At 42.9% G+C, this 576,716-nt stretch overlaps 3 protein-coding genes and 4 long non-coding RNA genes across 16 annotated transcripts; 3 read left to right on the top strand and 4 right to left on the bottom strand.

Moving 5' to 3' along the window:
* Window positions 1-12,799: 12,799 nt before the first annotated feature.
* On the bottom strand, window positions 12,800-23,091 carry HTR5A (5-hydroxytryptamine receptor 5A). 2 transcript variants are annotated; one of them, XM_080974250.1, is made up of 3 exons: window positions 22,250-23,091; window positions 19,700-20,975; window positions 12,800-13,203 (listed from the first exon to the last, which is right to left on the bottom strand). In XM_080974250.1, exons 2-3 carry the CDS (start codon window positions 20,441-20,443, stop codon window positions 12,871-12,873), a joined length of 1,077 nt encoding a protein of 358 aa, XP_080830376.1. In that variant the 5' UTR covers window positions 20,444-20,975; window positions 22,250-23,091; the 3' UTR covers window positions 12,800-12,870. The 2 variants fall into 2 exon arrangements, with proteins under 2 accessions (XP_080830376.1, XP_080830377.1); XM_080974251.1 differs by having other exon boundaries at window positions 22,776-23,091.
* A 20,279-nt stretch (window positions 23,092-43,370) lies between these two features.
* PAXIP1 (PAX interacting protein 1) lies at window positions 43,371-73,030 on the top strand. Its single transcript, XM_080974011.1, has 21 exons — window positions 43,371-43,605; window positions 45,606-45,740; window positions 46,793-46,836; window positions 48,004-48,067; window positions 48,178-48,291; window positions 49,644-50,264; window positions 51,593-52,355; window positions 53,298-53,392; window positions 53,850-53,945; window positions 60,226-60,363; window positions 61,334-61,455; window positions 62,370-62,554; window positions 63,391-63,434; window positions 64,157-64,224; window positions 65,183-65,285; window positions 66,521-66,689; window positions 67,530-67,630; window positions 69,808-69,942; window positions 70,033-70,108; window positions 71,934-71,998; window positions 72,640-73,030. Exons 1-21 carry the CDS (start codon window positions 43,513-43,515, stop codon window positions 72,649-72,651), a joined length of 3,243 nt encoding a protein of 1,080 aa, XP_080830137.1. The 5' UTR covers window positions 43,371-43,512; the 3' UTR covers window positions 72,652-73,030.
* On the bottom strand, window positions 60,633-72,633 carry LOC308459182. The gene is made up of 3 exons (XR_013977864.1): window positions 72,492-72,633; window positions 71,776-71,835; window positions 60,633-61,446 (listed from the first exon to the last, which is right to left on the bottom strand). It is a non-coding gene; the product is annotated as an uncharacterized lncRNA (long non-coding RNA).
* Window positions 73,031-73,553: 523 nt separating the features above from the next.
* On the bottom strand, window positions 73,554-80,995 carry LOC308459164. 4 transcript variants are annotated; one of them, XR_013977828.1, is made up of 4 exons: window positions 80,733-80,783; window positions 77,660-77,780; window positions 76,900-76,999; window positions 73,554-74,266 (listed from the first exon to the last, which is right to left on the bottom strand). It is a non-coding gene; the product is annotated as an uncharacterized lncRNA (long non-coding RNA). The 4 variants fall into 4 exon arrangements; XR_013977830.1 differs by lacking the exon at window positions 80,733-80,783 and adding an exon at window positions 79,524-79,570; XR_013977827.1 differs by lacking the exon at window positions 77,660-77,780 and having other exon boundaries at window positions 80,733-80,995.
* A 9,826-nt stretch (window positions 80,996-90,821) lies between these two features.
* LOC308459166 lies at window positions 90,822-93,522 on the top strand. Its single transcript, XR_013977832.1, has 2 exons — window positions 90,822-92,715; window positions 93,183-93,522. It is a non-coding gene; the product is annotated as an uncharacterized lncRNA (long non-coding RNA).
* DPP6 (dipeptidyl peptidase like 6) lies at window positions 91,585-574,896 on the bottom strand. 6 transcript variants are annotated; one of them, XM_080974041.1, is made up of 26 exons: window positions 574,734-574,896; window positions 237,924-238,038; window positions 233,057-233,155; window positions 210,053-210,147; window positions 209,546-209,620; window positions 187,401-187,453; window positions 172,490-172,571; window positions 158,350-158,470; window positions 132,223-132,377; window positions 131,187-131,284; window positions 127,443-127,566; window positions 126,332-126,370; window positions 124,058-124,165; window positions 122,808-122,899; window positions 121,617-121,664; window positions 120,061-120,179; window positions 110,335-110,382; window positions 106,473-106,571; window positions 105,038-105,107; window positions 99,744-99,938; window positions 99,391-99,445; window positions 98,063-98,174; window positions 97,299-97,357; window positions 96,614-96,686; window positions 96,412-96,485; window positions 91,585-94,326 (listed from the first exon to the last, which is right to left on the bottom strand). In XM_080974041.1, exons 1-26 carry the CDS (start codon window positions 574,791-574,793, stop codon window positions 94,180-94,182), a joined length of 2,415 nt encoding a protein of 804 aa, XP_080830167.1. In that variant the 5' UTR covers window positions 574,794-574,896; the 3' UTR covers window positions 91,585-94,179. The 6 variants fall into 6 exon arrangements, with proteins under 6 accessions (XP_080830167.1, XP_080830169.1, XP_080830166.1 ...); XM_080974043.1 differs by lacking the exon at window positions 574,734-574,896 and adding an exon at window positions 522,013-522,474; XM_080974040.1 differs by lacking the exon at window positions 574,734-574,896 and adding an exon at window positions 479,449-479,692.
* LOC308459207 lies at window positions 435,063-437,507 on the top strand. The gene is made up of 2 exons (XR_013977900.1): window positions 435,063-435,272; window positions 437,182-437,507. It is a non-coding gene; the product is annotated as an uncharacterized lncRNA (long non-coding RNA).
* Window positions 574,897-576,716: the final 1,820 nt, after the last annotated feature.

Raw genomic sequence — 576,716 nt, 5'->3', positions numbered from 1 at the left:
ATAAGGAGCTGCAGGAAATGCCACTCTGCTGATTGGAAGACTAACCCAAAGGTATGTCTTGAGCTGGACTTGACTATGAACAATGTATAGCCAAGCAGCAGCACCTAGTTCAGATTTGTGAAAAGGATCTATGGGCGACGAAGCTACACAAGGATACGTTTTAATGAGGCTGTATCTGCTGCTTCTTCTCTAGATGAGAAGGACAAGTACAGTACATCTATGCTGCTTATTGTGACCTCTCTACATTTTTTAAAAAAGTGATGGGAGTAGTACGGCAAAAATGGCAATACTAGTTAGCATTTTTGCCATACCACAAAGAAAAGTTTCCAAATTTTCTTCTAAAACAGTATCTCAGGTTCTTGTTCAGTTGCTTTTGTGAGTTTTTTGCTCTGCCCAAGTTTTAAAAAAATGGAGCTTAAAACATAACACAGTTGAACATCCCCAGTCTTCCCAAAACCTGAATTTTGAGGTTTTCCTTTGAGTCCCTTCCGACTCTACAATTCTATGAATCTGTTTAACAGCACTAGGTAACAGCGGCGTAGCGTGGGTTGTCAGCACCCGGGGCAAGGCAAGTAATTTGCGCCCCCTAACCCGGGGCAAGGCAAGTAATTTGCGCCCCCTAACCCCTAACCTGCCGCCGCTGCCAGCTTCTTCTTGCTGCTGCCTGGGCTGGTCTGGTGTGGTTCTCTCCCGCACTCAGCGCTGCGCTGGGCGGCCGCTGCACTGTCCCTCCCCCAGATAGTCCCTCGCTCTCTCTCCGCACCGCACGCCTGGCACCCACCCCCTCCACAGTGGGCGGCGACCCAGCGGCTCGGATCGGATTAGCACAGCCAGCACTGCAGTGAGAGAGAGTGAGTGAGCCAGGTAGGGGCAGAGAGCTGCGAGTGCGAGCACGCCCCCCCCCAGATGTTGCGCCCGGTGCAGCCGGCCCCCCCTGCACCCCCCACGCTACGCCACTGCTAGGTAATGCTGATGGAGTTGCACATTCATCTGGGAGCTGAGATCAGCACCTGCCAGCAATAGGGAAGCTCACGTGACCTAATCTGAATAGCTTTATCAAGCCCAGCTATCCCCGGACTTTTGCCCTGGCCTCATCTTTTCTACCACTGCAGAAAGCAAAAGAGAACAGTGCAAGAACAGTGTTAACTTCTTGAATTTTTTTAACAGTAAGTAGAAATGGAAAGGCAAAACTTGATCTGCCCCTATGCAGACCTTGGCCGTTGCCTAGAATGAGACAAAAGGCCCACCTTGTGTATTTCATAGGTATGTCTTCTGGTCTTGAGTTCAGGAACAATGTCACAAATGCCACCTGAGGTCAGAGGATAAGGGCACAGAGACTGATGCAATGGTACCAGTTTTCAAAATTTATTCAAATAATTCAAGAGCACTCAATCATACAAAGCGTTCATCTATGCCCGGAAGGGATAGGAACTTAAGGAAGCTGACTAATACTGAGTCAGAACGTTGGTCTGTCTAGCTCTGTATTGTCCACACAGACCCCCAGGGTTCCAGACTGGGGTCCCTCCCAGCCCTACCAGGAGATGTTAAAATGTAATAAGCAGAAGCCATCCATCTTTCTCAGAAGCCTTTTGTTATTTTCTTTCCCGCCCCATCTATTTGGACATCTGGATTGCAGAATATTCCCTGTTGCTGCGATGGACCAGAGGCACAATAGTTCCAAAAAATGAACAAAGCTGAATTCGATTAGCATTGTAGGAGACCAAGAACTGTTGCTGTTGATCTCAGCCAAACACTGTCAGCTTCAATTCCTTTGATTCTTATTGCTAGAAGCCCAAATCACCCCTTGCTGTGAATTATATCTCCTCGCTTTCAGTACTAGGTTGGTGGTAGGAAGCCTTGTTGTCTGCTTTTCATCGAGCTGAAAAGGAGAAGCTGGCATGCTCCTTCATGGCATCGTGTCCCTTGATCTCAGGCCCACGGGCTCATCAGGTTACTGTGTTGAATTCTAGTCTGCCATTAATTGCCGTAAATTAAGTGCCCTCTGCTCAGGGAAAGTGTATGTATTATACCAGGGGTCAGCAAACTTTTTCAGCAGGGGGCTGGTCCACTGTCCCTGAGACCTTGTGGAGGGCCAGACTATATTTTTTTTGCGGGGGGGGGGGGGGAGAAAAAAAAGAACAAATTCCTATGCCCCACAAATAACCCAGAGATGCATTTTTTAAAAAAGCACACATTCTACTCATGTGAAAACACACTGATTCCCGGACTGTCCGCGGGCCAGATTTAGAAGACGATTGTGCCGGATCCGGCCCCTGGGCCTTAGTTTGCCTACTCATGTACTATACTATTGGGAAGAGTGGGACAAGGTAAAAGGTACAGGTAAAGATAAAGGACCCCTGGACAGTTAAATCCAGTCAAAGGCGACTGTGGGTTGCAGCACTCATCTCGCCTTCAGGCCATGGGAGCTGGCATTTGTCCACAGACAGCTTTCCGGGTCATGTAGTCTGCATGACTTTTTATATATATATACATTTTTATTAGGTTTTTTAAAACATATCATTTTCAACATTCATTTAACATAACTTCTTATCTTATACAATATTTTTGGACTTCTATCAACAACCTCTGAAGATTTTCCATTCTTTATTACTTATTCTGCATTTCTTAATTTCTCCATTACTTTTAATTATCTTTAACTAATAATTCACTTCATAGTCTTTCTTGCAATATTTCAAATAATCCTCCTTACAGAACTTCTTGCAGTGCTACTAATGTAATCTGTTTATTACAATTGCTTTTCAAATAGTTCAAATATTTACTCCAGTCTTCTAAGAATCTCTGGTCCCGCAGGTTTCGAATCCTTCCTGTTAATTTATCTAATTCTGTATAGTCCATTAATTTCATTTGCCATTCTACTTTCATCGGTAATTCTTCTGGCTTCCATTTTTGTGCCAGTAATATTCTTGCTGCCGTCATTGCATATAAAAAGAACTTACAATCCTGTCTATTAATATCCTCCCCTACAATGCCAAGTAAAAATGATTCTGGTTTTTTAGTAAATGTATATTTCAACACCTTTTTCATCTCATTATATATCATTTCCCATAAGTTTTTCACTTTTTTACATTCCCACCACATGTGATAAAAAGTTCCTTCCTTTTCTTTACATTTCCAACATTTATTACTTATTTTATACATTTTAGCTAGTTTCACAGGGGTAATATACTACCTATACATCATTTTCATCACATTTTCTTTCAAAGCATTGCATGCTGTAAATTTTAATCCTTCTTTCCATGTGGTCTGCATGACTAAACCTCTTCTGGTGCAATGGGACACTGTGACAGAAACCAGAGCGCACGGAAATACCGTTTACCTTCCCACCACAGCGGTACCTATTTATCTACTTTCACTGGTGTGCTTTCGAACTGGTAGGTTGGCGGGAGCTGGGACAGGGTAACATGAGCTCAGCCCCTTGCAGGGATTCGAACCACCAACCTTCTGATTGGCAAGCCCAAGAGGCTCAGTGGTTTAGACCACAGCGCCACCCGCGTCCCTATGAAGGGTGAGACAACCACTTGGGTCTCATGAAATGGCAGCTAATTATTCAGTAGTGGCTTCTGCACTGGGGGAAATGGGGCTCTGTCCCACCAACCTCAGTCTTCCCTCAGCTACACCTCACCTTCCTGCTTTCTTACTTACAAGCTGCCCATCAGCTTCCTCCTCTTCTGTCTCTGTTGCCCTTGTATGACTCTGCATAGAGGAAGATGGGGATAAAACTGGAATCAATTGGCTCTGCCTGCCATTGGCTCCAGCTTCACCTCCCATTGGTCTCTCTGCCGTTGGACTGATTGATTTGAGTTATTATATTTCTAAGCAACTTTTCGTTCCCATGAATAGAAAAGCGGTTTACAAACAATAAATAACAACAACATAATGGGACATCACAAACGCAACGTAAATCATATGCAATAATTAACAGATCATCGGCAAAACAATTACAAAAAAAGCTAAACAGCACAATTACAACAATAGGATTCGCAAAGTACTGCAGCATTCATAATCTATAAAAAATTAACAACATTAACAAAATAGCAGCCAAAAGATAAACTAAACTCCTTCACTCTATTCAGTTCATTAAAATGCACATCCACATAATGCCCATGGCAGCAATTCCCTTCTGATTTTGGTGCCCCAAATATATATCTAATTCAAAATATAAACAATCATAAACTGTAAAATAACATTTTATTTTTTGAAATGAAACAAAATCTACAGTAAGGTGAAAAATTATGTTTATTTTTATATGCTTCCGCTTTATTTATATTTTTTTGGGGGGGAACTCCTACTTTCTCTAATTGCAAAGTCTTTGATCAGATCCTCCAAACTAATCTTACTCAACTGGCTTCTATACTTAGTAGATATAAGGCATCCAGCCTGCCTTGTTGCATAGTTGTTCTGTTGGGATTTTTAATATACGTCAACTGAGAAAATGAACGCTTAGCTGAGCAATTTGTGACCATTAATGCTAAAAATCCAACAGTGGAAAATTTCTGTAGTGCCCCCGTTCCCATGATGCCCTTGGCAAGTGCTTATTTTCCTTAATAGTTAATCCAGGTTGTTGTTAGTAATAATATAAATAAATAATAATAGTTAATAATAATATAAAATATAATTATTATTACTACTGTTATTATTGGGATTGTATTTACACTCCCTGGGAAGGGTGCTTATGGAATTTTCTGTCTCAGGTCAACTTGGTCAACCTTGGGTGCTATGCTCTTGGGGGGTGTTTTAAGGGGGAGGTGGCATGTCCTGTTCTCCAGGAAGCAAAATGTCTTGGCTACTTGCACTGTTTCTTACCATTTGCTCATTTAGCCCTGCCTTTGCCAACCTTGTGCTCTCCAGGCATTTGGGACTATAACTTCCCAAGCAGGGCTGATGGGAGTTGTAGTCCAAGACATCTGGAAGGCATCAAGTTGGCAGAGGCTGATCTAGCCCATGAGTAGTGGCAACTTTCTGAGTTCTTTGGCAGAGAAGCATAAAAACAACTAGTGGGAAGGCTTTCGTCTTAGGAAATCATACCAGAGTAGATGGTCTCAAACAGCCTTTCCCCTGCTCCCACAAGAATGCAGTAATTGAAAAAGCTATTGTTTTCAAGAGGCAGCCAGCAATTTTGCAGCTAAGGCATTTCTGAAATAGATAGTAGAGGATGCTCGAGAAAATGAGCATCAAGGCCTTTTGGTGGGTTGTTAGCTAGCCATTAGCTACTAGACCTCGGCCAGCTTGAGTGGGGCCTGAAGATAAATGGTTTAATAGCTGGGTTTTGGAGTATAGCCAGTGCAGGAGACAATTTTGAATGTTTGCCTGGCTGGGCAGAGACATGGGGGACTTCATAAGCTACATGTTGCTTCTGGGGAACTGACACCCAGTGCTGGATTTATACGCGACAGGTTAGGGCCACAGATTATTAGTGGCCTCTAAAATCAATCTTTTAAAAACTAATTTTCAGGTTTTATACAATCCGTAACAAAAAAGGAAAGAAGAAAAGCAGACTGTTAGACTCTAAAACAGACACTATTATTCTGGTATGGAAAAAAGATATATACCTAATGGCCATACAGCTGTTTGTTGCAATTATTTTATAAATCTGTGCAGAACTAATTTACCAAAGTGTCCATAAGCTGCCAAAAAGCTCTGGTGAAAGGTGGGGCTTGTCTCAGGCTACAAGGCCTCTTAAACTTGGCATTTCTCAGGCTCCCTATATACTACCTTCTTCACAAGGAAGCTGACCATGTGAAAAAGTCTGCTACCACTCAGGGAAGATCTAATGAAAATGGATGGGCAGAGTATTCAGGGAAGGCAAAATAAAGTAGATTTGAAAATGTCTACTACCTTAGGTGGATTTAATTCGGTGGGAGGGGGGGGATAGAGTTTCAGGCATGTTTCTCACCTAACCCCACCTGTAGATAATGAGGATTGAGCCCAGGATCTTCTGCATGATGCTCTACCACAGATCAACAGCCCTTCCCTAGCAGTGAGCCCCATTGTACTTCTGAATAGACACATATGCATAGGATTGTGCTGTAAGTGAAACCTCTCTACCTGGAGCCAAACTGCTGCTGAATATGAGTGGCAGGGAGCAATATCAGTAGAGGGCTATTGCCCCCACAGTTCTGCCTGTTTGTGGGGTTCCCCAGGACCTAAGCCACTGTGGAAAATGGGATCCTGGAGTGCATAACCCTTTTGCTTTGATCCACTTGGATTCTTATGCCCTTACAGAAAGCCAGCCAAGAATTAGTTTGCAGCATTTGCTTCTAAGCACTGCTTTTTGTACTTTTTCTTCCACAAAGGAAGCCAGTGCAAGCTAGAAGCTGTGTCTTAAAGCTGCTGTTTCCCTGAGCCTTGATTATACGCATTCAGTTATGTTCAGTGGCTGTGGGGGGTTGTACTAGGCAGCTTTCAAAACACACCCTCCAGGCTCTTGCTATTAACTTTCAGTCCGTAACATTCTGTACTTTTAACATTCTGAACCATCTGAGCATGTGAAGAGAAATCTTAATCTCCCAGTTGGGTAAAGGTTAGCTAAGTTGTTCCTCGAGTTCTCTTGAGCATTGAAGGAGCAATAATAATACCCTTTCAAGATATTAAGTTAAAGAAAAACACGACTGCCTCACAGTCTTAATCATTCTTTCTCCTCTTCAAAGTGCTGTTGAATGGAACCTGTGGACTGACAATTTGAGTATTGCAATGCTATTCATTTACAGGAAAGGTTAGATGTGATTTCCTAATAATAAGGACAACAGCATATGGCAGCTAGATACAGTGGTGGAGCTGATGGGGTGGAAGGCAGGGAGAGCAGCAGTGAGTGGAATCAGAATCAATCACAGGCAAAGCTGCCTCCTGATTGGTTCAAAGCAAGAAGATAGGCAGGTGGGGGCTGGCTCAGGGCAGACTTAGGTTAGTGGGGCGGTGCTTGAGTCAGCCTCCACTAGCTGGAAATTAATTCTTAAGCCAGCCTCCCCCTCCTGGTGCCCTCCAGATGTGCTGACGGGGGCTGATGGGAGTTGTAGTCCAAAACAAGTGGGCACCAGGCTGGAGAAGAATGTGTTGCAGCATTGCCACTGCAAGCCACAAAACAGACCTGACCCCCTGGCCAACACAATGTTCATGGAAGAAGAAGAAAGAAGAGTTTGGACTTGATATCCCGCCTTTCACTCCCCCAAAGCGGCTAACAATCTCCTTTCCCTTCCTCCCCCACAACAAACACTCTGTGAGGTGAGTGAAGCTGAGAGACTTCAGAGTAGTGTGACTAGCCCAAGGTTACCCTGCAGCTGCAGGTGGAGGAGCAGGGAAGTGAACCCGGTTCACCAGATTACCAGTCCACCGGTCTTATCCACTACATCACACTGGATGGGAAACTTGGAGTCCTCTACCTATTTATTGCACTCCAGCTCCCACCTATTGTTGATCTGCCTGGATTCACATACAATCAGTCAGGCTTTGCCTGAGCCTGCTCCTGTCCAGTCACTGTTCCAGACTTGGCCCTGCCAGGAGGGACAATGTTTTTTTTTATATATTTTTTAAAAAGATTAACTCTTGCCAGTTCAAGTCCAGACATTAGCATCACTTTATATAGATGCACTAGTCTTAGCTCAGAAACCATTCCATTCTCTTGAATGCAACACACTCTTTAGTGTTCTGTCTACACATCTTGTTTCACATTGGAAAAACTGAGTTGTGCTTCAGTCTGTGTGTAGGCAGGATTTGCATGTCCCTTATACCTTTGGGTAGTCCTCTCCTCTCTCTTTTTCTTGTTTACTCCTCTATCAAAACTTGAACTACTATAGAATGTACCCACAGTTGTTCAGCAAGCTACAATCAGTTCCCACTCCCCAGCCCTTCATGCAAAAATCAGAGAGTCCTGGGGATAAAGGAGAAATTCTCCCTCATCACATGCTTAAGTTGAAGTGATATATTTTTATCCTTCGCTGGATTTAAAAGCCTGATATCTCAAAAAGCTGCAGCAATTGCCTGCTTTGCTTCAGCACAGACAAGATGCTTTCGAAATGTGCACCAGACTGCTAGTTCTTATCATCAATACGGCTACTTGGAAATACAAACCATTTGATTTCCCTGGACACTGGGTGTTTGCAGAGAGTGCTAGGTTTTGTGTGTCAGTGCTGGGATTGCACAGCAGCTACAAGCTTCTGCAACAGACTTAGTTTGGTTGGCACCACAACACATTTGTTCCATTCACCTCTGCTGGCATTTCTACTGCTGGCATATAAGAAAAACTTCAGCCAAAGGTAACTATCATTTGGTGTGCTGTTCATTTCAGGTGCTGGGAAACCAATGAATTACATAGAACGAAAAACATACTTTTCCATATATTTTATTTTCCTCCAGTACTTCTAAACTGCACTTTCATATAAAATGTCACAAGGTGGTATACAGCTTAAAACATAAAATTACAATAAAAACATCAAACACATCAGTAAGAGCTGGTTGGCAGAGAATCTCAAGTTTGAAAGGCCTGCCAGAATAACACAGTTTTAATACTCCGTGGGAATAATACTCCATCAGAAGACCTCAGATACTTAAAATTGCATAGCTGCAGATTTTTGTCCAGAAATGTTTTATTAGTACGAGCCTGATTCAGTCATGATGTTCACTTTTCCGATACATGGAGAGCATACTTAGCACATACTTTGCATTGAGCAGATTCTTCATAAGTTGTGTGGCCCAGGATTCAGACCTGCTGGTATTTGTGGATGAGTCTGCTAACATGGAGGTCAGAAATGACTGGCTGCAGGAAACATTCATGGAAAGAACCTCCAATATCATTGCTTCACCAGAGGCTTCCTGGGAGGAAAGACCCATTAGCTAGAGCTGCAGAGCTAGAGGAGTTAACCTTCCTCTTGACTCAGAGAACCCCTCCTCAGACATCTCTATAGTGTTCAAGGCAACCTCTGCACTAACCATCCAATTCCAGCTGGAACGACCTAGCTGCTCTGGAGAAATAGAATGTGAGAAATAGAACAGGCCTCCTTTAAGTCCCCAGACTTTTTTTCTTAGGGTGCCAAGCTTGATACACTAACCAGATTGCAGGCCTACAGTAAGCCTGCAACGTACACTCACTTTTCTTATGTGATTGCAACCTTACAAAGGCAATTGAAAAAATCAATAAAGAAATCAGAAAAACACAGGAAGAATCCAAATATGTGGTAGGAAAAGAGTGGTAGGGAGAGTGGGAAACAGCAGTTAGCAATCCCAGCAGCCATTGCACTCACCCTGGGAGTGTTTAGGCGTTGTCAGAGAGTCAGAGAGCTGGAGATTTAGAGAGAGAAATAGGGCCTAGCAAGAGCACAGAGAGCAAATGGAGGTGGTCTGAGAACTTAGGGGAGCAGCTTGCAGGTTAAGGGGCCTTCCTGGCTTTATGCATTTTGCTTTTGCAGTTCCTGGGAACTGAACCTTTGCTTAAGTTGTGTACTTACTATACAGTACTTAAACCCACAGGCTGTTGCTGGAGGAACTTTCCATACTCACTGCTCTGGATCGCTTTGTATTCTGACCTGATTCTGTTAGATGAGCTTTGCTGTGAGCTGACCATGGTGCTGATCTCTAGCAAACTCATCTGCTCTCCTAGACGGCACCTCCTTGGCGACTATGCCTGGGACAGTACAGTGGTACCTCAGGTTACATATGCTTCAGGTTACATGCACTTCAGGTTACAGACTCCGCTAACCCAGAAATAGTGCTTCAGGTTAAGAACTTTGCTTCAGGATAAGAACAGAAATCGTGCTCCGGCGGCGCAGCAGCAGCAGGAGGCCCCATTAGCTAAAGTGGTGCTTCAAGTTAAGAACAGTTTCAGGTTAAGTATGGACCTCCGGAACGAATTAAGTACTTAACCTGTATATTTATATATACAGTGGTACCTTGGGTTAAGAACTTAATTCATTCTGGAGGTCTGTTCTTAACCTAAAACTGTTCTTAACCTGAAGCACCACTTTAGCTAATGGGGCCTCCTGCTGCCGCTGTGCCGCCGCTGCACAATTTCTGTTCTCATCCTTAAGCAAAGCTCTTAACCCGAGGTAATATTTCTGGGTTAGCGGAGTCTGTAACCTGAGGTGTATGTAACCAGAAGTACCACTGTACTACTCAGCAGGGTTTGGCCATGGGATATATAATAATAGTGTGCACAAAACAGAATTAATACGGCATTCAACTGCACTTCAGTATGTATGAAATAATAAAGGGTGAAACATGAGGGGAATTGTGGAGAACAACATGGCTGAAACCAGTTGACAGGTAGAATGGAATGTTACCCAGTTGTAGCTAGAACAGCAGGAGGTTTGTCTAGATACCAACTTATTACTTGCCTTGCATTCTTTCTCATTTTAATCTGTGTGCACATATCAATTTAAGGCCACTTTTAAGGCTTTTCCTTTTTGAGAGACAGTGCGGTGTAGTGATCAGAGTGTTGGACCATGGAAGATCATGGTTCAAATCCCCACTCAGCCATGAAGTTCAGTGGGTGATCTTCTTGGGCCAGCCACTGCCTTTCAGCCTAACCTACCTCACAGGGTTGTTGTGGAGATTAACTGAGGAGGGGGAGAACCATGTACGCCACCTGGAGTTCCTTGGAGAAAAAGTGGGCTATATATGCAATAAACGAATAAGGCAATTGAGAAGGTTGTGGTGGAACAACTGCAAGCATTCCTGGATGAGATTGATTAACTGGATCCTTTTCAGTCTGGTTTCAAGCCTGGGTTTGGGATCAAATCAGCCCTGACAGATGTACTTTATAGAGAGGAGGACAGAAGAAGCACAACGCTGCTCCTTCTTGATCTCTGTGTCTTTTCATACCATTGGCCATGGTATCCTTCTGGATGGTGTGGGATGTATGGTGGCTCTGCTACTTCTTTCAGGGCCGTGAGCAAAGGGTAGCACTGGGAGAGTTGCTCTTTGGCCTCTGGTGTTTATGCTAATAAGTGCCACAAGGAAATATTCCATCCCCAGTGCTGTTTAGCATCCTTATGAAGCCATTGGGAGTGTTCACTGGGAGTTTCAAAGTGAAGTGTTAACAATATGCTAATGATACCCAACTCTGTTACATCTGAGTCAGACTATTGGACTGGTACATGAAGGCAGTGTGTTGGACTAGATGAGGATCCATAAACTGAGTTTGAAGCCTGGAAAGGTGGAGGCCTCCTTGTGCAGGGTGATTCTCATGTCCAGGAGAAAGGTCAATGGCCTGTTTGCGATGGGGTTGCGTTCCTTCAGAGGTCCACAGCTTAGGGCAAACTCCTTGATCCATCTTTGTCACCAGAGGCCCAGATATGCTCTGTGGCCAGTAGTGTCTTCTGATATACCAGCTGTGACCATTCTTAGACTTCAATAGTTGGACCACAGTAGTCCATGTATTGTTAACCTCATGACTTGGTTACTGTAACATGCTTCACGAGGGGCTGCACTTGCATCTCATCCAGAAGCAGCAGCAAGTGAAGAATGCAGTGAACAGACTGCTCACAGGCACAGATTACTGGCGACATGTTACTCCACTGCCGAAAGAGCTGCTCCAGTTCCCAACTTGCTATGAGGTTCAGGTTCAAGGTTCTTGTGTTAAGCAACCTGAGCCAAAAATACCTTAAGGATTGTCTGAATCCTTAACCACTGAGATCCTCTGATAAAGCACTTCTGGTGCTTCTGAAATTTGGTCAGTCTTTGCTAAGAACAGAAACCTTTTGTGTGGCAGGTCCTACTCAGTGGAACTCCCTGCCACTAGAGGTTCAACATGTTTTTATCTTTGTAAACTGCAGAGAAGCCTATCTTGGCATTAAGCAGTTCATGGATTCATAAATAATAATTCACACGGGAGGGGGGGAGATAACCTGCCTCTCTCCCTCTGGGACCCCAAGCAGCTGTCCACCCCCTCCAGTCCTGCAGTCCTGGGCTTCTTCTTCTTGGATCCTCCATTCCTATCCCTTTAATACCATATACTGCACAGCCCAGAAGCAGGGAAAGGGCTGGCCTGCAGGCAGGCTTCCCTGTGCATGCCTGACCAAGCCACAAAGTGCTGGCCCACCTCTGTATTTTTATTGCAGTTTATAGTAACTTAAATTGATGGTGTTCTTGTAGATTTTTTTTTATTAAATTTGTGCTTTTTAAAAAGTTGTATACCACTTAGAGATTTACATATTGAGCAGTATAGAAATTGTTGGTGTTGGCATCCATCTGTCTCGAGAGACCTGGTTTTCAGTTAATCAGTAAGTTCATGATAAAGAGTGGGATGGGGAACCTCGAGTTCACGAGCAAAATTAGGTCCACCAGGCCTCAAAGTGTGACTTCAGGTGTGGGACAGATAGAATAATAGAATCGTAGAGTTGGAAGGGACCACAGGGGTCATTTAGTCCAACCTCTAGAAGTGCAGCAATCCTTTGCCCCATGTGGGGCTCGAACCCACAGCCCTGAGTTTAAATCTTGTGCTCTACTGACTGAGCCAACTCTTGAGATATTAAGTGAGCTTTGGCCAGAAAGGGCTTTGTAGGTTAATGTTTCCTCTCCAATAAAAGGGTGTGGGCATGAGAAGAAATTGGCATAGCTCATTACATATAGTGTCATATGTTACTTCCCAGGGGAGACCATTCCATGGTGCTCAGAAACATTATCTTCCACACAGCATTAGCAAGGGAAATCAGGTAATCCCAATAATAAAATGTTGCTTCTTTGTGCTGGGAAAACACAATCTCTTCACCAAGTAAGTGCTTCAAGAAAGAAGTCTGAATGCCCTGTGACAATTGAGCATTTATTGTGATATAAGGAGCCCTCCCCGCCATGTCTCTTTAAGTAATGTAGGGAAGGGGAAAGTTTTTAGAAAGGCCTTCCTTCTTCCTTTGCCCTCCTCGCTTACTGCTGCCTGGAGAAGAGGTTCCGGAAAGCGTTGTTGTAGTTCTTGTTGAAGGCAGTATAGATCAGAGGGTTGAAGAAAGAATTGGAATAGCCGAGCCAAAGGAAAATGCTTTTCCAGAGCGGGGGTATGTCACAGGAACAGAGGGGGTTGATGAGTTCTGTGATAAAAAAGGGAATCCAGCACAGCACAAATACCCCGATGAGGATGCCCACCATAAGGGCAGCTCTCTTCTCTTTCTGCTCCCTCCACGTGTCTCCATCCGTCTGGAAGGTGACTGTGGCGTGCCGGGCGGTGAACACCATCTGCGGCTGCTGGGAGGCTTCCTTCACCTGCCAAAGACAAACATAATCTTCAGACGCATGTGTGTGTGTGTGTGTTTGTTTTGCTGGCCAGCCTGCCACCTGCCAGTTGCCAAACATGAAATCCTGTGTGCTGCATGCTAATTTGCAAGATGATGCCCAGCAGAGGTTTGCCTGGAGTTTTGCGGTGGGGTGAGAGTTCCAAGCAGGTGCGCGCACACAGCTGAACACCTCCTATGCATACCCTCAATTTGGGGGGGCAATATATAGTGGTCACAGCCTCAATTTGGCTTGCACTCCTGGAACAGCCACCTTTCCACCCCCCTCTTACCTAAAAAGACACCACAACTTACCTTACAGAAGGTGGTGGAGGAGGTGGGGAGCCCCCCTACAGCTACCCAGAGCACCATCTTTTCCTGCTGGGGGGCCCTTTTGCCTTGGGAGAAGAGGGAGAGCTGAACATGCAAAAGGCCTCAAGTACTTTCAAGGATTGCAAGAAGATCAAACCTATCCATTCTGAAGGAAATCAGCCCTGAGTGCTCACTGGAAGGACAGATCCTGAAGCTGAGGCTCCAATACTTTGGCCACCTCATGAGAAGAGAAGACTTCCTGGAAAAGACCCTGATGTTGGGAAAGATGGAGGGCACAAGGAGAAGGGGACGACAGAGGACGAGATGGTTGGACAGTGTTCTCGAAGCTACCAGCATGAGTTTGACCAAACTGCGGGAGGCAGTGGAAGACAGGAGTGCCTGGCGGGCTCTGGTCCATGGGGTCACGAAGAGTCGGACACGACTAAATGACTAAACAACAACAACAACTTCCAGGGCAAAGGGTGGGTGGACCACCGGCTATACAGAGCAGTTGTCCACCTTTGACTACCTCTAGTTCACACCGCAATGCAAAAGCTAACCAGCAGAGAGTTATGCAACCCCCCAGTGGAATGGGGTGACTTTTTTTTTGCATCAATCACTGTCACTGCCGGGAAAGGCCAGGGGCTGCAGGCAGCGCAGCTGCCCAAATGAGAAGTCCACACTCCCTGTTGACAAGATCACCTGGTCCACAGGGAGATGTTTTCTACCAAGTCAGCTCATCTAACTTAGTATTGGTGACACTGACTGGCAGAAGCTATCTAAGGGTCAGATGGGGGTCTTAGCCCTACCTGGAGATGCCAGAGATTAAACCTCATACCCTATGTATGCAAAAGACGGGCTCTACAACAAAGATACAGATTCCCTGCCCTGGATGACTGGTGCCTAACAAAAACAAGTTTTTACCCTGCCCCTCTCATTTGATAGACTGTACAGTGGTACCTCAAATTAAGAACTTTGCTTCAGGATGAGAACAGAAATCGTGCAGCAGCAGCGCTGTGGCAGCAGGAGGTCCCATTAGCTAAAGTGGTACCTCAGGTTAAGAACAGTTTCAGGTTAAGAACAGATCTCCAGAACAAATTAAGTTCTTAACCCGAGGTACCACTGTACATGGATCATGGATCACTGCCTGGTCGTGGCAAAGGGGCTTGAATATCTCAGAGAACCTATGATCTATGCCGTGCAGAGCCACCCAAGACAGACAGGTCATGGCTGAGAGTTTAGACTAAATGTGATCCACCTGGAGAAGGAACTTGCAATCCACTCCAGTATCCCTGCCAAGAAAGCTCCATGGACAATAACAACAGGTATATAAAAGTTGAGTCTCTGGCGTGCTCTGGCCCATGGGGTCCCGAAGAGTTGGACACGACTAATCGACTAAACAACAACACTAAAGTTACATCACTGGTAGATTGTATTTTTTCCCCACCTATAAGATTTCCAACGTTTCATTTTTGCCCCCCAATGTATTTTTCGTATTGATACGTTATGTTGTGACTGCAGCAACCTCATGCTTTTCTATAACGCTATGAACCCCTGTGCATTAGATAAACAAGCAGCATCTATGGCGAGAGGCAGTGTACTTAACAGATCCCTTATACTGAGATTATCTCTGGTGTGACTGCAGCTGGAATACTGTGGGTCGTTCTGGTTGCCTAACCTCAAAAAGGATATGGCAGAGTTGGAAAAGGTTCAGAAAGGAGCAACTGAAATGATCAAAGGATGGAGCAGTTTCCCCTACAAAGAAAGGCTGCCACATTTGAGACTTTTCAGTTTAGAGTAGGAGGTGGTGTGTTTATGGAAGTTTATAAAATTATGAATGGGATGGAGAAAGTGGATAGGGAAAGTTTTTCTCCCTCCCTCATAACACTAGGACTTCCAATTAAGCTGAATGTCAGAATATTCAGGACAGATAAAAGGAAGTATCCATTCATGCAAAACATAATTAAAACTAGGGAACTTGCTCCCACAGGAAGTCGCAATGGCCATCAACTTGAATGGCTTTCAAAGGGAATTAGACAAATTCATGGAGCGTAAAGCTATCCATAAGGGACACGGGTGGCGCTGTGGGTTAAACCACAGAGCCTAGGACTTGCCGATCAGAAGGTCAGCGGTTCGAATCCCAGCGACGGGGTGAGCTCCCGTTGCTCGGTCCCTGTTTGAAAGCACCAAGTGCAAGTAGATAAATAGGTACTGCTCCAGCGGAAAGGTAAACGGCATTTCCGTGCGCTGCTCTGGTTCACCAGAAGCGGCTTAGTCATGCTGGCCACATGACCCGGAAGCTGCCAATAAAGTGAGATGAGCGCCACAACCCCAGAGTCGTCCACAGCTGGACTTAATGGTCAGGGGTCCCTTTACCTTTAAAGCTATCTATGGCTACTAGCCATGCTGGCTAAGCTCTTATGCTAAGGTCCTGATGAAGGTTTCCCATGGACATCTAGCCAGCCACTGGGAGAATACAGTGGTGCCCCGCAAGACGAATGCCTCGCAAGACGAAAAACTTGCTAGACGAAAGAGTTTTCCGTTTTTTGAGTCGTTCCGCAAGACAAATTTCCCTATGGGCTTGCTTCGCAAGACGAAACGTCTTGCGAGTTCTTGCGAGTTTGTTTCCTTTTTCTTAAAGCCGCTAAGCCGCTAATAGCCGTGCTTCGCAAGACGAAAAAACCGCAAGACGAAGAGACTCGCAGACGGATTAATTTCGTCTTGCAAGGCACCACTGTAAGATGCAGAGCTAGATGGGCCATTGCTAGATCCAGTAGATTCTTCTTATGTTCCTCAGCATCCACTGATTCCGCAAAGCCTTCCCCGCACCCCAATTTGTAGCTTCACCTGTTCTGTGCTTTCCGTCGTCTCCCCGGCCCCTCCACTCCTCCAAGCCTGCCTGAGTTTTCATTTTGTTTTATCCTCTGGGCAGGGAGAATGTCAAGCCTTTGTGGTGTACGATGCCTAGCACAATAAAGATGCTAATTAAATGTTAAATAGGAGCTGCAGTATAATGTCCTGCTGGCCAGCCGGGGCTGAAGTTGTGAGATTAAAAAGCAGGAGGTGCCAGGTCCCAAAGGGTGGGTCACAGCTGCCTTGGTGTGGGTCGCTCCCCAAGTGTCGTGTATTGTCAAGCTGCCAAATGTAGCTGTTGGCTGCAAGATGGTACTCAGGCATGGAAGGCTAAGGGGCCAGGGCTGCGGAGGATCAACAAATGGATTCTTAATAAAGACAAGATTCAATTGGGATGTTTTGCAGATGAACCAATTGTTAACTGGTGACTTATGGAGTTTATGCAGAGACACTGAAAGGAACCCTACATAAATGGGCTGGGTTTTAAATTTTTGCACTAAAATGAAAGTGTTAGCTTCTGTATAGCTCAGTTAACTGCCAAGGCTCATGGGAATGGAATATTTACATACAATATTTAGATATTGCCTTTCATTTTGGCCACATTCACACCATAGGTTTATAGCACTATGATGCCATTTTTAACAGTCATGGTTTCCTCCCCCCCCCCCAAAAAAATTAAATTCTGGGAACTGTAGTTTGTTAAGGGTGCTATTCCCATCTCAGAGCTACTGTTCTCTCAGTGGTTTAACAATCAATCCCTCTTCATAGGGAATTATAGCTCTAGGAGTGAAATAAATTCCTTGAGCTGAAGGAATTGGTGGCAAAATTTGCAAAGGAGAAGGCATGCAAAGTGAGATGTTGATGTGCCTGGAATTGAAACTTTAAAGAGATGTAAATTTTGACATCACAATTCACAAGATTATTCAAAATGATTCGGGTGCTGAAACATTTTATTTTTTTTTAAATTGCATTTGAGAAAGGCAACCAAAGATGGTTGTGTTACTTATTCTTGCAATTTAAAGTAGATGTGGCGGTTTGGGGTTTTGTGCTGTTCACTTTTTCTGCAAGACATCTGCTTTTGAAAATTGAAGTTAGCAGTTGGCAGGCGGGTAAGCAAGCAGTTAGCCTTGCCAAGGGCTCAAAGTAGCCTGGCACCATGCAAAGGTCCCTGGTTCAATTCCTCCCATCTCCAGGTAGCACAGGTGCCAACTTGAATAAAATATTGTGGGGACCCAGGTAAGCCCCACTCTGCATAACCAATCACATGACGCAGTGCACACACACCATTTGAATGGGAATGCCCATAACTTTTGTGGGGGCCCAGCCCCCTCAAATATTTTATTGTGGGGGTCGAAGCCCGCAAAACACCTAGGAGTTGGCTCTTGTGCCAGGTAGTGTTAAGAAAGACTCAGTGTAGGCAGCATAGAGCTAGACAGACCAGTGATCTGACTTAGAATCCATTTCATTTGTCTTTAAAATGTTCCTCCATTACCACATCTCTGTATCAATAAAAGCTTCTGTTGATACCTGCTTGCCTGTCTGACAACTGTTAAAGGAACACTAAGGCAAAGGTAAAGGGACCCCTGACCATTAGGTCCAGTCATGGCCGACTCTGGGGTTGCGGCGCTCATCTCGCTTTATTGGCCGAGGGAGCCGGCCTACACCTTCCGGGTCATGTGGCCAGCATGACTAAGCCGCTTCTGGAGAACCACAGCAGCGCATGGAAACGCCGTTTACCTTCCCGCCGGAGCAGTACCTATTTATCTACTTGCACTTTGACGTGCTTTCGAACTGCTAGGTTGGCAGGAGCTGGGACCGAGCAATGGGAGCTCACCCTGTCACAGGGATTCGAACCGCCGACCTTCTGATCAGCAAGTCCTAGGCTCTGTGGTTTAACCGACAGCGCCACCTGCGTCCCTAAAGGCACACTATCCTTTCTGCAAAATGGTATCAGTTCTAGGATTAGTCTTTTTAGCAGCTATTCCCTACCCTTGCTATTTTCTTTTTCTTTTTAAGGCTGCTTATGTTTCTAGTCCATATGACACCCTAAAACAAACAAACAAGATTTTCAGTGAATGCTGTGTCCTAAATAAATGGAACCAATGACTTCTGAGGATACTGACGCTTATTTTCTGCCTTACAATTTCAAATTATTTTGTGTGGATAGTCTTATGATCCCAGACCTGTGTAAAAAGAAAAGCCTTTTGTGAGCTCTCCCTTGAGTGCTTTTAGGTAATGCATCCACAAGCAAATACAAAGGGCTTGAATTGTGTAGGTTCTCCTATGTGTGAAATGTATCTCAGTTTTCATCCTGTTTGCTTAATTAAGGGATTAATATGATATACGCATAGCAAACTCATTCTTCATGCATGGAACCTTATGAAACCAAAACTGCACACCCACACACAAGAAGGGAGGTATAAACAGGCTTAAAGAAACGGCAATGTTTGCAGAACTACAAGAAAGGTACCATATTTTGCGTGGCTGGGGGAGAACTATGCAGGAGAGGGCAAAAAGCAGCTCATTGAGAACTGAGCAAGATCAGTGGATAAGGAATGCTGAATGGATAGTAGGTAGCAGATTGGAGAATGGAATGGAATGGAATAACAGGGCATGGCTTGTTGGCTGGCTAGAATCCTGAACAAAGCAGCACTGGTTCAGCCCCAAAGAGAAAAAGAACGAAAGCCCTGATTGATGTCAACAACACTGTTAAGATTAAACTTAAATATCTTTAGTGGGAGATAGCCCACTAAAGCCAATATGTGTCTTTTAATACTTGACACTTTCAAGTTTTCCAAGTGCTTCACAGATATTATCTTTGCAACAACCCTGTAGAGAAAACCAGGATTAATGCCTTCTTATTTCAGAATGAGTGGGGGGGGGGGAGGTGAAGAGAAGTAAGGCAGAGGGAACAATGACTACCTAAGGATGGCCAGGGAGTTCCTGGCTGAGATGAAATATGAGCCAAGGGCTTGTGAGCTCACACATTCAGGCAGCAGACAGCAACAGCCATTGCATAAGATAAATAAATTCAGCAACTCGCTGTTAGCCACTGTGCTCAGGGCTCAAAGTGGTTGTTAGTCAAGGGCAGCCACAGACATTTGGGTGCCCAGCACAGAGCAGCAAACAGTGCCCCTCCCTGAGTCAAGGTGTACAGTACACAAGGCCACCAGAAAAGTCCACAAGCGCCTCTCCCCAGTACTAAAAACACAACAACAGTAATAAATTACTGACAGCCACTTCACTCTGCCTAACAGAAGGTCTGCTGTGTGAATGTGCTGCCCAATTCTAGAGCAGACAGCAGCACCTGATGAAAAACTAACCTCCAGGGCTTCAGGTGTGATAGGAGTGATGGAGTTGCTCTTCCGGGATCCAATGCGAAACTTGGCTGCCTTGTAGATTTTCCAGTAGACAAAGAGCACCACGCAGAGGGGCAGGTAAAAAGCCCCAAAGGTAGAGAAGATGGTGTAAGAAGGCTCCTGGCTGACTTGGCATTCCTCGTTGCCCTCCGAATAAGTCTCCCCCCAGCCAAAGATCACCGGAGCCAGAGAGATGATGGCCGAGAGGATCCACGTCAGAGCAATCATAATGTTGGAGATGCGCCGGCGGGTCCTCAGGGTGTACTCTAGGTGGCGAGTGATGGACCAGTAGCGGTCCAGAGCGATGGCCGTGACGTTCCAGATGCTGGCCGTGCAGCACAGCACATCGCAGGAGATCCACACCTGGCACAGGATCCGCCCCAGCCTCCAGCGCCGCCCGGACAGTTCGTGGACCAGGCTGAGAGGCATCACCAAGGCAGCCACCATCACATCCGAGATGGCCATGGACGCCACCAGGTTGTGAGGAACCCTGTGGAAAGTGCGGACACGCAATATGGTCGCCAGAACCAGCACGTTCCAGAGGAAAGTGGCAATCACCAACATGGCCAACAGAGTCAAGACGAGGACGCTAAAGATAGACAAGGGTCCACGGGCACCAGGGTGGTCCAGGAGGGAGCTGGAGCCCGTCCGGTTGGATTCGGCTGATGTAGTGACTGAGAAGCAGGTGAAGTTGGGGCACCAATCCATTGTGCAAGGATGAGCAGTAGAAAGTTTCCGAAGGCAAAGTGGAGTGAAATGCTTCTTCTGGTTGTAAAAGGTGGTCTCCTTGTTAGCCCCCAGGTTATATAGTTAAGGGAAAACCATTGTTCATGGGGGGGGGGTGTTGCCAGGTTTTTTATTCAATCCACAGTTTATCAGTTAGGCTGTTGTGACTTATCCTGGCTTGTCACCTGAACTGGGATCTGTTTATGAAATCTTCATTGCCAGGAAATGCAGGATTTCCATTTTGGCTGCTGTCTTGCATTCCTTATTGTCACTTTTTAACTGGTATTTGTCATAGCTTTAATACTGCCTGGTTTGCAAACCTCCCCAGAGAATATCGACTGGTGGGTGGTGATATGCTTTTAATAAGTAATGATAATAGCAATAGTATTTCAGGCTCCAGAGCTCGGTCACACTCCTGGTTTGTGAAGCATCGATCCAGCAGGTGAAGGCCCGGGATACACACTAAGGAAATATTTGTGAGAGATTCCAAATTCTGTGTCGGAGTTTGCCGCATCTGTAAATTGACCAAAGAGAACCTGCATTAAGAACGATACACATTCCATTGGAGAATGCCAAGTCTTCTGCTTTTCTGAAGCATTTTTGCAGCGTTAGAAAGTTAACACATTGGTTGCAGGAAGTTTAGGGCAAAAGAGAAAGCAAGAGATAATGCCATTGCAGTGGAGGAAGGAGAAGAAAAAACCCTTACAAATACCAACAGTTCTGACTTTGTAGCCTCCCCTTCGCTTCTGTCTCCTTTTTTGAGAAATCTTAGATTTAATGTCATCTATTCTTGGTCAGGTCCATGCTTTACAGAAACAGATGTATTATACAATACGGGGGGGGGGGCGAATCCTGATGTGCCTTTGCCACATTTGCCACAGAGAAATCAAAGCCTCCAAAAACAGAATTAAGGACCCAGTCTCCCCTCTGGGGTAGATGGCAGGGCTCTCCACACAAGCCTGAGCCCTATCGATTTTAATTCAGGTGCTAAACATAGACACCACCACTTTTGACATCTTTCTGAGAATGCAATAACCCCCCCCACCCAACTTGGAAACTTCTAAAGATCAGAGCCAATGATAGCTGCGGCCATCACAATTTAGACCAGGCTGACTATACTGTCTCTCTTTCCAGTGGGCATTTGTAATGCAACTGAGTATTCTGGCCAGTGCGAACGTTGCCCGTATATTGCATTATAAAGCAACCAAGGCAAGCTCTGTTGGGTGTGAAAATGCACTCTTAGGGATCCCTTTTGCAATTTCCGCAAAAGCAGCTGAAAGAGGATGTTGGCCACTGCTTTCGCCAAAGCACTCCACAGGGGAAGCTCAGCATTTGGAACATCTGCAACAGGAGATCACCTTGTCTGCCCTGGCTGGGGCTTGACAGGAGATGTCGTTTGAAACATCTGCAGGCACCAGGTTAGTGAAGACCAGGACTTTTTTTCCAGCTGTAACTCAATTCTGACACCTCTCAGGTGGGCGCCATTGCCATTCTAAGAGAACAAGGGAGGTGTTCATGGTGAGTTCCGGCACCTCTTTTTCTAGAAAAATAGCACTGCTGAAGACTACCCTACATAATGCCTGTGGGATCCTGGTGTGTTTGTGTGTGATCAGACAACCGCACCACGGGACAGAGATATGGGCTCACACAAGGGTGGTTGCACAAGCACACACAAAGAACAGACCAAAAAGCAAACGGCGAGTACGGACCCTCCAAAGAACTCTGCAAACATGAGGCTTCCCCCAACCCCCAGTGTGTCCCAGCCCCACCAGCACCTGAGAGACTCACCGTGGACTGAGAGTCCCTCGCTCTCATCGAACTGGGTACCTTCCATCGGATGAAGGTATCTTGCCACTGCCACAATAAATCTGCTAAAGCTGAACGCTGTTGTGCGCCCTTGCTCTGCTCCACGGGGCTGCAGCCTTATCGTGCAGTCCTAAGCACGCTTCCTCGGAAGGAAGCCCCCTCGAGGGTGTTTAGGATGCCGCTGTTCACTCAGCAAGCCCCGAGGAATTCGATGGCACTTGCTGCCAGACAACAGCCTGAAGTCGGAGAGGCGCAACGAGACTTTCTTTTTTTTAAGGCAGCGATTCCAAGGAAGGAAGACCCCGCTGGATTCAACGGGGCTCGCTTCCAGGAAGGAACACAGGATCGTGCGAGCCTGAAAGCCACGTTGAATTCGGTGGGACCTCCCTACCGTGTGTTTTTGTGTCCACACACAGGCTAGCGCTACAACGCGGGTCTCTCTCTGCGCCCTTCCCCCCTCTCAACGCTTTATTTGGGAAACCGCGCCCGATCCACGCGATGGCAATACCTGCGGGGCGCCTGCTCTGCGGCTCCAGCGGCTGCGCTGCAGCAGCAAAGGGAAGCCGCCCTCCTCCTCCTCCTCCTCCTTCTCTTGCTCTGAGTCCGCTGTCTCGCTCCTAAGCCGAGGCGCGCCCATCAGCTGACGGCGCCCGCTCGGCTCCCCAAGGGCTCCGCGCGGTCAGGAGGGCGCCTGGTCCCCGGAGGGGCTCCCTTCACCCGCGCATCGCGCGCCTTCGCGCCTGCCTCCTCTCCGACCTTCCTGTTCCAGGCAGAGAGAAAAGTCTCCCCAGCCACGCCGAAGCTCTGCGAGCGCCGTCCCTCTCCACTCCCACGGCGTTGGTTTTTCCGGGGCGGGGGAGCCTCGCAGGCGCTCGCTAGGATGCGCCGCAACACTTTGGCCCTGGGAGCCGCCGGCTTTGCGCCAAGGAATAGCAATCTTCAGGTATCCAAAGGGCTCTCATAGAGAAGATCAGCAAGCTTGTTTTCGCCTCTTCCGGAGAAACAATGGCTTCAAGTTGCAGGAAAGAAGATTCCTGCTAGACATACGGAAAAACTTTCTGACAGTAAGAACAGCCAGCGGTGCTCAACCTGTGGGTCCCCAGATGTTGTTGGACTACAACTCCCACCATCCCTGTGTTCTGGCCTTGTTAGCTAGGGGTGATGGGAGTTGTAGTTCAACAACATCTGGGGACCCACAGGTTGAGAAAGGCTGAACAGTGGAGCGGACTTCGGGAGGTGGTGGACTGCCTCTTGGAGGTTTCTTAGCAGACGTTGGATGGTCATCAGTCATGGGTGCCTTAGCTGAGATTCCTGCATTGCAGGGGTGGACTAGATGGCTCTTGGGTCCCTTTCAACTCTACGATTCTATGATTCTAAGTCAGACTGCTCAGTATTATCTGGCCAGACGCATCTCCAAGGTTTCAGAGGAGAGGCTTTCTAAGCCCTACCTGGAAATGTGCAGGGGTGGGGAATTTGAACCTGGGGCCTTCTGCCTGCAACCCAGGTGCTCTGCCTCTCAGCTATAGCCCTTCTCCAAGGGTTAGGGCTTTCAGGCTTCCCTCCCTCTTTTTGCACACATTAAAACACATACCCGTTGCAATACAACAGTTCTGCAAACAACATCACAAAAGCAAAGAGAAATTGATGGAATGATGAAACTCCACAGAGGGGAAAGGCCCAAGAAAAATTAAGGGGGTTTGCCTGGTGCTGGAAAGAGAATGTTGTCTGGGAGAGATCTGCCATCTCCAAGAAGGGCTTCCACAAATGGGTTGCCATATCAGAAAGTGCCCTATCCCCAGTCATCACCAACTTCACTTCCACTGTTGATGGTGGGGCAGTCAGAGAAGACACAGGAAGCTGCATTGTTCTGAGGTTTTTTTGGGGTTAGGCTGAATGCCCAGGCCCTTTGACGTGCTTTCGAACTGCTAGGTTGGCAGGAGCAGGGACTGAGCAACGGGAGCTCACCCTGTCATGGGGATTCGAACCACCGACCTTCTAATTGGCAAGCCCTAGGCTCTGTGGTTTAGACCACAGCGCCACCTGCGTCCCTCAAAGGCAATAGTAGTAGGAGTAATATTAATAATATATAGGCTGCTTAACACCCAGATGGCTTCTAAGCAGTTTAGAAAACATAGAAACCAATTAATTGCACAACATGATCAACAGCACTGGCCATCAGTTCCCCATCTGGCTTTCTGGGTCAAGGCTCAGAGCTGACTGTGGAAAATGGTGAGACCATTGCCCCTGAGATGGTTGCACAAGAACTCCCAGAGGAACCTTCCAGACCACCAGAGCCTGGATTCTCACAGATCTGGAAGACCCAGATGCCTCCCACTATACATCATCAATCCAGGAATATACCAGGAGGCTATGGAATGAAGCTGGAGTGTCCATTTTTGGGCCAGAAGGTTGCCCTTTAAGGCTCTGTAGTTCTCTCAAGGTGATGGAGCTTGAAGAAGGTAGTCTGGAGACAGAGGCATAGAACCTCTGTCTGCCCCCAACCTCTGTTGGAGCAAATTGGTCACTTGGAGCTGCCTGTGGTTCATCAGGCCAGAATATGACACCTGCAAGCCTGTCCTCCAGTTGCTGGTACTGGATTGCAGTGTCTGGATTGGCGAGTTCCTTGTTGTTCTTACACCACTGGCAGGAGCACAATGAATCAAGCAAAGTAAACCTGACAGATGCAGATTGTTTAATTTGCATAATTTATACAGGCTAGAAAAGTTCACTCTGTAGTTTTGATTTTCTAGCACATACAGGACAATGGTCTTACCTTTTGAGAAAATAAATGATATGCTGTTCAGAACCTAGCTATTTTCTAAAATGCTGACTATAAGGTTTTGAAGCACAGCAATTCATATCAGGCTATGTGATGCTGTAAATGTTTTGCCCTGTGCAAGATTAATATTTGGGTTTAGGGGAGGGAAATGACGATGACGATGATGATGATGATGATGGGGATTGTTTTTATCAGTGCTTTGTGATTTGTTGAGTTTAGATTGCTTCAAGGGTTCTGTAACATATTATAAACACATTTGATAAAACAAACGATCCTTGAATCAAGAAGGCTGAAAAATGCAGTGAGAAATTATTGTCTGCTAGGATTTGGTATCTAAAAAGTCATACACAATTTTTATTTTATTTTATTTTTGGTAAAGCGATGCTGTCAGAACCAACTGTGGAATCTGCCAAGGAGACAGATGGCCTTAATGACAGAAAACTGATGGCACTCTAAAACTCAATTACCATTGATTTGGGGGAGCCTTTCTTCTTAATGCCAAGATGTGGGACTGATTTGTTTATTGCCAGGTTTTTGGCACCTTGGAGGACAACTGGCAACAGAGCCAGTAAACAATTGACATCATGGAAAATGATTAACTTGAGAAGATCAAAGGGAGAGGCAGCTATACAGGTGCTTTGATGGCCTCATTATCAGTCGTCCTTACAATGCTTTGAACTCAGCTCTTTCATGGGCCTAGTTTGACATCTATTTTATGCCAGCAGAAGCTTTTCTTTTCCTCCACTTTTCTTCATAGTGAGAATTGTGTGCTTAGACTTTAGAAAGAATTTTGTAGAACTATTTCTCCAGTTGCTTCAAGTGTATTATAATCATTACATTCCAATCCCATCCCATCCACCCCCATCCTTCCAGGAACTCACAAGGAATTTCATGGCAACCTTGTGCCATAGGTTAGGCTGAGAGAGTCCAAAGGAGAGATGACTGAAGAGCTTATTCAATACCATATGCATTATATATGTGTATATGCATTGAAATGTGTATTTTTGTGTGCACAAAACATGCATGGCAACATCTAGAGAAGTACATGACTTGGAGTTGCATTCCAATCTGCAAGCAAGTCAGCAAGCATAGGATTGGGTGTGTTGGTCCACTGCAAAAAAATTAAAATAAAATAAAAATACACAGACCAGGGTTGGTTCATAGAGAATCTGAAGGTTTATAAGGTAGCAGAATTGCTCTCCATCTTTGGAATGGATGTGATGACATAAAAGATGCTGGAAATATTACGGGCAAGTAATTTCATGTTTTCTTTGGAGGGTGGGGGTGGTAAAAGTTATCAAAATATGTTGTCAGGTTATGAAATGTCTTATTCAACTTGATTCTTACAGGAATTGCTTTCACTGACTGGGAGGTAAACCCCATTTATTTCTGTACTACTGATTTTGTTTCATATATTGTATTTTGTGATTTTTGTTTGTTTAACAAAGGGCTGAATCCAGACTAGGTTTGTCACACTTCAGTCCCATTGAGCCTGCAATCCTATACACAACGTCCCTATACACAAAGTCTCACTCCTTCTCTGCAGGCATGTGTAGGATTGCAGTGTGAAGCATGACTAACTTAGTTGGGATGCAACCCACAGAATAGAGCATGCCACAAAGAGCAAGTCAAACTTGCTCAGTGATTGACAGAGGTTTCCAGAGTGCAAATTGACATTATGCATACTGGTAGCATTGAACATATGTATACACTCTGACGCTAAGAACATAATTGTGGCTATGGGAGATCTAGTGCTTATATAACAAAGAGCCTTGTGGCACCTTCAAGAAGAATAGATTCGTTGTACTGTAGAGCATTTTTTTAATGGCTGTGGGGAAAATGGCATTGTCTTTGCAGAGGAAAAAAGCAGAACTATTAGCAGCTTAAAATGCGGGGATGTCGTTTTCCTCCTGCTGTGTTTCAAATGGCATTTGCACTTGCTGCACACACAGAGGGGATGGGTCTGTCTTCCCCCAATGTGCATTATCTGATTTATTTCCCCATGCTGGCAACCCTTCCATCTCCCACTTCAGGAAGCTGTGATCTGTACATGCACTGTCGACTGTGCATTTGGACTCTCCGCCATTGGAGGTTCTTAAGCAGAGGTCGGATGGTAGTCTGCATGGATGCTTTAGCTGAGATTCCTGCATTACAGGGGTTTGGACTAGAATCAGGGGTCAGCAAATTTTTTCAGCAGGGGGCCGGTCCACTGTCCCTCAGACCTTGGGGGGGGGGCGGACTATATTTGAAAATAATAATAATGAACGCATTCCTATGCCCCACAAATAACCCAGAGATGCATTTTAAATAAAAGGACACATTCTACTCATGGAAAAACACAGATTCCTGGACCGTCCGCAGGCCGGATTGAGAAGGCAATTGGGCATGATCTGGCCCCCGGGCCTTAGTTTGCCTACCCATGGACTAGATTCTCCAGTTCTGTGTGCAAAGGCAGTTTGAGCTGCATGCACTTCAGGTTAACTGCAGCTTGTGTTTTCCAGTGGGATGGAAGCTGGTTCAAGGCAACAGACAGGAGTATTACTCCAGGATACATATGGATTAAATGTCCTGTGCACTTGGCTTCAGACACCAGCTGTGGGAGCCCATTGGACTGGGGGCAACCATAATGTTTGTATACTCAGGTTTTCTACACGCACTTGGAAGCATAGCCAAAGAAAACGCTTCACCTGCCATCCTTCCTGAGCAGGTTAAATCAGTTCTGAAACCATCCTGGAGGGAACTGTAATTACACCCGTGAGCAGCTAAGTGAGTTAGCCTAGCTTGGAAGTGAAGACGCAGGCAAGCGCCAGTGTGTCTAATAAAATGCAAATCTCATTTTCTGTTTGTTGCGTGCGCCGTGAGATAACTGCTTTTGAAGAGTATAAAAAAATGTGATTTAATTCACGGGCATTTAAAATACAACAAGGCCAGCCAGGTCTTGCTACGCAGCAGCCTGGGGGCCAGAGAGGAGCAGCAACGTGTGCGTGCGGAGGGGCCAGAATGGAGGCAGGAAAGGAGAAGAAAAGGGCGCAGCAAGATGACAGGGAAATATAATGGAGCACAAGGCTGCATTAAAGCATTTCTTTTCCAGTCCTTCCATGCACCGGGAGGCAAACAGTGAGTGTTTGACACCCAGAGGGAAGATCATTACGGCAGTTGCATATTCAATCAAATGTCACACTCAAGGGTCTGGCTTCCTGCTTCCTGCTGCCACAGCAGTAGTAATTTATGCTGCACCTTAGCTTCTTCCAACCCTCTGGGCAGCATCATAACACGGAACAAGAGACAGCGACGGCTCACCGCCTAGCATCCAAACCAAAGTGGACACACGGCTCTGATTCATCCCATCCCCACAGTGGCAAAATCTGATGTTTGTAGTGTTGGCCAGAGGCGGACTTTGTGTTCTCAAATTTCAGCGGTGCCCCGTGCAGTGCTAAAATGTGGTAAAGGTAAAGGGACCCCTGACCATTAGGTCCACTCGTGACCGACTCTGGGGTTGCGGCGCTCATCTCGCTTTACTGGCCGAGAGAGCTGGCGTACAGCTTCCGGATCATGTGGCCAGCATGACTAGGCTGCTTCTGGCAAACCAGAGCAGCGCACGGAAACGCCGTTTACCTTCCTGCCGGAGCGGTACCTATTTATCTACTTGCACTTTGACGTGCTTTCGAAATGCTAGGTTGGCAGGAGCAGGGACCGAGCAACGGGAGCTCACCCCGTCGCGGGGATTCGAACCTCCGACCTTCTGATCGGCAAGTCCTAGGCTCTGTGGTTTAACCCACAGCGCCACCCGGTCCCTCTAAAATGTGGTACCCACACTCCATTCTATAGCATTGTTGTGGCAGCCCCTTCAGCATGGCAGCCAGGACGGCTACACCAGTTGCGCTACCCTAAAACCGCCTCTGGTGTTGGCCTGTACCATTACAGGCTGCATGTAGGTGCGCAAATGTTTGGATGGTGAAATGTTGTTAAGGTCTTGGAAGAGCAATGTAGGTTGCTAGGGAGGGGTTTGGAAGCCAGGACCTTCAAGGCAGCTCTTTCTGAATGACTGGGTCTAGATGGCATCCTCAGAACGATTCTTAAAGAACCCAAACGTAAAACTGCTGATCTGAGTAGCTCAGTCAGTACAGCCTGAGTCTCTTGATCTTGGGGTTGTGGGTTCATGTTGCGCAAAAGATTCCTGCATTGCAAGGGGTTGGACTAGATTTCCCTCATGGTCCCTTCCAGCTCTACGGTTCTATGGTTCTAACAAAGATATGTAACTTTCTCCCAAAGTCTGCCTCCATACATTGGCTGCTTTCCCGTCCTCAGGTGACACCAATTTTTAAAAGGATATCTGGGATGACCCAGAAAATGGCCGGCTGGTTAGTTTAATATCTGTTCCAGAAAAATTGGAGGAAAGCATGATTGCCAAACATATAGAATAACAGGGCTGTGCACAGACTAACCTTTCTGTTATGTACTGAGTTAAATAGGATCCAAAATGCAGCAGTCTGATTGGTCCTAGAACAATAGGATTCAGAATGCAGCAGTCTGATTGGACCTAGAACAATAGGATTCAGAATGCAGCAGTCTGATTGGACCTAGAACAATAGGATTCAGAATGCAGCAGTCTGATTGGACCTAGAACAATAGGATTCAGAATGCAGCAGTCTGATTGGACCTAGAACAATAGGATCCAAAATGCAGCAGTCTGATTGGACCTAGAACAATAGGATTCAGAATGCAGCAGTCTGATTGGTCCACAGGAGCCACCCAATCCAGCTCCAGGTGGAAGTAAATCCACAACTTGACTGGCCTACAGGTGAATCCCAGAATTAGCCAATCCCGTGGGGCCCATTGTGTAAATAATGTATATAAAGCAGATATTCTGGGGGAACTTCCATTCCTCCTCACCACTATGAGCTGAATAACGAGCATGAAATCCACTCTTGACTCCGAGTATATTTCACTTTCTGTAGCAAAAAAAAAAAAATGTACGGTAGTTTTTTCTTAGTATGCAGTATGCAGTTGACATGCTATTTTCAATCTAGAGTGATGCAATATCCTGCCATCCACCTGGGCAGGTGCGGCTAGATACATGTTTGAAAACTCTCCCCTTGGTTAGGTCACGTGTGTCTTTTCCTCCTTGCACAAGCCCAGGTGAATGAAGAAGGAAGAGGTGGTGACTGAGGTCTTGGTGTCTGCCTGCCCCCAGTGTCATTAGATAGGATGGCCTACACCTGTTTTCAATTGACACACTTCAGAGCTGTTAAGGAAATTACTCCTTTGCCAAGTTCCTCCATTCCAATGCCATTTTGCCCTTGGAAAAAGGACTTGTTCCCCTGCCACCTCCCCAAGCTTGAAGACATGTATACACACCTCATACCCAGAAAATTCCCAGAGGTGACAATTGCTGGCTCATTGTTCTCCAAGGGAAGCCAAATTTCATCACCAGACTTGCCTCAGGCTCCAAAGGAAGTTCTAGTGTACTTTTGGGTGGTGGGTACTTAAGACATGTTTGCCTATGCTAATCTTATATTTGGGTGTTGCCCTGACATATCTGTCTATGCTAACCTTGTTGTAACCCTCCCCTTTTGTGACATGTTAGTGATGTAGCAATGATGTACTGATGAGCATCTAAGCCAGGGGTCAGCAAACCTTTTCAGTAGGGGGCCGGTCCACTTTCCCTCAGACCTTGTGGGGGGCCAGACTATATTTTTTGGGGTGGATGAACAAATTCCTATGCCCCACAAATAACCCAGAGATGCATTTGAAATAACAGCACACATTCTACTCATGTAAAAACACACTGATTCCCTGACCATCTGCGGGCCGGATTTAGAAGGCGATTGAGTCAGATCTGATCCCCGGGCCTTAGTTTGCCTACCCATGATCTAAGTCAGGGGTAGGCAACCTAAGGCCCGGGGGCCGGATGCAGCCCAATCGCCTTCTTAATCCAGTCCATGGACGGTCCGGGAATCAGCATGTTTTTACATGAATAGAATGTGTATTTTTATATAAAATGCATCTCTGGGTTATTTATGGGGCATAGGAATTCGTTCATTCCCGCCCTCAAAAAAAATATAGTCTGGCCCCCCACAAGGTCTGAGGGACGGTGGGCCAGCCCACGGCTGAAAAAGTTTGCTGACCCCTGATCTAAGTCCACTGACTGCTGTTTTGCTCCAAATTGCTTGGCTGGAATTTCCTTCTTTTACTGACCGCATGGACCCGTGGGGGACTTGTACCCCGACAAGCTGGGCTGTTGAGTAGTCTCTCGACCCGGAATTTTCCTTAACAGAGCAATACAGAATTAATCTGCAGTAAGCTTTTAGTATTTTTGGAATGAAACTATTTTCTCAGGGAGTGCTCCCCCTACTGTTGGTCTCTCTGCCTTCTGCCCTAGCAGTTCCAATGTGCGCCAACAGCCACCGTGCATGTCTATCACAATCCCATGTGCTTTTCTTTCTTCTAAACTAAAAACTCAGATATACTTTTACTGCTCTGAATGAGTCCAAAACACACACCACTGTTCATTTGCTACTTCTTATAAAAGCAACTGAGGATCACATCCACTATTTCCACCCCAAAAATATATACTTGAAGTGCATCTAACCAGCCGAAATGCAAAATAAATGAAATCTTGCAAATGGCTGGAACTTCCTTGCCTCTTCATTACTGCTAATGTGTGGAGACGATTAAAAGGGCTTATTCATGATGCCAAATCAATGCTTCTAATTTTTGTACCGAAAGCTAGCAGTTAATTAGGGACCGAAAGTGTTTGATATGCAAGTGAATAATGTTTTCTACCTACAAGATAATAAAAAGGACTTGTTCTTAAATAGCCATCCTAATTAATGAAGCTAAAGCAAAAATTTGAAGAATCCAATTGTTGGCCTGTTAGGAACCAGCTGGGGTAGAGAAGACACATGCCCCTGTGGCAGCAGATTCAGAATATTTCTCTAAATGCTTATACTAACTCATAGTGGATTCTTACACTATTTGGTGGAGTGGGAGCCTTTGCCTGCCTGCTCTTTTCTGTTCTGCTGCTTCACACACTTCTGAGATAGCACGAGAAGCTCAGCATCACCCCATAAAAGCCCTCGTACCTACAGGACCGCCTCCCCTGGTATGCCCTACGGAGGACCTTACGGTCCGCAAATAATAACATTTTGGAGGTCCTGAGCCTCAAGGAGATTAGACTGGCCTCGGCAGGGCCAAGACCTTTTCGGCTGTGGCCCCGGCCTGGTGGAACACTCTGTCACAAGAAACCAGGGCCCTGCGGGGTTTGACATCTTTCCTCAGCACCTGCAAGACGGAGCTGTTCCGCAAGGCCTTTGGCCGGGGTTCAGTCTGACTCCCTCTCCCCTTTCATAAGAATTTGCATGAAAGTGGCCTCCCAGTTTTTCTCACAGGCCCATATAAGTTCAGCACAAACAGTTGGGCCTGGTGAGCATTTAAGGTCCCCAACCCTCATCTGTGGGTTGCCATCTAATTGGATTTTATTCTGATCCTGATCTGATTTTAGAATGTATTTTTAACTGATTGTCTGATTTTATGTTAATGTGTTATACATTTGATGTTAGCCGCTGCTCTGAGCCTGGTTTTGGCCAGGGAAGGCGGGGTATAAATGAATAATAATAATAATAATAATAATAAGATCAGACTGATGACCCACCTAGTCCAGCATCCTGTTTTCATTGGCCAAACTGATGCCCACAAAGGACGTGAGAGCTAACAGTTCCCCACTTGCGATTCCCAGCAACTGGTATTCCATAGCTTCCAACTTTTCCCACTGCAAAACTGGGCACACGTCTTCAGGACGTGTTCCTGGGCAAGTAACATGACTCACGCTTCTCTCTCTTTCCCTGCCAGAGCCCCAAGAAAACCCCCTTCAGCCCTGCCCATTGTCTGCATGTGGTCCCTGACACAGGTTGCCTCTGAGAGAACAGAGAAAAGGTTGCCCATCTTTGTCCTATATGAATCAAGTCTTAAGCAACAGTCCTAAGCACACCAAGTTACTTTGGGAACCACACTGGTCGTTAAAAAAGAACACTGTTCCACTCAGTTTCTGCTTGAGGATTTCCCATTGGGGTTTTGGGTTGGTCACTGTGAAAACAGGATTCCAGACTAAATGGATCTTTGGCCTGATCCAAAAGGGCTTTCTTGTGTCCTTAAGTGGTTATGACTGGGCTGGGGGGCTTATGAGACATTTTTTTTTTTAACCCTTACTACTTAGTTGTAATCAATTTCTCATGTTTCTAAGCTGCCCTTCCTCCCAATAGCTCAGCGAGGCATTTTATGATCACAACACCCTTGCGAGGTAGGTAAGGAAGACAGCAATTCTTCCTAGTGAGCTTTGTAGCTTGCCAGCAGCATGCCAATGCTAAGCAAGCTTAGATTTTAAACGCATATTGTGATGAATCAGTGCAATAGATAAATAAATTGAATGAACAATATTTGGGTTGCAAATTCACAATATTCTTGATATTCAATGGTCACAGCTTTAACGAGCTTTCTAGTAGCAGATCTAGGAATCGTGCATATTGTGTCCAGCAGGAGGCAGCCGTGGACACACATCTACCCTGGAGAAAGAAAAATCGAAAGTTTTAAACTGGAATATTTTGTCCAATTTTGGTTGCCACATTTCCAGAAGGACCTTGACAAAATGGGACAGTGTTCAGAGCAGCAGGAAGATGAGGGGTGTGCAAACCAAGTCCAATAAGGAATGGTTGGAAGACCTGGCTATACACAGTTTGAGGAAAAGGCACTGAAAGTTCCAAGCCGCTGGTCTATATACCCCTCCTTGTTAAATAAAATCAGAAAAATGAGTACAGCAAACTGTTGGAGGGAATGTGATCATTTTTGCTCTCCCCCCTTCCCCAATTTGTGGTGAGTCTGGCCCTTAGTTAGTCAATTTGTGGTAAATGTTTCTCAACAAGTGGAACAGATGGCAAGCCAAAAGTTTCAGTTAAATCCCCCAATCACTGTTCTTTTGCTATTTGAATTTTGAGGCCCGGGACTTGATCCACAAGGAACTTATTGTTTAACTTTTGACAGCAGACTGACTTACAACTGCAAAGCATTGCAGAACTCTGAACGCTGAACTGATGTGAGGCAGGCAGCAGCAACTGTGGAATGTGGTTCCTGTGGTCAAATCAACTCACTGGTTGTGTGGTGGTGGCAGCGGGGTATGCGTGTGTGTGTCAAAATGCAGACAACTTCTATGCCGCTTGGCTTCCCTTTATGAATTCTGCAGCAAGGAATGAAGATGGGTTGCAATCTCCATGAACCCGTGGGCACCCACTGAAAGAGCATTTCGGTATAAAAGGTAGAAGCTGTGCCCACTCAAGCCAAACCAGTTGAGCATAGTCGATGGGTCTCAAACCCTTGGTGAGTTAGGGGCTTCCCCTGCATGAGAAGACAGGCTCTGGCAGATGGAGTTGACGAGACCAATAGTGGATCCAGTGGTCAAGAAGGCGGTTTCTGCACATGCTGTCAAGGGAAGTGAGGGGCAGATGGGGCTTGTCAACCTGGGAAGGGAGCCCATCTAGGAGAAGGAAAACCCAGATCTGAAATCTTTGCTGCCTTGTGGGATATCTTTGGGAGAAGAAAAGGTGAAATATACTCAGAGTCGCATAGTGATTTCATTCTCTTTATTCAGCTCATAGTGGTGAGAAGGAATGAATGGATCTACTCAAAGTATCTGCTTTATATACATTATTTACACAATGGGCTGCACATGATTGGCTAATTCTGGAATTCTACTGTAAGCCAATCAGGTTGTGGATTCACTTATATCTGGAGCATGATTGGGTGGTTCCTGCCAACCAATCATACTGCTGCATTGTTCTAGGACCAATCAGACTGCTGCATTATGAATCCTATTGTTCTAGGACCAATCAGACTGCTGCATTTTGGATCCTATTGTTCTAGGACCAATCAGACTGCTGCACTTTGGATCCTATTCAACTCAGTACATAACAAAAGGCTAAGGAGTTAACTCTACACAAATCCAGAGTGGAGTCCCTAAGACTGTTTGGATGGCGTCTTCTATATCTCCTTCTGGCGCCTTGTACGCCTCCTTTCAGCAACTCCTGATGCCAAATGTCTTGCTTTCCTTTCCTTTCCTTTGGACCACATCAGTGAGGCCAAGAGGGGGGTCTTGTCATCTGGGCAGCCCAGGACCTCCATATATAATGCCCAGGCTTGAGCCCCGGGGAGATCACTTCAGTGCTGCTAACACAGCGGTTTGACTTCAGCCCCAAAGGCACACTCCATGGTCTCTTGAGACTGATGGATGCCAACAAGAACAAAAGACTATTTACTGACTCTTCAACAAGTACCAGGTACCCAGAATAATGTGCCGGGGAGGGGGTGCCCTGGCTCCCACAGCACCAGCAATACTGATCCATTCTTTATTAAAAGAGTACAGTGGTATCTCAGGTTAAGAACTTAATTCGTTCTGGAGGTCCATTCTTAACCTGAAACTGTTCTTAACCTGAGGAACCGCTTTAGCTAATGGGGCCTCCCGCTGCTGCTGCACCACCGTCATGCGATTCTGTTCTCACCCTGAAGCAAAGTTCTTAACCCGAGGTACTATTTCTGGGTTAGCAGAGTCTGTAACCTGAAGCGTCTGTAACCCGAGGTACCACCGTTATGGAATTCTCAGCTAAATCAGCCCTCAGTTCAAATCTATAGTGGAGGACTTCAAACTTCCCGGTGCCTCACTCCATGATACAGTGGTACCTTGGTTCTCAAACTTAATCCATTCCGGGAGTCTGTTTGACTCCCGAAACCGTTCGGAAACCAAGGCGCGGCTTCCGATTGGCTGCAGGAGCTTCCTGCACTCAAGGAAAAGCCGTGTTGGATGTTCGGCTTCCAAAAAACGTTTGCAAACCGGAGACACTTATTTCCGGGTTTGCGGCGTTTGGGAGCCGATTTGTTCGGCAACTAAGCCTTTTGGGAACCAAGGTTCCACTGTAGTGGGGAAACAAAAGCAAGTATAATAGGAATAAGAGTAGAAGACTGTGGAACAGCTTTCCTAGGATGAATAAATATTTGGGAAAGAATGTTCATGCATTGTCTTAGGCTAAAGTTATTTATGAAAAATAATCTTAAAAGGCATTGGAAGAAATGGTTCCAAAGAATATCCTGAAGCCATCTTTTCAAATGTCACTCATTGGTTTTTCACAGACCCCCAAACCAACCTGAATTTTCTAAATTATATATCTTTTTTGCATGCTGTGTAAGTGAAGGCCATTGGTGAAATGATGTCTTAGAAAGCCTGCTGTTGCTATGATATTATGTATTATTAACACAGATTGAGTAGAGGCTTATGTTCACTAGAGCAAAACAAACAATTTATGTCTGAAATTTAGTTAGAATAGCTTTGAGGGCAAACTACACAAACCAATATAGCTGAATGTGATATGATGTGGGTTTGCATTCTTTCCCCCCCTATTACTGTACACCTTTGTAAATTCAAACAGCACACAGATCATTTTAGCATTGTGCAGTGGAGGGATGAGACTTATTGTAGCGACTCCCAAATGCCTGATAAACTTGCATGGGTTCAAGTTGCCAAATGTACAGCAATGTAAGAGCGGATGAAATTGCTGGGTAATTCTCTCCTTGCTTTGTCCTTCTAGTTCTTTTAGCCTTTAAAAGGAGGCCCATTTTCACTTAGGAAAATGCTCCTGATAAGCTACATTTTACATGGGTCAAACAGGCCAGTCTCTGTGCAAAAGAATAAATGGACACAAATCTGAGATGAGAAATGACAGTGTGGAAAAGCCATTAAGATAAGGATATTCATGACTGACAGCACCATAGCTCAGTGGAAGATCATCCACTTGGTGTGCAGAAGGTCCCTGATTCAATCCCCAGCTTCTCTTGGTAGGGCTGGGGATGTCCCCTGCCTAAAACCCTGGAGAGTAGTTGGCAATCAGCATAGACAATACTGAGCTAGATGGACCATTGGTTTGACACGGAATAAGGCATCTTCCTGAGTTTGATGAGTTCCATTGCGTGTTTAGCCAAACTGGCAACAGCCATGCACATCAGGGAGATACCAGAAGTTTCAGTGGAACCCGAGTTTTGCAGAAGCATGGAAAATCTTTGTGAGAGAAACCCCAACACAGTGCAATGAGAACTGAGCCTGCTCAGAGGTCATGGCTAAAAATGGAAGCTGGAGTAGTGGTGGAATAGAAAGACTGGAATCCTGAGTAGAGAGCGCTTCTCACAGCGACATATATTATGACATTTGCTGTTACCATCTTAGAATTGGGAATGGCCCAGTACTCTTGAGTCGGCTTTCCACAGAATTCTCAGGTCAAACATTGAAATAAATGAGGTAGGGTGGAAAAAAAGACCACGCGCTGTTTAAAATCTGCTCTTTAATCTGCCATGAGAGAGAACCCCACTGAGTTGTCCCCACCCCCGTACAATCAAGTGGTATACAAATTTTATGAAATAAAGTTATGAAGTAGGTTGGCTACATGAAACATTTATAAGCAATATTCCAAACACTCAGGGATGAATCTCTGCCTGGGATACAAGCAACTCAAAATGTTCAATGACTTTAGAAAGAAGGAATTCCCTGGGGAAGGAGAGCTGTTTGAGCAACTGAAAATGACAGCAAAAGGAAAAAAAGGGGGGGAGGAGAATTGCAGATTTTGGCTTAAATGTGGTAAGTAATTTTCAAAGGAAATCATTTTTTTAAAAAAGGAGGAGTGTGAATACAGGTAGGAACCAGGGCTGAATGCTGCAATTTGAAAAGGGCTGAAAGCCATGGCAAGCTTTGAGGGGATTGTTTCCTATATTTTTTAGTTTGACCCAAACTAAATCGGGGAACCTGTGGTCTTCCAGGTATTATTGGACTACATTTTCCACCATTGCTGAGCTCCACTATGTTGATTGGGGCTGATGGGAGTTGGATTCCAGCAGCATCTGGGGGCCACAAGTCCTACCACGGCTGAAGTAAAGTCATGCAAATTCACTACCTGGGGGAAGTATCCTATCAGCTTACAAATTAATGCACTATCTCCAAGCTTTTCTTTGGCTTTTTCTTAAACTGCTAGGGGGAAATACTATACTGTAAATATTCTCTAAGCATACAGGTTAGGAGTTTAGATTATTTGGCACAGAAATTTGTTATAACAACATTTAGCCTTAAAAGGGAAGGGTTCCACTCTAGAGAACTGTAAAAAAAGGTATGTTGGAAATAACTTGATTTTCATGTCTCCTCTGTTTAAAATAAAATTGCCTTCTTGCTGTGAACATTATAAAGCTGATTTCTGTTTGTGGTTTTCTCTCTCCTTTGTCTCATCTCATTAAATATCCATGCTCCAGATGGAATTAAACTTCACCCTGAGATCTTTATCATAATTGGCCAAGAAGTGAAGTTTCAGTTAAGATTGACACCTTATTAATAGGATTTTTCCTTGCCGCAAACTGACTTTAGAGATGGCTCTCGATGATTTATACATGTGCAGTGCCCTGACCTTGCATGGTTAACATCTGATATTTTAAAGAGGGCTGTCAAGTTGATGGGATTTTAAATATCAGTTGGATCTCTTATTCTCCTGATTTGTCCTGCTGAATAAATATTGGAAGACCAAAGGGGTTTGTTCTGGCACTGCCCATCATGCTAATCAGAAAGAAGCTCATGCAAAAATATTAGCAATGAGGTGGTGGTGGGGAAATAATATAACACACTTTTCTCAATAAGCTGTCTGAGGTAGGTAAGACATTGCGTAAGATCTGGTGCTTTAGAAATCAGATAAGTACTTTAGTCCTTTGCATCCTTACCTGACAGTGAATACCACTGAACTCAGACTTATTTAGGAGTAAATATTTGCAGAAAGTTTGCAGAGATTTGGACAGGGTGGTTCTATGGTTCTGTCACACACACTGATGGTCATTACAGCATGGGAACTGCTGGCAAAGCATGGCAGTGGGACTACTCACTCCCACCAACAAGCAAAACAATACCAGCAGGATTGAGTTTCAGTTTGTTGCATGCAGATGTTAAACAGCATTAGCTTAACTGTCATGTGGATCCTTAACTGACAACTGAGAGAATTCTCAGTGTGGAAAAGAAGGATGGGAGATATGCACATTTTGATTGGTGGTTTAAGGTTTAGAATCCTCAGCTAGACAGCGTGATTGGCTGGAGCTGGACTACAGGGGCCAGAAGAACTGTGTATATGACCTAGTACTAGTCAGTAGGTGACAGTTAGTTGTTTGGAGTTGGTGCTTGGTGTTTGTGGAGTCCAGCAGAAGACAGCAGAATAAGAGGATCAGAGGAGGAAAGGGAAGACCTGAGAGGCTGGTGGAGTGGCTTGGTGCCAAAGGCTTGCTGGGGAGAGCTGATTCATTTGGCCTAGGCTAGAGACAAGGGGAAATCCGGTTTGCAGCACCGAGGGGAGAAGTGAGAAGCAGCTGGGAACGTTGGTCTCTGTAGGACACCACAGGAAAGCTCCCATGGCACTGAACAGTGGTCTCTAATAACTACTTTCAGCAAATGGCCCTGAAGGTAGAGTAGGACCATGTAAGTATAGAGCCCACAAGCTCAACCCATCTCCTTGAGCTGCGCCAGAGCCACCAAAAGATCAAGAACAATCAGGGTCACACTCCCCCAATCTCTCTCCTGACAGGTTGACCATGGTATTTTCAGTGCCATGACTAGGCCTGAAGTCTGGCTGGAATGGACCCAAGTAATCCATTTCCTCCCAGCATGCTTAAAGCTGGATCGCCACCACCTTTGTGAGCACCTTGCCCCAAAAAGGGATATTTGCAGTAGTTGTTTAACTTTTATGTGTCTAGGGTGGTCTTCTCACTGAGGGAGCGCAGCATCTCCTCCTTTAAGGTGGATTGTTCCTCACTGTACAGCTATACTGAAGCTATTGGGGGAGGGGTCGCAAAGAAAAGGGAGTAAAAAATGAGAAACAGAATCATACTGTACAAGTCAAACTTCTGCTTTAGAAAAACTTCCTACCCATTTCCATGATTTGATTTTATCAAACCAGCTGTGGAAGTCACGAGCTTTCATTTTTTGAACTACTTCACACATTGGAACTGAAACTGCTTTTGCTCATTATTGCCCCTCCTTTCTGCTTTGTAGGGTCATCATCCTTAGTGGCCATTCTGTTATCCATTTACAAGCACTAAGCGCCTGCCCAGACATCTATAAAAGTAAGTAATAAACAGCCAGTTATACTCTGTCTAAAATGCACAGCTCTGACAGCTCGCACTTCCTAGCACTAATTAAAGCTCACCATCTAAATGTCTCTTGTAACATCTGTGTGTCTGGCTTCAATCTTTGAACTAGCCATAAACCTAACACCTAGCCCTGCACTCTTCCTTGGGGCTTTCGAAATCTGTTCTGAGGAGGACACCACCTTTCCTGAAAGAACAGCTGTGTGAACCCAGGAGGCTAGAAAGCTTCTTCCCACATTGTTTGGAAAGTCTATTCAGCACATAATAAATGGGAAGCTACTCACTCAGTGTTCATTCATTGCAAAAGCCTGTGTTGGTGTATGTACATATAAGTGGGTTGAGAGGGGGCAAAGGGATGGATGGGGCATTCCACTTTGTCCCCTTCCCTTTATAAACCATCTGTGGGCTAGTTCATAGGGTTGCCATCTTTTCAAAAAGTGACAATCTGGACAGTAAAGTTGTTGGGCTTTCTTTTTTTTTGGCAAAGTTGTTGAGCCTTTTTCAGTTTTGAAATTGGGCATTTACACTGTCAACATTGGTTGCCATATGTCCGGATTTCCCCAAACATTTAGCCGATTTCTGCCCAGACACTGCTTTCAGATACAGTATTCTGGTATCTTTTGCTCCCATATGTCTGTTATACAGTGGTACCTCGGGTTCCATTTGCTTCAGGTTACATACGCTTCAGGTTACAGACTCCGCTAACCCAGAAATAGTACCTCGGGTTAAGAACTTTGCTTCAGGTTAAGAACAGTTTCAGGTTAAGAACGGACCTTCGGAACGAATTAAGTATGTAACCAGAGGTACCACTGTATCTGGAATTCGATAAAATATGGTTTAAAAATGATGCATCAACAATATGTGTGTCTTTACCAGACAGTATGGCATAGCCAACGTGGTGACCTCTAGATGCTGTTGAACTCCAACTCTCGTCAAGTCACAGCCTGCACAACCAATGGTCAGGGATGATGGGAGTTGTCCAACAGCATCAGGAGGGTATCACATTGGGTACCCCCTGGCATATATATATATATGCATGTTGACATGTACACAATGGTGACACATATATACCAATGGGAGAACGTAGGTGCACACAAATGCTTATTATGAATGTGTGTGTGTTGTTTATGGTTGGTTGGAAGAGCAAGATGCAGTTCCATCTTTTAGTGAATGATTGGGCACTTCCATTTAAAGATGAGTATCATAAAGCATTAAAGAACCATAAGAAGGGAGAGCAGCCTGGGCATTGCCTGTCAAGAGTTTCTGGGCAGCAGGCTAAGGAGGCACACAGGTGACCTGCCACAGTCTTTCTCAGTACAGTGAGATTTACTGTATTTCTATTTGAATTACAGCAATTATTTCTATATTTGCATCTAATGCATATAAAGTTGCTCCTGCAATTTCCATACAAATCTGTATCTTCTTTCCCCCCTCTTTTTTGGTAATGCATTTCTTTTCTTTCTTTTTCTAACAACGCATAAGTGGCCATCCTTCCCTCTGCTCAAGCATCAGGAGTTAGATCACAAGTATCGCTCCTCCCTCAACTCCTAGACTAGTGAAAAATCCAGGTCATGTATACACTGCTAACTTGCATTAGTTTCATACAGTTTATTACAAATGAAACAGACACAGCAGCAATCTATTTTAAGGCCCAAGGAGGAAATATTTACACCAGCATCCACTGAAGAGTCTTCATCAGATATTGGTGTCCTTAAAAAACAACAACCCCCCCCCCCAAACCTTATGGTTATTATGTATTATTCATGTATTATTCATTTAAGTAGAATTTGGCTTCTTTCTTCTTCTCTCCCCATTCCTTTTCATATTCTGTTTATTAGACTGTATGCCTGCAGGCAGAGACTATGATGCTTTTAATCTTGGTATGATGCTTATAGAACTTTAGATGTGTTAGGTGTGTTAGCAATAATTATCCTAATAGTTTATTAATCCTGTTAACGGCAATGTTTTGTGGTTTCTTCCCTCAAACAATCCTGGTAGTTGTAGTTTAGCAAGGATGCTGAAGCTTCTGTGTTAGGAAAGGGTGGCTCATACTGTGCACATCTGTAAATGTCTACTCAGAAGGTGGCCTGTTAGGTCCAATGGGGCTTACTCCCTGGCAAATGAGTGCAGGAGTGCAGCTTTCAAACACTTCCAGTCCTTCCTACGCCATCGCATTCTGGCCAAGCATCAGCCAGCAGGATTGCACTCTGCAATCAGCTCTTGGTGTTTGCTGCCCTGGGCTGCTTTGGAAGGGCAGTATATTAATTAACAAGTGAAATATAAGAATTAGAATTTTTAACTTTATATTTGACTTTATTCAGTAATATTTTATTCTGAAATGTTCCATTTGATGTTTTAATGTAGGTTGTAAACTGCTTTGAGATTTCCCCCCTTTAAAATATGAAGCAGTATAGAAAAAGAGTACTGACTTGCAACCTAGCTGTATTATTATTATTATTATTAAATTTTGCAGCTGTACAACTGAGGGCTAGGGAGGTGGAAGGGTGGGGAATTATTATGCATTAATTGTTTTTCTAGCTTCGTAAACTCATAAAATCAAATAAAAATAATTTTAAAAAGAAATGAAATTAGCCAAATCTACCAGTAGATCCTTATTTTCCCACGTCCCTGCTTTATGGGATAGAGACCCCGTTGCAGGGTCATTACAACAGAGCGGGTGAAATTAGCGTGGGTGTGTTTTTTAATAAGGACCAGGCAGGAAGAGCGAACTAGGCCGTCGCGAGCCACAAGGCAGCGGAAGCTCCTTTCGCGGCGCGAGAAAGCAAAAGGCGAGGGGGCGGAGCTAAGGGCGGAAAGAGGCGGGGACTGCAGCAGCCCGGGCTTGCTCCCTGACTGCCGGTTGCTTTGTTGGTGGGCGGAATCCAGAAGAGTCCATTATTCCCACTAGCGAGGGGGAGCACGGCTCTCCCTCAACCCCTCCCCCCTCAGTCTTCAAAGACGGTTCAGACTTTCTGTACGCGGGGGCTCTCCGTTAAGCTGACGGCAGGGGCCGACGGAGCACCCCGCGCTCCCTCCCTCCGCCTTGCTGTTTTCCTCACCCGTCCCTCCCCCCTGCCCTGCCGGAGGGAGATGGTTCGTTCCTCAGCGCGCGCGCGCCCTGCTCCCGCGGTTCGGCGGCCGCCGCTGCCTGGGAGGGGGGAAGGGCGAGGGAGACCCGGGGCTTCGCGAGGGGAGCCTCGGCCCAGGACCCGAGGCGGCCGCTCTCCCCGCCCTTTCTCAAAAGCCGCGCAGCCGGGAGGGACCATCCATGGCGAAAGAAGCCGAAGAGCGGGAGCTGAAGGTTCCCGAGGAGATGTTCAAAGATGTCAAGTTCTTCGCCGTGGGAGACATAGGCGCCGAGGTGCGTTGCTCGGACGGGCTCCCCTCACGCGCGCCCCGTCGCCCCCTCCGCCTTCGGGCGCCTCAAATGCCCCCTCCTCCCCGTAAGACGACGCGGGCCACGCGCTGACAGCGGCTCGCGCCGGTTTTTTGAGCGCGCGGCCTCTCGGGAAGGGAGGGGGGATTTGGGGGGCGCGTTCGAACCCCCCCTCCCTCCCCCGTGCGCCTTGGCGGCCGTTAACGGCTCCCAACGGCCGCCTCCTTCCCTCCCCCACCTTCTTACAGTATTTCTGTTGCCGGTGTCTCGGCGTCCCGCGCGCCTTCTGGAGCCGGGCAGGCCCTACGGCGGCCTCTGTTGCTAGCTAGCTGGCTGGCTGGCTGACTGGGGAGGCGACAGAGGAGGCTGCACTTCTCTTTTCCTCCCCTCACGGCTTCCCCGGAGTGGGGGACCTGCCCTGCGCCCCCTCCCTCCCTCCTGGCGCAAACTCGCGCTCTCCTCTTTTTCGGCTTGAGTTGGGGACGCGGCCAGGACTAGGCCCCGTCCTGGGTTTTCTCCGCCCGCTCTCCTCCTCCTCCTCCTCTTCACCTGGCAGGCGTCCCCTCCTTTCTCCGAGGAGCTCAGTTTTATAAATCCGAGGGAAAGCGGAAGGAGGGCCAGTTGGAGTAAATGGCACCTAACCGTGTAGGGAAGCTTTTCCCGACGGTAGTCCGGCTGCAGGGGAGAGAGAGGCGCGGGTTCCTGCGTGTAAACAAACTTACCCCTGAATTTTAAAAAAGGGTTCGCAGGGAGAGGGCTAGGCTGTATCCTTTCCCCTGAGGTGGTAGTTTTCTGCATCCAAGGCTGTGTGTGGGGAACATTAAATATCAGCCTGGAGTGGTACAGACAACAGGAAAGCTTTTCTTCTTAATTAGCTGGCCCTGACTGCATCAGAGTGTTCACAGCTGTCTTGAGGCAAGGCACAAGACCCATTAACAATATCCTCCTGGTTATTGACGTCTCTTGCCATTTTGTCCCTTGATCCTATCTCTCTCCAGCCTTGTAGGCAAAATAATTCATCTTTATCTTCACTCTCATTGTTTTGGTAGCTTTTCTTAAATTCATACACACCCATATCAGTTTCTGGATCCTGGACAAGGTTCTCATCCTTTATTTTCAATACCTTCTGTGTCTTGCTTCTTGTGTCTTGCTTTTAGTGTCTTGTTTCATTCTCTCCTGTGCTGACATCATCACTGCTTGTGAGTTTTGTTCATCCAGCTCCATCCCAGCCATCCAGAAGTCCCTTGCACCTTCAAATAACTGCCCTTCTGACTGAAAATGTCTCTCAGAACACCTTGGTTACACTGCCTCTCTTCCTTCAAACCTATTCTTAAAACACATTTTCTGCAAAATCTTTAGCTCGGCTGCCAAGCCTACATACCCTGTTCCAGCTAATCTTAAGTACATGCAACTGAAATAAACATCCTTCCTCTGTGCACCCTGGCCTCCATTTCTGTCACCTTTCTCTGGTGTAAACCTCTATATATGTATCATCCTATATGATAAAGATGTGAGCAAATGCATTATACTTAGATTTTCACACTGCTACTGGAAATCTTGCATACCCAATCCACAATCAGTGGTAAGCCTGCAACAACAGCATCAAAACAATGAAATGGAATAGCAAACAAAAGTGAATTTAGAATTCAGATTCCTTTCATGCAAGAATTCTGATTTGGAAAATGCAATGAAAAGAAACATTTGCATCACCTTGCATTTCATTTCCCACTGCAATAGCCTATAATGTGCCTATTTGTGCCTGCTTGTATTGCCACAGTAAGAGCTGGACATGATAGGAGACCAGGGTGAGTAGCTCAGAGTCCCATGGTTGTGTGTTGCAGTTTAGCTGTGCACAAGGAGTGCTTATCTGGGGAAAGATCTGGCTTTAATGTAAACAAGCCTCTAGGGAAAAACACTTGGCTTCAATAGTGTCTAACATCTGCATTTTCCTGAAAGTGAAAACCAAAAGCCCTCTTGTTTTGTAGGTTATTCAGCTTTTGAAAGATGGCAAGGCGAAGGAGGTTTCTTACAATGCTCTGGCATCACACATCATTTCAGAAGATGGAGACAATCCAGAAGTTGGTGAATCTCGTGAAGTCTTTGATCTTCCAGTAGTAAAAGTGAGTACCTACAACATTAGAATTGATAGTTTTAACTACAGTAAACCTAATTTTAGTGCAGGACCTTCAGGGTTATTCATATCTTAGAATCAGCACTTGAGTGCAAAAAAAGTGTACTATATGTGGGAAACCCTGTATCCAGAACCTGAAATGTGAATGTTGCGATCCTTTTTACTGTAAGTGTGCTTATGATGAGAGTACTATATATTAATTCAGCACACTCCCTCTCACCCTCAAAATGGAATAATGCTAGCAAGATTGCTGTCAACAATTATCTGGCTGGCAAGGGAAAGATATTGCTTTATATATAAAAGAACATAAAAATATACATTACCATGAACTTGTAAAAATTTGCATGATTCTTATGCAGTGCTTGGGAATGCTAATAACAAGGGAGTGGTCACAGCTCAGTGATAGATCACATAATTTGCATACAGAATGTTCCAGGTTCTGTTCCTCTCCAGTTAGGAATGGGGAAGCCTTCTCTCTGAAACACAGTCACTGCCATTGTAGTGTAATATAGACAATATAGAATAGAGTGAACCAATGTTGACTTAGTGACCTTGTTTCCACAACGTGATAAGCCAAACTATGTCTTACAGAGAGTGGCTCGCAGCTGCTGTGCTCCTCCCTGATATTTTTTTACTTTTGCACTGTGCTGTGTTAGGCCAAGGTTTGGTTTAGTAGTACATTGTCCAAACCTGGGCTTGTAATAAACCTGTCTCCTGAATAACCATAAGCCGGCTTTGAAGACATGCTAAACCATACCTTGACTTAGTTCAGCACACAAGTAAAAAGTACTGGGGAAGAGCAAAGTGACTGTGAGCACCTCTCCAGCCTGCACGGTCTCAGTAAGCTTAGTTTGGCTTCCTATGCTGTGTGAAACCAGGGCGCTATAAGGCAAGTTCCTGTGTTCCTGTCAATAGATGTTAAATAGCTGATTGGTTAATTTAAATTTGGTACATATTTGTTAAATTGACAGATATTTATGGGATGTAATGTGCATTGTCTATTGGCAACTCACTACATGCATTATTTTCACCTGTTTTTAGCCTTCTTGGGTGACTTTGTCGGTTCGATGTGGAGTTCTTCTGCCGTATCCTTTTTGGTTAAAATGTTAACATGTGTTATGCTTATTTAAAACTTAATACCAGCAGAATATTGGCTAGCACAGCAGCTGTTCTAGAGGATTAATTCTTTCTTTATATGACTGAGGCAGTGTTAGTGGATGGTTGCCTTGACTGGATGGATGGGAGGTTGCCTGCTCTTGATAGGGTTACACTCTCTATCTGAAGAAGTGGGTACACAGTTTACAGGTACCATTGCTGTCACCTGAGGCTCAGGTGGCCTCAGTGGTGTGGAGTGCCTTCCATCAGCTCTCGCTGGTGGTCCAGCTATGCCTCTTTCTGGACAGCAATAGCTTAACCTCTGTCATCTATGCTCTGGTAACCTTTAGGTTAGATTACTGCAAGACATAATACGTTGGGCTGCCTCTGAAGACAGTTTGGAAACTTCAACAGGTGCAGAATTCTGCGGCCAAGTTGCTCACCAGCGCAAGATGGTTTGAGCATATCATACCAATCCTGGTCCAACTGCACTGACTGCCGGTTAGTTTCTGGGCCCAGTTAAAAGTCCTGGTTTTAACCTATTAAGCCTTGTGGCTTAGGACTGCAATACCTTAAGGACGGTCTCTCCCCATATGAACTGCCTCAGACACTGCAATCACCACCTGAGGCCCTTTTTCATGTGCGTCCTCTGTGAGAGGTCTGGAGCGCAACAACATGAGAACGGACTGTTACGAGTATTTACCTGGACTCACATGTGCACAGGCAGCACTTAGGTATGTTCAGTTACAGTGTAGTAGGTTAGAAAGTTAGAGGCAAAGGCTATAAACATGTACCAGGGAGTAAAGTATTAGGGAACTCAGGAGGACAAACCTCCAGATAAACATGCATAGGATTAAACTATTAAGTGATATGTTTGGACCACCCATTTATTTTTGTGATTGATGTGTGACTCTAACCTGAATTGGTGAGACCCAAGTTGAAGATTAGGAAACAACCTATTATTATTACCTGTATTATTATTATTAGAATTTATATACCGCCCTATACCTGGAGGTCTCAGGGCAGTTCACAGAATAAAATACTTTTAGAAGTATTCATAAGATTTTTCTTAGCTATTTGAGAAGCTTTTGGTAAACTTGCACCAGTTATTCACTTTACATCTCATTTATATTGTATCCTTGACTTAATTTTGTCAGAGTAAATGGTTTCTCCCCAGAATCCTGTCAGATCTTTTTTGGAGTTGCTGCTTGTCTGTCTCAGGTAAGATGTTTATCCAGATAGTTGTATGTTTATGCTGATAGCCAAATGATGTGTCAGAAAGTGCTTTTCCCTAAATATCTAGTGGTAATTTTTTTTACCTTTTCTGATAGGTTTCCGCTGAAGACCGAAGTACACTGTGGGCTTTGATTACGTTTTATGGTGGAGATTGCCGGCTGAGCCTCAATAAAAAATGCACTCATTTGATTGTGCCTGAGCCAAAAGGGGTAAGAGTTTTATTATGTGGACATGCTTTCCCATTTTAATGTTACTTTGACTTTCTGAGATATAGAATCAACATGATTTATACAAAAAAAGCTTCCCTTGTCAAACTTTTACATTTTTTTGGAGGGATCCGTTCAATATGTAGCTGGGAGTGATTTATAAGCTTTTCATTTCAGAAAGCTTTTGATGAAATCAAAGAAAATTGGCATTCATGTTCATGAAGTACTGGTTCATTTGTGTTTTGGTAAAAGATTAAAATATAGAATGGAGAGTAGCAGTAAATTGCTAATTAATTTTCACAGTGGAAGGAAGTTAGACTGGGATCGCCTATTTATTTTTTATTTTGTGAAAAATAACCCAGTATTTAATTTTATAAATGATCTGCGGTTACAGTGGGATAGCCAATTTGCACTAAATATTCAGAAAGGTAAAATGGTGAGCAAATTATAAAGATCTTGCATCAGGCAGCAAATTATTTTGAGTAGTACAGTTAAATATGGATGTAGAACCAAGACAGCTTTAGTTTTTTGCTTATATCACATGAACCTCAGTTTATTCCAGCCTTGTAAACCAGCCTGCAAAAGTTACTACCTTGTAATAGAAATCAGTAGCCATGTTTTTGCTGGGATCAGAAGTCGGTGTACCCCTTGCATAGCAGCCTGTTCTGCTGGGTACAGGGAAGGAACACTCACCAGTCCACTCACCTCTATGTGCTTATGTGCACGAAATTCCTTGCTGTGAATGGCTGCCAGGCTAGTGCTTAAATAAAAGGTTGATTTATTCCTGCTATTTAAGTCTCCAAATTGCATTTATTTGGCTGGAAAGCCCTTCAGTGTTCTCAAGTACTGTATCAATACTTTTTTCAGCCTGTATTACACAAGAATTGCTGTGGTAGTTAAAACTTCCCCACATCAGGACTGCCTGGTCACTAAAGTACCTAAAAATAGGATGTTGGCACCATTATAACTTTTTTCATATTTAGAAATTTAAAATGCTTATCTCTTTTTGCCAATTTTTCTCTTTGCCTTTTTCTTCCTTTCTCTCCCTTGTTGCCCAGCAGGCTGCAAGAAAAGGAAGAGATCACTCTTGTCAGAGGTCAGATTGATAGGTTTCAGAGGGTTTTTGAAATTAGTCTGAGGGTTGCAGGTTGTCCACTCACATTTTAGAGGACTGAGTAACTAAGTTTTTAAGGAGTTTATAATCTTAGAAGGAGTTTATAATTTTATTTATTAGTAACCAGGAATGTAACTTGTTGAGCTGATGTAAACCAATATAATTAAAACAAGTGTTTACAAAACTAACACTATCTAAAAGCTAAATTGACTCATAATTGGAATGTTTTTGTTCTTCTCAGGAGAAATATGAATGCGCCTGTAAAAGAGAAAATATTAAAATTGTGACACCTGACTGGGTTTTGGATTCTGTATCTGATAAAACTAAAAAAGATGAGGCTTCCTATCATCCACGATTAATTATATATGAGGAAGAGGAAGAAGAGGAGGAAAATGAAGATCAGGATTCTCAAAATGAAGCCAGCACAGATGAAAAGTTGTCAAGTCCAGCATCTTCTCGAGAAGGCTCACCTTTGGGTGATCGAGCTTTTTCACCTAAATCTATTGATGCTGATAAAACAAAAGGAGAACTGATGTTTGATGATTCATCAGATTCGTCTCCTGAAAAGCATGAAAGAAATTTGAACTGGACACCTGCTGAAGTTCCACAGACTACAGCAAAGCGCAGATTGCCTTCAGGCAAGGATTCTGGATTGATAAATTTGTGTGCCAATGTCCCACCTGTCCCAGGCAATATTTTGTCCTCTGAGATGAGAAGTAATATAATGGCTTCAGTGCAAAGTCCTCAAAGTTCTGGACGTCCCGAAATGATGGCTGCATGGAGTCCTGCAGTACGGACATTAAGAAATATTACCAATAATGCTGATATTCAGCAGGTTAATAGACCATCAAATGTTGCGCATGTAAGTATCTAAAAGTACAAGTTAAAAAAAATGTTTGGAAGTGAATAGCTTTTATGACTTTGATACTATAAAATACAAAGAGAATTGTTGTAAGGATTACAACTAGATAACGCATGTGAAGTGGTTTTAGTGCCAGAAAGCACTATACAAATGCTGTGTTGCACTCAAACAATTACAGAAGTTTTAGTACATTGATTACAGTGGTAACTTGGTTTACAAACTTAATCTGTTCTGGAAGTCCATTCTTAAACCACAGCATTTTTAAATCAAGGTGTGCTTTCCCATAGTAGCAGGGGGCTCAATTTACAAATGGAACACACTCAACAGGAAGCGGAACATGTTTTGCTTCCAAGGCAAAGTTCACAAACCAAAACACCTACTTACGGGTTTGCAGCGTTCTTAATCCAAGTTGTTCATAAACTCAGCTGTTCTTAAACCAAGTTACCACTGTATATGAGTTTAAATTTTCTTTCCGGTGATTTTTGAATCCTTTAGTGTAGTTGGGCATAGTTTTTTCATATTTTATCCTATGCTTGTACGTGTGCCGAGCCACTTGCCCTTTTACTTTACCAAGGCCTGCAACATGCAGAAGTCTTCTAAATTAAAAAGAAATAGATGATAGAAAATGTGAAAACATGTTCTTAATTGTGCAAGTGAGCAAATCAGACACAGTGCTGTGGAAATGAGGAGCAAATACGTAATTCATATGCAATTTGAAAGTATTCTTTAGATCAGTAAATATTTTCCCCATGGTAACTTATCATTCCATGATTACTATTTGAGGGGTTCCCTTCAGGGTTTTTTCCTTAAAAAAAATTGTATTTCTTTACATTTTGTTGCCTGCCTTAGCCTTCTGATACATCTCTTAGGTGTGGATAGTATCATTTGGCTGCATAAGTACCAATGCTCACCTCAACTTCAGAAATAGAAGAAACTACTTGAAGAGAAAAATGAGCACAGAGAATTTTTACTGTAGATTTCTTTTTAATTATGCTAGCCTTTCTCTTAATGTGCGAAGTGTAGAAGCATAATGCTGTGTTGCATGTTTTCTATCACACTTCCTACAACATTTACCTTCCTCCGTGCGATCTGTATATTGGGACCTCTTGAAAATTCTCCCATTTGCCAAAGAATATAAACTTTCTGTTAATTTGTATTCAAAATAACTGTTTTGTGGAATAACTAAATGCTTTCCTCTATTAATTAGACTTCTAATGAAGTACAGTTTTAGTTGAATGCATCAGAAAGTTTTCAGATTTGATTTATGCTTTTCTGTTTTCAGTGAAATGTTTTGAAGGAAAGTTTACATGCATCCTTTTGCTTTCTAGATCTTGCAATCACTTTCTGCTCCTACAAAAACTTTGGAGCAGCAAGTAAACCATAGCCAGCAGGGACATTCAAATGCTGTGTTGCTTAGTCAAGTTAAATTGACTCCAGAGACACACTTACTACACCAGCAGCAGCATCCACCTCAGCAGTCACAGCAGCAGCAGCAACAGCAACAACAACAGCAGCAGCAGCAACAACAACAACAGCAGCAGCAGCACCTCCCTCTCTTGCATCTTCCATCCCAACAAATTGTGCAGTTGCAGCAACAGCAGCAGCCACAGCAGCCTCAGATTACTCAACAGTCTTTCTCTCAGCAGCCTCATCAGTTTGTGCAACAGCAAGTTCATCAACACCAATTCTCACAGCAGCAGTTACAGTTTTCTACACAACAGATACATTCTCAGCAGCAAGTACATCGTCCTCAACAACAGTTGCAATTTCAGCAGCAGCATGCCTTGCAACAGCAGTTGCATCAGCTACAGCAACAGCAGCTACAGCAACAGCAGCTGCAACTACAGCAGCAAAACCTTCAACAACAGTTACAGCAGCAGCAACTACAGCAGCAACATTTGCAACGAATGCAGCAGCAGCAGCAGCAGCAGCAGCAGCAACAACAACAACAAATGCAAAATCAAGCATCTCAACTCTTGACCCAGACTTCTCAGACATTACAGCATCAGGTTCCAGTTCAGCCATCACAGCATGCTCAGCAGCAACAGTTGCAGCAGCAGCAGCTCTTTGGGCATGATCCATCCATAGAAAGTTAGTAATTTTGTTCTCGTGTATGTTAGCTGAGGCTTTAATTACATTTATTTAAATAGTAGAACACTCCTCGCCCCCTTTCTGACCCAGTGGGTCTGCAATGTGCCTTACAAATCTAATTAAAAGGTTCATGTTAAAACTGTAAGAGTGACGATATAAAACATCAGACAAGCAGTAAAAGAGAAGCTAAGATCAGAGCAAGCAATTCCCCAAACAAAATAGCAATGGTGATCTGATTGCGAACCATCTTTGTGGACAGCTTGAAAACCAAGAGTAGAGTAAGGTAGAACAAACCACATCTGGAAGTGAGTTTCTCAGCACGGTGCCATGGCCAAAAAATAGTTTCAGCTACAAACTTTCACGTAGGAGATTCTTCTAGTTCAAACATTTTCCAAGACTTTTTTGTATTTGATAATTTACATGTGTTATGGGGCCATTGTCAGTCCTCCATTTCAGTGGACATGCTCAAGTATAGAGCTTGTTGGAATGAACTCATGGCCTATTTTTATTAGATCCACCAGTGCGCTCATTGTTTACAGTCTACTAAGCATTTTTCACAATGCATCCAAATACTAGTGAAGGGCAGTCTCTGCGCGGTGCTTCTTCACTTTTGTATGTACGGTAATGGGCAGAGGGAATAACCCATGCACAGTCCCTGAGGTGATGTGTGCACAATGCAACTCCAGTTCACAGAACTGTTTCTGCATCTGCAGAACACCCTTTAAATTCAGCCACTTGCTTTCCAACACCAATCTAAAGTTTGCTGGGAAGTGGAGGACCTTGCAGATGTGCTTATGTTCTGTGAGCTACAGCAAGTTTCACTCTTTGAAGAGATGAGTATAGCAGTAAATGAAGACCTTTTTACTATTAATGGTAGCCCATTAAATAAGAGAAAATATGCTAGAGTATTTTGTATTAATTTAATTTTTATTACTCTTCTAGTTCCAGAAGACTATTTTCTGTTGGGTTGTGTCTTTGCAATTGCTGATTATCCTGAGCAGATGTCTGATAAACAATTACTGGCAACATGGAAAAGGGTAATTATTTGTTCTGTTTGTGAATATTTTTCAGTTTTGTGCATTAGTTTTTCAGTTTCTTAAACAAAAATAGGTATATTTAAAAACCAACAAATTGTTTTATTTTTGACTTACCAGATTATTATATATATTCCATGTCTATAATATGTATGTTACCAACAAAGCACACAAAACTTCATCTTTTGTTCTCCTTTTAACTGATTTTTACTATTACTAGCTTCAAACATAATTTCTGCCTTTCTTTGTTATCTGTTTATCAGAGGTCCATCTGCCAAAATTTCCCATTACTTTCAAGTAACAAGCTTACCAGTTAGGTTTTGTGCAAAATACAGTGATAAGAGCCTGTATTACCTTCACAGGTTTTAAACTATGGCACATATGTAACATGGCAAAAAAATTCAATAAGTGTTGTTTGATTAACAAACCTTTTAAGTGTGTCTAGTTTTTATTTTTCTAGATAATCCAAGCAAATGGCGGTACGGTAGATCCCACATTCACAAACCGGTGTACACATCTTCTCTGTGAAAGTCAGCTTAGTAATATGTATGCTCAGGTAAGACCAAATGGCACAAATGTACTTACCTATGTTTGTAAGAGCTGTTTATTTCCTTACATTGAATGATATAATAGTTCAGGAACAATTTATTACAAAGGTGAAAGTATCTATAGATACATAATTTATGTTCTCCCAGTCTTTTGCTGCTAGTAACCTCAAGGCAACTTAAAACTGTAAAATACAATTTTAAGCATATAGTTTCAAACAGCAATAACATAAGATTCTCTGTACAGCCATGGCCTGTAGCTAGGTCTTCTCCCTCCTCCTGAGTAGACCATTCCTCCTAGGTATTCCCCTGCTGTTATAGCTGTTTGGCAGCCAAACGAGTACTCATGCTATGACTTGGGGCTTCCCATCTGCTCTGTCACCACCTTTGTTCTGAGGCCCAGGAGGCAATTGTGAAGAATTGGGGATGGGGTTAGAGGGCACTCTCTCTCTCTCTCTCTCTCTGGAGGGGGGGGGGGCTTGAATAGGAAAGAGACAGAATACAAGAAATAAATATATATTGTATCTTTTGGTTGTTGTTCTGTAGATTGTGGTAGTTGTATGCTCCCTACAGTTGAGAGTGACTAACCTAAGGATTGGTGGGCCTGTATCAGAGATGGCACTCACTGCAGTCTGAGGACTTTGGTTCATCTGTATCCCATACCAACCTCATTTTTGTTTGAAAGTGGGTGGCTAAAAGCTTTATAAACCTAAAGCAGCAACATATATATTTTAATATATTTTCATACATACTGTGATGGGACGATGAGCTGCTTGTGTGTAAAATCCTAGTCCCTCAGAGTTTGGTCAAGTTTGCAAACCTCTGTCTGTAACGGAGCCCCTTAAACATGGCTCCGTCAGTCGCTGGCAGATTCCGACAGTGGTTGCTTTCGGAATCGCTTCCAACATAAAAGCTCCTTAACGGAAACACGTCTTCTGGACTCTCTGCGTGACAGTTTCCGGCGAGGAGTGGGTGTCCCTACAGGAGGTCCTGAAACCTCCCCACTGTTTTCGCTGGAAGTGTCTCTGAGCCATCCCTCCAGCTCCCTTTCCCTCAGCTCAGCTCCTCTCCCCCTACTGGTTCCCTCTTCAGCTGCTGAGTCTCTCCCAACCTGTGTGAGCCCTTTCACTTCCCTTCCTTCCGATGGCAGTTCCCTGACATCCACCTCCCCTCCAGGGCCCCCTTCATCCCCTCTCGCCCCCTCCTCTACGGGCGGTGAGGAGGCAAAACCCCGGAATGAACTTCCTTCATCTTCCGATGTCCCGAACACTTCTCTCCACCTGTTGCGGTTCCTGGTCTCGAAGTACTCCTCCTCCTCAGAGTCCATCTCCCCTTCCCCTTCCGATTCCGAGAATCCTTCCAACTCCTCCTCCTCATCGGTGGTCCCAAAGTATTCCCTCCGGAACCTCTCCACAGGCTGAGGTTTCCTTGGGAACCTTTGATGGAACGTTTCTATCAATACCTCGTCATTGATATCTTCTGCCATTACCCAAGTGTTTTCTGACTCCGGTTCTCCTTCCCACGCTACCAAATACTCCACCTGATCCCCCTTCCACCTGGCGTCGAGGATTTCTGCCACATGGCTGCTGCATTCCCTTTCTTCTATGTCCGGTCCCCGAGTGGCCATCCCTTCTCGTCCCCCCTCATACGGTGACAGTAACGACCTGTGAAATACTGGGTGCAGTTTCATGTGGTTGGGTAACCGGAGCCTGAAAGCCACTGGGTTGACCTGTTGAATGACCTCAAAGGGACCCAATCTCCTGGGTCTTAATTTCTTACAACCTCCTTTGAACGGCAACCCTTGGGTTGACAGCCACACCCTATCTCCCACCCTTATGGTTTCACCTTCCCTTCGGTTCTTGTCTGCCTGCCTCTTGTATTCTTCCTTCGCCCTTTCTAAGTTGAGTTGGAGCTGACGATGGATTGCTTCCATTTCTTCTACAAAATGCTCGGCTGCCGGGACACCCCATCTCTCCCCTTCTCCCCCTGGGAAAGCCCTGGGATGACACCCATAATTAGCCAAGAAGGGGCTCATCCCTGTGGACACATTCTCGGCATTGTTGTAGGCAAATTCCGCCAGCGCCAACTTTTCTACCCAGTCATTCTCTCTGTCATTGACATAACACCTCAGGTATTGCTGGAGGACCCCGTTTGCTCTTTCCGCCTGCCCGTTGGTTTCAGGGTGCCGGGCAGTCGAAAAGTTGACCTCCACCTGCAGTAAGCTCATGAGCTTCCTCCAGAACCTGGAAGTAAATTGTTTTCCTCGGTCTGAGACCACCCTCAATGGCACCCCGTGCAACCTAAAAATGTGTTCTACAAATAACTTCGCTGTCTCTTCCGCCGTGACTGCATGCGAGCAGGCTACAAAGTGGCACATCTTTGTTAGTAGGTCTACCACCACCATGATGGCTGTTTTCCCCTTGGACTTCGGCAGATCAGTCATAAAATCTATCGACACTGCCTCCCAAGGTCGTTCTGGGGTTGGTAAGGGTTCTAATAGCCCCGCCGGTGCCCGCCTCTCCCCTTTGGCTCGCTGGCATTGCTCACACCCTCTTACATACTCCCGTACATCTTCCCTCACCTTAGGCCACCAAAATTCCCTGGTGACCAACCACATGGTTTTGTGTTGTCCAAAATGCCCCGCCGTGGGGCTGTCGTGCAACTGCTTGAGTACCCTCCCCCTTAAGTCTCCTTCAGGGATATACAGTGCCCCTTTGTAATACAAAGCTCCATTTCTTTCCTCGAAACCCCCTGGTTCCTCTCCCTCACCCCTAAGACCTCTGAGCTTATTCTGGGCGTATTCATCATTCTCTGTTTCCTCTACCAGTTCTCTTTGTCCCACCAATGCCGCCCCACACACCCAGCGGTCCTCTGGAATGACATGTCTCTCTTCGGGTGCTCCCTCCCCCTCCAAATATTCAGGTTTGCGTGAGAGAGCGTCCGCCCTAATGTTCTCTGGGCCTGGCACGTAACAAATCTCAAAGTTAAATTTGGAGAACTCCTGGGCCCATCTCACTTGCCGTTGGTTGAGCACTCGTGCCGTCCTCCAATACTCTAGGTTCTTGTGGTCAGTGCACACTTGCACCTTATGTTGTGCGCCAATTAGCAGGTGCCTCCATCTCCGGAACGCCTCATGAATGGCTAGTAGTTCTCGGTCATACACCGTGTAGTTCCTCTCGGATTTGTTCAGCTTTCGCGAAAAAAAGGCACACGGTCTCCACTCTGACTCCTCCTTCCCTGGCTGCAGAAGCACCGCCCCAATAGCTCTGTCTGATGCGTCAGTTTCCACTCTCATCGGTTTTTGTAAATCCACATGCAGGAGTTGTTGTTCCGAGGCGAAGGCCCTTTTTAGTTCCTCAAATGCTCGCTCCGCCTCCTCAGTCCAAACGAACTTCTTCTTACTGCTGAGACAGTCCGTAATGGGCGCCGTCAGGTGGGCAAAGTTTCGGATGAACTTACGATAGAAGTTCCCAAATCCTAGGAACCTCTGCACATCCTTCCTTGTTTTGGGTGTTTTCCATTCCAGCACCGCCTGGACCTTGCCGGGATCCATGGCCAATCCCTTGTCTGACAGGCGATACCCCAGGAATTCCACCTCCTTGGTATGAAACTGACACTTCTCCAGTTTCACCCACAGCTGGTTGGCTTGCAGCCTGCTCAACACTTCTCTGACGTCTCTCACATGCTGCTCCTCATTCTCAGAATACACCAACACGTCGTCTAAGAAGGCCACACAATTCTTGTAAAGCAAAGGCCCCAGGACGTGGTTCATAAACGATTGAAAGCACGCGGAGCCTCCTTGTAGGCCGAAGGGCATAACTAAATATTCAAATGCCCCCAAAGGGGTGAACATGGTGGTTTTCCATTCATCCCCCTTCCTTATTCGTATCAGGTTGTACGCCCCCCTTAGGTCCAGTTTAGTAAAAATCTTTCCCTTCCTGACCCTTGTCAAAATGTCGTCAATCCTGGGCATAGGGAAAGCCACTGGTTCTGACACTGCATTTAAGGCCCTGAAGTCACACACAAGCCTCGGCTTGTTCGTGTTTTTTTTATCCACAAAAAACACTGGGCTGCCCCCCACCGCCCTGGACTCTCTGATGAACCCTCTCTTCAGGTTCTTGTCAATGAACTCGCTTAGCTCCTGCATCTCTCTGTCTGACATGGCGTACAGCTTGCCTACAGGGAGCTGTGCCCCAGGGAGTAAATTGATTTGACAGTCAAAGGGTCTATGCGGGGGTAGTTGGTCAGCTTCCCTTTCGCTGAAGACGTCGCGGAGATCTGCGTATTGTCGTGGTACCTTCACGTTCTCCGTTACTTCAGTCCCTGCTAGGGTGGCTTGGGCCCCTGCCAAACCCTTTCCCTCTTTGCAGTGTTCTAAGCAATGTGCTGAACCAAAAGAAACCACTCTCTGATGCCAGCCCACCAGCGGATCATGTAACGCTAGCCAGCTCATCCCCAATATAATGGGAGCTCCTCCCAAGGTGGCCACATTAAACGCTATCAGTTCGGTGTGCCTTGCCACCTTCATTATCATTGGGACGGTCTGCAAGCTGACTTCTCCTCCCAACAGCTCCCTGCCATCGATCGTGGTCACCTGCAGGGGGTTGCTTAAAGGGATCGTCTGTATCTGGTGTTCAGCTGCAAACTCTTTGCTCATGAAATTGCAGGAGCTGCCTGAGTCCAACAGCGCCTTTATCTTTAGAGGGTGTCCGTTTGGCAGCTCTAGCGCCACTTCTATCACTAGGGCGGGTTTAGGAGGTTCTGGCGTGGGCACTTTCACTGCTCTTTGGCCTGGCTGCTGTGCCCCGACGGTGGCAGCCAGGCGTTGGCTTTTACTTGCTTCGGTATTTCTTCCTCTCTTCCCTCCACAGCTCCTACCATCCCTTGCCATTCCTTCCTCTGGGGGCAGACTCTGGCAAAGTGACCTGGCTGTTGGCAGAGATAGCATTTCCGGGCGCCTTTTCCCTCCTTCTTTCCCCCCTCACTGGGCTTTGAAACTGCGCGCGCTGTTCCGATTTCCATCGGCTCTGCCGGCGGGAAAGTTGGCTCTGGAATGTCTGGAATGCGGAACTCCTTCCAACGTTCCCCCTTCCCTTCCCGCCTCTCCAATGCTCTCGCCTCCTGGCGCGCTCCTATGGTCAGCGCTGATTTGGTCAGCTGGTCCATAGACTCCGCCCTGGGCGCCCGGGAAAGTTCGTCTTTCACAGCCGAAGAAAGCCCTTCTTCAAAGAGCATTTGAATGGGTTCCGCCGATAGATCCCACCCCAATTTATGGATCAACATGGTGAACTCAGTCCAGTACTCACGGACAGATCGGCTCCCCTGTTTGCAAGCCATTAACTGTCTGCGGACCACTCCCTGTTCAATATCGCTGGAAAACATCAGATCCATGGCGCGAAAGAACTTCATCGTGTCCTTTAGGACGTCACTATTCGCTGCCATCAGGGGTCTAACCCAGTCTCTCGCCCCCTTTTCAAGATGCCCAATCACGAAAGCCACTCGTGATTCCTCGTCAGGGAATTCATCAAACTGCAGATTGAGGGCATATTGCATCTCTGTCCGAAAGCCATGATAGTCTTTGGGCTCCCCCCCAAACTTCTGCACCAATCCTGGTACCTTTCTGACGAGCTGGGTGTCTTTCCCCTTTTTGTCTGCATCCTGAGCCCTCCTCTCCTCAAGCCTCGCCGTCTGCAGCGCTAGCTGGACCTCCAACACCCGGTACCTTTCTTCCAGGCTTGGACCCGCTCCAGCTCCTGCTTCTCCGGTTCCGGCTGGGTTGCTCATGATGCCTTCTCCTGCACAAGCTGCTCACGAAGACTGTCGGAATGCTGTGATGGGACGATGAGCTGCTTGTGTGTAAAATCCTAGTCCCTCAGAGTTTGGTCAAGTTTGCAAACCTCTGTCTGTAACGGAGCCCCTTAAACATGGCTCCGTCAGTCGCTGGCAGATTCCGACAGTGGTTGCTTTCGGAATCGCTTCCAACATAAAAGCTCCTTAACGGAAACACGTCTTCTGGACTCTCTGCGTGACAGTTTCCGGCGAGGAGTGGGTGTCCCTACAGGAGGTCCTGAAACCTCCCCACTGTTTTCGCTGGAAGTGTCTCTGAGCCATCCCTCCAGCTCCCTTTCCCTCAGCTCAGCTCCTCTCCCCCTACTGGTTCCCTCTTCAGCTGCTGAGTCTCTCCCAACCTGTGTGAGCCCTTTCACTTCCCTTCCTTCCGATGGCAGTTCCCTGACACATACCTACTAAAATTTATATGTACAGTGACAATGTTTTGCATTTGTGTTGCAGGCTTTGAGAGAAAGGAAGAGATGTATCACAGCACACTGGTTGAACTCTGTGCTAAAAAAGAAGAAAATGGTACCACCTCACCGAGCTCTTCATTTTCCTGTAGCATTTCCACCAGGAGGGAAACCATGTTCACAGCATGTAAGAAATTAACTCTAGCATTTTGCTTGGAAGGTGCTGTTGCTATTAATTCTTTTACTTCAAGCAGCTTTTAATGACGGAAGATATAAAAATGAGCAAATATGTAACGTCCTGTCTCTGAGAATATTTTACAACTCTAATTGGAATTAATAAAATTACATGATTGAATTCAGGATTTTTTTGTACTGCACCTAAATATCTTTATGTAAATGGGATATATTTCCTTGCTGTGCAATTTAAGTTATCTTTAAATCTCAGGTGTGGAACTGGTTTGTTTGTTTGTTTGTTTGTTTGTTACTCCTTTTTATGTGAGGATTACTGCATTATGAAGGGTTTTCTGTTCGATGGTAAATTTGGTTATCACATTGAGAGTTAGGCAAATGGTTCAATTTATGAAAATGATATCATAAAGCAAGAATGGAGAACAGGGGCCCCTCTAACATTCCTGACCTTTGGCCATACTGACCATGACTGAGATTTGGAAGTCCAACAATATCTGGAGGGGTATAGATTATGAACCCCTGTCATAAAGTGACTGCCTGAAGATTTTACCACTTCATATTCAAATGTTTGGTTTGGACCTTTTCTGTCAAGGGTTGCTTACACCTTGAATCTTCCTACATCAATTAATAATTCCACGAAATGAACCTTGGAATCTTTTGGGGCTAAAAGGCAGTACGGAAAGATTTAGATAAATAGAAAAACATCTGGCTGCAGTTATGTGTCCACATTTTGAGAATGAGAAGAGTTACTGTTTCATAGCATACTTCAAATTAACTGAAGACTTGGGAAGAAAAGGTTACCCATAATATGTGCTTAAAAAATAGGACACTTTTGGTAGGCATTGAAAGATGGGCAAGGAGACACATACTACAAATGACCAAGAGAGATTTACAACTTTTTCTGATAGCATTTATTTGAAATTTCTGTTTACTCATATTTCTGATGGGTGAATCATCTTCTGTTCCAGATAATCTCAGTGACAGGTTTTGTTGATAGTGACAGAGATGATCTCAAGCTGATGGCCTACCTCTCAGGTGCAAAGTACACAGGCTATCTTTGTCGCAGCAACACAGTTCTCATCTGTAAAGAGTAAGTGGCTTATATTTATTTTTGATTTTTTTATTAGCCATGATATATCATCATCAACCTTTATTATGGTCCAGAGACCCCACAAATCGTTACAAAGCAATACCCAATTCATACAGCCTACCTCCAGGTTAAACAAGCATTTCGTTCAGAATATAGGGATCATTGGTTCTTGCAACCACCAACAAAAACTTGGCCACTGCTAATGTTCTAGCATTTGTCCGGTCTTCCAATAGGAACCTGGCATAGTGAGCCTCTGATTTTCCTGGGAAAAGTACCAGCAAGGGTAATATCAGTACAGCCCTGACTTGCTCATATTTTGCACAGTGCAACAAAATATGTTTTATGGAATTGATATCTTGAGCACACGAGCAAAGTCTGTCCTGGTAGGGAACTCCTCTCAACCTGCCATCCAACACTGCAGAAGGAAAGACATTTAGTCTGGCTTTGGTGAAAAGCCTTTGATAATTTGGTACTGTCAGGTTTTTAATGTAAGATGTTAACTTAAAGACATGCCCATATTGTACTCCTACTGCCAGCGGACTACAGACTGCGTGTGATCGAGATTGCAAGTCACCATGATATATAAATAATATTGTTACAATTTGTGAAAATATTAGTGAGTATAAAATTATAAAATAAACAGAGAAGTTATTACATTCTAAAAAAATTATCCCAATTGGTATCTTTTGTTTTAAACACACACACACACACACACACACACACACACACACATATATATAATAGTTTCATAAATTGGTTTTATATGTGCAATTGTTTTAAATTTTTATTTATGCAATTGTTTTATACAAGTTTTTATTGTAAATGGCTTTGGGATGCCTCATGGGAAGCGATTCATAAATGAAAATAAATAAGATGTTTAGTATCATTTGTGTCTCTTTTCCCTCCGTAACAAGGCCAACTGGTTTAAAGTATGAGAAAGCCAAAGAGTGGAGGATACCATGTGTGAATGCACAATGGCTCTGTGATATATTACTTGGAAATTTTGAAGCACTGCGGCAAATACAGCACAATCGATACACAGTATTCAATCTTCAAGAACCACTTGCTCCTAATCAACATCTGGTTTTAAACCTTCTTGGTAAGAAGAGTTGCCAGACATATAGCATAGCAAATGTTAGTTTTCTGCAGTAAAAAAATACCGTATTTTTTGCACCATAACACTCACTTTTTTTCCTCCTAGAAAGTAAGGGGAAATGTCTGTACGTGTTATGGAGCGAATGCCTGCGGGTGGCGGGGGGGGGGGGGATCTGCTGCAGTCGTGAGCAGAGGATCCATGGTTCCCCTTCCTTCCCTCCTCCGTGGTTACAAAGCATGGATCCACATGGATCCTCAGGATTTTTGCATTGGGCTACTCCAAACTCACTGTCAGATCACATGTCTGTGGCCACAGCATGAACCACAAAAATCATATATCCACTATTTCGTTTAGAATATTTTTTTCTTGTTTTCCTCCTCTAAAAACTATGTGCGTGTTATGGTCTGGTGCGTGTTATAGAGCGAAAAATACGGGTATATGAATAAATATATATGTTGCTCAGACTTACGAACTTTGCATGGCTTGGGACATGTCAGTGTGGCTGTTGCTTGGGTTTCTGATTTACTGTTCTAACTAAGAAAGGTTTACTCAGAAGGAAACCCCATAGGAAATGACATTCATTCCCTTTAAAGACTTTTAGGATTGCACTGCTAGAATGTTTGTGCAAAACTGGAAGCAACACATGAAATAAAGGGTAGTACATATTTACTTTCCTAATGTGAACTGCGCCACTTTTGGGGTATGTTCCATGCATACTGTCAGACTATGTGTGTGTAATTAGCATGAAAAGACTGTATGCACTGAACTAGTATGGTGGAGTGTGCAGAAAATATATGTCCTCATGTCAAAACTTGTTCTTTCCTGTTCACTGTTCCCAGATGCTTGGAGAGTTCCACTAAAAGTATCGTCAGAACTTCTAATGGTATGTGGATTTGCTAATAATTTATTTACTTTAACTGCTATTTCAGTGGGGACATCATAAATACGTTTGGACAAAGGAATATAAATGCTTAAAAGATTCATTTGTTTAAGATACACTTATGCTGTCCTTTGTTTAAAATTGATTCCAGGGCAGTTTACATAATATAAGAATAAAGAATCCAATTTTAAAAATATGATTTTCTATTTAAATGATCTTTGAACGTGTTTGGATTTTTGCAGAGGCATATTAGCAATACAAGTTTGACAAGAGTGACAAGTGAAAATGGAAGTGAAAACTTCAGAAGTTCTTATGGCTGCATCAGGGTGGTGGGAGTATATACATTTGGGGCTGTGGCTTTTCTCATGCAGCTAAACTATAGTTTAGCGTGGCACTGACACCAGGCCATGTCTTGAACAACCATCAGTTTTGATACTGCTTTCTGTTGACAATTTCTAATATAATTATTTGATGACTGATGAAGCATACTAGGTTGTGTAGTATGCACATACACAAACTAATTAACCTTTCTCCAAAGGTTTTAAACTGCATCTAGGCTCCTATGCTGAGGCATTAAGTGTGCTGAATTTGTTTTTATTTTAGTTACTATGGCTAAAAGATTTTGCTGTGAAATAGTAAATAATTATTAGAGGGGAAGTGTGTGTGTGTGTGTGTGTGTGTGCGCGCGCGCGCGCGCTTATATATTTCTATATTATTTGTTGTAGGGTGTGAGATTACCACTAAAACCAAAGCAAAATGAATCGGTAATTCAACCGTCAAGCAAGCGGCCAAGGTAAGAGAGTGGCCATTCTCCAACATGTCACATTCTTAGTCTATTAAATAAAGTTATCAAAACTACTGCTAAAACCTCTGGAAATCTCTCTGTCTGGAGTGGCAAACTGCAATCCTAGGGGATGACTGCAGCATTTTGGGCCCCTCTGTCTCAGGACTCTCTCAGCACTTCTCAAACTTGGGTTCCCAGCTGTTGTTGGATTACAACAGCTGAGGACCCAAATTTGGGAAATACTGACTAGTCTATAGGAGTGCCTGGCGTGCTCTGGTCCATGGGATCATGAAGAGTCGGACATGACTAAACGACTAAACAACAACAGGCTATATTGCCTTCCTACTTCTCAACCTTGCTTTGCACCTTCCTTGTGTTCTTTTGCCTGGGTGGAAAGCGCTCTTGAACTATGATGAGGTCTCTTGCTTGCATTGATGGAAGATTGAGAAATTTGTACTGTGTGTGTAGAAATCTTTGGGCTGGACCTTTGTGTGTACTTTGCAAAGGTAAGAGTTGCACCTGCTGCTCCACCCACTTTTGCCTCTGGCCCATTCAACACTAGCATGTTGATCTCTGAAGGTCCCCTATGAGGGCCCCTTCATGGCCTGAAAAACGTTCCCCAGCCCTGCTCTATATTATCATTCTGCTGATGATTATTTAGAGAGACACTTGTCCTTTGGAAAGTGAACAGTTTGGAGGGAGGAGGGAGGGTGCAAACTAAGTCAAAGTATGTAAGAAAACATTAACCTTGAAATAATGCCATATGTAGGCGCTTCAGAAATGAAATATTCTACAAAAGATGGCTGCACCAGCTAAATCCAAACAAAAGTTGCATACGGTGTTTCTACACACTTCATGGACCTTCTCTACATTTAGATATAAATCATGAAAACAGTATATCAAAATTGTGTTGAATTTTAAATCCAAAAATACCGTGTTTTGTATTAACAGTATTTTGTATTTGTAGAATTGAAGACTTGCCAACTCCTAATAAAAACGTGACATCAGAATTGACACCAGTAGTGCTCTTCACGGGATTTGAGCCTTCCCAGGTGCATCAGTACATCAAGGTGACTTTCCTCTGTCTTAACAGAACAAACACTTTTGTAACATTTTTCTCTACTGAAAGCCCTGCAAAATAATCTAAAACGTTTGTCTTGTGATTCTATACCTCTGGTGGCCCATTCATGCAAGCAGGTTACCAGTTGCTGCAACAAAACATACATGTATGAAAGCTCTTTTAGATCTACTATATAGTCTTGTACAGAAACCTAAATCATCATAAGAGCCTGCGGGATCAGACAAAAGGCCTATCTCAGGGGTTGCTAATGAGGGGTACATGTGTCTGTAGAGACCTCTTCTGGCACCCACAGGGTTTCCTCCCCTCACCCGCTCATGCTGAAGTTAGGCTTGAAAGTAGTGTTCTGTTGTAACTCATAAAACAGGTTGCGGTGTGTGTTTAGTCTTGGTGTTGGTATGGTGCCCATGGCAATTTATTTACTTTTCAAATCTATCAAGAGGCCCCCAAAATTTGACAATTTTTTGGCCTATCTGGTTCAGTATTCTGTTCTTTGGTCTAATTTAACAGGACTCTTCTTTGACTTCTGGTTTATTGGCCAAGGGAGCCGGCGTACAGCTTCCGGGTCATGTGGCCAGCATGACTAAGCCTCTTCTGGTGAACCAGAGCAGCGCACGGAAACGCTGTTTACCTTCCCGCCAGAGCGGTACCTATTGATCTACTTGCACTTTGACATGCTTTCGAACTGCTAGCTTGGCAGGATCAGGTACCGAGCAACGCAAGCTCACTCCATCGCGGGGATTCAAACCGCTGACCTTCTGATCGGCAAGTCCTAGGCTCTGTGGTTTAACCCACAGCGCCACCTGCGTCTCTGTTATCTAGGGGTAGTTTCACACAATTATGTTTGTTGCAGTGCCTGCTAATGTAAAAGCATAAAAGACATCAGAGGTGTGGCATCACAGACATAGGTTTTATCACCTTACAGCAGCCTTTCTCAGTCTTGGGTCCCCAGATGTTCCTGAACTATAGCTCCCACCATCCCTGACCAGTGCCCATGCTGGCTAGCTATGATGGGAGTTGTAGTCTGACAACACACAAGGTTGAGAAAGGCTGCCTTACGTTGTTTTTCAGTGGAGCTGGTTCATGTGCTTAGTTACTGGTCATCAAATGTATGGTAATTATGTGTATGCTTGTGTGAACTAGGCTTAGTTTATCTTGCTTTTAGTTTGATTGAACTATTATGATGTGGCTGGAGGCTTTAACCTTTTTTTTAAATAAAATTTTCAGAAACTCTACATTCTTGGAGGTGAAGTAGCAGAATCTGCCCAGAAATGCACTCACTTAATAGCGAGTAAAGTGACACGTACTGTAAAATTCCTTACAGCTATTTCAGTTGTAAAGCATATAGTAACCCCAGAATGGTTGGAAGAGTGTTTCAAGGGCCAGAAGTTTATAGGTAAGTAATTCTTAAAGTTTGTCAGTATAAGTGATATAAAGAGTCTGTCCTTTAAAACACAAAAACGAAGCATGCGCAAAATAGTGCCCTTCTTGCTGTTAAGCAGGGGGACAACACTGAAACAACTAAATCAAAAAATGTTGAAATAGAAGTTTCCCCTATGACCAGGGGAGTGAGTCAGGTAAGAGGGTTAATGCCCCCCAGCTCTGTGTACTGTATTTTACTTGTAGGTACAGTTTACAAAGCAGTGCTTAATATTTTACAAAATATTACTACTACTACTACTGTTACTATTATTATTACAATTGTTAATTTATTATGCCACCCATCTGACTGGGTTGCCTCAGCCACTCTGAGCGGCTCCCAACATCCACCTTTATGGCTATGCATGTAGAACTTTAACATCTCTAGTACCATTTTTAATGAGTGGTTTCTTTTTCTAAATTTTCAGTGCTTTTAAAAGTAGTTCCTCTTCACACAGCAATTTTCAAGTGTTAAATTTTTAAACAAATATAAAAATTAAAGCAAGTACTTAACTCCAGCTTCTTATATTGAGTTGTGCTGCTTAATTTAAGGGTCCCAAGCAATTCTTAAAATTAAGCTATTGATTTTTAATAGAAGACAATCGTTAGCTGCCCCACTGGCATCTTCCTTATTGATGGAACTTACAGTGGGGTAACTGAATTTAAATGCCCAAACTAAATTAGTAGTATCTGATATGATAGTCTATAAATTCATAAATAATTTTTTTTTTCTGATAACAGATTATTTTCTCAGTAGTAGATGCTTGCATCTTTTTGTGTTATGAATAGTTACAGTTATATTTTTCCTCCATTTTAGAAGAGCAAAACTACATACTCAGGGATGCAGAAGCTGAAGTTCTTTTCTGTTTCAGCTTAGAAGAATCTCTAAAGAAAGCACAGGAGACACCGCTCTTCAAGGTACATCAGTTTTTAAAAAGCGCTAAATCCAGATTATTTGAACCAAGTGTTTAAACATGAGTGTTACCATCATGTCTGCTAGCCTAGAAAAAAAGTATTTCCAACCACTTGTAACTTTTATTTTGAAATATAAGTAGTTCAGTATAACTAAATGTTGTAGACTGGATTCCACGGAGGCATCACACCAACAGCTTGGTTGTAGCTTCCAAACATTATCATAATTTAGAATCATGCATGTGCTTTCATTTCCCATCTGCTTTATAAGTTTGCTTATAGCAGTTTCTGTAAACAGAATGATTACTGTTAACTGCCACCATGATTTGCAAACCCAATTCAAATCATGACTTTGGAATATGGTTTGCTAGCCAATTACAAACTGGTTTATCAGTGCAAAAGTCAGCATAATTCTTCCTTCACCATAATTTGGCAGGTTTTCTGAATTGACTGATTGTCTTTGAGAAGTACTTGGCCTGTAAATGACTTGTTATATTACTATTTATTTAGAGCCTTAGTACCCCTCTGTTCAGCCAAAAGGTCTCCCAGAGTAGCTTACATACAATCAGTTAAAATACGACAGTCCCTGCCTGCAGGCTTACAGTCTAAAAAATGATACTCAAGGGAAAAGGCACAGGGAGGGAAGAAGAAGAAGAAAATCAAACTCTGGCATCAGTTCTTAAACGGTTGTGGAGCTGGTTTTTGTATTTGTAGAAGCAAGAGTAAAACTTTATGTAATTTATAAACTCCCAGCACACGTGGTGTCTGCACCAGCATCCTTTGTTATACTTGTCACTTCAGCTAGTTCCTCACTGTCCTGGAACTTAACATTTTTTATTTCTTATTGGCTTGGTAGGGATTTTTTATTTCTTATTGGCTTGGTAGGGGAAGAAATGGGAGCTTATCCATGTCGCCTCCCCCCCTTTCTTCAGTTCCCAAGGACATTGTTCTCTCCTAATAATCTATCTTTCTTCTTTATGCGATTCTTTGCAATCTGGTTTTGACTCTGTGTCCTTTTGGAACTTACTTAATCTTTGATACTGGCAACTATCCACTTCTCTTGTCTTCTTTTAGTTTTCTCAGATCTCCAAAACCTTTGGTTTTATTTCTGCTTCTCAGTCCTTTTGAAGACCACTATTTTTTGATACTTAGTTGTTGGTTATTTTTCTCCTCTAGTTCAGAATCTTGACAGTTCTTTTAAATTTTTCTATTTTCCTCTGTACAAGTGATTATCAAGCCTCTTCTATTCAGCTAACAAATCCATAATTTTGTAATTATGGTCTAAAGCTCAGCTCTTTGTTACCCATTGAAACATCATTTTGAGAATGGCAACTAAGGTTTGACATTCATAATTTAAAAGTAATATTTCAAATTATGAAATTGCCAAAAGTTATCCCTTCATGCATTAACTCTTTACAAATAATGGAGAGTAGTTATGCCTGACCATTTTAATGCTTTTCCATCTGTAATTTTAAAACATTCCATTTAATGAATGACTGTCCTTGTAGAACAGAAATAATCTGTCAGCCATGTCGTTTTATACTGCACTTTGTGTAGGGAACCCAGAGACAGGCTGATTCTCTTCCTTTGTTAAAAATTATAACTGCAAGATCCACTGAAACTTGGTTATTATTCTGTTTATTGATGCCTCTCTTTATGTTAATGATAAGATAGCTGAGTACTTTCTATTTTAACCAAACATTAGGAAGCAGATGGTAAAGTAAGAACTTGCTGTAGGTTCCTCTGTAAAGATAGTCTTGTTTTGCTTGTATCAAACTGCATTTATTTATTTATTCAAAATTCAAAATTGCTTTTAATTATTGTAACATTCTTGTCTCCCCACCCACCCACCTCTACTTCTAAGTCTTCTACTTGAGTACAGTACATAAAAACTATGGGGTGGGGCTGCCTTGAGATCTTGTAGAAATAGCAAGTCAGAACCTTCTTCCTCCCTTGTAGAAGAAATTAGCAAGGTATCCATGGCGAACATCAGCTTAAGGGGAAAAATGATAACATTAGAGAAGAGGCAGGACAAGGTGAGAAGTTAATATACCACAATATGGAATGCTAATTGACAGGAAGTGGACAGACCACACTGATACCTTGCTCTGTGACATAGTGGTCAGTGTCATAAATGCAGACATACAAATGTGTTTTGTGTTTCATAAATGTTTTGATTTTAGGGAAAGTACTTCTATATTACACCTGGAATTTGCCCTAGCCTTTCCACTATGAAATCTATTGTGGAATGTGCAGGAGGAAAGGTATTGAACAAACAACCTTCTTTCCGTAAGCTCATGGAACACAAGCAAAACAAAGTGAGTGTGATCTTGATTGATTTTCTAACAACTTTCTGTTTGGAAAATGTGTCCATTTGAGCTGACTCAATTTCACTATTTTTAATACAGAGCTTATCAGAGATTATTCTGATTTCTTGTGAAAATGATCTTCACTTATGTCGAGAATATTTTGCCAGAGGCATAGGTATGTGTTCTTTATACTTACAACAATGTTTAACAATGCAACATGGCACCAGCACTTTAAGGAAAGAAATGTACCCTAGTTTAATAGTTTGGTTATATATCAAATCCTGGATGTGTGGGCTTGTGGGAGATTTTATACATACAATGGGCTTTTGCATAGTATTAGAAGAAAACACCTTTTGCTAGGAGTGAGTATCAGGTTCAGATAAATCCCAGTGCAAAATGTTGGAGGTAAAACAGAATCTGTCAAACAGGATCAGCATGAATCAAAATGAAGACCCCTGAAAGTTTCATTCCGTTGTGATTCATTATTTGAATCGGTGCTGTTAAATCCAGTGCTCTGTACAGTGGTACCTCGGGTTACAAATGCTTCAGGTTACGTATTTTCAGGTTGCGGACTATGGGAAACCCAGAAGTACCGGAAACAGATACTTCCAGGTTTCGCCGCATGCGCAGAAGTGCCAAATTGTGTCAGGCACAGATGCAGCGCTGCAGGTTACGAATGCTAAGGGTTGCGGATGTGCCTCCATTACGGATTACGTCCGCAACCCGAGGTTCCACTGTAATGGAGAATCTAAAAAGGGGGCTATATTTTCCCCCTTTTCACTTGCTGATGAAATTTGCAGGGAAGGGAAACCTACCAGAGTATAAGACTGTGAACTTCAGGAAGATCCATTCAGGCTTCTTTGTCCACAGGACTCTTAAATTTATTTTATTTTTTAGAAGCAGGCGCACCAAGTGGTGGAGCCTGAGGGGTCTTCAGCCCCCCCCCCCCAATTTTTCAAGAGGGGGCTGGGCTCCCCCAAAATCCTGTGGCCCGCTCTGCCTCCTCCCTGCCGATGTTGCGCTGGGGGGAGAAGGCTGAGAGCAGAGCCCAGCTCTGCGTTCCCCATTCTCCACCCGGCACACAAGTGCCAGCACCGGCGGGATACCTGTGTGTCTCAACTCGGTGAGTGAGCACTTGTGCACTAGGTGGGGGTGGGACGCTTCACATGATGCGCCCCACAATGGGGGGGGGGGGGAGCCAGCGCTCGTGGAAGCAGGCAACCTCAGTAGTCTAACTGCTTATACTTTGCCTTTATATGAAGAAAAGTTCTGCTTATTTATTTGAATGTCCCTCTGCCTGAATGAAGTGTACTAGGAAATAATCAAAGGGATTGAAATCCAGACCTCTCTGTCAGGATAAAAGATACCCTTTCACCTGCAAGCTCCCCAGTGAGTTTCGTTTCACTTCTGAGAAAATAAACATAACAGTTAACTTAATGGAATGACTAGGACCACAGTGCTACTTGGAAGGCTGGCAACTTGCTGATCCACCTCAGCATGTCTTGTTAACAACACAGTCCAACTCAATAATATGAAAGACAACCTTGAATCACCTCAAATCACATTGTTATTCAGGCTGCACACAGTGTACGCCTGTGGTGTATTTATAGCTTTACATTGAAGATGTCAAACTTGGCACTAGCCCAGCTTATGAGTGGCTGCTTCCATGACTTGTCCAGCTCACCAGCTGCAAATGTGCCTCAGTCTGACACAGCTTGCACAGGCCTGTTCCTGGCACCCAACTGCCAAGTATCCCTTATGCACACTGCCTCTTAATCAAAATCTCAGTCTCCTCAAACATTGATGTTTTAAGGACACACACAGTGCCAGCTTCATAGTTACCTTGAATAAGTGCTGCCTCTGTCTTTCTTACTTTCAACTGGCAACTCCACAATCCAAGTCCTTTCAGTCAAAACATAAATGTTAAAAGTTCAGTAGTTGCAATTAATTTACCATGGATGTCTTGATTAAGTTTTATGTTCCCCCCCCTGTATTTGCAGATGTTCACAATGCAGAGTTTGTTTTGACTGGCGTTCTTACTCAGACACTGGATTATGAATCATATCCTTCATATGCTATATAAAATATGATTGTGTTTTCTGTATTCTATTCTCCCTTAAAGGGAACAGCTGGCAAAGTTCACATAATTTATTAGCCATATATAGAGTTTCTAACTAATGAATGAATGTAGATAATTGGAATTCAGGTAAGCTGGTATCACCTTTTACCACGGCATGTTTTATTCCCTCATTGCTCTCACAGGCTCATTGAAGTACAGGTTAATAGTTTTCACCTGTGTTTGCAAAAATACTCGCTGGTTTTTACAGGAAGTTAGAATTGTTTGCTAGGATTCCCTGAAATTAAGGGCACATGCTTTAATCTTTTGTTGTGGCTGTCCCTTTAATAATGTTTTAATGATTTATTCTAAAATATGCTGTCTCTCTAAAAAAAAAAAAAGGAATTAACATTTGAATTAAATGTTGAAACACATATATTCTAATCAAAGTATAGCCTGAAAAATACACATCACAGTGTTTTGTTGTTGAGTGCATATTTACCTTAGAAATCTGTAAAACCATGTTGATGCATTAGTCTTAAGAAACAGATTCTCTCTCTCCTTATGTTATCCTTGTCTTGTACCAAAAAACCGATTATGGCAATCTGCACATTTCAGCATAGCTTTTTCCTTAACCCAAGTGTACATATAAATTCACTTGACTGGAAGTGAAAATGCCTTATTGCTGTAGACTCCTTGAATCCTTCCTTCCTTCCAGCTTTTTCAGCCTGTGGATCAGTTGGCACTTCTGGAGTTCTTGTCCCCTTCCTCCCTTGTTTTGCTGAAGGCCAATGAGCAGTTTGAGGCAGGAGAGCAAACGTTAATTGCATCTGTTTAAGATGTGCAGCATTTTATTATTAAAACATAATTAACTATGTTCTTTGTATTATATTAGAGAGAGGTTACTTTTTATATCACAAATTAGTTTTCCTAATTTTTTTTAGTTGTCACAACTGTTGGTACTTAACCACACAAAATTGGAATGTAAAGAGAAAGGGCTTGTGGTATGTAAATTATGGAAATAAAGTATTTTGTATTTTATTTTATTAAGCTCTGTTTCTTTTATATTACTAATATCCTGGTTTTTGTATAAATATACTTTTAAATGATGTTTCTTTAAGATTTCGTAGTGGCTCCTTTCCTCTTCTTTTAAATATTGTGCAATTATGGCACTATGGTAAGAGTAAATTACTCTAAATCATTCTTTCAAATGCTGTAAGATAATCTTCCCTTTATTTTACAAGGTATGTTTTAATATTAAAAACCAAGTATTTTAAGCAGAATTTATTGTTAATGTTTTGTGTATTTCTACTGAAGTTAGGTTGAACTCATTCATATCCGCTGTTATAATTTTTCTTGAAATAATTTTTAATGAAATAAATATGCAAGAAATGAATTCACAGAACTAAACTCACTGAAGGTGAATTACATTTGCAAAATTATATTGTACATAATGGAACTAATTATAAATTGAGTATATGTTATTTAAAAACTAGTATCAAACTACTGTTTCAGCAAGAACAATGTCTGGTAAGGTGCAGCCAGTTCCCAAAGATTCTTTTAAAAAGTACAATTCCTTCCATGGATTATCTATGGATCCAATAATAAATCTCCATTCAGTGATTTTGAGGATTTCAATAATTTGGGTTTGGCAGTTACTACAGAATTCTTTTATATACGTTGAAATAATTAGCATTTGTCTCACCTGACAGCATGCCATGTTTTGTGCATTTGTGTTTCTGAAAATGAAGGGCCATATGTGACAAAAAAAGAACACATGATTTATGTGGAGCAGCTGCAGGTATAAATTCTGATGGTTTAATGTTTAAACATGGCAGGTGGGACACAGAACACTACTGACAGACTTGCAATGCACTTTGAAGACACTGCACTAAATGTTAGCGGAAGTTAGTTGATCTTTTCTCACACAGTACATTTTTGCAAGGTTTAGCAAGTACATACTTTAGCCAACATCTCTTTGTTCGTAACTGCCTTTTAAAGAAACCTCTTCACTGCTGAAACTTGGCAACTAGATCAATGTACCTTTTTTAGACGTCATTGGCACCATAACTTTTGAAGGTGTTTGTACTTGTGTGCTCACACTGGAAAGTAGCACAGCCAGAACAGAAAATACAGCAGGTCCACCATCAAGGCATTGGAAATGATTTATAGGAAAAGCATATGGAAATACCTGCTGTCCTTAAAATGAACATGCTTTCCATGTGGCTTTCAGTGATGGTTGCCTCTTCTGCAGCACCTGTGTGTCATATTTCTTGCCTGTAAAACATTTGCCACATTTATGTTCTGTATAATTGCTACACTGAATATTTTATGTATGTTTATTCTTATAAAAGAGTTTTGGAACACGGCATAAAACCATGTCATTTTTCAGATTCAAAAAGCATGTGAACCTGTTCAGTGCTAAATATCTGGTAGGAACCCACCTTTCTCACTCGGTTTAAGAATTAGTAAAATGTTCACTGTAAAATGGCCATCAGGTAGGTGAAATGTATACAGAACTCAGGCCTTTAAATTTCAGGAATCGGGGTGGGGAAGCAGGTAGTCAAAACGTCCACCACTTGGAATTCCTAAACATGTTGCTGCAACCTCTGTTTCTAGGGGAGGCCCCCCCCCTTGGGCACCTGCCAATGCACTGGACTTATTTTGTCACAATTCAGTAAGGGCTACTGAGAACCTAAGAGCCTTTATCTCTTCCCCATCTTTAATCTAATCCACATGGCCCTGTGCCACCTTTCTCATGCTACAGTACGAGGAGATTTTTAAAGGTTGTAATGGGCAAAAACCGAAAGCACCACAGCATTCATGGAGCTTCCAGTCTACACTTTCAACAAATCTGCTCCACTTCCCAGTGGGGAGGGTTAGGACCGCATGGCTACCCACTCCCCACTGGGGGGGGGGCGTGGCCGGGACCGTTTAAATCAGAGGCACAAGCCGGAAGACTTCCTCTTTGGTTCACTTCCTCAATCACCCGCCCTCCCTATTTTGCAGGTTTAGGCACTGGCCTTGCTATGGACCTCGGTTGGTCACCGTTGAGGGGCCTGGTAGGAATTTTTCCACTTGGCAAACTGGCACTGGCCATGTGGTTTTCGCCTACCTCGTAGCAATCATCACAACTTTGTTGGGGTTGCGGTTAGGCATTGTTTGACCTTGTGATGGGGGAGGGGAGGTGTGGCCATCATCTACCCCTCCAAGCTTAAGGGTATTCCATTAAAGGAATCCAGGGGTGTTGATCTTGTCCAAAGCCCAGGTCGGGGGCTAGGGCCATGACACGACCCCGACAGGAACACCAGGGGGAGCTCGAGTTGGTATGCATTGGGCTCCCCCTTCCGGTGGTTTACCCTTACCAGACTTCCTGCGCATCGGGCAGGAGTCCGATATAGTCGGGTCCATTCAATGCCTAAGCCAATACCGCTCACATTCTGTAATCAATAAAGTTGTGGCCAAATTTGCCCAATAACATAAACCTAATATCCGTGTCCTTGTGTGTGTTATTTCCCAATGAGGGGGTGGCTACGGGGTCTTGACACACAACTCTTGTTCCGTTCTCAACGTTACCAGGGCAGCATTCCATGCAGGACGTAACAGCTATGCTACAAAGGTAGCACTTGATACAGACTGTTCTCAACAAATACAGTTACTCCTTGTACTAGCACAGGGGTCAGCTTTTTCAGCAGGGGGCCGGTCCACTGTCCCTCAGACCTTGTGGGGGGCCAGACTATATTTTGAAGGAAAAAAATGAACGAATTCCTATGCCCCACAAATAACCCAAAGATGCATTTTAAATAAAGCACACATTCTACTCATGTAAAAACACACTGATTCCAGGACTGTCACAGGCCAGATTGAGAAGGCGATTGGGCCGTATCCGGCCCCTGGGCCTTAGTTTGCGTACCCATGTACTGGCACCTTCAGCATCAGCTCATCAACTTTCACTTGCCTTCGTCTTTTCCTCTGAAAGTGGAAATAAGAAACCCCCGTCATCATGCACTGTCCCCTTTTTTCAGCTGAAGCCCAGTGCCATAAGGAACTGCCATAAGGAATCTAGTGCCATAAGGAATCTAGGGAAGATCCCAGAGGGGCAGACACTGCCCTCTCCCAGGACTTGTGATATATTACATCAGGCTGCCTTAGATCTTTAGATCTTCATATGAATCTTGAGGAAGCTATCTGTTAACACATTGTACACCAGTAAACCAACATTCATCTCAGTTGCAGTATTGAGTCTGCTAATGCTTTTATGGGTTGCTAATGAGAAAATGTGAACCACAGTTGAATGACCAAATTAACATAATGGAGAACTAATAATGTATTGCCAATTGCTTTGCTTGCACAAATAAAGGTTCCTTATCAGAAGAGCCTGCTGGATCAGGCCAATAGCCCATCTAGTCCAGCATCCTGTTGTCACAGTGGCCACCAGATGCCTGTAGGAAACCCACAAACACGGCCTGAGCTCAAGAACATTCTCCCTTCCCTTGGCTTTCAGCAGTTGGTATTGGGAAGATTTACTGCCTCGAGCTGTTGGAGGTAGAGCAGAGTCATTGGGGCTAGTAACCACCAATAGCTATGAATTTGTCTAATCTTTTAAAGCTGTGAAGTCCTTAATCTCAGGGCTGTGGGTTCAAGCCCCATGTTGAGTGAAAGATTCCTGCATAGCAGAGGGTTGGGCTAGACGATCCTTGTGGTCCCTTCCAATTCTATTATTTATTAAGTTGGTGGCCATCACTGCCTCCTGGGAGAGTTGAGTTCCATATTTTGACTATGTGCTCCATGTAGAAGTACCGGTACTTCATTTTAACTATCCTTGGTTTTGCATCTAGTAGATCTTGAGCACAAAACCCATGAAACATATTTTCCTTTTTAAAGAGCAGATTACATATAAAATTACTTACCTGATACATGGCCACCATAATAATTTGCACGCTGTTTTGCCCAGAGCCTGCTCACAAAATGCTTCAGGGAGGCTAACTTTGCCCTTGCAGCCAGGTTTTCCTATGAATATAGATTTAAAATGCACAATTAGTTGCTCATGAAATCCACTTAAATTAATTGATGTAGGTAGAAGTGTGATATTCAAGAAATTACAAGTGGATTTAGGCTCTCTCGTTCAGTGGTAGAGCTCATCCTTTGCATATAGGTCTCGGCTTCAGTTCCCAACTTCTCCAGGTAGGGAAAGAATGGCTGCTGTCTGAGACCCTTTAGTTTTGGAGCAATGGTCTTTCTGATACAACTGGACTTCTAATGCTCACCATTCCAGGCCAGTATGGCCAGTGGTCAGGTGCTAGGTGAGTTTTGGCCCAATATTTGACGGGCCAAACGTTCCCAATCTCTGGCACAGCCATTACAGAGCTAGATGTACAAATGGTCTGACTCAGAATACATAAAATATTACATAGAAAAAAGCAACAGAAATATGAACAGTCTTTCGAGTTGTGGCAGTTAAGATGGCTTCAATTCAGAACAAAGTAGCCTAACAGAGTTGATGGGCACATAAAATCAGCACCAGCCTCCACCACCTGAAGTGGCTTAACGGTGACATGCAAAACAGTTCACAAAGGACAAAAAAATACAGGAGACAGAGACTATGCCCTTAATACTGCTCTCAAGGGATTTCAATCAGCACCACGCCAGGTATGCTGGTGCAACTATTACCTTTCAGCAGGAGAGTGAGCAGTTCAAGGAAAAGCAACAAATGCTCAGTCTTCCCCACTCAGAATGCCAGTTCTCCTCTATATTGTAATTCCAGTTTCTCCACGTGCCCTTCCTTATGCAGCTAAGAAGAGCAACAGACACATGTAAGAGAGAGGTTTCAGCAGACTTGAAGACACCAAGGTTTGCAGAAGGACAAAGTAGTCTTTAGAGGAGCGGGGACTCCAAGAGGGGACCCCAAAACAGCTCAGTGAGAACTGAGCCTAGTTTGCATGCTGAGCAATGCTGCAGAGGGAAGGGAGGGGGGAGCAATGTGAGCTTTCTAGAGAACCAGATGAAATGCAGGACCTGCCAGGGGGTGGCGGGCTACTAACATTTTAATCGGAACCAAATGGTACGGGTTGAGGGACTATTTTCTGCAGGTCCCAAGTAGTCTAGGAAGAGATGAATACCTGAATGACTGCTGCAAAGGCCAAATCTGAGGGGCAAAGTTGTCTTATTGGCAGGTGGAATTGACGAAAAGGTCTTCAAGCTATTGCAGAAACCACTGGGTAGCTCGGTTAAAGTGTGGAGCTGATAACGCCAGGTTCACAGGTTCAATCCCCATAGGGGACAGCTGCATGTCTTACTCCTGCATTGCAGGGAGTTAGACAGATGGTTCTCAGGGTCTCCTTCTAACTATGATTCCATGAAACTTGCCCATGATAGAGGAAAGTGTGAAACAGTGGGCAGAATGTGCATCCATCTCCATCTCTCTCTTGCCTCAGGATCACAGGAGCAGCCATCTATTTTGGTCCCAGGTGGGAATGAATTTGTTGTTGATGATGATTATCATGATGACGACGACATTATGCTCATCTGACTGGATTGTCCCAGCCACTTCGGGCGGCTCCCAACAAATTTAAACATTAAATCAAAATAAAACCTGCCTACTTGCAATGAGTAACAAAAAACACACAAATTTGTCCTTTGCCGCCATCTTGTGTTGGGCTATTGAATAACTCCCAATTATTTGAAGTTTGATATACTGTATTCATCAACCTAGGTGGAATCTACACGGGACGACAGAGGACGAGATGGTTGGACAGAGTTCTCGAAGCTATCAACATGAGTCTGACCAAACTGCGGGAGGCAGTGGAAGACAGGAGTGCCTGGCGTGCTCTGGTCCATGGGGTCACGAAGAGTCGGACACGACTAAATGACTAAACAACAACAACAGGTGGAATCTACACACGTTTAAAACTTTCTCTTGTTGTGAAAATGTTTTTTTCCCCAAATCACTTTGAAAAATGCATTGAATTTGCTATAGCTCCAAGTCACCATCTAGTATCACAATTGTATATTGAACTTTACGACACTTTCAAAACGTTTTATTTGCAGCTGTATAGCTGAGTCTCTAGTTTGAATATTTCCTAACTTCACTGTTTTATATTAATATTTGATTAATATTTGATTTTGGCATTAGAAATGGCACTGTACAATAGCAAACAATGTACTTTTTGTTATAGAGAAATGGTGCATAATTTCATATACAATTAAAGGGTAAATATTTTACACCTTTTAAATAACATTTAATGAACTCTGATTTTATTTGATATCTGATATTCATAGGTATTTTGCTTTGGTTTTTGATAGTTTGCATAAGCAGGGTAAATATTGTGGTGTCATCCATCACACAGTAATAAGTACTGGACATCATAGCATGTCAAGTATCAAAGATATGAAATAATATCCAGCATTTACTACAATGTCATCATTGTTGCATCATACTACTTTCTGTATTGACAATATTTGAGAGACTGAACACAGTCTTGTTCAGTCGCTGATGATACTGAAAGCTAGCATTCAATAGTGTCTAGCGACTTACCAACAACATGCAATGTTGTTTTTGAGGTAAAATATCATGTTCAAATTTCTAGTGCAATACAATAACTATATATTAGTTGTGGCCATAAAACTTGAGAAAGTTTTAGGATAAGAACAAAAATGATTAAAGCATATTGAAATAGCACTTAATTTCTGCTTACTCATATTTCAAATTTAACAGTTTCCAACAGGTATCTGGTTGGCCACTGTGAAATTCAGAATTTGACAAAATTTGAAATTTTGTCACATTTCAAAAGTTTGCAATTTATTTATTTTTTGGTTCCAGGTGTAGTTTGTTTATTCCCTGACACAAATATGAAATGTACCAAAAAAGAGGTACAATGATTATTAATATCACATCTCAAACACCTCCTTGTTTTAAGAATGGCTGATGCATCACTGTTTTTCAAATGTTCTTCATTGCTAGGGCTGTTTAAAAATATCAAAGTCCTTTTGTGTTATAATTGCTGTGCCAGATGCAGTCTTCCTGTGGTTTTACTATTTTCCTGTTTCTTCTGTGGTCCTGCATTAACATTGACAGTTTTGTCAGGCTCACACCAGTAAAACCACCGCAACCTTAAAGCCAGATTTCTTAGAGAGTCTTCATATTAAAATTCCTCTTGTCATTCCATATTTTTGTCATTCCGTCAACAGCTTTGTGCAGCGCTAGTGGCTTAAGCTGGCTGCTTCCCAAGAGATCAAGACAGAGGACATTGGTAAAACAAACACACCCCCATGCCCTACTTCTTAAAACCATTCATATGACAGGGAGGGATTTGATTCCATTAATAATAATAAAAACTGGCCAAGTTTAACTTGTTTGCCAACTTAAAAGAGAGACCCCAAACTATATCCACCTTTCTCTTCAGATATTTGCCATCCAAATATTTGGGGGGTGGGGGTGGGAGTTTATATTGAAAGACAACTCAATATCTTAGAAATATAATTATTCCTAGGATATTTCCAAATTAAAGTCTGTGTGAAGCCAGGACGATCCTTTCACTGTTTTTCAAAGGCACCCTCCTCCCCAGATGAGGTCGCCTCCTGCAAATAGGGAAATATAAAGCACCATTCCACTTGCCAAAAGGTCATGTATCAGGGTATGCATAGCCATCTGTGGCGTTTGCCTGCTCATTTAGAAAATGTCTGTACAGGGGGGAGAGAAAGGGTTAAAATGTAGACCAATAGGAAAGCCGGAGGCGGAGCCTACCTGTTTATAAAAGGGCTTAGCCAGAGGTTTGAGTTAGTTGGTTTTAGTGGGTTGGTTGGGAAAGGCAGTTGGAAATGCAGTTGGAATTAGAGACAGTTGGTGCAGTTGGTTCTTGTGTAAGGGGAGGTAGAAGAGTTAGAGACAGGATAAAAATAAGACTAAGGAGGTAAAGAGTAACAACGTTTTGAATGCAGTTAAAGTTTATTTGTGTCTGTAATAAACTACACTCTTCTTTGTTAACTTAAGAACCTGATTGAGACTAAGTGATTTACCGGGGAGGACCTGGTTGGTGGCTGCGGATTAGTGGTGTACGCGTCAATAGTCCGTGAGACGACCGGGGGCTCTGTACACCACCCTTTCTAAGCTAGTCACTGATGACCTCCCACCAAGGGGTGAAGGAGCTCTCCTTGCACTTTTGCATCTGATCTAGGATTTAGGGGTGTGTGATCAGGGTGCACGCACTGGGGGGCTGAGCCGAGAGTGCACCGCCTTAAAGCCCGGTAAGTGAGACACCAGGCTTGGGGAACGAGGCATGAGGGCCTGACAGGGTCCTAAAGTCCTCCCGCTTCCTTCCCAAAACCTAGGGAGGATCTACACTCACGTTTTTTAACTCTAAAAAAGAGAGATCAGGAATGGTTCTGATAACCATATAGCCATGTGACGTTCATTTTTAATGTTGATAATGTGTTACTAAAATGTGGTGCCAGAGGGCGCTGCAGAGCAGCAAACCCCCCCTTCCAAAAACCAGGTAGACTTTGTGGAATGGGACTTTTTCTGTCTTGATGTTTTGGAATGGTATTTTTAATATCGTTCTGATAAAAGGTTGAGTGTAGATCCAGCCCTCGTTAGCACTTTTCCAGCTTTGGGAAGGAGGAAGGAGGGCTCTAGGACGCTGCCAGGGCCTCACACCTCCTTACCAAAGCTGGGTACCTCCTTATCCGCCCTTTTGAAGTGTGTTGGGGGAAGGGGGTTGATTGGGTTATTTTTGTTTTTATTTTTTATGTATTTTGTGTTATAATCACCTCAAGATTTGTGGGTATAGGGCAGTATACTAACTAGCTAGCTAACTAGTTAACTAACTTGGAAAAGCAGCATGAGGGCTGGGGAGGGCACCACATTTTGGCTTCACACAGGATGCCTCACACAGCGTGCCATGGTATCCAAGTCAGCCACTGACTGTATGCTGCCCACTAGGTTAATATCAATTTACCATTTTGTCCACTTTCTCTTTGATTTTCTTTGCTACTTTGGGGGAACTTCAAACAGCGCTTGTTCCCCTTTGGTGTGGGGTGAGTTACAGCAAAAGTGTTTTTGGAACAGAATCTTAAATGTATTTAGGAAAGAGAATTCTTTTTTAAAAAAACGATGGCCCACATTTTCCGCTAGGGGGAGTGATGCCTGCATTCAGAGAGACACAACAAAACTGGGACTGCAGCAACACTCAGTGAATTGATAGCATTACAAATTGCTCCTCGGTTTAAGAAGCTTCCAGTTAGCCTTTGCAGTTTTTTTTTTACAAGGCGTATCTTGCATCTAAAATGGAGCTGAAGAGAGACCCTGTGTGTACAAGACTGAAGGAATAAAGCTTTGTGATGGAACTGAAAGCCTCCTTATCTCAGCTGGAGTTGGCACTAGTCATTATATCCATAAAAATCACCCTTCAGCATCCGACGTCTTGATGAAGTGCTCTCTGCCCACCCTGCTGGAGCTGACACAGAGCTTGGAAGCTGCAGGGTCACAGAGAGCGGAAGCAAAGGTGGCCATGTGCAAACAGTGGCACACATGCAGACAGAGCCCCCGTTATTTTTTAATTAGGACTGTAGCGATGTCATCATTAGAAGCCAGACTGTCAGATGTTCAGAAGAAGCAACAATGCCTTTCTGTGTAGGCCAGGGAAAGGGGAGAGGAGGAATGAGCATCCTAGGTAGTATGGTGTAGTGGTTAAAGTGCAGTCCTTAGAGCAGGGTGATCTGGGTACAAATCCTTGATCAGCCACAATGCACTCTCTCTCAGTCTAACTCACTTTGAAAGGCTGCTTTGAGCTCCTTGGACAAAGGATGAGATAAAAACGCAAATAATAATTAAGTCTCTGACCTGGCATATTTTCCCTCTTCAGTATGCAACGGTTTTGCAAAAGTGGATCTTGATTAGCTGTACTAAACTAAGTGATACTTCATCCTTTCCTAGGAAGCTGCCTTGTTCCAGGTCAGACCATTTGTCCATCTGGCCCAGACCTGCTTACTCATGACTAAGCAGAGAGGCCTCACCCACCATCACCTGCTACCCGACCCATACAATTTTATTTCATAGTATTGTAGAGGGATCCCCAGGGTCATCTAGTCCAACCCCTGCAATTATCTTCCACTTCTCCTCCAAGGAACTCAGAGTGACATGCATGATTCTGCCCATCCCACTTATTTATTATTATTATTTATTATTGCTAATATTATTAATTGAATGTATATACTGGCCTATGGACGCGGGTGGCACTGTGGGTTAAACCACAGAGCCTAGGACTTGCCGATCAGAAGGTCGGCGGTTCGAATCCCCGCGATGGGGTGAGCTGCTCCTGCCAACCTAGCAGTTTGAAAGCACGTCAAAGTGCAAGTAGATAAATAGGTACTGCTCCGGCGGGAAGGTAAACGGCGTTTCCGTGCGCTGCTCAGGTTCACCAGAAGCGGCTTAGTCATGCTGGCCACATGATCCGGAAGCTGTACGCTGGCTCCCTCGGCCAATAAAGCAAGATGAGCGCCCCAACCCCAGAGTCGTCCATGACTGGACCTAACAGTCAGGGGTCCCTTTACCTTTACCTTATACCGCTCTATACCTGCAGGTCTCAGGGTGGTCCACAGAGTAACAACCCTGTGAGGTAGGTTAGGCTGAATGACTGTGGCTTGCCCAAGGTCACCCACTGAGCAGCATGGCTGAGCAAGGATTTGAGCCCTGGTCTCAGGTCCTGGGGTCCTGCTGGCCTGGAAGGATCTCCTGCTCTGATCCAGCCGGGCTGGTTTTCTATAAAGCCGAATGTCCCTTTGCTTGCAGTACCTGGGAAGAGTCTCTTCCCTTTTCCACCTGCCTTGACTGTTGTGTTAACTGTCATGCTGTGTTAATGAGCTTGTTTGTTACATATTTTAATTATGGATGCTTTAATGTAGGCGTTCTCCTCTGTATTTTAATTAAAGGTCCATGAGAACCTCAGAAACAGAAAATGAAAACCATACAGGTTTTTTTAAGTTTGGTAGAAAAGAGCCTGGACAACTGTTTGAGTGTTTATGAGTTTTCTGTCCATGCTGTCTTCTTTCCAAGACGAGTGGCACAGATCCAGGACCGATTCTTGTATGTTGCCAGCACAGACTCAGGTTGTGATGACTGCCTGCACAGTGGAGATCTCTCTGCTTCACAACCTGACCCCTTCCATCATACTCTTCTATGTCCAACTATAGGCAATGCTTATAAGTGGTGGTGGTGGGGTATATCATTAACTCATCGCTGTGGGTCTTCGCTTCAGACAGTTGCTTATGCAACTTCACCAGCTGGAGACACAGAGCTGTGGTTTCTGTGGTCAGTCCCTTAGGTGCAGACAATTTAGAGGCCACCTCAGCCCCCTCCCCCGTGGTTAGAAACCTAACCACACTTCTAGCCTTGTGGTTTAGGGTCTTCTCTGGAGTAGGTCTAATATAATTCTGCCGTGTCTTTCTCTGCTCAAGTGCTGTGAAACGCGACTCTTGGTCTTTGATCACCGGTGCAACATCCGTGTGTCAGAGATAATTCAACCAACTGTGGATTTGCATTGCTGCTTAGACAATATACTCAAGCAGGCAATTTCGTTAGCTAGCTGTGAGTGCACTGGATAATTTCATTAGCTTGATATGCGTGTTTACTTCTTCATTTCCTTCATGTGGTAATTGTTGCCCACTTTTCCTTGGATAGTTTCCTTCGCAGCGTTATCATTAACGTTGGTTCCAGTTATTCTGAAGGAACATTCCCCTCCTCCAGCAAATTATTATTATGTGATGCATTCCACTCCCTACTGTCTTCTGAGTAAAATTAGTGCCATTCAGCTGTTTAGTTATAAATACCATTCACATCCTGGTACAGGTAGTTTAGTTTTGCCGAATCAATTTTCTGGACCTGAGAGAGTCACTGTGCAGACCACAAAGTGTCAAGTGACCACAACACTTTTGCTAGATATACAGACTGATTCACAGCCAAGATAATCAAAGTATTTGTAGACACAAGCAGATGCAACTGATTTTGGACTAGCCAACCGTTTGTGTGTCTGGACTAATAGGCCAGCTCGTGTTGGCATCTAGATTGATCCTTCTAACATTTTCTAAATATATATAAACTGCTACCAACATGAGTTTGACCAAACTGCGGGAGGCAGTGGAAGACAGGAGTGCCTGGCGTGCTCTGGTCTATGGGGTCACGAAGAGTCGGACACGACTAAACAACAATATAAACTGCAAATTATTTCATTCTAAACTCTCACCTGTTACGTTTCTGCTCATTCCTCCTTCTCTAGGCACAATTTGCCCAAGGTGTACCTTGACTCTTAGCTAAACACATATTCCTCTAATATGCGTGTTAGCACAGGGGTATATGGATAAGGAAACAAATGGCAATCCTTGTCTCACTGGCCATTGCCAGCCACTTGAAAGTCCCACACTGCTCCAGGATGACTGCAAATCTGCAAGATGTTATTTTGTGGAGGCAGGTTCAAGAAACTTGTGCCTATTCTACCCAAAGGCTACTGCATGCCTTTTGGGGAGCACCGATGAATTGGCCTTATGCACAATTTGCCTTTGCCTAGTTTAGCCGCCTAGAAATGAAATGGAACAAAGCAGTCCTTAAAAGAAAGTGCTTTGTTTGGCTTTACTGCAGGCATTGGCAAACTTGGCCCTCCAGATGTCTTTGGGACTACAACTCCCATCATCCCTAGCTAGCAGACCAGTGGTTAGGGATGATGGGAATTGTAGTCCCAAAACATCTGGAGGGCCAAGTTTGCCTATGCCTGCTTTACTGCAATGTGACTAGTCTTTCTTACGGTGATTGAGTTCATCTCTAAGAAAAAGAGACAGCAGCAAATTACAGCACAAGAAGAAAAAGTGTTATGGGGAATGGAGGGTGGATTTTGAAGGCAAAAAGGACAGGGGCTCATCATTGCTATTTGTAGGAAATCCCCCTTTTTGGTCCCAAGGACCCTCAGGGTCCTAGGTTGACTCTTTGTGTCATAGACTATTGTAGGTAGTCTATGATTAGTGTATACCAAGGGGGCTTAGATTTTTGCCACAGGATTAGTTTTTTATATTCTACAGTAATTGGTAATTACAGAATTCTTTAGCATATTCTATCTATTCTATATATTTAGAATTCCTTAGCATATTCCATAGTGTAGGGCTTACCTGCCTAGCTACCCCCTATTTTCCTAGTGCCTAGTGGTCCCCTTAAGCATCCCACACTGGTCTCTTCCTGGATCCCTATAGGCTTAACAGCCAGAAATGCTCCCTTGCCTCAGATTCTACTTGCAGCCAATCCAGTTTCTTCCTGCCTTCACTGCCTTTTCTACTATCTGCAAGGTTCTCTGAAACTGAAACACACGGATTTTGTTTGTCTGTGGCACAATGGCCCTTGCGAAACATGGGAAATGCCAAGGTTCTCTGTCTTGTCCCTTTGACTCCTTCCGCTTCCCTTCCTTTCTGCTCTTAGTTTTCTTGGTGACTTCCCCCTCATTGCTCCTGTGTCCTGCTTTTTATGGCCACTATCAGCATGTGAGCAATGCTCCTCAGCTGTGGCCACCTTGCCACCTCCTGTATTTTCCTTGGAGCGAGCTGGGAGATGAACTGCCTAGAAGCCTGTGAGAACAGCAGCTCTGGCCTCCTCCTTGCATCCTACCTCCCAAGCTCCAGGAAAGAAAGCCCTTGATCCATCCAAAGCAAACTAAATTTTTTTTACTAGCATAGGAGATGGGAATGGTTGCTGGACCACTAAATAGCTGCAGGCTGTGTGTTTCTGGAGACAATGGGTCCTCCATTTCCTTACTGCACAAAGTTTTAAAGGTGAATCAGAAACTGCCTTATATTTCAGGATTCCCTCACTTCCCACCCCCAATATGAGGGTGTGTGGACAAACAGCTGATGCCCCCTTTCAGAAGCTGACGAACAACCTATGGACTAAATACTGCTAGTGAATGAAGCCATTGGAGGAAGAACTCAGTCCGCAAGAAAACCAAACCAGCTCGTCCTTATTGAATCTCTGCAATTGTGCATGAAAACCATGGACGTGTAAATTCAGACCTATAAAAGTGCTCTGTTGTCATGTCTCCAAATCACCTAGCAGGATATTAAGAAGCTCAGCGATGTTAGGATTGCCCTCAGCCACCCCTAGAAGCATCACTGGGTGAACAGGGGCTGGCTGCTCAGAAATATTCCCAGACAAATCCCCCATGGCTGGCCCGAGCTGTGTTGCATCATGAAGATAAGAATTAGCCAGAGGAGTCAATCATCTTGGCTAACCGGCTTGGGCATCTTGTGAAAGGGTAGTTAGGAATGCATAGGAAGATTGAACAACTGGCTCAATTAGTTGTTATTCTAACCTGATCTCCCCCCGACACATTCAGTTCTGCACAACTGAAAACAGCCTCCTAAATGTCACGAACAGACATTATACTGCCAAGGGGAGGGGATTCCTTTTTAAAATGATTATTCTTTCTTTCTCTCTTTGCAAGGAGGTGTCGCAGAGCTGCAGTTTAAATCCTGCCAGGTCCCAGGAGCTGGAGCCGAAACCTTCCGGCAAGGTTGATTAAGTCCAGCAATAGACACCCGTCATCCCTGCAACGCAGTAGGGGTAAAATTAAATGAATGGTAGCTTGTCGTGGCCAGAACTCCAATATTAATAAGTGTCACGCTGAGCTCAATGCACTGGCCAATGCATAATTTATCTGGCTTCATAAATATCAAAACATGCCACAGCTGCTAGGACTTTCGGCGCAAACCCCACAAATATTGCTTTAATTATTCAGTGGCTCGGCTCGGCAGAAGCCAGTCAACCAACCACTTCAAAGGTAGAGTTTAATAAAGTATCATTTGCAAGAGACCATCCAGAAAGGGATGATGGCACTGCCCTTTATTAAGGGATGCAGTGCAATGGGCTAAAAACCTTATCAGAGGGCAAAAATCCCATAGAAAGAGGCTTAAGGAGACCTGCTCATTGGGCTAAGGAAAACATCTGAACAGTGCCCTCGCTAGGGACTGAGAGGCACCAAAAAATAATAACAAAAATCACAGAAAGGTCTATTTTCTCAGAAGGAAACTGACTAATGTTAAATAGATTTGTAGGAGACTGGTGGCATAGGAGGGAGGGAAGCCTTCATGATTTAAACATATGCAACACAGGTTAACTAAATACATGTATAAATCTAATATAGAACAAGTATTTACATACCAACCCAGAACAAAGTTGTTTACTTCCTAGACTGTAAACAATGCTCTCAATTTGGAACTATAAACAGCCACACTGTTGGAATCAGCTAATTTTAGAATTCTACTGTTATGATTTATATCTCACCTTTTCTTCCAGGCGCTCAAGGTGGCAGGCATGGTTCCTCACTTCCCATTATTCTCACCATCTTGCATCTACAAGCCTCCCAAACTCTCCTTCCCTTGCCCTGTTCAGGTCATATGCATTTAAAGTACACTTACATCACTTAAAAAGCTATGGTTTTACCCCAAAGAATCGTGGGATCCCAGAATTCATTAAGGGTCTCCTAATAACTCTCAGCACCTGCAACAAACTACAGTCCCCAGAGGGCTGAGCCATGACTGTTAAAATGGCATAAGGGTGCTTCAAATGTTTGGTGTGGAAGTCATAAAGCATTACAAATCATTTAACCTCACCCATTCTCCTGATCTGTCCTTCACCCGAGTCTGTTCCATGGCTATACCTAGCACAGAAGTCTGCAGCCTTCCAGATAATCCTGACCATTGGCCATGCTGGCGGGGCTGATGGGTTTTGTAGTCCAACAACACCTGGAAGGCCATGGGCTAGCAGGGCAGCTAGGTCTTCTAAGATCTTTCACCCTGAACGGCAGCTGGAGGGAACTGGCCAGAGCACTGGTCAAACTGCAAGCTCCTAGGTGAGTTTCCTTACAAGCTCATTCATCCTGAGCAAAGCCCCAGCGTGGTCTTCACTGAAAGGAGAGTGTCTGAATGAGACACAGGTGTGTTTGGAAACAGGTGTGCCATATTGGTTCACTAATCAGAGAGCTCCCTGTAAGCTGGCCTCTCCAAGGGAAACCCAAGTTCACCAGCTTGTTTTCCTATGCTGAGCTTAGCTGAAAGGCAAGAGGATGTCCTTTTTGTTTCATAAATTCCATTACTCCATATATATTTGATATTCATGTCTGTGGCATGTGAAAGGTCCCAGGTTTAATTCTCAGCATCTTCAAGGCAGGGATGAAATGGTTCCTGATCTAAAACCCTGGAGAGCCCCTGGCAGTCAGTGTACATAATACTGAGCTATGAGGACCAATGGCCTGATGATGATGATGATGATGATGATGATGATGATAATAATAATAATAATAATAATAATAATAATAATAATAATATCCCACCCATCTGACTGGGTTTCCCCAGTATAAGGCAGCTCCCTATAGTCCTACATTCCTTTTTGTAAAAAATTCCTTTTTATTATATTTTCCACTTTAACAATCCAATCCAATCACATTAAATATACATATACATATCAAATAATCCAAATATTCTGCCAAATTATAATTTTTTTAATAGGACTTCCCACGCTTCAAGTTCGGAGGGCTCTGATCATCTCATATCTCTATTGCTTTTCATAGTCATTTCTGGTGGTTCCTCTAATTCTTTCTGTTGTTAACCTTCCTCCTTTCACAGCCTCTTGAGTTGTTCCCACAAGCGAGTTGAAACAAGCAATGATATGTTTCTGTGTGGATTTTATGTCTATAGTCCTACATTCCTTTGTCCAACAACATTTGAAATCCTAGGAAAAAAATGTGCGGGTGTTGTTCATGTCACACATGCTGCTGCCACGTCCCTGCTGCAGGAAGCCGGTAACGGGAATATTCAATGCTACATGTTTCCTGTACAAACTGTGTGTCAGTTCAAATACCCAGAGCAGATTGCATTTCAATTGTGTGGATGACAGATGCTACAATCGCAAGGAACAGGTTGGGCTGTTGATGAACGCGCGAGAGAGAGCAGGAATTGGAGCCCGAAGCAAATGAATGATGCTCCTTGCATCTAGACAGACAAGAGGCAGGAACAGCTTGCTGTATCTCACATGAGTGTTTCATTGGGGAGGTGAGGGTGGGTGGAAAAAAGCCAGGGCTGCATTTTGCGTTTTGTTGCTGTCTGCCCTTTCTACAGCACACTGTCTTCTTCCAGCCACACTGCTCTTGAATGAACAAGAAACTTTGCTAACCCAATGATTGTACCAAACATTAATATCCAGTCACTGTATCCGACACACACTAACAACCAGAGAAGTTATTAAATGATGATACAATGGGCACAATTAATAATGTATTACTAATTAGAACTATTACAGCCAATTACTATTTTTGCATGGCTCAGTCTGAAGGGAATAGCTAATTATTCAACAGACTGGAAAATCACAAATTTACAGATCTCAAAAAGCTCTCTGCTATTGAATCAGACCCCAGATTCATTTAGCCCCAATGCTATTTACTCTGCTTTTCAAAACTCTTCATTACATATTTTTAGGTGCCAGGCAAAAATGGCTCTCTGTAACCAGGCCTTTGGCTGATTAAGCAACCTATGGCCTTTTAAATGTGTTTGTGGGAAGAGGGGTTAGTTGTTTGCTTTTGCTTTATTGTTATGTGTTTTGTGTTCCAATTTTGTATTTTTATATTGTAAACCACCCTGTGATCTTCGGATGAAGGGCAGTATACCAATTTAATAAATGATAGTAATAATAATATATGGTCCATGGGGTCACGAAGAGTCGGATACGACTAAACGACTAAACAACAACAACAACAACAACAACAACAACAACAACAACAACAACAACATAATGCACTTTTGCACACTATTTTCACTAATCTATGCTTCTATATGTCCATGCATTTTTATATACTTTACTTGGCTTGGAGAACAGCGTTGCAGAATTGGGAGAAGTTTGAATTTCGCAGGGTAGCTGCGTTTCAGTTGGCCTATTGTTTCTGAGAATGCATTTGGCAAGTTCGCTCTTAAATGCAAACTGAATCACATTTCTCTCCCATTCCCATAGGATGGGGTCCTGGGAGTTGTAGTTTAAAACAGCTGGAGGGCACCACGTTGACTATCCCTGGTGCAGAAGGTATGTGACAAAGTGAAAGTGGAAGATGGTTCAAAGCACCTTGATGTCAATGGCACTCAGTGTGGGGGAAATGTGAGTGAGAATTGGAGCCTGTAATGAAGCCCCCATCACCATAAGCAGCAAAGGAGGAGCAGGGAAGCGTGGTGTAGTGGTTAAGAGTGGTGGACTCGTAATCTGGTGAACCGGGTTCGCTTCCCCGCTCCTCCACATGCAGCTGCTGGGTGACCTTGGGCTAGTCACACTTCTCTGAAGTTTCTCAGCCTCACTCACCTCACAGAGTGTTTGTTGTGGGGAAGGAAGGGAAAGGAGATTGTTAGCCACTTTGGGACTCCTTAAGGGGAGTGAAAGGCGGGATATCAAGTCCAAACTCCTCCTCCTCCTCCATTTGGCTTGCAGGGAAAATATTGAGGCATATAGCACAATGCAGATGGTCAAGGATGGTTTCAGTGCCTTCTATGAATGGCCACGTATTACGGAACAAAAAGTAAGCACAGCAACCTGGTGGTAAAATAATGCTTTATTTTATGGATGAACAAACACTACTATGGCACACCTGGGCTTTCCCGCTACAAAAGGTTACGAACAGAGCAGTCAGTGAGCTCCTCTGCTCAAATTCAGTTCAGGCATACCAGCCACAAAAAGATTATTGGAACCTGGACATCTGTAGCATTCACATGGTCTATTTGGAATTTGGCCGGAGGAAGCAGCATTATTCTGTAATCCCTGTTCACGTGAATTCTGATGAACGATAAATTATGAGAGGGGGGGGGAGGGAGGAAGGAAGGAAGGAAGGGAAGAGAAGAGAAATGTCCTCACTCCCCACTGGAATTATCTCCCATGGTGATCTAATTATCACCAACAGCCAACAGACTGAACCTAAAACAAAACAGAGGAAAACGAGGAATGCTGCGAAAGTGATCTGCGTCGCACTGCTGCCTGGGATGGGCAATTTACCAACAGCCACAATGTAAAAATGTAGAAATTGGCATTGACATTCAAGCTGTCCAAATAATAATAATAGTAATAATAATAAAGGATCGCACAATTGATATAGTTCTAATGAATACCTCTAAGGGGTCTTAATAAACAAACAAGTGTTATTGGGCGCATGCTGAACACAAGACGTAATAATACTGGATTGCAGAAGGGACTCAGGGAGGGAGACTCGACAAATCAAAGACTTACATTCCTGTTATATACAACAAAATGAATTATACAGTATTCATACTAGCTGTACATTTGGTCAGAATAATTTACATTAGCCAAAACAGACAAAGGAAGAAGAAAAGGTGTGAGGGGGTTCAAAATGGTTTGAAATATTTTTGTCTCTCCCAGGACTCTAGCGAGCAGGGGTTGGGGCGTGGGAATAGGAGGGAACTGTAGCAAGGAAGAGGGCTGTGTTTAGAAGCCAATGAGGAAAAAAATAAATGCAAACTTGCAATCCCAAAACCTAGGTTTCATCATCACAACAAGAGATAAGACAAAAAACAAACAAACACTTTTGTTAGCACTGATTAAAATGCATACGTTATTGTGATGGTAATATCTGCAGATTTAGGATGATTACAGTTAACATAGGTTGGAGCTGTGGAAGAGTTAGGGGAGAAGAAATTGCCGCACAACTGAGTAGGCAACCCGTGCTTTGATCTAGCCAGGCAGCTGACATAGCAAGGCAGGAAATCTTAGCCTCTAAACACTGTCAAGATCTGTCAGGGGTCAGCAACCTAAAGCCCATGGGCCACAAGCAGCCCATGGGGGTCGTTTAACCGCCCCCTGAGATGCCCCCGAACCAAGCCGCTCACTTGGTGAGACCCCGTGCGCTGCACTAAACCAGTGTGGTGCAGGGACTCGCTTTTGCGGCGCTGAAAAGTGCATCTGCGCAGGCACAGACGCCGGAAATCGCGGGCACACATACAATCCGGCCCACAGAGGGATCTCCACTGGAGTGAACCGACCCAGGCAAGGTAAACCTTGCCGACCCCTGCTTTAGGTCCCAAAGAGATGCCCCAGATTTGCTCCACCCATTCTCCACAACAATGAGGACCAGAACCTTGCTGTTTTGCATGACAGCTGCAGTTCTTGACCTTGGACTGGTAGGCCTTTAAACTATGTGGTGTGTCAACTGTCAGGCAGATCTCGTTGCCCCTCCCCTGCCCCATTACGACTTTGTTGTTTTTTAAAAGCATTGGACAGTTTGCTTAAAAGTCTGTTTCATGTTAACAAGACCCAAAAAGCTAAGTTGTAATCAGTGCCTTAAAGAAATCTCCAGGAAGAAAGTTCCTGCATGTTTTAGGAAGAAAGGGGACCCTACTCCATGTAGTCTACTGTATTTAAGCAATTTCTCCCCTCTCCCCTTACCCAGAATACATTGCAGAGCTAAAGGATTAGTACAAGGCTGAAGGAAAAGGAAGTGGCAGATAAACACTATATACAGAAAGACCTATACAGTGCATGAACTTTAATCAAAAGTTAGTGTGACTACAGCAGGGCTTGCTACAAAGGAAACCTCTGCTTAGCGGAGCAATTCTGTAGCAATGACCAATTATCCGAAATGCAGAGGACAATGGGCAAACAACACATAAATTGGTACCTTGGAAAAATAATTGTGCTATAATCTTTATTCCATGGTTGGTAGTCTTATCTGAGACAATGAGGTGCTAACTAAGGGAACCCTAACACAGACGGATGGTGGGTTTTTCATTCCTACCGCTTGAATACTTTCAATGCAAAGGGGTTTGTTTAATAGTCATCTTGGGGGAATCTCCTTCTAAGTTCAGTTTCCTGATTTGAGCATCTTACTCCAGAAGTCACTTTGTGGCAAGAGAAGACAAGAAGATCCTTTCTTTTCTTTTTCTCATTTTGAACAGCAGTTTCTGCTGAGTTCCTCATGCTTAAATGTTCTCCCGTTCAGGAAAGAGTCATGATCTAGTACAAGCAGCAGGCGGACTGCTTCTCCTTTGCAGTTTTTGTTGAATACATGCTCATGTAATGCTTCTTTCTCCGGGGGGGAAACAGAGAGATTCAGTTGCATATTATTATTATTATTATTATTTATTATAAACTGCCTTGTGCTCATGAGCACAAGCCCGAAGGGTTATTCCTCATCGTCTTCCTCTTTCGTTGATACTACGGGGGGTTTGTCCTGGGGTTTGAAACACTCCGCGAAGAAATTGACCACGGACTTGTACAGGTGCTGCTCCAGGGCTGGGTTGTTGAAGTAATGACCTTCATCGGGGTATATCTGAAAAGAAAGGAAGGCCGCCATGAGCAGGTGGACAGGTAAAGATGTGCCACAGCTGGAGTTGAAATCCACCTTGAGAAACATCCAAGCTCATCCTCTCAAATCCAGAGCAGCCTTGCTATCCCGTGGGCTAAATGCAGAGGTGGTGAGGGCATTTGACCCTTAAAAATATGAAGTAAGCGGCAATGATTCATTGGGCAATAGATGTGGGACATAATATAGCGATGTCTTCGTGGAAGAAGTTGTGGAAGAGTAACCCAAGATTTAGGGACGCGGGTGGTGCTGTGGGTTAAACCACAGAGCCTAGGACTTGCCGATCAGAAGGTCGGCGGTTCGCCAGAAGCGGCTTAGTCATGCTGGCCACATGACCCGGAAGCTGTACGCCGGCTCCCTTGGCCAATAAAGCGAGATGAGCAACCCCAGAGTCGGCTACGACTGGACCTAATGGTCAGGGGACTCTTTACCTTTAACCCAAGATTTACTGCTTGTAACACTCTAAGAAAAAACTATATGAAGATTATTTATAGACTGCATTTAACACCAAAAAAAGTTAGCCAAAATGTACAAAACAAAATAAAGTATGTGTTAGAAGTGTAAAAGGACAGAAGGAACTTTTTTTTCTGTATGTGGTGGCCTTGTAAAAAAAGCCAAGGGCTATTGGGAAATGATATATAATGAGATTAAAAAGATGTTCTAGTTGAAGATTCCCAAGAAACCTGAAGCTTTTCTTCTAGGAATTATAGATAATGATGTACCCAAAGAGTTGGTTAACATTTTTATGTATATAACAACAGCAGCGCAAATACTGTATGACCAAAGATGGAAAGGAGGAGAGGTTACAACAAAGGAAGAATGGCTTTTGACAATGATGGAGTACGTGGAACTGGCAAGATGAACAGCAATGATTAGAGACCAAAATGATGAAAAATTCACTGAGGACTGGAAGCCTTTTATTATCTAAAGAACTACTATAGTGAGATGAAAATGCAAGCAATTAATGCAACAGCATTAATTATTAAGATAAATAGGTTAAAATTGATGTATTGAATAGTATTATGTGAAATGTGCAACATTCAATAGTAAATAGGGAAACCATGGAAGGGGAGAACAAGAAGTCAATGGATAAAGTAATTTATGGCCTTATTTACAAAGAAAGAAAGAAAGAAAGAAAGAAAGAAAGAAAGAAAGAAAGAAAGAGAGAGAGAGAGAAAGAAAGTCGAAATAATTGGCAACTGGACAGCCACCTCTTTGTCTCAGGCTTCCTTTGGCCTAACCAGGCAGCTGTAGCAGGAAGCCAAATGAAGTCTAGACGAGGACTTACCTTTGGATCTGGCTAAAGGGAAACTGCTGGTGGGAGGAGGTGCTCCCAGTGGGAGAGTGTGTTTTCCCACCAGGCACAGAACTGGGGCTGGTTGGTTAATGACTCTGTTTATGACCATTCCCATGATGGGAGGAAGGCCCTCTCCTGTGGGGCAAGCCCTGTTGTCTTTCTTCCAAGGATTCTGGGACTGGAAAATACTCTGTGTTGGGACTCAGGGGGTACCTGCTGACGCCACTGCTGCTTCCCACTTTTCTGGACCCAAAGGTGGATTTTGGGTCTTTTGGGGCTGGGTAAGTGGGAAGCAGAGGGGGGCAATCAATGAGAGGACCACAGAGGTCTTTTTTAATACATTGAATGTTCACAAAACCCCCGCCCTTTGGGGTCTTATTATAGGATACTTGTGCACCCCTAACAGCTATCTCCTGTGGCTTGCTACTTCATTGGTATAGTTGTGGAGTTTGCCGTTTTGAGGCTTTTAAAGCTGCATCCTTCAATAGGCAAACCACAGAACAGAACATGCCTATTGATCCTCCTCCTTATAGCAGCCAGTTTCCATGCCCCAACTTCTACTTTTCCATATTATTGCATGTTTGCAATGTGGGGTTATCAATCTCTGGCAGCCACTAAGAGCCACGATTGTCCATGTGGTCAAAACGTACATCACTGCAATTTCGCTATAAAGCACCGCACTGACTGAATGCAAAATTGCCTATGCAGATAATGTGTATTAATGAAAAGAACATGAACACATAACAATACTTTACCTGCAAGCTGTAATTAGCCTTTGCCCTAATTAGGTGTGTGATGAGGTCAGCAGTGTGCTGGAAGTGGATTTTCTCTGTAAAATCAGATTAGGATCATTAAGTGCCAGAATAATGATAAAAACTGAATAATAATAATAATAATAATAATAATTTTAAACATGCAAAATGTGCTGCTAACAGATTGTGTTCGCAGAGGCCTTACCATCAGCAGTTGCATGAATGATCAAAAACTTCTGATCTTTCATGGACATCGCTTTATGTGCCAGTTTAGTAGTCTGAGATTAAAACAGAGGTGAGTTTCAGCATTTTATGTCCTTGCACTAATAGTTCTTTGAGAACTTTACTGAGCATGAAAATTAACCAGTGGACTTAACAACAACGAGGCAGCACCTGCTGGGCTTTGGAACTGCCTTCCTATTGACATGCGACAGGCATCTTCGCTCAGCTGTTTTAGACGCCTGCTGAAAACTCTTACTGTTTCTGCAAGCCCACCCAGACCTAGAATTTGGATTCATAAAGGCCCTCAGGAGAGGCAGCGCCACTCTCCAATCAAATTAACCTGGCACTATTTTAGTTTAGGTTCAGGTACTGCTCACCATTTTTGAGATCTTGTATTATCCAACACTTAAATTTTTGGAAGCCATCCAGCGATTTATTTATTTTGCTGCATTGGAAGGCAGGATTTAAACCCCCTAAACAGACGAGCACACCTATGATAATGCATGAAACACACACACACAGCCTCTGCCACCAGCGGATTCTCCTGCGATCCAAATTATGTGCCCTCAAGCAGCACCGAGAGAGCAGGGCTAAAAATCAAAGCTCTGTGTTGCATTTGTGCTAAAAATAGAGGCTCCTTCTGCCAGCTCCGTTATCCAAGTCATTACCTCATATGCTTTATTGTCAATCCCTTGTAATCCCAAGTATCTTTCTGAAAAGGCCGAAGCTGAAACAAACAAAGGGAAATCAGTGAGGCATTACCAAGCTCAGACCAATATTTCAAACAGCAAAATAAATAAATAAAACCAACTGTGCTTTGTTTGGCCTGGTTTCTTCTATGAGGTGCTTGCAAGCTTTTTAATTTTGGAGGATTTTTGTCACTTTATTTATCTGGGCAAATAAAGATTTTTAAACAAAGATACCATTTTATCCTTTTGGGATGTCGCTGGCCAAAGCTGAAAGGAATTATCTGTCCCAGACACCACTCAGGGGCTGAGATTATAACTGGAGTTTGTCCCCAAAGTGCCATCTGCAGTCAGGCATAGGGAGGCCACCACCTGGGGAAAAGATGGCCTTCTTAATTGTGGGCTCCTGGTCAGGGAAATCCCTGGCCAGGGAGGCTTGCCTGGACTTTTTCTGAGGCCTTCAACTTTATTGCTGCTAGTTTTATCTGCTGTCATAATCCTTACACTGTTTTGCTGATGTTTATTGCTTATGGATGCAAGCAACATTGAGAATATGTATGGAAGGGTGCCATCCAAACCCAATGCGGTGTAGAGGTTCAGGGGCCAGAATAGGACCTAGGAGACCCGGGTTCAAATCCCCCCACCCTCAGCCATGAAGCTCACTTAGATTCTCAAAGCCCATGAGCACTTGCACAGTGTGATTGCTGAGCCAATGAACCCATGTCCCTGTGTCTGCCAGTATTTACCATATAATCTGAAGTCCGTCAGTGGGGAAAGAGCAGCGCCACAGGAGAAGACAGGGTCTTTATTCTCTTCTCCAGAAAGGAGGATGTAAGAGCTCAAGTAGCCTCCATAATCCTGAGAGGAAAGGGGAAGAAGCAACAAGATGAGGGCTGGAATGTAAAAACCATCCTTCTCAGATGGAGAGAACGCACCACATCACAATGCTGCCCATATTTTAATACCTCAGGAAATGGAAATCCAACAGGGAAAAGTTTCCAAATAAGTGGGAGATGCCCTAAATGGCCTCGGTCCAGTATATCTGAAGGAGCATCTCCACCCCCATCGTTCTGCCCAGACACTGAGGTCCAATGCCAAGGGCCTCCTGAGAGTTCTCTCACTGCAAGAAGCCAAGTTACAAGGAACCAGGCAGAAAGCCTTCTCAGTAGTGGCACCCGCCCTGTGGAACACCCTCCCACCAGATGTCAAAGAGAACAACAACTACCAAACTTTTAGAAGACATCTGAAGGCAGCCCTGTTTAGGGAAGCTTTTAATGTTTGATGTATTACTGTATTTTAATATTTGGTTGGAAGCCACCCAGAGTGGCTGGGGAAGCCCAGGCAGATGGGCGGGGTATAAATAATAAATTATTATTATTATTATTATTATTATTATTATTATTATTATTAAACAAAAGGCTCTTCTGTGGTATGCTCTATGTATTAAAATATGCTGCTTATTCACAGGGTGGGGGGTTGCGTAACCCTGCAGGTGCCATTGGACCACAATGCCTATCATTCCTGACCATTGACCATGCTGGCTGGAGCAGATGAGAGTTGGGAGTCCAGCAGTCTCTGGAGGGCCACAGTCATTTTTGTTGTTTGGTTGCTTAGAATTACGCCTAGAGATTTAATGTTTTAGGGATTTATTATTATTATTATTATTTTGCATTTTACTGAATATCAGTGTGGCATCCCCTTTGAAATGCACACCAGCAAACCTTATGTAGGTTTGAATCAATTCCACTTACAATTCAACAGGCCTCGGGAGAGAGAGGGAACGAATATCCAGGAATTAATGTGTAAAAATAAAGGCGAGAGGGCAAGGGAAAGCAAAGCCTCACAACACAGTATTTTCTCCCAAACACTTGGCATCTTCTTCTTCCAAGGCAGGATTTACAAGAAAACACAGATTGATGACTTGATTAAAAACCCAAGGCTCTCTCTCTCTCAGAATCATCAAGCAACGTGCCGCTGTTAAAAAGACGGCCATAATAAACCGCAGACACGCTCACTCAATCAAGATGCAGATCTAAACTCTTAAGCTGAAGGTGAAGGCTGAAAAGGCACTCACCTTTCCAAACACACCGACTCTTGACTTATCAATGTATGTGTTTTGCAGCATTGTGCTGGAAAAAAAAGAAAGAAAGCAGGACAATTTGATTATCTTAAAGTAAGAGGGTGCCTTGAATATTGCAGCCAGGATGCATTAACAGAAGCACAGGCTGAATTCCAAGTTGATATGCAAAAGCATCAGCTGCCAAAAGGCAGAGGCGATGCTTGCTGTCCTGAGCAGACACCATGTTCTTTTGCAACGCCACCACATTTTAAAAAACAGAATAGTACAAATCATTGAAAAGCAACAGCAGCAATTTCCAGGATGCAGTTACAAACAAAACCAATCCCCCAAAGGATTCTTTCATTCACCAGACAGCCTCCGTCTGGTCCTTTTCCTCGAAAACACCCAACCGCCTCTTCACGTCATGGAGCAGCTTGGTCCCTTGGAAACCACTTCCACGCCCATCAAACTTCATCACAATGGCGCCATGCGAGCTGACCATGACGCTCTCCCAGTTCACCTCAAACTTTTCCGTCACGCTCTGTGTGCCCGGAGTCCCGTCACTATAAAACAGGAACAAAGCAAGTGGTATCTCGTTACGATGCACAGTGACAATTAATGGTTTAGGGAACAACAGGAAAGGAAGGAACTGCAGCTCAGGGTTGCATCACGTGCTGTAAAAGCAGAAGGCTCCAGCTGCAACCTCTGGGGTCTCCAGTTCATAGAGTAAAGGCAGCAGGCAATGGGAGAGACATCTGCTCAGGAGCCACGGCCAGTCAGAACAGACCAGCCTTTCTCAACCTGGGTCTCCCAGATGTTAGACTACCATTCCCATCATCCGTGAATGGCTAGGGCTGATGGGAGTGGTAGTCCAACAACATCTGGGAAACCAAGGCTGAGAAAGGCTGGAGCTGATCCACTTAGTGCCCTCCATCAGCCCAAGTCAGCGCGGCCAGTGGTCCAGGATTTTGGAAGCTCCAGCCCAAACATCTGGAGGGTAACAGGCTGAGGAAGGATGGAGTAGACACTACTGAGGCAGATGGACAAATAGCCTGATATAGGGGTGGGTGAATCTGTCAATTTCAGGCTCTCATTTTTCCAACCCTAAATTCATTTCTCCAAGTTTTTATATCAGCTTGCAATTATTCTCATTTTTTTAAAGTCCTCATGAAAATTGACCAGCATCTGACCAGGACTGACCAAGAGCATTTCCTCCTCCTAATACACATGTCTATATGCAATTTTGTCAAATATGCACATTTTTGCAGCGCAATCTTCTCCCATATAATGCATTTTCATATACTGCTTTCACTAATACTACATGCGCATTACCCCACAACATGCATTTTTTGTACACATTACTCAGCTGGAGGGACTGCGTTTCAGAATTTGGAGAATTGCAAATTTTTGAAGGATTGTTGTGTTTCAGCTCTTGCTCTGTTTTGGAAAGTGCAAATTGGGCAATATTCACCTTTGAACCGAACTTCTCCTCCACTCCTGGTGGTCTGACCTGCTTCCATTGCTCCTTCCTAAGTGCAAGTGAATGCAAAATCCCAATTTCTCACATTTATGGCTAACAGCTGAAACAGTGGATTGCACATTCATAAAATGTGCATGCGCTCCCCTTACCTGGAGCTCATGAATCTCCTTGTACAAGGCCAGCAGCACGTTTTTGTGGGCCAGCAGGCAGCAAGGTGTCTCCTTTCACACATACTGTGCTCCTCCATCCTGCCTCCCCCACCCCCAAATACAAGTCCGGTCCAGGTTTCATTCTGCTGGGAAATGTGGGAGATTGCCCCAGAGGCCCCGTAATGACAGCTGCATCTTTTATGCATTTTATGCTGCTTTCAGACACCCCTACTATGGGAAATCAGTAGGTGACATCAGCATCGGCTGGATAGCTTGGTTGGTTAGCGCATGGTGCTGATGATGCCAAGGTTGCAGGTTCAATCCCTGCATCGGACAGCTGCATATTCCAGCATTGCAGGAGGTTGGATGAAATGATCCTCAGGGTCCCTTCTCCAGGCCAACTCTATGATCTTCCAACTCTATGATCTGCCAGGTCATGGGCCTCAATGGATACCCAAGCATGTTGCTGACTAGTCCTGGAACTACCACTCTGGCTGAGATGCAAAAGCCCCTCCTCCAGAGCTGACACACAAGCACAGGAAGTCAGAGGCTTCCTGTTGCCCTACTTGTTTAATGGCTGAAAGTAACAGAGCTTATTTTTTCTTTCTTTTTCAGGGTCGCAGCCAAACAGGTAAGTTAACACCAACGTGAAGTGTGATATATCACAATGCGTTTCTTTGCCAAGCCAAGATGTCAGATTTTATTTTCTTCAGGCAACAGCACATTTGACTTCTCGTGGTAGCAGCATATCCGCTTCAGATTTCAAAAGGCAGTGATGGGTCTTTGGCAAAGCAGTGTGAACGTAGCAGCAATTTCATTTCATCTTAAAATAAATTATTTTCATCTCACCTTTCACCCCGAGACAAAAAAGGTCCTCAACTAAGTGTGTAACTGCCAGTTACAACAGCTTCTCAAGCAATTTCATCACTAATAATTTTTTTTATTAAAAATTAAAAAATTAAAATTCTATCTACATTAGGCCAGCCCAGCATGTTCTCACAGTCCACTAACTGCAATTTCCTCCCCCCCAAAAAACCCTTGCAAAAACCAAAAAAATTAGGCCCCACTTCTGAAAATGCCCAAGTTGTTAGCTTTGTAGACATGCTGGGGGAAAGAATTTGATGGGGATGGTGCCACACTATAAGAGGAAGAACATCTGTCTAACCCCCAGTGGAGGAAGCACCCAGAACAGAATCTGAAAATGTATTAGGGTCCAGGCCGACTCTTGAAATTTCCTGGGCTCAGTCTAGCTAGGGCAGGAACAGCAAACCTGTTGTGTTGTTGAATTACAACTCCCTTCACCATCCTTGACCACTCGCCACGATGGCTAGGACTGTTGGGAGTTAATTAAGAGGGCTGCCAGTTCCCTGAGCCTAATTTAGGGCTTTGAAAGTTAAATTAGCACAATGAATTGAGCTCAGAAGCTCAGTTGGTAGAACATGAGACTCCTAATCTCAGGGTTATGGGTTTGAGCCCCACACTGGGCAAAAGATTCCTGCATTGCAGAGGATTGGGCCCTTTCAACTCTATAATTCTATGGTGCTATGTATCTCAAATGCATCTTCCACCAAGAAAATCTTGCAGGAAAGGATGGAGATCTTTGCTGGATTAGTTTGCTGGATTAGGCAGCACTTAGTGATACAGGAAAATTCTTTTCAGGTTGGTTGGATCCTGTGTGTGGGTTTCTCCCCCCCCCCCATCTCCCGTGCATACAGCTTTCCTGATTTGCATTTATTCAACACACAGCCCAGCAGTGCATCCTCATTCTGAGGCAGTCTAATCAAGTGTCGTTAGCTTGATGAGTACCAATCTTCCTCAAGCACTTGTATAATGAAGCACATTTCCCCAGAGATAATTTTTGACGTGGTACGGCAGGCTTCATGACAGAGCTTTTGTCCTCCCTTCAAGCCAGCTTCGGGGTGACATTTTGGAACACACGGGCAATGTCATGCCCTCTTTTCGCTTGCAAAGGAAAAAATAATTGTTTGACTGTATTTATTTACTTTTCATCCTGCCAGCTCCACAATGGCTCAAGGTCACATCCCAGGAAGGATTATGTGAGACCAGCCAGCAAAGTGTTCAGACTCTGATCAGGCCCGTATATGCGGGAGAATTAGGCTGTCATAGAATGAAGTGTGCTACTCGTTTGTTGATGACTAGCCCACTTTTGACTGCTCCTTCACATTCGTAACACCACCTCCCTACAAATGGAAAGCGAGCACTGAAAAGGCAGCCCCCAGCTGCTCTGGTTTTCTATTTGCTGGGAAGTTTTTAACATTGGTGAGCATTTAATAATGTGACTCTTCACCCCAACTTTATATTCTGCTTGTGCCTAAGTTCTGATGCATGGGAACATCATGGTTTTGTGCCACTGCTGTTTTTAATTAGCAAATATTTCTCAAGACCCAGCCAGCACAAGCAGACTCTGCCCTGCCAATGAGGCAGCTGCTTCATGTGGTGAATTGATTTTTAAGGCTAGTAAGAGAGAGATACATCTTGTCTATAGTAAATGAATGGGAGTTGGATAAGAGCAACGGCGTTTGGTTGGAAAATTCCCACTGGATTGTGTTGTATATCTGCGGTGATGCTTTTTGGAGAAATATATTTTTGGCTTAATTTAACCATATGCAATGGATATTAATAGGACCTCTCTTTCTTAACTATGCACAAGAGGGTAATTGGCTCAGAAGATCCAGTAAACTTCTGCATCTGCCACTGTCTGCCCTGACTCATGTAGGGAGGGACCACAGTGCACTGACAGGAAGGGGTGGAGGGGAAATTCTATCCAGTTTGCATTGAAAGGCAAACTGTCCAAATCCTTGCTTTCGGAAAGAAGCAAACTGAAAAGCAGCCACCCTTCAAACTCCCAACTTTTCAGAATTTTGCAAATGCAGTCTTCCAGCCAAGCAATGTGCAGAAAAATGCACCCACTAGGCCAAAGCATGCAGATATAAATGTATATTTTAGGGGAAACAACATTCTAAAATGTATTGTGTTGGCTGAAATTGCTTGCAAAAATGTGAACATTTCTCAAAACTGCATGAGTTTATTACAATAAATTTGTACTGAAATGCTGAAGAAATTTCATGAGGGTTTCTTTTTATCTTTCTTTTAATTGCAGAAATGTGGAGGAGGGAATTGAGGACTGGAAAAACGAGAAACTGGGAGAACCGGAAATTGACACATTTGTCCACTCCTTGTGGCAGAGCACATACTTTTCATGCAGAAGGTCCCAGGTTCAGTTGCTGGCATCTCTAGCTTGAAGGATCAGCCAGCAGGCAATGGGGGAAAAAAGAGTCCTCCTCTCTGCCTGGGAGCCTGGAGAGCTATGGCTGGTCAGAGTAGACAGTACTGGGCCAGATGGGGAAACTGTCTGGAAGGCAGGAAGATGGAGTAGTTGCCCTATGCTGAGTCAGGCCATTGGTGCCCCCAGTGTCTGGCTGGCAGGGCAGAGCACAGAGACGCCCACGGGAGGCGGAACAGGAGCCAATGGCAGGCAGAGTCAACTAACTCTTCTTTTGTCTTGCTCCCTGCTGCATTCTATAAGGGTAACACTGAGATAAGGATGGGGAGGAAGCTGACCGGCAGTGCCACCCTCTGGACTGGCTGCAGGTAGGCAGATAGGAGCTCGTTGAAAACAGAGGTTGGTAGGCAGTGCCCCCTTCATGCTAATGGGACAGACTCCAGTCTAGCTCAGCATTGCCTACATTGCGACTGGAAGAGGCTCTCCAGGGATTCAGGCAGCTCTCAGCTCTACCTGCAATTGAAGCTGGGACCTATTCTGCATGCGGAACAGATGCTCTGGCCCTGATCCAGTATGGCAGTTTCCTGTTTGCTGTAATGGCCCCTTGCTCCTCGCATGCTCTATTCCGTCCTCAGCTACTCGGCTTTTGCCTGACTTTGCCAAGCACTGCTCCACCCTCTAACCTCGTATGTCCAAAATCCCATGTTTCTCCTAGCAACAAGCAACGCGCAGCCTGGGTTGGGTGCCTAGATGTCCTCTGAAAACAATACGATTCATAATTTTACTCACACAACAAGAAGCAAGGGGTAGTGCATGTTTTCGGTGAAGACGGCCGGCTTTGAAATCTGCATCGGCAATTCTAGATAAGAGACATAAGTAAGCACTTAAGTTTGAGGAGGTTGTCATTATGCTGAATGATATTTTTCTTTTGCTGGTAACACGGCGGCGCTTCTCAGTGGGAACAAAACGGCGTTCCATAGACTAGCTTGGCAAATAACACCTTAACAGAATATCTACACCTTCAAAGACGAAACCTGCCCAGCATTATCGAAGATGACAAGGAATCTGGAGCCAAGGCGCGGTGCGTCGCTTGGTCATGCACCAAACATGCAATTAGTGGCCACTGATATGTATTATTTCCCCCTGTAGGCAGGTGGACGAGCTGCAGAACCGCAAGGCAATATTTTGGAAGCACTAGGGGAGGGAGAGAGAGATACTACGTGAAATGAAAATATCCCACAGCGAGGAAGAGAAGGCTGCTTTCCTCTTTTCCTGCTTTCAGGGTTTTTGAAGACAAAGGGTTCTTCTTGTGCATTTTAAACTCCAGGGGTTTGATTGCAACTTGCCCTGGTAGAATAAAACGAAGCAGAAAAGACTTAATTGGATGAACTAAATTAAGAAGGAGCATTTGCAGGAACAGCACACTGGTTGAAGGAATGTGTCTTAGAAGAACAAATTGTGCTTCACGTTTTTTACCCCCTTGGGTGCATATTGGTGCAGGCATAAAGAGGCTGCTGCAGGAGATTCTTCCTGCCTTGGTTTATTTTCAAAATAAACTACAGTGCGCATGAACAACGGCCTGGCAATCAGTAGCCAGATTAGCCAATAGGTTTAAGCAGTTTGCTTTGCAATCTTCTCATGACACTCTTGCCTAATTAATTTATTCCATCAGACTTGCTAATAGATAGCTGATTTGTATCATTAGCAGCAGGACAGCCAACAACTCGTGGCTTTAAATATATTTAAACCAAGGCAGAGATAATTCAGCATGTAAGACTGGTTTTGAACATATAGCTAGGTCCCGAGGAAACAGTTGTGCAATTACTGTCAGTATATGTTTATGGCTCTGTCCATCAGCACATACCTATTCCAAGGCTCAGAGCAGATGATACATTTATATGTCCAATCACATTTAATGTGTCAAGTTTTTTGTTTTGTTTTTTTTGCATCCTATTGCAGTTGCTGCAAAAACCATCCTTCCTGAAGAAATTACTGTTGCTTCTGGCATAAAGCATTATTCCTGGGCCAAATAGAAGCTTCAGGGGAGCCACCTTTGTCAAGTCCATGCTGGGGGGCAGGTAAGGGTTAACCCCCTTCCTCCCCACAGAACATGCTCTTAAATCTGATAGAGCCTCCATGGGTTTATTTTTTAATTTGGGGGGGGGATTTCAATTAAAGAGCAGAGACAAAAATACATAAGACATAAAGAAAAGAAAAACCTTACTGTAATCATGAATCTTGATTTCTGTGTATTCCACTTTGGGCATTTGTCTTTCTGCTACTGCCTTCTGCACCTTTTCATTTACCTCTAGGTCAAAGAGTTCTGGAAGAACAGGGAGAAAAAATAATCCAAGATGTCATACAATGCATTTGTTAATTCTATACTGACAAAGAGCAGCCAATATTTTTTTTTTCATTATGCAAAACTGGAGGGTGGGAGAAGTGGAGAAACAGAAGCGCAGAATTTGCAAAATGGGCAATAACTAGTTGGAATATGATGGCCATTGGGAAGCTGACAGCGTAGGTGTGAGTTATGAGAGAAGTTCCTGGTATAGCTCAGTTGGCAGGAGACCCCTAATCCCAAGGTTGTAGGTCTGAGCCCCACTCAATGATCCCTGCATTGGTCCCTTCCAACTCTAGTATTCTGTGATTTTGTAATCTCTGAACTTTTATTTTAGCACAAAGCAAAAGTCTGCTGAGTCTGCAGAAGACTGTCCTCTTCAAATAAGCCTTCTAAGAAGAGAATTTTTTTTTAAAAAAACATCCCAGTCGATACCTGTATTAGATTCAAAATAGTTTTTATACATGTAATCATTTTAACTATTTTTACACACGTAATAGTTTTTATTGTTATTGTGCAATTGTTTTATATCTGCTTTTATGGCATTGTGGAATTCCTTCAAGGTGCTTCATAGGAAGTGATCTATAAATGAATGAATAACCACCATTCTGAAGCTTCAGCCCAACATTGCCCATTCAGAAAACCAACCAACTTATACTGATCTGCTGTTCGACGTTTATTATCATCTTAATTATGTTCAGGAGCATTTCTCCTGCTACCATTGATCAATACTGGCTGCTCCGGGTTTTAGCTGCCACTAACTGCAGGTTTTCATTGCGACTTTACTGTGTGGTGCTGTTTCTTTTTCAATTCCTTCAATCGATCAACAGATAACTCAAGAGAGAGGGAGGCAGGGAGTCGTTAAATCCAGCCCTCCTCAGCCCTTTCCTTAGCAGCTGATCAGCACTACCGATGCCTCCTCCTCCTCATGCATGGCTTTACCTGGATTGGGGCATTGGAGCAGCTATACTTCTGATAGGGATTTGCACTCAGGAATCAAGAAACGCAGAATCCACGTGGTGCAAAGGAAAGGTCTACATTTGGTGTTTCTTCAGAAGAAACACCAGTGTTACCTATCCTCATAATAAAGGTAAAGGGACCCCTGACCATTAGGTCCAGTCGTGACCGACTCTGGGGTTGTGCGCTCATCTCGCTTTACTGGCCGAGGGAGCCGGCGTACAGCTTCCGGGTCATGTGGCCAGCATGACTAAGCCGCTTCTGGCAAACCAGAGCAGCGCACGGAAACGCCGTTTACCTTCCTGCCGGAGCGGTACCTATTTATCTACTTGCACTTTGATGTGCTTTCGAACTGCTAGGTTGGCAGGAGCAGGGACCAACTAACGGGAGCTCACCCCGTCGCGGGGATTCGAACCGCCGACCTTCTGATCGGCAAGTCCTAGGCTCTGTGGTTTAACCCACAGCGCCACCCGCATCCCCTATCCTCATAATAACCTCAAGCTAAACTCTACTTTGTTGGTAACTCTTTTTTTTTAATCATGTGAATATTTGCAAAGTATTGATGATGCATCCTACAGATTGATGCACATATTTGACAGGGAGACCAGTGAGCTAATAGGCTGGGAATTTGAGGAGAGATTTTCATTTATGCATGAATTATGATAATCTATGCATGGACCACCCTAAAAACGGGGGCGGGGGGGGAACAAGGCTTCTTTCTCCCCTCCACCCAAGTGTATCGTTTCTGCAACTCGTAATCATATTCTGGGCTCAAGTGTTTGTCTCCAATGAATTAAAAAGGAGAAGAAGTATCACAAAAGCCTGCCAATTCCAATCAGTGTGCCCCCCCCCCACTGCTATTTCAGCAGGTGGGTTTAATGGTTCAATGAGTATTCAGACTTGTTCCTGAAAAGGCTGCTCTCATCTTTATTGAAATCATAACCCCAGCGAAAGCTCCAAAGCAGCAGACTATTAAGTTTGGTTAAATGTTAGGATCCTCATTTAATTATGGCTTGCACAATTAGCTTTATCAGCAGAAAGAGGCTGGCCACGCCGGGACTCCAGAAAAGCCATTCTATTTGCTCACATAATTGCATCAAGAGGAAGGCGGGAGCTGAGTGGGAGAAACAAGAGGAGACTGACATATCTCCCAGAGAATTCTCAATTTATTTCCCTGCCTTGGGACCGCTGGGAACTCTTGTCTGCGCAGTACAAATAGCCGGCTCTTAATTAAATGTAAGCACACCATAATATTTGGTGGGATTTACAGTTATCTGATTGCTGCAGAATAGTCCCTTAATGTGGCCTCGTCTTATGAAGTAAATAGAACTTTGCTAACAGGAGGCCATCACAATGGCTTTCTTTATCCAATATGGCAAGAGAGCACCGTATAAGAACCAGGCATATGATAATCAAATGCAAAGCGAGGCAATTTGGTAAAGCTTTGTGCTTGCCTATATTTATTTATATCACACTTATCTGGGAGTAAGGCTGCGTATACAGCATACATTTTGAGCACATGACTTTTCCCAAAGAATCCTGGGAACTATTATATATTATATATTTTATATATTATATATTTATTATATATTTATTATATATTATATATTATATATTGGGAACTGTAGCCCTGTGAGGGGGGTAAACTATGATTTCCATTTTGCTTTGGGGGAAGCCATGTATTTAAATGCACTGTGTGTATGCAGCCCAAGTCCCACTGAACTTCAGAACAGGCGTGGCTAGGCTTGCAATGGCTATATGGTTATTTTGCTTTTCCTTAGCCTTGGCTTCCTCCATCCCATCTCCAGCTTCACCTTCCTCACCTCTAGCCTTGCTTGAATGCATTTTCTCGAAGGTAGTTCTGTGCTGAACTTTTGAAAGGTTTTGGTTTTGCCGCGAAAGTCAGCCATCTGTGGTGAGTGAAAAATCCTTACTTCCTAATCTTCTTTACAATTGATTCTGCATCTGTTTGTGGACCTTATTCTCCTGATCTGGTGCTTCTTGAGAGGACATTTGCCTCCACTGTAATCTCCTAAACTCAGCACTTCCCAAACTTGTTGGACCACTTGGAAATCAGGATCATTATTATTTAATGCATCTATAAACCACCTTTCTCCCAAGTTGGGATTCAAGGCAGCTTGCAACATGTAAAAACAACATAATAAAACATATTTTAAAACAACACAATGAAACAAAAAAGTAAAAACAAACAAACTAGTAATTAAAATACACCAGAACACATTTAGAGCCAGCAATTAAAACAGTTTGTCCAGTAATCAGCACCATTGGCAACTAACTTTCTGAACAGGAAGGTCTTAGCCTTCTGGTGAACAAAGAGGGAGTCAATCTAACCTCCCTTGGGAAAGAATTCCAGAGTATGGGAGAAGCTGCAGAAAAGGCTCTGTTTGCTGGGGATGTCAGCTGATCACTTAATAACTCCCCCCACTTAGTGCCACTATCATCATCAACAAAACCAGCCCTGTATTATGAAAATCTTGGGCCCTTGGGTCAGGCTGCTGAGAAGTGTCAGGTGATGTCCTCTAGCCTTCCTTTCCCCTCTTCTGTCAACTGACATAATTGCTATCCAACACCCCAACTATTATTCCACACTTCTAAGCAACCTCTTCCCCCTCTTCTTCCAATCCAAACCCAAAACACGGTTCATTATATTGTCTTTTTGCAGGCCTTTGACCTCTGGTGGGAACCTTGCCTTTCTTTCCAATTATTTCCCCTCTCCCCAATTACCAAAGTCTGAATAGCCTTCTCCTACCATGTGATGACCACTTACTTTGTGCATCTGATGTGTTGTGGACTGTTACCAGTGGAACTCTTGGACCTTGGAAACAGGGAGAAAGAAATGCATCACATTAAAAAAACAGAGAGAGAGAGAGAGAGATGCATCTAAAAATTATATTTAAGAGCCTGCTTCCGAATCCCTTGGAGCCAGCCAAGGATTACATTTCATGGAAGGCTGATCTAAGCAGCAAATCACCCAGGGATAATTAGCAACCACCAAACAGAAAGACATGTAAGACAGACAGCCTTTCCCGATGGAGTGCTCAGTGTGTCTTCTCTAATTTGTCAATATTTTAATTAGCGCAAACACAATTAAAATCATTTGCTTTTTTTAGATGATTCCAACATCGTGCAATTTATGCCGCACAAAGCATTTCTATCTTTATGCACCTGATGGATGGGGTTCAAGGGAAATGAAAGCTTTAAAGATGCAAAAAATTCTGGATAGTTTACTGCTAACAACAACAAGGTGTCATGGCCCCCTGGCTTCAGAAATCACTGCAGGACAGGATGCGGCAAGGTAGATTAATGCAATGTGCTGGAGGTGGAGAAGAGAAGGCAGTGACTACTACTGTCAAAGAAAGCATGCAGACAGATCTAGACCATTAGATCAGTGATATAAGTAACCTCATTGCATTTTGTATAGGTATACAGTTTTCGTTTCCAGCTTTAGCTCAAGGGAAACCAGAACACAGAGGTGCACAGCACTGATTGGCTGGAAAAAACCAGTGATGTCACTAACACACACACACACATCTGAAGCTGTCTTTCAAGGTTGTAGAAATTGATTCTCAAAAAAGTTCAGAATGGAAAGAACTGCACATTGCATTTTTAAATCACACGTGGTCCTTAAAAAATAAAGAAGCAGAGAGCTGCCTGGAATGGAGGAAGGGCAAGACAGACTACCAAACCAGCAGTCAATCTGCATGCCAGCATGTCAGTCAATTGTGTTGCAATGAGCCTGAACGGCAGGAGGAAGAAAGAAAGAAAAAAACACAGGCATCTGCGTTTGCATGTGCGTGTGCATCTGTCCCCACTCAGAGTGTGACAAATACTCAAGTGCCCCTGCTTTTCTTCTGTGAAACGCTGGCGCATATGAATTTAATTATCCTGCTCACACATTCAAAATGCATGCAGGAAATGTAAATGATAAGCTCTTTGATGACTAAACATATTACGTGGAGTGTGAAATATTCTGTCGGAAATCAGCTTTCACAGTTTGCTCTCTTTCATTCTATTGAGAGGAGACAGGCCAGACAGAAAGTATGAGAATTTTGGAAGCACACAGTCAGTTGCAGCTCCTACTTTGCTTGTGCAGCAGCCCAGCAGAAGTGACTCTTGTTCTAGATCAGGGTTTCCCAAACCTGGGTCTCCTGCTGTTTTTCAACTACAATTCCCACCATCTATGACCACTGGTCCTGCTAGCTAGGGATGATGGGAGTTGTAGTTCCAAAACAGCTGGAGGGCCGAATTTGGCCATCACTGCCCTAGAGCATTCAGGAACATGTCAGATTCCATCAGTCTCCACTGGTGGGCCATCTGAATGAGGCCACCACCCTTACAAGGGGGAATTGCCATCGTCAGTCCAACGTTAACCAGATAATGGTCTAACCATGACAAGGAAGTGCACTGCACTCCCCCTTTCTTCAGTCCTCATAGCATTTGGGGCAATGATCCCATTGAGAGTGTGCCCTGCCTGGTGTGCTGGACCGATGAGAGACCCATGGTTGTCATGGAGGCCATGAAGTTTTGAGTTGGTCCAACAGCAGCCTCCACATGGATAATGAGGTCCTCCGATAATACCCTACTTTATGCCACTGCACTGGGTGAAGTCTCTCTCTGGTGCTTGCACAAGCATTCCCAGGGCAACAGATTCTCCTTTGGCTCAGTTCCTCCCCCAGTCCAGGCTAGGTAATATACCTCTCTGTTAGGAATCCATGAATACTACGTATGTTGCTTCTGGGTGGAGTTCACGGATAAATTGAAACCTGCAAACAATAGTAGATTTTTTTCTTCTTCGGTGGCTTATGATATCATAAGCAACTCATTTCTTATACACCTCCCCAGTTTACTGTGAGCATGAAAACCAGCAATGGTGATATTATCCCAGATGTGTGATCAAAAGTGCCTGTTTGCCACGTCCAGGCATTGCAGTCACAGGAGGAGGAAGGCTTTGATTAATTTAAACACATCACATGGAAGGCTAGGATGATCCTGCAAAACGGGCACAGTTTATTGTCTGTGAGCAACACTAAATTATATCATTGGTGAGACAGAGCCATGCTAACATTCAGCTAATGCCTAGACAATAACCACAGTGAACTGTAGCCGGAACCCAAAGCTTTGCACATAAACACAGTAGATTTAATCTGACTTATTCACCATCAGTATCATCCATCCTTGAAAATCCCCTTCCCCTCAGGGTGAGAGGACCACAGAGCAACACGCCATGCAATGAAAGGGCTGGCAGTGCTAAGAAAAAAATGTTCTCTCCCTTTGCCTTTGTGGAAGTGCTATGCATGTATGTGTACAAGTGTCTCCGAGTCCTAGCCTAAGTCATCTAAAAGCAAACAAAAACAGTGCACCAGGGAGCATCAGGTTCATGCTCTATTTTTGTCACAAATATCAATGGGGAAACACTGTTTTAAAACTGCGGCACTCTCTAGATAGTTGCTTAATTAGTAAACATCAATCAGCATGTCCAATACCGCTAGCCAATTTTTTAAAAAAGAAGTTAAAACATTGCCAAGCGCTTTTGGAGAAACCCGTGGTTTTATTTCCAAAGAGCGTCCAATGTTTTCCCCCTTTTAAAAATCTCGTGGAAATCATGTCAGCGAACTAATCTGTATTCAGCGACAGCTACCAAAACACAGAACCTGTACATGGGAGATGAGTGGAACAAAACGAAACAAAACGCAGCGTTAAAGGAAAACCTGCTCTCTTTGGCTCAGCCGCAGTTATGTGCAGCCCATAATTTCAAACCACAAGTGAAACTCCCACTATGTAAACAATGAAAATTGAAATTGTCTCTGCCAGGCTCCAGCAGAGTATCTTTTAAGCAGCAATGAATGATTTAAAAGGGCAGCTGCAAGCGGGAAGAACTCAAAGGGCCTGGGTGCTGCCGGAGTATGATAATTGGCAACGGCCATCGTGCCCCAGCATACAGCTTCCAATATCTCTTTATTTGCTAAGCCATGCATTATGTATAGCTTAACGCACCCCAGTTCATACATGGATACCATATTATCATACTAATAAACAAAGGCGCCAGGAGCGTTGGGGAGCCACCGGCTGTAATTAAAAGATCTGTCCTGTCAGTGGCGTGTTCAGATTCAACACCAGAGACAGATGTTTGTGGCATGTGCTGGCAATCACCGATATCAGAAAAAGTATATTGAACTGCTTTCCTAAGCCTCCAAGGCATTTATGTCATCCCCCCCCCACCGCCATGTTTCACATGCGTCCTTCTTGAAAAGGCTATCAGTCGCTACTAGACACAATGGCTCCACTCTTGTTTCCATTGTTGGGGGTATTCTGAATGCCAGAAGCTGGGTATTACAAATGGGGAGAGTGCTGTTGTGCTTTCGGACAGGCATCTAGTTTGCCAACGTGAGAACAGGATGCTGGGCTGGACGAGCTTTTCTTTGGCCTGATCCAGCCGGGCTCCTGTTCTAAGTATTAAGATCATGTCGTTCCACAGGTGTGCATACAGCAAAGCAAAACAATAGCCACCTATGCTGCCCTATTTTCATGCAATTTAAGAAGAGGGATTTGTTCTGGCAGTTCAGGGGCTAATTCAAAGATCCCATTTTACATTATGGATGACTGGAAGGAATTGCAAATGTGCAACTCCCCATTCGTGGGGCAATCTGCTTATCCGAAGGAACAGTTCAGGTCTTCTAGACAGAGACCTGTTCCAAGGACCCTCTTCATCAGAGGCATGCTGCTATGTTTCTACAAAAGAGAGGGCCTTTTCTGTGGTGGCACCCCAACTGTGAAATGTCCTCTCAAAGGAGGCTCACTTCATGCTGACATTAGAAACTTTCAGAGCCAGGTGAAGTCCTTCGTCATTGGCCCAGGCATTTTGGACGGTAGTTGTTGTTGCAAGCATGTGTCTGGTTTTTGGAACTGTTTCTTTTCTGTTTTTCTTTCTTTTTAGCTTTCGGAATGTTTGTTTCATCTTGTATTTTGTTATATTCCTTTATTGGTTTCAGATTGCATTTATATGTTGTGCGAATTGATTTTACACACACTTCTATACACTGATGTGGAATCTTTCAACGAAGGGTAGCTAAGAAATATTTTAAGTAAATAAGGAGAAAATACCTAGCTCAACATGCAAGTCTCCTGCTCATTCTTATCTGGAGCCACTCTTTACAATCAGGAGGACTAGATGCTTATTTTTTAAGCCATCAGAATGAAAAAGCAAGCTGAAATCTCAGTTTTCTTTTAACAGATCTGCATGTCACACAAACAATGTTGATAAAGTGGCATTTTACATTTTTGGGGAAGGAAAGAACTTGCTTCCCCAAAATACATTTTACATTCGGTGGCTTCTCCCTCCTTTTGAGTCCCGCCCCCCAAACGCAAGAGATTCTTGAGTGCCTGTCTTTAACATTCCTGCAGCGCTCACAAAAAGTTAAACAGGTCTCTTGAAATCAGAAAACAATAAACCTAATAAAGACTCCAGCTGGCACAGAGGGTGAAAGATGCAGCGATTCTCCAAGCTCTAAATCTTGAGGGATGGGAACATCTGCACTTAGACTCTCAAGAATAATGAGTTCAGCCAAGGTCATTCATCAAGCTGGAAATAAACACACACACCCCTCCTGTTCTCAGTACCGTGTGATGACACCTCCATTTCTTCAGCTTTGTTACTGAGGGCCCTAGAGGGATTTAGCTGCTATTATCATTGATTGCTTGAAAGGGGAATTGGACCATTTAGGGCAAATCTGTACTACTGAATTAAACTGGTTTCGCTGTCGATTTCCTCTGCCCAGAGAACCTGGGGACTATCTGGGAGGGAGAGGAACTAGAGATCTCTAACAGAGAATTATCAGCACCCTCTCCATCAACTATTCTTGCCAGGATTCTTTGGCAGAGGCCAGTGTCATTAGAGCTCAGGATCTGACCCAGTAGAAAAAAAGAAACAGTCATGGAACTGGGAAATTACACAAAACAAATGAAATACCGTGAAAATCCCTGAAACGAGAAGTAATCGGCTAGAAATATTATCTTATGGGAAAAAACATAAAATTGAACATAAAATCAAACAATTTTGATCATTTAAGGTTTATGATTTCTCTATTTCCTTCTGAGGAAACTGAATAGTTCAGTGAAACGAGGTTTGTAGCTGGCATCCCGTTAAGGCTTTGTTCAATTTTAGGTTTTTCTAATTCTAATTTTAAACTTTTTGATTTATATTATTTTGTTTATTTCCATAAGATAATATTTCTAGTTGATTACTTCTCGTTTCAGGGATTTTCACGGTATTTCAGGATTTGACCCAGGCTGAACCATCTTCAAATCTCCACTCAGCCACCAAATTGACTTGGTAGCCCTAATCCAGTCACTATCTCTTACACCAAGGGTACTGGCCAGACGGTCACTATTTTGGGGTGAGATTTGGGCCACATTCACACCATACACTAAAAGCACTCTTATACCACTTGAGCAGTCATGGGGAATCCTGGGAACTGAAGTTTAAGGGTGCTGGGAATCGTAGCTCTGGGTGAGGTCAGCATCCTTAACAAGCTACAATTCCCAGGATACTTTGGAGGAAGTCCCAACTGTTAAAGTGGTATAAGAGTGCATTAAAAGTATGGTGTGGTTGTGACCTCGATCATAAACCAGGAAATCCAGGAGCACAACTAAAGTTGCTTTGCAGCTGTTGCACAACAAACCTGCATTCCCATAAAATTAGATTATTATTTTTTTACAGCACAGGCCTTGACCGTTTTAGGCTGGTCCAATATGTCCATGACTGCATGCATCGCTGCAGCCCGGAAGGTGGTGGAGCAGGGCCTAATGGGCTTATGCGCACTTTGCCAACACAATCAAGGATCAGGAATGTAACCCCCGTGCAAAACAGCCATTGCCTGTATACGGAAAGTAATGTGGAAATGCATTGGAAAATGTGGGATAGCGACTGATATGTCATCTAACCTCCCCACAAACAAATCAGAATTAATCTCAGTACGTAGCCACCATCATCTAACCTCCTTATAAACCTTGTGCAAACAAAATAGGCCGAATGCTCAATAAACAAGCTGTCTGGAAGCAACCTAACTTGCCTCTCAGAGTTGTTATTACCATGTTATGTAATTCAGCTCTAGCTAGCTGGAGAACTCCGTGGTGAATTATTTGCCTCCAGATGAATTGCACAGCTCAGTACCTGTGCGCTCTGCCATACCCCTTTCCTAAATATTTGCAGGTACAGTAAGGAGGCAAAACTGCTGCTCTGCAGAACCATCTGCTCTGGTCAATTACACGGAGGCACAACGGCCAACCTTCACTCCGTGTAAAAGTCACCGTTAAACTAGAAGCCGCCAATCGCTTTTCTCCATTTCCTTTTATTTATTTGTTTTTCACGTCAGCGAACAATTAAGGGTAATTTATGTTAAATTAATGGTGCTTCACACCACAATGAAGTATTTTATAACATACAAATGATTGGTCTGCTCAGAGGAAGCAGAAACTTAATGCCGACATCCGCACAAGTGACAATTTGAATTAATCACAGCCTACTTTAATAACTATGTTGTTAAAGGGTGACAGAACAGATGTTCTCTTAAGAAAAAAAATTAAGTGAGTTAATAGTATCCTACTTTTAATCTGGAAGAGCTGCGTTTGTGAAGCCTTGGGTTTGGGGCAGGAGACCTCCGATATGCCCTGTGTTTTAAAGCACTGCTTTAATGAAAGGGAACGAATTACTTTTCCCTCTCAAAGAGTTAACATGAGCCATGCGCAGTGGAGGCTCATGACCTGACCATCACTCAGAATTAAGGGTACTAGTCCTCTGGAAAGAGGGACCAGCAAATAAATGCAAAAGATGGCCATGTGCAAAAGACTGATTTAGTCTGGCTGTGCTCTAAAACATCAGAAACTAATTTACGCTTCCCAAGCCACAGGAAAAGTGGCAAAAGGTCACAACTTGCCCCCCAGCACTAATTACATTCCTTGTGCTGGAGGGGTACACAGAGAAGGAGGTGGGGGGGGGGGAGAAGGACATCTTCATAATCAGCCTTCTGGAAGGGAATAATCTTGGCCAGAACAGTTAACACATTCAGTGACTTAATGTGTAAACAGCAAGCTACAATCCCTCCCAGGGAAGCATGTTAATGCACTGCTCAGTTCTCGACAGGATGGGCAGAGGGGGAATTCTGTCACACAGAGGTTTCTGAGTTGCCTGCTTATCACTGCGTCAATGCACTGGCCTTCTGATACTTTATTTTATACTAGTACTTAGCTCTGGCTCATTTGCACTTTCCAAAGTGCGGCTGTAGGTACAGACATGAATGATATTTACCAGTAACAAGACCACTGGAGTATGGGACGTGGTGGTGCTGTGGTCTAAACCACTGAGCCTAGGGCTTGCCAATCAGAAGGTCGGTAGTTCGAATCCCCGCGACAGGGTGAGCTCCCGTTGCTCGGTCCCTGCTCCTGCCAACCTAGCAGTTCAAAAGCACGTCAAAGTGCAAGTAGATAAATAGGTACCACTCTGGCGGGAAGGTAAACGGCATTTCCATGCGCTGCTCTGGTTCTCCAGAAGTAGCTTAGTCATGCTGGCCACATGACCTGGAAGCTGTACACCAGCTCCCTTGGCCAATAAAGCGAGATGAGTGCCGCAACCCCAGAGTCGTCTGCGACTGGACCTAATGGTCAGGGGTCCCTTTACCTTTAAGACCATTGGAAAATGTCAGAAACTTATGACATTCCTCAGGTAGGATATTCAAAAACATTTTTAAAAGGGGGAACATTAGGCGTATCTGCTCAAAGGCAGGTGGTGTGAAGCCTTGCTTGTGTCTCCCTGCAGCTAGATCCTGTATAATTTTTTATTCTAATGGACCGGCACAGCTATCCAGTTTTGCTCTGCTTTGGAGAAAGCATGTAAATAACTGTGAATCAGCTCTTAATAACTGGCATGCCTCATGTTCCAGCTTTATTATTGGATATTATTCTTAAAGACACACGTACTATATCTATCAGGCATACCCAACAGGGTAAAAAGAAAATAAATGAACTCTGCAGGAAATACTTTAAAGAGCTTTAGATCTGTAGCTGCAGGGCAGAGCCTATAAATGCTAAGCTTGCGGCAAGGTTTAATTCTAACAAGTTCAACGGTGATATTTAATTCTAACAAGTTCGATGGTGACATGGGTGAGAAACAAGGAATCAAAACAACACATTCACATTGCCTTGAGCAAACATCCAAGAGCTTTCAGCTCCCCTCCTTTACATTGCTGCGCGTTACAGAGACCCTGCTGCAACCTGAACGTTTACAACCCTGCACCATGCATGTTTAATCAGAAATAAGTCCCACTGAATTCAACAGGATATACTCTCAAGTAAAACTGTAACCTTCGCCTCCAGGCCCTACAGCATCCAGCAAAGTGTATCAATTTTGCTTGCTAAAATGATAAGAAAGCTGAAAGTCTGTCCAAGCCAGGTTGTCTTGAAAGCGGGCAAATGTTTATTGTGGCTTTCCTTGTTTCTTATGGCAGCAAATTCCAGAAGCTGAGAGGTCCACAAACACCTGTTCTACTATGGAAAGGTTCGCAGGGACCTTGTTTCCATCTGGCTTAATGCTTGGTGGAGTTGCAGGGTGGGGAGAGGAAGCGAAAGACCAATCGCTGCTTAGCCCAGATCTCATTACCAGTGTTTTACATCATATATCCTGGAAGCAACTGGCTGCTTAGTCCAGCCTTCCTCAACCAGGTACCCTTCAGATACCTGGACTTTGGCTCCCATCAGGCCCAGCCACCAAGGTCATGCAGTGGCAGGGACTGGCTGGATGATGAGGAATTGTGGGAGGCACCAGCTGGGGAACCCCCAAGGGACACCCCAGAGGAGGAAGGCTCAGAGCCAAGGGATTAGTGGTGGGACACTGAGGAGATGTCAGAGGGAGAAGAGTGGGGGTGGTGGTTTTTGGATGCTGACGAGGCAACTGGGTTTAGTGAGCAAGGCGAGCCTGTGACAGGGAGCAGCTCAGACTCAGAGGCTGAAGCAGAGAATACAGGGAGTCTGCCTCTCTTACTGTGACCAGCTTCCCTTCCCCCTTGTCTCCAAAGGCATGTGGAATGATGTGCAGAGCAGAACAGAGATTACAGGTACCCAGACACAGTTTGAGACTGCTTGGGAAACATCTGGCGGGAGGAGCCTTAGAGGGGGTTGAAGGTGGAGGCCATCAGTCCTGGCAACTGCTCTATAGGGGCAGGACCTGCCGGGAGTGTTGTGTGCCGTTTTCTTGAATACAGAATTTACTGCACCGAAAGACTCTGCTTCTTGTGTGCTGACCTGCATCTCGACACGCACCCAGGTTTGGTGGGAGTTGTATTCCAGCCACACCTGGAGACCACCTGGTTGGGGGTATCTGGCCCAGTCAGCCACGCTTGGCTGCTTTTAAAGCCTTGTACAGCCGTAGAGTGATTCCTTATCGGCACTATTAATAAGGTGGCCTGCTTTGCCGCATGGTTATAGGACAATACGAGAATCCTACCTTCGCAGGTCAGGATGAAATAGGCCATGTTGTGGCTGAAGGATGCACTGAAGTACGTGCAGTTGTTTATCAGGTCACAAGAGAGGCACTGCCTGTTGAAGGGCCCTTTAGTGCTGGCACTGACAAAGAGGAGAAAACAACACGTCTGATTATTCAGCTGGCACTGCTTGGAACAGGCATGTGGATTTGTGATGGCAGGACCTTGGACAGAGTTGGGTGCTTTCTCAACCATGTGTTTAGGGGCTGGAGCTGCCCCTGGGCATGGTGTGATGGTCTAGTCCACAGCAGCTTTGGTTTTTAGAGCTGGGAAATGGCCGTGGCTCAGTGGTCAGGAGAGTCCCTTTCCCATGTAGAAGGCCTTGCAGCTCCAGGCAGACCTGGAAGAGACCCCTGCCTGAAACCCTGGAGAGCTTCTGCTGCCAGCCAGTGCAGGCAACACTGAGAAAGATAGCATAAGGCAGATTCCTATGTTCCTAATCCAGCCCACCCCCACATCCCCATCTGAAGAATCTGGCAGGCCCCCGTTTCCTCTGCTGGCGGGTGGCGCCTCCTCCTGTTGGGAAGCAGGACATTGCCCCAAATCACGCACCTGCAGAGGAGTGTCGGCAGCATCAAAAACCAAAGGAAGCAAAAGAAGAGGTTTCTAAACAGTACTGGAAAATACCGTATTTTTTGCTCTATAAGACTCACTTTTTCCCTCCTAAAAAGTAAGAGGAAATGTGTGTGCGTCTTATGGAGCGAATGCTGGCTGTACAGTTATCCCAGAAGCCAGAACAGCAAGAGGGATTGCTGCTTTCACTGCGCAGCGATCCCTCTTGCTGTTCTGGCTTCTGAGATTCAGAATATTTTTTTTCTTGTTTTCCTCCTCCAAAAACTAGGTGCGTCTTGTGGTCTGGTGCGTCTTATAGAGTGAAAAGTACGGTACCTTCCAAAAGCAATAATTGCTGTGACAGCAGAGCCTTGGTCTTATGCCCCTAAGGAAGTTGGTCACCACCTGGGAATTTTATTGCTTTATTAGCACTATTATCATTTGAAAATGTTTTTCCTCCAGTACCATTTCAAGCCTTTATCTCTTCTTTGTTACTTTTCAACTGTGCAGCTCCGGCCCCTCTTTTGTTCTACTGGAGCAGACCAGAGTGAAGCCTGCTCCGACTCGGTCCGCTCTGGTTGCCCCGCCCCCCTCAGGCCGCCGTGGATAGGCCAGAATTTGAATCTGGGTTTGATGGTACCCAGCAGGTTCCATGACAGCTGGGGGAGCGGAGCAATGGTCAGAAGGACGGCGTGGCTGCGGGAGGACGGGGAAGCCTCACGCCGGGCCGCAAACGATGTCCACTGCCGGACCGGGGTGAGCGGCCATTTCTCAAATTAGAAAACCACTTGTAAATCTTTTGGGAAACTGATTGCTCTTTTGGGAAACTGAGTCCTCCCCCACACAATTCCATGTATCTTCTTTTGGCTTACTTTGCACTGAATTTGCTCAGGTGTAAGAGGAACTGATAACAACCTCTTTCAAGGAAAAGTCTGGACATTGTTTCTTCCATGAAAATAAATCATACCTGTATAAATGTCGTGTCCTTGGTAACTCTTCTGTGCTGAGGAAATAGCTAGAATAAAATGCACATAGATTATAACCAGATTTTTGAGAGCAGTATTTCATCTGGGTTATCTGCATAGGCACAAACTATTCAGAAGAAAGGTGGAAGAGATATGCCCCATGGACTCCTTGCACCCTAGAAACATTATTCTGATGCCTTTTAAGTTATAATTCCAGTTTTTGTTTTGTTTCAAAGAAAGTCTCTGTTCCTGCGGCTGCAAGTTTGGAATGGTAAAATGAACAGAAAAAAGAGGCAAATTTATAGGGGCGGGAACTTTCCCCCTAGAGCTCATGATTTTCATGTCTACATGATTGGACCTGCCTGTCATGCAGGCAGTGGGGAAAACCAATCGTAAACCTATGTGCAAATTTGTGCTGCTAAAAAATGTCATCCTGGCAGCAGTGCACCAATGGTCTCATGCAGATGTTTCACATTTGGAAAGAACTTTAAAAGAAAATGCAATATGTTCACCAAATGCAGCTGAACACACATTTGTCAAAATCGTTAGCTACATGCAATTAAATACACAAAATTAGCCCAGCCTTCCAGCTGTCAGATGAAAATTTCTAAAGAAATTTTATTATTCAGCAGTTATACAAAGCAATAGAAAAAGAGCTGTCCATTGTACTGATTTTAAACGGATGTTCTATATAAAAAAGGCTGGATTAAAAGGCGGCCAAATGCTTCAGAGATTCCATGTTTGCAATATGACAGCCCCCGCCCCCGAGAAGCGGCGTTGAATGTCTTTGAATACTCTTTTTACATTGGAAAAATGTTTATGTGTGTAGCAGTAAGCCAAAGGCCAAGCAAGATATATCCAAAATGCTCCTTAAGCCACTGTCCTGAAGTTACTTATTCCACAGCAGTATGAATCATTTTAGTTGGTAAAACATTGGACAGGAGCATCCTCACAATAATACTCTGATTCTTATGCTTACACCCATTTCACAGAGGAGACTTTCCTACTTACCAGAGTAATGTGAGGGAAGCCTAGCTTCTGTATTTAAGCACATTAATATCACAGGTTTCAATCCAGAGCAATGCCCACTGGGTCACACATAAGCGCTCCACTAATCCAGTTACCCTTGCAGTGCTGTCAACTGAACCTTCTAAGACATGGAAACTGACTTGACATGGTTTGGTGTTCCTTACATTTTATGGTGCCTTTCCTCATATCCCAAAATCCTGGTCACATCCCAGTCACCCGATGTGATTGACTGTAAATCGTTGCTGCTGCTGTTGGGCTGCCGAGAAAGGAGGAAGAGATGAATTTCAAAACATGGAGCAAGGTGTTCTAACGATGATCAAACATATATCTGCATTATCTTCTTCAGAGCAAGTTTTCCTGATGTCCCTTTTCCTGATGCATTTTTTAAAAGACACTAATTTATTCTTCTTCTATCCTCCTAGAAGTGAAAATAATAAATTGAGCCAAATTCATGCTTGGGATAGCCGTATTTCATAATTTCTCAAATTGTGCTATAGGGCTTCTGAAGCCTCTCCAAAAGTGGCGAAGATGAAGCAGAGACAGATGAGCAGAGTCTGATTGGGAAAACTCTACTTATTGCCCTTCTGTAACACTCTTTCTCCAAAGAGCTCAAGGTGGCTACAACCTTGTGAGGCAGGCTCTATTGAAAGACAGTGACTGGCCTACAGTCACCAGTGAGTTTCAGTGGGAATCTGAGCCCTCTCTCCCTAGCTTAAGTCCAGCACTTTGGCTACAAATGGATGCTCGCTTTTCAGGGTCACAGAAGTTGCATCTGAAAAACATACAGAAATGCTTTCTTCTAAGGGATCTAACCCACCCTGCACCCTAAGCCCTCAGTGCTCACACCCAAAGGAGCCTCCTCTCTACTCTCTGTGCAACCCAGTCAAACCTGCTCACTCTGCGGGGCTGCAGCTGTTCCTCAGCCCAATTCTCCATCAAAGGAGACCAGTTCATTTTTCTTTGGTTGTTGCCCATCAATCCCTCTTTCTTTGGTCTGCAAATTATGTTTTTCATTTAAACCCTTTTTGTATCAGTGCCAGCAGATTCCACTGATAGCAAGCCAGCCACAGGATTTCCTGAAAAACACTGTTTGTGTATTAACCCACTACAGTACTCAGATGTCATTGTCTTCAACAAATGCACATTTTCTTGGAAATGGTTTGCATGTGATATGTCTAGGTGTTGACTTGTTATATCGTCAAAACTGCCAATGTAAGTGTGTTACAGGGGTGGGGATTCTGTGGTCTTCCAGATGTTGTTGGACTACAACTCCCATCATCCATGACCACCGGCTATGCTGCCAGAGGCTGATGAGAGCTGGAGTCCAACAACATCCAGAGAGCCAATATTCTTGGTATATTACTTTTCACCCACACCCAAAAAGGCGTTTAGCAGCAGCAGAGCTTTGTCTCACCTGTGATGAAGACATGGTAATGTGGTAAAACTCGCCTCTCCCTCCCTGAGGGATGGCTCGGACAAAGAAGAACCTCCTGCCATCTCTGGAGAAGACGGGCTCTTCATTCTGCAAATACCAAGCAGTTGCAAATGAATGCACAGGTAAATATTCATGAATCTTGAAATAAACCACTCAAGACAGCAACCGTGCCAGTCCCATCCTTCTGCCAGGCTCCTTCAGCCACATGTGGATTCAAACCATGCATCTTCTAGGACTGCGGCTGAAATCCAGCTCAGTGAAAATTAGGCTACCTTGTGTAAAACACTGTGGGCACAAGTTGTAGCTTTATCAGCCTTTTGCCTTGGTCCACAAGGCCCTCCTCCCTTGATTGGTTGCTCCCCTTTCCAGATGCAAAATAAACTGACCTGCTTCTGTTTATATGCTTGACTTGCCTGCCTGCTCTGTCCTTGGAAACTCAGGCCCCATCTGTACTATACAATTTAAAGCACTAAGCAGGCACAGCTTCCCACAAAGATCCCTGGGACCTGTAGTTTGCTAAAGGTGCTGAGAGTTTTTAGGAGACCCCTTCTTTCCCTCACAGAGTTGCAATTCCCAGCATGGTCTAACAACCCATCCCTATTCCCAGGGAACTCTGGAAACTGTAGCCCATGGGTAGGCAAACTAAGGCCCGGGGGCTGAATTTGGCCCAATCGCCTTTGGCCTGCAGCTGGTCAAGGAATCAGCGTGTTTTTACATGAGTAGAATGTGTGATTTTATTTAAAATGCATCTCTGCGTTATTTGTGGGGCATAGGAATTCATTCATTTCCCCCAAAAAATATAGTCTGGCCCCCCACAAGATCTGAGGGACAGTGGACTGGCCCCCTGCTGAAAAAGCTTGCTGACCCCTACTGTAATCCCATGAGGGGAACAGGGGTTTCCGAATAACTCTCAGCATTCTTAACAAACTACAGCGTTTGTTACACCTGAGCACATTCAGTCCCACTAAACTACGCCTTAGCATTCACAGGTCATACCCTGGAGCCCCTGACAAGAGCAGTAGTAAGGTAGCAGGGAGCTCCTTCCAGGTTCTAGGGCTATATCTTGTAAACAGCATACAGCTGAGCTGGCTGATCCTTAGAATCTTGAAGCCCTGCAATTCCAAAGGCTTCTGCTGTTGCTGTTCATTGAGAAGCGGCTCTGTGACTCTGATCAAGAGAAATAACCCTCAGGAGATTTTGGGCATCGCAGCACTTTGATGTTCAAATATATTATCCCTTTGCACAGTTAAAACAAAAAATCACAGGCGCATACAATGGCCTACAGAGAAACAGCTAGAAGGCACCAATCGTATAGATTTCTGTTAAAAGAGTACACAGTTTAATACTTTGTTTCTGCCAAAGGCTACCAACTAAGCTGAAACAGCTGATCCAGACTTTGCTATCTGTCTACATGCCTTCCCCTCGCAAAACGCTGCCATTCTGATTGACTCAATGTCAACACCAATAATAATTACTCTGAACCATGGGTTTTTGCTAACCATGGTTCAGAACCAAGAACTGTTTGACTGAGGAAACTTCTGCCCGGTTAGCCCTACCATTTTCAGGCAGGGCAGTCCATCTTCCAGTTTGAACATCTCCCTACCCCACTCCAGTGCCCCTGATGACTTAGTGGTCTGGGGGGAAAAGAACCCCTTTATTATGGCATAAGCTTCATGGAATAGAGTCTACTTTCTCCTGGGCCTGCAGCAGCCCACTCTCAAGAAGGCCTCTGCTGAAGAAGAAGAAGAAGAAGAAGAAGAAGAAGAAGAAGAGTTTGGATTTGATATCCCGCCTTTCACTCCCCTTCAGGAGTCTCAAAGCGGCTAACATTCTCCTTTCCCTTCCTCCCCCACAACAAACACTCTGTGAGGTGAGTGAGGCTGAGAGACTTCAAAGGAGTGTGACTAGCCCAAGGTCACCCAGCAGCTGCATGTGGCGGAGCGGAGACGCAAACCCGGTTCCCCAGATTACGAGACTACCGCTCTTAACCACCACACCACACTGAAGCGTAAGCTGGCAGTCAACAGTTTTTCCGACCAACTCTTCCATCTCTTTTGCTGCATCTAACACAAGTGCACAGATTTAGCATCCCTAGACAAAGAGTAGCTTTATTATAGAAAGGTAGGTTCCTATGTCACTGTTGATCTGTATTGAAGTGTGTGTTTGCATCTCTCAATTTGCCCCTTTGTGGTTCTGCTCTGTTGCTTTTGAGTGTGGGACCTTTTATTAAGGAGATGGAAAGACCACTATTACCTGTCTGTGCAGCCAGGCTACGCTCTCATCTTCATGTTTCTGAAACAAAGCAACATAATTAAAATATTATACTGTAGTTTGCATCTATTATACTTTGCTCATCAGGGCAGAAAGCTATTTGACTCAATTCCAACAATGGCTGAGCAAGCACAGAGGAGCCCATCTGAGTATGATTTATGAGCAGGCAACTTGAAAGGCCTTTGCTCTTGATTAAACAAGTGAATGTGTTTAAAGCATGGCAGTAATCTATGTGAATAACAGTAAGACGATAATTATTCACATTGTTTGTAAGCAACCCAGGGTTTTGCTTGGTGGAGGAACACTGAAACGCCCCCCCCCCTTCTACCACACACCTGGGCCAAGCTATGCCCCAGGCCACATATGAACACGTGTTTGAGTGGGGATCCTGAGTGTCAAATTTCTCCCCATCCCAATTTTTGTGTGGGAGATGAATAATGATGAGTAACATGGCCTGCATCAGGTGGAGCTTTTGCATTGAGGTCTAAGTTGGCTCCTATATTACATCACTGAATGGGGGAGGGGATGGTCGTATGTCGTATGCCACACCTACACAACCACCCAAAAGACCTAAGTCTTCAGCTGGTGGCTCTGGAGCTAATAGCAGGTTGCTGACTGATCTAAGCTTGGCTGAAACAGGAGCACTTCCACCATACAAATGCATAGTGAAAAATGTAAGAAATGAGTTCTAAAATGCATGTTTGAATTAAAGCTGGACCCTGGGTCTCAAAAGACTGAAGAGTACTGGCCCAATTGGCACACTTTTAAAAAGGGATCCAGGGGGAATCCTGGAAATTACAAGCCAGTTAGCTTCACATCTGTCCCAGGGAAACTAGGGAGTTTCCTCTTTCAATTCCAGTTGCATGCATCTTTTGCTTTCAATGCACACAAAATGTACCCCGGGTCGCTCACCTTTTTCAGGCTTCAAAAAATTGGTGCAGACTACAAATGCCAAACGAAAAGCTATGGGTGTTCAGCTGCCTGGAATCAAAACACTGATACTACTATTGAACATTCAACTTGTTTTACTTGTAAGGTGCCCTGAGAACTTGCACGTGGACGATACATGCTGCAGGTAAATAAAAATGAATACCTTTGTGCAGACTCCAGTTGTTGCATCACAGAGAGTCAGGATAGAAACATTCTGTGCTCTGTTCAGCCAGTTTACTGCAACTTTGGTACTGGTTGCCCACTTCACCATGGTTATATAGTACTCCCTAAAAACAAATGAAGGCATGTGAGTGCTACTCTTACATGTACTTAGAACACAATTTCCCTTCACTGTACAGACCCAAATATTTGTTTTTGGAATGTGGACTATTAATAAACTTGATACACTGCACAGACTCAAATATTTGTTTTTGGAATGTGGACTATTAATAAACTTGATGCAGAACGAGACTACAATATGTCGTGATTGTAACAAGTCCAGGATTCATTTTTGTGTTCCTCTCTTTGAACTTCGTCTGAATTCCCATACTACCTACATCATAATCAGCCCCTTGCCTGCTTATTGCTTTTTTATGTTCTCGAGGCATGCAGCGTGCCACTTCTCCCCCTTGAGCTAAGAAAGGGGTAAATGACTTGATAATGAATGAGTGTCGCAGTTGTAAGACTGACAAATCATCCAACATTATCATATTCAAGTGGAATGCACAGGTCAAAGTCATCTTTAAATTATAAGACAATGACTTTTCACAGTGTGTACAGTCCATAAAAATTTTATGAGTTCATTTGTTTGCCATAAAATATGTATAAAGGAGTTGTTGCTCTCGTTGGGATTAATGTGCTGCGTCGCCGGAGAAATCGCTTGCATTCTGGAAAAGATTTGCTGTGCATACAGAGGAGGAAGGACTCAGAAGGATGAAGACGATCTGATTATCCAGCAAAATAAGAAGACAGAGCACAAGCATTCTGCTGCAGGGCAGAACAACTGAGTTGCCCATGCCTAGCATTTGAAGTTTGGGAAATATAATGGTGCGCTAGAAATTCAGTATCATAAACATTTTTTCTCTCCCTCTCTTTCACATGACAGTTTGGCACCAGCATATTCTCTAGGGCAGTGGTTCACAGTTGGTACCATGGAGGTATCAATGTTTTCAATAGCTTGGCTTTTGAATTAGCAATACTTAGCTAATTGAGCTAAGATGTATGGAAGTGAGAGCTGGACCATAAAAAAGGCTGATCACTGAAGAATTTATGCTTTTGGATTATGGTGCTACAGGAGACTCTTGAGAGTCCTATGGACTGCAAGAAGATCAAACCTATCCATTCTGAAGGAAATCAGCCCTGAGTGCTCACTGGAAGGACAGATCCTGAAGCTGAGGCTCCAATACTTTGGCCACCTCATGAGAAGAGAAGACTCCCTGGAAAAAACCCGAATGTTGGAAAAGATTGAGGGTACAAGGAGAAGGGGATGACATAGGACGAGATGGTTGGACAGTGTTCTCGAAGCTACCAACATGAGTCTGACCAAACTGCAGGAGGCAGTGGAAGACAGGAGTGCCTGGCATGCTCTGGTCCATGGGGTCACGAAGAGTTGGGCACGAGTGAACGACTAAACAACAACAAGCTAATTAAGAACCACTGCTCTAGGAAAACTGCTTGTTTTCCTTTTGTTAATAAAACTAAAATAAGCAGAGAATGAAAAACTCCTTCCGACAGTGTTAAGAACACAATATAAGAACATAAGGAGAACCTGCTGGTTCAGGCAAGTGGCCCATGTAGTTCAGTATCATGTTCTCACAGGGACCACCCAGATGTCTGTGGGAAACCTGTAAGGGGGACCTGAGCACAACAGCACCCTCCTCTCTTGCAGTTCCACCAACTAAAAACATGCTGCTTCCAACTATGGAGGCACAGCCGTCACGGCGAGTGGCCAATGATAACAAGCTTGCACAATTTAAGAATCAATGTGAAAGTAGGACAAATTGTTGTCTCCTACACCTTCTAGAAACCCAAAGCAGCTGGAATCAGGAGGTTTTCCAACATGGTGTGATGGCTATATTTATGTCTTTTCTTGAACTTGGTGGTGAATTATTTTTTTTTAAATCAAAATAGAGAGAGGCATTCAGACAATCCAAAACTGGGTCACAAAACTAAGGGTTTGATGACGACTGATGAGAACCAGGGATTCCAAATCTTGCACGAGGAATATGTTGGACCAGATCGTATGGTTTGTGTAATTATGATGGTGATGATATATTACTTTCTGGTTCAATATGATTTATTTTCAGTTGGATTAATGGTTACAGTGGATGAGACCCACATGGCAGAGGAGTGGTTCAGAACATAAGAAGAGTCCTGCTGGATCAGACCGAAGGCTTATCTAGTCTAGCATTCTGTTATCATAGTAGCTAAGCAGATGCCTACAGGAAGCCCATGAGCACAATTGTGTTTTCCAGTAATTGTTATTCAAAGGCTCATGCTCCCCAATAACTGGATGCAAAAGTCAGAGATTATAAACTCAGAATTAAACATTGTTCTTTGCTCAGTCTGAGATTAGAGCTCATTTCAGCATATATTCTGGACCATTCTGAGGACTACGTATTTTATAAATAGTTCTATGTCATGTCTAAATAGTTAACCTTTGAATGCCTAGGTCATCTGAGCAGACTTTAAGGTGAGCTTTGAACGTGCTAAATTAAATCTGAGACCTATAATATACCCCACAGAGTACAGATAATTAACCTTAGCAATATACTGGACACACTAAACAGCACAAGCTTATTGATTCAACTACCCTGGAGGGTATCAAAAGCTTTTAGTTAATCAGGGGTTTCAAAGAAGATAAGCATCGTTTCCATAAGGTTACCCTGACATGAAATCCCACTGCTTTCAAAAGAATTCATTTTCAAACTAAAACTACGGTATTTAGAATCACAGCACAAAACATTTAATGGTAAATTTCACTGTTTTAACGTTTTTGCTGTTTGCTGCCCTAGGCTCCTTTGGAAGGGGTGGATACAAATTTAATAAATGACAACAGTAATAAAAAATAAAGGTCAGAAATGGAGGTCAGAATGGAGTAAACATTTGATGTAATGGCACAGGTGACATTAGGTCTGGTAACCACCCTGGAAACGGCAATTAGACAGGCATATTATACATTTGGGGTAAGTAGGTGTGTAGAGCTATACTTGCTTAATTGTATTGTGGGTCAGTATGATCCAATTCATGTTCTACTCAGAAGAGTTCAGTAGGATTTATTTCCAAGCCAATCATTCACAGGTTTCCAACCTTAGCATGGCATTATTGTGCCTTTCCAGTTCTGGTGTAATGGGCAAAGTGATAGACTCAGCAAGGAGTTGCTGGTTCAAATCATTGCTGAGCCACAAAGCTGGCTAGCCAGCTGCAGCCTAGTCTACCTCGACAGGGTTGTTGTGAGGATCAAATGGGAAAGCCTATTCTTCAAATTGAATATCAAATAATTTTTTAACAGATGCCTTTAAATAGACTGAAGCTGTTTTGTCTTTAATTTACAGCCACAGTGCAATCCATAGGCATGGAGTGTTATCAGCTGGATTTTCATTTTAAAATAACCCTTCTGAGACCCCTGGACTGATCTGCGCCAACAAGCGGATGTTTTAATGGCCTCAGCAGGCTAGTAATTTCTTTTCAGTCTAGCAATTTTTGCAATGGTAGCTAGAGGGGCCATGGAAAATTTGCATAGCCCAAGCCTCTCTGTCATCAAAGCAGATAAGCGCTCAAGACAAGAAGAGAGGAGGGGAAAGACAGTGGAATTAGAAACAATAATAATAGACAAAGGAGGTTTAATGGAAGGAGTGGTAGGTAACAACTTCAGGTCTTTGCCACAAGTAGCTAGTACAGCACAAACCTCATTCTTGAATCATCAGGAGGAGTCATTTCCAGATCATGAGTAGGCCCATTCAAACCAATGACATGTAAGGAAATGCTTGGATTTTCTGTTCCAACCTAGAAGACAAAAGAAGACAGAATGATAAAAAAGTGTTTAATAAATGACTTATTCTGTTTATAAGTAAGAAGGTATAAATGAGGATTTTAGTGCTGGACTTGGCAAACTTCAGAACCGGACTAAGGATTAGAAAAACAGAGCGAATGCAGATGTAGCTCAGAAATGTCATGCTACCTATAGCTCTGAAATTGTTCCCCAGCGATTATTATATTTTTAAAATACAAAGCCATTATGGTTGCTTCAGAAGGGAAAAATCCCCATGCAAAGTAGCCAGAGTGAAGAAAACAGTTGACAAATAAAAGGTGAAACAGCCCTCTCACCACCCCAGCCCCTCTGCCCCTTCTGCTCAACTGGAAGCCACAGAATGGCTTTGCAGGGAAAACAATCTACGAACTTGCAATTGGATCTCGAGGTGATTAGGGCGGTGGTTAAAGCCATGTATTTAATCACTAGGCAAGTGGTCATTGGTGAGCAGGAATGAGGGGCTGGTGAGGGCATGGAATCCCATGCAAGAAGTGAGCAGGCATATAAAGAGGGGATGGAATGCATAGAAACAAAGGTCACATTTGCACCACACATTTAAAGCACATTAAATGCACATTTAATCCTGGGAACTGTAGCTCTGGAGGCTACCGTAGCTGTCGCACTGTAAGCTATAGTTCCCAGGCTTCTTTGAGGAGAGCCATGTACCACAAATATGGGGTGTGGATATGAGCTCAACACAGAAATATAGTGCTTTAACTTTTCTCCAGCAGCCCTCAGCAGGCTAGTAATTTCTTTTCAGTCTAGTAATTTTTGAAGACTTGTTTACTAGGATGAATTAAAGTATTCTGTGTAAAGCTAATTGGCTTTTCTGGTTACGTTGCTACATGTTCTTGTATTTTAACCAGGTGGAAGTAAAAAGATACAGGTGTTAAAGAGATCAAATCCATCCTACCTTTGGGTAATGATAAGTCTCCACTTTAGGGTAGAGGCTGCCTGTGAACATAGGTATTTCCATAGTGGGGACTCTGGAGTCATTGATAGTTGCATACGCTAATCTTGTGCCGTCGGGGGACCACCAGTGTGCAATATGGGTCTTCAGGATCTCCTCTATGTAAATAAAAAGAAGAAGGAAAGAAGATCGTGAGATCCAAAAAATTTGTTAGCGTGGGAACTTCAGGGTGGAGAGCTCTATGTGCACCACATCATAGGGAGGAAAATTATTTTGGAAGAGGTTGTTTCTAAGGCTGTGATCCAATGGTCACTTATGTGAGAGTAAGCTCCAATGAACATAGTAGAAGTAAATATTAGGGCTGTGCACTGGATCCAGATGAATCCTGACTCAGTTAGGCCTGGGATTTGTCCAAATTAGGTTGAGGTTGCCCCAGATCATTCTGGGAAGGATTGGGTCCACCTGAAGGGAGGGGGAGCCTGGCAGTAAGAAGAAGGCACAGAAGGAGACTCATAGGAAGTCTGCATGCATCTCCTTCTCCCCCCATCACAACTGCATGTTTAAACATTAATATTAGGGTTTAAAATCTCATATGGTGGGTAGGGAGAAAAGGAGAGGCACATATTCTCTGGGTCCCTAGATCAGATGGGGGGGGGGGCTCATGCAAAACCCTACTAAATAAGCAAGTTTGATATAATCAGTCCTCCATCCTGGGATAATGCCTATGTAGTGTTAGCTTCTATTCTGCAAGAAAAACATTGGGCACGGAATATTTCATTGGCTCATTTTCATTTCATTCTTTGAATTTCTCTTTTAATTCCTTTTTTTGAAGCTTTTTATAATCAGGCACGGCTCAGCAATTAAATGCCTGATAGGAATACAACGAGAGGGCTGGCAAGTCCTTGACACTTCAGCATTAATCAGGAATTACTTTCTTCTGCAAACATCTTTCTCAGATCTCTCAAGCTTAATGAAGCACTTCAAGAGACGATCATGTGAGATCCCAATGCAGGCTTTCTGGAGGACATTTTCACATGAGAATTTTACTGCTTAGATTTTTGTGGACACTGAAGCGTGGTGGATCTTTATGAAAAGGGGACCCCTCGCATGAGCAATTCCAGACGAGTCATGTCACCCTGCAGAAATTACAAACATAAAAAGGACCTGCCAAAATAGCAACATCGTGGAAGCATCTTTGTGACTGTACATACGTATGATCAGGACCGAACCAATATATTTCAGCACCTTAGGCAAACCACAAAATGGCAGCCTCCCCCTCCCCACCAGGGAAGAAAGGGTGAGTGAAGATCTACATAAGGAACAAGGAGGGGACTAAAGAGCTACATCAGGATCTGCTGCCGCTGTGGATCCCGCCGCCCAAGGCGACTGCCTCACCTTGCCTCATGGGTGTGCCGGCCCTGTGAATGATAACTTTGCAGGCAACAGCTTGCTTAATCAAATGCATGCTCAGAAAATTGTGAATGGGTGTGTGTGTCTGCAGTACAGTGCAATATAAATCAAGTTAATAAGACCATGGAAACAGCCACTTGCCCATTTTGCAGTACTGTATTCAGAATGGCCATATAATTTTACAGCAGGGAAGGACTGTAGCTCAATGATGGAGCATCTGCTTTGTGTGCAGAAGGCCTCAGGTACAATTCCCAGCATCTCCAGGTGAGTCAGAACATTGGTCCATCTACTCTAACATTTTCCAGGTAGTGGGGTAGAGGACTAGACACGCGACCTTGTGAATTCAAAGCATCACCTGTGGACTGTGCACATGGTGCAGCACAGACCTAGATGCTATGCTGGTTTCAGTGGGAGACATGTATGGAGAACTAGAATGTGACTTCTTTCTTTCTACTACATGGCAGACCCACATAGAGTGATTTGCAATGATCCAGTCTTGAAGTTACCAGAGCATGGCGTACAGTGGCTATGTCAGCTCTGTACTAAAGGAGCAGGAACAGGAGAACTGGATATAGGCATGTCTACTCACTACTGAACCCTTGGTGATAATGCTAGATCCAGGCCTGCTCTTACCAGGGGAGCACAACTTTGTCCAGAGCAAGTTGCCTGCCAGCCTCTTAAACCCAAGAGCTCAGAGCACACAACAGCTCTGTCTTGTTCAAACTCATTTCTTTTTATTCTGTCACCGCCTGCCTTCAAAAGTCCTACCTGCTTTGATGACTTACCAGCCGAATGGCACATTCTGAGCTTCGCTACCAATTTACAGACTGCCTAGCCCTTTTGTTAGTATTTTCCAGCTATTTGTCTCCCTCAGAACACAGTGCAAAAACTTTATGCAGAATGCCCTATGAAACAAACCTGCAGCACAAAGATAAACTCCAAGGCACTCACAACATTCAATGAAGCAAAGGAAAACGCATTTCAGCTAAGATAAAGGTTGCAGATGGATCCTATCATTCAGCCTGTAGGCTTGCATTTATAAGGAGGACATACTTTTCCCGTAAAGAAAAAGCAAGCAAGCAATTAGCTTTTGAGACGTCAAGGACATGCCTCTGAAGAACAGGGGAAATTGCAAAGTGACTGCAGAGAGTAAGAATAAGGAGACTGTGCTCCACACCTTCAGGAAGTGGAGAAAGTTCAGACTTATCCTTATAGTCTTTCATTTCTATTGAATGAAAGAAAGAGTACTGAAGATGGATGGTGCTTTTGTAATATCTGCTCTACCTACGAACATGTCAGCAGAGGGCAGTGCAAGAAATAAAAGGCAGGCAGGAAACCACAGGGCTGCATCAGATTACAAAACAGCAGGTTGGACTCCAGCAGGCAGGCATCTTCCAGGCTGCTTCCAGTCCAACTAACTCCAGCTTAAACCCTCTCAGCACTCTCTGCCTCTGTCGGTGTCCAAATTAAAAACTGGAACAACTACTAGCTGTCTATCACATTCACAAGGCTGGAGAGAAAGAGACCAGGAGACTAACGACAACGTTGCACCCAAAATCATTTAGTTACAGGTCCATTTATATTAATGGAGAAAGCCGAACTCATAACATCGTACTTGAGTCCTGAAACACCTTTCCTGTTTGTGTCACTCTACCATTGGTCCTATACAAAAAACACAGCCCACAAGCAACTTTGCAGTGTCTGGGCATGTCAGGCTATTGGCATGTCACACTGGTCCACATTTATTTTGCATGTGATCATTCATATGTTATATGTTTATATCAAACCGAATTTTAAAAACCCAAGCAAACAGAAATGCTTTACATATTTAAAAATGTATTTTATCACAAGTAGCATATTTAAAATATACATTTTAGCTTCATGCACACATTTATCCTAGCAAAGAAATTTCGCAATGCATTTTGGCACATCTTTGAGTCAAGTTCTGCATTCTAAAATCCAGAAGAAATCTGAAGGATGATTACATTCTAAGGAAGATATTATTCCAGGAAATGCAAATTCACTTAAAACTGGAGATAGAATTACATTCTTCTCCAACCCTAGTCTGCATCGCTCTCTGTTCTGCCCTGTGTTTGTCTCACGCAGCGCTGTTTCCATTTGGCTGCAACTTGTCTACTGCCCCAAAACTACATTATTTGTCTCATTGTTTGCTGCGGCAAAATTACGTAACTTATGTAATTAATTACATACATTACATTGCCATTACATTTCCCTCCATTCACTTCAGTGCAAATGGAATAAAACGTAATCAATTAAGTATCATTTGCATACTGAAAACAACAACAACAACAACAACAACAACAACAACAACAGGAAGAGCAAATACTGATTGTATTGACTTCCATTTTGGATAGAGGACAAATAAGCAAATGTCAGCAATTTCTGCTCCTGTGTTCTTTGGAATCCTCCAACATCCCTAGCTGAAGAAGGTTTTGTTGTACTGCCACAGAACCAGGCAGGACTGCTTGAGAGGGACCAGTGACTCTAGTATCTGGTTGATTGTATTTGGTTGCCTAGCACCAAAATGCCTTAAGGCGAGCTCAGAGCTTGACCATTTCATTAAATCTCCAAGAATGCAAGGCAACAGAATCCATACAGGCAGCTCCCCAGGGATTCCTATAGTGAAACCACTTTGTGTTGAGTACAGGATGAAATTCCAATTTTTACTGGCAAGTCCAGTTGATTTCAATTTGTTGCCGTTACAACAAAATTAGCTATCCTTCCACATCAACACTGCTATTGGAGGGCATGAGCTTCTCTCATTACTATTGCTACTACATGCCAACTAATCGAACAAAGTGTTGATGTTTGCCTGGCTCAGTTATGTCGTGAGAGGAGTGAAACAGAGAAGGATCATTCCTCACCACTCAAGACTAAAAGTCAGGACAAAAACTCTGCAGATTCTACTGAAAATATCCTTATATACAAATGCAGCAACAAAATAAAAACAACTTCTGAAGAAAATGAGAACATGGAGGTGAATGCAACTTAGCTGCCAAAGAGCACTTTCAGTTGCCAGCTATTACAATAAGCCAGCTTCTAAACAACATAATAGTGTACAATATTCATTATAAGATGGAGAAAAAGGGCATAGCAGGCTACTGCAAATAAATACAGCAAACAGCCTGTTAGGAACAGTACTCTCAGTTGCCAAACATGTAGTGGCACATCTTTAATGGCAAAGTAACTGCTTCAGAGTGGAGCCAGGGTTCCAGGATTGTTCACATAACAACAAAAAACAATTTTATTATCTGTACCCTGCCCATCTGACTGGGCTGCCCCAATCACTCTGGGCAGCTTCCAACAGAAAACATCAAACATTTAAAATTCCCCTACACAGGGCTGCCTTCAGATGTTTTCTAAAAGTTGTATACAGTGGTACCTTGGGTTACATACGCTTCAGGTTTCATACGCTTCAGGTTACAGACTCCGCTAACCCAGAAATAGTACCTCGGGTTAAGAACTTTGCTTCAGGATGAGAACAGAAATTGCATGGTGGCAGTGCGGCGGCAGCGGGAGGCCCCATTAGCTAAAGTGGTGCTTCAGGTTAAGAACAGTTTCAGGTTAAGAATGGACCTCCAGAACAAATTAAGTACTTAACCCGAGGTACCACTGTAGTTGTTTTTCTGTTTGACATCTGATGGGAGGGTGTTCCATAGGGCAGGTGCCACCACCGAAAAGTCCCTCTGCCTGGTCACTGTGACCTCACTTCTTGCAATGAGAGAACTGTCAGGAGGCCTTGGAGCTGGACCTTCCTGTCCAGGCTGAATGATGGGGGTGGAGACGCTCCTTCAGGGCAGTTCAGGACATCTGTAACAGACTGTATATGGCAACTGAGAACACTATTTGCAATAGGCTATGCCATTTTTTACAGTGAAGGTTGCTCCATGAGTGGAAACGGGGCACTACCGCACCAATCTCAGTCCACCCTCTCCCAGCCGGAACCAGCCTGCCTTACAACCAGGACTTACAACGAGACCTAGAGGTAGCAATGCCTATCAGTTTCCATCTCACTGTTGCCCCTTGCTCAGCAGGGAGGAAGATGAGGTTGGGCACAAAACTAGAATTATTTGGCTGGCTGGCTGTCATTGCCTTTGGTGCTATTGTTGACCTCCCTGCCTTCCACCCTTCCACCCACCAGCCACTGCTGCTGTCTTACAATGCCTCTTGAAGTGTTGTGATGTTTAGAAGCTAGTTCATCTTGATTTTTGGCAACTGAAAGCATTGCTTGAGCATCAAGCAATTAATTAATTAAATCTCATCATTAATTGGTTAAAATGGGCTGGGCAATAGCTTTTCTATGCCTCTGATTCTGAGACAGGATAGGAGGAGCCAGGATTGCATGCTGCAGAGTAAGTAGCATGCTCTAAGCTGGAGCAGGAGAGAACCAGAAGACAGATGGAACAGAAAATGACTCTAAGGTCTGATAATGAAACAGCACGACTGTGAAGAGGTTAGCTTGACATTTGCAGCCCACTCTTTCCTTCTGCTTGAGTAAATAAAGAGTTGTGCTGTCTATGATGCTATGTTTGTCTTGTTTTCAATTCTGGGGGGGGGGGACGGACATAATGGTTTCTGCAAAAGGAAATCCTGACCCACTGTCTTTCAAAACCATCAGCAAGGATGTGGACAAAGATAATCTAATGGATATTATGCATGGACTTCCAAAGAATGTTTGACCATTAGTTCCTCTCTAATCTTAATAGTTGCAGGAGAATACACCAGCGCTCCATGGAGATTAACAACTGGTTAAACAACAGGGGAGAAGTAAACACGGTTCTCATAATGGAGGGAAGTAAGCAGTGAGCCCCCCCCCCCAATGAATAATCTGGAGGTAATGCCTGCAAATGAGACCAAATTATTTAGGATGGCAAAAACCCAGATGGACTGCAGCCTGCTTGGAGTTTATTTTCCCCAGCGTCCTTAATAATGTAGCATCATCCACAAACACGGACTCATCACTGCTGGAAAATTGTGGAAATGGGCAACGAAATGGCACCTGAGATTATTTTGGTCTGTCTGGCCACTGTTGTAGTCAGAAAAGCTGTACTTGATGGATGCGTGGGCTGATATAGCTGGGAGCTTACCAAGCACTCCTATATTTTGCATGCAAAAGGACTTGGTTTCAGTCCCTGGTACCTCAAGTTAAAGGGTTATCTGGCAGCAGGCTAAGGAAAGACCTTGGAGAACCGTGGTTACGAAAGGGGATTAGAGCAATTTGTGGAGGATTATCAATGGCTGCTACTCATAGTAGCTACATATTACCAGCAGGATCACAGGCCTCTGGATACCACTTCCTGGAGAACAGCAGCAGGATAAGACTGCTGTGCTCATGTCCAGCTTGTGGGCTTTCCAAAGACATCAGGTTGGCTTAGAATGGCTGGACTAGATTGGCTTGATCCAGCAGGTCTCTTCTTATGTTCACAGCCAAACATCTGATTAAGCATAAGGCAACTTCATAAGTTTGTTGAACAGCTGCAGATACGCAATGCCATGGTGTGTCACTCAAGACTTGCAGACAAATCTGCAACCAGTGCAAACGCTGGTAAGTATTTGCAAACTTTGCATTGCTGTTATTTTAAAACAATGCTTAATTTCCTCTGAGGGTACAAATATTTTTGTTGATGGCTTTTCTTTAACAGTCGACTTATCTCACCACCAAGCGGCAGCAATCAGAAAACTTGAAATGAGAGAGCTTAATTGGATGGTGAAGTAAATGCCAAATGAGTTTTAAGACTGCATGCTGGCAAAAGGGGAAAAAAGAAAAGAAAAAGAGCATTCAGGGTTTTACACATTTGGACTGATGTAAAGTTTTCCATTTCCCTGGTTGCTCCTTTAGAACTGCAGGATGGGACTGCTGTGTTTGGCAACACGGTTCAACAGAGAATAATGTAAGAAATACACGCTCTATATAGGAACATAAAGAGCATGATAATGTATCAGTATTTACTTATACATAAAGACAGCCTGCTTAAGTACTCAGGTAAGCTACTGCAGCTGTATTAAAAATCATTTTGGTCTAACATGAATGTTCAGCTTTGTACATAGATATCAGTGCATGGAATATTGGCGGGGGGGGGACTGGGGAAAGCTGTCAAGTGAAAAAAATATTAAAGTTTACATTCAATAAAAACATGGAAGCAATCCTACTAGGGATTCTAACAAATAACTTTCCAAGTGAAAGAAGAAGAAGATTTCTCTATGCAGTAACAGCAGCTAGAGTGTTAGTGGCAAAGTATTGGAAGAGCGAGCATATTTCATCAAGAGAGGAATGGCATAACCTCCAGATTATTCATTGGGAGGGGGGTGGGGGGCTCACAAAATGACAGAATCAATAAGAAATAAGGCAGCAGATAATGTTAAAAAAGAGTGGGAATGCTTCAGTAATTACTTGATAAAACAAGGTTCCACCTCTAAGATTTGGTTGTGTTTGGAATAATTCTGTACATAGAGACACATCGCTCTCTCATACCAAGATGAGGAGAAAATATTAAATACAGGGGGGGGGGATTAAATCTAAATGAACCGCTATGAGGTAGATGGAAGTCCACAACAATTAAAACATGCAAAGAGATTCAATCCATATGGAAAGGTATCCTATATGAGAAATACTACTATAGGACTGAATCACATTGAATAGTATTGAATGGAAGAATCTTATATTGTTTTTGTCATTGTCTTTATTTTGTCTTTTTTCTGTTTGTTTCTTTTTTATATGTAGAGATGTGGTCTAAACCACAGAGCCTAGGGCTTGCTGATCAGAAGGTCGGCAGTTTGAATCCCCGTGACGGGGTGAGCTCCTGTTGCTCGGTCCCTGCTCCTGCCAACCTAGCAGTTCAAAAGCACAAAGTGCAAGTAGATAAATAGGTACCACTCCGGCGGGAAGGTAAATGGCGTTTCCGTGCGCTGCTCTGATTCACCAGAAGCGGCTTAGTCATGCTGGCCACAGGACCTGGAAGCTGTCTGCGGACAAAACACCAGCTCCCTCGGCCAGTAAAGCAAGATGAGCCCAGAGTCGTCCACGACTGGACTTAACGGTCAGGGGTCCCTTTATCTTTATTTAAGGTTATTAAGGCTGATATTATTTGATTTATGTACTGGTTATTAATGCATGTGTCTGTTATCTATGTATTTATCTGTATACCTGAAATAAAAAATAACACAAAAAAGCTGTGAAGTGCTTTAAAAATGTAAAAAAGGTGAGAGAATCTGTGTGCCAGTTCGTAATGTACATCTGTACCGTAGAGATAGCTATACAAGGATGGTTGTAAGGTTAAGAGAAGGCAGTCATCTTCTGTTTCAACTTTTAAATACCTGCTGAAAACTTTTCTATTCTGCCAGGCCTGTTCCAGCAATTAAGATTTTAACTTTTTAAAATTTTTTAACTGATTTTAATTTTTTGGTACCTGATTTTAACTTTTTAATATGTCCGTTACTATTTGGTTTTATGTTCTTTTGTTGTAAACCACTTTGCTATTTTTTAAATGAAATAGCGGTATATGAATATTTTAAAATAATTTAATAAATGATATGTGTGAAGCAATTATAAAAGTGCAATATGAATGCTCATGATAATTATTGTTTTCATTACTCATGGAAACAGTTATTATTATCTCACTTTATAGATAAAGCCATGTGTTTGAAAGAAACCCAGGATCTGAACCTAGATCCAAGCCTAATATTATAATCCAGGCCACCTTAGCAATCACTGCCGGTTCGCAACAGCCAAGGATCTGTGAATTATTCTAGGGGATAATATATTTGGAATATCAGCTTTGAATTGGTTATGCACCACTTGTCTTCAACTTTCATGTCTTTGCTTCTTAATATCATTTGATGCGAGGCTTTCATTAACCTTCGTGCAGCAAGATCATGCTATCAGACTCCCCACTCCCTGTCTGCCATTGAAAAGGATCAATAGTGTTCTCTTACAAAGAGAAGAAAAACAACCATGTTTCCCTTCAACCTACACAGTTTCCAGTCTCACTGCAATTTTCTTCCAGCATGAACTGCCACTCAGATTTGATGTAGTGCGTGATATATTTATTACAGATAATCTTTGGGTTCTGTAATGGCTAGGTCATGCATTTCAACAGTGCTGAATGGCAGCTCACACGGAGAGGCAATAGACATTTATTAACTCTACATTTCAATATATGAGTGAATTCAGACCAGTAGTTTTTCTGCAATCTAGTTCTGACACCTACAGGAGTACAGTTCAGGACATTCTTGTTTCTTTTCTGCATTATTATTAATAATACTGAAACACCTGCATGTCATAAAAAGGTATAAGCTTTTTTATTTTACGTTTGCAAATATAACTTAAGAGGGGGGGGGGAGAAAATCATTGCCAGCTGATAATACAAATATTCCATCAATCCCAATGTAAAGGTACGGATAAATATATGCAGTCCCTATGTACAAACAGGTCTCTAAGTAAGGTTGACGATGATAAACCATGCAATCAAACATACCAAAAGGCAATAGGATCTTCAGGGTAGTGGATAGTGGGTATTTATCCTTCCAGCCTCACAGTACAAGTCTCTCAACCACCATAAGGGCTCAAGGTATAAGCTTTTCTGCAGTTTCTCTGCACCTAAGGGGGTATGTGGTCTCTCTTCTTGGCCATTGTTCTGCACTCCAACAACAAGAGCTTTTTCACTTTAAGAAATAGACTGGGTCAAAGGGTTGTTTTCATGGCCCAATTCCTTCCCCCAGAAGGTAAAACCTGTCGACATCCTTCGGGAGTCGAGATGCCAGCTGGCTAGCCCTCAGCTGGATCATGCCCTTCCAGCCGTGATGAACCCCTGACCTCTGGTGCGACGCAAATCAGCAACTCAGACTTCAAAGCCTGAGCACACTATATCAGCAGAGCATACTGTACAAACAGAACAGGTGTGAGGCTTGCGGAAACATACTAACAAGCTACGGATTTCTTAAGCATAAATCAGGACAAAAGAAACATGTTGTCTCTCACTACCGTCTCTACACAGAGAGAGGCAAAAGCAAAAGCAATACACAACGGAAGTTCCCAGCATACTGTGCTGGAACGTAAACAGACATGTGACATGTAACAATCTCACACATCTGCAACTCAAGGTGGAATGGAATTTTCCAACAAAACCTGGCTACTTCAGGACCCCAGCCAGTGAAGCATATAGGGTTGGCTCGTGGGGCTGAAGGCAAGGAACTGGCTGCTTGGGCAGCCATCTGGAAGCACAAAAGAGGAGCCCAATGGGGTGGTTTCTTTTAGCCCAGATGACTTGCTCTTCCATGCCGCCTTCAACTCTCTTAAAAATTCTGCCTGACACCAGCCCATATCCCACAGCTTACTCCTAGCAAAGCAGGCAGTAGGTTAATTCCAGAAGGCACATAGCCCAGTGACAGAGTCTTTGTTTTGCATGCAAAACGACCAAGGTTCAATCCCTGGCATCTCCAGACAGACTGTGCTGGGACTGTCCTCTTGCTTGAATCCCTGAGGAGCTGCTGCCAGTCAGTGCAGGCAAGGCTGATCTGGATGGCCACAATGGTCTGACTCAGCATACAGCAGCTTCCTACCTTCCCACCATGGAAATAACAAGAGGCTTGAAATCCAGCATATGTTCAAGCTCACTGGTGCTCTGTTTATTTCACTGGGGCTTAAGCATATTTAGCAATTCACTGAATTGCCGCTGCAGCTGCTTACAAGCAACCTGTATCCCTTTCTACCCTAGGGGCAGGGTGCACGCACGCATATATACAAACCATTCTCTGCTGGTTTGCTGTTATGTTCAAAAAGTACTGCAGCAAAGGAATCAACTTGCTAGTTTCTTTTTCTTTTTTGGTCCCTTTGCAATAATATCCAAATCTGTTTGTTGTTGCAAAAATCTGTTTTCAAAATTCCTGTTTTTGAAATGATTATGTGCAACGAAGCACATAAAACCTTGTTAAATCTTGTAAAACTGAAAAAGCAAAGTTGCCTGGCTCGGATGTAATGGAAACCTGCAGGGACTCGCACAGGAGGTTAGTTTGCCGAAGCTACGCCTGGGACCCTGATATTATTTGTTTGCATTAGCGGTACTTTTCCAAGGGAATCTGCTTCCAGAGTGGTCAATCCCTCTTCCCAGGGAACTCTGGGAATTGTAGCTCTGTGAGAGGAGTAGGGGTCCCCCAACAACTCTCAGCACCCTTAACAAACTATGTAGGGTTCCCAGGATTCTTGGGGGCAAACCAGGACAATTAAAGCTATTAAGGTGTGGGTGTGACTATTGCAGCAGGACTAATAGTAGCCAAATCAAAGTATGCTGTAATAAAGTGAAATCACTAGATCGTGCACCTTTTGACTTCCCCCCCTTTCAATATCTTTCCCATCCTAATTAAAAAACAAAGCTCATGTATAAAACAGAAATTGAAAAAAAAGAAGAGAATGGATAAACTCCTAACAGCTTCATTCCAACCCTCAAAAGAGTGCCAAAGTAAAAAGATCTAAGGCTGCTTCTGAAAGCTGCTTTAGTTTGGTATGTCCCCAAGGGAAGGAGTAATCTGTATGTTCATGGATGGAATAATCAACAGCATTTCTCCATCGATCTGAGATGTTGTGATTGCACAGAGGGGATGGCACTCAGGAAGCATGGCAGTCCGTTGGAAAGCCCAGAGTTGGCATAGCACAGTGGGTAGGAAACAGGGCTACAATATGGTGTGGTGGTTAGAGTGTTGGACTAGGACATGGGAGACCAGGGTTCAAATCCTTGCTCAGCCATGATGCTTGCTGGGTGGCCTTGGGCCAGCCACAGATTTTCAGACTAACCTACTTCACAGGGTTGTTGTGAGGATAAAACAGAGAAGCAGAACCACGTACGCCACCTTGACCTTGAACAAACCAGGGAGTCCCTGCTTTGTGTCTTGCCTCTGCCATGAATGGACTAGTGGCTGTAAGTAAGCCATTCTCTCTTTGCCTCAGCCTTCCCAACACCATTTGCAATGTGGGGGGAAAATACTGACTGACAATAATGGTGGTATGATATGATATGATATGATATGATATGATATGATATGATATATGATATATGATATATGATATGATATATCAGGTTAAAAGAGAGAGAACCATTTCATATGAAGCTGTCATACTGAGACAGACTACCCACCCAGGTTCAGTTGTGTTGCTGCAAGGACAACAAATAATAATGTGCATGAAGCCCTTTGAACTCTTGAAAGCACTATGCAAACACTAGGTATTATTATTAGATAAGTTGGGCTGAAAGTGTTTCGGGCTTATATCCAAATTCTAGCACGATGAACAGTCCCTGGGATATTCAATTAGTGATGTGATAAGTGCTAGACTACCAGTATAACAGGCAGACGACAGGGCACAGGCGAGCTTTCCATCAGCTAAGTTGAGAAGACCAGAGGCAGTGAACTTACATCTCAGTTGTGCCACAGGTCTGGAGATAGAGACCTGTCACATGATGGAATGCTCTGATGCTATGTGCACTGAAAAGATCCCTGCACAGGGAAAACCAGCATATCAGGAAGAAGGCCAGGAGAAGCAGGGAACCTTCTGCTCGACATCTTGTTTTCTATGTGTAGGATTTTATTTCATTTTATTTTTGAGAGAGGGGAGCAGACAATCAAAACAATTGCCTGCAACCTGAAGTGATGTGGTCCAGACCGGGGGGGGGGGGGGGGGGAGAGCAGTGAAAACATGGGTGGGGCTCCTGCACTTTTAATAATTGTATAGAAGAGGGGGTTTCAGTGGGTGCCATGCTTTAAGACTGGGCCACAAATACATCAGCAACAACAACCAAAGCCACAATAAATTATTTTTCAAAACAGTGAAAGTTAATCACAACAAAAATAGCAGGAGATAGAGCTTTCCATTCAAGAAAGAATATAAAATGCTTTGGGTGATTAGGAGAACTCTGTGGTGGTTGTTTTTTCCTTATTCTGCTCAGCTTTTGAATGAAATAAAACTGAATAGAACTGTTGATACTATTTTTAGCTGTGGCTGTCCTTACACTTTTTGATGTGCTTTTTACACCATAATTTTAAGTATCTTTTTTTTTTTTGTATTTCAGCATGTGGTGAGTTGCTTTGAAAGGAGTAATCCTAAAGAGGCATCCTATAAATAAAGAAGTAAAAATAGGTTAAGGAAATAACCTCCCCCCATAAAAACAAAAACAAATGCATGTGTTTCTTGCTCACCTTGCTTCTCTCCAATGAATTGTTCAGTTCAAGAGAAGAAATGGTTTGAAATTAAAATTAGATTTCCCTATCCCCCAGCCATCACCTGCAAACAGGGTTGCCCCAAATACAGATCAGAAGCAAGCCCTGGAACTTGGCTTGCAGTAACAATCATTTTTAATTAGAGCCATGTTATTTGGATTTACACTGTTCTCACATAATTAGAGAATATTATTCTCAGCTGGAACCTTTTCAAAGAAAAGCACGGTGTGGAAATTATCTTACCACAAGATGGTGCTATGATTTTTAGAATGATCTGGATTAAAGTAGGAAATAAGAGTTATATATATTGTGGTTGATCATTTACTGACACGAATTGCTCAAATTACCAGCAGAATTGTGTGGGATCGCCACCTTCTTAATAGTGGGAGAGGGCCACTGTGTATCTGTTATAGACAATCAAATACATGAGTGTTGAATGTATGGGTATGTTTAGACTCACATAATCTGAGCAGCGAACTCAATGCGGAAATAAATTCCCTGCACTAAGTTCACGTGTTCCTTCTCTCCTGGATTGGTTTGCAGTAGGGCAAGGAGGCCACACAACTGTTAGGTCTCTTTCACCTAAACCAATTTTAAGCCCCCAACTGAATAAACTACAAAAATAGTTATAGAGATACAAAGCCAGCAGGAGTGTGGGGGCTTTCTAGTTTATGGAACTGTATGTCACACACATGACTAAGATACGGTTTGGCTTAGTGGTACGTTTGTATTTGGCTTGCTGGAAAGAAATTGTGGGTGTGTCTTTGGTGCAATGAACTCTTAACTTCAACGGGTTTGTTCCTCTGAGGCCATGGTGGCTAACTAGAGAAGCTAAGAGGCAGAGTGATTAGTGGACGAGGACTTCAGCAATGTGCTGCTCCTAGGATAATAGCTCCTAGGAAGGCTTCACACTGAGGAAAAGGGAAACGATCCCTTAGAAAGGACCCATTCCTTGGTGGATGAGCAGTTATCCTCTCATGCTGATGATTCTTCAACACGGAGTTGAGGGATCCTCATAGTGGGTTATCCGATCATTAGGAACATAGAGAGCTGGGCTCCACTTGGATGGGGATGGATCCAGACTGTTAAAATTTTATAAATATATACCGTATTTTGCGCTCCATAGGACGCTCCGGCCCATAGGGCGCACCTAGTTTTTTTGGGGGGGGAAATAAAGAAAAATATTTTTATTTCCCCCCCAGGTGCGGGGCTGGAAGAACTAGGTCGGGGAACAGCGGGAAGGTGCGCTCTGCCTCCCCGCTGTCCCCCGAGCTTGTGGGGCTGGCGATGGGGAGAAGTGCGCTGATCCCGGGACTGCAGGCAGCTCTGCGCGGCAATCCGGAGCGGGGCGGGACTTCGCGCCCCGCTCCCGATGGCCGCACAGAGCTGCGCTGATCCCGGGACGGCAGGCAGCTCTGCGCGGCCATCTGGAGCGGGGCGGGACTTCGCGCCCGGCTCCCGGTGGCCGCGCAGAGCTGCGCTGATCCCGGGACGGCAGGCAGCTCTGCGCAACCCTCGGAGTCGGTCTCCTGAGGGTTGCGCAGAGCTTCCTGAAGCCTGGAGAGCGAGAGGGGTCAGTGCGCACCGACCCCTCTCGCTCTCCAGGCTTCAGCGAAAGCCTGCATTCGCCCCATAGGACGCACACACATTTCCCCTTCATTTTTGGAGGGGAAAATGTGCGTCCAATGGTGCGAAAAATACGGTAAATAAACAGAGCAAATTTTAAATTGAATGTGGGGAAAAGCCAACAGGAGCTGAAGAGGCTTCCGTTCAGAACAATGTCCTCTCACCCAGGAGATGAAAAAACTGGTGAAAAATTAGCTGGGGGAGGCAGAGAATTAGGCAGTTTAAGTGTGGGAGCACATAATAGCAATTGAGAGAGGCCAAGGCACCATAAGCTAAAATGTAAGTGCCATAGACACTTGGAGAGGGACTGATGTCACAGTGGCCAAGGAGATGTGTATGAGAAGCCTGCAAGCAGGACCTGAGTGCAACAGCACTCTCCCAACTTCTGGTTTCCAGCAACTGATATACAGAGGCATATTGCCTGTGACAGTGGAGGATACACATCAAGCATAGGCAAACTCGGCCCTCCCGATGTTTTGGGACTACAACTCCCATCACCCCTGACCACTGGTCCTGTTAGCTATGGGTGATGGGAGTTGTAGTCCCAAAACATCTGGAGGGCCAAGTTTGCCTATGCCTGATACAGATCATAGCCATCATGGCTAGTACCCAATGATAGCTTGATCCTTCACTAATTTCTCCAGTTCTCATTTAAGGCCATCCAAGTCTGCAATCCTCACTGTATCTTGCGGGAGTAATTTCCACTGTAATTATGCACCGGCTCAATTCACATACAGCACTTTGCCAAACCATTGCTTAGCATGAATGTGCAAACATGCAAGCTTCTGGAGAAGACGTCTTTTTACCAGTGTGCAGGATGATGGCAAAGGACGCTCTCATATATCTGTTCATTTTGATCATCCTATCAAACGGTAAAATGCCCACATTCTATTTTTTTCTTTTTATTAATTTCATTCAGCTGAAGTCATGCAAAATTCTACAGTGATTTGGGGATAGAGGAAGGAAACCCGCCGACATATATACATAGGGCTGCCATAGGTCCGGATTTCCCCAGGCATTACTGGGATTTCAAAAGTGGAACTGCCATCCGGGCTTGGGAGTGATTTCTGAAAGGCGGCACTTTGTGTTGGATCTTAGGCAAGTCAATCGAAAATTTCCTTTTTGGGGGGTGTTTTTGTAAAAGGAAGCTCAACAACTTTGGAGTGTCCTGGTTTTTACTCCTTGAAATATGGCAACCCTAATATATACCACTCATTGTATCAACACGCTACAGAACACAGAAAACCCAAGAGGGAGATTTGTCTCAAGGAGAAAGCAAACCCTAACTTTCCTTCTAAAGAAACAAACAAAAATATTTTGCTTTGAAACCTAAAGGCAGCCTCTGGAGCTTGTAAAATGAGTTAAGACTAGATTGCTGATTGGTTTTGCTCATTATATGCCCTCCCCCGCTTTCTTACAGGCTTCTAAATATGGTATCATTGAAGTTATTTTGATGGGGTGGGTGGAAAAAGCTCAGGTCTTACCACAAGGTGGCATGTAATATTCAGAAATATGTGCTCAAGAATGATACAGCCTTCAGAATATAGCCCATGAAACCATGGTGATGGAGAGGGGAGCTCTGTCACTGCTACTCCAGAAGAAAATTCGCTCTGCAAAAAATAGGGTATGAGAATCCAGGGCATCTCCATTCATTTGCTGGAAGGCATATTGAACATTGGTTTCCAACCTGCATATACCATTTGTTCCAAAATAGCACAACAGGGAATAAACAGTTCCACGGTTGTATCTAATGGTGCATACTCAAAATCACTTAATGCAGATTAGTTACCCTTTAATGCTTTTCAATCACTTGGTCATACTCTTAGCAAAGGCAGGAAAAGGGTGAATTTGCGTCCACTTTTTCAGTGCACGCTTATGGGCCGAGGAACCAGTTAATTGCATTAGTGATTGTGAATATTGAATCTGGATGTCGGTACCTGTTTCAGATTGATTAATGCAGAGCACACAGATTACGTCTTGTGCGAGTGAAGTCAAACTGCAATGACAGGAACATTATTATTATTAGTAGTAGTAGTCATAATAAAAAGAGTGCCTTTGAGTGTGCACAAAATGTTTTTGCTCTCATCACTGAACAGAACCTATTCAGACAGAGGGAAGTCGGACAGAAGGCACGATTTGCGCTTTGCACCTCTCATTTTGGTAATGTAGCAAGGCCACCTGCTTGCCCCAACTTATGCATGTAGACAAGCTCATATGTTCTCAAATGCGCTCTTAAGCCTCTTGTTCTCATTATTGCTAATCGCCATAGATTTGCCAGCATTTTCTAATGAGCAAAGCCCCCAATATTTCAAATGACAAGTGAAGGACTATTGAGCCTTTAAGAGGAGACTGTTCTGGCTTTCAGTAATATGAAACATCAGCTGCTATAAACTTAATGAAGTCTGTGTGTTCAATGACTACTGTTTTTCATGCAGTTGAATGGTGCTTAAAAACCCAGCAGGGACAGATTGTAGCTGCAATATTACTTAAAATTCTCCAAGCAAATGATGCGTACTTACCACCATGGGGAATAATGGAAAAGCGTCTGTTTGTTCCTCCTGACCTGCCATCATGACTCTTACTCATGAAAGGAATGAGCACTGAAGATGGTAGGCTGAACCTTTGCAAATGCGGACTGACAGGGCTGACTTCTTCATTAGTGACACGGCCTGACTCTGCACCTGAGTCCCATTGATATCGATGGGACGTAAACGTCTAACATTTCTTGGATTATGCTAAGCAGGCGCTAGGGAGCAGAGTGATCTGTTTCTCTACTGGCATCTTGCTTTTAGTTCTATGCTGAGATGCCAAGGGCAGCACTGGGAAATGCACTCAATGAGTCTGGTGGCCAAATTTGGCTTGTGGGACGTGACTGCAGTCCACAGTACACAGTATATGCTGTATTGATTAGAGGTTTGGCCTGGGAATAGCTGAGTTTGAATCCCATTCGGGTCAGTTGCCATCTCTCACCTACATCTACCTAGAATCATAGGACTGTAGAGTTGGAAGAGACCCAACCCAACAATCTCCTCTTAAAGGCTTAATAGTAGGAATCACAGGGTTGTTATGAAGATGAAGGCAGAAGAAGGGCCATTTTAATTTACCGTATTGGCCTGAATATAAGCCTCATTTTTTCCCCCAAATTCCGACCGTGAAAAGTTAAAGTGCGGCTTAAATTCGCGACCTTACAAAATCGCTTTTACAATATCGCTGCTGAAACAGACATACGGTAAAACGGAACAGGTGTGAGTGCCTGCAGAATTTTAATGGAGTGGCTTATATTCGGGTATTGTCTTTTTTTCCTCCCCCCCCCCCTTGAATTTCAAAGGTGTGGCTTATATTCGGATGCAGCTTATATTCAGGCCAATACGGTAGTTTGATTTGATTTTTGTCATACTCTTAGCTCCGTGGAAGGTCGTGATATAAAAATAAATAAATAAGTACAGATTACAGGCCGTTAGGTTTCATCAGATTTAAAAATGGTAGTGCTGGAGCTGGCTTAATCAAGAATTTAACCACTTCCTTTGGAGCATGTGGCACAGAAAGGAGTGGGGCCTGAACTGGGCATCTGAAGATGCGCTCACCTTTTGGGGGCGACAAAATTCTTCTTGGACTAAACCACTTCAGACTGTCAATGGGCAATCATATCACAGAATTCCATATATAAACTCCCACCTGCACGCCAACATCCAAATGTCAGGGAGAAGGGGTCAACCACAGCCTTCTCTCTGTAAAGCTCCGTTCCTATGCATGCTGTAAGTGCTTCTCAGAGGTGCATTTGAACCCCACCTTAAAGGTCTGCAGCTGAAATGGTACCCACCAGAAAACAGTTTTGCCATCATATACACTGTTTGTGTTGATCAAGTCTCAATCAGATGTGGATCTCTTTGATGTGTGTGTGTGTGTGTGTGTGCGCGCGCACCTACCTAGCATTTTAAAATTTGCAATGGAAGCTGGCATTTGGAATGATTGAAATCAAAGGAAGCTTAGCTCTTTACTTCAGTGGGATGTGTATTAATCCCCAAAGACACAGGAAGCAAGATCATCAAAAGTCTTGGCTGTCCCCAAATTTAAAATTGCACACTTAGATCTTTTTTCCCAGGCTGCTGTATGAATACTTCATATGACAGTACACTAAATATAGATAGTAAAAAAAAAAAAAAGTGTCCTGTCTGTTTCCTTTACCAAAATACATAAAAGCTGCTGCTTGAAACTAAAGCTATTTGACTTGACAAACACGGCAAAGGATCAGGCAACTAACAGAGCAGTGGGAAATTCTAAATATTCACTTTAATATTTCACACTGAGCGGGCTTGATTATTAGCATGGAGACCACATGCAATGTGGGACAAGCGTCCTGAATCTTTAAGAACAGATGTGCAGAAAAGCAAACTTCAGAAGGTGCAAGCTTGTTTTGCAGAGGTGAGAAAACCATTAGGTGCTTGAATTCTGTGTGCTGACATTGCTGGACTACAACTCCCAACATCCCTCACCATTGGCTGGCTGGAGCTGATGGGAGCTGGAATCAAAGGACATTTGGAGAGTCACATGTCCCCCAGCCATGCAAGGGTGGGTTAGGAACACCATTGCCCTTTGCATCTTGTCACCCCAATTACGAATTTCCTTACTGCATTATTTTCTAACAATTCAGGGACGGGGCTGGCTAATACTGCACAGTTCTGACACATTCAACAACCAGAACAGTGAGATTCTGGCCTCTTCCACCAGATGTCACTGCAAAGTTGCAATATCAAATAATGATAATGTGAGGATAAGGATTAAGAGGTTACGGAAAAGCCATTGCTTTGCTACAGTAATCTCTCTTTGTTCCTTCCCTCTGGTTCCATACCCGAAGAGCAAAAATGACACAGTAATGATGCTTGAGACACAACCTGGTGCTAAGGGTAGCAAAGGACAAAGAACTGATTGAACACTGTTGGTATAAACACCTGTTTTGCGTAAGATATTTAAATGATAGATACTCCAGTGCTTATGCAGTCTCAAGCAGTGGGGCATTCTGTCCTGCCTTTTTGCATAAACACCAGAGAAGGAGATGTCCACTGGGCACCTTTTCAGCATTTGAGCTTGTATTTTCATTCAGCCAAGCTATAACTGATGCTGCTACTGATTTTATGATATTTGCATTCCAGTGCCACATCCTAAGTAAGTCACCAGGTCTCTTGAACTAGCTCTATTATTTTTAACCGAGCAACAGGTTACAAAGAGAATAACGAAAATTCATCTCTTTGTGTTTTGGCTCTTTTGCAGGTTTCCACAGGCGAGTTCCTACCTCGATTTATCTGGAGGGCTTGTTAGTTTTCTGAAGTAAAGAATTTTCAGCTGTTGGAACCCTTATGTTAAAGACTTATAATATTAAACATTGTTTATAGAAGCACGCTAAAGGTGCGGGCCTCAACACTTGAAACATGTCAGTCATTCACATTCTTGTTCTTTTTAGGTCATCCAGTGAATGCAATTAATGGCTTTTTGGACATTTGTTTCCTTTGCATTGAAATGAATGAAAGTTACATACATTACTTAAATAGTTACTTTAAACAGCAGACAGTTTGATGGATAACATAGCATTTGGTAGAAACTGAACTGCAGCAGAATGGAAACAGCATGACTGTGATGAACACATGCTGGAACGGAAATTGCTGCTTTCTTACATCCCCACTCAGAGAATTGGCATCTCTACGAAAGGCACATCTTGCCAACAGCTAGGTACGAGTGGCTATTGGGAGATGGAAGGTTAGGGTAAAATTAGTGCTGACAACAGGATTTTTTAGGCCAGGTACAAAATCTGTACCCACACTTAGGTTGTGGATATTTTGGGACTTGCTTTAATCTGAAAGACGCTCATAAAGTTGCATTTTGCTTAATAAATGGGGTTGCAAGTAGTACAGATAATTGTATATTTCCTCAATTATTGTTCTGGGCAAAATTGCTTGTTTTGCAACGACAAACTAACGGTACCCACAATTAAAAAAAAATAAGGATGCACAAGGAACATTGCACAAAGACTGCCTGGGTGGTTCATCATTAGACACCAACCTCTGATCCCTTTGCATCTGAGTGGGCCTAGGCTGTACTGCCAAATTCAGTGCAGGATGAGTTTTCTGTGCTTTTTATTCTTGAACAGAGTTTCTTTTCTAAGGGGGGTAACTTCCCATATTGCAGCCATGATCTCCCCCAGCTCTCACTATTCTGCAGCTGTACTTGGTATTCCCCCATGGGCACTTACACACTGGTAAAAAAGGAGGGGAATGCGATCACCAAGAAATGAAATAAAGGATGAAAGATGATACGGATTTGCATAAAATTTACATGGATCTGGAACCCCTTGAATCTCACACTGCTCAGAGATTGGGGTGACGTGCAAAAATCTATAGCTACCCTTTGCTCACCCTGCAGTCTGCATTACTACCACAAAACCCCTCTTGAAGGTCAACAAACCTTTGTCTCTCTCCCTTGCACCAATACCAAGCTGGAGGCCTGAAGTATCTGCCAACCAGGTTGTGCTTCTAATTTAAATGATTTCTACAGTGCATTGCAAACAAACAAACAAACAAACATCTGGAGCTGACTCTGCAGGTGGTTATAGACCTTTGCTTTCCCCTCTTTGGAAGTTGCTTTGGTTTTTGTGCTAAAAACTCAAAGGATGCTGCTGCGAAAACAGAAGTTAGATCAGACTGTACAGATGCAATACTAATGTTTATTTTAGCTTCAAAAACCAAGCTTAATCTATCCTTTCATGTTATGTCTCAGCTTGCAAACCTTCCAGCTAAATTCACTAAGTAGATTATGCTACTACATCAGTGCTGATTGATTTGAATATATTTTTGTTCCTCCATACCATCAGGAGTCAACAGTTCAGCATAATACCTTGAAGAAAGTTTACCCAATGGCGGATTTACAAAAGCAAAAAAAGATTAGTCTGAATACCAACGAACTCCTGCATTTTAAACAGAAAAACTCCTTAAATCCGCTTCCGGATTTACGAAAGAAATGGGAGGTGGGTGGGTGGAAGGGAGATAGTCTGATTAATACCAGAACGTGTTTTCTTTACTGTGACAAAAGCACTCGTGCTCCAAGAAAGATGAAAAACCAACTTCCGTCTATTTGGGGTTTGCCATCTGTCTCAGTGCCTTGCTGTGCCACCAAGGTGGTAATGCTGGGACCATAATCTGCAAATTCTAATATGCATATGCAAAGCAACCTTACCCAGAAAAGAAAGCTGGGATCTTGCAAGCATATATTTACTACCTGCCCCTGCAAAAAAAGGAGCTTGACTTTGCTTTTGAAGGTGGAAGCTTGAAAAATAATCTTTGCATCCTACGTGGGAGAAAAGCATAAAGCGGATCATGAACCACGGCAAACAGCCAAGTTTGGCTGGTTGCAAGCCCTTGGTCTGCTAGCGTAAGGCGATGCAAACTGTCTCCAGGAACAACAAGAACACAAAGGGGACAGGAAGGGCACCTCTGAGGGTGCTGTTGCTGCTGTCTACTTCATCTCAGGATAGTCATTGATGATATGGCACTGCAATGCTGGCACAGACGGGGAGAAGGTTGAACATATGTTCGCAACCAACCTCGCCACAGCCACTTGCTAAAGCGATAGCAGGGTAAAAGAGTAACAACACAAGAGTGCAAATTCACAGGGACTGCCAGATCAAGAGGGCAAAAGTAATGAAGGCAATAAGAGGACTGCTAGCTTCAGGGGAGCTGCAGAATGGCAAATCACTGCAGGGTTTGTGGCACACGGTCACATGCGCTGCCCACATTTAAAGAACTCTTAAAGCACTTTAGCAGTTGTGGCTTCTGCCCAAAAATCCTGGGAACTGTAGTCAAGGGAGCTGAGAGTTGTTAGGGAAACCCTCACAGAGCTATAATTCTCAGCATACACGGCAAACTACAGTTCCCAGGATTTGGGGCAGGGGGAGGGAAAGCCATGACTGACATGAGAGTGCATTAAATGTAGCCTGTGGGTATGATCTTTGATGCCATATTTCCCCATCACATGAATAAATATCTCCTTTCATGCATTATACACATAACGGGGTCCCCACATGCAACGTTCCAGCTTCCATTCTACGCATAAAGACATGCACCTCTTCAGTGGTGATGCTCATTTGCACTCACCACAAATACAAACTTCCAAACTGGACCGAATTAAGGAGCAACTGATTCCTCCTCTTTCCAGCTGCAGCTGGCTGGGAGCTCTGAGTGACTACCCACTTTGTTCCCCATCTTTGGTGCTTCCCTGCTGCTAAGTTCTCTGCTCTCACTTTGTGATCTCAGCCAATGGAGGTCGAGCATTACGATGTCGTGATGCTATTTAGCCAATTGGATTTAGTTACCTAGTTCCATCACTGAGGGCCCTGGAAGCAGATGCCCTCAAAGGGAGGGAACATGTTCCCGCATTTCTAAAACATTCTGCGGCTTTCCACAATGTGTTGTGAGGATCAATGAAACTACCCTTCCAGGACAGTGTGTGGAGACAAGGAAGGCATGGGGAGGCATGGCTGTGAGGCATTGGGTTACATCCAGTGCCAGCCCTACTTAGGGTAGACCCACTCAAATGAATGAACATGACTAGCTTAGTATCATTAATTTCATTGGGTGCCTCTCCATTATCCATCTCTACAGCCACAGGAGGCACTGCAACCTTCCAACAATTTGACCTCACCCCCAAAGATGCACTCCTTCATTGTTACCTGAGGCAGACGGATGATGAAAACAACAACTCCGAGTAGGACTCAGCTAAATACAACCCATTATTCCTAAAAGCATAGTGCAACTGGACAAGAAACCTTTCCTCGAGGCAACCAGGTGATGAACTGTGACTTTTGGAGATGTGAGGAATGACTGAACGGTCCATGGAGAACAGCACTGGAAGGTAGGGATCATTTTCTAGTTGCCTCGGCAACACAGTTGTGTCTTCCTATCCTTTTGGCCCTATGTTTTCTCACCATTTTGTATGCTTTGAAAAACTGCTGAAAGGTGGCTTCTTTTTGTCCGTGTGTGTGTGGGGAAAGGTTTTCTAAAAAGCCCCCTTGCCCTGTTGATTCAGCCCTAGGGCAGACCAGGGTGAAAAGCCTTTATGACTGGATTCCCCTAGATATACAAAGTGGGCCTGAAGCTGGATGGATGGATGGATGGATGGGGAGCAATATAGCTGGAAGGGTGAAATGACCTTGCGTTTGGGTGATTCAAGGAGATTTGAAAGCACTGTCTGCAGCGCTTGCTCTGCAGTGCCCTTTTCCCAAATGCAGGACCTCTGCTGATGCTGCAGTCATCATTTAATGAAAGCATACGTCCACATTCACTCTAAATGTCACAGGTGTTCCAAAAGGAAGAGAAGAGAGGTAGCCTGAAGACCTGAGTGATGCCTTGCTTTAATTAAACACGGATCACATCTGAAAAGAAAAGGGACCTGTTTCTCCAACTTTCATTTAAGCAGCATTAAAAATGGGATGGTGACCTTTTCCACAGCTAACTTTTAGTGACATCCCCGCTTCAGTACAGGATCTGCAAGCTGCATTTTAACCTTCCCCAACCCGGTGCTCTCCAGATATCATTGGCGCACAACTCTATTAATCTGTGATCGCTGCCCGTGGCTGATGGGAGTTGTAGTCCAATGACATCTGAAGGCAAGTGGGTTAGGGAAGGAGCCTGCATTGGATCTCAGTGCCATTTTGCTATCTCAGCAGATGAATGTGGCTTCGCTATGCCAATTCCTCATAAAGGACTGGCTTGAAAGTCAATGACAGTTAAAAGAACATTTTGAGCATTCCAGTAATGGAATAAAAATAGGCGTCAGCAACACTGTCCTCTTAACCTCTGCCCTCTAAGCTTGCTATCACTATAATTTCTCTCAATCAGCAGTTTTCCAGGGGCAGGATACAGTCTCAGAGGACATTTAGTTATCCACCAAGTAAACTTTCTGATGCAGATAACTGTAGGGACAGGTTTGTAAAGCTAGCCTGCTGCAGTGGGCAGGAACATGGAGAAAGGAATCCTTGCTTATTTTCGAAGCTCACTGCAGGATGCTGGACCAATGATCATATCTCAGGTTAACCTACCAAACAGTGATGCCATGAGGATAAAGTGGAATAACCCTATGAGCACTTTAGAGTAAGGGTAGGATATAAATCAGATATAATATAATATTCGTATTTGCCATCTTTCCCCCATCCTTTTCTCCTTTCATCCACTTACTCTTGATTTTTTCAGGCTTTGAGGGGAATGATTGCATCATTCCAAATGAAGCAGTGTGTTACTTCAAAGCCCATGAGAGAAAGAGTGGTGTCTGGGAGAGGCATGCATCTAAATAAAAAAAGTAATTACCTATTAAATAGTGGCTGCCAAAACTGTATTCACAATTAACATCTTACAGCACCTCATCAGTCACACTGGCCAACTGTAGTACCCAAAAGCTTACCAGGAAAAGGTCAGTTTATTATTAGATTCTTCACACTTTTTTCAATATAAATGTCAAAATCTTTTTGATATCAAAGTAAGTGTCACTTAGCAGCACCCTTTGCCACTGGAGGTTTATGGACAAGATCCAAATACTCTAAGGAAGGACACCATGCGTACCCAGTGCTAATCAGACAGAAGGGGCACAGAATATTCAGAATTGTAATGAGGGACAGGTGGAATGATACTTCTAGATTGATGTGTCATGAAGCCCCTAAGTAGAATTCAAGGTTGTCCAGGAAACTCTGCCTTTCACAGAAAACGAAAGCTTTTGCTTGGGATCATTCATTAAATACCCGTCACTCTCTCTCTGTGTGCATGTAGTCAACAGACAGGCCCATTGGAAACACTCAAGGGCCGGCAGTGCTTTTAAAACTTCCCATCCTACCTTCATACAGCCAGTCGCTGAGTCCATTGAAAATAACCTTGTCTTTCCCAGTGGAGACCACGCGGATGGCTTGCTTCCCCACATGGGCACAATAGTAGATGTTGTTCTCAAAGATAAATATCTGCACAGAAACATAAGAGAGAACCAATAGGTTATTATGATCCAACAAATAAGACTCAACAGCAAAGAGCTCTGTGATCATGAGTACAGTACACTCATGGAAATAAGGGGAGCCACTTTTTGTGTTGCTAAGAGGTCTCCCCCATTCCTGTATGAGTTCCACAGTAGAGGAAGCTCTGCCTTGCACCATCACTGATGCCCTACTGCGATGGAGAAGGCTGCCCCTAGGAAAATCTGCTCTCTGAGCAACTCTTTGAAGCAAAGTGTTATCCACATTATAAAGCACCCTTTTCTGAATCAAAACTAGAGATGCGGTTTCAGGAAGGGGTTTTTGCTTAGTGGCAGAAAATGTACTTTGCATGCAGAAATTTGAGGTTCAGTTCTGGCACCTCTGATTTAGCGGAAATGACAATCATTTAGTAAGCAATGGGAAAGGCAAAAGCTCGTGTGCTTTTCATGCAGAACTTTCCAGGATAAGTCCGCAGCATCTTCAAGAGAAAGGATCTCAGGCTGCAAAAGAACTTCACTTCACAAGCAGTGCCGGATTTACGTATAAGCTAAACAAACTATAGCTCAGGGCCCCACTCTCTTGGCCCCCCCCCAAAAAATTTAAAGAAAAAAACTGGATGTACATTTCCAAAATATAAGATAAAAAACAAATAAAATAAAACCTACATACAGTAACAGTGTTTTGTGTTGTGTAGGCTCCTATGATGTAAGTAATGGCCCCGCCTACTACCCTGCTCCCTAAAATATCACTGGTTCGCTCATTTCTATATACAGTGGTACCTTGGTTCTCAAACTTAATCCATTCCAGAAGTCTGTCCCAAAACCAAAATGTTCCAAAACCAAGGCACGCTTTCCCATTGAAAGCAATTTATTGTTGACAAAGGACAGCTGGACATATAAAGGACCCCATTATCTTTGGTAGCTCTTAGGGTCTCATCAAACCTAAATCTGGCCCTGTTCACAAGCATCTTGCAGGATCAAACCAAGGCCCACCATCAGAAGAATTTTTGCAGCACATCCCCAGCTGTATAAATGGGTCTTTACCACAAGCGTCCTCTTATTAGGGTTATAGTCTTGTTTTAAATGTATCTGTTGTCTTTGTCTTTTTAATTATGTTGAGGTAATGGTTTAAAAGGTGATTAATAAATCAATTAATATAATAATATTATTGTATTAGGTATTATTTGTTGTAGATTGACTATGCCTATTCTGGTCATTTTCTTCTATATAAGAAGGCCTGCAGCAAAAATAAAATTAAAATAACAAAAACAGGATCTGATTAGCAAATAAGCCAGTTAGGATTCACCTGTTGGCTCACTTTTCTGTCCTCCTCTTTGACGAAATGCTGTGATTCCTAATACCAACAGTATAAATCAATGCAGGTGATTCGTGTTGCAGAAAATGTACACTCATTTTACAAATAATAAATTTGCAATATCTCTCCAATTTAAGGCTCCAGGGCTATATGCAACAAACAGGCACGTCAACATCAAAACATTTAGATTTAAGGGTGCATTATGTATGACTTTCAGTAGATGCTTAAGGTTTGGATACAGTGGTACCTCGGGTTACATACGCTTCAAGTTACATACGCTTCAGGTTACAGACTCCGCTAACCCAGAAATAGTACTTCAGGTTAAGAACTTTGCTTCAGGATGAGAAAATAAATCGGGCTCCAGTGGCGCAGCAGCAGCGGGAAGCCCCATTAGTTAAAGTGGTGCTTTAGGTTAAGAACAGTTTCAAGTTAAGAACGGACCTCCAGAACGAATTAAGTACTTAACCCGAGGTTCCACTGTATTGGACATCCAAAGATATAAAGTTAGGCCTCTGCCCCAATGATAAAGCTGCAGAGTTCCCCACGTCATGCTTACAAAAGAGGCAAGAGAAGAAAATTAGATTTGCTTTTCACTCAGATTTCCTGTACTGTAACAGTGTGAGTGTGTGCACACATTTCAACCAGAGAAAAACTGGAATGGATCCCAAAGCGAAGAGAGATCCAAATTTAATTTCAGCAGCTGTTCCAGCAAGTTTGCCTAAGGCTAAAAAAATTACAGTGAAATTTTTAACTTTGTTTTTACGTATTTTAAATCTTTCTAGAGTTTTTTTTAAAAAGGCATTAAAAAGAGCTGTGTCCAATTGATGCTTGATGGGAGAAAATAAGCCACGACATACATTCAATAATTTCCTCTTTCCTCTCTTTCAAACCCCATCTTCTTACCTAGATATTAAGTATGGTGAGGCACACAGAATAAAACCAGAGAAACGGGATAATGTAGTGTTTAGAGGGGTGGAACTGTAGCTCAGTAGTAGAGGACATCTTTTACCTGCAGAAGATGCCACAGTTAATCCCAACTACCTCCAATTAATAAGCTCAATTAGCACTTTCGGAGCCTGCTGGAGACATTCTTACTTAGACAAGTCTACCCAGACGTTTATAAAGTTTTAATTTGTTTTTGTCTATTATATAACGATTTTAACCTTACGTATGTTTTTAATTACGGTTGTAATTTTGTTTAGTGATAGATTTATCTTTTTTTGCAAACCATTTTGAGTTTTTTCTACAATCAAGTGGTATATAAATTTATTGGAATAAATAAATAAGTTTTGTTAAAAGCACTATCTAACCTTAAGACCTTGAAGAGCTGCTTCCCGTCAGAGTGGACAATATGAGGCTGGGTGAACAATCAATCTATCCATATATAAGGGAGTTTCCTATGTTCCTTCTCAGAGTGTAGGATTAGAGTGAAGGCTGGAGCTGGATTCAAAATCCTCCTAAGCCACGAAGCTCATTGGATGACCTTGGATCCACTGTATCTCAGCCTACCCCATTTCACGGGGTTGTGGTGAGGATAAAAGCAGAGTGGAAAGACCATGCATGCTACTCTGAATTTTGATCAAGGGTGAGATTAAAATAATTGTAATTATTACAATTGTTACGGCCCTGTATATCTGAAGCAGCGTCTCCGAGGGCCTTCTGGCGGTTCCCTCACCGCAAGAAGTGAAGTTTCAGGGAACCAGACAGAGGGCCTTCTTGGTAGTGGTGCCCGCCCTGTGGAATGCCCTCCCATCAGATGTCAAAGAAATAAACAACTATCTGATGTTTAGAAGACATCTGAAGGCAGCCCTGTTTAGGGAAGTTTTAAATGACTGATGTTTTAATGTACTTTTAATCTTTTGTTGGAAGCCGCCCAGAGTGGCTGGGGGAACCCAGCCAGATGGGCAGGGTATGAATAATAAAATTATTATTATTATTATTATTATTATTATTATTATTATTATTATTTTAAAATGGAAGCAATGATACAGCTTAGCATAACATCTGAACAAGTCCATCATCTTGCAGGCAACCCATAAGGTAAATAAAGCAGCAATCAAGATGCCATGGGAAGCTGTAGCTGGAACATGTTTAAAAGCATTTAAACTTTTGATGTCTATCAATATAAATGGGTTTATATTCTTCAGGGTACCCATGACAAATACATTTTGAGATGTTTCATGAAATATGCTCCTAACATTTTAACTGCTTTGATCATTTTGACATCAAAAAGGGGACAGACATATCCCAAAATAGCTTTAATTCTTGGAACTGGCCAATATATTATATGAATTACAGGCAATATAACTTTTAAGAGGCATTTGGTTCTCATTATGTTATGCATGCCGAATAATAGTCCATTACTTCCTCTATTCCCCTCTAAAGAAAGATACGTTTTATGTGAAAACCCATGTCATCACCCAATACAGATGAGTCATTCAGATGCAGGCCTTGGCTGAATGAGGTCTAATCACAGATAAAAGGATCTCAGATGGCTGGGATAAAGTTTAAAGGGTACCACTGCTCTCTCCATCAAATCCTTGGGAGTATGGAGTATGGAGCAACCCCATGCAAGAAAAAATGGGACAGCTGTGGTCCATGAAACCAGTGGTTAACATTGTCAGGGCAGCATCTTAAAACATGCCTTAGAGCAGGGATTGTCCAACCACCACCCGTGCCAACCAGCATGGCCAATGTTCAGGGCTGATTGGAGTTGTAGACCAGCATGTTGCCAGCCCTCCCTGTGAGGGGGAGGTAGAAAAAACCCCTCCGGGCTGCAGCAGAGTTTCAGCAGGAAGCAGATACTGTTCAGATATGTAGCATTCCGAATTTCTTTATTTCTTTACAGTAAATTAAAACAACAAAGCATAGCTAGTGTGAGCTGCGTGCTTCACACATACGACGTCTCCTCTGTGTGAGAGCGGAGAGAACAAAGAGCGGAAGTTACAGAAGTTTACTTCCGTTCTCGTACAGGAATGTAAACATGGATATCATGTCACATCAGCAATGGGGAATGAAATTACTGACACAGCATCACCTGGATGGACCAAGGTTAGCCATCCCCAATAGGTACCTCTATTGTGGTGGTCTCCAGGAAAATAGCAGGAGAGAGAAGGGTTACTGCCCCTTCCCCAGAGCTGTGATCCCAGGCACTTTATCAGCTCCCATCACCACTAAGGCTCCACTGAAATACAGTGGTACCTCAGGTTACAAACACTTTGGGTTACAGACTCTGGTAACTGGGAAGTACAGTGGTACCTTGGGTTACAAACGCTTCAGGTTACAGATGCTTCAGGTTACAGACGCTTCAGGTTACAGACTCTGCTAACTCAGAAATAGTACCTTGGGTTAAGAACTTTACCTCAGGATGAGAACAGAAATTGCACGGCGGCAGCGGGAGGCCCCATAAGCTAAAGTGGTACCTCCGGTTAAGAATGGTTTCAGGTTAAGAACGGACCTCCAGAACGAATTAAGTTCATAACCAGAGGTACCACTGTAAAAACAAGCTAAAGGAGAGACTGCAGAAGAGGTAGCCGGAACTTATTTGCAATTCCTGAATCTTCAAGACAGACACAAATAAAGCCATACCTTTATGACAGAAATTATAGCCCTTGCCGTGACAAACAGCTCCAGGGAGTTACCGGATCCCTGTTGCCATGTGAGGAATTCAGTGTTAAGTCCCATTGAAATTAATCGACATGACTAGCTCAAGGGTATTAATTTAAACGAGTCTACTCTGAGTAAAAATTAGTTGACCAGAACCCTAATAATTAATAATAATAATAATAATAATAATAATAATAATAATAATAATAATTTATTCTTTATACCCCGCCCATCTGGCTGGGTTTCCCCAGCCACTCTGGGTGGCTTCCAGCAAAACACTAAAATACAATAACCTATTAAACATTAAAAGCTTCCCTAAACACTCCCAACAAAGTGTTGGGAGTGTGTATCCATAAACACATATCAGCAAAGAGATGTGTACTACTATATCAAGAAATTTTAAATCTCATACAGCAACCTGATATAGCACAATATAATCATTGGAAGATTTGGAGGGTGGATGGCATATTCACAGAGACACATTCAGTGTCAATGCCAAAGAATGGGCATGTGCATAAGCTCTAAATGGGCTCATGCCATGAAAGGACAAAGCCTGGCAGAAGGATTTCCAATTGGAGGAAATCAGTTTTAATACACAGCAACAGAAAGGAGATTCACGTATGTGGGTATCTGCCCCAGATGAAAGGGAGTCATTAAAGTTTGCAGTTCTAATAACACTTACATAGGAGTAAAAGCCATTCAGTTCACTGGGACTAGCAAGAAAACATGCTGAGGACCGCAGTGCAAGATACTCTATATATGTGCTACACACTAATGCGAACATTTAAAATTAGATTATATCTGGAAAAGTAAAACAGAAGTCCAATTTCCCTATTATGGTGGCCATGTGCTATTCTTAAAAAAGAGATCTTCATGTCTGACTCTGCTTCTGGAAACTAGCAAATCAGGTTAGTGGAATTATTAGTTTCAAGTATTTCAAAACAGGCTCTGCAAAGTCACCATAATTGTGAAATGCCCCATAATTTGTATCAGGCAAAGCTGGTGCAGCCTGTGTCTTGTTCTGCACAATGTTTAGACAATCTTCCTTTTCAGGGTTTCCCCTATAGATTTCACGTATGAAAACAAACGACATATTTGAAAGTACTAATGGCACATTTGCAGGCTTCCATCACCAGAAACTCTCAAAGCATATATGAGTGGCAAAGCAGGAAGAATACTAAATGAGAAACCTCCAGTTGCAGATGGTCACTGAAATATGCAGCCCCTTTCTCACATTCCTTAAGTGGTACAGTCCCATCAGAGCTACTCCACAGACCTTTCTGAAGGTGTAACTTACACAGAATCTTGCCACTGGAACCATCTAGGCCTGGACTGGAATAAAGCAAGAAATATTTCTCAGCAACACAATCTGAGGCTGGAGACCCCCTCCGCACTCCCAAAACTGAAGGCAAGCAGAAGGAGATGTTGTATGTTATCCCATTTTTGCATCTGGTAAACAGGTGCTGCTTTGTATATTATTTCAGATACCTGTTTGACCAGAAGCATCAGGGAGATATGTCCATGTCCATGCTATGTAAAGGGTAATCTTACTGAAACCACTTTGAATTATTTAAAGAATTATTGTCTGTTCTCAGCTTTTAACTGGAGATTGAAGGGTCTGAGACTGAAACCTTAATATTTGCAGAAGAAATGCTTTGGCCCAGTGGTTTTCAACCACTGTGTCGTGGCACCCTGGGGTGCCTTGAATGATGGTGGGCAACACTGGCCTCTGTCCCTCTTTCCTTCCTTCCCTCCTCTGATGCCCTCTTGTGTCTTGGCCTCCCAAAGGCTTAGATAGCTGTTGGTTGCAGCAGCCCTGGTTACAAGCTCTTACGGTGCCTCTGGGGCTGGCCAGGGGGTGCTTCTCAGGCCCCTGTGGGGCAGTGTGAGGAGGTACCTCTCTTTGGGGCAAGGGGGCAGCTCAGAGGCCAGGGGCGGCAGTAGTGGCTGCCCAGAGAACTTCCAAGGAGAGGGGAGAGGAAAGGAGGCTGAAGGAACATTCCACAAGGGAGGGTGTTCAAAAAAGGGTGAGAGGCTGCCAGCTCTGCAGGCAAGGGGTGACACAACTGGGTTCCTGAGCCCCACAAGGATGCTGCAGAAAGAATGTGGTTGGTCAAGGGAGCCGTGGACTCAAAAGGACTGAAAACCTCTGCTTTAGCCACTAAGCTATGGCTTCTTCCTATATGTATTAAAGGCTGACATTACTTGCTGAGGATGTGTCTGCTACAGTATTCCAACCAGTTCTAACAGCTTGCCTTAATTGTGCTTACGCTGTAATGTTGGTGAGTTGTGGAAAAGGTGTTTGTTTGTAAGAGTAACTCATATCCTCTTTAAAACTAGAACGATCTCTTGTATATGATTTCAAGCTTATTCTGTGAAAACTGTAAGCCGCCAAACTCAATATATACGAAGGAGATGTGGCAGGAATAATTTTATGGTACTCTAATTCAAAAATTCCTCCTTTTGGAGCAGACACTGAAGAAAAGATGTTTCATTCTTGTATTCTCCATCTACTTTTCAGATGTCATTGTAACACTGATTGTGAAGCCTCCTTTGCACGGCTCAGTCATTCGAGCATTATAAATACATCCTAGAGCACATTTATATTTTGAAAGCGGCCCCCTGCTCCTCTCCCCAGCGAATGTACACACTCTCTCTCTTCAGAACTATAACTTGGGCTTTGCAACCAAGCAACTGCAATAATTTAGACACTTTTAAAGAAATCTCTGCAGCTCATTTCAGCTGCCTTGCAGAACTAAAAAGAGCCTTTCAATGCGTCCGAATAGAATATTGGCTGGATACAATTTTGCATCCCAGGCTTCTAAAGTAGTCATTTTAAATGATAACTGCCTTGTTATATTACTTAAAGTATGTATCAGCAAATGTGTCCTTTATTATGAACCCTGAATTGTGCTTTTAAATTCTGCATGATGGATTATCTTGTATTCTGTAACCTAATATCACTGATGCTTATGTAGGGCACCACTGTAAATTAGATCTCTTCATGTGAAATGAAACATGCTGCTTCATTGATAATATTTTATTACATTAACGGGACATTAGAATAAGGAGAGAAGATGGCTTCATGGTTAGCATAAATAATGAAGCCCTGGGAGTCTTGCTAGGCAACCTCTGGTGAGATGACTCAACAAGTTCAAGCCAAGGGAGAGATGGAGAACCCATAACAGCATTGCTATGAGGCCTGGGTTCAGATAATGGCTCGCTATCAAAGTCTCACCCTTTTGTTAAGCAAAACAGGATGGCCAGTTTTCTGTCCTTTTCTCACCAGGATGAGCAAGGTCAGAAATGGGCAGGAACTCTGAGGGAAAGACAGAAAATTGCTCATCTCAAATCCCCTCCTACTAAGGAGGCATTAGCCAAGAACATTATTAAAACTCCAGATTTTCCAGTAGTTGGCTACCTCTTCTAGTTCCAACAGGAAAGCACTTACCCCAGAAGCTTCACTTTAAGGACAGGTATACTTTCTTCTTCGCCCCTCTTTCCACTTCTAGTGTGGGTTTATGGCAAAATTGCCTCGCTGACATTTCTGTAGGCCTTTTAGAATAAGTTAGGGGATCTTTTACTCTTTAATCAAGGAGTGAATGCAGTGCAGGATTTGCTACCTGCTTAGATTGTAACTTTGTGGTTTGAAGCAGCATTTATATATCGTCAGTCTTATTTCATGTAGTAAACCAAGCTTTCTTTATTCCTTTGTGTGAGGGCTTCTTGTGGGCATAAGGTTAACCCATATCCATAACAAGCACATATCATAATGCCAGCAAAATATCCTAAAGCTATCAGCAGTGTATATATGGACATACACAAGTGCTGGCGAGTCCAGGTACACACTTGCAATGTTTTCTCCGCTTACTCGGTGATGCATTAGTGGCTGCTAGGGAGCGGAATATGAGGATCGACACCACAGTGTCTGGGTGAGACAAAACTTCTCTTGGGGGAGAATAGCAGGGGCATCTTCATCAGACTACAGTGTGGGGGAAGGAAGGTTTATGTGCCCTGATTCCCCCCCTCCTCCTCCATCCCAATGCTGCTATTTAAAAGTGGGCAATTTAATTATATTCATAAAACTAACACTGTGTCTAGCTTAGCACTCAATCCATGCCGACTGACAGCCAAGTTTCCTTAGCCTTGCCTTAGGACTTGCATGAATTCAGAGTGCACCCTGGAGTACAAACAACACTCCTGTGTAGCTGCACATTGTATGGGAAAGTTGGCGATGATGGACGCACTACATTTGCAGCCGTGCTGAGCTTGGCTCCCTTCAGCTAGATTCAGAACTGGGTCAGCAATTATGAGCATCACTGGACAGTTCCAGGACTAAATTATGATTTATTTCTGAGAGTTCCAAAATGACCTGTAATGCTGCCTGCACCTTATTATACTGCCGCAGCCTCAATATCCCTGATTCCTAGAGGTTTAAAAAACAATCCTTTTGGTCTCACTTGCTTTGAGCTCAGGTTAGTGAGGTGGGGTGGGGTGGGAGGAAAAAGAGACTTAAAACCACATCTGTTCTCCATTTGTAATTGCAAACAAACTTGTCAAGTAAATGATTCTATATTATTAACACATGCGAGCACCACAGCATAGTAAATTCATAATCTGAACCAAGAAATGAGAACTTTGCAAGAACTCAGTCGTTTAGTGTGGCAGGGTGTAAACATTGGAACTCCCTGCCTATTGAGCTCAAGCAGGCGGCTTCACTTTACACTTTTTGGTACCTGCTAAAAACATTATTTTTTAGACAAGCCTACCTTAGGTGCTTAGAAAGCTGAGGCAATTTTATTCTTTTTTAGTATATTAACTTTTGTACGTTTTAAAGTAACGTTTTGTTTTTTCTTGATTTTACTGTCTTATCTTTTTGTAACCTGCTTTGAAGTGTTGTTGTTTTTTTACAATCAAGTGGTGCATAAATTTTATGAAACAAATAAATAAAAATAAATGAACTTTGGCAGTTAACAGTACAGCTGTCAGGAAGCTTGTCCGCCATTTCTGATCTTTTCACCAAATACATGCTTCTGAGGAACCCCAGTATTCCTTAGAACAGGTTGGGGAGCCTGTGGCCTCCAGATGGTGCTAGACCTCAAGTTTCAGCCCCAGTCAGAATGGCCAATAGTCAAGGATGATGGGAGTTGTAGTTAAGCATCTTCTGGACAGCCATAGGCTAAAGTTACCAGATTTTTTCCAATGAATCCGAGGACACTTTTCAACTCCCTACTAAATAGATGGATTTTGTCAGGGGACTGATTTGTAAATCAGTCCCCAGGAAATGGGGATGTCTGGTAACCTTATCATAGGCTGCCCGTCCTAGCACAGAGTCTGAAAACTACCATTTTAGGTGTTATGCAAAATTCTAGGCTCCTCACATCTTCCTCAAGCTAAGAGTAGCCATAATGAGATTCCTCCTTTGCCCTGACAGACTCCCCTTTCCCAATTGCTTAATGGATTGTTTCTCTTGAGGCTATCCCTTTGACGTCTCCTCCAAATGAACAGATAGGTATGGCTATTAATGATTATGATATGCTCCATTCCTGGCTTCCTGCTCGCCTCCTACAAGTCACCTAAACCAACCTAATGACACATGGCGGACTGCAGCTTAATTTTGACTCAGATGTTACCGCAAATGAAAAGATGAAAAGATATGAGAGAATCAAATCGTGGAAAGTTAATGGTGCGGGCTCTGTGGAAACCCGGCTCAAAAACAAACACACCCGCCAGGTTTATGTTCATGCACAAATCGAAAGAGCTGGCTGGATTGAAATCGGCAACCAAAGAGCCTTTCATGAGGCTCTTCCCCACTTCCAAAAACTGCCCTGTACAACTTCCTCAGACTCAGTGAGACCCACAGGCCTGAGTTCAAGTCAGTGAAAAATATAATGAATGAGAAGTGTCAGAAGTGCTGCTGCCGCCTTGCGGTCCAGATGTAAGAGTCCGTGCCTCTAGCAATTCAGTGGCAGAGCACATGCTTTGTGTGTAGATGGTGCCGTGAGCAATCCCATAAATTTTCACTTTAAAGGACAGCAGCATCATGGAAGAGATATCCGTCCCTGTCTTTGGAATGCTGATGCCCATAAAAAGAGGCAGGGGTTAGATGCACCTGGGGCGAAGGCAGCTGCTGTGACTCGGTTGAGAACGCAGCTCTTTAGCCCATAGCAGGTGTTCATTCAGCAACTATCAGGGATGACCAAATTTGTCATTGTTGGTAACTCTCAGTTTCTCATTCCTCTAATCTTAAGTTCAGTTGTCTACATTTCCACAGAAGTTTTCAATCGGTTGTTTAAATAAAAGTCCTCATGAAAATGCACAAACATTTTAGAGCAGGGTTTCCCAAACCTGGGTCTCCAGCTGTCTTTTGGACTAAACTCCCTTCGTCCCTAGCTAGCAGGACCAATGGTCAAGGATAATGGGAACTGTAGTTCCAAAACTGCTGGAGACCCAAGTTTGGGAAACCCTGTTTTAGAACTAATTTCTCCAGTGTACATGTGTTCTGTATGCAATTTTGCCCAATATACACAGTTTTTGCATAGCAAAATATCTCGATAGAACACAATTTTGTATATTGTTTTTCTAACATTATACAGTGGTACCTAGGGTTAAGTACTTAATTCGTTCCAGAGGTCTGTTCTTAACCTGAAACTGTTCTTAACTTGAAGCACCACTTTAGCTAATGGGGCCTCCTGCTGCCGCCGCGCTGCCAGAGCACGATTTCTGTTCTCATCCTGAAGCAAAGTTCTTAACCTGAAGCAGTATTTCTGGGTTAGCGGAGTCTGTAACCTGAAGCGTATGTAACCCGAGGTACCACTGTACATTGTACATTGTTATGCAAACTACACATTGCCTGGGTGGAGAAATATACCGCAAATTTTTAGAAGTGTGAATATCAATTGTTGTCACACTCTCCTTCCGCCTTCTCCACATTGCTTGACTTGAGAGCTGAACTGCAAAATAAGTGCAAATTTCAAAGGATGACTGTGTTTCAATTTGTGTATTGTTTTGGAAAAAGATGAATTTGGTAGGTTCACCTTTATATGCAAACTTAATTGAATCCCTACCATGCCTAATTAGGGATTTATCTATGAGAAGATCAGTTACAGGGAATAAACTTTCCTGGAAGTAGACTTGTTCACAATTACCAATGGTACAATATGTGAGCATGATCACAGAATCATAGAAGAGTTGGAAGGGACCCTGAGAGTTATCTAGTCCAACCTCCAGGAATCTCAAAAGGAATCTGAAACCATACCATACCCTGCTTAGCTTTGCAAATGTGCTAGCAGTTTTATTGCTGCACCACTAGGATGGTTTACTTGTGTGCAATATGGAGCCACGAGTGAGCATTGGCTGTGTTACAGGGTACATTCTCAAAAGGCCTGGACAATGAGTAATATCTCAGAATCTTCTAGAACACCCACCGTTTCCAAGGCAGGCAAGGAAAGACTGAAAATTTTCACTGAACGCAAACTATTTGTATGTCAGCGCCTTAAGTAAACACTGGCAGCACCTACTGCTTTCACAGCAATCAGTAAGGACAGAAAGGGATACATGCAGGATTGGTTGATGAGCTGTCTACATCCATGGTGTATCATTCTATTGCCTGCCCTAAGCACCAAATTGGAAACTGAGGCTTATTCCTCCCTAAAGCAGGTACTGTGCAGAATAAAAGGAGAACACTCTCCCCACAGAGCTTATTGCAGCTTATAGTCTGTGCAGTTGTTTCCATCTTAACTGCTGGTGGAGGAGGGACCCAGATAGGACTTCCTGCATGCCCAACTAATGCACAAGACTGAAAACAGAAATGCACATAATTTAATCACCCAGTCTCAACTGCAGATGCACTCCGTTCGTAGAAAGCAAAAACAAACAAACCAATTAAAGAACTGAATAATAGTAGTAAATCATTTTCTCCCTCCTAACTCCTTCAAGAGCTCCCGAAGGCAGTCTCTGGTTATTGCAGGAGTGCTTTATTTTATGCACAGCTGCATCATGTGACACGGTGTTAATCCAATGATCACAAAGAGCAAAAGGAAACCGACAAGAGCTGTGGGGAAACACAATGCACAAGACTGGCAGCATCGCAGAGCATCCTCAAAGGATCAGACTGAGCCATCAGCATTTCCTTTCCTCTCTCTCCTCTCCTCCCCATCCCTGCCTCCTGTGCAAGACAGAGACTTCCCCACCCCACGATTCTATCAGCGGTGAAACTGCTTGCTTGGTCTGCAGGAAGAGGGCCTGTTTCGAAATTATTCAAGGCACGTAAAAAAGATGAGGAAGCCATGCTACTCCATGAGAAAGCCCCTGAAATTTGGAGTTGTGCAATACCTACTTTGGGGAAGGGACATAGCTCAGTGGGAGAGCATCTACTTCACATGCAGAAGGACCCAAATTCAGTTCCCAGCAGAGGGATAGTCTGCCTCAGTCGGAAGCAGGTTCCTTTTATTAGAACCAACCACAAATGGCACGAAACAGTGAGCAACAGTGAACTACAAACCTTGCTCACTTTCCTGACATTTTGGTTGCCCCTTATTAAGGTATTGTCCAGCTGTGGACTCTGGAATGCATAGAAATAGTATGTGCTTTAATTCGTTTACTGTAATGCAAAAGGCTCCTATTGCTATGTCATTTTCATTATCCCTGAACCTCCAGTTTCAGGGGCACTCTACCTCTGAATACTCGTTACTGGAGGACAAACAACAGGGAAGGCTCTTGCCTCCGTGGCCTTATTTGTTGGGCTTCCCAGAAGCCTCTGGCTGGCTGCTGCTGGGACTAGGCAGACCTCTGATTTTATCTAGCAGAGCAATTTTTATATGAGTGCTTTGTTTTTAATCACGTAAATGCTCCCGCAGCCCAAAAGGTGTTTGCCACCCCGTTCTTGATAAACTTCATAAACAGCTCCATGACTTCCATTTTACAACTGGAGAAGCAGAGCCAGGTTTGGCCTAATCCACATCTCAGTGCTGCTTCTCATTTTACATGATGTACTGTGTGCAGATACCCGACTACCTTCTTGACAGCTGCGGCTCACATTGGTGCAAATGATTTTGTAACGAAACAGCCACTTGCAAAAGGTTTCCTTACCAGCTGTTGGCCTTTGGGTCCCCATCCTGCATACTGAAGCTTTGTATTGCTAACTTCGGGAGGATACAAATTTTGAGGTTCCCTGTAGATAAAAAGAAAAGAAAAGGGAGAAGTAAGAACTTCAGCTGCATTAATACCTGGGATCAAATTTTACAAGAGCCAGTATCCAAAACGTTACTTTACGGTTTATCTCCAAGAGGTTGTGTGTGTCCAAAGAGCCCTTTTGACCATCCCACTTTTAGCAGTGGACAACCCCTCCCCTGCATTTATCGCCACAAACTTGCAAACACTTTCCCTTCTGGCTTCCATGATGCTGATTACAATGCAGCAAGGTGTGTTGTGTTAGGAGTAGGGATGGGAGGGTGTGTCCGTTTTGGTTCTCTCGGTTTCACATTATTCCAGTCATAGAGTCAGTTCTCCACATTTGTGCAGTAATTTGTGATATCCCTCCCCCCACCCCCGAAAAATTCTCATGGAAAAAAAATCCAGCATTTTAGTGTGAATTTCTTGTCTAACCCCCTGCAATGCAGGAATATGCAGCTATCCCATACGGGAATCAAACCTGCAACTTTGGCATTATCAACACCACGCTGTAACCAACTGAGCTATCCATGTGGCAGGCATAATGTTTTTGCACAGAAAGGGCAAACTATGCTGTTTCAAGAGGCTTGCAGATTATACGGATGGGACAGTGAAATTATATGCATGCCTACAAGAAGGGAGTCCCACTGCGTTCAATGAGGTTTAGCCCCAGGTACGTGGATACCAGTCTTAAGTCTGCCATGGTCGTCTGTCGCATGTAGCAACAGCTTTGTGTTAGCGCAGTCACTTGGATGGCAGGTTGGGCGAGACAGAGGTGAAACCATATGCCACTCTCTTCCTGTACACTTAGCCCATTTTCTCAGTATGTCAAGGGATAAAACAGAGATAGTAAGTAATGCACCGTGACAGCCCACTCTGTAGCAACTGATGCTAGCAATCTCAAGCCATGTGTTCACCCCCTAAACAGTGTTAATGTAGAACAAGCTGTGATTATAACTGTGCTTAGGAGAAAGGAAGATACACACGAACGAACACACACACACACACACACACACACACACACAACCAAGGTTGCTAATTTTTATTGCTGCTGGCAACTGTCTAACACATAGAAATTCAGGCAAGCTTTTCCTACCAAGAAGGTGAAGCAATAGGGGGAATTTAAGGCACAAAAACAGGGACAGTAAAATTATACCTTGCTTCTACTTCATTGTCCCTTTTTAAGAAGCTGCTCTCATTTGAACCAGTCACTTCATCCACAGAGGGGGAATTAAGGCTTTATTCCTGGAAAAACTTCCAGCGTGCATTACAACTGCACAAGATGCACATATTGCCAATTCTATTGCAGGCAAGTGGGAGTTTCCCCTGTAATCAGCAAAGGACTGCACACAACACCAGGTTATCAATTAAATTAAAAACTATTCTAACAAATCTATATGAAGATCGTGCTGTGGAGAGAGAATGAAATGGTTGTGTCGGAAAAAGTTGCCTTGTAGACATGAAAGAGAGTCAGACCCACTTCCCTTAGGTACCCACACAGGCCTCATGAATTCACAAATTCTGAGCACAGACTTCCTTCTACATTTCCATGCTTTAGTCAGCATAAAGCTTGCAAATATGCAGCTCTCCATATATTTTCATTAAAATTGGCTATGAAATATCTACCTAGCATCATGGGAGACACCCACATTTGTTCTGCTGCTGTTTAGAATCAGCTACCATAGAAGGAATTGTTCATCCTCTCAAACACATTTGAGAAAATTATGTGTAGAAATACGACACATATTCTGCTGACTTTTGAAGCTGTGAACTTTTTATGGTTCTGTACCTTCAAAGTCAACTTGGACTGGACAGAGGACACCTTCAGACAGACGGCTGTCCTTTGACTGTCTTTCAAGAAAAGAGGACTGTAAAGTAGGACACATGGTAGTGACCCTAGTAGAGGGCAGAAAACAACAACAACCCGCCCCAGAATCTTCAACAGGCTTTCTGAACACGTGACCTTCTCTTGCCTAATAAAAATATTTGGGCAAGCGTTTTCCCTCTTGCTCAGAAAATGTTATGTTACACCTTTTCCAAATCAACAGATTGTACACTTTACTTAAGGCTTGTAACTAAAGCTTCAGGGAACGAATGTAGCATCAAGAAGCCACAGTCCCAATTATAAGCAATCATCCAGAGCACATAACAGACAGGCCCTGTCAGTTCCATTCACTGCATCATCTTTCTGAAGCACAAACCTGCTTTGATAACGGATAAGGGGTAACATAACACAGATGAATGAAGGCTCCCCCCTTTTCTAACTGCCATATACAAGTTCTGCTGCTTTTAAGAGCTTTGTTTCCCTCCCTCTCTCCCCTGTCACTCTCTGTTATCTATTTTTAAAGATGAGAAATAATTCTAGCTATTGATCTACCTTCTGGTTAATTTTCTGATGCCTGTGGATGAAGCAAGGCTGCAAAACATTTCTGGTTTGCTTCCAAAATCTACAGTGACTTTGCAAACAACAATAGATGAGGGAGAAATATAATATTGCAGCATTCAGGTGAATAATACATTGCCAAGCGATGCCTGGCTCAGCATCACTGCAGGTAACAATGGTTTATTGGTCTCAATTTTTTTTAAACTGGAGCGATTCCTTTTCAGTTTATGATTAGACAAGCTGGAAAGGCTAGAGGCAGAAAAAAGTTTTCAACAGAGTTGAAAGTTCATAGGAGAAGAACTATTGTTACTTTTGATGTACAGAGCAATTCATTGTGCCTCTGGTCAACCTCAGTAAGGGAATCTTATGTTTCAAGAATTAGAAAAACCTGCAGAAACAATGTGACCAAACTGATGTTGGGGTAAGCCTGTGCAACAATGAACATTTTGCTCTATTGTACCAATTTCAACACCTGGAAAATGACTATTCTTTCTTAATTCAAGGTTAAGGAACCTATGGCCATGCTGGCTGGGACTGATGGGAGTTGTGAAGTCCAACTGCACCTGCAAAACCACAGGTTCCCTGTCCCTGGGCTAATGAGATACCATCTACAATGCTTTCTAATCCTGCTTCTTCTTCTTCCATTCAATAAGGCTTGAGTCTAAGCCTTTAGCCATGAATTAACTTAAGAGATCTGAGTTACTGTCAAACCCCAGCTCCTTCCTCAGGGCAGCTTCCCCTTGTGCTGCTCTTTCAAAATACCTATTCATCTGAGAGGTGACTCAGAGGTTGAACTGAACCCAGAGTCAACAATCCCTGCCGAGATCAGGGCTTGCTCTAAGTCATGGAAGTCATGAAATGGATTGTCATGTATTGTGGAGGAGTCTCTCCAACCTTGCTCTGCCCTCCAGCCGTTGTTGGGGTCTACAACTCTCATCATCCCTGACCACTTGGCCATACTGGCTGGGGCTGATGAGAGCTGGAGAACAGAATGTGGAGGCTACCACTTGCTGAACCTTCTGTCTCTTCTCTTGGTTCTGACCTTAGTATTCTCTAAGAATTAAATTTAACTCAATAAACATTCTTCTATTCTTCTGTTGTTTCTCTGAGTCTTCCCTTGTGGTCTTATTTGTAGAACACAGGCACATCAACAAGCATTTGGAAGGTGGACTTGAAATGCCACTGTATCATGGAACGCAGATCCATGTTTCCAACAATCTCATTCATTTTTCTCTCGTGTTCCAGATCATTTATTATTTTCAGTATTTAACTACTCAGCCAGGGTTCAGTTAATTAATTTGCCTTCCATTCACTTCATTTCTGCCATGATATTTTGAGTATAATTACTCTTGTCACTGTGCAAAAGGTGTGAGCTTCACATATAATCTTCACCCAGAAGATGTGCTGACTTCTCTATAGAAGCCAGCATGCACGAAGATCAGTCAAGGGTTTATTTACATTCTTTCTTAATTTTTGCAAGTGATATCAATTAATAGGGAAGGCGAGAGTTAAGGTGTTCTTTTTGAGATAACAAGTTGTTAAAGTGGTTAAGTATATTGCTGTTTAATGGCTGATAAGAGCTAATGGTTAGGAGGCAGTTGGAAACATCTTTGTCATTGAATTAGGGTGATCATTGCGTCCTTCTGCAAAACAAACAAAAAATAAAAATAAAACCAACCCTGCTGTGACTGGGAATCCCTCTGTTCATTCTGCTGGACCTCTGCCTCAGTATCCTGCCCTGACAGCAATCCTTGCAATGGACTGTCCAGGAAGAGAGCACCCTGTACAGGAGCACCTAACACTCTAATCTTCTGTTGCAGTCCTGAGGCACCATGAAGATGACCAAGGCTGCAGTCTTATGCTTATTCGTTTGAGAGTAAGTCTCACTGAATGCATATATGCCTTACTTCTGAGCAAATGTGCTTAGAATTGGTTTTCCTCAAGTCTACACACTGATTTGATGAATGGTTTATCAGGTGCACGACGAGGACAGTGAAGTATATGGATGCATATGTAACATTTTGCAAAATTAAAATTTAAAGATATAGACTGAAATCCAAAATCCTATATATGAGTCAATCAGTTAATGAGATTCATTCAGTAGGGACTGGGTGTCCATCAAGTTGGCATGCTGAACTCTAGCAGGCTGGTGCTCAGTTTTCTGCTCATTGGGATAACTGCATGTGATATAATCACTGTTTGTAGTGCCTTAGCCAATATGGGTTGGTTCAGTTCCCCCACCGTCCTGCAAAAAATATGTCAAATATGCCAAACTGGCTCACTGCTGTTCCATTAATTCCTTGTGCATCCAACTGCCCTTCATCAGAAGTTGGAAGATATGGAACATGGAGTCTCCACCCTATGCACTTGGAGTTGTTTATTGCCTGGTTTAACTCACAGAGGACTGCCTCTGCTTTGCAGTCTCTCAACTGCATTGGAACTGGGGCTGAAATGAAATGTCCCTATATAATGGCCAAAAAAGGAGGGCAGTATAGAAAGAAATTAATGTTAGTGGCAGGCTGGTGAGTGTTGAGAAAAACATAAGTTTCCAGAAGGCACCAAGACACTTTGACAGAAAGAAAAGGCCTTGTTAAAAAAAATAAAAAAATGCATGATTTGTTTACTTCAACACTTGCAAATGAGGAAAGGAGAAAAATGACAGGATGAGAAGCACTTCCCAGCAGACACGCAGACGTACAAGGAGAAAGAAAAAACACAGGAACTGTAGAGCTTACCTGAACGGATAATCAAAAAACCCCACACTCTCTGAAACTGTGTCTCAGAGAATGAATGGCATTCTGAATTCTAACAGAGGGTTTTATAACTGGGAGAAAATCTCCCAGACAGGATGATATGCCCCCTGTATAACTTGAACTTTGATACAAAATGTGCAATTATTTGTGGCGCTGTGGGTTAAACCACAGAGCCTAGGACTTGCAGATCAGAAGGTCGGCACTTTGAATCCCCATGACAGGGTGAGCTCCCGTTGCTCGGTCCCTGCTCCTGCCAACCTAGCAGTTCAAAAGCATGTCAAAGTGCACGTAGATAAATAGGTACCGCTCCAGAGGAAAGGTAAATGGCGTTTCTGTGCACTGCTCTGGTTCGCCAGAAGCAGCTTAGTCATGCTGGCCACATGACCCGGAAGCTGTACGCCGGCTCCCACGGCCAATAAAGCGAGATGAGCACTGCAACCCCAGAGTCAGTCACGACTGGACCTAATGGTCAGGGGTCCCTTTACCTTAAAAAAAGGTAATATTCCCTATATGTTTGTTTAGACAAGACATGGGTTCCTAAGAATGTAAGGAGAGCCCTGCTGCCTCAGCCCAAAGGCCCATGTAACCCAGCATCCTGTTCTCGCAATGTCCAACAGGAAACCCACAAGCAACACCTGAGCACAGTAGTGCTCTTTCCTGGCTCCTTTTTGGACAGAGATGACTTGGCCACGGTTCTTAAAGCAGCTGCATTGACTCCCCGTTTGTTTCCAGGTCCAATTCAAGGTGCTCATGTTAGTGTTTAAAGCCCTAGTTGACTTAGTTCCCAAATATGTGAAAGATCTCCTCCTTTCCTACAGACCCTACCAGATGTTAAGAGCAGCACTTGGTAGTTCTTCCAACCCCAGAAAGTTGGGGGGCAGGATAACAGGAATGGGCGTTCCCTGTGGCAACCCTTAAGTTGTGGAATTCCCTCCCCACCGAATTGTGTCTAGCTCAGGCTTTCTCAGCCTCAGCCCTCCAGATATTTTTGGCCTACAACTCCCATGATCCCTAGCTAGCAGGACCAATGGTCAGGGATGATGGCAATTGTAGTCTCAAAACATCTGGAGGGCTGAGGTTGAGGAAGCCTGGTCTAGCTTCTTCATTTTCTGCTTTCCATGAATGCACCTCTTAACAACAATAACTACTTGATGAAGATAATGAAACAAGCCAGTGTCAGTCACAGAATAGCTGCAGTGGAAGAACAGTCTTCCAGAGGTAAAAGAGAATTTTAGACCACAGCAATGTTTTCATAATGCAAGTTCACCCAGGATCGTAGAGGGTGCTTGTAGCCATTTTTGCTTCTTTCATGATAGTACTGATGCATCGGTCAAGGTGTCCTCAAACAGTATGCTGCCTGGTGTCCTAAAGCATGTACAAGCTTGCTATGTAACTTGCAAGGCTCAGATCACAGCAGGAGCCAGTGTTTGTCCACTGGGGACACTACGCTGGCAGCCTTCTATTCCTTGAAAAATTCTGGAAGCAATTTAAAAATCTGGCAAGGGCTGGTGAACAATAGGGAGTTACAGTAATCCAGTCTGGGTGACACAGAATCATTGATCAGGACTGCAAGTTTTGCAGCGTAGATAACTTTGGCATCCCAAAAATGTTCTGTAGACAGAGATAAGATTCCCTTTCCTTTAAGAGATGGTGGCATCATATTCCTCATTTGGCTTCTCTAATTCGGCTTCTGACTCAGCTGCTATAAGCTATGCCTTATCCACCAAAGGGAAGGCAAGAAGCTGAAAGCAACCGAATGATAAAACGAACCACTTAGAAGGAAAGAGCTCTAAGAGGCATTAAATATTGTACAGATTTTGCAGGCCACTTGGTTTTCTGGGCTTCATAGCCACATGCCGAGAAGGATCACTGTTATCTCCAGCAGCATGTTCTAGCATTCAATTGCTGCAGGAATGACTGGCAATCCAGATGTTTAAACATGGGTGGGGTGGGGGTTGCCTATTGAGTTTAGATGGGTTTTGTCAACAATGCCTGATTTGTGAGATACAGATGAATTTTGGGAGGAAGTGAACTCTCTGACACTTTTGTGTTTTGTGGGACACAAAAGATATCCAGACCAAACTGCTATAAAAGGATTGCCTTGCAAAGAACTATTGGCAATCCATTTCTGCACAAACCTTAACTAGCATGGAGCTGGAGATTCCGAATCTAAGCTTTACTACTTTGAATTTAATCATCCAGAAGCATAGCAGCAAATCAAACATTCACAAGGCAGCAAATGCATCGCTGGGTAACTCCAATAGGGCACAGCCAGATGAACGTAAAAAGATGTGTTGTTTTTTGTGCAAGACTGAAGGTGGAAGTGGCTGAGTCTGCACCATATTCCTTGATCTGGCACTGTTTGCGCTCCAGTTTCTTTCTTTCTAGTACTGAAGATTGTGCCTCATTAAATAAATGATGGCTCTGCATAATTAGCCTGGAGTGCCTCTTCCTAATTATTCTTACCTTCCTTCTTCATTAACAGAGTAATTTAAAAAGGAAAGAAAAGATTGGGTTGAAACGGTGCATAGAAAACTGCCTTCTACAGAGGTAGATCATTGGTCCATCTAGTAACAGTGTCCTCTGACACTGGCCAGCAGCAGCTCTTCAGAGTTTCAGAAAAGGAGACTATCCCAGATGTTCCTGGAGTTGAGTAAAGCCGGAAGCTTTTGTATGTGAAGAACATAAGTGCATTATTTGTTTCTTTATTCACCTTCATATTATTATTCTGTCATCCACATTTAGTTGTTGTTGCTGGAATCCATCTGTCTTGGGAGACAAAGGAGGAATGTGCCTTCAGGGGTGAAGTCCAAGCACTGGAGGGTTACAGTGCCTGCCGTGGCTGTAGAGACCAATATGGGAGAGACATGTTTTGTTGCAGCTGGGGCACATTTAGCAATGCTCTGATAGAAATACATTGTCTGGCGGCCCCGTATAATCCTGTCCTTTCGGCTCTGCGGAAATATAATGGATTCTGCAACGAATGAAAGCAAAGAAGTCCGATAGACTTCGTGTCTACTGTGGGCTTTCTGTGCACCTCTAATTCATCACATTATATAGATCACTTGTTAAATATAAAACCACGGCAAAGGAAGCGAGAGTGCCTGACAACTTTCCTAAATCTTCCAGGCTCCATTTGCACTCTGGATACATCTGCAGCCACCTCTCTGGTTTGCCTCGCCTGCTTCTATCATCCGGAGTTCTCTGCTTTGTATGGAATTCATTACATCATACTTATTGATTACTCTGGTGCCTTTATTCTGCATTGTGGAGTTGCGTTACTATTGTTAAACTGGCTGTTTTGCTCCATTTATTACTGAATGCTGTTGCCTCCCCATAAGACTACTGAAGTTGAGGGGTATTCATCACAGAAACCTTAGGAGCCAACTTGGGGGGTCCCTTTGGCCCCTCCAATAAAATATTTGAGGGTTCTGCCCCCCAAAGTTGATGGGCATTGCTATTCAAATGGTATGGGTGAGCCTCGGCATACAACTGATTATGTGGGGTGGGGCTTACCTTCTCCCTCAATATTTTATTTGGCATCCCTGACAAAAACAATGAATGCTGATTTGATTGCAAAGATCCAAAGGGCTGTCACTGCAGAAGTTGGAGCAGGCTAGTTATCTGTTGCTCAAGAGAGCAAGACTAGAACCATTTGTAGGGAAGTACAAACTGAGCTAGACCATAAAGAAGGCTGATCGCCAAAGAATTGATGCTTTTGAATTATGGTGTTGGAGGAGACTCTTGAGAGTCCTGTGGACTGCAAGAAGATCAAACCTATCCATTCTTAAGGAAATCAGCCCTGAATGCTCACTGGAAGGACAGATTGTGAAGCTGAGGCTCCACTACTTTGGCCACCTCATGAGAAGAGAAGACTCCCTGGAAAAGACCCTGATGTTGGGAAAGATTGAGGGCACAAGGAGAAGGGGACGACAGAGGACGAGATGGTTGGGCAATGTTCTCGAAGCTACCAGCATGCGTTTGACCAAACTGCGGGAGGCAGTGGAAGACAGGAGTGCCTGGCGTGCTCTGGTCCATGTCAGACACGACTAAACGACTAAACAACAACAACAACAAACTGCTGATTGCATGGGAAGTGATAAGCTTTCTTCGGCAGGCACCATGGACAGGGGTTCGATTGGAGGACCTCTAAGGTCCCTTTGAACTCTACGATTTTATGGTAACAATGATCATGCTTGTTGTTGTTGTTGTTGTTGTTGTTGTTGCTTTTGCTGCTGCTGTACTCATGTGGCACAGAGTAACCACTCCACCAAAAAAGAATGTATTGAAAGGGAGGCTGGTTTTCATCCGGTTATGTGCCAGAGACTGTTAATTTGCACTGAGTCACTTGGCCTTCAAGATGCTTGCAAGAGGCTGGATGGGAAATGGGGAAGTGATCAGGCCTTTTTATCCTCTTCAGTACCACTTTATAATGCCAGCAGAAGAACACAATGATAACCTGCCACGCTAAAAGAAAATGAACCACAGGATTCTGCACAACACCATTATGATGGAGTAAAGCTGAATGTGTTTTGTAACGCTCTCATTGGAAAGATTGTTTGCATACGAAATAATACATATAAAAGAAATAATAATAAATGATGTGCAGTCTGTCGTGCAGTCAAACAGAGAGCTACACAAGAATTCTTGTCCTAAAATTTAGATTCTCCATAACTCAGAAGCATAGCACAGTGCAGTGCAACTGGAATCTGGCGTTAAGAAGAACACCACATTAACCATTTTGTGTGAATTGCTTTGTGGAGCAGCAAGACAGCAGCCCAAGTTACAGAAAATAAGAGAACCCACTAGATGGCAGCCTAGTGCAGCATGAACTTGATCCACAACATTATGGACTGAAAGGGGGGGGGGGGAGCAAATGAGAAGATGGACACGGGAGTCTGGAGGCTTTTTGCTGTGCTAATAAGCCCCTAATTTGAACACCTGCCGCTGAAAACAAGGGCATTAATGGACCATCCCTTTGCAAAATAAGAATAATAAAAGGTGTTCTTCTGGATAATGGTGGCTCGAACCTTAAGGTTCCACTCAAATGGCTGGAAAGCTCTCAGAGATAATATGAATGATAGGGTTTGCGGACAGAGGCACAGCCAGCAAAAAGGAATCAGAGCTCTATGATGTGTGATAGGGAAGACAGTGGATATTTGGTTCTCTAGCAGCATAAATAAACTGCACAATGGCTTAAATTCACAAACCTTAACCATTTATCAAAAATAATTTTAATAAAATGACACAAGCTAAACTGATTCTAGGAATGTGAAAGGCAGTTTGCAGCACACAGCATTTTCTTCAGATTTTATAAAATCCCTATACAGTGGTACCTCGGGTTACATACGCTTCAGGTTACATACGCTTCAGGTTACAGACTCTGCTAACCCAGAAATAGTACCTCAGTTTAAGAACTTTGCTTCAGGATGAGAACAGAAATTGTGCAGCGGTGGTGCAGCGGCAGCAGCAGGAGGCCCCATTAGCTAAAGTGGTGCTTTAGGTTAAGAACAGTTTCAGGTTAAGAACGGACCTCCAGAACGAATTAAGTACTTAACCCGAGGTACCACTGTATCTTCAAGTGAGGGACTGTAGCTCAGTGGCGAAAGACATTATTTGAGTGCTGAAGCTTCCGGGCATCACCGATTTAAAAGACCAGTTAGGAAGTGATGGGAAAGACCTCTGCAAAAGGCTACAGAGCAGGGATAGCCAACACAGGGCCCTCCAGGTAGTGCTGGACTCCATCTCCCATCAGCACCAACCAGTATGGTCAATGGTTGAACAATATAGGAGATGGAGTCCAAGAATGTCTGGACTTCAGACTGGGCAGCCCTGCCATAGAGACTCACTGCAACACTGAACTAGACAGACAAACAGTCTGACCTGGAATCAGGCAGTTTTCTATGGGTGATATTCAACATGAGTTACATGTACTGTAGAGTAGTTCCATTGGGACTAATAGGTTTAAGCCATTTTGACCCATTGGTGTCAATAGGTCTACAGTGAGGATGACTTAGTAGGATGACATCCTATGTTCCTAAGCGCAAATTATAAACTAACAATGGCATATGAGATGAACCAACTCAAGCAACACAACTGGGAACATCTAAATATGAAGAAAGTTAAGCTCAGGATCTGAATGGTTTTTTAAAAACAGCTTCTTTCAACCTTCTGCCTCCCTCATGCCACCACCACAATGCAGGGAGGTTTTTCCCATGGAGGAAGGAAACCTGAAATATATAGTTCTTGTGGCCTGTGGCCTCAGTGTACAAGAACATATTTATTTATTATTATAACATAATGACAATTGCTAACAACTCAAACAGAAGAATGGGTTTATCACATGATTCTGCTTATTGTGTCAACCGGCCCTTGAGATGGACAGCAGAGTGAGAAGGGAATGGAGAGGTTGAGTCAGGGTTGAAACAAGTGTGGCGAGGGATATGGGGCCCAATGGCATGACCATATCAGCAAGTGGCAGCCATGAAGGAAATAATAATAACAATCATCTTATTATTTGTACCCCACCCACTCTGGGCAGGCTGAAAATCCAGATTATGCAGACTTCTAACCACATCAGCCTGCAGCAAAATCATTGTAAGTGTCCACCAGAATGTGAAGGATCAGCTTGGCAAAACCCTCTGCGTACCAGCAGGTGCACACAACACAACTAGTCATAATGTTGCTTCCAAACACGGGTATTTCATTTTGCTGTTTTGACTGATAGCCATTGAAAGAGTTATCCTAAGCTTGCAGAAGTGAGTATTTTTACGCTTCCCTATATTAAAAGGTCTCAGGGGCAGGTTACAATACCTGAAATAGAAACATAACACTCCATTTTTTAAAATAAAATAAAGGAAAATGCAAATTTAATATGAAAGGTTAAAACCTATCAGTGGGTTAACTTTTCATAAATGTCTGGGCAGAAGGAGAGAGAGAACTTTTTCATAAATGTCTGGGCAGAAAGTCCTAGAATTGTGCAAGAATGTAAAAAAAGTTGGCACGTAGCGTATTTCCAGGGAAAGCCTTCCATAATTTGGGTGCATTGCCTGAAGAACAGACCCCACTTTCCTGATCGATCAACTTCACTGGGACACCCCGAAAAGGGGGGGGGAGGGACTCACTCCATCTACAGACCAACCCATGCTTACAAAACGTCTTTTGATGAAGAATACAATAGAAATCCAGGGAACACAGATCTGATCTAACAACAGATCAGTGAGCTGCAGTGTGCAGTGAACTACAGCTCTGATCTAAAAAGCCCTCACAGCAGGGAAGAATAGGCTGCTGTTTGAAATGTTGAATCTAATTTACTGTATGTCAGTCACAAAGAATTAGATGTTTCCTTTTTTTAAAAAAAAACCTACTGAAATCACTCTCTCTCTCTTGGGACAAGGATTCCTATTTGCTGAACTTTGCAATCAGTAACCAACAAGTAATCACTGTGCCGCCATATAACAGGGAAACCAACAAGTAAGTCTTAACTGCACTGGTTATTTGCTTGTGGATCCAATTCAAGGTGCTGACTTCTGTTGGTGCTGACCTTTAAAGCCCTAAATGGCCTCGGTCCAGTATACCCGAAGGAGCGTCTAAAACCCCATCATTCAACCGAGCGCCGAGGGCCTTCTGGCAGTTCCCTCACTGCGAGAAGCAAAGTTACAGGGAACCAGGCAGAGGGCCTTCTTGGTAGTGGCGCCCACCCTGTGGAACGCCCTCCCATCAGATGTCAAATAAATAAACAACTATCTGACGTTTAGAAGACATTGGAAGGTTCAGGGAAGTTTTTAATGACTGATGTTTTAATGTAGTTTTAATCTTTTGTTGGAAGTCGCCTAGAGTGGCTGGGGAAACCCAGCTAGATGGGCGGGGTCTGTATAAATAAATAAATAAATAAATAAATAGCTTTGAAGACCTAAACAGCTTGGAACCATATAGTTGGTAGAGCAGCAGGCTGCCAATGTGCTAAAAATCTGCTGGGGAGGTTTTTCTACAAGTCAGTGGGAGATAGAGTGCCTTCTCTGATATAGCGTCAAAACTGTGGACCACCTTGCCCTTTGTTCTCATTGGCTATTTTAGTTGTTTAGCCATTCCTGTTGTGATTTACTGCCTTTTAAAGATGCTCTGATTATATTTTATGGTGATATGACTTTTTTTTGTCTTATTTTGTATACCACCCTGACGTTTTAAATAATTATTTATATGCATTTATAGCTCATCCTTTGCTATGCTGTCTCAGGGCTGGTTACGCACGGCTAAAAACAGCAAGTAAGCCAAGTAGTGCACAAGAACACTAATCCATCAATTAGGTCGTATCAACCACACAGCAAGTAAGACCACGAGCAACAATGCAGAGGGATTGATGCTCTAAACTCATCCTTCAACCAAAAGCTGAATACAAAAAGGTGCATCTTGGCCCACCGGCAAAATGTATGCAATGGTGGGGCCAACACAGAAAAGGTCCTTCTATGCCGCATTGCATGGTACTTTTAAGGTCTACCTCTGCCTCCTTGCATATCTTAACACCCTAGAAGGTCTATCATGGAAAGAGATGTACCTTTAGGTGCTTTGGGGCCAAAACCAATGAAGGGTGGTTTAAAAATATTTTAATAAAGTAGATAATAAGTAAAACTAAAACTATATTTTCAAGGTTGATGCTCACGCAAACGGAAGGGTTGAATCAGATGTGCAAATGATTCAGTGTGTGTCCACTGCTAATTGTTCTAAATTAATACTATTCTGAAGGGCTTTTTTGGGATGTGATAAGCCTCTGGACATCTGTTTTCAGAAATAAATCTCTTTCCACTAGCTGCACCAGCCCCAAATCATATTACTATGTGATCCTGTTGTTACAGCCCCTGTGCAAATCAAACACAAGTCAGTAACCAACGCACGAGGTGATGTTTCACCTAAGATGTTATTCTGTGGCAACACGTCAGCTAGTGGAATTGTGTAACTGCATCGTGAAACACACTCTTAGCAAAGCGTGCATCTGCAGAGAGGAAGTGCTGAAGATCAGGTCCAACAAACAACTGGACATTAAGTTCAAAAGGATGTGAATCCTTCTTTTACGCCAGTTGAATGCTGCAACATGAGGATGACCCAGAAGACGTTTGTTCCAAAATTTCAGGAGAGCCAAAAGGAAGCGTTTCTTCACAAAGCACATAATGAGTTTGTGGAACTTGCTTCCAAAATATGTGATCACGGCCTTTAGCTTGGATAGCTTTGAAAGAGTAATAGACAAATTCATGGAGGATAAGGCTATAGTCACGATGGCTATATGCAACCACTGGAATTAGAGGCACTGAACACAGTTGCTCGGGAATAACGGCAGAAGAGAGTTATTGTGCTTGGGTCCTGAATGTGGGCTTCCAACAGGAGGCAGGATGTTGGAGTAGATGGACCTTTGGTCTGATTCAGCAGGTTTCTCTCACTATTCTAAAATGAAGGATGAAGGAGGGGACGTGGGTGGAGCTGACATCAGTGCAACACTTTGCTGCTCACTATTGGATCATGCCGTTCAACGTTGAGATTCACTGTGTTCCCTTTTCAAGGAAAGGCCCTTATTCCATTATAGGCTCTGCCAGTGTTGAATGATTAAAGCACCGGGACACAAGCCCACATTGCTTAGGACGGTTCACTTCCCAGCAGCTCTTCTAATCTGCAGATACCCCAGGTACCACATCATATCACTTACCCATCAGGCAGTTTTCGGAGGACATAAAAAGCTGTATACGAATGCTGATACGTCTGCAGAATGAAATTAAAGTGAGAGAAAAAAAGGGGATTAGTAATGTAAAGTGTCAAGATTCTGTTATCGCTACAGCTCTAGGATGAGGAAATACCTGGTATTTGTTTTGTGCTTAATTGCATTTGCAAAGCAGAGTGGGGTGGGTGGGGAGATACAAAAACCAATTTCGTTCTGTCATAGAGAGGGAGAGAGAATTAATTCACCTAGCACGGCTGTGTATTCTTTCCACCTCACACCTTATTAGAACGTTTGGCGAGTCCTATCACTCCAGATGCTCTCTGTCATCGCTGTGGATACAGGGCCTTTGATTATGCTAGGGGCACATGCTCCCAGCAATAGCTAAATTTGGAACAAGCTTTAATGAGGACACATTGGTCTAGCAGAGGCAGGGTGCACAGCTATGACAGGCAAACAGTCCATCACTCTGTTCTATCTCACTGTAAATATGCCCAGGCATTACATCTGCTAGCACAGGAGAGAAAGTCATGGTGCCCTTTTCCAGCTGTGATGTGAGAGTTTATTGGCTTAAGCCTTGCTTCTGAACTGGAGGCTTGATCTCACTGTTTATTATCAGGGCTACCAACTTACAGCAAGTCAAAAAAGCAAAAACTCTTGACCCCAGGAACTGAATTCTGGGAGTCCTGCGAGGATGAAATAAAAATTAAAGGAAGCTGGGGGTGGGGAGAGAAGTGTAAACCAGCAATGACAACCAGGTTGCTCACTCTTAATGAGTTATTCAGCTGGAAGAGAGGTCCTTCTAAGAGGCTTATTACTTTAAAAGAACCCCTCGCTCTGTTGCTGCTGCTGCTTTTGTTTTTTAAGTATCTCTCTCACCCTTCCTCCCAAGGGAGCCCAGGCAGCAAAGAACAGAGTAAAAGCAATACAATTAAAAACTGAACAAAACATAACCTAAACCATTTAAAAACAATTAAGAACATCTACAAACATTAAAAACATCTACAAACATTTTTAGATTACCAACAACCAAATCTATTGCGGGTTTGATATTAGAGCATGCGTTACATTTTCAATATTGCTGTTCACTTAAAGATCAAAAGGTTATAATAGTCATGGTCATTTCCTCTCCTGGGGTATCTTAAGAACTGTAGTTTTGTGTAGAGGAGAATTCTCACCATCTTCCTTGATGGAAGCCATGGCAGTTAAAGGAGAGTCACATAGACGTCTACTTCTTCCCCAGGCTCACCTGAAGATGTTGGGGGTTGAACTTTTTGCATGCAAAGCGAATGCATCCATTGCTAAATGTCCTCTAATAAACATTGTTGCTCCAAGCAGACTTCCCACCGGGCTTCACTTCCTGGCTTGTAACTCTAGTCTAGGCCATACAGAATTAGTTGCATATATCATGGATTACCAACATGGTGTCTTCTAGACCTCAGAATCATAGAATTGTAGAGTTGGAAGGGACTGTGAGGGTCATCAGCTATCTTTGGCACATGATTGTAGCTGATAGAATTCTATACGTGACGCATTGGGAACAAGAAAAATAGCAATGGTTTGCGCATTGGGAACAAGAAAAATAGCAATGGTTTGAAACAGGAATGTTTAAAATTACAAATTTGTAAGATGGAAGGCAGAATTCAAAAATGTTTGATTTATATTGTTTCCTTCTCTGCTTATTGATTTTATCACTTAAAGTTGGATATTTGTAGTGTTAGAAGACCTGTATCTCAATATGCTGTGCTTAAACAGTTTGTAGTGAATGTAATAGTGTTGCTTCTGCAAGGTTTATAACAATTTAAAATCCAAGAGGGAAAGCACAAAGATGCTTGGGGAACAATTTTTAATAGACTTTGCCTGCCTTTGACTCAGGGCTGACAATTCTGCAGTTAAAGGTTGCTTCCCCTCAAATGGCCCAGTAAAATAATTTTGGCCAAGGGTACTCTCTGTGCTGCTAGTCCCAGAGGCCAGAGTCCTTACATTAACAAATACAGACCTAAGTGGCTGTGGTCTCCCTCCCAATCCCTGAGCCAGGATGAAAAGCTAGTTTCATTTCACCTTCCTTCTCCTCCTCATTCCCCAGCCTGTCCTGAGAATGCACATTCAATTGGATTTGGAACAACAGGGAGCTAATTGCTTCCCTGTAAACAACTTCTCTGTAGAACATGCTAAAACGTACTTGCGGTGTGCACTAGTGTCAGAGCCTTTGGTAATGAAATACTCCTGCTTCTAATTGCCATGATGCGTTTTCAATAGTCATTAACAACATTACTGAGCCATCTAAATTGCGGTGCTCAAAATGAGCCAGTTATAAGTAGGCCTAACTGGGCAATCCAAACCAAATCTCCTCTTTCAAAGCCATAATTTAGAGAAGAACAAACCCTTCTGATATATAAACAAAATTGTAATGTACAGTTATAATATTTCTCTTCGCATTTGTATCCTGTCCTTGCCTAAGGACCTCAGGCAACCTAATTTTATCCTCACAAAAACCTCTATGAAAAAGGTTTGGGTGATTGCAACCTGTCAAAAGAATGGCTGAAGGATTGAAACCAGGGATGGGGAATCTGAGGTCTACCAGATGCTGCTGGATTTCAACTCCCATCAGGGGAGCCAGCAGGGTGAGTGGTCAGCGACGAGGGGAGCTGGAGTCCAAAAACATCTAGGGGGAGGTCACAAATCCCCCATCCCTAATTTACAGCCAAACCTCTTCAACTGAAGAGAAGACCCAAAATTCAATTCAACCTGTTCCACTTCACGAGCTGTGGCTAACTTGTGGGTCTCTGTACAATGAGCCCATGAAGACAACATTTTAGTGCACATCAGCAGTTGAAGCATGGTGGAATTCCCCTTACCACTTGGAAGGATCTTAAAGGCACTCAAGATACCTGGATGGTATACCTGTGGGTATAGGGTGGGATACAAATTTAATAAATAATGATGATGATGAGCATCAGGCGCCTGAAAGTTATAAGACTTTGAATGGCCTGGGAGCAACCTCAGAGGCAATGGCAAGTTGTTGTTGTTGTTGTTGTTGTTGTTGTTGTTGTTGTTGTTGTTGTTGTTGTTGTTCCCCTCTACCCATCTGCAGCCTTAAATCTCTTTAAAACTGAATGATATTGGTAATGCACTCCTATACACATCTTTTCAGAACAGCTTATTGCTAGGTAAGTGTGCATACTATTGGAGCCTTAACTGTCCTTGGCCCAGGTTGCTCACACTTAACTGGATATTAGATGGTTTCTCTTTCGTTGCTTCAGCACATTGCGGAGCACCACCTCTAAAATGAAGCCCCCACAGAGCAACTCAGTCCTTGTTCCTCTTGTCCTGCATCATCCATCAATCACTCAGCCAGCCTGTCACTAGAAGAGTTCATTTTCATAGCAGAATAACAGATGTTATTTTTTCCCCTCTTGTTTTAAATCTTTTCGAGGCTGAAAGGGCTAATTGTCAAATGAAAAACTCTCAGCGCTGCCTGGTCATGACATTCTGTAATGAATCGGAACCAATCTATGTCTGAATCGGCTTCTTTACCTTTCTGGAATCAGTGCAAAAGCAGGCCATGAACATATACAGGCTCGCAATGTGGAGATACAGTTTTCTTCCATTTGTAAAAGCCTTTACATCATTATTTACTACTACTGAAACTACTACAACTACTATCATTATCACAACCAATATTCTGCTCTTCCTCCTGAAGGTTCTCTAAGCAACTTAAACAACCTTGACAGATTAGAGAACTGGGCAAAAACAAACAAGATGAATTTTAACAGGGAGAAATGTAAAGTATTGCACTTGGGCAAAAAAAATGAGAGGCACAAATACAAGATGGGTGACACCTTGAGAGCAGTACATGTGAAAAGGATCTAGGAGTCTTGGTTGACCACAAACTTGACATGAGCCAACAGTGTGACGCGGCAGCTAAAAAAGCCAATGTAATTCTGGGCTGCATCAATAGGAGTATAGCATCTAGATCAAGGGAAGTAATAGTGCCACTGTATTCTGCTCTGGTCAGACCTCACCTGGAGTACTGTGTCCAGTTCTGGGCACCACAGTTCAAGAAGGACACTGAGAAACTGGAACGTGTCCAGAGGAGGGCAACCAAAATGGTCAAAGGCCTGGAAACGATGCCTTATGAGGAACGGCTAAGGGAGCTGGGCATGTTTAGCCTGGAGAAGAGGAGGTTAAGGGGTGATATGATAGCCATGTTCAAATATATAAAAGGATGTCACATAGAGGAGGGAGAAAGGTTGTTTTCTGCTGCTCCAGAGAAGCGGACACGGAGCAATGGATCCAAACTACAAGAAAGAAGATTCCACCTAAACATTAGGAAGAACTTCCTGACAGTAAGAGCTGTTCGACAGTGGAATTTGCTGCCAAGGAGTGTGGTGGAGTCTCCTTCTTTGGAGGTCTTTAAGCAGAGGCTTGACAACCATATGTCAGGAGTGCTCTGATGGTGTTTCCTGCTTGGCAGGGGGTTGGACTCGATGGCCCTTGTGGTCTCTTCCAACTCTATGATTCTATGATTCTATGAACCTGGGGACATGCTACCAGAAGGCTCTTTCTCTCCTATACGTAGCTGCCTGGACCTCAATATTTTCTTGGGGTGCCCTTCTCCAAGTTCCCCCAATTAATTGTGGCAGATGGTTGCCAGGAAGTGTGGTGGTGCCTGATCTATGAAATCCCAGGGAGGATTATCTGGTTTCCACACTATGGTCTTTAAGGTTCCAGGTGAATACCTCCTTGTCCTTCTTGTCACTACAACCCATCAGGTGCCTCAGTTTTTGCACCAAGCACTCCCTTGCTGGTTTAAACTGTTTTACCAGCTGTGCATTTTATGCTGATTTTATGTCTTGCCGGGCACACATGCATGCATGCACACTCTCACACACACACCCCATGACGTAGAATCAGCATAAAACACATGTGTATATATAGCTAGATAGAAAGATTTGTTTTATTCTGGTTTTAGCATTTTGTTGTGGCTTGTATCTTTTATGTCTCTGGCAACCACACGCAGAACTTGCTTGCAGGGGTGGTATGCAAAGAAAACAAACAAACAAATGGATAAATTTGATGAGACCAGGGAGGATGGAAGTCAGGATCAGGAATAAAGAACTTCAGAACTCTGTATTGAGCTACCTCCTCCTGGAATTCTATCACACGTCTGACCATTATGCCTCATTTCTTCCATTGCGTTGGAGGGGGTCCAACTCTGTGTTTCATTCACCTGAAAACTAAAGATCAGCTGAAGCAACTGTAAGAGCATGGCAGTCTATGTACATATCACTATGGAATGCCCTGTCTGATGACTTTCACTTGGCACCATCTCTCTGGAGATTAAAAAGTGACTCTCCTGTGTTTTTAAGTTTTTGAGTACCCTGGATGGGTGCATATGAAACGGCTGCTTTTCTGAAGGCAACTGACTCCCTCCCTCTTTTATATAAGTTGTTATTTAGGGTGGGCACCTAATTCATCACCAAAAAAGAGGAAATTTCCTAACATTTGCTAATTTATGTGTATTATATACACACACACACACACACACATATGATAGAGAGAAGTATACACAAATTTGGATATAACTACTATAATACAAATAGAAACACATCTTGTCATACTGACCATAGGCTGCTACAGTCCCTCCCCCCAATTGCTGAGCTATTTTTGTGGCACATAACAGCACAAACGACCTTCAAGTAAGCCATTTTGGCAGTTTATACAGCCTTAGCGTCTCCTCTTGATGATGACAGACTGTGTGGAGATCCCTTGCCACCTGTCATCATTAATAGATTTTTCTATAGCGTTGGTGGCAGATATTTCACACGAATCTATTTCTGCCCCTAAAACTGTGGAAATGCATGTATTTCTAGCAATATCTGAGAAGTATTTTCTGCACAACGACATTGCAGAGGTGTTTTTTTAAAAAAAATCTCTGCTCGTGTATTTAGACTGCCATACACACACACCATTACTAAGGGATACAATGGTTGGTGTCAAAAGCCACCAAGAAGTCCAGGAGAATTGGTCGGACTACAGTCCTCTGTCTTTCTTCTGACACAGGCCAGCCATCAGGGATGTGCAATCTCTTTTGTCTAATTCCTAATTGCTTTGTCACCCCAGATTCTGGGTAAACTAAGGAGCTGGGTTGAACCAGGCTCCATACAGTGGAAAAGAGTAGTTGGGAACTGTTGTGTCAGTGCTTACAATAATCTCAGTATCCCACAGAGAATCAAGGGCTTTATCAGGAACATGTCTACTGCAAACTCCTAGACAACTCTGAGAATCAATCTTTCCAGATAAGTCCACTACTCCTTTGGAAGGAAGTGGCCACTGTGAGTTTTAAATCTCACCAGGGAATGTTCTGACCACAAAAAATGAATCAAGAAAAAATCCCCCATTCTCAAATCACCATCTTCCTGCTCAGACCCAAAGTGTGGGCAAGTCTATGGCTGCCATTAAAGCTATGAAGTCTTGGGACACCCATGGCAAGGCAGTCCTAGAATGAATGTTGAGGTTCTCCAGAACCATAAACCTAGATGTGCTTGGAGAGACACACGCTCATCACCCACAAATCAACTGAAGATTAATCAACACAGCCAAAACTTTCCCATCACCCAGGGTTCAAACTAATGAAACACCTTTCAACAAAGATGGGTCACATATTCAGCTTGGGTCATACTTGCTGTGCTCTCGCCTACAGATGTGGAAGGAAGGAAGCAGTGGGATACTGGCAAGCACAAACTGAGCTCTGCAGTCATCTAACAGCATGTGGATGTGCTCCCCGTATGCACAGTTGGGGGACCTTCATGGTCCAGAGATCTTTTCACAGCAAAGAACCTATGCGCATACAGTTCTAGACATGTAAAGCTTTGCTCACACCTAACATTGACCAAGCACAAGTGAAGCCAGCAGGTGAGATCCCCCTTCACTTTTGGAGAAAATGTTTTGGAGTGAACAGAGCTGAAGCATTGGCTAATCAAGTGATGAAGGGAGCTGCATGCTAGCCACGCCAGTTCGTCAAGAAGATTGTCCTCTATTGGACTGTGTCCTCTATCTGGAGGGCTAAGTCTGGTTTAAAGATGAATAAGCCATCAGAAGAGAGCTTTCAGGGGCCTTGAAGTTGTATGACCAGATCACTGTGTGACCAGTTGTCTGCCACACAGTGATAGCTCAGTTGGTTAGAGCATGGTGCTGATACAGTGGTACCTCGGGTTAAGTACTTAATTCATTCTGGAGGTCTGTTCTTAACCTGAAACTGTTCTTAACCTGAAGCACCACTTTAGCTAATGGGGCCTCCTGCTGCTGCTGCGCCGCCAGAGCACAATTTCTGTTCTCATCCTGAAGCAAAGTTCTTAACCCAAGGTACTATTTCTGGGTTAGCGTAGTCTGTAACCAGAAGCGTATGTAACCCGAGGTACCACTGTAATGCCAAGGTTGCAGGTTTGATCCTCGTAAGGAACAACTGCATATTCCTGCATTGCAGGGGATTGGACCAGGTGAGCCTCAGGATCCCTTCCAACTCTACAATTCTGTGATTCATAGTCAGCACCTGGACAGCAGACTGAGGAGCAGAAATGTCACCTGACCTCAGCCTTCTCCACCATCGTAAGATGAATCGTATTTCTATTTAAAGTGATTATTTCTAAATAATGTATTAAACCCCAAATATCCAAGAGACTGCCTTCTTCCCTACAGAACCTTTTGGCTGTTATTAAGGGTGGGGGTGGGGCTGGTAGTTCTGCTGCCCTAAGAGGTTCAGTAGTGGTGGCGGCCTGGGAGAGCGCCTTCTTAGTGGCAGCCCCTAAGCCATGGAACTCCTTCCCCACAGAGATGTGTCTGGCACCATCACTGCACAGCTTCCAACTGATGCTGAAGACACTCCTCTTTGTTCTGGCTTTTGATACCAGAGCTTTGCATTTTTAGGACCTATCCTATTACTGGGACTGTTATGGGTTTTAACTTCTTTTAATACTGAGTTTTAAATGGCTGTAACTTGCCCTAGGCCCTGCCGGTGCAGTAATAAGTATCATCACCATCACTTTTCAAATGCAAATGTGCATAATCTTTTGTCTCCTTTTGTGGTGAAGTCTTTGCTTTTTTGCTTTTTTCTGGCAACACGTAAGTGGCCACTCCAACACCATCCCTTGTACTGGGGTTTAGTTTGCACTTTTTAATGTTTGTAGTGGCAATCTGGAGTGCAGGTATTAAGCATACCCAAGCCAACCCGTAGGAGGACTTTAATCCAATCTGCCAACTGGTGCCTATGTTCCCGAGCACATTGCTGACATGCCAAGCAATTACAAAAGCTTTCTTTTTTTGCTGCTCGGCCACCTGTCCCTCACAGCACCAAGTTAGCTCCACTGGAGTCAAACTATTGGCAGTGACAGAGTGACTAAAAGGTGAAGCGCTTTCTTCTTTTTTATTACTCCTTTTCTTTTTTCTTCGAATAAATTAGGGCAGCTGCTAAGAAAGCAACAACACCTTAAGGGTCCTTAACAGAGTTTGCCGTGCCTGCTTGCTTCACGAAGGCTGCTTCGCTTCATGTACAGTACATTGGCTCAATGCTCTGGCCCACTTCAGACAACTGATGGCACCCACTTGAGTCATGGGTGGGAGGGTTCAGGGGCCACACTGTTCTTGCAAGTATGGGTGATCTAAATCAGGGGTGCCCAAACGTTTTTGAAAGAGGGCCAGATTTGATGAAGTGAATATGTGTGAGGGCCACCCGAAGTTGTTGATTTTTTTTTTTTTTAAGGATTTTACTCCAAAGTTGTCAAGCTTTTTTTTTTATATAATTTTACCCCAAAATGTGCAAATCACAGTGGTCCACGTGCCTAGGAGGCATTGTCTGATAAAACAAATAGGTTATGTATAATGAAATGAAGAAAACGTTTAAATGGGCTATTCCTAAAAGGCCAGAAGTTTTCCTTATAGGAATACAGTGGTACCTCGGGTTACAAACACTTTGGGTTACAAACTCTGCTAACCTGGAAGTAGCACCTCGGGTTGAGAACTTTGCCGCAGGATGGGAACGGAAATTGCGCACTGGCGGCGCAGCGGCAGCAGCGGGAGGCCCCATGAGCGAAAGCGCACCTCAGGTTAAGAACCGTTTCGGGTTAATAACGGACCTCCAGAATGAATTAAGATCATAACCTGAGGTACCACTATATGTATGAACTCCATCCAGGGCTGGTAGATTTTCATATTGTTAATTTACTTACTTCATATATTTATATACTGCTTAATACTCAAGTCAGTCTCTGTGTGGTTTGCAAAATAACAAATAAAATATGTATATATAGCAAACAATGAAACAGAGAAACTACAATGCCATAGCAATGCAATGTTAAGCAAAACTACAATAAAACAATAAGACACTGCCCCAATAAAGCAGCATGTTTTGAATATTTAGGGTCAGCTGTTGCTAAGCAAACAAAGCGAAGTATGGGGGCAATGCGTGTTTGCCCTTGAAGAAGGCAGAAAAGAGAATTTGCTTTACTCTGAGATGGGCAAAGAATGTCTAGACATAAGTCAAGCAAAATAGCTAATGCAAAGATGTGGCCTGCTTTTGAAGGCTGAGCTCTCTCACAACAGAGCTAAACTAGCTGTTATTTGGTAGCCTAATACATAAGTGATCATAGTAAAGGACAAGAACTCAGTGTTTAACCGTGGTAAAAGCAAGCTGGATATAAGAGATGAATAATTAGAGATGAATATCTGCATTTCCCATTGGCTATAGATTGCAGCTTTTGATCACACATATTATCCAATCTAAACAGAAAAATTCAGCCATGAATTTTGAGGAATGGCCAGAAGGTAGATCAGGAACTACTGCTAGATCTCTAAGTGATTTGCAGTAGAAAGGGTTTTCCCCCATTCCCTGACAGTGCCAATATACTGAAGAACTGAACAGAATATTGCTCCAAAACTACCTGTTTTAAAATATAGAACAATAAAATAAGGTGATGTTGATGTATCGTTCCTCACCTTTCAAAGGCAAGCAGCACCTTCTACACGGTGATTAAAGGCATAGATGCTTTACATCTGGTCACTTAATTTAATCACAGGGTGTGGCATAGCTTAGCCATAGTTCCTAAATCAATCCTTCCCCAGCCAATAATTGGGCTGGTTCTAATTACAGCAATGATTAATTTCCTCCATGTTTTTCAGCAATATGCAGTCACATCGCATTAACCAGAAAACAGATAACTTCTATTGTAGCAGCCCTAAAAGTCTCAGTGCATTATGTATGTTCCCGCAGAAATCTTGAATTTCTTAAGTTATTCAATTGTACTTTAGCTAGCTAACACCACCATAATGGACTGCTAAATTAGAAACAAAGAACAAATAGCTTTATGGAAGATCTGGGCAATTCTTTATCTCTGTCACACCATTACAGCTTTAGCCATTCATAATAAAAGCAATTAAGTATTCTCTGTTTAATATCTCACTGTTGTCACTCAGCAAAGCCACTTCCCCTTCATTTAGTTTCTGGTGTTCCTTTTATTACCAATTACACAAACTGCAGTGGTTAATTTAGATTACCATAAGGCCTTGCACAGCACTATACAGTGCTTACAAGTTATTAAGATCTAGACACTCAAGAAGCCCATGGATCTTTGTACATGGCGTTAGAAGGTCTCTGTTTGCCCAGACAGTTTAAAATTCAATCTGCAATCTATAAATTATCCAGTTAGAAGTCTAGGCACAAAACCTGGCTCAAAACAAAACAAACCCTTCTTACTGTACACAAACATTGGAGAGTCCTTTGGCAAGAGGTGCTGCAGTCATGCAACTTATCACAATTAGGTGGGTTGAGCGTGCCCACCAAGACACAGAAGTCTTAGTTCAGGAAACACTGTTAACACTGTCTCTGGAGAATCCATCTTTGTAATAGAGAGTGCCAAAAATCCGGGAATGGCTTTGAATAGTGCAGGAATTGACTGCGCTCTTACTCTAAAACGAGCTGCCAAGTCTCCACAAAAGACAATGCTGTTGGATTAAATTCTAAACACTTCACATTCCCATTACCTACTTGCCTGAATTGACAGCCAAAACAGGAGACGGGTAGAACATTACTTCTTTCAAACTTTCTTCTAGTGCACAATGATGGGTGCATGTGTCATCCTCATTACTGACTTTCAAGAGGAATTTAGAAACATTCCTTTTTGCCCAGACATTTGCTGGCTGAAATGCAGTGTTCCTGGAAACCTTGAAATCCTTGCCTGAGAGAATGCGATTGTTTTAAGCAGTTTTTGGAATGCTTTTAATGATATTGTTATTGAAGTGGTTTGCTGCTTGGGGCTCCTTTGGGAGGGAGGGAGGAATACAAACGGAAATGACGATGGCAACAATGGAGCTAAGTTAGAGCAATATTTATCATTCTAAAACCAACACCTGAAGGATAGGAATCTTCACCTTTCCTTCTTCAAAATATTCATTTCTTTAAGAAATAGGATTCCATTCAGATAGACGGGGACTACGAGCATTAAATATGAATGCAGATGTGGGAGAAATGCAATGAAAGAGTCCTAAGGCACCAAATAGTAATTGTTTTATTGCAGCATCAGCTTCGGGGGCATCAAGTGGCCTTACCAAGTGGGAAGATAACGAAAGTGATATGGGATAATGTGGTGCAGAGAAACAGGGAAGATATTATGGAAGAGAATCAAGGGAGAAAATCCACTCCACCCACAAGTCAGTTCCCCAAATAAAATAATCAGAGCTCTTGCTACTTAGTGCTTGGTTTTGTTTATTTGTTTATTTATTATTATTTAATTGGTTCCATCAACCAATTAAATTAGCAAATGAACAAATCAGTAGTTGTATGCATGTGTGTGACAGGAAGTATCATCTCAGAAAGGGCATTCCTTTTTTTAAAAAAATGGGGCTTGCCACCTGCCATGCTCATAAACACCTTCATTAAAAAAAATGTTTTTTAACCCTCTTGCAAAATTAAACAAAGCCTCTTTTAGTCAACCCAAATTTTAACTGATTCATCTATTAAATCACCTACAAAAATGACCACTAACAGGTAAAGAATATTTAAAAGATTTATTTTTAAAAAAAACTGCAAAAATTAAAAAGATCAGGTAGAACTTAAATCATTTTCAGGAACTGACAGGTGTAAAATCTCTGAGCATGAAAAGGATGCTCTTTAAACAAAACAAAACAAAACAAAACAAAACAACACCTGTGAGTGGGCAACCATTTGAGATAAGGGGAAAAGCTTCCACATCAAAGCAGGTGATTCCAGGTAGACTTGCACCACCTCATCACTTTAGTTACCAATTAATTCCTGGCTGGTCCCTGCATGTCCTAAAGATTGGGGTACTTTAAATGAAAGATAGTGAATGGATTTTATATATATATATAAATCCATGCCTGTCTGTCAAAGCAGCCAAAGAGAAACCGACTTGAAGAATTATACTTGGGCTTCTATATCCCACTGAGATGATGAGGTGGCCCTCGATCAAAACCCTCATACTGGCAGTTTCATCTTTATAAACCCAGCATTTCATAGAATCATAGAATCATAGAATCATAGAGTTGGAAGAGACCACAAGGGCCATCGAGTCCAACCCCCTGCCAAGCAGGAAACACCATCAGAGCACTCCTGACATATGGTTGTCTCTCACATTTGTCTGTCTCTCACAAAAATATGGGAAAGAATGGCACTGCTTGATGCCAACCTACTTGAGATGTTCTCCCTCAGGTTTGATTGAAAAAAATAAATGTGTGTCGATCACCCTTTTTAGCTATTCTAAAAACAGACAAGCATGCATTATGAGCTCATTAGAATAAACACACAGGCACTCCCTATGCACATTTTAATAGAATAAGATCAATATGTATATACAGGCCTCCCCACACTTGTGCGTGGTCGACTCTGCATTTGTGGCTGGTACCCAATGGGGCTGGAATGATAGAAGGCAAGGAGCCCAACAGCGGATGGACCCGGAACCAATAATAACCAGGCACAAGTGCCATATTTTTCGCTCTATAAGACACACCTTTTTCTTCCTTAAAAAGTAAGTGGAAATGTCTGTGCATCTTATGGAGCAAATGCGTGGTCCCTGGAGCCGAATTGCCCAGGGGCGAAAAGCAGATCATGCTTTTTTTTTTTTGAAAGAGGGAAGTGGGTATTGAAACAAAGCCGCTGATTGGCAAGTGATCGGGGAGGGAGATAAGGAACGCTAGAGATAAAGGAGGCTGCCTGGGAGGGGGAAGGTAAAGACAGCAAACTTGCAAAGGGGGGAAACAGGAAGACTAAAGCAACGAGGAGAGAAATTAGAAGAAAAGGAGGAGCAAAAAACTGCTCCAGCTAAGGAAAAGAGACTAAGGCAAACAAGAGGGAAGGGGGTGTTGAAAGGAAGCAGCTGATTGGCAAGCGATCAGGGAGGGAGATAAGGGACGCTAGAGATAAAGGAGGCTGCCTGGGAGTGGGCAGGTAAAAGCCCATGGATCCTCAGGATTTTTGCATTTGGTCACCCCAAATTCACCATCAGATCACATAGCATTCTAATTTTCTCCCCATCTGCCTCCTGCTGTGCAGTTCTATTTTTTTTAAAATGATATTTATTGAGAATTTAAAATTACAGAGAAAAAAAAGGAAAAGGAAAAAAGGTAAACAAAAAGAGAAATTAAACAATACAAGTCAATAAAAAGGAAAAAAAAAACACAAAAAAACCACACACAATACATCAAAACCAAAACAAAAATAAACAAAAAATTTAAAAACAAATCCAATATTCCCAAATCTTTATCTTTCATTAACTTGTTTCATCGACCTCCTCACACCTCCCTTTTTTGTATTCTAGCTATTAATTATCTCAGCAAATCCTTTCCATCTTTCACTATATTCTGTCATTAAATTACCTTAATTTATTTTAACCTTATCTTACCATAAAAAGCCCTAAAGCTTAAAACTTAAAACTTATTTATACATAATTCCTTTTAACATTTCTACTAAAGCCAAATAGTTTCATTCCAACATTTTTCTAATACTCATTAATTTTACAATGATTTTCTAAATGAATTTTTAAAACTTTCTTCCAATCTTCATCCATCGTCTCTTCTTCCTGGTCTCGGGTTTTATCAGTCCTTTCTATCCCTTCCATCTAGTCCATCAGCCTGGTGACCTTCTATCCGAGGCTCTTAAGTCTTTTCCATGTCCCTTCTGCAGGTCTTCTTCATGTTTATACCCGCACTTTACTTTATCTTCTGCTGATCTTATTCTTAATTTCCTTCCTTTCTCACTGAGGGGTAGATCTCGGGGAGACTCCAACTTGACAATATCTTTATCCCTTCTCGACAAGTCAGCCCATTCTCCATAGTCAGCACTGAAATCCAAAAGATATTTAAAGGTATGCTTCAAAGTCCCTCCAAGGTTAAGGGCCCCCACAACTCCAAACTCCCCCTGGCCCAAAACCAGATCCGAAAAGTCAAAACATCCCTGCATAGGGGGATCTATCCAACTTCCCATCTCCAGACCAAACAGTACTCCATCTCTCCAAATCTGACTTTCTCCAGGTTCAGTCGTCAGAAACAACAACTTATGTTCCTGCAAGGCCGCAGCTCTCTCCATTTCTATTACTTGAGGTCCAGCAACAACCTCCTCCTTTATCTTCTTCACAACTTGCCCTGTCAAAGCACATTCCTGGGTTGGTTCCTGAGTGGTTTCTATATAGGTATTCACTGTTTGTCCAAAATTGCCAACTGCAACAGTCCTCAAATCCATCTTCTCATGTAGCTGTTCCAGTAAAGCGCTTGTCTTGCAAAAAGCAAGCACTAAAGCTTCTTCTGGGCACATTCTTGTTCAAGGTCAGTGTCTAGTTCTCATGATCTTTAATCTCTACAGCTGTAGAATTCCCCAGATCGACTCCAGCAACAGTTTCACAAGCTCTCTCTGGAGGAAACAATTTCTGTTTGTGTCCGTCTTTTTAGAAACAGATCCAGCAACAAAATTCCTTTCGTTTTTCAGATATTTTGTTCCTTTTAAGTGCAAAAGGGAACATTGGAATCAATATGTTTCTCTTTTTTAACTATCTGTCAAAAAAGTTTTATCCACAGTCAATGAACTTCCCCAAAGCGTCTGTCTCTGACACCCCGTTCCCAGGTTCAAGACGGTGGAAATTTATCTTTCTTTACTCTCTCTTCTGCAGGTTTAAACAGTCTAAGATTTCCCCCCTCTTCTCCTGCTTCCAAGGGGGGTTTGGTAATTTTAACTGATGGAAATTTAGTCCTTTACAAACGACTTTCCAGACTCTAGCTTGCAACGTCTTTGCTTCAATCTATTTACAAAAGCAGAAGGCGGACTTCCTGTTTAGACCTTCCCGCTTCGGTGCCAAATTAAGAAGTTTCATAATCCAATTTTCTGTTCTATTCACGGGCAGTTGTTTAAAATCCAATTGTCCACAGGAAAAAGTCAGCGCTCTCCGGCAACAGCAATGCGGCTTCACTCCGTGAAAAGAGCAGTCAATTCGAAGCACCACGCCACTCACCCCACGTCGCTCCGGATCCCCGAAACCGGGTTTCCCCGCGAGTAGGGGAGGCGCAAAAGGTGCCAGCCAAATCCCATGTCCACAGGCTTCTCCCGCCTGTGGTTTTTGGTGGGTCTCCGCCTCGCCGTGGCAGTCCAGACCCTAATTCTCTCAAAGCGGATTCCTCCCGATCAGAGGAAATCTGCCATTGCCGGAGGCGCTAACCCGGAAGTCCCCCTGCTGTGCAGTTCTACAAGGAAAACACTGAGACTAATGAGGGAGAAGCTGACAGGCAAGGCCACCAGTCCCTTAGACTAGTTGTAAGTAAGGCAGGAAGGCAGATGGGGGGGGGCTGACTCAGGGGAGACCAACGTTGTTTGTTTATTACTTATTAAACTTACTGGCTGCTTGGCACCCAAAGGGTCTCCAAGCGACTTCCATTGAAAAAATCTGCACAAATACACTAAGAACATAAAAGGAGCCTGGTGGGTCAGGCTGACGGCCCATAAAGTCCAGCATCCTGTTCTCACAGAGGCCAACCAGATGCCTATAGGGAAACCACAAGCAGGATTCGAACACAGGAGCCACTCTCCCCTCCTGTGGCTTGCAGCAACTGGTATTCGGAAGCACTTACTGCCTCCAACTGCGGAGGCAGAGCCTAGGCATCTTGGCTAGTAGCCACTGGTAGCCCTCTCCTAATAATAATAATAATAAAAATAATAATTTTTTATTTATACCCCGCCCATCTGGCTGAGTTTCCCCAGCCACTCTGGGCGGCTCCCAATCAAGTGTCAAAAACCATACAGCGTTAAACATTAAAAGCTTCCCTAAACAGGGCTGCCTTCAGATGTCTTCTAAAGTCTGGTAGTTGTTCTCTTTGACATCTAATGGGAGGGCGTTCCACAGGGCGGGAGCCACTACTGAGAAGGCCCTCTGCCTGGTTCCCTGTAACCTGGCTTCTCGCAGTGAGGGAACCTCTAGAAGGCCCTTGGCGCTGGACCTCAGTGTCTGGGCTGAACGATGGAGGTGGAGACGCTCCTTCAGGTATACTGGACCGAGGCCGTTTAGGGCTTTAAAGGTCAGCACCAACACTTTGAATTTCCCTCCTCCTCTTCATACCATAAAAGGTAGGTGTGTGTGTGTGTGTGTGTGTGTGTGTGTGTGTACTTATATAACACATCGATATTCCATACGGCACATTGGGAAAACAAAAACAAAACAACAGCCTTCCCCCATAAAAGTGACAGAAAACATTAGCGGCATGCAAGCAACACACAAAACAACCGTCCCACCTACAAACTAGCAGATAAAACTATAAAGCTCAACACAGACCACCCCCTCCCTAGCCCTAAAATACGTAATTCGCAAGGGATTGGTGAAACTGCACCCTATTTGCCCTAAGAGGAACGCCTCTGCTGCTGTATCTGATGCATTGAGGATGATGGCGCTGGTATAAGACACTTTGGGAAGGTTTTGCCCTGACAGGTGGAATATACATTTTTGAAATAAATATAAATAAATGAAAAGATACCACCTCTGCTTTTCTTTTTCTTCTTCCTGGTCTCTGTGACTCAGAAGGCAACAACTGTCTACACCACAGGCAGCCTATTCTAAGCTGCTCTCACCTAGTTTCCATTCCTTTCCTCTTACATGAATCTTTTAATATTATCAGAGACATTTTTGAAAAATGAGATCTGAGGGAGAGGCTTCACTTGCATAAGCCAGCAGAGAACTAGGCTTATTAAAACTACTTTTTTTTGGGGGGGGGGGGAATGGAAAAACCAGCAGCTCCAAAACATTCATTTCAAAGACGCTGCCTACTTTCACTCAGAGGTGGGATAATCTTTTTGGCTAATGCACACTGTTAAGTAAGATTGCAAAGGCGCTCATCATGGACCCTGCACAGAAGGCTCTGTCACAGCAGGAGCCCTCCAGCATTAAACAACAGCATATTAGAAGTCTCCATTGCAACATCACCCAACTAATGGGCAGATTAAGGCCTTCAGTATCCTTAGCAATGCACAAGGGCATCGTGCACAAAACAGCTCCTATGAATGGATTTTTAGGACTTAAGAAGTTGTAAAATGGGACGCATAGGATGGATAACCAAGGCCCTGCACCAAAAAATTTAAAAGGAATTGTAGCAGTAGAAGGGGTGGGAAGATTTCTGTTTTAAATGAAAGAAGTGACAGGAAGAAGAAGGGTTCTTAACTCTTCACTTCACACTCCTTCACTAAATTCCCCTTTTCAGCTGCTTTTGTCCAGCTGGTATGTACATCTACAGTGGTACCTCGGGTTAAGTACTTAATTTGTTCTGGAGGTCCGTTCTTAACCTGAAACTGTTCTTAACCTGAAGCACCACTTTAGCTGATGGGGCCTCCTACTACTGCCGCGCCGCTGGAGCACGATTTCTGTTCTCATCCTGAAGCAAAGTTCTTAACCCAAGGTACTTGGGTTAGCGGAGTCTGTAACCTGAAGCGTCTGTAACCTGAAGTGTCTGTACCCCGAGGTACCACTGTATATCTATCTATCTATCTATCTATCTATCTATCTATCATCTATCTTATCATCTATCTACAAATAATATTATTATTATCTATCTAAATTCCCAGACGGATTTAACAATCAGTCCTTCTTCCTTGGGAACTCAGGGAATTGTATCTCTCTGAGGGAAATAGGGGATCGCCGTAGAACTCTCAGTAAAGTGGTACCTCAGGTTACATATGCTTCAGTTTACATACGCTTCAGGTTACAGACTCTGCTAACCCAGAAATAGTGCTTCAGGTTAGGAACTTTGCTTCAGGATGAGAACAGAAATTGTGCAGCAGCAGGGGGCCCCATTAGCTAAAGTGGTGCTTCAGGTTAAGAACAGTTTCAGGTTAAGAATGTACCTCCAAAACGAATTATGTACTTAACCCGAGGTACCACTGTATCCTTAACAAACTACAGCTCTCTGGATTCTTTGTGACTGCTTAAAGTAGTATGATACTGTTTCGAATGTATAGTGCCAATGGGACCACAATCTTAGTGACCAAATGGGTCTGTAGGGAGGCAGAAGGCAATTTCTTAGGCATTCTGAGCTCAAGATGTTCAGGACTTCGTACAATAGTAACAAAAGCTTAACCTTGGTATGGTAACCAGTGCAATGTAGTGGTTAGTATGGATTAAGTCTTGGGAAACCAAGGTTTGGGAAACAAGTGGAGATTTGATCTCCACTCAGTCATGAAGCTCACCCTGGGTGCCTTTGAGACAGTCACAGTCTCTTAGCCTAACCTACCTTAGAGGGTTGTTGTAGGGATAAAAAAAAAAAAGGAAATTGTGGCAGCTTGTATCCCTTGGAGGAAAGCTGGGATATAAATGTAATAACAAATAAATTAAATTAAAGAATATTGGCAGCCAGTGCAGTTCCATTCTGCTGGTGGAATGATGCTCTGCTTATTACCCTTGTTGCTAAATTCTGAATCATCACACAATCCTGAAAATTTAGAATTCCAGCTGGTTTTAAAAAAATGCATGTTTAACATTGCTTTGCCACTTTTTAGATATTCAGTAGAACTGCCTGTTTCTAGACCTGCAACTCCACTTACGGTAAGTCTCTTCTGCTCTGCAGGTAAGAGAAAACATTGTGCCTAATGCACCTGTGATAAGGTGAGGGAATATACTGGCCTTTTAGGTTATTCTACAGATCGATTCTATGCACGTTTGCTTAGAAGCAGACCACTCTGACTTCAAAGGGACTTATGCATGAGTAAGAATGCACGGCATTGCAGCTGTATTCTGTAGTCTGGCTTTTCTGCAAAATGTGCCAAAAAAGAAAAAAGTTTATAAGGATTTATTTGTCCAGAAGTTTACTCTGCTGATTGCTTGCTATTTTGGTGCTAATGTTAAATCTCCTCAAAAGAAGGATAGCCATATTCCAGCTGCAAAACATTTTTTATTTCACATGGGACAGAGTGGGGATAACAAGCTTGCACCAAGTAACTTCAAACCTAAATAAATGATGCAACCCATATCAATTATACAAGCTGGGCACAATTTTTCAACATTTATTTTGCTTTGCTGTTCTTAGGGATGGATAAAGGACTAAAGTCCTATCCTTGGCCCTCAGAATTTAACTTAGCCCTACTGCCAAATATTTTATCAGGCACTTTCAAGCATCTCTATGCCCAGGTGTTTTTGTTTAATTAAAAAAATCCCATCTTGATTCTTGAGTCACTTAGGTTGTTGGGGGAGGCAATGGGCAGAAGACTATTGTTATCTGGACCCAATTTGTATGTCCGAAATCTTTGGACATCTGAGGAACCGAATCCAGTAGTAATAAACATTAATAGTTCATCCTTAACTCTAGCACTGGGAACAGAAGGATTAGAATTAATGTGTTATTTCAGCTGTGAGAGACATTGACATTTACCTTCTGTTTAAATTTATAGAGTGATTTAGGAAGGAGGTTTAGAAGGCAAATTACAGCAGTACCTCGGGTTACAGACGTTTCAGGTTACGCATTTTCGGGTTGCGCACCACGCCGAACCCAGAAGTACCGGAATGGGTTATTTCTGGGTTTCAGTGCTCGAGCATGCACAAAAACACTAAATCGTGCTTTGTGCATGCGCAGAAGCGCCAAATCACGACCCACGCATGCGCAGATGCGGTGCTGCGGGTTGTGAATGCTGGCAGGTTGTGAACACGCCTCCTGCACGGATCATGTTCACAACCCAAGGTTCCACTGTATAGAAAATTTCACAATGGGGGAGACTGGAAATCACTGCAGCAAAGACTTGTCTGTACAACTGCAGGACCAACAACCTCCCTGTCTACTGAAGTTTGGTTTATGCCCTTCGCATCTGCTAGATGGCAGTGTGAGCCACTTGGGAAAATACAGATTTCTTGAGACAAACAGAAAAGCCCATTGCAGCTTCACCTGCTTAGTATCACCCATTTTCTGCTACATGTACTGTATTCAACCAGATGTCTAGGTCCTGGTGCACTTGGCTGGACTTCTAGCTTTCTTGCCTTGTTATGGAATTTCTTGGCATTGATGGCCTATAATGTGTTTTCAGAGTCAGACTCTATAGCAGCTGGGAGCTTACTGGAATCATATGAACTGTCCAGATAGCAGGTGTGCTTGTTCCACAGAGCTTTGCCCCTGGACACTCTCCACCCCCTAGGGGCAGAGAAGACTGGAGGCAAAAATGGGACGCAGAAGGCTGTGCTGCTCTGCTATAGCTGCTGACTCCTCTTATCTGGGTTGCTTCTCTGGTGGTGGTGGGGCAGCTTCTTCTTGCATTTATACTGCCTGAGGCAGCTGCTTCATGCTACCAAATGGGTGGGCCGGCTCTCATAAAGAAGTATTTCATCTTGTCTGTCCAAAACCTTCCAACACTCAGATTCCCTGAATAATCCCAGGCTCCAGTATTTTGCAGCAAAAATGTCTCTCTTCACATCCTGTATAATTTCATGAGCAATTTTATTTCAAGTCCCTCCTTGCACACCTTATTCCTAGCTCCAAACTGTAACTTTTCTTCATGGGGGTGTGTGGATTCCTCCTCCCTTTTCAGTTGCCCCTTTCCATAGCTTTTCCAGAACTGCCACAACCTTTTCATGATGAAGTTTTTCTGTAGTGAACGCCTTCTCTCAGAACTTTTCATTTGACAATTGGGAGTACACTATAATCTTCCATTTCCGTATCTACATTCCAGTGATGCGAAGAGGAGAAAAGGTCCCTGAGGTAACAGTGTAATTATTAAAAGGTATTGCTTCCCCTTTTCTAATCCCATTGATTACGAGCCAGGATTTCATTGCATTTAAAAACACTTCTATTCATGCTGTGTTATACTGTGGCTGCTGACAGTACTCAGGTCTCCCTCTCTATATTGGCAAATGCAAATTTTTATCTCAAACTAAAAAAATAAAAAATAAAAAACTCCTTCAAGTATTTAAAAAGAAGAGGAAACATCTGACCTTTTTGTGTGTAGTGTTGGAAGTTGTACAGAAACAAAAGTGGAAGAAGCCCAGGTCTATAAGGAGATCCAGCATCTGGGATCTCAAGGCCCCTTCTCATGCGCCCAACTAATTCCACAGCAGATATAAAGATAATTGTGGCCTTTGCAGCACTGGCTGTTATGCTCATTCATGCAGATAAAATCAGCAGCACTACACTGGTCAAATGGAGGAACCATCAATTAACATTCATAATGTGTGCTAGTAAGTAATGACCATTTCCCTGTCTTTACTCTAAGCGGTGACCGCTTGCTGGGATATGTGCCAAATCCCATCAATGGCAACCAGCATGTCCAATGTCTGACAACATCTGAGGGGTCAAAGGTTGCCTCTCCCTGCATTGAGCATATACCACTTTGAAAGAAGAATGCAATGTCATTTTAGCTAATACTCCATCCCTCCTTTTTTCATAGCTTTTGCCAGCTATTCCCTCTTGCTCTCCATTTTGCAGTATTCGATTTTTAAGATATAACTGAACTGATATTTTTATTGTCTAAAATTATGTTTAAACAAGCCCAAACTTCTTTAGCAACCAAAGTGTACCGTTTCTGTAGGAATATCTGGGTAAAATGTAGACTGGAGCTACGGCCATCATGTCAGAGGAGGAAAATGGAGTTAATTATTTGTCTGTAACACAGTCTGTCTACTTACCGGCGCAATTTCATAGGCAAAAAGTCCGTATTTTTTGTCTGGTGAAACTTCGTATCGAATAGCTTTCATAGACACCTAAACAGAAAAAAAATGTCACAAGTAAATTCATTTGAATGCATGTGCATAAATTTGAAATCCAAGAACATGACCATGATACATTTGCTTGCTTCTTTTAAGAAGATGAGATAAAATTGCCTGTGTGTTTCATAATGGAACTTGGCATTATTACTGAGCTAGGCTCACATGTCTCATATGGCACACAGACCATTAAGCAGTTAGAAATGGAAAGATCAAAATGCTGCAGCTATCTGTCAAGCCAAGTATGGAATCTGAGCTCTTGGTATGTTAAAAGATCTGTGTTTTGCATTTTCTGCTGCTGCCAAGGCCAAGATATTTAATAAGTGTACTACTTATTCAAGTTGGTACAAGAAGTAAACTAAAGCCATTTTATTGGTCTGAAAACCAGACAACTGTGAAATAAACCTGCCCATTAAATGTGGTACTTACAATTATTTTGTTGTCTATTAACACCGTTGAGTTGTTTGTTTCAACATTGTGCAGTATCACAGAGCCGTTCCGGTTTCTATAAATGAATTCTGTATCTAAAGACGAGAGGAGAGAACAGAACAACAGTGTGAAGGATGATTTGGGTAGAAACCAGGCTTAGGTAGAAGGCGATCCTGGAAGAAAGACCCTGTAGAGCAGGAATGGGCAAATCTGTTTGGCTCTTTACATTTATATATCTATTATTATTATTATTATTATTATTATTATTATTATTATTATCATGCTCCTCCTCTTCCTCCTCCTGAACATTCATCCGTGTTTTCTCCTAGTACACATTTTTGCATGCAATTTCCCCTAATATAATGTGGGTTTTATGTTATTTTCATCAATATGTGCATTTATATGAACACTTTATGATATTATATGCATTTTTGTAGATATAATTTGGCCGGAGAACTGCATTGCAAAATTCAGAGAAGTGCTAAATTCGAAGGAGGGCTGTGTTACAGTTTGCCTATTGCTTTGGAAAGTGCAAACCAGGCAAGTCCACCTTTAAATTCGAACTGAATCCAATTTCTCATGGCTTCCCTCCTGGAGAACCTCTGTCAATAAGAACTGGCACGTTGTGCTTGATGTGCAAATAGTCTGACCTGATATAGGCAGACTTCCTGGGTTCCTAATAGGCCCAGCCAGTATTTGTCATGAATGTGAACTAACTCGGAACCTCTAGGTTACACCTAGAATTTCATGCAGCATTCGGGGCCTTGGCAGATGCATAAAAGTCAGTGTTGAAAGAGTTCCATGAAAATGGCATGTATGAACTTCTATTGCCTTGAAATGCACAACAATACTGTTTCCAGGCAATTTAACTCAAAGCAACTGGTACAGACTGAAAAGACAGCACTGCAGCAAATGTGATAAATAACTGTCCACTTAAAAAAAAAAAAGTTTGCAAACTACTGCCATATATACTAGCAATAGCTACATTCCTATGATCAAAACCAGAGATTTTAAACATATCTCTTTCCGCTTCCACCCTGCCTGGATTTTAGTTGACCATTCTTTCATTGGCAGTTAAAGTGTAGTAGGATTTGTTTTCATAATCTCTAATGCAGATTCAGATTCCCGCGGGGAGCCTTGAAATGTTCTCTGAATTTGTCCCTCTTCAGCCAGCCCTGCTTGCGTAATAAAATGGCTTTGTGTGTTAAGAGGTAACTAAATCCATGTTACTGCAGATGAGTAACAAATCCCCGAGGGCCACAAATCTAGGTATAGTTAAAATATTTTTTGAATGTCAAGTGATTTTTTTTGTGAATGCATGTAACACTATCCGCCATACTTTCCTGGTTAGAGATCCATGAAGTGGATATATATTGCTGAAATTTTAATTGCATGGCTCCACATACAATATTTGACTTGTTGCCTCTGTATCTCAGGAGTTCATAGTGACATACTGTAACCCTGGGCCATAGGTTCAAGCTTGCATGTTATAAGGCTGGGATGGGGAACCTCTGCTTCTCCAGATGTTGCTGGACTCCAACTCCCATCAGTCCCAGCCAGCATAGCCAATGGCCAGAGATGATGGGAGTTGTAGTCCAGCGACATAGTTTCACTCTCCCCTGTTTTAAGAACTGGGCCATTGAATATTATTTTGTTCAGTGAAAGACTAAATAAATGACCATACTACAGATCAAACTGATTTTGCCATGGTTCTGCTATCCAGGAATGTCTGAGAGCTGTAATTCCGTGAGACAGAACTCAGAGAGTTCTTAGGGCTTCACCAAATCACAACCATCAGATTGTATTATTTAATTTTTTTGTAAAATCCACAGCAACCAAAGGGCCATTAAACTTACACAGGTTTGTAGTACAAAAAGCACAACAAGAAAAGTGTGTTTGTGAGAGCACAAACTTAATATTTAGTGTATAAAAGAAAATCATGTCGGAGACTGACCATCTGAAATGCAGCCCCCAGTAGCAGAAAAACAAGCATGCTAGAGCAAAGATGGGAATCATCTGTGACCCTCTGGATTGTTGGTGGAAATTCCTGGATACCAAGATCCAAGTTTAGGGGAAGAACTCTTTGGTGACAGAATCCCAGCAGAGATTTAAAGTCACAGAATATGCAGCAAAGTAAAGTGTAGACATATAGGCTGTTAGACTTTTAAAATATGCCCTTTAAAGTGACTTCCAAAATCCCCTCTTAAAAACTCTCCAGAGGTCAGATTCACGTGCTTCAGAAAATGTTCCACAGATAGTAAAATTTAGCTTTCACAAACTGGTGAAAAGTTACTAAATTATTGCTTTAGGTCCTCAAGAGTGGCTGGTGAGAGCCATGTGGTCTGAGCTGTAGCAACCAGCTCAAACCTCTTCACATGTTGAGCTTCTTGGGAGGACGGGGGAAAAACAAAGACTTGATTACAACAACAACAACAATTTATTTATACCCCGCCCATCTGGCTGGGTTTCCCCAGCCACTCTGGGTGGCTTCCGACAAAGATTAAAAATATATTAAAACATCAGTCATTAAAAACTTCCCTAAACAGGGAAGTTCCTAGTTTTTCCCAAAGTGAAGGGAAATAGACATTGCTAAGCTGGCAGAACAGCTTACTCTATGGCATTAACCCCTTCCTGCATTAATTGGACTTAGGCATGTTGATCATATGAGACTAGTTATCCCACCCAGATGTCCCATCAGCTTGAGATAGCATAGCCAATGATCAAGGATGATGGGCACTACAGTCCAACAGCACCTGGAGGTCCACATGTTCCCCCTCTCTGTTCTAGAGCTACATGAGAAACTAAGCCACATGGTTATCCCCATGGCAATTGAGACAATGTGTTTATCCATATTATACTCTGAATGATTAAACCATCTTTGAAGGATTTTACTTCTTTTTGGAAATTTGGACCCTACTGAAAAGAAGAGAAGAGAAGAAAAAAAGTGAACCATCATTGATCTGCTGGGGCTGTAGATCTTGCTGCCACAGTCAATACGCGTCATCAGCAAAGGGTTGAAATTTAATGAAGAGCAAATTGGCTTGCTTTAAAGAAGCAGAAATTGATCGGCTTTGTGACCCAAAGCAAAACACAATAAGGCTTCAGTAGTCTCCAAGTCCTGTAATCATCGTCGTCCTAAGAATCAATGAGTAATAGGCCTCCTTTTGTGTTTTGAAATGTGTGATTCATATTATTGAAGCTGAATTCATTTTAATAGGGCGTCCCTCAATCAAAGACAGAAAATAACACAGCAATCTTGGTCTGTAATGAATTCTGTCCAGCAAGCTGATGAGAATTTCAGCCTGATTTATAGCTGTCATCAGAGCTGATAAAGGTCACCACTGAATCTCATTTTTTTAAAAAAATGTTTCCAATAAGAGACCACATTTCAGACTGGTTCCAATACCATCAGTTATTTGAAAAATTTAAATCTGACAAACAAAAGGGGTTCTCAACAGAAATTTCCCGATTCGAATCTGATCTTCTAAATTCTAAAAGAAAAACTCTTTCCAAAACTTACCGACTCCTCCTTGACTGGACAGTCAAGGAGGAGGAGGTAACAGTGGCAATGGTGAGGTGGTCCCAGGACCCAATGGGAAAATTTATGGAAGATCAATTGGAAATTCACAAATTGTTACACGATTAGAGAGAACTTTCAAAAAATGCAACATCGATGGTATCTAACACCATGGAAGCTTTTAAAAATGTATTAAAATGTATCAAGTAATTGTTGGAGATGCGGAGACTCAGGAACATTCTACCATATGTGGTGGATATGTAGGAAGGGGGCATTTTGGACGGCAGGTGGATCTGCCGCAGGTGAGAAGCCCTTATGTGCAGGCAGAACTCTAGCTGCAGCACTTCAGATCTTGCCCATTGATGGGTTGTGGTTTTCCTAAGAACATATGAGCCTGCTGGATCAGGCCAATGGCTCACCTAGTCCGCCATCCCATTCTCACAGGGTCCTGCGGAAAACCTGCAAGCAGGATTTGAGCACAAGAGCACTCTCCCCTCCTGTGGTTTCCAGCAACTGGTATTCAGAAGCACTGCTGCCTCCAACTGTGGTGGCAGAACATCGCCAATGTGACTAGCAGCCATCAACAGCCCTCTCCTCCATGAATTTGTCTTAATCCTCTTTTAAAGTCTCTGGTGCCAGTGAGTTCCACAGTTTAACTATGTCTTGCATAATGCACTCAGTGAATGCTGACAGTCTCAAATGGATATCAATATCAAACAACGTATATTCTATACCTTATATCACATTTTCTGGAAATTGCAGACATTTATATATTGACAGTCGCCAGATTTTGTGTGTGTGTGTATATTTTTATTACTTATTAAATTTGTATGCCTCCCTTCATCTGTAGATCTCAGGGTGGTTCACAACATAAAAATACAAGATAAAAACACAAAATGAAGAATAATAATAATACCCACAAACTGATAAATCCCTTCCCCCACCCCAGCCCTATATACCAATAGTAAAAGTGTACATAAGAAATGTAGGTCAATAAATATGCCAGCAGCGTGGGCCCCTCTTTAGGGATGTTGCTATGGGGGCTGTCATGCTGAGCTCCTGCACTTCTAAAACTTGCATTACGCAGCATTTGAATTACATTTCCCAACTGTCTGGAAAGGCCCGTTCTCTGGCCACAGAGAGGCAGTCTGCTGACACATATCCCAAGGAAGTGTGGTCAACGCATTGCCGCAAGTCTACTCCGCTCCAGCATGCAGCTCATGTGCTGCTCTATGGATCTGGATGATGGAAGTATCCCATGGCTGTTACACAAGAGCTCAGTTCTAGGAGACTGGGTTCCAAAATGAATTAACTACTGATCCCACAGCACTAAAACACGGTCAGGACCATAAAAAACCTGCAAGTGTTACTTATGATAAAGTACAATGGTACACTGGGGTCTGTAGCATCTAAAATTAGGCTAGGGGCTGCATGTGACCCACGGGCCACCAATTGCCTGTCAGTGAGCTAAAACATGGCTGAGCTGCACAATACCCCATTGGCTAAACAATGCATGTATTTGGTCCACAGGCAAATTGAATGGTGACACAAGGAAGGGGCATAGCTCAATGGTAGAGCAATTCTGTTGCCTGCAGAAAGTCCCAGGTTCACTGCCTGGTGTTCTCCATTAGGGCTGGGAAATATCCCTTGTCTGAAACCGTGGAAAGTCAACAACACTGAGTTAGAGAGGCCAAGGGTGTGATTTAGTATCTGAGAGCTTCCTGTGTTTGATTAAACCAGCGTTTTACGGCCTCTCTCTTCAACATCTCCCATCTCTTCCTATGAAATGAGAAATGGAAGCTAACGTTCAGGTGGCAAAAGGGACCCAAGGAAGAAAGATGCCAGATTGTCAGCGGCACATCCAAATCGTCGCCCCATCACAGCCGTATGTTCCGCGTGGCTCTTGCCTAGCAATTTGTATTCACAACATACCATTTTTTCCACATAAAAGGCATTTGGCTGAGGTGTTGCAGCAGGCTGCAACGGCTGAATGTGTAGCAGGTTTACAGATTAAGAACAAATAAGCCATTTGCCGGCAAGTTCTTGAAGTCCCATATGTAATATGAACGGTGAAGGAAATGGAGGCAATTCTAGTTAAGAGAGGCCGTTGTTGAGTGATAGAAGAGAAGCCCACGACAGGTGGATGAGAACAATCTGGTTTTATTTCCAAATTGCACCAGCAATTAATGCCAGACAAAAGCCCTAAACTGAGCTAGCACAACTCCCACTGACAGACGCTGTTGGAATGGCTTAGCAAGAGCAAGTGCTGGTGGAGACCCAAGAAAATGTGAGCCAAAAGCATCATAGTGGACAGAGAAAGACCAAACACAAGCTGGTGCCCAAGGCAGAAAATGCAACTGATACCCCCATGGTGGGGGAAAAATATATAATAAGGAACTAAAGAATGACAATGATGGTGGTTTACAGAACACTACTGGTGTTCATTGCACTTGAAGAGGAGAAGCACGGTATAAGAGTTCAAGCCTCTGCCCTGAAGAGCTTACAATCTAAAATTCTTCACAGGGGAAGCGATAGAGCAGGAAGGAAAAGAAATGGGAGGCAGGGGTAAACGAGGAAGCAGTGTGCAATTGTTTTGGTTGCACATGCTTGGGCTTAGTTGCAGACTGAGCTACAGAAGGATATGCAAACTATGGAGTTATGCCAATGGCTTCATGATCAAGGTGGGTTTTGAGGAGGGATTTGAAGGAAGTAAGAGAGGTAGCAGGAGGGAATGAGTGCCAAGAATATGGGGGTAGCAAGGAAGGGAAGGTGGAGTGCTTTGAGGGAGCAGACTAATGGTGGGACAAGGTCTGGTAGCAAAAGGACAAAACTACAGCAGAGGAGGGAATTCTCAGATAGATGTACACAGAAAAGAATAGATGAATAAAAGGTGAGTACACTTTAGTGTAAGAAGGTGGGATAGGAATTGCTGGGAGTAAGTAAGTAAGTAAGTAAGTAAGGACAAAGCAATACAGTCAAGTTTAGATAATCATGCTAGGTTCAGTTTGCATGCAAAGCTTTCCACCTCCTTATTTATAAAACTGGAGATTTGATTCTGCCTTAGGCCATGTCTATACCGATGCTTTCTCCAGACAAACCTGCCCTGTGGCAAGGTAGCACACAGGGCAAAGGGCTCCCAGAACTGCCAAGGGAAAGCTGCACACAATAAATAATTCCTCTCCTTTGTGGTTTCCATTCTGTTCCAGTGTCCAAGCATACTTTGGCTTCCCTGCACCAAAAGTAGGATGGCAGCTTTCCCCAGAGGGATGGCGCTTCTGTCCATTCAAGAGCTTTGAGCACAGCAACAGCCATAGTTCCACAGGTATAAGCTTCTCCCATTAAATGCCGTCTGCTACAGAACTCCCAAATAATCTCTCCTGCCCAGAAGATGGTCACTATTCAGAGTCTTACTTCTCAATGCCAGTGCTGCAGAGGAATTAGCTGCAAAGAAAGACAAGAATGGATCCTGTAGCTTTAACATTAAGCCAGTATTTTAGTAAGGTAAAGGTAAACAGGGACGTGGGTGATGCTGTGGTTTAAACAACTAAGCCTCCTGGTTTAGAATGTTGGCGGTTCGGATCCCCGCAACGGGGTGAGCTCCCGTTGCATCTGTCCCAGTTTCTGCCAACCTAGCAGTTCGAAAGCATGCCAGTGCAAGTAGATAAATAGGTACAGCTGCGGCGGGAAGGCAAACGGCATTTCCGTGCATTCCAGCACTCGTCACGGTCCTCCATGCATCAGCAGCAGTTTAATCATGCTGGCCACATGATAAAAAAAAAACTGTCTGTGGGCAAACACCGGCTCCCTCCGCCTGAAAAGCGAGACGAGTGCCACACCCCATAGCTGTCTTTGCCTTTGCCTTACCTTTACCTATTCTAGTAGAGGGATTTTCAACAGGGTCCACTTGCTAAGTCATAATGCAGCAAAGGTAGGAAACAGCACATTTTGCAGAAAGAGGAGTCTCATGCATAATAGCAATCTAGCTAGGAAGGGAGCAGATTGCAATGTATGTCTGGTGTGTGGCAATTTTACGGAGTTTCCTTTCTGGCCTCAATGGGGTGTTGCTTGCATATAAAAAGCCCCTGGTCTTACGCACTGTGCCTGTACCTGGGGCTGGTGGGGAGGGAGGCTTGTGCAGCCCAGACTACTGCAATGCAGAAATAAACTCCAGTTTCTTACAGTTCCATTTTATTAGTATGAGGAAGCAGATTGTAAGAGGGAACAGCTTGCTTGTAACATTAGGAACAGAGCCCTTAATTCCTGGAGACACGTGAAATCTTTTTTTATCTCACTGACATTATGGGCCATTATCTTTTAGTGTTTCTTCTTTTCCCTTTGGTAGAGCTTCTCCTCCTCCTTCCTTTTTAATATGAATGGGGGTGGGGACACCCCTCTAAACAGCTGATTTGCTGTAATTTACCTAAACAATGAACATCTCATCACATTGGTACATTAAGCCAGCATAACATGGCTTAGTGTGCTTTATTATGCAAGAAGTAGCTTTAATCACTCTTCACTTTAATGCAGCACGGACCCTTGCATTTAGTATGTTTTGTGCCAAGAACATTCAAGAGCAACACACATTTACTCCAAACAGGCCTTTCCAGAACCAAGCTCTTTCTCCCACCATGAAGAAATAAAGGATGCAAATTCACCAGGACGGCAAGAAGACTGAGTGCGCTTCAGAAACAACAACAACAATCTAGGATATAATTTGATAGTGATTATAATACGGTAGGTCTGAGTGCAATAGCATCTTTAGAACTAGAACTAATTTTGTTAATAGATAGGGAGATTTCAAAGGCTATGGCCTCTTGAAATGTTACCAAAAAGCAGCTGGAGGCAGTGCATAAACCCTTGACAATGTATATTGCTCTGCCTTAGTTTTAAATGGACACTTCCTTAGTGTGGCGAGTTACATATTACCAAAAAGGAGAATTTGTGTCACCAAAGAAGAAGCCAGAAGAGGGCACATGGTAATGCCATAAGTTTAGTAAAGGTGTGTTTGTTCCCTTTCCACAGGGTTTGCCTGGTGGGTACCTATCCCTGGCTCATCAATGGTTTTTTTTGGGTTGGGAGGTTTCTTTGTAGTTCACACACTACTCTGGTTTGCTGCTGAGATTATTGCCCAGGAACCTGCCTTGCAAGCCCCCCCCCCCAATTCTTCTCTGTCCTTTCACCCTTCTCCCTTTCTCCAGTAAGAAGCTTCTAGTTCAATTTTCCCAGTCCCTCATGCACCTGTGCGTCTCACCAATTGATTGATTAAATGTTGCAATCCTAAAATCAACCCCTCTTATGATTCCTTATCTTGTTCCTTGTGCTCTTCAGAGCCAGCCAAAGAAGAATTAAGAAGCTATTAAGAGGAAGGTGGATTGGCTAATATCAAAGCTTTCAGGGAGCAAAGACAACAGCATCCTAGCCTAACATTTCTACCATCAACTTGCTCCTCTCTATGTCACCTCCATTACGCACTTGCCAGTTATTGACATCTCCCCTGTTATCTCTTCTTCATCTATTGTAGAATGTAAGCTGCCTGTGGAAGAACCATGTCGCCTCTTTTCTGTACAGCACACTCTTGGAAGTTGGAGCTATAGAAAATGTTAAATGGCACTCTTGGGATGTCAATGCCATGCAGCTCATGACCCAGAATTTGTGCACTTCTGACTTCTCTTCCACTCCCTACAAGGCTAAAGTAATAAAATGAAATAAATTGTAAAGGGTGGAATTCAATGTTGTGCTGTGATTAACATTCTTTCTGCACATTCCAGCTTCCCTCTCTTCACCCTGAGTGCTGTTCTGGGGGTTCGCTTGAACCCCACCCCCCGGAACTAATTTTGGGGGGCACGAAGAAGGAAGATTGAAGGGGGAAGCCTCATTGTGCAAGCAGGAGTCCTTGTTAGGTGAACCGTCTGTTTAAAATCTTCTTCTTCTTCTTTGGCGATCACTTGTAGCCGAATAAGTTTGTCTTCCATAAACATGGTTTTAACAATGAGCCTGTAAGTGACTGTGGAGGCCAATTCTGGATCCACACGTCCTTCCACAGTGGGGACATTGGTTTCTGGGTGGGAGTTGATCACGGTGTGGATTTGCCAGGCGTGCCTTCTTCTTAGCACATTTCTCCCTTGCGTCCTGAGTTCGAGTGTCTTCAAAGCCCATGGCACCTTTGGTAAAGGCTGTTCTCCAACTGAACCACTCGCAGGCCAGTGTTTCCCAGTTGTCAGTGTTTGTACTACATTTTTTTAGATTTGCCTTGAGACAGTCTTTAAACCTCCTTTGTTGACCACCAGCATTATGCTTTCCATTTTTAAGTTTGGAATAGAGTAGTTGCTTTGGAAGACGATGATCAGGCATTCGCACAACATGACCAGTCCAATGAAGTTGATTTTGAAGAATCATTGATTCAACACTGATGGTCTTTGCTTCTTCCAGTACACTCATATTAGTTTGCCTGTCTTCCCAAGTGATGTATAAACATTTTTGGAGACACCGTTGATGGAATCTTTCGAGGAGTTGGATATGGCATTTATAAGTGGTCCATGTTTCATAAGCATATAGTAAGGTTGGTAGTACAATAGCTTTGTAAACAAGCATTTTGGTTTCCCTGTGAATATCCTGGTCCTAAAACACTCTGCACTTCAATCGGGAGAAAGCAGCACTCGCAGAGCTCAGGCAATGCTGGATTTTGGCATCACTGTTGGCCCTTGTGGAAAGATAACTGCCTAGCTAGGAGAAGTGATTGACATTTTCCAACGTTACACCACTGAGTTGGATTTGTGGTGCTGCAGAGGAATGCTATCTGTTTTCAAGTGTAATAATAGTTGATTTACAAGGTGTGTGGTTGTGGTTGCTGTTTTGTAAAAAATAATATAAAAATTACACTTTGCAGTGTTTCTTAAGAGTATGCACATATTGCTTATTAATTAAAGATAAATGTAGACAACTTCAATAACCAAAGCATGAGCTAGAGTTTTAGCTGTGGGGACAGACATAATTTTTTTTGCAGTGGTGTACAGGAAGAAGCAACATGATTTGACAACTGATTGAATGTGAGAAACAAGGAAGGAAGATGAGCTAAAATAATCCCCAAAGCCAAGGCTATCTGTCCAGTCAACAGAAGTCCCAAACCTTTTGCTATTGGGAAATTTGTTGTTTCAAATTTCATTTAAAAATGAAGCATGGCAAAGAGTATTTGGAATAAATAAGAAGAGTGCATGTGAATCCCCTCTTGTCAGCTAAGCTTCTGATTTTAGAATGGTGTGTTACTTTTATTGTTGTTAGCCGCTCTGAGCCCAGCTTCGGCTGGGGAGGGCAGGATATAAATAAAATATTATTATTATTATTATTATTATTATTATTATTATTATTAGGCAATGGAGGGTCTCCGGAATTTGAAAGATGTGAAAGATGAAAAGCTCACCCCCACCCCCAGCCTGCGTTACAAACCAAACATTGCAGTTAGTTCTGAGAGTGGCAAATCACCTGTATTTTCCTCTTGCTGTCACCCCAGATTACCTCCAATGTCTACCTGATGCAGAGTGCCTGCTCTAGAGTAGCAGCGCAGCAGATGGATGAAAACACAACTAGCATAAAATCTGGGCAGTCAGCTGCAGCAGCACTGCAGTTGACTACCTGAATTTCATGCTGGAGCTGTTCTTTATCCAGCTGCAGCACTGACTCGTTTACATGTCCAGTCAGTCATATGCTTTGGTCACCTGCTTCTTAAGCAGTTGTTTGCGGCCACATTTTATTGTTTAAATGCTGGTACTTTCTTCCGCAGCTCTTGGAAGAAGCTGTAAGAGCTTCCCTCCATGCTCATTTCCACCACAAAACTGATGGGAGATCAGTTTTATTCATTGACTCCAGCTTGGTTGTCTCAATTCCGCCCTCCCTTTCTTAATGACATTTATGTTCTTTGCTCAAGGAAACCCGGATGCAGTCCAAGCTCTGCAAGACATTACAGTAAAATGAGCCCTTTCAAATTAATTTGAATGCAATTATTGCAGGTGCTTAAAATGCACAGACCTATCATAAAGTAGGAGTAATGGTATCATTAATAATGTTTATTCCTTATTGAGTGCCTAAACATTACTAGGTGGTTAAAAAAAATAATCCCTGCCTTATCTGCAGGCTTACAATCTGAAAAAGAAGCACAGAAGGGGAGGGAGAGAGGAAAGGGAAACAGCCGTAATAGGAGAGGAAAGGTCAAGTAGAACCAATCAAGGTTTCCTGCAGGGGAACAAAAGGTCAACAGAGACCACAGCTTTGAGGGGATGGATTTTGAGGGTTTTTCAGAGAATGAACTTCTTCCAGTGGAGTCAAAGAAGCTTGAGAAAGATGAGGGAGATAAGGAATGTTTGATGTTAGGGGGAAGAAAGGCATCAGAAGAGTATAGGAAACCAGATGAGGAATAAAGTAACTATTCTGCAAAAAAGAGTTTTCCAGATCAGATTAATGGCCACCTAGTTCAGCATTCTGGTGACTAGGTTTTGCATACAAGAACATTTCAGGGCAAATCTTGAGACTCCTGCTTGGGCAAGACATCCAAATAATTTCAAGGTAAGCAAGCCTTTTGCTAAGACTCGCAAAATCTGCCAGGAAGCTTCCCTATCCATCTTTAAAATCCACAGCAGGAAAATGGAAGCAATTAGGTGCAGGTGAGGCATATATGGTATATATATACTATAGATCGCTGTTCTGTATAGTGTACTTTTGCTGGAGCTGACAGAAGTTACAGTTTATTTCAGATGTGCGCACACACACAAAGCAAGCTAGGGAAAAAAGTGAGGCTTAAGAAGAAATAAAAACTTGATTCCCTTTGTTGAACTCCAAGGCTCAGTTTGTGTTTCTATAGCAGATAGAAGATGTGTGTGAGGTACATCTTTCAAGTGTCTACATCAAACACTATTTCCACTCCTACTGTCATCCTTTATAAAAAGAGGCTCCCTTTGAAAGCACAGAGCAATGGCAACGATTCCATCTTGTCTGACACAAAGAAATGATCGTATCACTATAATCAAATGTGATGCTGTGTCACCAAGGCTCCTACCCCATAATGGTATTACTGGGGACTCTTCAGCAGGGTTGAAGAAGACCACACAAAGGTGAGGGACAGAGTTTGAAAAACATGGCTTCATGGTGAAGGGTTGAAAGATAAGCAAAACTTGTGCAACCCTGGGATGGCAGATCTAGAGAATGTAATGAATCTTTTCCTCTAATTTTATATACAGATCCCAACCTCACCAGTATTCTAAAAAGCGGTAGCTGATGCAAATTGAGGCAGCTAGTGGGAAAGGCAAGAAGGCCAACAGTAGGTGGAGCCAAAGCTATTGATAGGCAGAGCCAACTAATTCTGGTCCTCTTCCCTGCTGAGTTCTACAAAGGCAACAATGAGGCTGAGGAGCAGGAGGAGGAGGAAGCCGACAGGCAGTGCCATCCCTTGGACTGGCTGTGAGAAAACAGTGGCTGACTGAGGGCAGAGTGACACTGATGGGGCAGTGCCCTATGTTGGTGTGATGCGAACAATGGACGAAATTACACAGCACTTGGTCTCAGGTCTTGAGTCAGCACATCCCCCACGTCCACATGCACTGGGTTACCACAGCAACACCAGCAAGGTCAAGTGTACAAACCAAATCGGACTCTGCAGTCATCCTCTGAGGCCCTTCTTTGTGTGCCTCCTCCACATGAAGTCCGGAAAGTGGCAACATGAGAACAGGTCTTTTCGGCAGCTGTTCCCTGTTTGTGGAATGCTCTCCCAAGGGAGGTTTGCCTGGCTACTTTATTATATGCACCAGGAGAAAACTTTCCCCTTCAACCAGGCCTTTGGCTGATTAATATTCTATGGCCTTTTAAATATACTTGTGGGATAGCGGGTTATGTCTTGGTTTTGTTTTAAGAAGATGATTTTGGATTTGAGATCCCTCTTTATCACTACCCTAAGGCTAACATTCTCCTTTCCCTTCCTCCCCCACAACAAACACTCTGTGAGGTGAGTGGGGCTGAGAGACTTCAGAGAAGTGTGACTAGCCCAAGGTCACCCAGCAGCTGCATGTGGAGGAGCGGGGAAGCGAACCCAGTTCACCAGATTACCAGTCCACTGCTCTTAACCACTACACCACACTGGCTATTTACTTTGTGCTTTTATCCTGCATTTCTATCTTGTGAACTGCCCTGAGATCTTCAGATGAAGGATGGTATATAAATTTAATAAATAATAATAATGTGACTTGCTGAGCAATCCACCCTGCCATTGGTTCAGGAATGCAGAGACAGGTATAACAGTCTCTAGGACATTGCTTTTATTATGTATTGTCCTGTCCTGTTTGTTTTCAGGGTCTGGCTCTGAAAGTAGCTGTGGGTATTACACAGCAGCGTCGGCTAGCATGGTGATAGTGTTAGTGGATCTCTCTCTATATAAGTATATTTACTTCTAAGACCAGAAGAACTGTAGATAGTAGTGTTTCGCTTTCTCTTGTGTCTAGAGACAATAAACACTTTGTTACTTGTGGGAGAGGAGTTTTTCCATTAACCTCTATAAGAAGTTGTTCTGGTGGGAGCAGGAAATCTCTGAAGACTCTGCTGGAGCTCTAAATACTCTGCTGATACATCACACTGGTCAAAGTGTGGTGAGGTACCATCTGATTTCCAAACATTACCAACACCCCATTCACTCTAATGGACCCATCTCTACTAATTCATTTCTTTCTTTCTTTTTTACTTGACGGTGCTATCACAGCTTAGGTGCCACTACAGGGAAAAGAAACAAGGACTCTTAACTTCTTGGTATCAAAAGATGAAAGGGAAAGCAAGTCCTTTGTATGAAGCTGATTGCTATAAAGCTTAGAGCTGCTCTGTTTAATCTCAGGAGGAGCATGGCACGGAAAAGAATCAATCTAAGGTTGTGTTCCATCACGCTGTGAAGAAACACATGTAGCATCCTGCAAGAGGACCTGCTGTTGCTGAAATAAACAAGGCTTCTGATGGACATTGTATCTGTCATACAATTTTTAATGGAGGGACCATTTCAATCAGGATGCTATTTGGATAATGAGGAATAAATTGCATAAAGAGACTTGTGGGGATGAGGTGAGGAGTGGGGAGTTAGTCTAGAGCTTCATTACTGTCTTATGTGACGTGCAGGCACAGATTATTTATTTGTTTAATTTGTGAGTCACTTCCCACAAGGCATCTTAAAGCTATTTACAATGTGACATGTAAAACAGTTGCGTATATAAAAACTGATGAAGATCACATGTAAAAGGGATTAGAAACAACCACAACTATAGATTTAGAAATGGTATAAAACAGGCATAGGCAAACTCGGCCCTCCAGTTGTTTTGAGACTGCAATTCCCATCATCCCTGACCACTGGTCCTGTTAGCTAGGGATGATGGGAGTTGTAGTCCCAAAACATCTGGAGGGCCGAGTTTGCCTATGCCTGGTTTAAAACAACAACAACATGTACATAAAATCAGCTCAGATTTAGGACAGATACCAAATGGAAATAAATAATTTAGAAGACTTGTTGAAAGAGGAACATATTTTGCAGGTGACAAAATGCCGTTTTGAAATGCAACAGGAGGGAGTTCAAAAGGGCAGGTCCCACCGAACTAAAGGCCCGACTCCAACATTGTGCAAAATGGTTTTGCTGCTGGGTGCCTTCTCCTGCAGAATGCAGTAACTGGTTAAGTATGTAGCGGGTGAGGCAATCTTTTAGTTGCAAGCTGCATAGGGGTTTGTACACCAACACCAGTACCTTGAAGCTAGCCCGGTAGGTTCAAGTACAACCCAAAGAACTTTCATATCATCCAACCTTAAGCCAAAACACAATGAATCTCCATGGTGTTAACTTGGCAAAGCTCAGGCATGAACTGTTGTCAAACTCAACAGGCACTAAACAAGGAAGCCAGCTGAGGAGTTCTGTCCTATCAAATTTGGAACCTCATGACCCAGCTCACCAACTTCTGTGCATCCACCTGCTTTCCTCTTTGTCAGGTCACATCTTTTTCTGCTAATGACTTTGCTACCAGTTAATGTCCCTCTGCTATAAAACCTCCCTTGTCAGTGACCACATTCACCTGGCCTTTCAAAACTGACCTTCACTTCACCACCCTTGCCCTTTGGCTGCACTCTGCTCACTCAAAAGTGATCTATGCTGCAGCTATTTTTAAGCATTAAACGTTTTCAACTAAAGTGTTTTGGAACACACAAGGAACATATGGCCCAATTCATAAGTCACTGAGACTGTGAGATAGTTTCTGGAAAAGGGTGTGCACGTTGTCTCAATTAATGTATGGAAGCTACGATCCTATTGGGGATAATGTGATCTCCCTCATCTCTTCTCTCTGTCCAGCTGCTGACACTGGTCTGAGTATGGACAACATAATTAGTATGTTTCCATACTGAGGCAACATGGGAACTGGCCACTGGGAAGCCATAGTGGCAACGCATGACAATCGGCTAAATCTCAGACCCAATGCAAAGGTTGGATTAATGATAATACACAGCATCACTATTAACAATTGGCACAATGTTTAGCAGGACTCTCAAAACAGGCCTGGTACAGAAATTATGGATTATGAGACTAACTTTATAAAAGCTGCACAAACTTGGCCAGGGTACCTGTGAATTGCTGCAGTGATCTCCATGTACCGGGGAGATTTGTAAATAGGTCCCCAGGATGACAGCAACGAGTGTTAAGTCTATAATAAAGACAAAATCCCCAGGAAGGACCCTCTTAAAGCATTTTTACTTTGAGGATTTTTAGGAGTGCTTATTCCACTCATCCAGCACCCATAAGCCCCACCAGGTTGCATTGATCTCTGCCAGTCCACATTGGGAAAAAGGGCTAACAGTAAAGGTATAGCTAGGTTGAATTCCTGAGTTGCTTTCCCTGCTGCCAGCGAAAACAACTACTAAAAGCATGGGCTTGTTAGAAACAGGAGATTTTTGACCCACAAAGGATGTTATGTAAAGACAAGGCAAGTTCAAGTAACACAGCACCCTTCTGGGTTCTAAATGTAGGGCACCAATTTATTTTTCAGCTTTGCATCCTTTGGTGGGGTTCAACTGAGTTAGTTAGGTTCAGGAAGAAATTTTATTTGGGTCAACTTATCACTGAGTTCCCCTGCTCCCAAAACAAATTGCTAGATAGTTCAGACAGGTTCCCCCTTCCCCCTGTGGAAGTCTTTATTTTCTCAAATCACCTGGAATTAATTGTGTGTAGCAGGTGCCTTGGTACATTTCACACTGTTGTTCACACACTGCTTATGACACAGTATGTAAAATGCATAATTTAGGTTTAAAAAAAAAGGTAAAGGACCCCTGACAGTTAAGTCCAGTTGTGGACAACTCTGGGGTTGTGGCGCTCATCTCGCTTTACACGCTGAGGGAGCAGGTGTTTGTCCGCAGACAGTTTTTCCGGGTCATGTGGCCACCATGACTAAGCCTCTTCTGGCAAAACCAGAGCAGCGCATGGAAATGCCGTTTACCTTCCCGCCAGAGCAGTACCTATTTATCTACTTGCACTTTTGGCGTGCTTTCAAACTGCTAGGTTGGCAGGAGCTGGGACAGAGCAATGGGCGCTCACCCTGTCGTGGGGATTTGAACCACTGACCTTCTGATCGGCAAGCCCAAGAGGCTGAGTGGTTTAGACCACAGCGCCACCCGCGTCCTCATAATTTAGGTTAGGGGTTCCCAACTAGCTAAGTACTAGTTTTGCAAAAGCCAAGCCATGCACCCCTTACTTTTGAAAATGTTGACTATGGTAGTTTTTGTTATGTGAATGGTGCCACAGATCTCCTGGGTGGGGGAACCACAGATCTAAGTCAGTCTGTGGGAAAGTAATGTATGGATGGCTCTGCCATGCTTGATAGGGTAGAGAAAAAGAAGGGAAAAGTTGAACTTGACAATCCTTTTGGTATCCTCTGGATTTACAATTCTGTGAACCTGTCAACTGAGAGTGAGTCCAATCAGTCCCATGGGGGGAAGAAAAATATGCTGCTTGATGATAAAGATGTCACAGGCTGTATCCAAGAACTGCCCGAAACAGCAGTACATTGGTCTGCTGCGCTGTTGGGAGCTTTGCCCAGGTACAGCTTGAAGTGTTGCAAACACCAGCTTAACCAGAAACTACCTCCAAATCTCTGAATCCCTCTCACCCAACACAAAGGCTAATGCAGTTCTGTCTCAACTTCTGTTAAAGGATGAATGGCACAACCAACTTGCTAAAGCTAAACTGGCCTGGGCCTGGTCAGTTCCCGTTTGGGAAACTGTACGGGAGTCCCACAAGCAATGCACTGAGTCCCATGACAGAAGGAAGATCTACATTTGCTAAATAAATAAAGCATGTCAACAAGTATTCTTTGCTAACTAGAAGACACAGAGAACTGAATTCCAGCCTAAATATAAAGTCTGTATTTCATCATGGAGTGACATCCCCAATGAAAAACAAGCTGTCTATGTGCCACTTTAATTTGGGCTCCCCCCTTTTTTTTGAAATCCTGAAAGTATTTGTGCATTTTATAAAAGCTCTTAAGTATTATGCAGAGTAAGCCATAAATAATTCATGGCCTGCCCACGCCTCTGAGCATCATTCGAGAAGCCTCTGTGGCTTTATCAGTTGAGTGCAATAAATTCACAATGCATGCTGTCAGTCTGAGGGCAATTACATAAAGAAATGGAAAATAAATAACCTCATTTATTGTGGAATAACTGATGGACTCCCCCACCCACCCACCACACCCACCAGTGAGCACACACTCCATATTTGTCAAATAAACCTGTCCCTGACCCCAGCAACCCACTAATTAAGAATCAAACCTGCTTTTAATTGTATAGCCTCACAGTGACATCATATGAAGAAAGAAGTTGCCTTATACTAGGTCAGACTAGTATAAAGTCTAGGCTAAAGTTGTCTACCATGACCTTAATTCAGTGTTCTATGTCAGATAGTTCTTGCACTAGCGGATGGGTGAGCTATAATGTTGCACAACAGAGGAATACAATGCGACAATCCGTTGCACAACAGAGCTACCAGAAACCCATTAATGCATTCTCTTGAGCATGACTGTTCTGCCGGTGCAAAATTTTTCGCCAGTGGAACGAGTATACTGCTAAGTAACTTCAACTTAGTGCTGCACTGGATACAATCCCATTTGACTGGCTTGTCACTCTAAGATCCCAGGCAAAGGGTCTTTCCTAACAAGTGCTATTAGATACACTTCAAACTAGAGATGACAGGAATTGAACCTGGGGCTTTGTGCATGCAAAGATGTGCTCTAGTGCTGAGCTATAGCGCCTCCCATCCTGGGTTCAGGTTCTTGGTCACACAATATAATGTGTAATATCATGTTGGGAACTGATTAACAGCAAGAGAAGAAGAGGCTTCTGGTCCATTAAGCTCCACATTAATCTGCAAAAGAGCCCCCGGGGTCTTCTTCATAATTTCATTAGTAAGCAATGCACTAAAAAGACAGAGAGAGCTTGCTTACTGCCTGGGATGTTATCTTTGGACATAGATGCCCCAGATTAAAATTATTGCTCATTCTCATCAAACCACCATCTCACAGCTTAGCCTATGTCACAACAGCTCTTGTGAATGGACTATCCCAAAGGCTCTTGGGATTGGGCAGGAAAGCAATCTGCATAAATAAAAGAAGCAATTACTTGCAGCTCATTACTGAACTGCTGTAGTCAGTTTGCTTGTTTGTTGCTGTAAGTCTTCTAGGGGTTGATCATGTGGAAGAGAGTAAGCCACATCCTTAAAGCCTAGTGATATGACTAGACGTAGAATAATCTTGCCGGGGGTGGAAGGGTGGGGAGCACAGAGAACACTAAAACTGTAATAGTTTGCTTTCCCTTTTTATTTCTAGGGGCATTGGAGGGGAGGTAGGAAGGGCAAATGAAACATCTGTATAAATCATTTTTGTTGTTGCATTTTATCCCAGTCTTCCTCCAGGGCTGGATCTAGATGCGTCAAAGAAGCAATTCAGTTAAACGCGTTGTAAACTCATTCAGGGAAATCCAGTAGGGAAATCCGGACCTCCACAGCGCCATCTGGTGTCACAGTGTTATATTGCATACACAATGCATATAAAACACTTTTTCTTTACCAATCTAGGTGAGCCCCAAGTCACTCGTCTTTTGCCATTTGTACCTTGCCTGTGCTTTGAGATAATAACCACCAGAAGCCCCAGCACTTCTTGGTCTTCTGACACTAGGTGGATGGTTACCCATGAAGGGGTCTTTGCAAGCTTTAAGCTTTAACGCTCTGGTTTTGTAAAGTTTCAAACATCTTCTCAGGGGATTTTTTGATATAACCTCTGCCAAGGACCATTTCAAATCCTTTGAAACGATGCCATTTCAAATTGTTTCCTTGCATTTGCAAATAAAATGGTTTTAATTCATGCACAAATGCACATTTTTTTTCTGCACAGTCTCCAACATTGTTTTCTGCTACGTTAGGCTACCACATAACTGTTTCTCTGGAGAGCCTGCAAGATGAATCCAAGAGACTGGAAAACGCTGTTAGCAAGGAGCTGAAGCCTGCTGGAGACAGGGCAGTGTACCAGCTTATGTCTGGTGCACCATATTGTATTCCCACCTCATCTGCTGTCTTGCTGATGACCTTAAAGATTCATCACTCTGTTTTTGTTGTTTACCCAGCTGTAAAATGAGTGCAATAATAAAACTTGCCTGTCCCACAGGAGTGATGCAATAACTAATTAAGGCTGCAAAATTGTTCCGGTGACCTCTGATGAAAAGGATGGCATTTTAATATTTTTCTGCAAGACGCCCATCCCTGTAATACAGCCCTCATAAATTGGAAAGAATGCTGTGCTATGCCACAGAGACCCTCTGAGCTTTTGTGCCAAAAGTAACTGAAGTCAGAATTTGACACGTCATAATATAAAGCAGCAACAGTGAAAGGCCAAGCCATTCAGTTCAAAAACCTGCTTGACATTTATATAATGGCTTTCCCAGTGACAGTTCACTATAGATCTTTTTCAGTGCTTGACCAACCTTTGGTCTTTTCAACCTGAACGAAAACTCAGTCAATGAATCCCATTCTGCTAAACCCGCCATACACATGACTCCATTCTCTTCAGCCAGACACAAGAGCCATAGCTATGTGTAACTTTCTCCACCATTTCTTAATAAAAGGAACCCACATTAGAATGCAGTGAAATGCAGAAAAAAGGACAGGTGGGATTTGAGGACCTATTCCTGTAGGCTGTATTGCTTTCACTTTAAATTGTCTGCCCTCACCCCAGCTGCTTTTCTCTTTGCATGGAGAGAAAGAGAGAAAAGGTTCACGTGCCTGTCTCATTTCCATCACCACTGCTTTGTGGCTCAGATTTCCCCACTAAAAGACCAACTGAGTGGTTTATAGCTGCTCTTCCTGGAGTGCCAACAAAGCACATGTGGACAGAGCTTCTGCCTCACAAATAGGACTTGGGAATGGGAGGCCTGATGATGCCAATCTGGGTATCTGCCAAGAGGCACAACTGCCCCTGTTCACAGGGGTGATGGGAGGGTCTGGAGTTGTGGGTGGGGGGGGGGGGTCAGCCAAGTTACGTCAGGTCCCCTGAATCTGCAGCCTCACAAGCAAAGCATCTTCCCAATCTAACAGTCTCAGGTTGGTTCTCCATGTCTGCTAATTCCCCTCAAACCGTAGATTCCACTGAAACTTTAGAAAAGCAAGAAGAGCTCTCTCTGAGCGTTAACTAGCTGATAATTAACTGTTGTTGTTTCCTGCTAAGAAGTCACAGAAATGGAGGCTTTGCTGAGTGATATCAACTCAGACTCCAAGTGCCTGTTTGAATATACAGAAATGCATAAGTACGAGAATCACTCGAGAACCTTTGCATCTTGTATAATCCTTCTCTGTATGAAACCAGTGCGTGAAAAGTGGGAGTATTTTTTCAACTTATGGAAGAAATCCATTAAAATAAAAATAGAAAAAACAAAAGCAAACTATTGTTGTTTCCTGCTAGCTAACATGTGAGTGAGGTGACAAAGGTATTTGGTTGCAAATCTCCATTTTGAAGGGAGAAGCCTTTGTGACCTTTGTCTCAAGACTCTCTGGAGTGAAGATGTAAATGAAGCTCCCAAGGAAAAACAGCTCCAGGTGAAATGGATGCTGTTAGAGAGAGAGAGAGAGACCTTTGCTTATAGGTCTATTTGGATTATTTCATATTTTGCAAGATGCCGAGCCTGTGCTAGACAGCACAAGACATTATATGGATATTTTTGATGTAAACTTGATGTTGTGAAGAAAGTTGTGCAAGTAAAACTTTGAATAATATTTTTAAGGGTCTGGTAAATTTCTTCTAAAAGGAGTCAGTTTTTATTCTTCAAAAACTGTGCAATATCTATATCTACAATAATAAATAGCGAGAGAGGGCATAGCTCAGTGACAGACCATGTGCATTCCATGCAGAAGGTCCCAGGTCCTGTTCCTGCCATCTCCGGTTGAAAAGTCCTAGGAATGGCCTCTTCTTCAGATCTTGGAGAGCAGTTGCCAGTTCCTAGAGGAACTAAATCCCCAACTCAGCTCAAAGCAGCCTCATATGTTCAGTATTAAAATATTATCTGCCTGTGCAGTCAGGTTCTATCTACCTGTCTAGGGCAGTGTGGGTGGCACTGTGGTCTAAACCACTGAGCCTCTTGGGCTTGCTGATTGGAAGGTCAGCGGTTTGAATCTGATCAACAGTGTGGAGCCAACGTTGCTCTGTCTCAGCTTCTGCCAACCTAGCAGTTCGAAAGCACACCAGTGCAAGTAGATAAATAGGTACCACTGCAGCGGAAAGGTAATTGGGGTTTCTGTGCACTCTGGCTTCTGTCATGGTCCTCCGTGGACCAGTAGCAGTTTAGTCATGTTGGCCACATGACCCGGAAAGCTGTCTGTGAACAAATGCTGGCTCACTTGGCCTGAAGCGAGATAAGCGCCACAACCCCACAGTCGCTTTTGACTGGACTTAACCCGTCCAGGGGTCCTTTACCTGCTCTCGTCCTGCGGCAGCAGCGGGGGCCAGATTCTGAGTGCCTCAGGGCAAAGGATCAGGAGGGAGCGGGTTTCTCCGCCCCCTAAACCAGGAAGAAGAGCAGCAAATATTGCAACATTGCACACATCACAATATCAGTGACTGCCTCCTTCCCATGCATCTCAAGGTCCCTTACCTTTTTTAGAAAAACCTTCTTGCTATCATCTTCCCACGTGTTTCCGGTAAGTTTTCTTAAAAAAAATAATAATTTGAAAATCCTACGAGAATTACGGTACAAATAGCTCCCGTTTTCTATGGCATGACAATAATATATCCCCCTCTCCCTGCTCTGATCTGCCAGCTATTCAGATGAGTCACTTTGTGAAACCTTGCTCAGATAAGCAGGGAAATGAAACAAAAGGGGTGGCGGGAAAGGTATTTGAAACAGAAGTGGAGCAAGAGGTAACAGAAGTTATTTTCATATATGGTTATAAGACTCACCACTTATCCATTTAGCCTCTGGGTCATGAATTTTGAAATCTTCGCTGAACAGATCTTCCACTGTAATCTTCTTCTTTTGAGACTGGCTATTATCTTCGACTGTAAAACATCCAGAAGGGGGAGAAGAAGAAAAATGCCCATCCATTACTGCTAATTTGCAATTTTATCTGCACATTCAGCAAATGAGACCAGTTATCTCTTTTCATTTTGAACTGACCGATATTTGGGAATATGTGCATGAGAAGTGTGGTAGACTTCTATGCCAGAGTAAAAGTTGGTCCTGTGGATTGTGGTCCAGTTCAAGTTGGAAATGGCCTCAGTGTGCATGGAAGCGAAAGCTCCTCTTACACTGATCCAGCACAGTAGACTGCATGTGAAGCAATAGTGGAAACAGTGCAAGTATCGTGCCCCATGTCTCTCCTGTCCCCAGATGCAGCTGCCCATTTGTTTAATATGGGGTGGGGAGAGAATCTATAAAGTAGAATCATGGAGTTGGAAAAGACCCTGAGGATCATCTCGTCCAACTTCCTACAATGCAGGAATATGCAGCTGTCCCTTACAGGGATCAAACCTGCAACCTTGGTGTTTTCAGCATCACGCTCCAACCAACTGGGCTATCCAGCAGGTTTTAAACCATAAATCATAGTAGCAATAATTCATTCTTGGAAACCATCTTGCAAAGTTATCCTGAACTAGCCTTCTTCAGCTTGGTGTCTTCCAGATGTTTTATGCAACCAGTATCATCTGCCCCAGCCAGAGAGGCTGGTGGGAGTTGTGATCCAAAACATCTGGAAGGCACCAGGTTGAGGAAGGATTTTAGACAAGTGAACACCAGGGTAGCTTTTGATACGGGATACTCCATCTTAGGAGAGAGGGTTGCATTAAACTGTGACTTGGGGGCTTTTGAGTAGCTCAAGAAGCCACACTGAAGTGTTGAAGAGCCAGAGGTTTCTTTGAGGTTGTTGCCATATGGTGAAGAGGCCCCCATTCATTTCAAACATCAGCCGTGCAGCTGATTGGACTTATGAACAGGGATGCAATGAGTTATACATATTAATAATCAGTTTTATTTTGGGCAAATGCTTCAAGGGGTAGTTCAGGTTTTATCTCATAATGTGATAGCATTACAATTTTCCTCCCCCAGATGCATGTTTTCTGATTAAATATACATTAGCTACACCCATGGCAATTATCCTTTTTTATGTTAACACCATGCAACTACATATTTTGAATTCCTGCATTTTTATTGCACAGGGACTCATTTTTGAAAGCAAAAAATGGCACCACACATGATTTCTACCAAATGATTTCTAATGAATGTTCACATTCATTAAGGACAGGTCAACAGAAGAGAGAGAAAAAAATCAATTAACACTTTGACTGTCAAACCACAAATTACGTGCCCAAAATTCTGAAGTGTACAGATGCTGTCACAGCAAGATGGTAGGGAGGATGACCTCAGCACAGTTTACACTCCCTGATTAATCCCTGAAGCTTCTAGTTTGTTTGCCACTACTTAATAATTCGTCCAGCACAAACTCTGATGATTTCCCTCTTGTGGTCGCATAGCATATTTACGCAATAGGCCAGTGATGTCACTGTAGATTTCTAATGAACAACAACAAAAAGAATTACTCCCCATCCCAAGTCCATTTCCTGGACTGCAATTGAAAGCAGTGTCCGGGTGGAAATCGGCTAAATGTCTAGGAAAATCTGGATGTATGGCAACTGATGTCGGTAGTGTCATTTTTGCCAATGTTCCTCAAAAATACCTCAAAAATGTCCAATTTCTTTGCTTAACAACTTTGGGCAAAATTAAAAAAACAACAACAACAGCTCAACAACTTTTCTGTCTGGATTTTCACTTTTTGAAATACGGCAACCCTAAGATAATACTTCAGTGGCCTAATAACATGGATTCAGCATCCCTTCCTGGCTGCGTGCCAATTCTGATGACTGGCCTCCATGGGGATCCTGTGAAATAATTCACAGATAGACTACATAACTACAACTGGCATAATTCCTGAGCACTGGCCCAGCTCATTTGTGGCTGGGGCTGACATCTGGGCAGTCACAGGTTCCCATTCTTAGATGTTTTCTCCAGCTGCACAGGACCCTCTAGCTAGCAGATAACCAGTTCCTGCACAGGACCCCTGGCTCCTGTATCATTTCCACATCAGAGAGACCTACTTTTGGTCCATATATGCTAAGTGAGACCCATTTCTAATTTTGTAATTGCATATACTGGTTCTCTCTCTTGCTGCTCTCATCTTTTCAATTTTTCCTCTTTTTTAAAATAAAAAAGTGCTAATTGCACCACCTCTGCTACCCAAATTAAAATGGGCATTAGCCAAGCTGTGGATTTCAGTGCACTATCTACACACAAGGGGTGGATTTAGGGCTGTGTGAGCAGTGTGCATGTGCAGGAGGCTGAGCTGAGGAGGGCACCTTCTCAAAGCCCGGTAAGCAAGAAGCTGGGTTTGGGGAAGGAGATGCGAGGCATCCTAGAGTTCTCTTGCCTCCTTCCCAAGCCTAGTTAGTACTTTGGGAAGGAGTTGGGAGGGCTCTAGGACCCTGGCAGAGCCTTGCACCTCTTCCCCGGCTTTGCCCCACAGTGTTCTAGGACAATGCCAGGTCTAGAGCACTGTCAAAGATGGAAAATGGTGATCATAGTGCCAACAGTTTTTTTATGTATCTTTTCAATATATTTTAATGTTTTTATATTACGTTATCTTTTGCAAACTGTATTTAATGAATGGGAGGCGGGGAGAGGCCTAAGTTGGGGCAGAGCAGCTACGCTCTTGCCATTGCAAATCACGCGAGCACAACATTGAGAAAAACGTTGGAGAATTGCTCAAACCCTATTTAGCAAAATGCTTCCCCCATCCACGAGTTCTCTGTACTAAAATAGAGTGTAAAATTTCGAGAGGACATTTGCACACAGCTCTAAATTGGAACCAATGGGACAGATTCCAAGCCAATGCATTTAGAATCAGGGTGTTTATATCTAAGCACATCAGAGAAGCCTTGCAGCACTAAACATCTTTCCCATTGTTTAGTGCTAACTTGTTATGCAGGCTAAACACATCCCTGTTTAGAGGTGCCATAAACAGACTCCATTGAGCCAATTAATGGAGGAGAAAATGGCTTTTTACTTCACTGGTCCCAAGGTACTTCAGCCACTTAAGATCTAGCCATGAAGCATGCATTATTTCGGTAACAGGCACACAAACCACCACTTGCAACATGATAATGGTTTAGTCCTAAGACTTAGTGTGCCAGTGCAGAAACGCTTGGGAGAGTGGGATAGAATCACAGAATTGCAGAGTTGGAAGGGACCCCGATGAGCAGCGTGATGCCATAACTTCATGAGACTGAAATAAAAGGGCAGCATGTCTAAGATTGTGCCTGTGAGGCAAGGAGACCCCAGTTCAAATCTCTCAGCTCGTTTGCTACAGCTGACAGTGCCAGAGAACAATGTTGAGGGTTACAAACCAACTTCAGGAAAGTGGAACCTGTAGCCCTGCAGATGTTCATGTGCCACAGTTCTCATGTCTGGGGCTAACATCCGAAGGGCCACAGGTTCCCTGCCTGGAATGTTTTTCTAGTTAGGGCAGACATTACTTTTGCATGGGACAATTCTGAAGACATGTCATCAGATTAGATAGTTCTTCATTCTATTTCCTCTTCCTTTTTACCCACTCCTTGAGTATCAGAACAAGGAATATTCTCTCCCCCCTCTCCCATGAAATCTCTTATGTTATTTTTCTGCCTTGTTCTGCTTTTGATCTTAGGTTTAAAATGGTGTTTTTCTAGCATTAAAGAATATTATTTGTTGGCAAATGGTTATCTCCACAGCCTTTCTCTTACGTACAGCAGAAAACTGTGGTCTCATGGGATCACCCTGCCTAACCTTCTTGCCTTTTCCACTTAACTTTCCAGGGAAGAACATCTTTCCTAGGGACTTACTTGAGCTGAATGAGTTAATTTAATTTATCAATGTAGCTGAAGTCTGATAAGGGCGTCACTTTTTCTTTTCCTGACAAGGCAGCTATGCCTCCAACCTAGGGGTGAGGGACAACTGTCAACCTGAGGGCCACATTCTGTTCTTGGCAACCTTATGGGGGCCGCATGACAGTGGTTGGCAGGGTCAACATCAAAAGTTGGCAGAGAATGAATGTGCATTTTACCTTTGTACAGTATGCTTGTTTGTACACATCCACCCACCTACCTCTCTCTAGCCTCCATTCAGGCAAGAAAGAGGCATTATCAGAGTTGAAGGACACTTTCCAACCAGGCAAAAATACTGAAGGAGGGCTCATGAGAGATGTGGTCTGGGGAAAGGGTAAGGGTGTGCGTAATGCCCCAACAAGCAGGCAGAGAGGTGCAGAAGGTTGCATTTGATCCCTGGGTTTGAGGTTCCTCAACTAACATCTGCTTGAGAGACAGCAACTCAAGGAGTAAACTTCATCCCTTGAATTTCTCTCTGCCATGTAGCTGTTGCGTAGCTGCCTTTCTTCTGGGCAGTGCATAATACGTTCTCTTAGAGAAATAACTGAGCAAGAAAGCCCCTAAACACAGCAGCTCTTTCTTACCATCTAGAGGGCCCTCCTGCCCCAGTAAGGCCATTAAATCCTAGTCTAAAATTACCTAACTGCATCACTGTTCCATGTTCGGTATCATTAAAAAACACAGCGAAGCACACCCCTGCTTTCAAGATTAAAAGAGCGGGGGAGAGATTTTCTCCATCTGATTGATCTATCCGTCAAGTTCAGTTTAATCAGGCCCCTGCCTTTTTAAAATGCATTTCCAAAGACACTGAAATTACAACAACAGCAGCAACTAAAACTAAAGGTTATATAAATACCTGGTGTCAGCAAGATAACTGAAGTGACAATCAAGGAGCAGATAACCAGAATAACAAGTAACGCAATTGCAATTCCTTTCCAGTTCCTTTGTGGAGGGTTGCTCCCCACCAGCTCCTGCAAACAGCAAAAGAAAAAAGGGAATGGTTAAGCAGAGGCCATGAGCAACAAACGCATCCAAACACGATATAAGGTGAATCTAGTCAATTAGCAATTAGGTTCAGTAGCCATAGGGGCAGCTGTAAGCTTGCTTGTTGCAGATGCAAAGATATATTTGCGTAAGTAGCTAGGAGAGCAAGGCAGCATGGGACAAACCAAATTGCAATAATAAGAGATTTGGTATTTTAACCATTGGTGGTTCAAATCTGCTGTACAAGGACCAGCAAGCAGGGGCTTTGGACCACCTGTCTGCCATTGACTGAGCTGCTCTGATGTCACAATGAGACTTTAGTTTTATGGATAATAGTTTAGGATCCACTTACATAGTACCTTATCCCTCTACCTTGGAGAACCCTTTATTGCAGGGGTGAGGATCCTGTGGCCTTCCAGAGGTTATTGAACTACAGTTCCCATCAACCCCAGTCAGTGTGGCAAGTGGTCAGTGATAGGAGATGAAGTTCAGCAACATTGAAAGCAGGCTTCCTCAACCTCGGCCCTCTAGATGTTTTGAGACTACAATTCCCATCATCCCCGACCACTGGTCCTGCTAGCTAGGGATCATGGGAGTTGTAGGCCAAAAAACATCTGGAGGGCCGAGGTTGAGGAAGCCTGATTTAGAGGACCAAAAGCACCACATCCTTCTTGCTTAGCTCCATTCCAGCATGTTGGATAGCCAGCATAGAGGCCCCCATTATTTATACTATTTCCTACTCTGTTGCTTTGGTTTGGGTGGCAGGCAGCAGAGGAAGATTTTGAAAAAAGCAAGTAATTTTCTGAAGAAGGAAAATAAGAGGAAGAATGAGTTGGGAAATTTCATACTTTTTTTAAAAAAAAAGAAACCCTCAAAGCAACAAAATTAAGGGGAAATGATCAGCAACATGCATTTATATATGCAAATTCTATGCACTGTGGTAAAGGCATTTTGAAAATTGTAATAGATTCACCCTTCCCCTACCCTTGAGAGGCAAAGAACAACCACTATCTTAATCTCGCAGCAAAGGGCATGGAGATTTAGTGATTTCCCTAATGCGTGCCAATGTTAGCCAAAGAGTCAGGAAAACAATGTGGGTTTTGTTATCTCTGTTCACAGCCAACCCTTCCTTTCACATTAAAAAACAACAACCCAATAGAGGTCAAAAAGGAGAGGGGGAATCAGAGAGGCAGCTGGTGCCAATGTGAGTAGGCTGCCAAAGCCTTAATCAACTTCTCAAATAATCAAAAAACCCTTTAGACCCAAATGCATGCATGCTGCTGTTTTTGGTTCTTTAAAACTAGCAGAAAAATCTAAAAGAGAATGGCAGAAACTATTAGATGCAGCGACTCCTCCCAGCCAGGGACAAAGGCAATGTTGCAGCCCCATGATCAAGAGAGGGCAATGCTTAAGCAGCTGTGAGTTGGCTCACCTGCATTAATGGTTGCCTATTACTGAGACATCAAAGAGGGTGGTTAGGGTGACTTTCAGGACAAACTGAAGAAAAGTAGGCAATCCAAGTGAGATCTCAACAACCCTTATAACTACTACTGCTACACAATGAGACAGCAACCCCAGATCTAACACAGCTTCATTAACATGGGATCCTGAAATTCTGGATACCCTCCAAACAGATGCCAAAGCTTTGTGCTAGTTTTGTGCCATGAACCCCGTGTTTTGTGCTGCCCCCCCCCAAGTTATTGATGCAGGAAACCAGAGTCACAAGTTAATGCCCAAAAGTCCAATCTTGTCTGATAAGACTCCAGACTGTTGCCAAAGTTTTGTGCTAGTTTGTGCCACAAACCTCACGTTTTGTGTCACCCCCCAAACTGACAAACAGGGAGCCATAGGTGTAGCCCCAAACCCAACATTGCCCGATTGACTCCAAACTGGTGCCAAGGTTTTGTGCTAGTTTTATCCCTATTTGGTTTTTATTGAATCAAAGGCGATCCAACACATTTTAGTGCCATGAAAAACAACAGCAACAACAACAATAATATCAGGAGGGCAATGGCACTGTCTCCCCAGTGCTAATAAAAATACAGCAATCAACTAAATAATTGTAATTTTCTACATTTAGGGGAAAAACTTTCAACATGCAGAATGGTAGGCCTCATTTTATGTGAGGTAACTGACATAAAGCAGAATATCTAGCATTTTTGTTACAAGGCCATGAAATAAATACAAAAAAATTCTGGACTCAGGAGCGCTTCATTTTATTTACTTGGAGGAACAAGGAACAGGAAACACACCTGGGCCCAAGTAGGTAACCAGCATTTGCGAACCGCACTTTGGGAGCCAGAGGACTAATTGTCTCCGTTTTACACAGCCACATTCCTTATAAGGAGAGAACTGCGCACGGTGCATCATCTGTAGTCATGTGCAAGGTTTCCAAAACGAACAGTGGTGAGTGGGGCCCATTGGGACTGATATGGCAGAAGGCAAGGAGCCCAACAGCAGGGGGCACTAGAGGCAAGTACTTACAGTTTTGTCCCCCTCCTCCCCCACTCTGCTGAGCTCTACAAGGACAACACTGAGACCGATGAGGGGGAAGCTGTCAGGCAGGGCCATCACCCCCTTGGCCTGGTTCTAAGTACTGTATGGAAGAAGGCAGTTGTGGGCTGGCTGAAGGCAAACTCAGCTTGGTGGGCCAGTGCCCTATTCACCCCTAATGAACCACCCTCCACTGAAATTGAAAGGGGGAAGAAGTGGGCGGATCAGGACCATCAAATGGAGGCAGTGGAGTTCAACCCTTTTCTACCCACTGTGACCGAGAAGAAAATATCCCGAAGAGGGAAGCTTCAGTTAGCACTAATGGGAGTTTGCCTGCCCTGGGCTAAGAGCATCTGATGGGTATTTTTATATATATAGAAAATCTAAATGCCATTTGTGTAGGAAAGGGTTAAAACCCACCACCTGTAACATGCTGTGGACCTTATCCCACCCTTGACTGATATTTATCATTTTCAAAACAGGCACTCAACTACAGGTGACAGCCTTTAGCTTCACAGGTAGTTTCTTCCTGATAGTCCACTTGAGTTAAGAAATTCATCTGGATATTTCAGAGTAGCCTAGATCATCACAATAGCAGCAGTAGAAACTGAAATAATGATACTATACTAAGCACCTAACGCTATAATTCAGTGCTTAAAAACAACCAGCCTTGATAGATGCTCAGACATTATTACTATTATTATTTTAAAGGGTGGGGGGGACCTCACAGGGTGAATGAAGTAATATTAAATGTACATCTAGTTTACATATAAATCTAGAAATGCATGCTGTTATTCTTAAGTAAGTCTTGCAGAAGCCAGATCGATGCTCAGTAATATATTTGTTGGGGGGAAAAGTCTTGGGGAAAAGATTATAATCAAGCTCTACTAAGAAATATTTGGCTGAGCTGCTTTAAACTGCACAGCTCAGATTATTTTTCCATCTGCCCTATGTGAATGCTGAAAAGATACACCATAAATCCTCCTTTTATGTTCTATGGGCCATTTGCCATGGGTGGAGATGGTAACAGCACATTATAAAACCAACAGTGCATATTTCTGGAGCTGGAGCCTAATCATATCTGCTTCCTGTAGGAACATCCTAGAAGGTAGGGAAAAATGCTTAAAATAATTTCCATGACTCAAGAATTCTTTCAAAGATTTATGGCTTCCATTTCAATTTCATGATTACCACTGGTTAATTCATTATATCATGCCCTCATCCACTCTCCAACTTCTTGAGAATTGATGTGCCCCTCCCTCATTAGGGATTCTTTGATCTAGGTTAAATAAGTCCAGCAATAATTCAATTCTGGCCTCCTTTTAAACATCTAGGGAGCATTGATGGTTCATTGATGGTTCCATCATGGAGTGTATAAGAGGGAACTGTTTCTTTGGAAAGCCTGACCACCTCGGTTTACACAGAATCATAGAATTGTAAAAAGTTCCCAACAAAAACATCTCTAAGAATTTCTAGCATTGCCTACTTCCCAATCTGTAAAATGTCCATGTTTGTGGAAATCCATGGAAGATAAGGGTATCCATGGTTACTCATCGTGATGGCTATATTGCCTCCAGGCTCAGTTGCAGAGAATCATGAACAGGAGACAGGCATTGCAATGTGTCTCTGAATACCACGCACTGAGGAACATGAATAGCGAGAGAGACGTTGTACCCATGCGCTGCTTGCAAGCTTCACAGAGGCATCTGGCTGGGCACTGTGAGAACAGAATGCTGGATCTGATAGCCCTTTGTTCTGACCCAGCAGGGCTCTTAATGTAAGGTTACCAGATTTTTTTTCAAAGAATTCGGGGACACTTTTTTAAAAAAAGAGAGAGAGAAAAAGTTATTTAAAAAAGTTGTTTTTTAAAAAAATAAAGAAGTGATATCTTCTCTTCAGTGGTCTCCTCTGTCACAGAGGCCTTCCTCTGGGCCCCGGCCTGCTTTCTTGGAGCGCTAACTGCCGTGGAGTAGGCTTGGGTCGGGCCTGGGCTCAGCCACATCTCCTTGCCCTCCCGGTGCTCTCCTACCTCTCCCCCTGCAGTGGCAGCGGTGCGGCAAGGTTGGGGCTCCCCTCTTTTTTCTCCTTCCTCTTCCTCTCTCTTCCTTCTCCTTCTCCTCTCTTCCTTCTCCCTGCGTCGGCTCCGGGGTTTTCCTGGCCCCGGAGTGCCACTGGGCAGTTGGCCGGGTGGCCAGGCGCTCTTGCTCCTGGCTCGATTTAGGTCGCAGGGGGAGGGTGTCTGCGGTTCCCCCAGTTGAACTGGTGTCCCCAGTTCCCCTTCAGCAGTGGTGCCAATGGCAGTCTCAGCAGCCCGGAGCCAGCCTGGTAGCACAGTTGATGTGTCGTGTGCTGTTGAACCAATGATACAGCATTCATTCCCTACTAATAAATCTACAACACTTACAATATAAATCCGGGGACATTAAATGAAATCCGGGGACATTCCGGGGATGGATTTTGTCCAGGGACAGATTTGTAAATCCGGGGACTGTCCCCAGGAAGCAAGGACATCTGGTAACCATATCTTAATGGCTCTTTACGCTCATGCAGCATTTGGATCTCACAGCTGGGGCTGCTCAGGTCAGACTTGAAGGAGCTTAGCATGCTCTCCATGCACTTCAGGACTGCAACGCAAGCCACGAACTGCAGACACACTGAGCGCAAGGTTGGTATGGCATGGTGGAGATTATTTATAGACTGCTTTTTAGCCCAAAGTGACAAATGACACTGCTCCCCTTGTAAATCTCTCCTTGATAGATGTATAGTGCTGCTGCTTTGAATATCGCCTCAGGTCCACACACCCATTTTCAAGGCCTGCTGCATCTTCCAAGTGGGCATCACCCGAGAAGAAATAATCAGAAGTCTGGTCCATCTCCCCCAGGTTCCTCCCACTGGCCCTAAGGTGGGCCTTTGGTCTGATCTGGAAGGATGCTTTGTAGTAGCAGTCAGTGGGACGGGGTGAGGCTTTGCTGCTTACTTGGTTTCCCAGTGCTGGAGTTTCTGCTGGTTACTGAGAGGGAGAGTGGTAGGGAGGGGAGGCACAGTGTGGGGCAGTTTAATTACAGTGGTGCAGCCACGCCATTGTTCCTGGTGTTGCCCCCACACCCCACCAACCTCCCCTCTACCTCCATCCTCTTGGTAACCAGCAGCTATTCAGGTATTGGGAAGACACACCAGCCTAATCCAACCTCACTGCTGACTGCTGACTACTACTGTTCCTATGTAAAATTTAGAGCACAAAATATTCCCCTTACATGCATTTTCAGGAGGCACAATCAGAAGTACTACCTTCCTGCCTGAAAAAGATTTTTCATCAGAATGGAAAAATGAAGTACTTAGACACTCTTTGGGGAAACAAGTGAAAGAACCAAATATCAGCATTCAGATAGATTTTTGCTAGTAATTTCTACAGTACATCTCAGTGCATTAAAGGACTTGTTAAAACTTATTTATTGTACTTTATTTTTTGGTAAGAAAAGTGAGTTGCTGGTACTCATATCTTGCTGGTAGTGCCGGGAGTGCCAGCACAAAATGGCTGCCATCGGCCGCAAACAAAGAAGAGGGGCCTGCTTTTTTCATTTTCTCCTGACCTCAGGCCCATGGGGTAGCTTTGTTTTGCTTGATTTCCAAGGCCACACCATGTACATTGTGGATGACAGGAGTATGAATCTGGGTTTCTCGCATCCAAGCTGAACGCTACAACACCCCCTACAATGTACGATCCTTAAAATAAAAGTTACAAGTTAATAAATTTCTCTGCCACAGCTGCACTAAGGGGAACGGAGAACCTGAGGGTAATTGGGTTCATGGCCGCGAATAAAGTATTTATAGGTGGCCTGATTTAAAGGCATTCAAAGTCAGTGGAAGTTTCCTGGGCACTGTGACAAGCTGTGAGATTTTATAAAATATATTAAAACGGATGATTCCAAGGCCCAATATTCTTACAAATCTGTTGTGCCTAGGGCACTTTTAATGTATTTGTTTGAGAGCTGATCTGGATCTCAGGCTTCATTTGTACAGAATTTTCTAGTCCTAACATATATGGGGGGCAATTAGGGAGAATAGTGGTAGCAAGCAGGGAAATGCAAATGTTTAGGCCCAGGAATGAGAAAGCCAAAAAAAAGGGACCCCATTGTTATTTTTCTTTACAATGTACTTCATGGCTCATCAATGCAGCACCTATCGGTGGACATGCAGTCAGCAGATACATTCCCTGACACCCATCTTAAACCCCACTTGCACTGCCCCCTCCATGCTGAAGTGGGGTTTAAACGAAGCCTTCTCTTGGAGGGTTTGTGTCTGTCATTTGCAGAAGACCCCTGGACCCTAAAAGCTTGGCAACTCTTAATGTGGGCAGTTACACTCTTCTCCTGGTTGATCTAACTCTGACTGACCTGGTCCAGCCTTCTGCAGGGTCTCACCTGGCCAGACCAGAGCAGAGTGTTATAATCTGGAACAGAATTTAAGAAAGGGTCTTTCCAGCCCATGTCCCCGCATAAAAAAATCTGTTTGTGAGACCAAGCATGATAAAATTTCCAACATTGCTGTCATGTTCAGTTGTCACTTTGCTGTCACTTCTAACATCTCACCAGGAAGAAATTTGTCACACTTGTTAGTTATGCAGATTTAGTACCTCTTTGAAACAGCTGGCTAGCAAAAGTTTTGGAGCAGGCTAAACGCTTCAAGAACTCAGCCCTCCCCAACCTTGGATGAAGGTCATTAAAAAAAAACTGTGCCAAAGATCACTGGGTTCGTGGTGGATAGCTCAATGAAAACATCGACCCAGCATGCAGCAGCTGTGAAAAAGCTGGATTCCATGCTAGGGATCATTAGGAAAGGAATAAAAAATTGACAATATTTGCAATGCCTTTATACAAATCTAAAATGTGACCACATTTGGATTACAGAGAATAATTCTCGTTGCAGAAAAGGGTCATCATAACTCTTAAGAGGCTAGAAAAGCACCCCAAGAGGAAAGGTTGCTAATTCTGGGACTTTTAGGGTGGGTGGGTGGAAATACGTAAGTGGGGTGGACATCAAAGAAATGCAAAACAAAAAACAAATACCCACCCATGTGTGGAGAAAGTGGAGAGGGAAAAGCTTTGGAATAACCAGCCTCATATTACCAACATGCTTAAGTCTAATTAATGCATGAAGGAGTTAATACCATAAAATAAGCTGTCCTGCCAGACTTAGCTATGCCCACTTCCCTTACCTTCGGAGGAAATGGGCAATCAAACTTATTGTTTCCCCAGTCTACATGAGAAGCTCGATATGTGAAGAGGTTTGAGCTGGTTGCTCCAGCTCAGACTGCATGGCTCTCACAAGCCACACTTGAGTTCCTATTCCAATAATTTAGGAACTTTCACCAATGTAACTAAGCCAAGCATTACTGCCTGTGTAACTTTTTCTGAATGCTGTATGGAAAAGCACATGAACCTGGCCTTTTGAGAGTTTGCAAGTAAACCATTTTTAACTTATCAAACGTGCGGTCTTTTTATATGCTGGGAAAGAGGAAAACTTTGGAACTCACTTTAAAGGGCATATTTTAAAGGTCTATCAGCCTATCTTTCCATGCTTCACTTGTACTGCATATTATTGACTTTAAATCTCTGCTGGAGTTCTCTCTTGGCATCCAGGAATTCTCCTTTATGTATCTATATTTTTCCTTGAACCAACCCTACTGGAATCTGTTGTGGCAGGATGTGGCGATGGCCACCAATTTAAGGGATTAGACAACTTCATGGAGACTAAGGATAATAATGGCTACAAAATATATTCAGCATGCCCCTGAATGCTAGTTGCTGGGGAGTTAAGAGAGTGCTTTGGTCCTCATGTCCTGCTTGTGAGCTTCCCAGAGGTATCTGTCTGGTTGCTGCAAAAAAGGAAGTTGTGGACCTGGACAGAACTTGGGTCTGATTCAGCCAGACTCTTGATAGATAGGCTTTCTGGGGAGTGGGGCTCAAATAGTGAGACTTAACCACGGGGAAGAGCTGTCATCCTTTATTGACTGCATCTAATTATACAAAACCTAAAGAAAGAAGGGCTAATTCCCCACCTTCTAATTTCAAGGAACCCACTTTGCTTTTATTATCAACGACACTGGAGTCCACACTGTTACTAATCCGAGGAAAAAAGCCCACACACAAATTGGGTGTGCAAAGTTTCAGCTCTTAACAAAGCATCAGCAATACATATATAATGAGCAAGTGATCCTCTTAGACACTTGCTTTGTACTTTGTGTAATGCTGAATAATTAAAGCAAGGCCTAAATGGCCTTTGCGTATTAATCGAAACTGCGTTAAATCTTGCTGCACGGCTTCTCCGCTTTCTTTGTTGCTTGACTCATTTTCTCCTGCTTACATAATAGCTTCAAATTGGCCCAGAATTTGATGTGTAAAACAACCAGTTTCAAAGCTTGAGCACAGCTCTCTTACATCCATATGTAGCACTTTTTGAAAAAGAAGAAGAGAAAGTCAGATTTGTACCTATTAGTGTCTGCTTGCAAAACACCACATTACCCAACCTGCTCAGGTGTTAACTCCCTTCTGTCTGCATCACTTTCTAATACAGAGCCAGAAGCCTGTATTTTAATGTGATAGTGCCTGTTATCCGGATCCAAGATGGCACAGTTTCTGAATGTGAAAAGGATGATCGGATGGATGGAGTCTGGAACCCTTCCAGTGCAGGAGGCTGTCAGTGAAATCATTACTGGCATGTTTATCTCCAACCAGCCAAAAAACTGTCACCTAGATGACCATAGGATACATCTCCAGCCAACTTCAGACAAATGCTCTCCAATCACTGCTTCAATTTGCCCTTTAAATCATCTTGAAAATAAACAAAACATGCAGCTAAAACACACCTATTACCTATGACTAACCTCTCTCATTCCTTTTTAAAATTTTATTTTTTTTCAAAGAATCATATTTATATGCATATTAGTATCTCATCTCTGTTTAATATGGAATGTGGTTGCTGCTCTGCGAAGCATAAGATTGGGCCACAAATCAGTGATTCTCAAAGTCTTTGAGGGGCTTATGGGTGATTTGTGTGTTGCTCATTGAAAGCAAGCGTTGGGGGCAAAACCTCTGAAACAACAGCTAGATAAGTTTAACTCCCGTTTCTGCAAATTTATTTATTTGTTAAATTTCAGCATAAACACCTGGTTTCAACTACTGAGTTCTCAAAACAGTTTGCAACATATAATGATGATGATGATAATGTATTTTCCCCCATAGTATAACAAACAACAAATATATATTTTGTATGCAGTTTGGTATTTAAAAAACAACAACCCAAAAACAACAACTGAGCACCACAACGGAAAATTTGGAGAAACACTAAATCCAATCCACACATTCATCCATGATATTTTAGTTGGACATTAGATTTTTTACTGATTTTTTAAAATCTTTTCTGTATTTTATTTATTGTACATTGCTTAGAGACGCTTGTAGCTAAACAGTATATAAACTGTTTAAAGAAATAAGTGGGTCAGGTCAGTTTTTATCAGAATTTGCAAAGAACAAAGCCCTCAAGCTTCTTGCTAAGAAGTCAACTTAGTACAGAGTATTAACAAACCTCTGATGTATTCAAAGGATTTATGTAGGGGAAATATTTAATGAACATCATTTGCATATCAAAACCAGTTAAAAAACTAGCAATCCACTAGCAATCCCGTGGAAAGAAAAATGAATTAAAAACAGAGGGTCTACCTTTGGCACATCCGAGTGCTACTTCTGCTGCAGGTAAACTTGGCTGCACTGTTGTATCACTTGGCTGTCATATAAACATATACCATATTTTTCTGTCTATAAGATGCCCCCATGTATAAGACACTCCCTATTTTTGGGGACTCCAATTTAAGAAAATGGGGGAGATGCCCCTCGTGTACAAGACGCCCCCAAATTTTGGACACTAATTTTTAAGGAAAAAAACCTAGTCTTATAGATGGAAAAATACAGTAAGCATCCGTAACATTCCTTACATTTGTCCCAGTGAGGAGCAGCTACAGGTCATGCTGCAAATGGTAAGAAAAGATCTAAAATGGAGGGTTTTCAAACACTATCACAGCAAAACCCTTAATTCAAAAAAAGCAGCTGGACTTCCGCAACGATAACTAACAACCTGGCCCTTATCTCTGCGGTGCACCACTTGCAGGACATATAGATCAGAGCTTTAGATTCCACACATGCACACAAACACCCCACTGGGCTTCTTGCTTTAGCGTAGCTGTGATGCACGTAAACCTCTCTCCCCCCCCCTCCAAGTACTGGTGCACATTTGCGCTGGCAAAGTTCTTCTGCCCAGAATCGGACACTACTTTTGCTCGTTCCTTCACTGCAAGCAGCTCAACGGCAGGCATAGGACAGAGGGCTGTAAATGACTGACTGGTAAATGGCCGCCTCTTGGTTTTCTGACCTAGATTTAGGCACATTGAAGGAAGTGAGGAACATCAGTGCTCCCTGGAGCCACAGATGGCCTGAAAAATAATAAACAATCAAACAGGACCTGCAGTGCAGAGTGTTCCTGCTCACTGCCAGCCACACCCTTTTTCAGGATACACTACTGAGGAGTAGCCTGTGCATAAGGTGAGGAGAAGCCATTTGCCTCAGGCAGCGGATCCAGCCCTCTACCAACCTCACTGCTGCTTGTGCCACGCCCTTGCTGCTGCCGCTGTGTTGTGAGGGTAAAAAAAGGTAAAGAGGCAAAGGACCCCTGGACAGTTAAGTCCAGTCAAAGGCAGCTATGGGGTTGCGGCGCTCATCTCGCTTTCAGGCCGAGGGAGCCGGCGTTTGTCCTCAGGCAGCTTTCTGGGTCATGCGGCCAGCATGACTAAACCGCTTCTGGCGCAACGGGACACCGTGACAGAAACCAGAGTGCACGAAAACGCCACAGTTTACCTTCCTGCCACAGTGGGACCTATTTATCTACTTGCACTAGTGTGCTTTCGAACTGCTAAGTTGGCAGGAGCTGGGACAGAGCAATGGGAGCTCACCCTATTGTGGGGATTCAAACCGCCGACCTTCTGATCGGCAAGCCCAAGAGGCTCAGTGGTTTAGACCACAGTGCCACCCACATCCTGCTGTTGTGAGGGTACAGTTGCTGTGATGGAGATGGCGGCAGCACGGGCACGATGGCGGGGACAGGGTGGGGACCCATATCTGTAGAGTGTGTGTGTCTGGGTGTCAAAATGCCCTGACACCTTTCACTTTGTCCTATCACCCAATTTCCTATTCCCCCTCTTGCCACCTTCAACTATCAGTCAGCATTCTGTAGCCACTGAGTCCTTATTGGTCTGCTTTTGGAATACTTTCCTTAACATTTCTTTTAGGGGTGTCTCCGAACCTGCTGATGCCTCCCTCTTCTGAGTGGCTGGTGCTGTTATGACTGTAAAAGCCGTGGCACTCCTGCCTGAAGTCCAGAAATAGAGGGGGCGACAAGATTCTCCCCAACCTCTCAGTGAATCAGTGCAGTAAATGGATGACACCATGACTTAAGCTCATGACTGAATACTGGAAGGGGATTGGTTGGCACATGCAGCCCAATCAGGACTCACAGACACAAGGCTGAGACTCCCTTAGAAAGGTCTGTACCCAAGAGATCAAAATGATGAACTTTTTATACAGGAATGGAGGCCTTTTGTGGACTATTAATAAAAAATACTCTAGTCAAATGAAATCGCAGGCAGGAGTCAAGATAAAAACAGTGGAAGAAAAATGATAAAATAACAGTAATAGAGAAACTTTTTGCAATAGGTAAAGATATAATGCGGTAGAAAAGGTTTCAGTCAAAACACCGTGGAGCTGGGGGTGGATAGTCAACTTGTGAAACAACGTAATTATTTGATACGAAGATTATTGTGAAAATGTTTGAAAATTACACACACACACACACACACACACAGCAAAGAAAAAAAAGAAAATAGAGTCTATACCTTCCTGTTCACTTGCTGCGAATTCTAAGGGAGATTATCTGCATTTTAGAAACTATGTCTATTAATAGCCCATTTTCCCCTCTCAGATCTAGAGCTCCCTCTTCATTTTATCTCCAAATAAATTGTTTTCACAGCTACCTTTCAGACAGAAATCTGCAGAGCCAGAAGCAACAGTGTGCTGATACTAGGGAAGAGGTTATTGCGATGCACAGTGAAGATGGGATGCATAATGGGCCTCCGTTTTATTTCTGCAGGTTCAAAAAGTGCCTGTCAAAATCAAGGCAGGAATATTAAGAAGAGAGTCAGTGTTATTTTTTGCTATTTGCTTGCGACAATCATCACGCTGGTAGGCAGGTGGATAATGAATGCTGAAGAGGCCTGCCAGGGTCTCTGCACCTTTGCCCCAATCCGGCAAGGAAATGTCAAAAGTGCGAAGCTGTGTTTTGCACATGCAATTGCTTAGAGATGCATACCTGCAGCTGATGACAAATGAGCATTTGTTCAGAGGTGACAGTGGTTTGAGAGGGGCCTCTGTGGCCCACGGCCAACTCACCTTGCTCTCCTGGAAGGCAGGTGTGGTGGCTAGAGTATTGGACTAAGACCGGGAAGACCAGGGTTCCAATAAAAATAACTGGGGCTCCAGATATATATTGTGTTCGTGGGTACAATCTTGAGACACACCAGAAAACTTGCCATGTGTAAACTATGCCTGCATATGTAGTGGTTAGGGTTTTGGACTAAGTTTACCAGATGTCCCCGTTTCCCAGGGACAGTGCCCGGATTTACAAATCAGTCCCCACACAAAATCTACTGAAGTTGAAAAGTGTCCCTGGATTCGTTGAAAAAAATCTGGTAACCTTATGTTGGACTAGGACTCAGGGTAAAAGGTAAAGGTAAAGGGACCCCTGACCATTAGGTCCAGTCATGACCGACTCTGGGGTTGCGGCGCTCATCTCGCTTTATTGGCCGAGGGAGCCGGCGTACAGCTTCCGGGTCATGTGGCCAGCATGACTAAGCCGCTTCTGGCGAACCAGTGCAGCACACGGAAACGCAGTTTGCCTTCCCGCCGGAGCGATACCTATTTATCTACTTGCACTTTGACATGCTTTTGAACTGTTGGGTTGGCAGGAGCAGGGACCGAGTAACGGGAGCTCACCCCTTCACTGGGATTTGAACCACCGACCTTCTGACTGGCAAGCCCAAGAGGCTCAGTGGTTTAGACCACAGCGCCACCCACATCCTAGGGTACCAGGGTTCAAATCCAAATTCAGTCATGAAGCTTGCTTGGTGCCATTGACCCAGTCACTGTTTCTCAGGCTAACCTACCCACAGGATTTTTGTGAGGACAAAATGGAAAAAGAGAGAAAGAGAAAGAGAAAGAGAAAGAGAAAGAGAAAGAGAAAGAGAAAGGGAGAACCATGTATACCACTTTGAGTTCCTTTGAGGAAAAGTGGAATAGAAATGTAATGTAATGTAATGTAATAAAACATTTGTTCATAGTTTCTGTAGGTCCACCTAGTGCTCCAAAATCAGTTTGATCCAAGAAGACAGTGAGGCAAAATATTAGAGCATGTGCAGTGACACATTTTCCATGCTAAGAAACAAACCCTCCTAGAGTTAATCTTTATCTATCTCCAGTCACCATGCAGATCTGCAACAGCATGCCCACCCGGTTCTCATTAAATGAGCTGGAAATGTTTTTGATATGGATAGAGAAGCTCTTCCTTATCCAAAGCATTAGCTGCTTTGCTACACTAGAGCTAGATTGAAGCTCTCATGCCTTCTTCTGTGTCATGGACTGGCTTGGATGCAGATGGGAGGGGGGCACCAGCTAGGGAATCCCCAAGAGATGAAGGCTCAGAGCCAGGGGACTGGTGGTGGGAGGAGAGAGGGAGAAGAGGGAGCAGGCGGGGAGCTGGGGCTGATGGTAATTATGAATGCTCAGTTACTGGACAGCCACTGGTTCCTCATCCCTAAACTGAACTAAGTGCCTGACCAGGGATAGAAAAATCTGTCAATAATGGTTTCCCTCCATTTTTTGCACTTGTGAGCTTGCCTCGTTTCAAACTCAGTGTGTGTGTGTGTGTGTGTGTGTGTGTGTGTGTGTGAAATCTTCATGAAAATTCACCAGCATGTTTCTGTGCAATTTAGCCTACTACATACATTTTTGAAAGCAATTTTCTTTAAAGACAATGCATTTTGTATGTTATATTTTGTCACCCCTTTGAGCAATTTTATGCACATTTTGCCCCATAATATGCATTTCTGTATACTGTAGAATTATTTTTCTTGTCAGCCTTCATCCAGAAAACCTGCAAGGAGGTACCTGCAAACTAAACTTATCAAAACGCAAGTCACTTGATTGTCACCGAGGGTCAGGGCACAAGCATTTGCTGAATCAGAAAATGAATCATACTGTTTAAGAAAGGACTCATAAAGAGCAAGGGAGTTTTAGTTTAGAAAATGATGGCTTGATGAACAATCTTTCAAAATGTAAACACTCAGAGACTTCCAGTGACAAGTTTGACAGGTTTAAGCCAAAAGAAAATCGCTAATATATTGCTGCAGAATGTTGTGACAGCACAAGTAGCTTCAGAAAAGGACAGAGAAATCCATGGATGAGTAAGATCTGTCTACTGCTACTGGATAATTGTATGGGGCAACTGCAGATTCCTGCATTGCAGGGGTTTGGACTAGATGACCCCCAGCGCCCCTTCCAACTCCACAATCCTATGATTCTATGTAGAAGAAGGATTTCGGCACAGCAATGTGGGGTGTTCCCTAGAAAATCCTTGACAAACTTTCTATAATGTTACACTACGGACAGCGAAACCTACTACAGATCCTAATGGGGAATTTAAAGCCTTCCAGCTTGAGTGCAACTGTTTGCAGAAAGTGCTTAAACAGCCATGAAAGATGGTAACTGAGCCACAGAAAAGATGCCTTAACTGCACACTGACCTATATTCTGCGGCTTTATGGCACAGTCCTCTGCTCCCCCCCATTACATCACAAGCAATACACGACTCACAGTTATTTGGGAAGACTGCGTTGAGTCATGGAATATTATTATTCTGAAATGGCAAAAGACACTGCCAAAGAGAGAGAGATGCTCCACTCCCCATTTTGCCAGGCAACCTCACCTCATATTAAGCTGAGAAGGAATGGCTTTCTCAGAACCACCTAGTGAGCTCAAGGTGTGAAATCAGACTTGTTGCGTCATGCTGGAGCAAGGACCAGGACCCAGCGACCCCACTGCCATTTCTGTGTACCACTGTATTGAGCACTACACAATACAGTGGTACCTCGGGTTACAGACGCTTCAGGTTACAGACTCCGCTAACCCAGAAATATTACCTCGGGTTAAGAACTTTGCTTCAGGATGAGAACAGAAATCGTGCTCTGGCAGGCCCCATTAGCTAAATAACAGTTTCAGGTTAAGAACGGACCTCCAGAATGAATTAAGTACTTAACCTGAGGTACCACTGTATATTGTTTCAAAAATAACAGCAAAAAGCCAAAATACATTGCAAGAATCCATGGATTTCTCACAGGTGAGGGGTCAAGGAAAGCAGCACAAGCCTTTTCCCTTTTACGGCATTTGGTTTTTCACCCTTGGGGCCAGTAGACTTTTCAAGGTCAGAACACCACATTAATTTTCTGCCCCTCTCTTGCTGCACCCAATCTGCACCAGAGAACAAAACTCGGCTATTACTTCCAATCTCTGTAGCAGCCCAATTAAGTGGAAGTATTAGGCTGGATTGACTTAATCCCAGCGATTCCTAATGGATTAAACAATCTTAAATCTAAGGACTTCAGTTGAAGTATTTTGTGGACTGGAGATTTAGGTTTGGCAGATCACACAAGAGAAGAAGCAAACAACACATTTCAGATTCAGATCAGGCCAGAAGCAATATCCTAGGGCTGTGATTTATTTATTTAATTTAATGAATTCCACACATCTCCTCTGAAACCAGATTATATTTTAGCTACACAGAGATAATCTGCCAAATGTTATTCATGCCTTCATCGAAGTCAGACTAGATTACTGCAGTATATGAGACCACCTTCAGTAGTACAAGTAGCCTGGACACAACATGGATAGTGGCATAAAATTGGGAACGCCAATGGCTGTCTCATTTCAAAATGCCAGAATGTCAGTCATTAGCTTAGCCTGAGCAAACACAGGCAGTAATTTCACATATTACATGAGGGTTCAGTTGCAAGACTTATGTGCGTACATAAAAATCACTTATAGTCAGACGCTTGGAGCTGCCCCATGGCTAGTGGGTGAGGGCAGGGAGAGAGACTCCCTAGCACGCCCAGAACCTTAGCACCAAGTGGGCGTCACTCAGAGTTTATTATTATTATCCATTAAATTTATATCACACCTTTGCTTCCCGAAGCTCCTGAATTGGCAAAAAGATACACAATTTGAAAACAAAAACAAAGCAAAAACGTTCCGAAACAGTTAAAACATTCCAAAAACAATTGCAATTAAAACCATCTAAAAGCAGTTACTGTTGAAAACATTCTTCCATCCAATGATCTGGGGGCTGCCAGGAACAGATAACAAATGCCTGGCTATAATAGAATTGTGAAATATAAATCTACTAAAAATAATACAATAATGGACACCTGTCCAAAGCTTTCGCTTCTTTCCTTCTTTGGTCCAATCAGAGTGAAGGCAGATGGGTAACATTTTAGGACAGCCTGCCTCTTGAATCACATCCAGTTGGTATCATCCTATCTGCTGGACCACTATCTTCCTTTTCCCAGGGCAGAATAATTAGATGCAATGTGCATGAGTCAGACGGTGAAGAAAGGCTACTGATCAAAATCTTTCACTTGGAACTGCTATCGGCTTACCTGATCCAAGGGTAGCAAAATCAGCACCATTTTTTCCTGACAGACCAGCTGTCTGACATTGCTATCTTTGAGAATTTGCTAGTTCTCCCCACCCCCTGGAGTAGATAAAGTAAATGCAGTGTGTTGACTCGCCAAGAATGCAATTCTTGACTTGTCAAGGATGGCTGCTTCTCTAGTCCAACACTCTAGCTCAGGGCTGGCTAACTCCCCACACACATTTCAAGGGCTATGTGGCCCTGTTACAACCTCTCTGAGGACTACATGCTGGCAGTGGGTGGGCCCCAAAAGTGGGACCAGCCCCCCCCCCCATTCTCACATGTACATGCACAACAATACGTATACACACCAGAGAATACTCTCACACACAGCACAGTAGGGTTGCCTGGTTAGGATCATCGCAGAATATCCCAGGGGCAGTACCTGGTGATGTCACAGGGTGGATCTTGGAGATGGAGGTTAATTGGGAGAAGGGAATGGAGAAGATCTGACCCACCCTCTCCCAGAGAGCCTATGCTATAATTTGCACTGCCTGGATGAAGCTTGCAAGCAGCAGCAGCAGCAGCAGCAACAACAGCTAATAATAATAATAATAATAATAATAATAATAATAATAATAATGGCACTCTTGTCCACCTGGAGATTCAAGTCCTCCACCTGGAAGTCTGGCAACCCTACATCACACCCACAGACAGGCACAGATTTTTCAGCTTGCTGGCTGATCCATGCAGCTCAGCAGAGGAAGAGGGTGAATATTTTTTCTCCCCATCATGGCACTGGCCTGGACAGAGATGTTTAAAGTTCTCCACCCAGCCCAGAATTGCATCATTGAGAAAGGCTAAGGGAAGTCTCTCATCTCCTTTACCAAGCACTCTGATCACTGTCAGCACTTGGGAAATTCTGGAGCACACTGAAAAACTCAATAAACAGAAAGAAGTGCTCCACTCTGCTAAGATGTTTCTCAAGCACAGGTAATGCCTTAGCACTTCTTCCTGTTTCTGGAACTCTTGAAGAAGAGGAGAGGCGTTTCACTGCAGTCTTTCTGTACCACCACCAATGAAGCCCCTTCAAGCAGAGGCTGCACAAAATCTGTTGAGGATGCTGTAGCAGTTTAGCTCTTGACTATCTGCACTGAGGAGGAGGTTGGATTAGGTGGCCCTCCAACTATACAGAATAAAATCTCCACCCTCCAACTATACAGAATAAAATCTAGGCAGAATTGAGGCAAATTGTAAGAGAAAACAGACCGTAAAACGAACCAGAAGCTGTTTCATTTTGCAGTGCGATGAAGAAATAGTTGGTGCTCATATTCTGGGCACCAACACCTCTCTGGAAATATTGAAGAGGCATTATTTCCCCTTTTCTCTAAAATAAAAGTAAAATGCTAGTGGGAGATGGTTAGAGAAGGCAATCACTGGATACTCTTCTGTCGTAACCCCAAAGCACTGTCTAGTTGATTCAGCATCTGGAAGCTGATCAGGATGCCCATGTTTTTAATGCACCAGCAGACAGGTTTCTTCTCATGTTGCAATTTTGACCGCAGAAGAGACTCTTGAGGGGGCATTCATCGGTAGAGGCCTGACCATCTGAAACAGTGGGCCACCGTTCACAGACTTGAACCCTTTCCTCCAAGCTGCCATTAAGACATAAGGGTGGTCCCAAGTTACCATCCAGAGATCACAAGAGAAAATGAATGAATACGAATACACACACACACACACACACACACACACACACACACATTATTTCTTTAATTTCAGCTGATCCAAGGCATTTTGGGATAAGAAATAAAAAGATTTAAAAATGCAAACAGCTCTTCTCCTAGTGGTAACCTCTCCTATCCCACCAAAAAACAAAACCAAAAAGACCCCAACCTCTCACACACCCTGTAATAAATAGCTGGAAATTTGATGGCAATGAAAAGCTGCCAACTGAAGCAGTCTAATGGTAGGGGCAGTTCTGACCATTGCCATTAGATTCATTTGCAGGTTTTAAAACAATTTATGGTCAAGCAGCATATCTCTCTCACAACTTTTAAATGGAAGCTGTGTACCAATAGCCTCTCATAATTTTTTTTCTACACAATTTGTGAGCAGAGAAATTTAGGAGAACTGTTTCTCTGAATTCCTCCAGGTACAGGAGAAATTCGCCAACACTTGCTCAGGAATGGTGCTCATTGTGAGCAGGGGCAGTAGCACAGCTTCTTCCCTTTTCTGTGTTTACATATATATATTCATTGCTCCAGCTGCTTTAAAAATGGCAGTGACAGCAGTTAAATGGGCAGCCTGGCACACAATTTGTATCCTCCCGAATCTCCTGGACCTAACAAAATTCCAGAGCAGCGTGTATGCGTATGGGGTGGTTGTGTGTCTGTGTGCGGATTATGGCAAAGAATGGCAGAGAATGTCCTTTGGGGGAGGGCGTGAAGAAAAAAAGACTCTCAGAAATTTACTCGGGAAAAATGTTTTTTAAGAATTCACCGCTCAGGTCAAGTTCAGATACCCTTTTAAAAGCACACCTATAAAAATTGTTTTGTTTTGTTTTGAACGAGGTCTGTGAGTTTTCTATTACTTTCTCTAGGGAGGAAGTGGAGGGAGAAGCTGATAGGAATTGAGACTGACCACATCCCCGTTTCCAATCTCCTTTCCCATCAGTTTTCAAACAACAGTGGCGGCAGCAATGTTCTCTTGTGGGAAATAAACACCGTTCAGCATTTCTCATAGCATAATCCCTCTGATGCTGTGGGTCCAGATGCAAGTTTCATGAGCTGAACACATTCAGTCAGTTGCAAAGCAAAGACCATTTCACAACTGAAGATACAAAGTGGGAAATAATCAACCTTCCAAGGTCTTAGAAAGATTCCACATTATTGACTGCACTGCATGGGCGAATGACAGCAGAAAGATGTACCAAATGCTGTGCTCAAATACAAAGGCTCAAATCCAAGTCGTCCTCTGCCTTTGTTAAAGGAAACATAGGTAAAGGTAAAGGGACCCCTGACCATTAGGTCCGGTTGTGACCGACTCTGGGGTTGTGGCGCTCATCTCGCTTTATTGGCCGAGGGAGCCGGCGTACAGCTTCCGGGTCATGTGGCCAGCATGACAAAGCTGCTTCTGGCGAACCAGAGCAGCACACGGAAACGCCGTTTACCTTCCCGCTGGAGTGGTACCTATTTATCTACTTGCACTTTGACATGCTTTCGAACTGCTAGGTTGGCAGGAGCAGGGACCGAGCAACGGGAGCTCACCCCGTCACGGGGATTTGAACCGCCGACCTTCTGATTGGCAAGCCCTAGGTTCTGTGGTTTAGAATACCGAACCACCCACGTCCCTAAAGGAAACATAACCTGTGCCTAATCAGCACTTCTTTTACCAGGCGAGAATCATGCATTATATCAGGCATCCCAAAACTCGGCCCTCCAGATGTTTTGGGACTACTATTCCCATCATCCCTGACCACTGGTGCTGTTAGCTAGGGATGATGGGAGCTGTAATCCCACAACATCTGGAGGGACGAGTTTGGGGATGCCTGTGTTATATCAAGGGATTTTGTGGGGCGGGGCGGGGCGGGGAACCAGCTGTTACCTATGGAAGTAAAGCTTTCTTTCTCACCAGAGACCTGCTCTTAAAACCTCCAGGAGCCACTGATATAAATGGCCATGCTGTAAGTGTAAGACCTTAAAAGGATCCAAACATTAAAAGGGGGATTCATGTTGTAAGCATGCTGCTGTCATATAAGGTTGTCATTCAGACATTGGCAACAGTGACAGCATTCTCATATCAGCTGCATTGTTCCTGCTCTTTTTGAAGGCTGGCCTTTCCAGACTCCTCACGTCCTCTCCTCTGTTTTCCTTTCATTTCCGCCTTCTTCACTGTTTATTTATGGTTACTGATATTCTGGATTATAATATTAATCATTTAAAGTTTATTCATAATTTGATGCTTAGCTATCAACCTGTATGAACCTGGGAGTGCATATTAAATGGATGGGCAGATTTCAGACTTGATGGGTCTGGTTTTATTCCCTTTTTTATTTTTTCCTAGTATTGCACGTTCCACTAACCAGAGACGGTTGCAAAAGACATAAAGTTAAAATTAAAGAACAGGGTTTCTCTCAGCACATTCTGAGCCTAGGAAATTGCTTTCAGTTCCAGAACTGAAGTGAATTGAACTCACTGTCCTTTCCCACAAAACTCAGCATCCTTAGCAGACTAATTTAATTCTCATTTTGTTATTGCCTGTTCCAACACAAGATCACTTACCCTACTTTAAAAGATATCTTGCAAGGGGAAGAGCTACACTGGGGCCATCCTCAAGCTGCTGAAGAAACTCCCATTTGCTGCCCTTGCCTTATAAAATAACTGATACGACATGGGATATTTTTGATATTAAAATGTTTTTGTGGAATATACTTGATGGAAAATCACTCAGTTACAGCTCCAGATTACTCTCAAGCAGTGTCCTTCAGGTTAGCACTCTTAGAAGCCTGCACAATAAGCATTCAGAAATCCTACTCCTTTTATTTTGTCACAGGTGGTACATTACATGCTGTATGGGCTAAATGCTAGGCATACAGACAGGAAAATTCAAATCCCGCACTGAACTCAAGGAACTCAAGAGTCTTTCTTTCTGGTAACCTCAAGAAGCACGGTACTTTCAGAGAACCCCAAGGAGGATAACATGCCAATGTGCAAAAATAATATTTCAAAATATAAATGAATTTCCAAATGGTTTCCCGTCTTAAAAACATTTGTGTGTGTGTGTGTGTGTGTGTGTGTGTGTGTGTGTATATATAGCACAGTAGTAATTCCAGAATGGCCAAACACTAGGCAAAAGATAATAATTAGCCAAAGGCCTTTTCTTTTAGACAATGGTTTTGTCTTTATCTGTTGCCCAGATCCATATAGTAACGGGACCTGACACACTTACAGACAAGGTGGTTTTGTACAATGCTTGCTTGGGAAGCAGGGAGTTATAGCACTTCTTTCAAGCTAGAGATTCCAGGGCAATTTCAGCTTCCTTCCTTCCATTATTAAGCTCCTCCAGAGGAAAGACCAATTCAGGCATCACCAGCAGCAGCAGAAAACTTAGTGGCAAGCAAATTCAGAGTACCAGCACTAGGGCCGTGTGGGCTGCATTGGACTCACCAAGCTGGCATCATCCATAATGAGTTTTAGGTGCTAATTTAAGACTTGATTATTTTAGCGAGCTTTCTTATGCAAATGATTCGGTGTTCTTATAACCTTCTTGTCAGGTGGCCCGTTTTGTACACCTGTTTCTTTTGATGCATTTTGCTTTGATTTGGTTTTAATTGAATTTTTGTACACTGCATGGATATATTTTTATATGAGCTGGTGGTATAGAAATGAAAAAAATAATAACCAGGACTTACTCCTGAATAAGTTGGTCCCTATTTTTGCTTTTGGGGTTGTTGTCATTCTTCGGGGTTCAGTCTTTTCCTTGGGGAAGCGGGAGGGTGGATGCATTTTTTCTCTATTGTACACATGTGTTGATGCAAACACATACCAAGGGTGATTTCTAGCTGACTTATACACAGAGCAGACTGGAATCAATTGACTTCAGTTACTAAACTCAACTAGTTTCAGTGGGTCTACTCTGGGTAGGACAAACTCTGGATACCAAAGGCACAGTACAGTGCACAGCCAGTCATTCTACTCAGGTATGCAACTGAAGTACAATTAATCTACTTTCCCCAGCATACCTTTAACTAAAAGAATCACTACCACCCCTTGGCTTACAGTACAGGCTATTGCACCACAAATGGTAACAATATACAGTGGTACCTCGGGTTAATTACTTAATTCGTTCCGGAGGTCTGTTCTTAACCTGAAACTGTTCTTAACCTGAAGACCACTTTAGCTAATGGGGCCTCTTGCTGCTGCTGTGCCGCCGGAGCACAATTTCTGTTCTCATCCTGAAGCAAAGTTCTTAATCCGAGGAAATATTTCTGGGTTAGCGGAGTCTGTAACCTGAAGCATATGTAACCTGAAGCGTATGTAACCTGAAGCGTATGTAACCTGAAGCACATGTAACCCAAGGTACCACTGTACAGGAGACAGGAATGAGCATCCAATGAGCATGCCAGAGTCAATACATTAAAGAGAGAGAGGCTTGCGGAGTGATCCTTAGTATGAGACCAGAAGTGATAGCAAGCACATCCCATTTATGAATTAATAGAGGCAATGTTAGGCTTAGGATCATGATACAAGCCATCCAAAGAACAAAAGCATCTAATAATTCTCTGATCTTGATTATTAATGAGTAAAGAACCAATCTCCTTCTTTCTTTACCAACATATGAATTTCTGCAACAAGCACAAACATTAAAAATTGCTTGATTTTGAGGTGTCAGAAACTCTATTGTATTTTGTTGGAATTTCCATGTGTGTGTGTGTGTTTCATAAATGTGTGATACCCATTACTTTATAGCTAGTATCTAAATTCTGGCAGGCTTCTCACTTCACTTCACTTAGCTTGGTTATATTTTCCAGGTAATTCTTGGTGGTGGTGATCAGAAGCGCTGCTTTGTAAAGGGCCATGCTGAGTAATTGCCTGCAGCAGTTTTACATGTTCAGCTTATCAAGTAACAAATACAATTATCTCATGGATAATAAAAAGTGCTGCAACATGCTCTCTCTTTTTTTAGGCAGTAGCCTACTTAATGAGATACTTAAGGTGGACAGAGTGTCATCGGTATATCCTGAAATCAGGCAGCACGGATAATGAACCTTTAAGTTTAAAAGGTAAAAGCAAAAATAAACAAATCCCCTTTCAAACCATCAGGTGCATACTATAATGTGAAGGGCATAAGCTTTCAGGAGACCTACTTTTCCAGGAATGTTGGGAAATTATTGCATCAAGAAGAGGGGTTTTATTCTAGCTGAGCCTCCCTGACATGCTAATTTTCTATGTGCATGGATTTCTTTTGTAGAAATGACATGCAATCCTATGAACTCTGGCATTCTGACTGAGATGTACAGCTCTCTCAGGTTTTCCATCTCAGTAGGAACTAGGCTTTCATCAGCAAATACTTAGAGGCTTCCTCCTTCCAGTTTGGATGAAGATCATGCATACGTCCAAAGATCAGGTTGGTGCTAGACAGATGACTATGTTCTCTTGCTCAGGGCCCAGATATTTTCCTTGTCATCTGATGGGAGGGGGTTCCACAGGGTGGGCACAATTGCTGAGGAGGCCTTCTGCCTGGCTTCCTATAATCCCACTTCTCGCCAGAAGGCCCTTGGAGCTGGACCTCAGTGTCCGGGCTGAATGATGGGGATGGAGACACTCCTTCAAGGATACAGGGCCAAAGCCGTTAGGGCTTTAAAGGTCAGATGTCACACTGAGTGTGTAGTTTTTGTAGGCTGGGGCTAGCAGCCTGTACAACAAGAGGGGCAAGGCCAGCCTGTGTAGCCCCTCTCCTCACTCCATGGAGGTGACTATGCGTGAGAACAGAGTGCCTGACATTGTATGCCTACTCCGTGCAAAGCAATCAAGGGATATCAAAAGCAGAGAAACGCTCGGATGCAATTCACTTTTGTTGTCACCAACTGTTAAAAGGGTACAAGAAGTCAAGCTGATATCAAATTAAATGCAAAGGGTGCCCTTGCAATAAACAAGAACAACTGTGTAATATTCGGTTACATGCTCCAAAGCTATTTGACCCGAGAGGCACCCTTTGGAATACAAAGGAAAGATAGAAAGCAGTCCTTAACATGTCTGCTTTCTGCATCCATACTCAGTTACAGTTCATCTAAAGTGATGGCTGGATGAGGAAACTAAAGGCATGGTTTTGAATAATGTGAGATGGCAGTTCCTCTTAATCATCTGTCACTACTGCAGATGATCAGAGCTTTTTCACTAGCTTTGCCAAGAGGGGATGGAAGATCCGAACTCCACTTGAAGAATACTACCAGGCATTACTGTTTCTTCTCTATTGCCTTACAGAGGTGGATCCAACCCTTTTATAGTTCATTATCTTCTTTTGTGCTGCATGAATGAATATCATGCTTGCTTTCAGCTTAATACCTTTGCTATCAGTTATGAAAAACATTTGTTGCAGGGAGAAGCTGGCTTCAGGGCACTGGTGATGCAGGGATCCAGGCCGTGGAATGGAAAATCAAATGGCTTCTGTAAGGAGTTCTGACCCACAGATGTTCCAGCACTTACTCTAGCTTTGTCCAGGTTCTGGTGCTTAGTTCCAGAAAGGCCCTTGAGTTATGGGGAGGTGAGATGTTGGAAATGGGATTAAAGCAAATGCATGATTCATATATAGAGAGAGAGTTGCAGTTAACATGCCTCCCCAGTCTTTGCCAATTACCACAAGGTGTTTTGGGAAGTGGCAGTGCCTCTTCCCTGCATTTTGACTGATGCAACATTCATTTCCCAGCCTGGAAGCAGCCCCATCCCTTACAGACCTTTAAATATATGTGAGGAAGCCACAATTGATCTGTGGTACAGTTCCTGACCTGGGCTCCAACCCTCCTCTGTAGTTATGCCACCATGTCCAGGTAAGCAAGAGAAAAGGCCATCAAAGAAAATTCAGATTAGCCATGGGAGCAGGGGCTCAATCGGAACCAGAGACTATGTTCCCACATCCAGAGGACATTAAATGATATAGATATAAGGCTGCATTCAACAAAGTTCTACTCAGAGTATACCCACTACAATTAATAGGTCTGAGTTAGTTATGTCTTTGAATTTCTGGTCCTACTCTGAGTAGGACCAGCACTGGATACAAGCCATAATCAGGATCCTGTGTACTGTTTCCTGTGTGGACTTGGCAGAAGAGTGCAAACGAATGAGATTTTAATATCTTTGCCTGCTTTGCGTCTCCTTGGCTCTAATGAGGAGCTATAAATAGTTAAACGTCTACATCAAATCATTCATCTTATTACAAGGGGAGGAGGAATTAAACTTTGGTATTGCAGCCCATGCTGTAATGTCTTATCAATCAGCAGATAATCAACCTTGATATTAACTGCATACCCTTGTGGTATATGATTGATTATATGAGCCACCATACTAATTTGTGGTAAAGAAATTACACCATCAAGAATGTACAACATAACAATGCTTTAAAGCACCCCCCCCCCCAAAAAAAAACCCCACACAGGTGCAACACTTCATAAAAGACATTATCATTCCTGGGGAAAAAATAATATTCTTTTTATATCAATTGATGAAACTCCATTTCCTCTTTCTTAATGGGTTTTTCTGGTGCTTTAAAATTATTACTTCCACCCTTTTCAAGGCTAGTCTGAGAATCATATAACAGCAGCTCAGTAGTTCATTTTATATACAGGAAACAGATCTTCCATTCCAGTCTATGTGTCTTTAGAACTATAGCCCCTGAGCCAATATATCTATCCACCACCCCATCTCTCCAAGAAAACCAGTGCACAAAATTCCTGGCATTTTCGCGTATACCGTCAGAAAGCGTCTATGACATTCCAAGGCAGTCCAATCTCCTTTCCAATTATTGCTGGCTGACCCCATCTCCTACTTTAAATGGGTGCTAAGAGTGCCTCCCTCCCTCCATGAAATCCATCTAATTCAGAGTTTCCCAGTGTCAGTTGACCCTGACCCTGCTGGGATTGATGGAACTGTGAAGTGGGTGAATAAAGACCTATGAGTCAAAAGAGGAGTCAAAAGGCTTCTAGGGGTGGAAAAGAAGTTTACAAGGTATAGTGTGAAAAATTTAATTATTTAGGAACTATGAGCATAGGCATATATAGAGTGCACTTCCCTTGCCAATGAGGAGAAGAGGAGGTTAAGGGGTGATATGATAGCCATGTTCAAATATATAAAAGGATGTCACATAGAGGAGGGAGAAAGGTTGTTTTCTGCTGCTCCAGAGAAGCGGACACGGAGCAATGGATCCAAACTACAAGAAAGAAGATTCCACCTACACATTAGGAAGAACTTCCTGACAGTAAGAGCTGTTCGACAGTGGAATTTGCTGCCAAGGAGTGTGGTGGAGTCTCCTTCTTTGGAGGTCTTTAAGCAGAGGCTTGACAACCATATGTCAGGAGTGCTCTGATGGTGTTTCCTGCTTGGCAGGGGGTTGGACTCGATGGCCCTTGTGGTCTCTTCCAACTCTATGATTCTATTCTATGATTCTATGAGTGTCTGCAAGCCGAAGAGGTACCACTTTATCCTAGCATTTGACACATGAGATACATATCCAAGTTGCGACTGTAATGTGTTTATAACAGTTTCTAATGCTGTGTTTTATATTACTGTAATTTGCCTTGGGAACTTCTGTTGAGGGGTGGCTAATACAATATAAGAAATAATGATAATTTCTACATTTTATGATTCCAAGTAATGGGGATTACTAAATGTTGATTCAATATTGACATTTCTTGACTTTGTTTCATGTGCATCTCTAAGGTTTTGGGTTGGGGAGGATGACAGCTCTGTATGCTCATCAAGGGGTCAATGAACTCACAAGGTCTGGGAAACTTTGACCTAATTGAGTGCTTGTCACTCATAGCCACCAGGACTAAAACCTATTCCGCTGTCACCCTCCTCAACCATCCAAAGATGTCTTACCCAGAGGTGGTGCTATGTTGGCAACAAAAGGGTTCACCAAGAGATTGAGTTTGCTATTAGTATTGCTATAGATGTGGGGTAACAGAATTTGGAGATGTGGGGTAACAGAGTTTGGAGGTGCAAGGGTTAACTGCTAGAGTTAGTGAATGTTAGAAATTAATTAATGGTAGAATTTAGATAGTATTTGGATTATTGAACAGAAGATACCAAGCCAGTTAGAAATACAGGCTAAGCTTCTTTTCCAGGCCAGGACTTCACCGGGGATAGAAGTTATTTGGAATGAGAAAAGGTGCTGAAAGCATAGCTGTCAGCTTACAGATTTGAAAATAAGGGACCAGCAGCCTTCAAAATAAGGGACCTGCAGCCAAAATAAGGGACCTGCAGCCTCACCTGTTCCAGGCACTCCAGTCTTCCTGTCCTCCTGCAGTCTGGTCAAACTCATGCTGGTAGCTTCGAGAACACTGTCCAACAAACTTTGTAACCAGAGGTTCAACTGAATAGAATCTGAATCACATGCACCACAAGGCCTATGCAGCCTCAACTTAAGATGGCTCCCCGGCCTGGCTTTGCACTGCAAAGTTTGCAGCAGCACATGCAACAAAATGGCGTCCAGCATTCAAAAAACCCCTCAGCTTGCATTAACTAGCCACACACAAGGCATGCAAGCTCCACCCCCCAGTCGTTCTTAGACTTTGGGTGAGCAACACAGCCAAGCAACACAGTTGGAGCCTCCCTCCTCCCTGGCCGGCAGGGAGGGAGGGAGAGGAGCTGCTTCCTTTGAAATTTAAGGGACATCATTTAAGGGACATTTAAGGGACATCTATCAATAAGGGACAGCAGCGGGACATGGCGCTGGAATAAGGGACTGTCCCTTCAAATAAGGGACACTTGACAGCTATGGCTGAAAGCAAGTCATTAACCCATCAATGGAAACCATCAACCAGGCAAGAGGCTCTGCCTATGAGCGGAGGAGGTTGCCAAGGTGATGGGAGAAGTGTGATGTCACACAGGAAAAATGTGTCCTTTTGAAATTTAGAGAAGGGGGATAACTTGATGAGCTTAGCAGGGTGGCTGAAGGCAGGCTAGGAGAGAGGCATGGATTTGCCTGGGAATCCAATGCTTGGCTGCTGTGAAGGACTGGCTCCTCCTGAGGTGTGAATGCCGTGAACTCTATCTCTCCATTGAAAGCTTCTGGTGTAAATATGAGTGAATAAATCCTGTTTCAGAGACACTGAAGACTCTACTTGTGCCCCAAAGGAACACGGATCTTAGCTGAAAGTCGAGACCTCTTGGAATCTTATGCCTTGGCATCTCGCATTGGGGTGGCTAATAAATGTATACAGTATACTATAATGTGCTCCTACAACAGCAGGTCAGTCAATCACACACATTTGAGCTTATGCCTTAGTCCCCTTAACTGCAGCCTGAAGTTCCAAAAAATGCTACTTATGAGATATTCCATGCTTGAGCAGTGCCCATTAGGAGGCAGAGCTGGCAAGGCGAATTCACAGGGGGGTATGCAGCTATTCACTTGAAGCTTTTGCATTTTCACCCATGTACAGCAGTTCAGCAGAGAAGCAAAGGAAATGAGACCTGGAGAGTATATTTATCATTTTATCTGCCAGCCTGAGGGTACGTTCACATTACCACTTACTACACACCCAGGGTGTTACCACTGTTCATTTTTGAAGCCATATTGACATGACATTAGCCACAATCCACATCGATCCTGCAGTTTGTATGTTTGTTTCTTTGTTTTTACAAAACCTGCTGCTGTTCGATGCACACACACAGCCCACAAAAAAGCAAGCTTCAATCTGATAATACTACTGGGTGCAGAGTAATGAAGAATCGCTGTGTCATCTGATATATTCACCCATAACTTAACACAGATTGTGTAAGCACAAGTGACAGTTTAATGAACAGTAGTTTGGGAGTGTGCATGTGTTGCGGGGAAAACTCGAAAGACCATGAGCGTTGGGTGAAGACACCTCTATCTCCTCTATGAGAAACAAGTCTGCTAATACTGTGTATTAGCGCATATCCTCCAACATTTCTCCAATGAAAATAGGGACATCACCACCACCACCACCACCACCACCACCACCACAACAACAACAACCTACCCATCTGACGGGGCGGTGGCTTGCAACATAAATAAAAACATTTTAAAAAATTAAACTTAAAAAAGACTTCCCTATACAGGGCTGCCTTCATATGTCTTCTAAAGGTTTTTAGTTACTTATGTCCATGGCTCGGGGGTGATATAATTCCATCCCTCCAACACTTCTCAGATGAAAATAGGGATGTCCTTAGGAAAAGCAGGACATTCCATGATCAAATCAGAAACCGGGATGGCTTTTGTAAATCCAGGACTGGCCCTGGAAAATAGGGACACTCGGAAGGTCTATTAACAAGGCATGTGTGTTTGTCACATTTCAAGACACTAAAGTGAGCATACCTAAATCTCTGGTGCTATGTAGACAAGCAGGTAGGAATCACAGAAGGTTTCTCCAGAGCTATTCAGAGCCTTAAAAGCCAAAGGGGCTGACAAGAAGTGCTGCTATTTAGGTAAGACTTTGGAGTAGAGGCACAGACTGCCCCCCAATACACAGCTGAATATGAAGGAGCAAGTTCCCCAAACAAAGAAGGGGCTGGCTTAACATATTTTGAAATAGGTGCAATAATACATATTTCCATTGGGATGGATGGATTTGAGAGTTTAAAATTACCCAACAACACCCAAATACTTGGCACTGGTAAGAGACCTGCTCATACTGGTTTTCTTGATAGGTTTCTTTCAGAGAGCTTCTGGGTTAAGCAAGGGCACAGAGAAGGCATTTCAATTGCTCTGTCTAAAGGAGACTGAAGGCTTTACAAGCCATGTGCCTTCCATTCATCTGCTACTGCCACAGCAGGGGTGGGGAAAATAACTAAGTAAGAAAGAAGACAGATGCATGCAAAATGATGCCATTAGAGAATGCTTTGCACTGCCATTTAGTCAAGAATTAGGGCAAATTACGTTAATCTAGCCTGTCTTAATCATTACCATGTTACACTTCAGAGCTTAAAAGATTTAATCCCTTTTTATGAAATTCAATTAGGCTTTACGAAAATTAATCATAAATGTTTTATATAAATGGATCGTGGGTAAAAATAAACTTACATAACCATTTCAGCAGCTTTTCTGTCTGCAAAGTGGCAATTTTTTAAAAAATCAATGTCTCATGCCATATTCCTTTGCCGTATTATTTACCACACAAATTGCTTTATCATTTGAATGAGGATATGCCACTGAAGACCAATTTAAAAACCTGAGGTGACACAGCAAGTTAAGGAAGAACAGCACTATTCCTTTTATATTTTCTTAAAGGGCAGTGGTTTTTGAGCCCCATTCAGCGGGAGGGACTTGACACTTTTGCCAGTTGCAAAGTTGGCCCCTATACTTGCACACTCACAACTCCTCATCCGCCACCCAGGTAAGCAAAATACATTGATAACAGTCCAAGGACATATACCAGCCAGGCAAAAGCACTTGAGGAGCGTATGGAGCAGGCTGCTGAAGGCTGTGCCCTAGGGACTCAGCGCCAAGCGCTGGACGAAGAAGCCCAGGGGGCCACACCCCTCAGCTAAATAAACTCCTCCTAAACACAAGGCAAGCAAGATTTTGACACTGTGGGGAAAACACAGCGGCATGTATGACCCTTGTGGTCTCTTCCAATTCTACAGTCCTATGTACTTAAAGTCTCAGTTCAGTTGAGGATGAAAAATTACCTGGTTAACCCAAAGACTTGATTGGAAGGTTCGGTTTAAGGAGCTATTTGAAGGAAGATGTAGCAACTCATAACTGAGCTGGAAGCAAATTCCAGGAAACAGCAAGAGAGGATGGGTGAAATTATTTTACTGAGCAGGAGACTTAAAAAGATTACATTAGGATTTGTTTTCCATGCATTTTTGGAGGAGAAGTCACAAGCAGTGTGGGATCTATTCTGCAAATATGACATCCTAATGTAACTTTTCTATAGGTGTGTTCTTAGTTTGTGGATCCCATGTGATAGCTAGACCTCACAGCAGAATAATAATAATAATAATAATAATAATAATAATAATTGGGTGGCTTCCAACAAAATATTACAATACAATAGTCTGATAAACATTAAATTACTGCTTCATGGGATTTAAAAGCAAAACAAAACCCTAGGTCTCAAACAATTCTTTTTGCACATTATCTTCATGTGCAGATATTACCTTGCAGAGGTGCCAGTATAATGCCAGGAAAAAGCAATACTGGGATATCTCCTTTCACTCTTTCACTTTTAACAGTAAGTGTCTCTTAAGAAGTGCTGAATATCAGCCAAGATTTCCAATGATTCTCAAAGTCGCTCCAGAACTGCTGACACCAGCAGGAATAGTGTTCTAAATAATTTATTGACATTTCTACATAAATTAGATACTTGGGGTGAAGATGCCATGAACCTTATGAAAGGCTGAGTGCTTGCTACACGGTCTACAATCTGTCAGCACAACGGACAAGATTCCAAAGAGGCTTCACCACCAGCTATGCTTCCAGCTGGGAGACAGTTCAAAGTGCTCTGGAGACTGCTTTATGTTGGCCACAAGGTCAGCCATAGGAAAACAGGAAGGGAAAATGACAGGCAATGTTAAATGTAAGTTAAAGTGATGCACATGGAGGCAAGCAATGATAACTGTATACGCTGATGGGGTTTGAGTTGGTGACCGCTAACTGGGACAGAGATCTGGGGTCATGGTGGGAAGCTCAGCATGTATACTCAGTGTGTAGCAGCAGTGAAAAAGGCAAGCTCCTTATTAATAAAAGAACAGAACATCAAACCGCCTGCACCATGCCTTTATATAGCAGATCCTTGGGTCCCCAGGTACTGTTGGGACTGCAACTCCCATCATCCTCAGACAGGGCAGCCAATCGCCTGGGATGATGGGAGTTGTAGTCCAGCAACATCTGTGGACCCAAGGTTGAAGAACACTGCTATATTGACATCTATGGAACAGCTGTATTTGGAATAATGGCCTGGACAGCCTCTATATTGTTGCATGGGAAAAGGGCATCTGAAATGATCAAGGGACTGGGAAGTCTTCCATATGGGGGTGGGACTAAGGCATTTGGGCCTTTTTAGTTTAAGGGAGGAGTGGTGAGGCAACTGAGAGGGAGAAAACTGAGAGGGAGATGTTAAGAGAAGATTTCATGATAATGAACAGCATGAACACAGTGGATAAAAATAGATTTTCATAATACTAGAAATTGGGGTCACCCAAGGAAATTGTGGGACAGTGGGTTCAGAACTGTGAAAAGGAAGTGAATAATTCACCTATGGAATTAACGGCCAAGCATATATATGAGATCAGTGGTCCGGGGAAGTGCAAGTAATTAACTGAAAAAACCACGGCCATCAACACCGCAAGTCCTGCCTTCCAAGCTCCATTTTGTATCTCCTTATCTTGTTCATTTGCTGTTTAATGCAGCTTTCATTACTGCTGCTTGTTCCTATAAAAGTACAAATAAATAAGCACCCTTGTGTGCTCCAGCTGAGCATCTTCATAAAACAAAAAGTACGGTTTCCTACTTTCTTTTTTTAAATAAAAAAATGGTTTTAAAATATTGATGCAATTAAAATTAATGTATTGCAACCGTGGCCATTTGCTTGCAATATTTCCTACAGTGCTTAATCGGTTATTCTACGCTCGCTCGCTCTTTTTCATTTTATAAACAGCCATGTGAAACAATCCATCCCAGGACTTCCTTTACCACTGGAGCCATCTGCTCACAGTCCGTCTTCACTACAAAGCTTCACGTGTCTAGCTAATTACCAGTTACCAGTTGATTCTCAGAAGTGCCACAAGAACAATATGAACACCTCGCATATTGACTACAGATAAATGCCAATGCCTCCACAAATGCCAGTCCATTTGACTAAATAGCCGGCTTATCTCCACTACAGCAGTAGTTCCAATCGAGACACATCACAATTCCTCACTATTAGCAGCCAAAATGGGGGGGGGGGGGGGGAAATGGCAAGAAAAATTGGTGTGCTCCTGTAAATGTGTTCAGATGTTTAAACAAATGTTCAGCAGAAGAATTGCTAAATTATTCATACTTAGATGCTTTGATTGTACAGTCATCTGCCTACTTACCTTGCACAGTGGTGAATTGCTTTTGCGCAAGCAACATTTTCGAAGCCATCTCAAAAATTGCTCATTTCTCAGTCATTGGCCTCAGAAAAAAACAGCAGCTAAGTAAACTGTGTTTAGCTCTAAACAACCAAATCCTATCAAGGAAAGTACCTGCAAAGCCTGGCTTGAAAGCTGCATGAGGCAACTGGGGCAGAACTGCATGTTGAATTGCTCTGATGTTGACCCTGTGCTTAGAAATGCATTGCACATCTCCAGTCTATAATCCATTGCACATGCACCCACCCACCCTGCCATGCTAATTTCTGTAGCAAGCCCTTTTGTGAACTGCTTGGCATATTGGTATTTAGGACACACTGCACCAAGGGTGACTACTGTCAGGATAGTAGAACTGACCCACACTGTATTTCCCATGTCAGTTCATTGTTTTGGTGTAGCAAGTCCCACATAGACCTGCATATCAACTAAGACCTTCTCCAAGAGCAGTTTCTTTCTGAAATTGGACAGGTGGTTAGCACCTTTTTTACTGGTGGCACCCAAATTGTGGAAATCTATTCCTAGGCATGTTCAGCTGCTGCCTTCATTGCTATCTTTTAGGTGGCAGGACAAGGTGTAATGACCCCAAGTCAAGCAGTGACCACAACACTGAATATGAGACTACCATGTCCATGGCTAGGTTCTTGGCTCTGACCCTGATACTGGTGAACATCAATCCTGAGTCTAGAAGGCAAGATCTTACACTATCAGTGCCTGTACAACCAGAGTCAGGACCCTCCCAGGTGTTTTCCCTTGGAGCCAAGGAACTGAATGCTTCCCACAGAATCATAGAGTAGAAAGTAACCCCAAGGGTCAATGAAAGCATCCATGACAGATGACCATCCTACCTTTGCTAAAAACAACAACAAAGAAGGACAGTCCACCACTTTCTGAGGGAGTCCATTCCACTGTTGAACAGCTTCTACTGTCAAAAAGTTCTTCCTAATACAGTGGTACCTCAGTTTTCAAACGTCTCCATTGATGAACATTTTGGTTTTCAAATGCCGTAAACCCAGAAGTAAATGCTTCAGTTTTCGAACACGCCTCGGAAGTCAAACATGCCACATGGCTTCCTCTGAGTGCAAGCTCCTGAGGCCTAGCTGTCAGCTATTGAATTTTCAGTTTTCGGTCTTCTGGAACGGATTACGTTCGAAAACCGAGGTACCACTGTATTTAGCTGAAATCTCCTTTCTTGTAACTTGCAGCCCTATATATATTTGAACAGCTCTTACTGTCAGAAAGTTCTTCCTAATGTTCAGCTGAAACCTCTTTTTCTGTAATTTGAATCCATTGGTTTCGGTCCTACCCTCTGGAGCAGCAGAAAACGAATTTGCTCCATCTTCCACATGACAGCCCTTGAGATATTTGAAGATGGCTATCATATCTCCTCTCAGTCTCCTCTTTTCCAGGCTAAACATACCCAACTCCCTCAGCGGTTCCCCATAAGGCTTGGCTTCCAGACCCTTGATTATCTTGGTTGCCCTTCTCTGCCCCCGTTCCATATTAGCAATATCCTTCTTAAATTGTAGTGCCCAGAACTGAGACAGTACTCCAGGTGTAGTCTGACCAAGGCAGAATAGAGTGGTACTATTACTTCCTTTGATCTGGACACTATATTTCTGTTGTTGCAACAAACCAATACACAGGGACAGCAGCATGAAATGCTAAATAACTATCCACCATCAGGCCACAGTATTGACCCAGTAAGAGACTCTAGTTCTCCAATAGGCTTGAAGCCTAAGAGAGGTGGAGGCAGAAGCGCAAGACTTCAGTTCACTACAAGGCCTTACAAGGACCTCTTCATGGTGCTGACACAAAGAACCTGCCTTTCTCAATGGACTCCTCTGTGAAAACAGAACTGATGGTATTCATGGTATCTGATTACTTTTTATCATATCTGGTTCCTATTTTTAACATATTTTTGTTTTAAATATAATTGTCTCACTAGCTTGTAAATATTATTGTTATCTGTTTCTAATCTTCTGCCTTTGTTTCCCATTTGTATTTTGTCTTAGTTTTTTTTAAAAAAACAACCACCCAGTTGACTTTTTATGCAGCAAATAAATCTCTAAATGAATAAAGAAATCAAGTCCTGGCATTTCATCTAACACATTATTTGTCAAGGACATATATGTAAAAACTAAAAATTTTCAACATAAAAAAATGTTATCTTGAGCAAATATATATGGATTAGGAGAAAATCCAAAGTGTTTCTATATTTTATTGTACTGTACTTTTGTTCAAGTCTCAGATTAGCAGTTGGGAAAATGTTGAGGGAGTTTTCTGAAAGCATTCGGAGCTAATTGAAGACATTTTGCTGCCTGATGCAGAACAGCAAATTGAGTCCCCCGCCCTGGTTCAAGTCAAGATGCAGAGTGGCCAAGACCTGCCATGGTACTTTGGCACCTGAGGCAGAAAAATCCACAAGTAATCTTTCCACCACCTCCCATGAAGTAAAAATACAATGCATTAGGAAAAAAATAAAGAATTAGCAGACAGCTGCCCTTTCATGATACTCAAAACCAGATGCCCAAGGTGGAGACTTCAATCTGTCTAATCATTTTTTAAAAACAGCAAAAACAAAACAGGAACCAAGTGCAACACAGAACAACTGCTAAACTATATAAAAACAATCTGGCCCCAAAGGCAGAAAACTGTTCTCAACCAGTGTGACTTATGATTCAGTTAGATAAATATAGACTCTGGATTTAATGGTCTTAAAGGGGACCAATATTTAGATTGTGATGTGTGTTATTACTTTGAAATGTGGCAAAGCAGCCCAACAGTGTTTTGTGGCCCTTCTGTTCCTTCTTTTGAGTGGGGCCCGGCGCCTCTGGCCCTAAGCCCTGCCCTCTGGCTTGGTGTGACCAGAAATCAAACAGCAGGGTTTACCTGAGAGTAAGTTCTACTGAGCACAGTGGGGTATACTTCCACGTAAACAAGCATAAAATTGCAAGGCATATGAAACACTCATGCTTTGGTTTGCCGCCCCACCCATTATCCTATATACAAGTGCTACTATTCACCTCTTTACTGTGACCTTTGAAAACCAAAGAATTTATTTTGGTTTCCTCCCTGTAATGCGTTGCACAGATGACTGATTGGGGGGGATTTGGTTGGTTTGGATTTTTTTGAAAAAGCATTTTATTTGTTTTTATATGTTGTAACCCACCCTATAGGGACACGGGTGGCGCTGTGGTCTAAACCACAGAGCCTAGGGCTTGCTGATCAGAAGGTTGGTGGTTTGAATCCCCACAATGGGGTGAGCTCCCGTTGCTCAGTCCCTGCTCCTGCCAACCTAGCAGTTCGAAAGCACGTCAAAGTGCAAGTAGATAAATAGGTACCACTCTGGCGGGAAGGTAAACGGCATTTCCGTGCACTGCTCTGGTTTGCCAGAAGCGGCTTAGTCATGCTGGCCAAATGACCCGGAAGCTGTATGCCAGCTCCCTCGTCCAATAAAGTGAGATGAGCGCCGCAACCCCAGAGTCATCCCTGACTGAACCTAACGGTCAGGGGTCCCTTTACCCTTAACCCACCCTAGGACCTCCTGGTGAAGGGCAAGTAAGACATACAATGATTAATATACAAATAATGATATTGGCAATTGTAAAATGTAGAAAGCCTGACATCTTCCACAGTTCCCTACCACTAAGGCAGGCAAAAGTTGCACCAAACTGGATTTCTCCAGCATGGATCCTTTGAGATGGAGGTGGTGGCAGGCAGGAATTGGTGGAGCTTATGCTTTCCCCTCTTTCCTCTATATAACATCAATTTCTTTAAATGACTTCTAGAATTTGACAAGGTAGGCACAAAATTCAGGGCAATGTCTGAGGTGCTTCAGTCCTATAGTTTTGATCTGTGGCTTCTAATTTCAGCAGCCTCCCTAGTCCTTCAAAGTACTGTGTCTACTTTGTGAAGCTTGGCAGTGAGCAGATGGGCCTGCTAACACTCATTTTATTTAAAAGTTTAAGAGGAGACAGTGGCTTTAGTCTCTCCTACACATTTTTACAGTGCCCTCAGATGCTCTGCTGAGCTCAGCAATGCAGGAAATGGAATTTAAACACGAGCACAGAAAACTTCTTATTAATGCTTCAGTTTATTGCACTGCTATGTAAATATTGGAATTGTTTTACACCTCAGTCAGTTGCTAATCAGCAACTATACTTACCTCTCGTATACAGTGATAAAGGCTCCAAAGTGCTCAACAAGCATCTATTCCAGGAATGGTGAACCTATGGCCCTCCAGATAATGTTGGACTACAACTCCCATTATTCCCGATCATTGGCCATGCTGGCTGGGGGCTGATGGGAACTGGAGTACAACATCTGGAGACCCACAGGTTCTTCACCCTGGCCTACTCAGAAATGAGAAGAAGGGACTTCCTTTACACTGTTATGCTCTTCATATTCAACAGTATTGCACAATGCCCATTTTGCAGAATGACCCAGTCTAAAAGATCTACTATCCAGTGAATAAGGAAAGGACTGTCATAAGACACAGGCAGAAAAGGGCTGATGTACCTAACCTAATCATGAGCCAAAAATACACCATCAAGGGTTCCGATATTTGCTGCTTTTGAAGGACTGCAAAAGGCAGAAGGTGTGGGGGGTTGTCAAGCACTAGGCAGGTCACAATGCAATGTTGGTGTGCTGCCCTTGATATCTGGCTGGCACAAAGTATGAAGACCTGATCTAACTGTTCAGTGGAGATAATTGCTATTCTAAAGTCTTTCCACTATGAAACACACACACACAAACCCCAACACCACACATTTATGTGACACCAATTAAGAATATCCATGAAGGATAGCTGGGCGTCAATTGCAATTTCCAAATGTTTGGCAGATTTCTAATTGCCACATCAATGGAAATGGCACCCTCTCTTTTGAATTCATTTTTCCTAATGAGATTGGGGGCGGGGGTTGAATTATATTATTGCTACTGCTCTTCTCAGGAGAAATGAAAGGCTATTTCAGTTTAATTACACACTGCAGTTGCAGGGTGTCTGATTATTGTTATTACCATTATTAAATTGCCTGTGGGGAGAGCTGGGTGGCAATATGCTACGAATATTGACAGTCTGGGGTATTTCACCTATCAGTCATCCAGCTCTATAGACCCAGCCAAGCAAGCTGTCAGAAGGAGGGCAACAGTTGCGCTTTTACAAGCCCCCTTAACTTTTAAGTGGACTACACCCACATTCCGTTTATATCTAAGAGAGGATCCAGAAATTTGTTGGCTACAAATCATCCAAAGTCAACACAGCGACTACATATATACATGCATAAAATGTGTAGGTACAATGAAATGATGGTGCCCCACCTCAAAACAGATAGGCCATAGAATCAGCATGAAAATAAGTGATTGATTGATTGATTGACTGATAGATTAAAGCATTTTTATCCCCACTGTTCAGTCAAAAGAGGCTTCTGGAGCGATTTATAAATGCCAGTGAAAAGAGAGTCCTATCCTCAGGATCCTTGATCCACTGGGCAGCCATAAAAGCATGGAGGTAACAGAAGGCCCTGCAGTCGTGGTGTACAATAATGTGAGAGTAGTACAACTGCACACCCACCCACAGGATGTTCCATGGAACCACCTGAGCTTCAGCAACATCCACTTTGAAGATCACTGATCATCCAGCTTGCATCAGCAACGTATGTGATGTGCCAAACTCCATTCATGACTTTGTTGCAACATGGAGGAATTTCAGAAGTTTCAAGATTATTTTACCCTTCCTGTTCCTGGGAAAGTGCTTCTGGATTTTGTGGGTTTGAGGGGTTAAAAAATGAAAGCAAGACAAAGGGTTTATTCTGATCTCAGCATCTAAACACTCAGTTGTCCCCAGAAATAATTTTGCCCTGGGAGAACAAACTTGCTGTCATTACTGCTCAGCATGTAGAACCCTAGAGATACAGAAGCAGCATGAGCCAAATACTAGTTTACAGGCTAGCAAAGCCATTGTTATTGTACCCGACTGCTGTGCTAAACACCGTGACAGAAATGCTATGAAATCTTTTCTTCCCCCTGATGTGGAAATATGTACCTCTTCTCCTAGTTCTCTCCAGGAGAAATCTCTCTTGCAGGATTTGCAATTCACACTGGGCTGGGCGCAATGCTAATTCGTAGTGTTACAAGCCATCCCTATTTCCACAACAGTGAGAGATTTCAAGGGTTCCAGGCGTTTATCCAGGGTCTGTGTTTCCTTTGGAAATGAGGCACAGCAAGAGACCATGGCGTCTTTATGATATACGGTATTATGTAAACATATATACAACCTTAGTCTAGATGGCGGGAGTGCAGAACATTCACGTCCCAAGAGGGTCCTATTCCTGCCATTGCTGCAGCCTCAGATTCCAGGAACCCCAAACATCATGGCTGGCTCTCTCTACAGCATAAAACAGATCACCCACCTGGAGCTCTGCACTCCCTCCAGCTTGCAAAGGGACACTTTTTCCTGTTCGTTACACTGCAATTCTGGAAACTTCCCCCTCCCAACTTTGGGATTGTTTTTCGCTAATTGTCCAGAGCTCAGGACAGGGTCTTCCCCCTCTGTGTCTGGAAGAGACTTTTGCCTCATTGATGGCTTTCACTGATGAGTTAATAACTGGCCATCATCTTTTGTCCTCCTAAGAAGCCACACTCAGTGAGAAACAGCTGATTTTGAAACTATAATAACATTCTTGCACCACATGTGAAAAAACAAAGGTTTGTTTCAGCATTGGGGAGGCTGAGGTTGGGCGGTGGGTAAATGGGATTCTTCCAGGCCTCTCCATCTGGTCCTCAGAATAGTCCACAGGCTACACAGGCCCTGGTTGCGTGGAACTCTGGAAATGCTTTTGCTTGTCTGGGTGGAGGATAGAAAGCGAAACTACTGACATGTACAAAGGTAAAAATTATATTTGTTGCTCCACCCACTTTGGGTTCTAGCCCCGCCCACTGTTGGCATGTGGTTCTTGAGAAGTTGACCAGAATGGAATGTGGCACTTGGGCTGAAACAGGTTTCTTCTCATCCAGGATTTGCATATACCTTTCCTTCTGCAAGGTAAGCCAGGATATCTTGGAGAGACAATACAGTGGTACCTCAGGTTAAGTACTTAATTCGTTCCGTAGGTCCGTTCTTAACCTGAAGCACCACTTTAGCTAATGGGGCCTCCTGCTGCCGCCACGCCGTCGGAGCACAATTTCTGTTCTCATCCTGAAGCAAAGTTCTTAACCCGAGGTACTATTTCTGGGTTAGCGGAGTCTGTAACCTGAAGCGTATGTAACCTGAAGCGTATGTAACCCGAGGTACCACTGTATTCTACTTTCCTTCTGAGAAAAGGATGCAGTGGCTTCGAAATTGTGCAAGCTTATTTGGGCAGCATAGGGTTTTTAATTTTATTTTAATGTACCAAAATTTGGCTTTTGTGGAAGGGTTGCTTGCTTTCCAGGGCTTTGTAGATATGGAGTCTTTTTCTGAAAGCCATCAGGAGGGCTACCCGAGCCACAAGGACAAGTTACGCCTCACTCCCCCAGTCAATATGCATAATGTCGAAAGTTATTTTTGCACGTAAGACAAAAAATAATAATAATAAAAAATAAATAAATCAAACAAGCACCTCTCTCCTTCCATGGCAGTAAAAACACAACTACAAATTAAATTACTAACAATATGCTGCCTTTTTTTACCTTTCCAAAATCAGATGCCTGAGGCTACTACCTCTCTGCCTAATGATAGGACCAGCTCTGCCCATTAACACTTAACAAGTACTATAGAGAAAATAAAATGGGAACTCATATGCTCTGTTTTCATTGAGTGTGATCCTAGGACTGAGAGTGATTGTTGTATGAGGCCAAAGAGATAGCAACTGGTAAAATGGTGCCTGGTGACAGGGGCGGCGGGGGGGGGGGGGGATCCTACTAGAAAAACAAATACTGAAGTGTGTAACCTGCTTCCTGCAAACAGCCCTCCTATACAGCAATGCTCTTACACTTTGTATGTACTTGCATTCCACACAGAACATGGCCAGTTGGGCTCCTTTCTCCCGCCTTTAAAAATCCTTGGTCTGTTGAAATATGTGTGCTCAGAAGATTTCATTATGTGCATATTTCAAGACCTATTTGTCAGACCTTTCCATAGGGGTCAATTCACTGTGAAGGCTTGTTGCCTTCCTTCTGACAGCTGAAAGACATAGAAGGAGCAAGGAAAACTATTGCCAGTAATAGGAAAACAAAGCTATTTCTATGCTAATACGCTGGGAAATATTATGTTTGTCTGACAGTATCATACTGTTGGAGTCTACAAAATGCCTGTACACTATTTGTTTCCTTGCTGTAATAAACAAACAAACATTCATTATTCTAATTTTGTCCTTCAGCCTCAGTAACCTTTGAATAAGGGAAATGAAACTTTCACAAAACAGCACCAGCAACAAATTAGCAAGCTGGGGCTACAGAGATCTGTGTACCAGCAGTGCCCAAGAACAAAAATCATCAGTAATTACTATGGTTAAATTTAGTTTTCTCACTAATCAGATATTACAGGTAATTAGCAGCCATCCAAGATTAATTATGGTTCATTGCATGCTCATATTGTGGCTTCTCAGAGAGGGTTTTAACAGTGTGAATTCTTCTGTTGCTCCTCACATATACACACCCAGTGTTGGCCATGTTATAATATGGGATACTTTTTTTAAAGTTATTGTTCTTAACTACACAATGAAAGTATGTTTTTCCCCATTGGCAAGAAAAATCCAGTTCAGATTCAGTCATGAAAGCTAGGATAGAGAGCCCCCGAACAGCATTGACCTTGGACATGCAATACTGACACTTGAGTAACAATAGCCATGGCCTCAGGTTGGCCTCGGCTAATTATCAGCTCCAGGTCACCTGTGGAAACAGGGATGAGAACAACAAGGCTTCTTTAAGGAAGATGTCTGTGAAACACAGCACAGCAGTATAAATAATGCTAACACAGAGAACAGGCTGAAGGTGCAAGCTGGTGCTCTGTTGTTCAAAACGACAGCTCCCATCAGCTGCATGGCCAATGGCCAGGGGTGATGGAGGTTGTAGTTCAAGAACCTGGAGGGCCAAAAGAGTTCCCTACACCTGGCTTAAATCAAGCAGGTAAAGCCATGTAAGTTTCTTGGATGGGAGACTACCTGGGAATTATACACAATCTGTTCTAAGGAAGGGGTCACTCAGAGAAGATTGGGAGTAGCACTTCCACTACTGAGTGATGCTAAATTAATAAATATAAGAAGTAGACTGAACAAGATCCAGTGTTCTACCAGTGAAGGTGACAAGATTCCCTTTCCTTCTCCCTGCACCCCAGCTTGCTCCCCCAATGTTCTGTGGCAGACCAGGGGTTGTGGTAGAACCGTAAGTCTCATTTGTGTAAGCAGAGACACCACAACTAGATATCACCCTCCAAATGCTGGTATGATGGATCATTTAGCTTGGAAATGTGTCAGAAATTTCTACTAACTTTTGCACTTATGGCAATTTGGCCCAATGGTTCACAAACTTACCACCGACCCTTGTGCACCTTAATAGCACTTAATAAAGTGGGCTTAGTTTACGAAACTGAAAGCTTGTCGCACAGTAAGTTTAGACTCCTGATAGTTCTCAAACAAAAAGTAAGTCACACGCTAGCTGCACTTACTCATGGCTTACTCAAACATGTGTGGTAGCTATAATTAGCTATAATGGACATTGCCTCATGGGAAATTACCCAGCAATGCAATCCAAGCAAAGAGGTAATAAGCCTTTAACATGTTCCCTAAATGTGGAGACTCACAGCACTCTCAAAATAATTACAGCTGGTGTTTCAAAAAAGAGAAGAGAAATAATCCATTTCCCAATTTTCTGCTTCCAACACAAACTTTCTCAGTCACATTCTTCCATACATACTAATACTGATGTTAGCAATTTAATCAACTCACACAAGGATAAATTGGAAAATAGCTGTTTCCTTGAGTAGCACATTATTCACAGTAAGCCAAATCCTAAAACAGAAGCCCAGGGATTTCCAACTCTTGATTGAGTTTTCACATGCACCTATGCAGGGCCGTCTTTACCCAGGGGTGCAAGGGGTACGGGGCACCCAGGCGCTGAATTCTGGGGGGCACCAGGTGCTTGCCGCTAAAGCCGCCTAAGCTCTTAACTATCTACCTGCTATGAAATAATAATTTTGATCAAGCTAGAAAAACAAAATACATATATACCTAGGTATTACCAAAATGTATACCTACTGTTTCACTAAAGGACCTTCGACTTTGTGTGCTCATTTACCAAACACGCACTGCGCCAGAGGCGGCGCTTGTCATTCACAACAGCAGCGCTTGTCAGACTTGGGGGCGCTGGGCGGATATTTGCACCCCGGCGGATCTTTGCACCCCGGTGGCGCATATGCTAAAGACTCCCCTGCACCTATGTTTCCAAAAAGCTGGTGTAGCAGTGGCTAGAATGCTATGTTTAGATGTGGAATGGTACATTCAAATCTCTGTTCAGCTATGATGCTCACTGGGTGCTCCTGGGTAAGCTACTGTCTTGGCCTAACTAGCCTCATAGGAGCCTTGTTCATGTGGAATGGGATGTACAGAGAAAATGCATAAAGGGAGCAGAAATTTTGCCTGTTAAGACTTGTTTCAGCCCTCCACAGATTTCACAGATGTTCTGAATGGAGTCTGTGTAAGTGCAGTTGTATTTCTGCAATAAACAGGATTCTCAGCAGTGTGTACTGTCACATTTATGTAGGTTCTATTCAGATGTTTCCCTGAACATACAGTGCTTTGAATTAGTGGATGAAAGATCTCTGACAGGTGGCCATCCAATGTCTGCTTTTAAAAGGAGAGTCTACTACCTTCCAAGGTAGTCTATTCCATTGCTCCAAGAGCTCTTACTGTCAGAAAGTTCTTCCTAATGTTCAGCTGAAATCTCCTTTTCTGTAATTTGAATCCACTGGTTTAGGTCCTACCCTCTGGAGCAGCAGAAAACGAATTTGCTCCATCTTCCACGTGACAACCCTTGAGATATTTGAAGATGGCTATCATATCTCCTCTCAGTCTCCTCTTTATCAGGCTAAACATACCCAACTCCCTCAACGGTTCCCCATAAGGCTTGTCTTCCAGACCCTTGATTATTTTGGTTGAACTTCTCTACCCATATTCCAGCTTGTCAACATCCTTAAACTGTGGTCTCCAGAACTAGAAACAGGACTCTATGTGGGGTGTGACCAAGGGAGAGCAGAGTAGTGCTATTACTTATGTCCGTTGCCTGATGCATGGAGGGACAGGGAAGCCTTGCCTCCAGACTGCAGTATATCGAAGTGTAAGGGGTGCCATAGACTCTTGGCTGTGTACATTCTGCCTTTCATCCTATTATATATACCAGGGTTCTTTACACAAAACTTGATTATATCTTCTATGATTTCCAGAGTAATACTGTATTTTCTTTTAAGAAGGGACAGCTAACCTACCACCGCTACTGCATCAAAAGATTTAATTTTTTTAAAATTAGGTACCTTATAATAAAATGATTTTTTAAAATAATAATAATAAAAATCTTCATTTTTGCCTAATAAGACCTTCCAAGGCGGCATTCTCCACATGTTGATTATGCATTGTGCCTAAAAGCCTAGTTCTGCAGTAGTCCTAATTTTTTTAAATTATAATTGCTCTGCTGGATAAATGCTTCCGAATGCTCCTAATTTCTGATGAAAAGTGCTCCGTTTGTGTCAGCTCAGTGGGGTGGTTCTGCAGTGCCAGAAATGCCCATTATGCGCAGGTGCTCACGCCACGCTCATTGCCGCAAGGACCACACACCTTCTCCAGTTATTCATCAGCAGGGAGACCAAGGGCTTTTGAGTGACATTTCTGCTTCTCTCAACCTTCAAAAAGAGGGGCAGGTCCAGCAACTCTTCTCCCCTCCCCCGCATCCCCCACCAAGGTCATTTCACATCCATTTTCTTTAATTTCATCAGGACCTCTTTTGTTTTCAGCAAATGGATGACATGGAGAAGGACACCGCACCTTTGTCACAGATCTTGTAACTGATCATCCAGGTGAATATTTCAACTGATGTTGGAGGAAAAGAGCCTGATTAATAGGAACCCCACAGGGATAAGGTTGGTGGGAGGCTGCATTTGAGGCAGTAGCTATGGCAGAGAACACCCCTGCAGAGAAAAGAAGGAAACTTTCCAGCCTGAAATGAATGGGGGAGGGAAAGGGGGAGATCTTCAAACAAATCCTTAATACAAGAAGATGCAAACCGGGACTCAGTCTTGTCACCTAACCGCATCCATTTCTCCCCTGCCAGTTTAGCTCAGTGTGTACCCCGAGGCCAACAGCTGCTGCCTCTTTCAGCAGATCCATCTCTCCCACATCGACAACCCAGCTCCCTGGAATCAAAACACACAGTGTGTGATTTAAAGATCCTTCAGCAGCCTCCAGGAATAAATGGCATACATGGTAAATAACCTGCAAAAGGATATTGCGGAACTACTGACCAAGGAGAAAGAACAAACAACTGGGGGGGGGGGCGACGCAGCCATCAAAGTTTTAAGAAGCAGAAACAAGAATCCCATGAAGACAACAGCCAGAGATATCATGTGCAATAATCCCATGCAGACAAAAAGCAAAGGGAAAACAACAACAACCCCGTAATACATATGCAATTGCAGATCTGTTTAAACAACTATCCTCCTTCATAGAATCATAACATGAAACACAGAGTAGTAGCATGAAGCACAACCTTGCAATCAATTAAAATATTCTAAGATGACAGGGTCTAAACAATAGCAATATCGAACGACACATCATATGAAACTCTTAAGTAACACTGCGTAGGAGCCTGCAAGAGCCCCCTGGGAGAGATTTCAGCAAGTGCTTGACAGCCCTCCTAAAACCAAGGGGGCCTTTGCAACTCAACTAACCACTTATTAACATAGAAACAATCCCAATCCAAGCAAGGAGACCCATGCCTCATGTATCACTTGCTGCAGGGGTCAGCAACCTTTTCCAGCTGTGGGCCGGTCCACCGTCCCTCAGACCATATGGTGGGCCAGACTATATTTGGGGGTGGGGGGAAATGAATGAATGGGGGTGGGGGGAAATGAAAGAATTCCTATGCCCCACAAATAACCCAGAGATGCATTTTAAATAAAAGCACACATTCTACTCATGTAAAAATACCAGGCAGGCCCCACAAATAACCCATAGATGCATTTTAAATAAAAGGACACATTCTACTCATGTAAAAACACGCTGATTCCCGGACCGTCCGGGGACCGGATTGAGAAGGCGATTGGGCCGTATCCGGCCCCCGGGCCTTAGGTTGGTGACCCCCTGACTTGCTGGATCAGAAACAGCAGGCAAAAAGCAGAGGGACATCATATTTACATCTGAATGTGGATGTTGTCCATCCACAATACTTCATGACTTTCCATGGGATGTGTGTTAAAAAGCCCATTTGGAATATACACCCCTAGCCACATTCTGACACAAGTAGGCCTTAGGTATTTGGGTTGCCATACACCCGGAATTTCCCAGACATGGCCGCGATTCAGTCGTTGGCAACAGCATCCGGGCAGAAATTGCTGAAATGTCCAGAAAAATCTGGACATATGGCAGCCCATGCTGGAATTGTATGTCAACCCTAGCCTGTATAAATATAATTTTTACTTAAAATTATAGTTCTACTGGGGAGCGAACTCATGTGTTCAGGTTGTGGATATTCATTAATTGATAAATGTATTCAGATCCAATGGAAACTTTAACATTTTACAATACAGGTGAGGGACTTGCAACAAAATTTTGCTGCACATCCACGGTTACCACCTACGCCTTCCTTGGGGATTCTCAATTTCACTACACTTCCCGTTTTCTGTTTCTCCCACTCCTAAAACATTTAGCATTCTGCAGCTACAGAGCATGCTCAGTGAGCTCTTTTTGCCTCTCACTCTTTAGTGGAGATATATATATATATATATATATATATATATATATATATATAAAATGTTTTGTTCTGCAAACCTGCAGTTTCCCTAAAGCCTGCTGGTATCTCCCCCTTGTTCATGGGCAGTACAGGTCGTAAGCAGCAACATTCACAGCCTGGACATGAAAGGGGATGAGTGGGGCTTGTAATGAAATGCTGAAATGTTGAGTGTTCCTGTTTAGTGCAGCCAGGCCCAATTCCAGAACACTCCATTCCACTGCCCTCCCACTCCTGGTTTTCCACACAACTGCCACCGCCACCAGCAGTTAGCTATGTGCTGTTTCTGCTAAGTAAGAACTGGGCCTCACCTTCCAACATAAGAAATAGAAAGATTATTGCTTAGTTTCAGAAAGCAGGCCAGGCCAGGGTATCACAGAATAAATGAAATATGATATGCAGGAAGTGTAAAAGTGTCTTCTGGAATAGGGAAAGGCAGAATGGCCCATGGAGTGAGGACGGGTCACTCTCTAGTGATCTGTGAAATACTGGGGGGTGGTTTGCTGCATTTTTGCCCCATCAGAGTGAGCGTACTTCCAGATGGGAGCTCAATCATATATCACAATGGCTCAATAACTACAGCTTTGTTGTTGTCTTTAATAATATGCATTGGAAGGGTCCCAGATCCTCAGTTTTCTGGTTTTCTGATTCTCTGCCATAGGTGGGCAAAGCTGAAGGTGGATACAACACAAAAAGAGGACTACTGATTATGGGAAGAATGAATGGGAAAATATGGAGTTTCAGGAGTCTCTCCTCAAGTAAAATCCGAGGCAAAAATCACAAATGGGATCACCCAGCCATGGACCAAACTGAAAACAGCAATGACGTACAGACTTAAGGGAAAGTGTGGCTGGACCTTAAGGTAGACTGGAAACTGAAACACATGGATTAAAACATGATGAGGGAAAATTACCCACCATCTGATGCAAGCCTGGAAGGGAAGAATATCCCAGATCTATCTGCATTACTCCATGGAAGAAGAAAGCAGCCCTTAGTAAATAATGGAAGTAAGTCAGGACTGAAACCAAGACGAGTAAAGAAATCAATGCCACTAAAAGTAGAGCATTCTTACTAATAGCTAGGCTAAGTGTCTTCTGCTGTATCCAGTTCTCTAGTAGATGCTTTTTAAATAATCCGGTCATTGGATGAGACTTGACATGTAATTACTGGTTAAATGGCATTATCTTTCTCGCTGAATGCCAAGCCGTCCTAGTTCCTAGGATTAAAAATTGTCTTTTATAATGATCTAGCCTTGAGTTTGCTGTTTGGAGAGGACTTTGGCTAAAAGCAAGGCTTATACTGAAGCCTGCTGTCAAATGACTCTTATTGTTCGTAACAGGGGTGCAAGAACAGCACATGTAGCAGGGAGCAGACAATGGTGAACGGTGTATCCAGCCCAGTTCTTCCCCTTTTGAGGGACTCAGGTCATGAGCTGTTATAAAGCACAAGCCCATCTGCAAATTTCACTCGGAGAATGGGATGCATTGATGCATGCCTGCTGATAAATGCTGATAAAAAAAAGGTGGGCTAGGCTTCCTTTGCCTTCGTTAACGTTTGACTTCTTTGGATATCCTTCCTTTATTCAGCCACACATCAGAAGCAGATTCTACAAGAAGTGTGACTTCTAATGCTCAAATACACTGCAGATTAATTGCCTGAATTTTCCGCTCTGGGGTCTATCTTCGGCTCTTGTGAAAGTCGACCCATGTGCACCTCTGAAGAAATGTGTCTGCAACAGCCAGCATCCGAGTTCCAAGTGATGAATTCAGCAGCAGGGAAGTATAGGAAGCTAAAACAACATTCTAAGGACTACATGTAGGGTTGAAACTATTTCCTGTAACACCTCACCAGGCCCCCCCCACACAGATGCCAGAAGTCCCTTAAGTCCCTTGATAAAGTGAAATTGTATACTTTTGACTGGGAGAGTGGACATCTGACGGCAGCCCTGTTTAGGGAAGTTTTTAATATTTGATGTTTTATTCTTTTTTTTTTTTAATCTGTTAGGAGCCACCCAGAGTGGCTGGGGAAACCCAGCTGGATGGGCGGGATTAATTAATTAATTAATAACAATGGTCCTCACCAGGAATGTGCCATGGGTTGAAGGGCAGGTGAGCTGATTAATTTACTTACTGTCTTTAGGAGAATGGTAAATAAAAAAAGTTTAACATGGTAGGTACAGTATATTTACTGTGAACTGTAAAAGTCATACCTCAACACCATAAAAATATTGTCAGTGGGTTGAAGTGATTATACTAACTCCTGGGCAGCCAGTTTGATCATCTGATATATACATGCATGAGGATTAGCAACCATAATCACTGGTGCTTATTGTTATGTATTGAAGTTCTCACCCTGGGCCAGCAGGGGGATAGTGTAGATAGTTATGCAAATAAGGGATCGAAAGTGACGTTCAGTGACTGGATAGTTTTAGAAAGTTGTTACAGTAACGTTGTACTGGAGCTCTATATAAGCAGGCTGACTGAACCCTTCAGTTCAGTTCTGTCCTGGCCTGTGAATAAACAAGAGCTGTTTGAAGAATCGCTGTGTCGTCTGATATGTTCACCCACAACTTAACACTTATGGAACCATATACTGCTGGTACAGGAAGCCTACCTTGGGGACAGAGCAATAAGGTGCAGGATTAGACTGTGGGAACATCTGGGCTGGAACTTCTCCCACTTGTGCTTCATGCCCAAAGAGTAGTTCTAAAATGAAGGCACAACATTTTCTGGGCCATTCAAATGCAGGCATTCTATCTCAGGGTTTACAGATAGGTCTTGTGATTACTCCAATATGCCTTGCAGAAGGGCAAGAGACTAGACTGTATCCTTATCCTTATATATTATCATTAAATTTATATCCTGCCATTTCCTTCCAAAGGAACCCAGAGTGGCAGACGCACAAGGGACAAAACAATTAGAACATCTAAAAACAATTCCAATACAGATGCGGACTGGGAAAGACCTCTGCTTACTAAAGGCTTGCTGGAAGAGGCAGAATTTAAGTATGTGCCAAAAATACAACTGATACAGTGCTTGTCTAATGTTTGATGGGTAATTGCAAATGGTATGTGTCTCAACACTGAAAGCCCGATTCCTTTTTTGTGTGGACCACCCAATAAAATGTATTTGAAGGAGGCCCTCTCCTGCAGAACACAGTGTATGCAAGTGGTGAGACAACCTTTCAGTTATCCCATTCCCAAGCTGTATAGGTTGTTATACATCAGAAACAGAACACTGAACTTAGTCCAGTAGCTAACTGGCAGCGAGTTAAATTCTTTTAGCAGTGGCGTAACATGGCCATGGACCAACTTCTGGAGCAACTTCAAGGGCAGCTCCACACAGAGCGCATTGCAGTAATCCAGCCCATGGAAGACAGTGGATGTGCTCTTACGATACTCCAGACACACTGGAATAAAAGACCTATTATAATTCCCAGTTAGAAATCAAGAGAAGTGAAGAACATCAAGCTGTTCTTCTGGATGCTATTTCGTGTTTCTTACTGTTCAACCTTTTCCCCTACTACATTTTCAAAAAAATTTCCATGAATCCGCAAAGCGTTATAAACTTATGTCATTTCCCTTGAGTAAAGGACCCATCTGCTTTCCTTATTCTCCTCCACCCCCCACTGTAAAGCAACATGAGTTTTATTGACACAATATAAATACTAACAAGAGTGTTTTCAAACACGAACCTTACACTGGTTTGTGCTTAAATCAATCTATAATGTGAATGTTAACCTTGCAATGGGCTAAAATGTACCTGCGCTGCCACTTCCACATTCTATCCCGCGTGGCACAAAAACTGCAACAGAGGCTCAAACGTGCTGTTTAGAGGCGCATGCGAAAATGTTCAAAGCAATCTCTCCCCAAGGTCCCTAAACCTAAGGGACAGAAGTAATATCTTCTGTCTAGTTAATGGACAACCTTCTTCATATTAAATGTATTCTATGCAAATCAACGTTGTGCATTGGGATTCAAATGTCAGACCAATAAGTTTATAGTAAAGGTTAAGGAAAGGAATGATTAATTAGTGTGGGGTTTTCCCCCCTTTTGGATTTTTTCTTCCCTGTCAATAAGAAATAGTGTGTGAGACGCCCAGACAACGCCTGCACACCATATTCCTAGCTCCCTATCACTGAAGTTGAGGTGCAAGTTGATTTTGGCTGCTTTAATTTATTGTTTTAGAATCAAGATTCTGCAGGCAATCTTCTCTTGCCTGTTACCATCTACATTTCCCACAGCTATTTGTGTCTCCCCCGCTTGCCCAGCTTTTGAAACTAATTGGGCCAAACTCCAGATATCTACATATGCGTCTGTGTGTTTTCTTCTTTTGAATTATAATGGGAACTTCAGCATTCCATATTCTGCAAATCACGACAGAAGAAAGGTCGCTGGCTTTTGGGAAAGTTGCACGTTTGTATTAGAGGTTAACCTATGTTGTATTGCTGTGCTCTCGCTCTCTCTCTTTTTAAAGGCAAAGGGGTTACAATATGTTATAGTGGGAAACTGAACCCAGATCTTTAGCATCACAAAGCCGGGACCCTGGAGGCAGGCTTTAGTTGTGCAGACAGCTAAAAGTGGTGTGAGGTGGACATCATTACCCATGCTGAACACACTTGATTCTTTTGTTCCACTGTTTTCTCTGTTCAAAAAGATTTTGTACGTTTTTGAAGCACTGCAAAATATTGTTTAGCTGAGAAGATCAAGGAGGGAATATATAGCAACACCAGTGGCAACAATGCCTGTTTCATACCACTTTCAACTCTCTGGAGGGCGGCAAAAAGACTCAACGCTGAAATGCTCCGCTTGCTTCCTGCAATCAGATGTTTTCATTCCTTGAACTGGAATTTGTTGGTCCAGAGGCGCATCTGCATAAAGCCTTTCTGATGACCAGGCGCCCTGATCTTTGCAAGCCACACATAATTTGAACTGAGCCCACATATGCCCAGCAGACAGTGGCAAAAATATGCACATATTGTCATGTTCAGGTGATAGTCTCTGAAGCCACTTTATATATTTTTTGAAAATAATAATAATAAATTGACAGCATCTCCCACAATTCCTGCTTGGTGCTAGAGAACCAAAAGATGATGCCTAAAACCTAATTCTTATGTGCCATCATGTCTGAAGACCTGTTCTATGCAGCACAGAACAACAATTGGCCTGTCTAAATATTAGTCCATATTCTCCTATACTGTATGTTTTATAAGGATGGAAGACCCCAATTTACAGCCCCAGTACTTTCTCTACACTTGGTGAACTTGGATGAATTCCTTGATTCAGTTTTAATGGAAAACTGCAAACTCTGAGATTTCAAGAAAATATAGCCAAATTCCTCACTTGTAGCCATCAAAACTAGGCCATAGTTATTAAAGTGACCATGTTATCAGAGTCAATATTGTGTGTATTTTTAAAAACTGTTTCGATTGTTCTTGTGTTCCGTTGCACTCTTATTTTAAAAGGCACAATATCTGTGCATGGATATTATTCTGCTGTGCTTTGGTTTTTGATAACCCAGTACTGTATTTATTGTCTGTAGACCGCATAAACTCAAATTGACTGATGGCTGATTGATAATGTAGGGTGGCACGTTGATTCAATCACTTTGCAGCTGACCTCTGGATCTGCAGTAGTACAGGAATTGCATTAGGGCCAAGATATTTCTTTCTCCCTCCCCACTTTCTTCTTCAGCTTCTAATACAAACAACCTGTATTGAGCTAGCTGGAGGAAGAAGGGTCATGGAGATGCCCAGCGCAATGATGTTATATCTCATATCACTCAGGTGTTGTTAGATGTCACAAGGAGGAATAGTTACAGATAGGTAGCCGTGTTGGTCTGCCATAGTCAAAATAAGAAAAATCCTTCCAGTAGCACCTTTCAGACCAACTAAGTTAGTTCTTGGTATGAGCTTTCGTGTGCAAGCACACTTCTTCAGATACACTGAAACAGAAGTTGCCAGATCCTTCTATATAGTGAGAAGGTGGGGAGGGGTATTACTCAGAAGGGTGGTGGGAATGGGAGATTGGCAGATAGCTGAGATGAGCCTGCTGACGACTCTTAACGACTGTAATAGGTCTTACAGGAAAAGACCTATTACATTACCAAACTTAAAACCATGGAGAGACCTGGTTTGAACAAAGACATTGGATTCTTATCCCATTATACATGACTAAGCCATTTCTCACCTTCTCACCCCTTGCCTTTTCCTGTAAGACCTATTACAGTCGTTAAGAGTCGTCAGCAGGCTCATCTCAGCTATCTGCCAATCTCCCATTCCCACCACCCTTCTGAGTAATACCCCTCCCCACCTTCTCACTATATAGAAGGATCTGGCAACTTCTGTTTCAGTGTATCTGAAGAAGTGTGCTTGCACACGAAAGCTCATACCAAGAACTAACTTAGTTGGTCTGAAAGGTGCTACTGGAAGGATTTTTCTTATTTTGACAAGGAGGAATAGATAGTAACAACAAGAGACTGGCGGTAGCACTGTCTCTCTAATAATACCTACTCGGTCCTTTGCAGCAGCAAAGTAACCTATACCTTGAATGGATATGCCACTTAAATTTGGGTATCTCCATGGATACCAAATCTCCATGGGTTGCAAATATACTGTATAGTGGAAGATTATAACAGATTGCTGAAAGGACTTTGCAAAGTCACATCCTTTTTCTGTTCCTACATTCATCTTTGGCTCTTCAGACATGTAAAACAGAACGTGAACATTTCTTAAATCAGTTGCAATGGTCAAGTTAGAATTATTATTAATCCCTAAAATTAATTGAAGCCATATTTAATCCTATGTTTGGCAGGGGTATTAAAATGTAAAGATATTGACCAGAAACTCTCAAAGTAATCAAAAATAATGAAATATAGGTGTAGTTTATTGTTAATTTAGCGGTCAGGCATTTGAATAAAATGGTATACTTTGGGGAAAATGTTGAGCAGCAATATAAGCACAGCAAGGTCACTCACATGTATTCTATCAAGTAGCTTTGGTAGGAAACAAATAACAGAAAAGTTGCTGGAAGTCACCAGGGCAGGGAAGGGAGAAAACCACCCACAGATTTGCTAGTACACTTGGAACAAATTTATTCCTTTCCTCCACTAAAACTCCTATAAGCAAACATATTTTTTTTAAAAAATCAATATGAGAAAATGCCACAAATATGAGCTTAAAGAAACAAGCATGTTCTCTTGCAGCAAAAGCCAAAATGTTCAGGATTCAGTATGGCAGGCATGTCACTCCACAGTTAATAAACTGGAACATTCTGCCCTTGTCCCACATTGCATGAAATATTTACAATTCCAGTTTGTCTGAGCTGGTAAGCAGAAGAGCAACCTAACTCTCTGGTGTGTAACTCATCCAGCTGCAACTTCCATCCGATAGCAGCTTGTGCTGCACATTGCCCTATGCACATACATTGCTTTCCCCTGCATTATTAAACATCAAAATCCTTCCACACCATCTGAGACATTACAGCCACACATGAAGAGCATCTGCAGTGGGACACAACCAATGGCCCATCCAGACTGATAGCTTCTCTCTAACATTGGCCAGGACTGGGTGTGACATTTAAGGTGCACCCTGGCAGGGCGCTAAGGGATGACTCCAATATTTGCAAAACAATTGCCATTTTTTTCCAGTAGTCTAGCATTTAGGGATATTTTGGGCAAAATGTTGAGGAAATCAGCACCAGCCTCTATGTGTGTATGAGGCATGCACACTGAATCATTCAGCCAAATATTTGGATATTATTTTAGTAGGTCCCTAGTGGTTTCCCTGCTTTACGAATCTTCAAGAGGCAGCAGGATAACCAGCCTATTCCACACCTCTGAGTTATTCAGGTCAGAGATAGTAATTCATATTGCACTAGATTCTTAGTAGAAGAAGCCTGTTCACAGAAGGTGTTTTAACACACACACACACACACACACACACACACCCTTCCACCTTGTGCATTGAAAGTTCTAACGAAAAATATAGTATTCTGGAACTTACTATTGTTAGTTTTCTGCCACCAAGTATAAGGGTATTTCTGCTCTTAAGCAGAACTTTTACAGAAATATTTCTAAATATACTCTGGGTGCGGGTCTACCACTACCTTTGCAATGTCTGTGGCTTGTTTCTATCCTCATCTGGTATCATTTCTAGATGGGTGATGTTACTTGGTGTTATTACTGATTTTGCAGAAATACACCAGTTTCAAGCATTTGCACAGAGAAGGTTTTGTGGGGGTTTTTCCTTTTCCTTTTTTTTTTTTTTTTTTTTTTGTAAATTTGATAAAGTAAATAAAGGCAGGTTGGAAAAGAAACCAAGCAATCAACGGGATTCTGACTCGTACGCTCCATAGTGATAGGAATTTGCTGAACTGGAATTTAAGAACCGTGACACACAGTTTCTTGCTCCTGTCTGTTTAGCAGATAAGAACATAAGAAGGGGCTGCTGGATCAGGCCAATGGCCTATCTAGTCAAGCATCCTGTTCTCATGGTGGCCAAGCAGATATCTGTGGGAAACCTGCAAGCAGGATTTGAGCACAAAAGCACTCTCCCCTCCTGTGGTTTCCAGAAACTAATATTCAGAAGAATTACTGCCTCCAACTGTGGAGGCAGAACACAGCTATTATGGCTACCAGCCATTGATGAAGAAGAGTTTGGATTTGATATCCCGCTTTCTCACTACCCGAAGGAGTCTCAAAGCGCCTAACATTCTCCTTTCCCTTCCTCCCCCACAACAAACACTCTGTGAGGTGAGTGGGGCTGAGAGACTTCAAAGAAGTGTGACTGGCCCAAGGTCACCCAGCAGCTGCATGTGGAGGAGCGGGGAAGCGAACCCGGTTCACCAGATTATGAGTCCACCACTCTTAACCACTACACCACACTGGCTCTCCTGATAGCCCTCTCCTCCATGAATTTGTCTAATCCTCTTTTAAAGCCATCCAGGTCGGTGGCCATCATTGTCTCATATGGAAGCAAGTTCCATAGTTCAACTGTGCACTGCATGAAGAAGTGCTTTCTTTTCCTGTCCTAAATCTTCCAACATTCAACTTCACTGGATGTCCATGAGTTCTAAAGAGTTATGAGAGAGGGAGAGGGTAACACTTCTGTCCTGAAACATTCCATATTTTCAGCCCTGCGGCTTTATGAATAAAGACAATGAGTGTGCAACTGCCAGTGATAAAAAGAAAGTGTTTGCAGTTCACATCTATAGATCCATCCACCAATGAAGTTGTAAAACCAGAGTTTGGATCTTGTTCTCACATTAAATTGTGTCTTATTTGTTTTCACTTCTATGGCTACTTAAAAGCACAGAGACAGCATGCACTTACCCCAAATCCATCTTTGGATTTCTCAAAGTACTAAATCATTTTCACCATTAGAATAAAAACTGAGTTTGCTTTGGTATTTGAAACTGTAGAATGGATTTTCCCAACCTGGTGTCTTCCAGATATTTTAGGCAGCTCTCCTAAGTCCCAGATAACATGGCTGTACTGACTAGGGCTGCCAGGAGTTTTAGCCCAAAATATCTGGAAGCCAGCAGGTTGGGGAAAGCTTTGTTTCTAGCTGGCCCAAAGATATACAACTTAGTTCAGAGATATGCAAGGTCTCATCTACTTCAGTTGTTCACAATCCTTATCTTCAAGGAGCGCTCTCCGGCTGATGATTGGAAATGGTGGGCAAATTGTCTCTGAGGGTGCCTTGCCTGCTATTGTTGATTTTCTGATTCCTCAATCAATACAAACCCAAGATTGCAGTCTGTGTTCAAACATATTTGGAAGTAATCTCCACAGTGGGACTTATGAGTGAACATGCACAGAACTGTTCTGCAGAATTCTAAGAACACAAAACAACTGATCTCCTTTAACATGGTTGTCTGATCATAGATAGCGGACTAAATTTTGAGCAGCAACTACCTCTGAAAGACTTTTCCCTCTTACCCGGAAACATCTATGATCAGAACTAACGAATGCATCAGTTTTTATTCTAGATATTTACTTCCTGCAAACACTTTTATCCAGTATTTGATTCATGGGATCATAAAACAAGAACCACTAAGCATGCTGACTATGTGCTTATTTATTGCCTTTAAATGACACTGAAGTTAATATACATATTTGCCAAGATGGCTAAATAAATACTGTACATTTTAATGACAACCAGTGTTTCTGAGAGGCTGCTGAGTGTTCAAACAACAATGGTGAGCTGAGAAATGCTCGACCTTTCCTACAGTGAAAGTCAGGAAAGGTCCATTAATCAATAAACATTTTACTAATGGACAAGCCTTATGTGCTAAATACTTTCAGAGGATATTTCAATCAATTTCTCCTTGGATTTTATTCCTTGCAAATTCATGACTTGTTTTCCTTCCCCCTCCCATCTTGCTGCCACTGTGCACATGGCACAATAAAACTCGCCGCTGTAAAGAAATGCAACCCTAAAGGCTGGCTGTGTAAAACCTTGCATTACACCTTAAGAGGAAAAGACCACAGGAAAGAAACAGACGTAATTCTCCTGAATCTTGTACTGATTAAGCTTTGTCAAGATTAATCTCTAAGCCTTTACTTTCAGAAGATCATCATTCTAAGAAATGACAGCATGTTGAACTTTTTCATTAACCGCACTAGAGTGAAAAAGAAGACCTGATTTTCTAATAGCATAATAGTTTTTTCTGAAGGGGACTGCAATGTGAATTCCAGTAATATGGGCAGGTCTGGCCCTACTGTTAGGCAAAATGAGGTGACTGCCTCAGGCAGTGGATGGGGGGAGGCACACGGTGGTGGTGGATGTGTGGGAGGACAGAGCTATGGGTGTGCCTTGTGACCTGCCCTTTAGCCCCGCCCCTGCCCTCAGAAGTGGTGAGCAATGCTGCCTCCATCACTAATGTTGAAGTAGGATTCAACTGCTACTCCAGCTGGCTTCTACAGTGGTACCTCGGGTTACATACGCTTCAGGTTACAGACTCCACTAACCCAGAAATAGTACCTCAGGTTAAGAACTTTGCGTCAGGATGAGAACAGAAATTGCTGGATGTTGCCTGTTATTGAGGTAGCTTGCTAATATATAAATATATTTAATTTGAATTGATAATTATAAACAAACCTTGGCTTTTTATTTTACTAATAAATCACCATCTGATATTCAGAAAAAGTACTCCTATCTACTATTAGCAGTTTTCTTTATCCGATAAATGTTTTGTTAGCATTTTTATCAATTAAATACATAGTTTTCATATTAATAAACAGTGATTCTGAAGCAAAATATTATTGGAAGAGATGAGAGATAGTTACAAGTCAGGGATTATGCAAAATTAAAGCTATGCTATGGGCTGTGTGTAACAAGCACAGCATGCATTCACAGTCAACTCTACATTCATTATGGTATCTCTGCAGAACTATATAAACAATAAATCATCTGATAAACTGCATATTCCCTTTTGTCATGTAATGCAATGGAATAACTCTAGGCATGCAGGCTGAGCTTGTGGTGAGGAAGCTCAGTCGAGTCCTATCTTGGTGAGTTCACATGGTGAAAGAGAACAAAGGAGGAAACTTAAGTTCATTCCTTCCAGGAGGTGAGGGGCTGTGACTTGTAGCTGAGTCTGGGAGTACAGATCTATGATCTTAATCCCTTAATGGATTAACTAGCCCTAAGATTGCTACTCATGTTTGACTAGAATTTCCCACAAAGTCAAGGGATGAATGTGAATAAGTGCAGTTGTTGTGTCCTTAGATTTCGTTTAGGAGGAGGACTAAGGATGCAAGCACACATTACAAAGGAAACACATTGCTAGCTTTGGCCCGTTAATTTCACTTGGTCTGCTCTAGAGTTGGGATACAATGTATTGCTCCCAGCCCTGTGTTTGCCTTATGATGCTCATGTTAGCATAGGAAGCAACTTGCAGTGAGAATCACAGGTGAGATGAGATGAGATGAGATGATTATCCCTTTGTCTTCCGACCTGTTCTCCACTACAACCTCTTCGCATCAAGACTAAAGGTTTCACAGAAGAAGTGGGCTTACTTCTGAGCTGAGGAAGAGAGATGTTGTGGGAGAAAGTGTGAGGCACAAAGAGCAGCAGTTGAAAAAGAGTGGAGTTATACGAAAGGAGAAGGTCAAAGTGAGAGACGATTGAAGGTGGTGGTCAGTGATATGTCGGGCCATGAGAGCAGAAAGACAGGATGTTTTCAAAGGAAATCTGAGTTCTGGTGCAGCATCACTATTTATGGCCTTGCACTGGCCTATCCTTAACTTCACACAGCCCTGTGCAGGAATAGGAAAAATAGAATGAGTGTCTTATCCTTGTCAGTTCTCACTGAGCTACATAAACCTGAGTAGTCAACAGTAGTTTAATTATTCAGGTACAAAAATATTTCTGTAATGCTGTATCATAAAAATATATCACAGCGGTTTACAACAATACAAAAACAAAAAACCATACAGCAAAACCATAAAAAGTTAAAAGCAAGTTAAAACCAAAGGAATTAAAAACAAGCACCAGTAGGCCATTTGTGGATGATGCACTCTTAATTGCCTGCATAGGTCTGGCAGAAAAGTTTCCAGCAAGCATTTAAGTGTTGGCACCGAAGGTGCCTGCTGGATCTCTAATGGCAGGATGTTCCACAGGACTGGCCCGTGACTCTAAAGGCTTGGTTGTCAAAGGAGCTCCATCAATTCAGGGAATGGCAAGAAATGTTTCTTGACCAAGTGGCAAAGTCAAGAGAGCACCAAAAACTAAGGAATATGCAACCCTCCCGCCACTAAAAATCACATTTAGACTCTGCTTTCCACAACACTGATTTTTTTCTATTTTTTCGTACATATTATGGGCAGTTTGCAATGTTGCCTTTTTCTCCCCCTCCTTGCTTTCTGAATGTCAACATCTCCAGAAGGACATTCACCTCTCTGTTTCATAACTACATTAAAACAGAGCCAAAAGTGGGATGTGGGTTTGGCAAAGAAACTTGGTACTCACAAGAAGGGACTCACCTCTGGGAGAGGACAGCCTTGGATTCAAGGCAATATTCAATAGGAGCCCTGAGATCATAAGCTGCCAGGAGTAGAGACACTGACTTAGCAATCCTTCTGGCCACCTACCTCACCTGACTCTAAACCAACTTTTCCTTGGTCTCTCAGCCATATGATTCAGCAAAAACGATGCTAAATTCCTTGGTGTACCACTTGAAACTACAGGGAGGGGAGTCACAATTTTGGCTGCCTCCTTCCATAAAACTCTGGTCATGTACAAAAACAGCATGCACTGTGATACCGGGACTTATTTTGTGTGTGTGGCCATCCCAAAATGCAATCCATCTCATTGGATGCATTATTGTAGTGAAAGGACTGTCACATGCTTTTGCTAGATGCATAGCCTCTGGATTTTCACTTTTGGAAGTATGGCAACCCTACTTTCGGCACGCAGCCTTGCCACTTCATGTGGCTTTGTTCTGTTACCACAAAGACAAGAAATGTTCTTTGTTAAGAAGGATAGTAATTTAAATCTCACTTTTTCTACCATACTGGGGAAGCGGGAGAGATATGTAGGTGCCTTCCATTCCTCTGTTTGTTTAACCTGAACTGTAATATGAGCAATTAGAAGGTAGGAACGAAAATCAACAACCACCAATTTTGCATAGCCTTCTACTTAAGACTTTCATTCAGTTCAGTTAGACTTGCTGGAAAAAGGAGACATGCATATACAGTGGTACCTCGGGTTAAGTACTTAATTCGTTCTGGAGGTCCGTTCTTAACCTGAAACTGTTCTTAACCTGAAGCACCATTTTAGCCAATGGGGCCTCCTGCTGCTGCTGCGCCGTCGGAGCACGATTTCTATTCTCATCCTGAAGCAAAGTTCTTAACCTGAAGCACTATTTCTGGGTTAGTGGAGTCTGTAACCTGAAGCGTATGTAACCTGAAGCGTATGTAACCCGAGGTACCACTGTATTGCTGCCTTAGAACCAGGCCCAGCTGGTCGAAGTAACCCAAGCAATTGCTTGGGACGGCAATATGTTTAAAGGTGCCAACAAAGCACAAAGCAACCAAAAAGTTGTGATTCAGAGTTTATCTATGGAACTGCAAATATATGTAACAAGCCGTAAAGCTGCTCAGGGTAGCAAAATGACTTTGGCTGCCCCCTGCTTAGAGCATATGGGATGAAGCTACCAGTTTTTTATTTATTCTACATAAACAGTGCTAATCTTTGCAGTACATTGCTTTTTGTTTTCTTTTTTTTTACAAAGAAGTGTACTACTAGCTAAACTCCTAAGGGCATACAAAGTTAACAGCTGCCTCCCTGCTTGCTCAAACACAAGGATGCTCTCAAACTGTTGAAGAAAAATAGGAAATATGCCCCAGTAAGCATAATCTGTGACAGTGCAAGGGATTAAAATAAAGTGATCAGCCAATGCTTACTGCAAGCAACACAGTTTACAGAAAGGGCATACAGTGGCTTCACCATCCTGAAATCCACGAGACATGGTGCCTCCTAGCTACTTTCAACTGCAGTTTGGTTTGACCAGCAGGAGACACTCCCCAAATCCATTCCACAATTTAACTTCTTGGTAGGTTCACTGTATTCTGGCAGCAAGATTCTCTCCCTTCATAGTCATTCAACTAAAGAGCCCCAAAGAGGCCTAGACACAACCCTGGGCCAGAATTTCCCAGACCAAGTGTTCCTATTTTCCAGGGACGTCCCTGATTTAGAGAAGCCACCCCAGTTTCTGATTTCATCCAGGAATGCCCCACTTTTCCTTAGGATGTCCCTAAATTTTCATTGGCGAAATGTTGGAGGGTATGGAGTTATCCGACCCCTTAGCCGTCTGAAGGCAATCCTGTAAAGGTAAGGCTGTTTTTGTTTAACATTTAATATTTTATTATGTCTTTATATATGTTGGAAGCTGCCCAGAGTGGCTGGGGCAACCCAGTAAGACGTGTGAGGTATAAATAGTAAAATTATCATCATTATGGAATGGGACATCCCTATTTTCATTGGATAAATGTTGGAGGGCATGCCTTCAGTAAGAAGGACTCATTATGATTGTGTAGATTTCAGGGATGTGTTGCATGTTCCCCATTTCCACAATTGTCAGAGGTACTTGCAATGAATTTTGGCTTCCTTTGGACTAGTGAACACTGGAGACCTAAGGCATTTTTGTAACATTTGCAAATGTCCAAGCAGAGCATAAGGGAAGACACACATAAGACACTCCTGCCAGGCAGCAGATGTATTACTTTATATCAGGTATCCCAGAGAGATGTGTCTGGATTACTCTCTGTGCTTGCTTCTTCCAAATTGCTCTTCCTTCTGCACACCCTGATAGCAATCTCCTTGTATCAAGACTCTCCTAATTAGTTCCCATCAGCTAATTATTCTGGGCAATTAGCAACCAATGTTCCTAACAAAGGCATGATCAGTATGTAGTCTTTACAGGTGTCACTATGGTTTGCGGAAATTGAAAATTCAACACAATAAATGAAAATACATGTCACTATGGTTTGCAGAAATTGAAAATGTCACCAAGGCTTCCTTCCTTCCTTCCTTTTTTTTTTTAGTCGGGGCCTGTGGATTTAGGGTGGCCACAATTCTGCTTTACAGTCCTCTATTTAAAGGGCTGTCTGGGCCAACTTAGATTTAGGGATAAAAAACTGTAAGGGAGAGCTACAAGTTTCTTGAAGTTTCCCATCAACAGTCACCCGGAGTAAGCAGGCACACATATCACCTGGTCACAGTATTTTCCCTTTTGGTAAGATGTATAGCAGTTGTGTCTAAATTTGCATCTATATGTATAAATCGAAATATGCAAATATGATGCAAATATGTGCCCTCTTTTGGTTTCTGCTTTTCAGAATGTGGGTTTTTAACTTGCTGGCCTGGTTTGTACATAATACTAAACTATAGTTAGTCATTGTCTTTGACCATGCCTGGCAGAGTGTGTGGCAGAGGCAGGAGATCAGGGAGCTGACCCAGGAGAGGGGACCAGTGACTAAGGGGTGTCATGACACCCACAAAGCAAGAGCCAGGGAAGGAGCCAGAGTCAGGGCAGACCAAGGCAGAGGAAGGTGTGCAGGATGTGGGGTAGGAAGAAGGGATGGGTCAGTAGATTCCAAACTTCCAACACCCGGCTGTTTCCTAGAACCAGGAGGGGCTTGAAAATGGAAGAGCAGCAATGACTTCCGTGCAGGAGAAGTCAGAGGAGGCTACATAAGCCAGAGGAGGGGAGCTCCCTCCATTGCTGCAACTGCTCCATAGGGCTCATACCTGTGGACCAATGCCTAGAGGCTAGAAGCGCATGTATCCAGAGCATTGTGGAAGCTGCTGTAAGTGTTTCTCTTGCCAACAAAGAGTTAACTAGATGAGTGCCTTCCTTATCTTGGACATGCTATGACAGTCATGTGCATGAGACTTCTGCACTCCCCCCCACCCCCGCTTCTCCAGCACAGTCATAAGGAGATCAGAAGCTTTTGCTTTCACCTTCAGCTAACCACGGTTACACATTATGTCTTAACCAAGTTGACATTCACCACCAGCCAACCCGTGGAGTCCAAAGAACATACACTGACAATTGGCATACATTTTCTTTTATGGACAGCAGGTCTGCATAGTTCATGTGTTGTGCAAAAGATAAATTCTATGGGTTTCTGAGAAATGGAGTGGAAAAGGCCATCCCTTCCAAAGTACTGAAGAAGGAAACTGAGCCTTCAATGTATTCCTCATATTTTTCCTGCAATGCAATATGCTTTGCATGCATGATGAGACATTCACCTCTAAATTCCGAGGCCACTTACACTTGTGTAAGCCCTACTGATTTCACTTGGATGACTGTCGTATAGAGAGGGCTTTGCGTGACCAAACAATGGGGTTGCGGGGCTCTTAATGTTCTGCCCAAGTTAAGAACAAGAAAACTGCAGATCAGCCACGGTTTAAACTATCAGGCATGTTTAATTAAACTAGTGGTCTGAGTCATCTGGAGCTGAAGCTCCAGATCTTTACATTTCAATGCATAACCTCATGTTTAACTACTAAGACAGATCAAGGGTTTTTATGCAAAAGCATTTGGAGAATTAAGAAGGACAATATAATCACACCACTCCCTTGGCGCTACTTACTGGCCATTTTTAGTTTCCTTTTTGTATTGCAGAAAACCCAATTATACTTTAGCTAACTGTAATGCCTTAGTCCAAAAGTAATGCCATGATGGGGAATGCAAAAAGGGAAATGCTCGCAATGTCTTATATGACAGTAACAGCTGCTTCTAAAGTAGGCATAATCTTCAGCACAGTTACAGAAGTACTCCCATTGCATGACAGGCAATTTCTTCTCAATTAATTTCTATGTAAGGTGAGAGTGCCATTACTTTAATACCAGATCTATCCTCCCCCCAATCACATAGACACACACAAGCACAAATCCACATGAAAACATTGAACTGTAGACCACTACAAATGACTTCTAAAGTATAATACCATTCAATATATATATATATTTAATCTTTGCTTTTTTTTTCATGAAGGGGGAATATCCCAAAAAGAAGATGTGAATACTGGGAAATGGGGCTCTCAACTCTTACTAAGGGCTAATGCTTAGTTTATTTGTATGTTTGTTTGACATAATTATGTGACAGTAACATCATAGCTGAGAGAGTATAACTATCAGTACTTTTACTTGGAACATTACAGTACAATTTCTCAGTTGCTCGGTAAACAGTTTTCGTTTAAGAATTTCAACAGCATCTCTCTTTTGCATCCAAATCCCATCCATATTTACTTGGAAGTAAATCTCAATGATTTCAATAGGATTTCCAAGTAAAGCAACAACAACAACAACAACAACAACAACAACAACAAAATTGTTTATACCCCGCCCATCTGGCTGGGTTTCCTCAGCCACTCTGGACGGCTTCCAGCAAAATATAAAAAATAATAATAAAATGTGAGACATTAAAATAATGCACAGGGTTGCAGTCTGAATCTGGGAATGAGTCGTTGGCAGATCCGCCCTTACAGAAATACAGTTTTTGGTCTGTTTAGAAATATAGAGAGACCAGCTTCCTTTATATAAGAACAGCAACTTACATAAAGGAGCGGGGGTTGGCTGCCTATTTCTTAAACCAGAGCTCTCACAAGAAGGCCTACACACCATTTCACTGCCATGGAAACAGGATGAGCGATCTCAAGGATTGGACCAACTCCTGCTTCCTGTTAGCATATGGAAGCTTTGCACAGACACAGAATTCTTCGGCGTGTATAACAGAAATGAGGCGAAATCTAAAGTGAAGGGCACACAGGCAAAGTCCATGAATGATGCAAATGTTATTTCATTTGAGTCACTTTAGGTGGCAGCTTATTCACAAAGCTTTTAGCAGTAGGAGAGAGGGCCCATTAAGCAGCAGGAGGTTAAAGAAATGTTGCAAAACAAAAACAAAACAAAACCTTACAGTCCAAGGCCCTTTGCCTGTTGTTGACAAAAATAATAATCTTAATTTCAAGATTTTCAGCACGCTTGATCTAACAGCAAGCCTGATGTACAAAGAAACAATATTTTAAAAGAGAGCAAAAAAGTTAATGGAAGTTTTTTTGTTTGTTTAAATGAAAGGTGGAATGTCAGAGAAACAAAAGTGCGACAGGGATGGTGGAGGAGGATTGCTTCCCACTAAAGCAAAAAAGCTGATAAAGCTTTTTGCTTCAATAAAATGTCACCCTGAAAAGTCAGGTCCTTGTGTGCTATTTCTGATTGCACTGCACCTAATGAGGATCCAACCATCTGCCTTTCCAGCCTACCTTCAAATACAGACATATACATTTGAGGGACAAAGAGAGAGAGAGAGAGAGAAGAAAAGAAAAGATTGCAACTCTCAGCATATCACCAGAAGAAAACTATGTTAAGAATTTAAGAATGGGAACTTAGACTCCCATTTTAAATTAACTGCAATTTGTGAACCCAGACAAAGTGTGGCTTAATCTTAATGCTGATTAATTGAAGCAAGCCAACTTCAAGCCATAGTTTCTGAAGCTGGCTTATTTCAACAAACCGTAGTTAAAGATAACCACAGTTCAGACTTTGCATGACAGGTCAAACTGTGGTTAACCTAAACCGCTTCTGATCCTTTTGCACAGGAGAGGGTAGGGAGAGCATGCAAAATCAGGGGAGGGTGGACTAGGCTCATGGAAGTCCAACAACGTCTGGAAGGCTGCAGGTTCCACCATCTTGGTGCTAAACCATGGTTTATGCCTTACTGTACATCTGAACACGGTCAGTGAAAATGTAACAATGTGAAACCTGGAACAGATGGGTTAATCCTTCAGTTTCCAGTGGAGACTGTGCTACATGTGAACACAGGGAGGGATGGCAGGGCTTAATGGGGGAGGAGAGGAAACTCTACTCTGTTCTGCTGCTGTATAGAAGGCCCCTCTGAAATGTTTGCAACGTTCAGCTGCATCTCAGGTATCTTAGCAATCTTTTCCTATATGTCAGCTATCCTTATCCTTGCCTATTACTCAGGACCAATGAAGTGGCTGTTGCTTTACCAGCAGTGAAAGTTGTTTCAATTGAGTCAAGAAGTCAAGCTGAGAAATACTCATTTTATGAACTGGACCAGAAAAAACAATCATCCATCTGCTGGTACAAGTATATGGAGGCGATTCTTAGGTCTGACGACTTCTTCTTCTGTAACTGGCCTTTCTCCTGTGCATTTAACAATGGCCCAGGCGTACCCAAATTAAACAGCTGCCATGAAGCTAAATAGCAAAGGGAAGGAAGGAGAAGGTTCACCTGCTAAATTCCAGTGTGTCAGGGTTGCTGTATCTCTATACATGAGAAGCCAGGGAGTGGGGATGTGGCAGCCCTGCTAAGTGTATGAAGACAAATATAGAATGTAGGTAGGTATTCAGGATGGCTTAAATAGTCCGTGATTTCCCATTAAGAAAAGCTTAATTAAATTTGGACCATGATTGGAACAGGGTATCTCGATAGTTGCTCACACTTCATTCTTGAACAGAAACAACAATGCTAGATGGTGGTTTTACAGGTACAAGGAATGCATGGAAAATCTGCTTTCGTTAGTCCAGGCACAACTTGGGGAAAGGAGAAATAAAGTAGTTAGGATGTCTACCCTTGTTAGCAAGCTGCAGATGCAGAACTGGGTTGATTCTAACAGGAAGAGACCCTCTTCCCACCCTTTGTCCCGCTTGGCAGTGTACAGTTAAACACAAAATACCCAGTAAGGTCCTGTACAAAATGCGCCTGCTCTACACATAACATGGGGCTAGAGGCATCATATTAATACACACACAGACACACACTTATTTATAGAGAATAGGCACATAACAGAATAAGTAGAAAACAGCACTGTCTTGGTGACTTGTATAGAAATATTAGTCACCCACTGCCATAAATGAAAAGCTAGCAAGCAAGCAAACAAACAAACCAAGAGGCATACAAATCTCTACGCTGCTCAAAAGAAAGTCAACAGCATTACCTGTTCTTGTTGCTGGACTGATTTCCCTGAAGCACTTTGCTCCTTAGCTGTTGTCATGTTCACCTACTTGTGCCCACTGCAGTGGCAAACAGGATTTCACAGGTCTGTGTGTATGTGGTTGCTTGAGTGTGCGTGCATGAGAGAGAGAGAGAGAGAGAATGTGTGTGTGTGCGTGTGTGCGTTCAACTGTGCAAGTGTTTCGAGTCACAAAAGCTAAAGGAATACAGATGAGTAACTAGCCCATCACTTAATCACCAGCTGAGAGAGCGGCTCTCTTCTCCTTCCCAATTAAAAATTTAATACCGCCAAAATATATACCACCCTTAATCTCTACCCCCTTCTCTCTTTCTCTGTTCTTTCTGCCTCTAAAATTTAAATGAGGAGAGCGAAAGAGGAGAAAGGAGGATGCTGAGAAGGCTTCTTCAATTAGCAACAGCCTCCGCAATCGTCACAGAAACAATAACTGCTTGGCAACCAGGAACTGGCAGCTCGGAGCTAGAAGACCGCGATGTGGTACTCCTCTCCCCCCCCCTCCACAGCCAGTTGAGGACTGGTGCTGCGCATGCTCACGGTTAGCATTGTAGCAGAAATGTGCAGGGGATAGCTCCAGCAGCCAATTTAAACTCCCGGCATTTGCAATAAGGAATCAATAGGGACAAATGCTGAGCAGGCACCTCAGATAAGCTGCCCCATTATTACGCTCACTCACTCTCAAGCCTGATCACACAGAATAAGCAGCTGTGCTGTGGCTCCTTTTAAAGAAGCCACATGGAGTATTCCCCATGGAGTGATCTGTTTGCGCACACCCAGCTGTTTTCACCTTGCCACTAGTCAGAGCACATGTTACAGTTCCCCACAGGGGTCACTCACACAGTAGCAATGCCATTTTCAATGACTTCCTTGTGGTAAGCGTTACGTGCGTTGTGGACCACTGTGTGATCTACTGTACCATGCACAGCACAGGATGATTAATCAGAAAAGCAACAAGGGGGGGGGGACACCCTATCTAACTTCTTAAAGATTTTTTTGTAAAAATAGCAACAGAACAAGTTCTCCCTTTCAAAACAGTCATGTACATAAAGTTAAGCCAATTTACCTTGGATTAATAAAAACAGAACTGCTATGGACTATTTTGTATTCATGGCAATTAGTAGAGAGAAGAATCTCCATGAAACCAATAAGCAAGCATTGGAAGTGCCCAAATAATATCCACACTTCTATTTCATTGCTATTGCAAAAAAAGGGAGTTGGGTAAAGGAAGTCTCCCAGAACTTAATTAAAGCCAAGGTCCAGGACCAGAATCAATGACAAATGACAAGAGGGGGGAAGTTACAGATCTCCTTTCCTCTCACTTATCTTCTGGTTCTCAAACACTTTTCTTTTATTAAACAGATAATGTAAAGAACCACACAAATGAGTGTCATATGCAGCTTGAACCTGAATACAGTAGCTATAATTATTAGGTTTGGCAAATTCCACCCTGTCCTCCTCAGCTAGAACTGTAAATTTGCTAGCGAGGGCCAAATGCAAATGTTTTTTGGGGGGTGGAAGACCTTTTTTCCTTTTTCTTTTTTTTAGAGTGGCTCATAATTATTGTGCACTTGCAATTCATTTCCAGAAAAGATGCACATTCTTGCAACACCACTTTGGAATTATAGTGCAAGGAAAGGGAACACTGCACCCTTTCTAAGGTAACCTTCTGACACTCCCTTTTCTGCCACGTACAACATGGCAGCTTCCGGGGGCAGAGCGTCAGCAGTAGTGTCCCCCATCATACAAGTGGTGTTAGCTGCCTGGAAGGAGACACCAGCAATTTCTGCGGATTTTTTCCAGGTAAAAGACAGTGTGAGTTACAGTGTGAGGGGTGGAAATAGAGACTGAATTGTGAAGACTATGCTGTGGTTGTTGGACTGGCGTGGTGTTTGAGTGCACAAAAGAAACTGTGGGTGGCATCACAGGATTGCCACAAACCACTGTTTTGTAGTCAGTCAGTACCTGCATCTCTAACTGTCATGGCCCTGGCCTCAAGCTCAGAGTTGTTGCAGGAGGCACTGGCCTCTGGGGCTTCTGTACCACCAGCTGGAGAATTGAAACTGAGCTCAAGATGGATGGTTTAAAGTCAGGGGGATGGATGGTTTAAAGCTCCAGCCAGCATGAAGGAAAACTCCTTCCAGCTATAAGAAAAACTCCTAAACCTCCACTGCCATCTGAGATATATTCAGGAGAAGAAAAGTCAAAGAAGCAAACCCTACACAAATCGGGAGATGGTTGGATGGCACCTTGTACACCTCCTTCCAGCATCTCCCATAGCCAAGCTGGTGCCAGACATATTGGTCTGCTTTCCTTTGGACCATATCAGTGAGGCTGAGAGGGGGATCTTGTCATCTGGGCCACTCAAGACCTCCATACTTGTGCCCCACAGAGGTCATGATATCAACTAAATCTCATTTTAATAAGAATAAATCCCAAACAGCTTGGTTCTTAACCCACTCTGGGATGCCTTCTGGGCAACGAAGAGTGGGCTATACATATGTTTAATAAATAACCCCAACACAATTCCAGAAATGGCAATGTGGTTGAGGCCTATATATATTTAGGGATTAATACATGCACACATTGTATTCATCAGAGAGACGTGTGACAGACCTGCCACCATTAACATTTGACTAAAACCGCCCTTAGCTTATACATGTGTGCGCATGTGTGATATTATATTTAGTGGGTTCCACATAGCCAGCTCCCAATAACACTGAGTGGTAAATAAGGAATTTTAGAAGATAAGCTCCAATATTAGGAACACATTAAGCAGACACAATGTACAACAAGGGGTGTGTGTGAGCACTGCACTCACTAAATAGGTGCGATTCCAGAGGCATGGAATGCCTATATTTCAAAGCAGATGGTAGTCTAACATCATGACATCCTACCCACTATGAAGTGACAGCTTTAGCCACCTCATGGTGTGACCTACACCGTGAGATCTGAATGGAGGGTTGGAGTGGTAACAGGTAGAAAGGTGTTTGCAAAGCTTAGCCTGTATCTAATATCGCCAGGAGGGTGAAGCTTAAACAGAAAAGCAGGAGGTACTGCTTTATACAGTAGAAACATGGGAAGCTGCTTTATACCAAAAGCCAGATTGCTCCAGTATTGTTGACAAGCAGTGACTCTCCAGGGTTTTAGGCAGGTAACTCTCTTAGCTCTACCTAGAGATGCCAGAGGTTGAACCAGGGACATTCTGCATACAAAGCAGTACTGCTTTGTGTATTCCCAATATTTGAATTCTGAGCATTTCATATTTAAAAAAAAAAAGTATGACCAATTTGATTCTTTTGAAGGCAAGGTACTATGTGACTATTAAAACACACATTTGAAATTCCCAAATACAGAGCAAAGCATTTGATCCTGTTCATTTACCTTACTGCCATTCACCAATCTAGAAATCTCTGCTAGTTCTAGAAAGCGTTACTTCTGTGCAAGAAAGTGGATTCTCCTTGCTGTTCCATGTACCGCATACCACAATTGGAAATGTCAGTATAGAGGCCAGGAACCACTTTGGGGGGGTAGCTGCTTTCATGGACCTATTTGTAAAGCCGAACGAAGCCATGGAAAACTTTTGAAACAAAAGGCCGTTCCTTAACTGGCACTGTGATTTGGGACTTAGAGCCCCATGAAGTGCTTTATACTGTAACAGTGAGGCTCCTATTGTAAGTTAGGTCTTACAGTTACTGCTATTCAGTGTTCAAAATGGTTTCTACGTCATGGTGGAGGTAGGAGAGAGGCAAACAATTCCATGATTGTTTTCCCGTATATTCTTTCCGCTTTCCATTTGTTCCACAGCAACATTTTCATTTAGCTCCTTCTCTGAAGAAAACAATAATAAGGGGGAGAAATCGTTCTGCCTTTGAGAACATACAATACTAGCCCTGCACTTTTCTAAGACTGGAATGGCATTATTGCAGTACTTCTCAAAGGCTCATGAATAAATTGAGAATACATGGGATAAGAGGACAGATACTCTCATGGATCAGCAAACTGTTAAAGAGCAGGAAGCATAAATAAACGAACACGTCTCACAATGGACAGACCTAAGAAATAGGTTCTATATATCAGGGCTGCAGCTTTTTAACTTATTCATAAATGAACTGGAGTTAAGGGTGAGCAACAAGCAGTCAAGTTTGCTGATGACACTTCAGTAAAAACAAAAAAGAGCCATCAGGATATGTCTCCAAAGTAAATAGGCGTTGAAATACCAAATGGGATTCAATGGGATTCAAATGGAGAGTGAAGCACATGAAACAGACATAAATAAATCATAAATCCACATATACAATGATTGGAGCTGAAGTGGTGATGAGAGACCAGGAAAGAGATGTTGGGATCATGGTGGATAGCTCAATGAAAATGTTGACCATGTCTGCAGAAGCTGTGAAAAGGCAAATTTCATTAGGGAAGGGATGAAAAATAAAACATCTCAAGTCATACTACCTTTGTACAAACTCTCATGAGGCCATACTTGAAACACCATGTTCTGGCCCTCAGAAAAGATATTGTAGAGCTGGAAAAGGGGCTGAAAGGTTCAGCAAAAATCACCAAGAGGCTAAAGTAATTTGCCTGTGAGGAAAGGTTGCAATGTTTGAGGTTTCGTGGTGCATAAAATGGGTGAATAAGAGGGGACATAACAGAGGTATATAAAATTATTCATACTGTGGCTAGGGAAGGTTTTCCCCCTCTCTCATAGTACTAGAACATGCAGCCATCCAATGAAGCTGACTTTTGGAAGACTCAGTACAGACACCAGGAAGTACTTCTTGACATAGCACATAAACTATGGAAGTCATTACTACAAGATGTGGTGATGACCAGCAACTGGTGGGTTATTGATTGATTGATTAGTTCATTTCTGTACTGCTTAATATATTAAAAATATCTCTAAAGGGTGTACAAAAAAACTTAAGTGGTGTACAGACAACTTTACAAAATATTACAAAATACACACTTACATATAAAAGTGCTTCATTAATACAACGTTACACACACATATCAGTTTATTTTCCTTTGACACACCCTCCCTCTCAGTCTCCGGGTTTTCATTCCGGGTCCAAACAAACTCTCGGCTCATCCACAAAAGTCTCACAACGAGAAGAGGTCCTAGGAGCAGTGGACATCACCCTAGTCTCTCACTCAAGATATGTCCTTTATGGGTGAACCTGGGGTAGATGGTACTTCCTCAGGCTGCCCACAGCTGTGTCCCAGTCAGCTGCACTCTTCACAGTCAGTTCCAGGTACAGCAGGTTTGAGTTTCCCAGGGGGTCCAAAGGATTGGAAGAGGGGGCCCCTCCACTCACAGCTATTTCTTTACCTCTCCTCCTCCAGCTGCTTTACTGCCCCATGGTATTTATTTTAGATAAATTCATATGACTACTAGTTATGATTGTCATGAAGCACCTCCAGTATTGAAGGCACCATATCTCTGAATACCAGTGGCTGGGAGGGGGCTATTGCACTCATGCCCTGCTTGCAGGCTTTCCCTGGAGGCATCTGATTGGCCACAGTGAAAACAGGATAATGGACTAGGGGGGCCTTTGGCCTGATCCAGCAGATCTCCCATATTTTGAAGACTTGGGTGCTCCACCCACTCCTAAGCTTACGTCTTGGGGAGGCCTGTTAGAATTCCTGATCCATGATTGCAGTCATGGGATTTTTGTCTTTCACATGACTTTATATGTTTTGACTCCACAGAGTGGGAAGTGACGGAGAAAGGATGTTTGTGTTACTGTGTTCCATGAAGTAGGACTATTGTCCTTTGTCCTTTTTCTCTTTGCTGTCTGATGCTAGAGAGAGAGGGAGACATGTTGCAGTGCTCCGTGTGTGTTTATATGTAAATTAAGTAGATTAGCCAAAATGCTGAGTTACTGAGGTCTGTCACGCAAGGTGCGCAAACTCTGTGGATCCCTAAGTGTACTGGTGTCGGTTGGCATCGGTCACTGTGATGTTCGGGCTGAAGAAAGCTTTTGAAGCTCCTGAACAATCAACCAGGAGGGATGGAACATGCCAGTCCGGCATGTGTCTCTGCCAGGGTCCTACTCGAGTGTAGGCTGAACTCCTGACAGGGCCCATTCATCACTTCCACAGGTGACCAGGTTGAAATCCTTGCATGTGGTTCAGTGCATGCAGCTTCGTTTACAAATCTGTGGACTGGGTCACGAATCCAACAATGGAATTAGAAAAATGACATAACAAGACATGGATGATGCCAACTAAAACAACATACAGGAATGTATCATTGTATAAAGGAACCCTCTTGAAAATCAGATCGGGATGACAGGTCGAGTGTCACCATCGCAAGTCCAGTGTGAATCGATGAGAATCTGCTGCTAGGGGACAGTCATTCGTTTGTCTTTGGTTGCTGAGAGGAGGGAGCCTTCATCCATTTGCTTCGAGATCCTATCTTTCTTTGAATGTTTGTATCCTCCCTGCCAAATAACTCCATGTATTACTCACCCCCAATGGTGACCCACTGCACCGTTTGAGAAATACTACCTTACAGATAAAAAAATATAACAGTAATAACATGTGGAAGCAACAGAAAGCCTGGGATACTTTGTGTTAAGCTTAGTGCACACACATCTTCACGCCTGAGAAAGGCAGCAAGTATTTATAGCTATTACCTAGCTGCTACCTCCTACTCAGCTTGCCAGCCTATAAATCTTACTCATGCTGGTGGAGCAGACATCTAATAAACATTTATCCAGACTCACAAAGTCATACCCATCCTTTAACATGTGTGGCTATTTTTAAGGGCTTTTGTTTCCATTAAGTAAGTCTATTGTGCTCTAAAGGAGGGGAAATACAGCACGATTTAATGAAGTGTGTTAATGAGGTTTATCTTGCATTAGCCTTGCCCCTTCATATGCATTCATTATTCTGCCTGGTTCTGCTTCTGAAATACCTTGATTCAGTATAATAGGGCAGGGGAAGGAATCAAGCCCTCTCTGGTTCGGAGATTAAATCTGATAACACCTTTGTTTACTTCTTACATTCCTGACTCCTTGCCTTCTTCAGTGCTCTTCACTCCAGTGCACAGAACTGTATTTACACCCCTGTTTCTTTAAGCCTTTCAACATCCACTGCTTTTGCAAAGCGTTTCCCACACCATGATTAATTCACTCATCCCAGTGCTCTCTGCTACAGCTCCTCTACCTGTTTCTCCCTCATCCTTTATCTCTCTTAGTCCTCTCCATTTCTCCCCCTCTGTGACCATATTTGCAACTCCAGTGGGCAGGGACCATATGCAAATGGGAGTGTTCTGCAAAGCACCTTGGCAAGAAGTTGGCACTAAATAAATGATGTGTTAATACATGTTCTCATTAATATTCCATTAAGTTCATTACAGCACATATAAATGTTCACGCAAAATTTGACCTCGGGGATTTTGATTAGCTGGACCACTAGCACAGCCAAGATCAACTGAGTCACAACAATTCCACTTCCTTGAGGAAGAAGCCTCTGCAAATGCATAATGTAGAAGACAGGTAGCCATTTATTTCTCACATTTTTTTTTATCCCAGAAGCCCCCCAGCTTTACGACCCACCTGACGCACGCATCCCTCTGGTGTCTAGGGCTTACTGGAACCTTCGCTTGGGAAAGAGGAAGGTTAATAGAACACACCATATGAAATCTCCACACAGCCAAACATCTTTATTTAGAATTTGTGTCTTAAACACGATCCTTTTCAGCACTTCAGTGTAAAACGCACAGATGCCCCCATACAGAACTACCATATGCACTTGGCATGCACTATTTCCGATGCTGGTAGCTTAGACCAAGCTGGCAGCTTCCTCTCGGCTTCCTGTGTCTGTTCCAGCTGGTATGACCTTGACAGCTGTAACACAACAGGAGTCTAGTTGTGGCTTGCATATTTATGCTAGGGAGACTTCTGAGGCATCTTACAAGTTCACTGACAGCCATGCAAACTGCAGGGGGGAGAATTCAAAGGGTAATTGTCATATAATGCCTTTATTATGACCAAAAGGTAGTGATGCTTCAGGAATACGATTTCTGTGAATTCTGGTGCAAGCTGACCTGTACTTCACCTCCTGGATCAAAATGTGAGAGCCAGGATGTTGTTACGACCTTATTCTGATAACTTCTCCAAATTTTCAATGCGGTTTTTGGTTCCTGAACCATATAAAAATGCATTTATTTGGGATGGAATTTTAAGAAATGCGTATTTCGAGAGAAATTTATATTTTGTTATTAAAAAGTTCAAAAATATACAATTGTAACTTTTCATCTGATTTTCTTAAAAAAAAGAAAACTCCTACATATTAATATTTAAATGGGGTGTAATGAATTATTGAATTAACACATAGAAAAACTGCACAGACTGGAAATGGATGGCTCCATCCATTTCTGATGAGCCACCTTTCAATTTCCCCACCTGTCTTTTTCAGGACACATGTTGCGTTTAAAAAATGGCGAGGGAATATTATATTTCTGGCCATGACAAAGCTCTGCAGCCTGCAGCTTATAACAAGGTGGAGAACAGGAGGCCTAACATAGACATTGTTAGGTTAGAACCTGCTACCTGCAAAGCCAATTCTGGATTGTACCAAAGGCTCTTGGGATAAAGACAGGATGGCAGTTGTCCCTTTGGAAATAAGAGAAAAGTCAGCACTGAGTATTAGCAGGCTCTAATAAAGGTTTTATACTGATTACTGAACTGTGCACTGGAGTTAGAATGTTTCCACTCTACCAGAGAACATGAATGACAGGTGTTTTTCATGGATGGCTCCATCGTATGGCTGTGCAAAATGTTTGTGCGTCTGCTTTGGGGCACATTCATGGGAGCAGGGGTGTAACAAAAATGGGGGAAGAGAAAAACTGGCATGGAAAAACCTTCTGGGGCCTTTGGGGAATCAGTGAGGAGCACTCTTTCTCTCAATTTTTGCCCTTCCTGACACTCAAATGAAGGGATGTACAAGTCCCCTCCCCACTTTAGGGGCACAAAATGCCTCCTTACCTTTGCAACCCATTAATGGGTGTGGAGGCACCTACTGATCAGTGGTACAGTCAACCCTCGGCTCCCAAACGCCTCCGTTTTGGAACGTTTCAGCTCCCAAATGCCAAAAACTTGGAAGTAAATGCTCTGGTTTTCGAACTTTTTTGGAAGCCAAACTGTCTGACGCAGCTTCCACTTCAGTGCAGGAAGCTCCTGCAACCAGTCGGAAGCTGCGCCTTCATTGTCGAACATTTTGGAAGCCTAATGGGCTTCCGAAACGAATTACGTTTGACAACCAAGGTTTGATTGTATTCCTTAGTGCTTTTGGCACGAGGTACTAAGATCATGGCCACTGGTTCCATCACCTCCTGGCAAACAGAAGTGGGAGAAATGGAAGCAGCGAGAGATTTTACTTTCTTGGGTTCCATGATCACTGCAGATGGTGACAGCAGTCACGAAATTAAAAGACGCCTGCTTCTTGGGAGAAAAGCAATGACAAACCTAGACAGCATCTTAAAAAGCAGAGACATCACCTTGCCAACAAAGGTCCGTATAGTTAAAGCTATGGTTTTCCCAGTAGTGATGTATGGAAGTGAGAGCTGGACCATAAAGAAGGCTGATCACTGAAGAATTGATGCTTTTGAATTATAGTACTAGAGGAGACTCTTGAGAGTCCCATGGACTGCAAGAAGATCAAACCTATCCATTCTTAAGGAAATCAGCCCTGAGTGCTCACTGGAAGGACAGATTGTGAAGCTGAGGCTCCAGTACTTTGGCCACCTCATGAGAAGAGAAGACTCCCTGGAAAAGACCCTGATGTTGGGAAAGATGTAGGGCACAAGGAGAAGGGGACGACAGAGGATGAGATGGTCGGACAGTGTTCTCGAAGCTACCAACATGAGTCTGACCAAACTGCGGGAGGCAGTGGAAGACAGGAGTGCCTGGTGTGCTCTGGTCCATGGGGTCACAAAGAGTCGGACACTACTAAATGACTAAACAACAACCACTAGCTGAGCAAAGGAACCAAACTAAAACATCATAGTGACACCTAGTGGCAATGTACAAGCATTGTAAGCACTATTTCAATATTTAAAGGGCCAGTGAAAGTGACCTACTTAAGAGAGTGGATTCAAACTTCTAACCTATTTATAATGATGAGGTTCTATTTTTTTGCAGGGATTCTTGCAATGCACATACACACCACATCTTATTGAGAGAGAGCTTCATCTTCATTTTCAGAGCAACTCAGAGGTAGCCCTACTATATGCAGTGAGTGTTACTCCCTAGCCGGTGCATTTACGATTGCAGTCTCAAATGCCTGGAGACCATGAACAAAGAGACACTCCCCCCCCCTTTTAAGGGAAGGCTATTTTTATGCCAGTCAAACCATATCGGGGGGGGGGGGGAAACCCACAAGGGATTATGTCAAATTCTATTCTAGGGACATGGTTCAAAAACATTGTTGAGCAAATAAATGCTCAAGAAATAAAGTAACTAACTAAAACATTTTACAATTCAACAAAGAAGTTCAGTTCTATTCATTGGGTTTGACTAGAGACAATGGTTACCTTTCCCAGCCTGATGCTGGTGTGAGTAAACCACTGAACTGAAGGCTGGATGGCGGACACTCTCTGAACCAGAAACCACAGCACCAAGGACCATAGAGTGGGAGCCAAGACCCCCACAAATGCCTTCCCCTGAGCCCGAGGAACCAAATGTCTTGCATAGTAACTCACCAGTGGTGCTATGTATCACACTGCACAACTGGCACAACATGTGCAACTGACATGACTTGTGCAACAGGAATTTCCCCCTTTCCTGCCCCCATACAGATTTAGGAGGTGAATAGGGGGAGAGTTGGGGAAAGAACCATGATGTGCTCTGAAATGTGTGTGTGTGTGTGTGTGTGTGTGTGTGTGTGTGTAAATTTGTGGCAGACTGATGGATACATGGTCCATTTAACTGAGAGGGGGGGGGGGGCTTTGATAAAGTTTAGCTGACTCCAAGCCTCTGATTCTATAATGAAAATACCATGATGAAAATGTTAGAGCACATAATTGAAACCCATATCTATTTTGGGCAGTGAAAAGGCTGAGATAAAAATATTTACAGCATCGTTTACTAAGAACAAAAACTTTGGTTTCACACTTATCTGGGCATTTCAGTCCAATTTCGTTGCAGACATCCATTAGACTTATTAGTTATGAAATATAAGCTCATCTGTGCTCAATCTGATATTCTTTTGATGTCTTATCTCATTCAATATGTTCTAGGAAGAGTAATCCAGCTGCTAGTTATTAATTCCCATTCTAAACAAGCCTCGGCTTTAGCATACTGTACATGGAAATTAAAACTTTTTCCTCCCTTGAGAAATTCAGTATCTTAAATCTGAGTTTATTGCATTTATTGAACCATTTTGTGCTCTTGCCAGTTAAGAATCACCGATGACAGCATTCTTGGAATAAATGTAAAAATAAAATAATAAAAAGGACCCTATGCAACAGAGTTTGAATTAGCTTGGGACTATTGTCAACATAATTATTCTTCTAGTGCACTGTGTACAATACTCATCATGTTGTAGACCTTGGGGGTCTGTATTATAACCTAAATATAATTCTTTAATTTCATTCTAACGGGGGGGGGGGGTAGCCTGTCCTCCCCTTCTCCACTTTTCTCTGCCTACCCTACAAACTGTAAATTGTGTCTCAAATTTGATGGTTGTGGGGAGTGACGTTATCTAATCTACTTCCCTGCCAATAAAGGATCATGCTTCTTATTAACCTCTAGCTCAACACAGCCAGAATATATGGCATGGGAAACTAGATCTTAACAAGAGAAATTACATATAGTGCATATGCGATTGCATAAACAAGATCAGAAATTGCAAGGCACTTTACAATGCAGGGGGCGGAAGTGGTAACTGCTGCAGCAATGATTTTCTTTTCTTCCCTTGATTGGTATTTTCTGCTACGGATCAGGTGCTTGGCAATTGTGCCAGATGTTTGTATTGGCCTTAGTGTTCCTACGGCAGTGGAATCCCTGATGTCAATGTGGAATTTACTAATCTAAGCCTCAAGGTTTAGGATATAATCCCTTCTCCTCCCCCTCCTGTTAAAGTTGTTCTTCTAAGAAAGCCGCAATTAGCAAAGAAGAAGAAGAAGAAGAAGAAGAAGAAGAAGAAGAAGAAGAAGAAGCAGCAGCAGCAGCAGCAGCAGCAGCAGCAGCAGCAGCAGCAGCAGCAGCCCACTTTCTGCACTGAGTTATTCTGTGCATTTGGGGCTACGGTAATGTAACAGAATGTCACAGAGTTGATGAATACGACACAAAAGGTTCCGGAATGTCAACCAGCAGAAGGAGAAAGGGTGGGTACAGCGGGAGGGACCCACAGTGAGAGTTTTATAATGGTATTACCCAGCTGTTGTGATATTTTGAAAGTAGGCAAGTTTAAATGCCAGTTTCTCCTTTTATAGTTTTCAGCAGCTCCTAACTGCTAACTGCTTTTTCTCTTCTCCCTGTAACTGGCTCTGGTCAGCAACTTTTCAAAGGCAGCCCCACATAGAGCATGTTACAGTACAGTGGTACCTGGGGTACAGACGCTTCAGGTTACAGACTCCGCTAACCCAGAAATAGTACCTCGGGTTAAGAACTTTGCTTCAGGATGAGAACAGAAATCGTGCAGTGGCAGCAGCAGGAGGCCCCATTAGCAAAAGTGGTGCTTCAGGTTAAGAACAGTTTCAGGTTAAGAACAGACCTCCAGAACGAATTAAGTTCTTAACCCGAGGTACCACTGTAATCCAAGGGGGATGCAACTCATTGTATCAGCATGGCTAGATCAGACACCTCCAGGAACTGGGCACATTGCATGCCAGGGATTAGAATAGGCTAGAACTCACCTCTTCAGACTAGCTTTGTGAAGACAGGGGTCTTCTGACATGGGGAAAGATTAAAACATGTGACATGCACACCCTACACATACACATCTCTGAGTGCTGTACCACATGACCCTCCTAAAAGTCCAGAGAAACTTTTAATCAAAGAATCATAGAACTGTAAATTTGGAAGGAACCATGTGGTTTGTCTGGTCCAACCTCCCGCAACGCAGGATTCTTTTGCCCAACATGAGGCTCAAACCCACAACCCTCAGATTAAGAGCCTCATGCTGTACCCACTGAGCTACCCTTCACTAGAAGCTGGGCAGGAAATTGCAAGTGTAGCTTTGTGTTATATGCAACTCTGCTTCACAACTGGAATACCACACAAATATTTCATGTGGGATATTTTTGTCCACTTTTCAGTTTCAAAGGTACAAGGGAGAAGGCACTTTGAGTCATAGCACCTCCAGGTAGAAGGGAAGAAACAGCATGAAATGCAATTAAATGTAGTTTAAAAGAATTAAGCACATTTTCCCGCGGTTCACAGAAGACACCTGGCCAAAACAGCAATGTTAAGCTTCCCCCCTCCTAATAAGCAATTGTTTTCCTTTTTACAACTTAAAGGTGCCTTTTCGTTTCTTGTCTTTAAAAAATACAGCTTTAGAAGGTTCAGGTAAATGCAGCAGTGTCAGGTTTTATGGATGTGGCAACGAAGCTACCTGCACCATGTTGATGCCAGTGCAAAGGCATCTGACATAAATGAAAAATTAAACATAGCCATTAGAGCGTAAGTGGGGCTGCTGTCAGTCAGTGCAGCTAATGCAGTACTGTACTGAACCAGATGCAACAATAGTCTGACTTGGTATAAGGCAACTTCCTGTGTTTCTACACCTCTCACAGTGAGAGGTTGGAAGCATTAGGTCCCTAGGTGTGCATGAAAATGAATGCATGTACATCAACACTAAGAAACGACACAGTGAACAGACTGACATTTCACACATTACAGCTGCTGAATTAAATATTATGATAATATATTGTAGGACAATTACTGATGATAGCTGTGGGAGCTCTAAGCATATGAAGATGAGGTTGGTTGGAGCTCCTACGGCACTGCCATGCCCTCCACCCTCTGTCGCTGCCCTGTGTTTCTCAGTTTACTTTTCTGCCAGTGTTTTGCAGAGAGTCCACATAGAAGTCATCACATGGCAAGCTTTCTAGAGGCAACTGCACAGTAAGCAGCAGTTTGAATCCACACATAGTATTTTGAGTGATTCAGAGTATTCCCATCATTAATGACTTTATAAACCTTGATCATGTATGTGTTCACTGCTTCCCTCATCAACTAAACAAAAACGAACAATTCATTAAGCCTTATTTCAGTAAGGATGGAAGGCTAAGGCTGGGAGGCATAGGTTGCCACACTTTAGCCAGGACCAGATTAGGGTTAGTGGGGACTGCTTTTTATTTCACACAGAAGACTATATTCTGGAAATCATTACCACTCTTTCCTTTGCATTTCAAGCATGCATTCAACCTTAATTCCAAAGCCTGCTGCAGAAACTTATCAGCTCTTGTACCTTCAAGCAACTTCTGACAGCTCTAAAGGAATCAGCTTGAAACAGAGCAGAAGAGGTGGAAGATCTGCAGCAAAATGCTAAATGACACAGATTGTGGGGCATGGAGCAGCTTCTAGACAGCTCAGCTGTGAGCCTCTGTTGGCAGCACTCACTTCCTCCACATCATCTAACGTAGAACCTGAAAGTGGCCAGCGTCACACCAAACTGAAGCTGCACTAAAACTCAAAGCACATAGGTTTGCCTGTAGTTAGCAAATAAAAATCTAAAAGAAACTGTCAACACCATAGATAGGCTAGGATTGACCAGTGGAACAGATTAGCTAGGGACTGCTTTAAGGCAGTTTGGATCAAGATAAACATTGTCTTGCATAAAAGCATCCCTAAAAACTAGTTTATTTTGATCACAGCAACATTCATTGCTTTATGCTCAACTTATTAGCAACTTATAGTCATTGTTTATTTGGTTAATATTCCACATGCTGTTTTACTAGTGTTGTATCAAGCGTCAAAATGCCACCTGTTCATTCATATTACTCATGACTGAATATGGACACTCATTTTTGAAAAAACTTAAAATTATGCACCAGATTCAAATTTTGCACTACAATGTACGGAACTCTAGCATAATGTGTAAGTTAAACCCAGCCCCCTGATGATCACTGAAAAATATCCTGCTGAGCCCCTTCCTTCTGAGACCTCAATGGACAATGATTGCATGCACACTTTGAAACCGATCTCCACAATGCTCTTTGATAGTGTACAATGCATATACAACCAGCACTGCCCACTTAAGGCCTACGAACTTGTGTATGTTTAAGTGGCTACTGGGATTTTCAGGGTGTTCCATTCTCGCATCCTGTACCAACACTCTGCATTGGTGGAATACGATTTTGGAATTGCCCCTACATAAGGTGTGAGAGTGTGTGTTTGCCTCTAAGAACTGAACAGCAGGTGTTCTGGTTACTGCACCCACAGCAACAGGCATCTTTTAAATTTCTTATTATGTATAACATACCAAATTAGATCTCTTGTCATTTTACTGGTAACTATTGATAAGAGATCTTGACATCCCATCCTGAGAGCTACAGTTTCTAACTACTGTTTTATGATGCCAATAATGCAGAGGAATGCAGAGAGGTGTGTGGGGAAACCAGCACAATGCATGTCATACACGGTGATGGAGTGCCTTGTCATTTTTCAAGATGCTCTTCACCACAGTTAGCTTCCTGACCTGACAAGATGAATTCTTCTATGCGGATAATTTCAATGAGGTTACCCTACCTCATCACTTTTCATATTTCTCATGCCACTAATTTCAGTGGCAAATTGATTCAGTTCAAGTTACAGTAAACGAAAGGTCTGGAACAATGAGCCTGTTATCAACTCTTGTTCACATGTAGCCTTCAGCATTTCCCAGCCATTCCTGACCTACACAGCACTCCTCTGCAAAGCTTAGCCTTCACTTCAAAGGGAAATACTTGTAGTCCTCATGAACTGGAAGACTGAAGGCAGTGCACAATGGAGGGATAAGCAGAACCATCACTGGGATTGCTTTGTGAAATAGTTATGGTAAATGTATATATACCCATTCACTATGGGTACCTTAAGTGTCATAGAGAGACATAATCACCATGCTCTCTCTTGGATGTGTCAACTCTCCTGTAGAGTGCTTGGTTTGTTCCACATTTTTTTAACAGTTCAGTATTTTTAAAGCGTAGGTTCTTTTTTGACAGCCCGACCAAAGAAAAAACACATTAAATGTTGTTGCATACAAAAATAAAAATGCCATGTGTCATGAAATAACCTCCTGTCACCAGAGGGCATCACAAGGACAATATTCCAGCTGTACTTCAGAGAAGGAGATTTACTGCTTCGATGTCCTGCATTGCAGGTTTCATATAAAGAACAGAAGCCAAGGGTGTGTGTGGATACATGGGGCAGGGTAATCCAACCCCCTCACACACTATACTGTGGGTGGTGGTGGATTAGCCAGAGGAGTCTCTCTGGTCAGATTCTCTGGTTTGCTGGGCTCTGCTGGCCACTGAATGTGTGGGCAGCATATCCACTGGCAGCTATCTCTGCCAGCAGAGGTCAGCGGAAAGCCTTGATACAGAATATTCCAAGAGAGAGGCAAGGCTGAACCAACCCAGGATAGGCTGGATCCTGAGCCAGTCTCAATGCATTGGGCTTGAGTCAAGCCCTATCATCCTTCTTATATGGCCACCATGAGTAGCAAAGCTCCGGATATGCTGGTCACCTTGTCTCACCACCATGCCTCTCAAGCAAGGGGGAGGGAGTTAGGATTGCACCACAAGAATGTTTTATCTTCACTTATGTGAGGCTTTTATGAGGCAGCATCAACACATAACATATTTGGGCTGCTCCTGTGAGGGTCCACCGCTAATGCCTGCTGAACTATTTCAAGCCTACTGCTCATCCTGACCCTCAAAGTCCAGCAGTGTCCAGGACACCATGTCAGATTGTTCAGGAACTGAGACACATCCATGGCTCTAAACTTACTGCTGGTGAACTCAAGACTGGCTGGCAAAAGCCTACTGAAGAAAAGCAGGCACACTGAAGCACAATCAGAACTTTTTCAGGCATCTTTCCCCACACTCAAGAAACTGAGTGTCTTCTACACCTCCCCAGTTCAGCAATGCAGGGAGCAAACCATGTGGATGGCTATGGAGTGCAGGAGATTTGCTCATCTTTAGGCCAAAGAGCTGGTCTCTAATGATCCAGCAAAGGAGGCAGAACATAACAGATGTGTACTGGTTCACATTCACCTTCTTCACAGTGAGTTGCTCATTAGGAGCTGTCCTTGGTGCTGTGACAGCCAACCTTGCTTGCCTTGCCCCACGCTCCTCTTCCTCAGCACCAGAACAGAATATAGCATTAGCTGTAACATTAGCTGCTAGCAAGGGGCAAATTGGAGCCCCAGGACACATCCAGAACATGCACCAAATCTATTGTGGCCACTATAGCCCCATCAAGAGCAACCCCTCTTCCCAAGAACATCCAGCTAACCCTGCAACATAATTTCTGGCTTGCCTAGATTCAACCTTGGCTCCTTGTCCTTCATTCATTTAAGCACTGTTTCCAAGCATTGCTTCAGAAATATAAGCACGGTTTTCCCAATAATGGAAGATGGAGCAGACTGGGTATTTTTTCAACACAGTGGTTTCACTTAGTGGCTTTGTGGATATGTTGGGAGCACTGGTCAACATTCAAGCATGTCCACATCTGGCCAATGTTGCTTCAAGATGCACATATGCATGGTACTTTTAAAAAGAGGATAGAGAGAAGACCCATTGGAGCATACAAGCAAGGAGTGATGGTGACTGGGGCCAAGAAGTGAGAAATGGAACAAAAGCATGATAAAGCAGGGAACACTGTGAAGTTGGGTGAGTCTCCAGCAAAGCTAAGCACACCTACTGTGAATCAGGAATCCATTAAAATAGAACGGGGTAAACCTCAATTATCTTAATAATCATTATCATCAGATGAACTTGGCATGAATCATGACCAATTATTTCTGAACTGTTGCCTACAGTTGATCAGCCAGGCATTCAATGACTAGAATTTACTGTATCTTGTATCTTAAGTAACTATTGAGACTACATTTATCCTATTTCTTCCCCAGCCAGTTTCCCTCCCAATGCTCCTGAGCAACCTTGTACTTGGGAGAGTGATTAGAAAATTCTGCCAGTGGATTTCAGTTTCACTTGCTGCTTTCCAACTATCACTTCTTGGGATGTAATTCATCTGGACCTGTTGCCTTGTCAGCTTCGAACAGTTCTAATTGCTTGACTATCTGCTGCGGCATAATCAGCAAACCTTTTCACATTCTCCATTGCCCAGAGGAAAATGTATTCTGGGCTGGCAGATGTGACCTTCAGTATTTCTGCAAATGCTGAAGGGGAGGCATTCACCAGATCTTTCAGCTGCCCTGGCCCCTTTGCCCTCCTGGCTGATGGGCTGCCAGTGGGTCTCTGGGGTGTTTCCTGACAAGAGTTTTTTCCGAGCAGTAGGCATGGTGAATCAGCATGCCTGACACTTGCAAATCACATCGGGAACTGCACCAATCGCTGTTAACCCAAAGCAGGATTAGCATGGATGACAGAGTAAAGAAAGAAAAAAAAGACTTTAAGCTATCACTCTAGTTGATATCTCTTTCTCAGTGTGCCTTTCCTCCTACTTGTGCTTTAGTACTGCCATCACTAAATCAGCCACAGGGAAGCTGCATTCTACACACAGCCTTAGGCATCTCATCCCACTACTGTTAAAAAATCCTCAAAGTTAGTTTTTGGGTTTTTTTAATTAGGAGCCAAAATGTTATAAATATCCTCCCCAGTGTGTATGGATATGCTTGTATTTGAGATGTTCCATTGTAGATTTTTCTACACATATTGATACTGGTCAGTTGAGTATCATTGAGGCAAATTGTTCTGTGCAGTTTATTAATTTCCTAAGAATTCACACACAGTGGTTAATTAGGTGTGGGCACAGATGAGCGTTCTAATGGTAGCAGTGGATGGTTTTCCATTCATCCAAGTGCATGGACCACAGGCTCTTTGTAGATGCTGAAAGGAAGGAGGGAGGGAGAGACCTCCAGATGCAGGGAAGTTTTTATATTATTATTGAGTCCAACGTATGTCAAACTGAATTCACCTTCGGGGGGAACCACTTTCTGTCCTTTCTCTCCAAACTCTGTTGCAAACTGTTTGGGGTGCTCCTCCTTTCATTCCTCATCTTTAAACGCTGACACAACACTGAGATAGAATAGCTCTCATTTCAATGATGCAGAAGCCTACACAGGAACTCCAGGTGATTGAATGATATAGTGCACACACTTCTCGTGAGACTCGCCATACTTACAGGTGGAGAAACTCTGGCCCATGGCCCAATTTTGACCCACCAGACCTCTCCCATTTCAATCCCTGAGTCTGTTTTATCTAAACCATACCCACCTGACATCATACCCTCCTGACATCATATGTGATATGCAGTGTGGCACAGTTACTGACGTGGCTACAGAGGAACATCGGGAGCTTAAAGTGAGCTCCTAATTGTTCCTTTTCTGTAACAACACAATCTTCCAAGCCCACCCACCAGCTGATGGGTGAGGGAGCACTCCTTGCTCCAGTGGCACCAAGCAGTTTGAATTGAAACCACGGCTAAAATGAAGACAGACCCTACCAGAAGCATGCAACTAATTATGTTTGATCATTATTTTGCAATCAGTTCTTGCACACATATACATAGGCAAGCTATTATCCACATATGAAGGCAATATCAGCAACCACATCTGAAAAGGATGGCTTCTATTTTACCTGATACAGGAGCCAGTTCCCCATTCTTCTTCCATGCTGTAATGCAGTCTATGCTTTATAGAAATTAAGTGTTCTTTATACATCCATCTGTATGTCAGAATATGTGGTTTTGAAAGTTGTCTATGATCATTTCTAATTACACAGAATTGCCCAAGTTAAGTCACGTATTTTATTGTGGCCTCTTTAACTGTACTAGATCTATTATTGCACAAAAGATCTCCATCCTCAGATCATATTGATTCATTTCATACCATTCTCTGCTGCTCTTGGATTACTACTGCTCATATTACTGCAGCATCCCTCATGCGGTAGCTGCTATGCTACTTTTAAAAAGATTATCCATATCCTCGGAGCTTATTTAATGGGCAAAAAATGGCAAAAACATGCCTCTCTGTGATAAGAATATCCCCAGAGAAAGGATTATTCCTAAGCACAGGACACTTGGATTTCTCATGTTCTTTCACTGATGAAATAATCTAAGCATCAAACACAAGTGCATGCGATGAAGATCCTACAACAGTTTTTAATGAAAATCAGCCTGCATGGACTGTACTTTTGAGAGTAGCACCAGCAAAGGGAATGGGTGCTTAGTCCTTGCCTCATAGGCCATTTCCCCACACAAGTCACCTCTTGCCAGCTTTTTATCTCCTGAAATTCCAGATGCATATTCACAATAGCAAACAAACACCTGGAACACCACGGGGGGGGGACAGTTTAGGGGGTGATTTTGATCTGAAAACAACCAATCTGGGAAAGTATCAAGCACCTCTACTTTCGACCACTCCTCTGCTCAATTTTTTTTTCATTTAAAAGGGGAAAAAACCATCCCTAGGGCTTCATTACATATAGTTGCACATATAGTTTGGCTTGCTTCTTAATGGAGAGCTAATGCAGTGTATTGGCTAGAGAACTTGGTTTGGATGTCAGAAACCCAGATCAATCTCATGCTCAGTTAGGAAATTTTCTGGGTAGGCATGGGACAATTGCTACCTTAGTAGCTTTGGGGGGGGGGTCAACTCTCCTTGAAAGAAGGGGAAATAACATAAAAATCCATACCTCAGATTAAAAAAAAAAATGTGTTAGAAGGAAAAGCAGATGGGGCTAGAAAAGCAATGGTGGTTGAAAAAAGGATTCCTGTTTTGACAGGACTCTTAAGGGCAAACTACACATGACTGGGAAACATGTGCTACAAAGCCCCCAATTCTTTCTTCTAAAAAAGAAAATTTGTTCCGACCAGGAATTCATAGAATTATAGAATTGGAAGGGACCCCAAGGATCATCTAGTGATCGTCCAATCCCCTGCAATGCAGGAATATGCAGTTGTCCCACATGGGGAATGAACCTGCAGCATTGGCGTTATCGTCACCATGCTCTAACCAACTGAGCTGGGAGTTGTGTTTCATAAAGAGAGTAATTTAGAACACAGACGTTGAGTGGGTGGTAAGAATAATGATGCAACTGCCTTCTTGTTCTCCTGAGCCCTGTCCATCTTGGCTGGTGAAAGCCAGCTGGGAGGAATTGATGGGATGGGCCCATGGTGTGGTAGATGGTCTTTATGTAATTGAGTGGTGCCTCCTGCCTTTAAACAGAAGGTACTGTACCATCTCCTAAAGAAACCCACCCTGTATCCTATGATTTATTTTAAAAAACCTGCCACCTGGACGCAAATACCCCATTTTGGGGTAAGGTGGTTGAGAGGGTGGTGGCCAAGCAGTTGCAGGAATTCCTGGAGGTTACAAATTACTTAAACCCATCTCAGTCTGGGTTCAAGTGCAGATCTGGAATTCAATCAGTCTCAGTCACCTTGATGGATAGATAACTTGTATCAAAGGTAAAGGTAAAGGGACCCCTGACCATTAGGTCCAGTCGTGGCCAACTCTGGGGTTGTGGTGCTCATCTCGCTTTATTGGCCGAGGGAGCTGGCATACAGCTTCTGGGTCATGTGGCCAGCATGACTAAGCCGCTTCTGGTGAACCAGAGCAGCACACGGAAACGCCGTTTACCTTCCCGCTGGAGTGGTACCTATTTATCTACTTGCACTATGATGTGCTTTCGAACTGCTAGGTTGGCAGGAGCAGGGACCGAGCAATGGGAGCTCACCCCGTTGCAGGGATTCGAACTGCCAACCTTCTGATTGGCAAGTCCTAGGCTTTGTGGTTTAACCCACAGCGCTCTGCTTCTGCTTCTCTTTGTGGCTTTTGGTGCCATAGATAACAGCATGATATTCTCCTGGACCAGCTCTGCTTTTCAGCGGTTCTACTTATAGAGGGTTGCACTCCATCTGAAGGAACAGGTTTAAGTGTTTGGGGGTGTTCCTGGATTTGTCTTTCTCAGTAGAAGCTCAGGCAGCCTCAGCAACTAGGAGTGGCTTTTACCAGCTATGGCTGGCACATCAACCATGCCCATTTGGGGGCAGGGATAGGCTCAACCCCATACACCTTGCCTTCTGTGGCTGCAGTGTGGCTGGCCCCTACAGCCTATAAAAAGCTGCCTTCTCCCAAGTCAGACCACTGGTCCATTTAGTTCAATACTGTCTACACTGACTGGCAGCAGCTCTCCAGCATTTCAGGCAGGAGTCTCTCCCAGTCCTACCTTGAGATGCTTCTGTATGCAAAGCAGATTATCCACCACTGAACTGTGGCTGTCACTGTTGGATTTTGCTCCAGGCATTCTGGACACCAGAGTCAAGATTAAAGAAAACCTCAGGTGTTCTATTGTCTGCTGAACTTTGCCTAGATAATTCAGGATCCACAGACATTTACTGAGAGGGGTTTTACAGCTCCCTGGCAGAGGCCAAGGGAATAGGGGGAGGCTGGAGAATCTGGAGGATGAGTTCTGCTTAAGGAATGAGTACAGTTTACTGGGCCAGAACAGAACAAGAGGAGTACTGTGCTCATAACCTGTAAGAATCTCTTCTGTTTTTGGTCAGTTGCAAATGCACAGTCACCACCACCAACACACCCATGATCCAGTATCTATCACAAAGGAGCTTGATGGACTGTTTTTGCTTTAAAAGATCCAGGTTTCACTGTAGAGCCAGAAAAGGAAAAGAGAGCTGACAGTGGTATATCTGAACGATCGTTATAAATGATTTAAAATCTATCCCATTCTGCTAGCAACCAAATACAGTAATTGGAAATCCATTTATTTGACTTCGCGCTTCCACCAATGCTGCATTATGACAGTGAAAAATATCTTCAGTGGGAGAAGAATAAAAAATAAAAAAAGTCCAAAGGCAAGCAAGCCAGTGCTGTTGTGTTCACGGTGCCTGCTACTTTCTTGTGAAATCAATTTTCAAAGCCCATCAGGGATGAAGAATGGAATCATAAAGGATTATTTTTATCGCCATCATTGGCTGTTTTGTATAAATGCCTTTTCAAGAAAGATGTTTTATGACAACAACTGAGAATCTATTAAAGTATAATACTTACAAGCTACAATACCTTCAATTTGCGAACAAAATGGAACAGCTGAAGACTAATATACTTTGGGGAGGTTTTTTACTTTTTTGAAAAAAATTACAACAGTCATTCCATTCTAATTTGTAAAACTCAAAACTTTATCTTGATTTACTCAACCAAAAAGGGGGGGAAATTAAATTGCAATAAAAAAGAAAGAGCGAACACCATGATTTAGCACAGCAGGGGGGGGAATAAATGGGGAAATATTGACAGAACACTTAATTAGCTCAATTAACCCCCCCACCACAAAAAAACACCCTACTTCAGCCCCCAATAGCACAACAGATACAACAATGTGGTTTTTCCACTTTTTTTTTTTTTTTTTTTTTGAGTCAAGGGTATCTCTTGACAGATCGGAATTTAAAACCGGGCTGAGATATATCTTTGTTAAGCATGATTCAGCTTTAATAGCTAACGTTTAAATAGCAGCCTCTTTAGTTATCCAAAGATAAAATTTGAATTTCATCAAGGACAGGAGTATTATTTCACTGATTTATCCAGATTTGTGTGCAAGCAATTTCTGTGGTGTTTAGTGGATTATATAGCAATGCGTCTTCCAAGCTAATCACTGCATCAGAAGTGAGGAATATAGAAACAATATTCTGCACTATAGATGGCATCCAATGTTAGTCCTACTCAGAGCAAACACATTGAAACTAATGAAGCAAGGTTATCATCTTCATTAATGTGAATGGGTCTACTCTGAATTAGGACCAACATTAGATGCAACCTTATCTGTTTCGATGCACCATTTTATCTATCTACCCACCAACCCTCCCACCTGTCTAGTTTAAGAATGCATACCCTGCCTTATCTTGTAAAGCAGCTCATGATGGCTAAAAACATATCCTTAAATGCATAGCATCCATTGGAACAAGATGCAAAACCCACAAAAACACACTAACAAAAACCACAAGGCAGCCATCAAGGACAAATCCAGAACACTAACAGGTTCAGTATTATCCACAGCAGCTAGACCAAACAGAAAAGCAAACCAAAATGCACGAACAAAAATCCAATCCACCCCAAAGGCTATTTTGCAGAAACAAGGATTGAGCCTAGTGTTAGTGTCTGGGCCTAGCAGGCTTCTTTGGAAAAAGCCGTCCGGGGAAGTCGGCACCACTATCAAAAAGGCCCTGCTTCTGGTAGTCACGCAGCAACGCTTCCTCAATAAAGACCTGGTCATATCAACAAACAGCGAACCTTCTTCTTACTGACAATAATGAACATATTTGTTGAATGCTCTAGCTGCTGCATTATGACAATGAAAGCACACTGACACAAATGTAAATTGTATAAGGCATGTGTTTAGTTTATGGCTTTACTTTTCTGCTGATAGTTTTTTTGTGTGGCAGCTATCGCATGCTGACAGTTTCTAGGAGCCGCAGGTAAGAGCTGAGTTCAGGGTGGGGACCAAAGGTGGACAGACTACCCCAGAAGGAGCACAATGTGTCCCTCACCAGAATTACTACCCCTCACCTACCCAATTAACCTCCCCAACACATTTTAAAAGGGCACTGAAAGTCATCATGGCACCACATAGTTTTCAAATGTAACACCCCAAAAGTACACACAGTGGCCCCAAATCGAATGAAAGGGCTCCACACTTGCTAAAGGTGTTTGTTCCATGCTTAGCCATGGGGTCAACAGGACTCCCTTCTCTGCAAAACAGAGCAAATGGGATAACTCCCAATAGATCATGATACAAATATTTGTATGTAACTATTAGACTTATTTTTCTAAATGCAACTGCTGGGGATCCCGAATGACAGCAGTGGGGTGTTGGTTTCTGGAGTTCTGGCACCATATATAAAACAAAAGGACATGAACGCTCATGATATTCTTGTGAGAAGCTGATAAATGGTGGGCTGCATGAGATTACTGTTGGGTGGATTTATAGCTGACTGAACCCAAAGAGTGCTCACTAATGGTTCCTCACCACCCTGGAAAAGGTGACATGTGCCATGCCTCTGGGTTCTGTCCTGGGTCCATTGTTGTTCACTGTCTCATCCAATCTGACACCAAACTGAGAGGGGTAGCCAATGACACAGAAGACAGAAATGGGATTCAATATGACATTAACAGATTGGAGAACTGGGGCAAAACTAACAAAACTAATTTCAAAAGGGGGAAATACAAAGTTCTGTGCTTAGGCAGGAATAACCAGTTGCACAAATATAAGATGGGGGACACCTGGCTTTCCAGCAGTACATGTGAAAAGGATATAGGGGTCATAGTAGACCACAAGCTAAACATGAGATAAAGCAGTCAAAAAAGTGAATGCTACTCTAGGCTGCATCAACAGAAGTCTAGTGTCCTGATCAAGGGAAGTGACAGTTCTGCTCTACTCTGCCTTGGTCAGACCACATCTGGAATACTGTGTCCAGTTCTGGGCATCACAAATTAAGAAGGATATTGGCAAACTGGAATGTGTGCAGAGGAGGGCAACCAAGTTGATCAAAGGTCTTGAAACCAAGCCCCATGAGTAACAGTTGAAGGAGCTGGGTAAGTTTAGCCTGGTAAAGAGGAGACGGAGATAAAACATAATAGCCATCTTCAAATATTTAAAGGGATGTCACATGGAAGATGCAACAAGCTTTTTTCCTCCTCCTCTGGAGAGGAGGACTCGAACCAATGTATTCAAGTTACAAGAAAGGAGATCCTAACTAAACAGGAAGAACTTTCTGAAAGTAAGAACTGTTTGACAGCAGAAATGACTCCCTTGGAAGGTGGTGGACTCTCCTTCCTTGGAGGTTCTTAAGCAGAGGGTGGATGGCTGTCTGTCACATATGCTTCAGTTGAGATTCCAGCATTGCAGGGGGTTGGACTAGATGACCCTCATTGTCCCTTCCAACTCTACAATTCTATGATTCTACAATTCCAACACAGCAATGAAAAATGTTAGTTATAATCCTAAATATCATACCACTCCCCTAAGTGGCAAGATCAATATTGCACTTTGGCATGTGCTTCAGTGACAGATGGTGTTATTAAAAAAATTTCAAGCAACATACATTTTACGCAAGGTGGGGGGAAATATCAAATTTGCATCTGAGCTCCTGTGGGAGAAAAGCAGTGTAGGGAAATGAAGTTAACACAGCAATGAGCTTGGCTATCATCTCTCTCTTTTGGAGGATGTGAATGTTGCCTATTACTTGCAACAGTTTCAAGATTGTTATAATTTAAAGGGGTTTATTTATATCGTCTTCTCAGCTGTCTCTTCCATTACAGCATTTTTGTACAAATTTGCCTGCTACTCCTCCTTCATAAAGAATTTTGAAGGCTGTTCAGGTTAGTTTAGCTGTTTCTTTAATTATCTGGTGAGCAGCTAGTATTGCCAATGGGTGAAAGGGTTTGTGTGGGATGAGCTGTGGTCCACCTCTAAGAGCCTTATGGTGGCTCCCTCACTGCGAGAAGTGAAGATACATGGAACCAGGTGGAGGGCCCTCAGCAGTGGCGCCCTCCCATCAGATGTCAAGGAGATAAAGAACTATACAACTTTTAGAAGACATCTGAAGGCAGCCCTGTATCGGGAAGGTTTTTTTTTTTTAATTTTTGATGGTTTTTTTTTATGTTTTATTATGTTTTTATATGTGCTGGAAACCGCCCAGAGTGGCTGGGGCAACCCAGCCAGATGGGTAGGGAATAATAATAATAATATCTGATTTCTTGCTCTAAGCCACTACACCACACTGGGTTCACACTGGTTTCAAATACTGCCTAGAAAAATCCGTATCATTATCTAGATGCCTCTTATATGACCAGATGAGAGCAGAAGTGCCATTGGGCATCTATTAGACAAAGTGCCATCCGTGGTGGAAAACAACATGTCCCTTTCCCATCGCAGCTTTAAAATTTATCCTTTTCTTCAGTGAATGATACATGCATTATCTATATCTATACCTAAGCGTTTACATTGTGGCTTTTGAAAAACAACAGTGCAAAGCTATCTGTTTCTCCCCAAAGCGGTGCTCCAATCTTTTCAAGAACTTTAAATAAAACATTGATCTATTTTTGAACAATGCACACTCCCCTTCTCCAGGCCTTCAAGAATGTTTTGGGGATTTTTTCTTGGAACTGAAATTGACTAGATTAGCAGCTGCATGCAGCCTGGTTTAATCAATTTCACTTCTATGGAACAATAGTGAAATGGCTGCAGAAAGTGAAGAAAGGAGCAAGCAGATCATTTCCATCCGACTGCATCCCTTCTTTCTGTTATGTTTCCACTGTTATCAGTGTCTACTCATGTACAATCAGGTCTAATGCCACCATAGCTGATATTATACAGAAATGTGCATAGAAAGAATACCTGTTTGTGGCAGATTAGTTGAGCTGATGGGTCACATATAGGGGTACTTTATGTGACTTCTGATGTCAGTTTCCAGGTACCAGCTTTTTAGAATTAAGGCATCATAGAGCTTTTAAGGGTTCATCCACGCTTCTGCTTGTCCTGTGCCTAGAAAGCACAGGTCCAAGTGGTTTTTGACTTGCCCTGCTCCTTTCCAAGGGAAAACCCACTCTTTAGCTCTAAATTGGAGCAAGCGTCAATCCGGAGAAAATCCCAATTGCCATTTGCTCAGAATGATCGCTAAAGAGCGGTTTTCTCTAAGGGAAAGCAGCGGGACAAGAGGAAGTGTGGCTAAACCCTAAGTCAAGGTGCTCCAACAAGACGGTGATTTGCCAAACTTTTGTCCTTTGATGATGGTTTAAATCTTTGCTGTTCTCCATGCATGTATTAATTGCATTGTCTCTAAAGAAGCACTGATATGATAAGGACAGAGATAGACAGCAGCATTAGCTTTACAAGGCACTGGGGGAATCTTTCAGAGACGAACCTATAAAAGATGGAACAATCTCTCCTTAAAGCAATTGAGAGGCAGGCTCTTGGCAATGAAAATTAGTTACATACTTTAGACCTCATTTTTAATGTGACAGTTAAAGGAAAGCAGCAGATGTTTTAGGAAAATCAGGGTTAACTGTCCCCTTTATGCTGGAAACTGCATGCATTTAAAAGAATTAGAAAGAAGCTGATGCATATAACTGCTGTCTGAAGGGCTGCTGCAAGTCAGAGTAGACAATACCAGACTAATGGACCGGGCTTAAGGCACATCCATTGTTCCTATAGGTCTATGCTGCTAGTTCGGGCTGGCACATCTCTTCTACTGGCCAGGGCTGCCATGCCATGCTAGATTTTCACAGGCCACTTCCCTGAGAGATTACTGGCTGACAGGCATACCTAGGTGTACAATTAAGTAAACACGGTTTGGCCAGTCCAGTTAATAGCTGCCATTTATTCCAGATTGCCATGGACCAGGGATTGTTTGATTGCAATGTTCAGTTTCCTAGAATTTTGTAACAGTGTCCTAAATTATCTTAAGTGCAGGTCCTGGCCAAGAGCTAAGGTAAAGGTAAAGGTACCCCTGCTTGTTAGGTCTCTGACTCTGGGGTTGCGACACTCATCTCACTGTACTAGCCGATGTTTGTCCGCAGACAGTTTTTCTGGGTCATGTGGCCAGCATGACTAAGCCACTTCTGGTGAAACCAGAGCAGCGCACGGAAACGCCGTTTACCTTCCCCTCTGGAGCGGTACCTATTTATCTACTTGCACTTTGATGTGCTTTCGAAGTGTTTGGTGGGCAGGAGCTGGGACTGAGCAACAGGAGCTCACCCCATTGTGGGGATTTGAACCGCTGACCTTTTGATCGGCAAGCCCTAGGCTCTGTGGTTTAGACCACAGCGCCACCCGTGTCCCATGGCCAAGAGCTGTCCATTAAGCCTCGTCTCAATAGAGAAGAAAACTGCAACCCTCCCATTGCTCATCCACTCTGCATGTTTTATTGATTTCATTACACACACACACACACACACACACACACACAGCCCTCTTCTGCATCCCCACCAGCCATGAAAAATTCTAAACTTTAAAAGTAAAAGACTCTCCTTGTGTTTTTGCACAACCCTTCCATTCACCCCGATTCACAAAGAAATAGTACGCTGTTGCAAGTACCTGCCTTCCTGTCATTTCCCCCCAAGTCTGAGTACTGATTGGTTGCCGCTGTGTGTGTCTCCTTGCCTGACATCTCAGTTCCAACATCTACATTACAAACTCCTGCTAACTTTGGCCTTTGCCTTATTTCATCCTCTCTCAATTTCTCAGCACCTGTTCCTTGACATTCTCTATCTCTCTGTAACACAGATCCTACCCTGGTTCCTTCTGTCTCTGCTGCCTTTACACTTTTCTAAGTGAAATGATTGTATCCTACTGGCTCTTCTGAGCAAAGTAATTGGCAATTACTTATTTTTGGACATATGCAGGAAATCTAGTAAAATATGATTCAAATTCCGTTACCGGCGGTGACAAACCCCTCCTGCAGGTTGAACGGGGCTCATCTTGGATTACAATAACCCTAGCTCATTCTGCTGCAATAAATTGTTAAAAATATTCAGTATGTTGCTTCTTATCACTTCTTTCCATATTCTACAAAGTGTGCAGATTTTTGCTGCTTTCTCGCCTTCCTTTTTAAAAAGTTGGTTTTGCTACCCTTCTACTTCATTTGTTTGGTTTTTTTAAAGGTTACTTTCCCCACTTAAAGTCAGCCTGGAAAATAGCAAATGACCTTTCTCTGATATTGATCAGTATGAATAATACCAAATGAAACTTTGCCTAAAAAACACAACAATAGAATATTCAAGGGGAGGTTAGATGCTTAAGGTTGGGGCTGGGAAACCTCAGGCCCTCCAGATATTGTTTGACTCTAACTCCCATCAGCCCCAACCAGCATGACCAATGGTCAGGGGTGATGTGAACCCAACATCTGGAGGACCAGATCCCCCTCCCTGTCCTCTAAGGAAGAGCCACCTCAAATTCTGTGCGTGTGATTAGTAGTGACAGAACACGACTCTTAGTATCAAGTCCATTGCATGGAGACTATGAGATTTTCATTCCTATTCTGCCTATGATTTCAGCAAATGAATTATTTCAATGCTGTGACATAAGACTGCTTCTGGCTGTCACCAGGCAGACACGTCGACCCAGTTCTTTCCTAATGGAGAGCATTGTTACGCTCAGGTCCTGCTTGCAGGCTTCACATAGGCCATGTGAGATCAGGAAGCTAGACTAGATGGGCCTTTGGCCTGAACCAGCATGGCTTTTCTTGTTTGCATGGCTAATGGAACTGGAGGCATGCTCTGGGGTCTGTAGATGAGAGACAGACAACATCTTTTGTGAGAGTTGGAAATGGTTTGAGAGAGGCATCTCTTTTTATCTCATTGTCATCTCTGATCAAAAGGGCTTTGCAAGCTTTTGAAAAATAGAAATCTGTTTCGATTTCGCTTTTTTGTATATGTCTATTATATTTAAAAAGAAACATATTTATTAAGGATGAAAGTGGGATGATCCCTTTTCCATTAACACTTTCCACTCTCTGAAAAAGTTGTCTCTACCCTAAGCTGCTCTGATGAGCATTTTGGTTGAAAGGTGGGTTCTAAAAGTAATATTGATAGGTTCTTACACACATGTTATTTGTTTCAATCCAATTGACTTCTAAAAAGAGATGTGCTTGTCAGTCATCGCACCCTCTTTTTCAGAGGTCCTTTAACCTTGTGTTAAGTCCTGCTAAGGTTATTATGTGGTACAATCTCATGGGATGGTCTTCAGCAACCTGGTGCCCTCCAGTTGTTTTGCACTACAACTCCCAGCCACAAAGCCACACTGCCTGAGGTTGCTGGGAGCTTTAGTCCAAACCATGTGGAATCTCAATCACCAGGTTGATGAAAGCTGGCACAGTATTTTGCCACAGTTCCGATCTTCCTGCTACATACAACTAAACCAAAGTATTCATAACTGAAGTAACAGCACAATCTGTTTGCTCCAGTCTCCATTTCCTTCATTTGCTCTGTTGTTTCTCCTGTGCTGAATTTTAGGTGGTAAACTAGCAGCAGGGACTTGTACTCTGCAAAACACCAAGCATGTGATGATACAATCAATCAAAGTAATGGACAGGGCCTAACATGTGGCTGGAAAATACCCTCTCTGGCCACTTCCATATTTTTGAGAACCCCTGCAAGGATATCATAGAGTGATTAACTGAAAAGCAATAAACTTTCTGACATTGCTAGGGAATAGTAACACAGCAGCAGCAGCAGCTGCATATCAAGTTTATTCTGGTGGTGCACTGCTTATACGGAGCCACTGGAGGAGAGTGTGCTGTCATTCATCTTCAATACAAGAACCCTCTGATTGATGGTACTCTGAAAGGTTGCCTGACCTCTCTATAGTCAACTTTATCGGTAGCTGTAAACCAAATATTTAGTTAACCCTATACACCCCCCCAAATGAGCAGGCAAGTAAAAGTCATTCACATGGACCAATGGTCTTATCTGCTATAACATATTCTTATGTTACCATAGACGTGCTTCAGACCACTACCATACCTGCTTACTTCAGACTCTACCATTCCTCTGCTGGGATAGCTAAGTCAGTAAAGCATGAGACTCTTAATCTCAGAGTCAGGAGTTCGAGCCCAACATTGGAGAAATCCTGCATTGGAGGGGGTTGGAAGAGAAGACCCTCATAGTCCCTTCCAACTCTACAATTATAAGATTCTATGGAATCATCTTCACTGGACTGGCCACTAGAAGATAATCATCTTCTATCTTTCTGCCTCCCTGCTTGTGACCACATGGGGATACAAACACAGAGAGGTAATGTAGGATGAGGCCAGAGGCCACAGAAGGAGAACTTAGCTATTCAAATTACAAGATGCAGAAAGAAGGGGCCATAGGATGCAACAATGATTTAATGCCAATCTGACGCCTGGCATTTATTGAACTTACAGTTCTTCCTCTGGGGAAACTGTCAAACAGCTGAACTGATATGAAAACATCATTCTGTTCAATTTATTTGCTGTTCTAAAAAAAGGAAGAAGCAAAAAAAAGCTGCTCTCTCCAAGTCTGAATGAGGAACGCGCAGCATGTAAGATGATAACATTTTATTAAGCAAACTGGCTTCGATCTAAACAAGAGCTGGTGGAAGGAGAAAATGTATCAGTGTTTTTTCAATGAACACCTGCACACACTAGTGACTAGTGGAAGGAGAAGCACCACATGTGGTCACAGACTGTTCATATCCTGGATGGAAGGTATTACCTAATAGTGAGTCACATTAAAAAATGAGTTACATCACAATATCTTCTGATGGAAAGTGGATCTCATAGGACCACAGGAACCAATGGTCTGACTCCTATAGGAAGCTGTCTTATAGGAGTCAGACCATTGGTTCATCCAGCTCAGTACTGTCTATGCTGACCGGCAGCAGCTGGCCAAGATTTCAGGCAGGGTTCTCTCCTAGGCCTACCTGGAGCTGGCAAAGATGAACCTGCGACCTTCTGCATGCAATGCAGATATTCTGCCACTGAGCTATGGTCTTTCCTTTGAACTCAGGACTCACTCACACTATGCCCTGCAATCTCTAGTCATGGCTTCTGCTGCTTTTCTCAGGAAAACTCGCTGTTTACTGCTTAATCAGAACAAACACAAATCCACATAAAACCCGATTGATGTTTGTTCCAATTCAGCAGTAAAGAGCAGGTTTTCCTTGGGGAAGCAGTGGGACAAAAACAAAAACCCAATTGCACCCATTACTAGAAATCATGGAACAAATGAAAGCACAGATGGGTCATTAGTTCTCAAAATAAGATATATCATAGGATTTTACTCTGTGACTAATAAGACTTTTTTTTTAAAGAAGTAATGCATTTTGTCAGCTGAGCAAGTATGATGTAGTAGCTGGAATACTGAACTAAGGATGGGGAAATGTGGGTTCGAATCCCCAATCGGACATAATGGTTGTTGTATGACCTGGGACCAGACGGTATATTTTAGCCTAATCCACATCACAAGTTTGTTGCTGTGAAGATTAACTTGGGGCAAGGTAATTGCATGTGAAAGCTTGAGTTCCTTGGAGGGGTGGGGTGGGATATGCATGCATGCAACGAATAAACATAAACCATATATATAAATTACATAAATGCATGCTACCATTGCTGGAGGAAATGGTGGTGCTACAGGAAATGCAACAAGGATAGCAGCATCACATGTGAACCAAACAGTGTATTTGCTATAGAAATCATTGGTGCTTCTTGCAACTTAACATGTAGCACTGCCCTATGATTTGCCTTGCTCAGGGAACTCATATTATCCAGCCCCAGCTAAGACTGAGACAACACAGTTAATTTATAAATGTCTGTACATCACTCAATGTCTCATTACCCAATGACTTGCAACTGAATGCATTAATTCAATTCTTTTACTGAAAACTGTTGTGTTAGAGATGACACAAGGGTGATATAGCAACAGGTTTGCTTGCATTTTTCCTGGCAAGGTTCAGGGGCCATTAATAGCTTCACGATGGGCAGAAATTCAAAATGTGAAATCCTTTCCATCAGTGCATGTCCACCATGGGAAAATTAACCTAGAAAATTAACTAGAAACTTGCTGCAGCTATTAAGAAGAGAGACAGCTTCCTGGAGCAAGCAGGGGGATGGTAACCAATATGGCCACTTGTATTATGGGGTGCCACAGGGGACAGTTCTGTTCCTGATGCTATATAACATTTATTTGTTCAAGGTTATGGTGCTCATATATAGCTCAGGACTAGATTAATTCAGAGACGACCTAATCCCTTATGTACCCAATAGGCCACTGCATTCTCCAGTATTTTCTCCTTCAAGTCACAAAAATATTGAAAGTCCGCTCCACAGTAATTCAGAACAGGGGTTTCACTGAGGATGAATGCAGTGGTATCTCGGGTTAAGTACTTAATTCGTTCAGGAGGTCCGTTCTTAACCTGAAACTGTTCTGAACCTGAAGCACCACTTTAGCTAATGGGGCCTCCTGCTGCCGCCGCACCGCCGGAGCCCAATTTCTGTTCTTATCCTGAAACAAAGTTCTTAACCTGAAGCTCTATTTCTGGGTTAGCGGAGTGTGTAACCTGAAGGGTATGTAACCTGAAGCGTATGTAACCCGAGGTACTACTGTACAGAGCTGCCTTCAGATGACTTCAAAAGGTGTATAGTTACTTATCTCCTTGACTTGGGGGTTGCATAACTCCATACCCTCTAACATTTCTCCAATGAAAATAGGGATGTCCTAAGGAGAAGTGGCCTTTTGTCTTTGTCCATGGAGTTTTCTTGGCAGGGATACTGGAGTGGCTTGCCGGTTCCTGCTCCAGGTGGATCACGTTTGGTCAAAACTCTCCACTATGACCTGTCCATCTTGGGTGGCCCTGCACGGCATAGCTCATAGCTTCTCTGAGTTATTCAAGCCCCTTTGCCACGGCAAGGCAGTGATCCATGAAGGGGATCCATGAAACACAACCTTGATGGCAGAAAGTGAGGAGGAATTAAAGAACCTTTTAATGAGGGTGAAAGAGGAGAGCACAAAATATGGTCTGAAGCTCAACATCAAAAAACAAAGATCATGGCCACTGGGCCCATCACCTCCTGGCAAATAGAAGGGGAAGAAATGGAGGCAGTGAGAGATTTTACTTTCTTGGGCTCCATGATCACTGCAGATGGTGACAGCAGTCACGAAATTAAAAGACGCCTGCTCCTTGGGAGAAAGGCGATGGCAAACCTAGACAGCATCTTAAAAAGCAGAGACATCACCTTGCCGACAAAGGTCTGTATAGTTAAAGCTATGGTTTTCCCAGTAGTGATGTATGGAAGTGAGAGCTGGACCATAAAGAAAGCTGATCGCTAAAGAATTGATGCTTTTGAATTATGGTGCTGGAGGAGGCTCTTGGGAGTCCCATGGACTGCAAGAAGATCAAATGCATCCATTCTTAAGGAAATTAGCCCTGAGTGCTCACTGGAAGGACAGATTGTGAAGCTGAGGCTCCACTACTTTGGCCACCTCATGAGAAGAGAAGACTCCCTGGAAAAGACCCTGATGTTGGGAAAGATTGAGGGTACAAGGAGAAGGGGACGACAGAGGACGAGATGGTTGGACAGTGTTCTCGAAGCTACAAACATGAGTCTGACCAAACTGTGGGAGACAGTGGAAGACAGAAGTGCCTGGTGTGCTCTGGTCCATGGGGTCACGAAGAGTCGGACACGACTAAACGACTAAACAACAACAACAAGGAGAAGTGGGACATTGCGGGATCAAATCAGAAACCGGGACGGCTTCTGTAAATCCAGGACTGTCCCTGGAAAATAAGGACACTTGGAGGGTGTGCGACAAGCACCTACTATCTCTACTTTCTGGAAACAACTGAAGACATATTCATTTCGACAACAGAAAAGGTATGCCAACCTCAGTTTTAAAAAGAAATATTCTGGGCATGTGCAGTGTTGTTAAGTTCAGATTATAGCACCACTACTACAGAAATAACGTAAAAAAGTAAAGGGCCCTTGGTCCCTTTACTTGGTCCCTTTACCAGCCAAAGGCAGTTATGGGGTTGTGGCACTCATCTCGCTTCAGACTGAGGGACCCAAGACATTTGCTTCAAGAAGATCCAGCGTTGTCACACCCGGATAAATTGCACTAACCTTGGCAGGCATGAGCTTTGCTGATGCATTTTTATTTTTTTTACAGTGTGAAGTTATGTGTGGATTTGTAAATAGGAATGTAGAATGATGAATAATATCCTCCTTAATGTAGAACTTCAAAATGTATAATTTAGCATTTATATTACTGCTGGCACCACCTATATATATATATGCTTTAGTGCACAAAGCAGTCCATCAAGTACATTAGCAAACAAAATCTATATGGAGAACTCCTGGAAAATCAGAAAGCAACTTATGAATAATTCAGGATTCCATGCATTAAGAATTGTCTCGCTAAAAAGGCATAAAGTGCACTTAACTTGTCCTGCAGAAGAAGAAAAAACCCTGACAAATTACCAGAATAATTGTATACAATATCAACATATTATTTCAGTTACTCTGAAGGATAAAAGTTGCTTTCCCTGGATAACTCTGAAGGCAATTTGCAAGCTTGCTCAATTTCCGCTGACAGTAATTTGTGTACAGCTGGTTTGAATTGGATCGGTGTCAGGAGTGGTGGGAGAGAGTCTGCAGCAGAATGGAGTCTGGTAGCACACGGTGTTCAAAGTTGGAATCAAGGCAGAAGATGGTAGTCTGCTTACTTCTGACCCGTCTCTTGGACATCATCCCCTTCCTGCCAACCCTGCAGAAATGAAAGCAGGCTGTGCAAGAGCTAATCTGTGTGTCAATTGAAATTAATTGCCTAAACAACTGTAGGCATTCACATTCAGATATGGCTGGCTATTCTTGGCATCAAGACCTATCAAACACCGTGCCATTCAATAAGTACAGGACACAGTTCACGAAGCAATTGTTTTCTGGACTCTGTACTATTGCCAAAAAACAGTCATTCTCCAAACAAGAAGTTACCAGCTCAAGCAAGAAACAGCAAATTATCAGAATGGACACCAGAGTCCTTTTGTTTTACTAGTGTAATAGATCTTTTTTTTTTCCATTCCAGAACATTATGGATCCATAACACGTTCTACAAAGAGGCTCAATACTGTGGACAGACCCCAGGAGTAGGGGAGCAATGCATTTCTGCGTGTTGCTCCGCACAATCTAAGTTGGTGATCCTGTTCCTGTTAGTGGTGGAATGCAGGATGGCACATTATCACAAGCATTCACTTTTTCCATTGGAGCAGAATTTATCTGCCAAATGTATCTGTATGAGAAAAAATAAAAGGGTCTCTTTGGAATGTTCAAGGCACAACTAAATCTTCCCAGTCTCTTGGTTGAAGGGTAGATTTGGCCCCTTCAGCTGTGTTCTAGATGACTTTGTTCCATAGAACTGAATGGGAATCTACTTTTGTTAGAGATAGGTCACTCATGGCTGACACATATAGCTCACATCTGATTGGTATTCCAGAGAACTGCACTGGGCATTCTTTCAGGGACTCAGTCAGATAGACTGATAAAGAAAAAGTGATTTATATGCATTGCATGTGTGATATAACATTGTGCCACCAGACGGCAAAGTGGAGTCCTGTTTTTCTCTACCTGTTTTCCCTGTTTAAATTTACAATGCTTAAAACTGAAACGTTTATTTGATGTGTCTAGATCCAGCCCAGGACTTAGTAGTCAGCATGGGCACCAATTAAGTGGCAGGCTGGGGTTGCATCCAAGAAATAATTGCTGCTGCCGCTTTGCCGGTGAGTCTTGGGGAGGACCGCTCCCCCCTGCCAGCCCATTCTCCACCTTGGGCCTGGGGGCGGGCCCCATACTCCACCTCAGCATATAAGGCTCCAAGGAGGCCTCGGGACATTGCTGCTGCCGCTTTGCCGGGGAGTCTTGGGGAGGACCACTCGCCCTGCAAGCCCATTCTCCACCTTGGGCCTGGGGGCGGGCCCCATACTCCACCTCAGCATATAAGGCTCCAAGGAGGCCTCGGGACATTGCTGCTGCCGCTTTGCCGGTGAGTCTTGGGGAGGACCGCTCCCCCCTGCCAGCCCATTCTCCACCTTGGGCCTGGGGGCGGGCCCCATACTCCACCTCAGCATATAAGGCTCCAAGGAGGCCTCGGGACATTGCTGCTGCCGCTTTGCCGGTGAGTCTTGGGGAGGACCGCTCCCCCCTGCCAGCCCATTCTCCACCTTGGGCCTGGGGGCGGGCCCCATACTCCACCTCAGCATATAAGGCTCCAAGGAGGCCTCGGGACATTGCTGCTGCCGCTTTGCCGGGGAGTCTTGGGGAGGACCGCTCCCCCCTGCCAGCCCATTCTCCACCTTGGGCCTGGGGGCGGGCCCCATACTCCACCTCAGCATATAAGGCTCCAAGGAGGCCTCGGGACATTGCTGCTGCCGCTTTGCCGGGGAGTCTTGGGGAGGACCGCTCCCCCCTGCCAGCCCATTCTCCACCTTGGGCCTGGGGGCGGGCCCCATACTCCACCTCAGCATATAAGGCTCCAAGGAGGCCTTGGGACATTGCTGCTGCCGCTTTGCCGGGGAGTCTTGGGGAGGACCGCTCCCCCCTGCCAGCCCATTCTCCACCTTGGGCCTGGGGGCGGGCCCCATACTCCACCTCAGCATATAAGGCTCCAAGGAGGCCTTGGGACATTGCTGCTGCCGCTTTGCCGGGGAGTCTTGGGGAGGACCACTCCCCCCTGCCAGCCCATTCTCCACCTTGGGCCTGGGGGCGGGCCCCATACTCCACCTCAGCATATAAGGCTCCAAGGAGGCCTTGGGACATTGCTGCTGCCGCTTTGCCGGGGAGTCTTGGGGAGGACCACTCCCCCCTGCCAGCCCATTCTCCACCTTGGGCCTGGGGGCGGGCCCCATACTCCACCTCAGCATATAAGGCTCCAAGGAGGCCTTGGGACATTGCTGCTGCCGCTTTGCCGGGGAGTCTTGGGGAGGACCACTCCCCCCTGCCAGCCCATTCTCCACCTTGGGCCTGGGGGCGTCCCCCATACTCACCACCGCCACAACTTTAAGGACACTGATGCTGCGGCAGCAAATGTTTAAACGTTTTATATATTTTAAAGTGTTTTTAAAGTGTTTTTACTTTTTACTTTGTTGTACCACCATAAACGGTGGTTTTTTATCCATGTATTTTTATTTTGTTTTGTTTTATTTTGGGTTGGGGTGGGATGGTTGTTGAGTGGGGTGGGGATTGTTTTTTGTTTTTTTTGGTGTAATTGTTTTTTGTTTGTTTGTTTGCTTTTATATTTTGTAAATGGAGGCGAGTATGAGGCTTGGGATTCCTACTGTGGAGGGGCGAGGGAGGTATGGCGGTGGGGGCAGATGTCATAGGCGAAGGGGATCGAGATACGGATATGCTCGTACCCCTTCCAATCTGCGCCCCATCCCGAGAGACGAGGGTAGGGTAAGCAAGGATTACTCACCTCCGTCACTGGTGTTGTGCAATGCCAGGTCTATAGGCAACAAAACCACCACCCTGCGAGATTTCATCATCTCGCAGGGGGTCGACCTGGCTTGTGTGACGGAGACCTGGGTGCGCGAAGGGGATACTGTCACCTTACGAGAGATGGCGCCCCCGGGTTTTTCTGTCCTCCACCAGTCACGGACTGTGGGCCGGGGGGGAGGGGTGGCATTATTAATCCGGGAAGATTGTTCTTTCAGGGCTCTACCATCGCCATCGATCCCCGGCATTGAATGTGTTGGCCTAGTGTGGGGCTCCGAGGTGAGCTTGGCTGTCTGGCTGGTGTACCGGCCACCTAGCGCACCAGCAGCCACCCTGTCAGGCCTGCTGGAGGCGGTGGCCGGCTGGGCCTTGGAGTTCCCTAACCTATTGGTATTGGGGGACTTCAACATCCATGCCGATGCCACTCCCTCCTCACAGGTTCTGGACCTGGTGTCTTCCATGGCGACACTAGGGCTCTCCCAGTTTGTTTCGGGCCCCACACATCAAGCAGGCCACACGCTGGATTTGATCTTTGGCGTCGGTATAGATGTGATCATGTTTCCTTCGATGAAGGTGCCATGGTCTGATCACTATGCTCTGAAAGCCAGGATTGACGTTCCACCCCCACCCTGCTTAGGTGGTGAGCCGATTTGGGCTCGCCCGCGGAGGCTGATGGACCCTGATAGATTCCGTCAAGCCTTGCGGGACCTTTCTCCCCCTGGCGACTCATTGACTGAGCTTGTTGAGAACTGGAATACCCAGCTCCTGGCAGCCATCAATGAGATCGCACCTAAGCGCCCTCTGCGACCCCGCAGAAACCGGGCTCCCTGGTTTACTGAGGAGCTCCGGAAAATGAAGCGGGACCTCAGACGGCTAGAGCAAGTATGGCGGGGTGCCCGTGACGGAGCCTCAAGAACATCTTATAGGGTTTTTATGAAAACCTACGAGATGGCAGTGAAGGCCGCTAAGAAGTCCTACTTCTCGGCCTCCATTGCATCCGCTAGCTCTCGCCCGGCACAATTATTTAGTATAATTCGGTCTTTAACGTCCCTCGAAGGACAGCCAAATTTAAATAACAATTCGACACACAGCTGTGAGGCATTTGCGAGCTTTTTTGCGGAGAAGGTCCTGTCGCTCCGCCATGACCTCCCTGCCAATTTGGATACAATAAAGGAACTGGAGGCCCCTCGACTGTCCTCGGGTCCATTATTGGACCACTTTGACCGGATATCCCCAGCCGATGTGGACAGACTCCTCCGAGCTGGAAAGCCCACCACTTGTCCTCTCGACCCGTGCCCGTCTTGGCTGATTAGAGCGTGTCCAGACGAGGTGCGGCCCCCCCTGGGGGATATCATCAATTTGTCCCTTGGCACCGGGACATTCCCAGGGGAACTGAAGGAGGCAGTGGTGCGTCCGCTCTTAAAGAAATCATCATTAGATCCCTTAGATCTATCCAATTACCGCCCAGTTTCGAATCTTCCATTCCTGGGTAAGGTGATTGAGAGAGCGGTTGCTGAACAGCTTGGTAGGTTTCTGGATGAAACATCGGCTCTGGATCCATTCCAGTCCGGTTTCCGCGCTGGTCATGGGACCGAGACGGCTCTGGTCACCCTAACAGATGATCTCCGCAGGCAGCTGGATCGAGGTGGGTCGGGGCTGCTGATTCTTCTAGACCTGTCAGCAGCCTTCGACATGGTCGATCACGAACTCCTGGACCACCGCCTTGCCGACGTGGGGATCCAGGGCACAGTCCTTCAATGGCTGCGCTCGTTTCTCTCTGGTCGGGGACAGAGGGTGGCGCTTGGGGGGGAACTGTCATCCCGCCACTCCTTGGTGTGTGGAGTGCCCCAGGGTGCGATACTCTCCCCGATGCTTTTTAACATCTTTATGCGCCCCCTCGCCCAGCTTGTCCGGAGTTTTGGGCTGGGCTGCCATCAGTATGCTGATGACACCCAACTCTATCTGTTGATGGATGGCCATCCTGACTCGGCCCCAGATACACTGATCAGATGCTTGGAAGCTGTGGCTGGATGGTTACGTGGGAGCCGGTTGAAGTTAAATCCTTCGAAGACAGAGGTCCTCTGGCTGGGACGGGACGATATGGGATTGAGGGGGCAACTCCCATCTCTTGCGGGGGTGCAATTAGTGCCAGCACCGTCCGTTAAGAGTTTGGGTGTAATCTTCGATACCTCCCTCTCCATGGAGGCGCAGATTGCAGCTATAACAAAGGCGGCATTTTTTCATCTCCGCCAAGCTAAGCAGTTGGCTCCTTACCTCTCTCGCCCTGACCTAGCCACTGTGATCCACGCGACGGTCACCTCCAGACTGGATTATTGTAACTCGCTCTACGTGGGGCTGCCCCTGAGACTGACCCAGAAACTCCAGCGGGTGCAGAATGCCGCAGCGAGACTCCTTACGGGGTCTTCGCTGCGGGATCACATTCATCCGGTGCTATACCAGCTGCACTGGCTCCCGGTGGAGTACAGGATCAGGTTTAAGGTGCTGGTTTTAACCTTCAAAGCCCTATACGGCCTAGGACCCTCGTATCTACGGGACCACCTCTCCTGGTATGCCCCACAGAGGAACTTACGGTCCTCAAATAAAAACATATTGAAGGTCCCAGGCCACAGAGAGGTTAGGCTGGCCTCAACCAGAGCCAGGGCTTTTTCGGCTGCGGCTCCAACCTGGTGGAACGCTCTGTCACAAGAGACAAGGGCCCTGCAGGACTTGACATCTTTCCGCAGGGCCTGCAAGACAGAGCTGTTCCACCAGGCCTTTGGTCAGGGCGCAGCCTGACTCCCTCCTTTGGCAATCTTTACAATACTTTAGTTTATGGTTGCCATCAATTTTGATTTTAATTAATTCTTATGATGTTTTTATACTGCTGCACTATTTTAGTGTTGTTAGCCGCCCTGAGCCCGGCTTCGGCTGGGGAGGGCGGGATATAAATAAAATTTATTATTATTATTATTATTATTATTCAGAAGTCTACATAAGCATATATTGAACAAAATGGAAAACCCACAGCTGACGTTTTTGCTTATTTCCCTAAAATGTTTTGGGTCATCAATGAAGGTGAGGTTTGGTAACTATGAACTTCATATTCAGGACATGCTCATTATTCTCAGACACATTCTTCCCTCAAAGCGGTAGCTGGCTAATTATTGCAAAAATAAAATCTTGGATCAATTAAACGATACCAGACTGCTTTCAATCAAATGCCAAGCAGAGAACTTGACAGAATAACGGGGAATGGCTGGATCTACCGCAGAAATTAATTGGAAGAATGCTTAATTGTCATCACATCTTGCTCCAAATAAAGAAACATTATGCTGAATTTGGTGACACCAGATCCCAGAAGGTCATAAACATAAAAGGCCAACTGGTACACCCCTCTACTCTCCAAAAAAACCCACTGGGCTAAAAAATTACTCAAATCATATAACATAGTGAAGCTTCCTGTGTCAATCTCTATGTTTTTAAAAGAAATCATTGCATCATAAAACAAATACAAGAGATATAGAGAAAACTTCAAATGCATCCCATTTGTTAACATGGGATGCAAATACATAAAACAAGCTGCAGTCACTATTCAACATACTTTTCACCACAAATATTTCCAAATCCTATCTATCCATCCACCCAATGATCCCACTTACATGATTTTGAACCCCTACAAAAATTAGCCATCTACAAGATCTCATATTATCAGGTGGATGGCTTCGAAGGCTTTTTATGTTATACAACTTGACTGCAACTGGTATGACCTTTGCCCCTGGAATCACTTTCTCTCTCTTGAAGTGCTTAATTTAAATCTTACACGACAGATATAAAAAATACAAATTGTGAACTAATTTTGTCCAATATGTTCCCATAGACTTAAAAGAGAGGGAAACATCTGATTAAATAGTTTGGGTCTCTCCCAGCACCCAGTCCTGTCCATTGACCCCGTGGAATGCCCTCCCATCAGATGTCAAAAAGATAAACAACCACGCAACTTTCCAAAGGCATCTGAAGTAGGGTTGCCATATTTCAAAAATTAAAAGCCAGGGCACCCTGAAGGTTGTTGAGCTTTTGGAAGATCCCCAAAACTGTTGAGTGATTTTTCAATTGACTTGCCGCGACCTTTCCCCCAGACATCAATTCCTCTGGAAATCAAGGCGTGTGCAGGAGCGGAGGAAGGGGGCTGCAGTGGATGCGGACTGCCCTGGGTGTCACCACTGAGGTGGGTGAAAAAATGCCGGGTGGGGAGAGACGCAGTGGCTTGGGCGCGCGCAGGCTCCGTGCTGCCCAAACGGTCCACCCACTGCCTCTCTCCCAGCTGTAGGGTGGCTGAGTGGGAGGAGGCAGGCAGACTCTGGAGGTCTGGAAGCTCGTGGTGTGCCCTGCCCCTATGGACAGCTCACCCCCCACCCCTGGGCACACCGCCCCAGGTGCCTGAGCAGCTTCCTCCAGCCCAGAGTGCAACCCAGTCAACAGGTGGATATAAGTAACACAGAAGAAGAAGAAGCCGCCAAGTGAAAAATTAGCAGTAGGCATAAATTGCAATGTACAGTAACCTATTTTCAAGCAAATTCCCTTCCTTAAACTGAACCCAGATCAACAAGTGAACAAGATGGGTTACAATACTTTTTCCTTATAGACAGCGGAGAGCGAAGCGTCAAGGCTATTACCCCAAAGCAACCTCTAAACCAGTGGTGTAGTGGTAAGCTCTTAGTAACGGAATAGTAAACTGGACACATTCTCTGATTCACCGTCAGAGCCATCCAAATCCCATTTGTATTGAGATTCTGTGTGTGTGTGTGTGTGTGTGTGTGTGTGTGTGTGTGTGTAGGGGCTTCTTCCCCTTCCCCTATACCAAGGCTCTCAACACCCATTTCTGTGCATGAAAGAATTCCTAATTAAATAAGATAAATCAGTGTTCCGTAATTCACGTTACTCAACCTGTTTTGTTTATCAAGTTTGGCTTGGAAGCGAATAGCCTTTTTGATAAGGAAACCATGTGCACGTGTTTTAATGAAAAAGAGCAGCTGTTGATGCTACAGAATGATTTTATACATATGCTGTCTAATTTCATATCCCTTCTCTTTTTAATTAAAAGGTTTCTTCTCACAAAACCTTCCCGTTGAAGAGATGTATCAATTCAAATCAGGCACTGGCAGATAACACTGAGCAAAAACACCATGAATCTTTAATGATTAAATATGTCCACCAGGCTGTTGCCTTTCATTGAAAGGGGGGGGGGGGAAGCACACAAGAAAGAACCCAGCTATCTACTAGGGCATTGCAAAAACAATCAATGTCCAGGTTTTCCACTGCAGACGCCTCAGCAACACTGATGCTTCTGTTGAATGTCAGAAAGCTTTCATCCTACCTGCCCTTCAAATCAAGATTTACTGATCGTTGCCAGCATCTTTCCATCATATCCGTCAGAAAGGAGAGCTACACACAGGCCAGCCTATCCATGTAATAATTCTCCTTTTGCACGATGGAATTGTGACTCATGTTCCAAAACAGGTATTCAGTACCTTGGCCAACAACCTTTTGTGAGAGTACGTCAGAATCTTATCCTCCCTAATCCTTCAGGGAAGAGGACACTGCCGGCCTGTTCAGTTTTTAATTATGTAGCTTGTTTATTCAGTTGTCCCAGCCTTGTGCTTCATGGAGGCCGGCTGGTGTTTGCATTTTGTAGTGCTTTGAAGTGCCGCATGTAAACTGCCTCAGTGAATAATAGACAATTTAACAAATGCCTCCAGGTGCGGCATGCTCCATGACAACCCTCACACAGGGGCCATGCTAATTTCCTCTGACCCATTCCAATTTTTGGTTCTGGTGTATAAAATTTAATTTGGCTGTTTTTTATCTGCTTAGTTGTGTTTGTATGTTTGTGCTTTGTACACAAATTGCAATGGCCGGCAGCTTATCTAGCTAGCTCAGTGAGAAGAACTACTGTATTCTGTAACAGAATATTCTGTCCATTAAGACTCTTTCTTTCTTTCTTTCTTTCTTTCTTTCTTTCTTTCTTTCTTTCTCTCACTCTCAGACTTCTTCCATGCTTCTGTCTCTTATCATTTATCTTCTTGCTATTCACATTCTCTCTGCCAGGAAAGCTCTTTCTAGTACAGAGCCCCATTGGGACCCTCTTCTCTGGCATATATCCATAACCCACCTACAGCAAACAGTACTCTGAGCACTTCCATTATCTAAACAGGTATTTGGCTTCTTCTCTACTTAGCCTTTAAACAGAGCTTTAATGACTGAAAATAAATAGTTTCAATTTGACACGGGCTCTAGCAAAGGGCCATCATATTTCTCTCTCTCTAAACCTCCCCCTTCCATTCCAGATTAGCATAGACACCCAGTGTTCTGTTATGGAGGGACAGGAGGCAGGCAGGTGTGGAGGACTCCCTGAATGGGGTAACTGTGCCCCTGAAGGACCAGGTGTGCAGCCTGGGAGTCATTTTGGACTCACAGCTGTCCATGGAGGCACAGGTCAATTCTGTGTCCAGGGCAGCTGTTTATCAGCTCCATCTGGTCCACAGGCTGAGACCCTACCTGCCTGCAGACTGTCTCACCAGAGTGGTGCATGCTCTAGTTATCTCTTGCTTGGACTACTGCAACGCGCTCTACGTGGGGCTACCTTTGAAGGTGACCCAGAAACTACAACTAATCCAGAATGCGGCAGCTAGACTGGTGACTGGGAGTGGCCGCCGAGACTACATAACACCGGTCCTGAAAGGCCTACATTGGCTCCCAGTACGTTTCCGAGCACAATTCAAAGTCTTGGTGCTGACCTTTAAAGCCCTAAACGGCCTTGGTCCAGTATACCTGAAGGAGCATCTCCACCCCCATCCTTCTGCCCGGACACTGAGGTCCAGCGCCAAGGGCCTTCCGGCGGTTCCCTCGCTGCGAAAAGCCAAGTTACAGGGAACCAGGCAGAGGGCCTTCTTGGTAGTGGCACCCGCCCTGTGGAATGCCCTCCCATCAGATGTCAAAGGGAAGAACAACTACCAGACTTTTAGAAGATATCTGAAGGCAGCCCTGTTTAGGGAAGCTTTTAATGTTTAATAGACTATTGTATTTTAATATTCTATTGGAAGCCGCCCAAAGTGGCTGGGGAAACCCAAACAGGTGGGTGGGGTATAAATAATAAATTATTATTATTATTATTATTATTATTATTATTATTATTATTGGCATGGAAGTCTTACTTGGTATAAGGCAGTTCCCTTTGTGTTCTAGTGTTTGTCATCAATCAGATCTAAACTTAAAAGCTGAGCATAACCTACTAGAATTCACAACTTGTTTTTAAAACAGAACTGAGGTATACCTTCCTGCAATCATTTGTTTGCTTCTGCTGCTAAGGGAATAAGATGTCCACCACACAGCTTATCAAACTGCAGTTTTCTTATGGACTGGCTCTATAAATTGATGTAACAATCAACCAGGTGACAGGACAGTGCACAAGAACTGCTGGAACCACACCATGGTTTTGCAGTTGTTGCACAAGTGTCATAACTTTTGAACTAAAACAACATTTTAAATGTTTTAAACAAACTTATTATGAACTATTTTCCACTCCCCAGACTTGATTTTTAAAAAAGTTTTACTGAAAGATTTGACAACAGGGATTTTAATTCCTTTGCATTTTGATGGGCCATTTTTACTTTTATCTGACCATCACAAACTGTAATTAGATCAGGTTTTCTTGTACAGATTCAGAGAGTCTGAGGAGTGGAAGGTTGGCAGTTATTAAGGTTGTTCAAAGATCTATACGAAAAGGACTCCTGATTTATGGAAGCCTGATTCTGATTATTGGATTATGGAGCAACTACTAACCACTAACTGTAAATTATATGCCACTGAAGATGACCACAAAGTTGAAGCATATTTGAAATTGCTATTCACCATGTACATTGGTGATTATAGTTATTACTCACTGTCTTGCAATAAGAATATTATACTGCAAGGAGAGCTCAGAAATTGTATTTTGAAGTCTCATTTTTTAATTACAGATTTTATGTCTAAATGGTAGTAAACTATCACTGTTATATTGTAATATTGTGTTGTTTTTGACTTTTACGTAGTTTTAGCGAAAATTCTTCTTTTTAGTCTTGGCTTAACCTCAAGAGCAAGAAATCAAGGAAGAAAGAGAGAGAAATTTCATGTAAGAATTAAGTTTGCCCCTGCAGTAACTCCTGTATCAAACTCCCTTAAACACTGTTTAAAACAAAATGCATGCATTAGTTTCATTAAACAGTATATGAAGCAAAGAACTTATGCACGTTATCAAAGAAGTAATGGCGTCTACGGAACTATTCTCTTCTGTGTTAGCAGATTGAGCCTGGAGTGTATATTACTCCCCATTCTGTTGCTACCTATGAGCACAAGGACAGTTCTTCCTTGGCTCTCCAGAACTATCCTTCCCTTTACCACCAAGGAAGGTGGTTCTTTGTCAATTCTGGTAAAGAATTTAGGACACAAATGGGACTTTCTGGCCTGCGGATCCTGACAACATCAGGTGACTGGCAGATGGACAACCCCACCCACCTATCAAGGATGGCCCACAGAGGGGAAAACCAGTTCTTGATCTGAACCTTAGGCTGAAAAAGGTTCAGGAGAAGGCAAGCTGCAATATAACAAGATCTGAACTGAACGTTACCCACCCTCAAAAAGAAACGGCCTACAGAACCATGAACAAGCAGGGAATTATGCACAAACCTCCACGATACTAATGCTTATCCTTTTCCATACTTCGAACATCTAAAGTGGAGTTCACACTTCAAAGACTTCCTCTTACTATTTAAGTTTCTACTTCAAAGGGCTCCACACTCTTCAGGGAGGTTTTTGTAGCCCACAGAGAGTTCATGTCTCTCGAGACTGTTCTTCCTCCAGAGTTCATACAACTAGAGCATGACTGCCCCTTTAACACACTTGCACGATCCAAAACTACCTTGTTTCAGGGTAAACAGGTCCTTCCTCCATGGAAACAACTTGGATTGTTTGTTTAAAATATATCTCTCCTTCAAAATAAGCTTATCCATTTTAGTAGTTTACTGTGCCCACATCTCATGTTGAAGTAGCCCACAAGCACCATCTGACTTGCACTGAAAATCAGGACAAACCAGACATGGCAAACTGGCTACATATATTTTCTCCACTTGTTTCCACTGTTCATTTACAGAGCACAGTGAAGGTGCAGAGTCTTTACGTGAAAATAGCGAGCAGAGGAGGAAAGAAGCCCCCGCCCACCCCTCTCACATTGGAGTGATTATGGGAGCAGCTCAGGTAGGATCTGGTAGAGAACGATTGGGAATACCCCAAGGAACCTGGTTATGACTAATTTTCCAAAGACTCAAGCATTTAGGACAACAAACAATGCATTACGACAGAGATGTCTTCCATCCACTTCTTCCTCTATTAGCCCTGCATCAGCATCCCTTGAAAGATACAGGACAGATTAGGTCACACCCACAACATACATTTAAAGCCAGGCACATGGCTTGCCCCAGAGAATCCCTGGTACCTTAGTTTCTTAAGGGAGCTGGGAACTGTAGCTCTGTGAAGGGAAATCTGCAGCTCCCAGGATTCTTTGGGGGGAGCAATGTGCATTAAATGTATGTTGTGGATGCAGCCTAGAAAGACTGGGTGCTCCCAGACAAAACCCAAGGAAATCGCATATATATAATACTGAAGGTGATATGCAGATTCTGATCTTCTTTTGGATGTCGGGAATGCTTCCATCAGTAGTGGCCAATGTGTTGTGGTGGAGCTGTGAAGTTGCCCGCTGAATACCAGTATTTACTGTAGCTTACCCAGAAGTGGTGGGGTGCAGCAGAGAAGTGGCAGGCTTGGGGCCGCACCAGCAGAAGAGGAGGATTGGTTCTGCTCTGTGTAGCCTCACCCAACCACAATCTTTCCCACCCAGGTTAATCTGCAGTTATGCCAGCATTGGGGTGGCAGCTCTATGGCTCTGCCACACCGCATCAGCCTTTGCAGGTTGCCATCTGTCAAGAGCTGACGGACCCCACTAGTTTATAATGGAAATATAACACAGAAGCATAATAAGTAGTAGCATAAGTCACAGGCTATGAACGGTGACGGCGGCAGCAACCTAGGGCCACCTGTTTATGATGTTTATGATTCAGGACTCAAAAAGTACTCTTTTGCACAGTGCATAGTTAAACTGTGGATCTTGCTCCCATAGGAGTCAGAATGGCCACCAACTTGGATGGCTTTAAAACAGGAATGGACAAACTCATGGAGGTTAAGGCTATCAATGCCTAGTAACCATGATGGCTATGCTCTGCCTCCATGGTTGGAGCACTAACGCTTCTGAGTGGAAAGTGCTCTTGTGCTCCATCCCTGCTTGCAGTCTTCCTATCAGCAGATGATTGGCTACTGTGGGAACAGGTTGATGGACAAGGTGGGCCCCTGGCCTGATCCAGCAGGCTCATCTTATGTTCTTAGGATGTTGTTGAAAGGTGCTAGTCGAAGTTTAATAAACCAAAAGACCTTCTTGCAGTGTGGACCGAGATCTAAGTAATCTTGCAAACTTGCCTCCTGTTCATTAATGTTCTCCCAGAAGACCAGAGATACCATTTTCTGGGTTCTCTTCAGCCAATAATGTATTATTCAGTATAATAAGAAAAAGCAAAGTACAGTGGTACCTCGGGTTAAGTACTTAATTCGTTCCGGAGGTCTGTTCTTAACCTGAAACTGTTCTTAACCTGAAGCACCACTTTAGCTAATGGGGCCTCCTGCTGCTGCCGCGCCGCCAGAGCACAATTTCTATTCTCATCCTGAAGCAAAGTTCTTAACCCAAAGTACTATTTCTGGGATAGCGGAGTCTGTAACCTGAAGCATCTGTAATCTGAAGCATATGTAACCCGAGGTACCACTTTGGGGAGTCCACCACCATGCAATGGGTTAGCGGAGTCTGTAACCTGAAGCGTATGTAGTCTGAAGTGTATGTAACCCGAGGTACCACTTTGGGGAGTCCACCACCATGCAATGAGGATTTTATGGTGGATCCAGATCAGTTGAAGCACTTTGTGCTTTGCATTGCATTATCTCCTGAAAGACAACATAAAACATAAATGGCCTAAGATAGCAATGGCTGTTTAGGAAAGCTCAGAGAATACAGAGGTACCTCGGTTTAAGAACAGTCCTGTTTATGAATGATTCGGTTTACGAACTCCGCAAAACCGGAAATAGTGTCCCAGTTTGTGAACTTTACCTTGGTCTAAGAATGGAATCTGAACGGTGGAAGGGCACCGGCAGCGGGAGGCCTCATTAGGGGAAGTGCACCTCGGTTTAAGAACGGTTTTGGTTTAAGAACAGACTTCCGGAATGGATTAAGTTTGTAAACCGAGGTACCACTGTACAGCAGTCCAGAAGATGGACAAGAATTTTACTGTTTCCTCCGACCAGAAAAAGAAGAGCACCAGGAAGCTCCACCCTGATACAACTAAGTCTTCTGCCACCTAGTGACTAAACTATATAATGAGACCATCCTGAAGTAAGACCCATCTGCACATTACCCTGGGATGGTTATCTCATTAAACCTGGGGGGGGGGGGGTGCCTATCATTCTCAGGAGTCAGGGGATAATAGAATAGGTAAAGCAGGAAGGAGCGGTTTCAATTAAAGAAAAGACACAATGCCATATATCCAATCTCTCTGTGTTTCACAGATTGGGAAAGAAGTACAGAAAGGCCATGTGAACCTGGCTTGCTGTGTATATGCTAATAACAGTGTTCGCAACAGTGGACAGTGGGGCACATCTTATGCCAAAAAGGCATAGTGAATCGGATGGGTGAGCTGGCTGTGTATATCTACATCTAAAATCAAATTGTGGATTTATGCTAGTGTAGACACTTTGGCCAAAACTGCCAAACAATTGTGGGATTCCTCACCCACACACCCCACCCTTGCTACAGAATCACCAGGCAGATTTCTAAAGCTCCTTACAACATGCCGAAGATCCCCATTATATAAGATATATTGTGAAGTGTACAGTAACCAGCAAAGACAACTCAAATTCAAACAAAACCTCAAATATGTTTATTAGGGACAAGCTGCCAGTGAAATAAAACTTGAAGTCATAAAGAATTCACGAGTAACCACAAGCTGGACTGCAGAAGAAACAGCTGAAAGTCTTTGAAACAAACCTCAATCACTTCAAAAAAATATTATTTAAGATGTTGTAAAATAAATAAATAAATATTATTATACTGAATAATACATAACGTTAGCCTCAGGTTTTTGATGCAACATGTGACAGTGGCTGAAATAACTGGAAAACGACTGATTGGGACAGCAAGGTGCCTATCATTCTCAGGGGATAATAGAATAGATGGGGGGGGGGAGTGTCAATGAATCAATGCAGTGTAGTATGAGGAGCCTAGTAGTCCCAAGCCAACAATCAAACTATCACCTTTTCCAAAGTATAAAGAGGCTGTATACACACCATATATTTAATGCACACTTAAAGCACAGTACAGAATCCTGGGAACTATAGTTTTCAAAGGGTGCAGGGAACTGTAGTTCTGTGTGGGTAAACTATGATTCCCAGGATTCTTGGGGGAGGGAGAGTCATGTGCTTTAAATGTATGGTATGTACACAACTGTGGTCTCACCAACCCGGCCAATTTTAATATGTCTGTGCCAGGCCAGTCAAGCACAGACTATAATTTTTAACATCAAAGGGAGTGCACAAGCAAGAGGAACTGACATTCCCCTCTGCTTCACCAGCTCATGGCCCATCATATCAGGCACCTTCCCTCAAGCTTGGCCCATTTCTAGTTTTGGAACCAGGCAAAGGCAGGGATGATGGTACAGAGGAATCTGGACCATGGATAAGGAAGGGGAGCATTTTCCATCCCATACCAGAATGTGCCTTTTCATGTTAAACTCAGACCAGGGGTGCTTTTGCACAGGAACAGGGCAGGCACGTCAACAAATGCCACCTTCCCAATGACTTTGGCCCCAAGTATATCAGGCTAGGACAGTGAAGTTGCAGGTGGCGAGAAGCCCAGGGAACAAAGGAGGAGAGCAGGCAGTGGTTGCATCTCAAAAGGTTGCTATTCCTGTGGTTGTCGGATGCAGCAGCATGCAAGTGGTCTGGATGAGCCAGGAAACGTAATAGGAAGCAAGAGCAGAAGGCAACACATTGCAGACAGAAGTAGCAGAAATAGAGTCTAGAAATGAAAATGGGTTAACTAGTAGTTTTGCGCATTAAGTTTCAGTATGTTTGCCTGGGGAGAAAATATGCTGCCTGTCCTTTTAAAAAAAACCAACAACCCCATAAACCCCTATTGATAATAAAGGAACTGAAGGTCTATTTCTGGTGCCCAGATTTGGCTGCTGAGAATCTAGGATGGTATTTTTCCTCCTGCATATACCTCTTCAGCCTACCATTTGGTTCATCCCAGGGCTCATGCTGTTGCACTTGAGAGCCAAAGTCTGTGATAAGAGAGAAAAATAACAAGCTTGCTAGCAGAAGCCCTGGCTGAATCAAGTGACATAAGAGGAGGGTGGAGAGGGAGACAGAGAACACCATTCAAAGCAGCTGCTTCCCTCCCTTAGCTAAGTCCAAGGAGGCATGAAGCAGAGGTTGAATGGGCTATATGTTCAACAGAAGTACATGGAGGCAACAGTTTCCCCCTCTTTGTCCCCAGCACCTGGTAATCAGAAACTTACTACCTATGAGTTTAACAGGTTCAAATGATGTCATATAAAGTGGATGCTCAGGTTGTGAACGTGATCTGTGCGGGAGGCACATTCTCAAGCCGCAGCATTCGCAACCCACAGCGCCGCGTCTGCGCATGCGTGGGTTGCGATTCGGTGCTTCTGCGCATGTGCAAAGTGCGATTTAGCACTTCTGCGCATGCGCAACTGCCGAAACCCGGAAGTAACCCATTCTGGTACTTCCAGGTTTGGCGGGTCCGTAACCTGAAAATACACAACCTGAAGCGTCTGTAACCCAAGGTATGACTGTAATGCATTTTGCTAATCATTTAGAAAGTAAGTTTCAGTATGTTTGCTATGGGCCATTGGGTAAGAGAAATCAGTGGGCTCCCTGCCTTGAAGAAAGAGCACCAGTACACACTTCTCTCTCTTTCCAAAGAACATCTAGTCTGCCATCCTGATTTTGCAGGACTTGTACTCACACAGTTTGCCTTTGCTACTGATAGTCACATTGTAGAGGCAAGAAGGAGGTAATGGCTGCACTGGGGAACCCCTTTCCTTTCTTCCTCATCCACATCGCTCCTTCATCCTCTACTCAGCAAACACATGGAATCTGTATATTTTTTTAAGGTTGATCTCCCAATTCTGAGCTAGCTTGCACTTTAAGACGGCAACTATCCGAGCCAGAAAGAGGGTAGAGATGCACATTTTAATATTATAATTCACACCCCACTGGAAAAAAATGAATGTATGGCACCAATTCTCAAACAATGAAACTTCTCAGGGTGTATCTGTTTTACGCCTATGGCCTCTGATTGGAGCAGGTGATGCATTCACATATCTGCTTAGTTAGATCAAGGAAGGTATCTGAGAAGAGCTGCAGGCTGAAGTGGCAACCCCAAAATCTGAATGCGCTTTACAAGGCTGCCACTTGCTCTAATTCCTGGCTACTGATGGACAGTGGACCTCATTAGGTAGTTCCAGTTATTTGTTGTAACATCAGAACATACCCCACCTATAAGGTGCAGAATCAAGTTCAAGTAGTCTGAACACTTAGAACATCTGCAGAGAACAAAACAGCAGCTTTTTGGAGGGATATAGCAAAGAGATTGTTTGGATTTTAAGGACAGAAATCTTATGCTGGGATTAACACTGTCTGCCTGTGTCATTATGCTTGCAACCCCATATTAGCCACACAGCTTGTACATTTGCAAATCAGCAGATATCACCAAAGGGACAATAAATCTTCAATGCTTTCTTTTCCAAAGGAAATTTACTTTAAGAGCTGCCCTGGACTAACAATTGCACAGGGGAGATAACATGAAACAATAGATTAGTTTTGGCTTACTTGCTCTAAGCTACCTTGAGCGCCTTATTATGGTAAATCAGTTTTAAAATAAACGAATTTGAAAATACTTTACTTGGAAAAGGTCTGTGCCTTGCAGTTATAATTCCCAAGCAAGTTAAGTCTCAGAGTTTAAGTGGTTGAAGAAGCTGTATGGTACAGACATTGAAGCTTCTACAGCAGATTATGCCCAATTGCTCCTCTACTACATTCCATGGTGATGACAATATATTTTATTCTAATACCAGCTCTTAAAATCATTTTCGGTTCAACTTCTTTCCCTTTAAGGGAGAAAAAGTGAAATATGTATCCCCAAACTTTTCCCCATCTTTCAGAAGTTAACCTATTTAACTTAAGCATGGCATATAATAAGGGCAATGAACAGAATATAACCTCTTTAGAAAATCATGCAGGAAAAAGCATGAAATATAGCACTCTCAACTATTCAGCATTTGCTTTTTACAAAGGAATTTTTTGCATTCAGTGCTGAAAAGGCAAAGCATTCAACTGCAGAACACCTTAAGAAAGCTAGACAGAAATAAAACATTTTTACTCTGTTCAAGAAAACCTGAGAACCTAATTGCTCCCTTAGCCTATTTAGGAGAGATTCTTTGGCAAGCAGTAATTATCTTTTGTCACTTGATATGATATAGTATCTACTTATGGGAAATGGATATGTCTTCATTTCTGTGTAAACTACATTTTGTTTTAAACAACTAAGATCTGGCATTATTAAAACAATGTTTGCAGAAGCCATAACAGACTTCTTTTTATAACAAAAAAACAAATCAAAGCCAAGCAATCTTTCTAATTCGTACAACAAAATGGGAACACTTGCTTTCATATTTTTAAACTGCAATTAGCTATGAAGTCAAATAAAATAGCTGCATTCATGCCACTGATGACACCCCAGAATACTCAACACCCTCATTTTTCCAGGAATGCAAGGCTATAATAGGAGCACATTCCACTTTCCAGTACCACATCTTGCCAAATAATGTCAGCATATAGTATTAAGCCATCTTGGAGCCCTTCTATATAAAAACTGGGGTCCCACACATGCAACAACACACATTCTACATTGTCACACTGCAAATTTAAATGTCAGGCTGAACAATGCATGGTGAGGTGGAGGGGTGGGGTCTGAAAAGTTATCAGCTGAATTCCACTCTATTTAAGCTAAGATAGATATATATATTAAAATACCCTTCATATTTCGAACAACTGCATCTGGTCCAACCCATTAGCATCCTTTAAGTTGCTTCTCTCATGCTGTGAGTCATCTTCATTTAAGCTAGGAGTTTGGAGTAGATAGCTCTTTGGGAACCAATTGCTCATTGGTGTCGGAACATATACAGCAATGGCTTTGCTCCAGTATTTTGGCGATAATTTCTAGCGATACTGCATGGAGTATCAGCTTAAAAACTTCCCAGTTCTGGGTTGAAAAAGAAAGAGAAAGAAATCACCGTAAAGGGACAGAGACCCAGCCATTTCACTTGTTGCTTGCATCATATAAAAGGTTCTTCTGTCACAAAAATGGCCGGCATGCTTCATTCATTGTAGTCTAGTGGTGGTTTGCATACAAAAGGTTCCCGTTCATTCTCTGGTATCTACCAAGTAGGGTTGTGAGGACTCCAGAACCTTTGAGATCCACTCCTAGTCATGGTTGACAGTGCGGACCCAGATGGACCCGTAAGTTGACTCAGTATGATAAAGCTTTATAGGTTCCAATGTGGAAGCCATAAAAAAGAGCTTGCTAGGATTAAAATGCTCATCATATTAGTCTAATAAACATCTGAATGCAGTGAAGAAGAATATAAGCCTACCTTGGGAAAGAGTGTCTTCCTAGGGCACTTGATACTTCAAGAGTAACTACCTTTCTACAATACTCCAGACCTTAGGAGTTTTCCTTCCATTAGTTATATTTCAGCCCACGAGATAAGAAGAGAAATGCAACTACACATAAGGTTTATCTTTTTTTAGCAGCCTTTCCCTTAATAATTAAATATACAGCATCTGGCAAGGAGAATGAGATTGCCTGTAGGATTTTTAGTTGACTGTTGCTTTTTTTAATTAATAAAATCATTTTGTAGTTGATTTTTTAAAAAAGCACACGCAAAATTGTACAACAACACACTGAATAATGTGCTTCTCTTTCAAACTCTATAAAGGATTCTCTGTGGTAGATAACAATATGGACACAGATAACACCTAAAGCACTAAACACTGGGTTGTTGTTTTTTTGCCATTTTTGCAGATTAAAAAAAAATGAAACTAGTTTGCAAAGCTATAGGCATCTGTATAAAATAACAGGAAACCCATGTAAGTTGGTTTTTGATAACAACCCCCCCCCACACACACACCAAGAAAAAAACCCCTTGATTGTAATTTATTACCTATTTCATTACAACTATTTTGGTAAAAGAAAAACGTTATAATTTAACTCACCCTCCAAATTTGTTTAATTCTGCTAGCTCTGGACAATTTTGCTCTGTTCATCCCAAAGTCTTCAGTTCCGATATATATCCTATACAGGTGGAAGTTTGTTCTACAGTCAAGACTGTTTGGAAAATAAGCACGGCAATAGAGTGATAGGTATATTCTTAAAAATAAAAGGCATTCCTTAGCTTTTACTGCTCCTTCCAATAGCCATGCAGTTCACGGCTCAGCATAAAATAGCCAATAACTGAACTTGGCATTAAGGGGAGGGGGAACGAAAGTCCTCCACGGAGAGCATGGGGCAGCAGGCTTCATCCGACCAGCGCTGGGATTGGGTTAGAAGGAAGATAAAGTTGTCCCTGTGCCAGACATCCAACCTTAAGAAGAGGCATGAACTGAAATGATGTAGCTTTCAGACACTGTCAGGCTGAGCGCTTACTTAGGGGCTGTTTTAATCCTGCTTTTTTTTTTTTTTTTTGCTTTTTTAAAAAAAAATGCAAATCTGCTTCAAGTCATACGGAAATGAAGAGAAGTTATTACAGAAACACTGGAAATAATCTGCAATGAAATAAAGTGATGATAAGGATATATTCCTCATGCGGTAGCTTCTAGGGTTTTATATGTTGCTAATGTTCCTTGCCCTAATTTCAGCAAATGGCAAATGAAGGGATTAAGAGCATTATAAATTGATTTTTTAAAACAGCAGCAGCAACAACAACATAGCTATTTCTATTTCACCAGCCATTTCCTGCATAGGAAATTAAACAGCCTGACCATCCACTTTAGCCAGAAAAGGGTGACCCTGCAACAGTGCTGAATCGGACTGGGAGGGGCTGTGTGTGTTCTGCCCTGGTTCAGGAAGGCTTTACAAATGCTGGATTGTGACAAGGAGGGCAGCACAGATCAGCACAGAACGGAGCTCTTCCTTCTTTCTTCCAGTTCCTTGAAACCAACTGGAACCACTTTAGAGCGTCTGTTTTATGAATGCATGCCTCTCCCCACTGTAAGTGTTAGTTCCTACCCTCCATCTGCTTACCCTGAGCTAAAGGCCTGCTTACCTTCACCCTGAACACCTGCACCAGCATTACTGGAAATACAGAGCTGGTGCGCAAGCCCATCAGTTCTGCAACCACTGTGGAGACTGGAATCCACCCACTGTATTACATAACAGGGGCTGCCACCCCCTTGCCAACCCTCTCCCCTTATACCTCAACCTAAGCCCCTCCCCCCCACAGCTCCTTCAATGGAATACTTGACACCCCTACTCTGATGTCAATTCCCATCCCCTTAAAGATCACCCAAAATTCCCCCCTCCCAATAGGTGGTCATGCATACTGCAGCGTGACAACCTTCTTCTTACATAAATACTGTACGGAAATATACTCAGCTATATGTCACACCATCATAAACAATTGGACTTGGTTTTGTTCACATGTGAGTATTGGGACAGTAACACCAATTAGGATGATTGTGTGCACACTTATTGCCTACACCTATTTTGGGTGTTTTAAGGGAATTCTTGCCGATCAGAAGGTCAGCGGTTCGAATCCCCGCAACAGGGTGAGTTCCCGTTGTTCATTCCCAGCTCCTGCCCACCTAGCAGTTCGAAAGCACGAAGTGCAAGTAGATAAATAGGTACCGCTCCGGCGGGAAGGTAAACAGCGTTTCCATGCACTGCTCTGGTTCGCCAGAAGCCGCTTAGTCATGCTGGCCACATGACCCGGAAGCTGTACACCGGCTCCCTCTGCCAATAAAGTGAGATGAGCGCTGCAACCCCAGAGTCGTCCGCGACTGGACCTAATGGTCTGGGGTCCCTTTACTTTTACCTTAATACCAGGAACAACTTCAACTGGCAGGCTAAACCAGGGGAGGGTAGCCAATGGGTCACAAACCCTTGGTGAGTTAGGGGCTTCCCCTGCATGTGAAGACAGGCTCTAGCAGGAGCAGCGGTCAAGAAGGCAGTTTCTATATGTGTTGTAGAGGGAAGCGAGGGGCTTGTCGACCTGAGAAGGTAACCTATCCATGAGAAAGAAAACCCCCACTGCCTTGCAAGATATCTTCAAGAGGAGAAAAGGTTAAGGAGCAAACCCTACAAAAAACGCGGACTGAAGTCCCTAAGACGGTTGGATGGCGCCTTGTACGCCTGCAGCCAAGCTGGTGCCAAACATATTGCACTGCTTTCCTTTGGACCACAGCAGCGAGGCTGAGAGGGGGGTCTTGTTGTCTGGGCAGCCCAGGACCTCCAGACACACTGCCCAGGCTTGTGCCCTGGAGAGGTCACTTTGGGGCTGCTAACACAGTGGTTTGACTTCACCCCCGGAGGCACATTCCATTGTTTCTCGAGACAGAGGAATGTCAAGAAACGTGGGCACAGAAATGCCATGTGAAAGCCTTGTGGAAGAGGGTGTGAGGTAGGAAAGGTTCATCTCTAGCTACCTTAAGCAGTTTCAGAAGCCTAGAAAATCTGATGGAGGCTATCTGTCTATGAGATTAGTTGGAAACATTTACAAACGTTTTACATTCCTACCTTTACAGTGTCCAGCTCAAACAATTAAATATGAAACCAAGAAATGACGATATATATATAAAGACTATGAGTAAAGCAGTCTGTGTGTGGAATGTCGACAGAACTAAAAATTAATAGTTTAATATTTTACAGCAGAAGGCAATGTGTTTAGGCAACCAGTGAGGTTATAAGCCAAAGGTTTTCCTAAAAGGGAATTACTTGCTAGTATATAAAGCTAGTGTCAGGGAGTCAGATAACCACTCCCAAAGCAAAGGTGCCACTACCGAGAAGTCTCAAGATCTCACTGCCTTTACCCATACCTGCACAAATGAGAAAGCCACCAGCACTTATGATTTAAGAATTGTGGAGGAACCAGTGTGGTCTAGTGGTTTATGTATTTGCTACATCTTGGGAGATCAGGGTTCAAAACCCCACTCAGCTACGAAGCTCACTGGGTGAACTTGGACCAGTCTACGGTCTCTCAAGCTAACCCTACCTCACAGGGATGTTATGGGGATAAAATGGAGAGGCCGAGTGCCATTTTGAACTCCTTGGGACAGAAATGTAATATAAATACTTACAAATGTAAAAATCACTAGCAGATGCAGGCAACATGCTCCTAACTCTCCCCACCACTCACTCAGAAAAGGCAAGTGGAAAAACAAAACTTCATGCAAGTACAAGATCAAAATGTGACCAGAAGAGCAAGATTGCTTTTATAAAGTTACTTATTTATTGATAAGTTTCTCTCTGTGTTATGCCTGACGATTACGGAAGTTTTTCATTAACTCTAGTTATAATAGGAGCCAGGTTTAATATAGCTGGATCCCCACCCACCCACCTCAGGCAGAGCAAAAGTATTACATTTCATTAAATGCCTTGCCTCACATTCATAATGAGTTTCCAAACATTTCTCATTGCTTGTTCAAGATGGGGTCCAAATTTAAATTGTCACTGAAGCCAGAAATGTCATTCCATTGCATCTCATTAAAAAAATATTGGGGGCGGGGAAATGGGGGAAAGAATGTATTTCATATTCTTTTGATACTGGGGAAACTAAAACACAATAATGGATGAAGTTGCAGGTTAGTTATTCTTAAGCCTGTGACAGTCATGCCTAAGCTATAGTTCTAGTAGACAGAGTGATGAGGAAACCCACTTATCATTCTTAACTACAATGCAATATAAGCATTTTTAACATTTTCAGACTTCTGTTGTGAAACAACCAAATAATTTAAGACAGTCTGCAGTTACCCTAAGTACAGGCACCATGCAGGTACAGTTTGAACATCCATTAGGACTTTCTGTAGAAAGGAAGTCCTAATGGATGTTGTTGACACCTAAAGTAAATAACGAAAGAGTGGTAACAATTTTTTTCTTTCTTGTTTTGCTCTGCCTCACACTCAACACATGCAGCCAGACACTCTTACATATATGAAAGAGATCTTTATCCAGGCAAGTAACTGTAGTGGCTTGGCAGCGGACACAGAGTTTGGAGAGGCATGGTCCAGGAGGAGTTCAGGCACCAGGCAAGACATTCAAAACTGGATGGAAGCAATGAAGATGTCCCAATCTTGTTTTGCCTGCCAAGCTTTTAAAGATGAGGCATGACATGCTCACTCATTCACTTTGTGAAAATGTCAGGATTGCAAATGTCCACTCCCATCTGCATAGGTGGCACTACATTACCCTGCACTATGATTCCTCAAGAATTACGAGTAGGGTAACCACAGTGATGCGAGGTGAGAATATTCTCTGGAGAATATTCTTGAGAATGAGAATATTCTCTGCTAGAAAATTCTCCGGAGAATATTCCCCACAAACTGTAAATTCTAATGTAAGAACCAGTTTTACAACCCACATTTAAAAAAAAAATCTAGTAAATAATAAGTCAAGCTGTGATATTGCCAGTGTAAGTAATGAATAATGATTTTTTTTTTATCCAGTTACATTACTGGGCATTGTGTCATTCACCATTGGCAGTTCTGAAATGTGAGCTACAGAAAACATTTTTTTTTTTAGTTTTAAAATTGCTATTCATTTAATTTGATGAACATTTGAATTTGTATGTATTTCAACTATATGTAATAGCCTTTTTTCTATTTTGGTGTGACCTTATTCTTAGTAATTCTGTACTCTTGGCCATACAGTGTGATTTTTTTTAACAGAAAGTAGCTTTAAGGCTTTATACACTTAAAGTACCTAGGCCTATACAATTATGTCTAACAGCATGTGCGGTGGCCTTGATTTAAACAGTTGGCGTTTCTATATTTTTATTCAGTGCCAGTAACTGTTTTTTGCAGTGCCATTCAATGGTGCAAGGTGCCGTTTACCAGAGATTGCTATAGTGAAATATATTACCGTATAATGATAATATATTTAATGGCTTCTTTTTTATATGTATACATAGAGTTTTGTCTATCAAACTGTGTTTTAGTCACCAAAACAGTTATTAAGTATTAGAGCTATTAGAAGCACAAGATAGCCCATTACTGAATTTACTTGTATCAAACCTTAACATGCCAATTGTATTTTTTGACTTGTCCTATAACATGAACATGTTCTAATGGAAGAATAAAATAATGATTTAACTACTGAGTTTCCTTATACCAAACCTTAACATGACAATTACTGGTGCCATCACCTTATTACATCATTTTCAATGCATTAAAATGAATATTCTCCTATTTTAAATTAAAATTCTGTAATATTCTCATCAATTGAGAATATTCTTGAGAATATTCTTCAAAAGATTATTCTCCAGAATTTAACATCACTAGGTAATCATACTTAACTGTCGTGAGTCCCACAGCTCTGTCGGGATCAGACTAAGGTTGGCAGATCCCAATACAGGAGGAAAAAGAGACAGAGGACATGGGCTGATTGGCAAGAACCTGAGTGGGGGCAGACGGCTCTACCCTGTGTGCTTTGGATTCTGGATTTAGCTGCTTCAGAAGGGGGAGCAGGGACGCTTACTCCTCCCCTGACTTCCTGTCTGGGAAGAGAGTCGCACTGGAGGTTGGGGAGGGGTGTGGGCAGCTGAGGGGGTTGGCAACTCAGGAAGAGGTGGCATTTTATCAGTAGCCTTAACAGGAGGGTACAATATTGTTGTCTGGAACCAGCACGCCATACTTTAAAAGAACATTTAAACCACACATACACCCTGAAAACTGTAGTTTGTTAAGAGTTCTGGTAACTGTAGTTATGTGAGGGGAAACCAGAGTTCCCAGGACTCTTGGGAGTACAGTGGTACCTTGGGTTAAGTACTTAATTCGTTCCAGAGGTCCGTTCTTAACCTGAAACTGTTCTTAACCTGAAGCACCACTTTAGCTAATGGGGCCTCCCGCTGCCGCCGCGCCACTGGAGCACGATTTCTATTCTCATCCTGAAGCAAAGTTCTTAACCCGAGGTACTATTTCTGGGTTAGTGGAGTCCGTAACCTGAAGTGTATGTAACCCGAGGTACCACTGTAATTGCATGGTGTGTATGCAACCTAGGTCATTTAGAACAATCTCTGTCATTAAGCTGGCAAGTACAGAGAAAGGGAAATTTAATACAAATCTCTCACTTTCCCATGACCCTTTTTTACTAATTTAATTTGACTATTAGTGGAAACAATAAGGCAGGAATGTGCAGCTAGAATGATAATCTAGTCTGCTTTATCATTTCAATGAAGCACAGATTACAATGCTCTGCAAGCTTCCACATCATGAGATATTACATTCTGATCTTCAACATTTCCAACAAACGTTAGCTCAATTTTACTTTGAAGAAGAGTTTGGATTTGATATCCCGCTTTATCACTACCCTAAGGAGTCTCAAAGTGACTATTTCCTTTCCTTTCTTCCCCCACAACAAACACTCTGTGAGGTGAGTGAGGTTGAGAGACTTCAGAGAAGTGTGACTAGCCCAAGGTCACCCAGCAGCTGCATGTGGAGGAGCGGGGAATTGAACCCGGTTCACCAGATTATGAGTCCACCGCTCTTAACCACTACACCACACTGGCTCTCACACTTTGCTTATGTTCCCCACCCAACTCCACCAGGCACCTCTTGTTTCAATACTTCCGACTGCCAAAAAGGATCAAATATTTTATTTGGCTGCTCTCCCCTACACTGCACCTTCTTGGCAGAGTTTTCTGTATGGTGTGTTGTTTTAATAACTTAACCTACTGATCAGAGTCAAGTAGAATGTTTCTTATCTGATGTCCTTCAGTTTCCTACCTGTCTATTGCACTTTGCAGGCATAGCTTGTTATGAATGTTAATAGGCTTCAAGCTGAGGCATTATTATTTCAGAGTTGTTTGAGCTTTGATCAAGTTTAAGAATCCTAGGAGTAAATTAGCCTCCCACTACAGGCAAGCAAAATGTATTAAATACCTATCAACACGAGAGCATGGAATGAGCGAGTGGGGCTAATTATTTCTCCAGGAAAACAACTCAGTGCTTCAGTTAGAAGTGTATTTTTTTATTTAAAAAAAAAGGTTGTATGTAGAATACTAAGTGTTTTCCCATTCTTACATTGTGTATCCTTAGGGCCCATTCAAATATTACATTCCCACACAAAGACTGGCACAGCATGTGTCCACGCGAGGATCCTGTGCTTGTGGGCTTTAATGTTTGCAAGTGACTTACCATACAGAAAAACTGTGATTACATACATGTTGCAGTCCTATATGCACTTACTTGGGAGAAAACCCCACTGAACTCAATGGTACTTACTTCTGAGTTAGCCTGTACAGGATCTCTAAACCACAGATGGAGAGTGTGGGATGTTGTTGAACTCCCAACTCCTAGCAGCCCCAGCCTGCATGGGCAATGGTCAGGAATAACAGGAGTTATGATGCAGTCACACCCCCACACTCCTGTTTTAAACCAGGAGCTGTCCTGTTTTGGCCAGGCTGAATATCCACTACACAAGGTATAGGGAACATGTGGGTGGGAATTGTAGTGCAACTTATGCAGCGCCACTGGTTCCCCAATCCCTATTTTATCCCAACTGGCTTCAGGACCTTGAAGAACGCCCAGGAACATCAGGAGTTGTTCTCACCAACCCAGCTGAATCTTTGTCTCTGAACAGAGCCTGATGCCTGTCAAGAGTCATTGAATCATAGAATGATAGTGTTGGAAGAGACCCTGAGCATCATTGAGCCCAACCCCCTGTGATGAAGGAATCTTAACTAAATTATACATGGCAGATGGTCACCCAATCACTGCTTAAAAATCCCCAATGAAGGAGAAGCAACCACCTTCCAATCAAGTCTGTTCCACCGTCGAACAGCTCTTCACAGAACCATGAAATTGTAGAGTTGGAAGGGACCATGAGGGTCAACTGTCCTACTGTTAGAAAGTTCTTCCTGATGTTTAGTCGGAATCTCCTTTCTTGTAACGTGAATCCATTGGTTCAGGTCCTAGCCTCCGGAGCGGGAGAAAACAAGCTTGCTCTCTGAGTGAAGTCGTAGAGATCAGACTTTTTCTGAGCAATGAAGCATTGTTTGATAACTTATTGCCTTTTCAAAAGGAAATATCTAGGGCAGCAAGCAGTCTTGAATGACTGTTGGTCTGATTCAGACTACAGACCCAAAAGGTCAGAGCTGCCAGTCCCTGGTAATTTAACCTTCTGGTATATTCAGTCATGGCTTAAGGTAATCATCAAAGCAATCTAGAGGGCCAGGTAACAACAATGCAAGGAATATGCATGTGGAGACTTTCCATATGATTGATGGTATCAACCTGGTGAGTCATTTGCAAATGTTACAGCCCACTGTGAAGCACTGCAAAGATGAAGCAGTTTTCAACAGACGCCCACATGGTTGTCAAACTATTTGTATCAGCCCTCAGCACAGCTATATAGAGATGGCATTTCTAATTTTTATTTGATATCTAAGGAACAAACGAGGAGAACAAAATCAAGCAATAGCTGCACAAGGAGCCCAGAAGGCAAGTCAGAAGTTTTTTTAAAAAAAATCCAATCCTTTCAAGAAGGATTTCAATAAAAGTGTGTTTTTGAATGACGGTCAGCTTTCCAAATGAACTGTCTTTGGACCCCATCAAACAATCATGGAAGGAATGTTGTCCTGAAAGATGGGAAAGTCATGCTTATATATGTTTATATGATACTGAGGGCTACTTCCTTAAGTCAAGACAGTACAGGGCACTTTGGACCACCTGATCTTCTTAACCATAGTTTGCTTGCTTGCTTGTTTGTTTTAAAGCAGTTGAATTCCAATATCAATTCCATTTTGATTCCACCATGAACTAGAGGCTCCATGGGTTCACTTTCTCATAGCCTGGCTAGAATGCACTATTTATCTATGCTTCTTTATTTTACCCGGGCCTTCAAGGGTGGCTTACGAAACACTATCAAACAAATTAAAAACCTACACAAATATACTATACACACACACACACACACACACACGCATATGTGCAACAGAAGGCCCTTGGCTCAATCCCTGGCATTTCTAGGTAGGGCTGAAAGAGATCCCTGTCTGAGCTAGATAAACCCATGTCAGCATAAGGCAGCTTCTTGCATGCCTATCAAATCCAGTAGATATATATTTACTGGTCTTTGACACTGACAGATTTACAAGCCTTACAAACTATTGCTACTTTGACATTTGGGGGCAGTTCAAACCATCGTTTAGCATTTCTGTGCCTGAGCCACTGTGAGCCACAGGCTCGCTTGTTCCTCTTGCATGCAACAGAGGAAAACAGGAACATCTGTTTTCCATTTAAAATGCTGACCTTCAGACTTGGGGAGCTCTGATAATTTTAAACTCCAGCTATGACAATGCCAGGATCATAAACTCATGGATTTGATTTTGGCTTGTTTGAACTAACAAATGCTTAAACCAACCAGAGTTACTCCAGCTCAGATGCAACTGCAAACTCTAGTTAATTTTAAAAGCAAAAGAGGACACACACACACACACACACACACACACACACCACGACAGCCCTGATATTTACTATGTCTTGTGCATGCAATAGTTATGTTTTGGTACTGTATTCTTTCTGAGCCAGTCCTATGTGTGTATTGGCCAACATCTTGATTTGGTTTTAAAACAAGCTGCTTAGGCCTTGTTTTCATATTATATTTCTGCAGGGTCTGAGGTATGGTGGGAAGCAACAGCACTGAGGTATATATATATATAGGTTTTATTCTCAAGATGCCCTGGACACAAATAGATGCTTAATGTCTTTTCCACAAGGTCAGCTGCTATGTGGGGTAATTCCACCCCCTATACCTGAAAATGTTTTCCCCCTGGTACTTATCTGTCACAATTATGTCAACTGGGTATAGAATCAATGCTAATGGCTCAATAAAATACAGATAAATCTGTACAAGGAGGTAATTTACTGTCCTGCTTTAGCTTAAAAAATAGTTGACAAAGTGAGGAAGGCATATAGAAGCTAATAACATTATGAACAATGTGGAGAAATTGAGAATTTCCTTTCTTTCATGAAGTATTTTGAGTTTCGGGCCACTCAGTGAAACTGACTGGCAGTAGTATGTGCAAATTGGCAAGGAGAAGCACTTCTTCCTTCACACAGTGCAGAATTCAATTATGGAACCCATTTGTAATGACCACACGATGGTTTTTAATAATATTGAATGACAGCTAAATTGTCGTGGGTTGTGCAGGAGGTGTACTTAGTGTAACTGTATCCTAAGACCGCAACCTGTTCAGCACAATAGTTCCACTTGTGGAAAATAGTGGGTTTAAATAATTTGTCAATATTTCAGTCATGCTGCAAAATAACCTCAGTTTATTCTGTGATAAGTTTTGAAAGTAAAGGAGCCCACTCTGACAACCCCCACAGATATGCCCCTAAGGAGAACCCACAGTCTCACCTCCAAGGAAAATCACAAAATCCAACAAGCTGTTAGTCAGTTGTATCAGTATTTCCCAAACTTGGGTCTCCAGCTGTTTTTGGACTACAATTCCCATCATCCCTAGCTAGCAAGAACAGTGGTCAGGGATGATGGGAACTGTATTTCAAAAGCAGCTGGAGACCCAAGTTTGGGTTTTACAGTCATAAGTGCTACAATTTAAATTGCTAGCATTAAATAAGAACCACGTCAAAAAAGAAGGGAAGACGTAGCCAGCCTCTGCTTGAGTATTTCATTCATTCTCTGATTTCTTCTGTGTGAATCTGCCACAAACAATAATAAAACTTGAAAGCCTTCCTAAAACTTCATTCACTTGTCAGCTATCTTGGGGCTCCTGCAGATAATGCCATCATTCCTGCTCTGGAGGGGGGGGGGAAATCCCAGAGTGCCACCCCACTGAATGCCTCCTTCACTGTGCTACTGATATCATGACAACTGCAGGTTTATTAAATTGGTGGATAAGGGATTGGTTAAGTAACAATATAGTTTCTTCATTCCTCACAAACAGATGGCACCTGCTAGAAACTGAATTATCAGTCAAAATATTCAATTCTGCCTCTTTTTGTGTCAATTGAGATAACATTCGGAGACAAATGCAGGCTGCAAAGTCAAAACTGCACCTTAATTTTTTTTTGTAAGGAATGTTTTCTTTCTCCTTATGCAAGGAGTTTTTTTAATTAATCAATTGGATGATTATAAGTCTGTACTCAAAAATAGAATGAGTGGATTATATTGTATGCAGTAAAAACAACAACTCTACAGCTAGCATAGGCTGCAGAAGGAAGCAGACTCAGCAATACAGGAATAAGGAGTTTGCTTCATGGGTTGTCAGTTGGGTCTGACAACTCACCCAGAGGCTGGTTGCACAGAAAATGGAAATATCCAACATTGCTTGACAATCCGGTGCTGTAATTCCACGGCCTGTAATCATGGAGAACAGGCTGATTTGAAGCAGATATTCCACTGCAGCTGATAATAGGTTCCCGCTCAGGAGAGATACGAGGTTGTGCACTGGCAGTGCCTATGTTTCTTGACAACCAGCAACATGTTAAAAAATGCAAAAGCTGAAAGAAGCTCTGCAACTGACACACGCAGAACCCTGGGTCGAGTGAGTATAAAACACACCAGCTAAATAATCCCTGAAAACAGCAGAGGGAGATGGTAGGCAGGTGTTTTTCTCTCTGCAAACGGGAGATTAATGAGCTGCAGCTTTGTAACCTTTGCAGAACACTGTTGCATAATATTATCACAGAGAACTGGGCGAGACACTGCCTGACCTTCCTTCCCTGTCCCAGATACAGGATGTGTGTGGTGTTTCACACCTCTTGATCTCTCATGTCAGATGGTCCAGTGTTGCACTAAGCAGGAGCTGATGAAAGGGCAGTCACATATGGTCCTGTATCCTAACTACAACCCATTCTATTGGCTGGCTGCACTGTCCCAGGCAGGCTCAATCATAGAATTAGCCATCTATTGTGTCACCCACTGAAAATTTGGTGGTCTACAGAGCTCTCCATTCTCCCATCGTGTCAATGTGCATGGTAGTGTCACCAGGTTCCAGCTTAATCAATGGAAGCCTCTCCCCTAGTTTCAATGCCCCTGAAAATCCAAAGGCAACTCCAACATGTACTGAAGTAATTAGTTCTCCCCACCCCCATTGCTGATTAAGAACTATTCATGAAGTGCTGAAACCATTATGAGATGTCAAAAGCACAATACCAGTAAGACAGGGGTTTAAAAGCAAACAGCAATTCTAAGGAATAATGTTTATGTTGTGTATGTATTTAAAGCATTCATACCACAGCCTTTCAGCATGTCTGCTCCCATGGCAGCTAACAGCAGAAAGTAAAAAATAAATTGAAATGGGACATCAAAATAATGAATAAAAGTATATAAAAATAGCAGATGAAGTAAAAATGTTTTCAGGCTTCAACCCATTTCTAAATTTGGTTGCTTGCAAATGTAGTTTTAGGGCTTCAAAAGTGAGCACCAGCCAGGGCTGGATTTAGGTTTGATGAGGCCCTAAGCTACTGAAGGTAATGGGGCCCTTTCTATGTCCAGCTGTCCTTTGTCAACAACAAATTGTCACTATTTTTTTGTGTTGAACATATGCTATATGGTAATTTATGGACCTAATAGGTATCTAAAGCCATTTGCACGTAACAAAGTATGTATTTTATCAAAGTAATTATTGAACTTATCTTGTACTTTGGAAATGTACATCCAGGTGTTTTTTTTCCTTTAAATTTTTGTGGGGCCCCCAACAGAGTGGGGCCCTAAGCTATGGTTTGTTTAGTTTATATGTAAATCCAGCACTGGCAACAGCACCTGAACTGTGTTCAAAATGGCCCTGCAGCCCATTGGAGTCATTTCAAAATGTACAATACGTCTTTTCTTGTGACAGTTCCAGTTGCCTAGCTGATGTATTTTGGACTAGCTGAAGTTTCCAAGTACTTCTTGCATGCCACAGCCTGGGCCCTAGGTGCTTCAGGCCATTGTGATCTACACAACATGGATGGGAACTTTCTCAGGTGAAACCCCCAAATGTTTAGATGTGGACCTATGCAGCAGTGTCTAGAACTTTTGTCTTCAGCCTGGAAGATGAATGGCATGTGAATGGAGCCTACATAACGAGAGACCCTGAAAACATTTTCCCCTGACTTCCCACTTCCAATAAACCATGCTCTCTTCTTCTCTGGATTCTATGCTAACTTTCCAGACATCAAGGGGGAATACAAATATTCCACATTAGTCTGGAAGTGGATTATAAGGACACCATCCATCCCTACAAGAGACTGCCAAGTCATGAGAATTAATCAACTCAACAAAGTGAACCACTTCCATTAGTCTTGCACAGCCTCCCACATTATCTGAAACCATAAATTCAAAATATACATTTCCCAGAATGTACCACTTGATATTTGGATGTCACAAACGTGCATGTTTGACTGAGGCAGCACATCTTACATTCTACAAATTAAAACACTATAGGACTTCACAATTAAATACATACCAGCAATAAGTACCTAACATTACTTTGAAGTGGGGGGATTATTGTTTTGTTTGTCACTGTGTTATATATTTGTGTGTTTTTATACTGTAACCCCACCTGGGATTTTTGGATGAAGGGCAGTATCAATATTTAATAAATAAAATAATAATAATAATAAAATAATAAACATCACAATAGAATCATGCCTACTCCAAATTAGGGTCTGTTGAGTTAAGCTGGGTTTACGCCAGGGGTGGGTCAGCAGCCTTTTTCAGCCATGGGCCGGTCCACCATCTCTCAGACCATGTGGTGGGCTGGACTATATTTTGCAGAAAAAAATGAACAAATTCCTATGCCCCACAAATAACCCAGAGATGCATTTCAAATAAAAGGACACATTCTACTCATGTAAAAACACGCTGATTCCCGGACCATCTGTGGGTCGGATTGAGAAGGCGGGCCTTATGTTGCCTACCCCTGGCTTATGCCCAGGTGAGTAAGTTTCATCCGATGTAGAGGAGGGTTTTTTTTTGATGAGGCCAAGGTGTCCCAGTGTCTTGCTGTGTCTGGTTCTACCAGTGGCGGAGGGGCTTCACACTTGTGAAGCTCCCTGACCAAACTGTGGATGGATGGAAGCAACCCCCAGTGGTATTCCTCGTGGCAGTAACAAGTACGTACCCCAAATATGGGATATTTGGGGATGAGAAGAGGGCAGAGCTACAATGGCCAAGGTTCCACTGAATCTTAAGCAGGTGAAGCTATAGGCAAATGTGCCTTTCTGTTGCATCAGCCTGGAGCTTGCTCTGTAAAGACATGATCTTTTCATGTCCCCAGCCTCCTTCTGCCCTGAGAAGCAGGACTTCAGATTGCTCCGCCTGTCAGTCAAAATAGTGCCCTCTCTGGAAAAGGAGAAGGAAGAGAAAGAATCTGAAACACACCAGCAACCTATATACTTAATAAGAGTGTAAGTAGGTAGGGAGTTAGAAGGCAGATCATTTTTCAGTGTCTGTGTTTAATAAACCCAATCATCATTACACAGCTCAGATTAGAGAAAGCATAAAGTATCATTTTAGACAAATCTTGGGCAGGCAGGCAAACTACAGCAACATGTATTATGCAAAAGCCTACATAGCTTTAGCATTTTTTGACAAATCCTGTGCAGAGTGTAATCTGGAATTTACTAAATTCTATGTGATTCTCAGAAAAAGTACTTCGACAGTCTGATTCAAAGCTTTTCTTTTCTAGCTCGGGTGGATTTTATAAGTAAGGCTCTGGTAACATGTGGAGTGCACTTAGAAGTGCCTAGCAGAAATCACTTGTGCGTCACGACACTCCTTTTAAAATACACTCTATTGCCTCTCCGAGGTGAACAAAAAATACTTAGAAAAAGTGTTGGGTGAGGGGTAGAAATTAAAATTTGCCAATTATTGCTTTTAATGATGCATGTTACTTTTTCCCCTGAAATCTTGTAAACTGCACTGAGCACTGGTGTAAACACTGCAGAATAAACCGAAAGAAAAAATTCCATCTGTTTATCAATAAAATTCTGCTATGATGGCATCAATACATGAATGGAGCCAAGAGCATCTATGGCATTCATGAAAAACTTTGCAGACACTATTATGGGATGAATGAGGGGAAAAAATTAAAAGCTTTATCCATGTCCCCCTTGAGAATCCACGTTCCCATTGAGAGGTCAGTTTCTGGTTTTACTCCTAGATACACGTTCTGGTCATAGCCTAAAGTAGCCTTCACAGATCTGATGCCCTCCAGATGTTCTGCGCTATAACTCTCAACAGCTCCAGCAAGCACACTTGTGGGCTACAGATCACGCATACAGACACACACTCCTTCCTGAAGGATCAGGCTGCTGCTGGAATAATACATACCCCCATAACATCTCAGCTGCAAAGCTTGAAGACTACAGTATTTGGAAATTGTAGCTGAGACATCATTATCTGTATTGATTTTGGCCAGTACAAGTAATATGCTCTATTTTGACTACTAAAGACTTAACTGGCTTGCATTCTGCATATGTTTAGGAGCAGTTTCTCCTGTATGGGCCCTCACCCCACCCCTCCAGGACTTGCAAAGCTTGGGTGGCCAGCCTTGGAAACTTCTAGATTATAATATTAAGACAAAGAAAATGAAGTGTTTCTTCACACAACACTTAATTAACTTACATAATTAATTGCCACTGAATGTTACGATGGTTCCTAGCATTAATGGCTTCCTGCTGCGGCACTATCCACACATAACTGGGAGTAATGCATTTATTTATTCAGTGAAATACGTGGGATTTGATTCTATGTAAACATGCATACAATCACACTATTAGAAAAGGATTAGACAAATACACATGAATGGGTCTTACTGGTGGCTATTCTGTTCAGTCTTCCCCTGCTGCCTTGCAGGATATATTTGGGAGAAGAAAAGGTTAAGGAGTAAACCCTACACAAATCCGAAGTGAAGTCCCTAAAGTGGTTGGGTGGCGCCTTGGACACCTCTTTCCAACAACTCCCGCAGCCCAGCTGGTGCCAAAGGTATTGCTCTGCTTTCTTTTGGACCACATCAGCAAGGCCAAGATGGGGGTTGTCCTATGGGCAGCCCAGGACACAGAAAGGGTGGGAGCTTTGCCATTGTTACGCTGGTCCCAAAATCCTTTTGCCAAGCAGGCAGGCAAGTGGTGGCAACAACGGCAGAAAATTAAGCTGCTGGACCACAAGAGACCCTCTCAGAAAATCAGCCCAGAGACACAAAGGCCAGTCTTTATGAGAAATCATTCAGAAAGCCCAGCAGTGCCCCATCCACAAGTCAAATTGCAAAAGCAAGGGAGATGGCGAGAGAACTGGACATCTTCATATTTGTTCTCCCCACCACAGGGCTGTCTTTTCTAGCCTCTCCCTTTCTTACTGGTAAAAGCAACACAATGCTAAGGAAGCTCCACTAGAGAGGCAGGAAACAGTACCAGCTGTGCTACTGAATATTTTTTAAAGCATCTCTAGGGCCACTTCTCCAGTGTGGCTCTCTGCTGCCCACCATCCAAGCCCAAGGCCCTGTAGGAAGCTGCTTTTTACTGAGTCTCACTATTGGTCCATCTTGCTCAATACTGCCTGCCCTACTCTAACTGGCAGTGGCTCTGTGGGGTTTCAGATGGGGTCCTCTCTCAGCCCTACACGTATATTCTGGGTCTGAACCTGGGACATTTTGTATGCAAAGCAGATGATCTAACACTGAGTCATGGCTCTTCCTCTGTAGATGCCCGGCGCCTAAATGGTATTAGGTTTGTGCCCAGTTTTGGTTTGAGATTACTGTTGTTCTATTGGAAAATGATTGGGGGAGATACTTCCTTGTTGATGCTGATAAATCTCTTGATTACATTTGATCTGAATGTGGAACTTGTGCACTTTTTTCTTTTTGCAGGGGTGTGTCTGGGTTGCCTGGGACTGCCTTTGCTCCTACCTGTCAGGTAAGATTCCTAGTAGTACAGGAAGCACCTGAAGACATTAAGGGGGTCCCATTTCCTAGTCTGGCTGTGATGCCTGGATTCAGCCACTCTGACATCTGCATTCCACTTCCTTTTCCCAAGCTTCCATGTCTACTACTAATAAATTCTCATTGTGAATACAGTTAATTGCCTGTTAAATTTTTATTTTTCCTTCTGGGAATAATTGGGACTGTGCATTTTCAAAATTAATTAGATTGCAAGCTCACTTCTAAACACCTTGGTGCTACAGCATTCAGTGACAAAATACTTTGAATGGAGACACGTCAAAATGCCTCGTAAAAATGAATGAAGTGAAACTTAATGAGGAATATTGGTTAGCTTTACTGGTGCCTCTAGTATTTTTAAACAATGTTCTCAAGCAACTCCCAAAAGTACATAGTGAGAAAACGTTGTTCTTTAAGGGGAATCAAGCATGGGTTAGTTAAAGTCAAGCTTGAATGTGAAGTCCCTATCAGCTAATTCCTAACAATCAGAATGGCTTGGCATAGCCTGTGAAGTTGGGCTTGTTACATACCTGACTCAAGTGTCACATTGAACTAATGAGTTAAGCAATGAGCTTGTTAATAGCTTTCAGTCACTGAAAATAGCTTTTGCACATTGCAGCTATTGGTGTTCAGTGAATATAATAGCTTTAGCCATTTAAAAAGGGCACTTTACTTAAATTACTGCATTATATGGTGTAGAAAAAGACTGTTTACATTATCTAATGCCTTCACACAAAAGGTCAGAGAATCTTTCCTAACTAAAATATAAGGGAGGAAAACACTTAGATACCATCTGCCTTTTCCAAGACTCCCTTTTTAATGAACGAAAGCTTCAGTTAGAATGTGAGGAGTAGAACAACAGGACCAGCTCTACCATTAGCTGAAGTGACCACCTTGTCTCAGGTAGGATATTGGGAGGAACAGCAGATCAGCACCCCCAGCCCAGCTAATGCTGTCTCTTGCCACCCACTGCTGATGTTTTGCTCATTCACTTGCATGTTACTGCCAGCTGCCTCCAGACAAACATACACGTGTGTATATACTTGGTCCATGGTGGAGTGGGAGTCACTGATTGCCCAGGAATCCACAAGCACCCAAACTGATTTGCCACTCCAGCAAAGTGGCTAGCTGCACTCCTTCAGGGTTCTCAGCATCACAAAGGCCTCACTCTGAGTAAAGACCATTGCAGCTGCCACAGGGTTTAAAACCCTGAAGCATGGCTCCCAGCCAGTGTTGATAACACTGAGCTAAATGAACCAGTGATCTGACTCAGGCAGCTTCCTATGGTGCCCTTTCACCCAAAAACTGAATTGGCAATACTAGGGATATCACAGAAGGAGCTTCTATGTCTACCCTCGGGCACTATACAATGATCCACTGCCCTTTAATTAAACTGAGTTCAGGACATATCACTTTGTTTTCACTTGAGTCAGCATGGTGGTGGTGTTGTTTTTAAAAAAAGTGTCTCAAGAAAATACAGGAGGATCATGCTGTCATTGCCATACCCTTGAGCTTCCTGTATTACTAAAAACCATGGTATAAAAACAACAACATCATAGCTTTCATCACATGCTGAAGTGTTAGAGTGAGAAAGAACCACTCGTTTCTAGAAACTGTGAGAAGATTCTTGAAGATTCTTGAAGCATCGAGGGGCAAGATTGTTTAGTCTACAGCAGCTACGAGTAGCTGAGGAGCACTTATCTAAGGGAATGCGCGATTCCTGCAGGGGATTCCTGTGTGCAGGCAGCATGTGGGACTGAACTTTGCCTGACTATCTGTGTGGTTTTAAAGTTGTAAATAGTCTTCTACCAACAATATTGTTAATACCTTTCAAGTAAGCAATGCTGGATTGAGCTTGATTGATTTCATGAGTGTTATATTGCCATTGGCCCTGCGCAACTTGATCCTTTCAACGCTTAAGCTGTGCGACCGTCACTCTGCTATGCAAAGAAACTAGCATACACGCACGGAAGTGTTCTGGACCACCCTCAAGATGTACCACTGGAGATCGTAAAATCTTCATGCACTGTGTTACCCTGGACTTTAACACTTGAGGTGTGTATTTTGAGGGTCCAACCTGTTGTTCTGGTTGCAAATTGTGTAAGCAGATTCTCGTCTCGTCTTGTTATATTGTTGTAACCCATCACGGAACCTTGTGGTGAACAGTAGGTAAAAAATCCAGCAAGTTGCTGAATTTTGCTATGTTTTGTCATAACAAGAATAAATCTATTCAAACTTTTCAAATGTATGGAACATGAATTGAAAAAAATGTATCATGTGAAAGCACTTCTTCACAGCAATGAAGAATTACCTGGGGTTGACAAATGTTTTTCTGCCCTATCAACTGGAAATAGAGTGGGCAATGGAAAACATTGCATTTCATTTTTAGCTTCAAAGACACATTCACTTCCTTTTCCTTTTATTTCTTTGATCAAAGTAATTTTCATGGGCAGCCTTTCGACTCAAGAAACTGAAAGGAATGGTAACATAATGGAACAGTCATAGCTGATCAAAACATGTCAGCATTTATAAAAAGTGCATATATCTTATTATTATTTATTAAATTGATATACTGCCCTACATCCGCAGACCTCAGGGCGGTTCACAACATAAAATTACAGTATAATAAAACACAAAATACATAATAAAAATAAGAACAAAACCCCCCTCCCACAACACATTTAAAAGGGGCCTTATCTTGATACTATATAGATTAGGATTAAGCCAAAGCTACTTGCTGTATTTGTGGCTTATGAATGTTGAAAATATTCTGTTGTTTCAGAGATTTGCAACTCATAAGCCACATTTGTCCACAACTCCATCAACCATCAAATTCCTGGCTTATCCTGGATTCATTTTCATTTTACCTCTGTTCCCCTCCCCCAGGGCTTTCAAAGAACATCCACTCTGTCTTCTGCTGCCTGTAACTTTGGTATTTTCTGCATAGCATGCTATTTGCATACTTTGTACTGCTCCTTTGAGGCATTACATACCGGTATATCAGATAGCGAATTCAACAAAGGGTGCACACTGTGGAAGCAGTTTAAAAAGAGTGCCACCCTAAAAGCTTTCTGTGACATTCAGTAAAGACCCACCACCTGGTTTTCCACTGCTTCTAATTTTGATATTTTCTTTCCAAATTTGTGAACATTGCAGAATTTCCCCTCAGGGCACTAGTCCTGCCAAATTTCAAGATTGGACAAAACCAATGTGCAACAAAACATTTGTTTTGCAGATTAAAAAAAAAAAATCTGTTACTACTGTACATTAAAACAAGCATAAACTGAATGCATAGTGGAAGGGACAGGACACTTGCATTTTTAAATGAATGCACACAGCAGTCTAGAAGAGAACTAGTTTGGTCCACCATTGTTGTGGCATAAATGCTTGGCACTGCTATATGTATGCTAGTAAAACTCTTACATTTTGTGGACATGCTGAGAAGGATGGTTCAATTCTGTGTGCGGCTTTCCTTTGCCACACCCTCTCTACATCCACTTTTCTGCCACAGACTCACACTGTACATACAGAATCTCATTCAGAGTCAAAGGATCTGGGTTATTAGGTGTTAGGATGTTAGAATCATTGGCCATGCCTCTTGGGCCTCAGCGTTTATCTGGCATTCATGAGCTAAGACTTAGAAAACATCCAATACTTTCCTGTGTGTGACTGCATATTTCAGAGGAAGTTGATATTTGTGGGCTAGCTACCTTCTGCAGAAGCTTTCCTGGAATTACAGACCTTCTCACTGAATAATCCCAATAAACTTCCAGAATACCCCCAACAAGATTTGAAAACCACCATGTGCATGACTAAATGTTACCTGGTATGTATCCCCATAGTATACCTTGTACTTGTGGCTTATCAAAGAGGAATTTATTCTGTACAAGGTCACTCCAGAGAAGTCCAGGGGGAAAATGGTCTTTTGCTTTCTCCTAACAATTTTACAGTTAGAAAATATTACACATCCCACTAGCTTGTTAATAAAAAACCATTATTTCCTTTCAGTTTAATTAAATGTCTGTCTAGCTCCTGCAATAGTTCCTACTAAGGGAATACACTTACCAGCAGCATGTACAACTATGGGGCTGTACAGTATCTCATAAAGAGTTATGTTTGATCCTCGTGGTCCCCTCTCAAAGATGTTAAATATTGGGAAAGCAGAGACACCCTTTTCCTCCTTTAGACACAAAGGCAGCTCAAAAAGGAGAATGTAAATCATATGGGAACCACCAGTTCTGAAAGGAAACTCATTAAATAATACAAGACCTTTTATATAACCAATGCAAACATTACCATTTTCCATTGTTTCGTTATTATATCCAGGACTGGAAAAACTGCCTGACTAGTTCAGCAATGGAATCTTCTATTAGATTTTTAACACTTGCTGGATCTAGGATGCCAGGTTTTAGAAAGGACTCAGGCATCATGCAGACTTCTGCCCACACCATATGCTCACAACATTATATACCTGCCTAATGAGGATAACAGGACGTGGGTGGCACTGTGGGTTAAACCACAGAGCCTAGGACTTGCCAATCAGAAGGTCAGCGGTTCGAATCCCCGCGATGGGGTGAGCTCCCATTGCTCGGTCCCTGCTCCTGCCAACCTAGCAGTCCGAAAGCACGTCAAAGTGCAAGTAGATAAATAGGTACCGCTCCGGTGGGAAGGTAAATGGCGTTTCTGTGTGCTGCTCTGGTTCGCCAGAAGCGGCTTTGTCATGCTGGCCACATGACCTGGAAGCTGTATGCCGGCTCTATCGGCCAATAAAGCGAGATGAGCGCCACATCTCCAGAGTCGGTCACGACTGGACCTAATGGTCAGGGGTCCCTTTACCTTTACCTAATGAGGATAACATCCCGCACGTCTGATAAAGTTTGCTCTTGTCCATGAAATCTTATTTCTGGGGGGAAATACACTAGCAATATATTTGACATCATTTATGCAAGCTCTTTACCATTTAGCAGAGAAGATGTCTGTGATCACAGAGAGTATTCAATATATCTATGCCATGTTTCTAAAATGCAATTAAACTTTTCATGCACCCATCTGCACACTTGCCAAGCCTTTTCTAAGCTAGACCACAGTGAGCCAAAGCCACAAAGAAGCATTAAAGGAGCTACCTTTAAGGAGCACATTTGAATACCATTTTTATATCAGTGATACGAATGATGATGTACTTACATCTAAATGTCAAATATAATAGCATTTAGTGGAGATATAAAACAGAAAGGGGCAACTAAGTCGTTAAAAGCAGGTATTGAAGATACCACAGCCACACTAAAAAATGTATACACCAGCAACAAACCCCTCAAACTCAACAGTGTATTTTTTTCCCGTTTGCCAAGAGACTTATCTTTTTTCCTCACACTGTTAATTTAGACTGCTTGCTGCAGAGATGGAAGCTGATTGCACCTTGTGATATTGTTGTGCCAGCTGTGCTTTATGACTTGCTAAGAGCACCTGCAGAATGGTGCGGTAATGGGGAGCTGGGAACACACAACCACCCTGAAGAAAAGACGCTTCTTCGCCATGGTTGGAATGGCTATAAGAACGGGAGTTCGAGATGTAATTCTGCACTGAATTGGCAGAGAAACATTTCCACCATGCAGGAGACAGTGCAGATTCAGAAGGTGCCTTGTTGTCTTAATACACCACAACCTACCATAAGGCCTGCTGGCAAGGATGGAAGTGGGGAATCTTTTTCAGCTGGAGGGCCAGATGCTCTTGTAGGCAAGCTTCTGAGGGCCACATGCCAGTGGTGGGCGGGACCAAAGGCAAAAGTGGGTGGAGCAAAGAATATAAATTTTACCTTTGTACAGTAGTACACACACAACTGCATCACTCCTTTGGAAAGAAGAGCAGGATATAAATAGGAAGGATGATGATGATGATGATGATGATATTCTCCATCCAGGCAAGCAAGAGACATTATTGCAGTTCAAAGATGCATTTCAATAAGGTGAAAACACTTAAGGATAGTGCAAGGTTGGGTGAGGGGTGTGGTCTGGATAGACTCTCAATGAACAAATAGGGAAGTTTAAGAAGGAGACATTTGGGCCTAGGTTCCCCTATCCTTGGGATAAAAGGTGGGAAACTTATACCTAGCAAACTTAGGGCTAGTTAACGCATGAAGGACATTAGATCTGTATTCCTAGACTCAGATAGGTCATGCCAGGCATTTAAGTTTCCTGCTTTATTCATTCTCTTTCACCATGTGAACTCACCAAGATAGGACGCGCATGGGCTTGCTCACTACAAGCTCAGACCATACGCTTAAAGCTATTTGTATCCCAGTATTTCTGTCCATGTTTCTTTGCTGCTGCATGGATAAATGCATGAACTTGACCTTTGGAATTTTGGAAGTAAAGCATTTTAAAACTTACTAAGGTGTGTAGTTAGTTCAATTCTAAGAGGAACAGAAATGGAGGAGTGCTTTAAGTGGCTAGAACGGAATCTTTAAAAGGTCTATTATTCCCATGCTACACAGTGCTGCATGATTCTGTGTTTTTAAGCTCTGCTATGGGCTTTCTCTTGCTGGGGAGTGGGTCCAGCCAAGTCTTTTATTGATTACCCTACACGGGGGGGGGGGTGTATTTATATTTCCCCCACAGCACGCACTCATCTCCCAGGTGTCGCAGAGTATTCAGCTGCCATGCACACATTGCAAATTTATGTATGCCATAAGCTAATACGTGCAGTGGGCATCGAGAACAAATGTTTCAGTGTTTTTGTACCAAGTGAAATACTATTCAAGAACATTTTCAATGCACTGTGTTTATGTGTAAGCACTTACACCACACATACAGCCTAAGGGAACTGGAGTCTCAGGAAAGGGGATAGGATAGAATAGCCACAGCTGCTTCAAGCCAAAGGCAGAGGAGCAAAACAGGGGGCTGGGGTGGAAGAGAGGAAGATATTATTATTTAATCCATGTAATTATTTGATGTAGCACCAATATAATAGACTTTTAGGAGAATTATTAAAGGCAATTCAGCCTAGTGGAGTTCAGTTCCCATGTAATGCTCCATTTCCCCCGAGGTTCCAATTCAATTGTGTTATTCATAACTCAAGAGCCTGAGACTCAGTAAGAATCTCTCAGGGGATTTCAGCCTATTTGATTGTTTTAATGGAAGAAAGCTATATGACACCTCTCTCACATTTTGGCTCTTTGTAAGAGCTGCACTACTTCACTACAATTCTAGTTTCACACTTGGCAAGTCGGTTTTCTTATTTTTATATTCAGTGGATAGCTCTTGCAGAACCCTGGCCTGGATTCTCCCCTGCACAGCAGAGAAAAGGTGAAATGTCACGGAACAGCATGATTGAAGTTCCCTGTATAAATTAAACCAGGATGTTCTTGCCAGACCCTGCTAGCACTTGTAATTTTGAGAAGGTGCCACAGAAGACAGGCTTAAGCACATAAAAGGATCTATGCCCCAAATAACTTGCAAACTAATACTTGTCACTGGGGAAAAGAGTGCACAGGGAGGGGAGTCAGTGGCAAAAGGCAAGTGAATAAGGGGTGAGTGGAAGAAAATATAGTTACGCAAGCTTTGAGATTTCATTGATGTTGGGACAATAAAATATTTAAGAAGCTGGACTCACTCCACCGTCACTTTAGTAATATGATATAATACTTATATGCCTGTGGTCATTCCTGTAACCAAAGCTTATGTTTTCTACTTACTTTAGCAGCTCTCAATGAAAGAGCTAAAGGGTTGGATCCAGCCCAGAAACAGTCAGATGCAACAAGGTGTTGAGCATTAGTGGCTGTACACAAAATATGGTCTTGAGTGCACATGCAAACATGGCTTTCCTGAGCCTGCAAAGAATATTGCTGTGCAGATGCTGCCAATGTGTACATCTATCCCAAGGGTAGGTAAACTAAGGCCTGGGGCCAGATCCGGCCCAATCGCCTTCTAAATCCGGCCCGTGGACGGTACGGGAATCAGCTTGTTTTTACATGATTAAAATCATCTCTGGGTTATTTGTGGGGCATAGGAATTTGTTCTTTTCTTTTTTTCCAAAATATAGTCCGGGCCCCCATAAGGTCTGAGGGACAGTGGACTGGCTCCCTGCTGAAAAAAATTGCTGACCCCTGATCTATCCCCTTGCTAGACTGAGATGATTAACCTGCATTTCAGTTAGAAGTACAACTGGTACGGCCTTTAAAAATTGCACTCCTTGCTAGATGCAGCTTTTAAAACTCAGTCTGAACTGAAGATGAGAAAATCCTGAAAGCAACAATCTGCCATACATTTTTATATGTTCCCCATCTTTTATAAATATGCTATTGTTTCATTAAAACATGGTCTAAAAGCATCTCATCACTTGAATATGCAGACAGGTTTCTGTATTTCACTCTTAGCCTTTCCATGTTGGATCTTGTACCAAATCTCCCTCCCTCCCTCTCTTTCCCTCACATAAAAGCATTTTATACTTCAGATGACGTGGGGTTAGGTTGCAGCCTACCTTTTTTAGTCCTATGCTTGTTGCAGATTTAATAGTTTTAGAGTATAATGGGAGGTATAAGGCTTGTGAAAATCTATTGTGTGTATGTCTCCTTCCATGTTTGGTTTTTTTATTTGATTAGGTTGCTGTATCTTCACAATCCCAGAGCAGCGTAGGAAAAAAATATTACCCTACAATCTCTATTAGGGGGAAGGGGACTCGAGTAATGATTTCTTGCATAGACCTAGGAGCAAAAATTATGGATTACATTTCCCACCAGAACTGTTATCTGGAAGCCTAATGGAATTCTTCCTTATGTGCATTTATTAAATTCTGATAGTCTAACACTAGTTTGGCATTCAGGATATACAAAACAAGCTTAAAATCACACCCTCTGTTAAGCTTGTATTAAGTCAAGAACCTTCTGTATCGAATTAAAAGAAAAGCCATGAATACCGAATTCACTGCCACCGACTTAGGCAACAGATTCACCATCACCTAATTTAGCCAACAGAAAAACAGATTATATAGCAATTATGAAGGCAAAGGTCTAATTTTCACACCCTTCATTGTGTACATATAAGCATAGAATTGGAAGGGACCCTGAGGATCATCTGGTTCAGTGCAGGAATATGCAGCTGGGGATCGAATCTGCAACTTTGGTGTTATCATCACTATGCTCTAACCAGCTGACACCTTCCCACCAAACTTTGATTTACTTAATCCAGCATTTAAGATGATAAACACCTATTTCTCAATATGTGTGTCAGTGTATCTCAACACCCCGGTTCTGAACAATGCATTCATTGCTGCTTGGTTATAACTGATGTGTAGAATTGTCATGTCGTGTTGTGTTGTGTTTAGAGTTCTGGTCCTGGCCAGAGCCATGGAATGGACAGACAGAAGAGGCAGAGCTGGGAAGGAAAGCAGAAAATATTTTATTTCCCCACCCATTTCTAGTGCATGAAGTAGCACTTCAGTGCGATCCCTGAAAACAAGAATTACACTTGATTAGAATATCCTATAATTCCTTGCCATTAAAGCAGTTTTCCAAAGTCACCCACATGTTACCCAAATCAGTCAAGTGGGTCAAGTAATTATTTTTGATAGATGAGTAAATGGTCAAAAGATATCCCCAACACACACCACAGCTTCATTCAAAACTGAGAGATTAGGCTCTCACGACTAATTTCCATGGCACAACGACAGAGCTAAATTAAATCTTTAAAACAGGAATGGAGCTTTATTGGGCTTCAAATCTGTGCACAGAATATGTCATGAAATGTTAAGACCTGTCACTCTTCCTTAAAAAGGGAGTCTTGCATGATCAGAAAATGGACAGCTGAAGATTACATGAGATAACTAAAAAGGTTTCCATACAGCTTGGATTGGCTTACTTCAGTGCAGGGGACAGGAATAAAATTATTCTTGATCTGCCTTTAATCTAAAGAAGCACTGGTGGAAGGAGAAAATGTATCAGTGATTTTTCAATGAACTCCTGCACATACTAGTGGAAGGAGAAGCACCACATGTGGTCATAGAGACTGTTCATATGCTGGATGGAAGGTGTTACCTAATAGTGAGTCACATAAAAAATGAGTTACATCACAATATCTTCTGATGGAAAGTGGATCTCATGGGACCATAGGAACCTGTAGGAAGCTGCCTGATACTGAGTCAGACCATTGGACCATGAGGGTTTCAGGATGAGGTCTCTCCCAGTATGCAAATGTCAGGAGTCCAGGTTCCCAGCTTGATAACACAGTAAGCATAGCTAATTAAAAAGGAGGATTTATTGCAAAAATAAACAGATAGCTCCGGACGGCTCTGACAAACCTCTGGCCCCCATTACTCACGATGACCCTTCTGAAGTCTCCTTCTTATGACGACAGAAGATATTGCACTTACGAACCTGCCATCTCTTGTTTTGCTTCCTGTCTAACAGCCCTTCCCTGAGCCGACTCTGAGGAGGTATTGGATCAGCTCCCCCTCCTCCCTTTCCGCTCTCCACTGGCTTCATTCTCTTATCAGCCGGCATTCCTGAGGGTGGGGGAGTTAGCTCTCTCTGCTGTTCATCCTGTATGAAAGTTAACCCTCCCTGTTCCTGGCTGCTCCCTTCAGTTGTCTGCAAACCTTCACTGAGAGCTGGCTCATTCCTGACAGCAAAGCAGATTGCCAAGCCACCAAGGTATGTTCTTTCCCCATAAAAATCATATTCAGCAAAAAATCTTAAAATATTCAACATGAACTTGCTAAACTTCAGAACTGAGACTTTCCTGTTGTCCAGCAGGCAGTTTTATGATGTACATTTATTTCTTGCCCCATTTTCTGAGGACTTTGTTACATACACCGCTTAAAAATGTGAATAATTGTTGCATAATAATTGCTTGAAATAATAAACAAAACAGTATAAGCAGGCCAGACTTGGCACTGAAATATAGCCATTGTTGGTGCCAGCTGGGCTTTCTATAACCAGGGTGCCCCAATAGAAAAGGCTCTTTATCATACTTCCATACACACACACACACAGAGAGAGAGAGAGAGAGAGAGAGAGCGCAAGCACAGAGGAATGACGTGGAAGGCATTCCACCCCCGCTTCCTAAAACAAGACATAGGAAGCTGCCTTTACGTTGTGTCAGGCCATTGGTCAATCTAGCTCAGTACTGTCCATTCTGACTGGAAGCAGCTCTTCAGGGTTTCAGGCAATGAGTCTTTCCCATCCCTATCTGCAGATGCTGGGGATTGAACCTGTGACCTTCTGCATGCAAAGCAGATGTCCTGCCACTAAGCTATGGCCACTCCCCAATTGAGTCCTGAGGTTACCATTGCACGGGTCACTGTCGACCTTCAGTTGCCGCGGTTCCACATTCAAAATGTTATGCATTGCTTTTTAGTGCACCTTCTTAATGGACTGTAGTAATTCTACACCTCATCCACTGGAGATGAAAAACAACTGCAAATGATCTTATTCAAACCTTTCCTTTTAGCTAACGCAGAGAGGATCCCTTGCAGCCTGCATCTGTGCAGAAACTTTCAGGCTTCCTCTAACAGCAATAAACCTTTGTTTTGAAAGGAAGCAATGAGATTGCATACTTTTTACTAATGAGAAGAATGTACAAGCAAATATATCATCCTGCATAGAATACAGGAACATACTGAATATTTATGAAGGCTGCCCCCTCCCAATATCCTTAGTGAGTATAATCATTTTAAAATCAGACTTCACTTATTAATCACTGGAGCACATCCGACCCAAGTTACTGATGCAGGGACTGGCTTATGGGCAGTGTACCAGACTTTGACAAAGCGCTAAAGAAAGAGATCATTAGTCTCCCAGAGCTATAAATCTAGGGTGTCCAATTTTCAAACCACTGACAAGCTATCTCCATAAAAATGACTAAATTTCTCACGCGGCAAATCCTCCAAAGGTCCAAGACTGGGGGGAAATATGGCAAGATTCATAACGGATCCCTGCTTTTTCAAATACCAGTTTGCTTTGTGATTTACTGGGAAATCTTATGCAAAATTGTTATCTCTTGGACCAAAATGATTGTTTCAGTCTAAACTGGACTGCAGGTTTATGGAGTGAGCAACCAAAATGCATTTCTCTCTTTTGGAGAGCAGAATTCCTGGAAGATGGTTATTTCGGTTTTCTTACCTGGCTGATCCATGTTTCTAAAGACGCTGCTAATGACCTGAAATGCCACCCACCTTGTGCCCATAGTGGCCAGAAGCCATGTTCCTACTCTTGGTTCCCAAATGCAAAAGCAGTGAACAGAAGACTGGTGAGCCATACTTCAACAAGTTTAATTTCCAGTATGTTCTACAAGGGGCTGGGAGGAACATGAAGAAACTTGGTGTGTGGCATGTATGGATGAATGAAATGGATGGTTGCATGAACTGTTTATTTTTTTTATTTCTTATGGGGGTTTTTTGGGGGGGGGGTTGTTTTCTGCCCTGCCTATTTCCCACCCTCCCACTACTGGAATACAGACCAAGGAAGGTTGGCCCTAAAACTGAAGGCAGCTCCCCAATGCTGCCTCATTTAATCCCTCACCCCAATGGCTGTTTCTATTTAATAAAGTTGGGAGATCAAGTTTCAAATATCCTGTATGACTTGTCATTTATTTATTTTTTATTTATGAACAGTGTTTACAGGCAGCCCAATGAACCAAGTTATCTGGTGGCATACAACAGCAACACATTTAAATACAACAATAAACAATAGGAGGAATATAAAATGCAGTATAAAAACTCCAGCAGCAGATCGTGGAGTTGGAAGGGACCCTGAGGATCATCTAGTCCCACTCCCTACAGTGCAGGAATATGCAGATGTCCTGTTTGGGGAACAAACCTGTGACCTTGACATTATCAGCACCACACTCTAACCAACTGAGCTACCCAGCGATAACAAAAACAACAGCTCCAAACTCTCAAACAAAAGCACCAATATTTTAAACCTTTTAAAAATGTTTCTTAATGTGTTGAAAGGACTGGGAAAATAATAATGATCTCACCTGGTATCAAATGGCCATGGAAGAGCCACTACACCCTCTTCCCGGTAAATGGGTCACTGTTGGTTACTGGGAGGAAGATAGAAGAAGTGGAAGAGGTCTGCATGGTGCAAACTCACTGGCAGATTGTTCCAGATTGGCTCTGCTAGTGTATCTGCACTTCGCTGACCTCCCTTGCCATCTCTCCCCCCAATAAGCAACAGTAATCCACCTGCTCCCAAGCTAGTGTGGCTGCTCTACCATACCAGGCGAGGCATTTCTACTAAGGGCTTTTAAAGCCAGCTGCTAAGTAAGAAATGGGCATGGAAACCGACTGGAATCTTGGCCCCTATACTTAAGAAAGAAGGGGAGAGTTCCCAGGCTATATTTCAAGAGAAGAGCTATAAAATGTGCCCACGGATTTCCTTCCTACCTGCTCTATTTCTCAAGTAACCAGTTTATTGCACTTCTATATCAGCTTCTGACAGAGCAAAGGAGAGATAAGCAGAGCTATGGTTAATTCCTTCCTCAATGGCAGTCTGAGCCCTAACGTAAGAAGTGAGCAATTCTTCAAAGCGGCTATACTTCTGCAATTTCAAAACCCTATCCTCCTGATATACACCTCCATCAAAGTGAAGCCTTGTCCTGCTTAGCACCTACCATAAGCGCACACACGTGAACGCAGCTGAAAATGAGCCAAGGAACATTTGATTGCCCTAGCGGTGAGAATTACAAGATTATCTAAATCACTTAAATAAATCTGCTTAAAGACATTTGCAGTTCATTACCAATCTGTGTGATCTGATGTTTTCCTCAAGAAGCAGAGCAAAGCAGCTCATCCTCCTTTCAGATACTCAGGGCCCTCCAAGGCAGCAGAAAAGCTATCAAGATTTGCCATTTTGGGCAAGCAGTTGCACAAACGTGCTAGCCCAGCCTGAGGCAGTTTGCACTCCAATTCCCCATTCATATACAACAGGGCTATTCTTTCTGCATGGAGAAATATTCCTGCTACTATAGATGGGAAGAGGTGTTGCCTCTCCATTCTTTATTCCATTACTGCTTGATTCTTGCATTCTTTATTCCTTTACTGCTTTATTGGGTGGCTCTGAAAGAGGATTAGACAAATTCATGGAGGAAAAGGCTATCGTAGAATTGAAAGGGACCATGAGGCTTATCCAGTCCAACTCCTTGCAATGCAGGAATCGTTTGCCCAACTTTGGGCTCGAACCCACGACCCTGAGATTAAGAACTCATGCTGACTGAGCTATCACAGACCTTAATAGCTACTATTTTATGGTAGCTGTGCTCTGCCTCCGTGGTCTGAGGCAGCAATGCTTCTGAATACCAGTTGCTGCTGGAAACCACAGGTAGGACAAGTGTTCTTGTGCTCAGGTCCTTCTTTTGGGCTTCTCAAGGTGGCATCTGGCTGGCTGCTGTGGTAATAGGATGCTGGACTAGATGGGCCACTGGCCTGATCCAGCAGGGCTAGTCTTATGTTATTACAATGTATATTCCTTTTTCAACATAAAATAATGCACATATAATGAGGGAATGCACAGACATTAACTAAATGGCAAGAGGGGGATTAAGGAAGAGACTGTTCCTGTTAAGGCAAAGCTGCAGGCAGGAATGCTTGAGGAAATTGAGCTTTGCGAATTCCAGTTTGAACTGACCTGCCCTGCCCCTGCCAGACTAATGTGTGGATTGACTGCTAGTGATGTACCAGCTGTCCTACTTCCCAAATGTTCCAACACAGCATTTGGATCAAAGTATTTTAAAAGCAGATGTTTAGAGAGAAAATACATTTAGAAATATGCATTTCAAGACAGAACACATTTGAAAATGTGTATTAAAAAACAACAACAACCCGCAGAAATGGCATGGAATGGACTTATAAGTGAGAACATTCCAAAGTGACACAGACCTGATATGTGGGGTGCTATTTTTATACCCTCCAACATCCCTCAGATGAAAATAGGGACATTTCTCACTCCCCACCCCCTTCACTGACCCTCCTCAAACCCACCCACCCCCATTTTTGTCTCCCCTACCCCACAAAGCATTTGTGCCACCTGTACACCAATGGGACACAGCACACATCGCCTCCACTGCCCTGAGAAAACTCCTTAATCCTGAATATATTTTATTTTATTCTTTGGTAGATTTACAAAAAGAAAAACACACACCAACAACTATATTTTAGAAACAGGCAAGATTGTATAAGGCTATATCAACCCCCACCCCTATATATAAATAAGCTACAGCCAAGAGCTGCAATGCAAGTATGGAAAATCTAGGGTTTATTTCTAATTCTCTAAGGCATTTCTAAAAGTTTCAGATTCACTTATACAAGCTAAACATTATTTCAGACACACCATCTGCATTGCTTTGTTTTCACTCTAGGCACATACATATCTGTTGCGGAATTCAGTAATGCGATTTCAGCCGTTCCCACTTTGATAGCATGAGTGGGCAGGAACCACCAAGGAAGGAGGGTGGATGACAATCTCTCTGTGCTAATGCTTTCAAGGGCTATTCAAGCATCAACAAAGCCCTGTATACATTATCAGTACAGTAGAACAGAATCCCTAATGTGTTTATAAAAAAATACATCCATTATTTAAATTGAAGGCTATGCATTATTAATATTGCTCCCATTACTTTCCAAACACAACTCCTTGGAAATATCAATACTCTTTTTAAGCATCTTGTCAAAGCCCATTGTTGCAAGCTTTCCCTAGTATTGCATGGCCTAAACTCATAGGCAGGAGTGGGCAAAATAGTTCAGTGCAAATTTCTGAGTAGCTCTGAGAGTAAGGAAAGGTAAGGATTCTCTCTGTTCTAAGTGTATCGTTACCTTCCATTGATGTATTCTGCTTGCACTCAGTCTTTTGCATTGCATGGAATGTAGTGAGGGTCACTGAACAATGGAAGCATGAGAAAAAGTAGCTAACTCAAACATTGGACATCAAGAAGGCTCTCCAATTTATACTGAGATATGTTTCTCACTCACTGAAGTCCACTACACCCTTGTACCACCCACTACACACATAGTCTAATTTCTCTGTTTGCAATTCAATGAATACTTGACTGAACGTCTCCCTCACCCCTACCTTCTTAAATCTTCTTGCTCTTCTGTGACTGTTGGTCTCTATGTGGCAACAATTTTGTTTTACCCTATGCACATAGCATACTAACGCACTGTACTTATTCACAGAGACCTACGCCAGTTGATCCTACTGCTTCATCAGCTGCTCAACACTGGAACAAAATCGGAGTTCAGTGCAAGAGGGATGTTGACAAACTGGAAAGCTAAAATGATGGTTTACTTACTTATATTTATTTTATAGGCCTACGTGTCATTATGAAAAAAAACAAGAGAGTGGTGTACAAAATGCAACTAATGCATTAAAGTAACACAAAAACATAATATGAAGAATTCAGTAATGCAGGTACCTAAGGACCAGTGCCTGGAAAAGGTCATGTGAACAGGAAGGCGACTTCCTCATGTAAAAACCTGCACCCTCGGCATCTGTCATATATATGGGGAGACATAATGTGGTGGCAACTGCAGAGAAGGCGCTTCAAGTCACCAAATGTGACGTCACCAAATGTGACGACTCATTAGCAGTCCAGTATCTTATAAGTCAACAACAAAATATTTAACTCAGCTTCGTAAAGAGTACATAGTTCCCTTTGCACCGGTGCAATATGTGCATGATAGTGTGTTTCGGTATGCATCCTAAACACTGCATTGCAAAATCCAGTATAAACTTTAGGTATGAAAAACTACTGTCTCCAAGCTGGTGAAAGGCTCTTCATGTCTCTGAGGACACATGAGCCTTCCATCAGAAATATGTATCGTGGAGTACCCCAAAAGTTTTGAACATGCTCCTTCAAGAGGAGTCCAAGACCCTCCAGAAGAGGGAAACTACCAAGATAAAAGGCCTAAAGTGGCAAAAAAGGCAACATTTTATGAATTATAAAAGAAGGATGCTGTGAATGAAAGAAAAAGCCCCACTGAATGCACAGAGCAGCATGCTATACTGCAAATGACCAAACAGAAATGCTTCCTAGCTATTCTTACCTTGGCCTACTTGCTTTAGGTTCCTCAGCTGTGCTAAAGACCCAGGATGTGCTACCTACCTGATAAGTAACAGGAGCTATCCCTTCAACAAAGAACTCCATAGCCAAAGGACCTGGGGAGACCAGAAAAGCTGGCGAAACTCTGCTGCAGCAATTGCAGTGGCAGAACAGCCTGCATCTTCAAACTAACAGGACATATGTAGAAATTATGTAATATTTATTTAAATTAATTAATTACATGAGAAGCAACAACATCCCAAAACAAGCCATAGATTTTCTGATTGGGGTTTTTTTGTGTGTGTTTTTTAATGCTCATTACCCTCCAACTCTGTGAAGGGTTTCAAAGGTTTCTTTGCTCAAAGACTCTTTCCGCTCCCTGGGCAACAACGGCAGCAACAACTTTGAAGAAAGAAAAACAACTTCTCTCTGGTATCAGGATTTGTAGATACAAGATTCAGGATGCACCAAAAGCAGCAGAAAGAAGCTGAAATCATATTGAGACTGAGAGGAGCACTGAGGAAGTCACTTTATAATGTCTGACCTTGGAATGTCCAAAGCAGCTCAAGAGGGAAGAAAATGCAACGCCCTCTCTCAAAGGTAGAACTTAATCCATGTCACAAATAGAAAGGGGTGGTCCCTCCCAGCTCTCACCTGGGAGCTTCCCTTTCTTTTCCCAGGCTTCCACCCTGGGAGATCAGGGTCCTTCACCAACAACCCATCCCGCCATGTTCAGTTCCTACAGATACTGCATGCATCCTGGAAGATGTGGCCATGACTAATACCCACATCTCTGAAACATTAAGGCATGTGTAGATAGTGACAAGCATTTCCAGGATAGCAAAGTTCTCCTCAGGCATGAGCCTCCTTGTCTTAGATAACCCTTTGAAAGCACAATCCCGCCACTGAGAATGCAGAAGTATAGCAAACAAGTTTGCGTTCTACACTGACATGACAATCACCTCCCACCAGCAGAATTCTGCCTCATCATCTAAACTTCGCAGAAGTGGCCTACAGTTATTTTAGCCCATGTGGGCAGTGTTCCATTCCTGGGTTTCATTATTCTTCAGAAGACTGTTTAAAGGAAGGCTCATTTCAATATGCAGAGAAAAATACGCAGAGAAAAATACAGAGAGCAAAACCAACCCCTGTATATGGCGTTCATTGGACTAAGGCTTTCGACACTGTAAATCATAATGCCCTGTGGACTGTCCTTCTGAAAACTGGCTGCCCAGATAAATTTGCAAACATCATTCAGCTCCTCCATGATAATATGACAGCAACAATGGCTCTCAAAGTGAACTATTCACAGTGGGATCAGGTGTTAAACAGGGTTGTGTTATTGCCCCAACTCTATTCATTGTTTTCATTGCCATGATCCTACACTTTGTCAAAGGGAAACTCCCCACCGGAGTAGAAATCATATATTGAACAGATGGAAAGCTCTTCAATCTGAGCAGGCTGAAAGCAAAGAGAAAGGTTACCGTAACTTACGTCATAGAGCTTCAGTATGCTGATGACAACGTAGCGTGCACATGCTCAGAGGATGACCTCTAAACCATCCTAAATATCTTTGCAGAAGCTTACTAAAAGCTTGGCCTATCACTCAACATCCAAAAAACCAAAGTGCTGCACCAACACGTACAAAATAACCACTCTATGCTTGTGAAACATGGACCACTTATAAAAGCCATCTCTAACCATCAATGGTGTCTCCACAAAAATTTACACATCACTTGGGAAGACAGGCAAACTACTGGAAGAAACAAAGATCACCAGTGTTGAAGCAATGATTCTTCAACATCAACTTCATTGGACTGGTCATGTTGTGCGAATGCCTGATGATCATCTTCCAAAGCAACTACTCTATTCCGAATTTAAAAATGGAAAGCGTAATGCTGGTGGTCAACAAAAGATGTTAAAGACTGTCTCAAGGCAAATCTAAAAAAATTAAGTATAAACACTGATAACTGGGAAACACTAGCCTGTGAGCGCTTCAGTTGGAGAACAGCCTTTACCAAAGGTGTCATGGGCTTTGAAGACACTCGAACTCAGGACACAAGGGAGAAACGTGCTAAGAGGAAGCCTGCTTGGCAAATGTCCCCACTGTGGAAGGACGTGTGGATCCAGAACTGGCCTCCACAGTCGCTTACGGACTCATTGTTAAAACCGTGTTTATGGAAGACAATCTTACTTGGCTACGAGTGATCGCCAAAGAGGAGAAGAAGAAGAAGAAGATTTCAATATATCCAATTAAGTAACCCTTGTCTTTTTCTATGAAAGGCTTCAGGTATTTTGGGGACAGGGAAGCAGGTGGTGGTAAAAGTATCTTGGTTTTTGCAAAAATATCACAGGGAATGAGTAGCTGAACAATATGAGCCATATGAAGACTTGTGGAAAGAGAGAAACTAATGCAAGTTCCTTTTTGTCCTGGTGTGAAATTATTTACTGGAATATATGTATAATAATAATAATAATAATAATAATAATAATAATAATAGAATTTCACAATTCACATGACTAGGGTGCACTTGTTGGGTAGAAAATATTACCACTCACAAATAAATAGATACATTTTCTATTATCCACAGGGGTTATTTGTAATGACCTTAATAATCTCTTATTATTATTATACTGTATGTAGTATGCACCAAATTGCCCCGAGGGAAATAGCATGTTACTTTATTTGTTAACCTCAGGAGTTGTCATTTTCTGCAAAAACCTGGGGCGACAGAAAAACACATTCCCACTAATAATTAGCATTTGGCATTAAGCGACATTTCTCAAGTAGGCTGGCATGGCCTTAAATAGCACATTGAGAAGTATTGGACAATTTTAATAAGAGGCTAGAGCACGGCTTGGCCTCACCTATTAATTTTGCTTTTGTGAGTATTAAAGTCAGGTCCTCATGGGTGCTTTTTTTGGTTTTGTTTTAAATTTTTAATAGCTCCTGCGATTGATGACATGCTTTGCAGATAGAATAGAAAGGATGTTGGGAAGTTTCTTGGTTTGAGAAGCAGTTATAGAGGAAAACTCTGGCTTGGCAAGTCGCCAGTGATCAGTTTTGAAAATGAGAACTGCTGGGATTCAAGTGTGCATTTTTTTGTGTTCTTTTTTTAACACATTAGCATCCCACACTTCCTGCAAGCAGCTCAGTATGCTGTACAGAGAATTTTCTTCATTTTACCTCTCTCAAAAAAAACTCCCAAAAAACCGTGTGTGACCAGAAAAAGGGTTAGCTGGTAAGATTCACTGCTTAACAAGATTTAAACCCAGGACTCTCATTGTATGTCCACCATCATTCTATCTATAGCACCATATTAGCTGACTAATGTTTGGGTTGCAAGTCAAGTTCTCCACCCAGGAATTCTTTTCAGCCATCGCAGATTTGCAAGGAGATAGTTGTAGTCAAGCTCTCCATGATCCCTGAATCCTTTTCAGTCCTCACATATTTACAGGAAGTTAGCTGGCAATAGCCTGTGAGAATTATATCAATTCTTGTACATCATTCAATCCTTGAAAATGTCAGATGATTATACTCATGAAACTGTTCCAGGGGCATGTGCACACAGAAACATTTCAAGAATCTATTTGCAAATGCCAACTGATAAGTGTGAGAACCGGCCTTCATGGGCCAGAGATGTGGAACTGCAGAGAGTGATTCAGCACAGAACATAGCATGTCCTTTCAGTCAGCCTCATCTGCTCTGAGCTCCTGGGAAGAAGGCTTAGGTGAGATTTACTTTTCTAGTACAGTGGTAGCTCGGGTTAAGAACTGAATTCGTTCTGGAGGTCTGTTCTTAACCTGAAACTGTTCTTAACCTGAAGCATCACTGCTGAAGCACCACAATGTGGCCTCCTGCTGCTGCCACGCCGCCGCCGCATGATTTCTGATCTCATCCTGAAGCAAAGTTCTTAACCCGAGGTAATATTTCTGGGTTAGCGGAGTCTGTAACCTGAAGCGTCTGTAACCGGAGGTACCACTGTATGGCGTGCTGGTTCCAGGCAACAATATTGCATCCTCCTGTTAAGTCTGTAACCTGAAGCGCATGTAACCTGAAGCATATGTAACCTGAAGCGTATGTAACCTGAGGTACCACTGTAAATATATTTTCTCCCTTATTGCCCCCCCCCCCACTTCATAACCCATTCAGTATCATTAAGATTCAACTGAGAACATTTTCTCCCCTGAATAAAATATACCCACCACCATGGTCTGGACCAAAATATCTATAACAGCGAAGCTAGAAAATTGCAAGCTATCTGGTCTTTCCTCTCTCTCTCTCTCTCTCTTGTGCATGCGCATGCACATGACATGTCACTCTGGGCACAGGTCAGACTCTTGATATAAACTCAATTCCAGTAGCAGCTGGTGTTGTGAGGCAAAGCCATGGAGCTGCCATCTCAACCCTGGCATTGCTGCAGCTTACTCTGATAGGGATGGGGCAGCGTAGTGGCAAGGCTGGGGCAGTGTGGATCTACCACAAGGACTAATCTGGCAGCTGCTGATGCATACATGCGCCCTAGCCTCATTACACTCCAGTCCCATCCAGGTAAACTGCAGTGACTCTGGTGTCTGGAAGGCAGCTACATGGCTCTGTGCCACCACACCAGACATTCCTGTTCGGCTCAGGGAATGAGGGAGGTTGTGCCTTTGAAAACTCAGTATTGAATGCTCAGTATTATATATAAAACATGCTTTGTGTGCAAAAGAACTCTTGTTGAGTTTCCAGCTGAAAGGACCCCGGATTGGGAAAGATCCTTGCCTGAGATGTGGGAGAGCTGCTGCCAGTCAAGGATAATAGAATTAGGCGAGGGACCTATAGTCAGTCTTCACTTGAAGAAAACAATGAATTTCAGTACGCAACTCAACAAATATAAGTCTAACTTTGAAAATCTCCAACCAATATAAGCAGGCATTAATAACACCTATCTATATCCATATTCATAGTTATACCTACACAGTGTTTGATATAATAATAGGCAGCATACAGATGTTTGCCAACACCTCAGGAATGATGTGACGTTCTGCTTATATTTGGAGCTCAAATAATTGAGTAAAGCAGCAACAATGACTGGCTGAATTGGGTCTGCTTTGGTTCCATGTACAAACCATTATTTAAAAAATGAGTCGTTATCTTTCTTTGCCATTTTGCTGTACAGTCTTGTAAGTATCTGCACGAGTGAGAGAGGTGTTCAGGGGTACACCCAGCCGTAGCGTGCAGCCCTTTCGGGGAGGTGGGGTTCCAGTTCCAGAGAAGCCCCCGCAGCAGGAAACAGACGATAGGGACCCTCCGGGTCTAGCATTTTCCCTGATCCAGCTCCCTCCTCTCCGCATTCTTCGATCGAATTCTTTGATTGGGCACTAAGACTTATCCTGAGTTTTGGTCACGAGGCACTCTTGGCAAAATGTGACATAGAGTCAGCCTTCTGTCTATTGCCGGTTCATCCCAATGACTTCCATTTGCTGGGATTCAAATTTCAAGGGAAGTATTACATTGTCAAGGCTATGTCGATGGCCTTGCGCTACAGAACCAACTCACCTGGGGTGACACGTTACCTCGGTGACTTTCTACTCGTTGGGAAGCCCAATACCGGCGAATGTGCCTCCCTTCTGGAGGCCTTTTCAGCTTTGGCCCAGGAGCTGGGAGTTCCCCTCACGGCAGATAAGACGGACCCTCAACGCATCTTACTTACCTGGGTATAGAGCTTGACACAGCAGCTCAATCTGCCCGCCTGCCAGAGGGGAAAATAGTTGCCCTTAAGGAAACAATTCGTCAAACCCTTCCAATAATAATAATAATAATAATAATAATAATAATAATAATAATGTCGCTCTTAGACAGGTCCAGTCATTGCTAGATCATTTCAACTTGGCATGTAGAGTAGTTTCACCAGGCCGCCCATTTTGCTCCTGCTTAGCCAGGCTGTCAGCAGGCCTCAAGCATCCGCACCATAGAGTAAGACTCCCCAAGTCGGTCAAGGTGGATTTTGAGATGTGGATCAGATTTCTGGAACACTACAACGGAGTCTCCCTATGGCAGGAAATCCTTAATTTGGCTTCTGATTTCCAGGTCCACTGGGCCCTGGGCTTTGGTCTGTTCTTTAAGGGATGTTGGTGCGCGCAACAATGGCCAGCGGAGTGGCAAAGGGAGGCCATCATGCGGGATCTCACTTTTCTGGAGTTTTTTCTCATAGTTGTGGCGGTTCACATATGGACCAAGGAGTTCCGGAATCGCCGGGTGTGCTTCAGAACTGATAACCAGGCCGTGGTTAACATACTGGCTAGCAGTCACTGCGTTCTGAGAGGGGTCTCGCCTACTTCGATCATTTGTGCTCCGATGCCTTGCTTCCGGTCGTTAGCACCTTGGGCTCAGCTGCTGCCAGAACCCTTTCCGGATCACCTACAGAACCTTGGAGACGCGAAGTGATCCAGGGAGTATTAGCGTCTGTTGCACCCTCCACCCTCAGGTCTTATAAGAAAGTATGGTGCGACTTCACAGGTTTCAGGTCCAAAGTATCGTCCCTTTCCTCTATCGTATGAAACTTAGGTCAATTTGCTGGTTCAAGTTTGAGGCCCGGCTGTTCTCTGCGGCATACGCTATAGCCTTCTTTGGTGCCTTGTGGGTTGGCGAGGTGGTAGCAGAAGCTACCTCAAGTGGAACAACGCGCAGCTTCCTCCTGGAGGACATGCAGGTGTCCAGTTCAGGTGTAATGGTGCGGGTGCATCAGTCTAAGATGGACCAGGGCAGTAAGGGCACCGTAGTACAACTCACGGCCTCCGGTCAGAAGGGCCCATGCCCAGTAAAGGACACCAGGCGATACCTTTACCTCAGATCTCCCGGCCTTGGCTCGCTCTTCATTCATGAGGATGGGACCGGTTGATGAGGCACCAATTCACCAGGGTACTTTGCAAAGCGATAGATGCCTGCGCTTTCCCTTCCAAAAGACTACGCAGCACATTCATTTAGGATTGGTGTGGCCACAACGGCCTCATGGGCCTTCCGGCAGACAGGATCAAGGAGATGGGCCGCTGGAAATCTAATGCCTACAAGAGTATTCTGAGAACGCTCCGCTTACCTGTCTTTTCTTTCTTTATTCTTAGCTGTCTTCGGTAGTCCAGTGTGGATTTGCGGCCACAGTATCGTGCATTGGGCCCGCCTCCAGTCAGCAAGTTCCAGCTCCATGCCTAATCTGCGGCTACCATCGTGGGTGCGAGTTTCCTAGTTGTCGAGAAGGGGCATGTGCTGGCAAGAACTCATGCCACTGCTGAAGGCCAAAGCTGCGCTGTTGGGCCCCCCAACATTCTAATCATTCAGCTAGGTGAGAGCGACCTGGCTAGCAGGAAGAGTGTGGACTTGTTGTGGAACATGAGAAAGGTCTTGGATGAGTTGGCTGCCTTATTTCCCAGAACAACCCTGTTCTGGTCCTCTCTCTTGAAGAGAAAGGTTTGGCGCGGTGCGCATAACATTATGGCCTTTGAGAAATCCAGTAAACTCTTGAATCGCCTGGTAGTGCGCAAAGTGCGTTTTATGAATGGCCTAGTTATATATCATGATGATATCCAGATTGGCGACCAGACCCTATTCCGGGATGACGGCGTTCACCTTTCAGATTGTGGAAACAACATATGGCTGGCTAACATATCCAATAGTCTCAGGGATTGGTTGCAGCTGTGAGGGTATTGGCGGCGAGCCTTTTGGCTCGGGTGGCGGTTAGGCATTGGAATGTGTTGTTGGTGCTTCGGGGGGTAAGGTGTGGCCATCGCCTTCCCCGACAATTTTGGGTATTCCGCTAAAGGAATCCGGCGGTCGTGGATCCTGTCCGATGCCCGTGTGGCGGGGGGCCATGGCACGACCCTCGGTGACATCAGGAAGAGAGCCTATAGTTGGATTAGCATCAACAGGCTTCCCCTACTGGTGGTTAACCCCTCCTCAGACTCACCCCTCTACGAGTGGGTGGAGTCTAATGTTCCGTGGTCCAATGCCTAAGCCAATACCTTCTCACATGCTGTAATCAATAAAGTTGTGGCCTTTACCTTACCCATTAACCTTACATTCTGTGTCCACGTGTCTTTATTCCCCAAGCGGGGATCGGGTCCTCGAATCACAAACCATTATTAAAAAAATGAGTCGTTATCTTTCTTTGCCATTTTGCTGTAGTCTTAGAACTCCCCGTTGTCCCCTTTCAAAAGAAAATTATTGTTTATGCCAACAAGCATAATTTAGTTTTGATTTTTTTCCCCCTTGCTGAATGGTTTGGGGGCGAGTAGGCTATCCTGTGGAAGAAAAAATATATCTAAATAAGAAGTTGAAGTGTGATACCTTATTTGATACGATTCTCTCTTTATGTGTGTGCAGTATATGAGCACCCTATGAGAGGGAGGTTGCCATGGCAATTACTCATTATTTTCCCATAGTAAGCTAGATACTTTTTACCAAAAAAAAAAAAAGAGAGAAAATCAGCCAATGTACCTTTTTAGTCCCTAGAGATACCTAATTTATATTGTACACAGAGCTTTCCTTTTTCACACTTCTCTAAATATTTAGTGGACTGCAGAATACCATAATCCCAATGACTCTTAACAAAATGGCCAATGTACTTCTTGAAAGCAGTTCCCAGCACACGGTTTGAGTCAAATATACTGGCTAATGCATCTCTCATTCCCTTCTATTAGAAAGGCTTTATTGCCGTGATGCCTCAGGCAAATCTAAAATGGAATGCGGGGTGGGGAAAACATCTAAAATATTTTGATTAAGGCAGATGCAAAGAATCTCAGGTAGCTCAGAAATGGAGGTCATTTGCAACTGTAATATGTATATGAAAAACCGAGCATTTCCCTGCCACTGTTCATCATTGCTATCTATATACTAATAAATAGTGATCTGAGTCATCCTGTACATGTGCTTATGTACGAGATACCTACCCATCACACCCAACACCCACACACATACTGCAGGTCAGGCGTTGGGCAGAATCTGAGTGAGTAGCTTAGAACCCGAGTGAGTAGCTTAGAACCCCTGCACAATTCAGTTATACCCTTATTGCAGATTGAAAGGCTGTGCTGAGAAAGAATGCAGCTTACAGAAGCCTTCAATGTAATCCACTGTTCAATTTCAGGCTGTAGGTGTTTATTTTAAAAAAATAAAAAATAAACATCACCTTAAGACAGACACTAATAATAATAATAATAATAATAATAATAATAATAATATGCTGCCTATCTGACTGGGTTGCCACAGCCACGCCGGGCAGCTCCCAACAGGGACTCCTGTCTTTGATGTTAATTTTTATTTTTCAGTCCCCTCTGTCACATTCTCAAGTAACACACGCAAACACAGAAGCTCCATGAAAAACTTAACATGCTCAGTTGCAACAGAATGAGGACTGAAAGTTGAAGGAGGAATAGAAATCTAGTAGGAGGGGAAATGGAATGGAGTATCCTGAACAGGGGAAAGTCACACTCCAAAATTTGCTGCAGTTCCCCACCACTCTGTCCTCCATCTCTCCCAACTCCCCCTACTTCATATCCAAATTTCTCTTTTTAGCAGCGGCCGCAAGAGGCCCCATTAGCGAAAGCACGTCTCTAGTTAAGAACAGTTTCAGATTAAGAACGGACCTCTGGAACGAATTAAGTTCGTAACTAGAGGTACCACTGTAAATCTCTAGAGCCTTGGCCAAACTCTTATTTTCTTGATCACAAGCCTTTTACAGTTAAACAGGCTTTAAATTGTTCCCCTTCCATATATCTGGTGTGTGAGAATGAAACTGCCACTCTAGTTTGCATTCGATAGTTTTAGCCTAACAGAGAAAAACACATCAAAAAGTGAACCGCCTGTGGGGCCACAGACTAAAAATTAGGGGAGCAGAGTGAACTGTGAGCAGGGAAAGGAACAGCAACAGGGCTGGGGGGGATCTCTGGTAGTCAGCTGTGGGTCCCCCTTGGCATAGGGGCCTCAGCAGTGATTCTAGCCCTGATAGCTAGTATTTTTGGAGGAGGAAGGGCAAGCCACGTGTCTCATATAGCACATTTTCATACACCTTTTACTGTCTTCTAAATGAGCATTCAAACATCAAATTTGCATCTTTAAAACAACAAGGCTTCTATAAAAACCCTTCTTCAAATATATATATATATATATATATATATATATATATATATATATATATAAAACAGTGCACATTTCTAAGCTTCTGGTACTTCATAAAAACAAGGATGGCTCCCTCTGGCTTTCACCAAGTGTCTTCCTCAGCTTCTTCCCAGTACCATTTCATTATTGATGGATATGTAATACGAACCACTTTCTTAAAAGAGCAAGCCAAACAGAAACATAGAGTGCAATCCGGACAAGTTAGGCACTTGCAAGACCTACTGATTTCAATCTGAGAGTTAAAATCATTTCAGCTTAACTGTGTGCTTAACTTTGGCTGTACTCTGCTCATAAAGCCAGCTGCGTTAACTTTCTAATCAAGCATCATTTATCTGTTTTAGGCACCCCACCCACCACAAATAAATGTAATCATTCCACTAAAGGCAATGGCAATAATTTAATACGTTTATGTTAGTGGCACTTCTAAGTGAGGACAGAGACTGTTTGCAAATGCAATGCAATGCTGACAATTATACATGCATTAGGCACATATAGAGTTACATTTGAACAGAATGTCGACAATAGCTATTAAGTGGTTGTCTCGCCGTACCTTGTCCAGCTCTGAGTCTTCTAGAACAGCCTTCAATGATGTGGTGCCCTCCAGATGTTTTGAACTACAACTCCCACCATCCTCAAGCAGCAGATGGGAGTTGTGGTTTAAAAAACATCTGGAGAGCACAAATTAGTTCTAGGGCACAAGCTCTCTCTTCTACATTTTGGACAGGTTCAAGTTCCCCTACAGTGTGAGGGTCAATCACTGGCACCTCCAATTAAAAGAACACTGGGAAATGTGGGAATTAAACTCTAGTTCCCATTTAGCAGAGTTTTGTGTAAGTCAGAGCAAAGGGTCGTTTGACCCTTTAATTAGTTCTCTCTTTCCCTCCTATAAAAATTGCGCTAGACACTCTCTTTTAGAGTATAAGTATCCACTAACTTTTACTTACAAATTTGCACTTGCAGATTAAATATACAATGCAGGAAGGTGATACCTCAGTTGCTAAAACATAGATAGATTTGTATCTAAGACTAACAAACCTTTACAGACAGACTGATACTCTGACTCTGAGGCAGACAGCAGCACAACAGACAGCATACCTGCTGCTCTAACTGTTAAGACGGTTCTACTAACTGTCATAACTGTACCAACTGTCCTAACTGCCAGTTTACATATGTGCATTTTGGATGCTAACATCCCAGAGGAAAGACCACTGCCTTCAGATCTTCTGATTGCTGCTCTAATTTTGGGGAAAAATCAGCACATACCAGGGGCAGGGATTGGTCTGACTGTCTATGTAACCCTTTACTTAATTAATTAGGTAAAGGGACCCCTGACCATTAGGTCCAGTCGTGACCGACTCTGGGGTTGCAGCGCTCATCTCGCTTTATTGGCCGAGGGAGCCGGTGTACAGCTTCCAGGTCATGTGGCCAGCATGACTAAGCCGCTTCTGGCGAACCAGAGCAGTGCATGGAAACACTGTTTACCTTCCCGCCAGAGCGGTACCTATTTATCTACTTGCACTCTGATGTGCTTTCGAACTGCTAGGTTGGCAGGAGCAGGGACCGAGTGATGGAAGGTCACCCCGTCGCGGGGATTCAAACCGCCAACCTTCTGATCGGCAAGTCCTAGGCTCTGTGGTTTAACCCACAGCGCCACCCGCGTCCCTAATTAATTACATATAGCTAATATTTCTATTAGAGCGGCCTTGGGAATCCATGGCCCTCCAGATGTTGTTGGACTCCAACTCTCATTAGCCACAACTGGCATGGGAAATGGTCTGGGATGAGAGGAGCTGTAGTCCAGCAAAATCCCCACCCCTGTGTTGGAGGATTATGTTGGGGGTCCTCATGTATATATAACCTGCAGCCAACGCACATCCCTCCTACTGCTTTCATGGTAATATATTGCTAATTCAACATGCAATGAATTACAGATGAGGAATATATTTCACCTAAAATGCAGGAAATGAGATGGCATGATGGTGGTGATGAAGGAGGATGGGGAGGATTTGCTTATCGCCCATAGCAATTCCTTCTTCACACGCTGCTATTTTCTAAGACAATCACTCCATTAGTGATTTCTGCACAGCAAACCCTGCCCTCTGCTGGTTAAATAAAATCAAAGCTGCATCTGTTTCAGTTCTGTGGTTTTGGACCCTATATTTGCATTTAGATTGCAATGAAAACACTGGCGCTATTTAGAATGCTTTCGTGGGAACTTCGTATGGTACACTCCGCGGGGCCTTAATCAGGCATAATAAATAAGATCGTGCTTTTTTCAATCAATTTTTCAGTTTCATTATACGGTACAAAAGTGATGAATATGGCACTGAGATGCTCATATGCAAATTATGCATTTCATATTCATACATCTTATCCTAGCACCTCCAGAAAAAGAGATCCCTGTGCCCTTGATTTGCTCAAAAAGTATGGATAAGCACGAAATGCTTTTAAAAAATTTTCTGAAGTAGGAAAAAAAATAGTTCAATGCAAACAAAACAAGAGCAAAAGAAGCTTAGTACTTCCAGCTTTCTAAAGACCCACTTAAAAATACAATTGTATTTATTTGTTAAGAATGAAACTGCTTTTGGATACAACTATGTCCAAAATAGATTACCAAAAAAATAGACTTCTGATTATAATGTTTACGTGCTCAAAAGGTTGAGGATGTCCTTGTTGGGGGATGAGGGACTGTGGAAATGATTTAAAATAATATTTGATATTAATTTATTATAGAGCTTCAGCTGTTAGAATGAACTTTTTATTCCATGTCTCCTTGATTTCATAGAAAACCTCTCAATCAAATGTGAAGTGCCTATAATGTAAAAGTATCCTTGAGGACTACTGACTTGGTGAGAAAGGAAAAATCTGTGTGCGCAATATTGTGTCTGAGGAAATGATGGGAATGTTATAGAAAACTGAGAGAATGGGCAGTCTATAATGCATTGTCATGTTTTTTCAATGGGCACAGCCCCATTATTACTCAAATGCATCCACATAGGACACCTCAACAGCACATTTTACTTGCAGCACGATCTCAAGTATATTTATTATGATGCAACCCCATTGAGTTCAGTAGGGCAAAGGGTTGTATCCAATGCTGCGCTATGTGGATGTTCCATCAGCACAATGATTTCTGCTGGTCCAATAGAACGTTCTCCCCCTCTTGCCCTGCCACATGTCCCCTAGATGTGTTCCAGGGGTTCCCCCAACTCTCTGGTGCAAACTTGGGCAGGTTGCAAGGAACACACAGGGGGAGGAGGTGGGGAAACAGTCCCATTGCACGTGGAAATCCTTGCCCTGACAGTATGAGTTACAGTGGTACCTCGGGTTACAGACACTTAACCCAGAAATAGTACCTCGGGTTAAGAACTTTGCTTCAGGATGAGAACAGAAATCACGCGGCGGCGGTGTAGCGGCCACAGGAGGCCCCATTAGCTAAAGTGGTACCTCAGGTTAAGAACAGTTTCAGGTTAAGAACGGACCTGCAGAACGAATTAAGTTCTTAACCCGAGGTAAAAGGTAAAGGGACCCCTGACCATTAGGTCCAAACATGACTGACTCTGGGGTTGCGGCACTCATCTCGCTTTATTGGCTAAGGGAGCCGGCATACAGCTTCCGGGTCATGTGGCCAGCATGACTTAGCCGCTTCTGGCGAACCAGAGCAGCGCACAGAAACGCTGTTTACCTTCCTGGTGGAGCGGTACCTATTTATCTACTTGCACTTTGATATGCTTTCGAACTGCTAGGTTGGCAGGAGCAGGGACCGAGCAATGGGAGCTCACCCTGTTGTGGGGATTCGAACCGCCGACCTTCTGATCAGCAAGTCCTAGGCTCTGTGGTTTAACCCACAACGCCACCCGAGGTACCACTGTACTAAACAGTAAACATGTGTAGTGTTTTAAGGGTATATCCAGACAGCAGTTTCCTTAAGTTTAATTGCAATGCTTGGGTACAAACCAAAGGAGTGGGAAGCCAGTACTTATGAAGTGCAAGTAGCTCTGGGGAAGCATTATCATAGAGTTCTGCCAACCATGCTGGTTGTAGGAATGGGTGGAATTGCTCAGCTCTGCTATTTGAAGTTCAGAATGACTACCTAATGATGAACCCTGACCCTGGAGTCTCACAGGCATGGAGGAACACTCAGGTGAGGTTTGTTTATTTGCTACATTTATACCCCACCCTTCCTCCCAAGTGAGTCCAGGGCAATAAATACTTCTGTGTTACAAAATACAATTAAAAATGAAAGCAAAACATATTTGAAACATTTTTAATTCCATTAAAAGCATCTAAATAGAACACTAAAACTAAAACAAATTTAAGAACAAACATAACCAAATCACATGACTGGATGAGCCTGCCAAAAGAGAAAAGTTTTCAGCAGTTGCCTAAAAGAGTAGAGTGATGGTGCCGGACTTATGTCATAAAGCACTGGGTTTGGGTGCATTATAGAAATGCTTCTGCCTGCACCCAAAAATATGGTTCTAACCTGGATTCTGGTGGGAATGGTACTTCACACATCCTTAACCAGTTGTGGTGCTGGGCCTATTATGGAAGGCTATGGAAGACACACTAATCCAAAAAGAAGGCAAGAATATTAACATCTCTCTCAAATAAGAATGGAACAGTAACAGGAAAGTCCTGGCTCCACACAGATGCAAGTAAATCCGGTGCCATCCATATAATGTCATAATCCACATAGGGTCTGTTCATAAATGTCTGCATTTTGAGCAAATAAATTGATCCTAATTGGATTTTTATTCTCAACACCAACAATAGGTGCCCTTGGACTTCATAGATTTCAGCAATGGCAATGTACAATCTAATAAGAAGGGAAAGGTCAACAGTTCACTTCCATTCCCAGTCACACACAAGGCAATTCGGAGCACCTGAGACAACAAAAGAACCTGCAGCTGAGGTCCTAATATTCACAGCTCACACTATGCATTGTATCCCTCCCTCACTTGCACGAGCGCAGGAAGGTACGAGTATCACCCAATGTAATGTTTGAACCACTTTTGCTGCTACTGCAGCTTTGCATTGCAGACAGGAATGGTAAAGCCAGGCTCTTTTGGGTTTCGTGATTATATGCCTGTTTAAAATCAAGGGTAAAAGAAGATCAAAATGCGATGAGTTTGCAATCTAGTGGGTGGGTTGGCAGAAGATGTGGGATATTATGACTGGGGAATTTTAAAAGCAAAGAAGGCAGTGAACAGGAAGAAGTGTTAGGAATCAAAGGAAGCAAGGAAGAACAGCATCAGAGACAAATGCACAAATTGTCCTTGGTAAACATGCAAGGAACAGGAGTACAATTAGCATTGTGTAATCATTATTGGCAATCTAATTTGGACCATTTCAGGGAGAAAGGATGGAAATTATGGTAACAGATGCACAACTTTATGCATGTGCTGTTTTTAAGTTTATTATAGCTGCAGGCAGAACCAGCTGCAAGTTGTGCAGTATTAGGCACAAGTTAGCCTTTGGCATGCATCTCTTCCCATGCATTTCAAGCACTTATTTTTATGGAAGGCCTACTAAGTTCAAGAAAACTAACTCTCTAGTAAATACATGGAGGAAAGCAGCCTTAAGCGCATATTCGGACATCAGCTTTTCAGAGAGTCTTGATTTATGCCTGGGTATTAACTGAAAATATGGGAAGCCAACGAAGTGGGCACTTATACACCGAATCACAGAATTATAGCATTGGAAGGTACATTTGTAGAAGCCTCCCACTGTTCCATTATTGTTGCGCCAAACATACTCAAAGATCAGTGCCGAACCTGGAGACCTTGCAGTGCACAGTAGAGGACTCTGGTGAGGGTGAGGTTCAAGCTATTTCCACAGATGAAGAGCCAATAGTGCCTTAATGAAGGGCCTCCTGACCAGAGGACACAGCCCTGCTGCCATCCTCCGACTGAAAGGATTAATCTCTTGCAGTATCTCCCAGCTCCCGAGCAGCACAGAAACTAAAGACTGAAGAATTAAGTGAAGGCCCATTAGCCATGCACCTAGCTTCTCCAGGAATGCAGACTCCACCACACTCCAGGCCTGCTCAGCCTACATCAGGGCTTCAATTGGATTCAGCTCTCTGCAGAGATAGCATCTGTGGCTAGCTCACTTAGCAGAATGCTTCACCTGCAGAACCCCCTTTAGAGCTGTCCATGGTCCTGTTGTTGTATGTTCTTGGCTTTGCTTTGACTTGAAGCCCATCACTAATCTAGGTGATGGCTTGGCTTCTGGCAGCAAGGCAGCAGTTTAGCTGTGTGTCCACCTTCAAGCCATAGTTTTGTTTAACTGCGGTTTAAGGTGATGTGCCACTGTATTTATTTAAAAGAAAGCTGAATGAGCCATGAAATGGAAATCCCTTCATACAGATATGTGTGGGTGTGCAACTCACACCTGTCCATTCAGCTAGCACGATTTTTGCTAGCATCCCATTCAGTGTGGCCTTCAGCACAAGCCCATCAAACCCATTTGCAAGTTCTGGAAGGTCTTGATGACACATGTGCCCATGAAGCACTTCAGAAATATGGCCAGATGAAAAGCTGGGTAACTTCCAGACTCTGGAGAAATGAAAATAAATTATGACACAGTCAGAACTGGCAGAGCTTCTGACATCTCCACCTGCTCCAGTTTCCAGCAGCCAATCAAGGCATCATGGCTGGTGCACAATGAACCAGGTGTGGCTCTCTCTGCACTTTGTTTCCACAACGACAATGCAAGAACTCATGTGCCAAAACATTACAGGCCAATTAACCCTCCCCCCAAAAAAGCATTTGCAGAGGAAGCTTGTAATTAGCAGCCCAAACAAGATGTGAGAGTAGGGGGGGGAGGATGTTCACACATTGCTAGCGTCTTTTCTATGTGTGCCTCTCATGAAGATGTGATTCTTTTGGTACAAGGAGTAGGGTATGAGAGTAATGTTGCTGCAGCCCATCAGCATTTACAAATTATTCTCTTCCAAATCTCTATGATTCTTCAGTGCCTGGCAAAGCTTTGAGTCTGTTTCTCCCGGTTCCCAAACAATTCCCGTCTTTATCTGAGTGCTCCTGTTTCCCCAAGTACATAAATTGTCACCAAGCAGATACTAGAACAGAGCATTTCCCAGCAGTCATCATAAAGAGCAACTATCAAAATAAGTACTTTGCCAAGATGGCTCTCTCTGTCAGTTTAAGGGACACTTTGCTGATGTACACACTGAAGGTGGGCAATTTATTACTGACTATTGGGTAAAATGTTCTTACACTATCCAGGAGGGAGCTTCTTGCTCTGACCAGATCCAACAGAGCTCATGATACACTTCTGAAGGATGAATTTGCTCATTTCCCATATTCCCAAGCAGCTGCATTACAAATTAGTCATTTGGCACATCTGGCATGCTTTCATCCTACTCTCCCACCTCTCTGCAAAGCCTTCCTGCTATATTGAACTAAACACCATCTTGGCTGTGATTCCTGGAAGACCTGCTCCCTGCCTTGCAGGCCTTTTCCCACCTGTCCTGGGAGGACATGGCTGACTCCAGCTCCAAAAGCTAAGACTGCTGAAAAGGCCAGAGACCATCTTGGCTTGGTGCAGACCCAAGCCATTGAGCCTGAGCTTCAGCAGCCACCGCCTGCCATGAATCACAGTTCCTATCAGGGAAATAGGCATGATATAAATAAAAGTGATGGTGATAATGTTGAACATCCTGAATCCATTCTTAGGCCTGGTTCATCACGAAAGCATGTCACTCAGACACTTAGCACATCACGACTTGTGGCTGAATGGCACATTGCAACTAAAATAACAGTGACTGGGTCGCATGGAAGTCTGTCTGTAATATCTTTTTCACACATGCAACCCACATATTGACTCCACAAATCAACGAGGATTGAACATGCATGTGTGCACTGACGCATGCATACTAGGTGATACCTTTATTTGCATGTTTTAAAAGCATGGGATGGGTATGGAAACCTTTGACTTCTGCTTGGTTGGAATGCATCCTGCTTTAGAAAATTAAGAGTCTTGTTCATTGCTCAACCCACTTTTACCTCTAAGCCCTGCACAATGCTGGCATGTGGATCTCAGAAGATTGTCTATGAGGGAATGTAGTCCTCAGACTGAATAAGTTACTCCATTTTTTAAAAAAATGGTGTGTTCTGCATCAGCTTAAAGCATCAGGTGCTGCCTGTAGGCTGACATTTCAATTGCAAGCTCATTATTAGAAATAGGGTACACTCAATGCAGGGAAATGTATTTTGGGTCTCTGCATTTGCATTCTGTTTTTTTTAAAATAATATTTATTGCTTTTAAAAGTTACAAAAAAATAGAAAAAAGAGAGAAAAAACAAAAGAGAAAAAAAGAAAGAGAAAAACAATACAATATATAAACAATACAAGCCCACCCTAAACCCATTGAACTAAACACATGAACACATGAACAAAGCAAGACAAAAACAATTTAAAAACATCCCTCCTTTTCCATACTCTGTCCTTCATTCCCTTGTTTCCTCGACTTCCTCACACCTCCCTTCTTGTATCCCGCTTCTAATACTTGTTTCAGCAAATCCTTTCCATTTTTCTCTATTTTCTGTCATATTATGAATAACATATTCTTTAACCTTATTTCCCATTAACGGTTGATTACTTATATACACCCAACTTCTTATAGCATTTCTGCTAAATCCATAAAATATCATTCCACCATTTTTCTGACGGTCATTACTTTAACAAAATTTCTAAATAAACACTTTAATTTTCCATTAATCTTCCACTATCTCCTCTCCCTGGCTTCGGGTTCTGCCAGTCCTTTCCGTCAGTTCCATATGATCCATCAACCTGGAGCCCTTATATCCGAGGCTCTTAAATCTCTTCCAAGTCCCTTCTGCAGGTCTTCTTCATATTCTTTGATGCTCAGGAGCAAATCTCGGGAAAACTCCAGCCTAGCAATACTTTTATTCCTTCTGGACAGTTCAGCCAAATTTCCAAAGTTAAAAATAAAGTCCATAGAGTGTTTCAGAACGTATCTCAAGATTCCTCCAATTCTAGCGACCCCCAAAACTTCAAACTCCTCCAAGCCCAGGTCCATGTCCCAAAAGTCAGTCAATCCCTGGATAGAGGGTTCTTTCCAACTTTCCTTCTTCAATCCGAGCTGGGATCCTAGCCTCAAAGTTTGACTTTTGCTAGATTCAGTCATGAAAGGCCTCAATTTATAATCCTCAATCTGCTTCTGAGAAATTAAGGATCCCGCTTGTACTACTTTTGGTTTCACATCATCAGCTTTCTCCTTTTTCTCCACCATTTTCACATCATCAGCTTTCTCCTTTTCCTCCACCATTTGTCCAACCAAGATATGTTCCTGTACCAAATCCTGAGTTGTTTCTGTATTGACACTCACTTTTTGATTCAGATTAATCACGTTCTGTTCCAAATTGTCAATTTTAGAGATCGTGTCATCTGTCTTTTTATGAAGCTGTTCCAGCGAGTAGTTTATCTTGTAAAAAACAGTTACAATGGCTTCTCCTATCAACATTTTGAGTGATCCAAGGTCAGACTCTAATTTTCAGAATCTTATCTTGCAGCTGGAGCTCTCCCTGTTGCACTCCTGTAACAGTTTCACATGCTCCCTCTAGAGGGAAACAGTCTCCGTTTGTATCAATTCTTTCAAAACAACTCAAGCAAGTAACAATAGTTTCAATTTTCGGTTACTTTTTCCTCCATTTTTAAACGCAGAAGAGGACAATGGAGACAGTGCCTTTCTTATTTTAGCTAGCTGTCAAATCTGTTCTGTCAATAAACATTCCCCGAACGTCATCTGGCAGCCCTTTTCCAGGTTCAGAGCAGTGGCAATTTAATTTTGACTCTCTTCTGCAGGCACACTAAATCCAAAACTTCCCCTCTCTTCTCCTGCTTCCAACAGGGGTTATATATTCTTGTCCGGTGGGAATTTAATCCTTTATCAAAAGCTTTCAAAGACTTTAGCTTGTAACGTCTTTGCTTCAATCTATTTACAAAACAGGAGGCGGACTTCCTGTTTAGAACCTTCCTGCTTCAGCGCCAAATTAAAGTGTTTCAAGGTCCAATTTTCCGTTCTACTCACGGGTAGTCATTTAAAATCCAATTGTCCACAGGAAAAGGTCAGCGCTCTCCGGCAACAGCAATGCGGCTTCACTCCGTGAAAGAAGCGGTCGATTCAAAGCACCGCGCCACTCACCCCACGTCGCTCCGGATCCCCAAAACAGGGTTTCCCTGCGAGTAGGGGGGGCGCGAATGGTGCCAGCCGAATCCCAGGTTCACAGGCTTCTCCCGCCTGTGATTTCTATGGGTCTCCGCCTTTACCGTGGCGGTCAGACCCTGCTTTTCACGAAGCAAATTCCTCCCGATCGTAGGAATTCAGCCATTGCCGGAGGCGCCTCCCCGGAAGTCTGCATTTGCATTCTGATGCCGCAGGACACAATTCTGGACAGGAGTACAGAAGCACAACTTTAAAACAAAAACTTAACAAGAGTGCCCAGCACTGAGTCACCTAAGCCCATCTATAATTAACAGAGGGCTGGGACTTCCGGGTTGGCGCCATCGCCGAATGGCGGACTCCCTCCGAGCTCCGGAGGGAGCCTGCTCGGCAGGGGCTGGGTCCTACCGCACCGGCGATGCGGGGACCCTTAAAAACCACGGCCACGGAGGCCGTGGACATGGAGACTCGGCTGGCACCGCTAGCGCCCTCCCGACTCGTGAAGGAGCCTTTTTAAAGGCTACGGATCGGGTGCCGGGGAGAAGCGTGGTGCTTTGAGTCCTCTGCTATCCCTGCCGAGCGAAGCCGCATGCCATCCGGCGGAGAGCGCTGACTTCTTCCATTGAAAATTCGGACTTCTTAACAATAACCCGTGAGTAATTTGGAAACCGGGTTCAAAAGGAGAAAAAAAAGAATTTTTTTTCGGATTGGACACGAGCGGGGGGGGATCCAAAAAGGAAGTCAGTCCCCCTCCCTACTGTAAACCTTCTAAAACAAGGACGGGGAAACCAAGGTCCAAAAAGATTTGTATTGCTGATAAAAACTAAGAATTCCACGATGGGGAACTACAAGAACTGTGCTGGAGGAAGAATTGAGGGAGAAGGGAAACGTAACCCCCCCCCCCAGGGAACCGGGGTGATTGAAGAGAGAGCCTGGTGAAAAGAGTCGGAGATTTTGACAGCTGTCAAAGTAGCTGTCAAAGTCGGAAAGCAGAGAGGATTTTATTATGAGAACTTTGCTGGTTAAATTTGTTACAATTTGCTATAACTCGTTAAAACTTGGATACAAAATGGCGAAAACATGGATAACAATCGGACTTTTGGACTAGAGAAAACAAAGTTACAACAATCCCCCTAGAGGAGTTTCGGGACATTACAAAGATGGTCGTAAGTGGAAAAATACCATTGGAATTTTACAGGACTGGTTATCTTCTGGGAAAGCTGCAAAACGGAAATAATATTTTGTCTACAGGGTGTTCAGCTAAAGGAGACAATAGAATTTTCTATTGAAGAAAGGAAGGGACTGAACGCAAGTTTTTGTTCCTGAATAACAATAATCCCTGCAGAGTTACTAAACTTCTGAATTAGAACGTTTTAGCAGCGGAACAAGAGGAAATTGGACTACAACTTGGAAAGAACAATGGGGGGAGTTTTATTAAAGATCTGAAGTTAAATGTCTTAAAAAATAACTATAAAAAGAAAAAGCCAGCAAGGAGTTGGGGGAAATAGGTGATTTATGGACTTTAAGAATTCCAGGCGGATAACATGGTTTGGTGGTCAGGGGGAAATTAAACCGGGGACAGGGGGGGGAGAACTAAAATCCAAAGGCTTGTCAACTTTTTTTTTTCTGAATTGGCTCTTTTTCATCTATTATACTTTTTATTTCTTATTTCTTATATTTCTATTGTGTGGGGTGTCCTTATCATTAAAAAAAGGGAAATTGTGGAATGAAAATGGGGTGGGCCCTGGGGAGAGAACTTTTGTCTTTTATTAAGGGTATTGATGAGGAGTGTATAAAATTTAAATTCGAATAATGGTCTAAACAAATTAAGTTTCAATTAGAACGGAGAGCTTGTGGAGCCAACAATATGAAAGGGGAATATGGTAGGGGTGGGGGAAGGGGGGAGTCCCGGAAAGTGGATGTATGAAAATAAGGCTTTGAATGTACTTTAATCTTTACTTTCTGTATTTTTGAAAATTTTAATAAATATCATTTAAAAAAATATATATATATATAATTAACAGAGGGCTGGATCGTCAGAGAGCTCTAGAAGCAGATAGAATAATAAAGGTTAACACATAACTGAAATAAAAAAAATCCTTCCAGTAGCACCTTTAAGACCAACTAAGTTAGTTCTTGGTATGAGCTTTCGTGTGCAAGCACACTTCTTCAGATACCGCTGAAGAAGTGTGCTTGCACACGAAAGCTCATACCAAGAACTAACTTAGTTGGTCTTAAAGGTGCTACTGGAAGGATTTTTTTTATTTTGATTATGGCAGACCAACACGGCTACCTATCTGTAAACATAACTGAAAGCAAGAGAAGGATCTCTAGATTAAAGCGAACATCCCACAGACATATACAGTACACTCAGTTCTCTTAACACACTGGAGGGATAAATGAAGGGAATGTCCAGAGATCAAAATTCTGCTCATACAGAACTATGGAAAGACAAGGCATGGAAAACATGCAAAACATCTTTATGGTCAAGATTTCTTTCACCATACTGAAGAACATGCCTGACAAGAGCAGCATTTGTCCCAGAGGAAAAGACCACACAGAGAAATTTCTGAGAAATACTGTCAACCTGCTGGTAAATCTGACAAAGCATGATTAATAGTCTAGACTCTAGAGCCTACAGCATGGTGATTACGGGGGGAAACATGGCTACAGAGACAAAAATGTCAAGAAAACAACACTCGCTGTGATTTGAACCAAAATCTTGCTGTGTTTTCACTTCACCTTAACAAAAAAACAACAACCACCCTTCATTTGTTTCTTCAATTACATCTGGAAATTCCTTGAGACTTTAGGACTGCTTGAAGAGGCAACAGTTGCAGAAATGTCTACTTTCCAGTAGTTTAGAATGAAATCTCAGAATGTCTGGATTTAGTTTGCCAGAAAGTCAAGCTTGTATGTTGTTTTTAACCTAAGTATCCACATTTACATGTGTGTTATTTTTACCTTTATAACAAAATCATTTTAGTCATTTCTCAGGCAACAAGTGAAATGGCCCTGATGATCACAAACTAAGTAAATTTGAAAGGGGGAGTGGAAGTGCAGCAGAGGCTGTTTAAATTCGTGGCTCTGGATTCAGGTATGTAAATTGACCATAAATCCACTGACAGAAGGCTTAGAATTCTCCCTGCACCACACAAATGTTACTTCCAAGCTTTGGATTTTGATAACCATCACCTTCCCTTACAAACCCTTAGCAATCTCTAATTCAACCCATGGCTATATAACCTCATAATATTACAGAAAGCCTGGTGAATGAGATTTCCCCAGCCCCCTCCTTCAGAATACTCTCTGATAATATACACTTGGAGTGTTTTTAATCAATCCCTTTATGAAGTTACAGAAATTATCTCCTATTGAACTCCAGCAGAGCAAAGAGAAATTTTACAGTTTGCCAGTAGGCAGATTAAATGAAAGAAATGCAAAATAACGACTTTCAAATTAAATTAGGGCTTTCTCAGGTTGGAAAGGCACACTGTGCTTTTTAACAAGAGAAGAATCCTTTGGGGAATATTGAGAGCAAACTCCAGATGCACAATGCTGTGCTATCTAATTTACAATAAATCACAGGATAAGGAGCTGGCAGTGAAGTCCCTCTTACAGCTCTGGGCCTTCTTGAATATTGTATTCCTCCTAAAAGTTCAGATCATCAGGTAAACAGGGGGTTCTTGTAACATGGATTAATGCAACAGGAGCACATAGTTGTCCTCCTCCTCCCTTCAATGGATATATATTAGGTATAAAAGTTAGGGTATATCCAGGTAGCAGGGGATAAGAAAGAGAAGACTCAGTAGGATCTAAATTCCATCTGCTCTTGCACAGTTTCACCTTGAACCAGTTTAACCAAGATAGTAAAGTATTTTAATGGCACAGAGCATCCTTGTCTTTTCTTGTTTTAGTGTTAACAGCTGTGGTGACAAACAATTTGCTTATTGTCTTCAACCAGAACAAACAAACCTGGCAATACAACTTCTTGAAATGCAACTTAGATGGGCATTGTCTGGAACATAGTAGGGAGAAAAAAGAGTTAAAACTTCCCCTTCCCACCCACCTGCACCTCCTATGGGTCTAGACTCTAACACTCCACCCCATTGCTGTTATTTAGATAACAAAAGCCTGGACATTGATCGAGTTGTCTAGTTTGCCATTAATTGTATGGTAATTGCAAGCATGCACCATTTTGTGCATAGTGAAAATCACTGATAATTTCAAATTCATGTCCTTTCCATATACTGGGGTTTGTTTGGTTTTGGCACATTTCCACTGTTTTGGAAAGATCCATGAGCATACAAAGTTGAGAAGTGAAGAAGCAGAACTTGTTTGCAGTGATTTTCCTGGGAACCAGAGAGCTACCAGATGACCCAAGATGAGCAATGACAATAAGGTGACACCACATCTCCAAATTTATCATTTATAACTTGAAGAAAGGACATGTATGCTGCCAGAGATATCTTCTTAATCTTTTGCAATTTCATTCCTCCTCGACTTTCTCTAACCCTATAAATATCCGACTTGTAGCCCAGGCAACCCTCCATCCATCAAGTGCCTGAAAAGTACAGCCTGCATGTTCCCCCAAGACTAACCTTGTCACTTCATCACATTAGCTCTTGTTTCCATCTCTGACAATCTCTGGCCCTGTGCTGAAGAGCCAGAAAGCCACTTGCTTTTGTAACAGAACACTTTTACAAGGGGGTGGGGTTAGGGGAAAAGCAGCAGCATGCATGTCCTCGCTATCTGCTATATTATCCTTATCTAATTGCATGCACTTTGGCTCTATCTGACATTTTCCAAACAGCAGATGCTTATTAGCTCTTGTTAGATAAAAGAACGCTTGTATTTAGAGTGATTATCAGTTCCCAGACCTGACTTGCTGTAACAGATGGAGAAACCTTTCGCCCACCTAGTGTGGAAGGCAAAAAAACTAGCTGGTTTTTGTTGCATTCCTAACAATGAAGTAAGTTTTATTGAATTCAGTGAAGCTTACTCCCAGGAAAGTCAGGTTAGGGTTGCAGGGCTGTATTAATACTGAAGCTTATTTCATCTAGGGAAGGGGCGCGTCATCTGGGATCCTGTTATCAACACAGCTTCAGTATTAACGAATTATTCCTAGAGTGGTTTCAACAATTAATCTCTCTCCCCAGGGGACTCTGGGAAATGTGAGGGGGATAAGGGTTTTCTGACAACTCTCAGCACCCTTAACAAACTACAGTTCCCAGGATTCTTTGGAGGGGAGCCATGGCTGTTAAAATGACATAATAGTTCTTTAAATGTATGGGATGGATGTGGGCTTGGAATTAAAAAAATTAAAGATCAGGAATATGTTATTTTCCACACAAAAATCCACTCCTAGGATTGTATCCAATGCAAATTCTACTCAGAGTACACCCATTGAAATTAACAGACAGGACTAACTCAATTCCATTCATTTCGATGGGTCTACTTTTCAGCTATGCTTGGTTACCCCACCCCCCACCGCTTTCCTTCACTTTAGCACTATAGTTCTGCAGGAGTAATAGCGTTGTTGCCATTGTTAGACAAGTGAGAAACTCCTGGCCATCTATGCGCAGAGATCAACCAGTTGATCCTAATGTAGCTTCTGAGCACCCCTGAACTACATAGCATGCAAGGAAGGGAAGAGAAAGACTAGCATCATCTGCAATACTTATAAACTTATATACTTATAAACAATATACGGTGGTTATCTCAGATTAAGGATTGGGGAAAGCTTCTTAACCCATATTAAAAAGAAGTTACATCAGGGGTACATCAGTTCTGAAGGTTAAGAGAAGTGCTATTTCTCTCCAGTGTGCATTGTCTTTTAATATGTAATTTTATTTCATAATGTGTGTTATAACTGATTTTATTTCTATTATGATTTTTTTTAGGTCAGCTTGTTTCTAACATCTGATCTTATCAGTATTTCTAATGTATATTTTATGTAGAGGTTACAATGACTGCTGTATAAAAATCCTGTTACATAACAAACAAACAAAATCTCTATAATCTTAACTCTGTAACTAGTTTTCTATCACTCTCGTTTTTCTGGGCACTGAAGAATAATGCTGTGTTGCATTTCACTACTAGTGACAGTCAGTAGCTTAGATGGCTTTTTAAATAGGGATTAGACAAATTCACTTCAAATAGGTCTGTCAATAGCTATTAGCCATGAAGACTAAATGGAATCTCCATGCATGGAAGAAGATGGGAACAGAATGTGGGGCTTCTTAGACTAAATGGACCTTGGCCTCATTCCCAAAGGCAAGTCTTAATTAATTTGGCCTAATGGACCCACCTAAGGCACGGTTTGACTCAGCATGTGATCCAAACCTAGGCTCATGGTTTAGCTCTCCCAGACAAACCATGAGCTTTAAACTTTGTTACATCTCATGGTATGTCTGGTGAGAGCTAAAACAGGAGCCTAGTTTTGGATAACATGCTAAAACAAAACCAATAGAGGAGCAAAGCAGCTGCAATCTTCTCTCTGGGAGCCTGTATGTTTGCTTGTTCATGTTAAGCCATGGTTTGGCATAGTGTGACATGCAAACCAGGCTGTTGTTTTTCTAAATTATTAATAAATATCAATAAATCAAATCTACTCTGCAGCCATACAAATGCCGATGCCATACAAATGCCAGCATGGGTTTCTTAAAAATAAGTCCTGCCAGACCAATCTGATTTATTTTTTTGATGGAATTACCAACTTGGTGGATCAGGGAAATACTGTGGACATAATGCATCTTGATTTCAGTAAGGCTTTTGACAAAGTCCCCCATGATATTCTCATGAGGAAGCTAGTAAAATGTGGGTTGAACAAGGTAACTATTAGGTGGATTTGTAGCTGGTCGACTGACCGAACCCAAAGAGTACTCATTAATGGTTCCTCGTCATCCTGGGGGAAAGTGACAAGCAGGGTGCCGTAGGATTCTGTCCTGGGCCTGTTATTATTCAGTGTTTTTATAAACGACTTGGATGAAGGAATTGAGGGGATACTCATCAAATCTGCAGATGACACCAAACTGGGAGGAGTAGCTAATGCTGCAAAAGACAGAATCAGAAATCTAAATGACCTTAACAGATTGGAGAACTGGGCGCAAGCTAACAAAATGAATTTCAGTAAGGACAAATGTAAGGTTCTGCACTTAGGCAGGAAGAACCAGATGCACAAATATAGGATGGGGGACACCTGGCTCACAAGCAGTACATGTGAAAAGGATCTAGGGGTCTTGGTGGACCACAAGCTACAGTCTGGTACAGCAACAAAAAAAAGCTAATTCTATTCTAGGCTGCATCGACAGAAGTATAGTGCCCCAATCAAGGAATGTAATAGCCCCACTCTAGTCTGCCTTGGTCAGACCACACCTGGAATACTGTGTCCAATTCTGGACACCACAATTTAAGAAGGATGTTGACAAGCTGGAACATGTGCAGGAAGGCAACCCAGATGATCAAGGGTCTGGAAATTAAGCCTTATGAGGAGCACTTGAAGGAGCTGGGTATGTTTAAGCTGGAAAAAAGGAGACTGAGAGGAGATATGATAGCCATCTTCAGATATGTTAAGGGCTGTCACATGGAGGAGGGAGCATGCTTGTTTTCTCCTGACCTGGAGGGTAGGACTCAAACCAATGGCTTCAAGTTCAAGAAAGGGGACACTGACTAAACATTTGGAAAAACTTTTTGACGGTAAGACCTGTTGAGCCAGGGGACAGACTCCCAATAGGTGGTGGACTCTCCTCCCTTGGAGGTTTTTAAGCAGAGGTTGGGTGGCCATCTGTCATGAATGCTTTAGCTGAGATTCCTACATGGAGGGGTTGGGATGGATGACCCTTGAGGTCCCTTCCAACTCTAAGATTCTACGATTCTATGGATCTCTGTGGAGACAGAAGCATCTCATGGCACTGCTTCAAATTCAGAAGATTTTTCTCCTTAATACTAACACAGTTGCTGAGCCATCTAGTAAATATTCAAATAAAGAGAGGTTATGATGCCATTTGCAAGGATGCTACATCAGTGCTACAGAGAGATGTGCCAATGCAAATGTTTCATATCCTTTATGTGTATTTTTTTATTCTTGATTGTTTACTGAAAATATAGATGCTTACTGCAGCAGACTGCTAGCCTGAGGGAAGTATTTTCTTATTGTCCTTCATAAAACCTGCATCTTCCTTGCAATTTAACCAACAATCACTCTCAGAACCTTGAATGCCAGGTTGCTAACACTTTCACTTTGTCCATAATCATTCCTTCAATCCGCTGAAAAATGAATTTTGAAGAACATGCCAATTTGCTTCTGCCTGGGGGTGACCATATTTCCTTCCTACGTTCTCCTGCCAGTACAAGGTAAAGTCTGCATATTATATTTTATTTAACTTGGGGACCCATTGCTAGGATGTGCTGTGCGACCACTGCATAGACAAGTTAGCTTCTCACAGGGTGAGGTGTGTGTATGCATGCTTAAAATAAGAGTTGCAAAAAAAACCACAACCATTTTTAGAGATTGCAAATAATAATCAAAGACCTAATTACTATTACTGTACAAAGATTTGCATGAACAGGTGTGCTATTTTTAAGCCAACAAAGAAACATGACCATGAAATTGATTTTGAGTGGCGGAATGACTTGACTTCATCCAATGTTGACTACAGTTTGCTTGCTGATCTCTACTGCTCTGCCACTGAGTTTTACCACTACAGAGAGGAATGTCTGGTGAGACAGATTATTGGTGAAGTCAGTAACATTACAGTATGTTGTCCTAGAAGGCTAGTTAACCTGAGCACCATATATGGGCTAATCAGGCAGAAGAGGGCAGATTCCAGGGTCAAAATAAAGCTGGAGGAGGCAAGGTGAGGATGATTTTAAGCTGAAACAGAGGGCAGTGAAGGAAGTTAAATGAAGATCGGATAAGAACACAGTTGGAAAGTAAAGTGCAGGCTATACTTTTTTGCACAGAAAGAGGCTGCATGAAGGAAAAGGAAGCTATTCAGAGGGCCTTGGAAGCAGAAGTGATACCAGTGACTTCAATCTTATATACCTTTACTTGAAAGCTTAAGTACATTAAGCACAATGGGGCTTCCACAATGCCAGGCATAATTCGGTTATGATATTAAACCAGTTACAGATAGGTAGCCGTGTTGGTCTGCCATAGTCGAAATAAAAAAAATCCTTCCAGTAGCACCTTTAAGACCAACTAAGTTAGTTCTTGGTATGAGCTTTCGTGTGCAAGCACACTTCTTCAGATACAGGTATCTGAAGAAGTGTGCTTGCACACGAAAGCTCATACCAAGAACTAACTTAGTTGGTCTTAAAGGTGCTACTGGAAGGATTTTTTTTATTTCGATATTAAACCAGTTATCCTAGCTTTCAGACCACTATAGTAAGTGTTGATCAGGGTCTTGCTTCAAAACGCTTTTTAAAAAAAATAAATAGTTCAGAAAATGAATGACCTACTTAGGTTGCTCAAATGTCCAGGCCAAAACTTTAAAAAAAACAAAAAAACATGCCTGGGGTTAGGGAGTAGCAAAGTTGCCTACCAGGGCATATGCCCCACTAGAGAACCCACTAATGGCCTCTAAATCACCATCATATATAACTTACATTTTCTTGCCACTGTAGTGCAGCTGAATGGAAGAGGAGAGGAATTGGCCACTGCCTAAGCGCTACACAGGTTCAGACCCATGCAGTTCTAGAACTGGCTTGCTTCCTCTCCTGGCTGCTTGTTGGGTCAGGGCACTTTCACTCTGCAGGGTCTTTGGTTCTCCACACGGCCACCTGACTCTCTGCTGACACTGGGAGGGGAGGTGGCTATGTGCAAGAGGATCTGCTGGGCACTGCAGTCTCTTGTATGGAACCCGATAAAACCCAGCACTGTAGAACAATGCTTAACTCCAAAGCAGCGAGCAGTATTTTTTCTCTTGGCATCATAATTGTTTCACATTACACATTTTTAGGACCTACACAGTCTACACAACTTTGACTTTAAAGTCTGCTTTAAAACACCCCCAATCAACAGCCTGAGCTATTGGCAGCTATTTCTTTGATTCATAACCTGCCCATCTCTTTAAGCCTCAAAGCAAGAAACCGCTTTTATAAGCGAGTGTAAAATATCCACAGTTAAAGGGACAACTTGTGCATGATGCGAGGTGAAGCCATTTGGCTCAGGTGGCAGATCTAAACACTTCCCTTGCCATTGCGCCACTGCCAGCCCTGCTGGGGCTGACCACACCTTTGACACAGAGCTGTTGCCCTCACTGCTACTGGATCTGTGGGTGGTGGCGGTGGCATGGAGGACATTTTGGCTACTGTGGCAAAAGGTCCCGGGATGGCCCTGCTAAACAGGGAACAAATATACGGAATTGCAGCCCAAGCAGAAGTGTTCTGCCAATCGGTTATAATCAGCGCTTAGCAAAAGTGGCCCCACTTTCCTTAGTGAAATTTAATCTCCATTACATTTAGGAACCTAGGAAGGTATCTTGTACCAATGAAGACCGCTGGCCCATCTGGCTCAGGATTTCTGACAGTGACTATCTGTGGTTTCCCAGCAGAGGCAGTTTTAGGATAGCATGACTGGTTTGGCTGCACCGGGTGCCGTGCTGCAGTGGGAGCCATATCAATGCTGTAGAACGGAGCAGGGGGGGGGGCTGAATTTTAGCACTACACAGGATGCCACTGGAATTTGAAAGCCCAAAGTCCACCGCTGTCCCCAGGGGTTTCAGCAGAGCTCCCTAGACACAACAGTGATTGAACCTGGAATCTTCTACATGCAGAGCATGACCTTTCCCACATCAGTAGTTTTCATCAACTGGTAGCCAGTGGCATCTTGGAATGGGACCTCATTCCATGTGCTGTATTCTCACTAGCCGTTTGGGGCCAGATGGCTTCGTGTTATCATACACTGTTATGCAATACTGAATTAACTCCAAGCTCATTAGCACTTGGCATCCGAGTTCATTATTAGAAGGAGCGGAAGCGCTATTAGAGTGGCTACTTAGTTTCACATTATTATAGCTTTTGATAGCTATTGCCAACTATGTATGCAAAGGTAAGGGCCAAACTGGACAGGACATTACCATACATTAAATGTAACTAGCGTCAGATTCACAGGTGTGGTGCAATATAAGGAGCATCTGCTGGGGAAGTTTATAATTCCTGTTCAGCCAGCAAGCCTAGCAGGGATGTAAACATTTCCACTCCTGCTACAGTCCCATGGGAAATCCCACTTGCTTTGAGAGGAGGAGGTTAAATTTCCACTCCATACTGGCCAGGATCCCAATATTTATAAATACATACATGCAGCTGATGGTATTAGCATTTTTAGAAGAAGAAACCTATATGTTCAATGCAAAGATACACATAATATCCCATCCAGCTGGCCCTAAAAGAGTGCAGAAACGAAGGCCAATCTTATCCAGGTCATCATCAGCTTCTTATCTTCTGTGGCCCTATGCCAATCAGCAGTCCCCCAGTTTTAGAAGAGGCCACAAAAATACTGTATTTTGGGACCATATTTTCCTCAGGGAAAATCCCCACTGCAGTAAAAGAGCAGATTATACCAAATGATGAATAAGAGAAGGCTGAAGTATTTGGCTAACTTTATAGACCTGATCTCTGACATTCAATCCCCTTTAACAGAAATAACTTATCATTGTGAATTTAATTTTAAAGGATTACTGTGATTATCACTTTTAGTCTCAATGTTTTATGAAATTAATCAATATTTTGCATTAGAGAGAAGTGCTGAATTTCTCGTGCACTTGATTAATGCATTATTATCATCCCAGTAATTAAAAGTAACAGGGTTATACACAATCAGCATGTACATCTTACTCAGCACCTTTGGCAGTTGCCTGCAGAAATTAAGCTCATTAATCACCCTGACCACAAAGAAAAGTAAGCTGGGGAAAGCAACAGAAAAAAGCTCTGTTTCATGGGGGGCGGGGGGGAAATGTTCAAAGCCAATATCGAGAAAACCATTAGACTATATTCCAATATGGAAAACATTAATCTCAAAAGGAAAAAGTATGTGTGTGCTGCCAAAATTATAAATTAATGTTCTCCTGTTACACTGTTCTGCAGTTACTTCACATTTCTTCACCAGATACTATATCATATCCATATCAATTAATCTGGGCAGGCAGGTCTGCAACTAAGGGAGAATGTTTTGCACATACAGTATGTGTATTTGCAGTCTCCCAAGTTTTGAAGTGAACGTGTCGTGCCATACAAAGCTTCATACTGCTTACCATTTATATAACTTTTTAGAATTTTAGAATCACAAGCATTACCTCAATAAAAAAAAATAAAATCCTTCCAGTAGCACCTTAGAGACCAACTAAGTTTGTTATTGGTATCCTTACAACAATGTTGTCAAATAGACTAGCATTATTCTCTCAGGTGGGGGGGGGGGAGAAGGAGATAAGACCATAGCTGAGATAATGATGGCTTTGCCTAACGGCTGCCTAGTGAGCCTAGGTGTCGCATATCACAAAGGTGCACCTTTCTTTTTCCTTTCTCTCATGCCGGCGGCTATCACCTTTGCAGGCCATACTTCAGACTCCAGTCTCTCACAAAGTAAGAACTGCTTGAGCCTTTACATCAATTACCTCTCCTGGACTGTGAAATGAACGCCTGTGATGCTGCATTATTTTCTCTTATCAATTTTCCGTGGGGGAGAAAGAAGAGTGCAAAACAAATCTCTAACATCTGGCCTTTGTTGTGGTCAGACAGCTGGTTTATTTTTCAGTCCAGGTGCTGCTTCATTTTTTCCTCTCTTTTTTGCCCACCATTGAATCTGTTTTAGCTACTATTATAAGCTTCCTTGCAAAGCTAGCAATTTTTTTAAAAAAATAATAATTCTTACAAGCCACTGTGGTGCAGACTATGAATGAGCAGGGGTGGGTAGATGAGTTCAAGTCTCCAATCAGCTATGAAGCTCGCCTTCAGCCAGTCACTCCCTCTCAACCTAACCTACTTCACAGATTAGTTATGAGGATAAAAATTGGGGAGTGGGAGTAACATAACAAGGTGGCTGTGAAGATAAAGGAGGATAGTCATGTACAACTCATTGGAGTGCGAAGAAGAAGAAGAAGAAGAAGAAGAGGAAGAAGAAGAAGAAGAGGAGGAGTTTGGATTTGATATCCCGCTTTATCACTACCCTAAGTAGTCTCAAAGCAGCTAACAACCTCCTTTCCCTTCCTCTCCCACAACAAACACTCTGTGAGGCTGAGAGACTTCAGAGAAGTGTGACTAGCCCAAGGTCACCCAGCAGCTGCATGTGGAGGAGCGGGGAATCGAACCCGGTTCACCAGATTACGATCCACCACTCTTAACCACTACACCACAGAAGGAAAGAGAGCACAAATAAAAAACAGAATAAAATAAAATAACTGGGAACGTCCTAGCTTACACTCACAGCAGTTATGCCAACTTGCTCTCCAGGTGCGCCATGTGAGAAAGGCTAGATAGCAGGGCACAAATGATGAACAAGACAATGTGTTGTAGTGGTTAGAGGGCTAGACTGGGATCTGGTGCACCAGGTTTCAAATCCCCCCTCAGCCATGAAACTCATTGGGTGACCTTGGGCCAGTCACCGCCTCTCAGCCTAACCAACCTCACAGGGATTAAATAAGAAGTGGGGCAATCATGTATGTCACCTTGAGATCACTGGAGAAAAAGGTGGGATATAAATGAAATAAATAAATGGGTTCCCATGTCTCTCTCTCACTGTTCGGGGTACTTTTTATGCCAACATATAATGGAATTACAATCAAAAAAATAATGTGTAGCTGCTACAAGGAGGAGATGCTGCATGCTGGATGGGGATGTCCCCAGGGCATGAGCCAGTGGTTCAAATACCTCCGGTGTAACAAAACAAAGAAGGGACCATGCTCTAGGCCAGGCATGGCCAAACGTGGCCCTCCAGCTGTTTTGGGACTACAACTCCCATCATCCCTAGCTAACAGGACCAGTGGTCAGGGATGATGGGAACTGTAGTTCCAAAACAGCTGGAGGGCTGAGTTTGGTCATGCCTGCTCTAGGCATCCTAACCCAATACTTATTGCAGATGTGTTTCATTTTTAAATGTCTTAATTATTGGGGGGGCCCCTCTTTTTTAAAAACTCAATGAATTGAACAAATACTGAGCTAGTGAACAGGGCATTTTGTGGAACAATGTACTCTTAAGGTGTTCCCTTATAGGAAGTAGAACCTGTATATTCAAAGTTAAATATCAGTCTCACTATATTTTAATTGGGCTCAACCTGTGTGACAAATGCTCAACCACTTTTATGGGAATGCTCTCATTAAAAACAAGAGCTCCTTTACCCAATTTTAGCCTTTAATATGAAATTTATATTAGAAGTCTAATCCTTCTAGAAAGGGGTTCATAATGCAATCACCAACAGAGCAGCCAGTTATCAAGCATCATTGCATACAATATTAGCAGGATTTAGCAGGATTTTCAGCAGCCAGGATTTCCAGCTACTCTGCAAAGCAGATTCTGTAGAAACCTACCAAAATCACAGATCTCTGCACCTCATTTAGCTGCTTTTATTGTTGCACATCACCTTTCCTTCCCTCTTAATGTTAAAATTGACACTAATTTACATTAAATCTACGTTTAAAAGTCCTTGCTAGCATCACTATTCTGAGCACTGCTTTTGCAAGGAAGAACTTTGATTTCTGTTCTTTGCCATTTTTTACCAGTTGCCAAGGTCAGAAATCCTGCCTTGGCTCATAAGCTGAACACTCTTCACTAGCTGACAGCAAGCCACTGAAGGCCAATAAAGCCGCCAGTTCCCTTTAAATGACCCAATGCAAAGTATGCTAGCAAGCAAGATCTCCCAGTGGTAGAGCTGGAAAGGTTTCAGTACCTGAGACAGCTCCCCAAGAGAAGCACTTTTCAGAATGATTGGAGACAGGAAGAAAAACACAGGATTTCCACATTGCTGTCACTCAGCACTTGAACACTTAAGCAGCTCTTTAAAAAATAAAATGACTTCATCCTAACCCTGCCAGATTAATACATGTTGTAATTCTAAATAGCTCCCACTTTATCTAAACTTCTTATAAGCTTATATGTTGGAGTGTTCTATTTTCAAAAGCCTGGCTCTACACTTTCTATACCCCTCTACCCACAATTTGAATGTTAATGCAACATATTCTGAAGACATGTAGGTCTGCTTTTGTCTCCCAGATCCTAGAATTTGTTAACTTTGGGGAAGAGCTGAAACAGCGACTAGGGTAAAACCAGACAGAAGCAGCTAACTGTCTAGTATACAGTTGTTATATCTGTGACTATAGGAGTAAAGGAGGGTGCATATTCTCATTAATAAATAAGAATAAGAATAATAAAATTTTATTCATACCCAGCCCTCCCCAGCCAGGGCCAGACTCAGGGCGGCTAACACCAAATATAAATTACAATAAAATGTAATAGAAACAACAACAACAAACAAACAAACAAACAAACAGTTAATGAAAATACGGCTTAAAATACAGCTTAAAATTAATTCCCACCATATTGTTTTTAAGCCTTCAGGGAAATTGTGTTTCATGCTCTGATTCCTTTTCTTTCTACAGTTCAGTAGACTATTAGGAAATGGAAGGAATGGACCAGGTGAGAGGTGTGTGTGTGTGCCTGCTCAACAGGTCTTACTCACTAGTAAATGTGTTCAAAATCTCAGCCTTAATGAAGCAACTTGGGAGGATAAGTAGTGTCAACAAAAATGTCATGCACACGATAAATCGACTATTTGTGCTACAGTTTTTGATTATCAGAGACAGCTCCAGACATCTGTCATATTCAGAACTGGGGCTGGGGTGGAAAAAACATAAGCTTCAAGCAAAGTATTACAGAGAGAGAGAGAGAAACAGGGAGAAACAGTCAGTGGAGGGATATACCTTTCCTTTCTTTCCTTTTAAAAAAGTCATTTCTTTGCTTTATCATGCCGCCATCTAGTGGTTAAAGCCTGAGATAGGATGGACAGCCGTCAGACAAACACAAAAACATTTTCATCGTTTTGTTTCAAAAGAATAACCCCTAGGATTCCGAGTTAATTAAATTTAGATCTTTCTTTACCCTCCACTAAATATTACAGTGATACTAAATAGGATTTAGCTTTAGGGTCCTTTTTTTAAAGTAGTGGAAGTTAACTCCCCTTTTACATCTACTGGTTCTTAGGAAACAGACCCTCCTCCTCTGTGGACTCTTTCCACGAATTTTGTGCTTATCTCCTTGCTGGGAGGAGGGGAAAAGAGAAGCCCATCCCTCGCGCTACCTCCCACAAAACAGGAAATAAACAGGCACAAAAGAAAATCCTACGACTTTCCTTGGCAATCTCTCTCTCCACGGGGATCTTAAGTGAGTGAAGCCGAAAGGAATTGTTTTTCTCCTGCCCCCACCAAGTTCCAGGCAATCACCAGTTTGTGATAATTACTAGTCACTTCTATAATTAAAGGCTGAGCACAGCTGCAGCTCTAATGGAAACTTCAGATGAAACAATGCTGAGAAATACGTATTCTTCGCGGATGGAGCGAAACAACCTCAGACGCGAAGAGCCATTATGGTGCGCCGCCGCCCACCCCCGAAAAAACTTTTAAGTTACACATTTATTTAACATGCACAAAGACACACACACTACCACGGAGCTGCATCTGAATAGGAAACCTAATAATAAGGGCATCACTACAGGCTAACGGTGGCGATGGTACACAACCCGTCTAATTCTCTTCTTCCAAATCAATCCAAGAGGATTTTAACTTTCCCCCCCCTCCCCGTTCGCGCCATCATCAACCCCAAGCAGTCAAGCAAGTACCCTGGATGAGTCACTCGTTACTAAGGCAATATGCAAATACAAACTCTTTGAAATCTCTGCTCCCATCAGCAGGAAAGAGGGGATGGTGGGGCGGAGGGTGGGGAGAGAGAGAGAGGAAGAGGAAGGGAAACGTGTTTGCTCCAATTTACACTTCAGCACCTCCTTGGAGCTTAATATAGCCTTCCAGTTGCCTGCTTTGTTTCTTGGCAGTTTTAAAGCAGCAAAGGGCGGAGGAAGAGAAGCTGGAGGCTTCGACAAGGGGCGAGAAAAAGTTATCACCGGAAGAACTGAAGAATTTCCTAACAACCTACAAGAGTCAGGGCAGTTTGGTAGGAAACAGCCCGAGCCGTCTGCATTTTGACTCTGTGCTGCTGCTGCTGAGTTCAGTGGGACTGCCTCCCCCCCCCCCCGAAGTTTATGGCCAATTCAGATCAATGGGGGGATGTGTCTCCACCATATCTTCACTCTCGAAAGGGAGAGCGGAATTCCCTTTCTGAGGTGCACAACGTAATTAAAACCCACAGGGTTTCTTATTTTTTTAGACAAAAGAAGCGGAAGAGTGGTGGCTGGCAGCAGAAAGTAGGTTCAGAAGACAGGGAAAGATCTCTCTCTCTCTCTCTCTCTCTCTCTCTCACTCACACACACACACACACACACGTGTGTCCATCGAGGCAACTAAGGACTCCCCTCCTAAAGACCCACGAGCTCCCGCGCTACTTGTGGCAGGTGCTGGAACGCGCCCCCCGCGCACGGCCACTCGGGCAGCCCCAGAGGCTGCGCGCACATCACCTCCGTGGTTAGAATCCCATATGGAGGGGATGAGCCAAAACAAAACAGCCGGGGGGGGGGGAGCAGGCATCACAACGCGACCCAGACAAAAGGAAAATAGGACACCATTCCAAAAAAGGAAAAGGATGGGGAGCAGCAGCAGCAACCCCGAACCCGCATCCACCGAGCGTCACCCAACCCAGGTAGGCAGGGGCTGGCTTACATCTTCTTCCTCGCAGTCACTCCTCCTCGCTTGGTATTGGAAGCGGGGTCGGGGGTTGTCTTGTTGCAATGGACGCGACGCTTTCCCTTCTCCGCCGGCTGCGTTGGCCGCGGCCGCCGCCGCCGCGGAACTGTCCTCTTCGGCGCATTGGGGACCCAGCAGGTGACTCGCCTCGGGAGTCACCGGGAAGGATCTGGAGGTGTTGATCTTCCCGCCGAATCTCTGGTACAAGGAAGCCATTCAGTCAATCCAGGACGGAGAGGGGGAGGTATTCTCTCACTCCCTCTCTTTAATTAATTACTATTATTACTATCCATACATATAAGGAGAGGCTGTTTGTAATCGGCAGATTTGGAGCCTGCGCCGCCTCGCTCTCTTTTCCCCTAGCCTCGGATCGCCTTCTACCACGTCGAGTCAAGCCCTCCTCAATAACAGATCAGTGGAGCTGGCGAAGCGCGCGCTCCCTCCCTCGCGCTCCCTCTTCCTTCAACAGCATTAGGAGAAAACCCAGGCGGGGTGGGTGGGTGGGGGGTGAGAGAAGAGTTGATGGAATAACCCAAAACACACATATACACACGCCGGGGAGCCCCCGCTTGAGGAACGCTGTACAATCCGGAAGAGATCCTGCTTTCACACCCCCTCCTCTAAAACGGAGAGAGAGAGAGAGAAGGAAAAAAAGATGTCCCCAGATGGCGGAGCCGGAGCAGAATTAGACGGGGGTGTGGAGGGAAAGGGGGCTTGGCTGGCTCGCCCGGAGGCGACGGAGCAGCCGCCTGCGAGGTCTCATGCCGGCCGCGTCCGAGAGGCGAAAGTGGCGGCGGGTGGGGAGGGGAGGCGAGGGTGTTGTGCGTGCGATCAGGGGCCGGGCGGGGGGCGATGGAAACACCAGGAGGGGAGAGACCTCCTTGCGAGCACGCTGCTCGCCCTGGAGAAGGAAGAGGAATCCGAGGCGCGCACCAAGAAGGGAGGAGATCGCTGCTGCTGCTGCTGCTGCTGCTTTCTCTCTAAGGCTTTCCTGGGGAGGGGAGCTTGAGTCTCCTTTCCCTTGGAGAACTTGAAAAGGGAACCAGAAGCGAGGGGGTAAGGTGGGGAGTCGCTGGCCAAGCAGGGCTTGAAGGGGGTGGGTCGGGGGGCTTAAAAGACGACACAGAGGAGGGGAGGCAGAGCCACAACCCAACGCCCGCAGCTTCGTTTCGGTGTCTAATGCCTGTCTTTTGATCTCTGGCAAGAGGGAATTAACCGGGTCCCTTCCCTCCAAGACGAGGAACCGGTCCTTGGGGCATCAGGGATTTTCCAGAGCGGCTTTCCTCCTCATCCTCTCTTGTCCCCCAATTTGTCTCTCTCTCTCCCCCCCCCCTCCTCCTCCCCACAACTCGCTTGTTTAATCAACCAAAGTGTCTCGTAATATTTCGCTCTTAATTCATTTTGCTGCATTAAAACGTGCTTCAGCGCCCCTCTGTGGAAACACAAGCAAACTGTTTCTCCAGGAGTAATCCTCTGGAATAAACAAAATGCGAGACGGAGGAACCTCCAGCCCAGAGCCCGCCGCTGGGGATACTGGGACCCGCGAGGGTGCTGGCAGCAACGGCGGGTAAAACAGATTAAGAGGCTCTGCCCTCTTTTCCTGCGCGGCTGCAGTTTAGCCGCTGAGGAGAGAGACTCTGGCTTTGGGCAGCAGCAATCAGGGCACCCAGTACTTAACGGATGGTCTCTGGGGGCTAATGAAGCCGGGGACTCGCAGGGCACTGGGGGCGCGACTGGTCCTGCGATGGGCAGCTAACGAGGTTACTTGGAGAGAAAAAGGGCGCCCACTCCCAAGCCTTCCGCCGGTCTGGCTGCTGGGTTTCCATAGCAACAGATGCTTATGATCTTTATTTTATTGTTTGAAGAGTCAGGAGTCACGGAGAGAAGGAAAACAGCCCGAGATATCAGTTACACATACAAGCTTCGACCTTAGTTCTGCTTGGCGCCTCCTGCACACGTTGTTGTTTGTAAGGAACGTGAAAATTAAGTTCGGAAGCTGGCCCCTTGGATGCGAACGTCTTTCCTGTTTACAGAATGCGCAACTGTGTGATTCTCTCTCATACAGAGAGACACTAGAAAATTATCGTCTTAGAATAAAATCTGACCGAGAGAATAAAAAATGGTCTCTCTCTCCCCCCCCCCCTTGAACTTTGTCTCCCTTTGCAAATAAAAAGAACGCCCAGCTCTATGATTCTACGGTTCTGTGTCAATAATATCAGTTGTTGTAAGCCTCTTACATTTTATTTGCTCGTCACTGCAAAATTCCTTCCTCAAAACAAGCTGCTTAATGACGGAGCGTTTTTCCTCTTTGCACCCCAACGACACCGCCCTCCCCGCAAACTGCTGGTTTTGCTGCACCCTTCAAAGCTGATGATGGAAGCCATAACATTTAGATGAAAACGGAGTGCCAGCCCCTCAGGAGGGGCCCCTGCAGTCCTGCTTTCTGAAGTTGAAAGAAAGGAACGATCATTTTGATCTTCAGAGCTCAGGTCTTGACATTTAATTAAAAGAAAGCTAGAAAGTCAACTTGTGACTCTCCGAAGTATTAAGTCAGGCATCCCATCACAAGGTGCACAGACTGTCACCTAAACATAAACCACTGCAAATTTCCACAGTCCACTGGCCCATGAGATTGATTCATGGCTGTGCCTTGAACAGACTACACACTGGTGAGGAATTCTTGTCATACCCTTCATTTTTTTTTTTAAAAAAAGCATTTTGGCTGAAGAGGGCCAGTGAATAAAATATTGTTGCGTTTTTGTGTAGAAGCACAGGGCTCACACCCTGCTCTAACCCTGAACTTTCTTTAAAAAGGCACTAGATCCCAGAAAAACAATTTTCCACCTATAAATGGAGGGACAATACTGCAGCAGCAATGGGAAAAGACTGTTCATGCGGTCACCTATGAATGCAAGTCAGCCCTACACTCAAAAAACTCTTGACTTAAAGGCCATATTAAGTCAATAATCTGAGAATTAAAGCTTGCAGCTCTCCTTATTTTACCCGCAACTCTAATTAGCCTCTACATGTGCCTTTGAACGCAACAATCTTTTCAGTAAAACAAACGAAGTGGAAGGCAGAGCCATGGCTACAACTGCAGTCTTCCTTATTTCCTCCTGCACCTAAATCCAAGAGGTTCTTTCTTATTCTACAGTTCTATGCCTCATTCCACACTGTGCTGAAAATGCAAGGCTCATCTGGAGCTGGAAGCCTCTTAATCATTTAATTAGAGAAGGGGACCTGCCATGGTAATTCAGACCAATGGCCCATCTACCTCAGATTTCCTTTCCCAGACAGTGCCAAGGACTGAATTGTTTGATGCAGGCAGAGGCAATTATAGAATTATAACCCTTGGCTGTCACTCATTTTCTGCTTCCAAGAGTCAGAGGTGGAAGGCAATGTCTTAAAGGGGGCAGATTTTCAGAGCTAAAATCTCACGCTTAACGGTGAAGCCTTTCATTTCCCAAGTAACTCTGGTGCTGCTGGGCACACACAGTTCTAGCCAGCTAGATCTACTCCCAACTGAATGACAAATGGGAACTTTTGCAAGCAACTCCACCACCCCACCCCTTGCAAAAAACCCAACAATTTCTCTAGGTGAACAAGATTACAGGAGAGAAGTCCATCGACTCTCCCTAGTGCATAGAATGGCTTATTTGCTGAGGTCATCTGTCACTACTTGATGTGCAGGTACAGTGGTACCTCAGGTTAAGTACTTAATTCGTTCCGGAGGTCCGTACTTAACCTGAAACTGTTCTTAACCTGAAGCACCACTTTAGCTAATGGGGCCTCCTGCTGCTGCCGCGCCACCGGAGCACGATTTCTGTTCTCATCCTGAAGCAAAGTTCTTAACCTGAAGCACTATTTCTGGGTTAGCAGAGTCTGTAACCGGAAGCGTATGTAACCTGAAGCGTATGTAACCCGAGGTACCACTGTATCTCCATGCACAGTAACAGATGCCTCTGGTTGTGCATAGTATGGTCTGAGTTGCATAGGATAACTTATGGCAGCATGTTGTAGTGGTCAGAGTATCAGACTAGCACTTGGGAAACCAGGGTTCAGGTCCCCACTCAGCCATGAGCCTCACTGGATGACCTGGGGTCAGTTGCTGCCTCTCAGCCTAAGCTACATCACGCGGTAGTTGCGGGCATTAAATGAGGAAGGGGAGAACTTAATGTACCTCACCTCGAGCTGCTTGGCAAAAAGCTGGGATTAAAAAGTCAAATAAATAAAGGGATATGGATGGTCCTGGCTCTGTGGGTTGAAAAAGGACTTGAAATGACCTTTGGCACCTTCTATGCCATAACTTGCTATTTTCACCCAAAAGGGACAGTGCCAATCATACTTCCCCGAGAGAGACATTTCAAAGTCATGGTGGCATCAGAGCAAAGGCCATTTCCTTTATAAAAACACAGCAAACTTCCTCTAGGAAATAACATGCAAAGAAAGGTGTCAGCCAATAAGCTTAAGGCAGGGCAAGGTGGACTCATTTGAGAAGATGTGCTGCTTCACTGCCCTTATTGCCACACGGTAGGTGCAATGATGCTCTCTAATCAGTGCTCAGTTGGCCTTGGACCAAGATCTACAACACCAGTGCGCTAGCCATCCTATTTCACTGCCCATAGCTCTCTAGAATAGAAGTGGAGAGTGCACTCAGGAGCAATCATGTCACCAACCCTCCACATTAGCCATTCCATAACAAGATGAGATCCTTCACAGAATCATCTGCTTTGTCCCCAGAGCACTCAGGAATCCCCCAGGATCCACAAATCTCCAGCGGTGGACCATCTTAATCAGTTCCTCACCCTCGCAGAGGGTACAAATGCTGTAAGTCCAAACTCCACAAGGATCTTCTTATGAAGTTCTTTATTTTAAGCACAATAAAGTCTGGATCAGAATTAATAACTTTTGGGGATTTTCAGTTGCATAAAAGCAAACATTCTGGTATATGTACTAGTTTCTTCCATTTGTTTCCTGCAGGGCTGGGCCAAGATATTTTGGTCTGTGACATGCAAAATCTACATTTTAGAAAGGTCATAGTTAATGCAGGGCTCAATCCAAAAGATGATTTTCATCCAAGATCCTGATTGTGGTCAGAAAGAATTGCACACGAGCTGCTTCTCCTTCTCCCAACTTCTCCTTGCATTTTACCCCATAAATGTCTGTCTCTCACTCTGTCTTCCCCAATGGTCCCCCAATCCATCATCTACTTAACGGTCCCTCCTTCTTTGGATTCCTTCTGTAAAAGTAATTTACAGTGCAATTCTATGCATGTTTATTCTGAAATGAGTTCCAATATGCTCAAAACAGGCTTACACACTAACACAATGGTAAAGGTAAATGTAAAGGTATAGGGACCACTGGCTATTAAGTCCAGTCATGGCTGACTCTGGGGTTGCGGCGCTCATCTCGCTTTATTGGCCGAGGGAGCCGGGTCATGTGGCCAGCATGACTAAGCCACTCTGGCGAACTAGATAAGCACACAGAAACACCGTTTACCTTCCCGCCGGAGTGGTACCTATTTATCTACTTGCACTTTGACGTGCTTTCGAACTACTAGGTTGGCAGGAACTGGGACCGAGCAACGGGAGCTCACCCCGTCATGGGGATTCGAACCGCCGACCTTCTGATCGGCAAGTCCTGGGCTCTGTGAATTAACCCACAGCGCCACCCGCGTCCCCTAAATAATGCAATGGTAATTTGCACCAATTTCTCCCATTGCACCTTATTTAAATTGTTCTTTTCTTATTTCCCATTCATTATTAGAGACTAACAAGTGTGTTTATGATTTCAGCCTTAAAGCCTGGGCTGCCATCTAACTGACATGGGAGCAGGGCCGTAGCTAGGGGATGGCGAAGTGGGCCACCACCAGGGCCACAGGTGGGGGGGGGGCGCAAAATCAACTATAAATATCTATAGGTTGAAGGAGAGGTGGAAAGAAGAGCTAATTTGTCCGTGGCTAGGGGGCACAAACTGGACGATTCTGTCAGGGGCACAAGATCACCAAGCTGCATGGGAACAGGGGAATGTACATCCCAACCCTACAGACTGACTGCAAAATTAAATGCAAACTCACCCCTCACTTTTTGAACAAGGCTTGCCAAAAATAACAGATAGGAAAATAAAACCCACCAGAATTCCCTCTCCAATTTCCATGATTATTTTACACAGTGACTAACTACAAGCATAGAAAACAGAATAGAAAGCTTTGTGTGTTCTCTTTCTGGGCAATTTATGCCTCTATCTAATTCTGAACTTGGCAATGAGGTGTTGCCTTGTTTATTGCATAAAAATTAATATCAGAGGGAACAGATTGAATTCATCTAGCTAAGCAGCTGGATGGATCCAAATGTGCTTCCTGTTTTCATCGTTCTGACTTAGTAAAGAGCTTTCTTTTCCCCCCTTGTTTTTTTGCAGGGGAAACACATGTACTAAATTCACAATCTAATAAAACTAATATGCCTCAGTATTGATGGCATAACTCTATCATGCACAAAATTGGGGCAACAAGAATATACTCCCAAATGGCCCGCAAGCTGCTCCAAATTGCCCCTTTAAATACTAGCAAGCCTTTCTAGCCATCAGGAAAACTATTTAAAAGCCTTCACCTTTCATCCATTAGCCCATTTGTCAATACGACTAGTCCTGCTGAACATGGTGCCATTGGTGCAGTAGAGTCAAAACCATTTGACTAAGGGTGTGGAGGCTGTCAGTTACTTTTCAGAATTGTATCTGAAACAAACCATGCTGTTGGGCAAAAGAACACACTAATGGAAGGCCCAATGTCCTAAGGTAACCAAGAGTAAGTCATTTCCCACCTACTCAGCCCTGCTATGTGGAAATGGGATATGGCAGAATCAAGAGTATAGATCACAGGATAACTGGTAGGGAAGATGGATCACTCAGTCCAATCAGTTGCCCAAAGGCTGCATTTCTTTTCTTTGTCTCTGCCTCTTTCTCTCCTGGCACCTATCATCCCTGCTTTTGAAGTGTTCGCTACTGATGTGTGATTCCCACCCCCCCACCCCATATAGGAACATCTTTAAAACTTCAGTTAGCATAGACTACCAACACCTGCACATCCCAGCAGGCTAGGATAACAGAATACTGCAGAAGTTCCTTGTTAGGATGCCTCAGACTTTGACTAGGGACTTTAAGATCTGAAGCTGGAACCTAGCCTTCTAAGCTACCCTAATGCATACCCTCTGGGTCTACAGTCTTCAGCACAGCAGGGCATTGGGTATAAGTATGCAACAATGGATGCTGTGTTTGGCAGGCAGCATGGTACTTCTAGAGTGGAAAGGTTTAGCTCATAACAGCCTGATAGTCTGTTTCCAATGCATCCACAAAGAAAAAAGTTCTGCCATCTTCACACACTAACTGCTGACTGTGAGACCTTGTTAGAAAACGTGCACTCTGCATTCACTTCCAGATACCCCCAGCATGTGGCTGATATGATTCAGCTCAATACAGATTGGATGCTTGGAATAGCCGAAGGACGGTCTTCAACCTACTGTTGTGGAAATCTAACCACAATACAACTTTTGTTTCATGTCTGAGGCTCCTCTTTATTCCAAGTAGCGTTGTACCTTGGATCTCGAACGCCTTGGCTCCTGAACAAATCGGCTCCTGAACAATTGAAACACAGAAGTGAGTGTTTTGGTTTTTGAACGATTTTTGGAAGCCAAATGTCTGACAGGGCTTTTGCAGCTTCCAATTGGTTGCAGGAGCTTCCTGAAGTCAATCAGAAGCCATGCTTTGGTTTTCAAATGTTTTGGAAGTTGAACAGACTTCCAGAACGGATTATGAGCCAGGGCTTTCTCGGCTGCGGCTCCAATCTGGTGGAACACTCTGTCACAAGAGACTAGGGCCCTGCGGGACCTGACATCTTTCTGCAGGGCCTGCAAGACAGAGTTGTTCCACCAGGCCTTTGGTTAGGGCGCAGTCTGACTCCCTCCTCTGGCAACCTGCACAGAATTTTGCTCAACGGTTGCCATCAATTTGATCTTAATTAATTTTTATAATGAAATGTTTTTAAAATGTTGGATTATTTGATTGTTTGATTATTTGATTGTTGTTAGCCGCCCTGAGCCCGGCTTCGGCTGGGGAGGGCGGGATATAAATAAAATTATTATTATTATTATTATTATTATTATTATTATTATTATTATATTATTATTATTATTATTATTATTATGTTCGACTTCAAAGGTACGACTGTACCTGGGAGAGGCCTCAAACATATCAGAGTCCTCTGAACACATTACAAAGTGCATAATATTTATATAGCAATTGTCACACAAAGCTCAGAGACTAACTTCCTCGAACGTATTGGAATACTACAGAAAAGTTCAAAGCAATATTGAAACACGTTGCTGAAATAGTTGTTTACCCTTTGGAATCAGCTTGTGTAACAGTTATCTTGCTGTTCTGGCCATCTAAGATTACACATGTTAGAACATTTTTGCACAACTTTGTTCTTTGTGGCCAAAGCAGTACATGAATCATCAAATGTCACCCGCGCCCATATCCCATGTCACCTTCACTTTTATTGTTGCTCACAGCAAAGTTCATTATCCTTAATCCTGTAGCCAAACTTCATTGATTGATCTAACACTGCAAAACCCTCAATGTCTTTTAAAAAATATGTACAGTAGCTTTCCCCAACCTGATGCCCTCAAGGTATTGTTGAACTACAACTCTAAACATCACTGACCGTACGGCTGGTGGAAGCTGTAATCCAAAACATCTGGAGGGCACCAGGTTGGGGAGGGATGTTATATGCCTTAGACACTGCCTCCCCACTTATGTTCTGAAAACAATTTCTCAAAACTGCCAAGAACCCTTTCTTAATTATTCTTTCTATATGTTAAATCCATACAGTGCAGACAGGAATTCTTAATAAGTGCCCTGGGAAGTCTTGAGTTTGAACATTTTCTGGAAGTGATCTAAGGTCCATTTCAATGCAGTGGTATATCCAGGACCATGGATTTGCACGGTAATTTGAACTGGACTCTCAACTTCTGGGAAGAAGTTTCTTTTCTTTTCTTTTTTTAGAGAGAGAGAACTTGAGACATCTAATGAGAGAATATCAAAATACCTGAAAATGTCAGGTAATATGGATAAAAAGCTCTTCCTAAACTTTGAATTTATAATTCTGGTGGCTATGCAAGGATATACTTGCTGTCATAGCAGTGATTTACAAAAAGAAGTGTCTTCAGCTGAGGATGTCAGGACCAAATGTCCATACTTTGGCATTCTGGGAGGGTGGCAGTAAAACTAGCCCTTCATAGTAGCAAACATCAGTTGGCCCTCACAACACAGCTTGTTAAGCATCAGTACTACTACAGTGAAGAGAAGCCAGGGAGGGAGAAGTAAGCAAAGCCTACACAAACATATTCTCCATCACACTGCTTTCATTCATAAAATGATTTAACCCTCCCAGCACATTGTATCTACCCTGTTGTTCACATAATTGGAGTGATAAATGGGGAAATGAGCCTCATTTTACTTTTGCAAGATGTTTATGGTTATAGACCAGCAGAGTGATTCTACTCTGGGTGTTGGGCAGAAAAGTAGACAGTGATGTTTATTATACATTGATTAATTGATATTAAAAGAATATGTCCTTCAGATTGTAGTCTAGAATTTATGTGTCGCTGAACTACAAATTTTCTGTCCTTGAAGGAACAGCAGAAAACATTAGGTGGATCATGGCAGGTATGGAGGGAACGGAAATATTTCATACATACATATTTGCTGTTTATGAAGTAGAACATGAGGTCTTTTTAAGAAAACCAGAATTACAGTTTTGCATAAGTAAAGGGAGTAAACCATTTAAGGCTTCCGTCTTTCTATCATTTGCTTTGGGTACCCTTGAAGTCTGTTACCTAAACAACTTCTGAATTCTTTTCTTTTGAACTCACTATGGCATCACAACATGGTGCAGCACTGCTCAAGTTTGATGGAACAGCTAATTGAAAAGAACAAAAATTGCAGATCTGTTTCACTAAAGGCACAATTACAGCTCTGTGCTATTCTCCTCTTGCCTTGTCCCACTTAAAACTCATCCACAAGGGAACCTAAATTCCACAGCAAGAAATAGCTGAATTCTGCAACACACAAATTATGCAAATTAACCAAGTCTGCTTACTCTATTCTGTTTTTGCTAGTTATCCAGAGGGTGGAGATATTCAGGGCACCCCACCCATCAGGCCAGTATAAAGTCTAATCCAGTCACCAGTTTGGGTTTCTGAGATCCAGCCCATTCACAGGCAAACCTATCTTCAGACTCATTGGGGTCAGAAAACTTGCTTTTTTAAAAAGAAGAAACGCCTTTCTAGCTTGACTTCTCATAGGGACAGGTACTGTTGTCAGTACCACATTTCATCCTTGCACAGAAGTGGTGGGATGCATACTATCCTGCATTGAACCTGCAGTGAAATCCTATGCATAATTATTCAAGGAGTCCCAGGTTCAATCCCCAGCATCTCCAGGTAGGGATGTCTGTAATGCTGAAGAGCTGTTGCCTGTCATCATAGACAGTGCATAGCTAGATGGACCAAAGGACCAACTCACAGCTGTCCATGGAGGCGCAGGGCAATTCTGGGTCCAAGGCAGCTGTTTATCAGCTCCATCTGGTACGCAGGCTGAGAACCTATCTGCCCACGGACTGTCTCGCCAGAGTGGTACATGCTCTGGTTATCTCTCGCTTGGACTACTGCAATGTGCTCTACATGGGGCTACCTTTGAAGGTGACCCACAAACTACAACTAATCCAGAATGCGGCAGCTAGACTGGTGGCTGGGAGCAGCCACCAAGACCACATAACACCAGTCCCAAAAGACCTACATTGGCTCCCAGTACATTTCCGAGCACAATTCAAAGTGTTGGTGCTGACCTTTAAAGCCCTAAAGAGCCTCAGTCCAGTATACCTGAAGGAGCGTCTCCACCCCCATCGTTCTGCCTGGACACTGAGATCCAGCGCTGAGGGCCTTCTGGTGGCTCCCGCCCTGTGGAATGCCCTCCCACCAGATGTCAAAGAGAAGAACAACTACCAGACTTTTAGAAGGAATCTGAAGGCAGCCCTGTTTAGGGAAGCTTTTAATGTTTAACAGACCACTGTATTTTAATATTTTGTTGGAAGCCGCCCAGAGTGGCTGGGGAAACCCAGCCAGACAGGCGGGGTATAAATAATAAATTTATTATTATTATTGGTGTGTTGAGGATTTCAGCCTTAGGTCTACAACCCCACAAGCAACAATTTCTAATTACAGGCCTCACATGAAAAATGCCCCAGGCTCCACAACAGCTACTTTCATGGGAAGCTGTCTTAACACACTGTTGGTTCATCTTCGGTGGTTTTGCCAGCTTTGCCTGCTCTCCAAGGCAGCTCTCCAAAGTCTCAGGCAGAAATATCTCCCATCACCTGCTACTTGAGATCCTTTTAATTAGAAATTCTAGGGGACTGAAGCTGGGTGTAAAGCTTAAATTCCTGCATATAAAGCATCTGTTTTACCACTGAGCTTTGGTCCCATCCTTTCAAATAAACCTTAAAAAAAAAAAGAACACAAGTATTTAAGGTCAGTATGCATAAATTATTATTTTTTTATTTTCACCCCTCTAAAACGTACTACTGAAAACTGTACATACAGATTAGCATCACCACTGGAGGGTGCTCCTGTAGTTCCTAAATTTGAACACAAAGATGTTCTTTCCTACGTTTCTTTCCATGCAGAATTGCACTGCAGTAGTTAATTCAACCAATTTATGCCCCTAACATTTAGAAAGAAAAATGTTCTCAGCAAACAAATGTTCTGAACCAGCCAGGTTCAGGTAAGAAGAATTTAAATCGAGAGGCATTTCTTGCTAGCTGAGCTGTCCATGTGTTGTCGTTTTGAGTAAGAGGGGGATTTTCAGGATTCTCCCTAAAACGGAGGACCATTGTCGCAAGATCTGCAGTAGCTGATCACAAATTCAAACTCAGGCTGCATGCAAGCATTTCCTCTGAATCCCACAAAACAAAATGTTTGCTATTACAGCCTTTTTTTGCTGGCAGCAATTCTGTGGCAATGGGACATCTGAATAGTGTCTGCCAGAAGCAAGAAAAACCCACAGCATGAGTCCCTATGGATAGGCATAAATAAATGGAACAAAATATGAAGTACAAGCACACAAGGCAACAGTTTTGCAGAAGCTATGGTGACAGGGTAAGCGCACACTGCTTATATTGTCTCGGTTATCTTCCAAACTGCTTAGTGCATCTATCTTTGCACAGAGACAGGGAAGATGTACAAACTACACCAAGGAGGAGGAGAAAACACCCAAAGCAGCTCCCATAATCCATGGCTATTGGCCATGCCAATAATGGGAATTGTAGTTCAGCAACACCTGGAGGGACGCGGGTGGCGCTGTGGGTTAAACCACAGAGCCTAGGACTTGCCAATCAGAAGGTCGGCAGTTCGAATCCCCGTGGCGGGGTGAGCTCCCGTTGCTCGGTCCCTGCTCCTGCCAACCTAGCAGTTCAAAAGCACGTCAAAGTGCAAGTAGATAAATAGGTACCGCTCTGGCGGGAAGGTAAACGGCGTTTCTGTGCGCTGCTCTGGTTCGCCAGAAGTGGCTTAGTCATGCTGGCCACATGACCCAGAAGCTGTACGCTGGCTCCCTTGGCCAATAAAGCGAGATGAGCACCGCAACCCCAGAGTCAGCCACGACGACTGGACCTAATGGTCAGGGGTCCCTTTACCTTTAACACCTGGAGGACCAAAGATTCCCCAACCCTGATGGAGTGATTATCTTATTAAAACATATTACAGGATAAGTTCCAGAGATGACTTTGAATGTGCTAGGAGATTCTTAAGAGGATTTGCTTTAAAGGGGAAAGTGGGGTTTGTTCAACCAAGACCAATTGTGCACCTAGACTATATCTAAGCAAGTTCTGAATCTGGTTCTTCAGGGTTCTGGGGGCAGTTGCCTTTCTGAGGATTGTGACAGAATTTATTGGAAGCATTCAATTTTTACTAAAGCACAATAATTTTCATTTTATCTATGCAAACATGTCCACCTTGAATCTATATTCTAATTCTGATTCAGTTATTTGAAAACTGTGCCTTATGTAGTCAAAAACACAACAGTCAAAGACAAGAAAGAGGTATTAGGAAATCCAGGAGAATGCCTTTCTTTTCTAGAAGTGCAAAAATTTATATGAAGCAAACCCTAAGCCCTGCCCGCCCCGCAAAGAAAAAACCAGACGAGCAAGGACTAAGCATTTTCAGTGACCACAATGCTGGCTATGGAGAGGGGGAAACTGTAACCCAGATGGAAGGGGCTTGGTTAAAAGAGGGTGGAAAAGCGAGAATGGAGGAAGAGACACATAGATTTAAAAGTGCAGAGAGGACCATCTTGGTGTCTAACAGGTCATTTCCTGTTCCACACTGCAAAGCTATTTCCAGAGGGACGGCAGTAACTGCCGCCTATAGAGATCAATGAAGAAATCTAAGAAATTAACGTAGCTGGGGTTGGGCACCAGCATGTTCATATTGCCCCCTGCCTCCCCACAAAATGCAACAAGATTTCAATGAGGACCAATCGTGCCTAGACTGAACAAGGAATGCTGTTACAGAGTAGACTGGAAAACTGGGATGGGGAAGGGAACAAAATGCATAAGCGCCCCACGCAGAAACATTCTGTTGCAGGACCCTACCTGTAAATTTGAAATCAATTTTACATGTGCTCAGTATGAAAACTCCACTCCCAAGGATATCATCTCTCATGGGATGTAGGCCAAAGAGAGAGTAGGGCAGCATGTGCATGAGAAATAGAACACGGAAAGATTCTTTTATCCATCTTTCCAAAATGTGAAACTAAAATTCTCCCTGTGTCAAGTTCTATGTCCCAGTAGGAGCCCTGAGCCCATATTGCAAGTCCCATATGGGGGACGAGAGATTAAAAAAAACCCCTCTTACACAAAATGCCTGAATATAAAGCAGTATAGCAATAGCACAAGTTAGCTGAGTGTCTCATTCCCCTATAATGTGCAAAGCAAGGACTCAGTGGTCATGCTCAAAGGTGAGAACCATGCTTTGTTGCTTTGCTCACCACAGCAGATAAGTCATGCCTCATATTTTGGCTTCTTCAAATTCATGAAGCTTAGGACTTGTTTGAAAGAGGATGGAATTCAGGAAAGAAGAAGGGCAGGAGGTAAGTGAGCAGCTCCAACGTCAACCTTCTCACTTGAGTTATTCCCGTTGCTAAGCCACTAGCCCTCTCTGCCTTTCTTGCTTTCAAAAGAACATTCAGTGTTCTCTCAGTGTGAACACTCTGCAAGCATCAGGGAAACAGATCATCTCCATCCTCAGAATGCAAAGCAAGACAACACCAGGGCACACCAGAGCACAGGACTGGGCCAATTAGTAATCTGCATTTCCTGAAGCACAATAAAGTATAATAAACCATCTAACATTGCACTCTCAAGAAATACAGAATGCTAAAGAGGACAAGATGGGAAAACAAGAGGAGATTGCCTGCAGCAGTGGCAGGTAACGTGACTGAAAGGTGAAGGTAAGGGTTTAAAATAACACTGTTTTCTCAGTGTTCTTCCGCCTTTACTTCATTGTCCTCAGCTAGGTGTTTTGCATCTGTCTTTAATCATTTGCACATTGCTGTTGTTATGATTATGCGTCCTACTTCTCCCCTAGAAAAACAAATGGATGGGAAGAGAGGCTAGAAAAATTACCTGAGAAATGCACTACCTATTTCAATGAATCAAGATTTAACACAATACATCCAGATAAAACTTTAAGAATCACACAGGTGACACAATTAACAAACGATCCCAAGCAATGTCGTAAACAGAACTGATTACATAAAAGGTCATTATAATAAAACATGATGCATCCTCTGCTGTTAAGCCAACTCACACAGCTGATTAATTTGCTTTGGCTATTTATCCTTGTAATTATAGTTATGTTTTATTGCATCTCACATAGGAAAGACAATAGGTTTAGCAAAAACAAAAAACAACACAGTAGCTTTTATTAACTGTTTTATTGCCACTCAAACTATTCCTCTGTTGTCATTCATTAAGGTCTTTTGATGACTCTTACTTATTGCATCCCATGTCCATTTTATCTGCTTGCTGGTTTATCTTATTTTCTTATTGGTTTGCTCCTTTTGTAAATGATTTCAAAAGATTTTATTAAAAGGCAGTCTATAAATATTTTAAAGACACGGGAGTGTACATGAAAATGGGGGGGGGGGAGAGAACTCTGGTTCAAAATGTGAAGGGTTATTTTCAAAAACTCTTCACTATTCATGCCATCTCATTGCCAGAAACATATACCCGTATTTTTTGCACCATAACACTCACTTTTTTCTTCCTGAAAAGTAAGGGGAAATGTCTGTGCGTGTTATGGAGGGAATGCCTACGGGTGGCATGCCTACGGATTTTCCTCCTCTAAAAACTACGTGCGTGTTATGGTTGAGTGCGTGTTATAGAGCGAAAAATACGGTAGTTTAAATTGCAAAAGGTACTATAAAAATAAATGGACACTCACACAAGGATGATCAGTTAAGTAGTGGAAGGCATTAGTGATAGGCATTTTTAGCATTTGTTAGCCCTAAAAGTTTCAGTGCTCCTACCATTTAAAAAGCAAATGGCATCATTATTCTGGTCTCCTAATGTGACCAAGATCAATCTAATGTCAGCACATTAAATAGCTTGCCCACTGACGATGCACTTGTGCTGAAAAGTTTTCTTTCCTTCTTTATGGTGACTGACATTTAAGGATTTGATCACTTCTTTTGATCTTAATTGTTGTCTGGAGAAACGAAATGCATATTCACACTACAGATTTCATACCAGTCACTCTAAGCAGATAACTCTTTGAACTGTGCATCTGCAAGGAAGGCTAGTTTCCCAGCAGAGAATTCTCAGCACCCTCACCAAATTATAATTCCTGAAATTCTCTGTGGGGATCAATGCCAGGACACTTAAAGAGGAATAAAACTAGTACAAATTTGTTGTGTGGATATATTTCTGTAGCTCACTGAAGGCTACATCAACTAGCTTGCAGCTTCCTATGGAACCCCCTATGCATGCAGTAGCCACCAGAGCAGGGTTTTTACTCTACATGACTACGATGAGTATTTATTTATTTAGTGTGTGTATTTATTTTATCTCACTCTGCCAAGATCACACAATGAGTTTAATGGCTAAGTAGGAATTTGAATCTATGGAGCTACATTACTAGCTGCCCTTGACTGCACGTTTATTGTTAGTTGCCAAGCTATTTTAGAAATCAAAATGCAGAAGGCCAAATTAGTTGATAAATTCACTGCACATTTTCAGCACAGTGCATGGCATAACTTCTACTTAAGCCACTGCGAATTTGAAAGAATGGAGAGCACCAAATCTCGCTTAAGACAACCAATGTGGTTAGCTAATACAGCTATAAACATGAATCTGAATTGTTGTATTGCTCTTTGCTCTTCTCATTTGGAGAAAAGAGGCCTCCTCTATTCCTGGAGTATGAAGTCATAAGGCTATGAAAGCATAAAAAGTATTTATTCTTCTATACTTCTAATGCCAGCATGGGGAACTTGTGACCCTCTAGATGTTGCTGGAATCCAACTCCCATCATCCCCAACGGCCATGGGGGCTGGGGCTGATGGGAGTTGAAGTCCAAAAATGACTGGCAGTCCACAGGTTCCTCATCCCCGTTATGTTTTGTTATCCTGCCCTCTATTGGCTGCAAAGGTTGTCCAAGGATTCCAGTATCACACCTCATGGTGAGCTCTTCATCATGAAATGTACAATTCTGTGATGATGCCAGCAGTTTGTCAGGTTACACATTCCTTAACTTAAAAGATGGTACGTTTCAGTTATTCCTAAAATATTTTAGTGAGTCATGCACTCTAAATCTTTTCCCATTGTACAGATGAGTGAACTGAAGCAAAGTGAAGTGCCGTATTTTTCGCTCTATAAGACGCACCAGACCACAAGACGCACCTAGTTTCTGGAGGAGAAAAGAAAAAAAATATTCTGAATCTCAGAAGCCAGAACAGCAAGAGGGATCGCTGTGCAGTGAAAGCAGCAATCCCTCTTGCTGTTCTGGCTTCTGGGATAGCTGTGCAGCCTGCATTCATTCCATAATACGCACACACATTTCCCCTTACTTTTTAGGAGGGAAAAAGTGAGTCTTATAGAGCAAAAAATACGGTAAGCCCTGTCAAAGAGCACCGGATGACTCCAGAGGAGAGTTGGCATTTGAACCCAAACTAAAATGTGTTTATTTGATGGTGGAAACAGGTACTTGAAACCAGACTGAAAACAGGGACATTTCTCAAGCAGTACCATTCAGTGGGTGGGGAGAAAAAAATTACACGAGCTAATCTTAGAAAGGAAATAATGTTTTCCCTTTTTATTACTTATCAGCATTTTCATTGCTTTCAGGCTCTAATTTATAAGACATTTATAATTCATAAACATGATAGGCTGCCCTTTGCTAATCGCCTAACTTCCCCATCCATAATTAATGCTCAGATATGAAGTTTAATTATATTTTTAACAACTCATTTAAAGGAAAAGAAGCATGATCAACAACAACAACAAAATCCAGACCTCCCACATGGGCCCAAAGTATTAAATCACCAATGGTGGGAATAATAACACTGGAGTTATAGTTTATCTTTAAAACTTTGGTATTAAACTATTTTTCATCCAATGTCTCAGTTACTACACAGAACCATTTATCTAGCAAGGCAAAAATGAAGCAAAAGAGGAACCAAGGGAAACAACAATTCTCATGCCACCATGATGGTCAAAAATCCAAGAGGACATTGCTAAAAATACCATCTTAATGTCAAGTTAGGTCATGTAGAGAATGGATGAGTGGCTGAAGTGGAAAGGGAAGTTAGGGGTGGCAGTGTCTAACTGTTCTTCCTTTGTTCCTTCCTGGCTGTGCCATGTAGTTAACCCTGTACAACTGACTCCCCTTTGCATGCAGTTAAACCCAAGGTCTAAACTAGACCATGGGGGTCACCAATCCTTTCAGGCCAATGGGCATATGTGAACTGTTGAGCAAGTTGCCTGTGCTCCACCTCCCCTCTATTCCTTTCTCTTTCTCCTCCCACAGATGAGACCTACCACCCAAGGGACAGAAAAGGTGAATATAGCAACTTTGCTTTTCCAAGGGATCAGGGTAAAAGGTGGGTCCACAGAATTTAGCTGAGAAGAAGAAGAAGAAGAGTTTGGATTTGATATCCCGCTTTATCACTACCCGAAGGAGTCTCAAAGCGGCTAACAATCTCCTTTCCCTTCCTCCCCCACAACAAACACTCTGTGAGGTGAGTGGGGCTGAGAGACTTCAGAGAAGTGTGACTGGCCCAAGGTCACCCAGCAGCTGCATGTGGAGGAGCAGAGACGCGAACCCGGTTCCCCAGATTGCGAGTCTATCGCTCTTAACCACTACACCACACTGGCATTGAAAAGCACATCAAGGTGAGAGAGGAAGTGGAAAACAGCAGCACTCTTCTAGTTTCCTCCTTCAGCTCTAATGCACTCTTCAAGAGAGAGAAAAGCAACCCTGCCCCACTTCATTACCAAAGGGGCAGTGGGGGTGCTTAGGCTTTGTGGGTGCTAGTGGAAGACTTCATGGGTGCCAACCCTAGATTAGATTCTAATCACAAACCCATTGAATGGGGTGTATGCACTGCAGGGAACAAGGAAGTGGCGAAGCTGACCTGCAGCACATTTATAAAAACAACAACGATGGCTCTAATAGTCATCTGTTGCAGCTTCCACAGCTGGGCAACTATGGAATTTCCTTGCCCTTAATTCACAAGCCCTACATTTTAGCATCTTCCACAGCCATTTTAATTTTATTTCGGTTTCAGGTTTGATTTCAGGTCAGCAAGACTGACTTTCTAGGATGTGCCTTTTTTACTTTAGCTAATTATAATTAGACCTTGAGCTATATCCATGTATTTTTGCACATGCTATCACCTGCACAAAGGAAAGCCTCAGCTTGCCCAAAAGAACACAGGGGATTTGCTGAGAACATTTTTTATGCTACTACAGTTAAATATCTGAGCAAAACTAAAGCAAGGACAAAAGTGTTCTGTGTGCTGTCCAGGGTCCTGAAGAGAAATGGTAAATGCTTAATCTGTCATATAATTGCTCCGAGCGAAGACATATCAGTTTGCAGAACTGAGAGGGTGATTTTCTGAAATCCACTGATTTCAATAGGTCTGCACTGGGCATGACTAACAGTGGGTATCACTCACCTTAGAGCATGTGAGGGTGGGACGAATCAAGTAAGCGATTCAGAACAAAGTCTACTTTAAGGTGTTAAATTTGCTGAATGTGCAATCTTGAACTAGAGCCGTGTGATCTAAGAAACTATAGATTCTTTAGTCTTTTAACAGCAAGATAAAAGGGAAAGTGTTTCACCATACTTACAATGCTGGAACTCTGCACCTTTTATCTTTCTGCTAAAAGACGAAGTAATTATGGTCACATGACATTTCATCCTAGAATCAATAGAAATTGAGTACAGTACTTGTCTTTTCTACATAGTCCACACACAATCTAGGTCTACTGTTGCATATTATTTTGCCCCTGAAAAGAGCTTATTGAGAAACTGGTTTCATTCCAAAAATAAACATTAATTGCAGACTGATTCTGCATAACTCTGCAGTGTGTCCATTTGAAAACAGATGTAGGTGGTTCTGGCAGTAGGTGTGGGTGTTTGTGTATACACACCTGCCCAGTGTCTTTCTATATATGTGTGTATACCAATATCACAATCACCACTTGTTTCTTCATTCACCTGGAGCATGTGCAGGGAGTAAAAGGTGTGGATAACCTAATCAAGGAGAGAGTTTTCAAATAACTGCACCCACTCTTGCACATGGTAGGAGCTAGAACATAAATGATTCTGGATTGCAGAAAAACTAAGTTTTTATGCTACAGACAGGTTAGTATGTATACAGCCAATGTTAGGGAGAAAGAGTTAGCTTCCCAAGGTTTTTTTCTTTTTAAAAAATGTGACCATCAGGAACACTGGGTTTAATAGAGCTCCATATTTTGTTGGCCACAGATGGGTTTATGAGAAAAGAACTGCAATAAGCAGAGATGGTTTAATTTCTTTGCAGACTGTGGCTAGATCAATATCAAATATTGCCCGCAGAGGTTTTGAAGAATAGCACAGTAAGTCTTCTGTATGCCAACCTCCTTGGTAATCTATAGTAAAACTTTCAGCCTGAAGTTGTAAAAATCCCCAACATTTTAGTAAAAATTTGTTTTAGTGTATGTCTCCATTGACTTAAGAGTATTGTATGAATGGTCAATATTTAATCACAGGACACATGCAAGAGAAGGGGAAGGTCGTCTCTGTAGCCCCCCTTTGGGGATTATGGAATTCTGCTTTCCAAATTAATTGACCCCTCTTATGCACACTTAGCTGCTGCCTATTTTTATTAAAACAACTTAGCTTTGAGCCAGTTCAACCAGATAGAAAAACACTCTGTCTTCTGATGGAATGGTGTCAAGTCTCCACTGAGAAGCAATTCCCCTACCACAACATTTGAGCTAAATTCCTCAAACCATGCATGTATCTGAATGGCTTAATTCTTAACACTGAAAAGCAGTCCATGCTTGTGTTAGAGAGACATGACCTGAGCAATGGTGGTTTCAGTGAATAGGGATCAGAGGCTTCTTCAGAAACAGGTGGAACTAAGGATGTGCAGTTTCAGCTCCTGTCTGTGGTTGGCAGTTCAAGGCTATAGATTGCCCAGGCCTTATACAAACACCATGGAACTGGGCTTCTGCCCTTCTGCTTGATCAACACAACAGAGTCTTCTGCCCACTGTAGTTTAGACTGTTGCTCAGGAGCAGCCAATTTGGTGCTCTCCAGATCTTGTGGGATTATGACTCCAACCACCCTTGACCAATGACCATGCTGGTCAGGGATGATGGGAATTGGCTATCCTTGCTCTAGGTCAAGCCTTGAGCAACAGGCACAATGAATCCTGAATTTCCAGGTCTGGTTTGAATATGCAATACAGCTCACAGAGATTAGAAGGCAAGAAAAAGGCACTGCTTCTGGAATTTGCTGCCCAAGGAGGCTGCTTCCCCAACTCCTGGCAAGGACAACCATGTTCAAAAGCAAGAGTGCACAGGAGACTTTGTATCTATCTAGCTGGAAGCACAGTACAATCTCCTCACCCCTCATATTTATAAGTTGCAGACACATTTAATGTTCTCTAATAAATACTGAAAAACCAATGTGAAATATTCCCTTTAAGCAGTTGTGACATGCACCTCAAATCCAAATGGAGACTGAAGCACAGGAGTAGTGATCCACTCCATTTTTAGTCGGGCGTGCCATATAAATTCTATTTTGTGTGCATAGGCAAAACAAACCACTTTGGAAACCAAACTCATCATTTCATTTTCTGGCTCTCTTTTCACAGAGATGCAGTTTCCTTACAGCCTAAATTCATATTCTCATCATGAATTTCTTTCTGCAGCACTGTATTTGATGGTCTTGAGTTCACCTTGATTTTGTCTACAGATAATAGTATTATAGAAGGTGCAGCAGGCGGGAGTTGTGTTTTCTCTTCCCCACCTCCAGTTTGCCTGGAGCTTGAGAAATATTTATAAAATACCTTTCCATGGAAAGCTTAGACATACTGTTTTTTTTTTATCACTGTCACACACTATCTGCTGTGTATTAACAAGATGGTTTTGGAATGACACAATCTAGGTTGTCTATTTAGAAAATACAACCGATGCAGCTGCATTCTATGAAGTGTGAAGCATTCTTAGCTCCTACTGACAAACATGGTCAATTTGGGCATTTAAAGATAATGTACAACCACGTCTCTTAAAATGGTAGCCTTCCTTTGGGAAGGGGGGGCAGAATAAAATCATGTTTTCAATTAGATACTCTGGGCCATCTCTACTGCCATTTCACCCTGATTTGCCCTGGATATAATCTGAGAGAGAAAAGTGGGGCCCAGTGGTCTTGATGCATCTGTAGATGAACTAGTTCTCCTAGTATATCCAAGTATTAGAAGTTACAAGTCCTGTGAAGGTGGAATTAAAGGGTGTTTCTATCCTCCACCGGTGTTAGTAATTTCTCTGAATCTAGTGCACAGGCAGAACTGTTGACACACAGCACATACTGTCATGACATCTTGGTTTATTGCAGAGGAGAGGAAATTTTGTTTGTTTGTTTTTAAAAATAATATTTATTACTTTTCCAACAATTTAAACACTACAAAAAAATAAACAATACAATACAATACAATACAAAAACAATACATAACACTAACACATTAAACTAACAAAACAAAACAAAAACAGTTTAAAACACATCAAACAGTTTCAATATCTTTCATTCACTTATTTCAATGGCCTCCTCACACCTCCCTTTTTGTATTCCACTTCTGTTAATTGTTTCAGCAATTCCTTTCCATCTTCCTCTGCTTTCTATCCTTTAATTATCTTAACACATTCTAACCTTATTTTTCCCTTTAATACTCTATTAATCTATTTATACTTAATTCCTCATAACATTTCTACTAAAGCCATATAACTTCATTCCAACATTTTCCTAACATTCATTAATTTTACAGTATTTCTGTAAATAGTCTTTAAACTTTTTCCAGTCTTCTTCCACCGACTCTTCTCCCTGGTCTCGGATTCTGCCAGTCATTTCCGCCAATTCCATATAGTCCATCAACTTCAACTGCCATTCTTCTCGGGTGGGTAAATCTTGTGTCTTCCAATACTTCGCGATGAGTATTCTTGCTGCTGTTGTTGCATACATAAAAAAAAATTCTATCCTTCTTTGATACCAATTGGCCAACCATGCCCAAGAGAAAGGCCTCTGGTTTCTTCAGAAAGGTATATTTAAATACCTTTTTCATTTCGTTATAGATCATCTCCCAGAATGTCTTAATCTTTGGGCATGTCCACCAAAGGTGAAAGAATGTACCTTCAGTCTCATTACATTTCCAACATTTATTGTCGGGCAAATGATAAATTTTTGCAAGCTTGACTGGTGTCATGTACCACCTATAAATCATTTTCATTAAATTTTCTCTTAGGACATTACATGCCGTGAATTTCATACCTGTGGTCCATAACTGTTCCCAGTCAGCCATCATTATGTTATGTCCAACATCTTGTGCCCATTTAATCATAGCTGATTTCACCATTTCATCCTGAGTGTTCCATTTCAACATCAAGTTATACATTCTTGACAAATTCTTGATTTTTGGATCTAATAATTCTGTTTCCAATTTTGATTTTTCCACCTGGAAACCAACTTTTTTGTCCAGATTGTATGCCTCCATTATTTGATAATAATGGAGCCAATCTCACACTCTGTTTTTTCAATTTTTCAAAGCTCTGCAATTTTAATCTGTCTCCATCTTGTTCCAGAAGAGGAGAGGAAATTTTGGACCCCCAGCTACCATTGGACTACAACTCCCATCATCCCCAGTCACTGGCTATACTGGCTGAGAGTCTATTGGGAAAGCCGCAGTCTCCCTATCCCTGGTTTACTGTAATGTGCTCTACAGGGCCATCTTGGGAAAACATTCAGAAACTTCAGCTGACCCATAATGCTGAAGTCAGTTGGTTGGTTTTTTTTCCTTCTTCTTCTTAAGAGCATATTATTCTTCTGTTGCAAAAAGTTTCAGATTAGTTTCCAAGCATGCTTCCAAGTGCAGCTTGTGACATTGAAAGCCCTTATTGGGCACAATTTCATGCAAACTGAAAGGGACATGCGGAAAAATTGAGAGAATGAGCAAGGTAATTCCTCAACCCATACTCAGTTTCTCTACAAACCCTCTCCTTAGAACAGCTGAAATGGCTATATCCTGACTTTGTGAGGTGCAATCTCACAGCGACTGTTAAGTGTGGGTGGTGGAGGGAGAACTCTTCTTCTCACTATTGGGGGTGCTTCGGTCTTTGACCACATAAAGGGTAGGCAGACACCTACCCTGGTGGCCTGGAAGGGAGACATGCAAAGAATAATAAAAGCTGTCCACCTCGGCCCATCATATTGAAGTTGGCATGTGTGCAGTTCAGTAAGGCTCACACAGGAGAAGCTGAAAAATACTCTCTCTCCACCCAATATATTTCAAGACCCCAGCTCCTTCCATTGACCATGGCTTTACCACTTTCTAGGGCAGCCTCTTCCAGTCAGGAGATACCACTTACAGATGTAATGGAGGCTAATGGCCACAGCTGTCACCTGGGCGTATCAAATTCAGTGACCTGCCCTTGAAGATCTTTATATAAGCTCCTATTAAATCAGATCCTGGATCTATTTATTTTCTTTGTGCTTTTGCATATTTTTGATGCACATTGTTTATTAGCATAAATACAGAATTATATTAAGCATAAGTGCAGTTTATCCGTATTATGCAAACAGGATGCCAATTTTGCCATTTGACATACTGACAATCAATCTGCTGATGCCCTCTAGGTTTCAAGCATAAGTGTTGATAAAGAGCTTTTTAAAGGCCTTTGATGAGAGCAGCACACTCTGGCAATTGATGCTTTTCCTGACACCATTTCAAAAGACAGATCAACTGCAGCACAACTCTGAGGACACAGACGGAGCAGTTTGAAAAACCACTCTTGCAGCATTTACTTAAGTGCAGGTAAATCAAGTAAAATTCAGCACACTTTTCAATAAAGCAGGCCTTTGTTTTGTATTAAATCAGTTTTTTAAAAAAGTTTGTACAGTCACAACATGATCACACTTGGGGGGGGGGGCGCTTATTGTTATGATAGTGCACACAAGCATACAAAGAGAATCCAAGATACAATTTCAGTCCTCAACACTAGGGATTGGGTGGGGTTGAAGTGATGTGTGCATTTATTCTAGATGTGCTATATGGCAGCATGTTACTAAACAGCAGATAGCGTCACTTGTGAGTATATACTGGAAAAAGCACCAATTAAACACACCAAAAACCCTGCAAAAATGAATAAAAACGAACACCTAAGTCTGCTCCTCTCAACGAATGTATCAAGTTCATTTTTGTGATTTATTGAAAGGTTCTTTCCACCACCACCACCCCACACAAAATCCTCTCTTGATAAATTAATTATGGAACTACACTGTCAGAAGAGTATGGGATAAAATGTGGGAGAAAATAGCTGCATTAATTATGCAACCAGAAAGTTGCACAGCTTTTCCCTTAAAAAAAATAAATCTTGATATTTCAATATACCCTAAAGGTCAAGTGCAGGTTGGAAGAGCTTAAAAACTGATGCACACTTTTGAAACAGCTTTCAGAACTTGGGAGCACTGACCACTTTGTGATTGTTGATGTAACAGGTAAATGCGGTTAGCCACTGGGGTGAAGGAGACTCATGTTCCAGAAAGGAAGAAACATGAAATCTTGTAACTCTCTTCCAATTGCTTAAACTTGGTTAAGTGGGCATGACAGCTGCAGCTGTTCCTGAACTGGAATAAGCTGACCACAGCATCCCAGATATTGGTAATTACAAAATTGAATTACTGCAGGGCACTCTATGTGGACCTCCCTGTGCGGTTGGTGCAGAAAGTTCAGTTGGTGCAGAATGCTATGGCATGACAGCAGACAGGCATGAGATCCTAGCAGCTTGTTTGTATTTGTTTGACTCACACCCTACACCTTCCACCAAAGTTGTCCAGGGCAGAATATTATACCCTCTGCACTAGCTGCTGATTTCTTACTGAGCCACATTCAAGGTTTTACCATCCTTCTTGAAAGAAATGTCTTGTTGCATATGTGCCTCCTTGACTGCTTTGATCTGCAAAACCTGAACTTCTGCAAGTGCCAGATAATGCTTTTTTAGGAGTCAATATTTCAGTGTGGCAGCACCTATACTATAGAACTCCCTGGCAATTAACATTAGGAAAGTGCCCTCACTATACCGTTTTAGATACTTGCGGAAACTTTTCTTTTTAGCTCAGCAAGCCTACCCACAGCCATAATTTAGTAATGTTCTATTTTCTGATTTCCTCCCCCCCCCCGTGTATTATTGATAATTTTTATAGCTTTATGTACACTGATTATACATGTTTATTAAAAAAAATTAAGCAGCATTAGTAACAATTTCCAGTGGGATAACCAATTTTGTGGCAGCAAAATTCACCAAGGTACTTAAGGACCTTTAAAGTCTAACAAATGTTAGAGCCAGAGAAAAATCTATGTAATATAATTACAGTGTTCATTCAAAATAAACCACTGGTGATAGTAACACAAACCACCTGGCATTGGTGAACTTTATCTTATAATTCAGCAGTTTCATGCTGAAGTCTCCCTCTGAAGGTCTTCTGTTCAAGAATGATCACTTCAACATCAGTAACAGTGTCCTATGTGCTTGAAATATTCTCCCACTGTTTCTGAACCTGTGGTAAACTTATTATTACTGCTTATTTCCAAAATATGCTTCTATGCCTGATGTAAATTGCTACATTGTGAGTCTCTGTCTGGCAGCATTTGGAAGTCACGGCTTTCATCTAATAAATATTAGGGAACGCTTAGCTTGAATAGAAAGGTAACTAACAGATTCACAGTGCAGTCCTAAGCATAAGTCCCATTCAGTTCAATAGGACTTATTCCCCAAACTACACCCTTATGCTTAGATCCAAGATCCCACTAAGTAAATAGAAGATTCTTCCACTCATATGCGACAGGTGTACATGTGTCATTTTCCCCTACCTGCAGTCCTGTGCTGACAGTTCCCTCAACTCTTATTTGGAGACAAACAGAGAAGGAAGTCTGCAAACCCCCAGCTTATGTCTGACTCCCCATTTGCACAGCAGGATATTTGGAGCCAAGCCTCAGTTTTTTACTCTATATATTATGTGTGTTTTTTAAGGCAATTTGTTCTGTTTTCCAACTGATAACAGACATTAAAGGCCTGAATCCAGGAAACTGACACATATGCAGCTGGTTTGGGTAATGTGTGCAGGAAAAAAATGTTACGGAAACAGTAAACACAGTTATGGTTGCTCTTCTATTTTGAAGCCTGGCATGCTTGCTTCTTGTGGGTGAGTGATATAGTGGGGAGTGTGCTGTCTCCCCAAACTGGACGCCTCCCATCTCCATCTCCAAAGAAAGCTTCCATTTATAAATTTCTGGAACGACCCTTTTTTCGTGCAGCCCCTCATCTCCCAATCTATTTAACAGCTTCTTCCCCCACACATTTTTTTCCCCAGATGGCAGGCCTTAAATATTTCCTAATCAAGCAAGGGAGAGGAGGGAGTGATGGAGAAAGAAATTGGAACCAATTCCATGCTACTCATTAGTGCCTTGGATGCTGGATGCATGAGATATGCCCTGTGGTTCCTCATTTCCTTCCTAGCAATCTGAACGAGCATGAAAATCAGACTGGAAAAGGACCAAAAAGAATGGGCTGCAGAATAATTCTGCTTGCAGATATATGTGCTTCAGACCTAACTGAACTCATTAAACTTGATGCTTATATAACTGTGTGAAAGGCTGAAACCTAAGCTTCAATAAAATTCAAAATTCCCAGACTGGCTTTATATCAAAGGTCCAGCCAACCAGAATTCTGTCTCTAATAAGTGTCCAGTCAGATACCACAGAGAAAACTCACAAGCAGTTTGGGAGGCAACATTATTGTTTGCAGTGATTTCACAATAATTAAGAGTTAAACTTCTGCTAAATATGGATCCATAACTAAGATGGCCAATGACTACTGACATATACACTTGTTCTCCTTCCACCATCCCACCCATTAGCCTAATCTTCTTCTTTTGTCAATTATGCTAACCACCATTGCAAGCCTCCTGTGGATATAAAAATATAAGTATTTGACAGAAGATGCATGTTTAAGGAGTTGCATGCAGATATCTGATGTGAACTCTTGGGGAAAGAGCTGCTCTGTCCAAGTGAAGACTTTCAAGTTCCTTTTAAGAGGAATATCTTCATATCTCTCGCACTCCCTCCCCCCAAAAACCTCATTATTATTGGGAAAAGGAAGTGTGTGTGTATATATCTATATATATCCATCTTCCATGGATGGCCCTCTAGATCAGGCTTCCTCAAACTTGGCGCTCCAGATGTTTTGAGACTATAATTCCCATCATCCCTGACTATTGGTCCTCCTAGCTAGGGATCATGGGAGTTGTAGGCCAAAAACATCTGGCGGGCCAAATCTGAGGAAGTCTGCTCTAGGTATTATTGGGCTTCAACATCCATCAGCATCAGCAAGCACAACTCATAGCCAAGAACTATTGAGTTCAACATCACCTGAAAGATCAGAGGTTCCCAACCCTGGTCTATTTCCATAGGACTTTTCCGAATGCCTTCTGTGCAGTTGTGTATATCTCCTCCCACAAGCTTGTGCAACAGTTTGCATACCCAGCCATCAGTCATGAAAAGTTCAGCATTTATTGCATATTAAAAAGGTAAAGGTACCCCTGCCCGTACGGGCCAGTCGTGTCCGACTCTGGGGATGCGCGCCCATCTCGCTTAAGAGGCTGGGGGCCAGCGCTGTCCGCAGACACTTCCGGGTAACGTGGCCAGCGTGACAAGCTGCATCTGGTGAGCCAGCGCAGCACACGGAACACCGTTTACCTTCCAGCTAGTAAGCGGTCCCTATTTATCTACTTGCACCCGAGGGTGCTTTCGAACTGCTAGGTTGGCAGGCGCTGGGACCGAGCAACGGGAGCACACCCTGCCGCGGGGATTCGAACCGCCAACCTGACAATCGGCAAGTCTTAGGCGCTGAGGTTTTACCCACAGCGCCACCCGCGTCCCTTATTATCTCTAGCTAAAAAGAGGAGCTGTGAAATGGAAGCATTTTTAGCAGGGAAATGTGAATCGCTCCACTGAGAAATCAGACAAGCTACCCCCACTCTAGGTGGACAGCAAACCTTGAAAGTTCCATTTCAGCTCTACAGAGAAGGAAGGGCAATTTTAAAACATCTTGTCAACTTCATCACTATAACGAAAGATCATGGTATAGCCAGCATGGTGTAGTGGTTAAGAGCAGGAGACTCGTAATCTGGTGAACCGGGTTCGCTTCCCCGCTCCTCCACATGGGTGACCTTGGGCCAGTCACACTTCTCTGAAGTCTCTCAGCCCCACTCACCTCACAGAGTGTTTGTTGTGGGGGAGGAAGGGAAAAGGGGAATGTTAGCCGCTTTGAGACTCTTTCAGGTAGTGATAAAGCAGGATATCAAATCCAAACTCTTCTTCATCATAGGTAGGCTGTGGCCAGAAGAATGAATATTAAAAGCTGGAGACTACTTGCCGGGAGCAGTTTTATAGAGCATTAATGTTGTCTGTCTACAGCCACCCATCTTCCCTTACCCAATATATCCAATGGTGTCCCACTCCAGGAAGCCGAAAGCATGCAAGACAATCAATACAAACTGCTTTTTAACTAAGTATTTCCTACACTAGGTAACTTTGGGAGGTTGCAGATTACAAGTATGGTTTCCCCCAGCTTTCTGACCATCTCAGGCATCCAACTCCAACCAGCCGTCCAACCCCCAATCACCAGATGACAGGCTTTTTTTCTCATGCTAACAGATGGCAGAGCTTCCTTACCTTGTTTGTTAGAGGAATTATGAGCACCAAAAACCTCCTTCCCCAAGGTGTTGCTATACATGCTCAGAGGTACTGCTAATTGCAGGACACATTTGAGGGTTTTTAAAAAATATATATATTTTATTTTATGTGTTTTATTATTCAGTCACAATTACTCTGCCTTTTAATCTTTAGTGAGTGTGAATCCAAAGCATTTAATACTAGACTATCTTAGTGTGACAACTACATTGGAAGCCACATATGGCAACGTGACAAGGCTGGGAACTCTTGGGAAACACATTTTTCAAATTACATCGGGTATATCTAAACAAAACGTTAAAGCCACACAGACATTGGCTACACTTTCACTACTTATCTCTCCTAGTGACAACTTGGTACACAAAGACTTTGATTTTAAACATTTCTAGCTGCCACCAAGAGGGAAATTGCGAAATTTTGGAAGGATGCCAAAGGGCTGGCAATTTGGGAATGGCCTGAAAGAATATGGCACATAGCTTAGGCAGAAAAGCTTGCACATATATAACGACAAGAAAAGTCTGAGGGAGTAAGATTTATTCAAATCAATGTGGTTTATAGCTACTCACTATACAGTGGTACTTCAGGTTACAAACACCTCGGGTTAGAGTGGGGTAGCTTGTGGCATTCTGAATACCAGACTGATATTTTAAAAATGCATTCTCCCTCTGCCTGCCCAGCCCCCAAATATTTATAAATCACAGGAGTTTCAGGTAGCCACTGTCATCTTTAAAAATGGTCTGAGTGACCAATGCCATGTAGGACTGAAGGAACTAAGCAGCCTTCCATATTTTGGGCAAATCCTGCTTCTTGTTATTTTATCTTCTTCTGCCTGTTTTACTCAGAGGCAAAACAAAAGCTGGTGGCCTTGCAGAGAAGAGAACTTCTCCTTCCCATGATCACCCTTGTACGTCCTTAATTCTGATATTATAGTTTTGACTGATTTTTATCCTTACTGTGCAGAGTTGGACAGTTACACTAGGTTAAAGATGACCACAATTTAGCGGTATATGAATTGTTGAGATTAAATAACTGTACGTATGTACATATGAACCTATCATGAAGATGCTTAATCAGACAATGGAACAATCCCTATTCTGGCAAACCACACATGTGTCCTATCAATGTATGAGCAGCAGTGTCTAATCTCACCTGCTGGCATCACACATTCTTGATTAGCTCAACCCCCTGCCATCTGCATGCATGCCACAGACATCTGCAGGAAGGGAATCAATGAGTGTGTACCTGTATGCACGAATATTCCTGCAGGTATTTATGTTGTACAGGCAATTCTCAACTTACACACATCCCAGGGATAGCACACATACTCAAAACACACTCTCTCCCTGTACCTTCAAAAGGTCTTCCATGGGTGGTGCAGCTGCCCCCTGAATGCTTGTGCCCTTTTATTTTTTTGCCAGACACCTAACGTTGAATTCAAGCAAGTTAAAAATGGCTAAATTGCAAGCTGACTGTATATGTGACCGCCGGGGCAGAGGCAGTCAGTGCAGTTTGGCCTGCCCAAGGCTACAGGCAGCCTGCCACATTAGTGGCCCCGGAATGATGAAGAAATCAGGAAAGGAGAAGTTTAACCAATTTGTGCTAGGTTGTTTTATTTTGGGGTGGGGGTGGGGTTAGTCTAATTTGTAGCACATTTCAGCAACAACTAGCAGCACTTAAAACCATTGAAATTAAATATCATTTATGATACTGTAGCATATATACAAACTTTAATTTGCACATTTCCTTTATAAATGTAGTGTGTGCATGGCTACAAAAAAGCAGGCTCTTAATAATTAAACATCTCTATGTTATTTTTCCTATATTGCCTTAACAGCCTCTTTTTCATAACCTATCACTGAATTACAAAAAATTAAATATTCAAAACTGAGATACGAGAATGTGAGGTCAACAAAGAGGTCTTCTACAATGTCTAATAATGATTGGTGTGTCCATGTAATCATCCTTAATATCCCTTAGGTTCCTTTGTTTTGCATGATCAAATATTCATTTGAAAAGATAAGCACTCAAAAAACAACAAAAGCAGACGCTTTGGGCTTTCTAAATGCCAAAGAACTACTATATATTTTTATGCATTAGGAATGTTTGTTTTGTATAATTAAACATTTTATTTTTAAAAAAGCTAAGAAACAGAAATAAAAAATAAGATATTTAGTAGGGCTAAAAGCCCCCTTCCCATAAATAAAACATGACTGCATATTTATGCGTCCTTTTAAAAATTGTTCCATAACAGTTAATGACAACCATTGTACAAAGTTTGGTACATCGGTGCTTGATTACAAGAAATATACTTTCTTAAAACATTAAAAAATAATAATTGTCCTCCCTCCAGACAAATTAACAATTACAGTGGTACCTTGGTTCTCGAACTTAATATTGTTCCGGGAGTCCATTCGACTCCCAAAACCATTAGAAAACCAAGGCGTGGCTTCCGATTGTCTGCAGAAGCTTCCTGCAGTCAAGCAGAAGATGTGTTGGATGTTCGGCATCTGAAAAACATTCGCAAACCGGAACACTTAGTTCGGTAACTAAATTGTTCGAGAACGAAGGTATGGCTGTACTGGTGTCATAAGGCTCATCAATGAGTGCTGAAATACTGGAACGCTTGTTAACAAAAACTATAATATAATCATGAAATGCTATTAAGCAACTATATTTTCCTGACCTGTTCCTGGAACAGAAGCAACTTTTATGCAGAAGGTATTAGGGCAATCTGGATTATACCACACCACTCCATTATCAGCTGCACAGACTTTCATGCTGTGTACACCCCATGCAGTTATGGCACATTTCCCCCACACCAAAAGAACTATATCTTCTTAAGGGTGCTGAGAACTGCAGCTCTGTGAGCGGCAAAATACAGCTCCCAGATTCTTGAAAGAGATGTGTTTTTAAAGTCCTTTGCATGGTGCATATGCAGCCCCAGTGTGTTGGATGACTCAATTCAAAGTGCTTTCAAGTCCTTAACTCTGAAATAGGGAGTTCCCTGACTTCCAACAGGCCATGATGTCATTTTTCCTTTGCAGAGCAATGTGGGTTCTACCCATGCTGTGAAAAAAGATCCAAGCCAATCCAAGCCAGACTTGAAGTCACTGCCAAATAACTGATCACTACTATCTACTACAGCCTTGCCGTACTCCTTTCCCAATTTTAAATCAGTCAGTTGTTCCATAGAATCATAGAATCATAGAGTTGGAAGAGACCACAAGGGCCATCGAGTCCAACCCCCTGCCAAGCAGGAAACACCATCAGAGCACTCCTGACGTATGGTTGTCAAGCCTCTGCTTAAAGACCTCCAAAGAAGGAGACTCCACCACACTCCTTGGCAGCAATCCAGTTCTAACTGTAGCTTCTTGTCCCACATAGAGATTTCTCAGGAGACAGATGAGGTGATCAGGCACTCCCATTTCTTTAAGAACTTGCCATAGTTTGCTGTGGTTGACACAGTCAAAGGCTTTTGCATAGTCAATGAAGCAGAAGTAGATGTCTTTCTGGAACTCTCTAGCTTTCTCCATAATCCAGCACACGTTTGCAATTTGGTCTCTGGTTCCTCTGCCTCTTCTAAATCCAGCTTGCACTTCTGATCAGTTATGCATCCTCAAAAGAATTTTGCAATGTACCCTGATCATTTGTGATTTTAAAAATGGTGGAAGCGAGACCTAGCGGCTGGCACAAAAGGCCTTGGACTCACTCCCCCCCCCCCAAAAGAAACCAACAAGCACCCACAACATTTCTGCACTCCGGACTGGGCAGACATGAAATGCTGAGGAATTGGCAACTATTACAAGCTTAGGGGAAAATTTATAGGGTCGATGTAGAGCATTCATATCCTTGATGAAACAGTGGCTGACTAACTTTCAGAAGAACCCACATACATACATACATACATACACAATTTCCCTGGAAGTCTGTGCCATGGTAGAGAAAGTTATGCATTGCTGAGAATTGCAAGTGTGCAATACACACACACACATTATATGTCTCCAGTCCTTGATCTTTCTAAGCCAAAAGAGAGATATGTAGGCAATATTCCACCTAAGCTCATCAAGAAGGAAACCTCATGCCTTCAAGTGCTCCAGCCAATAGTTGCAAAAGAAATGAATGACTTCAGCTTTTAAATTCTTAGCATTTTATATTTATTGCATGGTATTGTGTTGCTGGTAGTAATATCACATGGGTTTTCATGATGGTTCTGTGCTTAGCCTGCATGCTTTCAAAATGGATAGCAAGAATCCTTAAGGAATGAGTAGATAAGCAAGATTTCACACACACAATGTTTTCATATCATTTTGGACTGAATAAGTGCTATATTCACTGTTTGCGCTTCTCCAATACACAGAGATCTCTCTGCCTCATTATGCACAGCACTGCAGAAACAAGGAGGGAAACCCATGTACTTCAGGCACCTCAATCAAAAGCCTTAATATAGTTCGGAAACACTGACTTCTGTGATTTCATTCCAATTTCCACCGCACAAACGCCACATTAAGAATTTCACAGGAAACTGGGTGTAGGGAGGACTGGGAAGGAGAGCAAAGTGCCTCATTTTAGAACACCTTTATGCAGAAACAGAATTTCAACAGGAAAGCAGAGAACAGGTTTGGTTTTTCATTGGATTAGCCCACCACCATGGCACTATCTTTCTAACCAATCTAGACCCTACTTTAATATGAACATAGGTGCATGCACACATGTGTGAAAGAATAGCTACCTTTCATTTCAGCATTCAGCTAGAGAAATATACTGCATAATAATCCAGAGGTAGTGTAATGTGGAAGCAAAGAGAGTGAGCCATGCATCAAAAAGTCTCTGGGTAAGAGATTCCCTGTGCTAAGGGCTTTGTAAACCAGGCATAGGCAAACTCAGCCCTCCAGATGTTTTGAGACTACAATTCCCATCAACCCTGACCACTGGCCCTATTAGCTAGGGATGATGGGAGTTGTAGTCCCAAAACATCTGGAGGGCCGAGTTTGCCTATGCCTGTCGTAAACCAGTATCACTAAGCTTGTGAATATGGAGAAAACAACAGTGTCCCAAGCAGAGGGGGTAGAATTAAGGATCACTGTGAAACATCTGTATATGTAAAACACACAGCATATGAATGCTGAAGTATTATTATAATCATTCACTTATCGATCAATCAGTCATCTTATTTGTATGCCGCCTTTCCAAAGCTAAATCATGTTCAAGGTACCTGACAACTTATTAAAAAATTACATAATTACAAACATAACAAAAGTGGAAATAAACAATAAACATCAAAAAGTACACAACCAAACTGAACAGTTTCCACATAAATTGTAAGAATATCATAAGAAGATAATAATAATAATAATAATAATAATAATAATAGCAAGACCTCTCCGCAAAACAAGACCCCCTATACATTATCCTAGCTCAAGCCCAGCACCCTCAGCTTTTTGTAGTTGGAGTCAGTCAGGGCCCCACCCTCCCAGGTCAAGTGGGGAAAGGCCTGCAAGGCAGGCAGCAGTCTTCCAGAACTCACAGCCAATATGGTCTCTGGATTCTGGATGGTCTCTGGCAGCCTCAGCTTCTGCAGCTGGAGTCAGGGCCTAGTCTTAGGCTCAGTCAAGGGGAAATTTGAATATGAATTTGAAACCAGCTGTGACATTCAGCTAATGAGCATAATCTGTATCCCTTCTAGACAAAAAGTATGGTTTGGGATGTAAAACGGGATAATTCAAGACTGTGCCGCCACAATTTTAATAGGAGCTGTACATCATTTGCAAGTACTGAAACTTTTTGCCTAGAAAACGCAATTTCATGTTTTCTACAGAAGTATCCCACACAAATGATTCACAATTGCTTTCCATTTTTATTGCTTATTAATTGTACTGTCCCAATTTTATATTCTTCCTCCTCTGTAACTGACTGTTGGAAAGGTACAGCCAATGAGACCCTGTAATGGCAGCCAAATTAGTTTCCACTGCACTTCATAGGCGGACAGAGCCAAGTTGAAAAGTGATTCTAACTATGCCCACAATATAAAACTTCATACAATGTAGCCAGAAGCAACACAAGCTGTTTGATCCTTGCTTTGTGGGGAGAAGGACAAAAATGCAAGCCACAGTCATCTCTCCCAATTTCATGCTTTGGGGAGAAATGTTGTTGAGCTAGTAAAAAGGCATGAACACACACTTGGGAACATACTCTGTATGCTTTAAGGAACAAAACTGGTGGGGAGGGGGCTGGCTAAATCTTGTTCTCAAAAGTGTTGCTGAAATGTGTACACCATCCTCCCCAATCAACAAGAACATTGGTCTTAAAAAGAGCACAATAGCAGTGAAACAACAAAATATCTAAAAGCAATCACACACTCTCAGAGCTAATAATTTCTGTTCCAGGGACAGAAACTTTCAACCATCAGATGCCTGGGTAAACAGGGAGGGCATAAGAAAAAACTGGGGACCCACCACTGAAAAGACCCTGTCACCAACCAGGTAGCAGCAATTGTCCCCGCCCCCTCTTTTGCTTATGCTAGAAGGTATTCAATGTCAACCCAAGATATTTAGCTGCCTGAAGCATTATTCAGATGGTGCTGATTCTGCCTTAGGAAGAGCCGAAATGAATCTCCTTCCCTGCTGCAAATATGAATACTAGTCTCGCTGCATCATCCAGAAGCCAATTCCTACCTTCATGTATTGTTCCCTTCATGGTGCCAGAGAGAGCAGGATGTTGCATAGCATGGGTAGCCCTGAAAGCATTATTGCTGCATAAACCACAGCTTCCCCAACCAGCCTTACACAGATGGCATTATAGTACACATGTGTAGGATGAGGGTGCAATGCAACAAATCTAAACACACATATCTGGAAGCTGCACTAAAAGAACTTATAGCTCATGCTTGGCATGAATGAAGGGCAGGGTTCAGTCCTTGGAATTTCCTTGAATAATAGGCCAAGAAAGACCTATTTGAGAGTTGTGTCCAGGGCAGCTGTCTACCAGCTCCACCTGGTACGCAGGCTAAGACCCTACCTGCCCGCGAACTGTCTCACCAGAGTGGTGCATGCTCTAGTTATCTCACGCTTGGACTACTGCAACGCGCTCTACGTGGGGCTACCTTTGAAGGTGACCCGGAAACTGCAATTAATCCAGAATGCGGCAGCTAGACTGGTGACTGGGAGTGGCCGCCGGGAGATCAGCATTGGTTCCCAGTACGTTTCCGAGCACAATTCAAAGTGTTGGTGCTGACCTTTAAAGCCCTAAACGGCCTCGGTCCTGTATACCTGAAGGAGCGTCTCCACCCCCATCATTCAGCCCGGACACTGAGATCCAGCGCCGAGGGCCTTCTGGCGGTTCCCTCATTGCGAGAAGTGAGGCTACAGGGAACCAGACAGAGGGCCTTCTCGGTAGTGGCGCCCGCCCTGTGGAATGCCCTCCCATCAGATGTCAAAGAGATAAATAATTACCTGACATTCAGAAGACATCTTAAGGCAGCCCTGTTCAGGGAAGTTTTTAATATGTAACGCTGTACTGTTTTTAACACTGATTGGGAGCCGCCCAGAGTGGCTGGGGAAACTCAGCCAGATGGGCGGGGTATAAATAATAAATTATTATTATTATTATTATTATTATTATTATTATTATTATTATTGTCAATCAGAACAAGCTATGGCTTCCGGTCCCACCTGCCTTAATGGGGGCAGCTCCCACAACAGCGGGGGATCATTGACAAATGAAAAAGAAGAATAGCAGAGGGTAAATCATCCTTGCAAATTTCCCCCAGGGTTGGGGAATAGGCTTCACTCTCAGTCCGTCTCTGTACCTGTCTCTCACTCTGGCATGGAAAGGGAGGCACCGAGTGCAAAAGCACTTCGCCTAGCGAAAACCGTCCTACGCCTCCATTAAGAAGCAGAGACTCTCTGTTTAATTGGATATTTCATTGGCTTTGAAATACTGGCATGTGATGGGAAAGGGTTGCAACAACATACTGCCAAATATACCAGCTACATGGATCAAAGTTTTGAGCTGAGATAAGATTTTATTTGGCGTGAGAGTCGGTTCGTGAGAGGGAAGCCCGTGGTTTGTTTATTCTAAGCTTCTTTTATATATTTATGATTCGGCAACCCTCTCCAGAATATCAGATAAAAAGATATTTACAAGTGAAGAAGGGACATTGGAGTAGTATTGCTTTAAGCAAGCAAAAATGGAAACTGTGTGTGATCTGAAATGAAGAAAGGAGGGGGAGGGGAAGCTCAAGTACGACTGTGTTGGAAAGAGAGAGTAATTCCCCTCACCTCTGTTTAAAAACAACAGACAAGGAAAAAGAGACTGAGATTTGTGTGTGCTACTGACAGAATGTAATCTAAGATAAAGTTTAATTGGGCCATCTCATGCTGGAAGGAAAAGAATTTGGGGGCTGTGATAAGAATGCTGCAGAGATTCTGGGAGTTGGAAGGGAGTATCAAATCTTTTGAAAACTGCCCACCTTTTCCTAGGCTGAGGGGGAAATAGCAAAGATCTGCAGCATGTTTTACTAGTGAGACAGAATGGTTTCTAGCGGACTGTTGCCTGTTCCAATACATCGAAGTAAGGGATGGAGAGATAGGACCTCTGAGAAACTTTGAGATTCAAATCTGCCCCAAGCCACGATGTGAGAAGACAACAGCTGGGAAGTGAAATAATTTGGCTATTATTGGGGGTATATTGGTAAACTAATTAAAAAAAAAAATCAGAACAAGGTATACACAGCTGAAAGGACTAGCATGGCTCTGTATAAGGCAGCTTCATATTTTATTTTTCAAGTTCAGAGATGTGTGCCTTGGAATATTAGCTGCTGAACAGCAAACAATAGAGGGGGCTGTGTTCTTGATCCACCTATTGACATCCTAAAAGTACTGGGAGAGTCACCATTTACAATGGGATACTGGACAAAATTGACACTTTGACCAAGGAGAACCGTTCTTACGTTCTTGAGGAGCTAGCCTTTTTGAACCTATATCCCTGACTTAACAAGTTTGTAGACTTGTCTTCTTCAAACAGATAGGAAGACTTCAAAGAAAGCTAGCAAAGTAAGTTCATTTTTCTGAAAGCCTTTCTCTACTTGCTGCAGTCGGTTACACAAATTGTCTCCCTAAATCAATATTGACGTATTTTTCTCCCTCCATCTAGCATGGAGCTATTTTTTATCTAATGGCGCAGTCTGCTGTTGGGAGAGGTTTTTTCTCTGCTGCAATTTTTTATATGGAACTGGAATTCTCTTTTCCCCCATTTTCAGGTGCTCTGAAGCATATTTTATGTAGTGACTAAATGTACAGTACTCCAGTCAGACATCCATATCAAATGCTCACATCGGTCTTCAAATCTATTTCCAGGACTATATATATTCCATGATCATACCACAGGAACCTAACAATCTCATTCTCAGCCTTTAAAAGTTTAAAAGTGTCCTTAAGACTACAAGGAAAGATTTCAAAGTGTGTGGTCAAATGTCTGGTGAAGTCTCAGAAGCTGATGGGTAAAAGCAAGTGCATATTGTACATGTGCATGATTTCTTATGATGAACACAACGGGCCTAGCAAAAGTGCTCCGTGTATCTCTTTGAGAATAATGCATATTTAATGCAATTATGTAAAGTATGCACATTTGCATAATTCATACAGATCACAGAATTAAATTCTGCTTCAGCAGAATTTGAATATGTAATAAATTTTAATTAGCTCCCGGTCTATATTATTTTACTTATTTCTAATTGGCCAGTACAAAATTCTAGCAATGGCAACACATTTTAATCGATAAATAATATGTTGGGGAAGTACATAATATATTAAGAACTGAACATCTATTCTCAATACACACAATAATTTCTCAAAACAAGCTGAATGAAACCAGCCACACACACACACACAAACACACACGTAATAATTTATTATCCTACTCCATTACATCCAGAAGCAAGTCTTATAAAAGACAAGCAAACAACAATATGATTTTGTGTCTCATGTTCACTGGGACCAATATGACAAATACTAATGATAAATAACATCCAATAGTTGTTCACAGCTGTGCAATAGATAATACCTTGACAGGTCTCGTATCACCATCAAAATAATTAAATGTGCCATCAAATATTATTAAAAAGCATTTCTGCACATTACCCAGGCATGGCCTAATGCATATAACGTCAACTCAAAATCTCATGAGGTGAAATATTTGTTTCTTTTCTTAAGAAGTGCCTGCCTACTAGCTTGTCTTTTGGTCACAATTCGTCCTGGTGCAGTGTCCCTCCTCCACTGTAGAGAGCATATACACAGAAGTTCTGTGCGACAAGGGCTGAGAGACACAATCCTTCTGTGTTGCTCTCCACCTTTTGTACAGAGCCCTGCACAGTTCTTACCACCTCCATTTCCAACAGAGATCAGTGCTCTCATTGACTTCCCTATGAGAAATTTACATTAATGCAGCAGGGAAAAACAATTGTGGCAAAAGCAAAGCATGTGTCTCTGAATTCACTGTCTCCGGTGGGGATGGCAGTCAATTTTGTCCTTTCTTCATGCGCATCCACCTTTACTTTCTCATACAGAAGCGAAATACTTATTTTGCATTTGCAGCAATGATGCCTTTACTGAAACATTAGACAAGCTCTCTGTTTGCATCCAGAAGTTAGTAACCTGAAGGCAGTACTCCTGAAGCCCTACCACTCCAGCAAACTCACAAGCTGGTCTTAGACAAGGTGCTATCTCTCTCAGACAAATCTGAAGTCTCTCACCCCTTCCCAGCAACCCACAATAATGGAATCAATGCTTACAGGACTGGTGCAAGACTTACTGAGAAAGTATGCAAATTGCTTTAAACAATCTAAGGCGCTACACACATGTCATGCATTATTATTTTGTGGCTTGACTTTCTAACGGTTAGAACCTGCTTCACATTTCCACATAATGTGGAACAACATAAAGGGGATATAATCAACAAGGGGGAAAACCTTCCTCCTACCCTCAGCATGAATGACCAGAGTTATCTAGTGCAGTAATTTGCCTTCAGTTGACTGTGTTCCTGTATGCACTCAGTTTAGTTCCTCCCACAGAATGGATAGCTCCCATTGATTTATTTGACAGAAATGAAATATGCAGTCTGTCATCATGAATCTGTCCATCAAATGAGAGCACCATCAGATGCTCTGTGTCCTCACCTTTAGAGACACCTTTAGAGGGTGGGTAATTACAAAAAGTGGGACGCGGGTGGCGCTGTGGTCTAAACCATAGAGCCTAGTACTTGCCCATCAAAAGGTTGGCGGTTCGAATCCCTGTGATGGAGTGAGCTCCCGTTGCTCGGTCAGAGCTCCTGCCAACCTAGCAGTTTGAAAGCATGCCAAAAAGTGCAAGTAGATTAATAGGTACAGCTCTGGCTGGAAGGTAAACGGAAGGTGCTGCTCTGGTGTCGGTGTTCTGTTGCACCAGAAGCGGCTTAGTCATGCTGGCCACATGACCTGGAAAAACTGTCTGTGGAGCAGACAAACGCCGGCTCCCTCGGCCTGTAAAGCGAGATGAGCACCACAAACCCAGAGTCGTTTACGACTGGACTTATCTGTCAGGGGTCCCTTTACCCTTTACCTAATTACAAAAAGTAGCGCCTTTTTTGTGTTGGCACCTAAGCTGTGTCTCTTCAGCCTATCAACCTGGTTTCATCTCTTTTAGGTGCCAGGCAAAAGTCCATCCAGTTCTCTCACGCTGTAAATGGTACTCAATATCATGTGTGTTTGGTTTTTAAGCTGCACCTTTTATCTCTGCTCCTATTCTGTTTTTACTGATGTTTAATGCTGAAAAGTTATGTTAATGTTTTGTATGACTCCCTGTTTGGAACCCATCCTAGCTCTGAAAGGATGGGAATAAATCCAATCTATAAATCAATACAAACGCCCCCTTTGCTAATATTCATGAACAGTTGTGGTTTAAGGTGGTTTGCTTGCAAAAGTGCAGCTCACATCATTTGGTAGCAAACAAAATGCATACCTTCCTTAAAACAAAGTCAGTGTTTTTTATAAACCTTTGCTTTCCTGGGCTGAATGCTAAAACATGCCTCATCAATTTTTAAAATTTCCACTTGCAGATACATTCTGTCATAAGGCAACATTTCCAACTTTTCCAAGCAAGTTGTAATATGCATTCCAAAACTACAGTCATGTGAGGAGTGAACCATGTGCCCACAGGAAATAGCTTTGAATCAGCTCTGTGTACAAGGGAGTAATTAACTTGGAAAATGCTCTGCGCCCCCCTCCCCACACTACTTTTGCCTCTGACAAACCTACCTGCTAGCTTTCACTTGGGAAGTACAGTGGTTAAAAATACAGTGGTACCTCGGGTTACATACGCTTCAGGTTACAGACACTTCAGGTTCCAGACTCCGCCAACCCAGAAATAGTACCTCGGGTTAAGAACTTTGCTTCAGGATGAGAACAGTAATCATGCGGCGGCAGAGGGAAGCCCCATTAGCTAAAGTGGTGCTTCAGGTTAAGAACAGTTTCAGGTTAAGAACGGACCTCCAGAATGAATTAAGCTCTTAACTGTAGGTACCACTGTATTTTAAAATCCAATGATTTGGTTTGGTTTGGTTTGGCTGTTTTGCAGTTAGACCTGCAGGTGACAAATGCAACTTCTGGAAGTAAGGAACTTTCAGATCTATACCAGGTAGCAGGAGAGTGATCTGGGAAAGAAATCCCTCCTCTCCCCCTTCAATAGAAAAATATTTTATTAGCTGCAAGAGTAATAAAGCAAACCTGCTGATAGCAGGGGATATTACTAGAGTAAAGAGAGACAATAACCACGTTTTAGGCTGCACTGCAGCGACACAAATACACTGGCAATGATTTTTGTCAAATCATCTATCTGCCTACCTCAGTGTAATTTCAAATTATTGGCTGTGAACTACTTTGCCAAGGGAAGCTTTTAGAAAAAAATATGCCCCTGGGGGTTCATCTCGCAGAAACAGCAGGTAAGGAAAGGATTAATATATCCCTGCAGCAAATGCAGCTCTGGAGAGTTCCTTTGTACTGGCCTCCAGCTTAGTCTGCTGCAAAGAGAGATGGGAATTGTGTGTCCAAATGTAAAGGGGAAGCACAAGGGAGGGTGCATGGAGGGGGTGACCTTTCAGTTTAAAGGCAAAGGCTGTGCTCCCCTAGCCTGATCCAAAGGAGCAATCAATATTAATTAAGTGGTGATGCAGTCAATAAAGGTGCTGGGCTTGAGGTTTGGGGAGTGGTGTTTGGTGAAGTGATTTAGGACTTGGCCAAAGGACTACTCACCGCAGTGCCGCCTTCTGATGGATTGGCCAGTCCTTGGGTGCTGATTTCCTGCTATGTGACCCTGGGCCCTCCTGTCCTGAGTGCGCCTCACATCTCTTCCTAGCAGCCTCCAGACTAGAGGCTAGGGCTGGCGCCTCAAACAAATAGGTTTGGGTTGATGATTTATCAGGTGAGAAAGGAACACTGTAATTGACTTCAGAAACCCAGGAGCTAAATTGCTGGCGGAGCTGTTAGAGAAGACAGCAGAGGTTTCAAAGAAAAGCTATATATGCCTCTCTGCCTTACGTATGTTGCATGAGAAGAGAGGAGCCCCAAATCAACGGTGTGTGTGCTTGCATATGTGTGCATGTTCCTGTATCACAAAGGATGAGAAGCCCCCTCTCTGTGGTTTTGTTTCCAGGGTGTGTGCATGTTTAAAAGGAATGATTTCCCCACCCGCCAAAGCAGCAGCAGCCTTGCGGAAGTACAGAGCAAAATTGCTGATCCAGAGCTTTACAACAAAAAGAAGGCTGTTGCTGTTGTTAGTTTAAATGAATTGAGTAATTCATCTCCCCCTGCTCTCCCCACCTCCCCTCTCCAGTTTCTCAGCGCACCTCTATACATCATGCACTAAATTTCAGCTGACTCCTCGTTTTAAAGCCTTGGGAGGAGAGAGAAAAAGAGAATGGGGAAGGAAAGAAAAGGGGGAGGGGGAAAATGAATTTCCATAGTAATTTGTAGCTGAGCTGAAACAGAACAACTGCAGCCTAGAAATTAATTTATTCCTTCATTCCATGACGTTCTTGTGAGCTCTGAGCTCCTACTCTGTCCTCCACCTTATTAGCATGCACTTAAACACAAATTGAATTTTGAATAATTCCTGTGTCTCTAGCAAAGTTCCTTTCCCCTGGCTTTTCTCTCTCACGCCCACCACACCCACTCCCCCCTCTGCCACCCATCCCAAACTGCTGCTGTATTTTCCTGTGCAACACTACAGACATCAGCAAATGCAAAAATGCAAAGGCAAAAAACCCCACAAGTTTAACAAAAAAAGAGAAAAGTTTTAACTCTGTGTAACGTGCACTCGGTTACTACTACTCTATGCAGACCAAAGGAAACACCCATGCATTCAGGATATGCATTCTTAAGACTGCAGAGAACATAGAATTTATTTTGCAACATTTATTTGTTTCAACAGGGACATTTCTGGATGTAGTGCCTTGGAAACATGCAAACCAATGGAAGAACAGTTACCTACCAGTTTACTGATGGCAGAGGCTGCTGAAGAAAAGGTGGTGCTGGTAGTAGTGGTCACTTTTTGGTGTGCTGATATCATCATTGACATGGTGGCAAAAATGACAAGAGATCTCCTTTTACTCTTAAATCAGATCAAAGCCATGCTCTGCCTTTCCAACACACAAAAAGCTTCTGGATCCTCTCTTGCACTCAGCATACCTTCTCCTTTCCATTAGGAAATCATGCCCAAATAATCCAACATCTTTCTCATATGTGGTTTTGCTCCTCTTCCTCCAGGGCTTTGTAACACCAAGATAAAGTAACCTCTCTCCCACTCCTTCCCAATAGCAAGTCCACAGGAAATTTTTGTGAATGGCTTGCACAAAGATGAAATCAAGCCACTTACAGGCACAACTGCTCGCTTCACCCCAACTTAGCTCTGCAAATTCTCTCTGTGATATCTAGCTAGCTAGATATTTTACAACCCACCCACCGTCTCTCCCCCTTCTCTCTTTTCTCCTCTTCCCCAAGCCCACCGGCTCCAAATGCGGCTTATAGTCTTTGGTTGTGATAAACCCCCAACAATATTTATGCTGTTGCCTTAGCCTGTCGTAAATTATTTCAGCTCCCAGGAAGAGATAGCCCCTCTGGCTCTGCTGGGTATGCCATTTTATTTATGTTGCACTTACATACCTGAATACTGAACTCTGTATTTAAATAAGACAACAAATCAATGCTACAAGGAAGGAGAAAGGGGGAGGGAGGGAGACTAGCAAGTCACTAGGTCTTTCCTTTTCAAAGTGCTGAAATAACAAATAGATTTAAATAAACTGTTGAGCAGGTGAGAAAATATCACTGTTGCAATACAGGGGTATGCCTCTTATATATCAGAGGGAGTGGGCAGGAGACTCACCATTAACATTTCAGTTAAGTCTCTGCTATGGGTAGTGCGTTATCAATGGGGGATAACCAAATAGGATATTGCTACAGTCAGTATCTCCTGCCAACCTAGCAGTTCGAAAGCACGTCAAAGTGCAAGTAGATAAATAGGTACCACTCCAGTGGGAAGGTAAACGCCATTTCCGTGCGCTGCTCTGGTTCGCCAGAAGCAGCTTAGCCATGCTGGCCACATGATCCAGGAGCTGTACGCCAGCTCCCTCAGCCAATAAAGCAAGATGAGCACCGCAACCCCAGAGTCATCCGTGACTGGACCTAAAGGTCAGGGGTCCCTTTACCATTACCTTTACCTTTAACAGTATATCTTTTTGAGCTTGAGTTTCTCAGAAAGGTTGGAGGGTTACCAGTTGGTTCCATATTATGATGGGTTTGAAGGTGTACTCAGGTGGCAATTTAGACCAACTTCCTAACCACCTCCAAATGCACTCAAGACACCCCTGAAAGCAGCTTCATGCAAAAACATTTCCAGAAAGGTAGCTGTGTTTGCTGGTTTTGCTGCAACAGACTAAAAGCCTCGTGGGACCATGCAGACTAGCAAATTTATTATGGCATAAAGTTTTCATGAAATAAAGTCCACGTCTCCAGATGTATGATGCACTATCCTATGCTGGCAAGCAGATAAATATTTTACTCTACATTGCAGAGTCCACAGCTATGTGCATATACACCTGTCAACTTGAGAAAATGCTCCATGTATCTGATGTAGTGGGATTTGTCCCATGAAAGCTTGTGCCACAACAATTTGCTAGTCCTTATGAAGTACCACAAAAGTGACTGCTGTTTTCATAGGAAGATTTCCTACATAGGTTACCACACTTTCGTAGCATGCAATGCAGACACTTGTCTGTTCTCAGTTGTGTACAGGCAGCAGGAAGCCACAACTGGCAATGAATTCCCATCAAGTTTTCCATGCAGCCCAAATGTTTTGCCATGCATGTTTCCTAAATAATATGTGTTCTTTAAATGGTAAGAATGCAAGAAGTGCCTGCTGGCCCACCTAAGCCAGCATCTTGCTCTCATGGTGCTTATCCTGTGGGAAACTCTAAAGCAGAACTCAGGCACAAGAGCATTCTCCACTCCTGTGGTTTCCAGCAACCAATAATAGCAATGTATACAGGAAAATAGTCTTGTGGGAAGCAGCCCTCAGAGGCAAGCCTATTTCTAGTTTTGCTCTTTCTTACTTTTAATTCTTGAAAACCACACATTTGTCACTGGTAAATGAAGGGGAGCTATGAGCTTGCTGGATGTTCGGAGGTGGGCAGAAGGTGGAGCTTAATTACTCCTTAATAGCTGTACTTTGTCTCATTTGCAAAATAAAAACTTAACAAAAAATTACAGTTCATTGTTTTCAGCTGAAATGAGTAGATACCACAGTGTTTTCCTTTGGTCTCAAGAAATGTCACAGCTATTCTTTCTATAATGAGTTGTGGTGCTGTAATAAAGGGGGGGGGCAAAAGCCCTACTCTAGAAACATTTTGTAAAATAGTACAAGGACCAAGGTAAATTCCTCTTGATGTATCTATTTCAGTAACAGATAAAGAGCTGTCATATAGAAATAACTATGTGAACCGCCAAGAGAAATATCTGAGTGAAGGAAGACCCAATGTATATACTCCTCTTTAAAGAACATTGTAAAAACATGTAAAGAGCCCTGCTGGGTTGGACCAAAGACTCATCCAGCTAGCCCAGCAACTTGTTCCCACAACAGCCAACCAGATGCCTATGAGAAGCCAGCATCCAGGAACCAAGCGGTTTTGCCCTTAGTTCAATACTGCCCTCTTGCCTGAATGATAACAGGCTATCATGGCTAGAGAGAACTCGCACTGCACAATGCATTACTTGGGTCATACAGAAAACATGTGTAGCACACTAAAATCAGAAAGGAATTACTTTCACTTGTTTTCCAGAACAATAGGTGCACTAGGATCAGGATTTGTTCTTATTGGTCTCTATCTTTCAATAGGAAGAATCGGGTCTGGATGCAAATTAAGGAATTTGTCAGATAGCTAGGAATAGATCAGGGAAGGGCCATAGCTCAGTGAGGAGAGACTGTTCTCTGAAATCCTGGAAACCTGCTGCCGGTCAGTGTGAGCAATACAGAATTAGATGGAACAATTGTCTGACTCAGTATAAGGCAGCTTCCTGTGTTGCTAAAAGGTTTTCAATCCCAGGGATTCAAAACCCTGCCTCAAAGGCGTGGCTCAGTCAACCTGACCACAATAATATATTTTGTTGTAAGCTGGCATCTGTCTCGGGAGACAATGGAGGAGTGTGCCTTTGGGAGTGAAGTCAAACCATTGGAGAGTTACAGCACCTGCTATGGCTTTAGAGACAGATATGGGAGAGACATGTTTTGTTGCAGCTGGGACAGATGAAGGCGTCTGGTTCTGCTGATGCAGATGCACTGTGCCATTTCCTCTCTCTGCACTCCTCCTCTGGCCACTGCTGTGGATCCACAACCTGACCGTCTGTCTCCAGGCACTGTGCTCGTCTGCAAGGGATTTTCACAGAGTGGGGTTGATGCTGCCAGGCTTCTCATTTGCAAACATCTTTGTAACACAGAGTCGGTCTGCCAACGGACCTGGGGATCCTGCCATCTTCCATTCTGCGGCCATGATCAAGCCAGCGTAGACGTCACCGAGAGAGGAGTGTGAACATGCTGGGAATGTAAGCTTGGAAGAGCTTGTTTGAGACTCTGTTCCACCATGTGGTGCCCAAAATCTTCCACTCCCAAAATTTGCAATGGCTAATTTCAAAACACAATTCCAATTGTTACTTTTCTGAAGGGTATGTGCTTCCTCTTATATATAGCTTTAAAAAAAAAATTCTCAAGGATTATAAAATTTATGCCACTGTATGTGGCTGACAGAAATACAGGCTCAGCGTATAGCACAAAGGGACTGCAAGCTTGCTGAAGCTAACCTGGTCTAGGTCTGGTCAGTAACTGTATGTGAGACCACCTGGGAAACTGATATACAGCTCCATGAGTTCCATCATAGAATAAAAGCAATATATAAATGCGATAAAATAAATCATATTCCTTAATATGAAATAAAACTGAACGTCAAGAGCAACATTTGCAGAAGGCACAATCTATCAAAGTAATCTCATGTGTAACATTTGAATGAAACATTGCAAAACATAAAACCACAACCCTTTCACAAAATCCTTTCCCCCTCCAAACAACCAACCAACACATTCCAGATGAGGCACAAATGCAGCATGGGGGGAAAAATATCGCCGACAGAATAAAACTCATCATCAGTTTTATGAGCTATTCCACCCAAAGAGAAATATCTTTATTTTAATACCCAGTTATCCTATGCTTTTTATGCATATAAGCTGCCCATTAAACGAAGCCGTATTGAATGGGAAAAGGATAATCATAATTATAATACAAACTTGATTTTTCCAGTTTTGTATTACTTATTTGGCATGCTGAATTGCTATGGTATTTGACTGCCTTATATTTCAAATGGCTCTGCTCACTTAGTCTCACACAGGACAGGGGCCTCGCACGGTTCATTCATCAGAACAAATTGACACATTAGCAGCTTGGTGCATAACAAATTGACTGGCCATTCCCAATTATCTCTACCCTCACAGTTGTGCTATTCTGAAGAAGGAAAGCATGCCCATTATGAACATATGAAGCTGCCTTAGACTAAGTTCTTTGGTGCATCTAGCCCAGTGCTGTCAATTACAGGTGTGGGAAACCTGTGGCCACCCAGATGTTCTCCAATTCCAGTTGTCATCAGCTGCAGCTAGCATAGCCAAAGATAAAGTATGATGGGAGTTGGAATCAAGCAAGATATGGAGGGCCACAGTTCCCTCCTCCAGTCTACAGTGACTAGTAGCTGCTTGCCAAGATCACAATCAGATGTCTTTTATACCACCCGCAACTTGATCCTTGCATCTGAAGGTACCTGGTTTTGAACCCAGAAACCTCTGCGTACAAAGTGTTTTACCCCTGAGGTTCCTCTCCAGACTACTCCGGTAGGTCAGTATGTTTAGAATGCATAATACCCTCATTGTGTCTAGATAGCCACTTTCAGGTAATATTGTTGTTGTTTAGTTGTTAGTCATGTCCGACTCTTCGTGACCCCATGAACCAGAACACGCCAGGCACTCCTGTCTTCCACTGCCTCCCACAGTTTGGTCAAACTCATGTTGGTAGCTTCGAAAACACTGTCCAACCATCTCGTCCTCTGTCGTCCCCTTCTCCTTGTGCCCTCAAACTTTCCCAACATCAGGGTCTTTTCCAGGGAGTCTTCTCTTCTCATGAGGTGGCCAAAGTATTGGAGCCTCAGCTTCACGATCTGTCCTTCCAGTGAGCACTCAGGGCTGATTTCCTTAAGAATGGATACGTTTGATATTCTTGCGGTCCATGGGACTCTCAAGAGTCTCCTCCAGCACATCTGGTTTAAAAGGAAATACACTAGCTTGCATAGTTTTAGACTGCACAACTGTTGTTCACATGAACTGTAAAAACTGTTGCCATGTTCTTGCTTACTTGGTTCTGTCAATTGTGGGAGGTCTGTAGCTCAGTGATTTGCATGCAAGAGATCCTTGGTTCAGTTCATTGTGCTTCCAGGTGGAGTTGTGGGAAAGCTTCTGAGAGCCAGTGTGGTGTAGTGGTTAAGAGCGGTAGTCTCGTAATCTGGGGAACCGGGTTCGCGTCCCCGCTCCTCCACATGCAGCTGCTGGGTGACCTTGGGTTAGTCACACTTCTCTGAAGTCTCTCAGCCCCACTCACCTCACAGAGTGTTTGTTGTGGGGGAGGAAGGGAAAGGAGAATGTTAGCCGCTTTGAGACTCCTTAAAGGGAGTGAAAGGCGGGATATCAAATCCAAACTCCTCTTCTTCTTCTTCTTCTTCTTCTTCTTCTTCTTCTCCTTCTTCTCCTTCATTTGGTCCTTCCTGAAACCCTGCAGAGCCACTGCCAGTCAGTGTTGACAATACTGAACTAGATGGACCACAGGCCAGACTTGAAGCTGAACTGAAGTTTTCTTATTACCTGGATTTTCTTGAGTTCTGTTCTCTGTTCTGATGGTTGTTTTGATTATTATGCTGTTTTAATATTGGTCTAAAGGATTGGAACCATTCTACTGCTTCACTCAGTGAATGGTGGTTCAGACTAAGATTAAATAAAAAAACCAAACATTCATCTGGCTTACTTGGTTTGTGAATCACATTTGTAGACATCAACATTTTTTTTTCTTTTAAAATAAAAAATTAAAGGTCCCTAAATAAACTTGGTGCTTCAGCCACCTCTAGATCCAAAAGGATTCCTACCTGTGGCGATGTCTGTGGGGTGCTCTTGTCAATCACTGCCAAAGTAATCTTTAATATCTTGATCTTGCAGCCTTGTCTTCCTAAGAGACTTTCTCTAAAGTGCAGAAGTAATCGCCGTCAGAGCTGCCATTCGAACTGTTATCAATCCCTTGGCTTTTCTATTGGACGACTGCTAAGCCTTCCAGCATCTCTTTAAAAATGCAAGGCACAGAGTGGGGTAGCATGTGGCATTCTGAATGCCAGACTGATATTTTTAAAATGCATTCTCCCTCTGCCCACCCATCCCCTAAATATTTATAAATCACAGGAGTTTCAGTTAGCCAATGTCATCATTAAAAATGGTCCTAGTGACCAATGCCATGTAGGACCAAAGGAACTGAGCAGCCTTCCATATTTTGGGCAAATCCTGCTTGTTATTTTATCTTCTTCTGCCTGTTTTACTCAGAGGCAAAACAAAAGCTGGTTGCCTTGCAGAGAAGAGAGCTCCTCCTTCCCATGATCACCCTTGTACTTCCTTAATTCTGATATTTTGTCTGATTTTTATCCTTTCTGTGCAGAGTTGCTTGTACACTAGGTTAGAGACGACCACAATTTAGTGGTATATGAATTGTTGAGATTAAATAACTGTAATTCAAATAGAACAGAATACATTGTGCCATGGTGTGGAAGACTGTGATCTGCTGACCTTTGTGTCTGCTGTCTGAGATGCTAAATGTTAACTGGCCAATTTCAAGGCTCTCTCCCCTTATGCTTCTTTTTCTTTAAAGTGGACTTATGTAATGTTAAAGAGAAAGGATGCCCTCTGACAGAGAGACAACTCCTCTGTAAAGTCGGACGCACGGCTACCTTACAGAGATCTGGCTTTGGGGACAGGAAGGCAGGCAGTGACAGGCAAGTGACCTGCCCACCTCAGGAAAAGGCCGTGTGTGGAAAGCAACTGTGACTCAAAGAAGTAGCTTAGTTCCACTCTAAGATTTAGCAGTAAAATACTTCATTCCTACACTCAAACTGAAAATGGCTTTTTAAATACTGGTAAGTTTGCAGACAGATACAATAAGCTTCATGGCAACTAACAGTACTTGGGAGTTGAGTGATCAGATGCATTTGGCTTAGCCTCTCTGGGAGATGCTTAACAGCAACTGTAATTTTTCAGTTTAGATTTTTTCCTCTTTTAGCTGCCTTTTCCATGTCTCCTTTCTCCTCTTGGATGCTCAGGAGTAAGCAATGAACTAGATGACTCCTGCTTTAATTGACACGGCTACGTAAATTCCCATCTGCTTTGTCCACAGGCTGAGAAGAAAAAAGCAGCAGCAACCTTTGCATTGAGTAAGGGACTGCATGGCAGCCTTTTGGAAAAAAAGGAGATGCCACCTAATTGCTTCTGCCCAAGGGAACAGAACTAGTTACACCTTTCTCCTGAACAGTTTGAGCTGTCTCCTTCAATCAACCCAGGAGAACTAGCAATAAGTTACTGTTAGATCTTCCAAGAGCAATTTGAAGCAGCAAACCAGCATCTAGAAATGTACAAAACCTTTAAGCAGTGGTGCATTCAGTAGAGGATACAGCAGTAAAGTGTCCGTGTGAGAACAGCCCCCACAAAAGAAGTGGGGATAAAACCTAACTACAAAATCCCATCCTCTGTACTGAAAAAGCTTGCCCCTAATTCCAGGCGTATGGGAGATTACTTCAGTCCTGATTTGTTCACAAGTAAGTACCTCTCCACTTGCTGAAATTAATGTAGTCTCCTTATTATCATAATCATTTCACAGGTCCAGAGCCTGCATTTTGATATTGTGCATTTGCAAAGAAGTGCCAAAGTTAAGCCTTGATGAAACTAAAAAAAAAAAAAACACGACTGAGCTGACTACTGGTAATGACCTTGAGTGACTCAGTTTTTGAGTTTGAAAGGTGGGGGATAAAAAAAAAAACTTCAGAGATATAACTCAGAATAGGTTTATAGGACATTGTTTCCAAAGAATTCCCCACTCCAGATAATTCACAAAATTTATTCATGAACTTGAAATGGTAGGGATGCAGAGTGGCACTGAAGGTGGCAGGTACTAATAAGTAACTGGACCCCTCACATTGCTGGCTGTGGTGTTCTGATTAGTTTTTGTGGTGAACCTTGCCTGAGTCATTGGATGACAGAGGTTAGACTTCAATACCTGTGCCGCCATCTGTGGGTAGATTTATACCTGTTATGTTACCAAGAAAGCAGCCCCCTCATATACCGTTTAGAGAGGCCATATGTCTTATTTTACAAATGGCACTCCTATATTCCAAGTCTAGTTTAAAGAACCATAATGAGGGTGCTCAGGGGGCCTTGAAATTGGCCATTAACCAGACAGCAGGTTAATGAAACATACAAACCACCTGATCACAGTTCGGTCACATCCATCTCCTACTTCAGTGAAATGTGTTTCTACTTGACTGTAGCAACTATTTCTAAATTTGCACAAACACATATAAACTGGCATATTCAAACATTAAGCAAATCTGTGTCCTCTTTTTGCTAACGCATTCTTTTTTTGGAGACACATGTGTAAGTAGCCAGCCTATCTAAAAGGTACCCTGACAAAAAAAAGGGACCCCTGACAATTAAGTCCAGTCGCGAATGACTCTGGGGTTGCGGCGCTCATCTCGCTTCACAGGTTGGCGTTTGTCCACTTCCGCAGACAGTTTTTCTGGGTCATGTGGCCAGCATGACTAAGCCGCTTCTGGTGAAACCAGAGCAGTGCATGGAAACGCCGTTTACCTTCCCGCCGGAATGGTACCTATTTATCTACTTGCACTGTATGCTTTCGACCTGCTAGGTTGGCAGGAGCAGGGACAAACAACGGGAGCTCACCCCGTCGCGGGGATTCGAACCGCCGACCTTTCGATCGGCAAGCCCAAACAGCACAGTGGTTTAACCCACAGCGCCACCCGTGTCTCATAACTACAGTGGAGTTATTGCGAAACACATGTGAATTCCATGCTGGCTTTGTTACAGTGAATAGAGAGGGAGGCGATGAGACAAATATATATAATTTAGCCACTGTTGGCATTACCAGGTGGCCATGAACATGAGCATGAAGAGAAGGACTGGAGGACATCATCTGTGAGGAAGTGGAACGGAAAATTACTAAAGGGTAGATATAGCTTAAGATCTATATATAACTGTGGCAACAGGACATGAGGCCGAATTTTTGTCAACCTGTTGATTAGGATACAGTACTATAATTGCAGGATAGCACAGGGAGTAGCTTGACTCTGCTGGTTTTGCTGAAAATAGCATGAAAGAACAGCTGGCAGAAGGGGGACTTCTAAGAGAGAACTATCTAAGGCAATTAGCCTCAGTTTTATTGATTGAAGACAAAGTGACAATGTTTTAAAAAATAATTCCGGGGGGGGGGGTGGATTCAAGGATGCTCTGCCTGTCCCATCAGTGAAGCCTCACTTTGGACTTACTGGGAGAGGTCTAGATCTTGTTTCCACCTGAGAACGAGAGACACGGGTCATCCTCTTTTGTTACAGCTGTCCAGAAGATGCAATGAATCATTGCTGTTTGGGAGTTATCAGCTATGGTGGTTGAATTCTTATGGGCAAATTCACAGCAGTGTAGGATGCCTAAGTTCCTTCTTTGAAACATCATCCCATTACATTTAGGATGGGCGCTGTCTCTATTATCTCTTGGGTGCCTCCATTGGACTTCAATTTATTTTTATATATGTGTTTATTGTTGATGTATTTTTGGGGTTGGTCGCTTTTGGATGCTTCATGGGAAGCAGTAAATAACTAATAGCCTTTATTGCACTTGTAGTTCTACATTGGGGAACAAAACTAGTTGTGTGTTTTCCTTTCTGTGGTCTGGATTTTTGTTTCCCAGCCTGTTTAACCCTTACACTGCCCTGTGCCAGTGTTTACAGTGCTGAAATGAATGTGTGAGCTAGAAAAACGATCAGGGAGTCTTTAATCAATAGTGGGAACTGGGGGAGCCTTAATACATTACATCATGGTGTAACATAGAACTTGGTGAAAAGTCCTTATTTCAGAATGCTGCCTAGGCATAGAACACTATGAAACAGATGCTAGTTCTTTCCAGCCTCATCAACTGGAAGTTTCCTGTGGCCACCCTAATTATTCAACACCTTCCAAAATGGCACGGGTGAATAAGCTGGGTGTGTGTTTATTATTTGAACAAAATTGGAAGGAAACAAAACACTTAGGAGGACAGGATGAAAATGCATGATGAGAACTACCCACGAAAGAAGAGTGGCAAATGAAATTAATGAACTATGCAGAATTAGATAAAATGACAGGAAGGATCCGAAACCTGCGGGACCAGAGATCCTTAGAGGACTGGCGTAAATATTTGAACTATTTGAAAAGCAATTGTAATAAACAGATTACGCTAGTAGGACTGCAATAAGTTTTGTAAGGAGGACTGTGCGAAATATTGCAATGAAGACTATGAAGAGAGTTCGACGATTAAAAGTAATAGAGAAATTAAGAAATGTAGACAAAGTGATAAAGATTGAAAAATCTTCAGATGTGGCCAATGGAAGTCCAAAACATTGTATAAGATAAGTATACACACACACACACACACACACACACACACACACATAAATGCATGATGGGTTTGACAAATTAGAGCACTCAGTTGGAAGGAACGACATCAAATTCGTATGTGACCTAACTGAAATATGGCAAGAAAAGCTGAAATTAATTAATTTTTATAATGAAATATTTTTAGATTGTGTGATTATTTGATTTTTTGATTATTTGATTGTTGTTAGCCGCCCTGAGCCCGGCTTCGGCTGGGGAGGGCGGGATATAAATAAAATTTATTATTATTATTATTATTATTAAATGTTTGAATACATAGAGTGTGGGGAAATCTGACAAGACACCCGATATTTCTACTAATGTAGAGTCAGCAATGCAATCCTGTTAGAAAAAGGAAATTCTATTTTTAGTTGTACGTATTAAGAATAAACTGAATGCAATGGCTGAGAAATAATGGCATCAGTGTTCTCAGCATATGCTGCATGTCAACTAGAAACTATTTGGTCACAGATGGAAGTCGATTGACATTTGTTGTTGTTTTTGTCAATGGCTGCCATTCAAAAGCCCTGCTTAGCAGCAAAAAATGCCTGCATCATGCAACTCATTTCACATGGGTGTACGATCTGCACACCTGTTAGCACTGTCCATAGCCAGCAGGGACAGGTGACACGTAAATGCCACATGCATTTATATGTGCCAGGATGGAAGAATATATGTTGAACTTATTATTGCACAGGTGGTATTAAGCTCCAATTTTCTCATATGAAGTAAGTGCAAGGACAGGCAACCAAACATGTAACTTTCTGCTCTAAATATTTATTATTTCAGAAGAGAAAGTCAGCAATGCTTGTATCACCACTGCCTCTTATTAAAACTAAAATAGAAACAGAAACACCTACTGTTTGTGGTCCCCGCTTCTCTCCACAGGAATGTTTGCCTGTATTAATGGGCACAGGCCTGATTTTTAAAAGGCTGTATTTATTTATAACTGGTGTATATATACTGTACACCACATTTTAGGGCACAATTAACAAAAGCAGTTTTGTAAAATATAATAAACTAACCATCCAATTAAAATCACATTGCACCCCCTTAAAACTGAACAACAGCAGTTAAAACATTGGCAGCACTTAATAAAAGCAGCAGAAATTAATAAAAACAACCTGGTTTTTTTAAAGAGTTTTACATACTTAAAAAAGAATAATCCTAAATCTTTCTAGGGGAGAGAGCTGCATAAGTGTGGGACCTCTGCCGAAAAAGTTGTGCAAATTACAGTTTTCACATGAATAACACATAACCATCCAAATTTTTATTTACTTAAGCAAGCCTATGTGAAGTTCGTGTAGGCTCGGGTCACTATGACTCTCCTTATAAGAACATCCCCATTTACCTGAGTGTGTGCACATTGTATTATGTAAATATTTTCACTTTCCCCAGGACGTATGGATAAGTGGAGCTGGACTGCAACAGCTTAGAAAACCTTTGGCCCTCCAGATATTGCTGGACTACATATCCCACAATGCCTGCTTATTGCTCATAGTGGCAGGGGATAACTGAAGTTCAGCAAACATGTTAAGCCAAACCTTAGCAGCAGCATGGTTATGATGAGATAGGATGGTACATAGGCGCCACACAAGAGGAAAAGCAGCAACATACATTACTTCTGCGAGAGTGGCTTTGTATTTTGATTTTACACAGGTGGTGAGTGTACCTTTACCGCTCATTGCACATAGCGGCTTATACCGGGGAAGTTTTGATGGGGAAAACAGGATGTTTAGTGGATTTCCTTTTAATAAGATTAAATTATATGATGCATGTAGGAGAGATTAACGTGCTTAGCCTTTAAAACACAAATCACACTCCCCGAAAAGTCTTAAGAGTTTTGAATTAGAAGGATTTGCAAAGCTGGAGTGAGCTTGTGCATCTGCAGCCTCTTGTTGATTGTGGGATTTAATTAGCCCACTCTGGGTCCTGATTGTGTGTGGAAGGGAGGGGAAAATGTATTTTGCTAATTCACTAGCTGTTTTGTGAGGTTTGTCTACCTCTCTCTCTCTCTCTCTCTCTCTTTCCAGAACATGACTGACAGCCTGTTTACAACACATCCCTGATGTCATTCTCCTGATGCCACACCAGTAACAGGATAAACCTCCTTCAGTGGAATCTTTTTTTCCAAGTGCAAAAATGAGAGTGTTAAAGAAGAATTGAAAAACAAGGTTTCTCCATCTGTGAAATCAATATGCCCAGTTTTGTTGGTGTGTAGCTGCCTCTTTGCTTTCTTCTGCTCAACACAGAGAACAGAGATTCTTAGATCAATAGCTTCCCTGCCTTCTACTAAAGACATTAACATGTGTTATATATATATAATTTTACATCACATACACACATACTCATAAAACTAAACATAAAAGTAATAATACACAATCAAAGAAATAAAAATAAAACATAGTAGCATACGGAAACGTACACAGATTACACAATATATATATACTGTATCATATTTCAATTCTTCTTTTCTTCCAATTGACTTCCTTCATCCTCAACACAGTTCTCTTTTCTTTTTTGGTAAACTGTCTCCTTCTTAGTTCATTATTACCCATTTTCTTTCTGTTTTTAACTTTTATGCCATAATTTATTTTGCAGAAGTTAATCGAAACAAGTCCAAGTATTAATTAGAGGGCACCGCTTTTTAAGGCATTCTCTATATTTTCCCCATTATTTTTGAAATTTTTGCTTGGGCTGACCCCTAATGGCTTCTGTAAATCTAGCCAATTCAATATAGTCAAATTGTTTATCTTGTCACTCTTTTTTTGTTGGGATTGTTTCTTTTTCCCAAATTTTGGCAAATAGTGTACTCGCAGCCCCTGTAGCGTAAAGTAATATTTTCTTATTAACTCTGGCTATATCTGTGTCTAATATCCCCAAGAAAAAACTTCTTTTTTCTTTTTCTTTTTGTTTTGTTGCAAATACATACAAATCAAAACTTACAAACTTGAAAAAGAAAAAAGAAATTAAGAAAGATTACAAAAAAGAATAAAGAAAAGAAAAAAGAAAAACAGAAACATACATAAATATCATACACTGATACAGTTAAATCTTAATAAAGAAAAAAGAAAATCATAAATAAAATGACATTAAGTCATTCATTATTAAACTAATACTTTACAGATCAAACACACATTTTAAACAACTACCTCTTCCGTGTCATCCATTTTCCTAATAAAACTGAGATTTCTTAAATATTTCATCTTTTTCGTATTTTTTGTTCTTTTGTTCTTTGGGCTTCTGTCAGTCTTACAACAGTTCATTCTTCCTAATTGAAACTAACTTATCTGTATTTCACTGTTTTCTTAACAAAGTTTTGTTTAAACATTTTCTTTAGCTCTTCATACACCATATCCCAGAAGCCTTTAATTTTATCACCTGTCCACCACATATGTATGAGTGTCCCCTCTACTTGACTACACCTCCAACACAGATCTGATTTTGTTTTATACGTTTTACATATTTTGGTTGGTGTTAAATGCCATCTGTAAAACATCTTTATTAGATTTTCCTTTGTCACTTCACAAGCCGTAAATTTCCAACTTTCCATCCATAATTTTTCCCATGATGAAAGTTCAATAGTTTTACCTATGTCCATAGCCCATCTAATCATTACCTCTTTTACTTGTTCGTCCTTAACCTACCATTCCAGTAATGTTCCAACATAACACGTGTGTGTTTTGCCTGTGCATCAGATTTAAACTGTCCTTTCCTCCCCTCCCCAGAATTTTTGCATTTGCTCTGCGAATGACTCACGAATGGTCCAAAACCCATGGCAAGTTCTCCAGCTATATAGCATGCTGTGTGGGAACCACAAGGAGGCAGCTCTGAGTTCCTATTGGACGAATTATTGGGTGCCAGAAATGCAAGGATGTCAGAAGCTGTCCACTGTACAGCAGAGCACATCAATTTACACATTCATTGAGATCAAGAAGTGAGGCTGAGTGCACCTGTGTTGTGAGGCAAGATGGTTTGTACCCAGAGAAAGGGCCTTTTCAATTATGACTCATCTGTGAAATTCTCTCTGCAGAGAAGATTACTTGGCGCCTACATTGCTGCCTTGTTGGTGCCAAGCAATACATTTTTATTCTCTGAGGCTTATTGAGTTTTAATTGTTCTAATCTGCTGTCCTAATTGCAGGTTTTTATCATTTCTTTTATGGTCGATCTGTGGCACCAAGCTGATTTTGATTTGATTTTGTCTTGTTGTTTACTGTTTGGGGAACCATTCCATTGGAGAGCTGTATATAGATATATAAAATAATTGTTCACTGTAAGCCACCCAGAGAACCTTGCATTATGGAGTGGCACGCAAGTGTTATTAATAACCAACCAAATAAATACTTCACTGCTGCCACATGCAATGGAACATTTCAGGCAACTAAACTGGTAGAGTAACATTTCCGGGGGAGTGATACTAAAAACTGGAATTGACATAGACATTTCCAGTTATATAATTTTTCAGCAGCAAACATCTACCATTGACACTTGCAGAGACCTCTAGGGGCATCATTTAACAACAGTTAACCAAGACCCAGCCATGACACAGTGTCATGATTTTTCTCCCTTTGCCTATCTGTACATTTTATTTTCAGTAGGATTTTATTTCGTTTTTTAAAAAAAGGTTTATTTTGTGTCTTGGGAAATCAGCCTTCACGGACATTTATCACTGGAAATATAATCCTCGTAAGCCAACCTCCATCCACATATCTATAGCAATCAGATAGGCTGGCCTGCCTGGCTCTGTGTTCCACTCTTTCCATTTGGCTTTGTTCAGCACACGATACCAAGATTTTATGCAAGAGTCAATATTTAGAGATTATCACCAGCTTTGTAGCTCAAAAGGGATTTTTCAAAGGAAGATGTGGGAGCTAGCTTCCCCATTCCCTGGGCTGCCTTATAAGTCAATGGGAGTTAGCTTTTAATGCCTCCCCACCGTCACCAAAAATAAAATCAGCCAGGTTTTAATTTTGCTTTCGTCACCAGGTGATTTTCAATACTCAGAGGCACATAGAGACTTTCCAAGTTTGCTACATTCAACACAGAGTCACACCCAGTCACAACTCCCTAAAAGGAACCTGTTTGCAAAGGCAGGTTTGTTGCTTTCATAATTTACACTTGCCTCTAGGCATATACCATTAAAAATGTGTTAAGAGTAAAGGTAAAGGTAAAGAGACCCCTGACCATTAGGTCCAGTCGTGACCGACTCTGGGGTTGCGGCGCTCATCTCGCTTTATTGGCTGAGGGAGCCGGCGTACAGCTTCCAGGTCATGTGGCCAGCATGACTAAGCCGCTTCTGGCGAACCAGAGCATTGCATGGAAATGCTGTTTACCTTCCCGCCGGAATGGTACCTATTTATCTACTTGCACTGTATGCTTTCGAACTGCTAGGTTGGCAGGAGCAGGGGCCAAGCAACGGGAGCTCACCCCGTCGCGGGGATTTGAACCGCCGACCTTCTGATTGGCAAGTCCTAGGCTCTGTGGTTTAACCCACAGCGCCACCCACGTCCCAGGTGTTTAGAGTAGGGATGGGCAAATCAGTTAATCTTGGGTTCTCATTTTTCAGTTTTCTGTATATCCACATCACGTCAGTTTGCAATGGTCCTCCTCGGCTATTCCAAATATCTCTGTCCAAGCCTTCTTCCACCGTGAGCCGATGCTAAGAGAAAAGCTGTGGCTGGACCAGAGCCACAAATGCTCAGGATTCTACCATCACCTGTGCAGGTGTGCCCTCCCCGTCTTACTATCTACCACAGTTATAAAACCCACATAATGTGTGGGCAGGCAGTGTCCTGGGGATGCAATCCCTTCCTGACTCAACCAGACCCTCTGCCGTTCTGTCGCTCAGTACTTAGCAGAATCCCTCAGATCAGGAAGACACCGTGAAAAGCCATTTCTATTTTAATTCTGAACACAGGCACACAATCACAGTGTGCCAAAAGGAAGAGACCACAGCTGGTACGGAAATTAAATTTACTTGCATGCTTCCAATAATGTATTAGACACAGTGCAAATGATAGAGGGATAACAATGAAGAAAACACATTGGAAATTTAGGCCTAGCAGGGGACTTAAGAAGTTTAGGGCATTCTACTGAATAATTTTTGTGACTCTTCCTAAAAAAAACACACCCCAAAATGCGTTTATTTCTGCTCTTTGTGCAAGCATATGGAAAACAATGATAAACCGGTTCTCTAATGGTCACATTTTATGTCCTCGTTTAAAAAATGGGGACAAACTGTTAGGAAAGGAACTCTAACCCCAATGGTTAGATTTTTCTTTCTCTTCACAGTTGCACTTTTTCAAATATCAAGACATTTTCAGATGTTTCACTTTTAAAGATAATTCTAAAACTTTGTTTGTTTATTTACATGTGTATTTTATGCTGCCTGCCATAAAATCCCAAGATGGTATACAGCAGGGGTAGGCAACCTAAGGCCCGTGGGCCGGATGTGGCCCAATCGCCTTCTAAATCCGGCCCACGGACAGTCCAGGAATCAGCATGTTTTTACATGAGTAGAATGTGTCCTTTTATTTAAAATGCATCTATGGGTTATTTGTGGGGCCTGCCTGGTGTTTTTACATGAGTAGAATGTGTGCTTTTCTTTAAAATGCATCTCTGGGTTATTTGTGGGGCATAGGAACTCATTAATTACACACACACACCCCAAAAAAATAGTCCAGCCCGTCACATGGTCTGAGGGACAGTGGACCAGCCCATGGCTGAAAAAGGTTGCTGACCTTTTGAATGCTGCAATAGCATTCAAAACACAACAATAAACTCCACACACAGAACCAGCAGTGTGTAGCAAGGTGGGGTTCTGCCAGGTACCTGATCTTTGTCCAGATGAGTCACTGAAGAAAACCTGGATGGAAAAGGGTGCAGCAGCAGTGAAGCTGGCACAGAGCACAGTGAGGTTGGCACAGAAAGGTCAAGTAAGAGGCACAGCCCCACCACACCAGCCACTGAAGTACAAAACAGCAAAATGTCCCACCTGACAAAAAACATTAAACCAAATGGTACTAAAAGCCAGAGGAGGTCTGGAGCAAAGGATCTGTTTGCAGGAGTTGCCTAAACCAACAGTTCCTGCCACAACTAAAAAGGGAGATGATTTCACAGAGAGGAAGCCACTGCAAAAAAAAAAGGTCTTCTCCTTGTCTCCACAAAATAGACTTCAGCAGGCTGTGCCACACCTGGGCGGCCCTCATTAGCTGATATCAGTGGCTCAGCAGCTCAGTATGGGGGAAGATGCTCCCTCAGGTAGCTGGGTCCTATGTTGTTTAGGACTTTATAAGTCAATAGAAGAACCTTAAATATGGCCTGGTAGCATAATGGCAGCCAGTGAAGATCTTTCATGAATGGCATTATATGGGGGCATGTGAGGATGCTCTGGTCAGCATCTGCAATAACTGCAGCTCCTGGAAGCTGCTACTGCATGTACACAATGGAGGGCTCTCTCCACCCAGTGAGGAACTTTGGAACAGGAAGATCCATCACAGGGAGAGAGGGCTCTCTCCATGCGCGACTGTATGACTTTCCAAAGATATTCTAAATGAATGTATATAAGCTGGGAGTTTATATACTGTCACTGTAATACCACATTCTCCCATATGCAATCGCTGTGCACGCAAATGAAGTCTGTATCTTACTTGTGGGATTCATGTCACCTTCCAGGTCAAAGCTCTCAAGAAGTAGTTTATAAAAACTGGCTAAAACAGGGGTTGAAAAACAACAACAACAATCCAATTTGAAACTAAAACAGCAAACTAAAAATGTGTCAGTGAATATCTCAATAAAATAAGGCAGAAGAGGTTTTAAGGTCCATTTAAAAATTGATATAAATGGGGTCATGTGGGTGTACCTCTTTCACAATAGAGTTCAAAAAGATGAGCGGGCTAACACTGAAAAAGTCCTGCCTCTAGTGTTCTATATTTGTCTGACAGTGGGACAGCATGCAGTCTGTAAAGCATGCAACCCAAGAAGATGAGGTTAATATCTTGGTTCAGTCATGTACTCACTAAATAGCCTTAAGCAAGTCACTGTTGCTTCGCTGCTCCACTAGCAAAACATGGATAATACAGACCTATTGCACAATTGTAAGAATTACTGAGATAATAAAAATGAACTGATTGAAGCACACTCCTACGTCATTACTCAAGCTGCCTATACAAAAATCCAACCATGGGTAGCAAATGCATCATTAGCACAATATGAAAACATGTAAAATGCATTGCTGTGTGCTAATAATTAAAAATGAGGGAGGAAGCAATGTATACAAGCACAAGATACTCAGTTTGAAATGAAGACTTTGAACAACCTGATTATTACAGGTTGCCAGTTACCCTGTGGTCATTTACTGCTTTATAGGAAAAAAGATACATACACTCTGCTTTTCCAGCATGTGTTCTATCTTGCAATATAGGTGGTTATAAACAAACACTACAATAATAAAACTAACTTCAAAAATTAAAAAGCCAATAACTAACTACAAAATGTACCACCTTGTTGTGAAAATTGCTCTAGGGAGAAATCTCAAAAGCCCAATGAAATAAGGAAGGTTTCACAGCACTTTTACGATGAAAATGGAGAAGAACATTTCCAGAGGCACATAATTCCACATTTGGTGTGTTCATCCATATACTGAAGAATGCTTTCACCAGACCCCCCCCTCCTCCTACCAAATATAAATGTCATTTTAATACCCCTGTTTGTCACCATACTTCATCTGTCTAATAACAATTAATGAGGCTTGCAAAACAGCAATTCCTGAGTGTTGGCTAAGTCAATGTTCAGTGTGAAAATCAATCTTTAGACCGGCCAGGGTGGACAGACTTCAGGCTTGTGAGATCTACTTTGTTCTTTTGCTAGACCCCCCCCCCCAGTCCACCAACCAGAGTCAAGCACTCGCAGTCCTCCAACCAGACTCACACAGTCATAATTAGAGAACTGTGTGTTTTTCAGCACATCTTGAGGCTAGACATTTGTTTTCAGTACCAGAAATGAAATGGAGTTAAAGTCAATCAGTCTGTCTGTCTGTCTGTCTGTCTGTCTGTCTCTGTGTGTGTGGTTAGCTTTCTTCATTTCAACAGCCCAAATTTTGCAGATAAATAGGAATTTTGTTGCTGCTATGGTTTGAAGTCAGAAATGCTTGTCCATCTGTGGCAGTTCAACCCAGTCTACCTTCTGCACACACTTCTTCTAGTTCATAAAGAAAGGATGCTAAAGTACCCAGGACACACCTTTGTTCCCAGCGATTCCTGACCCCAATTTACACAGCCCTATTCTGCCATCATGTGGCAAATCACCTAGAGGTCACATTCAGGAAGAAAAGCTTCAGTAGGCTGGTTAGTATGAACAGTGACCTTTTATACAGTCTGAAAACTCTATAAACAGCAGAGATCAGCATCATGATACACTGAAGAGGTTTATTCCGTCCATTTCCTAATGTTGCATAATGTTAGATATTGGTTATTATAGGAGCTAGAAAATGAGACAAGGATAATATATTCCAATTTCTGTGCTCCTACGATAACTGCAAATCAAATCAGCAATATCCCAACCACAGTGAGATAACTGACTCAGCTTTTTCTCCTCTTCTCCCCATAAATTTTCTCCAACTTTAATAGCCAGGCTGAAACGCAAATATGCTTTATGTATTTTCTACTGAATATTGGGTCTTTGTGGAAGAAAATAATTGAGATACTAAAAATCTACAAACCAATTGTTTAGACTTTGCTCTTCAGGGTATCTCCATAAAAATGTTTGTAAAACCAATTGAAATGCATTGCTCGGAGCTATAATAAATGTTCAGGAACAGCATATTAGAAAGTTCCAATTTATATGGGAGAAAAATACGGCTGTGAAGTATTTATGCATGCAGGATACAATATTAAACTGTGGAGCGAAGCTGCTTGCACTTATAGCCACTGAGAGCCTCAGTTACAAATGACAGGATAATTATTTTAAACAGCACTCCACAAGAATACAGTAACAAAAAGGGTAAAGTAACTCGTGTTTTGAGGTAAGTGCTAAGCAATGCACCTGTACATCAAATGAAATACAGTACAATTTCAGAGTTACAAATACTTTGGGGATGAAGGGCCATTGGCGGAAGACAGTCAGTATATTTGCACCTCTCTCTCCTGAGGAACTTCAGCTTCCTCAGAAGTGATCTGCCACATTATTGAGAAGCCAAACTCTTTCCCCAGGTATCTGATGTTCTTGTCTGTACCTGTTATGAATTCCAGTCACCAGTAGTCCATCCTCTATAAAGTGTGTTGACAATTTCTATCAGGAAATTAACCCCAAACCCAGACCAAAAAAATAAAATAAAAATTGTTCAGAAAGGGTTTTTTACCTCCCCAAGCAATTCAGCTGTAAAGTGGAATTTAAAATCTCTCAGCTGCCTTAAATCCAAACTAAACCCTTAACACCTACAAAAACCCAACAACCAATTATCTGAATCAGAACCTTGGAGTTTCAATCAGCAAAACCAAAAGCACCAAAAAGTCCCAACCAGCATGTGACGATGATTACAAAGATCTGCTCAATTTCTCCAAAGCTTCTGGCATTCCTCTAGGGTTATATTTCCAGAGTGTCCGCAGGAAATCAGTGTGTGTGTGTGTGTGTGTGTAAAATTTCAGAGCAAAGCAATTATTATTTTCTATTCAAGGTATTTTCTATTCAAGATTTGCTGTTTTACATTTTACTTTATGGTTCAGACCTCCGGAAAGGCAACAACAACAAATAAGTCTCTCTCTCTCTCTTGGGCTCTCAACTATTTATACATCAAAAGAATGAATACGGCATCTTTTATAGGTTTACCATCAACATTCCAAAATTCTACATTCTTGCTGTATGGAAATCAGAGCAGAAACAAAGAACTATGAAATAATGGAGCAGAACTAAAGGAATCTACTCATCCCTGGGTTGATGTACTTCTCTGCCGCATGTATTCCATGCTTGCGGAAAGAGAAAGGCTGTATATATGAATGTAGCAAACACACATTTGACATCTATGCAATGGCCTCACATTTCTAGCTTTGCCCTGAGGCCAGATAGCTCAGTCAGGAGAGCATGAGACTCTTAATCCCAGGGCCGTGGGTGACAGATTCCTGCACTGCAGGGGGTTGGACTTGATGACCCTTGTGGCCCCTTTCATCTATACAATTTTATGATTCTATGATATGCTGAGTGTTTGATGAAAAGGACTCGCCCTCAATCAAGTTGGCTATATGGTGTTAACTAAGGGTTTTATCTCCTTTACCTCCTATAGAAAAGAAGTTAGTTTTTAAGGAATTAAGAGATTGCATTAATAGTGTATCATTGTTGCATTATTAACATATGTATCTTGAAGGCCTTGAATTTTGTAATTCCTCTTCTACTGACTTTACAAAAAACTACTATTATCCATGATAATCCAAGGCATTAAATGGAGGAAAACCTACAACCTTCATTGATGGTTTCATATACAAGTTGCTACGGTGTTTTGTTTTGTTTTGTTTTGTTTTGTTTTGTTTTGTAACATGCTTCTAGCCTTCCTTTAGTTCATTCACGCCCCAAGCATCAGCTGGAAATGAAAATATAGCTCATACTTACTTTTTCCCTTTTTTGCAGCATCCGTTGGAAGTGAGCTAGCTAAAACGTATCTGCTGTTACTACAATAACAGTTTGAATTCAAAATTAATGAAAGTTAGGAAAATGTTGGAATGAAGTTATATGGCTTTAGTAGAAATGTTATAAGGAATTAAGTATAAATAGATTAATAGAGTATTAAAGGGAAAAATAAGGTTAGAACGTGTTAAGATAATTAAAGGATAGAAAGCAGAGGAAGATGGAAAGGATTTGCTGAAACAATTAACAGAAGTGGAATACAAAAAGGGAGGTGTGAGGAGGTCATTGAAATAAGTGAATGAAAGATAAGATATTGAAACTGTTTGATGTGTTTTAAATTGTTTTTGTTTTGTTTTGTTAGTTTAATGTGTTAGTGTTATGTATTGTTTTTGTATTGTATTGTATTGTTTATTTTTTTTGAAGTGTTTAAATTGTTGGAAAAGAAATAAATATTATTTTTAAAAAAAACAGTTTGAATTCAAGGTCAGGAAATCAATTCCTTGCATGTGGAAGTTGTAAATACTGAAATGATAATTCAAAGCACCTTCTTTTTGGGTGGAGGGCACCAGTTTGGGGGAAGGCTGCCCTACATGACAGAATGACTCTCCCCACTTGCAAAAACTAAGGTATCTGAATGAGATGTTTGATGTGACAAAGTGTCATGATTTCCCCTAGGGTGGCAAGAGGACACTTTTGAATCATTACTTCCATGGAAAATCATCACTGCTGGTTGCAGTGAAATACATTAATAGCCTTTTTTTGCTGCCTGGGGATAATAGCACTATTAATGCATGTCAGGCCCCCAGCCTCCTCCATGATGAAGGCTTCCTTTATTGATAGCCATTTGTATGTAAGCAATTTTTTTTAATAATAAAAAACACTACTGGAAAGACTGCCTATTGCATGGTAGCAGCAAAAGATGGCCTTAATGAATAAGTAATAATGAATAAGTAATAAACAACTTTAATTAAAAAAAAAATGGGGGGTCACTTCAAAATCCTCCCACAGCCTGCGATAAAGCAGTGATCAGTAAGTAATCTGCTTTCTGCAATAGCAGCTCTAATACACTAAGGACTGAGTTCAGCAGTAATACTGTATCATCTCTACTCTGATGTATAATTTCAGTGGTGGGGGTGGGACTGAGATATTGTATTAGTGAGAACGAGTGCTCACGATCCCTTTTCTTTAAATTACATGTCCTGAGCCTACCTGGATGGTGGTGGGGGGTGATATAGACTAAAACTATAGTCCTAATTCTGGAAAGTGTCTTAAACCAATAATTCTAGTTACAGGTAGGTAGCTGTGTTGGTCTGCCATAGTCGAAACAAAATAAAAAAAATTCCTTCCAGTAGCACCTTAGAGACCAACTAAGTTTGTTATTGGTATGAGCTTTCGTGTGTATTTCAGATACACATTTAAACCAATAATTTTCACTGAATTCCATGGCTTATGCCAATTTTCAAAAACCTGTGAACTTTTAATGTTAAGGAACTACAACTCCCATCATCCTTGGCAACTGGGTATGCTAGCTAGACTGAGCTGAAGTGCTATAGTTTCCCTGGCTCTGATTGAAGGTAAGTTAAGGCCTCTGGTCTAAACAGTCCATTCAGCATTCCATTTCTTTTTTCCTCTCTTGGACAGTGACACTGCAGAAGGGTTGCTCACTGAGTTCCAAGGGGGTGGCAGTTGCGGCCTGGCCCAGCTTTTCTCCTTGGGGCATGGAGGAAATCATTTCCCTTTGCAGTTGGCCATTGGAATCGCCTTGGCCAGCCACAGGGGCTTGCATTTAAACTGGCCAATTAAGTAGTCCTGGGAAGAGCGGTGGACCAGAGTGCAGATGTCTTCACTTGGCCCCACCCTCCTGCCCACCCTATAATCCATTCTCTTTGTTCTGTGGCTCTTAGACTTTGATGTGGTTCAAAATGTTCACAGTATTTGAGGCCGGGAAAGAATTTGCCTCCAAACAAATTGGACCCATTTTGAGGGTTTTGCCTTCCTCATAACAATCATCACAACCTTCGATGGATAAGGCGTTGTGTGGAATCCTTAGTCTAGTTTCGGGTGTGGTGGGTGACTTGGTGCATCACTCCACCAACCCCATGCAAGCACAATATCACAGTAAAGGGGTCTGGGAAGATGTTCTGTCCTGAAGTCAAGTGGAGCGCAGATGAGCCATAGAACTTACAATAGTAACCTGGAGGGGTCCAGCTTCATTGACCTGCATCTTGAGATGGTCATTAACCCAACCACAACCCTGATAAAAATTCCTGTTTTTAGGACAAGGGCCAACTCAGGATATACACCCAATGCCTGAGTCAAAGCCTACCTCCATCTCTTATCAATAAAGTTGTGGCCAATTTTTAATCCCATAAAGTTTCTGTTTCAATCTGTTTTCCTATCAATACACTAATCTTCTGTCCGGGGGCGGGGGTGCACTCTGTGCCTGGGTTCTCAATGAGATTTGGTACTTACACGTAGGACACGGTTCTATGCTTCAAGTCTGAATACCACACACATTTAAAAAGTGGGGGGGGGGGGTTTCAGCACACAATTTAATACAACATGTGCTTGGAACACTGATGGGATGAAACTTTCTGATGCACATTCAAGGGACCACTTTAAGCACAAAGCCCAGATTGACATTCCCTGCCACACACACACACACACACACACACACACCAGTTTTCAAGGAGGGGAGTTGTAAAACACATTATGATACATTATGTTGAGTTATGTTTTTATTGTGACATTTTCCTATTGGATCAGATTGTTATTAGCTGTATTATCTTTGCTGTTTATTTTGTTGCTTCTTCAGGTTGTAAACTGCCTTGTGTATAGTAATATAGAAAGGTTTGAAAGTGAAATGAAATATCTGGGGTGGCTGGCCATAGACCAATTATTTATTTTGTATATAATGTGGGCAGCGACCAGGGTGCTTTTACAGAGTAAGTTTAGAACAAAGCAGAACTCTGCCCTGATATATTTTTTATCTGAATGTTGACAGCAGAGAGGGATAAGGGAGCAAATAAATGAAACTGCCAGGGGATGAATATACACACATTTCTTACATTTATATACTGACTTTCTTCTGTCATGGAACTCAAGGCTGCATAAGTAGGGCTTCTAGGAAGTATTCCATCCAAGTAATAGTAGTAATAGTTGTTGTTTAGTCGTTTAGTCGTGTCCGACTCTTTGTGACCCCATGGACCAGAGCATGCCAGGCACTCCTGTCTTCCACTGCCTCCCGCAGTTTGGTGAGACTCATGTTTGTAGCTTTGAGAACAGTAATAGCAGTAGTTGTAGTAGTAGTAGTAGTAGTAGTAGTAGTAATAATAATAATAGTCTGGGTTGCCAGACATGGCTCTCCAGCACTGAAGTGTTGGTGCAGTCCTCTGGAAAGGGAGCAAGACTATTTTTCTCTTTTGGTGAACCCGGTATACATAGACAGACAATCTCAAAAGGACTATTGTGGTTTGTTGCTTTGCTTCAGCCCATTGTGGTCCACAACCTCCATTCAGCTGGTTTGTGGAAAGGCTGTTGAACAATCAATAGTTATTGTACCTTGCCCCACACTTGATTTCCTCCCTCACCTCCTGACAGCAGATATTGAGGCCATTCTGGCCAGGACCTGAATAGCCAAGCAAGTTAACAAGGCTCTGATGGCAGTGGTTTTGACAATGATGCTGGCATGGAAGGGAAAACATGTTATGAAAGTGTGAGTTATATGCTTCACTCTGCAGAACAAAAAAAAAAGTTTATTGAGGAGCCCATCAAGACACCCACCAATTTCCAGGTGGCCTGCAATGGTGGGAAATTTGAGAAGTGCTGCAATACAGCATCCACTACACCACATTGTCCCTTAGTTTATTGATGTTTGCATTCTTTATTTGTTGACAAAACTTTTGCCCTGCATAACCCACAACTGTTTTTGTTGTACTTCCATACAGTCCCACCACAATCAAAGTCACTCTCTCTCTCTCCAACTGCTTTGTTAATTCATAGCTAAATTGGGATAATTAAAAGGAACAGGAATTTGTGAAGAGTAATCATTTGCATTTATATAGCATCTTTCATCCAAAAAATAATAATTCCATGTATTCTCCAAAGTACCAATTCATTAAATTTCTCACACAACAAATGGATAAACAAAGAACATTTTAAAAAGTTAATTCCCATAATGGGAATTTTTGGTATTGTTTTTGTATTATATGTATGTGGCTGACGTGGTTCATCTCAGAAACAAACAGAAGCTGGATGCTTACCAACTGCCTTGCACACTGAAGCTCCCTGCTTCAGTTTGACTGGCTTGCTTAGGGTGGTGCTTCAGGGAGGCAGCAGCAGGTGACCACACAAATTCATGGGAAAATCTGATGAGCGGCAAATAAAAATTTGGGTAGGGAACACTGCCCATGAACATATTGCTCCTCCAGGCTTCCTTTTGCAACATGCTTTCCAGGTCCAAGCAGTTTCTTCTTTGTCCCACTGCTTCCCCCAGGAAAACCCACTGTTTACCATTGAATTGGAACAAATGGTACAGTGGTACCTCGGGTTACAGATGCTTCAGGTTACAGATGCTTCAGGTTACAGACTCGGCTAACCCAGAAATATTACCTCGGGTTAAGAACTTTGCTTCAGGATGAGAACAGAAATTGCGCGGCGACAGCGCTGCAGGCCCCATTAGCTAAAGTGGTACCTCAGGTTAAGAACAATTTCAGGTTAAGAATGGACCTCCAGAATGAATTAAGTTATTAACCCAAGGTACCACTGTAATCCACAGAAACCCCAGCTGCTGTTTGTTTCAATTCAGTGGTATAACCAGTGGGTTTTCTTAGGGAAAGCGACAGGATGAAAAATACCCACACAGACAGAGGTGGAAAGTGCAGGCCTTTGCCTGGAAAGCGTGGCACAAAAGAAAGTCTGGGTGAGCCCTTAATCTGTATTGCTTCTAAATCCATACACGTAATAGCACTGTATTCCATATTAATGGGATAAAGCCAATGCTCTACAACGCAGCAAGTTTTCCAAACAGCAGCAAAATTTGTTCAGAAAAAGCTAAGATAAGAACTGTTGCAAATGCCAAATCTGCCTAGGACAAAATACAAATTACAAGTCAATACGGAGCATGCGCTGAAGCATTTGTGTTTCCAGATAGTTAATGATTTTAGCCCTTGGGTCTAATGCAAGCAGACGCTTCCCTGCATAGGTCAGAGTTCAGGAAACCTATTAAATCAATAGCAAAACTCTTACGAGAGAAGGCTAAAGCAACTTCCACTGCAGGCTCTAGCAAAACTTTTCCAACTACACGTTCAGCTGCTTGAACAGATCAGCCCAATGTTGTTTACACAGAGACCATCAAATGGGTTCAAAATCAGACTGAACATCCTTTGCACAAATATTTGCTTGACAAGTGCCTTGTTTATTTCAAGCAAATTCCAACTCAGTTTTCTGCCCTTGCCTGATAAGATTTTCCTACTGAGATGCTCTGCCTCTGTCTTCAATATCAGCATCCAGTACAAATACATTTAACACACCATGTAGTTATTAATCCAAAGCATCATTAACCAATACAGTATTAACCTATAGTTTGAACTAATCTTGATCAACTATTCAAAGTTAACCTAATGGGTAGGGGAATTGACTATTCAATCACTTCACCTTTACCATTGCCAGCTAACCTCGCTCTAACCTAGTAGTATTAAAACTTTTCAGGCCTAAGACCCACCTTCAGCCAAAGCAACCATTTAGTGACCTGGTTCTTAATTTTTCAAAACCATTTTATTTATTTTTAGAACATTTATTCGCCGCCCAGTCAACAAAGTCTGGTTCACACAGAGTTAAAGACAACACACAATCAAAACTCGTTCAACGAATTAATTCAATTTAATGATGAAAAATCAGCGTAAGAAGCAAAACAGCATTTAAAATCCAGCAGAAATAATCTGTTCCAAGACCATATAACATAGCTTTAAAAGGCCTGGGAACCCCAGGCTGTTATGACCCACCTTAGGCTGGGTTGCAGTGCAATAGGTGCCAGCCCACCAGCTGGACAATACTTTAACCAAGAGATGAACCCTCCAGATGTTGTTGGACTACAACTCCCATCATCCCTGAGCATGTACCATACTGGCTGAGGATGATGGAAGCTGTAGTCCAACAGCATCTGGAGACCAATGGATTCCCACCCCTGCTCCAACTACCCCCTTAATCCTCGCAGATCTTCCACTTCCGACTCATTCAGCCTCTTTGCCCAGTATCTTTTGCAGATTGTAAATTCCCCAGGCAGGAACTGTGTTGCTTCTTGTACTCCCCTCAGCGCCTGCTGGCACTGAATGCCTGTTAAATAACTGCAGTCGTCAGTTTGTGAATTAAGACAATTTTCTACAAGTCAATTCACATGCGCGTTTCTGTGCATTACTGGATGCACAAAACGCCTCCATTTCATAGTATTGTGTCAGAGGCCAAAGGTGCATTGGAGACATTCAGTCTGCAGAAGCTGTTCTATACAGACAATTTGATGTCTCAGTCAATCAAAAGGAAAACTGATTTGAAATAAACGCATAGGAATTCCAGGCAGAATTTCATGACTGGACATAATGGTGGAGAAGGAGAATAGTCTTGATGAAGGTTGTCAGTGAAAGCACTACCACAAACAATTCCAATAAGAAAGAAAAATGGGAGGCATCTTTAAGAAAACTCAATGTGGCTGCACAAAAAGCTTTGTAATGAGCTGTTTGGGTTGGGGTTTTTTTAAAAGACATGTACAACAAATGTAAGGAAGGGACAGGCAGCCAATGACAAATACAGACAAAGAGCCTTGACTTGTAGGGACAAGGTCAGGAGAACTAAAGCTCAGGATGCCAAAGGATACCAAGAATGACAATAGCGGATTTTCCAGGTATGCTGAAAGCAGGAGGAAGACTAAGGAAATGGTAGACCTGCTGCTCAGTAAGCATGGTGAAATGTTAATGGATGGCAAAGGGAAGTTGGAACTGCTCAACTCCTGCTTTGCTTCCTCTTCTCCCAAAGAAGGAAACTTCTACCTCTCATAAGCAGCATGGCTGCTGAGAGGTCAGGACTGCAGTTAAAAAGTTGGTCAGGAAATGCCTAGCTATCCTAAAAGTGAGCTCAGGGCCAGACAAACTGCACCTTAGGGATACGAAGCAACGTTGTCTACCTGTACAAATCCTGGAAAATGGAATAGATGCCAAAGGACTAGAGACATATCCTGCTCACCGCTCCCCCCCCCCCGCCCCCGTGACTGAGGCAAGGAGTAAACTACAGCAAGTTACATAAGATTAATGTATATAATAATCAGTTATCAAGATAATTAGTACAAACCACTGTATTTTCAAGAATAACTGCTGCCAGATTGATCTCCTCTCTCAGTTTAGTGTACTGTGGGAATGCTATGGACATAGTTTAAGCTTGCTTTCAGCAAAGCATTTGGCAAAATCCCCCACAATATTTTGGTTAGCAAACTGGTTAAATGCAAGGTAGACGATGGCAGCACCAGCTGGGTTCGCAGGTGGCTGGAAAATAGTACTCAGCATCTTCCATTAATCAAACTGGACAGAGGTTTTGAGTAGGGTTCACAATCATTTTTATCAATGACTCATGGAGTGGAGGGAATCCTCATTAAATCTGCAGATGACACAAATTGGGAGGGATAGCCAACACCTCGGAAGACTGGAAGAAAATCCAAATAACCTTGATAGAACAGAAAACAGGGATGAAACTAACAGAGTTACATTCAGCAGACACAGTTACAAAGTTCTGCATTTATTGTTATGAAACTTGTTAATCATTTGTCATGCAAAGGTCTCCAAACATGTTACAATACATTTTAAAAAAACATAAAACACAAATACATTTTACTGTTAACAGAATCCATACATTTAGGCAAAGTATGCACAGCTACACACCGAGGATACCAGGCTGGGCAGTAGTATACATGAAAAGGATCTCAGGGCCGTGGTCTAACACATGTTAAACATGAGTCTTAGGACTCTTCCATACTTCACTTTGTCTCATGATTTCTAGGCACAGGTCTGAGAGGTTTTAGTTCTGTCCTGCAGTTTTCCCAGGTAAAACCCACTGTTTCATACTGAATCAGAACAAAATGTCAATGGGCTTTTCTGTGAATTGATTTCCGGTCCAATTCTGCAGTAAACAGTGGGTTTTCCTCCAGAAAGCGACAGGTCAAAACTAAACCCATCACTAGGAATCATGGGACAAATGGCAGTGCGGATGAGCCCTCAGTTGTGATGTGACCTAGAAGGAAAGCAGCAAGCTGGAACAGTGTTTGAGGGCAGTGTTTGGTTTTTTGTTTGAATCCAAGGCTGTCACTATGGGGAGAAGCAAGGCCCTTTTGGAATGTTGATGCTCTGAACCCTTCCATCGCAGGTTCAGGTTGTGTATGTGTGTAAATAAACCATAGATCGCAAAGGCACCACAGTCTCCTCTGTGCCTCATTTACAAAAGGAATCATGGACCCTGGGTAAATGCCTGGAACCCCTGGAATCTTGCACTGTTTGGGGAATGGGTTGGCGTGCAAAAACCCAGCCAAAATATGCAACATCCTCCCAAATTTAGTGTGCGATGCTCGCGATTCACTCTAGTTGTTGACGCCATTAACACCATTCTCTTTTCATACAAATGCTTACAGTATTTAAAACGAGTAACCCAAGAACTGTTCTTAGGGTCCTCTTCTGATTCAGGTTCAACAGAGGGTTCTAAACAATAGTTCAGCTTGGGGGTGGATTAAAGCTTTAGGTTTTGGTTCAGGTTTCAGTTCCTATTTAAATAGGAATTGATGAATGTCCAGAGCATCATTTATATAAATCTCCCCCTGCTTCATGTCATCAGCATGAATCACTTTTGCTTCCAGATAAGTGTCCTACAATGTCCACTGAAACTAATTTGATATACTTCACACCATCTCTGCTTCCCGCCTACAAGGACATGCTGGCTCAGTCTAATTACTCTCCCTGAAAAGTGTTTAACCAGGCTGTCTCATTAATATTAGTACAGTCTCCTTAACATTAGTACTATTAAATTCTTTTTTAAAAGAGAGAGAGAGAAAGGCCACAGTGTATTAGAACTATGGTGAATAAGTTCCCTGCAAAGTGGGGCTTACAGACAAAAAATGAAGCAAGATATTAAAGTTTAGTGAAAATCATGATAACGGTGGGGGAAGGTAAACAAGTAATAGACAGCAGAGGGAAGTTGCATTTATCCAAGGCAGATTGGGCAAAAACCAACGCTTTGAAGAGGATAAGTGCAAACTTAAACAACCTATCAGAATATTTAATACCACAAATTTAGCAGTGGATGCTATTTAGAAAACTCTAAGTACAGAAGGGCAGATTAGCATTAGACTATTGTGTCTATAGTGCATTTTCTTCTTAAGTTACAGTTTCAGCTAACTAGAAATTCATGCAGTCTGATCCTATGAGCGACTGCCCAGCAATGCTCTCACAGTCAAGGTACGAGATGGCCTGAACTCTTCTGAGGATGCAGAGGCTGCCATCAGTGATTCCCTCCTGTAATACAGCAACTGGGTTGTACAAGGACAACTATGTGGCACCAGCAAGGGTTAGTCAGTCCACAATTCACCTCTATATAGTTCCATCCTTATTTCGGACATCATGATATATTGATATATTGCAATGTTTAGCTGGCAATATGTCGCAATGCTGAAAACCAGATATTGCCCAGCCCTACTCCATGCACATGGCTGAAAGAAAAAATAAGGGCTCGCCTACACTTTCATTGTCATGTGATCTCTTCTGCTTGTCATGTGATTTCCTGCCACAGACCCAATAGGTGTTTTTGGTTTTTGTTTGTTTGTTTGCCCCTCTACTTTCCCAAGGAAAACCCACTGTTTACTGCTGAATTGGAATGAACATCAATCTGCCAAAAAAAAGCCCCAATCAATGTTTGTTCCAATACAGCAGTAACCGTTGGTTATTCCTGGGGAAAGTGGGACTACAGAAGAAAATCATGGGACAAATGGCGGTGTGGAGGGCATATCCTGGCCACTTGGAAGGGACTCTTACTCACTAAAATGTGGGTGGCTATTTATAGTCTTGCACTGAATTTTTTTTCCTAGTATATTTTGCAAACTTTCCAAGATCTAGTCTTTGGTGTTTTTATTTTATTTTATTTTTTTCGAATTGTGAAGAATTATTTTTGCCAAACTTCCTGCAAAATGTTATTTTAACAGCATGAGTATATACAGTTCATTAAAAGAAACAGTTCTTCCATCCAAATACTTATTCTACCTACCAAATCCTCACAAAAATAATTCCCAGCCCCCAGAGCATATTATAAGAAGGCATTAGCAAAAGCATTTTTCACGCTCTCGTAATTAGGTTTTCATTGCTGGAGGAGGAGGAGGGGAAAACAGTACAAACCCACACACGGGATGTTGTGGTTGTTTTATCTCTTATAGGAAGCCTAGTCAACAAGCATGTAGTAAAGAAATAATGATGAAGTGCCATTTCAAAAAAAAATCCCCTTCCATTTTCATGTGGGCATCAACCCTTCACCCAATTTCACCTAGATTTGAAGGGTGTTCCACATATTGTTCTTAGGTGCACACCAAAAATGAAATCTTAAGGGATGACCACTGTGAGGAGCACAGAGAGGACAAACTCCTTGGTGCATCTGCAGCAGCACAACCAGACGCCTTCATTTGCCCCAGCTGCTGCAACAACAACAACAAAATGTCTCTCCCATATCAGTCTCTACAGCCACAGCAGGTGCTGCAACCAACCAACAGTTTGACTTCACCCCCAAAAGTCACACTCCTCCATTGTCTTCTGAAACAGATGGATGACAATACTCCAAAAATATAAATCTTGAATACAGAAAACAGGCATTGTGAGAGGGGCAATAGCCAAGCATACTCTATAGCAAAACTGGGTTTGTTGATGTGTTATTTGTAAACAACCCAATGGGTATGTTCTGCATATTCTGGGGGCTACATACAGGTGGTGGGCAGGGCCAAAGGCAAAAATGGATGTGTCTCTTACCTTTGCACAGATAGCTCTACACACACACACACACACACACACAACCCCTCCACATCCAAGTAAGCAAGAGGAATTATCAATCAATCAATCAATCATTTTATTTGTATGCCACCTTTCCGAAGTTAAAACCATGCTCGAGGCAGCTTACAACATATAAAAAATTACATCATTACAAACATAACAAATGTAAACAACAACACTCAAGTAGGGTTCAGAGCAAGACTAGTGTGGGAAGGAGAGTTTGGCTTAAGGACCATTCCATGGGTTGGATAAAGATCCCTGGATGGCCACATTCAGTCCCTGAGCCTTAGGTTCCTCACCACAGTGCAATGCAACTGCCCTTCATTACCCAACTGTATATTGGAATCATGTCGGGGGGGGGGAATGTCCTCATTTCCACAGCCTGTGCAAACATATGTACAACTCAAAATGCCACACATACCACAGTGGACAGGCCTCTTGTGCAGTTTTCGGATGTTATCGCCCACGTGTTCTTTTGCATAGCTGAAACAATTAGCGTAATTGCAAGGAACTGTTCTCATACGAGCTATTTGGGTGGAAAGGAAGTGGCCAATATGCTAAGCTCAAACCTACCTAATGTAACTCTATGGAACAGCCAAGCACGAGGCAGAGTGCAAACGGAGCAAAGGGGAAGCAATAAGAGATGTTACAAAAAGCAAGTGTACAACTAGCAAATGTACAACCAGCAGAGTCACAGTGTACAAGTATTTCCAAGAAGTCTTAACTAGTGAGATATGTTGGGGGGGGGTGTCATATGAGAAATGCACCTCTCAGTCAAATAATCCCAAAAATATTTTGCAATCATTGTATTCAGTTTATATCCAACATACGATGATTGTATCTAGTGTTTTCTAATGGTGTAAGAAAAGCATACTGTCATGTCTTACTCAGTGCTATTTTTCTAGAAAAAGAGGTGCCGGAACTCACCACAAACACCTCTCTTGTTCTCTTATAATGGCAATGGCACCCACAATGAGAGGTGCTGGAACTGAGATCCTGTGAGTTCCGGTTGAAACAAAGCCCTGGCTTACTATATGACTTGTCTTAATTCTGGAATTTGTGGAGTCCTATTAAAGGTAACAGGGCACAGCTAATCGATTTTTTGGTGTTCTGTTGTAAGATTCCATGTGATTAGGAAATAGAATGGGATGGGGTAATGTTTCTTCATGCACAATGAAAGAAAAACCAGCCCCATATTTTCCCCGTTATTCAATCATCATTACCCATTAAAGCCACAAGATAATGAATTCAAACATTTTATACAATCTTTGGAGAATAATGGAACTTAAAAAAATAGGCCATTATAAAGATTATTTATATGTTCTCACAGGTCATAAACACAGAATCAACTACATTATTCAGTGTGTAATCTAGCTGGAATGTGAGCCCAGTATCAGCAATACAATCAAGATCTGAAGCAATCATTATGTAGTCACATAATGGCTTTGCCATTAATCCCCGAGTCGCCTACAAAAAATGTTGCCTGCACCCAGAGGGCAACTCTGGTGCTGTTTTCTTGATACTGGAATCAAAACAGACAAACAACAACCCATACATACATACATACATACATACATAGACTTGCAAGGAAAATAATGGAAATAATGACTTAACAAAATTCAGGATTTGGCAAAAAATAACATCTTATCTGAGACTGAGAATTATAAGTGAATATGTAAATCAGTTCTGGGTATCCTGGTTGCCCTTTATACAATAATGCTAAGAAAACAATTACCTCCCACAAAAGAAAATTCAAGTAGGTTTTGAATTCAAGTAGATTGGAACCTAGTGGAAATTAGCATGGGGCTGTTAATCCAAGATAACCAATTATACAACTAGAATTGCTATGCTACCATCACTAAGATATGGCTTGAATTGATCAGTTTGCATTACTTTTATCATAATGCAATGTTTATTTAAGTGCTGGCATCCTAAGCATCATATAAAAAATAAAATGATAGGACCTCGTGGAAAGGTCTTACAGTAATATTTACATTAGATAAGGCAAGGTAGGAAGGAGGGGGAAAGGCTCCCAAATTAAGCTAAAAGAAGACTAATGACCCATCATATCCATGCACAGCTCCCTTAAATTCTACAGGATTTCTGCCCATTTAATATTTATTTAGCAACCACAATAGGAGATGCAACCGTAAGTTGGACAGAAGCCCTAGAAAATGAGAACTCACAAGACTAGAATGCTGTCCCTATTTGCCCTTTACAGTTAACCAAAATAGTAAGATTCAGGAACCAAAGAACCAGTACAGTTTCGTGTGTTACCAAAAGTAGGAGTGATGGAAAGCTACACCAAATTTTTTACTTGAAAGCACTGGGAATGAATGCACTCTCTGTAATAACTGCCATTCTACCAGCTCACAGTTTGGAGAGATGCCTTTAACTGAAAGAGAGACAAGACATTAGGCTAAATTCTGACCTCAATTAAGTCTGTTTCACTTCAGTAAAAGTATTCCCTCTTTGTGTGCCAAATTCATAACTCATTACAAGTAGATACAACTGCATAAATTCCAGTGCAATTGTGCCTTTTTGGAAGTGTGGCTCATTGATTTGCAAAAATGTCAGAAAAGACAGTATTTGGTCACGTAGGGTTTATTGCCATCGTAATACTTATCTCACCGTGCAAATCGTAACTGGCTCCTCCTTGTGTGCATGATGTGCAAGAGAATATGTATGCAAGTGGAGATGTCCATTGTCAACATGAAGGCCTTCCAGTTACCAAACACAAAAAACTGCCTACTAAAGGTGGCCTGAGAGGTAGTTAAGCCCCTAGTGAAAGCAGCTAGTAAGGGCACCAAGTGAGTAAAGCAAATATTGAATGAAATGGGTTTACTCCTAATGGAAGCAATTATTATACCCTACAACCCAACAGCTTTCCTGAATTAAATTTACCCACAGTCAATTCTGAACAACTCAGATTTAAGTTAAAGGAAGATGATCACATTGACAAAAAAGAGTATCTCAAATGCAAGAGCTGAACAGGGAGCATTTAAGTTATACCAAAAGGACCGTCTGAAGTGGAGGAACAACGGCAATAGTTTTAAATGATATTGAAAGAATATGAAAATGAAGTAAGTGAGCAATTGTTCACGAGTTCTCCCGAGAATAGTAGTTATATGTTACAGTGATATTCAGCAAGAAATCAACTCAGGGAAGTTAGGAAACTGAATTCTCAGGGAAATCATCCTTACCTTAGGCAAGAGGTAGGCACAAGATGCTCTGCAGATGTTGCTGCACTACGGCTCCCAGTAATCATCTTGGGCCATGCTGGCTGGGGAGGATGAGAGCTGAAGCCCAGCAACATCTGGTGGGAATCATGTTGGGTACCTCTGGCAGTAGTGAAGCTTCAATGGAGACGACGGCATGGAAAACACCCCAGCCCAAAACTATAAGCCAGGGGTGGGGAGCCTCTGGCCCACCATATGTCGCTTGACTACAACTCCCATCATCCCTCACCATTCACAATGCTGCCTGCGGCTGATGGGAGTTGGAGCCCAACGACATCAGGAGGGACATAGGTTCTGTGCCCCATTATATACAGGAAAAAACCCAAAATCCTCACACCCCAATAATTTCCCACAACATGAAGAATCCAAGTATAAGCTCCTCTTGTTCTTGATCACTCTGATTTAAACAAAGAAAACGTCAGTAATACTCTATATAAATGTATTCAGTGGCCATCTATTATTATTATTATTACAAGTATTTGCTTCCTCATTGCTAACAATTCCATGGATTGAACTATGAGCATAACTATAGAGATAGGGAAGGAACCACCCCCTAATCTAGGAACTGAGGTTAGATGAAGGTAAGTAAACAAGAGGAGCTGGCTGGATCAGACCAATGGCTCATCTAGTCCAGCATCCTGTTCTCGCAACAGCCAACCAGATGCCTGTAGGCAACACATAAGGAGGTGCCAAGCACAAGAGCACTCTCCACACCTACCCCTATGGTGTTTGGCAACTAGTATTCAGAAGCATTACTGCCTCTGAACATGGGGAAAGAGCATAGCCACTGTGGCTAGTGGCAGCTTTCTATCTGCCTCCCTGCATTTCTCAAAATCCACAGTTGCCAGACCCACTAAGAGTAAAAATGAAAACCGGCAAGAGTACTGTTAGCCCAGAAATGGAAGTAAGAAGAAATTCTGACGAAAGAAGAATGGCAGATGAAAATAATGGACTATGCAGAATTGGACAAAATGACAGGAAGGATTCGAAACCTGCGGGAACAGAGATTTACAGAAGATTGGAAGAAGTATACGAACTATTTGAAGAGCAATTGTAATCAACAAATTACGCTAGCAGAATTACAAGAAGTTTTGTAGGGAGAAATATATGAAGTGCTACAAATAAAGAATAGAGATATTGGTTATGAGTTTTAAATGTAACAGGAAAAATAAGAAATGTATACTAAGAGTTTAGATTGGAAAATTTTTAGACTGGACTGATGGAAGTCAAAATATTGAATAAGATGTAAAAAATATGTTTAATTACTGTTGAAAATGGTATGTTAAAAAAACTAATAAAAATTTATATGAAAAAAGAGTAAAAATGAAAACAGTGGCCACTGTTGCCTAGCACAATCGATTAAAGAAAACACATATGCTTACTCGAGAGCAATCAAACACTTCTTAAATTTCACTACTCAAATCACTTCGGCATGTCTGGGATCTCTTGCTGTAGGGTGGAGTGATGCTTCTGCATTTCTCCTTCTTTTAGGGCGAGTTTTTTATGCACATAATTCTCCCACCCAACAGTTGGGCTACATACTCAAAACACATTTGCGTGTCATTGCACACATGAGGACAGTTGGATGTATGTCCTTCATGGGACGTTTTTAAAACAGAAGTTGAATGGCCATCTGGTTAGTGATTCTTTAGCTGTGATTCCTGCATTGAAGGGGGTTGGACTAGATGGCCCTTGGGGTCCCTTCCAACCATACCATTCTATGGTTTTATTATTTCCAAGTTGCCCGTCTGTCTGTCTGTCTACACCAGAGGACGGTGAATGGGCACAGACATCATACATATGGTTACATTTTCAAATTGAATAGAAAGTGTTTTGGCAGAAGGGGGAACATATCAAAACACAGTATTTCTCAAGGATCTGCAGGATATGTGTGGATTGTGTACACGGTTTCACAAACCAGTCGTGGGAGTGCACTGAATGCAGAATAAACAGGATCTTGTACACAGCCTTAGTCCCAAGTAGCACCAATGGCAGTTCAATCCTATAAACACACACAGAGAGAAGTAAGAGTCCATGTCTACTCAGGAGTAAGCTAGATTGAGTTCAATTAGACCTAGTCCCAGGCATGTGGTGTATCAGGTTGCAACCTGAGCTATGCAATAGAATAGTCTCTACCACAACACAGCAATTATGGAGGTATTTATGTTCTCCATTTGAAGCATATGCAAATTTATTTTAAAAAATAAGTGATTATATGGAAGCAAACCTATGCCACTTACCAAAGCATTCAACTGAAATAATGAACTGACATACTCAGAGTGCCTGGGAGCTTTGCCTCCTTCATGATATTCCCTCTGCTAGTTTGATGAATGAGGAATGCAATAGAGTAAAAATAGAAGCTTTTCCAGGCTGCACAATATGTGTGTGAGGGGGGAGGGGGAACCAAAAATAAATGCAACTTTTATCCGTGTGTCACAAGGTCTAGTTTTTACAAAAGCTGGTTTAATTAAAAAACTTAAGACCTCAAAAAGGTGTAGGGGCACTGAAATATAGTTACAGGGTTTTCATAACAAGACAACAGGCTGCGTTACAGAGTTTTCACAGGCTGTCTTTCACACATGAATGAAATAGTTCAATTTAACAAGAACCTTTCAATGAGAGAGAGAAAGAGATCAATAAATACTCAGCAAGTTGTCAGGAAACTTACAATCAAATTGCTCGTAGGAATACCGCCCGAAAGCTGTTTGATTACTTTCCACAATCAAGCAGGTAGCAGTGTGTTTATGAACGAAAGACAGACACACACTTTAGAATTTGGAGGGACCCCACCCCCACCCCTGAGAAAAGCAGTTCATCACCTGCCACCAAACATTACACAGAGTAACTGGAGCATTGCTGATAGACCAAATCTCTGCTGTAATTTTGCCTATCAACTGTTTTCAAGATAAATGTACTATGACATATGTCTATAAGAAAAATCCTGGAAGGGCACAATGATTGGTGAGTGTGTTGTTGTTGTTTTAAAAAAGGAAGAAGAAAGTTTTGTTAAGTGGGCAACGGGAATGAGAAAAGTTCAGAATGGAGTAAACAGAAACACAATGGCCCAGGGCATGTGTTGGATACCTTTGGCCTGCAGACCAAATTTGATGTCTCTCCCCAGGACTCCCCTCTGGCCAGGTCTCCTTACTGGCTCTGTCTCACCCTCCTCAAGTGCCTTTCCCTAACTGGAACGTAAACATCCGCTGCTTCCCTGGATGCGGAGATTGCTTGTGCGTGCTTGTGTGTGTGTGTGTAGGGAACATAGAAGTGTATAGCTTTGCCATGGCTGAAATGTAGGCTACTGTACAAAGTAAGAGACACATTGCTCTGCCCACTTTGGGGTCTAGTGCCACTGGCATGTGTCCCCTTGAAGGTTGCCCAGCATTCAATGTGGCCCTTAGGCTGGAAATAAAGGCTCACTCCTCCTAGTCTAGCCACTTTGGAAATGTCAACATTAACAAAGAATAGATTCCATGGCAAAATGCCCTTTTCAAAATTAAACCAGCAGCACAGTACCTTGAAAACATCATTGAGCACAGCTATTATGTCTTATGTTTTCCAACTGTCCATTAGTAGTGCTCAGATGCATTAGGACAGATGACACGTGTTGCTACAAACCAGATTACAGGTTGCAATGGCCGAACACCAACTCCCCTTACAACCAATACAATACTTACTAACGAAGACAAAGCGTAACAGACAAATCAGGGGTAATATTTAAAGCTAAGTGTCAGTACTCCAGACCTGTGACTCAACAATTTTGGCTGAACAGATCTCCACTAAAGTCGAGACATCTGCACGCACTCAGAACAGCCCCACAAGACTTCAGAACAGACAACTGTGGAATTAATGGAGTCTGTGGATCGCAGCCAGTTTTAGCACTGATTTCAATGAAAGAAATTGATCCGGGGGTGCTTACCTCTTGCTCTACAGCTATGTTCCTAGTTCGTTCACTATGTGACCTAGAATTAAGTGTGTTGATCTGTTCCACTCTAGCACCTAGCAGAACTTATGGCAACTAACAGGGAAAGAGGAAACCCCTGCCAGAAATAATACAGATCAGTTTCTTTAGCAGGAGCAGGGAAACCTATTCCTTCCCTTTAAAGAGATCATTAAAACATAATGAGCAATAGGTTTCTCTTTATTAATACTGCAACATTGTACATGCAAATCAGGCTAAGGCTGCAGCATAATCAGCTGGAAAGCATGTCAAGCAGGCTAGCTGTTCTTTTAGTCACAGCCAAGTCAAAAGAAGCTATAGTGACCTTTAGAGAGGGAAAGGGTAGGTGGAAGAAATCCTAAGCTGAAGAACCTCTGTTTCAAGCATTTTGCGAAGGATTGACAATAGAGATGGCAACAGTCATGTTTAATGCAATGTTCCCTTTTGAAAACTGATTCCATAACTTCCTGTTCAGTCCCCTTCGTTGGATTCACAGGTCACATAGTACTGCACCTTCCTGCTGAAAGAAAGGGGGGTAGGCAGGGAGCACGATTGTGCTAGAAAGAGCATTTCCTTTCAACAACAAAAAGAAGAGGATCGTGAATCACCAACAGGGGCTTCAGTGAAAGGACGCAAAGTACTTGAATTGCTGCATTTAAGTACCTCAGACGAGACAGAGGCCGACCTCCAAGCACGCACGCACACCTTTCACTTAAGCATTAGCCATTTCCTAAGTAATGAGCGTGCAAGATAGTTTACCGAAAAAAGCAGCTACTAATTTTAAAGTGTTTATATAAAAAGCATCAATAGTTATTTTTTTATTAAGTTAAAAGAAGAAACATATCACCTATGAATACATCACGTGCCACCAAACAAGCCAGACAGCCACAAGGGCACACACTCTCACAAAAATCCCATCAGCATACCCACAGCCAGTACAGCCCATAAAGCACCCCCCCCCCGCAACGAACCACTAAACAAACCAAACCCTCCCTCGATCGAAGGAGGGCAAAACAAACGCGTTTCCATCAGCGCCAAGATGGCATCCGGCGCTTCCCCAGGAGAACTCAGCAAATTTTATTGCTAAAAAAAAGTACCCGACCAAGAATAAATAGATGGGAGGGATGGGGATTGGGAAGGGAGGAAGGAAGAATTGTTGCTTAAAATAAAGGCAGAAAACGGGAGGTGGGGAGGAAGACCCCCCCCCCCCACACACACACTCCGGTGCTCAAGTTGTCAAAGTTGTCAACGAGGCGCTGCTGCTGATCTTGGTTTCAATTCCCCCAAAATTCAACACCTCCAGACATCTTGTAATCCCCAGGGAAGAGTTCGGCGCTGCCACCTGAGACCAGGCACTGAACCCTTCGCTTTGTACCTTCCGCCAAGTCCGAGTGTGTGTGAGAGAGGGGGAAAAACAGGAACAGCCAGAGCGCTTATCAAACTGGAAACAATGGACTGGGAGGAGGAGTAAGCAGGTGGGGGCGAGGAAGAAGCAAGATCTTTCAAATCCTGAGGTTCAAGTTCAACCTCCGCGCACTCTGCTTCTCCCATATTCCCCGTTACTATAGCTAAATAGAATATTTATATATTCCATCAATCTTGATATAAATATATAGAGAGAATGGGTTTCCAAGCCCACAATAGAAGCATCTACACAGACAAAGATCATCGCCATCCGGTTTGGGGGGTGGGAATCCACCTTAGGCAGACCCATCTAGTATTTAAGGAGGTGGGCTCCAAATGCAAAAGGCGTGGGGGAGATCCTGTGGACTGCCCAGATCACGCTTCCCCTAAGAAGAGGCATTGCATATATATATAGTATCAAACAAACGCCGAGAAAAGACGCCCCGGAGTTACTGAGGCGCAGGCGGCGGCGGGAGTCGTCGTCACTTACCATCATGTTGCCTTGCATTTTAGCGGTTTTAATCATTGCTTTCTCCTTCATTTTGCCTTTGGATGGGGAGACGGTGCTGATGGAAAGCGCGTGCCTGCCAGTCTCCTTACAATACAGGCTTACTACTTAATAATCCATCGGCTTGGTCACTTTAGTCAGGAAGCTCGGCTTTTTACACTTGCGAGGAGATGTTTATTCGTGGGGAGGGGGGAAGGAAACGGGAGCGGGGAGGAGGGAAAAGAGTTCTGATTTCCAACCCCTTTTCTCCCCCCCCCCCCTCATTTAAGCTCAACGCCCTTTAAAAAAAAACATTCACATGGGATATTTTTTTTTTGGTGGGGTTGTAGTGGTACCCGCCGTCCTCATCATTCTTCCGCTCTCCCCTTGCAACAAAGACTCCAGAAATATTTAAGGGGAAGAAAAAGAGGGAGATGCTCAGCTTAGAATCACGTCCTGCGAGAACTCTGAGTAAACATTGGCGGGAGGGGGGGGGAGAGAAGGAGAGAGAGGAAGCTCGTCCCCTATCGCACACTCGCCGCCACATCACAAACACACACCGCTGTCGCGAGGAAGGAAAGCGTCGCTGTCGTGATAATATGGTGAGGCTTGCCTCGGTGCACGTGCTCAACGCTTCCTTCTCTTTCTCTCTCTCACAGACCACAGACACCGGCAGAAAGAAAAGAGAGCCGCTGCTTTTTATTTATTTTTTAATCAAGGTTAAGCAGATTTTCGGATGGAAAGAATAAAAAGGGTGATGTATGTTGACTCTTCTCCAAACGCATTTCTATTTATGCATTTGCACCCTAAGTATGAGGAGTGTCATGCCAGGGAAGAAGATACAAACCCCCTTTTTCTGCACATGAAGCTGACACTAGGACACTAGCTGCAGGAGCGCCCCCCCCCCCTCCATCGCGGTTTTCCTCCTCTGTCTTCCCTGGCCGCCCTGATCAGCCTGGGAGCGAACAGCCAGGAGCAAGCGGGGCCACGTCTGCTGCAAGCGAGGAGAGAGGGAAGGACTGGTATCAATAACGTTGTTGTTGCAGGTTACTATGGGACACCCGCTACGTTTCCATGGTTGCACTCTTTTGGGCCTGCATCTGAATCAGCTGCTGCTGTCCCCACCGCCCGGGAGGGAAAGAGGCGTGGCACTTTCCCCGCAGCACCCTTCCCGAGGTGCCCGTGGGCCGCCAGCCCTCCATGCAAACTCCCCGGGTAAGACGCTTCTTCCAGTTCTTCCTGAGCCACATCTTTGCTACGCTGCCTCTCCGCCCCACTTTGCTCTCCGGCAGCATCCCTGTCTGATACCTCCCTTCATTCTATCAAGAATTAGTTCGGATCCCTTTGGAGCTGCTTGCCACGCCCACTTCCAGGATCCCTCTTTGTTGTTGCATTTCCGGGACACACACACACACACACACACACACACACACACACACGGTGCTCACCGGCCTTTCCCAGCTGCTCCGGAGACACACCCAAAACCCTGTCTCTAGACCCACTTCACCTTTGCGCGCGCGCGCGCTCACACACACACACACACACACACACACACACACACACACACAAGCTGCTGCTACAGCATGCACTGTTCAGTCTTCCCTCCCCATCTTCCCAGGATGCCCTGCTGCTTCTGTAATCCCTTCCATTCATCAATCACCACTGTGGTGGGGGTGTCTTGCGGTCGCTTTTGCGTTCTTCCATACCCCCCAGCTAGGAAGTCATCGATAGGGCTGGAAAGCGCGCGTATCGCTTTGCTCCTGCCCTTATTCCTCCCCTGTCCACACTCTCTGAGCGTCCAGCCATTCAAAAGCGCGCTCTGTTCTCCCTAAAAACAAAGCGGGGTTCATTTTATAGTCTAGTCACGCCAATAGCTAGAAAATGCTGCGAGGAGAAGACGTTTCGACTGCAGTTTTCTTTTCCCCTTCAGGCGCCGCCAGCAAATGGGAGGACACGCGACTTACAGCTCCCCTGTTGCAGCGCGCACGCACACAATTCACTTACCCTTGAAAGAGTATTTGGGTCCTTTAGCTGTTCGGCATGTAACTGAGCCAAGAAGGTAGGAAAACATGCGGCTGATTTGCAAGAGATAATTGCGGGACCATACTTAGCCTCGCTGAGGAGGGCTTTAGTTTTATTTATTTTTAAAACTATATTCTCTGCTAGAAGCTTAGGGGAGAAAGGTTGGCCGAGAGTTTAAAATCATAACACACTTGCGATGGTTTTTTGGTATTAACATTTTTTCACAAAAAAGCTTGCAAACTTGTCACCTAAATCAGAGATGGGAAACCCCTAGAGTAGTCCTCAGTTGGACTCAAGTCCAGTCAAAACATGACTCCTTTTCCCATCAGCCACAGCCAGCACAGCTAACGGTCATGCATGATGGAAGTTTTTATCAACAAGAGCTGAAGGGCCACAGGTCCCCCGGCCTAAAACTAAGTTTTCAGTCAACCTTCCAGATGAAAAAAACACCTGATAATCTTTAACAGTAAAACCATTTCCCAACCGTCACAAAATCTTGAGCAGCTGCAATCAAGTGGTCCTACTGAAATCAGAAAATTTGGGGGGGAGGGGGTTGAATCAACAGAGTAACCAAAGTGCATTTTTGACCCAAATCTGAGTGCATAAAACCACAGCAAATCTGCCCTTCTGATGTGATAAAACATATGAACTTATCACTTAGAAGATTAATGCTCTCTCTTTTTCACTCCCTTATTAGAGCTAGCAATGTCACGAGAGTCACAAATATACATTGGCTTAAGAGCCTTGTAGACCAACTCCCTCCAAGAAGAGCCAAATTCAGATAAACTTTGTTGAAACCAATCAACATGAAACTACAGTACAGTAATTTTGATTGTCTTCTTTTGAAAGTGGAAGAGAGTTTTTCTTCTTCTCTCACAATTCCCCAGTGGAGTCATCCTATGAAGTTTTTGGCGGACCATTCAGGACAGACAAAAGGAAGCACTTCTTCACACAGCACATGGTTAAATTATGGAATTCAGTACCAAAATATGTGGTGGTGGCCACTAGGGCTGGGCGATATCTGGTTTTCAACATCACAGTATATCACCAGCTAAATATCACAACATCTCGATATATCACGATATATATCTGCAGTGGCAGAGGGTCTTGCTGGGCCTCCCCACAGCAGCAGAGGGTCCTGCCATACCGCCTAATAATTACTAATAATAATATTTATACCCCGCCCATCTGGCTGGGTTTCCCAACCACTCTGGCGATAGAGGGTGCACCATACTTCCCTGCAGCAGCAGAGGGCTTTGACAAGGCTCCCTGAAGTGGTGAAGGGCCTTAAAATGTAAGGGAAGTAGTAGTTTTAATAAAAAATATTAAATAAACTTCCATATATTATGTTTAATATATTTTCAACTAATTTATGAGTAGTTTAAGTGATTTACAAGTCAAGTTGCATCTGCTTCCCCACTCAGAGGTCTAAGTGGAATCTATACATGCACAAGCCCCACTGAGTTCAACTAAACTTACTTCTACTTTACTGAATTCAATAGGGCTTGCTTGTGAGTAGACACACATTTCCTTGCACTGCTTACCGAAAAACACCCTCACCATCATTCTCACATAGTACCTAACCTCCCATTTAAGCATAAGGCAGGCAGATAAATCTTCTCCCCTCCACCCCCCCAAGGCCTCCCCCAGAAGTCCCCATACCACCAATCTCTCCCTTTTAATCAAAGGGAGGGAGGGCAAGCAAGCAAACATACAAACAAACAAACAAACAAACAAACAGTCTCCTTTAAATATATATAAAAAACAAACCTTCCTTTTTAATATGAGGTCCAGCGCTGAGGGCCTATTGGCGGTTCCCTCATTGCGAGAAACCAAGTTACAGGGAACCAGGCAGAGGGCCTTCTCGGTAGTGGCACCCGCTCTGTGGAACGCCCTCCCACCAGATGTCAAAGAGAACAACAACTACTAGACATCTGAAGGCAGCCCTGTTTAGGGAAGCTTTTAATTTTTGATGCATTACCGTACAGTATTTTAATATTTTGTTGGAAGCTGCCCAGAGTGGCTGGGGAAGCCCAGCCAGATGGGGAGGGTATAAATTATAAATATTATTATTATTATTATTAGGGAACCAACATAAACACCACATTGCCTCTTTGTCTAGCCAAGGAGGTTCCTCCTGGATTGTTAGCAGGCTCTGCATCATTAGCTGAGCTCTTAAGTGAAAAGATACTGGTGAAGCTGAAAGAGTTTGCTGGTTTATGTGAGGACTTACTGTCATTTTTCATGGGTTAGGAGGGAGAAAGGAGAGAGCAAACAAAGCTGGAGACACCCCCTGGGAAGCTGTTCAGTCTCCACCTTTTGTTCACAGGCATATTGCCTTGCTGAAACACTTATCACAATGTTCAATACTGGTACTGTATTCAACGATGTGGCAATTTATTGCACAGCCCTAGCCTGGCCACCAACTTGGACTTGGGGATTAGGCAAAATCATGGAGAATATACCTATGATGGATATGTTCTACTTCCAATACCAGTTTCTGGGACTAAGAGACCTGTAAGTCACTGTGAGCCCCTTGACAGAAAGGTGGGGAAAAATATAATGAAACAGCCAACAATGGGCGCACAAGAACAAACACAGCTACACATTATATAGTGAATGCGCCAACGTAAATACTACTGTAAGAAAATTAGTCTCCTAATAACCTCAAGCACATAAAACATTTTAGCAAATTTGTATTCTTTTGCTCCCTGGATGCTTTTGCATACCACATGCCGTAGGTCTTCTACCTCTTCTCCCTACCCCACCCCCACCCTGGTTTATTTCTAATGGAGTCATTGGTTGTATCTTATTTCACTTAATTTAATGTGGTTTTGGCACTGCAGTAGCAATTGCTATGATTAAAAAGAATTTTGTTCTAATCTCCAGGCTGCTGGCAAGTACTTGCTATCACTTTTAATCCCATCTATCAATCTATCTATCTCGATGTTTGTAATTGTGTTTAAGATTCTCTTTTCCGTTTGGGCCAAAGCATTCTCTCTCTACAAACGTCTCTTCCGCTTCTCACAACTGGATATTCTACCCATTGCATTCCACAACACAATGTCTGGCGTTTGCAACTAAAGCCTGAGATAATTTTTAGGCATCAATAACTTGTCATCACAATTTTTATTTTCCTTTTTTATTTTCTTACAATAACATAGTAAGGCTTAACTAATCCAGAATTATCCCTATATTACATATGTGGGGGGGGGGAGAGAAAGTCTAAAGCTCAAGGAACAGTCAGACCATTTGTATATCTATCCTTCTACATTGAATCAAGAACTTCATAGATCATGCCCTTAAGCAGGGGTGGGGAAAGACCCATGACTTGGGAGGAAGACAAAGCAAAGACCCTATGTGCAAGATACACATAAAGCAGTTATTATACCACTTTCAGCAATTATAGCTTCCCCCCACCAAAGAATCCTGGGAGGTATAGTTTGTTAAGGGTGCTGAAAGACCCCATTGCCCTCACAGAGCTACAGTTCTCAGTAACAACCCATTCATCTTGCCAGGGGAATCTGGGAATTGTAGCCATCTTGGGGGTGGGGGGGTGGAATAGGGCTTTCCTAACAACTCTATAGTTCCTGGGATTTTGGAGTATGCCATGATTGTTTAAAGTAGTATTTAGTTGGCATCCATCTGTCTCGGGTGACAATGCAAAGTGCACCTCTCTTTAAGAGTGAAATCAAACCATTGAAGAGTTACAGTTTTGTTGCAGCTGGGGCATTAAAGTGGTATAATACTGTTTTAAATGTATAGTGCAGATGAGGCCTAAGGCAGGAAAATAAGTTTAGAATTTTGTACTACAAATGCCCACCCATGATTTCAACAGATGGTATAGCGTACCTACTAAAATCCCATTCATGTGACACACTTTGAGTTTAAGGAATGTGTGAAATTTCACTGCTTGGCCTCCCTTCACTTCCTGCCCATCCAGACAAGCTTATGGGCAAAAAAATTGACATGCTCATGACATGTTCATGGTGCATTCCAGATGTTGTCCAACTGCCTTTGGGCATGCAAGCTGGGACTGGTGGAAAGCAGAGCCTAACAACTTCTGGAGGCCACTCTGTTGGCTAGCATGTTTGGAGGATGGGGTTATTGGCCATCATCCTGTCCCCCCCCCCCCCCACACACACCTGTGTATTCTTAACAGAATAGGGCCATTTGGGGTATTAAATCAATCATGTCACTTTTCAAGATATCAGTTGCCTTCCACCAGCAACTGATGTCTTGAAAAGTGACATGATTGATTTAATACCCCAAACGGCCCTATTCTGCTTTGTCACTTTCCCCAATCCATTATTTCATTTGTTCTTAAGAAAAGAAAAGGGGGGAAAACTTGGAGCATACCAGAAATGAGTCAACACCTCACCATCAATGACAGCTTAAGAGCCAAAATATTCAAACTCACTGCCCAATTCTTGCAAGAACTGCATCAGCAATCAACTTTTATTGGCTTCTGAGCCTTCCAGAAGGCTACTTAGTGAATTCAAGCAAAGGGTAGACAAATGAGAGATGGCCACAATATTAACTTTTAAGTGTACAGCAAACAATGTTCAAAAGGAGAAAAGCCTTTATTTATTACATTTTTCTCTGATATTTCCTCCCCAAAGTCCATAGTAGCATACATGGTCTCTTTCCTCTTCCTTTTATCCTTGCAAACCACCCTTTGAGGTAGGTTAGGCTGAGGAACTGCAGTACACCTTGTGGCCAGGCAGGGATTTGAAGCTGGACTAAAGACCAGGGAAGGTAAGTGTGTCACACTTTGGGTGTCAGATACACCACTATACAAAATTTAACTTAACTTGAAGGAATGCCTTTCCCCGGATGTTGCTCATCATGCTTCCTTTCTCCTACTTCACATGGTCCTCCCTTCCAAGAGTCCATGGTCCGCTTCTCAGCGGCTTCACTCTCCCCATGGCTTTACCAAGTTAGAGAAATTCAAGACTTCTAGAAAACTGACACAATCCTCTTCATTCAGGCAAGTACTGATATTTTACAGCAGCCCTCCCCAACCTGACCTCTTCCAGATGCAGTGGTACCTTGGTTTAAGAACACCTTAGTTTATGAACAACTTGGATTAAGAACGCTGCAAACCCAGAAGTAGGTGTTTTGGTTTGTGAACTTTGCCTTGGAAGCAGAACATGTTTCGCTTCCTGTGAATTGAGTCCCCCGCTGCTATGGGAAAGCATGCCTTGGTTTCAGAATGCTTTGGTTTAAGAACGGACTTCCAGAACGGATTAAGTTCATAAACCAAGGTACCACTGTATTTTAGAGCATGTCTCTCATAAGTCCCAGCCAGAGTGGCAGACTGTCAAGGATGCTGGGAATTGTATTCCAAAACATCTGGAGAGTACCAGTTTGAGAAAGGCATGAGTAACAAATTTTTAGTTCATTTTATGATAGCATCTTAGATACTGGTTTTAATTAACTGTGAGCCACAATAATTTAATTGTGAACACTGCAGAGATTGGATAGTGAGATAAAACTTCAAGAAATAAAAATAATGAAAGGAAAAGGGATCAGATTTGCTGGCAGTAGTGATCTGTCCTGCAGTTATGTCCTGAATACAATTCTAAATAGATGCTACAGCTTCAGATCGTTTATTTAAAGCTGGATTGAATAGCAACGATGATTATAGGTACTAGCTGAATACACAATTGAGTGCTATTTCCTTTAATATGGATTCTGTTGGGGGGAAAATAAACATCTCCCATGCTCTTTTCCAAGGTGAGGCATACCCAATTCTTAATCATCAAGAGCCTGCAATGTGGATAAAATAGCAATGAATTGCCTGCCGATGCACAGAAATAATGATAGCAATTCTGGAAGTCCATTATGCTGTTCTAAGATCCTAGACATCAGACAACACTCCTGAGGGTTATAATTGTCTGGCTGAGCTAACATGCACAGCGGAGGCTGGAGGGATGCACAGGAGAATGGCCTCATCCTATAGAAATTCCAGGTATAAAGAGCGTACAAATGTGTGAGAGCATTCAACTGTTAGGAGCTTTTAGCAGCAAATAATGCATAGTTGTGTTTTTATGCTCCGTTGGAAGTCGCCTAGAGTGGTTGGGGCAACCCAGTCAGATGGATGGGATATAAATAATGAATTATTATTATTATTATCATTATCATCATCATGATGCAAATCCATGAATGCTTAGGGCAGGGAGTCCCTGTCGTAATATTTTGTAGAATATGCACCAGTTTAATGGGTGTTTCTCCAAAGTGATTCTTTGAACAGCCAGATATACCTCCTGCTTCCCTCGCAAGAAGCAAGCAATCCATTTAACTGTGTGAAAGAGCTTATTTGAAACAGTACGTTTGCAGGGGTTTGAAATTAGCAGGGCGCCAGGCACATTTTGCGCCTAAAGAGTCTCCATTTGAGAGCACCTCAAAAAGTCAAGGATTACTACAATGCATGTGTTTTGAAGCCTCAAAGCATATGTTAAGGATAGACATTATGTTAAGGAGATTAATAATAAAGACTAGAGTGTTTTGAAAACTGAAGTGTGGTACCAATATTTTTATTGCAAACACCAAATTAAACAGGTAGGTAGCCGTGTTGGTCTGTCGCAGTGTATGCATGCACACGAAAGCTTATACCAAGAACAAACCTAGTTGGTGTCTAAGGTGCTACTGGACAATAGTTTTTATTTTTATATATATATGGACCAAATTAAACATATATTAACAATTTCTGATAAAAATATGATATTAACAATGCGTCTCTTATATGAATATATATTAGTTCATGCTTTAATAAATAGAAAGTGTTGCCGACACCCTCCCCACCCCCAAATGGCAACTAGACATTCTGTTTTGGCGCCCAGAACCCAGGTGCCATTTGGCTACTAGCTTTTTTATCCCAGTTTCTAACACTGTTTTGCAAACGATCTGTGTGCAGTTCGTACAACAACGGAAAGGTCCCCTCTTCTTCAGCTCAGGAGGAGGAAGATCTCGGTCGCAAACCATACAACCAAAAATCTCAACTTGGTCACAACTGCTGAGTCACAAAAAGCGACTTGACAACAGGTTAATTTTGAACACGGATGGCAAGGCTTTTATGGAATGCAGGCCTCTGATTGGAAATGTTTACCCACCCTTGTGCTAGACCAGGCACAGGCAAACTCAGCCCTCCAGATGTTTTGGGACTACAACTCCCATCATCCCTGACCACTGGGTCCTGTAAGCTAGGGATGGTGGGAGTTGTAGTCCCAAAATATCTGGAGGGCCGAGTTTGCCTATACCTGTGCTAGACAAAGAGGGAAAGGCTAGCCTGTGTAACGATTTCTGCGTAGCAACTCCAGCCTATTGCTTGTTGTGTGCCCTCAATGCCATAATTTCAGAGCATACCACTGCTAACCTATTGTGGCTGTTTCCTACGGCTCTGCTCTCAAACTACTATTTAAAGAACAACAACTGTTTCATCTTCCTACCCTAAGAGATGGATGGTTTAGCAAACAAAGAAATAAGGGTGTTTTAGTACTCGAGATATGCTGGTTGACTGTGCCCTTCAAAGTATCCTAAAGACATTATTTACTATTAGCACAAATTGATATCTCATCAAGGGACGCTCATTAACATCAGCAGCACATCATTAAAAAATCATTTCAGGAGAGGCTGGTGAATGCAGCACACTTTGCTCTCGGACAGCTCCATCTGAAGTCTGCAGAATTCAGTACAGTTTTTGTTTTGCTGTACTGTAGGTATTATGCAGTATATCTGCAGATGATTTCAATGCCTGCCAATTCCCATCCATTCACAGCCAAACTCTGGTCCAGAAGGAACAGTTTCCGCCTATGTTTAGAACATTTTTCTGTCAAATTGCAGGGGATTTGTTTAAGTTTCCATTAAAACATCACGACTTCCCTGTCACATTTTGCTGGTTAAAAATATTTATGTAATGTTTCGTTCAAGACAACTCCCTTGCCAAAAAAGGCCACAAAACAATTGCATAAGAATAAACCTAATGTAGGATGCAACATCTGCCTTTACCTTAATGGTGAATTTTTCCTTCCAAACCTTTCCTGCCCTGCCTCTTTTGGTTTTGCAGACACCCGCCTGTATAAATTGCTCATTACAACTATTCCTGTAACCATACTTGGAGAGCAGGTAGGATTTTACTAAACAGAACTCAAAGGGTATCAAGACCAATTCATATCAGGTGCTAAGGGCCAAACACAGCACAGTGTCAAAAGACTGAAGGCCATGGGGCCAGGGAAATTAAATAATATTCTTGATTAAAACCCCATCTAAAAGCTACTGTTTGCTCAGAGCAAACCATTACAGGTGTCATGGAGTTATCTGTCTGTTTTGTCCCATAGGATAAGTAGCAATTTCCATGCCCCCCCCCAGACTCCCAGCCCCATGACACCAATCCAAAAACTGTACCCCCATTTACATTTTTTATTAGAAAAAATATTGAGATCTTCCAACTTCATATCTAGTTTGGCCTTCAGGCTAGAGCATTGCTGCCCATATAGACAGACACAACATTTGTGACTGGTCTCATACTGGAGCCTTTTTTAAATTTAAATGATAGATGTTTGCATCGTCCAGGAAGTAATTCAAATGCTATGGTGAATGTATGTGCAGAGGAAAATACAGGCTGATCCCTTTACTCAAAGGCAACACAAGGTCACAGATCACAACCAACCACACTGGAGATCATAGCAATAGGTTTCCTGGAACTTCATCCCACTGGGATTGCAAGAGGAAGGATGCAAGTGCTGGAGTCGGGCCAGAACAGGTGCAGCAGTGTACAACACACAGTGGGGTTGCACCACTTACCTGGCTGCCTACCATGAAAGGAAGGGGGTGGCAACAGAAATGTTGGTGTGATGTAAATGTGCTGGCAGGAGCACTGTACTGGTTCCACTTGTGTGTTTCCCCTGCCTTGTTTTCTCCATCTTTGTATACAAAAGGCAACTCAGCCAGAGGGAGACTGGGTAAGTGCCACAGTCTCACTGTGCCATTCACAACTGAGCAGGAGTAATGACCAGTGCTGGAGAAGAGGCAGAAACTGTGCAGGCTCACATATACACACAGCACAGTGTTAATGTGGCAGAGGTATGATTATAGCAGGGGCTGGGAAAACTGCTGCCATCTAGCTATTTTTGGACTCCAACTCACATCAGCCCCAGACAGCATAGCTAATGGTCAAGGATGTTGGGTACTGGAGTCCAATTGACAGCCACAGGTCCCTTGACCCCACATTAGAGGGTCTGCTTCTGTGGGCATGGATTTCCCTGTATTAAAATGTAGTAAGTGTCTTATTTCAAAGAACATGCTTTAACAATGTTTAAAGATGGGTGTGATGACATCATGCAAATATGGGGAAATGGAACAGATACAAAAAAAACAACCCTTAGAATAAGAAATTAGGAGGAGTTACAGAGACAGAAGAGCTAGTTTCATTCCAAGTTTATGAATCACAAATTTACATTTACGCTTCCAGGAAAAATCTGTTTCTAAAGCAAAAGGCCTATACATTTGGATAACATGTACATTATTCACACATGTGGGATTATTTGGTTACATTTTAAAATATATTTGAAAACAATGTGCAATTAAAAAAGCAAATGACTGCACCACAGTTGGCTGTTGCTTTCCTATAGAGAGAAACTGCAAACTGTAGCAGTGTGACCTAGTTCCACCTGATCAGGGGGTGGGGGGAATAGTCTAAACTAGCACTAGTGTATAATCTACTAGTTCCCATGCTGCATTCTAAAGAATTCTGGTTTTCCTTTGGAAGCCTATCTGGAGCTTCTCCATGAGAGCATTAATAGAGGCAGATAACGTTCATGTTAAATTGCTCTCTACTATTATCCAATAAGGGACGCGGGTGGCGCTCTGGCCGGGGAGGGCGGGGTATAAATAAATATTATTATTATTACTATTATTATTATTATACCACTGTGCCACTTGGGCTTGCCAATCAAAAGGTCGCAGTTCGAATCCCCGCAACGGGGTGAGCTCCAGTTGCTCGGTCCCTGCTCCTGCCAACCTAGCAGTCTGAAAGCACGTCAAAGTGCAAGTAGATAAATAGGTTATTCCCGCTTTGGCGGGAAGGTAAACAGTGTTTCCATGCACTGCTCTGGTTTCACCAGAAGCAGCTTAGTCATGCTGGCCACATGACCCGGAAAAACTGTCTGAGGAAGCGGACAAATACCGGCTCCCTTGGCCAGTAAAGCGAGATAAGCACCACAACCCCAGAGTCGTTTGTGACTGGACTTAATGGTCAGGGGTCCCTTTACCTTTACCTATATTATCCAATAGTAAGCCACTGGGAATGTTCAGTACATGTGGGATGGCAAGGTCAAATACTCTCTAGAAAAGCCTTTCACAATCTTTGGTTCCTGGATCTTGTGGGACTACATCTCCCATCATCACTGGCCATTGGTCACATGGGTTGGGGAGATGATGTTGAGGGTCCAACATCTGGGTAGTCACAGGCTCCCCACTGCTGCCCTTTCGCTCAACAGAGAATTGTCGACTTACTATTTGTGTCCCTAGATTGTGATTCACTCTTTCAGAACAAATGCTCAGTCCACTGCATTTTCCAGCTGGCAACTTTTTTGTGTGTGAATTTGTGTGTAATGAAAAAAATTAGATATGAAGGAAGACTATGACCAAAGGAGGAGACATTTATTCCCTCCTGTGCATTTCCTGTGTACTCATTTCATGGCTACCCTAATGCAATAAGGAATATGAATGTATTTTTCTTACATTTGATAGGAAGCATGACTAAAATAAAATTAAGCACTGCTTTCTAAGCAATGTGCGTAATTCAGGGGAGAATAACGGCTCTCAAGACAAAAACTAGGGAAGTGGTTATGTACTTCAATTGCCCCTCTGTAATGCGAGGATAGAATGCATGCATGGTGTCCATGCTTTACAAATTTGCTGTAGACCAAGGTTCTAGGAACAGAATTACTGACTGATATTTGTCCAAGCACCTTCACTGAAAAAAATTCATTGACCAAGTATAACTATCCTTCAACTGCACAGCTGTCATTCTACATCCAACAGCAAACTGCCATTTTTACTAAAAGTTTTAAGACAAGCAACACCACGATTTGTGCAGGGGTTGCATTCCGGGTCACCGCATGTGATGGCAGAGCATGCAGTGTTCACAATGCGCCAGGTGCATTTTGCTTCTGGTGCAGGTCCAATTGCAACTATGTGGAGATTTCTTGGAACCAGGCTAGCAACCACAGTTGTAAAACCTCTGTCTTAGTCCATCGTTAATACCATTTCCATTTCCACCCTGTGTGTTTCTCCTTCTTGCACTGGGACAAGTGAATTGTTGTAAGAGCAAAGCTACAGTCAAGCAATGTAGTTGAGATAAGAGAATTGCAGAATTGGAACATTGGAAGAGATTCCAAAGGTCATTTAGTCCAACCCCCTGGTGAATAGACATTCTGCTGTGGTTAATGCAACCTACCTAGATTCAAGGCGCCATTTGGCACCTAGGTTATATACCCGAGTTTCTAACACTGGGAACACGCATAAGCCTGTTACACCGCCACTTCCGGGTAACCGTGATGTGTCCAGGCATACATCAATTGGACGCACATAAATCAGTCATTTCCTGTAATTCATTCCTTTAGTGTTTTAATGAATGTTGGAATTGTTAAACCTTGGGGGATGTGATTCAATTTATTTTTATACAATGTAGGCTGCAATTTCTCTCTCTCTCTTTCTCTCTCACTCTCTCTCTCTCTCTCTCTCACACACACACATATAATGGTGCCATTTCCATTATTAAATGTAGAAAGAAGTTGTATGTGTCTAGCGCACAAGTTTAGTTTGTCTTATTGTCTTTGCATATGCCGAGTAGCAGGTTTCGCTAAAAACTGGTGCAATATAAGCTATCTTTCAGTTGATACCAGGGCCCTTGATATGGTAAAAAGACTGTTCCCTTTAAATATCTATTTATTTGCACTTCTGGTTCACCTCCTGCACCTCAAAGTTATTTTAACAATAAAAAATGCCAACAGTAAAAGCAGTCAGAACAATTTTATATGTAAATTTTTATATGTAGAATTTTATATGTAAATAGAATTTCAAATTAAGTAGAGACATACAACATTAATAAAATTAAGTCATGTGTCATACTGCATTTTTATAAGCAACCAAAATCTAAGAAATACCTACGTTATCCTCCTCTAAGCAAGTATATTGATACTAGGTTTTGTTGATGGTTTTAGTTTATTTTCAAAATGGTCATTATGCCAGGATATTAACGTGGCAAACCAGCAGAGGGCAAACTCAGTCTGCATATTCTCTCTGTGTGTGTTCACCCTGGAAGTCAGAACAAGCAACTGTTTTGCATATTTATCTTTTATCCAATAGCCAATACAGACACCTGGCAAATATACTGCATCTTATCTTACAGCAAAATGTATCAGCATTAATCACAACTGTCAGGAAACCCAGTTAAAATTTATTATAACCTACAAATATGAAGGGTGAAGATGGCAAGGAAACTCGATGCAAAGTAATTTTGTCTCATTAAGAACAATATGTTTTATTTCACCATGGTCTTTATACGACTATATTAGATTTGAATTATCTAAATACACATGAATATAAATACAATGAAAACATATAATATTGCTTATTTTATCATCTATTATGTTTTATAATTTAAGGTATCAGCTTATATAATTGACAATGTCATCTTAGGAACACAGAATCAGACCATTAGTCCATCTAACTCAGGCATCCCCAACCTGTGGCCCTCCAGATGTTTTGGCCTACAACTCCCATGATCCCTAGCTAACAGTACCAGTGGTCAGGGATGATGGGAATGTAGTCCAAAACCTCTGGAGGGCCGAAGGTTGGGGGTGCCAACTGTCCACTCTGACTGGAAGCAGCTGTCTAGGGTTTTAGGCAGGACCCAGCCCATAGTTTCAGCATTCCTAGTCCTGCCTGGAGATACTGGGGATTGGACCTGGGACATTCTGGATGCAAAGCACATGTTCCACCTCTGAGCTACTACCTTCCACATTTCACTTAGCCCACCTGTTAGATCTCAGAGCAGCAAACTGTATCCTGAATAACGATACTTTAAAAAAAACTAAAGGATCTCACAGGTAACCTCCAAGTGGTCCACTGATAGTGAGATGGAGTTACAAGGTATGGCATCTTTCCTTACAAATATGGGCAGCTCTCAGCTGCTGGGTTTCCATCTAGCAGCTCACAAAGCTGTCACTTCCATCCTTCATTTAAGGCAGCAGTATGGTCTTCATCAACCTCTCAAATCACCGACCGCCCCCTCTTGAAGGCATCGCGCTGTCTGTCCAAATTTCTTATCTGATCCATCATTTCCTGAGTGACAACACTTAACGCAGCAAGCATTCTGTCATCTCCAACAAACTAATCAGAAGTGTTTTACATTAATCTCTAAATATGTATTGCATTTAAAAAAATGTTGACACGGCTGAGACAAAGATTATAGAAGGGAAATTCCATTTCCTCTCTTCCCATCAGTGCTTCCTGTGCAGTGAGAAAAATTGTGCCGAAAGTCCAAAATCTATTACTACTTAACTGTACTACTGAATGGATTTGGTGCAGTTTGTGGAAGATTAAGAGTTGAGTTGATTTAAATCCTGCTTTTCCAACAAGAAATGCTGAGCTCAAAGCAGCTCACGATAATCACAACAGCATTTAAAGAAACAACACCACTGCAATCACTATAATATCAAACACAACAGCATATAAAGCAAACAACAGCGAATTCATCAAAACAATGCAATTCAATAAAATCACCCATGAGCCTTCCTCAGATCAGGAAGTGCTGGTATCCAGGAGTTCCCTGGAGTAAATGTTTCCTGGAAATAAACGCACATGGAAGCATGCTCAAGCACCCTGAGAATGAGGCAGAAAAATGGAACACCTTTTCAAAGAAAACTTTTAAGAAACCAGGAAGACAGATTTTCCCACAGCACTACTTACAGCCCTGAGAACTGGGTCCCAATTAGGTTTTGTATCCCCTGAACCTGATTAGAGACATGCCCAAGATTATTTTAAACTCAAGAATTTGAACATACCAGTAAGTTGACTGACCTAGAAAAAAAAGTGAAGTTCTGAGATCTGAGTATCTGAGAATTAAAGGCTTTTTGCCCTCCTTCTTAAAAAGCTTTTTGTTCTCTGGGAAGCTTCAGTTATTTTATATGCCATCAGTTTCTTTCATGTATTTGACCTTGCTTAGAGCAAATGAAAGTTATCCCTTGAAATGTTTCAAGTCTCGAGTGAACTTTTCTTTTAGGCTAGTTACTTCTACCCTGCCTTCACTTATTCTCCCTTCAAAACACTTCTTTAAAAAAGAGTCGAGTTCTCTCTTTTCAAATTTCAATTACATCCAGGAGTGACACATATGTTTCTACCTTATCCACTCAGAGACACACACTTAAGTATTTCGAGGACGCAAGGGGTTGGACTAGATGACCCTCGGAGGCCCCTTCCAACTCTGCCATTCTATGATTTTATTTATGTGCTGCTTATCCACAAAAAGAATCACGCTGAAAGCAACTTACAACAAAGAAAACAGGAATTCATTTCAAAATCAAACAATGCAAGAACTGTTTCATGGTAATAATAATAATAATAATAATAATAATAAAAAAAAAAAACAACAACACCACAATAGCAGTGCATTTGCATCAGAGATCAAATTCCCCATCCAGCTTCCCTAGCAAAACCTTGAGTGCACTATGCCAAGTGTGTCTCTATTCCACACCCCAAGCCAATGGCTAAAATACGGTACATCTTAGCTTTTACAGCAAATTGCAATTGCAAATGCAGAAAAGCAATCCTGAAAGATGCCACCACCAACATATGGGGAAATATAACCAAAGGCTTTGCTGGTAACTGTTTCCCCTTCCCCATAACTGAAAGCTTGCATGCTCTGTGTTCAAGAAAACACCATCTGAAAGTATGCATCCATCCTTTCTCCACATGCTAATGGAGGTTATATCGTTTGATTGCTAGAATGAATACACACACACACACACACACACACACACACAGATATCATACACCAATCATCAGTTACCTGCTGATCAGTTACCTGCTGCAGAAAACACACTAGAATAAGCCCCTTTTCTATGTTTGCTAGCATGAATCCTCCTTGGGGTGAGATCTCCGAAGCAGGTGAAGTTGTAGTTATCAAGTATTAAGCTTATCACATCCCAGCATTCCTCTCAGTGATAACTACTGCATTCATGAGATAAGAAACCTCCTCTAACTATGGTAGCTATATTGAAGTAGCTATTGCTTGTATCCAAGGTATCAAGTTATGACAACCCTAATGTGAGAAGCATCTCTCTCTCTCTTTCTCTCTCTCTCTCTCTCTCTCTCTCTCTCTCTCTCTCTCACACACACACACACACCCACACCTAAGATTGCCAGATATCAGAATTTAACCACAGTGCTTTGAATATGGCAATGAGAAGTCTCTGAGCTAATTCGGTCATGATTTGGGTCTAGGTTTTAATAGCTTTCTAATACCTTGGGCTTTACCAGTTGCTGCAAGACAAAAATAAAACCTGTTTTAAGCTACTGCAGCAGTGCCTTAAACATGGAAATTACTAAGCATGTCATTATCCGTAAGGCGCTCTAGGTTCCAGTGAGATCCATCAGCATATAACACCTATACTCAGAGAGCTGCACTAGCTGCCAATTTGCTACCTGGCCAAGTTGAAGGTGTTCAGCTTGGGTTCAGTTCGCTAGTGAGAGCCCCTTGCCCTATATGCCCACTCAACTGCTTCGTTCTGCACTTGTAAGAAATCAATCTTTCAGTTTGGCAACACACTTTGGAACTCCTTGCTTACTAGCACCCGACAGATGCCTTCCCTGTACTCTTTTTGGCACCTGCAGAAAACATTTTTGTTTAAGGCAAGCCTATACAGACAGGTAGAACACTGACAGGTGTTTAAATCTGGTTTTTAGCTTTGTTGATTTTAATTGTTTCCCCCCAATGTTTCAAATAGTTGTTGTAATGGGGTTTCTTTTACTGATATTTTAATTGTTCTATCCTTTTGTACACCACTTTACAATCAAGTGGTGTCAGATGGCAATGGTGGTTGCTCGTGAATAACCAGGCAGGACTCAGACCTGTCTTTTGCAGGTTTTATTTTGGTGCAAACTATTTACAGTTCAGAGCCACAAGTTCATGTCTGCCTCAATCGCTAGCAGAATCTGGGAGTAGTTGTTTCCGGGACCTCCCCCAACATAAAAGTCCCTTACTCCCAGCCTTTTCCTTCCCCCTTTGTGCTTTAGACCTCTGCGCAGGGTGGGAGACGGAAGGGGCATGCTTCCCTCCTGGCCGGTTTGGCCAGGAGCAGTGCTGAGGCTCCCTGCAGCATCCTCAGGTCCTTTTGCCTCTTCCCAACTGGAGGTGGGGCTTTCCTCATCACCAGAAGAAGAACTGCTTCGCAAGTTTTTTGGAGACTCCCTGTAACACGACTGCCCCTCCGTTTCCTGCACCTGATCCGATGGCAAGTGGAATATAAGTTTTGTGAAATGGATAAAAATTCATTAGCACCTAGACTTCTTGACCTAGACTGATGGATGCCCATACCCATCCACCAACCACATTCCAAGATCTGCAGCTTGAGTTGGGAGAAAATGAAGCCAGGTGTGCATATAGTCAGCTTTCTAGTATTTACACCAGGCATGATAAAACCAGAGGCTTCCCTATCCTCTGCCAGTTGCAAGGGCCAGAGTTTTCTTGCCGTCATTCTCATTCTCTTTTTCTTTTTTATTTGCAATTGAAAGAGAGAGAAAACAAACAAGCAGGAATTATAATTAAGATAATGATCATTTGTAAAAATAATATTTGTACCCCGCCCATCTGATTGGGTTGCCCCAGCCACACAGTGGGCAGCTTACAACAAAACATAAAAGCACAGTGAGACATGAAACATCAAAAACTTCCCTATACAGTACAGGAATTCAAAAAACAGAAACAAAGAACTATTGCCAGCTGAGCAGTGGCAATAAGAAATATTCCCTCAATCCTGTTTCAAACATATGAATTAATATAGGCAGGCCAAAGAGGTGTCTAAATGAAACTGCAGTGCATTCAAACTCAAAAAGGGCACTGAGAACCTGAAACCAGTGGATGGTAAATGGTGGATGTTCATCCTCCCAGCTTTGCGGTATAAGTCACTTACCGGTAAGCCACCATAAGGGCTCACAAAATCCACTTTTGCTGTCTCCACACCACAGCAATATAATTTGAGAGTGCTTAAGCATGCACAAATATCAAGTCAAAGCTGAAATGAGCAATCATTTCCAACTAAAAAGAAAACCTCACAGGACATGTCATAGCATAAGTGTTTTCAGCATCCCACACCAACATCTATCCAATCTAACCAGCGTTGGACAGTGCTGTTTCCTTCTGTGTCTCTGAGGGTTTGAGTGTGGAAACAATCCCCGTAAGCTCACTAGGTTAAGTTTCAGACCCAGGACCCAAGACTCTCAAGGCAAGATGCCCAGGACAATTTCTGATGGCACACACACACACACACAAAACCCACCCACCCACCCACAAAACCCCAGACCCTGCAGTGCCGCTGTACTAGAACCAAGTACAAACAAAACAAATTGACAAGCGACAAATACCGGTAAGTTGTATGAACAAATGAATTGATGTGACAGTGTAGCAATGTTAGAACCAAACATAAGTCAAGTGAAGTTTTGCACACTCTTCTTCAGGCAAGATGTTAAAGGGATAGAAATGGTGCTGGGAGAGAAAGAGAGAAAATGATATTCCTGGTACAGCAATGAGCCCTACCTACAGTAACCTAAGCAGGAGGTCACTACAGCATGTGTAACAAGTTCTCAATTTGCTGGGTAACATACACAGTATAGCAAGGTTCACTATGGCCAGAATCATGTAACACCAGTTCTGGAGGATTTATACTGGCTGCCTACATACTTCTAAGGGAAATTTAACGTGATAGTATTGACCAGGCACCCCCAAACTCGACCCTCCAGCTGTTTTGGGACTACAGTTCCCATCATCCCTGACCACTGGTCCTGTTAGCTAGGTATGATGGGAGTTGTAGTCCCAAAACATCTGGAGGACTGAGTTTGGGGTTGCCTGGTATTGACTAATAAAGGCCTACACAACTTACGACCTAAATACCTGATGGAGAAACTTTCCCTTTACCAGCCTGCCTGTGTATTAAGATGTGCAGAGGAAGCCCCACCGTTATGTGGTGATGCAAGAAATGGTCTTTTTTTAGTTGTCTATTTTGTTCCCAGAAGTGTAAAGCCCACTCTGCATTTTAAATACTGGTGGTTTGCATTATGGTGCTTTTCCTGCTCTTTTGTTTAGTGTAACTGGTATGGAGTTTTATTCATAACATCCTAAGTGGAATGTTTTTTATACTGTACATTCCCCCTGATGTCAGCTGATTAAGGTACGGTATATATTAAATAAATGCAATGCGGAGAACTGTAATGCAAAATATTAAGTCAAGGACCAACACGCCCTCACTCCTAGCAAGGTGTATGACAAACTGCTTTTGACACTGAGTAAGAGTTTAAAAAGCACTTTGTGTTATGGCAGCTTTTCAATGGATCAGGGAAAATGCAGCATTCTGCTAAGCTAATGTGAGCCCATGCATAAGCCAAGGCAATGCTTTGGATTCTAGCCCATAATTACTATTTATAAGAAATCTGATATTAAAGAAAAACACATGGTGTGTATTTTATGGGCCATAAATGTATGTGAGACAAATGTTTTATAAATAGAAAGTCAAACAAAAAAAATTCAATTAGAGAGTTTCTGCCACCTCCAGATGGCTCTGTCACCATAAGAGCTGTTTGATTTCAGAACAGAGCACTGTGCTAGATAAATATAGGATGAAAACGTAATAAATGAAAGTCTCAACTGCAGAGACAAACACAGAAGATAAGTGTACTTCACATTTGTTTACATTAGAGAGTGAAATGTACAATTAATTTCTTAAAAGGGTTTGCAACAGAAGAGAAGCTTTTATTTAGAACAGAATGGAGGAAGTTTGTTAGAGGGAGAATTTAGCAGGAGAATTTTGGTTGTTTTCATGTTGTATTTGTCTTACTTTAACTAAACATAAACACGTCTAAATGAAACAAACATATATTGTCTCTCTTCTTTTGAGCCAGGCCCTACCTTTCCCTTTCTCTACCCTTTGGAATTTTAGGTTTTATGGACCTCAGTGCGTTACCTGTTTTCTGCACAAAAGATGGCACCATACAACCCCATCATTAGCTTCTGCATAGGCTTAGACAATACTTCTGTTAAATTCCCAGTGCCTTGAAGTACATGCCAGTCAATTAAACTCTTCACTCACTTTTTTTATGCTGTAGTACATGGCTTGCTGGTGGATATTTTATTTCTATTTTACTGTAATTACCGGTACTTGTTTTAAAAGATATGTATTATGGCTTGTAAGTTTTACTGTTCATTGCTCAGAGTACATTAAGTTATTGGGCAGTATACAATTGTTGTAAATAATTACAGTATACTGGTTGGTATCCAACTGTTTGGTCTTCCAACAATGGAGAGCATCCATCTGCAAAATGGGAAGGGGAGGTAGTTTTCAGCTATGTGTCCTTCCCCACGCCCTCTAAACACCTCTCATCGCTCTGGGAAGATTTTTTTGGGGGGGAGGGGATGTCTGCAAATCTGAAGGATGGACGGAGAACCATAAAAATTGCCTTCCTTCCACATTCTGCCCTGTTGTGGACCTTGGGATGGGGAATTATGGCAATCCCAGAAGTCTCTGCACTAGTACTTAATGCATCATTTCAGTTAGTGTAAATGTACTTGGGAAATTTTTTTGCTGCCTAAGCAGCCTGCCCAGTAGTATTTGCTACATGACTGGATTGTTACCCATTATCTCACAGAACTATTAACAGAGAGGATGAAAATATAAGTTACATTCATTCTTACATTTAGCTTGATATAGACAACCATTTGTTTCTGCCTTTTTTACCCTGGCTTATTCAGCTATTTACATGAGACACGGGTGGCGCTGTGGGTTAAACCACAGAGCCTAGGACTTGCCAATCAGAAGGTCGGCGGTTCGAATCCCCGTGATGGGGTGAGCTCCCGTTGCTCGGTCCCTGCTCCTGCCAACCTAGCAGTTCAAAAGCATGAAGTACAAGTAGATAAATAGGTACTGCTCCGTCGGGAAGGTAAATGGCATTTGTGTGCGCTGCTCTGGTTCGCCAGAAGCGGCTTAGTCATGCTGGCCACATGACCCAGAAGCTGTACGCCAGCTCCCTCGGCCAATAAAGCGAGATGAGCACCACAACCCCAGAGTCGGCCACGACTGGACCTAATAGTCAGGGGTCCCTTTACCTTATTCAGCTATTTGCTATCAGTTTCTGCTTGATATTTGTTGTATTCCTGTTTCCCAAAAAGTGCAAGGACAGACATTAAGTGGAAGGAACTTAGTTCAGCTGGTATGGTTGTTGCTCCCTCCTTAATCTTTTTGTTTTCTTAGCTGGTACTGTTGGTATTGCTTGCTAACATGGCAAGATGAACACATAGTGGGAATATTTTAGGAGCTTCAAAGCAGTTACCGTATTTTTCCATGTATAAGACAAGGGTTTTTTATTATTAAATATTGTTAAAAATTAGGGGTCGTCTTATACACAGGTAGAGCATAGGGGTTGTGGGTGATTGTTGGCAGCTACGAGTAGGAAATATGCAGTGGCGACTGGGCAGGTGATTGGTGTATGTGCCAAGAGCTGTTTGGGGTTGGCTGTTGTTGCAGCAACTGAGTGGTTGATTTGTGGCTGCTGGCAGTGATCGGGCAAACGATTCTTTTCTTATGTGAGGCGTGTGATTGGCAGCTGTGGTCAGGCTTGTGAATGATTGCCAGCAATCCCCCCCCCCCCAAGAAGATCAAGAAGTCTGGGCATCCTCACCCCAAAAAACCCTCAACAACCCTGGGCAATCTCCCCCCATTTTCTTAATTCGGAGTCCCCCAAAATAGGGGGGGGGGTGTTATACACGGAAAAATACAGTATATTGAGGGTCACTCAAACCTGACCTTAAGTCAAGTATTTACTTTGAACCTCAGGTGGAATGCTGACATGTAAGTGATAAAATTGAATTAAGACAATTCATTATTTAATAATAGAATGAACAAATATTATCTATTTGTGTAGCTAAAGACATTACAAAAACCGGAATACATAGAACAGAATTCTGATAGATAAGCTAAATTCTCCCTAAACTCTAAACTTCCCCACAAACTTTTCTCTTTAAAATTGCTGCTCTAAAGGCAAAACAGGCCACCCTACAGAAGTGTAGGGTAATCTGTCCCATTAAAGAGTTAATCAGATACTGAATCCATCTCTCAAGCCTTCTCTGACCAAGGCTGCTCTTAAGTCCTCGTAGATTGGGCAAACCAGTAAGTAGTGGAGTAAACCTTCAAGAACATCACATCTACGCATGGGCAAACACTCTCTTCATACAACTATGGCGGAGTGCATAGACTGGAATTGCACGACTGTAAATGATTTTCTCCATTTGACATTCATGGTGCTGGTTACATAGCGAGAGTGAGGAGTCTGAATGTAGTTTGGCATACCAAGAGACACATTTGAGCAGACAGGCAGAAGTGCGATTGGCATAAAACTCATGCTTTGAAATGTAAGATTGCATGTTGTGAAATGATATCTCAAAGTCTAATGAGCTTAGAATGCCTGAAAGGAGGCCATACATGTCAGTAACTTGTAGTATTTACTGTAATGGCTTCAGCTACAATAGTAAGTAATATCTTCTCATATTTAAGAATGGTGACCCACAACATTTTAAAAAATTAGAGTTTATTACTAATTTATATGAGTTTACGGTAATGAATATTGGGGCCAGTATAGTGAAAATTTTCAGAGGCTTTTGAAATCTTTGACCCTCCTCCATTTGGGATAAGTTCAGAAAAACCACTTGGGTAAAACTTTTTAAAGAAAGGCTATATTCTTAAGTAACGTTAGAAAGCTTTTGAAGTTGTTTATGACAGCCATCATAACCCTAACCAAGATCACAAGTTGAGATATAGTAAGAGTACTTGGGAGGACATGTGAGAGGGTGATGGGAGGAGCACATTTCATGGCAACATTAACTATGATTCCTGAAACCTCGAACAGTCATCCCAACAGGGCCAAGTGGGCAAGCTGTGTGGGAATAATATTCCATATCCATGTCCCAGATTATCTGAAATTTTGATTGGCTATTTATGGCACAGTGCCTTAAGAAGAATATCAAATCCCAAGAATTTAAGTCAGGAGAGGCTCAAAGGACATACAGTGGTACCTCGAGTTAAGTACTTAATTTGTTCCAGAGGTCCGTTCTTAACCTGAAACTGTTCTTAACCTGAAGCACCACTTTAGCCTATGGGGCCTCTTGCTGCTGCCGCAGCATGATTTCTGTTCTCATCCTGAAGCAAAGTTCTTAACCCGAGGTACTATTTCTGGGTTAGCGGAGCCTGTAACATGAAGCATATGTAACATGAAGCATATGTAACCTGAGGTACCACTGTATATGGATCTTGCCCTAATTTCATGTGCATGGCAAACTGGGGGGAGAGGGAGAGAGAGACTAGAAGAGAAGTGAGTAGCAAGGAAGGAAAATGAGTTGGGTCAGAGAGAAATAAGGAGTGATTCAACCATTTTTGCTCCAGCCACAAGCACCACCAGCATGCAGCCTCCCAGCTCAATATCCCCAAGAGAACAGGAAGGGGGGGGGGTCCCTATCTTCAGTTTGAGGACACATGTCAGAAGTTTCATATTTCTGTTTACACCAGTCTATTTTAGGCTGCTTATTACAGATTTGTGATCAAGCTGGATTCAAGATGCATATTCATACTCTGACAAGTTCATTGCCATGCCTTGAAAAGAAGAATGACAACTAATTTGTAGGGAAGAGTGGTGGGAGATTGGGGGGGGGGGGGGTGCTGTCAGATATTTTCTTGTAATTAAGAGTCAGAAATTGCCAAGGTCTCTTTTGCTACAACAGGAGCACATCATAAATGTATTGAACATAAGTCCTAGAGCCAACTGGCTGATCAGTGTGATAAAGGCATCCGTGGAGAGTTTCAATAGCCCCCAAAGAAATTAATGCAAGAGAGAGAGAGAGAGAAGGAGCCGAATAAAATATTCTCTCGGAATCACAGAATGAAGCTTTAGATTCAGATCACACTGTGCATTAACACACGCTTTGTGAGGACCATTTTCATTTGAGTTAGAGAAAGGTCGGTACACGCTTACCTCTTAACAGCCTTGGATCAGGAGCCAACTTAAAGCGATTGGAGGTTCAGACTCTCCAGTTTAGCCTGCAAGACAGGCTATAACCACACTCATTGCCCCACAACTGACATCAGGTGTGGGGCAGATACAGATGTGCAGAGTTAGGCGCCTTCAAGTGTGTTCCTGGTTGCTCACTGGCAAAGGGGCTTAAGTGTCACAGCCATACATGGCGAGAGCAAGCCTTGTGGGAATGGCTCTGCTACTGAGCTCCCCATGGGCAATAAGCGGTAACTTCAAGCCCCACATGGTCGGGTTTGAATCTTCATTTGCAGGGCCAACGGTTTTCATAGTGACAGCAAGTGATTGACATGGGCATGGGCTCTGCCTGCCAGGGCGTGGGGGAACCCTGGATCTGCCCTCACCCCCTGCAACTCTCTCTTGCTTTCCAGGCAGCCTTCTCACATGCCACAGGAGAGTGCTCCCGCTTGAGCGTTTCCCACAGGTGTCTGGTTGGCCACTGTGAAAACAGGGTGCTGGACTAGATGGGACCTGATCCAACAGATTCTTCTTATATTCTCATATTATGTTCTCGAGTTGGTTACTATCTCATCCATTGTCTACATCACACCACCCATCTCACATCATTCTCTCTTGAGTAACTACATTTTTTAAAATTTCGGACATTTTGCTCGTGTCTTAATAGCATAAGCAAATAAAAGGAAATATTTATTCATGTTATTTATTAACACCACAATATTATGCCGATTTAGAAGTGTTCTATATTGTGAATTGTGTCTGTTGTTCTAATGATAGTCATCATTTATGCATTTCTGATTATGGGGAAGTAGGGCAGAAAACGGATCTACACACACCTTGGATGACTGCAAAACACTCTTCATGCAGCTGTTCCTGAGAACCACTAGAAAATACAGCTGATGCAAATAAAGAGTTGTGGTCAGAAAAAATTGTGGTGTCTTATTTTCTGAGCATTATCACCTGCCTTGTTTAAATTGCACTGGCTTCCAGTTCATTTCTAGGTCCTGTTCAAAGTGTTGGTTATTATCAACAAAGCTGTAAGTAGACTGGGACCCATATGTTTGAAAGACTGTCTCTTCCCCCATGAGCCTTGCCTATCAGTTTGCAGACAACTTTGGCAGCCCTGCTGCACATTCCACTGCCAAGAGGGGTGCAAAGTGGACAAGGATTTTTTGGTGGCAGCACTCCATTTACAAAATTCCTTCCCAAGACAGGTGAGACTAGCCCTTTTAGTGTTATATTTTAGGACCTGACTTTTTATTATATTAAGTAGCAAGTCCACACCTGAGTCCATTCCTTTTTTTATAGTTTATTGATTAAAGGTTGTTGTTTTCTTTTGTCTTTTGAACCTATCTCTAACCTGTATGATGGAAAACTTCTCAACCACAGAGCTCCATCTTCAGTTTCCATTTGGTAGCACACTGAATTATTAAGTCTAGATAATTTATTGAACAAAGTCACCACATTATTTCTGTCACACTGAAGAGCTACATTGATGGAAGAAAAAAATTCATTCATTGCTTTAAGGATGCACAGTTCCCTGAAGACATGTTAAAAACCAATACAACATCCCCTCTGGGTTCTGAAATATGAATTTTGATTTCAAAGCTTGCTCAAAGCTATTTGGGCAGGAGAGGAAGCACGCATAGGCAAGTATTTCCCTAATGACTCTGTATTCAAGGCAGCTCCTCTGAATTCCCTTGTTACTGCTGATAAAAAGGGAGAAATAATAATATTACCAGCATAAAATATCCACCAGAATTACAGTAATTCTAGGACTACTATATGAAAGTATTGGACAAGGCATGAGTGGCTATGGTCAAGACTTTGATATTATCAACTATGGTAAATCAAATCTAACTTTCTATAAGAAGCCCAATTGTTAGGAACTTAAGAAAGCCCTGCAGGATCAGGCCAAATGTTCATCTAGTCCAGCCAACTGGACTCACAGTGGCCAACCAGATGCCAAAGATAAGCCCACAAAAGCACAACAGCCCTCTCCCCACATGTGATTTCCAGCCACTGGTATTCTGAGGGGGCTGAGTGGGCTAATGGATTTGTCTCCAGGACAATGTTTTCTTGTCTTAAGGAGAAGAGAGCACAAAGGGAATTCAGCTTGAGTAGAACCTAGTGTCAGTGACTGGCTAGGAGATGAGTGGTAGGAGGCACCTGCCGGGGAACCCCCAAAGGAAACTGCAGAGGACGAAGGCCAGGGGATTGGTGGTGGGAGAGGTCAGAGGGAGAAGACTGGGAAGAGGTGCCAGATGCTGAAGGGGCAGCAGGGTTTAGTGAGCAGGAAGAGCCTGTGACAGGGAGCAGTACAGACTTCAAGTCTGAAGCAGATGAGGGGGAAGTCAAGAGACTGCAGAGGAATCCAGGGAGTCTCCCTCTCCAGCACATGGGAGTGGGGCAGAGGAATGCCTGCTTGGAGTTTTTATCAACAAGGAACAGTGTATGTCAGGCATAGGCAAACTCAGCCCTCCAGATGTTTTGGGACTACAACTCCCATCATCCCTAGCTAACAGGACCAGTGGTCAGGGATGATGGGAATTGTAGTCCCAAAAACATCTGGAGGGCCGAGTTTGCCTGTGCCTGGTGCATGCATCATGCCAAACACCTCTGCTAAGTGCATTTCACAGTGCTTGGATTCCAGGTGCAGGTCTTGAGCAGCTGCCACAAGGTATAAAAAGCATGCACAACAACAGAGGTAGAATTTAAAGTAACAGACGCTGGACTAAGAAACTTATGTGTGTACGAGAAGCTGCTGATTGCCCCTTCCTACAGTAAAACAGAACTGCAACAGTTGTTTCACTGCAGAGACTATTTATGGATTCCTGACTTTTAGGAAACTGTGATCCTTATCTTAGCTTTTAATGAGGAAAAAAACTCATTGAGAAGGGAAACTGCAATGTAGTTTGTTTCCTTCAAGTAATGTGCTATTAAATGCATACATCTTAAAATACATTTTTAACATTCAAATGTCTAGGATTCCTGCATTTACCATAGTCAGCCAGTTGGGGTTCATAGTCTAAAATGGCAATTTCTCTTGCTCACCATTGAATACATAACACTTTAAAAATGACTGAAAGGTAAATTGCAGAAGCAAGGGAAGCATAAATAGCAGTCTCAGAAAAAGAACCAATTACTAACCACCTATCACAGTTGTGATACCAGTTTCACAGCTGAAAACCAGCTGTGACATCTGTTGAAATTACCAAATCAAACATTGCTTTGTTAAAAATATTATTATTATTTAGCAGGTCTGCAAATTCCAAGTCAGTACTTGAAACCCAGTATAGCATATTCAGTTTTTTATAGCCCCACCCCATATCCCAGTTGCTATATATATATATATATATATATCTCCAACACATGACATGGTAGAGCCTATTTTCCACAGCCTGCAAACTGAATGACTGTCAGCAAAACTGTGTCATGAGGATCAACAGTGATCAAGGCTACCTCATTGACAGAGCAAATAAATAGATGCATGGAAGTTATGGATCTGTTACAGCTTAAAAACAGCAACACCTAAAGTCCTTTCTTCCTCTTTCTTCAAAAGGTTAAATCACAACACGTGTTTGCCAATGCAGTATTTGATCAATAGCTGTGATCAGAAGTTTCAACATGTAAGATGAAATTAGTTAACACAGCAAGAAGTTGCACAAAGGGGGCTTTATGTGCGCTGCCAAATTGTGCCTCCAGACTGTCAGCATTTTGTGGGAGGGATTCAATTTGCAGAAAATAAAGTGCTCTATCACCTTACTGCAACAAATCCATATTTTAAAAAAGAAACAGACTTTTTGAGGTTAGGAAAGTGACAGGGAGATGCACTGAGCAATGTGGAATGCAGAAACAGTAAACCAAAAGACAAACACCTCACAAGCAAACCAGGATGAATTGCTCATTGTCATAAAACATTCCCATAAACAAATAAGAATGGAGTCTCATAACCACCACATCTGAAGAAGACCACACAATCACAGCCTAAACAGGAATTAAACTGCAGACACCTTCCATATCTAAATATGAGACAGACTATTCACTGGGTCTAAATATTTTTTGGGATGGGTCCATTTCAGGATAAATTTATCCTGGAGAGATTGCTAGCCTGTGAATAGGGACTGCCTTTTCTTAATAGACTGTACATAAGAAGCTCTAGAATCTTTTTTTGGTCAAGTGGTTTAAAACCACTCCATAAATAAATAAATAAACAAATAAATGAAGAAACAAAATTTCAGGAAGTTTCAAGTCTCAAACCTTCACCTTAATGTTATTTATGTATTCACTAGCAGGAATTTAGGATATATTTTCAGAGGAGGAAAGGCAGGGTTTGAAAATGAGAACCACGGAAGCATGGACTGTAAATAGTCAATGTAAACATTACAAGGCTGCAATCCTATGGCAACTTGGCCTTCCAGATATTGACTCCTAACTCCTGTTAGCTCCAGCAAGCATGGCCAATGTTAATGGATTATGGGAGCTGTAGTCCAGCAACATCTGGATGGCCAGAGGTTCCCCCAGCCCCTATGCAAAGCCTTCTCGGGCACTTTTTAAAAAAATTATATTAAGTGTTCTACAATCTAAATAGTGCGTAAAGAGTAATTACAACAAAGCAAATAGAGATCTCTTGCAATTTGTTCCATAAACTAATGGATATATAGGGAAGACAAAAATAATGAATGTGAACAAAGATGAGATCACATTATTTTATCAAACCCCTCCAGAAATCTGCATATAAGGCTGGGTTGTTTCAGACCCACAGATGAGCAACAGATGAAATGTGAGAAATGGAAGCCATACATTTATAAATGCACCAGGTTTAGACCAACCCTTGACTTATCTGACATTATGGGTTAGTTTTTCCATCAAGGCTAATCTCCAACCATCTTCATACCAGTTACTTCAAGAAAATTCAATGGACATTTTCCATCCTCCCACTAATGAAAAGAATACTGAGATTTTTATGGAGCGATTTGGGACCAGTGAAAAGGGAGAGTAAGGCTAATGAGAGAGTTCTGTGAACAGCCTTATAACATGAAGCCACAGTGCAGGCAACAAAGACTCTCCCCATTTCTGCAGGCTCTGCTGTGGGCCATGCTTGTGCAGATCAGCATATGACATTTCCCCATCCCACACGTAAGCAATTCCCATCTTTTGGCACAGAAGGAGCTTCTACACCATTCAACGATTCCCAGAGTGGTTTAAAATTCAGCTCACACACCACAACAATACTGAGCAAACACTTATATAGAGTAAGCACACTGTCTACAAAATCACCGAGCGATAGGCTTTTATTGCCAGACATTTCTACATCAAGGAAAAGCACAGCAGTTGCAAATTTGTAGAAGGAAGGGAGGGGGGTGCACACATGGTAACAGCAACACCCTATGGTCGAAGACAACACAGGGAAATCATCATTGATACCAAATTTTCTGCAGTATCAGCTACAATGTGCAAATTATTTAACCTGCAAATCACTCCCATGACAGAAATCATAACATGTTAAGGATGAAAACCAGTGTCCACTTGCAGGTTTGCTGTGCGAATGCTGAATATGAAGTTTAGCTCAGCACACCCAGCGGCAATATAAATCCTTCCCTTGTTATGCTCATCATAGGGGCAACAGAAGCACTCTTGTAAATTAAGGTAATGAGAACTTGACCTTCCCAAGATCTTACGTGGAAGGGTGGGAGATGGTTTCTGTTTACACTAATGCAATAGTAAGTCTAGTCCGTTGATTCACATAAAATAATTTAGATTCCATAGACTCACTCTTAGGAAATAATCATGGGAGACACCAGTATGCTGTCAGCAAAATTAGCCAATATCAGAATACACCACTTGAAATCCTAAAACAGGAATCAAGACCCTGTGAAGCTCCAGGTGTTGCTGGTCTACAACTCCCATCATCTTAGTCTACTGGCCATGCTGGTGGGGCTAATGGGAGGAGCTGGAAGTCTAACAACATATAGAGACACACAGGTTTCCTACAACTGATATAAGTCTATGGTTAGAAGACTGCCTGCAACTTATAACAATTAAAGTAATATCCAATAGGCCATTAAAATATAATAGTACAAAATAAAATAAAATATCCGCAAATAATTAACCAGAAATTCACCAATTACAATACTGTAAATAATTACTAAGCTATAGTAAATAAAAATAACAGCATCACAATACATAAAATACCACAATACATACAAAGCCATGTAAAAGGATTAAATTGAGAAACAAAAGACACACAACTTATAAAATTATTTTTTTAAAAAATAATCCCTGAGCTCCTCTTCTCTCTTCCCAGCCACTTCTGCTGTTCTTAAAAATCATGGTCTGGGAAAAGCTCCTGGGGCTGGAGGGCGGGGCAAGGCCAGTGGAAAAAGCCGTTGCCTGATGGCCAGAACAAAGTCTCTCTCCCCTCATTTAGGGGAGGAACCCCTTGTAAAATATTGGCATGTGGGAACAGGCTTTTGCATGCTAAGGAAGCAGCATTCAAAAAGCACATGGGCAATATTAGAGTACTCTTGTTTCTCGGCATGATTTCCAAGGGTCTAAAGTTTAGAGAAGAGCGCTGACTACTTGGTTTACAGCTACTGATATTGATTGTTCATGTGTTTGTCAGGCCATTTAAAAACTAGAAAAGCCAATCTCTATGCACAGCCAGAATCTTCTCTGGAGGGTCCCCCAACTCTCAAGAGGATTTTGAGAGTGAGAGGCTGCAGGGGACGGGGGTGGGGGGTGGGAATCTCCATTCCACTAGAGCGGGGTGGCCAACTCTAAGGCCAACATCCAAAGGAAAAGCAGGACATTCTGGGACTAAATTAGAAAACTAGACGGCTTCTGTAAATCCAGGACTGTCCTTGGAAAAGAGGGAGACTTGGAAGGTCTGCACTTGTCAGTCCCCCACTTTCCAGTTTACGTAAATATCGTAAGCAGGACATCTGGTTTTACTGAACCTTTTCACAGAGAATCATGTATGCTTACCAGTATCTTGAACACTTAATAAAGTAAAAGAAACAGAGAAGGATAGTGCAAGAAGGTGTTCATCCCATTTGTCATGGCTTCAGAAACTAATTTGTGACACCTGGCCACAGCTTAGCAGACTCACCAACATCAAGATCTGATTAATTACTTTTCTCCATGCCAAGTCCAAAGGATATTACATATTTAATTGCAACAGACATGCCAAGAAAAAAAATTCAAGCCCACTGGGAGATTATAACAGAAACCAAAGTGCTACCATGAATCCCAGATAGCGAAGCCATATTAAGAAAAGTCAAAGGGCCAGTTTCTTAGAGGACTTAAACTAGGACTCAGGAGTTCATGTGGTTCAGGATTTTGTCATGTAAATCAATTTTGTGAGATGTCCTTTTAGATACGGACTTCAAGCCCCTAATGTTGACTGCCTGGGGCACTGGCAAGCATCAAAGCTGCTTCAGACGTGGAATCTCACACTTTACCTTTCTAACACTCACCATACTGCTGAGCAGCCAACTTTTCGAGCTTAAGTACCATTCTGATGTAGCTCATTTATTCAGAGAGCCATTTCCCTTCCCTGGGGAAATGTTGTTGCGGGATGGACACAATCCCACCCTGTGCACAGGAGTGTTGCTAGCCCCAGCATCATAGGGAGTCCCCTCCACGCTGCGCCCTAGGCCAACCAATCCGGGCAGCCAGGGGGCGTGGCATGCAACATTTAAGCAGCCCGCAGGCAGGAATGCACCCCCTTTTTCTGGTTCCCGCTCATGCAGTTCACCACTAACAGAAAAGGCACCACTGAATGCAAGTGGTGCTGAAATATAAATTACTAAGCTCACAAACTGTGCTGTGTACCTGAAGTACCTGCACAGACATCATTGTCTTCTAGGCAGAAATATATTATTGAGGCAGCTGGTGCCTTTGTCCTCCAACAACCAAGACCCAAGTGAACTGAATGCTTCCTGCCAGAGGACCCTCACTGACCCACTTTGGATTTGAAAGGGCATCTCAGTGTGTCCCATCATTCTATTCCCCCCCTCCCAACAAGGTGCTTTACAAAAAGAGTTTTGTAAAGTCTCTCTCTGTGCATGGTTTCAGGAAGTTCTTGGAAGTTTCCTGTTCTTTTAATGTAGCTTTGAGAGTTACTGGCTGCTTTGAATGTTATTGTAATAGATCCACAGGGTGTAAATATTAAACCTAATCTGTTACAAAATCCACAGGTGTTTACACACAAAAACAAGCTATATGCACATGTCCTCATAATGATCTCAGTATGGCTACTTGTGAAAGAGGCTGATGCTGTGTTGAGAGGCCCTAGGTTGAAGGGACTCCCTGCTGCCACGTTAAAGAAAGAAAACACTAATGTACACTCTAACAGATTTATGTCCATATGGTACACAGATGACAGAAAGATCACCAGCATCAATGACTCTTGGGGTCCCTTCCAACTATACAATTCTATGATTCTATGGTCATTGATATATACATTGATGGTGCAATATCAACTTGTATTGTCTTGGTTGCTCTGAAGAATATATGCAAGAGACAGGCACAAGTTCATTGTGAGTTACATGTGGATTTGCATTTACGTAAGCTGTGGGAGATGAGACAGACCTGTATCTGTCCATCACTAGTATGGAAGCAAAGACTTACAGAGGGTGAGGAGAGGGTCACCCCAAAGTCCTCTTATATTCCATTCATTATTATTTGAGCAGCACATTAATATCATATGCTTCTTCCGCTTAAAAGTTCCTTAGGACACCAATGTGGGGGAAAGCTATATATAGTGACTTTCCTGTAATTTGTCACCCACCAAAGCTTGACAATGAGAAGTTACCTTACCTAAATCTTAGCTTTATACCAAGGTAGGGAAATACTATATGTGGCCCTCCACATGTTGTTGGACTCTCAATTGCCATCTGCCTCAGACAGAATAGCCAATGGTCAGGAGTGATGGGAATTGGAGTTCTGAAACAGCTGGAGAACCAGAGCTTCCTTGCCCCTGCAATGTGAATGCACATTAGGGGTCACAAGTGCTTCTTGTCTTAGACATTAGGATTATGTATAGCACTGAAAGTCAGTCCTTAGCAAATGCAACACTGTACATACTCAGCATTAAATGCAGTTTTAATTTGGCTAGTGCCTCCAGCCAAAGCACAAATCAATGCTAACATTCAGGAAATGCTTTGATGAGCCAAGAATATATTTTTTCAAAATCCGTGTGCACACTATTGTGTGCCTTATTAGTGATGTGCCTGTAAAACTTTCAAGGCTTGAGTTGCCAAAGAGTGGATCACAACTTCAGGAGGATTTGTGATGGGGAAGGCTGCTCAGCAATACCACTTTAGCAACAGAATTGACATGTGGAGAAGAGGGCTGCTAGAGCACAGTAGGGGTAAAAGAAATATAGCTGGCAATAAGCCAATACAGTACAGAATGAAGAAGAAGAAGAGTTTGGATTTGATATCCCGCTTTATCACTACCCGAAGGAGTCTCAAAGCGGCTAACATTCTCCTTTCCCTTCCTCCCCCACAACAAACACTCTGTGAGGTGAGTGGGGCTGAGAGACCTCAAAGAAGTGTGACTGGCCCAAGGTCACCCAGCAGCTGCATGTGGAGGAGCGGGGAAGCGAACCCGGTTCACCAGATTACAAGTCTACCGCTCTTAACCACTACACCATGCTGGCTCTGGTTTCCAAATACGTTTTTCATTTATGATTTTAATATTTCTAAACCACAATTATGTTTTGTTACAATCAAGTCGTATATAAATTTTGTTAAATAAACATCTGGAGGACAATTGTCTCCCCATTCCTGGTTTGGTCGAAGCAAACTACTTTTTAATTACACCATTCTAGGCTCATCTCTGGGTTCCAAAAAATGTTAAGGGTGATTTCCTGGCTACAAGCAAGTCAACCCACCAGTGGCACCTGGCAACCTGTCATTTCAAGTCCCTCTGGGCTCACACACCATAAATATGGAGTATTGTGCCCCTATCCTTTGCCACACCCTTTGACCATCCAACAGCAAATCTACATTGAGTAACCCTACATGTGTGATTAGGACTCTCTCCAATGATCTTCTGTAGGATGGTTAGCTTCTTAATTGTTTTAGAACAGGAGTGAGGAGCTGATCCGGCCAGTGGGCCAACGTCTGCAGGCCACTTTGGCAGGTGCTGCCTGTCAGACCCATTGACATCACCATCATGTTGGCTGAAGCGTTGTCCTTTGTAGACTAGCTCAAATTCAAACTGTCTAAAAAGGAAAAAATACTCCTCTACCTTGCAAGTCAAATTAGTCCTACAGGTGGCAAGCTCTCCACAGCCCCTTTAGAAAATAAAGTACTGTTCTATATATTTTTTTTAACCTATTAGATCTATTCTTGGTTTTAAAAATCCTTCTAATTGTGCATATTGGAAAGTATAAGAACAGCAAGCTTGTTACTACCTCAACCCAAATAAACATACAGCCCTTAATTCTGGCCTCTCCCCTAGCCAAGGGCTGAAGGAAAAATGGAAGTAGTGCCAAAAACAAGTATAAAGTGTGTACAGCTGGCCTGCTCACTAGACCACTGGGACATGGAGATTAAAGCAGCCTCTGTCAACCACAGCAGTGCTTGAAGTAGCCTTAACCTAACCTTGTTGCTTCATACTATCCATAGTGACCCTTATTTGAGAAATGAGAGGTCTGATCTGATGCGCCAAAGTGTAGTTAAGACTGCAACAGAGTGGTCTGATTACAGTTTCAGCACCATGGACACCTCCATCACAAGAAAGCCTGCAAACCCATTAAAGACTTTTAGGTTAGCGATATCCACTTATAAGCTAATAGTTGATTGAATTTTGATGTTCGTGATCACCAAAACAATACAGATGCCTTTCTGACATACTGAAATGCAAGTCTTAAGGGCTGCAGGCACTTATCATTACCCAACCGCCTCGAAGAGAAAGCATGCGGCAGGAAGAGTGAAAGTCTTAATCCTAGACACAGTTGCATGATTTCAAGTAAGCTTCCATAAGAATGGCCTATAACCATGTATCTGTCCCATGTCTGGCCCTTTTCTCCACTCACCTCCTTTTAGATTAATGCACACATTATTAGTGGGGAAGCTTCTCTACCACAAATGCAATTGAATTTTCTCAAAAGCTATTTTGAGTTTTCTATTTATTGTTAGAAGGCATTCTTAAACTTATCTTTATTGATGTAAATAAGGCATGTGCTCTTAATACCTGAAGCCCCATCAAGTTGATTGATTGATTAATACCTAACTTTGAACTTTTAGTTGACTTATCCAAGTTAAAACTTGGAGCCCTGATTATAAGGCAGCAGAAATGGGCATATGAAGCAGCTGCTGCTCTGGATTATACCAACTCAGGCTTTGCCCAGTCTTGACATCTCTAACTGGAAGCAACTCACAGCAGAAGTCCTTCCCGTCTTCTGCTACCTGACTACTTATCTAGGAATGGCTAAAAATGTATCTTCCATTATCTGCAGGTGATAACCAACTGCACCTTTAGTTCAAGGGCCTGCCTTCAGAACTGCACCCTTGCCTGAGGAAGCTCTTCAGTTTAGTTTGCTCTGTAAACTTTAATACACATTTTCTGAATCTTTTTTGCACATGTCAGTCACCAGCTCCTTTCTATTTTAACAACAACAAAAATCCTCTGCTGTTGGCAAGGACAGAAATCAGATCAGATCAAGTATTTATTATTAGTGAAGGAGACTCCATACACATTCTTTGAAAAGAGAACCAGTGTGAGCATTAAACTCACTTCCACTTCCTCGTGGGATTTTAATATTCCCCCTATCCTTCATACTAGGTCAGAGACACAGTTTCTATGCCTCTTCTTTAATGCTGCAGTGTGAAAATATTTGAAGTCCATCGGTTTCACCATAAACAAGGCCAATTCTGTATTGTTTCTAGCAGTTACTCTAAAGGACATGGCACACAATAAAGACAACTAAAGAATATGGTGGCACCTTAAAGTCAAACAAATTTATTATGGCATGGGCTTTCATGGACCAGAGTCCATTCATCTGATAAAGGGGCCCATGAAAGCTTATGCTTTTTTTTAAAAAGAGCATTTAAGGTGTTATTTTTTGCTGCAATAGACTTTAACACAGCTACCTTTCTGGAATGGGTACAATAAGTCTCTTTCCTGGAATCTCCCATCTGCTGCATATGGCCAGGAGCTCCTCTTCTCCTGAGCAGCGTATGCATAAGAATCCGGAAAATAGCTTTGCTGCATATTTAACCATTCTGCCTTCAGGTTTCAGTATTATCCAATAATGACAGTGCTTATGCTAAACACAGGACTTGTGTGCAGCTACTTACCAGCCGTGGCCAGGATCCAAGAAACTACTTTAGGTTCACCCAAGAGCTTGTACTTGGCCTTGTGGGATTTAAAAAAACAAAACAAAACTTTTCTTCATTTGAACATCAGGCTCTCTACCACTGTGCTGTAATGCAAAATACTTTCTGAAATTCTACTCCGTTTTTCTTTCTTTTTCTTTAAGTTTCCTACATAGCTTGGGAACTATTATTTAAAATAACACAAGTCCAAAAAATCTCCCGAGTACACAGAGTAGTTTGGCAGATCCTTAGATCTTGGCCTATTTATATGTGCGGCGTATTTTATAATCCTGTTAATATTCCTCCTTTTCACAACCAGCCCATGATGCAATCCATTTATTATTCATGTTCTACAAGTGGGAAAGTTTGACTTAGAGGAACTGACTTGTCCAAAGCAGCCCCATTTCTTTATGGAGAAGTTTGCTGTGAATCTGTGACTTTAGCAGTCTTTTAAGTACTGGGTTAAACCACAGAGCCTAGGACTTGCCGATCAGAAGGTCAGCGGTTCGAATCCCCGTGACGGGGTGAGCTCCCGTTGCTCAGTCCCTGCTTCTGCCAACCTAGCAGTTCGAAAGCACGTCAAAGTGCAAGTATATAAATAGGTACATGACCTGGAAGCTGTACGCTGGCTCCCTCAGCCAATAAAGCGAGATGAGCACCGCAACCCCAGAGTTGGCCACGACTGTACCTAATGGTCAGGGGTCCCTTTACCTTTAAGTATAGGAAGGCATGAGTTTGGATGTCAGCTCACCCTTAATTACTAGGGCACATTTGGACAAATATTAATACCTTACTGTATTAGTCAACTGAACAAAATAAACTGTCAGACCACAGGTTCATCCAGCCTACTCTGGCAGGTAGTAGTAATGCTATCTCTTGCGGTGTTTTGTGAAGAGTTAATTCAAAATAATACTAATCGAGTTTTTAAAATACGAGTTGGAAGCCACATTGGAATAATATGGACAAAAGAGAGGGTCAAAATATTTAATACTACTTGCCATACAAGGAAATGTTGCTGCCATCATCAATAAACCTATTAACCTTCTCCTTCTAATTCTCTCCACCACAGCAGCCAGCCATTGCCCCTTCTTTCATGTTTTAATCCCTTTATGTTCTTCTTTCAAATACTCAATTTATCGATGTCCATAGTTCAAATAAAAGAATATTGGTTTCCTAGTTACATGTTTAAAAAAATAACTGCCGAGTCCTCACCTTAGGATTTACTAAGTTTCTACAAGCTAAAGCTTTGAAGATTTTAATTAATTGCTACCCCATTCATTTAATAATCCCCACTTTTAAGATATCAAAGCAATCTTTTTCACCCACTTTTTAAATTCTGAAGCAAGCTCCACCACACACTGGGAATGATAATGCAATTATTCGTGACCAGTTGCTGGTTTTCTATCGTGTCTTGGGTTCAGATTTCAAAGCCAGAATGAAAAGTTATGAAAAGTGTTAATGTCTCTAAAAGCTATAATTTAAAGGTGTTGCCAGCTATTGAGGTTTTTCTACAATCACGAAAGTTTAAGCACAAAGAACATGGCCCTTCATTACTGGGTCCTTCCATAAACTTGACGATTCCTACTTTTTTGGGAAAAGAGGGCAATTGTTCATGCTCATTAGCACACAAGATGTTACACTTACTACCATGAACTTTTACTGGAATTGAGCATGTAATTCTGGTGCAAAAAGCAGAAATGCCCTTTCCTAGCAAACTACCAATACAAATCACAATTCAGCCTTACCCCAAGGGAAACTTGTTGCCAGGGACTGGCAGGGCTCCAAAGAGTGTGAGGTGGAGGCAGGGGACCAGGAGAGTGATCCAGAAGATGGGGTCAGTGATATATGGAGACTGACACCACATGTTAGATGAGAGCCAAGACAGAGGGGAGAGTCAGGGCAGTGAGCAAGGGAGGTACACCAGATGTGGCAGAAGAAGAAGAAGCTGTTCAGCCAACAGACAGGTCAATAGACTCTCCACTTCCCCACTATCTCCTAGAACTGGAAGGGGCTTGAAGCAGGAAGAGCAGCAGCAACTTCTGTACAGGAGAAGTCTAAGGCTATAGGTGTGTAACCCATCAGGAGTGGATACATAAGCCAAAGGGGGGTGGGCAGGGTCTCCATGTTTCTGCAGCTGTGTTGCAGGGCCTCAATCTGTATACCGCTGCCTGGAGGAAAGCAGCATGCATGTCTATCCAGAGCACTGTGGAAGCTGCTGTAAAAGTGCTTTTCTTGTCAATAATGACCGCTCCCCACATTAAATGGGGGGCGCCCTTTGCGTGGTTGTGCGCAGCCCCCTGGACCCTATGCGGCACCATTAGCACAGGCTTGGCTTCGCCTCCCCCCAGGTGGGATACCTGGAGATCTCTGCCTACCTCAGTCAGTTGCCCAATCCTGCCTGGGGAGGCGTTGCCAAGGTGATTGAGCCAGGTAGGGGGAGGGACTACCTGCCCACACAATAGGAGGAGGATCTTACCTGGGAATCGTCAATTGGCTCCAGAGCCTGTCCACGCAAAGAGTTAACTATCAGACATATGCTTTCCTTGACTGGGGAGTGCGAAGGCATTTGTCTATATTGACTGATGGGCCAAAGTACTCCTGAATGTGTGCATTGACATGGGACACCAGCCACATCTGATGGGCCTCCCTATCAGCTTGCAAGTATCGAGAGTCACCTTAGAATGCAACTGACTTGGCCCTGCCAGGAAAGATTAGTAGCAATACGTAAGCTGTCTTTCAGAGAGGGTATCTGCTGTTATTGATCAACCGAGCTTATACAAGGTAAGTTTCTGAGAAAACCCAGGCTTCCCTGGAACATGTTCTGAAACTATTTCACTACACAGAAAAACACAACTATAGCAAGAAGATACTGAATGTAAGGAGGCCAATATCTACGTCCTCTGGTGCTGAAAACAAGATATATTTTAATATAAGGAGATAAAATGAGGATTTCATAAATTCTACTTGATTCCAAGGCTGCAATGAAGCAGTAAATTCTGGGGCAAATGTAAGAAATAGCTTGCTTCATATATTACTGCAAATGAATGCTGTGGCAATTCTATCAATTGCAACCTTTAAGGAACTCTCCTCACAGGCTTAAACTCAAAAGTCTAATCTGTAAAAAAAATGTAGGTAAGTGTCTGAGCAGGCTTATGAAGTGAGCACCTTTACCTTTGATGAGGAGACCCATGCAAAGGTAAACCTTCAGAAACAGAATCAAGACACAGGGATGTCTCTGTCCAATGAAGGACCAGCCCTGTTTGCACATTAGTGTTACAGTTCCATGCATAGGTAGGCAAGCATGGATACCAAGAGGACGAGTCCACAAAACGTTTGCCTTGCTTATTAGCCAACCATTTATTTGCAGCTGCCAAACCTCTCCAATACAGATAGAGGGCTTGAAAGAAAGGCAGAGCCTTCTCTCATTTGCACTGTTGCATGCAGAACTTAACAATGGGAGAGACTCCTGCTGTTTTTTTACCTTCAAAGCAGAATGTAAATGAGACTTCATGGTGGGAACACGAATCCTACTTGTTGCCAACCAGCAAGCAGATGTAAAGGTAGTGTGTAAAGTTGGCGTGTGTTTTAATCTATAATTGAAGCCTCCAATGTATATTTTTAAAGGTTGGTTTTATTCATTTGGGGAGGTTAAACTGTTTCTAATACTACTACTACTACTACAACAAATAATAATAATAAATTTTATACCCCGCCCTCCCCGGCCAGAGCAGGGCTCAGGGCAGCTGACACCAATAAAATCACAGTAAAAACATAATAGGGGAGGGGGGGAAACCAATTTAAAATACAGGTTAAAATGCAATTTAAAATGCAGCCTCAATTTAAAAGTAGCCGATAGATCAAGACCATAAGGGAAGGGAAACATAAGGGTTGCTTTTCTAGTGTTGCTTTTTATCGACAATTTTAATTATTGGTTTTATTATTGACAAACTACTTACAGGTTTTATTTACTATTAAGCAGAACATAATTTTGATTTTTTTAAAAATGTGTTTAGATTAGACTAGCATAGGTTCTGATTAAAATTATCTAGCTAGAAGCAAGGATAAATTATAAAGTTGCTTCCTTCTCTCCCACACAGATCTATTGTTGCTGGCACCCATATGTCTTAAGAGGCAATGGACTGCACCTCCAGGGATGAAGTAAAACCACTGCATTAGCAGTGCCAAAGTGATCTCCCTGGGGTGCAAGCCTGGGCGATGTGTATGGAGGTTCTGGGCTGCCCAGACGACAAGACCCCCCTCTCGGCCTTGCTGATGTGGTCCAAAGGAAAGCAGAGAAATACGTTTGGCACCAGCTTGGATGCAGGAGTTGCTGGAAGGAAGTATATGAAGGCACCATCCAACCATCTTTGAGACTCCACTCTGGATTTGTGTAGGGTTTACTTCTGAGACCCATTGACTGCCCTCACCTGGTTTAGCCAGCCAGCTGAAGCAGTTTCCTGAGGTTTGACTGCTATCACATGCTAACACCTTCTAGGAGCCACAGGTGAGAGCTGAGTGCAGGGGACCAAAGGTGGGCAAACTACCTCAGAAGGAGCATGATGTGTTCCCCCACCAGAGTTACTACCCCCTCCCCAAACACCCAATAATGCTTAACATTAACACTGCTATTCCCCTTTTGCAACTCTACACAAACTCAAGATTTTGTCCAGCATGAATGTAACCAGTACAAGGGCATCACAACTAAATTCCATATAAAAGTTGAAAGACCCAGATCAGAATGCCTTAGCATGGCTGGCTTTGATTCCAAGCTAGTTTATGCAGTGCTGTGCTCTTACAATGCAGAGCCACATTTCACAATTCAATCACGGGAGATTGGGGATCAGAATGAAGTCATATGGCAACCAAATTAACTGTTCTGCTAACGCTAACACAGAGAAAAAGTAAGGCTTTTCTTAACTTTGCTGTCACACATCCTAGAGTACAGCAACATTGATATTCAGATAATGCACTGTTCATTTCTAAATTGCTGTTTTGAGGTCAAACATCAGTAGAGGGCAACTACATTATACCCTGTGTGTTTTTTAAAGTTTTATAATATGTGCTAGAGAAGCACTATTCAGTGACTCTGCCTGGTTTTTAAAGCACCAAATTTAACTTAATTTTGTAAGTGGGAACATCCAATAAAATTTTACTATGTGTTTAGCTCTCATTAAAGATGGAAACCAGCAGTAAAGATCACTACCCAAAAATAAAAGTCAGAACACAACCAAACCTGTATTTGGACTTACGTCTTTTTATAGACCTCATCCTTATCTCCAATATCAAATAGATATGATCTGGATATGTACAATAAGCGGAACAGTCTGTTCACAGGCAAAATTACACTTCACTGAACACTGTTTTTAAGTACTATTTGAATGACTGAAAACCAACATAATAGTGGCATTTGTGTGTTTTGACAGCTAGCTTCCCTGGAACAATCAGACACCAGCTGAATTTATGGTTCACATAACAGACTGGAACCCAGCTGAAACCTCAAGGGCCACCTATTTCTGATATCTGTTACTACAAAAAAACTTGAGAGTGGAGAGAAGAGTTGGCAATGGGAAAGATAGTTGGAGAGGCTGGCTGCAAGTTTTACCAAGCAGGCTGTGTTCAAGTCACACGGGAAACACAGGATGATATTGCTAGAAATCATTTCCCTTAAAACAATTTGAACTCCAGGTTCTGGCCCACATTCAACAAGTACCACGTATTGTATAAATTACATCATTATGGGGATAATAATTTTCCTTCATATTTTCCTTCAGATATCCTTTTACTTAAAATACCGAACATGGACTATGGTACAGTGGTACCTCGGGTTAAGTACTTAATTCATCTCTCCCATTGTTAAGTTCTGCATGCAACAGTGCAAATGAGAGAAGGCTCTGCCTTTCTTTCAAGCCCTCTATCTGTATTGGAGAGGCTTGGCAGCTGCAAATACAGGGGTACCTCAGGTTAAGTACTTAATTCGTTCCGGAGGTCCGTACTTAACCTGAAACTGTTCTTAACCTGAAGCACCACTTTAGCTAATGGGGCCTCCTGCTGCTGCTGCGCCGCCGGAGCACGATTTCTGTTCTCATCCTGAAGCAAAGTTCTTAACCCGAGGTAATATTTCTGGGTTAGCAGAGTCTGTAACCTGAAGCGTATGTAACCTGAGGTACCACTGTACTGAGTTTGTTTCCTTCTGTTGACTTCAATAGAACTGACGGCACTGCTAGTCAAGAGATGCCAGTAACAGCACAAGAAGGATGCTTCTATTAAGAAACTATGTAACCCTGCAAATAATTCCCAGAATCATGATCAGACCACGAACAGCTTAGGATACCTGAACATATTGATGACAGTCATCTTCAACACATCAATGGTTTGGGGGAAAACAGAATCACACCAACTACCTTCCAATATAACATGCGTCTCAGCCTGGAAACAATTCCAACTCAATACAAATAACCAGATTACTAGCTATCTAGAATCCGGTTTGCAACAGAAAGTTGTCTTATGCCAAGCCAGAACCTTAGTCTATCTTGCTCAGCTTTGCTTATACTGACCTGAAGCAGCTGTCCAGGTTTTCAGGCAAGAGTCATTCACAGCTCTAACTGGAAATTGGGATTGTAGATACAGTATTTTGTATGCAAAACTGTGTGAGCCCAACATAAACTTAAGATATAACATTACATTGACTGTGTATTTCTTCCAACCAATGCTGTAAGGCACAAGAGAATAAGGATAGTCACTCCAAGAGTGACAATGCTAGGACAGAAGCAAATCCCACCCTATTATTGGGCAATCCTCTTCTCATTTCCCATCCTGTGCTGCAATTTACAGTACAGTGCAGGAAGGGAGAACATAATCCCCTAGCTGCATGGGCAGTAGAGCAAAGCCATGAGCTTCCTTTCCCCGACTCCAGAAAAAGGAGCAAGCTTTGCTAAGGAAAGCAGGTATCAGGTTAATTCTATGGTGAGGAAAGAGCTGCCTTATTCCCAGTGTGTAGCTGGCTGAATCTGGTGACTTCCTTATTAGTGTTACTGAGCATGGTTAGCCATATAACTTTGTATATAAAAGGACTCATATTTCAGGACTGGTTGCAAGTTGTTGGAAATGGGCCACTGGTCATTATCAGGAAAAAGGGTGTTGTGGCAGAACTGTGGAGTTATCTGAACACTTTGAGAAGAGCTCATCTGAGAAGAAGACTTGGAGAGTTGCCAGACTTCAAGACTCTAAGTTGTTGCAGAACTCTGTGCAAATTGTCTTAGAACTCGCAAGTGGACTTTGCAGTACAGAAACCCCTCTTGGACCAGAAGGAGAAAAGCCTTCATGGAACCTGTATACAGTGGTACCTTGGTACTCGAATGGCTTGGCTCCCAAACAAATTGGCTCCCAAACACCGCAAACCCGGAAGTGAGTGTTCCGGTTTGCAAACGTCTTTCGGAAGCCGAACATCCACCGTGGCTTCCGCTTGAGTGCAGGAAGCTTCTGCAACCAATCGAAAGCCACACCTTGGTTTTCAAACAGTTTCAGGAGTTGAATGGACTCCTGGAATGGATTAAGTTTGAGAACCAAGGTACACTATATATTGTGTAACTATGGAGTGTTTGCTTTATGTGTGCCAAGTGGAACGACTCTGCTTAAAAAAAGTGTTTTGTGTTGGTAGGCTTAACAGCTTTACTGAAGCTTCCATGGTGCATGTACAGAGAGCAAGATTTATGGGTTGAAGATAAACACACACCCTAACAACCTTCACCCATTTTCAAGAAATCCCTCCAAGCATCAACTCTCTTTAAAGATGATGGGCAAGTGAGGTTGAGAAATTAAATTTTTTTAAGGTTCAGTCTTATGTTGCTAAGGAGGGGGAGTCTGTATCAGGTGTCCATTACAAAGAGGGCAACTTTGTACTGTATCAGATTAGATTATGAGCCTTTTAGATTTACAAGGTATGCTTTGAACACACAGATGTTCACAGCTGTCAGATGCTAATACTTTCTTTAAAAAACTTTCCTTTTTAAAAAATAAATAAAAAAGCAAACTGCCAAGTAACAGAGTTCAGTTTTTCTTTTTCAGGGGGTGGGGGGAAAAGTACCCAGCATGCTCAGTTAGATTGTGGTTACCTGCCCCCAAGCAATTGGGTTAGAATGGGCTAGAATTTTAAAGAAAGAATCATGCACTGCTCTCCTACAAGGTAATGGGAGGTCTGGCAGCAGAACAGAGAATTGCTGGAACGCAATCATAAAGTGTGAAATAAAATGCGCTTGCAAGAACCACTCACAAAAGTCATTAGTATTAGTCACAGTTGTCAGAAGGAGCGAAGGAAACTCTGTAGCAAGCCCAAGTGACAGGTCTGTTATTTCGCTCTCATGGTAGGGATTCCCTCCTTGCCAATTCAAAACATTTCACGTGAACTAGGATGGAACCAGACTGTTAGTGCTGAGAGAGAGAGAGAGAGAGAGAGAGAGAGAGAGAGAGAGAGATGGTAGAGCAGCTTTTAAACTAATCATTCTGAGAAAGCTGATAGGCACTGACGAGCATTTAGTTCTGGACAAAATCATCCCTAAAAGACAAGGATGGAAATGTTTATGACTGTAAAAATAGGAGAGAGGTAGAAGTAGGCAATAAAAGTACAGTAGGATATGACAGTGATTCAAAAGAGGCCAAAGTGCATTAGGGAAAGACACATGTGTCAGACACATTTGGAGAGAGATGCTGTGTATAGGCGCTCTTATGCAAATACTAGAAGCCTACAAACCAAGACGGGAAGCTAGAGAGCACAGATATAGTTGCCATAATGGAAGCCTGGTGGAATGGAGGGGACCAATGAGACACAGTTATCTCTGGTGGAAGGAGAGGAAGGAGTGTACCGGGGGTGGTGTTACTAAATAAATAAATAAATAAATAAATGGTGGTGATATTGTTTTTGTTTGTCACTGCAGTGTGCATTTTTATATTGTAAACCATCTGTGATCCTTGATTTTAAGGGTAGTATAGACATTTAATAAATAACAAATACCAATAATGTAATGCATCAAGCAACTCCTTAGAGTCCAACAAAGTAGAAATCTCAGAAAGGGAATTGTGGGTAGCAGTATCAGACCCAAAAATAAGACATCGCCAGTGCTTTCAAAGAAATCAAGGGATGCCTCAAATGAACATTCAGCCCTGGGTCTTTAAAAAAAAAAGGGGTTATAAGCCCAGCTCTTAAGAAAATGCCAAATCTGCCACTTGCCCTTCAAAGCTTGGAAAGCAGGATGACAGTGAGCTGGAGGTGGAGTGAGAGATGGGCGTAGCATCTACCACACCCCCTTCACAATGCTGATCCAGACTCTTCTCACTCACAAATCCATTTCCCCATGGTTACCTACAATATATCGTCTCTGTGCCCCCCTAAAACATTTTATTGTGTATTTTTTTTCATTCTAATGCAGAAGAATTGTCCCCGCCGGAAGATAATAGCTATAAAAAATAAATATACCGTATTTTTTGCACCATAACACTCACTTTTTTCCTCCTAGAAAGTAAGGGGAAATGTCTGTGTGTGTTATGGAGGGAATGCCTACGGGTGGCATGCCTACGGATTTTCCTCCTCTAAAAACTACGTGCGTGTTATGGTCGGGTGCGTGTTATAGAGCGAAAAATACGGCAATTACACCTTTCTTTGCTCTGCTGTGCTCCAGAAGCAGACATCCTGAATGCCTTACTGGGCTTGCAAGAGTATATTACCCTGGCAAGAGAGACCTATTGCTCCTTAAGATCTGTGTAAAAGTGGGAAGATTGTACACTAGGGCAAGTTGGGCACCACTCCACCAAGTTCAGCCTGCCTTCAGTGAGCCCCCACCTGTCTACTGCCTTAGTCTAGGAGGTGGCACTGGCCATCAGGATCCTCCTCCATGGTCTTGGTGTTGCCCCTTGTAGAACAGCAGGGAGGGGAATGGAGACAAAACTAGAATTAGTTGGCTCTGTCTGTCATTGGCTGTAGCCTCTACAAGTATGTTTGTAGACTCTACAAGTATGTTTGTAGACTCTACAAGTAATACTCTACAAGTATTATGGTTGTGCTTGCAGTTAATATAAAAAAGCATGGGTGATATACTGCAGTGCATGCCAATAACTAAAGAGAGCTGATACTTCAAAAATAAAAGAGTTGCCTGCAGCTTTTCAAATAGGGGCTGCAGTGACACTGATATCCCAACCGCCCAGAGTGGCTGGGGAGGTCCAGCCAGATGGGCAGGATATAAATAATAAAATTATAATTATCATCATCATCATCATCCCTTGCCTTGGCACTTTTCTCATGGCATAGCCTTGCTGCTTTGTTGTGTTGTTGTTCTAGTATGTATGCTTTGATCCCAATTTTATTATTATTCACATCCAAGGGTTCCTATGATGGATCCATTTGGTGGGATGGGAATTTTAGTATTTTAATTGTTGAATTTATATCCTGACCTTCCTCCTGAAGGTATCCAGGATAGCAAACTCATCCTCATTTTTTTTTCTTAAGGGGGAAAAAACATTCTAAGAACAGTTAATTAAAAATATTCTAAAAGCAGTTATAACTATAAACAATATTCTTTAGCCACCAATTGCCCGGGCAAACTAGAATGTGTTCAGATTCTTCCTGAGAGTTAATATGGATAGAGATAGATGCACCTCACTAGGGAGATCATTGCACAAGTAGGGAATCAACACTTAAAAGCTTCTGTCATGGGGTCAATGCCAACTGGGAAGGCCCAATGGTGACACCACCATCAAGGCCTTACTTGCAAACCATAGAGTCCAAGATGTCTGATACTGGGGAAGACATTTGTAGGTATTTGAGTCCCAAGTCATTTAGGACTTTATGTGCTAGTGCTAACACCTTGAGTTGGGTTCACTAGCAGCCAGGGCAGTGCATTCAGGACCAGTGATGCATGATCCTCTCATGTTGCCTCCATTCACCAACCCAGCATCTGCATTCTGCACAAGCTACAGCCTCTGGACAGTCTTCAAGGGCAGAACTAGTCTCAGCTGGATATTAACACTTCTAGCCAAGAAGCTACTTGAGATTCCAGTGATAGGTTAGAACAAATGGAGAATAAGGACAGTAGGTGTACAGATGTGCTCAATCCATTATGAAAGCAGTGTGGGCTGGTTGGAAAATAGCTGTTTTCTGTTCTGTGGTGCAGAACCACCTAACAATGATATCTATTCATTCTCTTACTCATTCTGGATCATCTCTTTTTGTTTTCAGTCCTTTGTTGCATGGTATTATTTCTGAACTTTGACAGGCTTCTTTGCAGCAAATTCAGTCATACAGAAAGCTTTTGTCTTTAATTAAACATCTTAAATTATGAAAGGGGGAGGAAGTAAACCACTTTTTCAATAGAAATTGTAACTAGCTAGGGCGTTTGTAGAAGCAGCTGTTGTAGGGATTTAATCGTTCACTTAACAAATTCAATTGGAATGCTGACATTTAAGCCACGACTACTATGACTCTCCACAAACAGTCTTTCATTGAACTTTAAGTTGCTACACTGCATAGCAAATTGGGATGCTTCACTGTGTTCTCACTGTTGTTATTATTATAAACAGACTCTTATTCATCTTAAGGTCCCAGACAGTGGTCATCCCTGCCCCAGCCATCTGTGACATTAGAGACTGGGCCTGGGGACTTGTACAAACACAAAAAAGTATGTGGCATAGTGCTTAGCTGCTGCAGCTTCCCAGTGAATGGAAAGCAAGGTTTTGCCTATGTTATTTCTGCAAAAGAATTAAAATCACACAGATGGGGGGAAATAAGGCAGGAGTGGGCTGGGAAAGGCAGAAAGGTTTCAGTGCTCTACACTAGTAGAGTTGCTAGCTACTTCAGTAAGCCAACCCCAATTTTCACACAACATGAAGTTTAATGCTGGTGGAAAACACACACAAAACAGCTTCATCTCTAACACCAGTTATATATTACATCATTGTTGTTTTATTCTGTTTGTAAACCACTCTGAGGGTTTTGTTTTGTTTTTTACAATCAAGCAGTGTATAAATTATATGAAATGAAATAAGTATGCATCTGTAATTCATATTTTTGCCTTCTGAAGGAACCTGTCTTTATAAATTTCATAAACATACCAAACAGTACCATTTTATGCACCAAGCTATGCATAATATATTTACTTAACAGAGTTAAGTTTAGGTTTGCTAAGTATTGCAAACCTAACTATTTTAATAGTTCTGTTTTTGTCTTGGGAAAAAACTGAGGGGTAAATGGGGAAAGGGAGTTCATGAGTTTTACTCACATCAAGAGTTACTGATCAAATTATTATTTAAGTTTGTGTATTTGCATATTTAAACATACCATGATCATCAAAAAAGCCCAACTGTCAACTGCATGACAGCTGCTTTCCTAGACTGCAAAACTTGTAATGCTCCCCTATGTACCAAAACGAGCTTCTTCAAGAAAGTTACACAGGATTTCTTCCCAACATCTAGTTTCTATTTGTAGGAAGTTTAAAAATAAACAATGGGACCACACTTGAAGTAATAAATGTTACAGTGTAACTGTAACTAAATGTTTTTCCACAGAGCAATGAAGAAATACCAAAAGTGTGTTACGTGTGTGCATGTGCTAGCTATGAGTATGACTTACTGAGCAGAACCTGCCTTTGGTCCTTTTTCTGGGATGGGGGGGGGGAGTATCAGAATAGTGTTCTGGGCTCACAAAATGAGAGGCACATAATGCTTTCTCTCCTTTGACCATCAAAATTATTCAAGAGTTGCAAGCTTTCAAGCCTCATAAACCTCTCTTCAGGTGCTCAGATCTAAGCTAAAGATGGTGAAATGTCTTACACATCCAACAACTGTCTGGTAAGCTAGCCAGGAATATCAACAAAAAGGAGCATGTTGTGTTCCATTTTTTCAGCATTCCAAGGCAAATGTTGTGTACCAGTGAAATTGCAGTTCGTTTCCCCAGACCGCGCAACAAATGCACCTGTCTTGTGGTGTGCTAATGTGAATAGCATTCAGCTCCTATTTCTTATTTTGGATAAATATATCCATATTGTATGTATGACCTGTGATAAGAATGGTGGCAGGTAATTTAACTGCACCATTTCAGTCTTTCTTTAGCTTTCTTTTTATATACAGTTATTAAATGCTTTAGAATAGCCTTCCCCAACCTCGTGCTTTCCAGAAGTTTTGGACTACAATTCCCATCAGCCCCAGCTGAAGGCTGATGGGAGTTGTAGTCCTAAACCTCTGGCGGACACCAGGCTGGGGAAGGCTGCTTTAGAAGCCACAGACCTGCCCCTTGTAGTGAGGTTCTGCTTGTATCATCTTTGCATTTCTGTTTGCCTATTTTATTTTATTTTATATGCCACTTTTCAAAGCAGACTTCTCTCAACCTGCCTTACAGTTAGCATAACAATAACATTTAAAGCAAACATCCAAAATGCAATTAACGTTAGACCAGCAGCAAAGTCTAACTTTTAAAAGGTGACCACCAAGGCTACCTTGTTGAGGTTTTTTTTTTGGGGGGGGGGCACACAGGTGCAAAACTATTGGCTAGCACTATCATCTTTGGCTGAGAACTAAATTATACACAGTGCTTAATACATACAGAAAAACAGATGCCAGTATCACCTTCAGTTTGGAAGCACCTTCCCTAATCCCAGTTTATGGGAGCTCTCAGTTGCTTCAGTGACAAGAGAGATGTACACTTTCATATGTTCATCATTTATTCCAGGGTTAGGCCTTGGCTTTCAAAAATGGATGGCGGGGCACAAAAATAACACGACAATCCTAGTTGCACCTACTCAGAAGTAAATACTACAGAATTCAATAGGGCTTGTTCTTAGGTAAATGGGGTTAGGGCTGCAGCCTAAGCGTTGACTGCAGTATGGCATGCCTTCAGGTAGGGAAATGTGGCTTTGGGATTCAAACTTTAACCCCACTTCTTGCTTGAGCAGGAAGTGCAACAATAACTTTTGAGTTAGACAGGAATAGCTTTGCTTACACTGCCTTACAAGCCTGGAAGCATTAATGCCCCCAGCCCAAGATTTTAAAAGGTGTAAATTAATACAATGCAGTTCTTCCCTCCTTAGCAGGGCTAAAGATTCCGCTGACCTCTGAGATTTACAGCAGAGTAAAAGTGCAGAGGATTACACTCCGAGGAGCAGAACTAACAGAGTGTGAATACGGATTCTGTCCAGTCATGGGACTTGGACGATGAGAAGGCTAGATGAAGCTTGACAACAATTCATTACATGATGTAGTATATGTGCACGAACGCAGAGAGCGCTCCATTGCAAACCAGGACGCTGAACTTCCAGAAGTTAACTAGGGAATCAGAAACGGGTGCTTGCAATCGTGCCGTGCAACAAAGCCCCGATTGCAAGATGAAGCACACATCTAATTGCACAGATAAGGCGCTTGCACATCTTGGACCGCCTTCTGCTCACACTCAAGCAGAAAACCCCAAGGGACGTTTTCTGTGAGCCTCCACTATTACATGTGTTCTCATGTAGGCGATGTATCGATTTCAAGGTTTCCCCCCTTGAGTCGACTGGTTTAGCAAATGATCGCAAGCAGATTGATGGAAGGCGAGCGTGCTCTGCACAAAGTGGGGGGGGGGGAGGGGTGTCCAGTCATAAAAGGCAAGGATCCCCACCCCTAGCAACAAAAACACCCTCAGACACTTCCGAATTCGGGTCGCCCCCTGATCTTGGGGTTGCCCAGTCTGCTCTTCCAAACTCTCCACGAGGAATCGATTCTAAGCAACACCCACAGACATCACCCCCCCACACACTGCTGTTTTACGCGCTACAGCTACAGGCGTTTCCCCCCGACCGCGCGCAGGGAGAGAATCCCGACCTGCGCGGCACCTGAACACATTCTGGCAAAGGCGAGCCCAAACTGCAGGCAAAACAGCAGGGCGGCGGCGTAGAAGCCCTGCGCCGTCCCGCAAAGAAGGCGGCAGCAGCCAAGAAGACCATTACGCGGCGGGCGCCGGCCCTCCTTCCTTCCTCTCTCCCTCTCCTCGCCCGCTCGCTCGCTCGCCTTTGCACCACAACTTTCCCAAGGCAACGCTGCCCCTACCTTGGCTCCTTTGCCGCTGGGGCAGCGGACGCTGTTGGAGACTCCGGCCGTCTGGTTCATCTCGGCAAGTTCGCTGGGGGGGGGGGCGCGAGGTGCGCGCGCTGCTCCAAAGTTTTCCCGGCGCGCTTCCTCCTCGCGGGAGGGCGGCCAGATAGAGCTGCTGGCCCTCAGCCCTTCCTTCTCTCGCCGTCTAACGTGACCACCCCGTGGAGGAATCTGCAGTCGCAACCGGCGCAGCCGCCGAGCTGCCTCCTCGAGCCCGAAGGGAGAGCCGCACGCTTTCCGCGGGAGGAGGAAGCCCCGCGAATGGAAAACCCGGAGGCTCGCTCTCGCACGAGGGAGCGAGTCGTCCCCTCAGAACTGCAGGGAAAGGGGGCTCTTTCGCCCAGCAAAACGGCTTGCCTGCTCTTTGGGTTGGGGGTGGTGGCGGCGGGGAGATTAACCTCCCCAGGGGCCAATGACAGAAGTTTTGGAGAGGAACGGGGGGGGGGGAGGCGGGGAGACGAGCTGCTGCTTTCGTCTCCTCAGGAAGCCGAGCTGAGGCCCAGAAACGTGCGCCTCAGGAACGCTCTTCAAGAAAATGGGTCCATTTCCCACCCTCGGGGCAGCGCCATTTCCGCCTCCTCTTTAAAAAAATATTACGCCCCAGACAGGAGTCTTTATGTCGCGGAAGCTCTGAGGGTTAAACAAGTGGGCCCCCCGGCGGGTGGTTCTCTCAGCTTGGGGCGCTGCCTCTCACTCGCTCGCCCTCCCTCCCTCCGCCGCTGCCTCTGAGGCGAGGCTGCTTCCTCGGGACTGTCAGGAGGAGGAGGAGGCACGCGCGCGCGAGGCTCCCTCCTTGCCAGGCGGCGGCGCCTCTGCCAAAGGCGCGCGCGGGAGGGAGACGGGCTGAGGCGATATTAGTGGGAACATCAGCAGCTGCTACTGTATAGCCAGCCCTTTCCTATCTACTTTAATGCGTGCGCGTGTGTGCGCGCGCACTCTCCCCCGAACTCTCCCGCCCTTTTCTCGGTGGGTTTCCAGCCCTCTCCGCGGGAGGAATTCCTCAATGAGCGGCTCGTGCGCGACCGACCCAGCGCTGGCCAGAGTCGAGCGAGACGGCGCCTAGGCGGGACGAGGAGCAGAGACAACCGGGTTCAGGAAGAAATTTCCTTTGGCTACATTGGCCACCTGTCCTAAGAACTAGAACCCGCGCACGCACTCAGCCCTCCGACGCTGGCCCATGCAAATCTTATTTATTAATCTTTTCCAGCACACTTTCCAAAGACTTATAGCGTGTTTTTCTTATGCAGGGTTGCATTAGCATAAATGCTGCTGGACTCAGTGGAATTTGGTATTCCCAGATACGGGTGCGCTGGACAAGTGGCAACAGGTTTTTGAAAATCTGCAAGCATGCGCAGAGTTGGATTTTGGGAAGAGCTCTAGCTAAGGGGTAGAGATTTTACTTTCTTGGGCTCCACGATCACTGCAGATGGTGACAGCAGTCACGAAATTAAAAGACGCCTGCTTCTTGGGAGAAAAGCAATGACAAACCTGGACAGCATCTTAAAAAGCAGAGACATCACCTTGCCAACTAAGGTCCGTATAGTTAAAGCCGTGGTTTTCCCAGTAGTGATGTATGGAAGTGAGAGCTGGACCATAAAGAAGGCTGATTGCCAAAGAATTGATGCTTTTGAATTATGGTGCTGGAGGAGACTCTTGAGAGTCCCATGGACTGCAAGAAGATCAAACCTTTCCATTCTTAAGGAAATTAGCCCTAAGTGCCCACTGGAAGGACAGATCCTGAAGCTGAGGCTCCAATACTTTGGCCACCTCATGAGAAGGGAAGACTCCCTGGAAAAGACCCTGATGTTGGGAAAGATGGAGGGCACAAGGAAAAGGGGACGACAGAGGACAAGATGGTTGGACAGTGTTCTCGAAGCTACCAGCATGAGTCTGACCAAACTGCGGGAGACAGTGGAAGACAGGAGTGCCTGGCGTGCT

The sequence above is a fragment of the Podarcis pityusensis genome (genome assembly GCF_964106645.2).
Source record: "Podarcis pityusensis genome assembly, chromosome: 12".
NCBI lineage: Eukaryota > Metazoa > Chordata > Lepidosauria > Squamata > Lacertidae > Podarcis > Podarcis pityusensis.
This window is presented reverse-complemented; position numbering and strand designations above follow the sequence as displayed.

What these genes read in the sequence shown, in the direction of transcription:
- HTR5A (XM_080974250.1), bottom strand. Translation starts at nt 20,443, where the DNA reads ATGGATTGGTGCCCCAACTTCACCTGCTTCTCAGTCACTACATCAGCC. An exon ending in TCACACCTGAAGCCCTGGAG is followed by an intron (nt 13,204 to 19,699) that starts GTTAGTTTTTCA and finishes TGTCTTTGGCAG; the next exon opens with GTGAAGGAAGCCTCCCAGCA.
- PAXIP1 (XM_080974011.1), top strand. Translation starts at nt 43,513, where the DNA reads ATGGCGAAAGAAGCCGAAGAGCGGGAGCTGAAGGTTCCCGAGGAGATG. An exon ending in TTGTGCCTGAGCCAAAAGGG is followed by an intron (nt 48,292 to 49,643) that starts GTAAGAGTTTTA and finishes TGTTCTTCTCAG; the next exon opens with GAGAAATATGAATGCGCCTG. An exon ending in TGGAACACAAGCAAAACAAA is followed by an intron (nt 69,943 to 70,032) that starts GTGAGTGTGATC and finishes TTTTTAATACAG; the next exon opens with AGCTTATCAGAGATTATTCT.
- DPP6 (XM_080974039.1), bottom strand. Translation starts at nt 435,532, where the DNA reads ATGGCTTCCTTGTACCAGAGATTCGGCGGGAAGATCAACACCTCCAGA. An exon ending in GACCCAAAGGCCAACAGCTG is followed by an intron (nt 158,471 to 172,489) that starts GTAAGGAAACCT and finishes GTTTCTGTGCAG; the next exon opens with ATATTTATCTTTGAGAACAA. An exon ending in TACCCCTTGCTTCTTGTTGT is followed by an intron (nt 99,939 to 105,037) that starts GTGAGTAAAATT and finishes CCTGTTTTATAG; the next exon opens with TGACGGGACTCCGGGCACAC.